The 434,747-nt window shown below is 41.5% G+C and overlaps 5 protein-coding genes, 2 long non-coding RNA genes and 2 other non-coding genes across 43 annotated transcripts in view; 4 read left to right on the top strand and 5 right to left on the bottom strand.

The window, feature by feature from the left end:
• Window positions 1-20,145: 20,145 nt before the first annotated feature.
• LOC133230286 (uncharacterized) lies at window positions 20,146-47,874 on the bottom strand. 4 transcript variants are annotated; one of them, XM_061387489.1, is made up of 4 exons: window positions 47,770-47,874; window positions 31,135-31,286; window positions 27,401-27,478; window positions 20,146-21,114 (listed from the first exon to the last, which is right to left on the bottom strand). In XM_061387489.1, exon 4 carries the CDS (start codon window positions 21,090-21,092, stop codon window positions 20,175-20,177), a length of 918 nt encoding a protein of 305 aa, XP_061243473.1. In that variant the 5' UTR covers window positions 21,093-21,114; window positions 27,401-27,478; window positions 31,135-31,286; window positions 47,770-47,874; the 3' UTR covers window positions 20,146-20,174. The 4 variants fall into 4 exon arrangements, with proteins under 4 accessions (XP_061243473.1, XP_061243493.1, XP_061243463.1 ...); XM_061387509.1 differs by lacking the exon at window positions 47,770-47,874 and adding an exon at window positions 35,175-35,539 and having other exon boundaries at window positions 27,416-27,478; XM_061387479.1 differs by lacking the exon at window positions 47,770-47,874 and adding an exon at window positions 35,175-35,536.
• Window positions 47,875-71,305: 23,431 nt separating this feature from the next.
• Window positions 71,306-110,340, top strand: SLC16A14 (solute carrier family 16 member 14). 5 transcript variants are annotated; one of them, XM_061387398.1, is made up of 6 exons: window positions 71,709-71,990; window positions 79,137-79,408; window positions 84,924-85,067; window positions 90,705-91,688; window positions 101,890-101,954; window positions 110,026-110,340. In XM_061387398.1, exons 1-6 carry the CDS (start codon window positions 71,830-71,832, stop codon window positions 110,101-110,103), a joined length of 1,704 nt encoding a protein of 567 aa, XP_061243382.1. In that variant the 5' UTR covers window positions 71,709-71,829; the 3' UTR covers window positions 110,104-110,340. The 5 variants fall into 5 exon arrangements, with proteins under 5 accessions (XP_061243396.1, XP_061243382.1, XP_061243389.1 ...); XM_061387405.1 differs by having other exon boundaries at window positions 109,994-110,340; XM_061387412.1 differs by lacking the exons at window positions 71,709-71,990; window positions 110,026-110,340 and adding an exon at window positions 71,306-71,396 and having other exon boundaries at window positions 101,890-104,930.
• Window positions 98,933-102,683, bottom strand: LOC133230276 (uncharacterized). Its single transcript, XR_009730806.1, has 2 exons — window positions 102,594-102,683; window positions 98,933-100,652 (listed from the first exon to the last, which is right to left on the bottom strand). It is a non-coding gene; the product is annotated as an uncharacterized LOC133230276 (long non-coding RNA).
• FBXO36 (F-box protein 36) lies at window positions 108,770-216,642 on the bottom strand. Of its 3 annotated transcripts, XR_009730805.1 has the most exons (5): window positions 216,547-216,642; window positions 156,057-156,165; window positions 133,337-133,509; window positions 116,147-116,522; window positions 108,770-113,882 (listed from the first exon to the last, which is right to left on the bottom strand). XR_009730805.1 is itself a non-coding variant. In XM_061387446.1 (4 exons), the coding sequence occupies exons 1-4, from the start codon at window positions 216,640-216,642 to the stop codon at window positions 116,334-116,336; spliced, it is 567 nt and encodes a 188-aa protein (XP_061243430.1). In that variant the 3' UTR covers window positions 116,009-116,333. The 3 variants fall into 3 exon arrangements, 2 of the variants coding, with proteins under 2 accessions (XP_061243430.1, XP_061243420.1); XM_061387446.1 differs by lacking the exon at window positions 108,770-113,882 and having other exon boundaries at window positions 116,009-116,522; XM_061387436.1 differs by lacking the exons at window positions 108,770-113,882; window positions 116,147-116,522; window positions 133,337-133,509 and adding an exon at window positions 141,414-146,323.
• On the top strand, window positions 143,108-143,214 carry LOC133236378 (U6 spliceosomal RNA). The gene has a single exon (XR_009732862.1). It is a non-coding gene; the product is annotated as a U6 spliceosomal RNA (small nuclear RNA).
• LOC133230282 (uncharacterized) lies at window positions 204,298-215,619 on the bottom strand. Its single transcript, XR_009730807.1, has 2 exons — window positions 209,464-215,619; window positions 204,298-207,886 (listed from the first exon to the last, which is right to left on the bottom strand). It is a non-coding gene; the product is annotated as an uncharacterized LOC133230282 (long non-coding RNA).
• Window positions 212,658-212,761, bottom strand: LOC133236018 (U6 spliceosomal RNA). Its single transcript, XR_009732702.1, has one exon. It is a non-coding gene; the product is annotated as a U6 spliceosomal RNA (small nuclear RNA).
• TRIP12 (thyroid hormone receptor interactor 12) lies at window positions 215,895-372,765 on the top strand. Of its 26 annotated transcripts, none has more exons than XM_061387280.1 (43): window positions 217,268-217,358; window positions 260,367-260,513; window positions 275,451-275,576; window positions 276,428-277,083; window positions 277,171-277,230; window positions 292,421-292,526; window positions 295,163-295,299; window positions 299,901-299,984; window positions 301,243-301,338; window positions 316,574-316,722; window positions 322,217-322,252; window positions 322,336-322,431; window positions 323,518-323,610; window positions 323,803-323,964; window positions 325,054-325,122; window positions 325,215-325,380; window positions 328,124-328,241; window positions 328,357-328,513; window positions 330,322-330,475; window positions 332,517-332,745; window positions 333,072-333,190; window positions 335,670-335,877; window positions 338,068-338,168; window positions 338,387-338,561; window positions 339,913-340,054; window positions 341,105-341,296; window positions 342,963-343,114; window positions 344,593-344,750; window positions 345,217-345,290; window positions 345,373-345,572; window positions 346,203-346,330; window positions 347,553-347,704; window positions 348,387-348,529; window positions 349,872-350,028; window positions 354,061-354,159; window positions 359,485-359,599; window positions 359,891-360,045; window positions 361,078-361,242; window positions 364,543-364,707; window positions 365,721-365,834; window positions 367,206-367,300; window positions 367,751-367,854; window positions 368,764-372,765. In XM_061387280.1, exons 2-43 carry the CDS (start codon window positions 260,416-260,418, stop codon window positions 368,958-368,960), a joined length of 6,102 nt encoding a protein of 2,033 aa, XP_061243264.1. In that variant the 5' UTR covers window positions 217,268-217,358; window positions 260,367-260,415; the 3' UTR covers window positions 368,961-372,765. The 26 variants fall into 26 exon arrangements, with proteins under 26 accessions (XP_061243174.1, XP_061243163.1, XP_061243149.1 ...); XM_061387255.1 differs by having other exon boundaries at window positions 344,578-344,750; XM_061387247.1 differs by having other exon boundaries at window positions 328,357-328,516; window positions 344,578-344,750.
• Window positions 372,766-407,813: 35,048 nt separating this feature from the next.
• Window positions 407,814-434,747, top strand: part of DNER (delta/notch like EGF repeat containing) — a 390,362-nt gene continuing 363,428 nt past the window's right edge. The window contains exon 1 of the mRNA XM_061387371.1: window positions 407,814-408,227. Coding sequence (XP_061243355.1) covers window positions 407,973-408,227 — 255 coding nt within the window. The 5' untranslated portion in view covers window positions 407,814-407,972. The remainder of the gene's footprint in view (window positions 408,228-434,747) is intronic.

The following is a 434,747-nucleotide window of genomic DNA, read 5'->3' as shown; positions in this document are numbered from 1 at the left end:
GAACCTTTGTCAGCAAAATGATGTCTCTGTATTTTAATACACTGTCTAGGTTTGCCATATTTTTTCTTCCAAGGAGCAAGTGTCTTTTAATTTCATAGCTGCAGTCACCATCTGCAGTGATTTTTGAGAACAATAGCAATGTTTTCTGTTCTTACTGTTTAAGTTTCCTATCTGGTCTTATCTTGCCATGGCATCTCCATACTTCTTTTTTGATACATCTTTCTGTTGGCTGAAGTATGTTTTTAAGTAATTTTAAAAGAAGAGCACGTGGCTGTTATGTTTTCTGTCTTGGCATATCTCAGAATGTCTTCTGTTGTTTTCATTAACTAACAACATATTGTGCTACAATACATATTTTATCACAATTTCTCACCTTCAAAATTGATTTAGACTTTGTTCCACTGTCTTTGAGCATTTTGTTCTGCAACTCTACTGTCTGATTTCAGTCAGAATTATATTTCTAGTGTATGAACACGTATGATATTCCCCCTTTATCTCTGTAATTATATGTTTAGCTATTTTTGACAGGATGGGATTCAGTGTGATATTCTTATCATTGGTCTTGCCTGGCACACTGAGCCTTTTCAGTATACACATGTGGTTCTATTTTCAGCTCCATTACATCTTTCTGATCCATTAGTTCTGGGCTTACTGTCAAGAACATCTTTTATCCTTGCTTGGTCCTCCCTATTTATCATTAAAAAATAATTTCAAAAAACATTCTTCTTCTTAGGCGCTTAGTATGAGACTTAAATATACTAACTTAATTGCAATTCTATGGTCAATATTTTAAACTTAATGATCTTTTAGCACTTTCATTTTGCTAATTGCTATCTATTAACAAAGCCTCAAAGGATTAAAACTTTTCTTATCACAGTGGTTTTCTTCACTCAAGACAAAAATAGGAAGTCAGTGCAAATTACTAGATTGCTCTGATCTGCTCTGCCCAAATTCTCCAGAACTGTGAGAAATAAATAGCTGCAGTTTCAGCTCGGAGAAGGCAATGGCACCCCACTCCAGTGCTCTTGCCTGGAAAATCCCATGGACGGAGGAGCCTGGTAGGCTGCAGTCCATGGGGTCGCGAAGAGTCAGACACGACTGAAGCGACTTAGCAGCAACAGCAGCAGAAGTTTCAGCTACTCAGTCTGTGAGATTTTGTTAGGCAGCACAAGCTGACAAATAAAAATCAAGTAACACCATCATCAGAGTCCCCATCCCTGCTCCCACAGCAAGTTGAAAACTCTTCAACAGGATCTTGCAACTTCCCGTTTAGGTACCTAGTGTCACAGACAAATAAACAGGAAATGCATAGAGATCCCTTGGTTCTGATTTCCCACTGTTTCCACAGTAGTGTGACCCTGCTCCCACAGCAAGTTGAAAACTCTTCAACAGGATCTTGCAACTTCCCGTTTAGGTACCTAGTGTCACAGACAAATAAACAGGAAATGCATAGAGATCCCTTGGTTCTGATTTCCCACTGTTTCCACAGTAGTGTGAACTGTGAAATGGACTGACTTCACCTGTCATCCAGAAAGGGGTGTAAGCAGTTTGGGCACCTAAAGAAAAGCATGTAATGAAACAGAGCTCCTTTTATAGTTGGAAAGGAAGATGACAAATACGGCCATAAGGACTTCTGGTGCCCTTCCTGGAGAGCATGATGGATTCTAGAGATAATGATGGCTTTGGATTTCCAACTCCTTCTGAGGGGAGTACTAAAGGTTTCTCTTTGCAACACAGTCTCCATGCGTTATGGTAAAAGACCCTTCTCCCCACTGGTTTGCCAGCAGGCAGGATTGCTGTGCTGTAAATTACCTTGAATCCATTTGTGACCTTCTCTTTCATTCTGGCACTGATAAACTGAATCAGGTCTCTCTCACTCTGTTCTGTCATGGCTCTGGATTGCTCTATTATTGGGGAAAAAAAGAAAACCACTCAAAAGTCATTTCTTTCAGGTTGAAAGTTTCAGCCACTATCAGTTCAGTTGCTATGACAACCAAGACCCTTAGCCCTGGGACCATCCTTTAACTTCCTTTTGTTGCTGTTCTCTTTCCTACTTGCAAGAGTGGGGTTTGATTTATTCTGCTAGGCTTAGTGGTCCATATCTTTCCCCAGTCCTTCTGAGCTGGAGACTCAGATCCATCCTCCTTTTGTTCTCTCACTGCCCAGGCCCACCAAGTTTTGGCCCCCATCTCCTTAAACGATAAAAACTCTTAGTGTGGGGCTTCTGTGGTGGTCCAGTGGTTAAGACTGTGCTTCTACTGCAGGGGCCACAGGTTCGATTTGTCGTGCACAGGCAAATACATAAAAACTCCTAATGAAATCAGTGTCAGTGACATCCCTGCAGACAGTGTGACTTGTGTCTCCCTGGAGACCTCTTCTAGTCCTGTACCCAGGCTGTTTCTCTCTTCCTGGTCCAACATGGTCCCATTCCCTACTGGCCGGAGCTGCTGAGAATCCAGGTCACCTCAGGACTGCCCCCTCCCAAGTTGTGACATAGGAGGTGACTGTTGTTGTTGCTGCCGTTCAGTCCCTCAGTCATGTCCAACTCTTTCTGACCCCATGGACTGCAGCACACCAGGCTTTCCTGCCCTTCACTGAGTGAAAAAGTGAAAAGTGAAGTCGCTCAGTCGTGTCCGACTCTTCGTGACCCCATGAACTGTAGCCTACCAGGTTCCTCAGTCCATGGAATTTTCCAGGCAAGAGTACTGGAGTGGGTTGCCATTTCCTTCTCCAGGGGATCTTCCAGACCCAGGGATCGAACCTGGGTCTCCCACATTGCACGCAGATGCTTTACCATCTAAGCCACCAGGGAAGCCTTCACTATCTCTTGGAATTTGCTTAAACTCATGTCCATTGATTTAATGATGCCATCCAACAGCCTCATCCTCTGTCACACCCTTCTCCTCTTGTCCTCAATCTTTCCCAGCCTCAGAGTCTTTTCCAATGAGTCTTTGTATCAGGTGGCCAAAGTATTGGAGCTTCAGCATTAATCCTTCTAATGAATATTCAGGGTTGATTTCCTTTAGGATTGACTGGTTTGATCTTGCTGTTCACGGGACTCTCAAGAGTCTTCTCCAGAACCACAGTTGGAAAGCATTAATTCTTTGGTGCTCAGCCTTCTTTATGGTCCACCTTTCACATCTGTATGTGACTACTGGAAAAACCATAGCTTTGACTATATGAACCTTTGTCAACAAAGTGATGTCTCTGTATTTTAATACACTGTCTAGGTTTGTCATAGCTTTTCTACCAAAGAGCAAGCATCTTTTAATTTCACGGCTGCAGGAGGTAATAAATGACTCTTAAATGATCCTCTGAAGCTGGGAAGAGCTACAGCTTCAAAAATTGAATAAAGAAAACTTTACAGAGTGACTGGAGGAATTATATATAAAAATATAGTGTCCCCTCTAGCTGATTCCAGAAATTCAACCTTGGAAAAGTCATTCTTAGGAGCTGGGCAGGCGTGGTTTCCTGGTCAAGAATACCTGCTCTTGAGAGAGCAGACTGGGCTGAGTGCCTTTCTTAGATGCTTTCCAAACTTCTGCTGAGCCAGACCTGGCTGAGCAAGCTCACATCTCACGTGTAGCTGTGGGGCCTGCTTCCGGCTGGCCTGGTCAGTCCTGCTGGGTGCCATGGCCCCTCTTCTTCACTCCCCCAAGCCGTGAGGACCCTGACTGTTTCTCTTTCCTCCTAAAGATGCTCCCACTCCATTCCCTAGAAACTTTCTGCCTGCAATTGAGCGTGAGGGCTACAGGAATCTCAGCTCTCCCTTCTGTTATCATCCCTGGGAAAAAAAAATCAAAGCACACATACTATCACTTTAGCACCGTGGGGTGACACAAGATCATGAAATCCAGGAAGCCATGGTCTTACACACTTCTGCTCTGGTCTCAAGGGGCCATAGCATCTCAAAAACCATCCAGAAAAGGGAGTACCATTCAGTGAAGCCCTGCCAGCCTGGACTCCTCAGGCTGAGTGCCAACAGGCATGCCAACTGGATAAAGCCAAAGCTAGGACATGGTTGGCACTGGAGGTACTTCTCCCCATGAGCAGCCACTGGCACCTGATTATGTACAGAGAGGTTGGGCAGACCCTGCAGGAACTCCCTCTTCCATCGTCCGGATGTCACATGGAGGCCAGTTTTCCAAAAGACAGCACGAGGCCTCAAGCAGGAACTCAGCAATGAGGACAGTGACCCAGACCTGGACACAAGACCTGAGGAGCAGCAAAAAGGGGCGGGGGCATGTCCAGAGTCTCAGCTGATATCAGAACTCATCTGCCAGGCCACCCTAGGCAGGATCTGTTTAATGTGGAGTGACAGTTTGACAGAATAAACTCTGTAGGGGATGAATGGAGGCAGAAACATCCTTCCTTCACAAGGGCAACATCAAGGTTTCTAGTTTCAGGCACAACAATGGTTCTCCAGGCTCCATAGCCCCAGGCAGAGCATCCAGGCTCCGCGGTTGCAACATTCAGATCCAAGGCTGTAACTGTGCCTGGCGGTCAAGATGCGGAAGGAGGGGGTGAATCAGCTGACCCTGTGACTAGGTTCTGAACTGATTCATGGGCCCACGAAAGTGCCCTGGGGAGCATGGGAGCCTGGTCTCTCTGCCCATAAGCAGGTGGGTTCTGGCGGCCAGTGAAAGGGGCTTCAAGTTCACAGGCACATGTTAGTACTTGGTTGTCGTTTTGATCCTAAGTTGTGTCTGACTCTTGTGACCCAAAGGACTGTAGCCCGCCAGGCTCCTCTGTCCATGGAATTTTCCAGGCAAGAATACCGGAGTGGGTTGCCATTTCCTTCTCCTGGGGATCTTCCTGACCCAGGGATCGAAACTGAGTCTCCAGTATTGCAGCGGATTCTTTACCGCTGAGCCACCTGGGAAGCGCCACATTAGTACTTACTTGCAGGAAAAGCCAGAGGTGTTCCAGCACATCCTCACATCCTGGGGGTAGGAATATCTCAGCGTGAGAGGCCAACCCCTCAGAAGTACAACAGAGGACTGGTCTCAACACAGGGAAGTGCGACACCTACAAGTGCTGATGCCAACCTAAATTTTCCCAGCCGGAGCCTAAGGGCAGGCCTGGCTATTTCTGCATCTAGACCATGACCCTGTTTATTTGGGCAGCTGTGCCTGATATCAACACCATCTCAATTTCTAGTTCCTCAAAGAAGTTTTCCCTGGACTCCTGTAGCCCTGGTTTTGAGCTCTTGGGAGAATCCGGGCAAAGCAGAACATGTAGAGGAGGTTTTCCTATTCTCTCAGAATAGACTCAACCCAGCAGGCACTCTGGACTTCTGCAGGCGATGGTACAGTGCTGCCCCACCACCAGAAGGCAGTGTGAACCCCTTCCAGAGGTGCTAGGCAGGAACATGGTGGCGGTGGTGGTTTAGTCTCTAGGTCGTGTCCGACTCTTGCGACCCCATGGACTGTATCCCGCCAGGCTCTTCTGTCCATGGAATTTTCCAGACAAGAATACCTGAGTGGGTTGCCATTTCCTTCTCCAGGGGATCTTCCTGACCCAGAAATCGAAGCCGGGTCTCCTGCATTGCAGGTGGATTTTTTTACCGACTGAGCTACGAGGGAAGAACCCTGTAGGAACTGGGAACTAGGAGAAGTAGCGAGGGTTTTTCAGGGTCAAAGGAACTCTCAAAGGCTCTGTAGTTGAGCATCCAGGAACAGGAAAGCCAACCAAGGGCGTCCACAGATTAAGTGAATTAATTACAGATGCAGATGCAGAGAATAGACTTGTGGGCACAGCAGGGGAAGGCAAGCGCGGGACAAACTGAGAGTAGCGTTGACATTATGCGCTGGTGCTGGTGCTGCGGTGCTCAGTGGTGTCCGACTCTGACCCCACGGACTGGAGCCCACCAGGCTCCTCTGTCCATGGGATGTCCCAGGCAAGAGTACAGGAGTGGGTTGCCGTTGCCTTCTCCAGGGGATCTTCCCAACCCAGGAATAGAACCCAAGTCCCCTGCATTGGCTAGTAGGATTCTTTACCACTGAGCCACCAGGGAAGCCCATATATACAGGGGAAGCTGCTGTATAGCACAGGGAACTCCGCTCAGGGCTCCGTGATGACCTGGAGGGGTAGGATGGGGGTGGGGTGGGAGGGAAGTCCAAGAGAGAGGGGATATATGTCTACTGGTTCAGTTGTACAGCAGAAACTAACACAACATAGTAAAACAATTATCTTCCAATTAAAAAAAAAAAAAGAACCCTTGACCCCTAAGTCACTTCCCATTTCCCTCTGCGACCCCAGCTCCTAGCCACCACTCAATCTATCTTCTGTCTTTATAGCTTGTAGCCGACTCTGGACAGTTCATATAAACAGAATCATATGTGGTTTTGAAAAATAAAGAATAACCAGCTGGACAGTCACGGTTAGGCACATGTTTGTGCCTCTGACATGTGAGTAAGAATTTCCTTACTGTGCTAGGAGGTCCCTTCTGTTCTTTACCACAAACTTTCAACCTCACAGCTAGCACAATGTAACAGCAGAGCTGTGATGAGAACGTGGGTGGAGAGAGGGCCGGGGGATCTTGTTTTCTCATTTGAACAAGTTGGAGTCTGGAGATAGGCCCATTCCAAAGATGGCTGGCTGAATCCTCAGGCCTGGATTCTAGACTCTTCTATTTTCAAGAACGCCTCATGAGGTCTGCTCTTCCAGGAGGCTGAAGGGTGGGGATCTGCTGAAGAAACTGCACCAGTAAAGGAGTCTTCAGTCCCAGTAAAGTGAATTTGGCCAGACGCTGTTTAAAGAGGGTCCCCTTGAGACAGTCTGACCATTTCCCATGGAGAGGGTCCATGGACCATCACTTCAGAATCACCGGGGAGCTTGTGAAGATGCAGATTGGGAGGTCCCTGGCCCTGGAGGAGAATTTCTATGATCAAGGCCTAGGAAGTGGTGTTTCTAACACCATAAATTTTCTAAGGGATCCTCATCGCCCTAAGTAAGACTGGTCTCTATCTTTCAACAGGGGAACAGATCTGACGAATGTATCGGTGGTGCAGGCAGTAGCTGGGCAGTCCGCAATGTAATATCCAGAGTTGTGTCAGCCCTCTGTGTGTGCTTTGGTTGATTTTGTGGTTATTTTAACTTTACTGTGATGCTGGGAAGGATTGAAGGCTAAAGGAGAAGAGGGCGACAGAGGATGAGACGGCTGGATTGCATCACCAACTCAATGGACATAAATTTGAGCAAATTTCGGGAGATGGTGAAGGACGGGGAGCCTGGCATGCTGCAGTCCAAGGGGTCACAAACAGTGGGACATGACTTAGAGACTGAACTTAACTTTAATGTAAGTATAATTGATTTTCAGAAACAGTGATAAAAATGAAGCCATTTGCAGGAGGAAAAAACTGAACCAGGAAGAGAAGGCAGCTGAGAGTAAGAGGGAAGAGATGGCTAGGCGAAAATGCAGGCCAGTGGGCCAGCCTGGAGAAGGCGAGGGGCAGAAACACATGAGAGATGGGCAAGAAGGGTCATTCCTGAGCAGCTGTCAACAGGACTTCAGAGAGACGGGTCTTTAAGATGTTTTGCTGTGGGTCAGTCGCAAAAGAGTTGAAATATTTACATTCCTTATGAAGTTTTCTTTGGATGTTGGTGTCATCCTTGAATGTGAAATTACCCTGAAGTGGCTGCCAGGTACCCACATTGTACTGGGGCTATAGGCAACACAATTCTGTGTTGTGAAAAACACAGAATTCAGAATATTGACAGGTCTGGGATAGAGATGCTTCGCTGCAGTGTCTGCACAGGGAAGCAAGAAGAAAAGGCAGGAGGGGCCCAGAGACAAGGCACAGGGGCCCCAGGGAGATGCTAAAAACACCCACCGTCTAGGGACCAGGTGAGGAGCGGAGACAGGAGATGAGGGGGGGCGCTGGGGTTGCCCCTGGTATAACCACCTCTTAGTGCTGCAAAGAATCAACTTCCCACTGGTTGGGCTTTTTTGGGGGGTGAAGTGGGGTGGGGGGAAGGAACACTGTTCCAGGAAAGGTGAGGGGGGGATGATGTACTGGGGGGATGGGTCTACCATAGGTTGCATTTTCTATCCTAAAACACCTACACCTATAATCAAGGCACACCTTTTACCCAGAAGAGTTCATTTCTTTTTGACCCCCATTCTTGATCCCCAGGTAAAGATTCCTAGTTCTATCAGCTGGCAGAGTATGTCTACTCAGCCTTCTTCTCTGCGTGTATGCACGTTTAGTCGCTCAGTTGTGTCTGACTGCAATCCCATGGACTGTAGCCCACCCAGCTCTTCTGTGCATGAGATTTCCCCGGAAAGAATACTGGAGTGAGCTGCCATTTCCTCCTCCAGGGGATCATTTGTTGAGAACTGCTATGCCTGGCTTAAGCTATGTTCTGCTGAAAGAACACGGCCTTCAGCATGGGGTATGTCAAGTTTTCCTTCGATGACACATAATAGAGGCTGCCCAGCCCCAAATTAATCATCCCTCCTGTTTTCTCAGGAGGAAAGAAGTGTCTTTTGATTCAACCACATATGCAAAGTGCCTGGCGCACACTGGCATCTCAATAAAGCCAAGTCATTGCATCGGGAGACAGCCAGAGCTCCTTGCCCTTGACCTGTGTGGCCAGGGTGTCGCCCACCACCACTGCCCCCCATTAGTGGCCTGTGGGGCTGAAGTCCCATCATGCTCCGTGCTTCCGCCCAGGCGGAGCACAAGTGACCAGCTTCTATCATGGTAGCCAGGCTCCATGACTCCCACTGAGGTCAGACAGGGGGACCCCCAAAGAGAACAGGGACCCCCAGCCCCAGCCCAGGGGACTGGGGACTGAGGGAAGCTGTAAGACTGGAATTCTTGAGGTTGGCTGCCTCTTGTGCTTTGTTTTCCTGGATGTAGTTTATATTGTGGAAAACCTTTTTTTTTTTAAAGGATAGGATGTTTTTCTCAGAGGCATTCATGGCCTGGCGTCATCCCTGCCTCCTTCCGACCCCATTCCTCCCCCAAGTCCCCAGGGTGGAAATTCCTGATCTGTTCGAGGTCCAGCTCCATGGACATTCCAGACCAGCATCTGGAAGACGGCCGACAGCCGCAGCCCCAAAGAGCTGGCCCCTGATCTTCTGGCTCTGCCTCTAAGTGAGAGCTGCCCACAGTCCCCACCCCTCCGGACTCCACCTCTGCCTGGGTCTGCAGAGGCCTCCCTAGTCTCCCCACTTCTACCCTGCCCAACCCCCACCCTAAAGCCTGTTTTCAGCTCAGCAGCCAGATTGGGCCATCTGCTCTTCCCTACTCCCTGCCCGCCACCACCACCCAGGGTGAAATCCCAGGGTCCTCAACGGGGTTGGGGGCCTCCTCTCGTCTGCTCCCCTTGGTGGGTTTTCCTCTGGCCTCCTCACTGTGCCTGGAGTACCAGGTCACCCCTGCTCAAGGCCTTTCTGCCAGCCCGTCCCTGTGTCTGGAAGGTTCCTCCCCCTAGAAATGCTCAGGGTTCATTCTCCTGTCCTTGAGGTTTTCACTCAAATGTCACCACCTCTGGGGGAGGCCAATCCAGCAACCCTCATCTCTCTCCCACTCTCTTGTCTTGCCTACTGGCTTGCTTTCCCTAGAGCCTCACTGAGCATGTTCTAACACTTCATGTGGTCTGTGTATTGTTTGCAGTGTCTGTCTCTCACCACTATTAAGTTCCTGGGGGACAAAATTCTCTATTTTGTTTGCCAGAATACCCCTCTAAAGCTCTTCGGCGCTTCATAAATATTTGTGGGCTGAATGCCCCATTAGTCTGGGCCAGCTGGCCTAGGGGGTCCACAGCATCTCTGAGCAAGCCTCTTGCTTCCCATGGTTCCACACCATTCGTTAGGAGGGGGTCTCACTCCCGGGCCCCCATGTGGTAAGCCAGGCTTCGGGGTTGGTTAACTGCCCCAAGACCCACTTCTGCCCATGCCTGTCTTGTCTGGGCCCAGTTCCCTCCCTGCCCAGAGCCTTGCTTCACTTGGATGGATGCATCTAACCCTCACCTTCGCCCACCTTGGGGTCCAGCTGGCCTCTGGGGGCTGTGGGAGCCTGCTACTTTACCTGTCCGTGCTGCTCACCTGAGCTCTGGCGGAGAGGTGCTCCCACTCAGAAAAAAAAAACAAACAAACAGAGGATGGCAGTCATTAATGAAGGAAAAACAGAATTTATTCAGAAACTATTGCGACAGGGGGTTTTCCTGATGGCTCAGTGGTAAAGAACCCGCCTGCCAAGCAGAAGCTGCAGGAATCAAGCTGAGGGTGTGATCCCTGGGTCAGAAAGATCCCCTGGAGAAGGAAATGGCAACCCACTCCAGTATTCTTGCCTGGGAAATCCCATGGACAGAGGAGCCTGGTGGGCTGCAGTCCGTGGGGGTCGTGAAAGAGTCGAACATGACTTAGTGACTAAATGACCACAGCATTGCAATAGGCAGGAAGACACCTCAGTATGGAACCGAGTTCAAATCCGAATCTAACAAGAACAAGAGGGGATCTATAGCCAAGGAGTAGGTGGGGGTTCTGTGGGAGGAAAATTAATAACAAGAAATATCGAGGGTCAGGGGGTAGAGGGTGGATTCTGGTTAAAGAGCACAGGATTCTTGCTGAAGGCAAGCAGATACCAAAATGGGGGGTGGGTGTGAAGAATTTGGCCAGCTGTTGAGGATGATCACACAGCAAGGGTAATTAGGTAACAAGGATGAGGGGTTCTCTCCAAGCTAACTTAGCAGGATTCTTGCTGAAACTGGGCAATACAGGCCCAACAAGGAGGGATACTAAAGTCCAAGGTCAAAGAAGGCTTAGAGGATCCTGAGTAAGGTTTAGTCAAGGCGAAAGCCTCCATCCTTACCTTGGCAAGCAGAGTCCTTTGTTGGCACCACTGGCACCTACCTCACTTGATCTCGCTCCAGGGCTGGATCCACCCTTACCACCCTGCCCTGATGAACAGACCAGTCCAGTCAAGTCAGGGCAAGAACGTCCCACGGGGGTGAAGAACTGGCTCCCACCCAGTCCTAGCTGCCCACCACCCACAGCCTCCAGATAACGCAGTGGGTGATGGGTGGGGAAATGCAGAACCCGGCTTCTGGGGAGCCAGAATGCCCCCCACAGCTTCCCAAAGATCACTGAATAGCTTCTCAGAGGTCCCACAGTCCAGTGGTTAGGACTCTGCACTTCCACTGCAGGGGACACAGGTTCGATGCCTGGTAGGGGAACTAAGACCCTGAAAACACGCAGCACAGCCAGAAAGAAGACAAGCAAAAAATCACTGAAATACTTGTCAGTCCCTCATGCTTGCAGCTGAAATCTCAGGAGTCATCTCAAGTACCCCTGTGGTCACCTCCAGTTCTGACCTCGACTTGGAGACAGTTGCCTCAGGCTGTTTCGCCCAAGGATTTTGAGGAAGGAACAAGAGGCTTTAGACTCAGTAAGCTTAGCTGCTGCAACTCTCATTTTTACTCAGGAAAGAAATAGATAAAGAATTCACAACTCTTGGGACTTCCCTGGTGGTCCTGGTGGCTGAGAATCTACCTGCCAATGCCAGGGGCATGGGTTCGATCCCTGGTCTGGGAGGATGCCACACGCTGCAGGGAACTAAGCCCATGTGCCACAACTACTGAGTCCTCTCTCCCTAGAGCCTGTGCTCTGCAACAAGAGAAGCCACCACAATGAGACTGCCCACTGCAATGGAGACCCAGTGCAACCAAAAATAACTAAATAATTTTAAAAATAAGAAGAAGAATTCAAGACTCTGCACCTCATCTATTGATCTGTCTCTGCCCTTTGACTTATTCTGAAGACCGGGCTGGTCTATGAGCCCAGCTGTGTATTTTCACATTAGGAGTCAGGATGGGGAACACATGTATGCCTGTGGCGGATTCATTTTGATATTTGGCAAAACTAATACAATTATGTAAAGTTTAAAAATAAAATAAAATTTAAGTTTTAACAATTAAAAAAATAAAAAATAAAAATAATGGGTCTCTTCTGATACCAGCACCACTGAGCGAGCCAAGTCGGGGGCATGGCCTACAAAGAGGCAACTTCCTGTTTTAAGTGGCACATGTTGTGATCTGCCTGTTTCCAAAGGTTTTTGGTTTCTGTTTGGGGTGTGCTGGGTCTTCGTTGCGGTGTGGGCTTTTCTCTAGTTGCAGTGAGTGGGAGCCACTCTCTATTTGCAGTGCTCAGGTTTCTCATTTCGGTGGTTTCTCGTGTTGCTGAGCACAGGCTCTAGGGGCCACAGGCTTCAGTAGTTGTGGCTCCCTGGCTCTAGAACACCGATTCAGTAGTTGAGGCACACAGGCTTAGTTGCTCCGCGGCATGTGGAATCTTCCCAGATCAGGGATCGAACCCATCGCCCCTGAATTAGCAGGCAGAGTTTTGACCACTGAGCCACCAGAGAAGTCCGAGCCTCCATCGTTTTAGCTGATTCCTTTTCTGTCTACCACTCAGACCCCAATCCTGTCTGGGCCTCACCCTCGCGTCCTCTACCTTTGCATAGCATCCGTCTAGAATTGACCCACTCTGACCAATCCTGCCTTGAGTTTCTGACCTGTATCCCAGCAGCCCAAAGATTGCTGTCCCTCTTCAATATGCCTTCTTCTTAAATGTTCCCAAGGAAGTGCCTACCCCACCCCAAAGAAGCAAGATGGAGGAGCCAGGGGATCTTTTCATAGCTTCCTTCGACTTTAGAGCCTACCAAGCCAAGAATTCCACTGGCACAGGGAATGAGTGTGTGTGTAGAGGAGAGAAATGGTGTTCCATATGCCCCCACTCCTAAGATTCCCAGAGAAAAACATTTTTATAAGTGCCAAAAATATGGTCAGACTGCCCATGAAATCAGCTCTGATAGTTACACGACGTAAGTCATGGCTTAGTTTGTTCTGGATCTTCTTGTCCAGATCCTCACATGGAGGATGGGGCACAGATCTCACTGCAGCCTCTTTTATAAGGCTGGAGGATCCACTCACATGGCCAGCAGGTTGGTGCTGGTGCATTGGTTCCTGTCCACATGAACCTGGCCATGTGTGGGCCTCTCAAAAGGATGCCTATGTGTCCTCATGACTTAGTGGCTGGCCTTCACCAGAGTGAGCTATCTGAGAGAGAAAGAGAAAGCGCACCAGGTGAAGGTATCATTTTTATGAGCTAGTGCTATGGTCTAATTCATATCAGGTTCACATCGTATCAGTTCAGTTCAGTCACTCAGCCATGTCCGACTTTTTGTGACCCCCCCATGGACTACAGCACGCCAGGCTTCCCTGTCCATCACCAACTCCCGGAGCCTACTCAAACTCATGTCCATCTTGTTGGTGATTCCATCCAAGCATTTGTCATCCCCTCTCCTCCCACCTTCAATTTTTCCCAGCATCAGGGTCCTTTCAAATGAGATGGTTCTTCGTATCAGGTGGCCAAAGGATTGGAGTTTCAGCTTCAGCATCAGTCCTTCCAATGAATATTCAGGACTGATTTCCTTTAGGATGGACTGGTTGGATCTCCTTGCAGTTGAAGGGACTCTCAAGAGTCTTCTGCAACACCACAATTCAAAATCATCAATTCTTCAGTGCTCAGCTTTCTTCATAGTCCAACTCTCACATCCATACATGACTACTGGAAAAACCACAACTTTGACTAGACAGACCTTTGTTGGCAAAGTAATGTCTCTGCTTTTTAATATGCTGTCTAGGTTGGTCATAGCTTTTCTTCCAAGGAGCAAGCATCTTTTAATTTCATGGCTGCAATTACCATCTGCAGTGACTTTGGAGCCCAGAAAAATAAACTCTGTTTCTGTTTCCATTGTTTCTCCATCTATTTGCCATGAAATGATGGGACCAGATGCCATGATCTTAGTTTTCTGAAGGTTGAGTTTTAAGCCAACTTTTTCACTCTCTTCTTTCACTTTCATCAAGAGGCTCTTTAGTTCCTCTTCACTTTCTGCCATAAGGGTGGTGTCATCTGTGTATCTAAGGTTATTTGATATTTCTCCCAGCAATTTTGATTCCAGCTTGTGCTTCATCCAGTCCAGCATTTCTCATGATGTACTCTGCATAGAAGTTAAATAAGTACAGTGACAATATACAGCCTTGACATGCTCCTTTCCCAATTTGGAACCAGTCTGTTGTTCTATGTCAGGTTCTAACTGTTGCTTCTTGACCTGCATACAGATTTCTCAGAAGACTGGTCAGGTGGTCTGCTATTCCTATCTCTTTAAGAATTTTCCACAGTTTGTTGTGATCCACACGGTCAAAGGCTTTGGTGTAGTCGTTAAAGCAGAAGTAGATGTTTTTCTGGAACTCTCTTGCTTTTTCAATGATCCAGTGGATGCTGGCAATTTGATCTCTGGTTCCTCTGCCTTTTCTAAATCCATCTTGAACATCTGGAAATTCATGGTTCACATACTGTCTCCAAGCCTGGCTTGGAGAATTTTGAGTATTTGCTAGCTTGTGAAATGAGTGCAATTGTTCAGTATCATATGATATCAAACCAGTCAAACCTAGAGGAAATCAACCCTGAATATTCATTGGAAGGATTGATGCTGAAGCTTAAGCTCCTATACTTTGGCCACCTGATGTGAAGAGCCAACTTACCAGAAAAGACCCTGCCGATGGGAAAGATTAAAGGCAAAAGGAGAAGGTGGCGACAGAGGATGAGATGGTTAGATAGAATCATTGACTTAGTGGACATAAATCTGAGCAAACTCCAGGAGATAGTGAAGGACAGGGAAGCCTGGTGTGCTGCAGTCCATGGGGTTGCAAAGAGTCAGACACGACTCAGCAACTGAACAGCAATTCATATGCTGAAACACTAACTTCTGATGTGATGATATTAGTAGGGGAGAGCTTGGGAGGAGCTTAAGCCATGGAATTAGGGCCTTATAAAAGAGGGACCCATTCATACCCCATTTGTAGATTCAACCTTTACCCATCCACCTTAGATGACAACTTGGGTGAGATCTTGGCTCTCACTCTTTCCCCTATCGTTCTTTTTTATTATATGTTTATTAAAAATATAACAAAATTTACTGTCATAACCATGTTTAAGTGTACAGTTCAGTAGTGTTAAGTATATTCATGGTGTTGTGAAAGATCTCCAGAACTTTTTCATCTGAAAAAAAAGTTCATCTGAAACTCTACCCATTAAATAGTTCCCAATCCCCCCCCTCCTCTCAGCCCCTGGGAATCACCATTCTACTTTCTGTTCCTATCAATGTGACTACTTTGTGTATCTCCTATAAGTGGAATCAGACAACATTTGTCTCTTTGTGGTGAGGGTTTAGTAGCTAAGTCGTGTCTGACTCTTTATGACCCCATGGACTGTAGTCCGCCAGGCTCCTCTCTCCATGGGATTTTCCAGGCAAGAATACTGGAGTGGGTTGTCATTCCCTCCTCCAGAGGATCTTCCCAACCCAGGGATCTAACGTGGGTCTTCTGCATTGCAGGCAGTTTCTTTACTGACTGAGCCACCAGGGAAGCCCACTTAGCTTAATATCCTCAAGGTTCATTCATACTGGAACATGTGACAGAATTTCCCTCCTCGTCAAAGCTGAACGATATTCCATTGTTTGGATATACCACATTTTGTTTACTTATCCATTTATGGGCTTTTGGTTTGCTTCTACTTCTTGGCTTATTGTGAAGAGCATTACCATAAACATGGATGTGGAAATATTTTTTTTAGACTCTACTTTCAATTCTTTTGGATTTATACCCAATAGTGGGATTTCTGGATCATGGAATAGTCCTATTTTTAATTTTTTGGAACTCATTTTCTGTAGTGGCTGTACAGTTCCCATTTGGGAAATGGGAACATCCCACCAAGGGTGCACAAGGGTTCCAATGTCTCCATATCTTTGCCAATACTTATTTTCTGCTATTTTTATAGTAGTCATCCAAATGAGAATGAGGTATTATTTTGTTGCTATTTTGATATCCATTTTGGCTAGTCATTCTTAAGTAATTCTTACGTCCTTTGGTCATTTTCAGCTACAAGGAACAATCTCATTTTATAAGTGTGATAGGCAGAGTAACATCCTTTACCCCAGCAAAGATACCCTAACTACTGGAACCCATGGATGTTTTGCTACCTTACAAGGACGAATGAAGGTTGCAGATGAAATTAAGGTTTCTACAGCCACCCCCTCAAACCCCCAGATTGCCTATGACTTTTCCTGACCTAGAAGAGATGGGAGCTGGGAGGACATGTATGAGACAGCAAAGATTATCCTTGTCTAAGGCAGATATAGTATGACCTTTGCATCTTCTGGGTGGGATAGATTTCCAGTGACAATTCTTTCTCTTCTGTAGTACTATGTGGAGTCCTCAAAGTTATCCCCTCGGAGCCCTTGGACAATCCTTGTCTCTGGCTGACTGCTTCTCACCCCATCTTCATCTTCTGCAGCCAGTGGTAACGTTCATTCTCTTACTGATGAAAGTCCCTCCCCTTAGGCATGAAGCGTTTTAGAACAAGCCTTTCCAACAGTTCCAAGGCCAGATGCTTCCCAGAGTCCTCTTGGTTCACTGGAATGTTCTGGCATGCTTTCCCCACTCCCCCTAGGGACAGATGTGCCATTTTCTCTCCACTGCAGAGATAATGTCTTCACTTGGCCACCAGGAAGGCAATTCTAGCCACAGTCTTTGACCTTTCTAGAAATAAAAAATGCTTAAAATACATTAATGCGGCTGATCTTACCTTCTTGAACTTCTTCTAAACAACGGACTGGATTCATTCTACATTTTCTTATGATGGATATTATAAACTACTTTTCTGTTCTTACTTTTTAAAATGTTGCCCAAGTTCATTTTTAGAATAAGTGTTTATAGAGCATATCTACATATAAGTCAATGTGTTTATGCAGCATATCTCTAGTTAAGCCAGAAATGGTTTCATGCAGTGATAATATGGTAACAGTTGCAATAAATGAAATGTTTCCAAGAACTCGGGAATTTTGAGATAATTCACATTTTTGTTTCAGTAATTTGTTTTTTTTAGAGCTCTTTGACCATTTCCCCTACAGTCCTATCCTCCCTGACTTTAAATTCAATATAATGGCACCACGTCTATAGGGGAAAGGAGAGTTTACAGGAACTCTCAAATAATTGCAAGTAACGTCAGCCTCTGCCCTTTCCTCTGTATCTTGCCCAAGCTTAAGTTTCTCAAAGTATTTTCACATTATGGGAAGCATGATTACTGATGTCATTCATGACATAAACTATCATTCTTAATATCAGTTTAAACAACTTTCAAATGCAAGTCCAGGAAATTAAAACCAAAATTATCTTACAAATGAGAAATTCTCAATAATTTCCCCTTTGTTGATCATCTTTTGAGGAAAGCTCAGAAGTGGATCAGCTGTTGACTCTTGGAAGAGAGGGAAGATATCGAAAAATAGGGAGGAGGAAGACGTGTGCTTGTGGGCTAAGTTGCATTAGTTGTGTCTGACTCCGTGTGACCCTATGGACTGTAGCTTTCCAGGCTCCTCTGTCCATTGGATTCTCCAGGCAAGAATACTGGAGTGGGTTGCCATACCCTCCTCCCGGGTCCATCTCCTGCATTTGCAGGTGGGTTCTTAACCACTATCACCACCTGGGAAGCCCAGAGAAGACTTAATTTTCACTAAATACCATTTTGAGCCTTTTGAATCTTTTACTATACCTTCCCAATTCAAAATATTTAATTTTAAAAAGCAATGATTTCCATTTGAAAGTATAAAACAACCATTGTAATGATCAGTGGTACAAGTAGAAGTTACCTTTTGATATTAGAAAACAGAGTTTTAAAAGTTCTGAGGTTAAATTAAATTGTGAGTATTACATTTAAGTCTTACAATTAAGCCTGGACAATTTTTTAGTTTTTCTTCCTCTTTCTGCTCTCAGATTGCTTAATATTTCAACAAAAACGAAGAAACAACTTGGTTTTTGTGGGGAGAGAGTTTGTACAAAGGCATGTCTTACTGACTGACAAGTCTAGCTTATCATTTATCGAGATCTGCCCTCTGTCAGGCTCTGTACTGGATGCCGAGAGACAAGGTAAGAGACTTGCGCCCGCCCTGGAGAGAGAACTGCGCGAACAGAAGAGAAGGTGGTGCTTTGAAGTCTCAGAGCTATTCTCAGAGGAAGAAGGAAAACTTAGAATGAATACCCAGAGAGGACATAAGAAGAACTGGAAGCCAAGATGGAGTCCAGACACATGATTCAGAAACTGCTAGGACCTGAAACCAAGGGCGGCTTAAGGATGTAGAGTGTGGTCAAAGCAATCAGTAAAAAGGAGCTTTTTCCCACAAGCCAGCTGTCCACACCCAAAGCAAAGTGGAGAACCAAGCCCCCAATTTCCCAAGCAACAGGTCCAGCTCTCAACAGTGATGAAATGATCACCCTGAGTCAAGTCACGTGTATGGAAATTTAAAGGGATGGTCCAACCTCCTAAGCTCCTGTAAGACCTTTATAAGCCTCAGTTTTTCTTATTTGTAAATCAGGTATAATAATCTCTACATTATAAAATTGTTGGGAGGACTTGACATCGTGTATATAAAAGAGCTTACATAATAATATCAAGAGCATAAGAATTGCTCAATACATGGCATCTGTTGTCCTTGTTGTTTTGTTACCTGAAAATATAAATATCATAATGGTGGATCCCATGATTTAGATCATTCAATCCTCATTTGTACACCTTTCAGGGTGCCTTTCTGCACTGCCAATTCTGTGAAACTAGGAACTACATTTCCCAGACTCCTTTGTTCTTAGAGTCTGGGTGCCAGTTAAGTTCTACCAGTTAGAGGCAATCACATGAGATTTGGAAGATGGAAGAGGTGGAGGCCATCTTCCTGTTGCTGTTTCTCCCCCAAACAAAGTCTCACAGTCACGAGGAACATGAGGAGACAGGGCGAGGTGGGGCAGGCGGTGGAAGAAGTGCCTGCCTGACCTCCAGGTTACAGCTCATTGGTTTGCTCTTGACATCCACAAATGCTGTCCCCTGATGTCCACTCCCAAGCCCTTTCAATGACTTGTATGCATCCAATTCCTGTATTAAATCTTTATGGGGCAATATACTTATGGTAACAATTCCTGTTTCTAGGACTGAATCCTGACTGATTCAGAAATGGGTGTTTTATCTAAAGAAATATCATATGGAGACTTCTGTGAAAGAAGTTATTTCATACTATGGCCCCAAACTTACTTAGACTTAAATTATGAGTTCCCATGTTTAAACCAGTTCAGTGATCTCTTTATTGATGCCATTCTCTTTGACATAATACAATTAAAGTTTTCTGGGATCCGGTACAGATAACTCTGTATCTACATATCATTTTAAAAGGTAGAGTATATTTTTATGATGATCATAATCTATCCATTGTCTTTATATTCTGTTTGGTCAAGAGAAAAATGGTCCCTGAAATAATTTTGTTACCCAATATCTACTCTTACTTATTTTCTTAGTATTAAGAAACCCAACTTTTAACAAAACACTGCTACACTGCTACTCTCCCTTAAAGCTAGGTCATAGTCAAATGACTAAAATTTAGCCAGTTAGATGTAAGAAAAAGTGTTTTGTAACTTCTGAAAAGTGTCTTTAGAAGGAAGGTACAGAGACTTCTTTGCCCCTTCCTCCTTCCTGTTGGCTGGAGTGTGAATGTGATGACTGGAGCACTAACAGCCATCCTGGGTCATGAGGTAGTACACTAATCATGGCAGAGTAGAAGGGGATCATCTCTGTGGCCTACAGAGTTACCACATAGGCCTGGATTGTGTAGCTCCAGATTTCTTTTACATAAGAAAAAAATCAACCTCAACTTTTTAAAGTCACTCATTTTGTTGCTGACTTGTTATCACATGTAGCCAAACCTGCCCCTACTTAATATAAGTGGAACAGCCAAACTTCTCTCCCTATCAACCATGGTCTGTTTCTTAGTTTCTAAAAACAAGTGCATTCACAAAAAAACTGCTCAACTCCTGAAACACAATGAGGCACGCTACTCAAAATGCTAATCTGGGTGTAGAACTAAAGACATAAAATGATTTCTCTGAGTCCAATTCAGTGGACACAGTAGTCAAAGTTTGTAAGTCAGATGGATAACTTTGATTTACTCATAATACTCTCAAAATCAAATCAAGGCATCAATTTTAGGTTGAGAGAACAGCAAATGCTCAACCCTAGCTCGTGGTCCATTAGGACTAGCGTTACTGATTCAAAACGGCTGAATTTTTATTTAAACTGACACTCTGCTGGTCACACCACAGTGACCACACCACAGTTGACAGCACATCCAGTGGTATAATCTGCTTTGCAACTCTCTATTCCAGAGCCCATAGATCAGGGGGTTAAAACACTGGGCAAAGGCAAAGACTCCAAAAAGCACCAGATTTAAAGCAAAGAAAAACACTCCACACATCTTTCCCAAACCAATGAATAACAGAGTTGGTATTACATGCAAGCCCAGCTGCACTAAATGAATAAGGACTGTTTTCCTTGCTTTGATATTTGACCTGTTAAAATGACCAGCCCGTTTCCCTTCTTTGTATATCAGGGAGTAACTTACAAGAATGATGGACAGAAGAAGGAAAAGGAAAACCATGCCAATGGCTCTGGCAGGAATGCCATTCAAGACCACTGGGCAAAGGGGTTCAGATTTTAAAAGAGCAATCTGAGTAGGGCCAGTGCCCTCTATGAGGAAGAGGCAAGCATTCTTCAGTATAATAATGAGCCAAGTCCCAGCCAGAATCTTATACTTGACAGAATCTATAAAGGACACAGAGGTCAGGGGCCAGCAGATCACCAGGTACGTGTGGGCAGCCATCAAGGCCAGAGTGAAGAGGATCCCTTCTCCAACACTCAGCTGTGCCCCAAATACCACCCAGCACACCAGGACGGGGCTGTTGGCCAGGAAGGCTCTCATCCCTTGGAAAACCACCCCCAGGCCACAGTAGGAGGAGATGCACAGCAGGTGGTGACAGAGGAGGATGTATCGAACCTCTTTCCTCAGTTTTGAATTCTGTAATACGATGGTGATAATGATGACCGTGATGAGCGTGGCGAAGGAGAAAGCCACCACGTACACGGAGGCCTTTACAGTTGCTTCCAGCCTCAGCCAATCTGACATGTTGCAGTGCTCAGAAGACACGTTCATGGTCTTCAGAGCAACCTGGCTCCTGCAGGAGAAAAGAATAAGAAAGAATGAACCTGTGTTAAAGTTTCTCACATGGTTTTCTGACTCTCTGACCTTGCATACAGTCCCAAGGAACAGGCTGCCCACTTTTCACTATAGGCGATGACAACTTTCAAGAGTATTGACATGGACCAAAGAAAGGAGAGAAGTCATCTGCTGTCTCACTTCCTCCAGACCTCCCTCTCCTCCATCAAAGTTGATTGGACCGGGAGTGAGGGAGTATCTGTCTTGGGGAAAGTTGTTCTGCAGACCCTGCTGAGTCTATCAGAGTCTGTCTCTTAAAAATCCAACCCAAGGATTCTCAGAGAACGTAGTCTGAGAGTGATGTTGTGTAATTGACCTGTCACTCATGTTGGAGTGTAGACAAGAGGAAGAGAGAGACAGAGAGAGGTTGGAGAGGAGCAAAGTGGAACCACAAAAGCCCTTGCAAGACAGAAAGCAACCTGGGTTTCTGAGTCCACTAAGATGCCTTGCATTTTCTGCCTTGGGTTCTAAAAATATCACACCCCCCTGGATTATTTGAGCTATCTTAAATAGGTTTCTGTTCCTTTACTTTGGCTCCTAGAGAGTAAAATATATAAAATGGACCCTGACAAGGCACAGTAAATGCTAGAGGTTTCCTAAAGGGCAAGTCACAACAGAGATAATGGCAAGTCACAGCTAGGCGAGTTCCTGAGAATTGCCAATGCCGAAGCACCTCATGAAATCCCTTACTGAAGGCATAAGTTTTTTCCTACATACTGTGTTGTCATCGTTTGTGGAAAATTTGCCCTGTTCTGATGGATTTTTGTGCCATTGTCACACTGTTGAACTCCAGGCTTTTATTCTCTGGATTCTCCAGTTCTTCAGAGAGGACTAGAAATTGTAATGGTCATTGTCAGGCTTTATTTTAGCTGCAGATTTTTCCATCAAAATCTTACCCTAGAACCTGTCAATTATAAACTGGAAAATGCACACCTGCCTGCATTAAATGCCTCCTCCTTAATCCCTCGCTCCCAGAGTATACAGAGCACCACCAGAGAAATGGATAGCCCCCATAGTGACTGTGTGAAGACCCCGGAGAGGGAACACTACCCCTAGCCTGGGGGAATCACATGAACTGAGCTCAAGCCTAGATTTGCTGCCAGTGAGGAATATGACTTTGGATGCTGAACTCACATTACTTCTCTGGTCCTGGGTTCCTTAAATCACAGCCAGGCAGCATCACCAAGCTCTGCATCCTTTCTCTCTACAGACACAGAGTCAATCTCACACACATCCTCAAGGGCCCTGGAGTATCTGGGCTTGTACCTTATTCTTGAGAACAAGACTGCCCCACCTCTACCCCTAGAACGTTCTCATCTTATTCCCCATCTCATTAACCTGAATAGAAACCCTGGCTCTCTAGACAGGCCTGCCTTGCCTTGCCAGGCCCCCTCCCAAGACCTGAGACCCAACCTCTGATCCCTTTAGGGAGAGTGAAGGCTTGCTGAGAGGACTACGGACAGACTAAAGCCAGGACTAGATTTGAAGGGCCTTGATACCATTCTAAGAGTTCAGATTCATTTTGTAGGCAATAAGGAGGCTTGCGTGATTAAAATTAAGAGCAGCACTTTCTCCAAGTTGGAAGCTAATAAGATATGCCCACTTCTGCTTACAGAGAGGTATTTGATAGGAACTCTAAAGAGCCTCTTGATGAAAGTGAAAGAGGAGAGTGAAAAAGTTGGCTTAAAGCTCAACATTCAGAAAACTAAGATCATGGCATCTGGTCCCATCACTTCATGGAAAATAGATGGGGAAACAGTGGAAACAGTGGCTGACTTTATTTTGGGGGGCTCCAAAATCACTGCAGATGGTGACTGCAGCCATGAAATTAAAAGACGCTTACTCCTTGGAAGGAAAGTTATGACCAACCTAGACAGCATATTAAAAAGCAGAGACATTACTTTACCAACAAAGGTCCGTGTAGTCAAGGCTATGGTTTTTCCAGTAGTCATGTATGGATGTGAGAGTTGAACTATAAAGAAGGCTGAGCACAGAAGAATTGATGCTTTTGAACTGTGGTGTTGGAGAAGACTCTTGAGAGTCCCTTGGACTGCAAGGAGATCCAACCAGTCCATCCTAAAGGAGATCAGTCCTTGGGGGTTCACTGGAGGGATTGATGTTGAAGCTGAAACTCAAATACTTTGGCCACCTGATGCAAAGAAATGACTTATTTGAAAAGACCCTAATGCTGGGAAGGATTGAGGGCAGGAGAAGAAGGGGACGACAGAGGATGAGATGGTTGGATGGCATCACTGATTCAATAGACATGAGTTTGGGTAAACTCCAAGAATTGATGGACAGGGAGGCCTGGCGTGCTGCAGTTCATGGGGTCGCAAAGAGTCGGACCTGACTGAGTGACTGAAATGAACTGAACTGCTGAGCAGGGGGCTTCCCTGGTGGTTCAGACAGCAAAGAATCAGTCTGCAATGAATGAGACCTGGGTTCGATCCCTGGGTTAGGGAGATCCCCTGGAGAAGGAAATAGCAACCCACTCCAGTTCCTGCCTGGAGAATTCCCACGAACTTGGCAGTCTACAGTCCATGGAGTTGCAAAGAGTTGGATATGACTGAGCAACTAACTCTCACTAACACTCACTCACTCTGCAGAGCAGGCAGCTTGCAAGGCAGAAATGTGCTCAGTGAAGACAGTACAACCATAGCAAAGAGCTTCAAATACTCTTTTAAACACATAAAATCTCCAGGAAAGGAATTTGTGGTGACAAAAATGGAAAAATAAATATCTTTTTTTGAGCGGGAAAAAAAAAATCTCCAGGAAAGCTGCAACTCTGCAAAGTCAGCTAGGGCAATAATATTAGCTTTAATTTATTTATTAGACTTCAAGAAGATCAACAATTTATTCAGGATCATGCAGCCAGAAAGAATCTCCCAGTCTCCAGATTCATATTTCCTTCTCGAAGGTATATTTGCATATCAAGAACCCACAACTACAAAACCCATATAATCAGCCCTCATCTCTACATACAACCTCCACTTAATGACAGTTCTTAAAGTCTTTTCCTTTTGGAGTTTTAAAATGGGAATAACTGTTTCCTTCTAGCCCAAAGTGCTACTTTGGCTTCAGTTTTGAAATAAGAGAGTTCAGCAAAGAATTATGTTATGTCCACAACAGTCCTGAAAAAAAAATCAGAATCAGCTGTCACCCCTCCCTACCCAAATCCTGTAGGAAACAGATGTGTGCGAGGGCTGGAGTGGGTCCATACAGGCCCAGAGAAGCACCTGGGTCTTGTCCTAAGAGCCCTGCTTAGGACCAACCCCTGAGGGCAACATGCCACCCTCAGCAAGAGACTGAATCCACAAATGGATATAGCCAGATCATATACAAAAACACAGCTCTCACCTACCACCTGCAGCACCCTGCCCAACCCAGAACCTGCACCTGGGAATTTCTGAAGGAGGAAAAGTCTCCGCTCTCTGAGAGGGAGACAGGCTTTCCTTCCTGGGTGCCCACTGTAAGTTGGGCAGCGTCTACCAAGACTAGGGCCAGTGTCAGACTTACTGCCAAGGAGAAGGCCTCATTTAGCTGAAAACAAACTTCAGAAATGATCTCAGCAGCTAATGGCTGCTGATAGAAGGCTAATGAGAAAAAGTGAATGCTTCCAGAATGGCCCCCAAAACCTTCCCAAATGATGAGACCTCCTTTCCCACAATAAACCTACAACCTTCTCTTTAAACATGTCTTCCCCTTTGCTCTAATTGCAGCCTTACTTCTTTGGTGCTTTAAAAATCACTTCAGTCTGTGAAGCTTGTGTGATCGCCTCTGTTTTTCTTCTCCAAGTGGGCAGGAAGGAAGGGAGGGAGCCTGTATTTACTGAACACCGGGCACTTGACATCAAGAATAAGCACTTAGTACTAGCTGTGAGTGTTCACCATCTGGTAATGGCTCCCAGAGGTGACATGGGGAACTGCGTGAAATCACAAAGCCATGAAGGTATATCTTGTGACTTCTAAAGACAGGAGAATCACATATTTTTCTAGTGAGTGCTTTCCCACGCAGTTAACTTTTGTTAACCTGCCCCCCCCCCAACTTTTTTTTTTTTATAAAAAAGGAAATCCTCTAGCTTCCTTCCCCAATTTTTTTCTGATTAAAACTTTGATCTACAGACATTCTTCTAAGCACTGCTAAGATTCCTTAATCTAGCGACCTTGTTTTAATAGAAACATGACCTTTCCTTAATGCTCAAAAACACTTCCTAAAAAATGACATGCACCACACACCTACTGACAATTAATCTTTGACAAAGGAGGCAAGAGAAAAGACAGTTTCTTGGGCAAGTGACTTTGGGAAAGCTGAACAGCTGCATGTAAATTAATGAAAGTAGAAAACTCCTTCACACCATACATAAGGTGGCTTGCAGACTTAAATATAAGTAATGACACCATAAAACCTCTAGAAGAGTCATAGCGATACTTTCTTAGGCTGCTCTCCCAAAGCAAAAGAAATAAAAGCAAAAATAAACGAGGGAATTTCATGGGGGTCCAATGCTTAGGACTCCAAACTTCCACAGCAGAGGGCATGAGATGATCCCTGGTAAGGGAACTAAGATCCTACAAACTGCACTGCACAGCCTACCCTCCAAATTTTTTTAAAAATAATAAACTAATGACACAATCAAACTTCTATGCATTTGCCAGCAGAGAAAACCGTAAATAAAATAAAAAGACAACCTATGAACTGGGAGAAAATATTTGCAAACCATGTGACAGATAAGGGCTTAATTTCTAAAATATATAAACAGATCATACAGCTCAGTATAAAATAAACAAACAAGCCAATCAAAAATAAGCAGAAGAACTAAACAGACATTTTTTTCAAAGACGCACAGATGGTCAACAGGTATGTGAAAAGATGCTCAGTATCACTAATTATTAAAGAAATGCAAATCAAAACCATAATTATTTGCCTCACACAGGTCAGAACAGCCATCATCAAAAAGTCTACACATAACAAATGCTGGAAAGGATGTGAAGAAAAGGGCTGCAAACTGGTGCAGGCACTATGGAGAACAGTATGGTGCTGGTTTAGTCGCTAAGTCCTGTCTGACTCTTGCGATCCCCTGGACTGTAGCCCGCCAGGCTCCTCTGTCCATGGGATTCTCCAGGCAAGAATACTGGAGTGGATTGCCATTTCCTTCTCCAGGGACTCTTCCCGACCCAATAATCAAACCTGGGTCTCCTGCGTTGCAGGCGGATTCTTTACCAACTGAGCTATGAGGGAAGCCTGGAGAACACTATGCTGTTTCTGCTGCTGCTGCTAAGTCGATTCAGTCATGTCTGACTCTGTGCGACCCTATAGATGACAGCCCACCAGGGTCCTCTGTCCCTGGGATTCTCCAGGCAAGAATAACAGAGTGGGTTGCCATTTCCTTCTCCAATGCATGCATGCATGCATGCTAAGTCTCTTCAGTTGTGTCCGACTCTGTGTGACCCCATGGACAGCAGCCCATCAGGCTCCTCTGTCCACGGGTCTCTAGGCAAGAGTACTGGAGTGGGTTGCCATTTCCTTCTCCAGGGAGAACACTATGGAGGTCCCTTAAAAATCCAGAGTTGCCATATGATCCAGAAATCCCACTCCTGAACATATATCTGGAAAATACTTACTATAATTCAAAATAATATTAACCCATGCATCCAGTGTTCACTGAAGCACTATTTACAATAGCCTAGACATGGATGCAACCTAATGTCCAGTGACAGATGAATGGATAAAGAAGATGTGGTATATATCTACAAGGGAATATTACTCATCCATAAAAAAATAATGAAATACTGCCATTTACAGAAACATGGGTGGACCTAGAGATTATCATATTAAGTGAAGTGAGGCAGAGAAAAACAAATATCATGTGATACTCCTTCTACATAGACTCTAAAAAGAAATGATACGAACAAACTTATTTATAAAACATAAACAGATTCACAGACACAGGAAACAAACTTGTGGTTACCCAAGGGGAGAGCAAAGGAAGGAGATAAATTAGGAGTTTGGGATTAACAGATACACACTGCTATATATAAAATAGATAAGGCACAAGGACCTAGTGTATAGCACAGGGAACTATATTCAACCTCTTATAATAGACTATAATGGGAAAAAAACTTGAAAAGGTATACACACACAAACACATACACATAGACATACATGAATCACTTTGCTGGGCACCTGGAACTAACGCATCATTGTAAATCTACTGTACTTTAATAATAATAAAAAAAGTTTGCACTCACGTCTTTATTGAATACCTTGAGATTTTTGAAACACCAGGCAGCCCATTCACAAGGGCAGGTTGAAACAAATCTCCAGACCTGGAATATAAATAAATATTCAAGAAGTATTGGAAAGAAGGTTGCCATAAAAATGGTGATGAAGCTCTTTCATTTTATAACTGAGACATTGATAGATGTGTGTGATCCAACTTATTACAGTAATGATGATATCTGTTTGAAAAAAGAGGACACAAATTAATGACAGATCTCATTGTACTATGTACATCTATGTACTAGGAAAACAGAAATAAAGCATGGGGGTCATTCCAGAATTTCAGAAAAAGATTATGCAATGCTAACTATAATAGTAGCATATGAAAATAGCATTTTCATAAATCATAGTAATGAATGTAATTATTGTATATTCATTACTTAAGTAATGAATGTATATGAAATTAAGGTACACTGGTTAAAATAAAACAGGCATTCAATTCTACTTGGATGGAGCTCTCTGCATTGACATGGGACTAGCCAAGGAACAAAACTGGTAAAGATGAACAGTTACTCAATTAGATAAGATCAGATCAGTTGCTCAGTTGTGTCCAACTCTTTGCAACCCCATGGATCACAGCACGCCAGGCCTCCCTGTCCATCACCAACTCCCGGAGTTCACTCAGACTCACGTCCATCGAGTCAGTGATGCCATCGAGCCATCTCATCCTCTGTCGTCTCCTTCTCCTCCTGCCCTAAATCCCTCCCAGCATCAAAGTCTTTTCCAATGAGTCAACTCTTCACATGAGGTGGCCAAAGTACTGGAGTTTCAGCTTCAGCATCATTCCTTCCAAAGAAATCCCAGGGCTGATCTCCTTCAGAATGGACTGGTTGGATCTCCTTGCAGTCCAAGGGACTCTCAAGAGTCTTCTCCAACACCACAGTTCAAAAGCATCAGTTCTTCAGCACTCAGCCTTCTTCACAGTCCAACTCTCACATCCATACATGACCACAGGAAAAACCATAGCCTTGACTAGACGGACATTTGTTGGCAAAGTAATGTCTCTGCTTTTGAATATGCTATCTAGGTTGGTCATAACTTTCCTTCCAAGGAGTAAGCATCTTTTAATTTCATGGCTGCAGTCACCATCTGCAGTGATTTTGGAGCCCAGAAAAATAAAGTCTGACACTGTTTCCACTGTTTCCCCATCTATTTCCCATGAAGTGGTGGGACTGGATGCCATGATCTTCGTTTTCTGAATGTTAAGTTTTAAGCCAACTTTTTCACTCTCCACTTTCACTTTGATCAAGAGGCTTTTTAGTTCCTCTTCACTTTCTGCCATAAGGGTGGTGTCACCTGCATATCTGAGGTTACTGATATTTCTCCCGGCAATCTTGATTCCAGTTTGTGTTTCTTCCAGTCCAGCGTTTCTCATGATGTACTCTGCATAGAAGTTAAATAAGCAGGGTGACGATATACAGCCTTGACATACTCCTTTTGCTATTTGGAACCAGTCTGTTGTTCCATGTCCAGTTCTAACTGTTGCTTCCTGACCTGCATACAACTTTCTCAAGAGGCAGATCAGGTGGTCTGGCATGCCCATCTCTTTCAGAATTTTCCACAGTTTGTTGTGATCCACATAGTCAAAGGCTTTGGCATAGTCAATAAAGCAGAAATAGATGTTTTTCTGGAACTCTCTTGCTTTTTCCATGATCCAGCGGATGTTGGCAATTTGATCTCTGGTTCCTCTGCCTTTTCTAAAACCAGCTTGAACATCAGGAAGTTCACGGTTCACATATTGCTGAAGCCTGGCTTGGAGAATTTTGAGAATTACTTTACTAGCGTGTGAGATGAGTGCAATTGTGTGGTAGTTTGAGCATTCTTTGGCATTGCCTTTCTTTGGGATTGGAATGAAAACTGACCTTTTCCAGTCCTGTGGCCACTGCTGAGTTTTCCAAATTTGCTGGCATATTGAGTGCAGCACTTTCACAGCATCATCTTTCAGGATTTGGAATAGCTCAACTGGAATTCCATCACTCCACTAGCTTTGTTCGTAGTGATGCTTTCTAAGGCCCACTTGACTTCACATTCCAGGATGTCTGGCTCTAGGTCAGTGATCACACCATCGTGATTATCTGGCCCTTACAAATAGCTGTGAAAAGAAGAGAAGCGAAAAGCAAAGGAGAAAAGGAAAGATATAAACATCTGAATGCAGAGTTCCAAAGAATAGCAAGAAGAGATAAGAAAGCCTTCTTCAGCGATCAATGCAAAGAAATAGAGGAAAACAACAGAATGGGAAAGACTAGGGATCTCTTCGAGAAAATCAGATACCAAAGGAACATTTCATGCAAAGATGAGCTCGATAAAGGACAGAAATGGTATGGACCTAACAGAAGCAGAAGATATTAAGAAGAGATGGCAAGAATACACAGAAGAACTGTACAAAAAAAAAAAAAAGTTACTCAATTGGTTGGTGAATTCCAATTGCCTATGCGCATAGATCAAGAGCTGCAGATATTCAGAAACCAACACAGGCCACGGCTCTGGGATTAGGGGGTTTACACAATCCTGAATCTTCTGGCAGGTAGTAAATAATTGGCCTTTCTCCTTTCCTGCCTCTCTGGATGCCAAAGGTCAATACGATGTCTATAAACCACAAAAAGCAAGCAGCAATCTAAATACTGCTGAGAAAATGATTCTCAATACTACTTCTCAGCATCTGAAAGGATTTTTGTCCTTGGTCTATCAGTTTCTATTAATAACAAGAGTTCACCTTGCGGCATTTACTTTTGAAATATGCTAAAGCTATCTTTTTAATTTTTTAAACTAATTTATTTACTTTAATTGGAGGCTAATTACTTTACAATATTGTGGTGATTTTATTGTTACATTGTTGCAATTATTAAGCTAGTTGCAAGTTAACTTACCTGTATATGACTTTAACATTATTAAAGCTTATAAAATAACATACAACAGCCACAATGGTGAATTTTGTGTTTGCTAGCAGGCAGTCCTCCACTCCATAGTCCATAGTTTCCTTTCTTTGCACAGTTACGATAATTGCCCCATCCTAAGCAATAAACACACTCCTTCTGTCTCAGATGACCACGCCTGGCTTTAGCAGTGAGCTGGATGTTTTATCAGTACAATCTTGGCAAAGTTGCAATCAGCAGCTTTCATGAAATGCTTTGGTTTTGTCTCTCTGATTTGGCCTTGGGGATGATCGTAAACTTTCTGTCAGATTGAATTTCATTACCCCAAATTAAAGTACAACTGAATTTTAACTAGTCTTACTAAGCTTTTTTTGTATGGTGTGATGGGTTTTATGGAAAAATAACTCCTTAGGCTTTGAAATCTACATATAATAAACAGTGCTGTGTTAAAATAGTTCTTATTTAAAAAAAAAAATTATTTAAGGCATGTGAGATCTTACTTCCCTGATCAGGGACTGAACCTGTGCCCCCTGCAGTGGAAGCTTGGAGCCTTAACTACTGGACCAGGAGGGAAGTCCCAGTATTCTTATCTTTATCAGATATCTTTGCACCATTCATATTATACATGTCACTCAAAATCAACTCTCTAGACCTGAAAAATGTATTAACTATAAGATTTTAAACAAATCTAATAATTGAAAGTGAAAATTCATGGACTGTCTTAACTGTTTCCCTGTTCTGAGAACTTGGAATCATTTATGAGAAAGGTGGCCAAAACATGGACAAGTTTCAAATATTTTACTTTGAAGAATATATATGAAACCACAAACCTTTAAAATAAAGACAGGTGAGTTCCTTTCTCTTTTTCCCAAAAGGAGGTTCTAGAGAAGGTATTCTTTCTTCTCTTGCATGAAAAATCAGGGTGGGAGATGTTGAGATGAATCCCCGGCACTACAGACATGAGGCTAGCAGGGAAAACCTCCTAGAAAAAGTAAGGGCATCAAACCTTTAACAACCCTATTTGAGGAAAACAGAAACTTGTAAAGAATCCTTCGATCTGTGCATGCATGCTAAGTCGCTTCAGTCATGTCCAACTCTTTGCAAGTCTATGGATCGTAGCCTGCCAGGCTCCTCTGTCCATGGAATTCTCCAGGCAACGATATTGGAGTGTGTTGCCATGCCATGCTCTCCTTCAGGGGATCTTCCCAACCCAGGGATCAAACCCATGTCTCCTGCATCTCCTGCATTGACAGGTGGGTCTTTATCACTAGCGCCACCTGGGAAGCCCAAAGAAGGCCTCTAGGAAACTACAACTGCTCAAAAAAAAAAACCAAAAAAAAAAACAGGCTGGCACTGTGGACAGGAGGTGAGGGCAAACCTGATAAAGACAAACTTACAGATGATACAGAGGAAGAATCAATCAGGAAAGTGCCTGGTTTAGGAAACACATGAAGGGCACAGTTAGCTAGATCTAGATACTGGCCAGCTTTAACTAAGAGGGTTTCCAAACCTTCAGGATGCAGACATGGAGAAGCTACCTCCTCAAGGAACAAGGAGCAGTCATCACAGGGATTCTCCATGTGCAACACACCTGGATGAATACAAGTGCAGGATGCAAGGCCTTCTGGCAAGTGAGATGAAAGTGTAAGTCACTCAGTTGTGTCCGACTCTTTGCAACCCCATAGATTCTATATGGAATTCTCCAGGCCAGAACACTGGAGTGGGAAGCCATTCCCTTCTCCAGGGGATCTTCCCAACCCAGGGATCAAACCCAGGTCTCCCACATTGCAGGTGGATTCTTTACCAGCTGAGCTACCAGGGAAGCCCTGGCAGGTGAGGCGGGGCGGCGGGGGTGGGGATGCCTTAAATAAGAATACAGTGGCTGAGATGAATACATACAACTGGTTCTTCCCAATAAATGCACAGCTGTGTCACTCTGGTCTAGTCAGCCTTGCACCAGCACTCAAAGAACCTTCCAAGATAACTCTAAATTTCCAACCTTCCCTTTCCCCACCTCCTCAACCACTTAAACTATCCATATCCATGGCCTCCAGGAACCTATCCATTGGGTCCTTGTGCACGTGTGCTGCTGTAGCAAACTCTGCCAGAACATCAGGCTCCATCACCATTTCCTGGTTATTGCCAGTTTTACCCTACTTGAGTATTTACCTTGTTTCAGACTGTCAGCCTGCCCCACTCACAAATGTGTGTCTGCCACTCTGTTTAGGTCTTGACTTTCTAGATTCCTGGTCTCAGAACAATGAATATTATTTCTGGATGAAGACTGATGCCCACATGTGACCACTTGCTTTTTTTAGAGTTACCAGTGATGCCATATAAATCCCCACCTGGTCCCCAGGGAAATGTGACCTGGTCAGAAGGCAAATGTACCTACCGGAGGAAGTGCAGTCTCCAGATCAGAGGATCATAGGTGATAATAGAGATGAGCCAAAATGACTTACAAATAGATGGGAAAAGAAGAGAAGCTAAAGGCAAAGGAGAAAAGCAAAGATATACCCATTTGAATGCAGAGTTCCAAAGAATAGCAAGGAGATATAAGAAAGCCTTCCTCAGGATCAATGCAAAGAAATAGAGGAAACCAATAGAATGGGAAAGACTAGAGATTTCTTCAAGAAAATTAGAGATACCAAGGGAAAATTTCATGCAAAGATGGGCTCAATAAAGGACAGAAATGGTAGGGACCTAACAGAAGTAGAAGATATTAAGAAGAGGTGGCAAGAATACACAGAACAACTTTACAAAAAAGATCTTCATGACCCAGATAATAACGATGGTCTGATCACTCACCTAGAACGAGACATTCTGGAATGCTAAGTCAAGTGGACCTTAGGAAGCATCACTACAAACAAAGCTAGTGGAGGTGATGGAATTCCAGTTGAGCTATTTCAAATCCTAAAAGATGATGCTGTGAAAGTGCTGTACTCAATATGCCAGCAAATTTGGAAAACTCAGCAGTGGCCACAGGACTGGAAAAGGTCAGTTTTCATTCCAATCCCAAAGAAAGGCAATGCCAAAGAATGCTCAAACTACCACACAATTGCACTCATCTCACATGCTAGCAAAGTAATGCTCAAAATTCTCCAAGCCAGGCTTCAACAGTATGTGAACTGTGAACTTCCATATGTTCAAGCTGGATTTAGAAAAGGCATGGGAACCAGAGATCAAATAGCCAACACCCATTGGATCATCAAAAAAGCGAGAGGGTTCCGGAAAAACATCTACTTCTGCTTTATTGACTATGCCAAAGCCTTTGACTGTGTGGATCACAACAAACTGAAAACTCTAAGAGACAGAGATGGCTTGCTGATAAGATTAAAGTGTCCCTTTGCATAACATTAGGAGGTGACTAATTTGATCCTGGCAACGTAAACCATGGAAACCATTCAGCGTATTTGTGGGTTCAGCAGAGGATATTGTAATAACAGCTGAAAACAGATAACGTAAACCATGGAAACCCTTCAGTGTATTACAGTATCCTCAGCAGAGCTGTAATAACAGCTGAAAATAAAAGGATTCCTGGGGCTTCCCTGGTGATCTAGTAGCTAAGACTCTGGGCTCCCAGTGCAGGGTGACCAGGTTTGATTCCCAGTTGAGGAACTAGATTCCATACACCACAACTAAGAGTTGCATGCCACAGCTAAGACCTGGAATAACCAAATGAATAAAAATAAATATTTTTGAAAAAGAAGAAGAAGAAGGATATTTGTTCCCTGGGAAGCAGAAAAAAGCAAAGGCCAACACCAAAGAAGCAAAGGGGCCTTGATTACTGTAATATCCTGATCCACTCAACAAGTACCTCCCACAAGCTGAGATATTCACAAGGCTGCCACAGTATTATCACTGTATTCAATGAATGTCTACCATGTGCCAGAGTACTATGTAAAATGTTTATACTTAGCTACCTGGAAAAAGACAAAATTGCAGGGCAATTAGGCTTTTGAGCCACAACTTCTGAGACTGTACTCTAGGGCCTGTGAGCCTCAACTACTGAAGCCCATGTGCCTAGAGCCTATGCTCTGCAAAAAAAGAAGCCACTGCAATGAGAAGCCTGTGTACCACAAGGAAAAGTAGCCCCCGCTCAGCGCAACTAGAGAAAGCCCGAGTGCAGCCATAAAGACCCATTGCAACTAAAAATAGTAAATAAGTAAATAAAATTAATTTTAAAATAAAACAACATCCCACTTATGAAAAAAGAAAAATAAGACAGAATCCCTATGTTTGTGAAGCTCACAGTCTTTTAAGGAAAACAGATATGTAAGCAAATAGTTTTAATACTATGAGTTAAGAGGTTTAATTCAAAGTGTCATGGAAATCCAGAGGAGGGAGTCTAATCTTCCCAGAAGCATCAGGGAAAATTCTCATAGGCAGCGCCCCTAGAAATTAATAAGGATTCATCCATTCAACTAGCTGGACTTCCATTCATTCATCATGGATGTGTGGAGCACTTCTGATCTTTCTACTGAACAAGACAAGGTTCCTCCCTGAGTGGTACTTATTTAATCCATTCCTGTGGGAGGGAGTGGATGACATTACCAGGAGAAACACAGAATGTTCCCTTCAGACCACCCAATATCCACCCTCTGGCCTCATTTCCTCTCCCACATATATTTTCTGACTGAGACCAGAGTGCCTTGACCTCTCAAACGGGAGCATTTTAATCCTTTTGGTAAGTACAGCTCTCACCATGACACAGAATTGCCAATTCGTTTCTTCCCATCTCAGTGAGAATAATTCTGGAAGTGCAGGATCAGATAAAATCAAGTTTGTGAAAATGCAGAGCTGAGAATCAATTTCAAGCAGAAATAGAAGTGAGTCATGGGACACCCAGGCTGCCATGAGCTTTCCTTACCTTCTTTCACCAGTGGAAGTCTCTTCTGCCAGTGGAACAAGTTCTCTTTTCTAGGATAAAGTACATGGAAGAGCAGCAGGAGTTTCTTCATGAATTGTAGGAAGAACTCCCGATACCCAGCATCTAAGAGAAGTGAAGCCAGACATGTACTCCACTTTGATTTCTCCCTACACCCTGAGTCTTCAGACCTGGGGCCCCTTCTGTGGTGCCTACAGCCAGTATCGCACTGTGATTCAGGGTGCCGAGAATGCTGAGGACTCTCTAGGGTGGCCACTTCCTGAAGGAACACTCAGCACCCTCTGTCCAAGAAGGAAGTGGGGGAACAGGGCCAGCTCCTCCCCTTCTGTGCACAGAGGCTCCTCTGCAAAGAGACACACGTGCTCTGCACCCCATATGGTATTGGGACCCCCCTTCATAGTGCCTAAAGGTGACAAGTGAAAATGTCTCTAGAGAAAGCTAAAATATTTCTCACCCTAACATTAGGGAAAAATTCTAACCACTGGAACCAGTGGTTTCAAACCAGACTAACCTTCAAAGATCTCAAATTACGCCTTTCGAAATGACCGCAATTTCATAACAGAGGCAAGAGAAAGACAGTTAGAAACTTCTGCAAAGCACAGTTGGTACCACTGTGAAAACTCATAGTTCCTGTTTGCCAACACGTCTGCTTTAAATCTCTCAAGCAATTAATTGCATTGCAAGTGTTATGTGTCAACTTTTCCTTATGTTTAGAGTTTTCATTTTTAAAATTTATTCAAATCATGCATGCATGCAGTCAAAACTGAAAAATGCAGACAGACCTAAAAAGCAAGATTTTTAATTCCTTATATTCCTGCCACTTGAAGATAACCTCTGTTGGCACTTCGGTGTATAGACATTTTTCTGTGTTTAGGTGGATCTTGGTGTAAACCTCTCAACACACATTCCATGCCGCACCCTTGTGGAACATTCACACAGTTTTGTTGGGATTTGCCCACTCTCAGCCCCCACGTAGATCCTAATTTGACTAAACGGAAGTACGATCACCTCATGCTCTTGCCACAGTGTTTTAAGGACCAGCATCTAACCCAGACCTAAGTCATCAATACAAAGCTCTTCCCTGACCATAAGGAAAGTCACGTGATCAAGATGATCCAATTAGAGGGAAGCCTAGGACTCTTGCTAAAGGGTGGGGCAGAGGTAGGGGAGACACTCACTCACTCCTCTGGGTTTGGATTCAGAGACCTGGGAGCTATTGGCAGCTCTCTTGCCTCCACCAGACAAACCAGCTCTCAGGGGAAGTAGATGCTTCAGAGGTTAAAAAAGAGAGAGAAAAAGAAATTAGGTTTTCAAAGAGCTTTCAGAGCTGCTAAGTTAAGATAACACCCAAATCTGTCTTACTTCTGGAGTCACTAGGTAGATGAACCAATAAATTTGCTTGTTGAAATCAGTTTAAATTGAATTTTCTGTGACTTGTAACTGAGTGTATCCATCTCGATATTTTTATAAAAGCGAGGCCATATTGAACATACTGCTTATAACTTCCTATTTAAAAATATGTCATAATCATCATTCATTTTCAAGATAAATATGCTTTTACAAAATTATTAATTGCTTCAGAGTAAACTGTTGTATGGGCAAATATTAAATTAAATATCTAATCCCTTATTGTGAGGTATTTATGTCATTTCTAGGTTTTTCCATGTTATATAAACAATTCTGTGTTGAGTCTCCTAAATATTAGAAAACACAGTTATTTCCCCAGGACACGTTTCTAACGTAGGATTTCTGAATCTGTCCTTTTTGACAGATTTTTGATTCATATTGCCAGATGGCTCTCCCAAAAGGTTATTTTATTTATATTTCAACCAACAGAGCATGAGAATGCCAAAAAAGCTCCCTCGCTTCTCCCAGCCCAGAACACTCAACATACATAAAGTTTCAACACAAAGACTCTGTGTGATAAATAGTAATCCATTGCTGTTTTAATTTGCATTTTTAAAAACCATATACAGAGCTTGGAGGATTTTTCCCTTATATTTATTTGCTTACAGTATTTCTCCTTTTCTGAGTTGTCACTGATATCCTTTGCCCATTTCAACTAGAGCATTTCTTTATTTCTTCCATATGTGTAGGAGCTATTAATATACTGAAATTACTAAGCATTGACCTATTATATATGTTGCAAATAGTTTTCATGGCACACCACGTGCCTTTTCACTCGCATATGGTATTTTTGATGGTTCTGAAGTTTTGAATTTTCGATTATCAATCCTTCCCTTTGCTGTTTCTGCCCTTTCTGTGTCATTCTTTAATCAGAGAACTTGCAGTCCTCCAGCCTCAGCCTCTGCTCATAAAAATGATCTGGCATGATCACGCTGATGCTCAGGGTGCCCGAGATTCTGTCCCGTTGGGAGACAGTCGGGAAGCTGTCTGCATCCCTCCATCCCTGACTGCTTCTTCCTGCCTCCCTCGAAGACGTGGTTTGTGATTAAAGTACAGCCGGCAGCGTGAGAGCTGATGAGATGCGTGCAGCTTCAAGGTTGTTGTCTTTAGAAAGGGAAATGTGTTCTCCTTAGATTTTTGCTTCTTGCTTAGGTTGGAGTGAATTACTGACAGTAATCCTACAAATGAGTACAATACCTAGGAAGTTCAGAACTACAAGCCAGGAGGCTCCAGGGTCCCCGACACTGGGGAATGTCTGTATCTCCTAGACTATTAACACTTAAAACTGGACTGTTTTGTAAATGAGAAATGAACTTTTGTTAGGTGTGAGCCACTGTATTGGGTCTTTATTAGTCAAACCCATATTCTAAATTAAATGGTAATGCGTGACCCCATTTTACACACATACATACACAGACTCAATGCACATGAATTTGAGTTAACTCCGGGAGATGGTGAAGGACAAGGAAGCCTGCAGTGCTGCAGTACATGGGGTCACAGACTCGACACAACTGAGCAACTCAACAACAATACACAATCACTCACACCAGCATAAGAGAAGATAAAGAAAATGACATATCAAACTGTTAACAGTAGTTCAGGGAATGAGACTGTTGGAATTTGCCGGTGGGGGCGGATTATGAATTTTTAATCCAGGTTGTTTTGACTCAATAACTTACATTACCCAAGGTGGTTAAACACTTTCTTTTAACAGCTCCTTTTCATGTAAAGTCACAGCCCTAGACAGAATGGGTGGAAGAAAAGTGTAACTGAGGAAAGGGTACAAGAATATGACAGGTGGAATAGTCTAATTCTAATAGAATTGGTTGAGTCTGGAACTATATCTTTAATAATGAATGGAGAAGGCAATGGCACCCCACTCCAGTACTCTTGCCTGGAAAATCCCATGGATGGAGGAGCCTGGTAGGCTGCGGTCCATGGGGTTGTTAAGAGTCGGACACGACTGAGCGACTTCACTTTCAGTTTTCACTTTCATGCGTTGGAGAAGGAAATGGCAACCCACTCCAGTATTCTTGCCTGGAGAATCCCAGGGACGGGGGAGCCTGGTGGGCTGCCGTCTATGGGGTTGCACAGAGTTGGACACGACTGAAGCGACTTAGCAGTAGCAGCAGTGTATTTTATAACTACTATGGACCAATATTCAATGATATCATCATATTTCTTTTTAGATTTCCATTTTTATCTTTTTTAAAGGTTACCAGGACTTTCTACTGGATTCTAAGATATAACATATAATATGTATCTCAGCAGGGCTTCTCTGGTGACTCAGATGGTAAAGAATCTGCCTTCAGTGTAGGAGATCTGGGTTCAATCCCTGAGGTGGGAAGATCCCCTGAAGGAGGAAATGGCAACCCACTCCAGTATTTTTGCCTGGGAAATCCCATGGACAGAGGAGCCTGGCAACTTACAGTCCATGCGGTCACAAGCAGTCAGACATGACTGTGTGACTAACACTTTCACTTTCACACATGTATCTCAATGCATAATGTTCTCCTTGTAAAAGGAAAAACATTCCAAATCCTTTCAATATACATGTGACAAAAGTTCTTGTATTTTAAAAAAATTCCTTGTAAATTTTATTCATTCACCTGCACCTATAAATATTTAAATAAGCTATGTTTTTAAAATACATATATTTGTCAATCTCTCAAAGAACAGGGAAGCCTGGCGTGTTGCAATTCATGGGGTCGAAAAGAGTCTGACACGACTGAGCGACTGAACGGAACTGAACTGAACTGAACACCCATAGAAAAAAATCCAGAAGGATACACAGCAAATTGATAATAATGGTTATTCTCCAGTAAGGGTATCAGGTTACCTTTGGGAGAAGGGAGAGCTAGAGGAAACCGACTTTTTTTTACTGAAGAGTAGTTGATTTACAATATTGTCTTAGTTTCTGGTATACAGCAAAGTGATTCAGTTTTGTATATATATTCTTTTTCAGATTCTTTCCTATTATAGGCTATTACAAGATATTGAATAAAGTTCCCTGTGCTACATTGTAGGATCATTGTTATCTATTTTACATATAGTAGTGCATTTCTGTCAACCCCAAACTTCTAATATATCCCTCCTCTTGCCCCTTCAGTAGCCATACATTTGTTTCCTGTGTCTATCAGCCTGTTTCTGTTTTGAAAATAAGTTCATTTGTATCATCGTATAATTTTTTTTAGGTTCTACACATAGTAACCTCATATGGTATTTGTCTCTGTCTGACTTACTTATGATAATCTCTAAGTTCATCCATGTTGCTGCAAATAGCATCATTTCACCCTTTTTACAGATGAGTAATATTCCATTGTGTACATACACCATATCTTCTTTACCCATTTATCTGTCTGTGGACACTTATGGTGCTTCCATGTCTTGGCTATTGTAAATGGGGCTGCTATGAACATTGGGATGCATGTATCTTTTAGAATTAAAGTATTCATTTTTTCTAGATTTATACCCAGGGGTGGAATTTCTGGATTCTATAGTAGTTCTATTTTTAGTTTTTTTTTAAGGAATTTCCATACTGTTTTCCACAGGGGTTGCACAAATGTACGTTTCCACCAACATCTGACTTTTTGTTGGTTTATATTGCTTATATTGTTTGTACTTTTATAATGAGGCTGAATTCATATTTTGAGTGCATAATGGAAAACAGTACAAAAGTTTTAAACAAAGATTAAGAAAAATAAACCAACAAATTCTTTAAATGAAGAATCTATAGCTTATACATTTTCCAGGACTGTGTTTTAGCAGTTTGATAAGATATTAGATGATTTCCACTGCATATAACAGAAAACTCCAATGCAAATAGACTTGACTGTCCTCAAGATCTTTTTCTCACCTAACAAGGAAGCATCCTTATTGGCTCCAAGGTTGGTTGGAGCCTGGCTCAGCGTGGTTGTCAGGATCCAGGGTCTTTCTCTCTTTGCTTCGTCATCCTCTTCATGTTGGCAGTTTGGCCTCATTCTGGTTCCCCTCATAAGATGACCGCAGCGATTCCTGGCATCATATCTAGACATCACAACATCCGGAGAAAGAAAGGGGCCTCTCTTCCTGTGTCTTCTTAGGACAGAGATACTGTTCCCAGAACTCTCAGACCCAATTTCCCTCCAGCCTCACGGCCAGAATGGAGTCACAAACCCTTTCCTGAACCCATCTTTGCAAGAAGAGGGGAATTACCCTTTGACTGATCATCAACCATGAGAGATAAACATACCAGAACTGAAACTAGCAATGAGCCTTCCAAAGACATCTGTTCATTCCTGCAAGTCACATGGCGTGGCCAAGTGAAAATAAAAAACGAACTATCTGTTCATGGGTATGTTCATAGATCAGAAAAGTTAATATTGTTAATTTCTCCCCAAATTTATCTATGTGGTCAATGCAATTCTGAACAAAACTTAGCAGGCTTTTTAAAAACAGAAATTCTAAAATTCTTTTTATTTTTACTTTAAGTTTTTAAAAATTCTTTTTAAAAACAGGAAGTTGATTCTAAAATTTATGTGGAAAATCCAAGGACCTAGAGTACACAAAACAACTTTGAAAAAGCAAAACAAAGTTGAAGAAATAACACTACTGAATTTTTTTTAACATCATGTTATTTATACTGACTTCAGTTAGGTTGTTAGGATTTTTGTTCTAAGATTTTTTAGATGTGGATCATTTTTAGTCTTTATTGCTTGTTTTATGTTTTGGTTTTTTGGTCTCAAGGCCTGTGGGGTCTTAGTTCCCCGAACCAGGGATTGAAACTACATCCCCTGCATTCGAAGGCAAAGTCCTAACCACTGGGCCACCAGGGAAGTCCCAACACTGTTGAATTTTAAGACTTACTATAGGAGCTACAATAATTAAGATAATGTGAGATGAGTGTGCCAGTAGACCTAGACATCAGTGGAACAGAGTAGAGTCCAGGAAAAGACTCATACATATGTGGCCATTGTAAATGGAAATGGAAAGTAAATGTAAAAGTAAATGGAAAGTATCTTCAATAGTGCTGCAGTATTTATTTATTCATTTATAAAAATAATGAACTTTGACTTGTACCCAGAATCATAAACAAAATTCAACTTGAATGGATCATAAACCTGAATATAAAACCAACAACATTACAATTTACAGGGGGAAAAAAAGGAGAAAAACCCTTGCCACCTTAGGTCAGGCAATTATTGCTTATATAGAACATGAGATGCTCAAACCATAAAATAAAAATTGCATGATTTTTTCCAGTATCTAAAACTTCTGCTCTCTGAACTCTTACAACTTAACAATAAAAAGACAAGTGTTGTTTTTTTTTTTTTTTTAAGGGCACAGTACACCACCCTGATGGCAGAAAGCAAAGAGGAACCGAAGAGCCTCTTGATGAAAGTAAAAGAGGAGAGTGAAAAGCTGGCTTAAAACTCAAGATTCAAAATACTAAGATCATGGCATCGGGCCATCTCTTCATGACAAGTAGATGGGAAACAAGTTCTAACTGTTCCTTCTTGACCTGCATACAGATTTCTTGGGAGGCAGGTAAGGTGGTCTAATATTCCCAACTCGTGAATAATTTTCCAGAGTTTGCTGTGATCCACACAGTCAAAGGCTTTGGCGTAGTCAGTAAAACAGAAGTAGATGTTTTCCTGGAACTATCTTGCTTTTTCCATGATCCAAAAGATGTTGGCAATTTGATCTCTGGTTCCTCTGCCTTTTGTAAATCCAGTTTGAACATCTGGAAGTTCAAGGTTCACATACTGTTGGAGCCTCGCTTGGAGAATTTTCAGCATTACTTTGCTAGTGTGTCAGATGAGTGCAATTGTGCAGTAGTTGAACGTTCTTTGACGTTGCCTTCCTTTGAGATTGGAATGAAAACTGACCTTTCCAGTCCTGTGGCCACTACTGAGTTTTCCAAATTTGCTGGCATAATGAGTGCAGCACTTTCATAGCATCATCTTTTAGGATTTGAAATAGCTCAACAGGAATTCCATCACCTCCACTAGCTTTGTTCGTAGTGATGCTTCCTAAGACTCACTTGACTTCGCATTCCATGTTGTCTGGCTCTAGGTGAGTGATCACACCACTGTGGTTATCTGGGTCATTAAGATCTTTTTTGTATAGTTCTTCTGTGTATTCTTGCCACCTGTTCTTAATATCTTCTGCTTCTGTTTCATTCACTTCAGAATGAAAACCATAATCAAAGAAAACTAACCAAACTGATCACATGAATCACAGCCTTGTCTAACTCAATGAAACTATGAGCCATGCCATGTAGGCCACCCAAGATGGACATGTCATGGTGGAGTGTTCTGATAAAACATGGTCCACTGGAGAAGGGAATGGCAAACCACTTCAGTATTCTTACCTTAAGAACCCCATGAACAATATGAAAAGGCAAAAATATATGACGCTGAAACATGAACTCCTTAAGTCGGTAGGTGCCCAATATGATACTGGAGAAGAGTGGAGAAATGACTCCAGAAAGAATGAAGAGATGGACCCAAAACAAAACAATGCCCAGTTGTGGATGTGACTAGTGATAGAAGTAAAGTTTGATGCTGTAAAGAACAATATTGCATAGGAACCTGGCATTTTAGGCCCATGAATCAAGGTAAATTGGAAGTGGTCAAACAGGAGATGGCAAGAGTGAACATCAACATTTTAGGAATCAGTGAAGTAAAATAGACCAGAAAGGGAGAATTAATTCAGATGACCATTGTATCTACTACTGTGGGCAAGAATCCCTTAGAAGAAATAGAGTAGCCATCGTAGTCAACAAAAGAATCCATAATGCAGTACTTGGGTGCAATCTCAAAAATGACAGAATGATCTCTGTTTGTTTCCAAGGCAAACCATTCAATATCACAGTAATCCAAGTCTATGCCCCAACCACTAATGCCAAAGAAGTTGAAGTTGAATAGTTCTGTGATGATCTACAAGACCTTCTAGAACTAACACACAAAAAAGATGTTCTTTTCATCATAGGGGACTGGAATGCAAAAGTAGGAAGTCAAGCCTGTTATTTATACCTGAAATGACAGGCAAATTTGGCCTTGGAGTGCAAAATGAAGCACAGCAAAGGCTACAGAGTTTTGCCAAGAGAATGCACTGGTCATAGCAAGCACCCTCTTCCAACAACACAAGAGATGACTCTACACATGGACAGCACCAGATGGTTAATATTGAAACCAGATTGATTATATTCTTTGTGGCCGAAGATGGAGAAGCTCTATACGGTCAGCAAAAACAAGACTGGGAGCTGACTGTGGCTCAGATCATGATCTCCTTATTGTCAAATTCAGACTGAAATTGAAGAAAGTAGGGAAAACCACTAGAACATTCAGGTATGACCTAAATCAAATCCCTTGCGATTATACAGTGGAAGTGACAAATAGATTCAAGGGATTAGATTTGATAGAGTACCTGAAGAACTTTAGATGGAGGTTTGTGACATTGTACAGGAGGTGGTGATCAAGACCATCTCTAAGAAAAAGAAATGCAAAAAGGCAAAATGGTTGTCTGAGGAGTCCTTACAAATAGCTGTGAAAAGAAGAGAAGCAAAAGGCAAAGGAGAAAAGCAAATATATACCCATCTGAATGCAGAGTTTCAAAGAATAGCAAGGAGAGATAAAGCCTTCCTCAACGATCAGTGCAAAGAAATAGAAGAAAACAATAGAATGGGAAAGACTTGAGATCTCTTCAAGGAAATTAGAGATACCAAGGGAACATTTCATGCAAAGATGGGCACCATAAAGGACAGAATTACCATATGATCCAGCAATTTCATTCCAAGGTATATACCCAAAAAGCATATGTCCCCCCACATAAACTTGTGCACCAATGTTCATAGCAACTTTATGTATAATAGCCAAAAAGGGAAACAACCCAAGTGTCCATCAACTGATAAACAAATGAAGTAGGTTATAACTCTACAGTGAAATGCTATTCAGCTTGTAAAAGGAATGATGCATGCTACAACATGTGTGAATCTTGAACACATTATGTGAAGTAATAGAAGCCAGAAAACAAAGGCCGCATATTGTGATTCCATTTATATAAAATATCCCAAATAAGCAAATCTAAAGAGACAAAGTAGATTAGCAGTTGCCAGGATCCAGGTGGAGGAGGGGACAAGGAGTGACCGCCAGTGGGTCTGAGGTTTCTTTTTAGATTAAAATGTCCTGTAGATAGTGATGGTGGTTGTAAGATTTTGTGTATATACTAAAAACAACTGAATTGTATACTTTAAAACAGAATTTTAGCTCCATTTTTAAAAAAGAAACAGATTAAAGAGAAAAAAAAAAAAACTTCTAAGAACAGCTGAGTCCCTTTGCTGTCCACCTAAAACTATCCAAGCGATGTTGTTAGTTGGCTAAGCTCTGATACAAAATTAAAAGTTTTAGAGAAAAACAAAACCAAAAAACTTCGGCTCTTTGAAAGACATTAAGAAAAGGGTAGGACAGAGACTGAGAGAAAATATTTTCAAAGCGTGCATCTGATAAAAGAAAGGTAACCAGAATATAAAAGATCTATCACAATTCAGAATTTAATAAGAAAACAATTCCATTTTTAAAATTCATTTGAATACTTTACAGAAAAGAGGAAAGGCCAATGAGGATATGAGAAGATGCTCAGCACCAGTAGTCATGAAGAAAACGTAAGTTAAACTACAGTGAGACCTATTACACACCTGTTAGAATATCTAAAATTACAGAGGGGAGACTGACAGTACCAAGCACTATCAAATACGTGAAGCCACTGAAACTCTCATCCTCTGCTGGTGACCATGTGATATAGTACAATCAGCTTGTGAAACAGCTTGGTAGTTTCTTTAAAAGTTTATACAGTTACGGACTTCCCTGGTGGTGCAGTGGATAAGAACCTGCCTGCCAACTCAGGGGACACGGGTTCGATCGCTGGTCTGGGAAGATTCCGCATGCCATGGGGCAAATAAGCCCATGCACCAGAGCCACTGAGCCAATGCTCTAGAGCCTACCAGCCACAGCTGCGGAGCTCAGGAGCCACAGTTACTGAAGCCTGTGTGCCTAGAGCCTGTGCTCTGCAACAAGAGAGGCCACCGCAACAAGAAACCTGAGTACCACAATGAAGAGTAGCCCCTGCTCGCCGCTAGAGAAAGTCCTTCCAAAGCAAGGAAGACCAAGTACAGCCATAAATAAATTAATTATTATTTTTTTTACAAAATTCATACAGCTACCATATGATCCAGCCATTTTACTCTAGATGGTAATCCAAGAAAAATGAAAACACGTGTTTACACAAAAAACTATACACAAATGTTCATAGCCGAATTTGCCTAATAGATAAAAGTGGAAACAATACAAATGTCCATTGATTGGTGAATGGATGAACAAATCTTGGTACAGAGTATAAGTCAGCATAAGAAGAAATAGTTAAGCTATATACATACCTACGCACACAATGTGAGTAAATCTCAGAAGCATTATGTCAAGTGAAAGAAACAAGACACAAAAAGCTACCAAATGCTTAATTCCATTTTTATGATATTCTGCAAAACAATACCATATGGAGATACTCCAAGACTGTAGAGACAGAAATCAGATTAGCAGTAGCCAAGAATTAGAAAAGAAAAAGGGGTAAAGAAAAAGATGCCTACAAAGGGGCAGAAGGAAAGTTTTTTATTCGGATAAAACTGTACTATTGTTTCATTGTTCTGGTGATTTTACAACTGTCAACATTTGTTAAAATTCAGAGAACTGTATGTTTTAAAGGGTGACTTTTTTACTGAATGTAAATTATACTTCAATAAATCCATTTTTTAAAAAAACTAACCATATTATCTTAATCTACCTCCTCTCTCTAAAAAAAAACTAATGCAACTTATTATTATTTTTAATGTGAGGAGATTACCATAAAGAAAGAATGCCAGGTAGCTTTATTTCCTCAAAAACTTACAGTCTTCATTTTCTTTTTTTGTTAATTTTATTGGAAATCAACCCTGAGTATTCATTGGAAGAATTGTTGCTATAGCTGAAGTTCCAATACTTTGGCTACCTGATGCAAAGAATCAACTCATTGGAAAAGATCCTGATGCTGGTAAAGACTGAGGGCAGGAGGAGAAGGGGCCAACAAAGGATGAGATAGGTTAGATAGCATCACCAACTCAATGGACGTGAATTTGAGCAAACTCTGGGAGACAGTGGAAGACAGAATAGCCTTGCAATCTGCAGTCCATGCGGTCCAAAGAGTCAAATATGACTTAGTGACTAAACAACAGTTGGAGTATAGTTGTTTAGTCATGTGTATACAGCCATACGTATACATATATTTCTTCTTTTCTTGGATTTCCTTCCCATTTAGGTCACCACAGAGCACTGAGTAGAGTTCCCTGTGCTATACAGTAAATTCTCATTAGTTATCTATTTTATACGTATTAGTGTATGTATATGTCAATCCCAATCTCCCAATTCATCCCCCCTTGGTGTCCACACATTTATTCTCTTCATCTGTGTCTCTATTTTGGCTTTGCAAATAGGCTCATCTGTACCCTTTTTTTTTAGATTTCACATATACAGATTAATATATCTGTTTTTTCTCTTTCTGACTTAAATCATTGTGTCTCTAGATCCATCCACATCTCTGCAAATGAACAAGATGAAAAGACAACCCTCAAAATGAGAGAAAATATTTCCAAATGAAGCAACAGACAAGGGCTTAATTTTCAAAACATACAAACGACACCTGCAGCTCAATATTAAAAAAAAAAACAACTACCCAATCAAAAAATGAGTGGAAGATCTAAATAGACATTTCTCGAAAGAAGACGTACAGATGGCCAAGAGGCACATGAAAAGATGTTCAACATCACTAATTATTAGAGAAATGCAAATCAAAACTACAGTGAGGTATCGTCTCACACCAGTGTGTTCATCATAAAAAAATCTACAAAAAATAAATCCTGGAGAGGGTGTGGAGAAAAGGAAACCCTTTTCAGTTTCTGTGTGTTAGTCACTCAGTCGTGTCTGACTGTTTGCATGGGCTGTAGCCCACCAGGCTCCTCTGTCCATGCAATTCTCCAGGCAAGAATACTGGAGTAGGTTGCCATTTCCTGCTCCAGATCTTCAGTTTCTAAGACACAGTTAAGCACCTATGAACATTCACACAACACCAACATTGTAGACATTTTTAGCAACAGACTACTTACTTTTTTTGAGAAAGAAATTAGCTTTGCTAGGACTGTCTCTCTCTCTTCCTCCAACCTGGACACACTTGTTTTAAGGCTGGCAGCCTGGCTGCTAGTTGAGAGGATGTTTTGTTTCAAGCATTTTCACTTCCTCTCAGAGGAGGTTACTGTGGGCAGTAATGGATAAAGTCAGGAGAGATGAGATTGGATCCAAGCTGTTCCTATGAGAGGTGTGGCAAGCAGAATCCATGCTCTGCCCACACTCTCTTCGATTCCTTTTTTATTTTCCCTAGTTATATGCCTTCCCTCCCAGCACCCAGCTTCTGTTTCTTTGTTGGAAGACTACCCTCAGGTTGCCCAAGTTCACCTGCCTACTGCACTTGGTAAACCAGATGCCCCCCGGGAAAAATTCACTCCTCCTGGGAGCAGTCCTGTATTGGCACTGGCAGATACAGGAACTCCTTTGTGCCTGATGAAGACAGCTCCAAGGTATATTTAATACAACTGCTTCTTACACTTTCGGGCTTGGATGAATTGGTTGGAGATTGAATCAAATGCAGATTCTAATGTAGGAAGTCTTGGGTCTTCAATTCTAATAAGCTCCCAGGTGATGCCGGGGCTACCATTCATTCATGGATCCCACGCAGCATTGGGTCTTTTCAGAGCTCCCTACAGGATTTAGCCAAAGACGACAGGTGTCTACACTTGATCTATTTGAGCACAACAAAATACCCCAGGGACAAAATGTGGATAAGAGGGATAAGATGAGGTTCCATAGGCAGAATATAGGAGGACTCATCTCCAGAGACTTCCAAAGCACCCCAGGATTTAGGAATTCAGTCGGATTCTTTAGACAAAAGTATATTTCTGGGTTGAAAAGCATAAGCAATTTCTGCCCCCTTCCACTACTGAAAGACAAAGATCTGCTAGCTGTCTCTGAGCTGTGGCGGAGGGGCAAAGGGTGAGGGCAGTTGGAGGCTACAGACACACGTGAGATTGTGAAGGGTGCAGCTGTGTCTGACAGCAGGGAGCCAGGTGCACTTTGGACCATTTCAAAAATTTAAAAAAGGATTCTGGTGGCAACTAGCAACAGATAATTGTTAGCAGGAAGACTGGTGTGTCTTTAGGCTTTGTCAGGAGTTTACTTTGTTAGACCACGTCACAGAGCACACAGGCTGGCTATTCATCAATCTAGTCCTTATGACAGCTCCAGGAAGCAATTACCTGATAAAGCGTCTAGGCTATGAGGCTAGAAAAGCCCTCTCTCTTCTGTGCTCCCATGACACTCTTTAAAGATCCTGCTATTGCACTTATTTCTCCCCTTCATTTTCATTCCACAAATATTCCATGAGTGCCGGTATGTGCCTTCCCAGGTGGCACAGTGGCGAAGAATCCACCTGCGATGAAGATGCAAGAGACAAGGGTTCGATTCCTGGGTCAGGAAGATGCCCTGGAGTAGAAAATAGCTACCCACTCCAGTTTTCTTGTCTGGAAAATTCCATGGACAGAGGAGCCTAGTGGGCTATAGTTCATGGGATTGCAAAGAGTCGGACATGACTGAGTACGCACGCACGCAGGCACCCACGCCAGTATGTGCCCCGTGATATTTGAGGCATTGGGGATTCAAAGATAGTCAACACAGAAAAGTTTTCACAAACTTTATAGGATAAGAGGAAAAGATAAGTAATAAATGCACCAACAAATACACAAGAAACATATTAATTAACTGCTATGTAGGGAATTTAAAAAGAGTGGAGTCATAGCAAAGGACTCGGTTGCTATTTTAGAAAGAATAGTGAGAGAGAATGTCTAAGTCCATTTGAGCTGCTAAAACAAAATAACACAGTTTATAAACAGCAGAATGTGTATTTCTCACAGCTCTGGAAGCTGGGATGTCCAAGATCCAGGTTCTGGCAGATTCAGTGTGTGGGGAGAACTGGCTTCCTGGTTCACAGATGGCCATCTTCTTTCTGTGTCCTCACATGGCAGGAGATGCCTCTTCTAGCTTCTGGTGACTGCTGCACTCCTTGGCTTGTGGCTGCATCACTACAGCCTCTGCTTCTGCCATCCCATTGCCTTCTCTTCTCCATGTGTCAAAGCTCCCTTTGCCTCCCTCTTATAAGGACACTTGTGATTGCATTTAGCTCCTACCCTGATGGTGGCTCAGATGGTAAAGAATCTGCCTGCAACACAGGAGAGCAGGGTTCAGTCCTTGGGTTGAGAAGATCCCCTGGAGAAGGGAATGGCTACCCATTCCAGTATTCTTGCCTGGAGAATTCCATGGGCCAAAGAGTCTGGCAGGCTACAATCTATGGAGTCGTGAAGAGTTGGACAGGACTGAGCCACTAACACACACACACACACACACACACACAGTCCTATCCTGATAATTCATGATAATCTCTCAGTCTCAAGGTTGTTAACTTAATAACACCTGTGAAGACCCTTTCCCAAAAAAAGCAACATGTGAAAGACCTGATGTCTTTGGGGGACACTATTCAACTTACTACAGGGCCCCAGAGCTGAACTGGGGAGACCATTGGCAGCCATCATCCATACCCAGACAAGAAATGTCTATGTCTTGGACCTGGATGATGGTGGTAAAGAGAGAGCAGTGGACAGATTCAGGGTAAGTTTTTGAGCTCCAGCTGTTAATAGAACTGATGGGAGCAGGTATGGGAGGAGTTAAGGAAAGCAAAGAATCCCCTGGGGCCAGACCCCCTGGTACCAAGCTAATCTCTACAAACTGGGTTGTCACCTCCTTGAGGTTCCAGCACCTTTCATTATCTCATCACTTTTGGTACCCAGCCTGGGGCTTGTCCCATATGGCATCGCAGGTGGATTCTTTATGGTCTGAGCCACTAGGGAAGCCCCATTAGATCTACAAGGTTGTTTAACTACATTGGAATACGGGGTTCAAAGCATCAGTGAGCATCTTTGCCAGAGTGTAGGAATGTGCAGAAATGTCAGAAAAGCTCTGTTTGGGTTGTTCATCTTTGAATACCAGTGACTCAGTCTCTCAACAGAAACTTGTTCTCAAATTAGAGCTCCCAAATCTGCCTTCCTTCTGACTTGTATGGCTACAGTAAGGAATCCAGAGAAATCTCTGAAAAGATATTTTATAAACAAGCAAAAGCAATTTGTGTATTTTTTAAAAGCAATCTTCAGTACTGTTACCATGTTCAAATTTATCGCTCTTACTGCTTAAGACCAACATCTAATAGGCTATGAAAATCATTGATAAGCACATCATTTCCTGATGACTTTCTCTGTAGTATAAATGTGACTATGGGCCTCATTGACTTTTATACCCTGAACAAAGGAGTCTAAGACCAGAATAAAAAAAAAAAATCTTTAGAGCCAGGAAAAATAGTGCTCAGTCATATTATGTGCAAGTACAAATGTCAAACATGTTTCACGCACTTTATCCTAACAGCAATGAATCAATTTATTGATAAAGAACCACAAGCTGCTCTATTAAATTTGAATTTGGGTAAAGAATGAGTAATCGTTTCATATAAGTTTGTCCCACACAATACCTGAGGCATACTTACAGTTATTCACTCTTTATGTGAAAAACTAATTTAACTAGGAATCCCATGTTTTATTTGCTAAATCTGGCATCTTTGCACCTGAGAGAAGGGTCCTGGGATGAGCAGTGCCCTCAGCCCACCTCCCCATGCCTCACCGTGAGCCCTACAAATGAAGCTGGTAGGAAGCCCTCCTTGGAAGTCAACCCTCTCGTTTCCCCAGACTGTTTTCCTCACTTCATCCTGTTTCTCTGCGTGCTGGCTGGGTCCTCCGACATTCCTTACCTGCCCTCAATTCAGAGATCTCAGTCCTGAAACTCATTTAATTACCCACCTACTCTGGTTGGCCAGTCCTCTCAGGTCAGGGCCTCCCAGGGCCTCCCCGGGCAGACTCGGTGCACTCTTCCATGAGACCCTTGTCGGTGTTCACCTCCTAACCATTCACAGTGGGGTCTGAGGCCCAGCAGCACTGGAATGGTCCCGGGACCCGTGAGAAACGCAGAAGCACCAGCCCACCGCGGCTTCCCAGGTCGTGCTAGGGGTAAAGAACCTGCCTGCCAATGCAAGTGACCCAAGAGGCCTGGGTTTGATCCCTGGGTTGGGAAGATCCCCCGGAGGAGGGCACGGGCAACCCACTCCAGTGTTCTTGCCTGGAGAATTCCATGGACAGAGGAGCCTACAGTTCGATGGGGTGGCAAAGAGTTGGACTGACTGAAGCAACTAAGCAGGCACTCACACACCACTCCCATCCAGACCCCGTGAATCGGACTCTGCAGTTTGCCATGATCCCAGGTGATTCGCAGGCACCTGAAAGTTTCAGAGGTCACAGAGATTTTGGTGAGAATGAGCCTGATTCCCCGCTGTGAGCTCAGAAAGACAGAAGAAACTTCTCGCTCTCAGGCTGGGGAAAAAGAGCTGTACTTCCTCCCACTTCTCTAGACATGACCTGAAATGGCTGCTTGGCTGCCCAATCATTCCAGAGGTGGCACGAGACCCTCTCAGCAAGAGAGTGGAGAGAGGAGGAAGAGAAGGGCTCCTCTGACAAACTGCTTATTTTAGCTGAATTCCACCCCTAGTCAGAGGCCCTGCAGGCTAAACAGTCAGGTTTATGCTCAGTTCAGTTCAGTTCAGTTGCTCAGTCGTGTCCAACTCTTTGAGACCCCATGGACTGCAGCACACCATGCCTCCCTGTCCATCACCAACTCCCAGAGTTTACTCAAACTCATGTCCATTGAGTCGGTGATGCCATCCAACCATCTCATCCTCCTTCATCCCCTTCTCTTCCCCCCTTCAATCTTTCCCAGCACCAGGGTCTTTTCAAATGAGTCAGTTTTTCACATCAGGTGGCCAAAGTATTGGAGTTTCACCTTCAACATCAGTCCTTCAAATGAATATTCAGGACTCTCAACTACATGGCAAATAAATGGGGAAAAAATGGAAACAATGACAGACTTTATTTTCTTGGTCTCCAAAATTATTGCGGACAGAGGCCGCAGCCACGAAATTAAAAGACACTTTATCCTTGGAAGAAAAGCTATGACAAACCTAGACAGTGTATTCAGAAACAGAGACATCACTTTTCTGACAAAGGTCCGTATGGTTAAAGCTATGGTTTTTCCAGTAGTCATGTATGGATGTGAGAGTTGGACCATAAAGAAGACTGAGCGCTGAAGAACTGATATTTTCAAATTATGGTGCTGGAAAAGAGAGAGTCCCTTAGACAGCAAGGAGATCAAACCAGTCAATCCTAAAAGAACTGAACCCTGAATACCCATTGGAAGGACCGATGCTGAAACTGAAGCTCCAATGCTTTGGTCACCTGTTGTGAAGAGCTGACTCACTGGAAAAGACTCCAATGTTGACAAGACTGAAGGCAAAAGGAGACAGGGGCAGCAGAGGATGAGATGGTTAGCATCACCAATTCAATGAACATGAGTTTGAGCAAACTCCAGGAGACGGTGAAGGACAGGGAAGCCTGGCATGCTATAGTCCAAGGGACTGCAAAAAGTCGGACATGACTGAGCAAATGAACAGCAACAGCAGCATGAAGGCAGAGGATTTATATCTTTGCCCCTTGAGTCTTTCTATCATTATCTATTTATCTGTCTTTAAAACACTCAGGACATAGTTCAGCAGAAAGTAGCACCTCACCTGAGGGTCAGTGCAGCAAAAGGTACAGAAGCTGAGATGGGCAAAATCCTTAGCAAAGTGCAGTTTGCAGGTGATGGCAAATGATTCCTTGCCCCACCCAAGACCTACAACATAGGTCCTCTTCAGGGATGGAGCTCAGGAAGCTGTGTTTTCACAAACACCTGCAGTGATTTTAATGCAAATAAAGTTAGGTGCCTTGGTAGTGTAAGAAAACGTCTCCAACTCCAGGAATGGAAAAATGAGATCTTGGGCATGACAGGTCCCTAGCTACATCTTCCACCTACTGCCCAGATTTTCTGAAGGACAGGGACTGGCCGGGATTGGCCAGGACTAGCACACAGCTGCGATGGAATGTGCACCAGTGGATAAAAACCAAATAGAGGCGGGCTCGGTGACATCACAGCATCAGTGATAACTCACAGTGGGTTCCCCACAGTGAGGGGAGTAGAAACTATTCAGTTTACAAATTATACAAACAGGGTGGAAGAGTGAGGAGGCATGTTCAAGAGGGAGGGGATACATGTATATATATGGCTGATTCACTTTGTTGTGTGGCAGAAATGCAACATTGTAAAGGAATTCTACTCCAAAATAAATAATAATACGTATTAAAAAAAGAAAAATAGAAAAAATCTAAAAATAAACTATACACACATATTTGCCTAATATCTTTGTTAAAGACCACAAGTTTTATTTCTTTCTGATAAGCTCTACTTTTGATGTATGCTTAGTTGCTCAGTCATGTCTGACTCTTGTGACCCCATAGACTGTAGCCTGCCAGGCTCCTCTGTTCATGGGATTCTCCAGACAAGAATACTGGAGTGGGTTGCCATTTCCTTCTCCTCCCTTTGATATAGACTCGAATTATATCAAGTTACAAAATGGCTCAGTCATACACAAATGATAAATAAGACAGTTAACAGTAAATAATACACTTTTTCTCCTACAAGCTCTTTCCTTCTTCTCCTATACCTAGCGCTCAAACTGCTGGTACTGGTTAGGAATATTTTAAAGTGTTGATTCCAATGTTCATATAATAAGTTTTCTTCCCAAAGCAACTACTCAAAAACTCTCAGAAACAGTAGGATAATTGTTGGCCAGGGAAAAGTGAGAGAGAGGAGGAAAGACAGATGTGGGTCTCGTAACCCGTATCAGGGGCCCTGCAGAGCAAGAGGCCATGGCCAAACTCCCCAGATTCCCAGGGTCAGATGGCCTTCCTGAAGCAGACAGACAATTTCCTCCAGAAGGTAGTGGGGAAAGAGGTGGAAAATGAATCCTCTCACCCTGCTGGAAATTTTCCAAAAGACCTTCCTGAAAATGATCAAATGGCCTCTCTTGTGTTCTAACCCCGCTCTAAAATCAAGAAGGCAAAGCTGTTAAGCATCATGCAATAGAGAAAATGATTGTGCAAAGCCATAAATTTAGGGTTTTGTTGTTGTTCTTTTAATGAATAAATGATGCATGTTTGCATGCTAAGTTTTGCTTCAGTGCTATCGGACTCATTGTGACCTTATGGACTGTAGCCTAGATAGCATATTAAAATGCAGAGACATTACTTTATGGACCAAGGTCCATATAGTCAAAGCTATGGTTTCTCCAGTAGTCATGTATGGATGTGAGAGTTGAACCATAAAGAAAACTGAGCGCCAAAGAATTGATGCTTTTGAACTGTAGTGTTGGAGAAGACTCTTGAGAGTCCCTTGGACTGCAAGGAGATCCAACCAGCCCATCCTAGAGGAAACCAGTCCTGAAAATTCACTGGAAGAACTGATGCTGAAGCTGCAATACTTTGGCCATCTGAAGAGAAGAACTGACTCGTTGGAAAAGGCCCTGATGCTGGGAAAGATTGAAGGCAGGAGGAGAAGGGGATGACAGAGGATGAGATGGTTGGATGGCATCACCTACTCAATGGACATGGGTTTGGGTGGACTCTGGGAGTTGGTGATGGACAGGGAATTCTGGCGTGCTGCAGTCCATGGGGTCACAAAGAGTTGGACACGACTGAACAACTGAACGGAACTGGACTGTAGCCCACCAGACTCCTCTATGGGATTCTCTATACAAGAATACTGAAGTGAGTTGCCATTCCCTCTCCAGGGGATCTTTCCAACCCAGGGATAGAACCCACGTCTCTTAGGTCTCCTTCTCCTGTATTGGAAGAAGGGTTCTTTACCACTAGCGCCACCTGTGCAAAACCATATATTGACTATCAAAGCACAGAGGAACCAAATGACACAGCCGCCGAAGTCCAAACTGAAACCAGTCTAGGGTTTGCCAGGTAGTTCATGGGACCATTGCTGTGCAGAGGCCGGAAAGCAACTGAGAGGGGGCAGGGCTAAGGAAAGTGGAGAAAATCTCCTTTTTTCTTTTAAATTTATTTATTTTTAATTGAGGAAAATTGCTTTACAGAATTTTTTGGGTTTCTGCCAAATGTCAGCATCTTAAAACTCCTCTCCCAGCTGGGTCATCTTTTGGAGGTGGTTCTGAAAAAGCAGGGGATAGAATTTCAGGACAATACCCCTGGCAGATGACATTTTTTCAGAGATGATTACAGCAAAATCTTCCACTCTTCCTGCTCCTCCACAATGTGACATTGCCACCCCTGCCCTTGAGAGGTGGGTGACCCTGCCCCGGAATCAGGGTGGGCTGTGACTGCTTCAACTGCTAGAGAACCTTCTGAGCGTTCTGGAACACTCATCCTCGGAGCTGGAGCTGCCATATACGTCATCCAGTTAAGGCGAGGCTGCCATGCTGGAGTGGCCACGTAGCATCCCATGCTCTTGAAACTTTCGACCTATATAAAAACCCTACCTTGTGCCTCATCCCATCAGTTCTCTGCTCTCCTAAGAAACTGAGGAAGCATCTGTGTTTAACTGCTCCCAGTCAGAAGAGTGCGCTCTCCCAGTGAAATCTATGAGTAAGAACTGCTGTGAATGGCTCTCTAAAGGTAAGTTTACAAGGGTCTATGTGTGTTCTCTGCGTGCTCAGTCTCTCAGTCATGTCTGACACTTTGTGACACCATGGACTGTAGCCCACCAGGCTCCTCTGTCCAGGGAATTTTCCAGACAAGCATACTGGGGCAGGTTGCCATTTCCTATTCCAGGGGATCTTCCTGACCCAGCCATTGAACCTGTGTCTCTGGCCTCTCCTGCACCAGCAGGCAGATTCTTTACCTAGAATCAGTGAGAATAATAGAGCCCTCAGGGAGTTACAATATATCTCATTGTTTATTCCTCTATTCATCTTCCCCAAATGCTTTTGAGCTTGGGAATATGCAAGATATCTGTAATGTGTATCATATAAGAATGATCAAGAAAACATTTCATAGCCTTCAAGTTCCTCTCCCTATCATACCATCTTCCATTTATCACTTCTCTGCCTTTATCTCTATCTGGTTAAGTCATCTATTTGTTTACTTATCTACTCGTGAACATGAGTTTAGGCAAACTCAGGGAGATAGTGAAGGACAGGGAAGCCTGGTGTGCAGCAGTCCATGTGATCGCAAAGAGACGGACATGACTGAGCAATTGAACAACAGGCCAAGGAAGGAAAAAGCACATGGAAACAGAGGCATAAACTCAGGAAAATCCACTTTGCCTGGATCACCTATGTCAGAGATATAGAGGAGATGACATCAGAAAATGAGCTGGGCTCGGATGGAGATCTTTAAGCAGTTGGTTAGGGAAACTGGTATGCCTGTTGTTCAAGGCAACTGTAACCTGCAGAAACCAGGGAGTGCGCTCCCGCCTTTTTTGTGGGATTTTTTTTTTTTTTTGTCTAGAAATACTTACTCAGCAGGAGAACATGGGATGCAGTGGTGGGATGAAGTGCAGGGACTCTGAAGCCAAACTGCCCTGATTCAAATCTCAGCTGTGTGGACCTGGCAAGTTCCTTAACCTGTCTGTGCGCCTGCTTACTCACCTGTATTTGGGGGAATAAGAGTGTCTCCCTCGCGGAGGAGTTGTGAGGATTGCGTCACACAGCGCATAGCGCTGTGAGCGCTCTTCTGAGCGAGCACACACCAGGGGCCGGCCAGCTGAGTGGCATCACCTACCGGCCACACCCCCGTGTGACCTACTTTATTCCTGACAGGGCCAGCCCTCCGGTTCCACTGCTGTAACCAGCTTCTTCAAACTCAATTAACTTAGCATGTGTCCATCTGGACTTCCTTCCCATATCCCTTTGTTGGAAAGCTGCCTAGAAGCTCTGTGTTCAAGGGCTGAAGGCTGTGCTTTACTGGTTATGATTGGGAAGAAAGTCAACTTCTTCACCAAGTACCCCCAAAACATCATTATTTGCAAATTATTCTTCCTGGGCCCATTCAATTACAACAAAAGGGAGATTCATCCTGTCTCAGGTTGGAAATATGATCCAGACCTCTGGCATCTGGGGAGCAGGGCAGGTGAAAGATGCTGGGGAAAGGTGGAGGGATCCCACTGTTCAGGGAGCAGACTGTACTGCACCCCCTTCTCCAGCTCTCTGCCTGAAATTGAAATTCAGTTTCTCCAGAAGACAACCCCACTGCGGGTTGGGAGATGGGCATTGCTTGGCTAATTGAAACGATTAGTCTGGAGTGTGGATTGACCATCTGGAAGTTTTTTAAAACTCACCTCGGGATTTTTAACAGTCAGCCAGTGCTTGAGAACATTACCTTAAAGTAAACATACCAAATATCAGTTATTTGACTACCATCTTGCTGAACTGCTATCTACTTCCAAATCTCTTTGAAGCTGACTTTTAACTTATGTTTTATATTAAAAGGAAGTGTCGTATCATTAGTGTAAATAGAAGACATGCCTACTCTTTGCCAAACCTACCTAAACACATAAAAGAACAAAGAGAACTCTCTCCTTGTTCCCCTTAGCCTCCTTTGTTTTACTTTTCTGAAAGATTTCTTTTCACGTGTACCATTTTTAAAGTCTTTATAGAATGTGTTGGGAGAAGGCAATGGCACCCCATTCCAGTACTGTTGCCTGGAAAATCCCATGGATGGAGAAGCCTGGTAGGCTGCAGTCCATGGGGTCGCTAAGAGTCAGACATGACTGAGCAACTTCACTTTCACTTTCCACTTTCATGCATTGGAGAAGGAAATGGCAACCCACTCCAGTGTTCTTGCCTGGAGAATCCCATGGACGGAGAAGCCTGGTAGGCTGCAGTCCATGGGGTCACACAGAGTTGGACACGACTGAAGCGACTTAGCAGCAGCAGCATAGAATGTGTTACAATATCGTTTCTGATTTATGTTTTGGTTTTTTGACCCCAAAGCATGTGGGATCTTAGCTCCCCAATCAGGGATTGAACCTGAACCCTCTGCATTGGGAGGCGAAGTCTTAACCACTGGATCACCAGGGAAGTCCTTGTTTTACTCTACAGCACTTAACACACCTGGTTCAAATGGTAAAGAATCTGCCTGCAGTGCAGGAGCCTCAGGAGATGCGGGTTTGATCCCTAGGTCTGGAAGATCCCCTGGAGAAGAGAATGGCTACCCACTCCAGTATTCTTGCGTGGAGAATTCCATGGACAGAGGAGCCTGGCAGGCTATAGTCCATGGGGTCTCAAAGAGTTGGACACAACTGAGCAGCTGACACTAACACACATCACCTGAAATATTGCACATTTTATTCTCCCCTAGAATACAGGCTCCATGAGTGCAGAGGCTCAGGCCATCTTTGCCCAGGGTAGCATTCTACATCATGGAAACTAACGTGGCACATGATAAGCTCTTAATAACTAATACCTATTGTTAAATAAGTGAATAATTAACACAAAGGTAGGAAGGTACTTGTGCTCAGTTGTGTCCAACTATTTGCAGCCCTTTAGACTATATAGCCTCCAGGCTCCTCTGTCCATGGGATTTTTCAGACAATACTACTGAAGTGGGCTGCCATTTCCTTCTCCAGGAGATCTTCCTACCCCAGGGATGGAACTCACATCTCCTGTGGCTCCTGCATTGCAGGCAGATTCTTTACTCACTGAGCCATCAGGGAAGCTGAATAAATGTGAAAGTGAAAGTCGTTCAGTTGTGTCCAACTCTTTGTGACCCCAAGAACTATACATTCCATGAAATTCTCCAGGCCAGAATACTGGAGTGGGTAGCCTTTCCCTTCTCCAGGGGATCTTCCCAACCCAGGGATTGAACCCAGGTCTCCCGCATTGCAGGCAGATTCTTTACCAGCTGAACCACAAGGGAAGCCCTGAATAAATAAAGGAAGCCATAAATAAATAAATTAAAACAAACAAGCTGGTTAAATTTCAGCTAATAGGGCTACTATGAGATGACTATTAAGCCTGAAGCCTGTTCTTGCCCTTAACCAGAGAGAAGTGTTAAAGCCTTTCAACTCCTGAGACTTTCTTCTTCTCTATTCAAAGGACTAAAAAGGAATTGGACATGCATGTGTTTATTAATGACTTGTCAGCATCTAGAAACAGTGTCCAGTACCTCATAGGAGCTCAATAATATTTTGCAATGCATGAGAGAGACTCGGTGTTAGCCATTGCTAGGCATTGCACAGTTGAAAATGACCAGTGTTCCCATCTCCCTCTCTGGAAGATATTGTCTCAAGTCATTCTGACAGCCAGTCCTGATGCCCAAGAAGCACCTCCTCCTGATGTTGCAATGCAACCTCAAGGAACAACGTCACCCTCACTCCTCTTAGGTATACCCAAATTGAAGTGGGCCAGACCATGTTTCTCATCCTTCCCATTGACACACTTCTCTCCATGGAGGTTTAAAGCCACATGAAGCACATTTGATTATCAGTAGGTTTCTGGTTTTTTTTTTAACCCCATGTATCCTAAAGACCCCACTGTGGTTCAAGTAGGTGAGATCTCAGGCTAGTTACACATCTGTGCACAATGCTCACTTCCACTACACTGAAGCCCAGTCAACCATGCTTTGTGTAGGAGCAGCTAAGTAGCCAAAGGAATCCCCATCATTAGTCTATTCACCCCGAGGTAAAAGTCACTGAGGGCTGTGTTCAAGATCGAAACATCCGTTCATGACAAAAGTTTTGAAAGACAACTCCCATGTCTGGCCACGTTGGTCCCTGTGGAGCTATTCACACCATCAGTTGGGAACCAGCACATGACTTAGAGGTCAACATCTTTATTTAAATATCCTCCCCCATCTTCCACCTGATTATCTCATCCCACAAAGAATCTGCCTGCAAAGCAACTCCATGGACAGAGGAACCTGGCTGTCTACAGTCCACGGAGTCACAAAGAGCTGGACATGGTTGAGTGACTAACGCACTTTCATCTCATCCCACAAGGGGAGAGGGGACCATAGTAAAGTACTTAGAGAACATTTCTCTAAGTACTTAAGGGGGACACTGTTTCCTGCAAACCTTCACTCTTCAGCTGAGCAGCCCTCTCAGTGCCCAGCAGCAAATTGCTCCACCGGGGTCGACATGTCTGATTCACTCTATCTCGCTCCAGGGGTCACAGGTGGGCTCAGCTTCCACAATCTGAATGCACAAGGAGCCTCACAAAAGAGTCATGAGAGCGGTGGAGGGCACAGGAGGAACCCAGAGGAACTAAGAGATACTACTTGTCTGAGCAAAGGAAACTCCTTGTAACTTTCTGATATATTTCCCAGGTCTGCAGAAGATCTGAAACCAAAGGCTGGGAAACAGGAAAAGCAAAAGCAGTGCAACATTGTTAACAAAGGTCATATGAACACTCTTTGATACTATATGGAATTCAGCATTGAAAAATTCAGTTAGAAAGGAACAGAGAACACTCCTGTCCAGCTACCTGCCAGGCATTGTTCTAAGGACTTTACATACTTTCTAAGTTCTTCTTTGCTCCTAAATACTTCAGGGAGCATTTCCTAAAAATAAGGACACTCTTCTTACATAACTACAGTAAAGTTTTCAAAATAAAAAATTTAGTGAAGTTATAATACAGTTACCTAATCTCTGTCCCTGAGTCGGACTTGGGCCGCTGTCCCCCTCTGACTGGTAAAAGCAATCTAAGCATCGTGTGCTGTGCTAGGTTGTCATGTCTCTCTTGTCTCCTTTACCCTGGACCGTTCCAGAATCTTCATTCATCTTTCATGAGGCTGACCTTGAAGAGTACAGGCTGGTTGTTTTTCAGAATGTCCCTTAATTCAGGTTTATCTGATGCATCCTCACAATTAGATGGAGGTTATGTATCCTTTTTGTCAAGAGTCTCACAGAAAAGACATTGTGTGCTTAGTGTATCATGCTCTGGGGGGACGGGGGGCACATTGATTGACTTCATGCAGTTTAAGTCATTTACACCCCACCAGAGTCCAAAGGGTAAACCTTCTCCTCCTCTTCTTCCTCCCCCTTCTTCTTCTTCTACCTCCTCCTCCTCAATCCCCTTCCCTGCTTCTTCCCATTTTACAGAAGATCAGACTGAGATTTACAAATGGTAACTAACCTCATTAAAAGGTGAAAAAAGTAATGAAAGTTGGGGTCTGAATCCAGGTAAGCAGGCTTCCCAGGTGGCTCTAGTGGTAAAGAATCCTCCTGCCAATGCAGGAGACACATCTTTGGCTGAGGGTTCGATCCATGGGTCAGGAAGATTCCCCTGGAGGAGGAAATGGCAACCCACTCCAGTCTTCTTGCCTGGAGGAACCCATGGACAGAGGAGCCTGGCAGGCTACAGTTCATGCAGTTGCAAAGAATCACGATGCAAAGACACGATGGAGCACGTGTGCACATACACGCGTGCGTGCACACACACACACACACACACGAATGAAGCTCCAGGGTGTATGCTCTGAACCACTCATTGTTGCTGCCTCTCCAAAGTCCTCTGCTGGAAGGCAGTTTTCTCTGAGAGGTTATAGGTTTCAGTGACACTGTTACCACAACGTTAGAAACAAGTCTCAATTACATGCCAACCACTGTGCCAACACAGCACTTTACACGTGCTATCTTCTTATTGAATACTTTCAATATCCCTTCGAAGTAGTTCTGTCATCATACTCACTCTTGGGTGAATGCCCAAGCTCCGAAGAACAGAGGGGAGGTACGGGGCTCTCCGCTTGGGTCTGACCTCACCACGTGGACCTCCAAGCACTACCTTCTCTTGGCTTCTGTGCTCATGCTCTGCTGCTTCGCAACCAGGAGAAGGACAGCTCCTAGGTTTTCATAATCACCGGTTACACATTCTTGAGAGTTTCCTCATGCCGGCCTTCAGCCTTCACAAGACACTGAAATCATCCGATCCTCCCTTGCAGGAGAGCCAGGGCAGGCCCAGCTAGGGAACTGGCCGGGGGCTGGAAGGTCCACTGGTATATCAGAGCACCGGCAGCTCAACTTGTTCTCAAGGTGAAGAGAAATCTGGGGACTTGAGACCCAAGGCCAGATCAACACAAGCAAGAGGCAGGAGGAAAGTCCAAGGTCAAGGGCAGGACAGAGCAAAGAGGTCCAAGATCATTGCTACAACAGGGCTGGACAGCTGCAACCCATTCTGATTAATCTCTGGCTAATAGATTTCCTAGATTTGTCTTTCCAGCTTACAGGTACAGAGTAGAAGTATAAGAAATCCATCCCCCCCCCCAAAAAAAATGATCATAGAAAAGAGAACCATCTTCCTCCTATGTAAGATAAAAGAACCTGTCTACTGATTCTCCCTTAAACCATCTGTACATTATTCTTCAACAGCTTATACTACTTTTACCAGATAACACATTTATCCCACAAACATGGTGCAAGTGCTTCTCCCAAACTCCTTTCCTCTTAAAGTTAGGGCATTCACATCTCATATCTTCAACTGCTTTCATCAGAACCATTTGCTTCTGCAAGTAAAGGCACACTGAAGTCATGGTTGACAGGAAAAAGCACTAGATCTTTCTCACCCAGACTTAGTCCTATTTATTGATGACCTTCTCAAAGAATATGTTCTGGAGCTGACTTTTGAATGTTAAACATGATTGTTTAATGCCAATGACCCATTTTTGAACCCACAAAATATTTTAAAAATAGTATAAGTTACGAGTGTGCCCTGTTTCATGGGGAATAAAATTTAAGCGTATACCTATTAAACATATCAGTATATGAGGATTCTTCTAGCCTCAGAAGGATTCCCTGAAATTCCATTAACGAATACCCTGACAGCAGTTAAAATATTAGTAAGATTTGATCTATGTGACAATTGTCAGGGAAATGGGTATTAAAGAAAAGAACAAAAATCTACAGCTGCAAGAAAAAGCCATAATCATTTGCTAGTATCACTGATTTCATAAAAAAAAATCTGAAAACAATTTATAATGTTAGCCAACAAAACTATTATACAACCCCCTGAACCAAGCATTACTTTTTAAAGACATATGTGTGAGAAAATGTTTGATTTCCAAATTAATGGCAGAACTGGTGTTTTAGACCTTGTACATTTATGAAAGCATATGCTACTACATGAGGATATTGGTTATTTTTATCAGAAAGAAAAATGTAACAAACTTGGAAGAGGAATGTAAAGACAGGAACATGTCGCTAATCTGGCTACGCATCTCTTCACCCTTAATCTGTTCTTTGAATTTGAAGCCAAGGTAAATGTAAGCTTGTAACTATCACCAGAGGCAGGGAAAGTTTTGAAGGTGTTTTGGAATAAAGACTGGGGCAGTCCTAGACCAGGAAGAAAATCTTGAAGCACTTAGGATTTCTCTTCCATCCTGCTTGCTATAAATATCCCTTGGGAAAAGCAAATGGGCTTCTCACACGGTCTCGTGAACTGGACTTGCAGGAAACATGAGGGCTGTGTTGTAGCATGTCCATCAGATATGTATGTGCCGGCAGCGAGACAAATGGCGAGGCTGCAGGAACCAGGGAGCAGGACAGAGGTTGATGAACTTAAAAATAATTAAGCTTTGGGCTTCCCTGGAGATCAGTTCTGGGTGTTCATTGGAAGGACTGATGTTGAAGCTGAAACTCCAATACTTTGGCCACCTGATGCGAAGAGCTGATTCATTTGAAAGGACCCTGATGCTGGGAAAGGTTGAGGGCAGGAGGAGAAAGGGACAACAGAGGATGAGATGGTTGGATGGCATCACCGACTCAGTGGACATGGGTTTGGGTGGACTCCAGGAGTTGGTGATGGATAGGGAGGCCTGGCGTGCTGCAGTTCATGGGGTCGCAAAGAGTCGGACATGACTGAGCGACTGAACTGAACTGAACTGAACTGAGTGGATCAGTGGTAAACAATCTGCCTGCCAACGCAGGAGACGTAAGAGATGTGGCTTCGATCCCTGGTCCAGGAAATTTTTAGATTTATGTATAAGTGATAACGTACAGCATTTGTCTTTTTCTGTCTGACTTTTTTCACTAAGGATAATACTCTCCAGCTTCACCCATGTTGTTACAAATGCAAATGAAAAACTCTAATTTATTTTTATGCCTAAGTAGTATTCCACTCTGTGTGTGTGTATGTATATATATACACACACCACATCTTCTTTATCCATTCACCTGTTGATAGACACTTAGGTTGCTTCAGTATCTTGGCTTTTTAAAGGCTGCTATGAACATTGGGGTGCATGTATCTTTTCGAATTGGTGTTTTTATTTTCTTCAGATATATACCTAGCAGTGGAATTGCTGCATCGCTTGGTAGTTCTACTTGTAATTTTTTGAGGGGCCTCCATGCTGTTTTCCACAATGGCTACACCAATTTACATCCCCACCAATAGCGTTCAAGGATTCCCTTTTCTCCACATCCTTGCCAACATCTATTGTTTGTAGTCTTTATGATGACAGCCATTCGGACAGGTGTGAAGTGATAAGTCACTGTGGTTTTGATTTGAATTTCTCTAATGATTAATGACGCTGAGCATCTTTTCACATGCCTATTGGCCATCCATTATATCTTCTTCGGAAACATGTCTGTTCATGTCTTCTGCCCATGTTTTGAGTTGATAAGTTTTTTGATATTAAGTTGTATGAGCTGTTTATGTATTTTGGATATTAACCCCTTATCAGTCATATCATTTGCAAATATTTTCTCCATTCCGTAAGTTGTCTTTTCACTTTGTCCATGGTTTACTTTGCTGTGAAAAGGTTTTAAGTTTAATTAGGTAGAAGTTACTTACATTCCCTTCATAGATTTGCACAGCCATCACCAAAATCACTTCTGGAGCGTTTTATCGTCCCAAACAAGCCCTGTACACATTAGCAGACACTCTATTTCCTCCCCAACATTCCCAGCCTAGGTGCCCCTCATCTACTTTCTGTCTCTCTGTACCTATTCTGGACATTTTATGTAATTGAATCACATAGTACATGCTATTTTGTGACTGACCAGTTTTACTTAGCATAATGCATTCAAGACTCATCCATGTTGTAGCGTGTGTCAATACTTCATTTATTTTTATTGCTGAATAAAGTTCTAGTATATAGATATATCACATTTTATTTATCCGTGCATTAGTTGCTCGACATTTAGGTTGTTTCCATTTTTGGCTTTTATGCAGAACGCTGCTATGAACATTCATGTATAAGATTTTGAGTGGACATATGTTTTCATTAATCTTGAGCATATACCTTGGAGTGGAAATGCTGTGCCATATGGTAATTCTATGTTTAAACTTTTGAGGAATTGCCAACCTCTTTTCCAAAGCAAAGTATATGAGGGTTCCAATTTCCCCATATCCTCACCAACACATTTTGGTCAGGTTGACACATAAAATCAACCATCATAGTCTATTGCATTAAGCCTGGAAGGGTGTGGGTGGACTGCCTTCTATACTGACAGATGGGCAGAATGACGGTCTGGGATAACTATGTAGTTTCTAGGTCACCTTCATATCTGGACTGGCTATAAAAACAGTTTTGTCAAGCTGACACTTTAGGGCAGGGGTCCCCAACCTCCAGACTGCAGATAGGTACCTCATGTCAGATCAGCAGCATTAGATTAGAAATAAAGTGTGCAATTGGCACATTAATGCTAGCCTTAGGAAGATGACACCACCCTTATGGCAGAAAGTGAAAAAGAACTAAAGAGCCTCTTGATGAAAGTAAAAGAGGAGAGTGAAAAAGTTGGCTTAAAGCTCAACATTCAGTAAACAAAGATCATGGCATCTGGTCCCATCACTTCATGGCAAATGATGGGGAAACAGTGGAAACAGTGGCAGACTATTTTTGGGGGCTCCAAAATCACTGCAGATGGTAACTGCAGCCATGAAATAAAAAGACACTCCTTTTGTTATGACCAACCTAGACAGCATATTAAAAAGCAGAGGCATTACTTTGCCAACAAAGGTTCGTATAGTCAAGGCTATGGTTTTTCCACTAGTCATGCATGGATGTGAGAGTTGGACTCTAAAGAAGGCTGAGTGCAGAAGAATTGATGCTTTTGAACTGTGGTGTTGGAGAAGACTCTTGAGAGTCCCTTGGACTGCAAGGAGATCCAACCAGTCCATCCTAAAGGAGATCAGTCCTGAATATTCATTGGAAGGACTGATGTTGAAGTTGAAACTCCAATACTTTGGCCAGCTGATGCAAAGAGCTGACTCATTTGAAAAGACCCTGATGCTGGGAAACATTGAAGGCAGGAGGAGAAGGGGTCGACAGAGGATGAGATGGTTGGATGGCATCACCGAACTGAAATAATTCTATGTGTATATGTGTATAAAAATTAAAAAATATTTTTTACACACTTTGCCCAACAGTTTTACCTTGCTAGTAATGCTTAAGTATATAAGTTTATAAATAAATAGAACATATGAATAATTTGGTAATTACAAGTTCATTCAAAATTGTTTCGAAATGGTAATTGTGTATGTTCCTGAAGAAACTACTTAATAAAGTATAGCAAAAACAAAAAACAAAAAGGAAGTGCACAATAAAAATACTGCACTTGAATTATCCCAAAACCATCCCTCCCCCTCTCTGGTCTGTAGAAAAATTGTCTTCCAGGAAACCAGTCCCTGGTGCCAAGAAAGGTTGGGAAGCACTGGTTTACCCTAAAACCTTCAATGTTCTGTGCTAGAACTTCCTCAAAAGTTGATTTGCTCCTACTTTCTGTCTAATCCATACCATCAAGGCCCCAAAATAGAAGCACAGATTGTCCACAGCCTTAGTTCCACCCCAATTTCAACAATGAGTTCTGAAAGCAGCTGAATAAATATATAATAAAAACTAAGAGGAAAGCCTTTTAGAAGCAGCACTTGAATCATTTTATCTCCTTAAAGGACAAGGTTATTACTTGATACAATGAAGTTTAAAGTAAGATTACTATTGTGAAACGATATGTGATTTGCCTAGAACTCAAGAGATAATGTCAGGGTCTTCTACCTCAGACACATGAAAAGAGTTCAGCGCTTGCCTTTAATGTTCTGATTTAGAATGGCTTTTTATTCATTTAACCCAAACACACCAATCTGTGATGCACAGATAGTAAGCGCCTTTGCTCTGGGCCTGCTCTCAACCTAGCTGTGTCAACAAAAGACTGCCAGACAGTTAAGAGCAATGACACTTGTGAAAATAAAATGATTTCTTGGAAAAGCCTTCTATGGGAAATGAAATCAGTGTCCTGAAGAGACAGCTGTAGTCCCATGCTCATTGCAGCATTATTTACAGTAGCCAAAATAGGGAGACAATCTAAGTAAGTGTCCATTGATGGAAAATGTGATATATACATGATGGAATATTATTCAGCTATTAAAAAAGAAGGAAATCCTGCCACTTGTGACAGGATGAATCTGGAAGACACTGTGGCAAGTGTAATAAACCAGGCAGAGAAAGACAAATACTGTAGGATCTCACTCATGTGTAGAATCCAAAAAAAAAGAGTCGAACTCATGGAAGCAGAGATCAGAACGGTGGTTGCCAGGGTCTAGTGGGTGAGAGAAATGTGGAAATGTTGGTCAAAAATCTACGGTGCAGCATGGTGACTATAGTTAACAATATGGTAATGTATGCTTAGGGCTTCCCTGGTGGCTCAGATGGTAAAGAATCTGCCTGCAATGAGGGAGACCTGGGTTCCATCTCTGGGTCAGGAAGATCCCTGGAGGAGGGAATGGAAACCCACTCCAGTATTCTTGCCTGGAGAAATTCATGGACAGAGAAGCTTGGTGGGCTACAAGCCATAGGGATGTAAAGGGTCAGACATGACTGAGCAACTAACACTTTCACTAAATGTATCCATGAAATCTGCTGAGAGAGTAGACAAAGCATTCTCACCACCACCAAAAAAAAAAAAATAACCCAGTGACACATGAAGTGATAGTTGTTTTCATTGACTTGATTGTGATGTGATAGTCATTTCACAATATATATGTGTATCAAATCATCACATTGTACACTTTAAGTGTGTATAATTTATTTGTCAATTATACCTCAATAAAGCTGGAAGGGGAAAAGAGAAAAGCCTTTTGTGGGTACTCTGGATGCAAAGTACCCATGGTCCAGAGGAGAAGTTTCGCAGAGAGCAGATGAGAGTTTGCCTGGGGTTGTGGGGGGTGAGGTGGCTGGCTTTCAAAGGGCACAGAAAAATTCTGGAGTTATTTGATTGAGCTGATGGTTCCAAAGACTTATGCTAAAACTCATCAAGTTGTATATTTAAATATATACAGTTCACACTACATGAATTATACCTCAATAAATCTAAAATATTTCAGAGGGATAAAAAAAAGACTTAGTCTTACAGAGAAAAAAACTTACAGAGCTCTTTCCAAATAAGATGCATCATCTACACTTGAGGTATTTGCCAGAAACTCTATCTTGACTTACTGTCAAAAGCCAGGTTGAAATGAATGGTATCTGAGAAGGTCACCCCACAAGAATACTAACCATCCATTTGCTCATGTTCTGATCAGCAAAAGGAAAACATATGAACCACATAAGCCTGGTACCTCATCAAAATGTTCTCACTTAACCACAGTTTCTTGTAATGTTCTCAATTATTTTTAATCAAGGCTTGATATAAGAAGGAGCAATGTGAATATTTTTGTTTTGCAAAAAAAAAAAAAAAAAGGAACTAGGAATAAAGATGGAAATTTATGATAAGTCGAATTATAGTCCCTCAAAGATGTCCACTGGCTTACCTGGTGGCTCAGATGGTAAAAAAAAAAAAAAAAAAAAAAATCCACCTTCGGCGCAAGAGATGTGGGTTTGATCCCTAAACTGGGAAAGTCCCCTAGAGAAGGGAATGGCAACCCACTCCAGTATTCTTGGGTGGAGAATCCCATGGACAGAGGGGCCTGGCAGGTTGCAGTTCCATAGGGTCGCAAAGGGTCAGACAAAATTGAGCGACTAACAGTTTCACTTTCAAAGATATCCACATCATAAACTCTGGACCCTGTAAATATGTTACCTTACAGAGCAAAGGGGAATTGAGGTTGCAGGTGTCATTAAGAATGTTAATCAGCTGACCTTAAAATGGGGAGATTGTTTGGATTATCCAATAACCCAGTTACCCCGGGTAGGCCCAATGTAATCCCAAGAGCCCTTAAATGTGGAAGACAGGCAGAACAGAAGAGCCTGCCGGAGCTGTGACTGTGTAGAAAGGTACAGAATGATGCAGCCATTTCTGGCTTTGAAGACAGAAGAAGTGGCCGGGATCCAGGGAATGTGGGCTGACTCCAGAAGTCTGAGTTCTCCCCTAGGCCTGCCAGGAGGAACACAAACCTGAAAACCCCTTGATTTTAGCCAAGATCCCTTTCAGACTTCTGACCCCCAGCATTATGAAATAGTAAGCATCACTGACTCGATGGACATGAGTCTGAGTGAACTCCAGGAGTTGGTGATGGACAGGGAGGCCTGGTGTGCTGCGATTCATGGGGTCACGAAGAGTCGTACACGACTGAGCGACTGAACTGAGCTGAACTGAAGCTACTGCTTTCAGTCACGAAGATGGTGATACTCTATCAGAATAGCAATAGAGAACAGAGTGTGTCCAGTGAAGTAAAATAGCGCTGGTTTCATTTATTCACACATTCACTTAACAAATACTGAAAACTCTCCCTGGGCAAAGCATTGAGTTGGGCCCTGTTGGGAACAAAGCAGGTACAGGTGGAAATGAAATCTATGGTGCCCATCAATGTAGGAACCAGACAATGGTCAGATACTGGAAAGAGAAAAGGAGAGGTACCACGCAGGATGAAGTGACGTGAGTGAAAGTTGCTCAGTCACGTCCGACTCTTTGTGATCCCATGGAATGTAGCCTGCCAGGCTCCTCTGTCTATGGAATTCTCCAAGCCAGAATACTGGAATGGGTAGCCTTTCCCTTCTTCAGGGGATCTTCCCAACCCAGGGATCAAACCCAGGTCTCCCTCATTGCAGGCGGATTCTTAACCAGCTGAGCCACAAGGGAACCCACCACGCAAGCTTTGGTCGCGAACGCTGCAGGGCCTGCCCGACTCTTCCACCTACAAACTGCTCTATCATGTGGCCCAGCCTTCAGTTAGGTTTTTTTTTTTTTTTCTTCCCCCATCACTTCTCTCCTATCTCAGAGAAATAGAAGGTCCTTCTACTCCCACCTGCACCTTAGGTTTCAGGCCCTTTCCTCCAGTTATAAACGTGCCGAGAGCATTTGAAAACCTCAGTCAAAGCTGGAAACTACAACCCGCCACAAGAGTGTGCACGCGAGGTGACTGCATTTTTTTTTTTTTTCCCCCTGCCAAACCAGAATTAGCCGGTATGGGAATGAACAAGCGTGGAGATTTGAAATTGCACGGATTGGAAGGAAGCTCAGGTTAGGTTCGGGCACCTCCAAACGCACCCCACCCCCTTTTTTTTAAAAGCCACATGGACTGAGGTCTCGATCTCCAAGCTCCCCAGGACGGAGCTGGCCGGGCAGCGAGAAGCAGAGGCGCCGGGAGCCCGCACCGCGCGCGGAGCCGGGCGGAGCGCCGAGCCGCGGGCTCAGGCAGCTTCGGGATGATCCGCGACATCGCCACAAATCTCTCCGCCCAACCGCTCCGGGGGCTCAGAGGAAGGCAGCGATTTCGGAGATCCGGGCCGGGAGCCGAGTGAGGCCGCCGCCCGGCGGGCTGTGGGCGGTGAGTATTCCGGGCCGCGCTGCGCCGCGGGCCCGAGGATGGAGAGACGCCGGGGGCATCTTGGACTGCGGTGGCCGCTGCTCCCCGAGACGCCCGGGAAGCGGCGGCGCGGGCCCCCGGGCTGGATCGGGGAAGGGGCTTCGGGGCGATCGAGGGCAGGGCTGCGCGGAGGCGCGGTGGTCCAGCCCAGGCCGCCCGCCTGGGGGCTCGGGAGCCGCGGGTGAGGTCACCTCGGGGCGGGCGGGCTAGCGCCGGGCCGGGGCGGAGCGTGGGGACGCGCGTCTCTCCCACCGTGTCTAGGGCCCCGCGCGCGTCGTCCAGGGCGCAGGGCTCCCCTCCTCACTCCCGCCCGGCCCCGGAGGCGCCCTTGGCCCCGCGCCCAGCCTCGCCCCCCGCATCCTCTCTCGACCCCTGTTAGGGACTCGAACTACAAATGATGGGGCGCGAGGAAGAGGGGGCGGGGAGACCCGGGTCAGAGGACTTTCGGGGTTGCTGGAGGACTCCTGGCGCAGGCTGCAGGGACTGCGATCGGCCCCGCTTCCCCGCGGAGCTGGCGGGCTCCCAGCGTGTGGGGAGACACGGGATGGAGCGGGGGTGAGGGAGTCTCGAGGTGCTGGGGAGGGGGGAGCACGGAGGGTCCCTCTCGAAGAGGGCGGCGATCGGGGGAGGCAGGCGGCGGGAAGGCCAGACCGCGGGGCTCCAGCCCCCGGCTTGAGATTCGGGTCCCTCAGTTGTGGTTCTGATCGAGGCCCCTCAGGAAGGGAAGGGGAGACAAAAATGAGGCGAGGGGCCGGGGGCGGGGGCGGCTTTGTCGGGACCGGACGCCGCTGAGGCCTCGGACGGCGTTTTAGGAGCTCAACTCTGCTTAACAATTAAGCCGTTTTCTTTCCACGGAAAAGCTGATCTAGGCTCATTAGCAAGGATGAGTGAGGGTTATTATTGGACATTGGAAAGGTTCCTTTTCGCTTTGCCTGTGATGTGTGTATGTGTATGAGACAGTCAGTCAGTCAGTTAGTTATTCACCATTCACTAGTGATGGTGGATAAAATAGGCTTTGGAATCCCTCAGACCCGGGTCCAAATTTGGCTTACCACGCAGGTGGCGCCAGTTGTAAAGAACCCACCTGCCAATGCAGGTAGACTTAAGAGAGGTGGGTTCGATCCCTGTGTTGGGAAGATCCCCGGGAGGAGGGCATGGCAACCCATTCCAGTTTCCTTGCCTGGAGAATCCTATGGACAGAGGAATCTGGTGGGCTACCGTCCATAGGGTCGCAGAGTTGGACATGACTGAAGCAACTTAGCACGCGTGCACCTGGTAGTTTAGCCTCTCTAAGCTGCATGGCCCCCATTCTACAAGTAGCCTCGATTTCCTTATCTGTGAAATGGAACATTAGTATCAACTGGACAGAATCGTGGTGGAGAAGCCACCAAGCACAATCCCTGGCCATAGGAGGCACTCAGGTGTTCATTTCCCTCTAACTCAGCGTGAACCTGGCTAGGGTACCTGACAGTCTTTTCTACTGCGCTGTGGTCTCCGCACTAGCTCAGCTGTTCCAGGCTCTTCAGCCTGTTGACCTCAAGTGCACCCTCTAAAGGCTGGATATTTCCAGTGCACACCAGGTCTAGAGTGCAAATATTGATAAAACCAAATTACAGAGAGGCCCCTACACACCTACATCTAATGACGAACCTGCTACCAGCATAGCTGTCCACCTCTGGGGAAGACTGTATTTTATATTTTATTTTGGAGCTTTCCCTTTCACTTCTCACTTATAATGAACTCCTTATATGCTAACATAATCGACCCTGATGCTGGGAAAGATTGAGGGCAGGAGTAGAAGGGGACAACAGAGGATGAGATGGTTAGATGGCATCACTGATTCAAGGGACATGAGTTTCAGCAAACTCTGGGAGATAATGAAAGACAGGGAAGCCTGGCATGCTGCAGTCCATGGGATCACAGAGAGTTGGACCAAACAACAACATCACAATAGTCAAATTAAAAATCGATGACTTGCTTATAAAACTTACTCCCCTAACAGCGGTGTGGAAAGTTTAATTTCCTTTTAATCTCTGAAACACTCCCGCAGGCTCTGAATTATTTTCATTTCTGCCTGTTACCAGGTAAATATGTAGCTGATTTCCATGTCATAGCCTGCATGTGTTACTTCATTTACCCCATGGATAGTTTCTCTTTCACTGGTAATGAGCTCACTTTAGGGAAGGATGGGAAGTTGACTATTGGTCCCTAATCTTCCCATCTCCTTCCTTCAGCTTTTTCAGTGCAAGGCCCTAATGTGACTGGCAGAGCTTCTATTGCAGGTGAGCCTAGAATGGGTTACATCTTATACTTCCCTTTCTATCATTAGGCAGACTGTCCTCTCATGGTGGGAGAAGAGAGTGTTGGGGAAGCACACACACAAGTCTACAGCCCAATGCAGACTAGTCTTCCCAAGGGAAACGGCTCTGAATTGCCACCAGTCTACTGGAGGCAAGAAGCTGAACCAGGAGATGTTTAAAAGATAGAGGGAACTTTACTTTCTTATAATAAAGTTTGTTATTCAGTCACTAAGTTGTGCCCGACTTTGCCACCCCATGGACTGCAGCACACCAGACTTCCCTGTCCTTCACCATCTCCTAGAACTTGCTCAAACTCATGTCCATTGAGTCAGTGATGCCATCTAACCATCTCATCCTCTGTCACCCCCTTCTCCTCCTGCCCTCAATCTTTCCCAGCATCAAGGTCTTTGCTTCAGATGGCCAAAGTATTGGAGCTTCAGCATGAGTTCTTCCAATGAATATTCAAGGTTGATTTCCTTTAGGATTGACTGGTTGGATCTCCTTGATATATATTTAGAACTTTCCCCAAAAATTTAAGTAAAGAGAGAAATTACTTGAAAGACCATCATTCAAAGAATAATCTCCATCAACAGGTTTGTTTCACTCCAGTCTGTTTTTCCCCTACTATGGATAACATATTTTTAAAAACAACCAAAAAGGAGTTATTTCATGCACCCCATTTTGTGACCCCCCCCAAGTATAATTCACACCTTAGTGTGACCTTTATATGTCTTCAAAGAGCCTGTGTAGTTTCATTTTTGATGGTGCACTGGCATTGCATAGCTATGGCATGAGTGACTGATTTAACACTTACTGTAATGTTGGATATTAGAGATATTTGTAAGGTCGTTTTTTTTCTCTCATTCTTTCAAAATTTCACTATTAGAATTCAGTTAAACCTTGAAGGATGAGCAGAAGAGGAGCAGGAGATTTGAAGGAGAGAAGAGTGTTCCCGAAAGAAGAAAACATCATGCACAAAAACTTGCAAGGCTGTGCCAGGTTCAGGGAGCTGCAGGTGCTTCCACCAGCCTGGAAAGTAGAGGGCAAAGGTGAAGAGCAGGAGGAGGGAGCTGGCAGAGCGGCAGATAACGCAAGAGGAGAACCTGGGGGCAGACAGGGCAGTTTGAACTTGATCCTCAAGATAACCTGACAGGGTGGGGAAGTTACATGGTAAGATAGCATTTTATCGCTCCCAGCAGCCTGGGTAAACAAGAGGTGACGGGAAGAACCCAGCAGAGAGCAGCATCGTGGGCAGGAAGTGTAGTGGCTGAGAACTGCCCAGCTGTTTAAGAGATAGAATCATCTAAAAGATAAAAACAATGAGTGCGAAAGAAAGAGTCAAGATGTGTTCATTGCTCGGTGGTGTCCGACTCTCGCAACACCATGGACTGTAGCCTGCCAGGCTCTCTGTCTGTGGAATTTCCCAGGCAAGAGTACTGTAGTGGGTTGCCATTTCCTTCTCCAGGGCATCGAACCTGGGTCTCCTGCTTTGCAGGTAGACGCTTTACTGTCTCAGCCACCAGGGAAGCCCAATAGATAAAAATAATGATTAGGAGAGAAGGGAAGAGTCACAATGAGCCCCAGGATAGATCCTTTAAATTGCTCTTCCACTAGCATCCTTGATCTTTTAGTGCCTGTTTCTTCCCAACAAACTCTTAGTCTGGGGATTAGTGAACTTTACCTATAAAGGGTCAGAGAGTAAGCATTTTAAGTTCTGCAGGTCACATAGCCTTCAAAAAAGTAAAAACAATTCTTTGCTCAGGAGTGTACAGAGAGAGGCTGTGTAAACGGCACAGGGCGCCTCCCTAAAGGAGGTTGGGCTCTGGGTGCTTTGCCACAATCTGCTTCTGTCCTCTCGTCCATGGGCCAGTACTGCACAGAAAAGCCCCCCAGTTGGAGGTGTTCCTAGTGTATTTGGGACCGTTTTTTACATCACCTTCCTCCACTGCAACTAAAGGATTTTCAGTAATAATCACATGTCACGGTCAGTAATAATTGTTTTCTGATTTGCTCTTCTGTTTTAAAATAATTACCTGAAACAAAGAATGCATTTGCATTTTAAAGACATTATTCAAACTGAGTAAAACATTTCTTGCATTGACTGCTTTCCAAACCCAAGTTTTTCACCCTGCGCTCTGGCACTCTGTTTCGCTCTTTTAAATTTTAAACAAAAATGAAGACTGCAGGTGGGCATGTGGAGGGCAAAAGTCAAGTAGCTGGCATCCTGCTCCTCATCCCCACCATCATGTGATGTCAGGGTCCATCTCGAAGGTCCTGCTAAAGGCAGTGATGTGCAACACTGCAGGCACTGCAGACTCAAACTGAGCTGAGCTGAGTGTCAGCAGTTCTAAATTCTTAGAAACTCTTACTGTCAAAACAGATATGTGCATACAGATGGTCAAAAGACACAGGAAAAGATGTTCAATGCAAATTAAAATTTCAGTGGTCAGAATAGCCACCGTCAAGAAGTCTACAAATAATAAATTCTGGGGAGGATGTGGAGAAAAGGGGAACCCTCCTACACTGTTGGTAGAAATGTAAATTTGTGCAGCCACTATAGAAAACAGTGTGGAGAGTCCTTTAAAATAGAGTTGCCATACGATCTAGTGGTTCCACTCATGGGCATGTATCTGGAGAAAACCATAATTCAAAAAGATACATGCACCCAAATTTTCACTGCAGCACTGTTGACCATCGCCAAAACACGGAAGTAGCCAAATGTCCATCAACAGAGGAATGGATAGAGAAGATGTGGTACATATATACAATAGAATAATATTCAGCCATTTAAAAAAAAAATGAAATAATGCCATTTGCAGTAACATGGGTGGATCTAGAGATCATCATACTGAGTGAATTATGTCAGATAGGAAAACACAAATATCATATGTATCACTCATGTGGAATCTCTAAAAAATGAAACAAATGAACTTATTCACAAAACAGAAACAGATTCACACTTAGAAAACAAACTTCCAGTTACCGAAGAGGAAAGGTCAGAGGGAGGGATAAATCAGGAGTTTGGGATTAACATATACACACTACTGTATATAAAATAGATAATCAATAAGGACCTATTGTATAACACAGGAAACTACATTCAATATTATATAATAACCTATAAAGGAAACTGAATTGCTGTGCTGTACTCCTGACATGCTATTGTAAATCAACTATACTTCAATAAAAAGATTTTTTAAAAAGAAAAAGACAGTAAGGGAAAAAAGCCAGATGTGTGCAGCTGGGGCCCTATATGTGTCAGTTCAGTTCAGTCGCTCAGTCCTGTCCGACTCTTTGTGACCCGATGGACTGCAGCATGCCAGGATTCCCTGTCCATCACCAACTCCCGGAGCTTGCTCAAACTCATGTCCATTGAGTCAGTCATGCCATCCAACATCTCATCCTCTGTCATCCCCTTCTTTTCCTGCCCTCAATCCTTCCCAGCATCTGGGTCTTTTCCTGTGAGCCAGTTCTTCTCATCAGGTGGCCAAAGCCAAAATATCACCATTAGTTCTCTGAAATAACTTCCATGTAGAACACAGTGTTTAGAAAATGATGCTGATGCGATGCTTACAGACATAATATGAAAACATCACTGTTTGAAACCTTGACCAACAACAGATTTTTTCAGGGAAGAGTGTTCTGTCTGTGACATCCAGAATTACTGGCACAACAGTGATGACAAAAAAGCAGACCAACTTCTAGTCGTTGGTTCTTGCTTTTTTTGTCCTCGTTGGTGGCTTCTGGGGCCGAGTGCCCCCTCCGCTCTGTCCGTGGGGCTTCACTGCCCCGTAGGGCTCAGCTGCCCAACAATCACTTCCACTCGTTGTAGACAGTGGTTTGTTTCATTATCCTGAACCCTGAGGCCCCAACATAGCCACCATCCTCCTCATTCTCAACCAGTGAGCTAGCTTCCCTGGACTTCACCAAAGAAATTACACTAACAAGCATAACTTTCCATCCCATGCTTACTGTCTTATCTCTATCTATCTGCTGCTTCCTCCAGTCTTAGAGGATTGGTCACCCTTCTTGATCAAGACTAACCCTGTCCCATGACCTTTGGGGTTAATCATTCTCTGTCTCTCTGGGCTTCCCAAGTGGCTCAGTGGGTAAAGAATTTGCTTGCGGTGTAGAAGTCACAAAAGACTTGGGTTTGATTCTTGGGTTGGGAAGATCCCCTCGGGGAAGGGCATGGCAGTCCACTCCAGTATTCTTTCCTGGAGAATCCATGGACAGAGGAGCCTGGCAGACTACAGTCCATGGGGTCACAGAGAGTCAGACACAACTGAAGTGACTTAGCACGCATGCATCTATGTCTGTCTCTGTCTTTATCTCTATCTCTATTTTTTTCTTTATTCTCAGTTCCTATGCACATACTTCAATCTCATCCTACAAGATAAAACCAGAGACCTTCCCTGACCTGGTATCATCTCCCCTCTAGCTCCATCCAACCTCCATCCTCTTGATCGAACAACTTGAGAGATGGGTGTATACAAAGCACATATGCCATCTTATCTCATCCTTGTGCAAATGCAGCTGCCAACTGTTCATTTTGTAAAGATAAACTCTAAGATCCTTTTTTGACACATAAAGGCCTTCAAGATCTAGCCCTGGCTTTCTGGTAACCTGAACATCACTGTAGTATCCAAATTTCTTTAGTCTGATTTCCTGTTGTCTTAGCAGTTTTCTAGCTTCCCAGGTAAATGCTCAGAATGGGGGTGGACAGAAGGGATAAAAGTAAGTCTTGTATGTCAGATATAGCATCATCATTATTAGAAAACTCTATCTCCCATTGTCAGATAACAAATTAGCTTCTTCTTTACCAGTCTCCCGAGTTGGGTTCGTATGAGTCAGTCCCCCTGAGGCCAACCCCCTGTAGCTGTACTGAACAAATTGAACACTTGGACCCACAAAACTATGAACAATAACCTCTGCCAGGAGCCTGCACAGGACCGAGCTCCCCTGCCTAAGGCCAGGAGCCTTCCTTCTCTGACATCTGTGTTATCTGTCAGTTTCCATCTCAGTAAGGGACACAAGGCTTGGGCTTTGGCATCAGGAATAGCTGGGTTCAATTCCCAGGTTCCTGTCTAGCCATGCTATCTACTGGCCTTGAGAACTTGGGAAAGGTGCTTAACTTCTCCGAGTCGATTTTCATTTCTTTGAAATAACCATCATAGTATTTATATACAGGATGACTGCAAAGATGAAACAGGTTTCATAAAAGCACTTGGTCTTGTGAAAAGCAAGACGTGTTCCCAAATCTACATAATGACGAAGACTAAAGATCCAGTGTGACAGTGGGGTGACTTTGGTTTTGATGGGGAGGTAGTGCTGTCCAAAGAGGAAGGAGATATTTTTTGTTCTAATGTTCCATGAAATTATTTGTCCTTATGTATTTCAGAACATCTTGGAAAATGTATACAAGTCATGAAGACATTGGGTATGATTTCGAAGATGACCCCAAAGATAAGAAGACACTTAAACCCCACCCAGACATTGACGGCGGCTGGGCCTGGGTGATGGTCTTGTCCTCTTTCTTTGTGCACATCCTCATCATGGGCTCCCAGATGGCCCTGGGCGTCCTCAACGTGGAGTGGCTTGAAGAATTCCATCAGAGCCGCGGCCTGACGGCATGGGTCAGCTCCCTCAGCATGGGCGTCACTTTGATTGTGGGTATGTTCACGTGTGACCTGTTGTCAATTATAACTATACTATGACAGTCCCTCGCTGTAAGTCATGCTTTATCTCGTTGAAGTACCAGAGATGAGATGTTGGTGGATGTTACTCTTGTTTTTATTGTGGTCAGATATACCTAACATGAAATTTAACCTTTTAACCATTTTTAGGTATACAGTTCAGTACCATTGAGTACATTCATCACCACCGTCCATCTCCAGAACTTTTCTCATCTTCCTAAACTGAAATCCTACCGATTAAGCCATAACTCCCCATTGCCACCTCTCCTCTCAGCCCCCTGTCTCTGACCACTACCATTCTGTTTAAAGTCTCTATGAATTTGTTTACTCTAAGTACCTTGAATAAGTAGAATCAGACAATATTTGTTCTTTTGTGTGATACTCCTATTTGAGTACTGTAAACATTTTGAGCATTTAAAAAAATGATCATTAAAATGTTTGCCCCTGTTTTCTTAACTATTGTAAACCATTACCTACCATTACAAATCTGTTTTTAAACACTTATCAATATTTTTAAAAGATAAAAAAACTTAGAGAAAACACAGTAAAAGTAAATAGCCATCCTATTTCAGAGCCCTGGTGTTTTAAATTTGAAATATTGATCCCATGTGGTTGAAAAATCTATTAAGCTGTTTTTAGAAAGGTTATTGATACAGCAAACAGGAAGGAATAATAATATATTCTTGTATTTTGTTGTTTAAGCTAACCACCCAGAAATCTATGAAAGCAATTCTTATCTAATTGGAGACAGTAAACCAGAAAGCTGAAAAAAAGTGTAAGTGGTTAGTCACTCAGTCGTGTCTGACTCTTTGCAAGCTCATGGATTGTAGCCCGCCAGGCTCCTCTGGCCATGGGATTCTCCAGGCAAGAATACTGGAGAATACTGCCCTGCACTCCTCCAGGGAAAACATAAATGGCCTCAGATATCTTCCTGGTTTTGTGAAAGGATGTGTATGACAGGCATATTTGTGTTTGACGAGAGTCTGTGCCTTGTCAGTGTTTTCCACACTGGTAATTAATTGCTTGAATTCAATTCAGAGATTTGTGGATCTTGGCTGGTATTCAGCCAGTTTCTTTTTGGATAATACCAGTGACATTAGTAACAGTGGCAGTGCTAATGACAGAAAACAAGGACAGAGTGTTACTTCCCAAGATGTGTGCAGGGGGCATGTGTTTATCACAGGGACTGGTTACTGATCTAGTTTTAAAATTAAATAAGGGCACCATTACGTGTGTGAGTGAATTGCTGATAAATCATTTTTGCCTGTAACTGTAATGAACTGACTCCTTCAACCCTGCCGTGGCCTTGTTCACATCAGGACTGTTGTATCATATGAGAAGTGCAAGGAGGTTAATCTTAGTGCAGGGAATTTGCTAGTTTTATGTTGGATATGGGCTTCCCTAGTGGCTTAGATGGCAAAGAATCTGCCTGCAATGAAGGAGACCCTGGTTTGATCCCTGGGTTGGGAAGATCCCCTGGAAGAGGGCATGGCAACCCACTCCAGTATTCTTGCCTGGAGAATTCCATGGACAGAGGAGCCTGGTGAACTACAGTCCAGGGGGTTGCAAAAAGTCAGACATGACTGAGCGAAGAACACTTTCAAGTTGGATATAATTTTACCTTTTCAATGAGTAAGTAAAGGAAAACTAGTCTTCTGAAATACTTAAATCCATTTTCTTACCTTTTTTAAAATAAATATTTAGAGGGTAGAACAAAATACTTTCAGATTTAAACTAGGAAGTGTGTGTGTACAACAAAAAAGAAAATTCAGCCAAAGGCCAGGATATTTGTCCCAATATTTTCCAAGCCATCCAGTAAGATTGTCTTTGGTATTATTTCATGTTTCACAAGTTCCATAGGCATAAACAATGGAAATCAGTCCTAAAGTTATTGGATGTGGTTCTTGGGCTTCCCTCACAGCTCAGTTGGTAAAGAATCTGCCTGTAATGAGGAGACCCTGGTTCAATTCCTGGGTCAGAAGATCCCCTGGAGAAGGGATACGCTATCTACTCCAGTATTCTTGGGCTTCCCTTGTGGCTCAGCTCATAAAGAATCTGTCCGCAATGCTGGAGATCTGGGTCCGATCCCTGGTTGGAAAGATCCCCTGGAGAAGGGATACACTACCCACTTCAGTATTCTGGCCTGGAGAGTTCCATGGACTGTGTAGCCCATGGGGTCACAAAGAGTAGGACACAACTAAGCTACTTTCACTTTCACTTTCCTGAAGATGATCCCCCAAATCAGAACACCTAACTCAACAGTGGTGATGAAATGTGATTGTCACCTTTAATTGGGAGGTAACTGTGGATTCTGAATTCTGAGAGTCTCTGAATTCCAGACAGTGGAGCTTCCGACAGTAGAATAACCTTTCTTCAGGAAAGGTACCTGCCAGATAAACATCTTTTATCTTGTGATAAAATTATAGCACAGCAAGGCTCATAGTTATATAAATGAAAGGTCTTTTATTCTGTCTATCATGACCCTAAATTGCCATTCATTATCTAAGGTGCCTGATACAGGTGGCAGCAGATATGTTGGGTGCTTTTCCAAGGCAGAAGCCAGCAAAAACAGCTCTCCTTTATTTAGCACTTATTACACACCAAGTGTGGGCTCCCCAGGTGGTGCTAGTGGTAAAGAACATGCCTGTCGATGCAGGAGATGTAAGAGAGGTGGGTTCAATCCCTGGGTTGGCAAGCTCCACTGGAGAAGGGTATGGCAACCCACTCCAGTATACTTGCCTGGAAAATTCCATGGACAGAGGAGTTTGGTGGGCCCACAGTGTAGTAAAGAGTAGGACACGACTGAAGCTACTTAGCATACATGAACTCATGCACATGCCAAGTGCATATGATGTACATGATCTCATTTGATTCTCTGGCAAGCCTGGGGGCCAGACCATCATCTTCATCTCACAGAGGAGATCATGCAACACTCAGAGACGTTACGTTACTGAAGTTAACTTGTAACCGGTAAGTGAGGGACAGGCTTCAGATGTGGTCCACTGGACTCCAAAATGGTGCCCACTCTACCACCCTGCCTGCCATGACATTGAATGAGAACCAAAAATATATTTGAAGTGAATAAGTATAAATTGTTTTCTCTTTCTCATCCTTGTAAGGACGTTGAGTTACCGCTTTTAAATTTAAAAATTCCATGAACTGCGCACAGAGTTGAAAGCACTCTCTCGGGCAGTGACTCGCCCGTGGGAAACTAAATTCATTCTTTTTCTGTTCGGCTTTGTCGAGTATTAGTTGCAGCACTTGAGGCCTTCCTTGTGTCATGTGAGGTCTTTCATCTCAGCGCACAGACTGTCTAGTTGTAGCACACAAGCTCAGTATTTGCATGGGCTTCATTGCCCCACGGCATGTGAGATCTTAGTTCCCTGACCAGGGACTGAAACCACATCCCCTGCACTGCAAGGCTAATTCTTTAACTGCTAGATCACCAGGAAGTCCCAGCTTAGTAAGTGTTTAGCCTGAGATAGTCCCACCTGAACATAGGGTTTCATAACTGCATAAAGTAATCATGATCAAAAAATGTGACATCTTTTTTATTTTTTTTGGTGACACTGCACAACTTGAGGGATCTTACTGCAATGAGAGTGCTGAGTCCTAACCACTGACTGCCAAGGAATTCCTAAGATGATGTTTAAAATGCATGATCTTGGACTTCCCTGGTAGACCTGTGGTAAAAACTACACCCTTCCAATGCAGGGGACTTGGGTTCCACCCCTGGTTGGGGAATTAAGATCCCACATACCACACAGCACAGTCAAAAAAAATAAATAAAATGGATGATCTTACTGAATGCTCCAATGCTTTGACCACCTGTTGTGAAGAGCCAGCTCATTGGAAAAGACCCTGATGCTGGAAAAAACGGAGGGCAAAAAGAGAAGAGGGAGCCAGAGGATGAGGTGGTTAAACAGCATCACTGACTGAGTAGATACAAATTTGAGCAAACTCCAGGAGATAGTGAAGGACAGAGGAGCCTGGTGTGCTGCAGTCCATGAGGTCGCAAAGTCAGACTCGACTTAGCGGCTGAACAACAACACTGAATGTTGAGTACAGCCTCAAATGTTTGAAGAAGGAATCACTTATCCCAAGACAAGTTGCACAACGGCAGGAAGAAAAGAGGGTTGACAAAAATAAAAAAAAAAAAAAAAACAAAATAGAGCAAAGTGTATTCCTGAATCTCCACACAGTGTCCTAAATGCATAGCCTGATGGGTCTCATTGGAACTGAGAGTCAGCAGAGCCTGAAGTATGTGTGAAGTCATGAGAAGTTCTTTCCGGCTTGGTTTGCATCTAGATGTCCTCATGAAAACAGGCTACAGGTGCCTCGCCTGAAGCATGGACGTCCCGAGAACCCCTTCCATACTCGCTTAAAGTCTGGAGAAAAAACTCAAATGTGTACAGAAGCCAAACAAGCCACGTACATGAAACCAGGAGGCCAAATAAGAGACTGACATGTGGGTGGGGACTGCGGCAAACCGGAGAGGGTGTGACACAGGTAAACAGGATCACCTACCGTGCACAGCCAGCTGCTTTGGGCCGTATGGGAAGATCTGTTGCCCCTGGATTTTTTTATGAATAATCCTAATTTTTAAATGTTGGCAACTGACTCAAAACATTTAAAACTTTGTTCTCGATAAACAAAATGTATATACAGGCTGTGTGGAGCCCCTGGACCTCTAGTGTAGGATCTGTTGTAGACCAGAAAATGAATCAACATGTCTATTTATTTCAGGCCTGTCTTCCCTGAAAATCTAGAACCTTGTGTTCTTCGGGGACATTTTTGAAACCTGTCTTTGCGTGCCAAAAGCTCTCTGCACATAAGGCCACGGCAGGGGGTTTGGTTTGTTTTAGTTAACAGCTCTAGTAATGTTTTGTCTTCATATAAAGATTCCCTAAGAAAATAAAATGAAAATAAAATGCCACTCAGTTCAGTTCAGTTCAGTCGCTCAATCATGTCTGACTCTTTGCAACCCCATGGACTGCAGCACGCCAGGCTTCCCTGGCCATCACCAACTCCCGAAGTTTACTCAAACTCATGTCCATTGAGTCGGTCATGCCATCCAACCATCTCATCCTCTGTCATTCCCTTCTCCTCCCACCTTCAATCTTTCCCAGCATCAGGGTCTTTTCAAATGAGTCACTTCTTCGCATCAGGTGGCCAAAGTATTGGAGTTTCAGCTTCAGCATCAGTCCTTCTAATGAACACCCAGGATTGATCTCCATTAGGATGGACTGGTTGGATCTCCTTGCAGTCCAAGAGACCCTCAAGAGTCTTCTCGAACACCACAGTTCAAAAGCATCAATTCTTCGGTGCTCAGCTTTCTTCACAGTCCAACTCTCACATCCATACATGACCACAGGAAAAACCGTAGCCTTGACTAGATGGACCTTTGTTGGCAATGTCTCTGCTTTTTAACATGCTGTCTAGGTTGGTCATAACTTTCCGCTAGTCAGTTCCTTTCTCAATGTCTGTGACAGGGCCTTTCATCGGCTTGTTCATTAACACCTGTGGGTGCCGCCGGACAGCCATCATCGGAGGGCTCCTGAACTCGCTGGGCTGGGTGTTGAGTGCCTACGCCGTGAACGTGTATTATCTCTTTATTACCTTTGGACTGGCAGCTGGTAAGCATTGTGGATTTCCTTTTTTTTTTGTGGCCACGCCACACACCGTATGGAATCTTAGTTTCCCAGCCAGGGGTGGAACCCAGACCCCTTGCTTTAGATGCACAGAGTCTTGACCACTGGGCCTCCAGGGAAGTCCCCATAAGTGGTTTTCCTAAACTTGACTTTATGTGTTCCTGTTGAGCATTTGGGCGATGAGTTTCGTCGTGGAGAAAAGAGATCCATTAAATATTTAGTCCCTTTGTCTCCATCCTACCCTACCCATATCCTATCCTCCAGGTAATACTTTTAATATAAGATATTAAATATGCCTGAAGTGTGAGGAAACAACCGAACAGCTGTACTTGGCCTCCCTAATAGAATTTAATTAAATTTTCTATATCTGGTTCTAAGTGCTAGTCCTTTACTTGTAACAAAACCCACGTACTAACAACATTCTCTCATTTAAGAACTGCAGAATCCAGCGTGAATCAGAGAAAAATCACGTTCTCCTTTGGTTCTGCTCAAAATAATGAAATAGCAGCAAAACCCACACAGATTTAGAGACTGTAAGAATCAAATCCAGAGCAGAGTGGCAGTCCCCAGGAGATATATAACAATTGGCTCAGGCAGCACAGTTTGCATATCCATTTTGCAAAATGATTCCCAGCCATAATTTCTTCTATCAACAGATAGCAGAATGCACACGGATAAGTAGTGTCTTACTCATACAATTGTATTTCAGTCAACTGGATCCAGCCTGACCTTTTAGAATACAGAGCTATAATCGTCATAAGTGGCATCTTGATGGCGCTGTTTTCATAAGAGTTCAAAGTTAGAATTGGAACCCTTGGGTTTTTTTTCCCACGTGTATGTGTGACTTTGGGAAAATTACTTAACTTGCTTATGCCTCAGTCTCTTTATCTGCAAATGGAATAATTGACTGCTTGGCCTACAGGATTATTGAAAAGGTTACATGAAATGATCTGTATGAAGCACTTAGCACAATGCTTGGCACATAATAAAGTCTTAAGCAAATGTTAGCTAATATATAATTGCTATTATATATAATACAATGTTTTTATTGTAAGCTTAAGTTTATGCTTTAAGGTAGCAGGAGAAGGTGAACATAAAAACCAATTGTCCACATAAGCTGACAAGTTGGTTCTCTAGGATGTATCCACATATACATCTTTAGGTGGAAAAAGCACTTCTGTATGCTATGAAGCCTAGTTTGGAAACCATTGATCTGAAGTGAAGGACTTGACAACAGTTCTTAAAGAACAATTCAAAATGTTTTTCCTGAGGCAATTTAGAAACTTCCCCATAACAGTCCAATGAATAGAGCTGGCACAGGGATTTTACTTCTGCTAAAACTGAGGGAGTCACTCCAGGGTCTCTGGGCAGACACATGGGCGCCCCTAGGAACTTGATCCATGCTGTCTGGACATATGTACTATGAATTGATCCCCAAAACTGGTACTTGAGGGAGTTGCCTGGTGGTCCAGGGGGTTTACCAGTGTTAGAATTTTGCCCTTCACTGCCATGGCTCAGGTTCAATCCCTGGTCAGAGAACTAAGATCACACAAGCATGGTCAAAAGAAAAAACTAGGACTTGAAATTTATTCCCATCATTTAGACATGCCTGTGGGCAGACTCTTTGTTTAAATGGAATTTTATGTCTTGCAATTAGTTGCTTTGGATCCTCAAATAATGTGATCTCCATATTCATTCATTTACTTATTTATTCAACAAGTATTTATGGATCTAAGGAAGTAGGAAAAAGATCAGGAGACCAGTGAAACACTTTATTGTACCCACTTTTTATACAGGAAACACCTGAAGAAAGTCTCTGAAAATAAATGTATCCACTTTCTCCCCAAATATAATTATATTTAAGTGGAAAATCCAGCTAAGTCAGCTAGCTTGTATACTGTTGGGCTGTCATTAGTGAGACATTTGAAACTGATTGACCTTATTTTATAGAAAAGAAAAAAGTTAGATGCAAAGATCTGCAAAAAGTTAGTGACTGAAACAACAAAAACAAAACTAAATTAATTAAAAAAATTTTAAAGGCAAGTTATTGAGATACATATGTGGGTATGCATGTTTATCACAGTACAGTGATAAACATATTTGTATATCTGTATGTACATATCTCTTTATGTTTGAAAGAGACTTTGGTGACATCCTTCATTATAAGAAGCATTTGAGGCAGATTTGTTTGTTTTTTTAACATCTAGGCAATTAAAATTGCATGGATGTCCTCCTAATGAGCAGAAAATTAACATCTGTTTGAGTGATCTTACTTACCCAGGAGAGTCTGGACAAATTTCTTCAGCTCTGCCATTTAAGGGCTCCATTTTCTTACTCGGCTCCTGGAAGAATCTTTCCCTCCAATCCGAGCTTTTTACTCAAAACCACAAGATTGATTCTCCCCTGCTCTTCTTCTTCCTGGCTTATCCGGGTACAAAGTTGAAAGTGTTAGTCGCTCAGTCTGACTCTTTGCAAAGAATCTGACTCTTTGCAACCCCATGGACTACAGCCCTCCAGGCTCCTCTGACCATGAATTCTCCAGGCAAGAATAGTGGAGTGGGTTACCATTCCCTTCTCCAGGAGAGCTTCCCCACCCAGGGATTGAACATGGGTCTCCTGAATTCCAGGCGGATTCTTTACTGGCTGAGCCACCAGGGAATCGACCTGATGTGGTGAAGAATTGTTCCAGGGCCCTGCTTGACCACTGGGCTTGGGTCTCAGTATCTCCAAGGCCTGTCCTACACACTCATAGAATAATTGTGCCAATTATGAATCACAAAGTCACATGAGGAAGGGGGATGCTGTTCAGGACAAGGAGAGGTAATAGATGCTTATAGCATCAGGCACGGATTTTTTTTTCTCCCACGTCGTGGGAGTATTTATTATTTAAATGATGTTATAATTGGTGCTACTCTTATGCTTTGGTCTCTCGATTCGGTTCCTTATTAGTCATTTCATTCTGCTGCTGTTTAGTGATCCGTAACCACATTTAATTTGGGATGTTGGTTATTGTCAGTGACAAATCAGATTTTGAAAAGTAAACTTTTGTGCCTCCAGAAAAATGAAGAATGGCAAATTTCAAAGGACAAATGATCCAGTTTCCTCAACAAGTAAATTGTGAGGAAAATAGAGAACTTAAGAGACTTAAAAAAAAAAAAAAAAAAAAAAATATATATATATATAGACCAACAAATAGCAAAGTGTGGGCCTTACTTGATTTAAACAAATCTTTTAAAAATATGGTCATTTTTGAGACAGGGTCTTCCCCAGTGGCTCAGCAGTAAAAAAAAAAAAATCCAGCTGCAAATTCAGGGGACATGGGTTCGATCCCTGGGTCCGGAAGATCCCCTGCAGAAAGAAATGGCAACCCACTCCAGTATTCTTGCCTGGAGAATCCCATGGACAGAGGAGCCTGGCAGGCTACAGTCCATAGGGTTGCAAAGAGTAGGAAATGACTGAAGCAACTGAGCAGCAGCTTAAGACAATTAGAAATTTAAATACCTTCTGGATATTTTATGATATCAAGGAATGATTCATTTTTCAGATAAGATAATGATGAGATTATCCAGTTTAAAGAATTCATCTATTTTAAAAGCTGGAGCAAAATGCTTCTGCAGCTCCATCCTGGCAGCCAGGGGATGAGCAGTTAAGGATGAGACAGAGCACGGACGATGGAAAGGGACCCAACCGCGCAGTTGGGTCTGCCTTCCAATCCAGATTCTCCAGCTACCTGTTGCAGGGAAAGTTTCTTAATCTCCATGAGGTTCAATGCTCGCTTTAATAATTTGGGTATAACCAACAGGTAGCTTTCAGGTTATTATGAAAATTAAACCAGATAAAACCTGAAAGGCAACTGGAACATCATCGCCACTCAATTAGCGGTAACTGTTATTATTATATTTGTGTGTATGACTGCTCTGGTCTCCTTCCAAATTCAAGTAATTTTGAAACTGTTAAATGATGCTGAACTAGGGAAGCTTCTCAGCTTTGGGGCATGCTGTTGGTCACAGTCTCTTCTCTGCTATTAAGCTGCTATCCTAATATCAGGAGGTTGTAAGCATTAGAACAGAATGGGAACCCCTTGAACAACTGAAGCGGGGTTTTATGGTTTCCCTCCATCTGTACCTAGAAGTTGAGAACACAACCTTTAACCTCTTGGCCAGTGCTCTATTTGATTTCATATTTATTTTATTTTTTAATAAACTTCATTTTTAGAGCCATTTTAGGGCTTCCGAGGTGCCCTGCAGTGGTAAAGAACCCACTTGCCACTACAGGAGACATAAGAGGTGTGGATTCAATCCCTGGGTCATAAAGATCTCCTGGAGAAGGAAATGGCAATCTATTTCAGTATTCTTGCCTGGAAAATTCCCATGGACAAAGGAGCCTGGTGGACTTCAGTCCATGGGGTCACAAAGAGTCAGACACAACTGAGCACAGCACCACAACTGTTAGGTTCAGCAAAACTGTGCGAAAGCACGGTGTTCCCAGTACCCCTGCCCCCAACACACACCACCTTCCCCAGCAGCATTAATTTTGCCCATGTAAACCACCAGCTGTTCCTGTTTTCTAAGAGAAATACAATTTAAAAAATCAGAGCTACAAATGAGTATTAGGTGGTTTTGATGTCTAGTAGCTATGTATACTCATGGGTACATTTTAATTCCTTTTATTCTTCTGATGAATTTGGAAACACATTGGCCCATTCCTAAGGCTTCTGCAAATTGCCTGGAATCACTTCCTCCCCTTGTCCATGAGTACTTCCTGTGTTTTAAGTGCAATTAGCACTGACAGCAGAGGGCTCAGAATGCATGCTATCTTTCAACAAATCATTAAGCACATGCTATGTATTCTGGGCAATGCCCAGCATACCAAGGGCTAAAATACACACAGTCCTGCCCTGGTGGAGCTTATATTCTCATGTGAGAATGCAGACTTTACTTTAGTTGTTTATTTAGTATATATAATTTATCTAATATAATTTATTATTATTATTGGTGTAACCTATTCTGAAAAGCCTGTTGGGAGAAATGATGGACTAGAAACAGGCTTCTGTGGGTGATGATCTTGGTACTTACCTCCCAAGCTCCTTTTTTTTAAAACAAACATGATTATATCTTTGTTTAAAAGTTATCCAAAAGAAGAGAAAACTCGGGGTGGGTGTAGGCCACAGCAGGAAAAGCCCACATTTTGGACGACAAAAACACACCTGGGTTCAGAGTCTTTCTGAGTGTCAGCTTCTCCAAGTACAAAATGGGAATAATGGCATCTATTGTGTAAGATGTTACAATTTTATAGAGGGGATTACCTGTGGTAATGTCTGTAAAGCACATGGACCCCGGTGAGTGGTCAATAAGTACTGGCTATTGTTATTTGGAGAAGGAAATGGCAACCCACTCCAGTATTTGGCCTGGAACATCCCATGGACAGAGGAGCCTGGCAGGCTATATCTAGTCCGTGGGGTTGCAAGAGTGGGAGGCGACTTAGCAGCTAAACTATTGTTGTTATTCAAAAACAGTTACCGAGATGAAGGTAATGAGATGCAGATGATCTCGAAGGCTGCCACCTGGGGCTGTGGCCATTTACGTTGTGCTGTCTGCCTTTTCTCCCCTCTCGGGGCCGCAGGCTTCGGCAGCGGGATGGCCTACCTGCCGGCCGTGGTCATGGTGGGCAGGTACTTTCAGAAGAGGCGCGCGCTCGCCCAGGGTCTCAGCACCACCGGGACCGGCTTCGGCACGTTCCTCATGACGGTGTTGCTCAAGTACCTGTGCGCGGAGTACGGCTGGCGGAACGCCATGTTCATCCAGGGCGCCGTGTCCCTGAACCTGTGTGTGTGCGGGGCGCTCATGAGGCCCCTCTCGCCTGGGATGGACGGCGATGGTCCGGAAGGGAAGGCGCCGCACCACGTCCTGCCGGCTCACTCCACCGAATCGATCAGGTCCAGCGGACAACTGAGGGACGCCGAGGAGAAGCGGGGAGGCCCTGGCACCGAGGACAGCTCCCTCGGGGACGCGCCCGCCCAGGCGTGCCAGGAGAAAGCCGTGCACAGAAAGGACATGTGCGCCTTCCGGCTTCTGAAGACGGTGAGCCAGCTGACCATGAGGGTCAGGAAGGGCTTTTGGGACTGGTACTCGGGCTATTTTGGGACAGCCTCGCTCTTTACTAATCGGATGTTTGTCGCCTTTATTTTCTGGGCTCTGTTTGCCTACAGCAGCTTCGTCATCCCTTTCATTCACCTCCCAGAAATAGTCAACTTGTACAATTTATCAGAGCAAAATGATGTGTTCCCCCTGACTTCGATCATAGCCATAGTTCACATCTTCGGGAAAGTGGTCCTGGGCATTGTGGCCGACCTACCCTGCATCAGCGTGTGGAATGTCTTCCTGATGGCCAACTTCACCCTGGTCCTCAGTATTTTTATTCTGCCCTTGATGCACACCTACGCTGGCCTGGCAGTCATCTGTGCCCTGATAGGCTTTTCCAGCGGTTATTTCTCCCTGATGCCCGTGGTGACGGAAGACTTGGTGGGGATTGAGCACCTGGCCAATGCCTACGGAATCATCATCTGTGCTAACGGCATCTCTGCGTTGCTGGGACCGCCTTTTGCAGGTAAACCCTTCAAGGCATTAAGAGCTTAGAGTGCATGTAGAAAGGTCGAGTTCTCATTTATATTAAAAATCCAGGATGAATATGAAGTAAGTTTCCATGTGTGCACACACTCCTTTCTCCCTGCCCCCATTCCTGCCCCCAATTTCTTGTGTATAAATTTTAGCAACTTAAAGGTTATTCTTTCACATAGAATGTAGATGAACTTTTGGTCCTTAACCTGTGAGATAAACAACCAGGCTGGTAAAACAGAGACTGCCATAGTGCAGAGCCTGCACCCCATTAGAAGGAGGCAGTCTCTGCCAGTTCAAGCTGATTTCACCAAGAAATAACAGAAAATCATGACTAGCTCTCCTGTTGTTAGCACTCCCCCCACCCCCAACCAACAACCCACGAGAAGCTAGGACTCTTCACTCTCAGGTGACTTTTCCAGATTTTCAAAACACATCTGTAGATTCAACAGATCTGTGGGCTGGAGCTAGCCCTGTAGGAGTTTCTGTGTGTGTGCTAAGTTGCTTCAGTCATGTCCGACTCTTTGCGATCCCATGGACTGTAGCCCACTAGGCTCCTCTGTCCATGGGATGGGATTCTCCAGGCAAGAACGCTGGAGTGGGTTGCCATGCCCTCCTCCAGGGGATCTTCCTGACCCAGGGATCGAACCCGTATCTTTTACATCTCCCGCATTGGCAGGCAGGTTCTTTACCACTAGTGCCACTTGAGAAGCCCAGGAGTTTTCTACTGGTGCTGTAGTAAATCTCCACAAACTTACTGGCTTAAAACAATACAAATGTATAATCTTACAGTTCTAGAGGTCAGAAGGCTAAACTGGATCAGTTCGGTTCAGTTCAGTTGCTCAGTCATGTCCAACTCTTTGCAACCCCATGAACTGTAGCATGCCACCAACTCCTGGAGTCCACTCAAACCCATGTCCATTGAGTCAGTGATGCCATCCAACCATCTCATCCTCTGTCGTCCCCTTCTCCTCCTGCCCTCAATCTTTCCCAGCATCAGGGTCTTTTCAGATAAGTCAGCTCTTTGCATCAGGTGGCCAAAGTATTGGAGTTTGAGCTTCAGCATCAGTCCTTCCAATGAACACCCAGGGCTGATCTCCTTTAGGATGGACTGGTTGGATCTCCTTGCGGTCCAAGGGATTCTCAAGAGTCTTCTCTAACACCACAGTTCAAAAGCATCAATTCTTCAGTGCTCAGCTTTCTTTATAGTCTAACTCTCACATCCATACGTGACCACTGGAAAAACCATAGCCTTGACTAGACGGATCTTTGTTGGCAAAGTAGTGTCTCGCTGCTTTTTAATATGCTTTCTAGGTTGGTCATAACTTTCCTTCCAAGGACTGGATCACAGTGGGCCAAAACCAAGGTGTTGGTGGAACCGTATTCTTTCTGGAAGCTCTCTGGGGCAATATGTTTGCTTGCCTTTTGCAGCTTCTGGGACCACCTGCTTTTTTGTCCCCTGACCCCTTCCTCCATCATCTATGCCAGCAGCAGAGCATCTTCTCGTTTCTCCGTGGTTCTGACTCTGCTGCCTCCTCTCATTTTTAAAGATGCCTGTGGCATTGGGTCCACTGGATAATCCAGAAAAAAACCCATCTCAAGATCCTAAACTTAATTCCATCTGCAGAGTCCCTTTTGCCGCCTAAGGTAACTTCACAGGTTCCAGAGATTAGCATGTGGGCATTTGGGGAGAGGTGGGACATTCTGCTTACCCAAGGCCCAGAGGCCTCCAGTTGCCAACATCTAGGGTGAGATCTCTCACATACGTTCACCTCAGTTCAGTGGAGAATTTACTACTTGCATAAGGCATGCCAGAAGCCATAGGCACCCAGGAGGAGTCCCATGCCTGGGCAGGTACATCTCTGAACCTGTCATTCTGGGCAAGTTTTAAGCTTTGTGGCATATTGACCCAGTCCCCAAGAAGTCAGGTGCTGGGCAAAGTCACAGAGTCTCCCCACAGTCCTGAGATTTAAGGCAGGAGCCTGCAAGGCATGACAGAGGCTGGGGTCAAATGTTAACACCCAGGTGGTCTCAGGAGGTGGCTGTTGGGGGCATCCAGGCCGGGGTTGGGCAGCAGTTGTGAGAGCTACCAGAAGTTCTGGGCAGGGTTTTCACCGGAGGAGCCTCACCTATTCAAATGTCCCACCCTCTCCTTTCTGGCTGCTCCTGGCCCTTTATTCTCATATCCTGTGCAGAAATACTTCTTCCCGGTAGCTGGGGAAACTCATGGATTCAGGCCGAAACCCTCCCACCTCTCTTCCCAGTCTCCCTACAGACCCACAGTCATCTCCTATCCTAGGGCCCTACTGGCAGAGGGCTTGTGCTAACTAACACACCCATCTTTATGTCCCACCCAACACGATTTGAAGCTCCAGAAATTATATATATATATATATATTTTTTTTTTTTTATTCAACTGATGCTCAGAAAGATTGAGGGCAGGAGGAGAAGGGGGTGACAGAGAATGAGGTGGTTGGGTGGCATCACCGAATCAGTGGACATGTGTTTGAGCAAACTCCCGGAGATACTGAAGGACAGAGGAGCCTGGCAGGCTACAATCCATGGGGTCGTAAAGAGTTGGACACAACTTAGCAACTGAACAATAACAGTTCAGCTGACAATGCTGGCAGCTGGCTGTCTAAAGTTTAAAACGCAAGACTTGTTTTAGGAAACCCAGAGGCTACATATGGGGCCCCTTCTGAGTCAGGCTGCTCCTATTTTCTGCTCATACACAGAAGTGCAAGCCAGCATTTCTAGGTGACAGTGAATATCTATAGCAATGCAGTAGACTGTTGGCAGCTGAAAAGTCAGAACTGCTCGGTGATCTCATTGTATAGAATTCTCTATCAGTTAGGGATGCATTTGGTTGTAAAATCACACCCCAACAACAATAGCTTAAATAGAGATTTAATTGCATCACATAACCAGAAATCTGGAGTTCAGAAACTAGATGATATTGAGACAATGTCTCAAGATCCTTTTGGCCTTTTACTCATGCTGGTTGCTCACAGTCACATACTGGCTCCAGTGGCTCCAGTCACTACAAACTTACTAATAACAAGAAAGAGGAAGGGATGAAAGTCCCAGCAGACTTCCACTTATATCTAATTGGCCAGAACCATGTCTCACAGTGAGTCTAAGCTTCAAGGGAAAATGAAAATTGGAGAACTTTCCGTTCTAGCCTCGGGACTAGAGGAAGGAAAGGAGAAAAGATTTGGAATGGGAATTGGATTAATCAACCAGTGGTAACTTCCAAAGAAGTTAAATATCCATTAAGGGGATGGGGACTTAATCAGTGACTCATCCACCCTCTTGTTGTAAGTCCTTCAGATATATTGTATGTGGAAATAGAATCTGCCATTGATGTTTCTTTGCATGATCAGGGGGTACTTTCTGCTTCTAATGGTCAGTCTGAAATTATTTTATACTGATCCATTAGATTGCAATGGGCTTCCCTGATAGCTCAGTTGGTAAAGAATCCACCTGCAATGTGGGAGACCCCAGTTCGATTCCTGGGTCTCGAAGATCCCTTGAAGGGCTAGGCTACCCACTCCAGTATTCTTGGACTTCCCTTGTGGCTCAGCTGGTAAAGAATCCGCCTGCAATGCGGGAGACGTGGGGTTTGATCCCTGGGTTGGGAAGATCCCCTGGAGAAGGGAAAGGCTTCCCACTCCAGTATTCTGGCCTGGAGAATTCCATGGACTCTATAGTCCATGGGGTCGCAAAGAGTAGTGAAAAGAAAGTGAGTGACTTTCACTTGTACTTTTTCATTAGATTGCAGTAGCAATCTATCTATCACAAAGCAGCTATGAGGTACTGCGTAATTCATGATCAGTGTTAATTAAAGCACCAAGGTCTGACAGCATGGTTTTCTTATCCCATCCCTATGGTCATTTCCTTTTCACACATTTGAATTCTAGTGCCCTTTCTTGAGTGGAAGGGAAAGGAATTACAACTAGAAGATAGGGAGTTATACCCACCTCTCAGTCCTCAGGTCTGATCTCTGCTTCAAGGTTCCTCCCTAGAAGTGGAGTCTGTAGCTGAATTTGATCCACGATGGATGGTAGAAAGCACTGTATTAATGGTGGATGTGTGTTAAATGCTGCCATAGTGTAGCCCCCCAGTCTCCTCTGTCCATGGGATTTTCCAGGCAGGAGTGCTGGAGTGGGTAGCCATTCCCTTCTCTAGTGGATCTTCCCAACCTAGGGATCAAACCTGGGTCTCCCACATTGCAGGCAGATTCTTTACCATCCGAGCCACCAGGGAATCCTCAAAATGCTGCCATGGAAATGTTAAAATCAATGTTCTGATGTACATCTCCAGGCCAGCAACCTAAAGGGGCCTTTCCTTCTTTTTGTTTATTTCTTCTTCCACTGAACCTATGCGCTGAGAAATGCTGAGCATCATGATTGGCTAACTGCATTGTGTTTAATTCATTGATTTTCCAGGCCAAGGAGCCAATATTGCAATGAGACACAAGGCCAGCCTTTATGCATTATAGCAGTGGCTGGCAATATGAGTGACTAAATAACCACATTAAATTCTTGCTAGAAATTCCAGGTGGGCTAGAAATTATTACTTAGCTTGAAGTGCTATAAGGAAAATTACTGTTCACATTAGCTTTTTCTTTTTAATGGGTTTAAAAATGAATGTGTTTTCCATTTTTCAAAGTGATTTCTACTGGCATTAAAAAAAATCTGGTACAATTTAGTAGCATGTTAGATAATCACACATATCCATTTAGCAGAAGAATATGCAATCAGAGATATTGAACAGTCACTTCAACCGTGTCATTTAGCAACACTAACTTCTTGATGTAATTCATTGTATAATGTTCTGGGCATTCAGTTTGTCTCTTTTAAAAGACGTAGTAATAGTAGATCCTTTTTTAGATGTTTCCAGGGTAAAGTATAGCAAAACTCAGCCACCAGATTTGACTGACCAAGCATCCACAATTATCTCCAGTATTCACACAAAATGTAACAGGCTAACAATAATTTGTAATTTTTTTCACCAAGAGCTTGGAACACTTATTTATTAAGTAAGAAAAACAGCCATCACTCCTCATTTGATAGACTCAAATGAAAAAGGAATGCAAATTAATAAGGAACCAGGTTTTTACTTTGAAGCTGTTGATTTCAGTTGATGGTTGGATCAGGACTGCCAAGAATTCCGAGCTCCAAAACAAAGGACTGAGATCAGACCTATAGGGAGAGATGGGTGAAGGACGGGAGAGATGGGTGATGGATGAATGAGGTGGGCGTCTCCTCTGAAATGTGTCGTTGCTAACGAGTTCTGTCCCTATGTGCTGGACTGAAGCATGTGATAGAAGTGCTGTCTCCCGACCTGCTTTGCATCAGACTCAGGACTGGGTTGAGTTCAAACTAGCAGAGATGGCAGGATCTGGAATCATTTCAGAATAAATCCTAAAGGTAGATTGGAGAAAACCATGGAATTCATTTAATGTAACAGTTAGGGCCACTCCTAACAATTTGCACTGTCAAATTGTTTGGTAAAGTTGGTTGCACTTTTTGAAAAATTGAGTTACTTTTAAAGACTGGGACGTGTGAAGGTGTTTTTACAGAAGTTTATACTTGTAGAGGAAAGGTGAAAGAGTTTAAAATATAACTAATTCAGTGTGAGGCTATAACAATACCAAGTGCTGTTTTCTATAGTCTGCAGGCAACAGGGATGATGGAGTGGTGGAAGGCGATGGTAGGATGTTCTCTAAGGGTGATGGGTTTATTACTGTCCCCCCAGAAGGAGTAATAGTACATGTACAGTCAGGGTGCCAAGACAAATGTGCTTGAAACTCCAAAAAATTCAGAATGGCTTGTGCCTCTATTTGAGTTCGGGGCAGCAAGAGAGGTGCATAGGGGCCATGTCCCAGAGCCCTGGAGCTTGTACTCAACCACTTCTAACAAAAAAGTAAGTAAGTAAATAGTCTGAACTGAAATTTTTATTGAAAAAAATCACTGAAGTGAAGTGAAGTCGCTCAGTCATGTCCGACTCTTTGCGACCCCATGGACTGTAGCCCACCAGGCTCCTCCATCCATGAGATTCTCCAGGCAAGAATACTGGAGTGGGTTGCCATTTCCCTCTCCAGGGGATCTTCCTGACCCAGGGACTGAACCTGGGTCTCCCGCATTGGGGGCAGACGCTTTAACCTCTGAGTCACCAGGGAAGCCCAAGTACATATTAATTTTCTAATGAGGATTTTGTCCTGTCTCTGAGTTCATGTTAAGCAGTGGTGGAAAATCAACCTGTTTGAGCTGTTGGTTGTTTAGAGGCACCACTTTCTAACTCCCAATGACTTGATCATAGAAAAGTGAGGAATGAACTGTTAAACCGACAAGATCAGTGTTCATCTGGAATGAGTGGACTGTTAAAAGAACCTTGTTTATATGTATTGATTTTTTACAAATTATAACTTAAGATAGTGCTGTCTTGTACTCTGCTTGTGAAGACATACCACTCAGCATTATCTGCCAGTGAATTCTTCACTTCATCATAATTCACAGTGCTCCACAGCTGACAAATGGAGGCACTAGCAAAGCTGGGTGTATTTTAGTTCACGTGTCAGTGAACTTTCTGATTCAGTGCTGAAGCTGAATCACTGTTTCTGGATTATATGCGTAATCTTATCTGTCCCTCTTGTCTCAAATTGGAGAGTAAAAAAAAGATGATAGAACATTTGCTGCTGCTGCTGCTAAGTCGCTTCAGTCGTGTCCGACTCTGTTCGACCCCATAGACGGCAGCCCACATCCCTGGGATTCTCCAGGCAAGAACACTGGAGTAGGTTGCCATTTCCTTCTCTAACGCATGAAAGTGAAAAGTGAAAGGGAAGTCGCTCAGTCGTGTCCGACTCTTAGCGACCCCATGGACTACAGCCTACCAGACTCCTCCGTCCATGGGATTTTCCAGGCAAGAGTACTGAGTGGGGTGCCATTGCCTTCTCTGGATAGAACATTTACTAAGCCACATTTAAAGATTCTGATTTTCTCTTCTTTTATGTATCAAATAACAGACTCAAAAGCTTGGTTTCCTTTTAAAGTATATCCAGAATTCATAGCTGTTGAGGGATTTTTGAAAAGTATACATTTTTGATGCTATTAAGTGTTTGTTTTTCTTTATGATGGCCTTGACTCATTCAGGAACATTAAGCACTGGCTACAATAAGCAAGAGATACAGATATCACGCAGGAAGTCAGAGGAACTAGTTTACACATTTAGCAGTTGATTTTGTGTAGCTGTTTATTGGTGGGAGAGGGTTGTAAGTTACATTTATGCATTCATTTGCAGTATCATTACATACTTTTTAAAAGTGGCCATGGAATACTATGTTTGGTCATTAAATCATTTATATTTTTCTTCAGTTCAGTTCAGTTCAGTCGCTCAGTCGTGTCCAACTCTTTGCGATCCCATGAATCGCAGCACGCCAGGCCTCCCTGTCCATCACCAACTCCCGGAGTTCACTCAGACTCACGTCCATCGAGTCGGTGATGCCATCCAGCCATCTCGTCCTCTGTCGTCCGCTTCTCCTCCTGCTCCCAATCCCTCCCAGCATCAGAGTCTTTTCCAATGAGTAAACTCTTCGCATGAGGTGGCCAAAGTACTGGAGTTTCAGCTTTAGCAGCATTCTTTCCAAAGAAATCCCAGGGCTGATCTCCTTCAGAATGGACTGGTTGGATCTCCTTGCAGTCCAAGGGACTCTCAAGAATCTTCTCCATCACCACAGTTCAAAAGCATCAATTCTTTGGCGCTCAGCTTTCTTCACAGTCCAACTCTCACATCCATACATGACCACTGGAAAAACCATAGCCTTGACTAGACGGACCTTTGTTGGCAAAGTAATGTCTCTGCTCTTCAATATGCTATCTAGGTTGGTCATAACTTTCCTTCCAAGGAGTAAGCGTCTTTTAATTTCATGGGTGCAATCACCATCTGCAGTGATTTTGGAGCCCCCAAAAATAAAGTCTGACACTGATCCACTGTTTCCCCATCTATTTCCCATGAAGTGATGGGACTGGATGCCATGATCTTCGTTTTCTGAATGTTGAGCCAACTTCTTCACTCTCCTCTTTCACTTTCATCAAGAGACTTTTTAGTTCCTCTTCACTTTCTGCCATAAGGGTGGTGTCATCTGCATATCTGAGGTTATTTATATTTCTCCCAGCAATTTTGATTCCAGCTTGTGCTTCTTCCAGCCCAGCGTTTCTCGTGATGTACTCTGCATATAAGTTAAATAAGTAGGGTGACAATATACAGCCTTGACGTACTCCTTTTCCTATTTGGAACCAGTCTGTTGTTCCATATCCATTCAAACTGTTGCTTCCTGACTTGCATGTAGGTTTCTCAAGAGGCAGGTGAGGTGGTCTGATATTTCCATCTCTTTCAGAATTTTTCACAGTTTATTGTGATCCACACAGTCAAAGGCTTTGGCATAGTCAATAAAGCAGAAATAAATGTTTTTCTGGAAATCTCTTGCTTTTTCCATGATCCAACGGATGTTGGCAATTTGATCTCTGGTTCCTCTGCCTTTTCTAAAACTAGCTTGAACATCTGGAAGTTCACGGTTCACGTATTGCTGAAGCCTGGCTTGGAGAATTTTGAGCATTACTTTACTAGTGTGTGAGATGAATGCAATTGTACAGTAGTTTGAGCATTCTTTGGCATTGCCTTTCTTTGGGATTGGAATGAAAACTCACCTTTTCCAGTTCTGTGGCCACTGCTGAGTTTTCCAATTTTGCTGGCATATTGAGTGCAGCACTTTCACAGAGTCATCTTTCAGGATTTGAAATAGCTCAACTGGAATTCCATCACCTCCACTAGCTTTGTTCGTAGTGATACTTTCTAAGGCCCACTTGACTTCGCATTCCAGGATGTCTGGCTCTAGGTGAGTGATCACACCATCGTGATTATCTTGGTCGTGTGCCTCTGCTAATTAATGTACTTGCTGAAATGGAAAAAGTGAATGTTTACATTTTTACCATAAATAAAATTCTGCATCTAGCTTAATCCTCTCAGTTTGCATAACTGGCAATGTGGGCACCATGACATGTGACTGATCCTTAGAATTAATCACTGAAGTGAATGAAACATCATGCCTCATAGTTTCTGAAACTTTTTTTCCACATTTTAACATCTCTGAAGTCAGAATGCCTTTTACATAGTTCTAAGAAAACATCAAGTCATATTTTAATTGACAATTATTCCTTTTTTATTGATATATAAGATAATGATGCATCATGTAATTCATGGTATCTTAGAATCCATGAAGTATGGTAGAATTTTATGAAGTCCCTAGTAAGATCATTATATGAAAGTATCAGACTAATATTGTTGTTGTTTAGTTGCTAAGTCTTTCCAACTCTTTTTGTGACCCCAAGTACTATAGCCCACCAGGCTCCTCTGTCCCTGGGATTTCCCAGGCAAGAATACTAGAGTGGGTTGCCATTTCCTTCTCCAGTGAATCTTCCCAACCCAGGGATCAAACACGTGTCTCCTGCATCGACAGGTGTATTCTTTACCCCTGAGCCACTAGGGAAGCCCATCAGACTCTAACGTTAAGAGTAAAGTATTTTCTAAAAGAACTGATAACTTACCATTTAAGGCTATGTCTTTGGCAATTTAAACTTTCATAAGTTTAAATATATATTAAGGTTTATAGTTATAAATGTGAATTTCATAAAACCTAGAAATTTTGATTCCTTCTCGAACAGATGTTTACCCTCATATACTTCAGAATGAATCAAAGTTCAAGTATCTTCTGCTCAGCCTCTTTGGATACACACTAGAAACTTCTTCAGAAATGTTTTGAGGTTTTAGAAAAGATTTGTGTAAAAAAGACAATCGTTAGAGTCACTTTTCACTGTTGGCTTTGTGCCTGCTTAAAAGTTACCCCCAAGGGCTATGAGCCACATTTTCCCCATAAGTCTGCCAGCTACTGTTTCAGTGCCTTTAAAAGCACCCCAGTGGCTTTAAAGGTAAATGTAGTCATTCCCAGGCACTGAGAATTCAGGTTCCAACAGTGCCCAGATGCAAAAATGGCTACAAGAAATGTCTGGGGCATTAAATGACATATAATACATTCTTAGAAAATTACTTATAGTAGCAATAAATGTTTGCTTTGTGTTCTTGACTTTGTTTATGTCAACTTCATTATGCTGAATATATTCTTTTCTGTTTTGTAGGGTGGATCTACGACATCACCCAAAAATATGACTTTTCCTTCTATATAAGCGGTTTACTCTACATGGTAGGAATCCTCTTTTTACTCATTCAACCGTGTATTCAAATTATAGAACAATCCAGAAAAAAATACATGGATGGTGCAAATGTGTAGTGTCCTGTGATGTTCCGTGTAAGATTCCCTTGTCATCCTCATGCATTCCTCACATGGTTCCTGTGAGGAGCCTGTGACATGTCGTGGGAAAGCGTGTTGTCCCGTAACTGGCACTGTTGTTTTAAATGCCGTTGCCATGGCTTCATGTGAGAGCAGCGCTGCCTGTCCGTGTGGGGAGAGGTGCTATGGACCACGTGCACCTTAGAGATGACAGTGTCCTGCAAAGACAGCCTGTTGAGTCACTGGTAGAAATGCCCTTCTAAAAACTATCTCATCATCCATACTCCGACTAGGGTTTTAGATATAGCTTTTAACACAGAGAATGAAAGCTTCTCAACCTAGTTACTTCTTTGTAAGGTGAAAATAAGGTGTCTAAGTGCTTCTGGAAAACTCAACAGTTACAGGTTTCCCCTGCTTTTTGAAAGTGCTTTTCACTACTTTGCTTTTACGAAAGACCTGCATTAGTTTTTGCTCACAGGAAAAAACTAGAGGAGGATTTTTGCTTTTACAAAAAAAAGGGGAACCTTGTTCAGCGTTTGTTTTGCTGCGAACCTTTGCAGAGGCAGTGCCAAGCTCCCTCCCAGGCACCACACAGGCATCTCAGCATCAAGTCACCAGGACTTTGGATGGTGTCTCTGAGCATCCATGCTTGATCTCAGTTTATTTGTGCATCCATTAGCAAGATGTGTCTGGAGGTCATGGCTTCTTTGCTTTATGCCATTTCAATTAAGGTTTCATAGAATGCTCTCTGCTTTCAGATGGTGGAGGAAACCTGTAAATGAATTTTAAGCACAAGAAAATGCTAGACTTCAGCAAGTGTTACAGGGAGCAATCACGCTACCAGTGTAAAACAAAGGCAGACCCTAATTTCAAAGGCAATGCATTTAGTACAATTAAAGAAACACAGTTTATATTTTTATTAAAGAATTCTGCAGCTAAGGCATACAATTTCTAAATCTTTCTCTAAAAATAGCATTTGCCATTACTCCTAATGCAGTATTATATAGTTATAAACTGAATCTGAGACAAATCTTAACAAATAAATAATATAAATAATATCCTTAGTGAAAGTCATATTTGTGCATATAACCATTGAGTCAAGGGCTAAAATTCAAGCATTTTTATTCGTTTTATTGGCCTCTTAGTTTATCAGCATGCTCTGGGGCCTATAGACATTTTTTTTCTGGGTTTCTCTTACCCAGTAAATAAAGTAGAAAACTAATTGCTGATTGACATGTAAAGCTGGTTGTTTAAATCATTTGTAAAGCATGTTACTAATCCCAAATATAAGACTATCATGTTGTGAGGATAATAAGCAAAAGGCCCTTGGTCCAAACGTCTGTGCACTTGACATTGGAGTGGTGGCAACAAACAGCCCCTCTCCAGTGCCTCTTGGTGTGCTGTGGACAATTCATTTGCCTGAGCTCAGCACAGTTTTTAAAATAGCTCTCTTGATTGATTTCATACAGAAGATAACTATGATTCATGACATTGAATAATGCTCTTCCTTTATCGGAGATCTCTATTTTTCTAAGCCAACCATTTTTCAGACTGCAAAATGTTCTTCCGAGAATCATTTTGAAATTTCTGGCTGCCTTACTTGTTTACACATATTTTAGAACTATTTAAATTTTCACTCACGATTTGCTTATCACACACACACAAATATTTTAATATCATTGCCGGTGTCTCAGGTCAAATTTATCTAAAGTGAGTACAGACCATTCTCAATTATCCTTGATGATTAGACAGGAATGGTACTAGTAACTGGAGTCACAGAATGTTACCCCAGTCTAATTTTAGCCAGCTGTTTCAGTCTTTTACTCCACCAAACCCTTCAGAGCTGTTAACAAGTGATTACATGCACACATTTCCTTTTTGTTTCATCGCCATTATTTCCTGCTCTAATGTCTAGTGGGAGGGGTTGTGTAATGAAAAAGACCACCAAAATAACAATAATGATAAAAGGCAGCTAATGGAAAGGAGGAACAGAAGCATGGCTAATATACCCACACAATATTACCTCCACTGATTCGAGAATTGCCTGTAAATTATGATAGATAACAAATTGCATGTCATACTCCATTCGGTCCAACACGACCTGTTTGTAATCGTGACAGCTTCGGTTGCTATGAAAGGATCCTGCTCTCCGTTTTTGATAAAGGTAATCTTCAATGCGGACACAGTGTTTTTTCTCTCTCAATATATATTTACCATTAACTTAGGATGATTAGATTGAAAATCATGTTGTGGGTTTTAAAACTGATGACATTGCTTCCTTACTTTCATTTACTGACACGATCAAATTAACAAGTTGTTGTTAGTCGCTCAGTCATGTCTGACTCCTTGTGATCCCATGGACTGCAGCACACCAGGTTTCCCTGTCCTTCACTATCTCCCTGAGTCTGTTCAAATTCATGTCCATTGTGTCGATGATGCCATCCAACCATCTCATCCTCTGTCATCCCTTCTCCTCCTGCCCTCAGTCTTTCCCAGCATCAGGATTTTTTCCAGTGAATTGGCTCTTCACATCAGGTGGCCAAAGTATTGGAGCTTCGGCTTCAGCATCGGCCCTTCCAATAAATGTTCAGGGTTGATTTCCTTTAGGAATGACTGGTTTGATCTCCTTGCAGTCCAGGCGACTCTCAAGAGTCTTCTCCAGGCAGAGTTAAATATTTGGAATGGTGCTATACAGCCAGTGTTAATGTGTGCACTGTTAGTTGTGGATCACAAAATACAAACTTTTTATCCAATGGTCCAGCTTTAAATATCCAAGTTAGACCTGCTCATGTTCAGTCCATCCGGTTGTTTGTTGATTTACTGTATTTATGGAAGTGATGATTTCTTCCAAATCAAATCCTCATTTTACAAAAACAAAGTAAGTCTTACTTGCAATATTCATGTTGCCAACAGAAAAAAAGAGAATGCTTGTAAAGAATTACAGTGAGTACATTAATATATCCTGTTTAAAATATTATTTACAGTTCTTTGAAGATATTATAAACAGTTGATTGTAATGTTATATGCTTTATAGGTTTCCCTCATGTATCCAAATAATTTTATTTACATATAACTAAATAAATTTGTCCACTTTAAAGTTGGTCAGTGAGTTTCTGTACAAAATCTTTATTTTCTTGGTTTTAAGAGGAAAATTCCGAAGTGATGATTATCAGTTCGGTTCTTTCCCTGGAAAAGAGTTTTTCTCTAGGTGTGGTTACCAAACCTGCTTCCCAGGTGGCACAGTGGTAAAGAACCCACTGGCCAATGCAGGAGACACAGGAGACGTGGCTTCGATCTCTGGGTGAGGAAGATCCCCTGGGGTAGGAAATGGCAACTTACTTCAGTATTCTTGCCTGAAAAATCCCATGGACAGAGGAGCCTAGTGGGGGCTACATGGAGCCGCAGAGTCAGACATGACTGAGTGACTGAGCATGCATGCATGCATGCATGGTTACCAAACCACCTGGAGAAAATTACCTAACATTAACTGTTAGAAGGCCAAGTTTAGCTACAAAATTTAAAAGGTTAAAAACGTTTTAACTGAGCAACTACATTTCTAAAATTTTTTGTACATGAACAAAGACAAATGAATAAGGGTTGTTTGATTTATTGTTGGCTATATAAAAGACTGGATATAATTTAAATGTCCATCAGTGGGAACTGTTTAATAAAGTATGGTATTTATGAAAATATTACAAAAAAGAGATAGATCTATCTATAAAATTAGAAAACGGTATTCAACAAGATACATTGCTAAGAGAAAAAAATCAAGATGTGTAATGCACTCCCAATTACATTTTTACTAACTACAAAAAAGGTGATTCATGGCTTGCGTGTATGCATATATATATACACACACACATATGTATATATATATGGAACATTTCTGGAAGGAAACACAAAAAAACATTAACAATGTTCAGCTCTGGGGAGGAAGTTTGGGTTCTGGGGTGGGACTGACATTTTTCCTTATACACAGGATGTTTTTCCAATTCAAAATTTGTGTCCAGATTTTTTTTTCGTGTTTCATCTATTTATTTATTTTTAGGCCACAAGGCATGTGGGATCTTTAGTTTCCCAACCAGGGGTCAAACCCACACTCCCTGCATTGGAAGCATGGAGTCTTAACAACTGAACTTCCAGGGAAGTCCCCCAAATTGTTTTAAATGTAGGTTCCTGGAGCTACATAAAAACCTAGTGGATTGGAATCTTGGGGGATGGGGCCAATAAATCTTCCTTGTAGATAAGCTTATCAGTTGATTCTTGTTATTGTTGACAGTTGCTTAGTTGTGTCTGACTCGTTGTGACCCCACGGACTGCAGCACTCTAAGCTTTCCTGTCCTTCACCATCTCCCAGAGCTTGTTCAAACTCATGTCCATTGAGTTGGTGATACCATCCAACCATCTCGTCCCCTGTCATCACCTTCTCCTCCTACCTTCAATCTTTCCCAGCATCAGGGTCTTTTCAAATGAGTCAGCCCTTTGCATCAGGTGAACAAAGTACTGGAGCTTCAGCTTCAGCATCAGTCCTTCCAATGAATATTCAGGATTGATTTCCTTTTGGATTGACTGGTCGGATCTCCTTGCAGTCCAAGGGATTCTCAAGAGTTTTCTCCAACACCACAATTCAAAAGCATCAATTTTTCAGTGCTCAGCCTTCCTTATGGTCCAGCTCTCACATCCATACATGACTACTGGAAAAACCATAGCTTTGACTACACAGACCTTTGTGAGCAATGTAATGTCCCTGCTTTTTAATATGTTGTCTAGGTTTCTCATAGCTTTTCTTCCAAGAATCAAGAGTCTTTTCATTTCATGGCTACAGTCACCATCTACACTGATTAAGGAGCTCAAGAAAATAAAGTCTGTCACTGTTTCCATTGTTTCTCCATCTATTTGCCATGAAATGATGGGACCAGATGCCATGGTCTTAGTTTTCCGAATGTTGAATTTTAAGCCAGCTTTTTCACTCTCTTTCACTTTCATCAAGAGGCTCTTTAGTTCCTCTTCACTTTCTGCCATTAGCGTAGAATCATCTGCATTTCTGAGGTTATTGATATTTCTCCTGGCAATCTTGATTCCAGCTTCTGCTTCATCCAGCCCAGCACTTCACATGATGTACTATGCATATAAGTTAAATAAGCAGGGTGACAATATACAGCCTTGACATACTCCTTTCCCAATTTGGAACCAGTCCGTTGTTTCATGTCCGGTTCTAACTGTTGCCTCTTGACTTGCATACAAGTTTCTCAGGAGGCAGGTAACGTGTTTCCATCTCTTTAAGAATCTTCCACAGTGTGTTGTGACCCACACAGTCAAAGGCTTTAGCATAGTCAATGAAGAATAAATTGATGTTTTTCTGGAATTCTCTTGTTTTCTGTGATCCAACAAATGTTAACTATTTGATCTCTGGTTCCTTTGCTGTTTCTAAATCCAGCTTGAACATTTGGAAGTTCTTGGTTCACATACTATTGAAGCCTAGCTGGAGAATTTTGAGCATTACTTTGCTAACATGTGAAATGAATGCGATTGTGCAATCATTTGAACATTCTTTGGCATTGCCTTTCTTTGGGATGGGAATGAAAACTGACCTTTTCCAGTCCTGTGTACGCTGCTGAGTTTTACAGATTTTCTGGCATATTGAGTGCAGCACTTTCACAGCATCATCTTTTAGGATTTGAAATAGCTCAGTTGGAATTCCATCAGCTCCACTAGCTTTGTTTATAATGATGCTTTTAAGGCCCACTTGACTTCACACTCTAGGATGTCTGACTCTAGGTGAGTGATCACACCATTGTGGTTATCTGGGTCATTCAAATCCTTTTTGTATGGTTCTGTGTATTCTTGCCACCTCTTCTTAATATCTTCTGCTTCTGTTAGGTCCATACCATTTCTGTCCTTTATTGTGCCATCTTTGAATGAAGTGTTCCCTTGGTATTTCTGATCTTCTTGAAGAGATCTCTAGTCTTTCCCATTCTATTGTTTTCCTCTATTTCTTTGCACTGATCACTGAGGAAGGCTTTCTTATCTCTCCTTGCTATTCTTTGGAATTCTGCATTCAGGTGGGTATATCTTTCATTTTCTCCTTTGCCTTTAGCTTCTCTGGGCTTCCCTGGTGGCTCAGACGGTAAAGCACCTGCCTGCAATGTGGGAGAACTGGGTTCAATCCCTGGGTCGGGAATATCCCCTGGAGAAGGAAATGGCAACCCACTCCGGTACTCTAGCCTGGAAAATTTCATGGATTGAGGAGCCTGGTAGGCTACAGTCCACATGGTTTCAAAGAGTTGGACACGACTGAGCGACTTCACTTTCTTTCTTTCTCTTCTTTTCTCAGCTATTTTTAAGGTCTCTTCAGACAACCATTTTGCCTTTTTGCGTTTCTTTTTTTGATGATGGTCTTGATCACCGCTTCCTGTACAGTGTTACAAACCTCTGTCCATAGTTCTTCAGGCACTCTATCAGATCTAATCCCTTGAATCTATTTGTCACTTCCACTGTATAGTCATAAAGGATTTGATTTTGGTCATCCTTGAATGGTCTAGTAGTTTTCCCTACTTTCTCCAATTTAAGTCTGAATTTTGCAGTAAGGAGTTCATGACCTGAGCCAGTCAGCTCCCAGACTTATTTTTGCTGACTGTGTAGAGCTTCTCCATCTTCAGTTGCAAAGAACATAATCAATTTGATTATGGTATTGGCCATCTGGTAATATCCATATGTAGAGTCATCTCTTGTTTTGTTGGAAGAGGGCATTTGCTATGACCAGTGGGTTCTCTTGGCAAAACTCTGTTAGCCTTTGTCCTGCTTCATTTTGTACTAAAAGGCCAAGTGAAAGAAAGTGAAAGTTGCTCAGTCGTGTCTGACTCTTTGTGAACCCATGGACTATAGTGTCCATGGAATTCTCCAGGCCAGAATACTGGAGTGGATAGCTGTTCCCTTCTCCAGGGGATCTTCCCAACCCAGGGATCGAACTCAGGTGTCCCACATTGCAGGTAGGTTCTTTAGCAGTTGAGCCAAACTGCTCAACTTTCCTGTTGAGAAGGCCAAACTTTCCTGTTACTCCAGATATCTCTTGACTTCCTACTTTTGCATTCCAGTTCCGTTATGGTCACTAACATTGGAGACCAGCTTTCAGTATATTTAAGAATAACACATTCCAGGGACTTCCCTGCTGGTCCAGTGGTTAAGACTCTATGCTTTCACTTCAGGGGCTGTGGGTTTGATCCCTGGTCAGGAAACTAAGATCCTGCATGCCCTTCAGCACGACAAAAAATAAACCATTCTAGCCAATTTGAAAAAGCAACAGTGAGTTTATTAGCATGGTTTTTTCCTTTTGCTAAATCGCTACCAGTGTAACACTTTAATAAAGAGAAACTTGTGAGTTATTATTGTATTTTAACAAATTAAAAATAATTTTGTTTTCCTGTTAGAAAAGTATTGTTATATGTTCATTGATATACTGAATTTGATAAGCACATAAGTATGTATTAGTATACTGAAAATAGAATAAAAATAAGCAACAAGAAAAAAAATTTAAATGTAATTCCAATACTCTGATATAGACATTGCAATATCTTTTATATCTTCTTACTTTGTGTGTGTTTCACAAAAATCACTTTTATACTTTAAATTATAATGTATAATTAAATGTTATTATAAAGCAAATTATAATGTGTTCTTTGCATGAACACTGTGTCAGTGACATCTCTCTGTATCAGTTGATACGCATCTTCAGTCCAGTGGTCTCAACCAGCTTTTTCACTCCAGCACAACTGAGGGATTAACATAGTTTTGATAATGGTATTCTATTTCAACTCTTTTTTAAGGGGCAAGGAGAGGGAGAAAAAATGGTCAATTTATGTCCAAAAAAATTCCATGTGACAAATACCTATCTGCAATATCACTTTTAATGACTGTATAAATTATAATGTTTTAAAAACAAACTTCCCTGGCAGCTCAGTGGTAAAGAATCCACCTGTCAATGCAGGAGACACAGATTCGATCCCTGATCCAGGAGGATCCCACATGCTACGGAGCAAATAAGCCCATGTGCCACAACTACTGAGCTTGCACTGTAGAGCCCACGAGCACAGCTGCTGAAGCCCATGCTAGAGGCTATACTCTGCCCAAGAGAAGCCGCTACAGTGAGAAGCCTGTGCACTGCAGCTAGGGAGGAAGCCCCTGCTCACCACAACTCGGGAAAAATCCAAGCAAAGCAACGAAGTCCCAGCCAATGAAGAATAACCAAAAATAAATAAATCTTTTTAAAAAAAAATAAAAACAAACTCCTGATTGTTGGCCACTTAGGTTGTTTCTGATTTTTAACCATAATGTGTAATGTTGTGATAAATACTTCTCTCAACCTCCAATCGGTTTCAAGTGCTCACCCTGACTCCCTTGCTTTGATTATTTCCTTTTTTCAGGATGAAATTCTGGTCGATCACTACCTATGGAGCATTCCTAGTACACAGTATTTTTATTCCACTGTGTCCCTCCATAGTTCCTTTCCACTCAACAGATGTAAACTGGGCTCCTAATAGAACAAGGCCAGCTCATGCAGAGCGCTTGCCTGCATGCAAAGGAAGCTACTGTTGCTAAAAGTGACAATTTGATTAGGAAGCTAAGGGAAATTAGACCTGTGACCTGCTTAAATGAAATTGTAATTAATAATGTAAAATACATAGAGGCTCAAGAAGACAATTGAAGAACCATCCCTAGGTACTTCTGCTTGTCAAATGAAAGACACCGACTACAAATCCTAGACTTAGAGTTCTCAGACTCTTGGGTCTCAGGTCCCCAATGAAGTCCCAAAGATCTTCTGTTTTTATAGGCTATATCTTGTTGCTATTTACCATATTAGGAAACAAATCTAAGAAAATTAAAAAAATATTTATGTTATTACTTCATTCTAAAATAACAGTGAACTCACACTCGTATAAAACATTTTTTGAAAAGTAACCACATTTCCCCCAAAAAATTTTAGTAAGAGTAGTGACATTGTTTTACATTTTTGCAAATTTCTTTAATATTTGGATTAACAGAAGACAGTTGGGGTTTGAGAACAGATAGGGTTCTCGTGTTTGTTTCTGCATGCAATCTGTTACCTCACACTTTTTTTAAAAACCTCCCCAGAAAGCTAGAAGAATTTGGGTCTTTTAAGCATGAGCTGCCTGTATTCCTTGCACCCTGCAATAAATACTGTATTTTCCTTCACCACAACCAGGTATCAGTAGATTGGCTTTGCTGCTCTATCAGACTCAAGTTTGATTTGGTAACAATTTTGTCACACAGGATATTCAAAAAGATGTGAAATCAAGAGTAAAGATTTCATAAAAGTGATCATTTTTACTGTTTCATCAAGGATGTCCTTAAGTGAATCTGGCCTTTATTTGACTACAAGCATGCCAATGAAAAATACAGTGACTTCTGGTACATTTGAGTGGCCCTGCTCTGACTGGTGCCAAGGCACTAACAGCAGCCACCATTGCCCTGCATCATCAGTACAAACCTCAACACAGTGACTCCAGGATCAACCATGAGACTGAATGAAGTTATTCAGTATTTTGAACGTCTCAGCACCCCTTGTGTTTGCTTCTAAGCATTCACATAAAAGATCTTTGTCTAGTTGGTGTAACACTGGATGAACACAAGCAAGATGGCGAGTCTGGACACATCCGTTGATTTGCCTGTTTGTGAGACAGAAGTACCATTCTGCAGAGAAGGTATTGACTTAGCCTTCCTGTTTGCAGCTTAGTCTTTGCTTTCACCAGCTCCTGTATGATTATAAAGTGGTGCCACTGTGACGTCTTCTTCTGACTCTCTGGCCAGCCAGCAGTCGGCAGTGTCAACTCGAAGGCTCACATGCCTTTCTGCCAGAGGAACTTTCTGTGATGGCACACACTGCACAAGTTGCCTACCTGCAGGGACTCCAGTGGCTTTGCCTTCCTGGGTTGAAAAGCTATAATGAACAATTTTTGGCATTTAATGAATTCATCACATCTGCATTTGAAATACTCAATTCCTTTTTCTTTAGACTCTGAATGATTTCTCTTAACATGATGCCACAACTTATGAGGTAACACAAGGTAAAATTTTAACATTGTAAAGCCAAGGAATAGGTAGCTTTTAAGTCATATTTTGTTTCAAATCTATACTTTTTTCCAGTAGATTTTAGATTCATCTTTTTCAGCATCTTTGCAATTAGATGGTACAGCTGTGAACCAAGGAAACAAGATTTCTAATCTCCCTGAAAGTTAATGATCCATGCTTAAATATAACAATAAATGGAGTGTGACTTAAACGTAACACTGAATGGAGGGTTGTAAAGCCAAAATGTTGGGGGAACAGTGGTGCGGGAGAAAAGACTGATGTTGAATTGCAAAGATGGAAGCAGCAGCATTTGGCATCAGGAAAGGAAAACTGAGTCAGGGCAGAGAGCAGATCACTGGCAATACATTAAAGATGCCATAAATGAATTGTGTGGACCTCCAGCAGTCAAAGCAGGATTGGGCTGAGGGTCTCAAACTGGCACTGGGGAGCCTCTTCCAATGTCAGGTAAAGTGGGAAGAGGTGCGAGTTCTTGGGAAGGCCTGGTCTTTGGTGGAGGAAAGTAGCAGGAAGAAGAGAGGACTGAATTTGGGAAGGTGCCAGTGAGACATGGTCCACTCCGTAACTCAGTCCTTTACCTGGCTTGCTCTTAGAGCATGTGAGGGCCTTGAAGAAGAATATGCTTATTATTATTTAAATAAATGTATAGTAGTATGCTTGCTTCCCAGGTGGCGCAGTGGTAAAGAATCTACCTGCCAATACAGGAGACACAGGAGACATGGGTTTAATCCCTGGGTTGGGAAGATCCCTTGGAGGGGAAAATGGCAAGCCACTCCAGTATTCTTGCCTGGGAAATCCCATGGACAGAGGAGCCTGGTGGGGTACAGTCTGTGGACACGACTGAGCGACTGAGCACGCACACATGCACATATAATAGTAACGCTTATGGAAAAGTGGGCAATAATCCAGTTCGTCAAAGGCTTGGAACAGGGACTTCCCTGGTGGCACAGTGGATAAGAAATGCATCTGCCAGTGCAGGGGACATGGGTTCCATCCCTGGTCCAGGAAGATTCCACATGCTACGGAGCAGCTAAGCCTGTCCGCCACAATTACTGGAGCCTGCTCACTCTAGGGCCCGCAAACCAAAGTCCTGAGCCTGTGTGCCTACAGCCTGTGCGCCCCAACAACAGAAGCCCTTGAACAGAAGCTCCACAATGAGAAGCCCGTGCACTGCAAATTAGACAGTAGCACCCGCTCACCTGGAGAAAAGCCTGTGCAGTAACCAAGATCCAGCAAAGCCAAAAATAAATAAAATTATTTTTTTTTAATTGCAGATTCCATATAATCAAAGTTTAATGCTTGTAATATACTAACCTCTTCAAGAATAAAAAGCAGTAATAGAAGTTGACATGGAGTAAAATATACATATTTCTTTAGTTTATAAATTAAATATTCACATATGCGACTGTTAATAAATTATTTTTATAACACTAAACATATGAGTCATTGGAGAATATCAGCATTTTACTTTTACAGTTACAATGGTGAGTGATAGCCGGGTAGAAGCACTTTTGAGTGAAAAGACGAAAAGAGACAAAAGTATAAACTGCTGTGGCATTTCACTCTGAAACGATGTGTCATGAACGAAGCAGATTTATCTGTCCACATAAAAACTGTCAGCAGAGGCGGAGAGGCAAAACCACCATCGCCTCCCCATGGAGGCGGGAGAGAGAGGCAGAATGATCGACCACTGAGGTTGCTGGTGTCTTACAGCATTTTAGGTTGATGATACTGCTCCTATTTTGGTAAAAATAATTTCAATTAGGTAATAAGGCAGTGAATTTATGAGGGCAAATAATTATTAAAATCAGCTAATAACCTATGTTGTTTAACTATTAATAATAGCCAACATACAGTAATTCATTTTTAATTATTTCATTTTTAGCATCTTTTTATCTTATAACCTTTGATATAGATAGCAAGTTTTTAAACAGCCATATTTGTGTTCTTATTAATGCAGGTTGAATCTAGCTTATTATGCATGCCCATAAGCTTTCAGAACTCAGTTGATAAAACATTACACGTGAAATTTTTAAGCTGTTGACATTTTGCATCAAGGTCGCAAATGGGTTGTAATTTGATATTTACACAGTTATGTTGACTTGCCACAGTGTACATGCACACAGTGGCTGTCCACACGTGGTATTAACCTGTCACTGAAAACCTGGCCAGGAGTGAAGTCTGGAACTTCCAAGTGAAGCAAAGCAGCAGGAGCCACACAGAGGCACGAGCCCTCTGCCTGCGTGCCAGCCACCCTGCCTCGTTCCTGGGCAGGACCGGAGGCATGGGTCTCTCGCCAGTGAAATCTTTGCTCTGTGCTTGGACTAAATCCAGACGCCACTTTGACAGACACTTCATCTGCCAGGAAGCAGACTGCATTTGATTTCACAGACATCCCTGGAAACCCAAGACTGAGTGTTAAGGGCGCGTGGATGAGGGTTAAAATCTGATCTGGTAGGAATCCAGGTTTAGTAAAACAGGAAACAAGAATCTGTCACTAAGCCATGGCTAGAGAGCTGTTCCTGAGGAGTGAGGTGTCGAGAAAAGCCAGAGCCCACCTCTGGCTCCCATTTAGGATGTCCCGGGGCATCACAGGAAGGTCCTCTGGCCTGGGGAGGGGGCTGTATTTTTTCTAGGTAGCAAAGTGGAGATTGCAGGCAAGAAGCGCTGATAAGGTTGATAAGGTGATGGGAGGCTGAGAACTAATTTGTTCTGTACCCTGAAAGGAGTCATGAGACTATTCGCTGTATGGGTACTTAATTGGTATGAGCTCTCAGGAAGAAAACAATTGTTAAAGTAACTCATCTCAGGGAGGTAGAATTTTCCTCCCTGCAAACTGTACTGCTTTTGCCCCTCTGCCAACTTAACAGAATACAAACTGTGCTGGGGTTTTCAACCTCCATTACCACAGCCTGTGTGTGTGTGTGTGTGTGTTTTCTTTAAATACTTATTTCTTCATGTCTCCGTTGTGTCCTAAGGGATCTTTCTTTGTGGCTAACTCGCTGGCATGTGGGATCTTAGTTCCCCGACCAGGGATCAAACTCATGTCCTCTGCATTGTGGGATGGATTCTTAACCACTGGGCCACCAGGGAAGTCCCAGCCTGTGTTCCTAAAATTCCCTGTTATACTCACATGTGGAATCTAAAAAACACAACTGGTGAATATTACCAAAAGAAGAAGCAGACTCACAGGTGTAGAGAAGAAACTAGTGGTCACCAGTGGGAGGCAGGAAGGGGAGGGGCAATGTAGCTGTGGGAGAGTGGACAGTACTAACTGCTGGGAAAAGATAAGCTCAAGGATGTATTGTACAACATGGGGAATACAGCCAATACTTGGCAATAACTATAAGTGGAAAGTAACTTTTAAAAATCTGTATAAAATATTTTAATAAAGATCAAATACCCTCCCCGCAAAAAAAAAAATATCCCTGTTATGAAAGTGATGATACTCCAGATTCCTTGCGGGGAGCAGCATCTCTCTAAGAAATGTTTACAGGTTTATTTGACAACATAAAGTCCTGAGAAGTTAAACTCTGCACCCAGTCTACAAGCAGAATGTCTAGGCTTCTCTCCAGCCATGTCCCGGGGGGCCAGGTCAGAGGCTGTCCACCTGGGGGACACACGCCTGGCATCCCTGGTCCACAGGGTGGGGGCCCTGAATACCAGCTTCGAGGAGCAGAGTCGGGGAGGCAGCTGCCCTCACGGGAGCACTCCCGCCAACTCCGTGGCCCCTGTCCCCTCACAGCTCCCTGTGGGCACACTGAACCACCTACTCGTGGGTGGACTCAGATGACACAACACCAGGAAAAACTCCAGAAGCCCACTTCCCCCTTTCTAATGCCTAGATAAAATACATCTGGAATAAAAACCTGCCAATAATCATTTATTGTTTCCATACAGCAGAAGCCTCTTTTCTAATGGGGTGGCAGGACATGGGGGCCTCCTTCCTGCAGCCCCCCACCCCTCAGTGGTGCTGGGGTCACGATCTGACCCTCCCTGACCTGTAGCCGAGACTGTGGTTCAGGCAAAAGACCTGGCAGAGGCAGGCAGGGTGCTGCGTGTGTGTGCAAGTACTCTATGACACCTTGAATCGGCAGCGGTTCCCTTAAGGGAGGGCAGCGGAAGAGGTCTGACACAGAAGGAAAACACAGCCGTGCCTCCTACTCCCGGCGGCGGGAACGTGTGCGTCTAGAGCTGACTGCTTCGCTGGCTTCCCTGCCGCTGCTTCCTCTTGCGGAGGTGCCGCTGGAGCTGCAGCTTGTTGGTGAAGTACATCTGTCTCCAACCCATGTCCTGGGCCAAGGCTCGCATGTCGGGGGTGATGTGGTCACAGGAGCTCCGGACGATCTGCTCCCACAGTTCGTCCGACATGCACAACTGTGGGTGGAAGAAGTCAGAGGGCGGTGACATCACACGCGGGTTAAGGGAAAGTCATTCACTCACTCACTCAGCATCGCTGTCCAACTCCTGCTGCCCGTGAGACCTGGGAGGAAACACCGCGGATTAATGGAGAGATGCAAGCCATGGTTCCAGTTCCTGGAATTTCCTCTGTGGGGAGAGAGGCAAGCACCCAAGTATCTAAAGGACTGAGCAATACTCGATTAAGAGAGTGAACCGAGTCCTGATCTCATTTGAGATGCAAAATGCCAGCTAGTTATAAATAGTGCCCATACAACATAACATAGTTAGTTTATGCAGATAGGCTGGTAGGGTGAATTTTTTATTAGCCACATAGCAGAGGCTGACAATGTGTGGTTGACCCATCTTCACCCAGGGCTGCAGAAGCATTGCTAACTGCTGCTCAGGTGCCTTCATGTTAAACCCTGGCTTAAGTCACCTCTGGCTTCCCAGGTGGCTCAGCGGTCAAGAATCTGCCTGCCACACAGGAGACGTGGGTTCGATCCCTGGGTCGGGAAGACCCCCTGGAGTAGGAAATGGCAACCCACTCCAGTATTCTTTCCTGGGAAATCCCATGGATGGAAAAGCCTGGAGGGTTACAGTCCATAGGGTCACAAAAGAGGTGCACAGGACTTAGTGACTAAACAACAACAGATAACAACTCTCCCCCGGGGTTGTTCAGTGGACACCTTAGCTCACTGCGGGCTGCTCAGTAGTGAACCACATCGAAACAGACAAGCAGCCCTTGGAGACTGCCAATCAGCACACTAAAATTTACACACTCCTGGGCCCAGCGTCCTGTCCACAAGTTTCTCTCCAAGTCCTTTGCATGCTTGACATCACACCATGCAGCAGAGTGGCCTGGAAAATTTGGTCTGCTCCCTGAGCCTGTAGGCACAGGGCAAAGAGAGCTGTTCTATGGAATACCGTCCCCGGGATATCCTTCTGCTCTCTGGTCCTTTACCTGAGGGCCAGGAGGTTAAGGACAGACAAGACCCCTCCGGCCCAGTATCTTCACAAGACCATTTTGCCCTCCTGCAAGCTCAAAGCTGCTACAGTTCAGCTTCCACTAACCAAAGATTTCCCACCAGGACTTTTCCAACTGCTACCATCATTTATGACAACGCTGTTCATCAGCCTCCTGCTACTAAACATTCTTACCATGGAGATTACCTGATCCCTTGCTGCCATGCCCCCAAATCCTTCTTAAAGCTTCCGTTACATTTATTATCTCTGACCTTAGCGATGGCCATGGTTTGTTTTTTGGTGTGTGTATGCAAGACCAGGAGCATTGAAAGATGCTTGGATTTTTGACGTTGCACAGTGATAATCCCAGCAACTCAAAATATGCTTGAAGAAGGGTCCCATGTGGGCCCCAGGACACTTCCTGGTTCCACTGTTCCTGTGCCAACTGGGCACTCAGGGGAGTTTGTCGCCAACCTGATTCCCCCTTTCATGGGTTCCATCCAGTGGTCATCACATGTGAAAATCTAGCAGTGGAAAGAAGAGCAGGAGTTCCCTAGTCATCCAGTACTTAACAATGTGTTTTCCAATGCCGGGGACTTGGGTTTGATACCTGGTTGGGGACCTAAGATCCCACATGCCGAGGGGCAACTGAGCCCATGCACCATGACCACTGACCCTGTACGTGCTCCTCAGTCTGACCTCTAGGCTCTTCTCCACACACACCCTTCTTCTCACATTTAAACGTCCAAACAACAGTGGCAGCACACCACACTCCACCTCGTCCTCCCATGGCTGAAAATGTGTCTAGTCTTTGCCTTCCACTCTTGCCACCCCACTCCTGCCAAATCCCAACAGTCACTGCAGACCTCTGGATGAGGCTTGTTCCTTCTAGTTAATCCCAGTTCATCTTTGTATCCTAGAATTATAGTCAATGGGTACCAACTTGCCCTACTTAAAATACTAGGCAAAAGGGAAAGAGGAAATATTGGTTTACATACAGATGCATATATCACTGGGTGAGGAAGAAAATACAGGGAGCTGCTTCAGTCCTGGATTCTGAAACTGGTCGCCAGCAGGAGCTGTGTTTGTGATTTTCTCATTCTACTCCCTGTTCCATCTTCCTTTTGTCCTCAGCCAGCACCTGAACTGGTCAAGATTCTATACCTACTGATGTGATCCAAACCTTCTTCAATTCCTGCCAGGTGTGAGCACTTCTTGATCTTATCAGTAGAAGATATTTTAGTTTTCTTAATTAGGTTTTGCCATTGAATATGCCAGTATTAGAAGGCATTTGCCAGAGGAAATCCCTGGTGGTCCAGTGGTTAGGACTCTGTACTTTCACTGCAGGGGCCACGGGTTCAATCCCTGGTGGAGGAACTAAGATCCTTGAAAACCATGTGGTGCAGCCCAATTAAAAAAAAAACAAAAAACCAGAAACAAAAAAAACTCAGCTCATGTGCATAGATGGTCTGAGTCCTAGAAATACTTCTCTGTAATTCTCTTGAGAACCAGCAAGTCTATTTTTCTCTGGTAAATAGGATTAATCACCTGAGTCAATATAGTAATGCTCATTTGGGTAGTTTTTTCTTTTTCTTTTTTCTTTTTGCCTGTTTGTCCAGTGGCATTAGGAGCCCCAGATAGACTGGGAACACTTTTAATTTCTAGTTTGGTGGAATCATTCTTGTTCTTTACGTGAATGTATTGCTTCTTTGACGATCAACATTTCTAGCCTAGTAGCAGCCAAAGCTGTGAAGAAGAAAGCAACATTTTTTTTCACATTGGTGATTAGGTGTGACTCCAGGAGAGGGTTCTCCCACGTCCATCCTTCGGTTGTAGCTACAGAAGAAAAGAGGACCACATTCCACTCAGTGACTGGGAGCGTGTATTACATCTGGTCAGACTGCACTCTGACCTTCCAAAGTGTTGTCTGTTAGCTGATGAGATGAGGGAGTAAGTGCCTCTAAAAAGCCATTCCCTCATTCGCTGAAAACAACTATTTCTAGATAGTGGAGTATATGCTAAGAGTGGGAAATTTTGTACTCATTATCTTATGTATTTATGTCTATTTATTTAATAAGTGAATTTATTTATTTCAGAAAAAAAATCATCTAAAGCAATCTTGTGTGGGCTACCATAATGGAAAAATAAGGCATTGGGTCAATTTATACACGATGTTGGTGAAGGAGCATGGTGTGCCAGGAAAGCAGACCCGGACCCAGATTAGGAACCTCAGCCTGGGAAGACACGTCGCTGCTTCCTCCAGGTGGAGAGGGTCCAGTGTAACTGACCTGGTGGTGGTGTTTAGTCGTCAAGTCACATCCAACTCTTATGTGACCCTGTGGATTATAGCCCACCAGCCTCCTCTGTCCATGGGATTTCCCAGGCAAGAATACTGGAGTGGGTTTTCATTTGCTTCTCCAGGGGATATTCCTGATCCAGGGATTGAACCTGCATTCCTTGCTTCTCTTGCATTGGCAGGCAGATTCTTTACCACTGGTGCCACCTGGAAGCCTGTGTAACCCACCGAGCACTTTGTTAATGACAGGACCCCACCTTAGAGTACCTTCCTGGGGGCTCAGCATTGCCCCTCCTGTGATGGTGGCCAGATTAATCTTGAAAAAAGGAGACTCATGTGTTTGAGTCTATGTACAACTTCCATCCTTGCCACCTGGGCACTTGGTTTATGAACCCAGCTGGGGATAGGAGCTAACTAACATCCACAGAACAGACCACCTCATCCATCTCGTTACTGAAGATGTCCTCGGCACTGAGTGCTCTTTGGTGAACAGTCCATGGGACACAAATATCCTGATTCTTTGGATTATTCTGAAAAGTCAATCCAAATACCTCTTTCCCCAAATTCCACATTAATCTCCAAATCTGGTTCAAGACCATCTATGCAAAACATCAGCCTTTGCCCCACAGGAATTCAAGAGCTGCTTCTCAGTAGCAGAACAGTTATCTGCAAAAGCATCCTTGCCTTTGCTCTAAAACCTGAGAGATAGGAGCTGTAATTTTCCTGATGATGCAAGGATCAAGATAGACCATAGCCATACAGGCCACAGACACTCTAAGTACCAATCTGCTGGATCGTAAGGAACAAGTGATTCATCTGTTTACCCTGCATTCTGGCCCAGCTGCTGGGTCCCACTTAAATCTGGCAGCTTTATGGGCTACTTGGTAAATGAATCAGAGAAGCAAACTCAAATGTGTTATATGTTACCTTGAAAACTAAAAAGATCCTCAAAGAGCTGTGTTGCTTTCTTAGGATGCGTCAATTCAGTCATTTCCGATTCTTTGTGACCCTATTGACTGTAGCCCACCAGGCTCCTCTGTCCATGGAATTCTCCAGGCAAGAATCAACTGGAGTGGGTTGCCATTCCCTTCTCCAGGGGATCTTCCCAATGCAGGGATAAAACCCAGGTCTCCTTCACTTCACGCAGATTCTTTACCATCTGAGTCCAGGGAAGGCCTTTTTGAGTAGAAAGTTACAATAAGGCAATGGATTCTAGATAACACATGGAGATGGCAGGTCTCTCAATTTTTGAGTTCATCTCCAACTCTTTCACATAGACATATCTTACACCAAGGCACCTAAGGTACCTGCTACCCTTGCTCAGCAGCATGATGTCATCAGTGTGGACTAGCATGTAAGAAGGTATGCTGCTGCTGCTGCTACTAAGTCGCTTCAGTCGTGTCTGACTCTTTTCGACCCCATAGACGGCAGCCCACCAGGCTACCCCGTCCCTGGGATTCTCCAGGCAAGAATACTGGAGTGGGTTACCATTTCCTTCTCCAATGCATGAAAGTGAAAAGTCAAAGTGAAGTCACTCAGTCGTGTCCGACTCTTAGTGACCCCATGGACTGCAGCCCACCAGGCTCCTCCATCCATGGGATTTTCCAGGCAAGAGTACCGGAGTGGGGTGCCATTGCCTTCTCCGGTAAGAAGGTATAGGAGTCAATATTTCTGTGATGTAAGTATGACTCACAGCTGGAGAACTGACATAGTACTCAGGCAAAACGATGAAGTGCGCTGCTATCCTCCCCAGGTGAAAGCAAATCTACTGTGTCATTCCTTCTGGAAAATCCAGGAAGATATAAGGAGGGTGCGTAACAGGTAGTGGCAAGGTAGGAGGTGAGAAATGATTGAGAAATGATCAGACTGTAGATATATTTTGAAGGCAGGGTTCATGTGACTTGCTAGTGAATTAAATGAGAAGAAGGAGGAAAAGGAAGAATTAAAGATGAGCTCTTTGACTTGAACAGCTATGTAAAAGATGTTCAGTTACAAGACAGTGATGCCTTTTATAACCTGAATCCCTGAGGGACTTTGTGGAGCAGGGTCTCCTGTCAGCCTCCAGTGGGTATGAATCATGAGAGAAATGAACATCTATTATTGTCTCAAGCCACTGGAGTTTTAGGGTGGTTTGTGCCCCAAGTTACAATCTCTAACCTGGTCTATCCTAATATGATGAGTAGTGAAAACTTTTGAACTTTTCTAGTGTTTGATACGTAACTGCAATTTAAGGAGGACTACAAGCTTTGACTCCTTCACAAGATAATGACGGGGGTCCTTCTTGTTGTGAAACTCATTGAGGATGGATCACCTTTGTGGAATCCCATCAATGAAATGAGAAACTGCTATAGACTCAGGCCATCTTCTGATTTTATCCATTCTGTCAGTACAAATGCCTGGAAAATCCCATGGACAGAGAAGCCTGGCAGGCTACAGTCCATGGGGTAACAAGAGTTGGACACAACTTAGCAACTAAACCACCAACCAGTACAAATTCCAAGGTTGCAGACTTGGTTCAGCAGAAATGCTGTTGTTGTTGCTTAGTCACTCAGTCATGTTCAACTCTTTGCGACCCTATGGACTGTAGCCCACCAGGCTCTTCCGTCCAGGGGATTTTCCAGGCAAGAATACTAGAGTGGGTTACCATTTCCTTCTCCAGAGGATACTCCCCATGCAGGGAATGAACCCAGGGACCTCCTGAGGCTCCTGCATTGTTGGCATATTCTTTACCACTGAGCCACTGGGGACGCCCTGTCATTAGAAATGCCTCAGAGGTAAATATTCTAAAGATGTATTAAAAAGGAATCTGAGCTATCACAAGTATACAGTAACATAGCAGGAAGGATGGGGCTTCCCTGGTAGCTCAGATAGTAAAGAATCCACCTGCAATGCAGGAGACCCAGGTTTGATCCCTGGGTTGGGAAGATCCTTTGGAGAAGGAAATGGCAGTCCACTCCAGTATTCTTGTCTGGGAAACCCCATGGACAGAGGAGCCTTGTGGGCTACAGTCCATTGAGTCTCAAAGGGTGGGACACAACGGAGTGACGAAGCACCACACACACAGCAGTAAGGACAGTGGTACGCCCTGAGGCGTGAGGACCTTTTCTGCCTTACTGCTCATGGGTGCTCCCATGTGACCCGAGGAAAAGTCTTTCAAGGCCACGGCCTGTCACTGTGGGACCTACCTGCTGCAGCTCTTGTCCAAATGAGTGAAAAAACACATTTGCATGCTTAACTCCATCTTCTAAGAGACAGAACTTTTTCCTACATTCTTCGGGTACCAAGGTAGACAAGGTAACCAGCAAACACAGTTGATTTGAGCACTGGCCCTGACACTTAATAATTAAGTCCTCCTGGACATCCTACTTATTGCTCTAAGCCTGTCTCCACATCTGATCTTGCATTTGGTCATCTAAGGAGCAGAATAAAGTGATTTAAGCACACTGGCCACTGAGTAAGGCTGCCTGGGCACAGCACCTGACTCCATTGCTCATTACTTGTGTGCTTTATCTGAGTCTCTATTTCCTCCTTGATAATCAAGACTGGGTGGTCTCTACCCATCCATCCCACAGCTCTGCTTGAGGACTGCACTGGATTATGTACATCCAATGCTTAGCATATAGTAGATATTCAGTAAGTGGTACTTACCGTGACTACGTGGAAATGATGTTAAACTTTTAGTGCTGTGAAAGTTACTGGGGGTAACACAGGTAAAGTACATGGAAAGATGTAATTGATGGGGAGGAAGGGGAGACGGAACACATGCTACCTCAGTCATTTCTGAGAAGACACCGGAAAGCAAGGTCCCATGGGCACCTAGCTACTGGGGGGCCAGTTCAGTCACCATAGATGGGAGTCTGGGGAGGTCCAGCACCAGGATTGAGAGCTCCCGCCACCACGTGACAGCTGTCTGAAGGTGAACTGACTATGCGCCTGACTGATGTCCCCCACCACGGACCCACCTGGTGTGTGGACCCAACTGGTCGTACCAGCTGCCACTACCCACCCCATCCATAATTTCAGGAGGCCAAGCAGTCCACTCTCACCACCCTTGGCCTGGCCTTGGTGGGGTCCTGCTTTGCTCCCATGCATTCTGCTTTCTTTCTGGAGAAGGGGAAAAGCATGTAAGCATTATCTCTGTTCATGATACTATTATACTCACTTTGGAGCAGAAAGCAGGCTATAGTCTTTACTTTCATATTTCATGCTGGTCTCAACGTATTGCAATAAAGGAAAAGAGTGAATTACAAACAGAAAGGAATAGAATAATAGGGCATCATCACTTAAGACCCTTTCTGCATAAATATTAAAGGCAAAAACTATTATATTCACATCATGAACGTTACTGTTAAACAGCAATACTGAATCTTATGATACTGACAACGTTCCAGACACTTTGATGTTAGGCAGGTCATTCATTGTTTTATCCCACCTTCAACAGTCCTTCAAGGTCCAGTTTCTCTACTCGGATTACAACGTATTCTAAATATAAACAATAAAGGAAAACTCTTAAAAGATTTCTTAGTATTTAAAAAAAACCAAACAGATCTGAACCTCCTTTTAAAAATATGAACTCTAGATGATTATATCTTTCCCAGCACAATACATTTCAGGGTGTCAGTGTATCTTATATAACAGAGATTATGGGAGAAAATGATGAGGTTTAGGGGGAAAGGAAGGAATTCTTAAGAGCTGAAATTTCCACCAGTGTAACTTCATTTATGGCTCATCATATTTCATAAGGAAAATATTTAGTTTTGTTTTGCATTATAAGTTGGTGCACAAAATACCCCCAGCCAGGACTCCCAAACCCTGGGGCTCTTTGGCTTGATGCATGTCAGGGTGCAAAACACAAAAGACCCATCTTGACTCTGATTCCAGCCACTTGGATCCAAAACATAGCTGATCGTGGATTTAGCTCCCCCTGGTGGTGGTGCATGAACTTAACATACATAAACTGTGCAGAAGTTGTAAGGGATGGATCCTTCAGTTCAGTTGCTCAGTCATGTCTGATTCTTTGTGACCCCATGGACTGCAGCACGCCAGACTTCCCTGTCCATCACCAACTCCCAGAGTTTATTAAACTCATGTCCACTGAGTCAGTGATGCCATCCAACCATCTCATCCTCTGTCGTCCCCTTCTCCTCCTGCCCTCAATCTTTCCCAGCATCAGGGTCTTTTCAAATGAGTCAGTTCTTCACATCAGGGATCCTAGGACGTACCTATTAATAGCTGAAATCTTTCCTTTTACAATGTGAAAGTTAAGGCTGAGAGAGGATACGGGTGCGGCTGCCCAGGGTTCATGGTGGGGAGTCACTGAGTGAAGAACAGAACCCAGCTCTCTTGGCCTCAAGCTGATTTAAACACCCACACTCTGTACACAGTGGAGATGTCAAAACAACCCTGTCACCCCCACCCCAGGCTTCTAGCCTTTCAGAGTCTCATGAGATATTTTATCTGTAGAGTTTTAATAGCAAGTGGTCAGATTCTTGTCCCAGATGCTTAGAATTTTGGGGTTGTAAATAAATGCACTTGCTGGGTCCACCAAGAACTACCCAATCCAATGCTTGGAGCCTGGCCTGGCTGTATCCACTGGCTCCCCAGGTGGCTTGCCTACTTGGCCAGACCTGGGACTCAAAGGTCATAGAGAATTTGGGACCATGAGGAAATATCTGCTCTCCACAGGCCAAAACGTGACAGAGGAGGGACTTTCTTCCTCAGTGGGTTTCACGGGGGCCTGTCCCTGAGTTCCTGGGACGAGACAAATATGTCCATTTGCTAGTCACAATCGTACCTACCTCCTCCTATCTGGACCTCAGCAGCCCCCAGGAAGGTCTCACGTGGCAGCCTCACCTCAGTGCTGCTAAGTCACTTCAGTCGTGTCTGACTCTGTGTGACCCCATAGACGGCAGCCCACCAGGCTCCCCCATCCCTGGGATTCTCCAGGCAAGAACACTAGAGTGGGTTGCCATTTCCTTCTCCAATGCAGGAAAGTGAAAAGTGAATGTGAAGTCGCTCAGTTGTGTCGGACTCTTAGTGATCCCATGGACTTCAGCCTCCCAGGCTCCTCCATCCATGGGATTTTCCAGACAAGAATACTGGAGTGGGGTGCCATTGTGAGCCCACCACAACCCCAGGGCTGGCCCTCAGTGTGATGTTCTGGTGTCCCGTGACACAGGACCCACCTTTCAAGGGTGTGCTCATCTGAGCCAAGTTCCAATAAAGAAGAGGGGCTTCCCTGGTGGCTCAGATGGTTAAGAATCTACCTGCTAATGCAGGAGATGCAGACTCGATTCCTGGGTCAGGAAGATCCCCTGGAGGAGGAAATGGCAACCCACTCCAGTATTCTTATCTGGAGAATCCCATGGACAGAGGAGCCTGGCAGGCTGCAGTCCACAGGGTCACAAAGAGTCGGACACGACTGAAGCGACTTAGCACACAGCACACAGGATGACTAAACAGCACCGATAGGGAGGATGCCTCTGTGTTGGTTTACCCAGAGAAATACAACCTTCGAGCTCACCAGACCTTTGGATGCTCATCCCTGGAGGCTCCATGGCTTGGTCAACGTGAAATCAGAGCAAGGCCAGGCAGCCAGATGGCCCTGATCACTGGTGGCATTAAGTGTGATAAGCGGAAACTTACAGACTTGGCTGTGGGCTAGCACCACGGGCTCTCCCAGGCTCAGACTCCCGCCCACCCAGAGTCCCCACACCCTCTGTGTCTCTCATGTGTCTTTATGCTTCCAAGGCAAACTCAGTTCTGCAGAGTCTGGTCTGGCCATAGTCTGGGGCGTTATTTATAAATAGCAGAGGGAAAACAACCTGAATGTCTATCATTAGGGATCTAGTTTTAAAAATTACAATTTGTCCACATGACAATAACTTAAATCACTTTTCTAAATTGAAGATTTATATGTAGACATGAAAGAGTATCTAAAATATGTTTTAGATAAAAACACTGACAGAGAACAATATATAAAGTGCTACCATATGCTTTTATGCTTTTTAAAAAGAGTGTGTATATATATATATGTTTATATGCTCACACATCATACACACACACACACACACACACTTACATGTGCATAGACTCTCTCTGGAAGGACATATAAGACACTGGTAACATGACTGTTGCTGGAGATGAGAATTAGAGGAATGACGATCAAGAATGGAAGGGAAAATTACTTTTTACTACACATTAAAAGACATAATTTTTTTTTCAATTGTCAACCTGGTTATTGTAATGTAAATCAATTTTCTTTTTCAAAAATAAAACAAAATTGACATAGCACAAAACCCAAACAAGGGAGGGGGCATTCAGGAGTTAAGAGTGGTGTGTCAGAAGGGAGGACATTCCTCCACAAGAAAGTGTTAGTCGCTCAGTCATGGACTCTGTGACTCGTATGGACTGTAGCCCACCAGGCTCCCCTGTTCATGGGATTATCCATGGCAAGAATACTGGAGTGAGTTGGCATTCCCGTCTCCAGGGGATCTTCCCGACCCAGGGATTGAACTCGGGTCTCCTGCTTTGCAGGCAGGTTCTTTACCGTCTGAGCTGAAGGGAACAACATAAGAAAGGCCTGGGGGCACAGAAAGCTGAGCACATAGGACAGCGCACCGTCTACCTTGCTGGGGCCGTGGGCGGGAACCAGGGGCTGGGACGCAGTGGCTTGAAGTGCCAGCCAAGACTTTGGATCTCATTCTGAAAAAGATGGCACATCACTAAGGGTCACTGAGCAGGGCCATGACATGACCAGCGTGTATTTTAGAAAGCCCCCTTCAGCCCGCATGAAAGGTTTAGCCGATGAATCAGCAAGCAAGCCACCAGGAAGAAACCTGCCAGAGAATCCTGGAAGCAGAGATGGGTCAGGGAGTGGGAGGCCTCATCCTTTGGATGTGACAACCAAGAGGTTACTGTGAATGAGGCCAGAGATATTAGGAGGCGTGGACAGAGGGGAGATGAGAGAGGAGGGGTGGGCAGACAGAAGAGCAGGGATTCCCAGAATTCTGGATGTTATAAGACCAGTGAAATTTTTAGAAATCAAACAAAACAACAATTAAGAACCAAAAGAAGATTGCTCACTTTGTAATTCTCCAAGTAAGGGTAATTTGCTAAAATTATCATGTTTTAATACCATTGTTTTATAAAAGAAGGGATATTTTAAATCTCCCCCCAGTAGGAAGGGCTGACCTCTGTTAAAGAATGGTCATTTATATGAAACAAATTTATATTGTTACCACCTGTGTATGTGTGTGTGTGTGCAGTCACTCAGTCATGTCTGACTCTTTGCGATGCTATGGACTGTAGCCCCTCCAGACTCCCCTGTTCATGGTATTTCCCAGACAAGAATACTGCAGTGGGTTGTCATTTCTTCTTCCAGGGGATCTTCCCGATCCAGGGATCAAATTCACATCCCTTGCATCTTCTGCATTGGAGGGCGGATTCTTTACACTGTGTCACCTGGACACACCCTTACTGTTCCCATTTTCTCCGGGATTATAAAATCTCAGTCGGATGAATGATGCTGGTTTGCTGAGTGTGAACTGACATGTAAATCCTTTTTTTTTCCCCAAACAGGGAAGAAAAGAGATTGAATAAGAATAGAGCCGAGAGGACTTCCTTCCCATGTGGCCTAGTGGTTGGTGACTGAGAATCTGCACTTCCACTTCGTGCGTGCTGAGTTGCTTCAGTTGTGTCCGACTCTGCGACCCTAAGGACTGTAGCACACTAGGCTTCTCTGTCCATGCGATTCTCCAGGCAAGAATACTGGAGTGGGCTGCCATTTCCTCCTCCAGGCGATCTTACCAACCCAGGGATCAAGGCATAAATTCAATCCATGGTTGGGGAAGTTCCATATGCTGTGCACTGTTGGAGGCCAAAAATTTTTTTAATAAGAATATAGTCAAGAGTTTTTGTTTTGTGAAGGATGAGACTGACTTGAGAAAAATCAATATACTGAGAGGAAAAAACAATTGAAAGATTTAGAAATAAGAACTAAATGTAGGGTAGTATCCCAGATTGGATTGTGAAACACTGAAAGGACGTTGGTGGAAAAAGTGATGAAATACAAATCAAGTTTGTGGTTTCGTTAATAGATTGGAGCAACATTAACTGCCGAGTTCTGATAAATGTCCCAGGTTAGGGGAAGCTGGGTGAAGGGCATATTCAAACCTTTTGCATTATCTTTACGACACTTTTATAAATCTAAAATTTTTATAAATAAAAAGCAAAAATATACATAACAACAAGTACACAGAGGAAAAAGGGCTTCCCTGGTGGCTCAGTAGTCAAGAATCTGCCTGCCGATCAGGAGACACGGGTTCCATCCCTGATTTGGGAAGATCCTACCTGCCGCAGAGCAACTCAGCCCCTGGGCCACAACTACTGAGCCTGTGCCCTTGAGTCTGGGAGCCGCAACTACTGAGTCCACGCTCCACAACTACTGAAGCCCGTGCACCCTAGAGCCCTCACTCCGCAATAAGAGAAGCCCTCCCAGCCCAGCTAGACAGTGGTCCCCGCTCACTGCAGCTAGAGAAAAAGGTCCGAGTGCAGAACGAAGACCCAGCACGGTCAAAAGAAATAAATAAAATCTTTTTTTTCCACCTCCCAGAATATTGGAAATAAAAGCAAAAATAAACAAATGGGACCTAATTAAACTTAAAAGCTTCTGCACATCAAAGGAAACTATCAGCAAGGTGAAAAGACAGCCTTCAGAGTGGGAGAAAATAATAGCAAATGAAGCAACCGACAAACAACTAATCTCAAAAATATACAAGCAACTCCTACAGCTCAACTCCAGAAAAATAAATGACCCAATCAAAAAATGGGCCAAAGATCTAAATAGACATTTCTCCAAAGAAGACATACAGATGGCTAACAAACACATGAAAAGATGCTCAACATCACTCATTATCAGAGAAATGCAAATCAAAACCACTATGAGGTACCATTTCACACCAGTCAGAATGGCTGCAAGCCAAAAGTCTACAAATAATAAATGCTGGAGAGGGTGTGGAGAAAAGGGAACCCTCTTACACTGTTGGTGGGAATGCAAACTAGTACAGCCACTATGGAGAACAGTGTGGAGATTCCTTAAAAAACTGGAAATAGAACTGCCTTATGATCCAGCAATCCCACTGCTGGGCATACACACTGAGGAAACCAGAAGGGAAAGAGACACGTGTACCCCAATGTTCATCGCAGCACTGTTTATAATAGCCAGGACATGGAAGCAACCTAGATGTCCATCAGCAGATGAATGGATAAGAAAGCAATGGTACATATACACAATGGAGTATTACTCAGCCATTAAAAAGAATACATTTGAATCAGTTCTAATGAGGTGGATGAAACTGGAGCCTATTATACAGAGTGAAGTAAGCCAGAAGGAAAAACACCAATACAGTATACTAACGCATATATATGGAATTTAGAAAGAGGGTAACGATAACCCTGTATACGAGACAGCAAAAGAGACACTGACGTATAGAACAGTCTTATGGACTCTGTGGGAGAGGGAGAGGGTGGGAAGATTTGGGAGAATGGCATTGAAACATGTAAAATATCATGTATGAAACGAGATGCCAGTCCAGGTTCAATGCACGATACTGGATACTTGAGGCTGGTGCACTGGGACGACCCAGAGGGATGGTGTGGGGAGGGAGGAGAGAGGGGGGTTCAGGATGGGGAACACATGTATACCCGTGGTGGATTCATTTTGATGTTTGGCAGAACTAATACAATTATGTAAAGTTTGAGAATAGAATAAAATTAATTAAAAAAAAAAAAGAAAAAGCAGATAAGTGACAACCTGAAATCCCTCCAGCTAGACCTTGGCACCAGGTGGCAGATGGCACTGACCTGGAACAGGAAGGAGACATCCCTCCCTGGGACCACAGGAAAGGGCGGGACAGGGACATGAATAATTTGCCAGTAAACCTGCCCCCAGTTCAGGATGACGAGCTCCTCGGGGTCAGGGACTGATGTACGCATATGGCTGCCCTCGATGTATAGAAGGTTTTTTCCTATGTCGTCAGTGCTCAGGAAATGTTCATTGATAATAAATCAATTCCATGACTGAAAAATGTCCCCAAAGTTTGAAATAGAAGACTTCTTAATAAAATAATGTAATAACTGATGGGACAAAAACAAAAATGAAAGTAGTTTATAAATGAAGGGGAAAATAGGCAAATGACCACAATATTCAGACTAAAGACAGAAATGAAAGGTTAATATTACACAGAAAGAAAAAAAAAAAGCAGCAGCCTTGGATCATGTTCCGTCTTGGAATAATTCTGCTCCGCAAGGATTCTGAGGGCTGAAATCAGCAACCTAGAAAAGCCTTACTTTAGAGCTCTGGGTAAATTATGGAGGCTATTATCAAGATTGCGCTAAAATAATGGCAGGACACTGAGAGGGAGAGGACTAGCAAATGGAAATGAGCAAAACCCGGAGGAAAGACAGCTGCTCCACGTGAGGAATCGATTCCTCGAGCTCCTGCAGCTGCTGTTACTTTCTATCAAATCCTTCCACTGACTTTCAGGACAGACCCAGGCCCCGGGAGAAGCTTTTCATACATTCCCACTCCTATATTTTATTCACTTAAAACTCTCCTTCAGTGGTGATCATCTTGTGATGTATAGAAACAGTAAGTCACCATGCTATGCACCTGGAGCTCACAGAGTGAGTCAATTGCATATCAATTAAAAAACAAAAAACCAAACAGCAAACAAACAAGAATCCTCCTTTCTTTAAAAATATGAATAATCAGCTTCCTAGCAGCAACAAGTACAAAACTCTTAACTGTAATGCCTTTTTTTTAAGTGGAAAAAAAACATACGGTATGATGATTATTCATAATACCTGTTTCTGGTCCTCCATTTTAGGTGGGGGGGAAATCAAGTATATATGTTTTTGTACTAAAAAGGGGTATACTAAGTAATACATACTGTATAACTTAATATACAAAAATGAAGAAATTTTATTGTATAACTATGGAAAAAATGTTGACTTTTTAGATAATAAGATTATGATTTGAATCACCTTGGGAGATATTGCACACTCTCTTGTGAAAGGATGTTGCTCTGGTACATTACAGCTAAATACTGAGTTAGGGTTCTTCAGTTGCAAACAACAGACTCCAACTCTGATTAACTTAAGCCCATGATGATGATGATGAAAATCACTCAGTTGTATCTGACTCTTTGAGACCCCATGGACTATATAGTCCATGGAATTCTCCAGGCCAGAATACTGGAGTGGGTAGCCTTTCCCTTCTCCAGGGGATCTTCCCAACCCAAGGATTGAACCCAGGTCTCCCACATTGCAGGCGGATTCTTTACCAGCTGAGCCACAAGGGAGACCCAAGAGTACTGGAGTGGGTAGCCTATCCCTTCTCTAGAGGATCTTCCCAACCAAGGAATCGAACCCGGGTCTGCTGCATTGCAGGTGGATTCTTTACCAACTGAGCTGTGATGGAAGTCCAACTTGAGCCCAAAAGCATACTAAATCATTTCAGTCATGTCTGACTCTTGGTGGCCCCATGTACTGTTGTCTGCCAGGCTCCTCTGTCCACGGGACTCTCCAGGCAAGAATACTAGAGGTGGGTTTCCATGCCTTCCTCCAGGGGATCTTCCCAACCCAGGAACTTAACCTACATTTCCTGCAGCTCCTGCATTGTAGGCAGATTCTTTACCACTGAGCCACCAGGGAAGCCCCATAATGGAAGGATAGTATGTGTGTGTTTAGTACACAGCAGCACTCTAGAATGAATGGCTGAAAGGGCAGGAACCAGGATCTAGGGAGAGGAACTAATGATAGTTGCATCAACGTCCTAATGTTGGTTGAAATCACCACTGTGTTTTCCATTCCTGTGTCCTGCTGAGGATCCAGAGTTAGTAAGAGAGCTTTGACGAGCTTGGGGCATGGGGTAAAAAACAGGCACTACAATGAGCAGTGCCTGAGAATCACCATAGTGGGAGGACAGGTAATTCAGAAAAGGGCTCTTACTGGAAGAAATGGAAGTGGATGGGGAGTAATGACTACTTGCCTTCTTCTCTTATGCCACCATGCCTCTGCCCAGTTCCTGCCTGGACTTGGAATGCCCCTCTGACCTGGAATATCCCTAGCTGGCCAGACCATACGACAAACCCCTATTTTCCCCTCAAAACCCAGATAAAGTAACCCATTTCTGTGAAACCAGGCAGAGGAAATCACTTTGTACTCTTCGTGCCTTTTCACACTTCCCTTGTTGACTCGCTAACACTACACTAATGATTTGTACTTGTATGGCTCTCTATTAGACTGTAAGTTTCTCAAGTGCAAGAATAATGTCTTTTCAACTCTGTTGCTTCTGTGCCTAGGACAGCATCTGTCATAAATAAGAATTCAACAAATGCTAAATGCTTGCTGAAATAAATGTAAATGACAAACCACTTCTATATTTAACAATAAGAAAACCTGAAACAAAATTAAACAATTTTGAGGAAGCACAAGGACAATTCTACAGAGACACAAAATAATTTGTTACCTTTGCAAATCTGCGTGATGTTTGAGAAAGCCTGGCAATGTCTTCAAGATCCAGGTAAGAAATGATATTCAGCAGCAAACTGTCTGAGAGCCGTTCAAGGAAGTCAAATTTACCTTCACATAAATTGAAGACATAGTCTAATATTCTTGAACCAAATATTAAGGCAATTTGAACTGTAATTCAAAAAAGCCAACAAAACAACATGGTTATCATGTGCAGTCACATAAAAACTATGATCGTTATCAGTAAGACAAGCTTTGAGGCATTTTGCCCCTGAGAACAATGTTAGATTTGCTGAGTCATTCCTACTTTCACCAAGCTGTCTCTGGGACCAGTGGTATGTATTTACGAAGTATTTGTTTCCAACAGCTGCCTTTGCCCTGAGATCAAAATCTTTTAGGTCTACTCAGTGTTGAACACAGTGATGGAATGAACCAAATTCCAGTCCAGACAACTGACTTAACTACTCTTCATGTCATCCCCATCTTCATCCTCCCAGTCGCGGAGACTAGGCAGAATGCTGCTCCATGTCATTTTTTCCTACCCCTCCGCCCCCAAATTGGTGTGAAACACTTTAATAGCCCTTAATTTTGATCGATTTTTGTTCTCTTCTTGTTATACATTGTTTCTCTACCAAACTTTCTTCTTCATGTTTTTTCATTCCCTTGAAATAGTGAATTATGAGTGGTTAAATCCAGGGGGTGATTTTTTTCTCTTCCTTTTGCTTATCTGTATTTTGCAATCTTTTTTTTATCATAAACTCTGTATCACTGATGTAATTTTTTTCATAATCTAGAACGAATGGATGGGAGGAAGAAAGAAGGGAAGAAGGCTACCGCCCTTTTATGAGAAGAAAAATGGGGTTACAACAGAGGATTTTATGCATGTGGATCACGGCGGTTCCAGCACTGGAGACTTTGTTTCTTGAAGCTCATTTTTCACTTCTGCCTCCAAAAGCACCACCATGTCTGGCCTTTTTAGAGAACTTCTCTCAGAATAGACAGAATGGATTCTGTACAGGGGACTAAGTGTCCAAGATTTGGGGACACTTCCTTCCCAACATGGAACATTCCTTCCAGGGTAAGTGGGATGAAGCTGTCAAGAATACCAGGCTCCTTGCATAAGCAGGCAGACGGGTGATCCTAGAGGTTGATGACTCTCCAATTTCAAAATGGATGTAAGGTGAGGGCTATATTTATGTAAAAGCTCTGATTGTGCTAACCTGAAGAACCAGCCATATAAGATTTCTCTCCAAAACTGGTCAGTCCAGCTTTCTAGAGGCATTAAGGGTTTTAGTTGCTTCTAAATCGCAAGTGCTTCTAATTCAAAGCCCTTCTAAAGTCCAAGGTTTTTCTTGGGTGGAAAATAACCCCTCAAAAACTCATCCTCACAGGGAACCCCTGGCTCACCAGCAGAATAAGAAGGAAAAAGAGGCACTTACTTATTGGTAAAACAAAACCTTGAGTATAATAAATTTCTTTAAAATAACTGGAGATATTTGAACATTTTAAAATGCCAGGAAAGAACGCTCACAGCACATGTTCAGATGTACATTACAAAGTCTCTACCAGGACTTCCCTGGTTATCCAGTGGTTAGGAATCCTCCCTCCAATGCAAGGTCTGAGGGTTCAATCCCTGGTCAGGGAACTAAGATCCCACCCACGTGCTGTCGGACAACTAGGCCCACAAGCGTCAACTCGCGAGGAGACTGCACACTGCAACAAAGACCCTGTGTGCCTCCACTGAGACCCAACACAGTCAAAATAATAAATAAGCACTTTTTAAAAACAGAAGGTCTCTAACAATAAGGTCTTTTAAGTTAAAGTTATAAAAGCTGTCAGATATAAAGTTATGACAGTTAAAAGTTAAGATAAAGTTATAAAAGGACATATAGCCCCTAAGTATGTAACAGGGTAGTTTCAAAGTATACAGGTATGGGGGCACTTAGAAAAAATTTTTTTGCATGTTTATGTTTTTTGTTTTTATAGCCAACAGGTCACCAACCTTTTAAAATAAGGAAAACAAGATTAGAACAAACTCCATTGTGAAGAGTAAAATTCCTTTGTGTAGGAGTGTGTGACAGGCAGCCTTCCAGAGAGACCCTGCGTCTCTCCTCCTGGATTCACACCTCTGTGTGTTCCCAGCCACCATGAATGAGGGCTGGCCTCGGTAACCAAGAGGAATTGCAAAAATATCCCAAGGCTGGTTCACCAAAGACATCGGGGCTTCTGTCTTGCTGTCCTGGATCACTCACTGTCGGAGAAGTCGAGGGCCATGACCTGACACTACAGCACCGTGGAGAGGTCTGTGGGGAAGGAACCTGAAAGAGCCGTGTGTGTGTGTGTGTGTGTGTGTGTGTCTGTCCCCATGTGAGCCATGGTGGAACTGGATCCTCCGGCGCCAACCAAGCCTTCTGATGACTGGGGTTCAGACGACATCATGCAAGATCCTGGAGCAGAATGGCTGAGCTATGCTGCTCCCAAATTCCTGACCCAACTCTCTGAGTTAATGAACGTTTATTATTTTTTAGGGCTTCCCAGGTGGTGCAGTGGTAAAGAATCCAGTTGCCAGTGCAGGAGACACAAGAGGAGAGGGTTTGATCCCTAGGTGAGGAAGATCCCCTGGAGAAGGAAATGGCAATCCACTCCTGTATTCTTGCCTGGGAAATCCCATGGACGGAGGAGCCTGGTGGGCTACCATCCATGGGGTCATAAAGAGTCAACACAACTGAATGTGTGCACATACACACACACACACACACACACAAACACACACATTGTTTTAAGCCATTGTGTTTGGGGGTAATTTATTACACAACCGTAGACAATAAGGTACTTGCAACTGTTGTGGAAACCTAGAATGTGGGAATGGCTTTGAAACTGGCAAGTAGTGGAAATTTGAATGAGCTTGAGGACAGTATGCTGTGAAAGTGCTGCACTCAATATGCCAGCAAACTTGGAAAACTCAGCAGCGGCCACAGGACTGGAAAAGGTCAGTTTTCATTCCAATCCCAAAGAAAGGCAATGCCAAAGAATGCTCAAACTACCGCACAATTGCACTCATCTCACACGCTAGTAAAGTAATGCTCAAAATTCTCCAAGCCCGGCCTCAGCAGTATGTGAACCATGAACTTACAGATATTCAAGCTGGTTTTAGAAAAGGCAGAGGAACCAGAGATCAAATTGTCAACATTTGATGGATCATTGAAAAAGCAAGAGAGTTCCAGAAAACCATCTATTTCTACTTTATTGGCTATGCCAAAGCCTTCGATTGTGTGGATCACAATAAACTGTGGAAAATTCTAAAAGAGATGGGAATACCAGACCCCCTGGCCTGCCTCTTGAGAAACTTGTATGCAGGTCAGGAAGCAACAGTTAGAACTGGACATGGAACAACAGACTGGTTCCAAATAGGAAAAGGAGTTCATCAAGGCTGTATATTGTCACCCTGCTTATTTAACTTATATGCAGAGTACATTATGAGAAATGCTGGGCTGGATGAAGCACAAGTGAAAGAGGAGAGTGAAAAAGTTGGCTTAAAACTCAACATTCAGACAACTAAGATCATGGCATCCAGTTCCATTGCTTCATAGCAAATAGATGGGGAAACAGTGGAAACAATGGCTGACTTTATTTTGGGGGGCCTCCAAAATCACTGCAGATGGTGACTGCAGCCATGAAATTAAAAGATGATTGCTCCTTGGAAGAAAAGCTGTGACCAACCTAGACAGTATATTAAAAAGCAGAGACATTACTTTGCCAATAAAGGTCTGACTAGTCAAAGATACGGTTTTTCCAGTAGTCATGTATGGATGTGAGAGTTGGACTATAAAGAAAGCTGAGCACTGAAGAATTGATGCTTTTGAACTGTGGTGTTGGAGAAGACTCTTGAGAGTCCCTTGGACTTCAAGGAGATCCAACCAGTCCATCCTAAAGGAGATCAGTCGTGAATGTTCATTGGAAGGACTGACGTTGAAGCTGAAACTCCAATACTTTGGCCAGCTGATGTGAAGAGCTGACTCATTGGAAAAGACCCTGATGATGGGAAAGATTGAGGGCAGGAGAAGGGGATGACAGAGGATGAGATGGTTGGATGGCATCACCGACTCAACAGATGTGAAATTTGGGTAAACTCCAGGAGCAGGTGATGGACAGGGAGGCCTGGTGTGCTGCGGTCCATTGGGTCGCAAAGAGTCGGACACGACTGAGCGACTGAACTGAACTGAACTGAGGAGAGTGTTAGTTAAAGTGTGAAAAACCTTCAGTAAATATTATACTGTGCTCAGTCACTCAGTCGTGTCTGACTCTTTGCAACCCCATGGGCTGTAGCCTGCCAGGCTCCCCTGTCCACGGGGATTCTCCAGGCAAGAATACTGGAATGGGTCGCCACGCCCTCCTCCAGGGGATCTTCCCAACTGAGGGATCAAATCTAGGTCTCCCACATGGCAGGCGGATTCTTTACTGTCTGAGCCACCAGGGAAGCCCAAATACTATACTAAGTAAACAGAAGTCTGACAGACTCTGAGGAGGCTTTACAGGGTAGGTTTAAAGAAAAGTGAGGAAAATATTATTTAAAAAAAAAAAAAGAAAACTGGAGAAAAGGAAGGAAAAAGCTGGAGGAAAGGGAATCCTTGCTATGTAGTGGCAGAAAGTTTTGCAAACTTCTGAATGTACGTTTTTCTACAATTTTGACTTTGAAAGCACATGTGTGTTTTCTATAGTCAAAACTCAAAACAGAATTTCTTAAACTTTTTTTAAAGATTCTATTCTTAACTATAAAAAATTGTACGGTGATTGGGGAGAATTTGAACAAAAGGTATATAAGACCATAATGAAGAAAATATTAAATCTAAATAAATGGAGAGAAACACCATGCTCATGTTAGGAAGAGCAAAGGATCACAGTTCTGTCAAAAACCTAAAAAGTGAATCCAAATCCAATTAGAATTTAAGCAGGGAGCTCTGCATAGATTTACCAGCCGATCTTAAAGCTCAGAGGCAGAATAAAATGTCAAGAACAGCCCATGTAAAGAATAGAATGAGGGGTTTCCCTGCTGGCTCAGTGGTAAAAGATCTGCCTGACAATGCACGAGACATTGGTTTGAGCCCTGGTCCAGGAAGATCCAGGAAGCCCATGTACCACAACTACTGAGCTTTTGCTCTAGAGTCCCAGAGCTGCAACTACTGAGCCCACGCACTGCAACTGCTGCAGACCACATGCCCTAGAGCCCGTGCTCCACAACAAGAGAAGCCAACACAGTGAGAAGCCCATGCATCGTAACTAGAGAGGAGCCCCTCCTCGCTGCAACTAGAGAAAGCCTGCACAGCCAAAAATAAATAATTAATTTTAAAAAGACTGGGACATCTCTGAAGGCTCAGTGGATGGGAGTCTGCCTGCCAATGCAGGGGACACGGGTTTCATTCCTGATCCAGGAAGATCCCATATGTCTCAGGGCAACTAAGCCTGTGCCACAACTTCTGAGCCCGTGCTTTAGAGCCCTTGAGCCACAACTGCTGAGCTGACATGCTCCAACTACCGAAGCCCATGCACCTAGAGCCTGTGCTCCACAACAAGAGAAACCACCGCAATGAAAAGCCCATGAATGGCAATGAAGCGAAGCCTCCGCTTGCCGCAACTAGAGAAAGCCCACTTGCAATGATAAAGGCTCAGTACAACCAAAAAATTAAAAATAAATACATTAATTAATTTTTTAAAAAAAAGAATAGAAGGAGGAAGCAGATGAATTCATCTCCACAGGTAAGAGAACTTACTGTAAAAATTGCAATGAGAGCAGTGTAGTTGGTGTAAGATGAATAATCGACCAACAGAATTAAATATCCCTGTAAATGGCAGATGTACATTGGAACTTGCAAAATGTAAGGATGGGATTATTATGTGGGATAATAAGCTATCCTTTAAATGGTGCTGGCCATATTGACAGGCCATACAGAAAAATAATAATATTTCATATCATCATAACCAAAAGCAAACTTGAAATATCTTAAAGACCAAATATGAGAAACAAGTCACAAAATATTTAGAATTAAACATAGGAGTATATCCTTAGGAAATCAAGGTAGGAAAAGATTTCTTAAACAAAACACAAAAGTACAAGTCATATATGAAAAGATTGACAAATTTGAACTCCATTAAAACCATAAACTTCTTTATGAGTAAAACTCATAAACAAGGTGAAAAGATAAAGCAAAGAGTTGGTGAAATATCTGTAGCACATATAGCCAAACCAAAGAATTGGTATTCAAAATATACATGAAAAAGTTTCTACAATGAATACAAAGAAGGTAAACAACCAGTCATAAAAAATAGACAAAGGAGATGAATTAGCAGCTCTCAGAAGGAAATTGGTCAATAAATATAAGAAGGGGTATTCAACATCATAACTAATCAGGGAATGTGCACGCCCAGCTTGGCACAATTAACATGTATCTCTGATTACACTAAACATTGGTGAGAATGTGGGGAAATAGCATCTCTCTCATAAAATGCCAATGGAAATATATTTAAATCCTTTAAAATGATTTAACTTATTTGGAGAGCAGACTATCAATACCTAATAAAGTTGAAGAGGCACATATTTTACAACTCAACAAACACACCACGATGTGCTAGATTTAGAGAAATGTTTACACACTGCACCAGGATAAATGAAGATTTATTGTTGCAAAAAAGTGGAAACCACCTAACTATCCTCAGTAGGGGAGATGATTGAGTGAACTGTGGGTTTACAATATAAAATACTATAAGCCATTGAAATGAATGAACTTGAGAGAGAGAGAGAGAGATATTTGTCAACATGGATAAATCTCAAAAAGTGTTCAATGATAAAACAAAGTTGAAAATATAGTATATCACTTATGTAAAAATTTAAACTTACAAAGGTAGTATGTATTATTTATGTATTTGTGACTACATATAATAAAATATGCTTGGAAATGATACCAATTTCAGAACAGTTAGTAGAAGGGAATAGAGCAAAAATGGGTGAGGAGCAGAAATTTGACTGTTTGTTTAAAATTTTAAACGTTTTTGAAAGACATTAAGTAAATATGGGTCTCACTTCAATAGCATTTGTATTAAAACTGGGATAATAAAGAGAAGATTCTTAGGGCCCTAAGAAAGGATAACACAAAATTAAAACAATTCAAAAAAATTAAAGCCACTCAGAGTAGATTTTTGGAACACATGCAATTAAGCTAGAAATCAAGAAAAAATGTAATCAAAAAATTCCTAACCATCTGGAACTTAAATAAGATGTTTCTAAAGAATCTATGGATCAAAGAAGAAATCAAAATGAAATTTAGAAAAAAAATGCAACATATCAAAACTTTTCTAATACAGATACAGTAGCACTTAAGGAAAATTTAGAGGAGAAATGGCTGAAAACAACAATTTAAGCTTTCATCTCAAGCAACTAGGAAGAGAATAACAAATCAGACCTAAGAAAGGTAGCAGGAAGGAAATAATAAAAGAAAGAACAGATCAGATCAGACCAGATCAGTTGCTCAGTCGTGTCGGATTCTTTGCGACCCCATGAATCGCAGCACGCCAGGCCTCCCTGTCCATCACCAACTCCCGGAGTTCACTCAGACTCACGTCCATCGCGTCCGTGATGCCATCCAGCCATTTCATCCTCTGTCGTCCCCTTCTCCTCCTGCTCCCAATTCCTCCCAGCATCAGAGTCTTTTCCAATGAGTCAACTCTTCCCATGATGTGGCCAAAGTACTGGAGTTTCAGCTTTAGCATCATTCCTTCCAAAGAAATCCCAGGGCTGATCTCCTTCAGAATGGACTGGTTGGACCTCCTTGCAGTCCAAGGGACTCTCAAGAGTCTTCTCCAACACCACAGTTCAAAAGCATCAATTCTTTGGTGCTCAGCCTTCTTCACAGTCCAACTCTCACATCCATACCTGACCACAGGAAAAACCATAGCCTTGACTAGATGGACCTTTGTTGGCAAAGTAATGTCTCTGCTTTTCAATATGCTATCTAGGTTGGTCATAACTTTCCTTCCAAGGAGTAAGCGTCTTTTAATTTCATGGCTGCAGTCACCATCTGCAGTGATTTTGGAGCCCAGAAAAATAAAGTCTGACACTGTTTCCACTGTTTCCCCATCTATTTCCCATGAAGTGGTGGGACTGGATGCCATGATCTTCGTTTTCTGAATGTTGAGCTTTAAGCCAACTTTTTCACTCTCCTCTTTCACTTTCATCAAGAGGCTTTTGAGTTCCTCCTCACTTTCTGCCATAAGGGTGGTGTCATCTGCATATCTGAGGTTATTGAGATTTCTCCCGGCAATCTTGACTCCAGCTTGTGCTTCTTCCAGTCCAGCGTTTCTTGTGATGTACTCTGCATATAAGTTAAATAAACAGGGTGACAATATACAGCCTTGACGTACTCCTTTTCCTATTTGGAACCAGTCTGTTGTTCCATGTCCAGTTCTAACTGTTGCTTCCTGACCTGCATACAAATTTCTCAAGAGGCAGATCAGGTGGTCTGGCATTCCCATCTCTTTCAGAATTTTCCACAGTTTATTGTGATCCACACAGTCAAAGGCTTTGGCATAGTCAATAAAGCAGAAATAGATGTTTTTCTGGAACTCTCTTGATTTTTCTATAATCCAGCGGATGTTGGCAATTTGATCTCTGGTTCCTCTGCCTTTTCTAAAACCAGCTTGAACATCAGAAAGTTCATGGAATCAACAATAAAAGTAAACAACAATAGAGAATATCAACGGAGATAAAAGTTAGGTCTTTGAAAAAATAAATAAAATGAATAAACTGCTGACAAGGTTGATCAAGAAAAAAGAGAGAAAGTACAAATTACTATTATCAAGAAATGAAAAAAAGAACAGCACTACAGATGCTATAGACACTGGAAAGAACAGGATGTATGAGTAACTTTGTCATTGTTGTTCACTTGATAAGTCGTGTCCAACTCTTTGTAATCCCATGAACTGCAGCACACTATCTCCCAGAGTTTTCTCAAACTCATCTCCACTGAGTTGGTAATGCCATCCAACCAACTTATCCTCTGTCGCCCTTTTCTCCTTCTGCCCTCCATCTTTCCCAGCAGCAGGGCCTTTTCCAGTGAGTCGACTCTTACACCAACATATTTGATAAATTGAATAAAAAGAGGTAAATGTGACAAATTTTAAAATCTTTTGTTAGTAGTGTTGGGTATCTAAAATATTATCTTCTGTTCTTTTTTGTAGCTTTAAGATATTTCTGAATTTTAAAAGTTTTAAAGGGAAAGGTATAGAACATAATGTACAAGATTCTTCTTTCTGTGTTAACATATTTTGTGTATATGGATAGACCATTTCTTGAAGGGTATATATGAAACTGTTAGTGATGGTTGTCATGGGAACTGAGAACTTGGGGCCAGAAGAGAACTTATTTTTATCCTATACCTTTTAAAACTGATTTATCTTTTGTTTTACTATATGCATTTTATTTGTGTTTTTTTAAATATCTCGAAAGTTAGGTAATATAAAGTGGTAAAATAAGACAGCTTTACTTAGATCTGTCTCCCCTGCTCTGTAGCCCAGAGCCAGGCTCCCATGCTTCTATCTCTTGCTCCCTTCTGCCTCCCTCTTCACCCAAAGAACCCGATCCCAGTTCTGCAGAAATTCTACGGATTCAGACTGAAGACAAGGAGCAGCTGGTTAGGGAAGACAGAGAGAAGAAGAATGGACTAAGAGAATCAAATCCCAGGTCAGTGGTGGAGACATGGGCCTCAAGAAAGGACCTAGAGTGCTCGCTTCGGCAGCACATATACTAAAATTGGAACGATACAGAGAAGATTAGCATGGCCCCTGCGCAAGGATGACATGCAAATTCGTGAAGCGTTCCATATTTTTTAGATCAGTCTTACGGACTCTGTGGGAGAGGGAGAGGGTGGGGAGATTTGGGAGAATGGCATTGAAACATGTATAATATCATGTATGAAACGAGTCGCCAGTCCAGGTTCGACGCACGATACTGGATGCTTGGGGCTGGTGCACTGGGATGACCCAGAGGGAGGGTATGGGGAGGGAGGAGGGAGGAGGGTTCAGGATGGGGAACACAGGTATACCTGTGGCAGATTCATTTCGATATTTGGCAAAACTAATACAATATTGTAAAGTTTAAAAATAAAAAAAAAAAAAAAAAAAGGACCTAGAGATAAGGGATCAGGGACCCATGGAATGGGGCTGGCCCAGCTTTGAGAAGAAGGTAAAGACTATGTTCTTTTCCACCTTCAGATTCAAGGGAAACCAAAATTCCTAGGATCTAGAACTCAGGCCAATATTTTAGGATATTAGTTTTTATTAGTGTTATCATTTTCCTTTATAGTTCCATTTCAATCATTGTCCCACTCTCCCCATAAATCATCTAAATGTCTAAAGAATTTCAACACTTTGACATCTAAACCCTGTCTCCCACATTTCCTTTCACATGCAATAGCAGAAATAAAAAAAAACCTTGCCATTTGGTTCAGAAAATATGGTTATTGAGGTCATTTGGTTTTATCACAGGGATTTCTGTGGATTGGCCTAAATGCCTAACCACAACTTATAATTCACTAAAGATCTAAGCAACCAACTTAAAACTGGAGATAAGTTGGAAAACAATTTATTTTTAGGTGGGATTCAACCTCAACCCATGCATGAATCAGCACTTTCAACTGAGGCTATGTGGGCACACCTTTGCCCTAAACTAAATTTTAAAAAGTATTTCTGATAGCTAATTTTCTGGTTGTTTCTATCTATTTAGCTTAGCGAGAAAAAAAAAAAATCTATAGCTATTTCCTCAGATTTTTAGAGTCCTCAGAGGTGGGAAAAAAATCCAACTTCATAGACAATAGGCAAAAAGTACAAACAGGCAAATTACAGAAAGAATGTTGCTGCTGCTAAGTCGCTTCAGTCGTATCCGACTCTGTGCAACCCCATAGACGGCAGCCCACCAGGCTCTCCGTCCCTGGGATTCTCCAGGCAAGAACACTGGAGTGGGTTGCCATTTCCTTCTCCAATGCATGAAAGTGAAAAGTGAAAGTGAAGTCGCTCAGTCGTGTCCGACTCCTAGCAACCCTATGGACTGCAGCCTACCAGGCCCCTCTGTCCATGGGATTTTCCAGGCAAGAGTACTGGAGTGGGTTGCCATTGAAAGAATGTAAATGGCAATTAAATATGATGGGATTTTTACTAGTTATCAGGAAAATGCTAATTAAACATGCTATTTTTACCATCAGACTGGAACAGATTAAAAAGAGTAACAAATATTTAATTAGTGATGGCAAAACTATAAGAAAATTCCTATATCCTGTTGGATGGACATATTAATATTCAGTACTTTAATATTTAATACACACTTTTTGGGAAAGCAATTTGTGAGTGTAGCTGAGACTGGCATCTTATGTAAGGTGTTAATTACTGAAAACTGAAATATCATGATATCAAAATATTAATGCTGTCTCATTTCACGAATAAATTTTGAAATAACGTAAATTACTCAACTTAAAATTCTTTCAAAAATTGCATAATTGTAAAGTTGGCATTATTATAGAGGTCAAATGAGTTGCAGATGGCATTTGCGCTACCTCCTTGACACTGCTACTCAAGCTGGTTAACAGAAATATCATCTTTGTCAAGTTAACTTTGATTCACACAAGGTTTTCAAAAGTTCACCCCTGAAATAAATTATTCCATACCTATCAATGTAAATGTCTTTGGACTGAGTAATTCCATGACTAAGAATCTAGGTTAATGACATTCTCATACAACTGAGGAAAGATACATATGTCCCAGAATGTACCTAAAGGCTTTTGAAAATGCCCACTAATTGAAGATTGTGTATTTGTACACTGGAACACCATATAGTCTTAGAAAAGACCAAGGTACATCTTTATGTATGCTAACAGAAAAATGTTCACAATATATTAAGTGCAAAAACAAATTTATGAAGTACAAATTCTATTTTTGTAAACAAATACACACAAAATCCAGAGCAGAAAGAATTCAAATGTAAATAAAGCTATTATAGTAGTTATCCCTGGGAAATGGAACTTGGAGGAAGAGAGGAATTTTCACTTTTAAAATTTTAGAAACCTGTAACAGCTAGAATTTACTGAGTTTCTTCTCAGATCAGATCAGTCGCTCAGTCGTGTCCGACTCTTTGCGACCCCATGAATCGCAGCACACCAGGCCTCCCTGTCCATTACCAACTTCCAGAGTTCACTCAGACTCACGTCCATCGAGTCGGTGATGCCATCCATCCATCTCGTCCTCTGTCGTCCCCTTCTTCTCTTGCCCCCAATCCCTCCCAGCATCAGAGTCTTTTCCAATGAGTCAACTCTTCGCATGAGGTGGCCAAAGTACTGGAGTTTCAGCTTTAGCATCATTCCTTCCAAAGAAATCCCAGGGCTGATCTCCTTCAGAATGGACTGGTTGGATCTCCTTGCAGTCCAAGGGACTCTCAAGAGTCTTCTCCAACACCACAGTTCAAAAGCATCAATTCTTCGGTGCTCAGCCTTCTTCAGAGTCCAACTCTCACATCCATACATGACCACAGGAAAAACCATAGCCTTGACTAGACGGACCTTTGTTGGCAAAGTAATGTCTCTGCTTTTGAATATGCTATCTAGGTTGGTCATAACTTTCCTTCCAAGGAGTAAGCGTCTTTTAATTTCATGGCTGCAGTCACCATCTGCAGTGATTTTGGAGCCCAGAAAAATAAAGTCTGACACTGTTTCCCCATCTATTTCCCATGAAGTGATGGGACCGGATGCCATAATCTTTGTTTTCTGAATGTTGAGCTTTAAGCCAACTTTTTCACTCTCCGCTTTCACTTTGATCAAGAGGCTTTTGAGTCCCTCTTCACTTTCTGCTATAAGGGTGGTGTCATCTGCATATCTGAGGTTATTGATATTTCTCCCGGCAATCTTGATTCCAGCTTGTGTTTCTTCCAGTCCAGCGTTTCTCATGATGTACTCTGCATATAAGTTAAATAAACAGGGTGACAATATACAGCCTTGATGTACTCCTTTTCCTATTTGGAACCAGTCTGTTGTTCCATGTCCAGTTCTAACTGTTGCTTCCTGACCTGCATATAGGTTTCTCAAGAGGCAGGTCAGGTGGTCTGGTATTCCCATCTCTTTCAGAATTTTCCACAGTTTATTATGAGAGTTCTTCTCATGTGCTAGGCAAATTCTAAGCACTTCACTCAACTAAACTTCATAAGGACCCTCTGAGGTAGATGCTATTATATTTCTGGAAACAGATACAAAGAGATTTGCCCAGGGTTATATATCTAGTGAATTTGGAGCCAGAATTTGAACAGAGGTAGTCCATGTTGGAGAAGGCAATGACACCCCACTCCAGTACTCTTGCCTGGAAAATCCAATGGACAGAGGAGCTGGGTAGGCTGCAGTCCATGGGGTCGCTAAGAGTCAGACATGACTGAGCGACTTCACTTTCACTTTTCACTTTTCACTTTCATGCATTGGAGAAGGAAATGGCAACCCACTCCAGTGTTCTTGCCTGGAGAATCCCAGGTATGGGCGAGCCTGGTGGGCTGCCGTCTATGGGGTTGCATAGAGTCGGACACAACTGAAGCGACTTAGCATAGCATAGTCCATGTTAAGCAACACTCTTAATTGCCATGCTAACAGTTTTCTATACTTTGTAGTGTACGGATGACTTTTAAAATAAAAAATATATAATTTTTGTCTTTTAAATATACAAATCTAGGGACTTCCCTGGTGTTCCAGTGGTAAAGAATCTGCCTTCCAATGCAGGGGACATGACTTCAATCCCTGGAACAGGAACTAAGAACCCACATATCACTGGACAGCTAAGCCTTTGTGTGGCAACTTCTGAGCCCAAACACAACAGGGACCCAGTAAGGCCAGAAAATAAAATTTAATTTAATTAAACATTAAAAAATTTAAATAATGATAATAATAAAGGCAACAGCACCTAGCATATGTGCGTAATAAAAGGATACTTCAAAAAAAAAATACAAATCTGGGGGAAAAAATCAGCCACGTTTTTGATTTTACAATTTAGGTTGCTGTGACACATATCATTATGGTAGGCAGAATAACAGGCTTCCCAGGTGGTGCTAGCGGTAAAGAACCCACCTGCCAATGCAGGAGACAGAAGAGACCAGGGTTCAGGCCCTGGGTCAGGAAGATCCCCTGGAGGAGGGCATGGCAACCCATTCCAGTATTTTTGCCTGGAGAATCCCAAGGACAGAAGAGCTCGACGAGCTACAGTCCATGGGGTTGAAAGAGTCAGACACGATGAGTGACTTGGCAGGCACACAGGCAGAATCATGTTACCACCCTTCCCCTCCTTCAGATGTCCTATATCCTAATCTCCAGAACTTGTGGCTTTACATGGCAAAAGGAATTTCAGAGACGTGATTAAGATCTTGATAAAGGAAGATAGCCATGAAATTTAAAAATGCTTGCTTCTTGGAAGAAAAGCTATGACAAACCTAGATAGCATATTAAAAAGCAGAGATATTCTTTTGCTGGCAAGCATCCATATGGTCAAAGCTATGGTTTTTCCAGTAGTCATGTATGGATGTGAGAGTTGGACCGTAAAGAAGGCTGAATGCCAGAGAATTGATGCTTTTGGACTGTGGTGTTGGAGAAGACTCTTGAGAGTCCCTTGGACTGCAAGGAGATCCAACCAGTCCATCCTAAAGGAGATCAGTCCTGAATATTCATTGGAAGGACTGATGCTGAAGTTGAAGCTCCAGTACTTTGCCCACCTGATGTGAAGAGCTGACTCATTGGAAAAGACCCTGATGCTGGGAAAGGTTGAGGAAACTCTGGGAGATACTGAAGTAAAGGGAAGGCTGGTGTGCTGCAGTCCATGGGGCTGCAAAGAGTCAGACATGACTTAGTACCTGAACAACAAAGGGAGATAACCCTGGATGAACCTGGAGGGCCCAGTGTAATCACAGGCATTCTTAGAAGGAAACAAGGGAGGCAGGAAGTGCAGGGTCAGAGGAGGAGATGTGAACCCGGAAGCAGTGTCAGGTTAATAAAGACTGGACCAGCCACTGCTGACTTTGAAGATGAAGGAAGAGACCTTGAGCTAAGGAATGGGCAGCTCTAAAACCTGGAAATGGCAAGGAAATGAATTCTCCCTCAGAACCTCCTGCAAAAACAGTCCTATCAACACACTGATTTTAGCCCAGTGACACTTCAGCAGTCCAGAAACCGAAGAAAATACATTTTTATCATTTAAGCCACTAAATTTGTGGTAATTTGTCACACCAGAAATAGGAGACCAATATAACCATTAATTATTAACTTAATAATGATACAATCTGTAATAAAGATTACAGGACATTCTCTTCATGGAAAGTACAATCTTGAATGGGCTGAATTGTGCCCTCCTAAACTCCCCCAGTAGTGGTTTTCCCCTAGTAGGGGCAACCACTAGACCATTCAGGTATGATCTAAATCAAATCCCTTATGATTATACAGTGGAAGTGAGAAATAGATTTAAGGGCCTAGATCTGATAGATAGAGTGCCTGATGAACTATGGAATGAGGTTCATGACATTGTACAGGAGACAGGGATCAAGAACATCCCCATGGAAAAGAAATGCAAAGAAGCAAAATGGCTGTCTGGGGAGGCCTTACAAATAGCTGTGAAAAGAAGAGAAGTTAAAAGCAAAGGAGAAAAGGAAAGATATAAGCATCTGAATGCAGAGTTCCAAAGAATAGCAAGAAGAGATAAGAAAGCCTTCCTTAGCGATCACTGCAAAGAAATAGAGGAAAACAACAGAATGGGAAAGACTAGAGATCTCTTCAAGAAAATCAGAGATACCAAGGGAACATTTCATGCAAAGATGGGCTCGATAAAGGACAGAAATGGTATGGACCTAACAGAAACAGAAGATATTAAGAATGGTGGCAAGAATACACAGAAGAACTGTACAAAAAAGATCTTCACGACCCAGATAATCACGATGATGTGATCACTGACCTAGAGCCAGACATCCTGGACTGTGAAGTCAAGTGGGCCTTAGAAAGCATCACTACGAACAAAGCTAGTGGAGGTGATGGAATTCCAGTTGAGCTATTTCAAATCCTGAAATATGATTTCACTGTGAAAGTGCTGCACTCTATATGCCAGCAAATTTGGAAAACAGCAGTGGCCACAGGACTGGAAAAGGTCAGTTTTCATTCCAATCCCAAAGAAAGGCAATGCCAAAGAATGCTCAAACTACCGCACAATTGCATTTATCTCACATGCTAGTAAAGTAATGCTCAAAATTCTCCAAGACAGGCTTCAGCAATACATGAACCGTGAACTTCCTGATGTTCAAGCTGGTTTTAGAAAAGGCAGAGGAACCAGAGATCAAATTGCCAACATCCGCTGGATCATCAAAAAAGCAAGAGAGTTCCAGAAAAGCATCTGTTTCTGCTTTATTGACTATGCCAAAGCCTTTGACTGTGTGGATCACAATAAACTGTGGAAAATTCTGAAAGAGATGGGAATACCAGACCACCTGACTTGCCTCTTGAGAAACCTATATGCAGGTCAGAAAGCAACAGTTAGAACTGGACATGGAACAACAGACTGGTTCCAAATAGGAAAAGGAGTACGTCAAGGTTGTACATTGTCACCCTGTTTATTTAACTTATATGCAGGGTACATCATGAGAAACACTGGACTGGAAGAAGCAAAAGCTGGAATCAAGATTGCCGGGAGAAATATCAATAACCTCAGATATGCAGATGACACCACCCTTATGGCAGAAAGTGAAGAGGAACTCAAAAGCCTCTTGATCAAAGTGAAAGTGGAGAGTGAAAAAGTTGGCTTAAAGCTCAACATTCAGAAAATGAAGATCATGGCATCCAGTCCCATCACTTCATGGGAAATAGATGGGGAAACAGTGGAAACAGTGTCAGACTTTATTTTGGGGGGCTCCAAAATCACTGCAGATGGTGACTGCAGTCATGAAATTAAAAGACGCTTACTCCTTGGAAGGAAAGTTATGACCAACCTAGATAGCATATTCAAAAGCAGAGACATTACTTTGCCAACAAAGGTCCGTCTAGTCAAGGCTATGGTTTTTCCTGTGGTCATGTATGGATGTGAGAGTTGGACTATGAAGAAGGCTGAGCGCCAAAGAATTAATGCTTTTGAACTGTGGTGTTGGTGAAGACTCTTTACAGTCCCTTGGACTGCAAGGAGATCCAACCAGTTCATTCTGAAGGAGATCAGCCCTGGGATTTCTTTGGAAGGACTGATGCTAAAGCTGAAACTCCAGTACTTTGGCCACCTCATACAAAGAGTTGACTCATTGGAAAAGACTCTGATGCTGGGAGGGATTGGGGGCAGGAGGAGAAGGGGACCACAGAAGATGAGATGGCTGGATGGCATCACTGACTTGATGGACGTGAGTCTGAGTGAACTCCGGGAGTTGGTGATGGAGAGGGAGGCCTGGCGTGCTGCGATTCATGGGGTCGCAAAGAGTCAGACACAACTAAGCAACTGAACTGAACTGAACTGAAACTCCCCCAGATCCATGTATTTAAATCCTAAACCCCATTACCTCGAGTATGACTGTAGTGGAAGATAAACCTTTAAACAGGTGTGTGCGTGTGTGCTCAGTCATGTCCGCCTCTTTCCAACATCATGGACTACAGCCCATCAGGTTCCTCTCTCCATGGAATTTTCCAGGCAAGAATACTGGAGTGGGTTGCCATGTCCTACTCCAGGGGATCTTCCAGACCCAGGGACTGAAATGTCTCCTGCATTGGCAGGTGGATTCTTTATCAACTGCACCACTGGGAAGCCCAGTAGGTCACATGGGTGGGCTCTAATTTGATCTGACTAGGATTCTTATAAGAAGAGGAAATCTGGACACACAGAGAGGCCCCAGGGAGAGGGTATCCACACAGAGGAACACAGTTCGGATTCTGGTTTTGTTGATGGATTAGATCAAACACAAAAGAGAAAGAAAGGAACCAAGGATAACTTTAGGACTGGAGCCATATTTTGGCAGGGGGAGGATCAGGAGGTATTTTTGGACATGTTACCTTTGAGCGCCTACTAGATACCCTTGGTAGAGATAGCAAGGGGGCACCTACATAAATATCTGAGTGTGGAGTTATGGGGAGAGGTGCAGACTTGAGGCACCAGTTTGGAACTTTCCACTTATGGGTTGCATTTAAAGCTGGAGCCACAGGAATTCTCTGGTGGTCCAGTAGTTAAGAATCCACCCTGAAATGCAGGTGACGCAGGTTTGATCCCTGATGGGAGAACTAAGATCCCACCTGGCACGGAGCAACTAAGCCAACAACTAGAGATCCCAAGGGCTGCAACTAAGACCTGATATAGTTAAATAAATAAAAATTAAAAACAGAAAACTGAGCCCAGGGAATAAGAAAACTTATTCTCCCAGGGAATAAGTGCAGACTGACAAGCTGACAAGAGAAGAGGCTCATAAGCTGAACCCAGGGCCCCATATTTAGATTTGGAAAGATGAGAAGGACCCAGCAAGGAGACCAGGAAGATACCAATGAAGCTAGAGGAGGACCAAGACCAAGGTACTCCAGGAAGCCAGAGAAGAAAACGTCACCCAAAGCAAGAGAACACAGTTCTGGTCCTCTGTCGGGGCTGACACCAACATTGACCGCAATTTGTAGAAACTTCCCACTGGTCTTTAGGATGTTAGCAGGAGAAGACCTTTGGAAGACAAAACTTTGAGGGGATCTTGGGAATGTGATGAAGAGCGGGTGGGTAAAATAAATCCAAACATCTTGTACTTACTAAGAACAGCAAACAAAGATTAAAGAGCTGATTCTGTACCATTCTAAAAACTTTTCATATGTCAGGTCATCAAATGCTCACAGCGAACACACAGAGCAAGCATTTGACCCCCTAATATGAGGAGGAGAGTGCTTCCCAGGTGGCACTAGTGGTAAGAACCCACCTGCCACTGCAGGAGACACGAGAGACTCGTGTTCGATCCCTAGGTCAGGAAGATCCCCTGGAGTAGGAAATGGCAACCCTCTCCAGTATTTTTGCCTGGAGAATCCCCATGGACCAAGGAACCCGGAGGACTACAGTCCATGGGGTTGCAAAGTGTCGGACATGACTGAAGCGACTTAGCACGCATTGAGAAGGACATGGGCTCACAGAGGGGGTTACACATCTGGGCAGAGACAGCAGAGATTCAAACCTGGCTCTGACCCCTGACCCCACTCTGTGCCACAGCATACCCCTCTTCTGCTGCCGAGGGCTTTCTGAGGGGTTCTGAGGGATTCCCTAAGAACCAAGGGGAAGGAAGAGGGGAAACAGCAGTGCTGCTCAGAGTTTTCCCCTCTGTCAAGATTCCAGTGCTATAGGAAGTTTACAAAGTGAGACATAGACGTCTTTGAACTTGCCAGGCTGATTTAATTTGCTATCTCCGTGCTGTTCCTGGCATGAGACTGCAGCTCACAAGGCTGCAATTTTAAAAGCCTGTTTGGGTGTATTCCTCAACTGAACTCCTCAACTCACCTCTCTCCAGGAGGGAGTGGAGCCAGCAGGAGGCCTCAGTCAGACTCATAAATTCCCCCTTTATTGCTTACTCTTCAGGACCAGGAAATCCACAAGTGGTCATCCTGAAGCTGATGTTGCCCCCGCTCTGGTGTTTTATGAGGGGGCAAGGGTGTTGGAGACGCCTGGGGCTGCAAGAAACAGGTAATGGTTTGGCCCTCACACCTCTACTCAAAAGACAATCACCTCCCAGACTCTGCTGTTGGTCCAGTGGATAAGAATCCGCCTGCCAGTACAGGGTTCGATCCATGCTCTGGGTGGATTTAGAGTCCACAAGCCATGGAGCAACTGAACCCATGTGTCACAACTATTGAGTCTGTGCTCCAGAGCCTGTGCAGCTTCACTGCAACTAGAGAAGCCCAAAAGCACCCTATAGTCCGTGCTCTGAAACAAGAGAAGCCACTGCAATAAGAAGCCCGTGTATCAAAACTAGAGAAAGCCTGTGCCCAGCAACAAAAACACAGTGCAGCCATAAATAATATAAAAATAAAATAAAACAGCTAAGTTCTTAAAAAAAAAAAAAAGACAATCACCTCCCATCTCTCTGGCCCAAACCCCCATCTTCAGGTTTTTGTCGAGAGCTGTCAGAAAATCCCATGTCAATGGATGCTCAGCACTCCCTAGTCATATAGCTCCAGATTAGGTACTATTGTGCTTAGAAAATAAAATGGAACCTGACTCGGAAACAAAATGTGTTTTATAGACGTTTACTTTATAACTATCTTTGCAGAAACCTGTCTATTCCACAATTAAATAAGTAAGGCATGCATGGACTTATTTTTGTTCAGTGAAAAGTAGACAGTCTTCAGCATGGTTCTTTGCAGGCCTGTAATGAATTTCATAACCAAAAACTGAGGACAATCAATCCAAATGTTTAACTGTTTGAGGAAGCAAAACCCAACCAAACCTATTCACATGTTATAATGTTAAAAGAGAGAAAATCTTTCAGAATTTTGATTATCAAAGATCCACCTAGAATGTGCCTTTTTTTAATTTGCATTTTTTATTTGATAGTTCCTTTCAATCAAAGTTATGGAATAAAATCTCTTTTAAAGCTGCATGTATGAGCACAAAATAGTCATGGAGATGGTATATAAAAAGCCATGACTTTGATCATATGTCATTAATTTATTTTTTTGTTAGAATCGCTGAGAAAACAATAAAAAGCAGTCTTCCATCATTATTAAAATTGTCTATGGAAATAATAAAAGTTACTTAAAGTAAAATAATTGATGATATGCTTTAATTGGTGGTAATAATTTCTCCTAAGTAAATTACTAGACCAGAGTGTGCCTTTTAAAAATCAGATTTGGGGGGACTTCCCGGGTGGTCCAGTAGCTAAGACTTCGCACTCCAAATGTGGGGGGCCTGGGTTTGATTCCTGGTGGAGGAACGAGATCCCACATGCCACAACTTAAAAAAAAAAAGATCCCGCATGCTGCAACCAAAGCTACCACGTGCCACAACTAAGACCAGGCTCAGTCAAATAAATAAATAAAAATAAACAAATAATAAAACAAAGATTTTTTTTCCTACTCTCAATGCTTAGGCCTGGCAATGTCAGTAGTTAGCTATGGGATCTGGGAAAGTCACACCCATTCTGAATCTCATTTGAGAAATAGGGATAAGACTATTTCACAAGAATATTATAACAATTAAATGAGAATATGTATATAAAAGTGCTTGATGTTAATATTATTAAAATTGCTTGCTGCTGCTGCTGCTGCTGCTAAGTCGCTTCAGTCGTGTCTGACTCTGTGCAACCCCCTAGACGGCAGCCCACCAGGCTCCCCTGTCCCTGGAATTCTCCAGGCAAGAACACTGGAGTGGGTTGCCATTTCCTTCTCCAGTGCATGAAAATGAAAAGTGAAAGTGAAGTCGCTCAGTCATGTCCGACTCTTAGCGACCCCATGGACTGCAGCCTACCAGGCTCCTCCATCCATGGGATTTTCCAGGCAAGAGTACTGGAGTGGCTTGCCATTGCCTTCTCTGAACATTGCTTGCTACCTACTCCTAATAAAATGAGAATCTCTAAAATGCCTTCTAGATTTAAGATTTTATTATTAAGAACTAATTATTAAAGAGAGTCCTTTCTGAGACATATACTGAAGTAGTTTAGGATGAAATGATGTAACATCTGAGGTTTACTTCAAAGTAATCCAATGGGAACAGAAGGTTTGTGTTTTGAGTATTGTTGAATTGGGTTACGGGTGCATCTGACCTTTTTTTTTTTTTAAACATTCTGTCTACATTTATGTCTGAAATTTTCACATTGAGAAGAAAAAAAGCAAAGGAGAAATTGAAGGGCAATTTCTATTATTTAGTCCAAGTGCTACTTAAGACTGATTTTGGGGAATTCCCTGGAGGTCCAGGATTTAGGACTCCATGCTTCCACTGCCTAGGGCCTGAGTTACATCCCTGGTCATGGAACTAATGATCCTTCAAGCCATGTGACATGGCCAAAAAAAAAAAAAAGACTGCTTCTCATGAAAACCTGGCTATTAAAAGAAATGGTAGGGATTTTAAATGAATGCCAAAATGCATAAGAATTTAAGGACTTGATAATTTGATTGTTTTGGAATAATCTTTTAACTTATTTTTAACTAAAGGAAAACCATTTTAATTAAATATTAGGGAAAAAATCATATTTACTACATGATTTAAGATTATTAATGATGGGAATTCCCTGGCAGTCCAGTGGCTAGGACTCAGCATTTTCATCCATATGGCTTGCAGGCACAGGATGGATTCCTGGTCAGGGAACTAAGACACCACAAGCTGAACGGCCAAATAAAAAAAGATTATTAACGATTTTTTTGTAGGGGCCACATTTCTTGGCATGTGGAATCTTAGTTCCCCAACCAGAAATCAAATCCACACCCCTTGCAGTAGAAGTGTGGAGTCCTAATCACTGGACAGTCAGGGAAGTCCCTCAGAGATTTTTTTTTCCAAAAGAAATTTCAGGATACGTTAACAATTTTCTATTTTTTAAGAACCCAATATTCTATCATATCTGTTATAGCCAATTAAGCACATAGCTACATATCAATATTTCAAATGGTGAGATGTTTGCTACTTCACTGACAAACTCTGTCACTAATTAAAGAGAACTTCACAGTAGCAAGTACATAATACACTCCCTTCCTTACCCTGAAGATGTGACTTCTCTAGGAAGTCTTCATGAGTTTCTTTTGTTTCTCCAGGTTTTGTTGATCGATACTCACTCCTCAGAGAGATCTTCCACCATCTAAAAATTACCTGCGATTGAACAGACTGAAGGTGAGATGAGTTAAAACCAATTGCAATGCCAACAGCCGAGTTTAGGTCTGGGGTCTTTAAAAAAAAATCACTATCTTGGAAGGCACATAAGGCTGTGTGTCCAACATCAGCCATAACTTCTAAACTGGTGTCACATCAAATTAAAAGTGAGGTCTGTGCATCAGGGAACATTTTCCTTAGAGATTAGGGGCACAAAACCAAAATGCTGGAAGGAATCTTAAAAAAATCTATCAAGTAAATTGATGCTTAAATCACCCAGAACTGAAAGGATAGGTGTTTCTGAGAACACAGATTCTTTACGTACAGGAGCCAATTCCAAAGTAAAAATTGCTTGGTTCTCCTCCTCCTCCCTGTCCTGTCTACCAGGCAGACACAAGGAATGGATGTCTTTCTCATGGAGAATGACAGGTACTTGGACAGAGCCAGGGAAAACACCATCATGCCTTGACTGATGCATCAAAGTGTCGTTACCCAGGACAGATCTGATAATAGTAATCTGATAATGCGTTTGACTGTTGCATTATCATGTTAATGATAATCTGATAATGCATGAGCATTTTGCTTTATCAGAAGCAACCTCTTTTCCACAGTTATGGACTGCAGTTACATTCAGTGTTGATTTCATGACAGTGAACTCTTTCTGCACCGGGGCTCCCAGGAACAGATGGGTAAGGAGATAGACAGTCCTGAGAAACTGGCTGGCTTCACAGTCCTGGGTTCTTCCCTCACTGGCATTACCATGTCAGGTTAAAAATGAGCTCAAGTTTCTACTCAAGGAGAAATAGTTAAGCAAGTGAAACTCACTAAGAGGCCTCCCTTTGTTTAGTTTCCTCTCGTCCACCCTGTCCATTCAGCACTCCTGGTGGTCCTCACAGATGCCGGTGCACCTCCTTGGGCCACTGCCCTGGTCTCTATCCATTCTCCTCTCTTTTCTGGAGGCCCTTCCTGGTGCTGGTCTGGGAAGCCCATCCCTGTAGCCTATGAACTGCACAACTTCCGTTCTTCCTCACTCCTTTCCCCTTTCCTGTGGGTCTGGTCATCAGCCAGCTTTCCTCCCCTTCAAGAGTTGCCTCCAAATGGCCTAACATCTCCTGAGGTCCCCTCCCTCCAATCTCCCCAACCACTCTCCATTTCTGATTTCTGAAAGATGGCGCAACTCTCTCTCAGGAGCAAAGAGACCCTTCATGCCATCTTACCTAGCTCCCTGCCCAACAGAAAGTAGGTCCTCAGAAAATACTCATGGGATGAACTAGTGAAGTTGCTCAGTTGTGTCCAACTCTTTGCGATCCCATGGACTGTAGCCTACCAGGCTCCTCTAATCATGGAATTTTCCAGGCAAGAGTACTGGAGTAGGTTGCCATTTCCTTCTCCAGGGGATCTTCCCGACCCAGGGATAAAACCCAGGTCTCCCACATTGCAGGCAAATGCTTTACCGTCTGAGCTACCAGGGAAGCCCCATGGGATGGGATGAACTAACGAGTGCTTTTCACTTAGATTTTATTGCTAATCTCTACGGGAGCTTCCCTGGGAGTAGCCCAGTTGGTAAAGAATCTGCCTACAATGCAGGAGACCTGGGTTCCATTCCTGGGTCAGGAAGATCCCCTGGAGAAGGAAATGGCAACGCACTCCAGTGTTCTTGCCTGGAGAATCCCATGGACAAAGAGCCTGGCAAGCTAAAGTCCATGGGGTTATAAGAGTTGGACATGTCTTAGCAACTAAACCACCACCACAGGAGCTGAGGGGAAAATATGTACTTAAGTTACAGAGCTCCGTAATCTCACAAAACTGAGGTAGCTGATTCCTTTCAGAAAATCCCTTAGCCTTCCTCTTTTGTTTTTTTCCCGGCATGAGGCTCGCCAAAATCATTCTCTTAAGCATCTTTCTGCCCCATCTGCATAAAGTTAAGGGTTAATCAGTCTCCTAGGGCTACCATAGAAAAATACCACAGACTGGGTGGCATGAACAATAGAAATGTATTCCCTCACAGTTCTGGAGGCAGGAAGTCCAGGACCGAGGTGTTGGCAAGCTTGGTGTCTCCTGAGGCCACTCTCCTTGGCTTGCAGGTGACACCTCTCACTGTGTCCTCACACGGCCTTTCCTCTGAGCATGTGCAACCCTGGTGTCTCTTCCTCTTTCTTTAAGGACACTGGTCCTGTAGGACTAGGGCCCCATCCTTATGACCTTATTTAACTTTATTTAGTTCCTGAAAAGTCCTATCTACAAATACAGTTTTCAACATAAGAATTTAAAAAGTGTGTTAGTCACTCAGTCACATCCAACTCTTCATGAACCCATAGACTATAGCCCTCCAGGCTCCTCTGTCCAGGGATTTCCCAGACAAGAATACTGGAGTGGGTAACCATTCCCTTCTCTAGGAGATCTTCCTGACTCAGGGTTCAAAACTGGGACTCCAGGATTGCAAGCATATTTTTACCATCTGAGCCACCAGGGACACAATTCAATCTATTAAAAAAGGATATCAGGAGTTACAGTAGAAGAGCATGAATCTTGGAGCAAAGACAGACCTAGCCCATTTATTTAATCTCTCTGTACTTCTATTTTAATTTCCATTTCCTTCTATTAAGTATCTTTAAATTAATATTAAATATTATGACAAATATTTCCTTTCTATTGGATATGCAAGGTCATTTGAATCTAACGCTGGGTTCTTTATGCACATAATCTAGAACTTGTAGGACTAGCTGTGAACTCAGAAATAATTTAGTCCATTTCCTGCCACTCATCTGAATGAGGAAAACACTTCAAAGAGGTTACGTGAGAAATGATAGGTATCCCTCCTTACATTCCCAGTGAATTTATAGCTTTTGCCTGGACATGAAGGAACTCAGAGATGAAATGATAGGTGAAAACTGACTTTATTTAGAGAAAAACACACTTCACAGACAGTGTGGGCCATCTCAGAAGCTGAGGGGCCTCACAATATGGCATGGTTAGTTTTTATGGGCTGGGTAATTTTCTAATGAATGCGAGGGTTATTCCAACTATTTTGGGTGGAGGGGACAGAGATTTCCAGGAATTGGGCCACTTTTGACCTCTTATGTTTGGCCTCAGAACTGTCCCGGTACTGGTGGGTGTCATTTAGCATGCTAACGTATTACAGTGATCCTACAATGAAGCTCAAGGTCCACTGGAAGTCTACTCATCTGCCACCTTGGATCTAGCTGGTTCTAACCAGTTTGTCAAGTCCCATTCCTTTAAAGGTTGTGCTCTGACCGCTTCCCTCCTGTTTCACCTTCGGCCTATACCTACCAGATGTTATCTTACAATTGAATTCTAACAGAAGAAAGACAGACACCGCAGGAGTCCAAATCATGTTTCTGGAAGCTCAGTGGAGTGCCCTGCAGCCCCAACCCACTTTAACATTCTACAGGAAACTTCACAGCAAAGTTTCTCTCTGGGGCAAGTGCTCCTGTTATAATGATCTAATCAGCTACCCCTCTAGCCAGATCAAGCAACTATATTGTAGGTAAAATGGAAAATTTTGGAACACATGGAGTTCTAGACAGGATGCGACCCCAGAAACATTTGATTACTGAGCCTACTTATGTTGTTCAAAAAAATGCGGAAAGACACCTTACAGCCTTACTTGTAGCTTCATATCTTGCACATCAATCATTTCATCAATTAAAAATTATTTCTGACATTCCTTCTGCTAATTAATTAAACCCTCGGGGACTGATTTAGAAGGCAATATTTGAAGTGCTTGTTGTAACAGCCTCAGAAGGGAGGTTCCTCAGGGCACAGACTCAAGTTACCCTGCAACACAGACAAGCATCCTACTGGCTCCTCTGAGGTATTTAAAGTAAATGCCTGAGAATAGAACACTCGCCTAAGGAAACACAGCTGACTAGAACCAGAAGCCAGCCTCCTCACTCCTCACTCGCAAACACAGGGCTTGTTGTGAGTCACAAAGCTCTCTTTACATAAAATCTACACTGCTCTGCGTATCAGAGCAGTTCACAGAAATCTGACCCTCAGAACCATAACTTAGCCTGGTCAAGACTCTATTATGTGAGATATTAAAACTTGTTAAAAGGACTACCTGGTGGTCTAGGGATTAAGAATCCACCTTGCAATGCAGGAGACATACGTTCGATCCCTGATCAGGGAACTAAGATCCTACGTGCCACAGAGCAACTAAGCCCGTGTGTCGCAACTACTGAAGGCTATGTGCTCCAAGCCCGTTGTCGTTGTTTGGTCTCTAAGTCATGTCTGACTCTTTGTGATCCCATGGACTGCAGCATGCCAGGCTTCTCTGTCCATCACCATCTCCCTGAGTTTGCTCAAACTCATGTCCATTGAGTCAGTGATGCCATCCAACTGTCTCATCCTCTGTCACCCCCTTCTCCTCTTGCCCTCAGTTTTTCCCAGCATCAGGGTCTTTTCCAATGAGTCAGCTCTTCGCATTAGGTGACCGAAGTACTGGATCATCAGAGCCATGCACCAAAACAAAAGATCCCTCGTGATGCAAGAAGATCCCCCATGCTGTAACTAAGACCCAATGCAGCCAAACAAATATTCTTTAAAAAACATATTAAAACAGAAAAAGATACTAGACATTGTCTCTCAAATTAGTTAAGCTTTTCTTAAATGACAAAACTCAATACTTGTGAAGACAAGGAAAAATGGGAGCCCTCAACACTCATTGAGAGGAATGTAAATTGACTTGATAATATCTCCCCCAAACCTTGAAATCATCCATCTCCTTTGACCCAGACATTCTACTCTTAAAGAATTTATCAGAGATGTATACGACATTTTTTATATAAGAAAGTTTGTTGTAGTCTAATTATGTGTGTGTGTGTTAGTCACTCAGCTGTGACCCCATGGACTGTAGCCTGCCAGGCTCCTCTGTCCCTGGAATTCTCCAGGCAAGAATACTGGAATGGGTTGCCATTCCCTTCTCCAGGGTATCTTTCTGACCCAGGGATTGAATCTGGGTCTCTTGCATTGTAGGCAGATTCTTTACCATCTGAGCCATCAGGGAAGCCCATAGGCTAATTATAATAATGAAAAATCAGTGCTGACCTAAGGGTCCAATAGTTGGGAGTAATTAAATAATCATGGCACATTTAGATGATGGAATACTCTGTCGCCAATAAAATAATTTGTGAAGAAATGACTAATAACATAGACCAGTGTTAACGATCACTGGTCAAAAGGCTTGAAAGTATATACACCACAGCTCCAAATATTTAAAGGAAAATATATGTGCAGGGAGAAGGGGCATTAGCTTGGCAGTAAATGCAACAATTTCACATGACAGATCAGCTTGAAGGAAGCCAAAGAGGATCCCCTAAGTAGTTATGAATTGGGTACCAGCTCTCATGGTATTAGCTGAAGTCAGAACACATAGAAAGTTATTCTTATATGTTTATCTCTATTTTGAAAACCTTAAAATCTGTAAATACTCTTTTGAACATATTCTTATCAAATGTGAATGTTTTGGTAATGAAGAATCCTGCCTGCAAGAAAAGCCACAGAGGCGCTTCCCAGGGGTTTTGTGACTGTTTAGACCTGGCTAGCTACTCCAGTATTCTTGCTTGGAGAATTACAAGGACAGAGGAGCCTGGCAGGCTACAGTCCACGGGGTCACAAAGAGTCAGACACGACTGAATAACTAACACAACAGACCTGGCTAGAATGAGAGTTTCACCAATCTCCCAGCTACCTGTGAGCAGTGCGTGACTGTCTATTATGAAGAAGTGGATCTCAGATGAGTAAAATAACTTGCCCCAGCATCTCTTACCAGGCAGAGGCTGACCTAGAAAAAGTCTAGTTCTTTTTCACTGCCGAATACCCTCTCCAGGAGGGGCGAGCAGTCAGCCTCGTTATCATTTTGTATCTTAATAGAAATCCTGTGATCTGTGAGAATTCTTTAAAATTGTTGGTTAAATTTAGCATATATTTAGATTTCTCATGTATTTCCAGGGAATCATTTCAATAAATTTGAAAACTGAACTTACTTCCAAAAGAGAAGTCTAAGATTCCTCACTAATCCCCCAACATCTTTTCTGCACAAATTATCCAGACAATGAGGTATCTGTCATTCACCCAGTGAAGGTCCCTAGAGCTTAAGTCTTTTTCCAACAGGAGAGGGACTCACAAGGCAGCCCTCCAGGGGGCATTGGGAAATGTTGTACACCACAGGCATCTCAGCATTTGGATATATTTGGACAACACACACCCCAATCCCAGTCCCCCAGATCAGAGACCATCCTACTCCCATCACGATACCTGGCTGAAAACTCCTGCTACTGGGATAACAGAAGAGACTCTGGTATTAGGAATGGTGGTGGTGGTTTAGTCGCTAAGTCGTGTCCGACTCCTGCGACCCCATGGACAGAGGAGCCTGGCAGGCTACAGTCCATGGGATTCTCCAGGCAAGAATACTGGAGTGGGTTGCCATTTCCTTCTCCTGGGTTTAAAGCCTGGTCTCTGTCATGTTTATTAGGCAAAAGTCTTAATCTCTTGGGACCTCAGCTTCTTCTTCTCCAAGATAACCCCCTATGCTCACCTCACTGAACTTCTGAGGGATGACCTGGGATAAGTGCAAAGTGCCCAGCAGGAAGCCAGGCACATGATGCCAGCACGTGAGCACTGTGGAGGGGGGTCCTTGCCTCTTTCTTTCTCCCTTTTCCTTCCTGTTCCCTTGTTGGTCAGTTCTTCGTATTTATAACACACTCAATTCCAAATACCCACAGACCAGAACCTTATCTTTGTTCTCATCAACTATCTAACAATATTCAATCATATGTCATTAAGTTCTGCTCTCTTAAAGATCTTTAGGGAATTCCCTGGCTGTCCAGTGGTTAGGACTCTGAGCTTCTACTTCGGGGGGAACGGGTTATCCCTTGTTGGGAAACTAAGATCCCAAAAGTTGCATGGCATGGACCAAAAAAAACAAAAAATCTTTATTTCATTCTGACTTGGTATTTGACTTTTCTGATCATCAATAATCATTAAGAATTGTATATCCTTTGCTCTAAGTATTTTCCCCATGGCACAATTATCTGTCTGTGAAGGATTAGGGTGACTTGCCAGATACCACAGACTAAATGAGGCATTCTGAATCTTTCGAAGCATCTGCCCAGGAAATACGATTGTAATTTAGCACACGACTATTTCTGCTTTCTCCTGCAGACTAGTGTTACTCCATGAGATCAAATTTTCCCCTGTTTTGGGAATCATATATGATTAGGGGGGTTTACAGAATGGGGTTGAGATACTGTGTCAGGGAGAGTTTATGAAATTAGATCTTCTATTTAGTAAAGAAGGATTTTGTTATCTGAACAGTCTACTGAGAAATGGAGAAGCAAAAAAATTGCAAAGGGGACACTGCGAGTAATTTTACCTTTTGATATTACTCAAAAGCTCACAAAGTACTGGCATTCCAAAACATAGAAAGACGTTATTTTTAAAAATGAAGATATTTTATTTCAATGCATATTTAAATTATAAACAATTAAGATGTGCTTTGATCCAAATTTACAACGTCAACTATGCATTCCTCTGTTTGGCTCAATTTGTCTAGACACCGCAAAACTTAAGATTTTCAGCTACTGAAATTGGAATAGTAGGAATTTTTCTATACTGGGAATAAAAGCATCATTACGAATTATGGGAAAGATGAGTCTGAGGCTGAAATGAGAATGGATAAACTGAAATCTTTAATAAAGGAGAACTGACTGCATTGAAATTCTTTCTTCCTTTAGGAACTCAGAAATGAAGTTGTCTTTGGAAAACTAACTCCTCAACACAGCGGATGTGATTAGGAACCAGTGGCAGACATTGTCTGTCGGTTGCTACCTGGCATTCTTTTGCCCACCTGCTCTTCCTACAGGAATCCTGATTTATCCTGTGGCCTCTCTGCACTGCTAGTGCTCAGGGCACAGGCCTCACCTCTAGATCCAGCGGGTAGGATATGATTGGTCTAAGCAATTCTTTTTTTTCTTCCTTTATTTTTTCTTAGGATCTTAGTTCCCCAACCAGCTATCGAACCCAGGCTCCCTGCAGTGGGAGCGTGGAGTCTTACAACTGGACCACCAGGGAAGTCCTGGTGTAAGCCATTCTTGGTAGGTTTTTCCCCCTGCCAGTGATCAGTGTGAGCGCAGGCATGTGAGACACCAGGAGAAATCTCCAGGAAGTTCTGGGATAGATTTTATCACTTATAAGGAGTGTCAACTGAAAAAAAAAATTTCACAAAATTGGAGAATTATGTTTTATTTGCAGACTTTCTGAGGACTTCAAGTCCGGGAGGCAACCTCTCAGATAGCTCTGAAGAGGTAAGGAGACAGGATATATAGTTTTGTGACAAAGATAAGGTAGTCAGAACATTAAAAGTTTACCAATAATTAAAGAAAACCAGACATCTCAAGTTAATGACTAGTGCTTTTCTATGTATGGAAAGATGCAAGAATCTGGGCTTACTGTAATCATTCCTTTGATATGCACCCTAGCTATCCAGGGTTGGTATCATGTTTTTTCCCATCCTGAGTCCCCTCATGGTACACTGCTGGGGGTGGCTATAGTCACTAAGGGCTTGACAGCAGGCAATCCATTTGTCTCCATCCTGAGTTCCCAACATCCTATATATGGCAGCTGACATTTTTTATTCATGAGAAACACAGCCTCTTTGGGGACACTGGCTACTGGGCTTTGATGTGATCACTGGAGTAGCAGCAACCATTTTGTCACTATGAGGTTGAATGTCACCAGCCTGAGGTGACAACAGTGTCACCAAGAGACAGAACCAATAGATTGTTGACAGGAGATGCCAGAGCACCATCACTGTGTTGGGAATCTCTTTTCCTTTAAATGTGTTTTTATGTGAAATAATGCCATATTCCACCAGATCTAGTATACCATATACTGAATGCCACAGCATAATATATTATGTATAAAGAAAAAAGTGAAGGAAACTAAAACCAAATTGATTTTTATCACTTATTTTACATTGAAAGAGCTCTTTTATTCTTTACTAGACATGCATTTTATTATGTTATTTTCAGCAGTTATATTACAGTGGACCCTTGATCAACATGGTTTGAACTGTACAAGTTCATACACAGGCAAATTTTTTTCACTAAATATTTACTGCAGTACCACATGACCGGTGGTTGATTGAATCCACAAGTATAAAATGTTCAATGAGGAGGGTGGACAGGGAAATTATAAAAGAATTTACAACTGCAGGGAGGGTTGATGCCCCACCCCCCACATTGTTCAAGGGTCAACTGTACTTCATTAATTTTATGAACTACATTAATACAATATGCATATTCTATTAATTTTACTATAATAAATTTATATTACTCTCATATATACCTAAGAGTCTTCCCAGGTGGCACTAGTGGTAAAGAACCTGCCTGCCAATGCAGGATCCATAAGAGACTCGGGTTCAATCCTTGGGTCAGGAATATCCCCATATTCTTGCCTGGGAAATCCCATGGACAGAGGAGCCTGGCAGACTACAGTCCATGGGGTTGCAAAGAGTCAGACACAACTGAAGCAACTTAGCGTGCGTGCGTGCACACACACACACACAATGTCAACAGATGAAGGTATTCCTAACATTTTCCCGTAGTTAACATCTGAGTCTTTAACGTTTTACTCAGAATGTTATCTCTGTGACATCAAGAGCTTGGGAATCACAGCAATAAGGTGCTGGCTCTTAGGCTGGCTCTGCAGTCACTTCGACTAGCCTCCTTTTGACTTCCGCTTTGGGAATGCTGTGAACACCTCAGATTCACCCCCACTCCCTCCCGTCTCAAACTGTGCTCTCCCACAGTGTCTGCATTTTCTTCCAAACTTTGCTTTTGCTTAGGTTGCTGAGTTGTTTTCAGTTTCTAGCTATTACGAATCAAAGTTCTATAAACATCTGTGTACAAGTTTTTGCCCACTTTTATCCTCTTTATGTAGTTAACCATCTTCTGTTACTTAGCAATTCTTAATAATAAATTGTCTCTGATAAAGTAAGGATGATTTCTGCCTCCTCAATGGATCTTGTTTGAGACAGCTGTTATGAATCCTTTTTCATTCATTTTGCAGGGTACTTGGTAAGAGCTTAGTACCTGGGAATACTTCACATCTAGAAGACTCTCTTGTACACTTTCTTCTGGAATTTCTTATTTCCAGATCTGGACATCCTGGTCCAATTCTTTTATTATTTTGTTTTCCTTTCCTATTGTCTATTTCTTACTTTTGGTTCTGTTTTTCTAGGAGATTTTTTTCTATTTTATCTTCCAACTCTTCCATGGAGTTTTTCATTTTTCCTATCATATTTTTTTCTAAAATTTCTTCTTAGTTTTCCGAATGTTTCTTTTTTATTGTGTGATGCTCTTGTTTTGTGGCTATAATAACTTTCTTACCCTTCCAAGGATATCACTGAGGAGTATTTTATCTTTTCTTTGTTTACTGTAGTCATTTTTTCCAAAATTACATTTCCTGTATGTTTTTGTTGTTGACTTGTTCTGGCTTTCCTCAAAATACTGATAGGAGCTTCCCAGATGGCTCAGTGGCTCCACCAGCCAATGCTGGGGCTTCAGGAGACTTGGGTTCAATCCCTGGGTCAGGAAGATCCCCTGGAGAAGGAAATGGCAACTCACTCCAGAATTCCTGCCTGGAAAATCCCACTAGTGGGCTATACAGTCCATGGGGTCACAAAGAGTCAGACTCTACTGAGCCACTGAGCACAAACACAAAAGCCTGATAACTCTTCACTGTTCACATCTATTTAGGAGTAGAGTGCTAGGAAGCTGCGTGGAGGTTCTGGGCCTTTGAGCAGGAATTATCCAGTGAGGATCTCTGTTGGGTGATCTGCTGAAGCTCTTTGGTTGGAGGATCCTATTAACATCTTAAGATTTCTTGGCTGGTGAAACATCTTCCAGCTTTCTCCCTGGAGGGTATAAACCTCACTGCCTGAAGCTTTCCATGAGCCACTGGGAAGTCAGAATGAGTCGCGCAGTTCAGTATTTGGATTTTGATTTACTTCCTTGCCATCTTTAGCTCTGAGTTCCTTTGTCCCCAGTGACCTGGGGTCCGGAGTCCATTGAATCCTTAGTCTGCCCCTCCAGAGACCAAACTTCCAGTCCTCTCCTGAGGGGTGAGGGAAAGCTGTTGCTGGTTGTGCAGAGGAAAGGAGGTTGTGAGTAGAGGATGAAGAAGGGGGTTCTAACCACATCTTAAACGGGATATCAACCATCACTCCTGTTGACAGGTCCTTTCTCACTTTCTTCAAAGTACCTGTTTCTCCCTGTTCCTGAATTGCCCCTGCTTTGAGGTTCTGGGGTACAAATCTGATTACTTCCTGACTTCTCTACCACTAGCTTAAAATTCAGCTTTTTCAGGACTGTTAAGCCAGCTACCGCTAAGTCATCTTTGTAGCATGCAAAATTGTTGCCTTCATTGCCATTCCCTGTCTCTCTGTCTTTGTGGGTTTATGCTTTAGAAAAACCCTGTAATTGTTATTTTAGCAGCGTTGCCAGAGGGAGGAAAGATATATAATAGGACTTTAACTAGAAGCTGTGCTTTGTGTATCCTTAAGATGTTTAAAATGCTGTCCAGAACCTGACATATTATATATATCATTTTAATTTAAATACATAGGCTAATGCAAATGATTAAGTTTGCACTAGCAAACTTAGTCAATGTTTAAACTCAGGAATATGTATTAAGTGTATAATGATTTTAAGATGTTTAAATGTTTAAAAGAGTTTGACTATCTACATTTTTAAGTTTACTTCATTATAAACATGTGGCTTCAGTTCAGTTCAGTTCAGTTCAGTCGCTCAGTCGTGTTGGATTCTTTGGGACCCCATGAATCGCGGCACGCCAGGCCTCCCTGTCCATCACCAACTCCCGGAATTCGCTCAGACTCACGTCCATCAAGTCAGTGATGCCATCCAGCCATCTCATCCTCTGTCGTCCCCTTCTCCTCCTGCCCCCAATCCCTCCCAGCATCAGAGTCTTTTCCAATGACTCAACTCTTCGCATGAGGTGGCCAAAGTGTGGCCAAACATGTGGCTTAATTTTGTTAAATTTGTAACTATCTCTTTAGATTTCAGAAGTGCTTGAGAAAACCATACTTGATATAGATTGACATTCTTAAGAGGATTTAATCGAGTTTGTCAGTGTTAGAGTAAGTCCCCTACATATGAAAGCGTTCCCTTCCAAGAACACATTCGTAAGTCTAGTTTGTTTGTAAGTTTAGCAAAGTAAGCCTAGGTACCACCTAACACAATCAAATGTATAATACTTGTACTGTAACAGGTTTGTAGTACTTTTCACACAAATAATACATAGAAAACAAACAAACACAAACAGTAAACAAAACGATTTTAATTTTACAGTACAATACTTTGAGAAGTACCGTAGGACAGTACAACAGCCAGCATACATTACCACTCTGTTATGCTTGCTTCTGGACACCCTGGACTTAAAGATACAGCACTACTGTACTCTATACAGTACTGTATTAAAGTACAAAAGACAACCACGTGTAGAGGATGAGTGCCCATGACAGTGCATATCCCAGACACATGACCTAACTTACGTGATTAGACGTAGGAAGTCCACAAATGAACTTGAAGGTTCATATGTAGGGGGCACACTGTATTTAAATTTAAGAGAATTTAACGTGTTAGATTTATAAGTTTTGTGACTTTAATTTATCATCTCTAGGTAATTTGATTAAGTTTGTAAACAGCGCTTAAATGTTTAAGGGATTCAGTCAGTTCCGTTCAGTCGCTCAGTTGTGTCGGATTCTTTGCGACCCCATGAATCGCAGCACGCCAGGCCTCCCTGTCCATCACCAACTCCCAGAGTTCACTCAGACTCATGTCCATCGAGTCAGTGATGCCATCCAGCCATCTTATCCTCTGCATCCCCTTCTCCTCCTGCCCCCAATTCCTCCCAGCATCAGGGTCTTTTCCAATGAGTCAACTCTTCGCATGAAGTGTCCAAAGTACTGGACTTTCAGCTTTAGTATCAGTCCTTCCAATGAACACCCAGGACTGATCTCCTTGAGAATGGACTGGTTGGACCTCCTTGCAGTCCAAGGGACTCTCAAGAGTCTTCTCCAACACCACAGTTCAAAAGCATCAATTCCTCGGTGCTCAGCTTTCTTCACAGTCCAACTCTCACATCCATACATGACCACAGGAAAAACCATAGCCTTGACTAGACGGACCTTTGTTGGCAAAGTAATGTCTCTGCTTTTGAATATGCTATCTAGGTTGGTCATAACTTTCCTTCCAAGGAGTAAGCGTCTTTTAATTTCATGGCTGCAGGATTACAACTTGTTAAATGTATAAGCAAATTAAACATTACTCAAAGTACAATGAAAATGAGTGTTTTTAATTTTTACACAAAAGTACTTGGTTTATAACTGAATTTACTAGGTTGCAAGTGGTATTTGAGGGTTTAAAGAAAAATAGTTTTTTAACTTCTAAGTTTAATTGCATATTTGCGATAATTGAATATTGTGATAAATACATAATTATAATAAATTTAAAATGTTTTAAGTAAATTATAAATAATTACAAATAATTCTAAAATAATGTTTCTTAAATCAGATTTAAATGATTGATTTAGGAGTTTGAGAACTTTTGGGTGGCCACTTGAAAAAAGAAAATTGATTTATACGTTTGAATACATAAATACAAAAAACTTGTGCATGGCAAAGTCTCCAAAGACCTGTATGGAAATGTTTAAAGTAGCTTTGTTCATAATGCCTTCAAATTGGGAAAAACAAAATATCTATCAACTGGTAAATAGATAAATACATCAATATGATAAAAAATATTAATCAGCAATAAACAGAACTGCTCTTACATGCAAAAATATGGTTGAATCTCAAAAGCATTATGCTAAGAGGAAGGAGCAAGATTTAAAAAAGAACTATATATATTGTATGATTCTATTTAGAGCATGTTGAAAAAGGTAAAACAGAAATCAGGTCAGTGGTACCAGGGGATGAGGGAGGGAAAGGGGACTGACTGCAAAGCGACATGGGTAAACTTTTGGGGTTGGTGAAAATATTTTATATCTTTATTATGGTGTTGGTTATACATTTATCAAATGTATGAAATCGAAAAAGGATAAATTTTATTTTACTAAAAGAATAGCAAGAAGCCTGATTCAGGGTTTCCCTGGTGGCTCAGTGGTGAGGAATCTGCCTCCCAATGAAGGAGACATGGGTTCAGTCCCTGGTCCAGGAAGATCCCACATGCTGAGAAGCAACTAAGCCTGTGTGCCACAATCATTGAGCCTTTGCTCTAGAGCCCGGGAACCACAACTACTGAGCAGCAACTGCAGAGTAGCTGCCACCAGCCACAACTAGAGAAAAGCCTGCACAGCAAGGAAGACCTAGCACAGCCAAAAATAAGTAAAATTATTTTTTAAAAACAAACCTGATTAAAAAAAAAGGGCAAACAAAGACAAAAGAAAAGTGATAAACTGGGGAAAACATTCATAATGAATATTACAACAAAGGGTTAATCTCCCTAAAGAGGTTGTAGAAATAGAGAAATGACCAACAATGACCAAAAATAATAATTTTTAAAATGAGCCAAAAAAAAAAAGAAGGAAAACAAAGTTCACAGGAAAAAAATTCACAAGGCTTATAAACATGAAAAGATGCTCAATTTCACATAGAAGAATAGAAAAGGACACTAAAATCATGCCAAGCTATGTATTTTCTGTTCCTCATCTATCCAGACTGACAAAATCCTAAGGACTGAAAGCGCACTCTGTTAGCAAGGCTGTGTAGAAACAGGTAATCTCATAATTATGGTACAAAAGCTAGGAAGGGAAATTTGGGACCCCAGGGACTATAACCCACCAGGTTCCTTTATTGATGGGATGGATGTCCCAGGCAAGAATACTGTAATGGATTGCCATTTCCTCCTCCAGGGGATCTTCCTGACCAAAGGATTGAACCCACATCTCCTGCATTGACAGGTGGATTCAAAAATTAGAAGCAACCTGCGTTGGGCAAAAGGAGACTGGTTGTGAAAAAAGTTTTGACACAATCACACAAAAGAGTAGGTGAGGTAACACTAGTGACTCCCCACTAGAATACTAGGTCCATGAGGCTGGGAGTCTTTGTCTGTTTGGCTCATTGCTATTATCTTAAGATCTAGATGTGCATCAGTAATACAGTAGGAAGTAAAAATGAAATTGCTGAATTAATGAATTGCCTGATCATATTGTGTTTTTACTTTCCCTCATGGCTTATCTTTTTCTTATCAATTCATAAAAGGTCTTTTTATATTCATGGTTATAATTTTTTATTTGACGAGGGTGTCAGCTGACATTGTTTATGCTGTATATACCATTTCAGAAATGTAACATTTTTTTTCTTTTTCCCCACTGTACTGTGTGGCAAGTAGGATCTTCTCTCCCCAAACAAGTATCGAACTTGTGCCCCCTGCAATGGAAGCACAAAGTCTTAACTGCTGAAACTGCCAGGAAAGCCCCCAACAATTTTGTCTAAAACTTATATCTTGAAATCTTTTCCCTTTTGGCTTTTCTGAGCTTCCCTGGTAGCTCAACTGGTAAAGAATCTGCCTGCAATACAGGAGACCCCAGTTCAATTCCTGGGTCGGGAAGATCTGCTTGAGAAGGGAGAGGTTACCCACTCCAGTATTCTTGGGCTTCCCTGGTGGCTCAGACAGTAAAGAATCTGTCTGCGATATGAGAGACCTGGGTTCGATGCCTGAGTTGGGAAGATCCCCTGGAGAAGGGAAAGGCTACTCATTCCAGTATTCTTGCCTGGACAATCCCCATGGACATCAGAGCCTGAAGGGCTACAGTCCATGGGGTCACAAAGAGTTGGACATGACTGAGCAACTAAGCACAGCACAGCTTAGTATGAAAGCCTAAGGATACTCATATATTTTCATAAACTACCATTCTAATATTTAATATCAATATAATTCATTGCAATAATAAAGAGAAAACATCCTAGGGTTAGCATAATCAATGCCCCAAATTGCTGACAAAATTCAGTGAATATAAATCCTAAGTAAAATACTGATAGAATGAAACTACCTAAATATGATAAAATTTATTTATACACACACACTTACATATACACAAACCCATAAACCTGGTCAACCTCATGGTGGTTGTTTAGTCGCTAAGTCATGTCCGACTCTTGCGACTCCATGGACTATAGCCTGCCAGGCTCTTCTGCCCCTGGGAGTCTCCAGGCAAAAATACCAGAGTGGGTTACCATTTCCTTCTCAAGGTAAACATCATATTGAATGGTAAAACATTGAAGCCCTGACATTTTTAAAATTAATGAATTTATTTATTTTTGGCTGCACAGGGTCCTTGTTGGTACACAGGGGCTTTCTCTAGAGTTGCAGCAAACGGGGGCTACCCTTCACTGAGGTCATGGGCTTCTCATTGTGGTGGCTTCTCTTGTCGTGGAGCATGGGCTGTAGCGCACACAGGCTTCAGTATTTGTGCCGAATGGATTTAACTGCTCCCTTCCATGTGGAATCTTCCTGGACCAGGGATCAAACCCATGTTCCCAGGACAGGTAGGTGGATTCTTATCCACTGTACCAACCAGGGAAATCCACTGAAGTCTTGACATTTAAATCAGGAAAAGGCCACTTTTATTCAACAATATTTTTGGTTTTCAGGACTTCCTAGTGGCACAGGGGATAAGAATCTTGCCTGCCAATGCAGGGGACACAGGCTCAATCCCTGGTCCGGGAAGATTCCACATGCTCTGCAGTAGCGGCCAGTGTCAATTACCAAGCCTGAGAGCCTAGAGCCTGTACTCCATAACAAGAGAAGCCACGGGAATGAGAAGCCCACACACCAAAACAAAGAGTAGCCCCCGCTCACCTTAACTAGAGAAAGCCCACTCAAAGCAACAAAACCCCAGCACAGCCAGGAAGACCTAGCGCAGAAAAAAAAAAACCCCCAAAACAGTACTTTTGGTTTTCTAGCTGTGCTATTCTCAGTTGCTTCAGTCGTGTCCGACTCTTTGCGACCCTATGGACTCTACCCTGCTAGGCTCAATGTCCATGGAATTCTCCAGGCAAGAACACTGGAGTGGGTTGCCATTTCCTCCTCCAAAGGATCTTCCCGAACCAGGGATCAAACCACATCTCCTGTGTCTCCTACACTGTAGGTGGATTCTTTACAACTGAGCCACTGGGGTACAATAAAGTAAGAAAATAACTAGAAGGAAGAGAAGTTATTTTAATAGATATGAGAGCTCCTACTCTACTAGAATTCATAAGAAATATCCATATTTATTTAAAATAAATAATTGATATAACATTTATAATATAAGCTAGTTAGAAATGGATATGGAAAAAATGCACCCCACACGCAATAATTTACAACAGGAAAATACCTAAAATAACCAGCATAAAGGTTATAGAACCTAATAAAAAATGTTATTCAATTTTATTGATGGTCCTAATACCATCATCTGAACAAACTGAAAGACATTTCATATTCTAAGATTAAAAATTTCAATATCATTAAAAAAAAACACACCCTTTCCAAATAAATATATAAACCCAATGCAACACAAATCAGAAATTTACTTTCCTATTTGGGTAAGATGACAAAATTTTGTAAAATTCATATTGTAAAGTAAACGTGTGAAAAAATTGCCAAGAAGATCTTGGGAAAAAAAGAATAATATCTTGCAATATGTGAGAATATATGTGTGTCTGCTCAGAGACTAAGTTGTGTCTAACTCTCTGTGACCCATGGACTGTACCCTGCCAGACTCCTCTCTTCATGGGATTCTCCAGACAATACTGGAGTGGGTTGCCATTTCCTTCTCCAGGGATCGAACCTGGGTCTCCTGCATTGCGGGAAGATTCTTTACCACTGAGTCAGCTGGGAAGCCTGCTACTGCTAAGTCACTTCAGTCGTGTCCGACTCTGTGCGACCCCATAGACGGCAGCCCACCAGGCTCCCCTGTCCCTGGAATTCTCCAGGCAAGAACACTGGAGTGGGTTGCCATTTCCTTCTCCAGTGCATGAAAATGAAAAGTGAAAGTGAAGTCGCTCAGTCATGTCTGACTCTTAGCGACCCCATGGACTGCAGCCTACCAGGTTCCTCCATCCATGGGATTTTCTAGGCAAGAGTACTGGAGTGGGTTGCCATTGCCTTTTCCCGGGAAGCCTATTAGAATGTAATATTTATTTATGTGTGTGTGTGTGTGTGTGTGTGTGTTAGTCACTCAGTCATGTCCAACTCTTTGTGATTCCATGGAATGTAGCCTGCCAGGCTCCTCTGTCCATGGAATTCTCCAGGCAAAAACACTAGAGTGGGTTGCCATTTCCTCCTTCAGGGGATATTCCTGACCCAGGGATTGAACCCTGGTCTCCGGCATTGCAGGCAGATTCTTTATTGTCTGAGCCACCAGGGAAGCCCAATATTTATTTATAATTGCCAGAGTATAATATAAGGCAATTATAAGTAAATAGTATAGTATTTCTATGTAATAAATAAATTTACTGGTAGAATAGGATAAAGTTCAGAAGTATCATCAGATGTAAATGGGAAACTAATATATGGTGAAGGTATTATTTCAACTTGGGAAGGAAAGGCTGCTTTAGTTAATAGTGTTGATATTTTAGGGCTTCACAGTTGGCTCAGTGGTAAAGAATCCACCTGCCAAGGCAGGAAACAGGGGACACAGGTTCTATTGCTAAGTTGGGAAGATCCCATGGAGGTGGGCATGGCAACCCTCTCCAGTATTCTGCCCTGAAGAATCCCACGGACAGAGGGCAACAGTCCATAGGGTCACAAAGTGTCAGACATGACTCAGCAACTGAGTACACATGCATGTTGATATGATAAGGCGTCCACCTAAAAAAAAAGTTTAAACTCCTACCTCCAAATACATTCCAAAATAAAATCTAGATGGACTATTATGATAAGTGCATTACTTTAAAAATAATAATATTATTTTTACTTTATAAAATGGCACAGGAATGAGGGATAGCACCATACTAAGAATGGAAAAAAAACAAAAAAGAATGCTTAGACCTGCTTTAGTATCATCCTAATTCTCTGGCTGAAATCTTAGAATCAGAATTCTAGAGATGACTGACTAGAAACTATTATTTTGACTTAAAAATTCACTACAAAGGTGGTAGCTATTAGATTTGCTTTCTCTCTAAGTTCTTGAGATCGAGAAATGTAACCTGAAGCTCTTGTTGCATTGCCTGTGTGCTCAGTCATGTCCGACTCTTTGCAAACTTCTTTTTTTTTTCTTTGCAAACTTCTGGACTGCCTCCAGCCAGGTTCCTCTGTCCATGGGAATACTGGAGTGGGTTGCCATCTCCTTCTTCAGGGGATTTTCCCAACCCAGGGATCAAACCCACAGGTCCTGTGTCTCCCGAATTGGCAGGTGAATTCTTTACCACTGTGCACCTGAGAAGCCCGATTTAAGCAATAGTCTTTATTAAAAAACATACTACAATAAATCATATTGGAGGTCCTACAGAATTCATAATTACATTGTTTTCTCCTTACCATGTATCTTGACTTAGCCATTTACACCTCAGACACAATGTCATACCAGGCAGGTTTTTTCTTTTTTTATATATTTATGTATTTTTTTATTTGCTGTGTTGGGTCTTAGTTGTGGCACGTGAATCTTTTGTTGTGGCTTGAGGCGGCTTCTCTAGCTGTGGAGCACGGATTCCAGAGCACGTGGGCACAGTAGTTGCAGAACCCAGTCTTAGTTGCCCCACTCGTATGGGATCTTAGTTCCCTGACTAGGGATCGAACCCAGGTTCCCTGCATTGGAAGGCGGATTCTTAACCACTGGACCACCAGGGAAGTCCCTCAGCCGATTCCCTGAAAGCAAAACTTCTACAATATTTTGCAAAAGGAAAGAAAATAAGTAAGAAAACTACATATACTGATGATAAATTTTTTTTCCAATAGAAATCCAACATGAGTACTTATGATTCAGGGAGAGAAATAGTCATATAAGTAGTGAGAGGATAAAATATGGACATTATACCAAAGGAGATGGATGTCACTGAGTTCTTAAAGGTGAAGGCACAGATGGGGCTTCAAGCATATTGGATCAGGTATCCTGGACTCAGGGACATTCCAGCTGAAAACTTACTAGCGGATGGCCCTGGGTGGAGCTCATAATCTCTGTTTACCTGCTCTTGTTGTTCATGCCTCTGGGAAGCTTAACATGAACTGATATGCATACGTGCGCTTAGCAAAGTACCAGACACATTTTTATTTTCTTTACCTTTTGAATTATTACTGGAATCTGTTAACATGACAGGCTAAGAATACAGATGTAGTTTCCTAGGTTTAGAAAACGCATAGATCCACTCTTACAGCTCCAGTTAAAGAACTGGATGAAACCCACAATTTTCTAAGTCTGGAGATGGTGAGACCGTTCCCAAGTGTAGGAAGGCTGTGTGAGTCAAGGACACGCCAGTCAATTCTAACACACACTTTGCAGAGGCCTGACCCCAAAATACTAAGTGCGTCTGCCAGATGGGTGTGCTAGAAATCTCAAAGAACTCAAAGTGCTCTATGAACAGTAAGTTCAAACCAAGGAAAAAAAATAAAAGCTCTGAACTCAGATGCAAGTGAAGCCTTTTCTTTTCTATTTTTCCCTTTTGCATTAGTGCAATATAATCTTCTGGAACAATGCCTGGAAAAAATAATACAATCTGGAACCCCCTCGCCAAAACCTTCCTGAATACCCTGAATACGGGCAGGAAAAGTGACTAAGCAGGTAGGAAGGTCCAAGTGTCCATGGCTGTACTCACTGAGCAAATTTCAGCATGTATCTGCCCCTAAGCCTGTAAGCTGCTTCTTTATAAAATTACTATTTACAGTTGGAAGACGCCTATGGTTTGACTTTGAGTACAAAATAGTAACTACTGGTAAAAAAAAAAAAAAAGTTTTAAAAAAAGTCTTCCCCAAGTTGTTCAGGGTCTAGTTAGAAGTAGGTGTGCTCTGCACGTGCCTAATTCCCTGGCTGGGAAGGAGAGGACATCAGACTCAACTGGCCAAGAAGCTGACTGGGTATCTCTTGACTAGACAAACATTTGCCATTGGAAATGCAATTTCTCTCTCTCACACACACATTCACCATCAGAAATACAGTTTCTTGGACTTCCCTGGTGATCCAGTGGTTAAGACTCTGCACTTATGCCACACTCTGCAGGTGGCATAGGTTTGATCCCTGGTTGGGAAAGATCTCACATATCCTGTGGTGTGGCACCACCGCCCCCCGCCAAAAAAAAAAAAAAGAGAGAGAAAACAGTTTCTCAATCTCTCTCTCCCCTCTTTCTCTCCAGTGGGAGCCACTTCTTGTATTTCCTCGTTTCCTGTTGCTGTTCTCTTCAAATGCATCCTTGGGTAGAGCCCTACCACTCAGTAAGAGGCCCACCTCATAGATTTATTTCTGTGTCTTCTTTTTGGTTCTCTCCATATAATATTTTCCTCTTCATTTGGCTTCCCTTCTTCTCGTTTGTAAAATGAACACCAGCTACTGAATATACTTGTATCTATGCCCTTCTCGGTGCTAGTAAAATAAAACAAAAAACACTTTTGTTTCTGTGAATTAAATATTTCCTAAAGAGAAAATATTAAAAAATAAAACAAATATCAAAATTGGAAATATTTTGTTGAAAGTTCCTTACCATCTGTTATGGGTTGAAATGTGTTTCCCCCCACACCCGCCCCCTGCCCCAATTTCCTATGTTGAAACCCTTAAACTCTCATTCTGACTATACTGGGGATAGGTTCTTCGAAGAGGTAAGGCTCAATGAGGTCATGAGGGTGGGGCCCTAATCCAGTAAGACTTATGTTCTCCTCAGGAGAGGAAGAGACACCAGGGAGGCACAGGTTCAGAGGAAGGGCCGTGTGAGGACACAATGGAGGGTGGCTGTCTGCAAGCCAAGGAGAGAAGCCTCAGAAGATGCCAGACTTGCCAACACCTGGATCTTGGACTTCTAGCTTCCAAAACTATGTGAAAACAAATTTCTGCTGTCAAAACCACCCAGTTTGTGGTATTTTATTATGGGCAGCGCTAGCAGACTAACATAGCTCCCAAAATGATCATGAGAAAATAGTAACAGGTCTCACTGAGGATACACTCTGCAGCACATGTAGGGTGCTGCAGGCTTTACTCCAGCCAGTCTTTACAACAACCCTAGAAGGTTAGTATCACTGTACATTTTATAGATGAATAAACTAAGACTCAAGGAAGTTTAGGAAAAACTTGCCCTAGCTCATTCAGTGGAATTTGAATCCAGGTCTATCTGACCCCAAAGCCTCTAAATCTGGTCAACCTGTTACCTGATTGAAATGATAAAAAGCCTCAACTCTTCAATGTCCATAATCACTGAGAGAAGCAGTGATATTTATAACCCTAACAGTGCTGATCCACAAATTAATATTTGCCATTAGATGGGTTGTTTTCATTTTGTTAAAATTAAAAAAATATATATTTTTATCAGAGTATAGTTGCTTTACAAAGTTATGCTTTCTGCCGTACAGCAAAGTGGATCTCCCCTCTTTCTCAGGTTTTCTTCCCGTTTGGGTCAACACAGAGCATTGGGTAGAGTTCCCTGTGTACACAGTATGTCCTCATTAGATATCTATTTTATACACAGTAGTGTATACATGTCAATCCCAGTCTCCCAGTTCATCTCACCTCCACCTTTCCTCACCTTGGGTCGATATATTTTCCTCCTATGTCTGTGTCTCTATTTCTTTGCAAATTGGTTCATGTGTACGATTTTTATAGATTCCACATATATGCGTTAATATATGGTATTTGTTTTTCTCTTACTTCATTGTGACAGTTTCTAGGTCCATCCACATCTTTACAAATGGCACAATTTCATTCCATTTTATGGTTGAGTAATATTCCATCTACTTCTGCTTGATGACTACGCTAAAGCCTTTATGTGGATCACAACACACTGTGGAAGATTCTGAAAGAGATGGGAGTACCAGACCACCTTACCTGCCTCCTGAGAAACCTGTATGCAGGTCAAGAAGCAACAGCTAGAACCAGACCTGGAACAATGGACTGGTTCCAAACTGGGGAAGGGGTAAGTCAAGGCTGTATATTGTCACCCTGCTTATTTAACTTCTATGCATAGTACATCATGTGAAATGCCAGGCTGGATGAAGCACAAGCTGGAATCAAGATTGCCAGGAGAAATATCAATAACATCAGATGTGCAGATGACACCACCCTTATGGTAGAAAGTGAAGAGGAACTAGAGAGTGTCTTGATGAAGGTGAAAGAGAAGAGTAAAAAAGCTGGCTTAAAACTAAACATTCACAAAACAAGGATCATGGCATCTGGTCTCATCACTTCATGGCAAATAGATGGGGGAAAAGTGGAAACAGTGACATATTTTATTTTCTTGGGCTCCAAAATCACTGTGGATGGTGACTGCAGCCATGAAATTAAAAGACGCTTGCTCCTTGAAAGAAAAGCAATGACAAACCTAGACAGTGTATATAAAAGCAGAAACATCACTTTGCTGCAAAGGTCTGTACAGTCAAACCTATGATTTTCCCAGTAGCCATGTACAGAGATGAAAGTTGGACCATAAAGAAGGTTGAGCGCCGAAGAATTAATGCTTTTGAACTGTGGTGCTGGAGAAGACTTTTGAGAGTCCCTTGGATAGCAAGATCAAACCAGTTAATCCTGAAGGAAATCAACCCTGAATACACATTGGAAGGACTGATGCTGAAGCTGAAGCTCCAATATTTTGGCCATCTGATGCGAAGAGCTGACTCCTTGGAAAAGACCCTGATACTCAGAAAGATTAAGGGCAGGAGGAGAAGGGGATGACAGAGGATGAGATGGTTGGATGGCATCACCGACTCAATGGACATGAGTTTGAGCAAAGTCTGGGAGACAGTGAAGGACAGGGAAGCCTGGTGTGCAATAGTCCATGGGTTCACAAAGAGTCAGAAACGACTGATCAGCTGAACAACTTTTATCATATCGTGATAATCAGTAAAAGATCTTCTTTGTTCTCCACTCACATGACTTGCTGGATTAATCAATGTTCTCTGCTCTCTGCAAAACACTTAGCCCTTGATATATGATTAAACTTCCAGAGTGATTTGAATCAAATCTTCAAAGGGTTTGTAATGATGGTCACATATTCATTAGGTCAATATATTTATCAATCAAATAAATATTTACTGTGTCTCTGCTATTTGCAAAGCAGTGAACCAGGCAACTGTCTTATGCATGGGAGGAGGGTAGTGTAAAAAATGAAGACAGTCTTGTTCAAGATTATAATTGTAAGGGCCAGAATATGAACACAAAGTAATATAAAACTATTATCTGTGTTGCCTTGTCAAAGATGAATATACAGCTTTCGTTACTTAGACTCAATATTTTGTTATACTAATGTAGTAAATAGGACTCTCATTTCCTTAACATTCATGGGTGAGAAATAAAACTTTTTCTGTAAGTGAACATTATTTCATATTAGAGTAGATAATAAATGCACATGGCAAAATGAACAAGGTAAACAAAGAAAGCATCTTTCCCTGTCCCAGGGCCAAGAGAATGTGTTTCCTAAACCTAATCTCTTGTCTCTGCTTGAGGCTGAGTTCAAGTTTCAGAGGAGAAGTGAGTCCTCCATGCGGCTGATTATTTACAAGCCAGCAACAGGGGAGCTATCCCCATCCCATCTATTCTTGGGTTACCATGGCAACAGGTAAGGGTAGCTTCGGTCTTCTTCCAGTCCCCTTTTGGCAACACACCCCTCCCTCATTGGTAGACGCAGGAGGTGACCTCTGATCCCTGCACAGGGGCCAGGAAGCTCTGAGGTATGTCCACCATCACCTTCTCTTGCAGCAAGCTGGCAGTGGGAGACACCTGGACCTCTGAGCAGATTCTCTTATGCCTCACCTGGCAGGGCAGGGGAGGAGGAGGGTGGAGGTCAGCTCCTGGAGCCTCAATATACCTGGAGAGTCTGCTGGGTTTTTGACCTTCACCCCCAAGCCAGCTTGGAAGGAACTAGGCAAGGACTCTACGTGTGGATCGGCAGCATCTGACTCCTCATCCCTCCTCTCTGCATCTCTACTCCCACCTACAATCTGGGAGGTTTCCTGGACTGGAGAATAGGGAGGCAGTTGCTCTGCGCATTCTAACCGATCTATTGTCTGCGCCAAAAACTTGTCTCCATTCCCCACCCAAAGTATGGGTTTTTGGAATAAACAATCTTGAATCTCAAAGCCTGGTCTTGGGGAACTCCCCGAAGGCTAGGAATGAAGCTGATTTAAGGGAGGAAAGTAGTTATTAAAGGAAAAGAAGATAAAATAATTCAAGGAAAAGTCCTCAATTAAACCTTAAGTTTTATCTGGCTTGCCTGCTGTCTAGTATGATAGCATCAACTTCCAAATATACAATTTAAAAGAAAGCAATGCCTAAATATATTTATGTGAGGTACAGAAATTAAAATAATTTATAACAAATGTTCTTCTGGGGAGAGAAAACATTTTCTCTTGAAGGGAAAAAAAAAAAAGAAACATATCGTATTCAAAGAGTTCTTTTCCCAAGTTACATCCATGACCACAATGCAAGCCTGGGCGAGAGTTTGCACGTCAAAAATGGCACCCCACTCTAGTACTCTTGCCTGGAAAATCCCATGGATGGAGGAGCCTGGTAGGCTGCAGTCCATGGGGTCGCTAAGAGTCGGACATGACTGAGCGACTTCACTTTGACTTTTCACTTTCATGCATTGGAGAAGGAAATGGCAACCCACTCCAGTGTTCTTACCTGGAGAATCCCAGGGACAGGGGAGCCTGATGGGCTGCCGTCTATGGGGTCACACAGAGTTGGACACGACTGAAGCGACTTAGCATTCTTGAGCTCAAGTTTAACAGCTGGCCAAAGCATCCCAGACTCTTTCTGTTTAAACTAAATTGGAATCAAGCAAAATCAGCTGGGGCTTCCCTGGTGGCTCAGTGGTAAAGAACCCACCTGCCAATGCAGGAGATGTGGGTTCGATCCCTAACTCAGGAAGATTCCCTGGAGAAGAAAAAGGCAACCAACTCTAGCATTCTTGCCTGGGAAATCCCATGGACAGAGGAGCCTGGTGGACTACACTCCACGGGGTCGAAAAAGAACCTGACTCTGAGCTGACCAAACAATGACAATAAAATCATCTGACAAGCTATACAATCTAGATCTTTCCTGGTTTCCAGGCTCTGACTTCTGACCTCCGGTGGAACTCACTTTACCTCCACACCCCCTATCTGCCCTTCACACGCCTGCAGACTCAACTCTACATTTTTCACTTAGGCTGTGATTTTAATACAAGACTTTGTCCAAAAGCTCCCCAGTCCTAGGGCTCACAGTGGTTCCTGGAAGCCATGTGCCAAGAGTCACTTTTCCTTAGACAAAGTAATGTAAAACTTCCTCCTGTTGACTGCCATCCATTGTGTCACCTGTTTTTCAGAGATTTTCAAACTGTTCTCTGTGTATTGTCTCAAACTCCGCATCCCATCTCTTTTTAACCTACAACACCTTAGCTCTGTAAGCAGATAGGGTGGCAGGGGCGTAGGGCCGTGGGGGGACAGCAGGGGGGATGGGGGGTCCCGGAGAAAGAGAACCAGGCACATTCTTTCCTTTTTCATCAGAACAAAAGCCACTGGGGCCTAAGCCATTTTGTGATCTAAGCCTGGCCAAAATGCTTGTCCTTGAACAGGGTCTTAGCAATGAATGATCTTAATCGAACAAAACAACGCAGAAACAAAGTGTTATCAGGCAAGAAAAGTAACAACAGCAAAGATAACATCTCAGTGGTAAAGACTCCCCGTTCTGTGTCAACCGTAAAGATTAGCCTGAGGCACTCAACAACCAGATCAACTGAGATGATGACGTTGACCTTTTCCAGCCCTGGTGACTTCAGTGAACTAAAGCTTAGACTCTGTCCACCGACCACCCAAGCCCCTTCATTAGCTTAAAACTTAGCCTGCTTTGCTGTTCAAGGAGATGGTGCTTTGGGAAAGTCCCCCATGTTCTCCTTACTCATTGCAAGTAATAATAAATCCTTCATTCTCCTGACCTTTGGCTTGGTTGTATATTTTGGCTCAACACCTACCAAGTGACAAACCCAGTTTTTCAGATAACAACTCCACAATGCTTCATGGGCACAGCTACTTCTTAAGTCAACAGTGATCCCTGCAGTGGTTTAATTGGGAAATATTTATTCATTCATTCTTTCATTCAAAAAAATTTATTAAGGGAATTCTGTGGCCGTCCAGGGGTTAGAAGTCCATCTGTGCTTTCACTGCTGAGGGCCCAGGTTCAATCCCTGGACAAGGAACTAAGATCTCAGAAGCCTGTGGCGTGGTCAAAAAAGAAAATTAAAACAAACAACAACAAACTTCTCCCCCACCCCAAAACTGTGTGTCAACCACGGGCCATCCCATACTTACTGTTGTAGGTGCTAGGGACACAGCAGTGTAGGAATTAATTAAAAATCCCTATATTCATGGAGTTGACACTCCAGTAGGGGCAGAGAGACTATGTAGATTTACTTATTTTTTTATTGTCCTTATTTCAGTGATATCCCCATCTCAATCCCACAAAAGCTTGGGGAAGTCTATACTTCTTCACACCAATTTGATCAGTCACTAAATATCAATTCAACTTCTCTCTCTAATCCACCTCCTCTTTGTATTCCCACTATGTGCCTTAGTGTGGTCATGATGGAAACATTTATACCACAGAAACTGGCAACTGCTACACATCAGGGCTTTCTCCCTTGGAGAACCAGTTGAAAATCATTTACCAGACTATGGCAGATGAAGGAACCCTAAGTATTTTCCTCTTGGACAGGTCCAGGTGTTTTCTATACCCACCAACCCCTATTTCACCCTCCTGGAAGTCATCCTTCATACACCTGCTGCCAGGGTGCTCCTTCTGAAACATCAATGGGATTGTGTCAACTCTCCACCTAAAAGTCTTCCAGGGTTCCCCATCCCTTTCAAGGTACTGGCATTCTTGATCTGGTCCTACTTATCCGTCCCAGCCTATGCCTTGCTGCTGCTGCTGCTGCTGCCAAGTCGCTTCAGTCGTGTCCGACTCTGTGCGACCCCATAGACAGCCTCCTACCAGGCTCCTCTGTCCCTGGGATTCTCCAGGCAAGAACACTGGAGTGGGTTGCCATTTCCTTCTCCAATGCATGAAAGTGAAAAGTGAAAGTGAAGTCGCTCAGTCATGTCCGACTCTTAGCGACCCCATGGACTGCAGCCTACCAGGCTCCTCCGTCCATGGGATCCTCCAGGCAAGAGCACTGGAGTGGGGTGCCATTGCTCTCTCCAGCCTATGCCTTATGTATGCCTTAATCTGTCTACAAACCAGCACCTGTATTTGTCTCTTTCTCCTCTCTGCTCTGGCTATTCCTTCTGCCTGGAATACTTAGCTAATTCCTGGGCATCTCATAAGACTGTTAAGGTGTCATATTTTGAGCTCCTGTTTCAAGGCCAGGCTGGTTAGATGCCTTTCCCACGTGCCTTCCCAGGGGACCCTATGCATAACTTGTGACAGCATGTAAGCCACTGCACTGAAACTGGTTCACCTCTTGTGGGGTGTCTGGTTAACCTGCTTGGGGCTGTGACCTTGGCTCCGATCCTAGAGAAGGCTCCCTGTAGTCCTATCTGTGGCCCTTTCCTCCTCTTCGTGGGTAGACTCTACACAGTCTTCCTGGGTGATCTCTTCCATCTCGAAGATTCTTTCCTTGGCTTCTTACCATCTATGTGTCAATGATTCACACTATCTCTCCAGCCCTGACCTTGTGGCCTAAGGATCTCTACCTGGATATGCCACCAGTGCCTTCTCCTCCTGTCCCCTCTTCCTGATTCTTGCGTGGGAAATGGCATTACTAGGACTCGGCACACTCCAGCCAGCAGGCCAAATATGCCCACAGCTTGAGCTAAGAATGGTTTCTACATTTCAAAAAAGGAAAGAACAAAAAAGCATAAACACAAAGAAGAATATACAACAGGGACTGTATATGGCCAACAAAGCCTAAATATTTCCTATCTGGTACACTTCAGAGAAAAATTTTGCTGACCTTCAGGCATCACTGTTTGCCAAATGGGAATCAATATTAATAATACTACTAGCATTATTAATACTATGACTAGTATTAATAATTATGGTTAGCAAAATTGACTTAGCCCTGTTGAGACACTAAGTGCTCTACACATTTCACTTTATTCTCTCAACTATGGAAAAGGAGGAATTCCTGCCCATGTTTCTCATCTAATTAGGACACATGCCCACACCACTGTCTACTGTACAAATTTCTCTCTTACTCCAAACAATAAGCAAACTCCAAAAATCAAAATCCAAACAATAACCGGGTCTTCAAAAACTTTTTATCCTCCTAAACATCTCCCTTACATTTGCTGGTTTATATTCTTTACAAATACATCTTCCAGTCTGTAAGATCCCAGAAAGCAAGGACAAGTGTTTTCTCTTTACTGCATGTTCAGCACCTGCCATTAAAGATAATTATATGAATGAGTGAAGAAACTTCATTCGTATGCCGGGTTTTCATGTTATAGTTGAGAAAAGTGAGATTCATGGGGTGGTTTTATTGGCTGAGGTTGCACAACAAGTTTTTTTTTTAAAAAAAAAACAAGATTCTAATTCAATTCTGACACCAAAGTTCATGTTATTTTAATTATACCATTTTGTCATCTTCTCCCCTTCCATCGGCTCTTTCCTCTTAGCCTTCACATGCTCAAACCTTTCCTTTCCAATAACTACAACAATCCTTTGATCATGCTTTCCCTATCTTTATAAATAAATTTCTTGGAAAAAGCAACCATCTTCCTTGTCATTATTTCCTCATTTTTCATTCTTATGCATCATGTTACTGAATCCATCTTGCAAATACTCGAATCCTGTCAACCTCCATATCTAAGGGCACACCAATCTTCATTTTACAGCTACTCCACCCCTCCCGCCAATCTTGAAGTACCGAGTTCCTATGCAATCTTTCCTAAACTGGAATGGCATAATGTGAAGAAGCAGCAATGACTTCGGGACACACTTTGTTAATGGATGCACAAAATAAATCGAGATCAAGCACAGATGCTCACAGACACAGTTCAAAGCTATGGTGACCGCTGCTGAGATGCTGAGTGTGGTTCCAGGGGAAGGAGCTTGGCAGCACGACTCTGGCTGCTCGGGGTGTGAGCTGCTTCTATAAAGGGCCACTGGAAAATGACGCCCTGCTTTATTTTTGCTTTTCGCTTTTTTTCATAAAAGTGAAAAACTTTGGATTTGTTTCAGTTAGTGAAAGCAGGTACTGATGTCTATCTTCCCGAAAAGCAAACTTTTGAAAAGCGGGGATACCTGTCCTTGCCTGGTTTCCTCCTCCTCCCAGAATAGTCCCCCTTTATCTACTGGAGAGTTTTATTCAGGGGGCATGGAGTCCACTGAACCCTGTTTATCTTTTGTTACTACCACTAGACTACAAAGCCATCTCCAAGTCTTAGTTGTTATTATAATTTTTTTAACCTGCCAAGTGCCCGTGGTGAAAGGCACAAAGTTGAAGTTGGTCAGTGCTTATTGAATAAATTATTGAATAAATTAAAACATCAACTTATCAAGAAAGGTGAGAGATGGGACTCCTCTGGTGGTCCAGTAGCTAAAACTCTTGAGCTTCACTGGTCAGGGAACTAGATCTCACATGCCACAGCTAAGACACGGTGCAGCCAAATACATAAATAAATAAAAATAAATATTAAAAAATTAAAAAAAGAAAGGTGAGAGATTTTTCCAATAGACTATATTGTTGAAAGCGACACGAAGTTTTCTAGGTATCAGAACTCATCAAATGTGTGATATAAACTACGTAAAACTATACTTTGAAAGATACAAACTTTTATTTATGTAAATAATATTGATATTTTAACTTCTATTTACAGAGTTGGATTAGTAAACGTTTTAGATTTACTTTACATTAATTTACTTGTATTTAAACATATCTTTATACATATACTCATTATGCATTTATGTATTTCTTTTAAACATCAAAGAGAATGAACTAAAGATACCAAGCAATTTAATAGCTCAGAAATCCTTAGTATTATGGAATTATCACAAAAGCACTTTTCTGTGAATGAGCAGGCTATTTTCTGATAAGTAAAGCTTAGTATTTTAATCATATTTAATCACGTTGAATACATTTAAAAATTAAGACTATAATTCAGCCACATTTGATTTTACAGCAGGGCTTAAAAAGGGGCTAAATCATTGCTGCCTGCTGCTTTTCTTCTTTTTTGAAATGCTAAGTAAGGGCAGGTGCTGGGGAAATTGTGATAAAAGGGAGGGAGGAATTCTCATGCAGTGTTATTTAATAAATGGCCACAAAAGAGAAAAAGATATTAAACTTCACAAAAGGGCTGAACACTTTGCTGGCTGGGCTTCGGACTATTTCCAATCAAACTGGCAGGCAATCTCTTAAATTAAAGAAAGGAGGGTGACTTATTGCTGTAGAATTTTAGAACTGGGAAGTGCTGCCTTAAACAGGTCTACCAGGAAATAGATTACAAGTAGCCTTACTTCTTCAAAGTGCCCTACAATTTTATTTCCTTTTAACTGCTGTGAAGTGTATTAATGCATCTCATTTCTTTGTAAATACAGTAAGCTTTCTGTAAATAAAATAGGACTTCCCTGGTGGTACAGTGGATAAGAATCTGCGTGCCAATGCAGGGGACTCGGATCTGATCCCTGGTCTGGAAGGATCCCACATCCCGTGGAGCAACTAAGCCTGTGCGCCACAACTGCTGAGCCCGTGTGCTGCAGTTACTGAAGCCCGAGCGCCCTGGAGACCATGCTCTGCAAGGAGAGAAGCCACTGCAATGAGAAGCCCTCGCACAGCAACGAAGAATAGCACCCCGGCGCGCTGCAACTAGAGAAGAGCTTGCACAGCAACAAAAACCCAGCACAACCAAAATTAAATCCTAAAGGAAATCAGTCCTGAATATTCATTGGAAGGACTGATGCTGAAGCTGAAACTCCAATACTTTGGCCACCTGAAGCGAAGAACTGACTCATTGGAAAAGACCCTGATACTGGGAAAGACTGAAAGCAGGAGGGGAAGGGGATGACAGAGGGTGAGATGGTTGGACGGCATTACTGACTCGATGGTCATGAGTTTGAGCAAGCTCTGGGAGTGGTGATGGACAGGGAAGCCTGGCGTGCTGCAGTCCATGGGGTCGAAGAGTCGGACACGACTGAGTGATGGAACTGAACTGAATAGAATTACTTTCTTAAAAAAAGAAATGAAATGAAATAAAACATAAAAAGCAATAAATGCCCTGAGGTTGGAATGGGGAGGAAAGCTACACAGGATTACTGTAGTGGAGGAAGCCATTTATAAAAACCCAAAGTTTCAATGACAATAAGAAGTTCTTACATTGTGATGATTCAAGTTTACTCTGACATCATCTATATACTTCCTTTCCCCATCTCAACTCCTCACATCTACAAAAGTAAAATTAAAGAATGGAAATATATGCAACATTAAGGAGATCATCTACATTCCAGTTGTTTTTTCAGTAGAAAGTTGAAAAGCCTGCCAATTAGGATGTCTCCACCTACCATGGACTACCTAAAAAAGCTGAGTCAGTTTTCCTGGAGTGTGTTCTCATTTGTTTAGCTTTGAGCAACAGTGGCCACGCCTCTTCCTGAACAGTCAGCTGGCAAAACTCCTCACACTACTTTCTTAATGGTATTTTTTAAAGAGAACATTTGAAAACACTAAAAAGGCTTTACGGTTTTTGTAAGAATGATAAAGCTCATAGTATACAGTTCAAATATTTTAAAACATGGTGAGAAAGATAAAAAAACTTTTAATCTCATTTCCAGGCATTAAAGAGTATTCTTGAGGGCTTTTCATATGGCATTAGTGGTAAAGAATATTCTTACAGACATTCTTCAAACATTTCTCAGACTCTATATACATCTCTAGATTGATTGTGTGTGTTGAAAAACTTCTGGTTTGCACCACCCCACCCCCATACCATCAACCAGTTTTTGCTTATTATAAAAAACATTCTGATGAATCTTCATTTTATGGATCATTTCAAATTTGTGTGATTATCTCCCGAGATTCCCTGAGGTGGGATGCCAGAGAAAAGGACATACATACAATATCTGACTAAATATTGCTAGACTGCTTTGGGGAAGCATATAGATCAGGATTAGGTTTAGCTGAATGTGACAGAACACCCAAAGGTGGCTTACAGACAGTTTATATAAGGGAGGCGGCAGTGCATGACCCAAGGGACCAGGTATCTTCCATTTGGGGTATTCCATCACCTTACTTTGCCAACAAAGGTCCGTCTAGTTAAGGCTATGGTTTTTCCAGTGGTCATGTATGGATGTGAGAGCTGGACTGTGAAGAAAGTTGAGTGCTGAAGAATTGATGCTTTTGAACTGTGATGTTGGAGAAGACTCTTGAGAGTCCCTTGGACTGCAAGGAGATCCAACCAGTCCATCCTAAAGGAGATCAGTCCAGGGTGTTCTTTGGAAGGACTGATGCTAAAGCTGAAACTCCAATACTTTGGCCACCTCATGCAAAGAGTTGACTCATTGGAAAAGACTCTGATGCTGGGAGGGATTGAGGGCAGGAGGAGAAGGGGACAACAGAGGATGAGATGGCTGGATGGCATCACCGACTCGATGGACATGAGTTTGGGTAAACTCCGGGAGTTGGTGATGGACAGGGAGGGCTGGCATGCTGCGATTCATGGGGTCACAAAGAGTCGGACACGACTGAGTGACTGATCATCTTTAGAACCTGACTTTTCTACATGGCACAGGATGGCTGCTCAGGTCCCAGTCATTGCATCTGTATTTCAGGTAGCAGGAAGGAGGAAGGGACACAAAAGGATACAACTTCTAAGGACACTTGTGAAGTCACAACCCACCACTTCTCCCAACATCCCACCAGCCAGAATTTGGTCACGTGGCTACATCTAGCTGCAGAGAAGACTGGGAAATGTAGTCTTTTTTTCTCCCTATGTTCATATGTTCAGCTAAAAATCAAGTAATTTTTTTTACTAAGAACAGGGGAAAATAGATACTGCTGCTAAGTCGCTTCAGTATGACTCTGTGCAACCCCATAGATGGCAGCCCGCCAGGCTCTGCCGTCCTTGGGATTCTCCAGGCAAGAACACTGGAGTAGGTTGCCATTTCCTTCTCCAATGCATGAAAGTGAAAAGTGAAAGTGAAATCGCTCAGTCGTGTCAGACTCTTCGAGACCCCATGGACTTCAGCCCACCAGGCTCCTCCGTCCATGGGATTTTCCAGGCAAGAGAACTGGAGTGGGTTGCCATTGCCTTCTCTGGAAAATAGATACTAGGGACAATAAATGGTTTCTGCCATAGGAAGGATATACTAATTTACACTCTTGTCAACATCACCCAAGAGGAGCCATTTCCCCCGCCTTTATCAACATTGTTCTATCAGACCATTTCCACTGCAAAGGCATTTCATTACTTAAAAGGAAAACGGTTTAACCCATCCTCAAATGAACTGTGTAGTTTATGCCACTAGTATCGGTGATGTACACTTCTCCTCCCCAAAGTAAGAAGATGCAAATGTGGGGACAGGGGCATTCTTCTGCCTTGAATTGTGCTTCAGGGTTAAATCTCTGCCCTTAGCTGACTTCGCCCTTCCCTCCCTCCTAGTAATCTCATCCACAGCTGTAAATGTCCCTGACTCAAAAATTTGTATCTGCACTTCTAATCTCCAAAGTCCTTCTAAATTCACCAGTTGCTTACTGGGTAATCCAACAGCATCTTGCAATCAACTATAAAAAATTTGAATCTCATCACCTTCTCTTACAAACCTACCTATTCCCCCACTCTTATTTTGGTGGCACTAGTTGGGTCATTCTAGGCTCTTACCTCTCTGCCATCACAGAACACTGACTGCAGGATCAAATTCTATTAATTTCAACTTCCTGAACAACCCTTGACATTCCCTTCAGCTCCACTGTGCTCTTGAGGATCAAGACAAAGTCTCTTGAGGCCTCTCTAGCTCTACCCTTAAATCAGGCTACATCCAACATGGCAGCCAAAGGCCTCTCATTGTGGTGGTTGTTGAGTTGCTAAGTGTCCGACTCTTTTGCAATGCCATGGACTATACCCCACAGGCTCCTCTATCCAGGGATTATCCAGGCAAGAATACTGCAGTGGGTGGCCATTTCCTTCTCCAGGGAAATCTTCCCAACCCAGGGATCGAACTCAAGTCTCCCACATTGGCAGACGGATTCTTAAACACTGAGCTATCAGGGAAGCCCCCTGATCTGATTTGGCTGATCTGGCGTGGGGTCCCCTTCCTCCCTCACTGCTCCATGTGCTCAGTTGAAGAGGATGAGCATCCCTGGATCAGTCTTCAGTCATGGGTATATGAAGAATGCCAATATGCATGCGACTTTTAAATTGTGACTGAAATCCTTGGTGTGGCATACAAGGGCTCTGAGATAGCGACCTTCAGCATCATTTCATGCTAAACCCCTGACTACACTTCACATTTCAACACATCACTTGCAGTTTCAAACTGTAGTATCACAATTCGGTGGCTTTGCTAAAATGCAATCCTCCTGCCTAGAATTCTTTCCCTCGAAAAGATCTGTTCCCCTTTTTAAAAATCCAAATCCCAGAGTCACATCTTGAAGAAACCCTTCCTATGATGTGACTTCCTACCATAAGGGCCAATTCCTTTCTTTGTGCCATTTATGTGTTCTGTGCTTGTTCCTAAAATATTCTAGCAAATAGGATTAATATCTCTTAATCCAATAAATATTTACTGAATCCCCACCATGTACTCAGCATTGTGCTAAGAGCTAGATTCATGGCCATGTGTGAGCTGAATGTAGACTTAGGTTCTCACAGCCTAGAATCAATACAGCTTACGTTCATAAAGGCTAATTCCCACTTGCTGTCTCTTGTTTGTTAGAAATTTTCTTTCCACCATCAATCTCAATGAGATGCTAAGAAATGGATGTTGCCTTTTTGGTGACCAGGTCAAGAGATAGTTTCTTCAGTGTTTTATTGCTTATTCAAATGTTTATTTTTGCTTTGATGACTCCATGCTGCTCACTGCCACTATCCAGGGTCACATGGATGTTTAAAATGGAAAATTTGGGGGTAACCTATATTTGATCCATTATTTCTCAAGCTCTGTCCTCAAACTTACCCCCTGAAAAAGGCCAGGTTAAGGGGATTCTGGGCAGAGATGAAGGTAGATCTGAGAACAGGATGGATAACTAAGCAAACGTGGGGGAAAGGGTGTTCCAGGTGGAGGCGTATTATAAGCAAAGACTGAAAGACAGAGGTGACGCTGGGTGAGTTAAAGAGATGTTTACCTGAGGATTTGCTGTTGCTGCTGTTCAGTTGCTAAGTCATGTCTGATTCTTTGTGACCACATGGACTGTAGCATGCCAGGCTCCTTCTATCTATGGGATTTCCCAGGCAAGTATACTGGATTGGGGTGCCATTTCCAAATCCAGGCGATCTTCCCAACCCAGGCTTCAAACCCATGTCTCCTGTTTTAGCAGGCAGATTTTTTTTTTTTTAAACCACTGAGCCACCAGGGAAGCCCTTACCTGAGGATCAGTTCAGTTCAGTCGCTCAGTCAGGTCCGACTCTTTGCGACCCCATGGACTGCAGCATGCTAGGCTTCCCTGTCCATCACCAACTCCCAGAGCTTGTTCAAACTCATGGCCATCGAGTTCGTGATGCCATCCAACCATCTCATCCTCTGTCATCCACTTCTCCTCCTGCCTTCCATCTTTTCCAGCATCTGGGTCTTTTCCAATGAGTCAGTTCTTCGCATCAGGTGGCCAAAGTATTGGAGTTTCAGCCTCAGCATCAATCCCTTACAATGAATATTCAGGACTGATTTCCTTTAGAATTTACTGGTTGGATCTCCTTGCAGTCCAGGGGACTCTCATGAGTCTTTTCCAACACCACAGTTCAAAAGCATTGATTCTTCGGCATTCAGCTTTCCTTACAGTTCAACTCTCACATCCATACATGACTACTGGAAAAACCATAGCTTTGACTAGACGGACCTAGGACCCCCATAAAGGTTGCAGGGGCTTAGCTCACAGACACCTTAGACAGAACAGAATGCTGACACATGACTGCACCCACCTGGCTCAGTTAAGTTCTAAGGTCCTGGTTACCTGCCTCTGCTTCTCTACTTTCCCTTAGGGGTGTGCTGCAATATTTCTATTCCTGTTTTATTTCCTTTTCATCTTCTCAATTCCCAGTTTTCTCTTTTACTGTCTATCCCAAACAACAAAAGCCTTAAAAAAATTTTTTATAATTTAAAAAATTTATCTTATATTGGAGTATAGCTGATTAACAGTGTTATGATAGCTTCAGGTAAACAGCAAAGGGACTCAGCCATACATATACATGTATCCATTCTTCCTCAAACACCCCTCCCTTCCAGGCTGCCACATAGCATTGAATAGAGTTCCCTGTGCTATACAGTAGGTCTTTCCAGACAACAACAGTCTCGAGAAGATACACAGAAGGAAATCCAGGTATACTAACTTTTGCAAATAAATAAATCCAAGTTAGGGAGAAATAAATCCAAGTTAGACAGAAATGTGTGGCTTTGAGCAATGCCATTCCAAGTAGATTAGAAAGGTCTGGGTGTATTATTCATGACTGCTGGTCTTAAGAGACAGAAATTCAATCCTGAGTAGTTTAAGTAAGAAGGCAATTGCGCTGGCTCGTGTAACCTGGAAAGACAGTGGTGTTCAAAATGACAGCATCAGATCAGTGGCTTGCTCTCTCCTGTTTTCTGCTCCTCTCTGCTGTTGGCTTCGTGAGTTTCCACCACAGGTGCATTTCCCTCATGCAGAGGGGAGCCTGGCAGCTAGGAAGTCCAAGCCTATGTCACCCAGTTTGAGGATTTTCAAAGCTTCCCTTGTAGCTCAGTTGGTAAAGAATCTGCCTGCCCTGCAGGAGACCCAGGTTCAATTCCTGGGTCAGGAAGATCCCCTGGAGAAGGAAATGGCAACCCACTCTAGTATTCTTGCTTGGAGAATTCCATGGATGGAGAAGACCAGCAGGCTATAGTCCACAGAGTCACAAAAGTTGGACATGACTTAGTGACTAAATTACCAAAGCAAAATAACTCTGAGGATGAAAAATCCCAGGGGATGATTGTATTTGTCTGGTTGGTGTCACTCCCCACACCCATCCTGGAGGCAGGTGGGTTAATGGTTGGCCTGGGCTAGGTCATGTGCCTGTCCTTGTGACCGAACCCCAGTAGATCCCCTCAAAGGAGATGAGGTAGAAAGAGTGGGGAGGGGCAGTGGCTGAAATGAGTTCGGAGCAGAAAAATATCTGCCAATTTTGTTGGAACAGAGACCTTGTGGCAAAGAGTATTAGGAGCCAAATTAAGAGATGGGGCCAGGGACTCCCCTGGTAGTCCAGTGGCTAAGACTCCATGGTCCCAAAGCAGGGGGCCCAGGTTTGATCCCTGGTCAGGGAACTAGATCCCACATGCCACAACTAAAAAAAGAAAGAAAAAGAAATGGGGCCAGATTGTGTAGATCAATATCTTGTAGGTGAAATGTAGGCACCACATATTCTGAAAAGCTCAGGTGCATGTGTGTACGTGTATGCTCAGCTGGTTCTTGTCGCTCAGTTATTTAGGTTCCATCAGTTCAGTTCAGTCGCTCAGTTGTGTCCGACTCTTTGTGACCCCATGAACCGCAGCACACCAGGCCTTCCTGTCCATCACCAACTCCTAGAGTTTACCCAAACTCATGTCCATTGAGTCGGTGATGCCATCCAGCCATCTCATCCTCTGTCGTCCCCTTCTCCTCCTGCCCTCAATCTTTCCCAACATCAGGGTCTTTTCAAATGAGTCAGCTCTTCACATCAGGTGGCCAAAATATTGGAGTTTCAGCTTCAGCATCAGTCCTTCCAATGAACACCATTAAGTCACCTGCAACTCTGAGTGAGGGGATCCCGAATCTCTGTCCTAGAGGAATCACAGAGGCCGGCACTTAGAGCCTCTGGTCCCCTTTTTCCCTGATCAATACATAACCTTGTTTCGTGTGTGTTTTTCTTAAAGACACTTTATTTAATATATGGTGTTGGTTCATTAACCCTGGGGTTACAGCCAACTCAGGCCTGAATGGAGTTTATCTGACTCATATTTTCTCTGTGAGGCACGCCACAGTCTTCTCGTGCTTAGGAAAACCGAAGAGCTCTCCAGCACTATATTTGGCCATTTTAAAGAGCAAAATCACCAAGCAGCACACAAAAGAGGAAAATATGGCACTAAATAGGCCGTGAGAAGGATGCTTGTTGACAGAATGAGCTGAAACAAGGAGGCAGAGCATCACCTTGACTAGTGTCAGCTGGGAACCCACCGGCGGACTCGATCCAGGTGGACCTCGATATGGATCCTTGCTCTGTGTAAGCCCTGGGGGTGACTGGGAAAGTATCCAGAACATACTGACGGTGGGGGGGCGGTGGTGATGGTTATTTTCCAAGGGAGCAGACACATCCACAGATGTGGAGTCTGTGAATAATGAGGATCAACGGCCTTTTCCCCTCAATATTTGAAAAATTAAGGGCAAAGTAGTCGCACCATGTGGAGGGTCTGAAAGAGCGATGGCGGGGGTGGAGAGGGAGACAGGGATGAACACCAGAGTGCAAAGGGAGGAAGGACAGGATTCCACTTCCAACTGTCCAGCTGGACATAAAGGAAGGAAGAGGGTAAATTCAAGGAGGGAGAAGCCAGACTGGAGCCTAGAAAAATGCTAAACCGTCTGGAAGGGAACCTGATTTTGAGGCACAAGGTGATGAATTCTGAAAGGAGGCTTTAGCCCTGTCAGATGCCATGTGTTCCTCACTGAGATTTTTTTTTTTAAGTATACATTTAACTGACTTAAAAAGTAATGAGTGAAATCATTAAAAAATTGTTTGTACATAGGACTAACCTATGGTTAGTTCTTATTGATGTATCACAGAAATCAAACCAATATTGTACAGCAATCATCAGTCAAAAATAAATATTAAAAAAATTGTTTGAAAATATACTTTTTGTTGTAGACCCCCCACTGCACACACAACTATAAACACAATTTTTGTAAATCCTTTTCTAAAGCTCCTACAGCTACAGATTCTCACCGTGAACCCCCTGCTTGCTTATGCATAGTGCGTGTGCAATAGCAAACGCACAGGTTTAGTATTTTTGCCTTGGTTTCACATGTGTAATTTTCTTCTTTAAACATTGATTTATTTGGCTATGTCGGGTCTTCCTTGAGGCATGAGAGATCTTCGTTGCATTGTGCAGGGTCTTTTGTTGAGGTGCACAGATTCTCTATTTGTGGTGCGTGGGCTCAGTAGCTCTGTGGCACATGGGATCTTAGTTCCCTAATCAGGGATTGAACCTGAGTACCCTGCATTGTAAGGTGGATTCTCAACCACTGGACCTCCAGGGAAGTCTCTGAAAGTGTAACATTTTAGTTGAGATGTTAGATGGGGGATGAGTACTGTGGATATGAATGAGGGAAGTAATTTTAATCATGTGTAATTGGTCACAGAGTCTAAGTTGCAGTAACTATTGTTGTTTTATTTAACAATGCCTCCTTGCTTTGTATGCATTAACGTTTGGGTGTATAGACTGTGCGTCTATCCAACAGGGAATCATGGTATTTAAATTGACCAACCTAAGGTTACAACTACTTATGAGCCAAATGCAAACTAAAAGCCTTAACTGAAGTGGTGCAATACTGTATAACTGAGTATCAGTAGCTCAATAAATTTAGAATTCCATGCAAGGGTTGCATTATTTATTTAAAGGAATGAGTACTGTTCTACTACTAAATCTCTCCATTTCCAATCAAAAACCTCATTACTGGGACTTCCCTGGTGGTCCAGGGGTTAAGAGTCTAGATTGCCATGCAGGGGATGCAGGTTCGATCCCTGGTCAGGGAACTAAGATCCCATCTGCCAAGGAGCAACTAAGCCCACGAGCCCCAACTACTGAGTCCGTGCACAGAACAAAAGATCGCATCTGACACACATAACTAAGATACAACACAGTCAAAAAAATAAATATTAAAAAAAAAAAAACAAAAAACAACCCACTGGTTACTACTACTGCTAAATACAGGCTTCCCAGGTGGTGCTAGTGGTAAAGAATCCACCCGCCAATGCAGGAGACTTGGGTTTGATCCCTGGGTTGGAAAGATCCCTTGAGTAGGAAGTGGCAACCCAGTCCATTATTCTTACCTGGAGAATCCCCATGGACAGAGGAGCCTGGCAGGTAACAGTCCATGGGGCCTCAAAGAGTCAGACACAACTGAATGATTGAGCACTACTAAATATATAGCACACTTAAAATGTGCCAGGCCTTGTCCTGGGCTCTTGCAGTTGACAAGAGCTTGTTTTCTTGTTTCTTGCAGAGCTTGTTTCTCATAGCCTCTGCGATATCATTAATAGACCCATTTTTCAGTTGAACAAACTGAGGCAAAGGGTAGTAACTTGCCTGTAGCCCAATCACTAGAGAATGGTGGAGCCGGCTTACAGAATCCATATGTTTAACTACTACGTCAGACTACTAAAACTGGTTACTGTTTACAGACTCTCCTTGACCACACTGCTGTTTCCTGCCTCCCCTGGGCCCCATCTCAATAATTCCCACCATTCCCCTCCACTGGATTTACGGCTTTGCCAAAACTGTTTCTAAAAAAAACAATGATCTTTAGCTGTCTAGACCTAGTTCAAACTAGCTCATAAATCCCTAAACCTTCATAAAGTTTCTCTTCTGAATCAGTCTAACTAAGCTCGTCATTTTCTAACACTTAGATGAGTTTTGTGAGCTTTCATCAGAAATTAAGCTTTTCTTTTATATTTAAAATGGTAACAAAATCTAGGATTTTTAGGTACTAATAAAAGAATTCTATTTGTTTGCTTTAAGCAAGTCAATCGTGTTTTAAGGAGTGATTTTTCTAGTTTTTCTAGTTGGAATACTATAATAATATTTATAAAACAGCTGGAATGTAACTGTTAAATAAATGCAAGTGTTTTAATGTGAAATGTAAACTTGCCTAGAACATCTACACAATTATCTCCTTTGTTTGCTTGCTTTAATTTCAATTGAACTATGATTTCTCAAACATAGCTGATTTCTAGTGGGGAGTATCTGGGAGAGGTAGTTTTTGAGAGAGAAGGGTGGGAGGAACTTAATTCAGCAAACACACACTACTCAGCATCGGGCCCCTTTATTCAACCCATAAACTCAGGCAGTTTTTATGACCAGATCTTGGGAGCCATCCACTAGACAGCTGGTCTAGGTTCGCATACAGAGCCACAGTGTGCCAGCTAAGTTACCAATGGGCCAGGGCTCCTGAAGGCTTCACGTATCTGCTCACCTGCTTTTCACAGCTACTTTTTTTTAATTTAACTTTTGTCTCACAACAATAGCCACCTGATCTTGCCTTGCAGGCTCTTATTCACACTGGAGATGCTGAACTTCAAAATGCCCATCTCACCCAGCCTCCTGTCTCCGAGGCTGTCCTTCCCCTAGGACACTTTGCTATACAGATGACGCCTGGCTGGCCATCCCAGCCACTCCCAACTGGACTGAAGGGGCCATCTGACCTGGACCAGTCAGAACGTTTTCAGTTTGAGGTGGTGGAAAATCCTCTCAAACTGGTTTGAGGGAAAAAGAGAACCTCACTGGCTTATACAGCAGTGGGACCAGCAGGCTCCAGGAGCTGCAAACCCTACCACAAATACCTGCTCTGCCTTTTACCTCCTGGCTGCTTCTTCCCCCGTCGCCCTGGCTGACATCATTACAGCTCCCAGCAGAGGTGAAGGGAACGCTCCTTTCTCAACAGTCTAAGCATCTAATTGGCTGGGACTGGGTTCTCCATATCACCTGGCCATTGACAATGTGGCATCCAGCTATTCAAATCACATGCAGTGAGGGGGAGGGAAGCGTGGTTCGGAGGAAAATCTGGGTACCGTTACTACAAGAAGGAAGACAGATGCTGGTGGCAAAAGGGTCAACTCAACACCTGACCCAAGGATGAGCAATACACAGGATTGTCTGGCCAGTGGGGAGGTCTAATGGAAAAAAGCTCCCCAACAGGGACCAGCGGCTGAAAGAAAACATGAGGTCCTCCCTTTGGAGGAAGCAAACTTGAGGCCCAGCACTGGTCACCTGGCAGGGGCAGCATCAAGCAGGACACGGAGGCCCAGGGACAGAGAGGAATTAGCAGCAGCCAAGGCCCCGTGGAGAGGAGCAGGGGAGACCAGACTGACTGCTGCTGCGGAGGGAGGCCAGCCTAGAGCTGCACACCCTCCCCTCCTGGCCTCTTGTGGGTCCTCAAGGCTCTGAAGACTGAACTGCCAAGAAGCCTGTCATTATCTCCTGAGGCTTCCTCATGATGAAGACTGAGGGCCTTCTGTGAGAGGAGGACTCCAAAGGACCTGACTGACACTTGCATGCAGAGAAGAGACACAAGAAGGAAGAGACACAAAGGGACACCATGTGGCAATGGTGGAGTGGCAGAGAGCGCTATTTCCTGTGCTCTGGGAAGCCTGGCTGCTGTGCCAGGTGAGACAGGGGCTGAGCTGACTTCCCTGTCCACCTATCCCTGGCCCTGGCTTTCATTCTCAGCAGCCATATGGAAAGGCCATGCCCTCTTCCTGCCCGACACTAAGTCCTGAATACTTAGTTTCAAGGTCATACCTAGACTCTTGAGAGTCCCTTGGACTGCAAGATCAGACCAGTCAATCCTAAAGGAAACCAACCTTGAATATTCATTGGAAGGACTGATGCTGAAGCTGAAGCTCCAATACTTTTGCCAACTGATGTGAAGAGCTGACTCACTGGAAAAGACCCTGATGGTGGGAAAGACTGAAGGCGGGAAGAGAAGGGGACGACAGAAGACAAGATGGTTGGACGGCATCACCGACTCAATGGATGTGAGTTTGAGCAAGCTCTGGGAGGTGGTGAAGGATAGGGAAGCCTGGCGTGCTGCAGTCTGTGGGGTCACAAAGAGTTGGACGTGACTGAGTGACTGAACAACAACAACTCAATTTCCAGGATGGTGGGTCACGTACTCTACTGGACAGGCAACTTTAAGCCCAACTAAAAGTTTGTTTTTTTTTTTTTTCTGGATTGAACCCTGGCTACGGGAGTGAAAGCCTGGAATCCTAACCACTAGGCCATCAGAGAACTCCCAAAGTTGAGCTCTTCATTAAAAAGTGAGGATGAGTGTAGAGAGGCAAGCTGCCAACTCACCAAAGCTGAGCTCCATGCCCCCTACTTTGTGCCACCCCCCCACCCCCACGGTCCTTTCTCTTCTGCTCTGGGTGTCTTTTTTTCCGCTCCTCTCTTGGCCAGTAGCTTACAGTTAAGAGTGGCCTTTTCGAGCTTCCTCTTTACCTTTCTATTTCACTTCCCTACAGCTAACTGATCATATCCCCTTGAGCCTCTTAGTTCAAATCTTTTCCACACCAGGCCACACACAAGTCATATGGCTGCTGGTTAGCCAAGGGAGCCACAGGCCCAAAGACAGGTTCCACCTTGGTCCAATTAACTGTGACAAAGGGAGGGATGGGGGACCGCACGCGGCAGATGGCAACTTAAGATGAGGCATGCAATGCCTGATGGATCCATACAACTATATTTTTCCACTGCCCTATTTCAGGTGAGTTGAGTAAGTGGCCATGAATATCCTCATATACTATGTTGGTTTCTGAGGACTGCTGTTAACAAATTGCTACAAGCTGGCTGGCTTAAAATAACAGAAATGTATTGTCTCACAGTTCTGGAGGTTAGAAGTCTGAAACCAGAGCATTGGCAGGGCCATGCTCCCTTATGCAGCCTATAGAGGAAACCTCTTCCTGGCTTCTGTGGTTTGCTGACAACCTTCAGCATTCCTTGAGGCATGACTCCAGTTCTGCCCTGGTTATGACACTGCCTTCTTTTTATAAAGGCAGTGGTCACACTGCTTTGGGGTCTGCCCTACTTAACTAGTAACATCTGCAATCTCTACATAAGGTCACCATTTGAGATAATAGGGTTAAGACCTCAAAGTATCTTTTTTGGGGAAAACATAATTCAATCCATAACCAATAGCTACATGGGCTTTATGGCCAATTTCTCCACAAATCAGACACACACCTAACTATTTTGGGAGAATTACTCTCAAATGCACAATCCTCATGTGAAAGGCATATGACACTGCAGTGGGTACTATGATGAGGATGTGTTTGCTGTGTCTTTAATAGAGGGAGCTTGGTGTTACTAACCTCCCTCCAAGAAACAACCAACAAAACAAAGTAATCCAGTATTCAAAGGTAATGTTGAGGAGTAATTTATATTTCACTTAAGATCCTTTAGTCACTGCTTAAAGTCTACCAACTGGGAAAAATAAATCTGAAAGAGTAAGCAAAATACTAAAGCACTAAAAATGTATCCAACTGTCTCTTCGGTTCTTCAGAGTGTCTTACTTGGAGCACCAGTCACTGAGGGGCTGGGGGCGGCCGCTGAAACAGAGGGCAGTGTGAAAGGGTCTGAATGTGTATACAGTTTTTTACTTTTGAATGCTAATCTCTTCCTTAAAAAAAAAAAAAAAACAACAAAGAGACAAAATGGTTTTACAGAAGAGAAAAGACTTATCTTGGAACTAAAGGAGCTTACTAGGATAAAGGAAGGGAAGGGAATCATGTCAATCATTTGTATATCTTACTTCACAAAGTCCTATAGATGGTTATAAAAGTTTTATCTCCATTTTCCTTCTTCTTCTAGAAAATGGGAGTTTCAAGAGTTTTAAGAGTTTGATCACCCACTTCCTTCCTTTCATTCCCATGAGGTTTCCTCCCTCTCCCTCAGGACTTCTTTTTGCTGTAGCCAGAGTTAAGAGTTTTGTCGGCAGTTTTGATTTCTTCTCTGCAAAAATCCTCAAGGGATCCCTATTACCTAGAACAGTATAGTTACCATAGTTTTCCATAGCAGAACTCCCCTTCCCTGTCCTTTATCTTTTGGCTGTGGGGGCAAGTGGGATCTTAGTTTCCTGACCAGGGATCGAACCCATGCCCTCTGCATTGGAAGTGCAGGGTCTTAACCACTGCACCACCAGGGAAGCCCCCCAAACCCTTTTATTAAGGGACATTCTGTACAGATTTTTATGTTTGTCAATTTAAATTTATCTATTGAATAAAAGGAGTTTTTTTATGTAGATCTATGATAATTTCAGATTAATAATGAGAACAAACTCTTCTGATAAAAGGAGAACTTTGAAATTAGACAGTGAGGTATAGGTGAAAGTGAAATTACCGTTACTCAGCAGCAGGAGCAGGTTTCTGCATTTTACTGTAATATAAAGAAAACCCTGATCCATGCAGATAATCTTATCTGTTCTCCACATTACATCCAGGGTAATCTCTTAAAAATGCAAAACCTGATCACCATACTTCATCAACTCTAGTTGTATGTATCATTATTTTATGTCTAGCTCAGAAAGAAAAAACTGCTAATTACACTTTGATTCTGGAGATATGAAGATGCAAAAAAAGAGGTGTGCCCTGCAATCACTAGGATAGGGTATGCCACTTCATCCTCTTCAAAATCAAGGGCTCTGGTTCTCTCCGTATCAGGACAAAGCTGGAAGCTGGCATGGCCCAGCCACCTGCTCCCTGCCCTCCTCTTTCCATTCACCCATCTTCATGACCAAAGCTCAAGCTTTACTTCCTCCGGAGCACCTCCCATGACCTCCCTGACCAGGCCACATCCTCAGGCACGTGGGTATCTCCCCTTGACAGCACTTACCAGGGCTGACATCTTGTTTGGTTGACATCTTAATTTGGCTTGAAGGTTTATTTCATTAGCATCTAGCTCCATGAGGACCGAGAACATGAACTTTTGCACTCTATTGTATACTTTGTGCTTGGCACGGTGCCCAGTAGCACCTGGTGGACAGGAGGCACTCAAATATTTGTTGAATGAATTGAAATCACATTAAAAAAAAAAAATTCACATGGCTGATTTTAGAATAAGTGCTCTTCAATTCAAAGGATCCAGGAAATCCAGAAGTGTGGGAATAGTTAAGACTTCTGTTTCAGGGACCTCCCCGGTGGTCCAGTGGTTAAGACTTCCCCTTCCAATGCAGGTGATGTGAGTTTAAGTCCTGCTGGGAGAGCTAAGATCCTACATGCCTCATGGTCAAAACACCAGCACATAAAAAAACAACAGAAGCAATACGGTAACAAATTCAATAAAGACTTTAAAAATGGTCCACGTCAAAAAAATTTTTAAAAAGTCTTCTGTTTCAGAGTTGAATGGGATTAACAACTATCTACTAAATTCTTGCCTCATCACAAATGCCAAATTCAGACAAAAAGCACTGAAAACCACTTACTGTGTGTTGAAACTCTACAATAAGTTGGCTCGTGCGTTTTTATGAACTCTCAGTGTCTGACGATTCTGTGCAGAGCTGGTGCTCCTTAGCCTCTCCTGATTTTCAGGCTAACTCTGCTCTGATTATACCTGCTTTGTATGGGCAGGACTCCAGAGAGTTGGTCAGAGCTCCACCTTCCCAAACAATGACACATTTGTAAGAGTCTCTACTGTATTTACAGCAGTGACAGATGCTTTCCTCTGTGGTCTGCACCAAAACATGTTCATCTAGCTTTTGGAAGCACAGTTAAGGTGATAAAACTTGGTATACAAAATATTTGAGGGTGTAAGTATTTCTTTGGTTTTACAAGCTTTAAACTAGCAAAAAATATTCCTAAAGAGGAGACTGGAATAAAATGCTTGTGGAGCCTCCCAAGTGCATTTATTTGCAAAACCAAAAGGTAATGTGAAAACCACTGACTAGCTGAATCAAGTCTTATTTCAAGATTTACCAGGCACTTCCTGATCTATTCCTTGGCTGCTTCGCGGTGGTCCCAGCCAGCTTTACAGCCTACAAGAGGGCATGACCACCACCCATCCTGGGGACAGGCTCTGTGCTCTTGCATCCTGGGCCCACAGGACTGTCCCCACCTCGTCTTGGTCTCAGCTCACATCTGTGCTCAGTCACTCAGTTGTGTTCAACTCTTTGAGGCACATGGACTGTAGCCCGTCAGGCTCCTCTGTCTATGGGATTCTCCAGGCAAGAAGACTGGAGTGGGTTGCCATTTCCTACTCCAGGGGATCTTCCCGGGGATCCAAGCCAAGTCTCCTGTATCTCCTGCATTGACAGGCAGATTCTTTACTACTAGTGCCACATGTCTAGTTCTCCTGAAGTCTTCCCTGATCACTGCCAACTACTCCGGATTCCCTGCAAGGCTCTCCTCACTAGAGAGATCACCTCTGTGCTGTACAGATCACATTCTGTAGTTGGTCTGCCTCCCTGTAGATGGCAAGATTCTGGGGGGGAAGGTGCTCCATTCTGGTACTGTTGGCCCGGTCCTGGAGCTGATGGCACTCAGTGAAGCCACCTCTTACAGCCTTGACAACCTGATGGTTTGTTTTTGCCAGTGGAAAAATCTGAATCTGTTGGTTTTCAAACTTCTTGATCACTCAGTAAGGTTACTAGTAAGCATCTTTTCATATGCTTATTAGTCATGTGGTATTTCTTCAGGTGACTGTCCATAGCCCCCATTTCTCCATAAGGCTGTTTTTCTTATTAATTTGTCGGGTTGAAAATCTTTGGACACAGGATATACTAACCCTTTGCCTGGTAAATATGTGGCCAACACTTTCCATAGGCAATTTGAAGTATCATTTCCATAGGCATTAATTTGAAGTATCATTCATGAAGAAAAAATTTTATTTCACACGTACTTGATTTGCCATTCTTTTCCATTATGGCTTTCAGGTTCAGAATGCTGTTCAGAATGTTCAGACTCTACCTCCAAATGAAAACGTTATCCAGTCTTATTTTTGCATGGAACTTTCATAGTGTATGTTTGTGTGCATAGCACTAAGTTTTAAAATCCATATAAAAATTTTAAATATATAGTGCAGGAGTACAGATTTTTTAATGGGTGATAGGGATTTAGTTAACCGTTTCTATTCTGTGACAAATTTGATAGCCAATTGTCATGATAATTATAGAATGGTTCTCCATTTCCCCACTGATTTGAAATGTCAAGTGGACATTTCAGATGAGACTTAAAGAAGAGAACAGGATTTGGATGTGGGGTGACCAACAGAAGTCCCCTGGGTGACTGGGGCCAAGTACACAGCAAAAGACACTTGCTCCTTGGAAGAAAAGCTATGACAAACCTAGACAGCATATTAAAAAGCAGAGACATCACTTTGCTGACAAAGATCAACAAAGCTATGGCTTTTCCAGTAGTCATGTATGGATGTGAGAACTGGACCATAAGGAAGGGTGAGCCCCGAAGAGTTGATGCTTTTGAACTGTGGTGCCGAAGGACTCTTGAGAGTCCCTTGGACTGCAAGGAGATCAAACCAGTCAATCCAAAAGATTGAATATTCATTGGAAGGACTATGCTGAAGCTGAAGCACCAATGCTTTGGCCACCTGATGTGAAGAACTGACTCACTGGAAAAGATACTGATGCTAGAAAAGACTGAAGGCAGGAGAAGAGGGCCACAGAGGATGAAATGGCTGGATAGCATCACCGACCCAAGGGACATTAATTTGTGCAAACTCCTGGAGATAGCAAAGGACAGAGGAGCCTGGCATGCTGAAGTCAATGGGTTTGCAAAGAGTAGGACACCACTCAGCTACTGAACAAGAACAATGGGGCAGCTGCATGGGAAAGCAATAGGTGTTACTTAGGAATGTTGAGCACAGGAGCCTCGGCCAGGAAGCAAACAACTGATAATGATCTGAAGACAGATTTGGAGAAAAACAGCAAATTTTAGTTATACAGCTAAAAGATTTTTTAAAAATAAAATTCACTATCCATTCAAAACAGAAACTTTTGGCAAACTTGAAATAAAAGGAAACATAGTTTATCTGAGTTTTAAAAAACTTAAAGCAAACAACATACTTTATGGTGAAATATTGAAAGTCTTCCTCCAAAGTCAGAACAAGACCAGAATGCCTGGTATTATCTCTCTTCAGCGTTTTAGTGGAAGTCTTAGCCAATGCAATAAGGAAAGGATAAAGAAGACATGACAATCAGAAAGGAAGAAATGCATGTCATTATTCACAGATGACATGAATGTGTCAGAAAGTGGAAAAGAATTATAGATTCTTTCAGGCAGCACATTCTTTGATATGAGTCTTGGTAATTATTTTTTGGATCTATCTTCTCAGGCAAGGGAAACAAAACCAAAAATAAACAAATAGGATTATGTCAAACGGATTTGCATAGGAATCTATCAACAAAACTAAAAGGCTGCCTACTGAATGGGAGAAGATATTTGCAAACTACATCTGATCAGAGGTCAATATCCAAAATATACAAAGAACTCATACAACTCAACAACAGTAAAAACAAGTAACCTGATTTAAAAAATGGGCAGAGGGTCTAAACAGACAATTTCTCAAAGACATGTAGATGGTCAGTAGACATACTCAACATCACTGATCATCATGAAAATGCAAATCAAAACTACAGTGGGATATCACCTCACACTTGTCAGAATGGTTATCAAAAACACAACAAATAACAAGTGTTGGTGAGGATGTGGAGAAAAGGGAACCCTTGTACACTGTTGAAGGGAATGTAAATGATTGCAGCCACTATGGAAAACAGATGAAAGTACCTCAAAAATTAAAAACAGAACTACCATTTGTTGTTCAATTGCTAAGTCCAACTCTTTGCGACCTCATGGACTGTAGCACGACAGGTTCTTCTGTCTTCTACCACCTCCTGGAATTTGTGAAGATTTATCTAGAGTCGGTGATACCATCCAACCATCTTATCCTCTGCCACTCCCTTCTTCTTTTGCCTTTAATCTTTCCCAGCATCAGGGCCTTTTCCCAGTGAGCTGACTGTTTGCATCGGGTGGCCAAAGTACTGGAGTTTCAGCTTCAGCAACAGTCCTTCCAATGAATATTCAGGGTTGGTTTTCTTATGGACTGAACTACCATCAGTTCAGTTTACTTGGTCAGTCATGTCCGACTCTTTGTGACCTCACGGACTGCAGCACACCAGGCCTCCCTGTCCATCACCAACTCCGGAGCTTGCTCAAATTCATGTCCATCGAGTCAGTGATGCCACCCCACCACCTCATCCTCTGTTATCCCCTTCTCCTCCGGACTTCAATCTTTCCTAACATCAGGGTCTTTTCCAATGGTCAGTTCTTTGCATCAGGTAGCCAAAGGATTGGAGCTTCAGCGTCAGCATCAGTCCTTCCAAAGAATATTCAGGACTGATTTCCTTTAGGATGGACTGGTTGGATCTCCTTACTGTCCAAGAAGACTCTCAAGAGTCTTTTCCAACACCACAGTTCAAAAGCATCAGTTCTTCAGCGCTCAGCTTTCTTTATGGTCCAACTCTCACATTCACTTATGACTATAGGAAAAACCATAGCTTTGACTATATGCATGTTTGTAGGCAAAGTAATGTCTCTGCTTTTTAATATTCTGTCTAGGTTTGGCATAGCTTTTCTTCCAAGGAGCAAGTGTCTTTGATCTAGCAATTCCACTCCTGAGTATTTTTCTAAAGAAAACAAGAACACTAATTTGAAAAGATATATGCACTTCTTTGTTCACTGCAGCATTATTCACAATAGCCAGAATATGGAAGCAACCTAAGTGTCCATCATCAGATGAACTAGATAAAGAAGATGTGGTCTATATGTCTAATGGAGTATTACTCAGCCATGTAAGAATGAAATATTGCATCTGTGACACGAATGGACCTAGAGAGTAGTATGCTAAGTGGAAAAAGTGAGAAAAAGACAAATACTGTATGGTTTCACTTATATGTGGAATCTGAAAAATAATTAAATATAACAAAACAGAGTCATAGATAGAGAGCAAGGAGGTATTAAGAGTTGACAGAGAGGAAGGAGGTGGGAGTATGAATGGAATACATAAGAGAAATTAAGAGGTCCAAATTTCCAGTTGTGAAATAAATGAGCTACAGGCATGAAATGTACAGAGTGGGGAAGACAGTTAATAATCATGTATATCATTGTATGGTGACAGATGGTAACTAGATTTATCATGATCAGCTTGTATAGAAATATGGAATCACTATTTCGTGCATCAGGAATTAACAGAGTATTATAGGTCAATTAAACTTCAACAAACAAATAAACTTAATAGGAAAAGAGATCAGACTTGTGGTTACTAGAAGTGGGAACTGGAGGAAGAGGAACTGGATGAAGGTGGTCAAAAGGAAGAAATTTCCAGTCTGAGATAAGTACTGATTTATCTTGATTAACATGATTAATCTGTTAAAAACTGTTATATGTTATATATATAAGTTTTAAAAGAGTAAATACTAAGAGTTCTCCTAAGAAATCTTTTCTATTTTGTATCAATATGAAAGTGAAAGTGAAGTCGCTCAGTTGTGTCCGACTCTTTGCGACCCCGTGGACTGTAGTCTACCAGGCTCCTCTGTCCATGGGATTTTCCAGGCAATAGTATTGGAGTGGATTGCCATTTCCTTCTCCAGGGGATCTTCCCGAACCAGGGATTGAATCCAGGTCTTCTGCATTGTAGACAGACGCTTTACCATCTGAGCCACCAGGGAAGTTGTATCAATATGAGAAGATGGATATTCTCTAAACTCGCTGTGGGAGTCATTTTGTAACGTATGTCAGTTAAATCATTATGTTGTACACCTTAAACTTATACAGTGCTGTATGTCAAATATATCTCAATAAAACTGGAAGAAAAAAGAATCACAAATTACCAGAATTAGTAAGTGAGTTAGCAAGGTTACTAGATGAAAGGAAATTTACTAGGAGCAAAAAACAACAGGAAATCCAATTGTAAAAAGGAGTTTAACTCAAAAAAAGTCAAACACCTAGAATGTTAACAAGATATATGTAACATTTCTACACTGTAAGAAATCTTTGAGCAAACTTCAGTATATCTAAAAAATTCTAAAAGGAAGGAAATACTATGTTTTCAGATTGAAAATTTGGCATTGCAAAGATGTTTGTTCAGCACAAATGGAACCTACGCAGGCATTACAACCCCAATCAAGACATCAGTAGCTATTTCTGTGGAAACATAAGATGATGGGAAGAATAAATAAAGTAACACAGTCCTGAGATGACTAACCAGTTACAACAATCATTTTCACGGAAAAGTGAAGGTTGGCTTGGCACTGGAAGAAGGTAAGGCGACACACATGCCCAACAGACATTTCTTCAGTCTTTGGTGTTGTACAACAGGCCTACCACTGGGCATTTTCCAAAGAGCAACCACAGAACCTCAGATCCTGCGACGCTCAGAGGAAAAGGGGTTCGGGAGTCACGTGCTTGTAGGAAAAGCTCGCCCTGCTGTTTCCTCTCGGAGAAATCCTGTTGCACAGCAGGATTTGAAAGCCTCTGAGAAATTCTGGAGAAGAAAAGCAAATAGATTTGTGCTGAACCCAGGATTTTCCAGTCTTATTTGATCATGACCTCTCTTTGAGAAACCCTGGCCCGGAGTGCTTTTGACATTTTTTGGTTCTCACCATGATGTGTGAAGCAGCCCAGGGATGAACTGCTCGTTTTTACAGATAAAGACATGAAACCTCAGGCAGGTGAAACTTACAACAGGTCATAAAGCCACTAATACAAGATCTGCAAAGCATGCTTAATTTAAAGAAAAAAAACTTTTTTTTTTTAGTGCTTTTTTCCTAGGGTCAAACACTACTTTCACACGGAACAGCATTTCAGAGATGGAATAAACCTTAGTGATCTCTTAGACTAGTAACCTTATTATGTTGATGAGGCAACTGGGGCCGAGACAAATTAAGTGTCATGCCCCAGGTCGAGGGCTTGCAGGCTACCAGAAGGAATAAAAGGATCCATGACTCAGTGACTCCCAATTAAGTGCTCTACTGCCCCATATAATTAGGAGACAAACCTGGTCAATGGAGGGTGAGACCAAATTAACTGCCCAGGTTGAGGAGGCACTCAGAGATGCTGAATGAACGATTTACCTGGGAGAAGCCGATCCTGAAGCTCCGGCTAGTTCTTGTGTAATTTTGAAGTGAGCATTTAGGAGCCCATTTGAAGACTAGGTTATAAAAGTACTGAATATTGTTATTTTAAAAACTCTAACCACCTTGTTGGTATTATTTTATCCCTCTCCTCTGACAAGTGCCATAGGCCACTTAAAAAAATGAAAAGGAATTTACATTTCTGATTAAAAGTAATTTCACGACTCGAGTGGGGCCCATTCTGAAGTGTCCTGGGCTGGGGATCATTTCTCTGGTGTTTCAGATATGAGGAAGAGAAGAGGAATCATGTGGGAGGTACGAACACCTGGCTGAACCTGCAGGGCAGGGAAGGGTATGTTCACCTCAGGTGCTACTGTCAGGAGGAGTGGGAGGGAAAACCCAAACATTCCTGGATGAGGGCCCTGTGCAGGGCTGGGCGGAAAGTCCTAAAAGGCAGTGGAGAAGGGAAAAGTTCATCTTTGCAGGCAGAGGAAGAGGGCCTTTGACAGGTACCTGAAGAAGAGCAGTGTGAGTCTGGTCTTCAGCAATTGGGGGGAGGAAAACGTGAATGCAAGCACTCCGCTGTACTTTGGACTTGAAAAGGAGCAGCAGCTCTTTCTGTGTAGAAACGTTTTGGTGGTGGCTGGTGGGCACTGGGTAGAGGAGGCACCATGGCTGTGAAGTTCCATCAGTGGCAAGTTCCACTAAGGCCAAGGAAGGGGTAAGTTTACTTGCTTCTGCTTTATCTTCTCCACTCATGTGACTCTTATGTGGAGGGGGGCATGGCTATAGCAGAGCATGATTTAGGGGTGCCTGAGTCCCCTGGGAAAATACCAACATAATATCAAGCTGAGTGCATCCCATTCAAGTTCCCAAAAATGTGTAATCTGGATGTCTATTTGATATGATTTCAATTTACTTATGAAATTTCATTCTTTAAGCTTTAAAGTGTGAATAACTCAGTTATGTCCGACTCTTTGTGGACTCCACGGACTGGAGCCCAGCAGGCTCCTCTGTCCATGGGATTCTCCAGGCAGGAATACTGGAGTGGGTTGCCATTCCCTTCTCCAGGAGAGCTTCCCAATCCAGGGATCGAACTCGGGTCTCCCACATTACAGGCAGATTCTTTACAGTCTGAGCTACCAGGGAAGCCCTCTTTAAGCTTTACTGGAGGGCAAATAAATCTCTTCAGTAAACCATCTTTGCCGTATTCTCCACATCTCTCTCTCTCGTTTTTTTTTTTAGGCTTCGATGCTCGCAGCCAGGGCATCGAAGGTTAGTTTAGTTAGTCAGGTTACTTCTCTGACCAGGGATGGAATCCAGACACAGCAGTGAAAGCACCGAGTCCTAACCAGTGGACCGAGAGGGAATTCCCTCCACGTCTCTTTATAGCTCGTTAGTACAATCACACACCCAACAAGACATGGGTGGGCTGTCCCTTAGTTTTTCAAAAGTAATTATTGCTTACCCTGAAAGCAAAAACATAAGACCAGGAGTTTCAGTAAGATCTCCTTAAAATTTTACAAGCAACCATTAACCCAACTTGCACCTCCTCTGAATTTCTGGAATAAACATTACTTCTGCACTGTGTGAAGCCCCACCCCAAGTACAACACAGCAGGATCTTGGTGACAGAGTTGTTGATGTGGCCCATGGTTTACTGTGGGAGGTGGCTCAAAGGCGGCACTGGTGAAACAGGAGGAAGACGATACACGGAAGAGGGCAACTTCTCAGAGTAAGGGTTCTTTGTGTCTTCATTTTGAACCTTTATTGTTTTTCTCTGATTATAAAAATATTTCTGTAGGAAAACTGCAGATCTGTCAGAAATATGTAATGGAGAAAGCAAAAGCAACCCATAATTCTATCCATGAGAGAGAATCTCTCTAGCTTTTCCCTCTAGCATTTACTCAAAACAAAATAAAAACTATTGGTGCTCTTTTTAAAAATGGGATCGTACGATGTTTAACCCTGCTTTCCTTGCTTAAGATTTTATTTGGTCAACTGAAAAAATAAGAGATTTAGCACATCTTTTTCAAAAGACTGCATAATATTTTTCATCTTTTTAGTTTTGCGGGTGCCTTGTGCCATATGGAATCTTAGTTCCCAGACCAAGGATTGAGCCCCTGCCCCTTGAGTAGAAGGGTGGAGTCTTAACCACTGGACCGTCTGGGAAGGCCCAAGATTGCATAGTAGTTTATGGAAAGATATTCTTACAAGTATTTACTTTGGTGTACATTCTTTGTTTTTTTTTGGGGGGAGGGGTGTGATTTATTTTTTATTGAAGGATAATTGCTTTACAAAATTTTATTGCTTTCTGTCAAAAAAAAAAAACAACGGAACGCTTCATGAATTTGCGTGTCATCCTTGTGCAGGGGCCATGCTGAGCTCTGTATTCTTCCAATGATAGTATATATGCTGCTGAAGCGAGCACTGGTGGGTATCCTTGCTCACATATCCTTATACACATGTGAAAACATTTTTGGATATAAAATCCTAGATATGGATATGCCTGGTCAAAGGGTGTTTGGATTGACAGTTTTATTAGACTGTACTAAATTTTAAATCTCTCAAGTTGGTCAGTGGATTGAAGCGTCAGCAGCACAATTCTTTGTTGTGAAGTCTCTTTCAAACAACTGCCACCAAGCCTAGTTTTAATTCCTTTTTCAGAAGTCACTGAAATGACAGCTTCCTATCACAGACTGGCATGGGACCTCAGGAGTTCTCAGTTTATCAGTGCTACAGCTCTAAAGCATGTCAAAAATATTTGCCACTTTGGGGGAGTAAGTTTTCAGATTTTTTTTTTTCCAGATGACATTAGCTTCAGGTGTCTTTTTGGGAGTTCTCAGATTTAATGAGATAGATAAAATAAGACTAATCTATTTTATAATTCTTCAGCCTTCTTTCATCTGCTGGAGTGACTATAATATACTTGTGCTCTTGGGGCAAGCACCTGTGTTTTTAGGAGCAACAGGCCATATCTGCCAACTCTTACCTACTTAGCACATGGTTAGTGTTTCTAGCAGTTTTCCAGTATTTGTCACATTAAATCCAAGTCACTAGTTCTGACCACCTGAAGCAACACTTCTATTTCAAGGGAACAAATAAGATAGAATTTCAAGACAAAAAACTTGTCATAGTGCTCTCCTGCACCTCATAGTCTAAAGTGATTTTTGCTTCCTCTGGACTCATTGATTTTAAAATGTTTGAGCTATTCATTAACTTGGCAATTCCTCAAGAATCTCCTTTGTACTTAAAACAAAAGTTAAAGCATTAGAGTGTTTATAGAAAACAAGTCACTTACCTATATTCTTTCCACTAGACTATACGCTTCAGGAGAAGAGGGACTTTTTTTGGTTCACTGATGATTCTCTGAATCAAGAAAGGTACCTGGCATATAAAAGGTGCTCAATTTTTGTTGAAGGAAATGATAAACTCTTTGAAGGCAGGAATCCTCTTATATTTTGCATCCCCACAATAAATTACAAGTTGCTGATTTAAAATAAAGGAAGGATCTTCATTCAGAAACACAACATAAGACTTTCTTAGAAACTAGGTGAAATATCCCTGGTCTGAACTATATTCAAGATTCCTTCTGGCCCTAACTATAAATCTGCTAGTTTTCAAAGGATTAGAACCCGATATAATACATATTACTAAAACTAGAGTAGGAATACTTGGGTAAATCTTGGATTTAGATAGCAGGACACTGATTTTTCTATGCCTTTGGATCATCACTAAAAAGATCAGATTTGAGAATTAAGCTATATTAACCTCAAGCTATATTCTCTAAGTTCCTTTTTTGAAAGAAAAAAAAAAAATCATGGCATCAAGCTGTTAACTGGGAATGTCTCTACAAGCATGTACTTGATGTCACTGTATAAGCAAGAAGACAAAGGAAATACTAATGTATAATATTTATATATTTTGGACTATGACAATGGTATGATGCTCTAATGAGAGATCTATCTGTCTTTAAATCCATGTCAAATGCGCAGCTATTTGGATTTAAAGCAAACAAAAATAAAAGCAATGAAAAAGAATAAAAAAGGGAATCACAGTAAAAGAAGTATCCATCTAAATCTGGAGCATATTTTGGATAATATACATCATTTTGGGGAACAAAGGCAGAAAGAAAGTGAGAGAAGAAATGCACAGGAATCAATTTTAAAAAGTTACTCCAGAAAAAAGTCCATTTTACAAAACACATTGTAATTCTAGTCTTTTAGTACTTATTTATGTCAGGTCATCTCTCACTGGATGTTTAGTTTCCTGGGTTGAAACTTAGAAAAATTATATGTGGTTAGAAAATAACATATTCTCAAGACATTTGACTGAAAAGACTATTTTTGGGGTTTACTATTTTTAACAAGTTGTAACAAGAGAGTGAATTAATCAGATTTGAGATTAATTCTCACTGGCAGAACTTGAATATACTCAGTCTGCTTTAAAAAAATAAAGGGATCAGAACTTGAAAAGAATTTAATACACAAGCAACAGACAGAAAAAATATAGGGCCTGAAATAGACAAGAGTTTTTGATGTGTTAAAAAAAAAAAAAGAAAAAGAAAGAAAGAAAGAAAAAAAAAGAATAATACTGGGGGGTGGGCCAAGAAAAATTTCACGAGAGAAGTTGGAGGAAGGCATGTGCCCAAGTTAGACCAGGGAGTAAAGTGTGAAGAACACCAACAACAGAACCATTCTTGGGGAAAAGTAATACCATGAGGACTCCTATGGTAATTTCCTAAAAAAAAAAAAAAAAAAGGTAAACAGTATTTAGTCTGTTGAGGCTTACAACACTGAGTATAACAGGAAAAGAAATATTCAAAAACAAGTTTTAAAGACAAGTTACGGAAATGACTGCAAAATGAAAATCAGAACATTCTATCTTACTTGAAGTAGATAAAATAGGAAATGAAGTCAGAATACATATGATACTGTTCAATCATTCATGCTAAATGTGAAGAACTGTTAGGTTCATACATTTTAAAGCAAATGGAAAATAGTCAATCCTAAAATAAATGCACAAAACAAGTAAATTTCAGCCTTTAGGAAATCCCAGTTCAATGTGCAAACATTTCTTATGAAGTGTTTAACGAAAAATTTAAGTTCGACAAGCTATCACGTTTGTAATATTGACATTACGCATGTAATATTTAGAAATCTTAGATACAAAAAATACACATTATTCCTTTTTTAAAAGATGCTCTTGAAGCTACAAAAGTCAGTTTATTGAAGTGCTCTTGGAAAAACTGATGAAACCGTCAATACATGCACCAAAATAAGTACGCTATACAGAATTCTAAATTTCATTTTACAGAAATACCATCTAAGAAAAGTGCAAGGTGCACGAATATCTCGGTGACAGATGTTAAGTAAACTCGGCGAGAAAATCAGAAACGAGTTCCGAGTGGAGACCCAGTTGAACTTGTAAGTTTCGTGGGCACAATAAATCATTCATAAAAGCCCACCTTAAACAGCTCAAGTAGTCAGAAAAATAGGCCGATGGTTACTCGAGCGATAACATAATCCGCGGTCTTATTGTTGTAGAGCAGATGTCATTTATGGGTGGGGCTGACGCGCAGAGCAGCTGAAACATTTTTTACCAACCCCCGCCCCGCTCTTTCCAATGGGATAGAAGGGGCTCCCAAAAGGTAAGGGGAAAGCTTCCAACGCTCAATTCCTCCCAGAAACAAGGAAGTTTTTTTTGATGTGGCCTTGGCCTTGGTATATACGTAAAAGCCCGCGATAAGATGTACAAAATCTCCTGTAATTAAACCCTACCCTGGAAAAGAAATCCTCCCTTTCTCCCCTCCCTGGCCGGCTCCTCCTCGGGACACTTGGCTGAGTCTTTTCTTTCCCTCCTTCCCACGCTGACGGAGAGGCTGCACGCAAGCCGCGGACGACTGTTTTTTTTTTTTTCGCGCGGAGGGAACTCGACGGGTAGGAACGCCGAGTGGCGGGAAAGGAGCGGGAGGCGTTGTGAGGAGGCCAAGCTTGCCGGGTACGAGCGGGGCTGGGGGTTGGGGGCAAGGGACGACGCGGGCCACCAGGCCCGCACGGGAGGCCGAGGTGACGAGGGGAAATCTCCCGGCTCGGAGCTGGGACCCGGCGCTTCCGGCTAACGACCGGTCGCTCTCGGGCCTAGCGTGGCTCGCCTTCCGGCTCCGCCGGGGCTGGCGGAAAGTTGGTAGGAAGGGAAACCGCGGCTCGCACTTGCCTGGAACCGGGTGACCAATAACTGGTAATAGTCTTTGCTCGGCGCTGGGCCTTGTCCTACAATTTCGAACAGAGTCTCCGGCAGCCACGACGCCATCTTGGGACGCCACCGCCGTCGCTAAGACAACCAGGAAGGGGCGGGGCCTGCCTGGGGTCACGGGGGCCACAGCCGTGGTTTAAAAAAACCGAACCCTACTTTCGAGCTGGCGGGGTGTTTCTAGCTTTGGGGATGATTATCCCCTTCATCCAAGGGTTAGCAGGAACTCTTGCGCCGTGAAATATCCACCTTGAGGTCCCGTGTGACCCGGAGGGGAATTAGTTCCTGTTACCACAGAGGGGGAGTGGGGAAGGCGGGGTGGGGGGGGGCGGTGACCCCGGCGGAGGGATACCAAGCGAAGTCTCTCATTCCCCTTCCTGGTCCCTCGAAGGGATCGGGAGGAGGTCGCAGGCCGCTGGGGGAAGTCGAGCCCGGCAGTGGCGAGGCGGCGGGGGGGGCGGGGTGGGAGGGGAGGGGAGGGGAGGGGCTATGTGAGGAGCCGCGAGTAGGCAGCGGGGGGCCTGTCCCGCGGACGAGCACCGTCAGCCCGATCCGCGGCGGGCAAAGTAGTTCCCGGAGGGTGTTGGAACGGGCGGGGAGGGAAGAAGGCGGCGCGGGCGGAGGCGCACGCCGGGAGCGGTGCTGCGGCTCAGCTGATAATTGAAGGGACCCGAGGAGCCGCCGCCGCCGCCGCCGCTTGGGGGGGGGGGGGGGAGCGAGGAGGAAGTTACTGCCGCGCCACCGAGTCCGGACCGGAGACTTTGGGGCCCAACTAGGTAATTGGGGCGCAGTTCCGAGCGGCGGCGGGGCCAGGCCTGGGTGGGGGGGGAGGGGGCTGCGTTGAGGGGTTGAAGGTGGGGGGGTGGTGGTGGTGGTTGGTGGTGGTGGCGGCGGCGGCGGCGGCGGGGAGGAGCTGGAACAGAAAGTCCCAGGAAGCCCGGTTGTGTCATCGCCGCGATTCGGGCCCCCCTCCCGCCCCCCACGCTCGGCCTATTCGCGGCGGCGGCGGCGGGTCCGCGGAAGGACCGGGACAGGGGTTGACGGGTTAGGCGCTCGAGGGAGACAGACCGCGGCTGGAGGGGACCTGGGGCTGGGCGGGAGCCGGGGGTGGGGGGTGAGGGGGGCGGGGCTCTGGGTCCCCCCCCCCGCGCCAACCATGAGGAGGGCCCCTTCACGGAACCCGGGGGGTAAAGGCGTGCGGGGTCTGGGGGAACCCGGCGGGTGTCGTGTGTGTGTGGGGGGGCCGGAAGTGGGCTTTGGAGCTTGGAGGGCGTCTAGGAAGACAGAAAGTGGGGGGCCGGAAGTGCAGGTGGGGGGGTGTGAAAGACGGCCAGGGTTCCCCGGAAATGGGATGGGGGGCCCGGAAACTGGGAGAGGGGAGGCTCCGGGGCCAGGGAACGGCCCGGAAATGGAAACTAGGGAGCAGCTCGAGTGACAACAGTTGTGGGAAGCGAGGGTCAGAGGAGGGAGCGGCCGGAGTGACTTTTAGACCGCAGTAAGAGGTTTCTTGCCGCCGGTGGGGGGAGACGGTTGAGGGCGGCCGAGGCTGCAGACGAGGGGTCTGCGCTGGGCAGTTGTTTTTTCTGCCTGTGGGAAGTTGAGGCTTGACGGAGGGGGGACGCCGAGAGAGGACGCGGGGAGGGCGCGGGGAGGGGGGCGGCGTGAAACAGGCCGGGAAACTTGGCTGAGAGGAGCGGAGCATCCTTCTCCATTGATCGGCGTGGAAATTGGGGGTGGGGGTGGGGTTAGGACCTGTGGGGAGGGAGGTGGACCGGTTGTCACTCCTGTCGTATTAGTATTCAGAGCGAGTCAGGCGATTAATTTATTTATATGTGGATTACATAAAACCTATTATAACGTCTGTCCGTTCAGTTCACCCTCTCTCCATCCTCCTCCACAGTGAGTGGGTTTCCAGTTGTGGAACAAGTTAGAGGGGAGTGCAAATAACGGAGGTGATAGCGTCCCCCATCCTGTCCTTTCTCCGTGTCGGTCCCATCCTCAAAAATAAACGATATCTTTTCATTTGATGGAGAAGGGGAAAAAAAGAAAGATTTAAACACACAGGCAAATCGTGGCGGGAGGTCGAGGGGTAGCTTAGACATTTGAACTCCTGCGGGGGGACAAGGGGACGAGAGGGAATTGGGTGCCCCGTGTGGCGAGGAGAGGACGGAAGGGGCTGCTTCTGAAGCCTTAAGACAGATTTGTTTGTTTTTGATAATGCCGTTTTTTTTTTGTTTGTTTGTTTTTTAACTTTGTGGGGAGGTTTAGCTTAAGCCTGGTATCTGGTGGTGGGTATCGTTTAATTGCTTCGTCGGGTAATTGGGGGGGACAGAATGTGTCAGGGGGAACGTTGGTGTGTGTGGAATGGGGCGCGGGGGGGGTGGGCGTTTAGTGGCGCAGTGGGCCTGTTCCGAGTGGACGTCTAACTGCTCCCCTGCTGTCTCCCTTCCTCGTCGGCCTTCCCCGGTCTTGCCTGGCCTGCCAGATCACCCGATCCCCGGATTTTCCTTGGTTTTGTAGGCCCTTCTGTGGTGTGTTGTTGAACTTTATATTCCTCACCAGTATCTAGCTATTTTTGGCGTTTCATTTGTTAAAAAGACCCGGCAAGTTGAGGCTCAGAATCTCCTCTCAAAAAAGCAAAACAAAACAAAAAAAATACGGGATAGAAACTTGAAAGAGCTATTGAGTGGGGTAAAAAACCGACGTTCGGAACAAAGGTCCTAGTTGTTAGAGAAAAAGGCAAGAGGCCTATATATGAATCCTGAGTGTGTGTCGCATTTACTGGCGAGTTGGGGTAAGGGGGACAGCAGTTAGGGTTATGGAGTGGAATTATCAGAGGTTTAGAAACAGTACGTGGCAGAGGGTTTTATTGAGGCTTATTTATTTTTTTCGCACAGAGAGCATGGAAAGAACTCAGTATTAAGTGTGGATTTTAGAGTAAACACATTTCTAACGCATTTCTAATTGTTTTAGAAACTTCTGCTCTACGTTCAGCCTCAGAAGTACTGAACTCGTGTGGCTTTTATATCATCTTTGTGAAATTGTTTGGGGATAAAAAATGAATTTTTATTTCATTTATTTGAAGTTGAGACAGAGCACATTAAAATGGCTGAGGGTTGTGGGCTTTGTCCACATCACCCTTTCTATGAATGTGCCGTAATTAAGATTACGCCTGCATTGCCGGAGACTTGGGTTCAATCCGTGGGTGGAGAAGATCCCCTGAAGAAAGAAATGGCAACCCACTCGGGTATTCTTGCCTGGGGAATCCCATGGACAGAGGAGCCTGGCAGGCTACGGTGGTCTATGGGGTCACAAGAGTACTTAGCGACTAAACAAGAACAACAATTAAGATTATCACTGCTTCCATTCGATTCCCAGTTTTTCAGGAGTTTGAGTGGTTTTTAAGTCTGCTTCAGCTGACATTTACTGTTTTGTGTCTGTAAACAGGCATTTTACTTTTCATTTACTTTCTTAAAGTTAGAACATGTTGGTAGTTAGAATTTCTGAAGGTGCTAAACAAAATTATTTTTTACAGTGAAGAACAGGATGCTTGGTCAGGATAAAAGCAATGCTTTCATCTAGCAAAGTAAATTTGAAGTAATGTTTACTTTTCCATTCTAACTTTTGAGATTAGTGCATTTTTATCTGGATATGCTTGTATGATCCTGTCTGAGGTCATCATCCTAGCAAAGAAGACACACGCTGGCCTACGAATTCATAACACTGCCACTTAGTAGCTGTGTGACCTTGAGTTATTATTCTCTGACCCTGTCTGATCTCCATTTGTTTTAATCTGTAAAATGGGAATGGATAGTCCATCTCTTTCCTACTGGCTGATTGTGAGATCCAGTGGATATAATGGCTGAGAAGAAATACAAACTGCTAAATAAGTGTAAGACAATTGTCATTAGCTTTAGAAAATTATCTATTTTGAGGTAATTACAAAAAATTTTCATCAGTTGGAGTGGTGGAAAGTTGTCAGTGTAAGGTAGGTTGGAGATAGGAAGTTATAGCACTTTATAATATGAAATAGCTTCTTAATTGGTAGTGGAACTTGGACCCCAATTGTTATGTTACTTTTTTTTGCAGCGATATGCTTGTTCACCATACCTTGTTAATTCTGCTGAGAGAAAGTTCAGACAGATTGCTTCGTGTTTTTATTGTGGAAAAAATTTGTTGCTGTTCTGGTTCATGGCTTTTATGAAATTGATTTTCTAATATCAGAGACTACAATTAAGGATGGAGAAGGAAATGGCAACCCACTCCAGTATTCTTGGCTGGAAAATCCCATGGGGTCTCAAGAGTCGGACACGACTTAGCAGCTAAGCGACCACCACAATTAAGGAAAAGTATTTCAGGATCTTGGTCTGGTTTCTTTTACAGAATCTGAGGGAGTTTTTGTTTTTAATTCTTTCAAGGGAATGTGGGTGGGAATCTTTTCGAACAAACTGATACCAATTGCCCATTTATTTTTTGCATGTTTGCTGAGGTAATTGGATGTACTCAAATTGAAAAAGTAACCTGCTTGTTGCTTTTCATCTTCAGGTTCTTGATCTGCCAGCCTGACATGCTTTTTTCCTTCTTTTGACTCATTTTAGGTTCACCTCAACTCACAAGTATTTACTCAAAAATTTCTACCCCATGATCTTTCCTTTTTATTTCTTTGTTATCTATCTATGCTTCATTTGGGGATTATAGTGCTAGGTTTGTTGACAAGCATTGCTTTTGTTTCCTTGACTGGATTATGGGCTTCCTGAGGGCAAGGATTATCTCAGTGTCCTTGTGTTTTGCCTGAAGGTGTACTCATAAACCTGATTGAAAATAACACCCATTTTCCTTCCCACTCCAAAGCGATAATGGTAGCCTGGCCATGCCAGCTATGCAGCCAGTCTTCCTGCTTGGAAAATTTCTTGGCTTCAACAAGTCTCTCAGGGTGCTGTCTGGTTTAGTGCTCAGCGTCTCACATCTTCCTGACTGCTGTGCCATCAGAGTGCCTGGATAGGGTAGAAGGGTAAGAATTTGGTGAATATTATATAAAACATATAATTTGTAGGTTGTTATATAATCTTGGTGCTTTTAGCTCTTAACATGTAATGTTAGCTTTACATTTGTGTGTGTGTGTGTGTGTGTGTGTAATTTTTTAGTGTCTGGGTATAGTTTAGCTGTGCTATATAGATTTCTTAAAGGCATAAACCCCTAGCAAATTGTTCTTCAGTTTCTACCCAGTCTGCTAGATTTCTCTGTACACAGTGGGTGCTTGCTGTTATTTATGGTAAATAGATCTGTATACTGATATCGAGCCAGTCTTTTGTATTTAAGTGGAACTTGGCTAATGTCCTGGATTTTCACAAATGCAGTTCTTTAATAAAATCTTATCAGTACTACCCCAATTTATTGCTAGTTTCAGGGTATGGGCAAAAGAAGTTGTTTTCTAGACTGAAATGAGTCTGCTAGATAGTTTTTCTCCTAGGACTTGTAGATCTTTTTTGTAATTCTTGTAGTTTCAGTAAACTGGATTGGCCAGAAGAAAAAGCTACTCGAGTAGACCATTATTTAGACTTAACCCATTTTGTCTTGAGTGTGCCGAGAAGCTGTTAATAGTCAGTTTTGGAGTTATGCTTGATTTAAACAGTCATTCTAGACGCCTAGAGTTAAAAAGCTGCCTGTTGCTCCGATCTTTCATTAAGGAACAGCACTGTTCAAGTGAGTATCCGATTTGAAGGTAGAAGACTTGGGTTCCAGTTCTGGTAATGCATTTTCTGTGTTTGTGACCTTGGACAAATAATACAACCTTTGTGAACTTCAAGTGCTTAATCTGAAAAATGTGATCATGGCCACCATATCAGTGCTAGGCACTGTGTTCAGGAGATCAGGCTACAAAGATGGATTGGAACACAGCCCTTATTCCCCTGGTTCATCCCTGCATTGATCACTACTGCCTGATTTGTTTACATTGTTCTACCTAGAACATTCTTTTATAATGTATGTAGGTGTTCTGCTTGAAGATATTTGAGTATAGAATAGTATTCCTTAGTAGATTATGAATTTCTTGAAGTTAGTCTTTGCTCTTTTATCCATAGAAGCAAGCGCAGGGCCTGTCCCATAGTAAAGATTCTTTTAACGTTTACTGAAGGAATAAGTTGTGAAAATAAGATTCTGAAAGTGAAAATATTTTGTAATGGTTTAATGTAGTGTCCTATTTGATTTGTTTTGATAAGCATTTTGGATCACCGTTATGTTAACAAGATTTTGGGGGTTTTCTTTAATCTCTTGATACATGTTTTAGAGACTGCAAGTTACGTTGAATCATATTAAAAAAAATTAAGGCAAGCCATTTCACATTATTTAATTATCCATTATTTGCATGAAATAGTTGATCATTTAAATGCTTCATTGAGGACTTATGTTTTGAGACAGTGCATATTTAAGTACAGAACTGAATTTTACACATAATTTTAGTTTATTCTGTTTCTTTTTAGAAAGGATATATTTATTTCTATAAATGTTATTACCCATACATGGATTTTTGAGTTATTTATTATTTATAAGCTGAAGTGTCTATCAACAAGTCTTCAAGACTTGAAATTATAGCCTTTTAATGTGTGTTTTAATCGCTTGTTGGCTGTCACAAGCAGTGAATGAGTTCCACCCTGACTTTACAACTCCTACTCATTCCACCCATGAGCAGCATTCTGAATAAATAGATGGACCTTGTGCTATCATCTTAAGGTCATATTAACTCATCTTCAAGTCCTCATACTGTTAAGCATGTGTGATGCCCTGAAAACCCAAAGTGAGTTTGTATGGATAACCTGTTTGAAAGTCACTGTTGAGTTGTAATATAAGCTGCTTTGTGTCCTCAGAGAGCAGGTTCATGGAGATCATATGAAGGGGCCTTCCCCAATCTCCCTTTAAAAAAAAAATTCTTAAAACATCAGTGCTTGTAGTTGCCTTATAAATAGCAAATGTGTGAAAATGCTATAATTTCTGCTATGGCCCCAGTATTTTATAATCCCGTTTTGCAGTCTTGGCTGCGGGCAGTCAGAGGAGCTGCCTCTTCTGCTCTGAAAACACCCAGGAGCTTCATTCGTGCTCTGGCTTTCATTGTCTCTTCACTTGGATTAGTACCTTTCCCCAACCTTGTATCTCTGTAGCTCCATACACTCTTAACTTACTTTCAGTAGCTCCTGTGAAGGTTTTTAGTCTTCACTCTTCTGCTCCCTTCTGCAGCATTTCTTTCACTGATGGCTTTTACGGTCTTTCTAGTTGTTTACATCTTCTTTATGAGATCTTTGGCTTCTTGAGAGTAGAGGTCTCATTCTTCTGTCCTCACAGAGGCTGGCACAAGTCTCCATATAATGTGTCGTACATGGTAGATGGCAGTGGTAGAGTTCATTCTGGTGAGACATTAAAGAACTATATTGTGAAATAATAGTATTGACATAGTCTACTGTCAGCTTGGGCTTCCCAGGTGACACAGCAGTAAAGAATCCACCTGCCAATGCAGGAGATAAGGGTTCGATCCCTGAGTTGAGAAGATCCCCTGGAGTAGGAAATGGCAACTGTCTCCAGTATTGTTGCCTGGAAAATTCCATGGACCGAAGAGCTTGGTGGGCTACAGTACAGGGGTTTGCAAAGAGTCTGACAGGACTGAGTGCCTGATCATGCATGCACATGCTGTCAGCTTGCTTATTTTATTGGCGGCTTGCAGAGTCTTAGTTCCCCAATCTGGGATTGAACCTGGGCTCTCAGCAGTGAGAGTGCAAAGTCCTGACCACTGAACTGCCAAGGAATTCCCTCAACTTGCTTATTTTTAGTTTTTCAGGGTTTGGTACCTGAAGGTAGGATCCTAGAATATAAATTTTTCAGAATCAGGCTCATTAAAATCAGCTTCTTAAGGGATTGCTAAATAGTACTAGACTGTTTTAGTGATTTGGATACCCCAGGTTTAGCATTTGGGGATTATGGTTATTAGTAGATAAGTTTGTCAGTTCGTGTTTTATCAGGTGTTTACTGTGCACCACAGGACTGTGCTGGGGGAAATAAAAAAGGGACTTAAGACGTAGTTTTTGTCTTCCGAGTTTTGTTACGTTTCTTTAGTTGATAATCAAACTGACTTGATAACTATGTATAATTAGCACAGAGAGGTATTCTGTAGATATTCTAAATGCAGGTGTTCTGCATTTAGAAAACTTGATATGAGAATCTAAATTAAGAAACAGATGAATTAGGGCATGCTTTTTTGGCCTTGCTGAATAAATTGTTGGAAGTGCCTCCATTGCACAAATATTTCATCAACAACCAACGCGTGTGCATTCCTGGTTCCATATAAGGTCTGCCCTCTTGTAGAGTGCTGAGGAGAAATAAGATTTATAAAGTGAGATCTTTTATTTCAAAATGTACTAATATTGCAGATGAGTTCAGACTATGTCAAAAGAACACAACATATAACATCGTACATATTTGTTTTTAAGTGCAAATTTGAGTTTTATATAGCGAGTATTCAAGTTTAGAGAGAAATTGAAGTTATTGAGGAAGACTTTATGAACAGAGGAGGGGCTTGAGCTGACCCTGATACTTGGATAGGTGTAGGAGGGTAGGGAGCTTAAAAGTGGAGTTGACAAGGATCTAATGGTAAGGTAAACTGGCCCTCTGAAGGAGAGGGTCCACATTTATGAAATTTGGGCTGAGATTATTGAGGTTCTGAAATGGGAGATTAAGAAATTCAATATAACAAATAGACATATTGAAGTTATGGTTGATAGATGACTAGGCAGTGATAATATGAAAAAAATGTACAAAAATATTTAATATGTAAGTGAAAAGAAAACTAAAAGTGCTTCCAGATCTTACTTAATCTTTTTATGAAATTGCTTCCTTTCCAGGACTGCATATAAGGGTCTTTGTGGTAAGTTTTGAGGCAGTAGAAGCAGTGGAGGTAAAACTTACTTCTTGTTCCATTTCCCTACTTGATAGACTAAGTAGATCTTTGATAGATTAACAAAACTTGAAGTTTTGTTCAGTAGGCAGGAGCTGGTATCTAAATGATTCCCACTGCCCCTCTGTTCAGTCACAGAATTCTTCCTTTACTGGAAGCTGGCAGTCATCTCCTAACACATTCATTCAACTATTGTTTGTTCAGAGATTTAAAAAAAAAATCAGTACTGTTTAAGAATACATGTTTCTTCTGAGTTATTTCTGAGTTATTTAAATCAGTCTTATTTATGGGGAACCTTTTGTTTAGTGTCTACTGCTCTAGAAAACTGTTTAAAACAAAAGCAAATTGTGGTTTTAGTATATATATATATATATAAAATCCCTGATAGCTCAGTTGGGAAAGAATCCACCTACAATGCAGGAGACCCTGGTCCGATTCCTGGGTTGGGAAGATATGCTGGAGAAGGGATAGGCTATCCAATCCAGTATTCTCTGGCTTCCTTTGTGGCTCAGTTGGTAAAGAATCCGCCTGCAGTGCAGGAGACCTGGATTTGATCTCTGGGGTGGGAACATCCCCTGGAGAAGGGAAAGACTACTCCAATATTCTGGCCTGGGGAATTCACGGGCTGTATAGTCCATGGGGTCACAAAGAGTCTGACGGGACTGAGTGACTTTCACTTTATTTTTTCTAAGGTGGAAATTAATATTACCCAGTTTAATCAAGTGAGATATTTTAGTCAAATATTTCCCTTGCTCTCTGGTTGATGTCACAGTAGATTATTTGTTACCCATTTTATTAATACTTTTACAAAAGTATGTACAACAGGATTTCAAAAATGGGAAATGAGCTTAGATGTGGCTGAAGGGAAACTAAAGCAAAAGAGAATATTTGGGGGTGTGGTAGCCATAATATTTAGCTTTCTTTAGCATCTTTTGTTTCTAGCATGTTCTTGTAGACTTTGATGACTGTAGTTGAATTAATTTGATCTTTTTCCTAATGTGGGGACAGCAGAGATGCTAGCTGTTATTGCAAGTTTATGACTTAAAATAGTATCTGTTAAGGCTGTATAGGCCAAAATTTGTGGGGTTTTGTGGACTCCAGTTGAAGCATTTGTGAAGTGTCAGTATTTTATTGCTGCAACAGGCAGTAGTACCTATTTTTCTGCAAGACAGTCCTGCAGCTTCCCAGTTTTTTCCTTTATCAAGCACATATTTCCATTTCTTCTAATCACCGAGGGAAAGCAACTTAGTTTCCAAAGGAGATTAGACCTGGTCTCTACCAACAGCATTTGGGCCCTTCTCCCAGTAGATGGCAACAAAAATTAGGCTCATTTCTGAGAAGATTGAGTAATTCTTAACTTTGTGATCAGACCTGTTTGCTAGTTATTTCTCAACTCTCATTAGGTATATTAGTGTTGATTTTTACCTTTTGACCTCAAAATACTTTTGTTATAAAGCTAGACTTAATTGCAGAGTTCATCTTTTCACCCTGCCTTTTGACAAGCTTTGCCCTTCCAGTTGCTGCTGTGAGGTAAGACTTGGGGAATTTCAGCCTTCGGTGTGGCACTGTAAGGTAATCTGCTGCCTCTTCTGACCAGCTAGTATTACTTTCAGCTGCCTGGATGTTAGGCCATGCCATTTTTTTTTCCAGGTGTCTTCTCATTACACAAACTAAGTCCAACTGAGACGAATTACTGGAGATAATAGCCCATCATATGGGATTTTCCTTGTAACACCTCTTTAAGGTGATACTCAGTTTATATTTCTTGCATCAGGTGAGGATTTGATGAAACTTAATGTTTGCTGGAATAGCTGCTTTTCTTTCTGTTCTATGGAATGGGCCTTCTGCTTCAGTCATGTGTTTACTTATAATCAGTATATTAATTTGTTACTAAAAGAAAATTAAGATGATTCATAATTATGCAGTTAACTTGCTGCTGCTAAGTCGCTTCAGTCGTGTCCGACTCTGTGTGACCCCATAGACGGCAGCCCAGTAGGCTCCTCTGTCCCTGGGATTCTCCAGGCAAGAATACTGGACTGGGTTGCCATTTCCTTCTCCAGTGCATGAAGATGAAAAGTGAAAGTGAAGTCGCTCAGTTGTGCCCGACTCTTAGTGACCTGGTGGACTGCAGCCTACCAGGCTCCGCCATCCATGGGATTTTCCAGGCAAAAGTACTGGAGTGGGGTGCCATTGCCTTCTCCACAGTTAACTTGAGTTTACTATATTTAGAGAAACTCACAACTTCAGGATACCTGCTGACTTTACTTAAACATTTAATGCTATAGTAAAGAATTTGGGTTAGTAGGTTCAGAGGAAGAAATTATCTTGGTTTCAGCAACCACTGCATTGAGTGTGTGTGTGTATTGATCTTTTAAAGATATTTCTTGGGCTTCCCTGATAGCTCAGTTGATAAAGAATCTGCCTGCAAATGCAGGAGACCCTGGTTTGATTCCTGGGTCAGGAAGATCCCATGGAGAAGGGGATAGGCTACCCATTCCAGTATTCTTGAGCTTCCCTTGTGGCTCAGCTGGTAAAGAATCCACCTGCAATGCGAGAGACGTGGGTTCTATCCCTGGGTTGGGAAGATCCCCTGGAGAAGGGAAAGGCTACCCATTCCAGTATTCTGGCCTGGAGAATTCCATGGACTGTATAGTCCATGGAGTTGCAAAGAGTCAGACATTACTGAGCGACTTTCACACACACAAAGGATTTGGGAAGTTTCCACATTACTTAAAAGAATTTTAAAGTTAGGAGTGGATTAATCCATAGTTCTTTTAACAAATGTGAAATACAGGACTTAGTAAAACCATTTTTCTAAAAATTTCTGCAATTATTTCTGTTTAAGGGCCATATTAGCATCATGATACAAGGGAAGAAATTATCTTGGTTTCAGCAACGACTACATTGATCTTTTTTGTGTATGTGTGCATTGATCTTTTAAAGTTATTTCTTGAATTGTATTAGTAATATTCTTAAACCTAGAAAGCAATCGTTTAAAACATCTCTGTTCTCAGTGAAGTTAGTCTGAAGTTAGCAGTGGAGATACAATTAATGTATGTGAATAATAAGCAAATGATATGTATTTATAAGCAGCTTTGGTCACTATTTCAAGCCTTAGGTTAAGGTTTGGGATTATGAGGATAGACAGATGTGGTCCTTGACCTTGAGTTTATAGTTTTATTAGGAGGGGGGCGGTAAACTCAGAGACAGAATTAATCATAGAAACTCTTAAGCCGAATTCTGAGACATTACTCAGATGCCTCATCAGGTGACTAGCTGTTTGGAAAGGAGAATATAGTAAAAATATTACCAAGGTATTTCTCAGAATAGTTGTTTTAGCTGCATCCGTGCATACTTGCCCACACTGAGTTCTGAATTCAGTTCCTTATTATCTTTGTGATACGGCTTTCACTGTAAATATGTATAATATAGTCTGATAGCTAAATCAGTCCAGTAGTGTGGGAGATTAACAGCATAATAATAAAAAAGACTTCATGAATCAATGTACCAGAAGCTCCCTTCGATTGAATTCTTTCCTTGGTACACTGATATTTTACATAGGTTAATGTTAACGGAGTCTCTCGGGATAGGGTAGGGAGCTGGGTGGGGTGGGGATGGAGAGAAGAGTGGATGAGCCAAAGAGCTGGGCATTTTAGACAAGGGCTGTGTGAGGGTGGACAAGGCTGTAGCAGAAGAGGGTGTCAGTTTTCAGAAGTGGCAGAGGAGAGTTAAATGTACTAAATAAATATATTTTGCTTTCTGTGTTTATTTTAATGAGTTCTTTGCCCCATATTTTTACATAAGAAAGATAGCTATATTCTTATTATGCTTTGAGTATCCCTGGGTTATAACTCCAATTGGAATAACATCAAAAATATAAATATAGTAGAAAATAAGATTCATACCTGTGCATACATTTACATGAACATCTTATTTCTTCTTAAAGTTGGCATTTTTTGTAACTTTTTATTTTGTACTGGAGTATAGCCGATTAACAAATAACGTCATGATAGTTTCAGGTGGACAGCAAAGGGACTCAGCCATACCTATACATATATCCATTCACCCCCAAACTCCCCTCCCATCCAGGCTGAAAGTTGACATTTTTATCCTGTCATTTTAATCAGTTTTTACAGAAAATGTTGTTTTTCCATGGCTATGCACATTTATGTTTTGAGGGAAGTGTCATATAGAAAGATTATGGACTTCAAGGCTCAGTTCAGTTCAGTCGCTCAGTGGTGTCTGACTCTTTGCGACCCCATGAATTGCAGCACGCCAGCCCTCCCTGTCCATCACCAACTCACAGAGTTCACTCAAACTCACGTCCATCGAGTCTGTGAAGCCATCCAGCCATCTCATCCTCTGTCGTCCCCTTCTCCTCCTGCCCCCAATCCCTCCCAGCATCAGAGTCTTTTCCGATGAGTCAACTCTTCCCATGAGGTGGCCAAAGTACTGGAGTTTCAGCTTTAGCATCAGTCCTTCCAAAGAACACCCAGGGCTGATCTCCTTCAGAATGGACTGGTTGGATCTCCTTGCAGTCCAAGGGACTCTCAAGAGTCTTCTCCAACACCACAGTTCAAAAGCATCAATTCTTTGGCGCTCAGCCTTCTTCACAGTCCAATCTCACATCCATACATGACCACAGGAAAAACCATAGCCTTGACTAGACGGACCTTTGTTGGCAAAGTAATGTCTCTCTTTTTGAATATGCTATCTAGGTTGGTCATAACTTTCCTTCCAAGGAGTAAGCGTCTTTTAATTTCATGGCTTCGGTCACCATCTTCAGTGATTTTGGAGCCCCCCAAAATAAAGTCTGACACTATTTCCACTGTTTCCCCATCTATTTCCCATGAAGGGGTGGGACCGGATGCCATGGTCTTCGTTTTCTGAATGTTGAGCTTTAAGCCAACTTTTTCACTCTCTTTCACTTTGATCAAGAGGCTTTTGAGTTCCTCTTCACTTTCTGCCATAAGGGTGGTGTCATCTGCATATCTGAGGTTATTGATATTTCTCCCAGCAATCTTGATTCCAGCTTGTGCTTCTTCCAGCCCAGCGTTTCTCATGATGTACTCTGCATATAAGTTAAACGAGCAGGGTGACAATATACAGCCTTGACGTACTCCTTTTCCTATTTGGAACCAGTCTGTTGGTCCATGTCCAGTTCTAACTTGCTTCCTGACCTGCATATAGGTTTCTCAAGAGGCAGGTCAGGTGGTCTGGTATTCTCATCTCTTTCAGAATTTTCCACAGTTTTTTGTGATCCGCACAGTCAAAGGCTTTGGCATAGTCAATAAAGCAGGCTAGACACTGTTTAAACAGGGTCCCCATATTCTAGCTGTGTGATCTTCGGCAAGTCATTTAAACTCTCTGAGGTGTAGTTTACTTGGTTATAAATGGGTGCTGTTAGGATGGTTCATAAATAGTATACACTTGATAAATAGGAGCTGCTGCTATTTTTATTTATAATGATAAAAAATATATGTTAATTTCACTATTTAGAGGAAGGTTTACATAGTGTCATCTTGCAGAGCCGGGGTCAGCAAACTTTTTTCGCAAGGTGCCAGATGGTGTTAATATTTTTGGTTTTGCAGGCCAGATCTTAAAGGGTTAAAAAAAAAGCAGCCAAATCAGCATTTTGAAACTTTACAAAATGAGGTGGTTGGCCAGATTTGGCCTGTGGGCTATAATTTGCCAACCTCTGCTCCAGAATATTACTAACTGCTTTTTTACGTTGTTCATAGGAATTTGAAATGCTCTCTGTATGTTTTCAAAGATAACATGATAATGTCTCAAAGATAAAGCAGTTTAGGATAAGTGGCTAAGAGCAGACATTGGGATTCAATTTAAATTTTGGGTCTAATACTATTACCAGTGTGACTTTTGTTTTGTCACCTTATTTTGGCTTCAATGTCCCACCTGTAGAATGGGAATAATAATAATGGTCCCTATCGTAGGCTTTTTTTAGAATTAAATTAGTTAATATGTAGAAGTTTTAGAACAACGCCTGGTACAGCATAAGTGCTCAGTGTGTTAACTGTTGTTAGTAATCATTCTTTTTTTGAGAGGAAGCATTTTTATTTTCTTATATTGATAAAACAACAGGTTTGAGAAAGAAGATGGATATCTTTGATATATTGGAATTACTTGAGTGACAAGAGTTTTAGGTTTTGAAGCAGGAGGATCGTTTGAAGCAGAAGTATTGGTAGACTCTGCAATGAGATGGTTTCTGGTTGGGTTCCAGTTTCCTAGTTGTTTGATCCTGGGCAAGTTGATTAACATGCAAATTATAGAAAATACGGAATTGGCCAAAGAGTTTGTTTGGATTTTTCTATAAGATGTTATGAACTTTTTGGCCAACTCAATACAAAATTTATAGAATTCCTTTGAGTTTTTAATGAGAGTGAAGTATTAAGCACAGGGCCTGGTTCATAGTTAAGCAGTTGCTGTATTACATTTTTTTTTTGACTAAGATACTGACTTCTAGAAGAAATTTAATAGTAGCTTTTATTCTAGTAGTTTTTCTAAATGACGACTTACTTTCACATTGTTTTAGTATATGAAGTTACACTTGACTGTGTAAACTTTTTATTTTTAACATGTTATAATTTTGGTGTTGAGTAAATTTAATGGTTAAAATGAAACTTTAAAGATTGAAAGGAAAAATATCCCTGACTTGGTATTACGTACATTAAGTGTTTTGAAAAGCTTTTTGAGGAGTGATTTCTCCATTTGATATAGGTTCACAGGTTTATTAAAATGTTGTAAAAGTAGAGTAAGGAGGTCAAGGTTTTGTTGTTGTTAGTCAGTAAAAATTTAAAGAAATGGATGTAGAATCTACTGCAAAGTACGGTGAACATGTTGTTTTTCATTGTGGCTTTTTACCAGTGTTTACGTGCTTCTCAGAGTGCTGTGAGTGCACCAGAATGTCTCATTCCTGACTCTTGGCTGTCATTGGTGAACATTATTACCCTGAGTCTTAAGGCTCTCGTTGGCAGTTGGACATTACTAAATTCCCTGCTTTTTAAGAGACTTAGTTGCTTTTGCTTTGTTTAGTAAGTGCCTTCCCTGTCCTCTCTAGTCGATGGGCTTGGCTATGGTTAGACCTACTCCCTCTAGCTTTTATTATGCTTTGAGTTACAAAACTACTTGCTAGAATTGTGTATTAAGTGGGTAAGTTGAGAGTGAAGACTTGCACCCCCCCCCCCCCCCGCCTTTAAAAAATATTTATTTGGCTGCACCAGGTCTTAGTTGAGGCACGCAAACCCTTAGTTGCAGCATATGGGATCTAGTTCCCCAATCAGGGATCAAACCCCAGGCCTCCTGCATTGGGAACTAGGAGTCTTAGTCAGTCATTGGACCACTAGGGAAGTCCTCCTGCGGTTTTAAGAGTAAAAATTCTTAAAACTCAAAGGTATTGTAAAAAGTATATTAGTTCTCAGCACTGCCTTTTTTTTTTAAGTTGAAGGGATCAATAAGGCCTTTTTAAAACAGATTAAACCTCTGGTTTCTGAAAATTGTAAAGAAAAAAATAAGTATTGTATTATCTGCAGTAAGTAAGGGCCTGTTGTATACCAGGCAGACATATGCAGAACTTGTCCTTAACTTTCATCTCTCCCTAAATGCCTGAAATTCCTAATTTCATTCCTAGATGTCTTTCCCTTTGCCTACCATTCTTTAGTAATGGCTCCCACTGTCTGTACTTGCCTCTTGAAGAGTCTTATTAGGTAAGAGGACTTAAACATTTAAAAAAAGAAACTTCTAAGTTTATAGTAGTTTCAGATTTACAGAAAAGTTGTGAAGATAGTTATCCTATACTCCTCCCCAGTTTTTTTTTTTTTTTGTAAGATCTTGTATGATAAGTTTGACTCAGCTAGTGAACCAGTACCGATGCATCACTACTGCTCATACTTGAGGTGGGCTTGCTTAGTCTTCACTTGATGTCTGTGTTCCAGGACGCACCCAGGGTGCCACGTTACATTTGGTGAGCAGCTTTTAAAAACTCTTCAATTTTGGAGGCATGTATTTCTGATCATAAAGTACAGAGTGGTAGTTAAAATCTAAATGAAGAAAAAGGAAAATTAAGAAACACATAATCTTATCACCTGATTTAAACATTTTTATATTTTCTTCTAGCTTTTGTTTTAATAAAAATGGGTCCATATTATGTTTTCCCCCACCCATGCTAGTGTGTTGAACATTTACCCAATTTATTATTAGTTCTTTATTACTTTGTATTTATGTGACAACATAATTTATCCAGTCTCTAGTCCTTTGTTCAGAGAAGGCAATGGCACCCCACTCCAGTACTCTTGCCTGGAAAATCCCATGGGCGGAGGAGCCTGGTAGGCTGCAGTCCATGGGGTCTCTAAGAGTCAGACACGACTGAGCGACTTCACTTTGACTTTTCACTTTCATGCATTGGAGAAGGAAATGGCAACCCACTCCAGTGTTCTTGCCTGGAGAATCCCAGGGACAGGGGAGCCTGGTGGGCTGCCGTCCCCGGGGTCGCATGGAGTTGGACACGACTGAAGCGACTTAGCAGCAGCAGCAGCAGCAGTCCTTTGTTCGATTTTTTAAAGAACTATTATGTTTCAAGGAATAGTTCTATACCTCAAGCCAGTTTTTAAACTGGCTTGGAGGTGTCTCCCTCCCTTGTGTTTTGTATTAACTTGGGAAATGTACTGTGTGTGTGAGGTGTGTGTGTGTGTTGTAGCACTCCATGGAAGAGGTGGAAGGCAAGGGTCTTGTGCGGGCTGGCTCTTGCCCACTTCTTTGACATCATCTCCTGTGTCTTTCGCCTTTGACTGGTTCTGCTTGTTCCAGCATTCTGCCTGGAGTGCTCTTCTAGATCTTACCTGGCTCTTGTCTCATGCATGAGGTCTTGGCTCAGATGTTAGCACTCACAGCAGCTTTACTTGTCACCCTATCCGTAGTCATTCATTTATCGGATAGAAACATTTCACCTGCAAGTAATAGAAAACTTGACTAACGGGGTCTTAAACAGCTCAGGGTTTAATTTTATTCATGCAGCATGGTTTAGCTGTACAGTGGTTCAGACCAGGCTCTGTCCGAACCTGCTTTGCCTTTCACAGCACGTGGTTCTCTTGGACACCAGATAATGATCATGGCTTGAAGTATGTCATGGCTTGTCTATTTCACATTCAAGGCAGGAAGAAGAGGAGGGCTTTTTTTTATACTTAAGAAAGCAGAACTCTTCCTAGCATACCTCCTCATACCTCTTACTGGGGAGAACTGAATCATACCTCTGACGAAAACAAAATACTAATGTATTTTTAATTTTTTACTTCTAAGTATTTTTGTGCAGAGGTAGTTTTAGGCCACCTGGCTTTTAAATTCTTTGAACTGCAGTACATGATAAGATACATGTGTGTAACTGAAATAAACTTCACAAATGATTCTTAACTGTTACACATGCTGCTATTGATATTTTCTGTTCTCTATTTTGAGGAGAATTTTTGGTTATGACCTTTTATGATGAAGGATTCTTAGCCTTTATTGTGATAAGGGCTTTAACAGTCTGAAGCTGTGGGCTCCTCAAAGTAATATTTTTAAACTCATAAAGTCAACACATAAGAGAAAACCCAAGTACGTCACAGTTGAGCTTGTGATTGTGTGCTCAGTTGTGTCTGACTCTTTTGTGACCCATGGCCTGTAGCTCTCCAGGCCCCTCTGTCCTGGGATTTCCTAGGCAGGAATACTGGAGTGGGCTGCCATTTCCTCCTCCAGGGAATCTTCCCAACTCAGGGGTCAAACCCGTGTCGCTTGCATCTCCTTCGATGGCAGGCAGATTCTTTACCACTAGCGCCATCTGTAAAGCTGAAACTCTAGCTCTCAAACTGTTAAATTAGTTTGTTGTTGTAATGTTTCTTTATTAGCACTTTCAATAACATAATCTAGCAGCTGTTCAAAGTAGTGATGAGTGTAAATGATATTTTGAAGTATCTTCAACAATTGTAATGTGATATGATAATATCTGATTTCTCTTGGTGCAAAATCAAGGTACTGCCAATAATATTGTGGTTTGTTGCCTGTTCATGATAGAAATGTTAAATTTCAGTGAGAGGTTAGTGAAATTAAGTTTTTCAGTCCAAATTTGTGAACCTCTTTGATTATAAACCCCTGGTGTAAATTGCTTTCAAGGCGCTAATCTTACAGTTTGAGGAACACACTGGCTCTGGCCCAACCATGACTCATCTCCTACAGCCAGGGGAGTGGCTTACTTCTTGGAGGTGAGAAAGTTTGTACTCCTTGTAAAGCAGGATTCTTCCAGCAGGAAGGAGAAATGAGGTTTCTATAGGGAATACTGTCTTCTACCTTCTCCTGACTGTAGTTTCCTTAATTTTCTCACAGTATTACCTTATTTGCTGTTTGTCTGCCTTCCCTAGGGTCTTACCATGTGGCTCAGTGGTAAAGAATCCACCTGCCAAGCAGGAGACATGGAGTTCAGTCCCTGAATTGGGAAGATCCCCTGGAGGAGGGCATGGCAACTCACTCCAGTATTCTTGCCTGGAAAATCCCAAGAACAGAGAAGCCTGGTGGGCTAGATAGAGTCCATGGAGTCATAGAGTGGGACATAACTTAGGGACTAAACAATAGCAGCTGCCTTCCCTAGTAGAATATAAATTCTGAAAGAGGAGAGACTGTCTTATTACCCTTTTCCCCCAATGCCTAAAACCTTTGAAGTAGGGTAATCAATAAATACTTGTTAAGTAGCTGAGTAAGACCTGGCAGTCCTGCTTAACAGTTAACCAGATGAGGCCTGGATGTCCTCTCATTGCCACCCTCCCCCAAAACAGGTGCAACTGATGTAAAGGCTTAAAAGTGAGAGCATTTATGTAAAGTCACTGCTATGAAGTGCTGTACAAATGAGATGTTTTTCCTTAATGGAAGATTGTAAACTGACTTGTGTTCATATGATTCCTTGCATTTTTAGAAGTGTAGGATATATCTCAGATAGTTTGTTAACTTCAGGAGCAGACATGTTTTTGAAAAATGGTATAGAGGAATAAAAAGAAAATTACTCTTGGTAATGAATTGTCATCTCAGGACATTAAATGTCCCTGGAGTTAACCTTTTTATCCCCCGTCCCCCAACCCCCTTTAACCTTAAAATTATCTGCTTTCTCTCTAGCAGGCATTCTTTGCTTTTTAAAGTAGGTTGACTTAAAATGCAGCAAACCTGTTAAATGAAAGTGCCGAAAGAATTGGTTGCTAGCATTCATTTTAAGTTGGTGGTTACATCTTATTTTAAGGTTTTCTTCAAGCAGTATTCCTGAACTATAAGACACATCAGTACTCTGTGAAGTTAGAACATGAACATATGTTGATAAACTTTTTTCAGTCCCCATAACTGTCTTGAATATCTCCTCCTCAATCTTCAGGTTTAGTTAAAAAGCTTACTTAAAAGGTAAACCAGTACTTTGTTTTGGATTACAGGGCTTTGTGAATCCTAGAACTTCTTGGGGGACAAGTAAATGAAGCTCTAGTACTTTGACCACCTGGTGTGAAGAGCCAGCTCGATTCATTAGCAAAGACCCTAATGCTGGGAAAGATTGAGGACAGGAGAAGGGGGCGGTAGAAGATGAGATAGTTGGATAGCATCACTGACTCATCAGACATGAGTTTGAGCAAACTCCTGGAGATAGTGAAGGACAGGGAAGCCTGGCCCACTGCAGTTCAAGGGGTCACGAAGAGTCAGATAACGACATCGACTGAACAACAGCAAGAGATGTTATATCCATGTTGCATTTATTGTTGTTTGCTTTAGAAAAAAATCATATTGCTTAAATTCATTCAACATTAAGTACTGTGGAATTTAACATTAAAATTTTTGTTAATTCTTATGTTAAATACTTCTGGTTTTCATCTTATTTTTATGTTTAATGGACTGTGAAGTAGTTCATTTCAGTCACTCAGTTGTGTCCAACTCTTTACAAACCCGTGGACTGCAGCACGCCAGGTCTCTCTGTCCATCACCAACTCCTGGAGTAGAGAAAATGTCAGTTTAGAGAATAGGAAGATGTGGTGTAAGTCATAAGGAAATCAGGTTTTCAGTGAGGTTTTAGTACCTGCCTTAGAAATGCAGTCCGCTATATTTAGGAGTCATTTCATTCTTAACAGATGATGATTATCTTTAAAAAGTCAGTTGGTTTATAGTACTTCCCAATACTTGCAGGGAAAGAGTCTGGCATATCATACTTGGTTGGCATATTTGAAGGTTTAAAAGCAACAGATTGAAGGGTTTCCTTTCTATACAATACTTTGGAAGGCAGGATATTTTCAGAGCAAAGTGGGTTTTTAAAAATAGCTTTATTGAGATAAAATTCATATGCCAGGCAGTTCACTCATTTAAAGTGCAAAACGTGTTGACTATTCGGAGTTGTACAAGTATCACCAGCTATCTAACTGAAGAAACTTTCATCACTCCAAAAGAAACCCTCTTATTTGTTGGATTCTACAGACTTGTAGGTTATGTTTTAGAATTGACCATTCCATTGTGATGTGCTGTCTTCCTATTATTTAAAAAAAAAATCTTAGTCTCTTGCTCCGCTGTGTGGTACTGTAGGCCTACCAATGGGAACTATTTGTTATTTGGCTTTCTCCTCGGAGGAGGGCTCACTCATCCCTTTTGGCCATTTTGACTTACTGTTTCTGCTTAAAATTATTGTTATTATTTTTTTAAAGTTTGTTGTTGTTGTTGTTGTGGATCATAGTTTTAAAGCCTTTATTTAATTTGTTACAATAGTGCTTCTGTTTTTTGAAATTTTTTTTGTCTTGTGTATGTTGGTGGTCCATTTTTCTGAGCCTCTCAGAGCCTCTTTAAATCTTGCATGCATCCTAGCGAAGTCTCCAATCTGCTCACCTCTGAGTCGACTTTATAAAGAAGGCCAGGGCAGGTTGAGGTCTCAGCACAGGGTAAAATCTTCAGGACACCTTTGGCACATCTGGTTTACTGTTGGTGTTTGTGATTTTTTTTTCCCAGAAGAAACTTAAGGCTCCTCTTTTACATTCTGGAGGTGTGGCAACACTTGATATTTCTCCCTCTGGATTATTTTGGTTATTTTTCTGTCATTTGTGAGTAAGACATGACTGAGCATAGAAATTTGGTGGCTATGGTTTTGTTCAGCTCCTTCTTTTGTCTAATACAAGTTTTGTCTTATTTTTCTTTAAAGTTTAATAAAGGATGGAGAAAGAAGTTACTGAATTTTATGAGTGATTTTAATGTATTCAGTTATGCTGTTTGGTACAGATTTTAGAATGGAACCTTATTTTAAGGATATTGTATATGTTGTCACTTAATGTTGATTTTTAAACATTTATATAACATACTTCAAATGGAAAGTTATAAACTGGGTTTGGTGGGTATGATTTATCCTTTTAAAGGACATTGTAAGTCAGGAGATTGCTAATCTGATTTTAGACTTAGATTCTTGAGCTTAGATGAATTTTGTTTGAGCCTCTCTTCTGTTAAATATGAATAAATTTTTTCTTTCTGTAATTCTGGGGTGGTTAGAATTAGACACATGTCAGAAGAAAACAAAGGATTTGTAAGGAACAGCAGTGTACAAAGACTTAATAGTTTTGCCTTCGTTATTGAAGTTTTGCCTTCGTTACTGAATCTTCACAAATGAGTCCAGTTTTAAAGAGCAGCAGTGCCACGGATTTTGAAGCATAAAAAGGTAAAGTAGGATGTAAAAAACAAATGCAGACTTCCGTCACGTTTGAGATCAATTAGCTGTGCGTGTCTAATGAAATCTTTAAGGATAAAATCAGGTAGCTGAGTCTTAGGAACAAAGAACTGAAACCAACAATTCAGATACCTGTTGTCTTTACTGTGGTTTGTCTACTTATCTCTCTCTCAAGACAGTTTCTCAGTGTGACTGTGTTAAACAGCCATTATGATGCCAGACTTTATCCTTAACAATCTAGGTACCCAAAGAGTCTTGGGGGATGACTTTCATTGGTCCGTCATAGGTCATTTGCAGAGGACTGAACCCTAGTTCACCTGTGTTGTGGGCTGTGGGAACTTGTTACCATGTGCCAGCTTCCATAGGCTCTATGGGATACAGTGGATAGAAAGAGGCAGATGGTTATATGCAGCATATTACAAATGGTTGTCTATACAAGTAGTTTGTTTTCATGCTAAATTTTCATTTCAGTATGATGCAACTGCTTAAGTATAAATACTTGTTCAGTATAACCGTTGTTTCATCCATAGGAAATTTCATAGCGAAAACAAGACTGCAAACACTTAATTGTACCTGTTCAGTCCGACTCTTTGCGACCCCATGAATTGCAGCATGCCAGGCCTCCCTGTCCATCACCAACTCCCAGAGTTCATTCAAACTCATGTCCATTGAGTCAGTGCTGCCAGCTAGCCACCTCATCCTCTGTCGTCCCCTTCTCCTCCTGCCCCCAATCCCTCCCAGCATCAGACAGAGTCTTTTCCAATGAGTCAGCTTGTCTCATGAGGTGACCAAAGTATTGGAGTTTCAGCTTTAGCATCAGTCCTTCCAATGAACACCCAGGACTGATCTCCTTTAGGATGGACTGGTTGGACCTCCTTGCAGTCCAAGGGACTCTCAAGAGTCTTTCCCAACACCACAGTTCAAAAGCATCTTCTTCAGCGCTCAGCTTTTTTCACAGTTCAACTCTCACATCCATACATGATCACTGGAAAAACCATAGCCTTGACTAGACGGACCTTTGTTGGCAAAATAATGTCTCTGCTTTTTAATATGCTGTCTAGGTTGGCCATAAGTTTCCTTCCAAACTGTACTTGTAGTAGCATTTATTGAAATGTCTTAGTTTTGCAAAGTGCCATGGAACTCTTCGGAGTTGTAGTGTGCACTTTGAGAAATTTAAGGCAAGCGTATTTCATAAAACTTGAATAGACAAGATTTCAGATGAATTTTGTAGGGGCAGGTACAGATAATGAATTAGGGGACAATAAATCACAACCTTGCTGGTGGATAGTGAACTCTTGAGTTTAATTGCTATTTGTCTGTTAAAAGTATTTACAGTAGTCACTGTAGAAGTGTGCTTAGTTTCCAGCAGTGGGATTTTTATGGTTACCTTTTTTGTTTCTGATTTTTTTTTTGGCATGACAACCTCTTTATCTTGATTTGATTTTTTATTTCTAAAATACATTTGAATATTAATTCTATTTATTTTGATTCCCGATTATTTATAGTCTGCCTTTGTGCATCATTCTTTTTTTAACTTTTTATTGAAATGTAGTTGATTTGCTGATTTCTATTCATTGTGGTGAAAGAATATGCTGTATATGATTTCATTTCTTTTGAATTTGTTGATTTGCTTTAATGAGGCCCAGAATATGAATAGTTTTTGTCAGTATTCTAAGTATGTTTGAAAAGAATATGTATTTGCAGTTGTCTGTTAATTCTGTTGATAACAGTGTTCAGGTTATCTGTGTCCTTACTGATTTGTTTTTTGGTTGTCTTGTTGATGTTAGCTACAGAGAGAGGTGCTTTAAAATTCACCCTGGATTAGTATATTTAAAAATTTTTTGTTTTACAGTTTAAAAAAAAAACTAAATTGGTATCTTCATGAATTGAACTGTTTATCATTATGAAGGTATCCCTTTTACCTCCAAGTAATGTCTTTTAAAAAAATTTGTAAAGTCACATTTTTTGATACTAAAATAGCTACAGCAGCATTCTTGTATCTAATTTTGTATGATTTTTTTCTATCTTCTTTTATATCCTTGTGTTTAATTCTGTCTCTTGTAGTTGAAATGTTTTAAAAATCCACTTTGATAATCTTAACTAGAGATGGCATTTTTACCATTTTTAAAAATTTGTTGCTTTCATTTGTATTTATTATTTTTAATAGAGGTATGATTCTAGACTTTGGATAGTTTAGAAACTAACAGTATATCTTAACAAAGTCTGTAATTAATTAGTACCTTTACTTCTTGGGCTTCCCTGGTGGTTCAGGTGGTAAAGAATCGACCTTCAATGTGGGAGACCTGGATTTAATCCTTGGGTTGGAACGATCCCCGGGAGAAGGGAATGGCAACCCACTCCAGTATTCTTGCCTGGAGAATCCCATGAACAGAGGAGCCTGACACAGGCTGCACAGTCCATGAGGTCTCCAAGAGTTGGACACGACTGAGTAACTAATCCTACAGTATTAAGTGTAGATGTTTTTTCTTGTGCTGTAATGGAGTGGTGTAATACTTGTTTAGCACTACTACAAAGAGTTAGGCGAAGTGTTGAATTGATTCTGCCTCCTCTAAGTTCACTGTTAAGTGGCTGCATCCCACCTGATTGGAAGACTTCTTGTATGAGGAAGGAATTCTACACTCAAGAGCTCTGAAAATAGAACCATTGGAAGATGTATAGGGTCACTGTGGCCTCTTCTCCAGTGGGTGGGTGATAGGGTTTTTCTTTTATATCTTCACCTCTGAAAGGAACAATGTTTTCTTTGATAATCTTATACAGTGTTAGAATTGGGAGACAAGGAATTCAAAGGATGAATTAATGAAATTTAGGTTGGTGCATTTAGATCAAGGATGATTTGCTCCATATTCAGAAACTTAATTTTTCTCATTTCTGATAAAGGTGAAATCTCTGTGAGCATATTTTTTAAAAAAGCAAGTGGTGATGACTCTTTGAAAGCAAACAAAAGCAACAGTTTCCTCTTTCCAAAGATAATCACAACAGAGAATTGAGTGCTTATTCTTTTTATAAAAGGCTTTTATTATGGGATATTCCAAACATACACAAAAATAGAATTGTATAAAGAACCTCAGTGTACCCAGGATCCAGCTACAACATCATCAACTCGTGGCCACTCTTTTTCACTCATACTTTTATCCCTACCCCAGTTATTTTGAAGCAAATTCTAGTTTTTATTTGATCTGTAAATATTTCATACTGCTTCTCTAAAAGTTGACTTTTTAAAAAGATATACACTAATACCATGGTAGTATAATAAAAAAAAGATAGGTCCTTAATATTTGTAAATATCCAAAAATGTCCATATTTTCCATTCTTGTGTTTTGTTGATATTTTTCTTAAAACTTAATATGTAGATCCTCTCTTCCTTTTTTCCCCTTGTAATGTGTTTACTATGTTTTCCATGTTCCAGTTGATTTTCATAACTTAATCTAGTTAACCTTTTACAGATGAGGAAACTAAGGCTTTGCTAGGGTAAGAGATTTCTCCAAGTCACAGGTTTCTGGTGGAGCCAGGTTTTGAACGGACTGAAGACCTAGGCACTTAACACAAGTTCCTCTTTCTCTCCTGTAGACATTTAGGTATATTTTTTCAGGACATTTTTTTCCTATTCATATTCAGACAAATACATAAAATTTTCCCCCTTCCTTCAGGTCTCAGCTTAAAATATCTCTTCAGAGAGGTATTAGCTGATGAAAAAGCTCAAGTAGCTTTTTTCTTTCCCCTTCCTTATTCTCTGTACTTCTGTATTTCTCCTATTCCATTTTTCATATCACTTACCACAGTGTGCAAAAAGCTTTATTATTTTGTGTCTTCCCAGATGAGTGCAGGCTTCTTCAAGGCAAAGATGATGTCTGTTGATGCCTGCTGGATAGGCTTCTAAATATCTGTTGAAGCAGTTAAGTGTTCTCTCCATATATCAGTGTAATATTTACAAATCTGTGTCTGTTCTTAAAGACATGTAGCGTACCACAGAACTGCTACAACATGCTTATTTAACCATTTCTCTACTAAGAATATTTCAGTCTTCAGTTTTTTCCCTCTGTGACATACTGCAGCGGGCATTTTGGTTACATATATTCTTTTCCTTTTTTAATTATTTTTTTGCTTGCACTTGGTCTTCGTTGGTGCGCGTAGGCATTCTCTAGTTGTGGGGAGCGAAGGCTGCTGTTTGTTGTGGTGCGTGGGCTTCTCATGGGGTGACTTGTCTTGTTGCAGAGCGTGGGCTCTGGGCCACACGAGCTTCGGTAGTTGTGGTGCACGGGCTCCGTTGCCCTGTGGCATGCGGAATCTTCCGGGATCAGGGACCAAACCCCTGTCCCTGCACTAGCAGGTGGATTCTGAACCATTGTACCACGAGGAGAGTTTGATTACATATACTTTTGCAGACTTGTGCAAGTGTCTCTTTAGGCTGGCTTCCTGGAATATTCATGGGAGTGGAATTGTGAATTCTAAGGACATAAGTGGTAGTTTTTAATTATGGGCTATGGGAGTCACGTAAAGATTGCATAGGGTTAGGTGATATGTAATGATAGCAAAACAAGTGTAACTGCCTGCTCTTAAACCTAGCAGGTAATTAGAAGAGTGTAGGGGCTTTTGAATAATAGTTAATCTGATACAGCCCTGCAGTCTGTATTAAAAACTAAATCTTAGGAATAACAACTTTTGTATTTGTCCTGGCTATAGGTTTGTATATATTCTGGCTCAATATAGAAACAGTCATTAGCACATATTTATTTTTGGTGAAAGTGCTACTATTTGTAGAAATGTGAGACACTGGTCATTAGAGTATGACATTCTGGGCAATACTACAACCCTGCACTAGCTGAGCTATTGAAGGGAGTACTCGAGTATGTCATTCTAAATGTGGTGTTTTGTTTTTTTTAATAAACCTTTGAAAAATATTCTCTTGAGACTGTTTCTGAATTTAGGTGCAATCCGTATGACATACATGATCTTAAGCACACATTTGGCACTGTACATTGTTCACCTGTGTTAAAGTAGTGGTCTGTGTATTTTCTCCCTGACTTTGAATTACATGTCATTGCCTTCTTTCTCCTGAGCCTTAACCACAAACTTAGTAATATTTGTTCCTGAAAATTCTCCAGATTTAATACTATTTATGACAGGGTACATATCTGTTGTTTCCAAGAGTTTGTACTAATCTGTGATTATCACAGTGTTGAAATAATATTTGTTGCAAGGCAGGCAAAGTTCCTCATACAAGCTATGTTAAAGAAATGAACCTCTGTGATTTCATTATTATGGTGGAGTACACAGCACTAACAAGAATATGTATTAAAGTAAGTACTCTGAAAGTATTGCCTTATTATGTATGTCCCTATGCTCTAAAGGTCATCTGCCAAACATAAAATTGTTTCTGTCCATAGGGAGCACCTTGGTGTAACGTGTAGGCTACCCTGAATTTTATTTCCAGTAACTGATTCTTACCCAGCAGGCATCTCTCTGTCCCTTGGTGGAGAGGCATTTATAAATAATTCTCTCCTCCCTCCCTCAGTAGTTCTTCCGTTTTGATAATCACACTACCTAAGAGTAGTGTCCCTAAGTCTTTATAAGGAGCAATTTGAGAAGTGTTCCATTTAGGAAAAGTGAGAATAAATATTAGGTCCAGTTTGGTTAGTTCAGTCGCTCAGTCGTGTCTGACTCTTTTCGACCCCATGAATTGCAGCACTTAGAGCTGAATCAGATTTTAGAAACTACCAGCTCAATAACCTTTCCCTTTTGTCTGTTCATTCCTGGCTAGTAGAGAGGAACATCTTTAAGAGGATGTACTAAAAATGCTAGTGTAAGCTGACCTTCAGCCTCCACTGACTGGCTAATTATGGTAGCCAACAGAACTGGGACTTGTTGAAACTGGACCTATGAGCCATCTTTGGCGTATGGGCTAGAAGTTGCTGAGTCTAATCTTGAGACTTTTACAAAGAAGAAAAAAATAGTCTATTAAATGTAATTAGTAGTCTGAAAGGTTATACAAGCTATATGCGTTAAGATAGGATTTATATTAGGGACTGAGTTGCTCTGTGTCTTAGAAGTAGCTGGGCTGGGCTGCACTGTGATCAGTTGATTGGTGATTGTATTATGATGTTGAACAAAAAGAAACTTCTGGTGCCAGGGATAGATACAAGCTCTCTGGCAGTATGTCATTCTCTGTAGTCTGTGTTTTAGGCAGTTAAAAACTCCATTTTCTTGAAAACAGGATTTATATTACAAAATTACTATTTTTTTTTTGAAGATGAACATGTGCCTGGGATATAGAAACCTGTGAAATAAGCAGAGTGTTTCTCCAGTGTTTAATAATGAGATCACATAATTTAAAAAGAAAATTAAGCTGAGAAAAGAATGCTCTAAAAATGTTTAATTTTTTGAGGTATTATTTCTGGTTACTTTTACCGGCTAACACCCACTATAGAGCTAAAATTTGCAACATACATAGATTTTTAAATATTTTTTTGTATAGGGAAATAGCACATGATTCAAAATGCAAAAGGCTTTAAAGGGTCCTATTCTAAAAAGTATCTGATTTAAATAATTTTTTTAATGTATTCTGTATTGATAATTTTAAGCCAATGATTATTACATATATAGTAATACATATGTTGATATATTCTGTGCCCAGTATTCTGTATCTGCTTTTTTGCTTAACAAAACCTTGACAATAGAGTTCCATTTTTAGTGTATACAGTATTTTCCTTCTAACTGTGGCGGAGTTAAAACTCTTTAAAATTGTCTTCTTCCTATTATAATTTTTTTTACAATTGTGCAATAGTTTGTTTTTTTTTTTTTCTGTTTCTTCTATTAACCATGTTCTCCCTTTTTGTGTCCTTCAGATTTTTTCAGAATACCTTTTCACCATTTTGAATTGCTTCCTCTGCCTGTTAGTTAATTCTCAGATTTGCTTTTGGTTATTTTCTACCTTTGAGCAGAGCATATCATCTTGGTAGAAAGTCATTGTGTTACCTTTTTCTTGGTGACTTAGTGATTGTTTGCCCAGCTGATCTTCCTTTTAATCTTTTTCTTACCTGCTTCTCTCCTCCAGTTCTGGGCTGTTTTTTGTCTTGGTTAATCAGGGCCCTTTTAAATACAAATGCCTGCCTGCCTCCTGTTTTAGTTGCCTCACCTGGATTCTCACCTGCCACAGAATTTTCAAACTGCCTTACAATTGTGCTCATTTTGCATGCTAGAAGGTAATGTTCAAAATCCTTCAAGCTGGGCTTCAGCAGTACGTGAACTGAGAACTTCCTGATGTACAAGCTGGATTTAGAAAAGGTAAAGGAACCAGAGATAAAATTGCCAACATTCATTGGAGTATAGGAAAAGCAAGGGGATTCCAGAAAAACATGTACTTCTGCTTCATTGACTATGCTGTAAGACTATGTGGATCACAACAAACAGTAGAAAGTTCTTTAAGAGATGGGAGTACCAGACCACCTTACTTTTCTCCCAGTAAACCTGTTTGCAGGTCAAGAAGCAGCAGTTAGAACTGGACATGGAACAATGGACTGGTTCCAAATTGGGAAAGGAGTACGTCAGGACTGTATATTGTCACCGTGCTTATTTAACTTCTGCACAGAGTACATCATGCTAAATACTGGGCTGGATGAAGCACAGTCTGAAATCAAGATTGCCGGGAGAAGTACCAATTACCTCAGATATACAGATGATATCGCTCAAATGGCAGAAAGGGAAGAGGAACTAAAGAGCCTCTTGATGAGGGTGAAAGAGAATGAAAAAGCTGACTTGAAACTCAGCATTGAAAAAACTAAGATGATGGTATCCGGTCCTATCACTTCATGGCAAATAGATGGAGAAACAGTGGAAACAGTGACAAATTTTATTTTCTTGGGCTCCAAAATCATTGCAGACAGTGACTGCAGCCATGAAAGTAAAAGATGCTTGCTTGCTCCTTGGGAAAAGAAAGCTATGACAAATCTAGACAGTATTCAAAAGCAGAGACATCCCTTTGACGGCCAAGGTCCATATAGTCAAAGCTATGATTTTTCCAGTAGTCATGTACAGAGATGAGAGTTGGACCATAAGGAACGCTGAGTGTTGAAGAATTGATGCTTTCAAACTGTGTTGCTGGAGACCACTCTTGAGAGTCTCTTGGGCTGCAAGGAGATCAAACCAGTCAATTCTAAAGGAAATCAACCCTGATTATTCATTGGAAGGACTGACGCTGGAGCTGAAGCTCCAGTATTTTGGCCACTTGATGTGAAGAGCTGACTCATTGGTAAAGATCCTGTTACTGGGAAAGATTGAGGGCAGGAGGAGAAGGAGATGGCAGAGGATGAGATGGTTGTATGGCATCACCATCTGAATGGACATGTGTTTGAGCAAACACCAGGAGATAGTGAAGGACAGGGAAGCCTGGCATGCTGAAAGCTATGGTATCGCAAATTGTTGGATACAACTTAGCTACTGAACAACACCTCCCTTGCCAATCTGGCATGGGAAGCTGGCCCCTAGGAGGAGGTATTTTGATCTTTTGTTGCCCTTGGTTCACAGTTTATAGTTTTTTTCAAAGAAAGGGTCATTGACAGGAACTTAAGATTATTTTCTTACCTTTTTTTTTTTTAATACTCCATAGTCTTTATCTCTTCCCTCTTTTTGGTACAGATTTTATTGTATCTGGCAAGTTTTCTTCTCTGATTTAGGGTGTAGCCAACTTTTCTCTAGTTCCATTATAAGTGAAGATTTCTCCTTAATTTTTTAAACAGTTGCTCATTTTTCTTGATTTCAGGGAGGAAGTAAAGAAAGGAGCCATTTCCCTGCTATCTCCTATTTCTATTCTTGTGATAATATCTTGGTTAAATTAAAAAAAAATCTTTTGAATCAAGGGTGCTTAGGCTCGAGTATTTGTAGCTATTGTGTAATTAATATGTTAATTTTCTCTGTTGAAAAACAGAGACATTACTCTGCTGACAAAGGTCCATATAGTCAAGGCTATGGTCTTCCTTCCCAGTGGTCACATATGGTTGTGAGAGGTGGGCCGTAAAGAAGGCAGAATGCAGAAGAATTGATGGCCTTCGAACTATGGTGCTGGAGAAGACTCCTCAAAGTCCCTTGGACAGCAGGGAGATCAAACAGTCAATCTTAAGGGAGATCAACCCTGAATATTCACTGGAAGGACTGAAGCTGAAGTGCCAGTATTTTGGTCACCTGATGATGCAAACAGATGACTCATTGGAAAAGTCCCTGATGCGGGGAAAGATGGAGGGCTGAAGAAGAGGGCATCAGAGGATGAGATGGCTGGACGGCATCACTGATGCAGTCAACATGAACTTGGGCAACTCTGGGAGATGGTGAGGGACAGGGAGGCCTGGTGTGCTGCAGTACATGCATTGACACGACTGGGTGACTGAACAGCAGCAGTGTGTTTATAGAGATAGTTGTGAATCTTAATTTCCACTGAACAAGAAACAGGACCTTTCTAAGAGAGCTACAGTATGAAGTGTGTGGCTTAATACTAAAAAAAAACAGTATTCTTTGTGAAAATGATGCCAAAATTAATCTCATTGACTTTTGCCAGATGGCAATAAGGTAGAGTCTCAAGGCCTATTGCAGTCGTAAAATGTGGGTGCTGGCATCAATATGCATGCCCAGTGTTGAATTCCGTTGTTCAGTGTTGGGCAATGCTTAGAAGATCAAGTGTTGGCTGCAAGCTCTTCAGTTTGTGATTTGTTTGTAAATGAAGGCATAGTATAGAAATTACTCAGTTTGGACTCTGGAGGGTCAGTTGTGACCTCTTTCCATCTCTGTTAATTAACTGTCAACAGATCAATACATACAGAGTGGTTAAATTCATGTTTAGGAGTAGAATGGCATCATGGAAAGTGTACCCGTTATTCTGGAGAGCTGGATTCAGCTGTTCTGGTCCGTCTCTGAGTAGATGTTGCTCTGGAGCAGTTCACTCTGGATGAGAGTTTCCTCCTACAAAAATTTCCACACCTACAAAAGGTGTGGACTGGCATTTAGGTTTGGATTTCCAATCTCAGTAGGTTCTTCATGCCGCTGGGCAGTCCTCTGTTCCCATAGTCAGCTCCTTTCCCTGTTTGTGTTAGGGAACTCTTTGAAATCTCCGTTCTCCCTTCCTGGTCTCATACTTTAAAATCCAGGTTTTGTTAAGCTAGGCATGTACATCCTTGCTGCCATTTGTCATTTCTTGTCTTGGAGATTGATGTGCTTTTCTTCTAAGACCTGTGCTCTTAATTCTTCTTTTCCTCCTGTATGATCTTGTTAGTAAACTGTACCTTCTTCCTGGTCCTTTTCTTTCATTCGTTTTCTTTACATATATAGATATGGTCCAAACTTTTTATTTATTTGTTTGGCTGTGTCAGGTCTTAATTGTGGCACGCAGGGTCCTCCTTGCATCATGTGGGATCTTTGTTGCAGCACACGTACCCTCTAGTTGTGGACTTAGTTGCGTGTTGGATCTTGGTTTCCCAGCCAGGTTTGGAACCTGCGCCCCCTGCATTGGAACCACAGTCTTAACCACTGGACCGTCGGGAGTTTCAACATACAAATTTATTGTCTGAAACCCTAATTAATAGGAAATAGCAAAATTAATGTTCTTTTAGAAAAATTTAGTTAATTCCTAAGTGAGCCCGTTAGTTTCTGTCATATGGCATTGAAAAGATAAACAGTTACCAAAATTTTTTGTGTGTTTTAAAAAACTTTTCTTAACCCTTAGCACCAGAAACTAGAGTGACATTTTAATGCAAAGTCTGCTGAAGTTTGATAAACAGAATTCTAGACTTTTTTCTTCATTGCATAGATTTTATTGTCTAAATGTTTCTTGATTCCCATCTCTTCATTTCAGCCTCCATTGTTATTGGACCCTCATCCATCCTTCGAGCTTCCCTGGCGGCTCAGTTGGACAGAGGGCCTGGTGGGCTCCGGTCCATGGGGTTGCAGAAGAGTCAGACATGACTTAGTGACTAAACAACAACATCCATCCTTAAGTCTGTTTGGTGACTTAATAGTTGATCTGCTTATCTGTAGGTCTTAAATCCCAAGTTTTTATCTTAAGGCTCTTCATGATACAGTTTAGACTTATTTCTAGGTCCATGTTCTTCCTGTACTTCATGTTTCAGCCCCAGGGATGAACTTACCTAGCATCCCTTACATTGTATCTTAATCTCTTATTCCTCAGTGCCTTTCCTCACAGTTCCACCTTTTTTTTTCTCTCTTTAACCATTTTTAAAATTGAAGTATAGTTAATTTGCAGTGTTGTGTTAGTTTCAGGTGTACAGTAAAGTGATTCTATGGTTTTTCCAGTGGTCATGTATGGATGTGAGGAAAGCTGAGCGCTGAAGCATTGATGCTTTTGAACTGTGGTGCTGGAGAAGACTCTTGAGAGTCCCTTGGACTGCAAGGGGATCCAACCAGTCAATCCTAAAGGAGACCAGTCCTGGGTGTTCACTGGAAGGACTGATGTTGAAACTGAAACTCCAGTACTTTGGCCACCTCATGTGAAGAGTTGACTCATTGGAAAAGACCTTGATGCTGGGAAGGATTGGGGGCAGGAGGAGAAGGGGACGACAGAGGATGAGATGGCTGGATGGCAGCACCGACTTGATGGACATGAGTTTGGGTAAACTCCGGGAGTTGGTGATGGACAGGGAGGCCTGGCGTGCTGTGATTCATGGTGTCGCAAAGAGTTGGACACGACTGCGAGACTGAATTGAACGTGATTCCATTGTACACACGTATATTTTTTCAGATTCTTTTCCATTATAGGTTATTACAAGATAGTGAATATAGTTCCTTGTGCTATAGAATAGGTTCTTGTTGTTAATCTATTTTATGTATTGTAGTGTGTATCTCGGAGAAGGCAATGGCAACCCACTCCAGTACTCTTGCCTTGAAAATCCCATGGATGGAGAAGCCTGGTAGGCTGCAGTCCATGGGGTCGCACAGAGTTGGACACAACTGAAGTGACTTAGCAGCAGCAGTATATATCTGATAATCCCAGATTGCAAATCTGTCCTCCCCGGCCACTCTCCTGCTGTTGCCATTAGGAACTTTAAGTTTTTTTCTATGTCTGTGAGTTTATTTCTGTTTTGCAAATAGGTTCATCTGTATCGTTTTTTAGATCCCATATATGAGTTATATTAGATGATGCTTATCTTTTTCAGTCTGATTTACTTAATCTCATAATCTCTATACCCATTCATGGTGCTATGAGTAGTATCACTTCATTCTTTTTTCTGGCTGAGTAATACTCCATGTTATAGATAAGTGCTACCTCTTTTTTTTTTGGTCACACCTTCCTTATCCATGGACATTTAAATTGCTTCCATGTCTTAGATATTGTAAATAGTGCTGCTATAACTATTGGAATATGTATCCTTTTGAATTACAATTTTCTCTGGATAGATGTCCAGGAGTGGGATTGCAAGATCATATGGTAATGCTTGTTTTTAATTTAAGGAACTTCCATACTGTTCTCCATAGTGACTGTGCCATTTTGCATTCCCACCAGCAGGGTAGGAGGATTCGTTTTTCTCCACACCCTCCCTCTCTAGCATTTATTATCTGTAGACTTGTCAGTGATGGCCATTCTGACTGGTCTGAGGTCATACTTCAGTGAGGTTGTGATTTGCAGTTCTCTGAGTTGCAGTATTGAACATCTTTTCACGTGCCTGTTGGCCACTTGCATGTCTTTGGAGAAATGTCTGTATAGGTCTTCTGCCTATTTATTTATTTTTATATTAAACCACATGAGCTATTTGCATATTTGGGAATTAATTCCTTGTCGATCTCATTGTTTGCAAATATTTTCTCCTAGTCTGTAGGTTTTCTTTTTGTTTATGGTTACCTTTGCTGTGCAAAAACTTCTTAAGTTTAACTAGGTCCTGTTAATTATTTTTGCTTTTGTTCCCATTACTCTAGGTAGTGGTGGTGGTTCAATCACTCAGTCATGTCAGACTCTTTGCAACTCAATTACTCTAGGAAATGGATCCAAAAGAGTTTTGCTACAATTTATGTCATAGAATATTCTACCTATATTTTCCTCTAGGAGTATTATAGTATCTGGTCTCAGGTTCTGGTCTTTAATCCATTTTGAGTCTATTTTTGTATATGGTGTTAAGAGAATGCTCTTAATTTCAGTCTTTTACATGTGGCCATCGTGTTTGCAGCATCCCTTATTGAAGCGGTTATCTTTTCTCCATTGTATATTCTTACCTCCTCTGTCATTGCTTAATTGACCATGGGTGCATGGATTTATTTCTGGCCTTTCTGTCCTGTCTCATTGATCTGTATGTCTGTTTTTGTGCCAATACCAGACTGTTTTGATGACTAGCTTTGTAGTGTAGTCTTAAGTCAAGGAGCCTGGCGCTGCCAGCTCTCTTTCCCAAGATTGCTTTGGCTCTTTGGGATCTTTAGTGATTCCATACAAATTTAAAACAAATTTTTTTTGGTTCTAGTTCTGTGAAAAGTGCCCTTCATAATTTGATAGGGATTGCATTGAATATGTGGATTGCCTTGGGTAGTATGGTCATTTTAGCAAAATCAATTTCTTCCAATCCAAGAAGATAATATATCTTTCCATCTGTTGGTGTTGTCTTTCTTTCTTTCATCAGCGTCTTAAGAGTTTTCAGAGTACAGGTCTTCTACCTCCTGTTGTTGTTGGTTAGTTACTAAGTTGTGTCTGACTCTTTGAGACTCCATGGACTGTAGTCTACTAGGCTCCTCTGTGCATGGGATTTTCCTGGCAAGAGTACTGGACTGGGTTGGCTTTTCCTTTTCCAGGGGATCTTCCCGACCCAGGGATCGAACCTGTCTCCTGCATGGGCAGGTGGATTCTTTACCACTGAGCCATGGGAGAAGCCCTCTTTTGTCTCCTTGCAGTGCCATGCTGTGCTAAATTGCTTCAGTCATGTCCAGCTTTGTGCGACCCAATGAACTGTAGCCTACCAGGCTCCTCTGTCCATGGGATTCTCCAGGCAAGAATACTGGAGTGGATTGCCATTCCCTTCTCCAGGGAATCTTCCTGACCCAGGGATCGAACTGGCGAGTCTTAGGTCTAACCTGCATTGGCAGGCAGGTTCTTTACCACTAGCACCACCTGGGGAAGTCTCCTTAGGTAGAGTTTATTCTTGGTACTTGATTCTTTTTGATATGATGGCAAGTGGAATTGTTTCCTTAATTTCTCTTTCTCATATTTCATTGTTAAGCTCTAACCTTCTAAATTGGACCTTTACAACCTGCTGAGGGCAAATTTAAGTTAACCCTTTTTGTTTGCAATATTACCTTTATACTGCTTCTCATACCATTTAGCATGTTTCATGATAATTATTCATTTAAGGTTTGTTCCATTAAACTGGTTATCTTATAGAAATATAAGGATTAGTAGTCTCTAGGTATTCCCCTAGCTTGGAATGTCATGTTCTCTTAATATTTCGAATTTTAAGAAAAGGTATTGTTCAGGCACAGAGTATAGTCATAGGAGCCCGGAGTTTAGATCAAACCCATGTTTGCTGGCCTTGTTACCTGTTAGCTTTGTAGCCTTATGTTGATTACAGTGTACTGTGTGCCACAGTTTCTCTGAAAGAAGTTTATTTCCAGTCTGTACCAATTTTGTAGGGTTGTGAAAATTAACTGGAGAGGTACTTTGCCTGAGACATGGTAAACACAAAATAAACATTACCCATAATCATTTATATTTCTGTGTTCACTTTCAAATCTGTATTTTTATCAGTAAATGTTACTTTCTAGAGTTAGAAAAAATATAATTTGGAAATACTATTTTTACGTGTTGCACAGTATTTCAACATGACATTAGAATGGTTTCAAATGCCCCTAAATTGAATTAAATGCTTAACAGACCCCATTTGCAAATAACCTACTCTTTTCCCTGTAGTCAGTGGCTCTTATTTCTTAACAGAACTTTTCTGATTAACTGGAAGAAAGAAAATACATTTCTGTCTTCCTTAATGGAAACCAGTGTTTAGCTTGCTAAACAAATGTTTAGTTCATTAAAGATTCATAAGCCACATTGCACTGTTCTCAGATAAAACTACTAAGAGTTTAACATTTGACTTGTAACTATACTATGCTATATGTATTAATTTTTTTTTATTACCTCCTTCCTGAATCAGAGTGAAATATAAACAGTTCTAAATGGTTTTATAGAATTTCAGGGGTTATTTTTCCTTCTCTACTTCTTTTTTCCTAATTCTTTTCTTTTTTTCTTTTTAATTCTTTTCTTATTCAAGATATTGGACTTCGTGAATCCCCTCCTTTTCCCCCAGATTCACCAGTCATTTATTGTACTTTTAGGCACCCATTAAATGGCTGCTGTACGTGTCAGGCGCTGTTCCAAGAGCCTTATAATTGTTCTTTTCCTAAACCCTAAGCTAATAGTATTATCTCTGTAGTTTAATGGTGAAGGAAACAGAGATGAAGGTCAGGTATTGTATGTCTTATTAAGTCGCAGAGCTAGGATTTGAGCCTCGGCCTTTCTGTAGGATAGTTGAGTAGGGGGATATAGAGCAGTAATAAGCTCTTTGTGAGCACAGATTGTTTTATTTGCCTCTGTATCTCAGCACCTCTGAATCCATTGCTTTTAGGGAAGCTTAAAGGATATTCATTCCCATTTTAAAGATTTTGACGCTGTTGTTCCTGCTTAAGCCAGAGTGACTTCTGTTAAAAGCTAGGGTGGCTTCCATTCCATTTTACTGTAGAGTTGTTTAATACTGCCCTTGGTACGTTTAACTTACTGTCCTTTTTCCTAAGATAGTAGTGAGTCATATCCTTTTTGATCTGATGTTTGCAGTTGTTTACCTCCACAATTCTGGATGTTGTTCCTTGCAGCCTGCATGTCCAGATGCTAATACTTGTTGAATGCAGGCAACTTAATTTTGTAATGCTGCAGTTTCCTTATTTGTAAAGTAGGAATAATAAGCAACACGGTTAATAAGACTTATTGGCACATTTAAATCTTGTTTATTAAGATAAACAAATGAATAAAGTGCTGTGGAAATTGTGTTAATTACTGTTGCTATTAAACCCCAGTTTTATAATCTGAAGCCAAATGTCTCTTTGGAGGACAATATCTAAATGAAAGCATAAGAAATTGAGGATTGGGGAGGGGAAACACGTTGGATAAATAAAAAATTCCCTTTAAGTGTCAATTCTGAAATCTGCTAACTTGCTACAAATGCTCTGTGGGATATTAGATTCTTAGAAAAGTGTTATCTTTACTGTGAAAATAATAGAAGTTTTCTTCAGTGTTTAAGAGTTGCCTGTCAATAGATGATAGTGGTTACATAGGTAAACGTATTAGCTTGGTTTGGGGCTGTACATGACTGCTCTTGGTCACTAAATTGGAGATATATTCCCCAGTCTATCCAGCTTCCTTCATGTGATAAAAATTTTGCACAAATGCTAACTTTTATTTTCCTTCATACTTTTGGCCATTTGACTAGGAAGAAGTACCATATCTTCCATATACCAAGTTAACTATAACTTTAATTAATTTTTTCCCCTAGCCTTAACCTATCTTCTGTGATTTTGAATTGTGAAATTAAAGGAAAACAATTTCCAGAATGTTTACAGTTGAAGGTTTATTGAAAGAATGTCCTTATGAAACTTTGAGAATGAATTTTAAAATATAGATTAATAATACAGTTCTTTTTTTCCTGAAGAAATTCTGTTTGCCTGAAGAGGTAAATACATTTTCACATAAAATTCATATGCCATTTAATCTATACAGTGGGTAAATTTGTTGATGCTTAGAGCTGTGAACAAAGTTATGAGTTTGTTTGCAGGGCAAGTTTTTTTTTTTTTAATTGAGGTATAATTAGCATCCATCATCATATTAGTTTCCGATACACAGCATAATGATTTGATATTTTTATATATTGCAGAATGATTACAAAGTATAGTTAACATCCATCACCATATATACAGAATTTTTTCCAAAATCTACTTTCTTAGCAACTTTCAAATATGCAGTACAGTAGTATTAACTTAATTATCATGCTGTACATTAAATTCCTATAATAATAAAACTTCCTTGACAGCTGAAGTTTGTGTCTTTTGACTCCTTTACCCATTTGGCCCACCCCCTATACCCTGCTTCTGGTAACCATCTACTGTTCTATGAGTTTGCTTTCAATCTTGAACATATCAGTGTTTTTACGCTTTTTCTATTAAAATCAAAGTCATATATGCCATCTCTTTGATTTCAGTGCTTTAGGAATTAATGTCAAAGGTTTCATGTGGAAAATGTTGGTGATTATTTCCACTGAAATGAAGGCATATAATCCATGGTTAGAAGACTCATGTATTTCAGTACTTGAAAGAGTTATTAGTAGACTGGACTTAAACCTTCTAGCTTCTGCATTATGAGATGCCTATTAAGATGGAATCTTTGAGTTTGTTTTCATTTCAGTTTGTCAAAACAATTTTCAGCAATGTTTTTATTAGTGTAAATCTAACTTTGTTTTTAAAAATTTAATTAATAAAATATGGTAGGTATACTAATTGGTGAAGACAGCACAGAATACTCACATAGCAAGAAGGAAAGTATTGCATGCTGATTTTTGGGCTCATGTCTGGAGCCAAAGAGTTGAGAATTTCAGGTGAACTCTATAGAGGGGATAGGTTGCCTGCATATCAGGGTTCAGAGGACTAGTTCCTCATCAGATGACTTGAACGTTCTTCATTTGGAATTGTCTATAATGTAAAGCTTTGAACTTGATGACCCCCAAGGGTCCCTTCTGTCTCTGAATTTGTTGATAGCTGGCAGAGGGGGAGATCCTATGTGTATTATATGTTACTCTTATATTTACTTTTGGGCAATTCAAACTCCAAAGTTTTACAGAGCCTGGCCTCCTTACTTAAAGAGCAGTTTATGCTTTAAAAGCAGGTAGCACTTTGATAAATGTCGTCTTGCCACTTTTCCTCTCTTAAATTTCAAGAAGTATCAGTGAATCGCCTGGTGCTGATTGACAAACTCTGAAGGTTTTGGGAGCATCATTAAGGTTACTTTACTACCTATAGGTTAAATTAACCAGTATGACTTCTATATTCATTTGAATCACTTAACGCCCCATAACATACAGTAGGCATTTAATAGCCAAAAGTGGGCAGGTAAGATATCCTAAACCTCTTGAGTAATAGTTTTCTTTGCTTTTCAAAGTGAAAGAAACAGTATCATGCTGTTCTCTTGTGTCCACACTGTTGGGGGTCCAGGCGAGATGGCCTTTGAAGTGGTAAAACTTCCTGGATGAATTCTGAAATAGGATGGGTCTTTTATTTAGTTTGTGATGATGGTGGTTTAGTTGCTAATTTGTGTCCGACTCTTGTGACCCCCCATGGACTGCATGCAGCCTGCCAGGCTCCTCTGTCCATGGGATTGTCCCAGCAAAAATACTGAAATGGGTTGCCATTTTCTTCTCTAAGGGATCTTCTGGACTCAGGGATCAAACCTAGGTCTTCTGCATTGCAGGCAGTCTCCTGCATTGCAGCAGATTGTTTACTATTTGAGCCACCAGGGAAAACCATACAAGGTCATACATTTTGTTGATACTGGAGTTAAGATCTGAACTCAGTCAGAGGCAGTTTGACACAAGAGCCCAACGTTTGTAATCAAATGACCTACCTTATTGCTTTCAAAGAATAGATAACAGTTACTCCTTTCATCTCAGACCCAGTCCTCTTTCTCAAAGTCAGTCAGTACCATCTTCAGGGGGATACGTTTCAAGATCTTCAGTAGATTCCTGAAGCCATAGATAGTAGAGTTCTGTATATCCTGTGTGTTTTTCTTATACTAATGGCTGGGGAGCATATATATAATGGACGCAGTAGATAGAGGGATGATTCACGTTCTGAGTGGGACAGACATGGATGGCATGTGGTTTCACCAGCTATTTGGAATTGAAAACTTTACTTTGAAAATTGTAACTGAAAAGTTTAATTAGCCTATTTCTATTGTATTCTTCAAGGTTTTAGACATATTTCATGTCTAAATGCCATGTCTTAGCCTACAGCAAACAGGATTATAGGATACACTTTTGGTTAAAAATTATTGGGTTCTATTTTTACTTAAAAGGAACCTTTAAACAGTAGTGTGTCACTGAAACGTAATGACATGATTTTCATGATAGAAACAGTGAAAGACAAGCTTTTAAAAGCAGTTTTGATTTTATATCATCAGATATGTGATGAACATGCTTTAATGTTTGCAACATGAACTCTGTACTCAATGATACAACTGTTTGTATTGTATTTATAATATACAGACTTCTTAAAAATAAAGGATGAAACTCTCCCCCCCGCCAAAAAAAAAAAAAAAAGAAAATTGAAAACTAATTTTTAATTCAATATTTTTGTACCATGGCTGATCAGGTAGGTAACTGAAACCATGGAAAGTGAAACTGGTGATAAGGCCGGAGGGGAGGGGTTAAATTAACAATGTCTGTTTTATGAATTTATTTCTACCAATTTTTAATGTGTAAATAATACATAAACTTACATATGCAAACCTTCTAAATTTATGTGTACACATAGATGGAAATTATACTGTTTTTCCTGTAGCATATCTGGGAGAGACCTTTCCATCAGTTCATGTAAATTGAACTTTCCTCTTTCTTTTTTAATGTTTGCATAGTATTTTGTCTTTTTTTCTTGATAAAATTGAGAGTAATTCTATTAGTAATTTGAACCTTCTGACTAAAGTTTATTTAGTATATTAATTGGTGGTGTAGTAATGTGTGATAGAGATAGCCGTTTTCTACTGAATTGGGTCAGTATGTGACTCAAAAGAAAACCCACTTTGCTGTTACAGTGGATGGAAATCTCTTAAAATCCAGCAATAGATTGAGTTATGATTATTTTCCTTTTGGCACAACGCTTGTAATGTCATATGATTAGTCCTTCTGTTCCCTCCCCAATAAATAGAAGTTAACTAAAGAACTGTACTTGGAATTTGACTAGACTTAAAAATAGTGTCAGATTTGACTTATAAAAATTGCAGTTTTTTCTGTCTCTGTAGTAACTTTGACCTATTTTATCAGCTAAACTTATTTTCTTTGAGTATCAGCCTTTTCCCCTGTGCATTAGTTTCTTATAGAAAGATAAAAAGTTGAAACAAATTAAGAACTCTGTTTTGAACTAAATTGTTATTACACTTACTATGTTCACAAATTTCTTATTGCTAGCATCTCCATGAGGTAGATGATAACTGATTTTGCAGAAGAGGTAAACAAATTTAGAGAGCAAGTTTCTTGACTGGAGTCAGAGCCAGCACAGCTGATGCTGAAATCCAGGTGATCTGGGGCCATTTCTCAGTTTACTGTACTTAAGCTGCTTTTTCCTGGTTTCTCCATTAAGATATTACAACTTTGCCATTTCCTTTGTATTCGTGGTTTCATTTGGCCACAGCAGTACTGTGAAGTACCCATGGCATATATTGTTTCTATTCTGTGGCTGGGGAATCTGAGGCTAGAGGTTGTGGATTGTACAAAGGCAGACTCCTTTAAAACCTGTTCTGTGACACGACTTCAGCCAAGGTGTTATGACTTTAGATGCAATGCCCCTTTCTTTTACTAGAAATGTGGAAACAAAGATTTCTACTTGTGCTCTGTTTTTTTGTTTTTTTTGTTTTTTTTGAATTGGGAATTTCTTGGTCATTCCATGAGAAATACAAGTAGATTTTATCTGCTGGGTTCTGGACCTAATGCCTTGAATTTGATACAATCCTGACAGTTTATGGGGCTTCCCTGGTGGCTCAGATGGTAAAGACTCTGCAATGTGGAGAGACCTGGATTCGATCCCTGGGTTGGAAAGATCCCCTGGGGACCCACTCCAGTATTGTCAACCCACTCCAGTATTCTTGCCTGGAAAATCCCCATGGGCAGAGGAGCCTGGTGGGCTACAGTTCATGGGGTCACAAAGAATCGGACATGACTGAGCAACACTTTATGACACATTAATCGGGCAGACTTCAGAGGTTAAGATAGTGCAGCGTTGGTGAAGGCTGTCTGATCAAACTGTATTATATAGAGTTTCCTCTTTTATGGTTCCCTCATTTTTGATGTTGTATCATATATAGTTGACGTTTTTTTTTTTTCTCTCTTTTTTCCCTTTTAGTGAATGGTAGTGTCTAGAAAGGGTATGTCCCTTCAAGAGAGAGGTGCCAATGTCCAACCGGCCTAATAACAATCCAGGGGGGTCACTGCGACGTTCACAGAGGAACACTGCCGGGGCCCAACCACAAGACGACTCGATAGGAGGAAGGTATGTATTTAATGGTAATTTGAAAAGAAACTGAGATTGAAGAAAGTTTTTTTAAAACCTCACTATATGGACCAGAGCTTAAATGGTTCACTGTAAATGGGAATTTCTTTTCTAATTTTTGAGCTAGGTAGCAGAAACCTGGAATTCAGAGCGATTATTTAATCATCCCTACACCCACCCCCAGGCTCAAAAAATAGTTCTCAGTCATTATCAAAACTTGAATCTCTGGGTTGTCAACATGTGGCACATCCTGTTTTGTTGGCCCCTTCTTTCTCCTCACTGTCTTATACACAGGCTACAACATACCTTTCAGCCATTTGTGATCCCTTCCTTCATGTGTGTAGTGACTTGGTTTATTTACCTTATTTGAAAGGAACCTTCGTTTGTTTTAAGATCTTGAGTTTTGTTACCTAGCTTTTGAGTTTTTTCCCCATCTTATTTTTTGACAACACATGGATGCTGACAGGCTGGTGAGGTTGTCTGTTAGCACATCCATTCTCAGTGTTTGATGTTGAGTTGGTCTTTTTTAGCTGGAGTCGTTGTATAGGAGGTAATATGAAGAATCAGATACATTCTGCTGAATGTTGAATTCCATGTCTCATTTAGCTAAGTACTCTCATTTTATGCATAACATACTCAGATTTGCTTGGGCCTACTTTTCCAGTGCATGGACTCATCATAGATTAAAGTAGATTGTGGCTAAACTCTAAAAAGATTACCTTATGCAACATTTTGAGGCATTATCATGTATATATTGTCTTGTTTAGTCACTAAGTCATGTCCAACTCTTAGTGACCCCGTGGACAGTAGCCCATCAGAATCCATGGAATTTCCCAGGCAATAGTGCTGGAGTGAGTTGCTATTTCCTTCTCCAGTATATTGCCTAGTAAAATATATATAAAATTTATATATAATTTATAAATATTTTACATATTTATAAAAGGTAAATGTCAAATGTAAAGAAGAAATTGAAGTATATCTTGCTCATGTCAGGCCATTTTAGTGGTTGAACATTTGGACATTGGGCTAGGACAGTTTGTGTGTAATTTTTGTCTCTTGTGAAATAGCTGTGTGTCCTTTGTTATATATCCTTCAGAAAACCTCAATTTTTTTTTTTGTTTGTTTTAGTCCATACAGTGAGGATACTTATTTTACAGGGTTACTAGTTAATTTCAGTAGTATAGTATGTTAAACTTTTAGAACAGTGCTTAGTACAGAGTTTTGTTCTAAATTTTTTGCTTTTTTTACATTTAAAGCAGCATACTTTATTTATGCTGCTGATTAGAAAATAACACCCCCCATTACAAAAATGTTACATATTTTAGAGAACTTGGAAAATACAGGGAAGTATAAAGAAAAACATCATATTTTCACAGTCCACTTAGAATCACTGCTAACATTGACCCATTCCTCCATGTGCGTGCACGTGCATGGGCTTGTGCTAGGTGGTTCATTTGTGTCCAGCTTTTTTGAGCCCCTGGACCATAGCTTACCAGGCTCCTCTGTTTGTAATATTTCCCAGGCAAGAATACTGGAGTGGTTGCCATTTACTTCTCCAGGGGGATCTTCCCCACCCTAGGGATTGAAGCTACATCTCCTGTGTCTCCTGCATCGCAGACGGATTCTTTACCCGCTGAGCCATACTAGATGTGCATGCATACATATTAATCCTCAGGTTATGCTTAGGCTCTTGATATGATTGACAAACATTTTGCACTGTCACACAGTATATTACTTGTAAATCCAGTGATGTTTCAGCACCATTATCTTTTCTGCACGTCAGTAATAGGGAAAATTATTTAAATATCTCTTGTATTATGTATTTAAAAATGTGAGTGGAAAACAAATAGACACAGTTAATTCTAGTTGATTAAGATGCATTGGCTTTAATAGCTAAGTTGTGCTCAAGATTGAATTCAATTAGATGTGTAGAATGGATCTTTCCCTAAAGTTTATGTACTTTAAGCCAATGATGCATGCTCAATTGATGGAAAATAATGAAATTTAAGTTTCTTTGGTAAGGCAGAAACATGCCAAAATACATAAAGCAAGGTGTAATTAAGAGTTTTTTAAGACTTGAATCCTTCCTCCCTTTCAGTAATGCAGCCTCATTTCATCTCTCACGATTTCAACTTTTATGTCTTCAAGAAACATTTCCTGGCAAAAAATAGTCACAAAAGAGGGCATATTCACTTTTTTGAAGTCTAGTATCATATGTGTTGTTTTCCTGTCTTTAAAAATTTTTTAAAAACATGACTTTTAAAGTCTTCATGTCTAGTTGTGTGGTTAATACCATAATTTAGTAATATTGATTGTTCAGGTGTTTCCTGTTTTTATGGGGAGAAGTATAATTATGATTAGTACGTAGGAATTTGGAACTTCCGCCAAAAAGTCTTATCATTTTGGTTAATAATGCAAATGAGAATATATTTGCACATTGGAATCTCATTTTGCCATTTTAGCAAGGTTGATACTTTTGTTTGTGATAGATTGTCTGGACTGGAAGGGACCTCAAACCCCAGACTGACTTGTGAAGCCCCAATGGAGTGTGCTGTAGTACCCAATTATGTAACTTCTGAGAAACCTCTCCAGGGATGTTGGGGAGTGAGAGGATTGGCATTAATTGGGAGAGAGCAGTTGTAACTGTATTTTCCATTCTTTTAACCTGATTCCTGTTGCCTACCTTTCCTAAGTAAAATACTACTACTATTGTGACTTTTGTTTCCAAAACACAGTGGCTTTGGTCTTGTGGATGTATTCACAGTGGTCCAGTGATTGAAATAGTGGCAATAATAACAGCATCTACTCCAGCAGATCTACATATTCTTTCACTTTGAGACTCACAGAAGCTGTGTGCTAGTAAATATGTAGTCCCTGTTTTATAAATGCTTGCTCAGCTTTACACAGCTGCTGTGTACAGACAAGGCTTGATTCCTGACTGCTTCACTCTCCAGTCCGATTCCTTTTTTATGCCAGCTGTTCTTACTGCACAAACCACTTGATCCAGATGATGAAAGACTTAGAGGAGGGCATGAAGTACTTACAATTGAAGATTATTTAACTCTTTCAGTTTAGAATTTAAGTTTTTTCCCTCCTAGAATTTAATTCATTCATTTTTTGATTTGCTCTGTTTCCTTCCCAACTTGGGTGAACGTGTCCTTTTTTGTGTAGCTTCATTTCTGTGACCACTTTGTCTTTTTCCCAAATCAGGTCACTTACCTTTTTTTTGCCTTAAGAAGAAAAGGTCTAGTTCATCCATAAGGTAAAATAAACTTGGATCTTTGGGATATATTTATTTTCTCTTGATTATTCCCTCTGTTGTTTTTCACCCATTCTTCATCTCTGTTCCTAATGAAACTAGATATCTTTCCCCTCTTCTGTTGTTTTTCTCTTCTCCCTTCTTCCATAATTTGTTGGGCTACCATTGATCTGTTCCTCTCTGTGTGTTCTCTTCCTTCTTCAGGAAATCCTTCACCTCTTCTGCTTGTGTGTGGGCTTGCTCTGAGAGATATTACCTAGCCTTCCCACTGCTAGCAGGCTCTCCCTCCCTCTTGGCCATTCATTAACATTTTCTTTAGCATTTTTTTTGTTTTTCTCAAATGTCAGTGGTAGGATTGAATTCAGTTTTATAGCAACCTCAGTTAAGGTTGCTGTAGTGAAGGTTTGTTTGACTTTGTTATAAAAACACAGAATGATGAGAACAGAAAATTGGATGCTTCGGGAGAATTAAAGAATTAAGATAAATTTAATCCTTCTACCCAGACATAATGGTGGTTCATATTTCTACTCTGTTTCTACTCCATGATTTGAATTATCCCTCATTTTTTGTCTGTAAAATACATTACTCCCATGCCTATCACATTTGAGTATGATTCTGATTTTATTGAGTCAGATTCCTGCAATAGGTTCATAGGACCCAAGGATATGAATTAATTTGAAGACTTTTTTTTTTTTTTGGTGCTGCATGGCATGTGGGATCTTAGTTCCCCTACCAGGGATTGAGCCCATGTTCCCTGCATTGAAAGCACAGAGTCTTAACCACTGGACCACCAGGGAAGTCCCTGAAGACTTTTTTAACAGAATACTAAATTGTCTTTCAGAAAGATCGAATCACTTTGGTTTTTTTTTTTTCTTGTTTTGATTAAACCAATTTATACTCCTAACACTTCGTGAGAATGCCTAGTTCTTCAAATCCTGGTCAAACAGCACAGCATTTTTAGTATAAGTTTGTGGGGAAAAGGGATTCCTTTGGTTAAAGTTACTGTTCTTTGGTTACCATAGAGTTGAAGGTCTTCCCCACATATTGGGCATTTTTATATATTTTGTGAGTTGTTTTAGTGTCCCTTTTCTCTTTTAATTTTGAGGATGTTTGTTCTTTTATTAGAACCCTTTATGAAAAGGGAATCAATCTACAGAGATGGGCTAGTATTTTTTATTACTTGTTCTAGTACTAATTTATGGTAGATTTTAAATTTAGGTAGTCAGGTATATCAACTGTTTGTTTCTTTTCTTCCTTTGCTTTCTCCCAGAATAAAATTTTCTTCTCCGTTCTGTCGGTGTTTTTTTTTTTTAATGGTGTGAAAAAATGCCTGAATCCAATCCACTCCACCTTCGCACTCCCATTACAAAATTTGTCTGCAGGGTTTTACTAGTTATTTATTACTGAGTAATATATTATGAGATCTAGAGGTTATTGTTTTCTGTTAACATTGCAAAGCAGGGAGTTTTTAAAGCCAGGGTTAATTTTATAGAAAGATATAGATTTGTATTAATATTTTGCTTAAAAAAATTATTTCAAAGGGTTGGGATACAGAAAAACACAAAAAAGAAAATAAATATCATCCAGAGATTAAGTCTGTTTTGATTTTTATCTGTCTTTATTTTGGTGGGGGGAATCTTAGTTCCATGATCAGTTATTGAACCTGTGCCCCCTGCAATAGAAGCGAGGAGTCTTAACCACTGGACCTCTAGGGAATTCCCTGTCTTTAAAGCACCATTTAGCATGTAGCTGATTACATTGTAAATACTTTTAGATCCTACTATTGTTTCCACTCAATATCCCAACATGAACATTTCCTCTTATCATTATGATTTTTGGCATTTGTTTACAAATGGTCACATGATTTGCTGACTCAGTGTGCAGTATTTTCCACTATTAATTTTCCTTTTTTGGATAGTTAGATAATTGCAGTGGGAAAAGTTTTTGCTTGTGCTTCAGTTCAGTTCAGTTCAGTTCAGTCACTCAGTGGTGTCTGACTCTTTGCCACCCCATGAATTGCAGCACGCCAGCCCTCCCTGTCCATCACCAACTCCCGGAGTTCACCCACACTCACGTCCATCGAGTCAGTGATGCCATCCAGCCATCTCATCCTCTGTGGTCCCCTTCTCCTCCTGCCCCCAATCCCTCCCAGCATCAGAGTCTTTTCCAATGAGTCAACTCTTCACATGAGGTGGCCAAAGTACTGGAGTTTCAGCTTTAGCATCATTCCTTCCAAAGAAATCCCAGGGCTGATCTCCTTCAGAATGGACTGGTTGGATCTCCTTGCAGTCCAAGGGACTCTCAAGAGTCTTCTCCAACACCACAGTTCAAAAGCATCAATTCTTCGGCACTCAGCCTTCTTCACAGTCCAACTCTCACATCCATACATGACCATAGGAAAAACCATAGCCTTGACTAGACAGACCTTTGTTGGCAAAGTAATGTCTCTGCTTTTGAATATGCTATCTAGGTTGGTCATAACTTTCCTTCCAAGGAGTAAGCGTCTTTTAATTTCATGGCTGCAGTCACCATCTTCAGTGATTTTGGAGCCCAGAAAAATAAAGTCAGCCACTGTTTCCCCATCTATTTCCCATGAAGTGATGGGACCGGATGCCATGATCTTCTTCTGACTGTTGAGCTTTAAGCCTACTTTTTCACTCTCCTCTTTCACTTTCATCAAGAGGCTTTTTAGTTCCCCTTCACTTTCTGCCATAAGGGTGGTGTCATCTGCATATCTGAGGTTATTGATATTTCTCCCAGCAGTCTTGATTCCAGCTTGTGCCTCTTCCAGTCCAGAGTTTCTCATGATGTACTCTGCATATAAGTTAAACAAGCAGGGTGACAATATACAGCCTTGACGTACTCCTTTTCCTATTTGGAACCAGTCTGTTGGTCCATGTCCAGTTCTAACTGTTGCTTCCTGACCTGCATACAAATTTCTCAAGAGGCAGGTCAGGTGGTCTGGTATTCCTATCTCTTTCGGAATTTTCCACAGTTTATTGTGATCCACACAGTCAAAGGCTTTGGCATAGTCAATAGCGCAGAAATAGATGTTTTTCTGGAACTCTCTTGCTTTTTAGATGTTTGCAATTTTGGTATCTCTCAAGGAATAGGTTCCAAGGAATGAAATTGCTTGGTCAAAGTGAGTTTTTTATAGTCAACTTATTTCACATAAATCTTTTGCCCTCCAATTTACTTACCACCATCAGGAAAAAAAGTGCATTTTCTCATCATTCTGTCAAGTGTTTGCCTTCTGGTTGCAAAGAACAGGTGTGGATTTAAAGTTGCCAGCTGCACGTCTCCTGCCTTATTTATGGAAGAAGATGGGCAGAGAAAAGCAAATGTATTAGAGTATGTGTGGTTCAAGTTCTGACTAGTTTCCATTCCTTAGTTTTTCAGATCTATGTTGAATCTTTTCTCTAGGCTTGATTCTTTAACTGTTTTGATTGTGGAGATATGCATGCCTTATTTTAATAAAGCCTCTTTTTCTTTTTTGGCTTTAGAGTTTTAACAAGTCCTGCCTTAGTTATAAAAATGAGAGTAGAATAGCCTTTGTCACAAGCAGTTTCCAGCTCAGTAAGGGATATTGGCATGTAGGTGATTATTGAAGTCAGAGAAATATTTCTAGTAATGGCCTTATGGATGTGGGCTTTGAAGGCTGAGGAAGCACTTGTAAAACATAGGGTACACGTCAGCCACGTTTGTCTGTATTTCAAAAGTAGAGTCATTAGTTACTTCCAGAGTAGATTTTAGTTCTTTTCTGTTCTTCTTGGTACTTTGTTCACAAGTAGTAGGTGTTCAACAAAGACTAGTGTTGAAATAAGGAGATTTACTTCCTTGGCATTTGTAGGTGCAGAAGTGTCACTTTCTTTTATGGACATGGTCATCAAAAGGTGATTGCTTGGAGTGAAGGCAGAGTTAAAATAGGGCCCAGTTTAAATGGGTATGCTACAGGGATTATGCTGTGGCAACAAACAGCTCCTAAACATTAGTATATCATCTAGCTGTTAGATTTGTTCATCCTGGGTTGCTTGCAGGCTCTGCTCCATGTCCACACTTTCAGGTATTTGGGTATCACTGCTCTGGTGGCAAGAGAAAGTGCTGAATTGCTTTCTTTTTTTTTTTTTTTTTAAATTTTATTTTATTTTTAAACTTTACATAATTGTATTAGTTTTGCCAAATATCAGAATGAATCCATCACAGGTATACATGTGCTCCCCATCCTGAACCCTCCTCCCTCCTCCCTCCCCATACCATCCCTTTGGGTCGTCCCAGTGCATTAGCCCCAAGCATCCAGTATTGTTGAATTGCTTTCTGACTGTCCAAGGCTTCCCTCAAGTGATCCATTTCCACCCATGTTCCCTTGACCAGAGCAAGTTACATGGCAGCATGTAATTTCCAGGTATTATCCTACCGTCTGCCTGGAAAGAAAGTGGAATATTTGTAAACAGCACCTGTTAGCTATCAGACCTGTTAAACATCTATACCAAACCATTTATTTCCCTCAGTTCTGCTCAGTGCAGCATGCCCGTATAGTTGTGTGTTCTCTTCATTCTTCTCCCTGATTAACCAGTATGGATGCCTTTTTAAATACTCGTTTTTTTATGTTCCTTCCATCTTTTTTGGTCCTGACCTTTGCTCAGTCAGATGGAAGCTTCTTCATCTTTGGGAGGAGGGAGACATGTTAAAGGGAGACATGGTGTGATGTGAAAACGACTATATTGTTTCTTATGATTAAATTGAAAACACTTCAAACAGTTTATACTAGAGTTGTCCAGGTAACTTGTCATGTACTCCTCTCAGTAAGGGCAAATCTTACAGCGTAATTATTCACTTTGAGTTTCACCAGCAGAAGTGCATGTGCACACACTCTTCCACTTCTTGGGCTGCTTTGGTAATGCTGAGAAGGCTGGTGTATCCCCTCAGGCCTTGGGCTGGGAGGCAAGACTGACAGTGTTGCGTTTAGCGTGGTTGTCATGGCCTCAAGAGGAACAGAGGCTACTTTTTTCTAGGTAGAGGTTATGCACATTGGATTCTTTATTTCTTGGACCAATAGAGAAATATTTTATATATTGTGCAATTTTCCTTGCATTATAGATTATTTGCCTTTAACCATCAGGTGTGAAATTTTTTCCAGCTGTCACTTCTTTAAGTATACTGGAAGCCTATAAGCCATCAGCTGCCGTGGATTATTTCATATCTTCACTGACGGTTTACTCTGATTCTCCTGTCCCTCAGTATTGAAGGAATCTGATGTCCCTCACCACTTTTGGCAAATACTTTCTCAGTCTCAGAATGCTTTCCTAGAAGAGAAGAACGCTTTTCCTAGAAGAGTTATCAGTGCGACTAAAAATATATATATACAAATGTTTCTTCAATAATTGAACAGCAAGTTATAATGTCGTATGTGAAAGACTAGAGCAGGGCGTGGCAAACCCTCTGCAGTATTCTTGCCTGGAAAATCCCAGGGACAGAGGAGCCTGGCGGACTACAGTCCATGGGGTCGCAAAGAGTCAGACATGCCTGAAGCAACTTAGCACATGCAGTTGTGTCCAACACTTTGCAACCCCATAAACTGCAACACTGCAGGCCTCCCTGTCCATCACCAACTCCCGGAGTTTACCTAATTCATGTCCATTGAGTCAGTGATGCCATCCAACCATCTCATCCTCTGTTGTCGCCTTCTCCTCCTGCAATCTTTCCCAACGTCAGGGTCTTTTCTAATGAGTCGGCTCTTCACATAAGGTGGCCAAAGTACTGGAGCATCAGCATCAGCCCTTCCAGTGAATATCAGGGTTGATTTCCTTTAGGATTGACTGGTTTGGTTGTTTTGGAGAAGCTCTTGAGAGTCCCTTGGACTGCAAGGAGATCAAACCAGTCAATCCCACTGTATAGTGTGTATCATATAATGTAAAGTATCTTTTCTTTGATGCCCCTCTAGTATCTTGAATTAGGAAGTATATAAAATGCTTGCCTACACAGTCTAGAAACATTGATATAATGTATGAGCATTTTACAAAGGTAAAAATAAACAAGTAGAAGGAAAACGGTTGATAACAAAGTACTTATTATCTCAGTAAGTAAATGCTTGGGTACTTGATGCAAGATGACACTATATTCAGATGCTTGCATCTGTATTTTTGTTGAATTTGACAACTGCAACAACAGACTTCAATTCTGTAAGCAGCATTTTTATTATAAACTTTTCCAAACTGATGCATGGCTCTTGATAAAGCTGCAAAAAAAAAAAAAAGAAAATACAATCTTGTTGATTCCCATTCATTCCTGGAAAGCTTCAAGTATGTAGTAAGTAAAGTCACTCAGTCGTGTCAGACTCTTTGCGACCCCATGGACTGTAGCCTACCAGGCTTCTCCATCCATGGGATTTTCCAGGCAAGAATACTGGAGTGGGTTGCCATTTCCTCCTCCAGGAGATCTTCCTGACCCAGGGATTGAACCCGGGTCTCCCACATTGTAGGCAGACGCTTTACCATCTAAGCCACCAGGGCATTACTAAGTATGTAGAGGACCATGCAAAACAAATCTAAGCTGAGAAATTAATTATAAGCCCATTTTTCCCTTAGGTCATGATATCTTCTACCTCTGGTGCTTAACTGCTAAAAATGCCAATAGCACCACTGTTCCTCAGATGTTTTGAAAATACTCCCTAGAAGAGGAACCACTGTTTTTTTTTTCCCTCTTTTTTAAAGACACTGTTTTGTTAAAATAAATAAGGAGTTCTATATTAGAGAATTTTTGGAGCTAGCATTTTGCCATAACTCAACATAGGAACATTGGTCAGACTACTTCTGTTTTGTGACTGAAATAGAAACTAGTACATTTTACAGGAGACATTAGTGAGTTTTTTGTTTAAAGTGTTTTGAATGAACTTTCTATCTTGATGATTGGAAATCAGAGGCTTATTTATAACATGCGTTTTATAGCATTATAAGCAAGCATTTAATTTATAGAAGATAAAACTAAATGTTATAATTGTGCATGTAAAACGTAAAGGCATAAAAATGTCTGTGTGTCTCTATGGACATACACACATTTGGAGGTGTAATTATATACCAAATCATTTCTGTTTGGTAACCTATATCCTGGCACAGATAATAATTTCAAACAGAATCTGAGACCTGTAATACCAGGATTTAACTGCTGCTGCTGCTACTGCTGCTAAGTCGCTTCAGTCCTGTCTGACTCTGTGCAACCCCATAGACGGCAGCCCCCAGGCTCCTCCGTCCGTGGGATTCTCCGGGCAGGAGTACTGGAGTGGGTGCCATTGCCAGCTGCTTGTAATGAGCCGCTTTGCTCTTTTTGCCTACGATTAGATCAGGAATGTGCTCTTTGCTCCCAGGTTTTGGCCCCTTTTAGACTGAATCAGAGTTGGTTTCTAATCTTCCAGGATACCAAAGATTTTACTCTAAAGCATAGAAAAGTAAAGTCTCTAGAAAACAATCACTAGAGTTTGCTGGAAAGTCACCACGAGGCATTTGAAACTTGGTTTCAAGTTAATCTTGAAAGCACACAACCAAGAGTTGATAATAGCATGCCCTTTTGCAGCATAGATTTCTTTAACCTGAATTTGCCCACATCCACTTGGAAATGATGTCAGTATGCTGTGGAAATCGTGTTGGTTCATAGGCAGTTTTTTCTGTAGTGTTAATATATGCACTTCAGTTGGGACAGACATTTCAATTAAGAGAGTAAGATTTGGACATATATGTCGCTCTTAAAAAAATACATGGAAATCGTGCAGAAATGAGTTAAAGAAATCATTTAGTGCAAGAAATAGCTGGTTCAGTGGTTTCCAGAACCACCACACTTTGCACTGCTTAACACTCTCAGGAAGCTCAAAACCATTTATTTACTCTCCTATATTTATAAAGAAGGAAAATGAGAAAAAGGAAGTCTTCCCCAGAATTATATTTTTAATTTTGTCAAAGCTGGTCCTAAAAGAAAATACCTTAAAAGAGAAAGTACAAAAATAAGACTCTAATGAGTGGATCATCTGTGATTATTGGTGCAAATGTTAGTAGAGGTTTAATCTTTATTAAAATTGATGATGGTTTTGTTAGGACTCTAACTGCAAAATAATAACATAGGTTTGAATGCTGTGTTTCTAATCATATTTTCACTATTAGTTTTAGTAGGTGATACTGCAGAGCATGAGGATTTTTTTTTCCCCCCAGTAACATCCATAGGTTGAGAAGCTTCAGTCCCCACACCCATCCACCCACCCAACTATCTTGGATTCTAATTCACTAAAGGGCTCATTCTAGTGCTACTTAACAGTTTGTCCTGAATTTTACTGTCTTGCAAATTTGATTTATAGTAGGTATAAATTTTACAGATCTTAAAGAGATCATGCTTTTCAATAAAAATTAATATTAATCATAAACTTTGATAAATGAGGGAGTTGATAAAATGAGCTAACAGGCATCAAGACTCCTTTAGCACTGAATGCTGTTATATTCTCATTGGCTGTTCTAATTGGGCATTATTATTTTATGGAGATTTCTTTACAGTGTCTGAGCATTAACAATTTATAAATGGGCGTAATAAAATAGAGTCCCACTTTGGGAGGGCACACATTGTTACTTACGGTAACCATCTGGTTGCCTACTCCTCTTGTGGTAAGCCATGGACCAGATCCAGCCTGCTGCCTGCTTTTGTAAATAAAAATTTGGTTAGAACATAGCCATGCCCATTTGTTTATATGTTATTTGTACCTGCTTCTGTGACACGTAGTACCACCACAAAACTGGAAGTATTTACTACCTTTTACAGAAAATGTATTGAGACCATGCTGAACAATAGTCAGAGGGTTGTCCCTGGTGGCTCAGCAGTAAAGAATCTGCCTGCAGTGCAGGAGATGAGGGTTTGATTCCTGAGGCTGTGGAGAATCCTTGGAGAAGGGAATGGCAGCCCACTCCAGTATTCTTGCCTGGGAAATCTCATGGACAGAGGAATCTGGCAGGCTGCAGTTCATGGGGTCACAAGAATCGGGACACAACCAAGCAGCTGAACCATCACCACCAAAGAATGGTCAGAAAGACATAAAGATCACTATTTTGTAATATTTAAAAAAATTTTTTTCACCAGGCCTCAGTGAGAATATCACACCTAAAATAATTTTAGGAAAGTTATTAATCCAATAAGATCAGTATGGGATTGAAGCCAGTTTTGTGAACCTTACTTTCTTGAATGATTGGACACATTTTCTTTCTTTTTCTCCTCCTCTCCCTTCTTTCCCCTTCCTCTTTCATACACATTGAGACTGCCTGCTATATTCTTTAGTTCCTTGATGATGAATAAGGACGTGAAAACTGCAGGAGTGGGTTTGGGTGGCTATAAGTTTCAATATGTTTTAAAACCAGAGAATGATTTATTTGGGTGGAGGAAAGGAAGACTGCTACCTCTACTGTGTGATCAGCGTAGGTTAATGTTGGTCAGTTTCTGTTGACAAAGAGAGTTACTGATACTTAGGAATATATTATGTCTTTTTTTTTTCTTTCTGGGATTGACATTTAAATACTTAACTACTTGAACATTGTCACAAAGTTCAAGGGATATTTAAATTTTACTGTGACATGAATTAGAAATTGTGATTCATTTAAAAGATAGAGCAAACTTTAAAAAAAATAAGAATGTAGAGAACCTGAATGACGTAATTTATAAATATTATTCCATGGATAGTAAATTGTATTCCATGGATAGTAAATTGTATACCTGAAAACAATATTTTACTTTCCTTTTTAAAAAGTAACTATGAAGTGATTTGAGAATTTGCTCAATCTTAACTCCTTTAAAAAAGAGTTGTTGTTCAGTTGCTAAGTTGTAACTGTTTGTTTGGGACCCCTTAAACTGAGCAAGCCAGGCTTCCCTGTCTTTCACTATTTCCTGGGGTTTGCTCAGACTGGTGTCCATTGAGTCGGTGATGCCATCCAATCATCTCATCCTCTGTTGTCCCCTTCTCCTCCTTCCCTCAATCTTTGCCAGCATCAGGGTCTTTTCCAGTGAGTTGATTCTTCACATCAGGTGGCTAAACTATTAGAACTCTCATATCTGAAACTAGAAATGAAACAAAAACAAAAGCAACTTTTGGAAACTAAATCTCTTGGTAAGAAACTCATGGGATAAAGCAAAATATCAGTGTGCCAGTGTAAGAATATCTAGGAAAAATAAAGACTAAATTACAATATATAAAATTCTACACGGTTCAGCTTGGATACACTCGGAAAATACAACATATACCCTGGAAGGAAAAATCATCAAAGACTAAGATACATGAAAGCCTATAGATTACTGTAGTTATTTAGTAGTTGATCCAGTTAAATGTTTAGAGAATACTATTGTGTTATGGATTAGAACCTTAAAAATGAAAATAATAGTATGAACCTGAGAAATATTCACTGAGAAGCTAATGTCATATCTTCTTTCAAGAATCCAGTATTGAGTTCTTCTTCAAAAATGAAAGAAAACAAAGACACTGAGACTAGAAACCTTAGATCAACTTTTTGAAGAGATGATGGAACATATATGATACATTGAGAACTGTATGGCATCCTGGTACATTTAGATGGAGTTGTCATATGAGGTGTTGAGTGACTTATTTCTGATTCCTTTGAGATCATGTTCAAAATGAGACTTGAAAAAAAATTTTTTAACAAAATAAACAGCTTTAGTATTAATGAAACTTTGTTGCTCTCATTAGAATATGCTCTTTTATGTTATTTACATGAAGGATGGATGTTGGCCATGAATTACATAAGTTGAATCTATTAACCTTAATATTTCTCCTCTGAAACACCAGCTTTTCAAGGGTGTATATTCATGCATGCTTCTTTTGCTTGTGTAAATCTCATGTGACCTTTGCCAGAGGTTAAGAAATCTTAACAACTGAAAAGTTTCTTCATATCCCTCAAACTTGCTCTTAAAATAGTGCAGCATCAGGATTTGAATTATTATAAATACAACCTAACCATGTATCAGTGGTACAATTGTTATGAATGTGTTTGGAATATTTTGTGGCAAATTCTGTATCTCTAGGACTTGGTTTTGGTGTACTTTATACTAGTTAGTGCTTTAAATTCATAGTAAATATCACCATTGATTTCATGTAAGCTTGTTAACTGTTTTTAGTGCTTTTAATGATTTTATGTATAAAATCAGTTTGAGAATTGACTCTATCTGCTTCTGCATTTATTGTGCGAACCTGAATTACAGTGTACAAATTGGTGATCAGTATAATTGTAGGGATCACAAATTGCATTTTCTGTAAACCCTTTAAGCTATTATAGTTACATTGTCTATTAAAGGAGTGTTTAGATCTAAAGCCTAGGTTTGTGTTTTGCAAAAATTGGACATATTTGAATATCTTAATTGCTGAAAATTCATTATTACTTAAGCAACTGTAATATTGCTATATGATATTAAGCAACTGGTTATAAAAAAATCTTAACTCTTGAGTATTGAGGGGATTGGTTCTAAGAGGTAATTTCTTTGGCCAGATTATTTGATAGAATAATTGATTATAGAAATATTTGGGAAAAGGATAGGATCAATAATGAATTGGGAGGCTTTTTTTGTTTTTATGAAAAAATATTTCACTTTCAGTGTGTATTTGCATCTCCTTTTCCTGATAGATTTCTGTTTTGGTTTTCTGCTGACAGGTCACATTTAGGGCAGGCAAAACATAAGGGATATAGCCCTCCTGAGAGTAGAAAATCTAATTCTAAGGCACCCAAAGTGCAGTCTAATACTACTTCTGAACTGTCAAGGGGACACCTTTCTAAAAGGTAAAACTTCACATTGCTTATCCATTTTTCAAGGCAGAGTTATTTGCATTTGAATCATTGCCTAATATTAAAACATACCAGGGTATGCCAAAATGTTGTGATATGTGTTTTCGTCATTCTGTGGGTATAACTTTTAGGAGGAATGGTGTATATCACCTCTGCAGTGATGTCAATGCAACATCCCTTAGGCAGTGCTTTTATTCTCCTTGATCAGAGACCTGCAGGTTTCTCCCTTTGCCTGAGTTTCTCCTTTTGCTTGACAAACCATTACAGGCATCTGCAGTGCCATTTTAAAATCCATTTTTCTTGGGTTTTTTTATTGTCAGAGCCATAGATCAGTGATTTAAGATCTAATTGATAGGAGTCTTTAGAAAAGAATATAGCTGTAAATATTTGATACCACAGTAAAAAACTTTTTAACCTTCATTTTATAAATGTGTATGTTAATGCTTATTTACTTTAAGCTGTAACAAGTTGCGCTTGTAAACAGTATCAAGATTTTAGTTTAAACTGGTTCTGAACTACTAAAAAAGCATAATTTTTTTGGTAATCCTAATTTTTGTGTTGTGATTAGGAGTATTGGTGTCAGTCATCTTTGGGCTAAAGAATGAACCTGATTTTTTGATATTTTACCCTCTAAAGTTTCTCCCTGTCTGCCCCCCGCCCTTTATTTTTTTGCAGTGTTGAACCATTTGTAAGCCTGTGTTTGTTTAGTTACTGGACTTACCAGGAATACGTTAGCACTTAAAAAAAATCTTATTTCCATCGACTTGAGAAATTAATGTAAGTGTATTAGGACAGGTTTTATGATGATGGGCTGATACTAACTCTTTTCTTATCTAACCTCTTAGAAGCTGCAGTTCGTCATCTGTTGTCATAGTCCCACAACCAGAGGATCCAGACAGAGCCAATACTTCAGAAAAGCAGAAAACGGGGCAGGTGCCTAAGAAAGACAATTCTCGAGGAGTGAAACGCAGTGCTAGTCCAGACTACAACAGGACCAATTCTCCTAGCTCTGCCAAAAAACCCAAAGCACTTCAGCATACTGAATCTCCCTCGGAAGCGAGTAAGCCACATAGTAAGTCAAAGAAGAGACACTTAGACCAGGAGCCACAACTGAAATCTGCACCGTCTCCATCCACGAGCAAGGCTCATACCAGAAAGAGTGGGGCCGCTGCTGGTTCACGGAGTCAGAAAAGAAAGAGGACAGAGAGTTCTTGTATAAAGAGTGCTTCTGTGTCTGAAGCCACTGGTGCCGAAGAGAGATCTGCAAAACCTACCAAGCTGGCTTCAAAATCGGCCGCCTCAGCCAAAGCTGGGTGTAGCACCATCACCGACTCGTCGTCCGCTGCCTCGACCTCCTCCTCGTCCTCTGCCGTCGCCTCGGCCTCCTCTGCTGTTCCACCAGGTGCCAGGGTGAAACAAGGAAAAGACCAGAACAAGGCCAGGCGTTCCCGCTCAGCATCCAGTCCCAGCCCCAGAAGAAGCAGCAGGGAAAAGGAACAGAGTAAAACTGGTGGCTCTTCAAAATTCGATTGGGCTGCTCGCTTCAGCCCTAAAGTTAGCCTTCCTAAAACAAAACTGTCTCTTCCAGGGTCTTCTAAGTCAGAAACATCCAAACCTGGACCTTCTGGATTACAGGCCAAATTAGCAAGTAAGTTTACTGGAAAGGTTTTTTTATTAAAGAAAATTTCCTTTGGTTTGTCAGGTTTTCAAGTTGGGCAGTCCGAGGCAGTTTTAGATTTATTACTGTACTTGTGTCTGTACATAACAGTGTCTAATAATTGATTTACCCCATTTGGTTTTATGGAGATGGATAAGGAATGCTACCACCTTATTAGTAAATTGTCATATTTTAGTGTTTGTATCTTTATCTTTGCAGTGTTTGCTGCTTATTTTCTAATGTCAGAGTAGGACAGCAAGTTGGTTTTTCTCCTTTAACCAGAAACATAACTGCTAGTTATGAGGTGGTTATGACCACAGTTGGAGATCAAACATTCCGTTTTGGTATTGTACATTCTTGATGTGTGGAAACTCTGAGCTACATTATTAGAATATAAATGTACCTTAGTTTTAAACCTCATTCATAGGTAATATTTTATGGCCTTTAAGGAGCTTAGTTTAAAAATGAATACCTCAAAAAAAAATTAAAAAAAAAAATAAAAATGAATACCTCAATGTTACAAAGCACTGGGCTATGGCTCCTAGGTAAATGGGGGAGAATTTTGCCTTCTTGAAGCGTATAGTGGAGTAGAAAAAACTAATAATGTTTGACAATAATACATCCAAGCAAAGAAACTAGGTAAGAGAAAGGTATCTTGAGACACTTTTCTTTCTCTCTCTCTCTTTTTTTTTTTTAAAAAGAAAAGATCAACTTCAGGAAGCCAGATGTTCATTTCATTAGAACTGATTAGAAATGATAGGGACCCTCTTCAATTACTATTACTATAATGCTGAAGTGCCTTTTTTTTTTTTCCCCCTATTTTGAGAAATCTAAAAGGCACAAATACAGAGAATAATACGCCACTTATCTATGGTTTTTAAAGCATTTAGTTTTTGTAATATTGAACCTGGAACCTTGTTTTGACCATCTTTTTTCCTTTTGAGCCCTCTTGGAAAATTTCAGATCCATGTTTTGATATGCATAGACCATTTTTTGGTTTTTGGAAGATTTTATACCGTGTCTACTGTTGTTGTCAAAGTATCAGTCATATTGAATCCGCCTAACCTAGTGTTGAATCCACACTGTTAGCTCTGTATAGTTGAATCCTGCAGTCAATAAACTATTAATTCAGTTGATTCAGTATTAGTGAAACTTTGGCCAGAATACTAGTAGACACTATTTTAAAATTTTATGTTTAATCTGTATCATAGGGTTATTTGAAGGTAACCTCTTTCACTCCTAGGTCGTAAAAACTGTTCTATGTGGTATTTTAAATATGCAGTGTGTGCGTGCATGCTTAGTAGCTCAAATTGTGTCCCACTCTGCAACCCCATGGACTGTAACCAGCCAGGCTCCTCTATCTTTGGGATTCTCCAGGCAAGAATACTGCACTGGGTTTCCTCCTCCAGGGAATCTTCCTGAACTAGGGATTGAACCCTTGTCTCCTGCATTTGCAGGCAGATTCTTTACCACTGAACTATTTGAATTTGAATTTAAATATTGGTTGAAGATTAGGATCTGTATCTTAAAGTCAGAAGGAAATGAAAGGTTCAATAAAAAGGGACAGCTATTTGTCCACTGGTTCTGACAAGGCTTTCTTGAGAATTGAAGTTATTTATCTCCACCTTTATACCTATTCTTGTGTCTGCTTTTTTTTTCTGCTTTTTTTTTTATTATTTTTTATTTATTTTTATCTGCAGTGGATCCTCGTTGCCGTGCATGGGTTTACTCTAGTTGCAACAGGTTGGGGGGCTACTCTTCAGTTGCCGTGTGTGGTCTTGTCACTGCAGTGGCTCTTTTGTTGCAGGGCACAGGCTCTAGGCCATGTGGGCTCAGTATGGTGCAGGGGCTTAGTTGCTCTCGGCAGCGTGTGGGATCCTCCTGGACCAAGGATCCAGCCCACGTCTTCTGCATTGGCAGGCAGATTCTCAGTCACTGGACCACAAGGGAAGTCCCTTCTGTCAGTGGCTGACCAGCCAGATTCCCTTGGTTGTGAGGTTGCTCTCAAACAGAAAGCCCTGATGTGTTGATGTTGCCACTGTGCCATAATGAAACCAAGCCCAGATATGCTGCTGTACTCACTGCACATGATCACATCTGACGGAGTAGTTTTTAAAACTCACTTCATGATTGTTTTTCTTATATTCAGAAAATCTGTGTGTGTTCTGTGGTCACTAATATCACTTTCCCATTTTTATTGCCACTATCCTACTTCTAAGCTCTAATTATAGCCTAAGCTGTTGAAACAAGAGACGGGAACCAGCATTTGTTTCGCATTAAAAGTGCCAAGGATTTTACAAATGCAGTCTCATTTAATTTTCAGAAAAATTGGTGCTTGTTAATAGTTACTAAGGAAATTTATTCCAGGGAGGTGAAATAACTTGCCATAATAACATATCTCCTAAGTGACAAGAGTTAGGATTTGAAGATAGGGGTATGTATGCCTATGAAACCTTTGTTTCCTTTGCTGTGTCACTTATTTTTTACCCATTGTTCTTTGTGTTTTGCTCTTGCAACCTGTTTGGATCATTAAGAGATGTTAATAATCCAAATAGGCTCTCCCAGAGGAGATGAACTTTTATTTGATCCTTCTTTACTAGTATCGATTCATCTTTGGGAATGAATAATACTGGTTGACCCAGAGATTCGTATTATAGCATTAACTGCATGTTGGCTTCTTTACAAGTATTAAGTGAAAAATATTTCAAGATGAAATAATACCAAATATTTAAAGTGCTTCGTAGTGCCTGACAACTTTATAGTACTTATGTACTATAAACGCTGTGCTATGTCTCTTCACATATATATTCGTTCGTCAAATAACTGTTGTGCCTATTTTACAATGAAAAGGTTGCCAACTTTCTCAGACACCAGTTTATGCGTATAGTACGTAAACAACGTGGATCATCTCGTTTACCTGTGCTGTGTGTCAGGTAGTAATAGTCCCATCTTACAGACAAAGAGATTCAGGGTCAGTTCGATCAAGTTACCTGTCCAGGGTCACAGAACTACGAAGTGATAGAGCTAAGAGTCAAACCCAGGTCATGTGATTCCACAAAGTAGTTTAGGGTGAGATTAGGGTGCGGAGAACTGATAGATTGGATGAGCTCAATATAGACAGGCTTCCTGGAGTCATCGGGGCAGGGGGAGTTTTAACATGATTAAATGGGTCACTTCAGGAGAGTACTGCAAGAGGATTGGCAGTATTTGATAATTTTATTTAAGAATACAGAGGCAAGATGAGGTATCTTAGAGGAATCCCTGGATTTCAAGTACTGTTATTTTGAGGAGAGAGAGCTCTTACTATGGAGCTAAAAATCCTAGATTTGAATCCTAGTTCTGCCATTTTATCATCTGGTATCCGAGAAAGTTGGTAACCTTTTCATTGTTAAAATAGGCACAATAGTTACTTGACGAATGAATATATATGTGAAGAGACATAGCACAACGCTTATAGTACGTAAGAATGCGTCACTAAATTTAGGGTGTATAACTGAAATTGAGTGACTTAAAGCATTCAAGTACATTGTTCTGAGAATGTAGGATTGATACACATCCTAACTATTGATTAATTGAAGGTATGGCTACTTTTAGATTTGGAAGACCAAAAAATAGTTTTGTGGCATTGGCAAATCATTGAATTGTGTTTATGATAGCTACCTAATCCCTAGTCTTTGCAGAATGATAATATTCATTCTGATGAAGCAGAAATGAAAGAATGTAGTCGGAAACATTTGTGAAATTAAAATGCCATATAAATATGCAGTGGTGAATTTTGAATTGTTGTGATAGATTTGAAGGGCATTTGTGTGCATCAGGAATTAGTTTGATTTTTTTTTTTAATTTAATATTAATCTGGAGGCAGAATCAGCTCCAATGGTTACAGTCATTCAGTGGATGAGCAACTCTGGTGAAAAATTTCTGTAAGTTATCTAAAAAATGGAGTGGATATTTTGTGAGTTAGAAAGCATTCCAGATTTGGTACATTATTGATTTTCTTCAACTTTTAAGAATCCATGAACCTGTTAATTTGAAGGTGATATGTTTCCTCAGGTATAGGATTATTCTAAGATTTGGTTGGCTTCAGTAAAGCTTCCTGGTAAAGCATATTGTTTCCAAATTGTAGGAATAGCAGTACTTACATGATGCTTTTGTGTAAAACCATTTGCCATGGCCAAATATTACTCAAGGAGATTCAGGATATGCTTTCATATCTTGAAAGCTGGAAGAATTCTTAAGGTAACTTCTCCTTAACCCATTATTTTATAAATATTTGATCACCTGTTACTTTGGGAGACAATAGTGGGCCATGGAACTCACTTTGGAAATGATGTGTTTAGTCAGATCACTTATGCAGGAAGAGCTTTTCTGTTGTGCTGCTTCGGCAACTGTTGAACAAGTTTGGGGGGAGGAACTAGGGCGGGCAGGAAGACTAGAGAAGCAGCTACTTTGTGATGGGCTTCTGGAAGCCTGTGGCTTGTCAGCTACAGCTGATCAGAATGGCCCTGGGACAGAGGTCACCTTGTGTTAACTGATAGAAGTCTTGAGAATACCCCAAGGAGGGATAGTGTTATATGACAATTTTAATCTGCATGAGGAAACTTTTCTTGCTGTGACTTGTTTAACCTTAGCAGTCTTACATACTTTGTAGCATAAATGTGAAACCAGTGGGGCAGTGTAATGATACATACACTTTTAAAAAATATTCTTATAATATGCTGCTTGATCTGCTTACCTTTTCTTTAGGCTAATTTTTCAGTAATTTGACTATTTCAAAGTATATACTTACTGTCTTAATAGTAGAAGGTGATGGATGGCATAGACGTATAAGGAACAGTTTGTGATCAAATCTGGAGTTAATTATGGAATGTATTTATAGAAAATTTTAAGTTATTATACTTTGAGTGCCATATCTGTTTGTAGCTTCATTCCTTAAAGTGACCATCATGTGCACATTATTAATAACATAGCCATAGTTACTAGCTTATTTTCAGCTTGAGTTTCATATTCTTCTGTGACTTGCATGCAGCCTGTAGCCATTATTAGAACTAGACAAGAACCAGGCAGATGTCAAATTCTGGGAAGGTAATTCTGCTAAGATTAGGACTCTTTCCATCAGTCTGAAACAGGGTACTTTGAGTCTCTAGCATGGAGAGAAGAAAGAAGAATGAGTTGAGTGGGACAGAAGAATTTATTGATAAAAATAAACTCTTGGTTTTATCTAGTTAGGTCTTATAGGGACATACCTGCTGAGTTTGAAGAAAAATGAATTATCTTTTAGCCTGATGAGGTAATGAATGAGAAGCTTAAAGGGAAAAGAACTGAGTATTAAAAGAGTTTTATATATTATAAGGCAAGTGTTGAAGTAATTTAGTAGTTCTCATAGTTCTAAAATGTAACCAACCACATGTTACCAATAGTGTTTTCTTAACATTTTTAAGGCTATAAAAAATAAATTTAAAAAATTAGTTGCCAGATATTAAAAAAAGGACTTTTAAATGGAAGCAAACATTATTGGCCTCTTTTAGGCTTGCATTCTTTTGTACTCTGAATTTTAAACAACCTTGGTATGTATTTTTATGTACCAAGTCGGAATGAGGGTTAATTCAGCCAAATTGCTCTTTACTGAACTTACATATAAATCAAATGAAAGATGCTCTTTCGTATTCATGCCTCTGTATTCTGTAATACTTTGATACTTATGATTATGAAGTGTTTGTTACTAAAAATGAAAAATCCAGAAAAATACCAAAACATAACAAAGAAGAAAAAAAAATCACTTAATCCCGTCCCTAGGAACTCTCTCTTCCTGTGTGTATCTTGCTAACATTTTTTTCCTTCATATTAATCAGTACTTATTTTCAGTTTAAAGTCAAGTGATATAAAATTACTAAAAGTAGTATTCTTTCTGTTACATTGCCCTTCCACGCAGCTGATCATTTTGTGTTTATTTGTGTATGTATTAATTATGTGCTCATTGGTCTTTATCTGTTGGGATTTTTTCACTTTGAGCACTAGTGTGTGCCTTTTGTGGGGAATTTACCCTGCCACTTTACCCACCAAACGCGTGCGGTACATGCTTTCCATTTCCCCACTCACGATCGTTGCTCAGCTAACACTTGAGTCTGTAGGAACTTTTCTTTCTTACTCAGGTTTGTTTTTACTGAATTTAATAATTATTTTGTTCTTTACCCTTTCTTGACCCCATCACTCAACTCCAGACTGATTACTGATTGTCTACAAATGTTCTCAAGCTGTCTATATGATTTTGTTTCATTTTCCTGAAGTAATGAGACCTCTGGATGGCTGTCCTTTTTATTTTATTGCATTATTGGTTATTACAAGATATTGGATATTATTTCCTATGCTATATAGTAAACCTCTGTTGCTTATCTGCTTTACATTTAGTAGTTTATAGCTGCTAGTCCCCTGCAGTCTGTACTTTGCCGCCCACACACACCCTGCCCTGCCTTTAGGCTTCCCAGGTGGTGCGGTGCTAAAGAATCCAGCTGCCAGTGCAGGAGTTGCGGGTTCAATTCCTGGTTCGGGAAGGTGCCCTGGAGAAGGAAATGGCAACCCACTCCAGTATTCTTGTCTGGAAAATGCCGTGGACAGAGGAGCCTGGCAGGGGTCACAAAGAGTCAGACACAACTGAGTATCTGAGCACATACGCACTTTTGGTAACCACAAGTTTGTTTTCTGTTTCTGTGAGTCTGTTTCTTTTTTGTATATACATTCATTTTTGTTATTTTTTTACATCCTGCATATATGTGATAGCATATTATATTTGTCCTTCTCTGTCTGACTTATGTCACTAAGCATCATATTCTCTAGGTTCATCTGTATACCTTCAGATGACATTATGTCATTCTTTTTTATGGCTGAGTAACAGTAGTGTGTGTGTACACATCACATTTGCCTACTCTTGTCATTTATTGACAGGCATTTTGGTTGCTTCTGTGTCTTGGCTGTTGAAAACAGTCCTGCTGTTGGTGTTTTTTTTTTTTTTTCAATAGATACATGTCTTTCTGTCTGTGTCTCTGTCTCCCATTCAGAGTAAGTTTTCTTTTCTTGCAGAAACCTCTTATGTACTTTTTTGTGAGGTAGGTTTACTTTGCTTTTGACTTCATAGTAGGAACTTTATTAAAATTCTGGTAATTGCTGGCTGTCTCCTCATTAACAAGAGTAGGGAAACCAAGTACGTAACCTGTAAGCTCTGAGCACATAGATGAGATTTGACTGAGATTCACTATCTAATGAACTAATTGGGCGATCATCATTTTTAGATCTTTTTTCTTTGGTAAAATTCCACAGGGAAGATTCTTTCAGACTCCTGCTTGGAGGTGAAAACCTTACTGCCAGAATTCTGGAGCTTAGTGGGAGAAGATGCCTAGGAAAGAGGCCATATGTCATCCAGTTGATCTATATATTCTTGATCACCTCCCCTCTCTCATTTTTGGTTTGGTGCACCTGTTTGCAACTGTGTACTTTAACCTAGAATTTCTGTATTTTGCACTTTCTGAAGAATAAAGATCTTAGGCATACCTGCCTCGGGAGAGTGACATTTACACAGCTGTACAAGTAGGGGAGGGGATCTAGACTCCGACAGCTCATAAACAGCCTGTGAACCAGTCCTTGGTTTAAACTCTGCAGTTGTCCCAGAGGTATTTGGTACCATCAACTCCTGGACCTTTGTGGGATTCTGAGTGTCAGTCTGATTGGTAGTTTATCTCCATTTTCTGCCTTCAGTCTTCTTGTCTTTCCCATGTATTTAGCACTGGAATTACTACTTTTTCATCTTCTGAAATTGTGTTGTGTTGTGATAGTTGTCTCTGCCATTCTTCCCACCCTTGTGAATTTATGCCTCAGATCCTTTTAAAGCTATTTTAGTAGAGTTTCACTAGAGGACAGAAGCGAATGCATGTGTGGTCAGGTCTTTGTCTTTACCTAGAAGGCAGACAGTTTTCTATGTATATACATGTATTTTTATCAAGAGTAGAAGCTCACTCCACATGACAGTGGGTGTTGCTTTTTGAGTGCCTGTTACAAGACCAGCTTCATACTAGATAGTTGACATACATTAAATTTCATTATCATGATGACACATGATAGTTATCCTTAGTGTTAGACACTTAGATAGTGTCGTAGTTATCCATGTTTTAGGAATGAAGAAACCAGAGTGCTTTATCTGCCTAACTGATTTTAACTGACATTTTTCCTTTTAAAAAATAACCTATAAGTTATATCATTTTAATAGCATATGGATATACCTCTTAGCCCATTCCCATTTACATTGTTGTTGTAAACTTAAAAATTGATTCTAGCTCAGTAATTCATTATTTTCTTGTTAGGTCACTGGTTATTTTTCATTTAAATATTAATATATACTTTGAACTCCTCCCAGAAATATGAGTTTATATTCTCACTGTGTGCTGTGCTTAATAGCTCAGTCGTGTCTGATTCTTTGCAACCCCATGGACTGTAGCCCTCCAGGCTCCTCTGTCCTTGGGGATTCTCCAGGCAAGAATACTGGAGTTGGTTGCCATGCCCTCCTTCAGGGGATTTTCCCAACCCAGGGATTGAACCCAGGTCTCCCACATTGCAGGCAGATTCTTTACCATCTAAGCTACCAGGGAACCCCCTATATTCTCACTGGCAGTGTAAAAATGCCAATTTGTTCACATCCTCATTAGCTAACATTGTGTTGCTGCAGTTTTTATTACTGTACTGATGTTTATTTAACCATTCCCTATTATTTAACATTTAGCGCTTTTCCAGTTTCTCATTATTACAGTGGTTAGACAAGTATCCTTGCACATTTCTAAGTTTTAATTCATGGCGTCAAATCAGTGCCTGCAATTGCTATGCATTGACTAGGAAATAAAAATTTGGCTTAGAAAATTCCACTTGGATTTTAGCTCACTGTCATTCATCTGCACAACTTATCTTTTATTGTTTCTGAGTGATTTTTAAATAAACATCTACGATCCCTTATTATGTGGTCAATTTTTGTGAATTTCTTTTAGAAAAGTAGCCATTGATAGCAATGTATGTACTTGAACATCAGTTCAGTTCAGTCAGTCAGTCATGTCCAACTCTTTGCGACCCCATGGACTGCAGCATGCCAGGCTTCCTGTTCATCACAACCCCTGGAGTCAGTCAAACTCGTGTCCGTTGCATTGGTGATGCCATCCAACCATCTCATCCTCTGTTGTCCCCTTCTCCTCCCACCTTCAATCTTTCCCAGCATCAGGGTCTTTTCCAGTGAGTCGGTTCTTCGCATCAGGTGGCCAGAGTACTGGAGTTTCAGCTTCAGCCTCAGTCCTTCCGGTGAATATTCAGGACTGATCTCCTTTAGAATGGACTGGTTGGATCTCCTTGCAGTCCAAGGGACTCTCAAGAGTCTTCTCCAACACCACAGTTCAAAAGCATCAATTCTTTAGCGTGCAGCTTTCCTTATAATCCAACTCTCACATCCATACATGACTACTGGAAAAACCATCGAATGTCACACTTTCAAAATGTCACACTTCAGAAAAAAAGACTATTTTGAAGTCCTGGACTTTTTATAAATTAGTTTTGGTTAGGAATACTTCTTTGAAAAAGGGGGGGAAAAAAAAGTAAGACATATCTGTCTTTTAGAAAACAAATCAATTAGTTTTAAAAAAATACTGCTAGCTTCACCTTTATTCAGAGGAATAAAGATGATAGGAATATATTTAGGAACAAGTGCAGGTTTCCTTATACCAATACGTAGTTGATCCTTGAACAATAAGGAGGTTAGTCTGCATGTAACTCATAGTTGGCTATTCTTACCCACAGTTCTTCCACATCCTTGGATTCAACTAACTACAAAGTGTTTTGTCCTATAGTTATTTACTATTTATTGAACAGTATCTGAGTATAAGTGGACCGTGAATGGTTCAAAGGTCAAGAGCTTTGATACAAGATTTACACCTAACTTTATTATCAAAGACTTTGTGGATAAGAATATATTAATCTGACCCATGATAATTCTGGTTGCTGCTTAAAGTGGCATTGTAAAAATAAATGATAAGGTGCAGTTTTGCTGCATTACAGAGCCTGGGACAGAGAGGTGTATGTATGTGTTGTACACACACAACGGTAGGTTGTTGGCTTACACCTTTCCATGTTTCCTCCTTTATGAAAATCCTCCATATTTGACCAGTAGAATGATTGGAAACACTTTGGTTCTACAAACATACTTTTTTTTTTAATTGAAGGATAATTGCTTTACAGAATTTTGTGGTTTTCTGTCATACATCAAGAATCAGCCATAGGTACACCCATGTCCCCTCCCTCCTGGACCTCTCTCCATACCCTTCAGCCTATTGCAGAGCCCCTGTTTGAATTCCCGAGTCATACAGCAAATTCCCATTGTCTATCTGTTTTACCCATGGTATTGTAAATTTCTATGTACTCTCTCCTTGTATCTCCCCTTCTCCCTCCTCCTCCCACCATGTCCACAGGTTTGTCTCTGTAACTGTTTCTCCATTGCTGCCCTGAAAATAAATTCATCAGTGCCATCTCTTCAGATTCCATATATATGTGTCAGAATACAATGTTTATATTTCTTTTTCTGACTTAATTGACTCTGTAGTATGGGTTCAAGTTTTCGTCCACCTCATTAGAACAGATCCAAATGTGTTCCTTTTTATGGCTGAGTAGTATTCCATTGTATGTATGTACCACAGCTTCATCTGTTGATGGACATCTAGGTTGCTTCCATGTTCTAGCTATTGTAAGTAGTGCTGCAGTGAACATTGGGGTACATGTATCTTTTTCACTTTTGATTTCCTCAGGGTATATGTCTAGGAGTGGGATTGCTGGGTCATATGCTGATTTTATTCCTAGCTTTTTAGGGAGTCTCCATACCGTCTTCCATAGTGGCTGTGTCAGTTTACATTCCCACCGGCAGTGCAAGACTGTTCCCTTTTCTCCACACCCTCTCCAGCACTTACTGCTTGCAGACTTCATGATGATGGCCATTCTGACTGGTGTGAGGTGGTATCTCACTGTGGTTTTGATTTGCATTTCTCTCATGATGAATGATGTTGAGCATCTTTTCATGTGCTTGTTAGCCATCTGTATGTCTTCTTTGGAGAAATGTCACTTCCAGTCCCTTTCCCACTTTTTGATCGGGTTGTTTGCTTTCCTGGTATTGAGTTGTATAAGATTCTTGTGTATTTTGGAAATTAATTCTTTATCATTTGTTGCCTTTGCTATTATTTTCTCCCATTCTGAGGGTTGTCGTTTCACCTTGTTTTCTACAAACATACTCTTTATACCGAGAGTTTTCAAGTTTTATAAGTGAACTAGTAAAGCAAAATTTTAACACCTTGTCACAAGTATATTGAAGATGTAGTACTCAGTTCTGCTTCAGAACTAAGCTTAGAATGGTGTTGAATTATGCACTTTTAAGCAAGTCAGTTAATATTTTTGTGTATGAAAAACAATTATTATAATAACTTTGTATCTGAAAGTGCTTTTGCAAATCTCCATAGCTTAACATTGTCAGTTTGCTGAATGGCCAAAAGAAGTTTAAGCTGTTCCTGAGGTTTCAGCTTCCTTTTCTCCAGAATTTATGACCTTTCTATGTTCTAAACACATTTTAGACTTTTGGAGGAATTTATATAGTTCTGTAACAAAGTTTAGAGAGCAAAATATTTGAGGTTCTCTCTCTTAGTTTATCAGGCTGGATGGAGTCATGTCAAGTAGCCTGAGAGTCATTTTACATTATGATATTATGACATCAATTATAAATATTTTTCTGTTCACTCTTGTTTTGACTTTTCTTTGCCCTACTTGTCTGTAACTTAGTACAGTTCTTTTAAAGTTTAACAGCAAGAATGGATAGACCTTGTGACACAGCCATAGAAAAGGAATACCTATTTGCTGTAAAAAGGAATGGACCAATATGCGCAACAGCATGAGGTCATCCAAAACACTATGATTCCATTTGTGAGAAACTCCCAAGTAGGCAATAGCAACAGAAAAGAAGACCAGTGATTGCCAGAGATCTGAAGTGTGTGTGTGGGAGGGGGCATGGGGGATGTATTGCAGGGACCATAAAGGAACTTTTTAAAGTGATGGAAACGTTTGATATCTCAATTGCAGTGTTGGTTACACCAGTGAATATATTCGTCAAACTCATCGAACCCCATTTAAAATGAGTACATTTTATCATATGGAAATTACCTTTGAATGAAGTTTAAAAGAGAGTTTAAACACAGAAGTCTAAAATAGGGCATGAGTAGTGAAAGTGTCCAAAAGTATGCTGTCACCATGAATTAGTAGTAAAGCAGTAGGCCATAACGTTGTTAAATATTGAATGTCACAGAATAGTTGTGAAAATTTATGCTAGTGTCCATTACTATATATCATAGTATATTCAAAGACACTTCGGTATTACATGAATTGAGTCATATTCAGTTCAGTTCAGTGGCTCAGTCGTGTCCGACTCTTTGCGACCCCATGAACCGCAGCACACCAGGCCTCCGTGTCCATCACCAACTCCCGGAGTCCACCCAAACCCATGTCCATTGAATCGGTGATGCCATCCAACCATCTCCTCCTCTGTCGTCCCCTTCTCCTGCCCTCAGTCTTTCCCAGCGTCAGAGTCTTTTCCAATGAGTCAGCTCTTCGCATCAGGTGGCCAAAGTATTGGAGTTTCAGCTTCAACATCAGTCCTTCCAATGAACACCCAGGACTGATCTCCTTTAGGATGGCCTGGTTGGATCTCCTTGCAGTCCAAGGGACTCTCAAGAGTCTTCCCCAACACCATAGTTCAAAAGCATCAATTCTTTGGTGCTCAGCTTTCTTTATAGTCCAACTCTCACATCCATATATGACTACTGGAAAAACCAGAGCCTTGACTAGACGGACCTTTGTTGGCAAAGTAACGTCTCTGCTCTTTAATATGCTCTCTAGGTTGGTCATAACTTTCCTTCCAAGGAGCAAGCATCTTTTAATTTAATGGCTGCAATCACCATCTGCAGTGACAATAATTTACAGGTTTTTAAAGTGCTTTATAAGTGAAAGTGGCAAAAAGTGGAAAATGGCAGATAGATGGGGAAACAATGGAAACAGTGACAGAGTTTATTTTCTTGGGCTTCAAAATCACTGCAGATTATGATTGCAGCCATGAAATAAAAAGACGCTTGCTCCTTGGAAAAAAAGCTATGACAAACCCAGACAGCATATTAAAAAGCCGAGACGTTACTTTGCCTACAAAGGTCCATCTAGTCAAGGCTATGGTTTTTCCAGTAGTCATGTTATGAATGTTCGAGTTGGACTATAAAGAAAACTGAGTGCAGAAGAATTGATGCTTTTGAACCGTGGTGTTGGTGAAGACTCTTGACAGTCCCTTGGACAGCAGGGAGATTAAGCCAGTTAATCCTAAAGGAAATCAGCCCTAAATATTCATTGGAAAGATTGATGCTGAAGCTCCAGTACTTTGGCCACCTAATGCAAAGAACTGACTCATTGGAAAAGACCCTGATGTTGGGAAAGATTGAAGGCAGGAGGAGAAGGGGATGATAGAGGGTGAGATGGTTGGATGGCATCACTGACTCAATGGACATGTATTTGAGCAAGCTCTGGGAGTTGGTGAAGGACAGGGAAGCCTGGCGTGCTACGGTCCATGGGCTCGCAGAGAGTCACGTGACTGAGCGGCTGAGCTGAACTGATAAGTCAAAGTACCTTACTTGTTTTTTTAATTGCAGTTTTAATGTAATGTGCACTGATGATTTTTTCGCTCTAAATTGAACATTTTTTGTCTGTTCCAGCTTCATTGCCTATTTTGGATAGAGATATAAGTAATATTTTCTGAAATACTTAATTTCTTAATTTTTTAAATGTTAAAAATTAGTGACATTATTAGTTGAACATATGAAGCTTACTCCATTAGCTGTCTGGGACTTCACAGGTGGCTCAGTGGTGAAGAATCTGCCTACCAAGGCAAGAGCCACAGGAAAGTCGAGTTCAGTCCCTAGGTCAGGAAGCTACCCTGGAGGAGGAAGTGGCAACCAACTCCAGTATTCTTGCGGGGATACTCATCTCATGGACAGAGGAGCCTGGCGAGCTACAATCCATGGGGCGGCAAAAAGTCAGACATGACTGAGCAACTGAGGAATCATTTCGCTCATAATCTGTCTACAGACCATGTCCATCTTTCAGATTTCAATGGAAAAAAAAATTAAAACTTGAGAAGAAACAGGTGATCTGGAGAATTGTTATTGTACATTTGGTCTCTGAGAACGTTAACGTCTGTTCAAGATGACCCCGAAGTTCTAATGAAATCTGGTCTGTTGACTTTGGAGATCTTCCACTGCTGGGGTTCTGTGTTTAGATAGAGCACACCACCCAGGGTGTTGTCATGTCATGTACGGCGTAGGGTAACAACATGGTTTGGGGAGGCGGCAGTTGAAAATGCTCTGGTGGCTTCCCCGTTGTTCATAAGATAACAAATAACTTTACATAGTTGCTATACCTTTTTAGAATCTGTTATCCTATAAAGATGTTAGATTCCAGATTATCATGTGAAGTGTTGTGCTTGTTTAACTTTCTCCCTCTAATTGTATAGTATTGTCTAAATTGGACATTCTAATAGGCTTCAGTTCAAATGTGTATTCCTTGCAGACAGGGTGGTGAAAGAAAACATTTTGTTCTTTTGTGGCCTTATTGATGAGCATTATAGAAACTAGGTGCCATGGGGTACTGCAAAGATAATGTAGCAATAAAGTGCTAAATGAAATACTGAAAGTCTTGAAATATATAGTATATATAAAAATTAAAAAAAAATCTCTTCGCTTTAGTTAGTAGAGAAAAGCAGTGGAGGAGTAGAGATGTGATGGGAACTTTTTAAAGCGGAGGATTTGACGGATGAGGGACCATCACTCATGGTGTCGGAAAGCTTGAGTCAAGGTTAGGCCAGAGTGAGAAGACGTCTCCTTGGACAGTCATGCCAGGCACTGTAGGAACTTCCCCAGTGTGAGCTGGTGCAGTGAAGGCTGACCATGCAAGTAGACCTAGAGGCTGCTAGGGAGCCCATGAGAAGAGTCCGTGGAGTTTTGACCAGGATGGCGGCCTGAAGAATTTTGTCATTTTTAATTTAAGATGACTCCTTTAAACATGTCCCTCTCGCGTTTCACGTTTGTAGGTTTAAGAAAATCTACCAAGAAGCGCAGCGAATCCCCGCCTGCCGAGCTCCCCAGTTTGAGGCGGAGCACACGCCAAAAGACCACGGGCTCCTGCGCTAGTGCCAGGTAATAATTTGGGCCTGTCAGTGTGATATTAGTTCATTTCCTGGGTCCAGCTTTCCCCAAAGGCCTTCATTTTATGAGTTTTTAAAAAAATTTCATGAAAGTTTTCTTTTTGAAAATCGAGCAAAGAAATTCATTCTAAATAGAACTATTATTTCTGTGAATTCTTCCCCAATATTTAACTTAACTTTTTTTCCTTTTTTGCTAAGCTTTAATCATGCCTTTTTGGGGACAACACCTTTGTCTTCTGCCTTTTCCTCTGTTGTTTTACATTATTTGCACAGAGTTCCTGCCAGCAGTTGGACATTTGGTTGTTTTTGGAGTTCCTGTCTGCCAAAGAGCTCTCTAATAAGCATCTTTATGCGGATTCGGGTTATTTTTAAAGGTAGCTAAATTTCCCAGTTGTGTGATTAGTGGATCAAAAGGGATGCCTGTTGTAATGGCTGTAATATTGCCTAATTAGTTTCTAAAAGTGTTGGCATGAGTTATTGAGTTTAATGGGTGAGGGCGAGAGATGTACTTCATTTTTATTTTGCCTTACAACACCCATCCTCAGGGGAAAATGTGGGTTTTGTTTGTGTTCTTTCATGTCTCCATTTTTCCCACTTTGAGCCCATTTTCAGAAAATCATCTACCTTTGACATACGACATAGTATATTATTTCCCATATTTTCATTAACTGATTGAGAATCTTAGGTTGAAGTTAAAAAACCTTGTTACTCCAGTTTCACGTCAGATTTTCAGGATTGGTCAGTTCTGGTGTTGTGCTGCTAATTATCACAACCATATGGGACTTCTCCCTCCTTTATGTGTAATTTGCTCCTTTTGTATATAGTTTCTTGTCTTTACTAAATGTGCCAAAAACCAGTGATGGCGTGGGTGATTTTTAGTTTGCTTTTCCCATCTCAGGTCAGTTGAAAGGTTTAGTGCTTCTTTGGTTCTTCTCTAAGGTAATCAATTTCATACCTTTGACTGCTGGTACAGTAATAACATAAGGAAACAGAATGACTTGTTGCCTAATAATAAGTCATAAGGAAAGGACTCTAGGCCCTTTAAGCTCTGCTTTTCCACTTGTTTTCTGGTTCTATTAGGATTGTTTAAAATATTGTTTAAATATCTGGAGTTAGTACACCTGTTTGCCTTTGAATTTTGTTGGCAGTACTTTTATGAGGACCTCTGAGATGATTTCTTGGTTTTTCAGGGCTTTTGCCCTATTTTGGACCAAACTTTGAATCCAGGTTACCCAAGGTTTATTGTCTTAGATATAACCTGAATTCACTGTGGTTAAAAATTAAGTTTGAACTGTTCATGGAGTCAGGTAGTCTAGTGTCCTGTCTTTCTTGGCAGCCTTCTTTACTTCTCCTCTGGAGCACTGTCTTAATGTACTAGGAGTTATTTACTTACATGCTGCACACAAGCTGTCTACCCGCCTGTCTGCAGCGTTCTTCATCTCAGGCTTTTCTGAATTTGCTGAAATTCTCTTAAATTTAGTATTTTCATAGCCTCTCACAGCTGCAGTTTCATTGCTCTGTAGACTGACACACTTGAGGGCAGCAACCAAATGTTCAGCACAGAGCGTGTCACATGATTGATGCAAATTAAATGTTAAATAAGTGACTTAATTTGAATCGCAGTAATTTGTAGCTTGGTAATTTGGGTTTGGAATGAGGGTTTTTTTTTCCCTAAAGGAAAGACTGGCTGAGTAAATCCCTGTTTAGGGGCATACTTTTTTTTTTTTTTTTTTAACTAATTGGAAGAATAAACTCTTCTACAACTCTGGTAATTCAGCCTTCATTTCCAGGGCACTTAAGCCTGCTTCCTCCTTGTTCTTTACCAAGCAGCATTATTCATTGTAGCTTGACTTTAGTCTAAAACATTTCTTTAGTAGTAGGTTTTTGCACTTCCAAGGTCATTCGGGGGAGCTGCGGTTTAAAGTTGTAATAATTTGGAAGTCTTTTGTCTATGCATGATTTGCTTACTGATTTCACTTATTAAAATAGAAAAAGTGTCAATGAAATGTAGTTTGCTTCATGATAAATGACTAATAATTCTTTTTTCCACATGTTATAGTAATGCCTCAGTGTGAAGCAGGTGTGTTCCCAGATTTAATCTGTACCTATCTATAAATATTGAATATTTAGTTCTTTATTTTAAAGGAGAAGCTATTGTCCATGATGAGGATAGTAACTTTTTTGATGATGTAAGTCATCTGGGACTTAAGGGATGGGGATTTTGCCTATTGTCGTCTCTCTTCTTACCCGTCTCCCATTTTCAACTAACAATCTGAAACTCCATGTATTGATCCACTATTTACCCAAGAATTAGAGATCTATTTTGAATGAATTGTTTCTGCTAAAGGAATCACTTTTCCATTTAGTTGAAGTGTTTAAAGATCACTTCTGTCTGAAAGGATGACAACAGCTCATAGCCTCACAAAAGCTTGTATTGTCAACGTGATATAGCTTGGAAGAGTTTTAAATATACAAAGTCTTGGTTGTTACCCATAGTGATTTTCTGCAACAATTTTTATGTAAAAAGAAGAAACTCGCTTTGTGTTCCATGCATTGGAGCTTTGTGCTGTGTGGACATTGCTCCTGGTCACTGGGAGCGCCGCCTATGATGGCATTTTTCTGTCGTAGTCGGCGAGGCTCTGGCCTGGGCAAAAGAGGAGCAGCTGAAGCTCGTCGACAGGAGAAGATGGCCGACCCTGAAGGCAACCAGGAGACGGTGAACTCTTCAGCTGCACGGACAGACGAGACTCCCCAAGGAGCAGCAGGTAGATTGGCACTTCTTAGGACTAAAATGTGTTTATGTATCTTCCAGCTTTATATGGAGATTAATTACTATTTAGGTATACGAGGTATAATGGAAAAGAGGCGACAGCTACATCTTAAGGTGTTAATAACCATCAAACTTGTTGTTTTCTTTCGTTTTATAGATTTGGTTTTTGATTAGTTGTATTCATTTGTTTTTTGTATAATTTTTTTTTCCAAATCCAAATTGGTATTAACTAAGTTCAAAGGGCTTTTAAGAAGCAGAAACTCTCTTTCTGTTTAAGCTTCTTAAACATCGATCAGTACATATAATAGTTGCCTGCTGATTTGCTTGAAAAAATTAAATTCATAATAAAAATGTATCGATATAGTTTAAATTGCTTCATAAATGTGCAGATTTTAATTTAGAGTGTTATAGTCTGTTAAAAATAAGTATTTGGTTTGAACCTAACAGCTTTAAGAATAATATTATTCCTATTTTTATGGGTTTTTTATTCTTGATATCTTAGCACAGCAAAAATTAAGTCACCCCACTCCAAGTATGTATCCATTACCAATACATAAAGCAGGCTAAGACTTTAGTGTTTGATTGTGGCTAACAAGTTTAAGAAGTAGTTTGTTATAAGCATTTGTCACTACTATTAAAACAGATACAAAAATATTAGAATTCAGCATTATGAACATATGGTTATAAGTCCCTTAAATCTAGATAATATGTGTAACTTTAGGTGTAGGCGTATATATTCTTTCTTTTGAATGAAGTTCTTTCATGTATTATTATTTAATATCAGAATATGTGCCAGTTTCCTTTATTGCCTACAGTCGCTCATATGTTCTGGTTTGACAGGAAGGTTCTGGTTTGCCCACTGCTGTCCATGTTTTTTGCCTTTTTCTGTCCAGCTTAACATCTTTACCAACCAGTCTTTCCTGGTTTTGTATAGTAAACTACATGGTGAACTGAACAGCATCTCATCTGGTAGTGCCTTTTTCCTAGAATAGTTTTTCTGAAGGGTTAAGTGGTAGAGTTTTGGGAAAATAAAGTACATTGCACGTGCAGCTCGTTGAAGCTCTGCATAACACAGCTGATGCTTCAAGTCTGAATATGAATGTGGAGCAATTCCTATGTGGATGACTCTTCGAGATGGAGCTGCTGAGTGTGTTGTTAAAGTGGACTCATTATGATAATTATAATAGCTAACATTTACACAGGGTACACCCCATTGCATACACACTATTAAGCATTTTACATGTATTCTCATTTAATATTTGGAGCAACCTGCTGAGGTGTGAGCACTGTTATCCTCATTTATAAATGAGGAAAATTGAAATGCACAATGGTTAAGCTTGCTAGGATTACAGGCCTGGATGTGTGACTCTTGAAGTGCACAGTTGTAACAACAGCTGTGTTGTTCTGCTTCCCTACGGTTACTAGTTGGTTTAATTCATATGAGTGTAATTGGAGGCCAGAATGAGGGGGCGGTGAGTAAAATTGTGTTCCCTGGTATATTCACCTAAGAAGACGAAGGCTTTAAGGGATTTCATAAGATTGCCCTCCTTAAAGGCCTGCCTCCATATTTGAAATCAGAGTGTAATCTCGGTATTGTCCAAGTTTATGTCAAAGATACATGTGGCCTGTTTGCTGATGTTAGAAAACACTAACTTGATTACGTTTTGGAGGCTGCATTGTATACCATAGGGCTTTCTCTGCCAGTTCACTCAGGTAGTTCTAGAGGAAGAGGCAAACTTCTTACAAGCTCTATATTAAGTTCTTCAGTGTAATGTGCTTTAGTTTTTCAGTATATAAAATTGAAATTTAAAGAAAATTATAACACTCTTAAGTTTGTGTTGAATATTAATTGATGGTGTTAGTTTAGAGCATCTTTTAGCATGCACCCGTATAATGTGTAATTATATTCTGAACAACCATTCTTTTGGCCTTGCTCAAAAGTTTTTATGACACTAAGAATGTATTCTTGTTGCCTCCTGTACTTGGGTATCTGGCAAACCCTTAGCCATTCCCGTGAAGTAAAAGTGAATTCTGTCAGCTTTAACTGTATATTGGAAACTGCCTTACATGGTACTGTGATGATATGCAGAGACTCTATGGGCAAGATACCAATTTAAAAGAACAGATTGATGTCTCTTAAAATCTGAGATTGGATTTTTTTTTTTCTGCTTGATAACCTTGTTTTTATTAATACATTGTGTCTGGGGATGGATTTTGTGTGTATTGCCCAACATTTGATGTGTTCATTGAAGAGCTGTGTCACTGACTCCTAGGAATGGAATACGTTTCCTTACCTGCATGACTACAAACAGCACTCATAGGCTAAGCTAGTTTGGCTTATCTAACTTTGTAAAACTTAAAAAAGGGAGCTACAGTAGGCAAATGCTTATTAATATTTGCTTTCAAAGATATGGCTAGCTCAGCTGGTAAAGAATCTGCCTGCAATGCAGGAGACCCTGGTTCTATTCTTGGGTTGGAAAGATCCCCAGGAGAAAAGGGATAGGCTGCCCACACCACTATTCTCCCTGAGGGCTCAGGTGGTTAAAAAATCCACCTGCAAAGTGGGTGACCTGGGTTTGATCCCTGGGTTGGGAAGATCCTCCAAGTTGTAAATCTGTAGAATGGTTTAAAGTAAAACCAGCAGACCCTCTTATAAAACCCTCCAACATTACCTTACTGAACTTTTATGTTTTTTCTTAAAAAATATGTGGTTCCAGAGTATGCTTTTTGAGGGGAAGAGAATACATAACAGCAGTTTTGTCTGTCACAACTTTGATTTCCACAGTTTGTAAAAGTTTCAGGGCAAGTTTAAGAGCCACTTTGCTAAGTTTAGTAATAATTGGAAACCAATAGCAGAATTTGTTAACATGGTTTTTGTATCATGTGAAAGAGCCAGTGTACATAAATTAAAAATTAGTACTGAAAAATATATTGAAGGTGCTTATAGTGTATAGTTAATAAGAGTACAGCTTGTAAAGTCAGACTTCCTGGGTTCAGATCTCATATCCGTTGTTAGTTGTCTGCTCTTGAGCAAGTACACACAAAGCCTAGGTTTCCTCTTGTAATACCTCTTTGTTTGGTTGGGAGGAAACATATGGACACATTCTCCATGGAGTTAGCATTTAGTTAGTACCTTTGAGCAGCATTACAAAGTATAGTGATGGTTATTTCCTTTTTTGTTCTTTTATTTTTTTTGTTTTCAACAGGTATGAAGTTTACTAAACTCTGATACTCTTTAATATTACCATTTCTTCTTAGCCTGTAACTCTGATCCAGGGGGTTGCCAGCATTTTCTGTAAAGGCCAGATAATTGATGTTTTAAGCTTTATATAAGCTCTGTTGGAACCACTGTGTGGTTGTAGCACAAAAGTAGCCACAGTTAATAGGTAAATTAATGAGTTTGGGTATATTTTAACAAAATTTTATTGACATAGTGATGTGCTAGACTGGATTTGGCCTGTGGACCACAGTGTGCTGATTCCTGTTCTAAACCATACTTTTTTTCTTTTATTTTTTTTACAAGCTTAAAAAAAATTCTAGTGAAATGATAGGATACTTAAATGAGGAGTGAAAAAAAATATCATGAAAACATGGAGTTGATGGCTGATATATTAGCATCTCTTTCTTCAGAAAAATTTGGTATATTCACATAGGTGATCCATGTGCCTCTTTTAATAATGACAAAATTATTCATCTTGGCTTGTGTTCTTCTGTCATTAATCTGTCACATGGACATAGTAAAGTATTGTGGATGATGTGGTCATACATAGATGAATTGTTTGTACAAAAAGTGCTTTGGGACTCAACAGACACTGAGAGGAAGGGGCAGTAAAACTGCTAGTTTTACAGGAATATATTTTCATCTCTTGGTCAGATTTGTAATATAATCAACCACTGTTTACTTAGACTGAAGTATTGATCAGGTTAGCATTTTGGGTAGTAGAAGCCTTCTGAATCTGACTTCTTCTTTCCTTTGTTTTGACATATTGGTTGCTTTCTCTTTTGTACTTAAATTTAATTAAGTGTTTTGTGGTCTTCTGTTAGTTGTAATGTATATCTTCAGTGTTTTGCCCTGAAAATAAGAAAGCATAATCTTTGCACACTCTTGAAGTGGAAGAAAACATGGCAAATGATTGTTTCAAGACTAGTCCAGAAATAGAGCAGACTGAAGAAGGCACACATCCCTGTGGAACATTTTCCCTATGTTATGTTTGTGATTATTTGCCTGTTTATTAAATATCACAGTGGCTTTAGCCGTGTTACATTTATGGACTTTTCATAGAGTTCAGAATAAGACTGAATTGAGGAGCAGTTTCAAAGACAGGAGGAAACAGTGACAATCATATATGAGTGAAACGCAAGGCTTGTATGTTAGGTTTGTTTCTGTTGTCGTCAAGCCATCTTTTTTCCATAAAAGCTACATGATGAAGTCTAGAAGAACAGCTGGTGTGCAGTGTACATGTTTGCCTTTAATGTAATATTGTCGGTAAAACTCTGCTTTTTCTTTTTAAAGATAAACCAGACATAATGAGTTTTAAATATTCCTCTCCTAACCCTCACCTTCTCCACCCACCCCCACCCCACCCCACCCTCCAGCCTCTAGTTCTGTTGCAGGGGCTGTGGGCATGACCACCTCTGGGGAGAGCGAATCTGATGACTCTGAGATGGGACGGTTACAAGGTAAAGACCGTTATCAAGCTTATACAAAGCCATGGTCATGGGCTGCCTGTCACTGTGCTCTTTGTTGAAATTAATTTGAATAAGCTCATACAACTATAATCTAGCAGTGCCCACCCATATCTCCAAAAAAAGCTCTTGATTTACTGATTTGGAATTGGAAGATGACCCATTTGTTTCTTCATCTTTGCTGTTTAGATAGATAAAATCTTACATAGTATATTTTTGTTGTTAATTTTTTTCTCCATTATGGTTACATATGCAGCTAGTAATCAGTTAAGGATCATACTGAAAAGGGGTTGCTTCATATATTGTTCTCTGGTACCTAATAACAGCACATCTGGTAGGATGCTTTTTTGCTGTATTCTTTTGTGTTCTTGATCAGCTGTTTCAAAATAATGTACAATGTATACATAAATTCCAGGCATTATAATGTTGTAAGCGCTTTTTTAAAAGCAGCTTCATATTATGTATACATTGTTTATAAGTACATGAGTATGTATTTTTATTGTCTTCAGTTGTTTATCCAGTCGGTCCCCAATGTGAGGCTTACAAGAATGAATGAGTTTCAGATAGTCTTTTTGACTGAAACTCTCATGAACAGTTTTTCTCATTTTTGGAAACTGATAAAAATTATTTTTCCTATGTTTTTAGAGAATCTCATCATATCTGATTAGGTAATAGAATAAAAACAGCAAATGTGCTTAACATATAATTCTTCAAAATAAATGTTTACTTTAGGTTTTTCTTGGACTATTTACGTGGTTCCTGGTGGCACTAATGTTTAATATCTCCATAAAACTTTAAGATGCCCTGGAGTTGATACATATGGGTGTTGTAATTTATAGTAATTGCATTAGTATATATAAGTGTGGTTTTGAAAAGTTTCTTGTACCTTCTCTTTTTTTTAAATTTTATTTTTATTGGAGGTTAATTACAATATTGTAGTGGTTTTTGCCATACATTGACATGAATCAGCCATGGGTGTACATGTCCTGAACCCCCTTCCTACCTCCCTCCCCATCCAGTCCCTCAGGGTCATCCCAGTGCACCAGCCCTGAGCACCCTGTCTCATGCATTGAACCTGGACTGGCGATCTGTTTCACATATGATAATATATCATGTAGCTTCTCTTAAAGTTTAAAATTTAAACTAGAATTGTTTAAACGAATTACATGATGAATCAGTTGTTGGAAGCTTCTAGATGAGGTAAGTTGTATTAACAACTCAACTGTTTCTCCTGCTCTGCTCTTTTCCTTAGCTCTGTTAGAGGCCAGGGGTCTTCCCCCTCACCTGTTTGGTCCTCTTGGTCCTCGGATGTCACAGCTTTTCCATAGAACAATTGGAAGCGGAGCTAGTAAGTGAATACTTTTAAATTTGTCCTCTCCTCAAAACTCTTTATTAGTTGATTGCTGTTCTTAAACTGTTTATCTATTCATATAGGAGAGTTTTCACATAGGGACTTTACATGAACTTTAACCTATTTTTAAAAATAGAGCTTGTGCATATTCTTACCTTAAATAATACCAACTCTTCAAGATTTGCTTCTATCCTTTTATGTTTGATTACTAAATTGGAGCCACTGAAAAACCATCCAAAGTTAACAGCAAGACCCTTTTTTTGAGCTGTAGAGGAGCAAAGACTCTCAGGTGATGACTTCGGTTATTGTAACATCTGATTGCATGATTTGCATAGATTCATGTCTTGTGTTTTTTATGGTATAATAAAATTAAACCCAATAGGCAGTTGATTATACAGTGAGCCCAAGAGGAAAGATTTCTCAGCAGAATAACCAGTAACTAAACCCAGAAATCTTATCATATATGGTAGACATAAGAGTGACTCTTTAAGTCTTAGTTTGTAACTAAGAGTATGATTTTGCATAATTACAAATTCCATTAAATTCTGTTTGGTATAGAATACTATCTTTAGCTTCCTTAAGCAGTAAAAAAATTTACATTTAAGCATTTTTTAAAATTGAAATATAATTGATTTATAGTATTGTATTAATTTCTGATGTACATCAAATTGACTCAGTTATACATACATTCTTTTTTACATACATATATACATTCTGTTTTACTTATCTATAATGTTTCCATAGAGTCAGTAGGCTATTGGCAGATTTCAGTCTTAATTTCAAAAACTTCTAAAGTGTACCGAAGCTTATTAGCTCTGAACTTAAAAATACATATTCATACAATTTTCAATAAAATATTCTTTTTTTTAAAATAATGCAGTGTGTGTATATGTGTTCATATATGTGTGCTTGAATCTTTTTTTTTTCATTATTTATATATGTTATTGAAGTATAGTTGACTTATGTTTCAGGTACATAGCAAAGGTGATTCAGTTATACATATACACATTTATTTTCAGATTATTTTCTATTGGTTACTATAAGATATTGGCTGTAGTGAGCTTCCCTGGTGGCTCAGACTGGTTAGAAATCCACATGCAATATGAGAGACCTGGGTTCGATCCTTGGGTTGGGCAGATCCCCTGAAGGAGGGCATGACAACCCACTCCAGTATTCTTGCCTGGAGAATCCCCATGGACTGAGAAGCCTGGCGGCCTACAGTCTCTGGGGTCACAAAGAGTCAGACATGACTGAGCGACTAAGCATATACTCACACAGTGTATACTGTAAATCTTTGTTGATTGTTGCACATCTCTTTTTTTAAGTTGTTGACTTAATATGAATAGAAGGCTAGATTTCTAATGTACTTGCATCTTAACTTGATCTTACGGAAAAACTTGAACTTTTTGACCAACCAAATACCTGAGGGTTTCAAGAAGCAGTTGGTATTATTGTTTTTATTTTCTTTTGCTTTTATTGCCCTGTTACTCGTCTCTCAAATAACACTCTCCTGCAGAGTTCTCGAGGACCCTGGAAAATTGATTTTTTTATTCAGTGTCATTTATGAGGCACTGGGATTGTTCAGAGTCATGAATAGGATGATAAGCAGAGTTGTTTCCCACATGGAAGCTTCCCTGTTAGAGTGTGACCCTTGTAGTAAAGAAGACAGTCATTACATTGTAAAATTTCAGGTAGTGTCATTACAGTGAAGGAAAGCAATGCAGAGAATGGAAGGAGATTGCTGGTGTGGTGATAGGCTGGTTAGAGAAACCTTCTCAGGTGTGGAGATTTTGTGTTGAATAAAACGAAGAGAGAAAACCAGATTTGCAGAGGATCTGAAGGAAGAAGGAAGTGCACAGCCAGAGATGGAAATAAGTCTGGCCTGCTCATTAGACTGCGGGAGGGGCATAGGAAGGTGAAAGAAAAGTGGTAGAAGATGAAATCTCAGAGGTAAAGGTACTTGGCAGGTCATGTTAGACCTTTGCAGGCCAGCAGCAAATGTGGGGTTTATCCTAAGGATAATCAGGATTTATCTTTATTATGAAAAAGATCAAACAGATGAAAGTTGAAAGTATTAGTAGTATAATAACTTCCATAAGCTCATCAACAATTATCAGTCCACACAGCCATTGTTTCATTTATACCCTTAATTCTTCTCCCCGCTCCCAAGACTTTTTTTTTTAACTTATTCACCTGGATATATTTGAATTTCTAACTATAAAAGTAAGGATATTAACATTTTTAGACAGTGTTCTGGTTATATTAAGATCTATACTTTGCCATAAGTTAATGTGTGTGTGTGTGTGTGTGTGTGTGTGTGTTTTAATAGAAATTTGATTTCATTTATTTTGCCACTTTATTTATTTTGGGGGAAATTTTTTTCTGGAGAGAAAAATTGTTGCAGGGCTACCTAAGCATATTATCATTAAACATCAGAACTCCATATTAAGGCTTGACTATTGCACGTGGGGGAGAAGGCAATGGCACCCACTCCAGTACTGTTGCCCGGAAAATCCCATGGATGGAGGAGCCTTGTAGGCTGCAGTCCATGGGGTCGCTAAGAGTCAGACATGACTGAGTGACTTCACTTTCCACTTTCATGCATTGGAGAAGGAAATGGCAACCCACTCCAGTGTTCTTGCCTGGAGAATCCCATGGATGGAGAAGCCTAGTAGGCTGCAGTCCATGGGGTCGCACAGAGTCGGACACGACTGAAGCGACTTGGCAGCAGCAGCATTGCAGGTGGAAGCAATGGCACCCCACTCCAGTATTCTTTCCTGGAAAATCCCATGGACGAAGGAGCCTGGTGGGCTGCAGTCCATGGGGTTGCTCAGAGTCTGGCACGACTGAGCGACTTCACTTTCACTTTTCATTTTCACGCATTGGAGAAGGAAATGGCAACCCATTCCAATGTTCTTGCCTGGAGAATCCCAGGGATGGAGGAGCTTGGTGGGCTGCCGTCTATGGGGTCACACAGAGTCGGGCACGACTGAAGCGACGTAGCAGCAGTAGCAGCAGCATATACTAGAACCAGAGTAGAAAATAGTCACACACACCCGTGCCCACGACTCAGCTTCAGCAGTGCCTGCTTCGTGGCCAATCTGTCTTTACACTTGCCAACATCTCTCTTCTTGCATTAATTTGAAATGAATCCTAGACATTCTATAATTTTATCTGTAAACATTTCATCATGTAGCTCAAGATCAGTTCAATTCAGTCGCTCAGTGGTGACCAACACTTTGTGACCCCATGAATTGCAGCACGCCAGGCCTCCCTGTCCATCTCCAACTCCCGGAGTTCACTCAAAACTCATGTCCATCGAGTCGGTGATGCCATCCAGCCATCTCATCCTCTGTTCTCCTCCTGCCCTCAGTCTTTCCCAGCATCAGGGTCTTTTCCAGTGAGTCAGCTCTTCGCATCAGGTGGCCAAAGTATTTGGAGTTTCAGCCTCAGCATCAGTCCTTCCAAAGAACACCCAGGACTGATCTCCTTTAGGATGGACTGGTTGGATCTCCTTGCAGTCCAAGGGACTCGCAAGAGTCTTCTCCAACACCACAGTTCTAAAGCATCAATTCTTCGGCACTCAGCTTTCTTCACAGTCCAACTCTCACATCCATACATGACCACTGGAAAAACCATAGCCTTGACTAGACAGACCTTTGTTGGCAAAGTAATATCTCTGCTTTTGAATATGCTATCTAGGTTGGTCATAACTTTCCTTCCAAGGAGTTAGCGTCTTTTGATTTCATGGCTGCAGTCACCATCTGCAGTGATTTTGGAGCCCAGAAAAATAAAGTCTGACACTGTTTCCACTGTTTCCCCATCTATTTCCCATGAAGTGATGGGACCGGATGCCATGATCTTCGTTTTCTGAATGTTGAAATTTAAGCCAACTTTTTCACTCTGCTCTTTCACTTTCCTCAAGAGGCTTTTTAGTTCCTCTTCACTTTCTGCCATGAGGGTGGTGTCGTCTGCATATCTGAGGTTATTGATATTTCTCCCGGCAGTCTTGATTCCAGCTTGTGCTTCTTCCAGCCCAGCGTTTCTCATGATGTACTCTGCATATAAGCCAAGATAATGCCCCTTAAAACACACATACACATAGGCACGTACATCCAGATTACTATTGTTATATCTGAAAAAGAAACCAGTAATTCCTTCTTAATAGATGCCAGTCAGTGAGCTTTCCATTGTCTGAAATGGAAAAGCAAAAGTAAATGAATAAGTAAGTAAATTCTTGTGAACTGGTAGTTGGGTCTAGAGACTTTTTCAGGTTCAAGTTTGATTCTTATTTTTCTCTGATGGGGAGAGCCGAAGTGGTAGTGTTTTCTCATATTTAGGAAGCATATAAAGTTAGATCACCTCCTAAGCCGTCAAAACTCGGTTCTTAGATAACAGGGATTACAAATGAAAGTATTTTATATCTAATGATCAGTCTCCATTTATTAGGAGTAAAAGAAGTAATTTTGTTGAAATATATACTGAGTCGTGTCCCTATTCTTTGCAGCCCTGTGGACTTTAGCCCGTCAGGCTCCTCTGTCCAAGGACTTTTCCAGGCAAGACTGCTGGAGTAGGTAGCCATTTCCTTTTCCAGGGGATCTTCCCGACCCAGGGATCTAACTCAAGTCTCCCACATTGTAGGCAGATTCTTTACTATCAAAGACACCTGGGAAGCCCACAGAAAGAATATCTCTCCCTTCTATTTGGTTACCCAGGGGAATAGTTGGCATAGGAAAAATATCTCCTACCCTTTATTAGCCAGTTTTCCATTCAAAGTGCTGCTGTTATTAATTATCATTGTCAAGCAGGTTGAAATGTGTTTTAGACATTTCCCTGATTTTCATTGATGATTAAATTTTCCACTCTGATCTTTTTTGGTGTGATCTCAGTAGTTTTTGAAGCCCTCTTTGCTTTCTGGTGAGTCAAGCTCAATAACTCCAACCCCACACCTGAAATCAGGTATTGCCTCAGAGAGCCCTGGTTTTCTTTATAGGAAATGGTGTTTAGATCCCACAGTCTCGGCTGTAGGTGTATTTGCTACTGGATTGATCATTGTTATTAGACTTGTTTAATGGACAAACTTGATTATACTTAATATTTTAAGATAAAAATAATGAGTTCATACTGATAATGCCAATTCAAATTCAGGTCTTCAGGGATTTTATTTATCGGGTATTTCATACCAAAAATTTCAGTTCCCAGGAATAGTTATTTATTTATTAGGACTTCCCTGGTGGCTCAGATGGTAAAGGATGTATCTGCCACGTTGGAGACCTGCCTTCGGTCCCTGGAGAAGGGAATGGCTAGCCACTCTAGTATTCTTGCCTGGAGAATTCCATGGACAGAGGAGCCCAGCAGGCTATAGTCCCTGGGGGCAAAGAGAGTTGAACACGGCTGAGCGAATGTCAGTTTCATTTATTTACTTTATCCTACAGTACAAAATTCAGCTTTACACCAAAAATAGTCACATTGAGAAAGTTTTAATTTTGCAATAGTTCTTTTTTTTGTTCTTGGGTTGTATCTCACTTTATGGTCAGCTTTTGTATTTTAGAGTCATTTGAAATAATTATGTTCATGTTGCCAGGTTGGTTTGGCTCCTTTGCTTTATTTTGCTTATAATTTTTAGGTATTGACTTTAAAATGTTATCTGGCTTTTATAATTCATGTTATTTACAAAGTTCCTGAAGTCAGATCTATAAATTTTTAAAAGTCTTAACATCTTTTACTATCCCTGTAGCCTGTTTCCGCCTCCCACACAAATAACCTTTGTAATTTTATGGCCTGTCCTTTTGCTGTTTACTTAAGAAAACAAAAACAAATCCATATTGTCTACTTCATACACACTGCCTTTGTTAGATAAGAGTAGTAAACTTTGCCTTCCTTTTAACAGTAAATCTTGGTGTTCACTCTTCATAGATGCTGTCCTTATCATGCACAGAGAGAAGGGGGTGGGGAGAGAGGGAGGGGAGGGTCTCCCATGCCTTTTGTGAAGTTGTCATAATGCTGCAGTGTGTGGATGTACAGTTTCTTAGCCAGTCCCGTGTTGCACATTTGGGTGACTTCCAGTCTTGGTTGTGTTACAGTGAAATACAGCTTTCCTATTTTTTCCTTTTATCTTTAGGCTAGATTTTTAGAAAGAGGATTGTGGTATAAAGGGTCTAGGCATACAACATTTTGGCAGATGTAAATAAATCAGCCTCTGTTGGAGATTATAATGCATATCCTTGGGCTATTATACATCGCCTACTTTATAGTAATAATGTTACCATATCCCAAACAGTGTAAGCACTTTGCAGCAGTTTAACTTTTTCTCTTGCCATCCTTTATGTTGTTGTTTTGTTTTGCTTACACATGTGTTAGAAAGACGGTGGGGCAGTTTCTGTTTTAAAACATCCATCTTCTTTTATTTTTGCCCACATATATGTACCATTTCCAGTACTCTTACTTCTTTCCTGCAGTTCCTTTCTCCTATCTGGATTGTTTCCCTTCAGCCTAAAGAACTTTTCTTACATCGGAATAAATGCTAGTAGTGATTTCTCTCTGCTTTTGTTTGAAATCCTTGATTTGCCTTAAGTTTCAAAAAATCATTTCCCCAGGTGTAAAAATCTCATGTTAGCCCTTTGTAATGTCTCTTCTGGTTTCCATAGTTTCTGTTTAAAAATCTTACTATAAACTTTTCAAGGCAATTCTTTTCTCCCCTGGCTTCTTTTAAGATTTACTTTGTATTAATTTTTAATAGTTTGACTATATTAGGCCCATGTGACATTTTCTTTCATTTTCAGTTTGCTTGAGTTTCACTGAACCTTTGAATCTGTGAGTTCATACCTTTCATCAGTTTTGGAAAATTTTGGCCATTATCTCTTCATATATTGTTTCTTTTATCTCATTGTCTATTCAGGTGTTCTCCTTCATTTTCTCTGGGAGTATCAGGATTGTAGACGTTCAGACTTTGCACTCCATCCACTGGGTCTCTCTAGCTCTGTTTTTGTTTTTCCCAGAATTTTTTTTTTTTCCTTATGCCTAGTTTGAAAACTTTCTGTTGACCACATTTCAGATTCACTAATTCTTTTTTCTGTTTTCTTCTTCCATCTTTGGTTAAATTCATCAATGAATTTTAGATTTCAGGTGTGTTTTCCAGTTCTAGGCAGTTATTTGATTTTTAAAAATAGATTCCGGTTCTCTCTGAAATTCATTACATTCCATTTTGTCCATCTTTGTTTATCCTTGCAATTTGTTTTATTTATTTTGTATTCAAGTATAGCCAATTAACTATGTTGTGATAGTTTCAGGTGGACACCAAAGCAACTCAGCCATCCATATATATACATGTGTCTGTTCTCTCCTAAGCTCCCCTCCTGTCCAGGCTGCCACATGTCATTAAGCAGAGTTCCCTGTGCTGTATATGTATAGTAGGACTTTTTTGGTTATCTATTTTAAATAGAGCAGTGCATACGTGTTGATCCCAAGCTCTTCAACTATCACTTCCTCCGTGACTTAAATTTGCAATTTATTAATTACAGTTATGGAGCCTTTCCTGGTGGCTCAGACAGTAAAGAATCTGCCTGCAACGCGGGAGACCCAGGTTTGATCCCTGGGTTGGGAGGATCCCCTGGAGAAAAGAATGACAACCCACTCCAGTATTGCCTCTAAAATTCCATGGACAGAGGAGCCTGGTGGGCTACAGTCCATGGGGTTGCAAAGACTCAGACATGACTGTCTAACACAATCGCAGTTACAGAATACCTAGTTTATAGTTTCTATTGGTTTTCAGTTCATTTCAGTTCAGTCGCTCAGTCGTGTCCGACACTTTGTGACTCCATGAATCGCAGCACGCCAGGCCTCCCTGTCCATCACCAACTCCCGGAGTTCACTCAGACTCACGTCCATCAAGTCAGTGATGCCATCCAGCCATCTCATCCTCTGTCGTCCCCTTCTCCTCCTGCCCTCAATCCCTCCCAGCATCAGAGTCTTTTCCAATGAGTCAACTCTTCGCATGAGGTGGCCAAAGTACTGGAGTTTCAGCTTTAGCTTCATTCCTTCCAAAGAACACCCAGGGCTGATCTCCTTTAGAATGGACTGGTTGGATTGAATGGACTGGTTAGATCTCCTTGCAGTCCAAGGGACTCTCAGGAATCTTTTCCTACACCACAGTTCAAAAGCATCAATTCTTCGGTGCTCACCTTTTTCACAGGCCAACTCTCAAATCATACTATTGGTGTTAGTCTGCTTCTATTGTCTTTTGCCCCCTTTTGATTGTTAGTCACATACTCCTCAGCCATATCTGGTAATTGATTATGTGAACTGAAGAGACCCCAAGTGGTATTTTCTGTTAGTGTTTCCTCTTCTTCAGTGTTAAACACTGTCATAAGCTGACCACTTTGCTCCAGTCAGAGCTGTAGCTTGTTTCATATATGGCTCATTTCACCTCTGGCTTATCCCTGTTTGTCATGAGCCTCATAGGGTTTTTGCGGAGGTGTGGTGGTGGGTGGGGGGGGGGGGCAGTTCCTGTTTTCTTTTTTGAATTTTCCATACCATGGACCTTGTGGGATCTTAGTTTCCTGACCAGGGATTGAACCCACACCTTCGGCACTGAAAGCTGAGTCCTGTCCACTGAACCTCCAGGAAATTCCCTCTCCCAGGGTTTGTGGGGTTGAGAACCATGCACATCTCCATCTACTTAGACTTTATATTCATTATGCAGTCTGAAAATGTTGCAGATGTCTTGAGGATGGGGGCACTGGCCATGTGTGTTTGAGTCAGGCCTCCTCCCTCTGTGGGGATTTTGTCCTCTGAGTACCCTGAGACTGCAGGTGTTTGCATTGTCTTAGCAGAACCTCTGACTCAATCCATGGTCCTCTTCACGGCCGCAGAACTTAGCAGATGTCCAGTGGGGCCAATTCACACTTGAACACACCAGCCTCCTGTGACTCTCGAAAATGCTGGGACTTATCTTTCTTCAGTATCAGCAGTCAGTAAACTCCTGCCCATGGGCCACGTCAGCCTCCTGCTTGTTTTGATATAGCCTATGAACTAAAAATGACTTTTAAATGGCTGAAAAAGTTTTAAAGAAGTATATTTTGTTACATGAAAATTAAATTCAAATTTCAGTGTGTATAAATAAAATTTGGTTGAAATATAGCCATGTTTGGCTTATTGCCTGTGTCTGTTTTCATGCCACAATGCCAGGATCGAGTAATGGCAACAGCGACCCTGTGGCTTATAAAGCCCAAAACATTTACTGTCTTGGCTCTTTATAAAAAAATGTTTGCCTTCTGACCCATAATCTTTGATCAGTTCAGTTCAGTAGCCCAGTCGTGTCCGACTCTTTGCGACCCCATGAACTGCAGCACGCCAGGCCTCCCTATCCATCACCAGCTCCTGGAGTTCACTCAAACTCACGTCCATCGAGTTGGTGATGCATCCAGCCATCTCATCCTCTGTCGTCCCCTTCTCCTCCTGCCCCCAATCCCTCCCAGCATCAGAGTCTTTTTCAATGAGTCAGCTCTTCGCATGAGGTGGCCAAGGTATTGCAGTGTCAGCTTTAGCATCAATCCTTCCAGAGAACACCCAGGACTGATCTCCTTTAGAATGGACAAGTTGGATCTTCTTGCAGTCCAAGGGACTTTCAAGAGTCTTCTCCAACACCATAGTTCAGAAGCATCAATTCTTTGGTGCCCAGCTTTCTTCACAGTCCAACTCTCACATCCGTACATGATCACTGGAAAAACCATAGCCTTGACTCGATGGACCTTTGTTGGCAAAGTAATGTCTCTGTTTGTGAATACGCTATCTAGGTTGGTCATAACTTTCCTTCCAAGGAGTAAGTGTCTTTTAATTCCATGGCTGCAATCACCATCTGCAGTGATTTTGGAGCCCCCCAAAATAAAGTCTGCCGCTGTTTCCCCATCTATTTCTCATGAAGCGATGGGAAATGATCAGATGCCATGATCTTCGTTTTCTGAATGTTGAGCTTTAAGCCAACTTTTTCACTCTCCTCTTTCACTCTCATCAAAAGGCTTTTTAGTTCCTCTTCACTTTCTGCCATAAAGGTGGTGTCATTTGCATATCTGATGTTATTGATATTTCTCCTGGCAATCTTGATTCCAGCTTGTGCTTCTTCCAGCCCAGCATTTCTCATGATGTACTCTGCATATAAGTTAAATAATCAGGGTGACAATATACAGCCTTGACGTACTCCTTTTCCTATTTGGAACCAGTCTGTTGTTCCACGTCCAGTTTCTAACTGTTGCTTCCTGACCTGCATATAGGTTTCTCAAGAGGCAGGTCTGGTATTCCCACCTCTTTCAGAATTTTCCACAGTTTATTGTGATGCACACAGTCAAAGGCTTTGGCATAGTCAATAAAGCAGAAATAGATGTTTTTCTGGAACTCTCTTGCTTTTTTGATGATCCAGCAGATGTTGGCAATTTGATCTCTGTTTCCTCTGCCTTTCTGAAACCAGCTTGAACATCTGGAAGTTCACGGTTCATGTATTGCTGAAGCCTGGCTTGGAGAATTTGAAGCATTACTTTACCAGTGTGTGAGATGAGTGAAATTTTGTGGTAGTTTGAGCATTCTTTGGCATTGCCTTTCTTTGGGATTGGAATGAAAACTGACCTTTTCCAGTCCTGTGGCCACTGCTGAGCTTTCCAAATTTACTGGCATGTTGAGTGCAGCACTTTCATAGCATCATCTTTCAGGATTTGAAATAGCTCAACTGGAATTCCATCACCTCCACTAGCTTTGTTCGTAGTGATGCTTTCTAAGGCCCTCTTGACTTCATATTCCAGGATGTCTGGCTCTAGGTCAGTGATCACAGCATTGTGATTATCTGGGTCGTGAAGATCTTTTTTGTACAGTTCTGTGTATTCTTGCCACCTCTTCTTAGTATCTTCTGCTTCTGTTAGGTCCATACCATTTCTGTCCTTTATCGAGCCCATCTTTGCATGAAATGTTCCCTTGGTATCTCTACTTTTCTTGAAGAGATCTCTAGTCTTTCCCGTTCTGTTGTTTTCCTCTATTTCTTTGCATTTATTGCTGAGGAAGGCTTTCTTATCTCTTCTTGCTATTCTTTGGAACTCTACATTCAGATGCTTATATCTGTCCTTTTCTCCTTTGATTTTTGCTTCTCTTCTTTTCTCAGCTATTTGCAAGGCCTCCCCAGACAACCATTTTGCTTTTTTACATCTCTTTTCCATGGGGATGGTCTTGATCTCTGTCTCCTGTACAATGTCACGAACCTCTGTCCATAGTTCATCAGGCACTCTTATCGATCAGATCTAGTCTTTTAAATCTATTTCTCACTTCCGCTGTATAATCATAAGGGATTTGATTTAGGTCATACCTGAATGGTCTAGTGGTTTTCCCTACTTTCTTCAATTTAAGTCTGAATTTGGCAATAAGGAGTTCCTGATCTGAGCCACAGTCAGCTCCTGGTCTTGTTTTTGCTGGCTGTATAGAGCTTCTCCATCTTTGGCTGCAAAGAATATAATCAATCTGATTTTGGTGTTGACCATCTGCTGATGTCCATGTGTAGAGTCTTCTCTTGTGTTGTTGGAAGAGGGTGTTTGCTATGACCAGTGCGTTCTTTTGGCAAAACTCTATTAGTCTTTGCCCTGCTTCATTCCGTATTCCAAGGCCAAATTTTCCTGTTACACCAGGTGTTTCTTGACTTCCTACTTTTGCATTCCAGTCCCCTGTAATGAAAAGGACATCTTTTTTGGATGTTAGTTCTAAAAGGTCTTGTAGGTCTTCATAGAACCGTTCAGCTTCAGCTTCTTCAGCATTAACTGGTTGGGGCATAGACTTGGATTACTGTGATATTGAATGGTTTGCCTTGGAAACTAACAGAGATCATTCTGTCGTTTTTGAGATTGCATCCAAGTACTGCATTTCGGACTCTTGTGTTGACCATGATGGCTACTCCATTTCTTCTGAGGGATTCCTGCCCGTAGTAGTAGATATAATGGTCATCTGAGTTAACTTCACCCATTCCAGTCCATTTTAGTTTGCTGATTCCTAGAATGTTGACGTTCACTCTTGCCATCTCCTGTTTGACCACTTCCAATTTGCCTTGGTTCATGGACCTAACATTCCAGGTTCCTATGCAATATTGTTCTTTACAGCATTGGACCTTGCTTCTATCACCAGGCACATCCACACCTGGGTATTGTTTTTGCTTTGGCTCCATCCCTTCATTCTTTCTGGAGTTATTTCTCCACTGATCTCCAGTAGCATATCGGGCCCCTACTGACCTGGGGAGTTTCTCTTTCAGTATCCTATCATTTTGCCTTTTCATACTGTTCATGGGGTTCCCAAGGCAAGAATACTGAAGTGGTTTGCCATTCCCTTCTCCAGTGGACCACATTCTGTCAGACCTCTCCACCATGACCCACCCGTCTTGGGTGGCTCCACACAGCATGGCTTAGTTTCATTGAGTTAGACAAGGCTGTGGTCCTAGTGTGATTAGATAGTTTTCTGTGATTATAGTTTCAGTGTGTCTGCCCTCTGATGCCCTCTCAGAACACCTACTGTCTTACTTGGATTTCTCTTACCTTGGACGTGGGGTATCTCTTTACGGCTGCTCCAGCAAAGTGCAGCCACTGCTCCTTACCTTGAACGAGGGGTATCTCCTCACTGGCCGCCGCTCCTGACCTTGAACGTGGCGTAGCTCCTCTTGGCCCTCCTGCACCCGTGCAGCCAGTGCTCCTTCGACGTGGGGTTGCTCCTCTCAGCAACCTTTGATAGTGTGGTTTTTTTCAAAGTGTAGTTTGTGAGTTCCTCGGTTGTGCCTGAGATCCTTACATTGAATTCATAAGGCCAAGGCTGATGGTAATTAGTAAGATTTTTCCTTTTCTCTCGTTTGAACTAAAAGTGTAGAAGCTGTGGTGGGTGTAAAACTGCTGGTACCTTAATAAGAATCAAGGCAGAGATACCAAATGACTGGCAGTCATGTTATTCTGCAATGTTAAATAGGTACATGTCTTTTAAATAATCTTCGTGACAAAGTAGGGTCCTTTTTTTTTTTCTTCCACTTCATCTCAGATAACCTTGTATCATAGGTTGAGAGTGGAAGTGAAAGTGACTGTACAGCTGTTTTATTAAGCTTGACATTTAAATGATTTGCAGCGACAGCAAAATAGTGCTACTACATTTTTTTTGTTTTGGAAAAATATGGTCTTTTCCACAAAAAGTTTGTTTATATTAATATGTAATGAATTAATCAAGTACTTAAAATTTTTTCTCTTTTAATTCCCGACACATTTTATAAATAACAGTAGATATAAACCATGTACGCAAGAGTGCTTTGGGGACTGGGGAGGGATTCTCAGTAATTTTGTATAAAATAATCCTTTGAACCAAAATTCACTGATCTGTTTGAGGTTATTTCTCTTCATATAGCAAAGGAAAATAATGGCATTGACTTTCTGTTGTTGCTTTCAGTTTGAGATAAGGTCTTTTACGACCATCCCAAAAGACCAGTGGCATTATGACAATTTTTTTTTTTAATGATTACTTTGATCATGCTGAAATGATCCATATGCTTAGAACTGCCAGCCTCAATATTTATAAGACATACCATTGCTTGTGTTAATTTTTCCTATTTTAGGTTGTGGTTTTTAGGGTATACTTTGAATGATTTCATTCTTTAAAAACAAATCCAGAAGCAGCTAAGGATTCTTTTGTTTTCACAGTTATTTTCCCTTAATTTTTTTTTCTCTCACATTATTTCAACACAAAAATGATAAGCCTGCCCTAAGTGGAACTGATTTTATTTAGTTTGAAGAATTTTAAAGAGGCTGTTCCTTTGAACTGCAATTTCTTGTAGTATATTTATGGGTGGACTCTTAATTATGATGAAAAGAGTTAGTGATATTCTGCAGTTCGATAGCCACAGCCTTAAATAATAGAGAAAACAGACTTTGTGAGGATTATTGTGCATCCCTTTGAAAGGTGTTTGCCCTCCAAGAAGATCATTCCTGTTTAATTGGGGGGGGCGGGAATTGCTGTTCATGTGAATTCTACATTCATTGACAGTTTCCAAATGTGTATCATTTCTAAGCATTTCAGTAGTAAGTGGATTTTTTCATTTCAGTAGTAAGTGGGAAAAATCCAATACACAAGGAGCAATTGGAAAAGGTCTTGAGAATGAAAGGGTTTGAATAACATCAGGTTTACATTTGTAAGTTTTAATGGAGTTAATAATGGTTACAAGAAGGAGGGTGTCCAGGAAAATTTGAAACACATTTGTAGACTTTATTTTTGACTTAGTTTATTGATAACTTATTTATTGTGGTAGTTGAGTCTTAGCATTTTTCAAATGTTTTGAGGATGGAATTAAACCTTTAAAGTAGAAGTTCTCTAAAGCACTGTGGTAGCAGCATATGCACATGAAGTGAGAGGAGGTGAAAAGGCTCATCTTTTGATGTTTTGGGAAATCATTCTTGGCATTCCCTTTGGTTAAATGCATTATTGTTCTGTTTGTCTTTATTTCTGTGCTTTCACTGTTACTTGCATTCCATTTATTCTGATGGAGGTGTTTAGAGGTATATAACATTTCCTTTGATGCCTGGGCATCATTGTTTACCAGGTTTTTATTACGGCAGAAGAGACTTTTTGCTCATTAGATAATACATATTTTTAAAAAGCAGGTAGCTCAGCTGATAAAGACTCTGCCTGCAATACAAGAGACCCTGGTTCAATTCCTGGGTTAGGAAGATCCCCTGGAGAAGGGATAGGCTACCCACTCCAGTATTCTTAGGCTTCCCTGGTGGCTCAGTTGGTAAAGAGTCTGCCTGCAATGTGGGAGACCTGGGTTTGATCCCTGGGTTGGAAAGATCCCCTGGAAGAGGGCATGGCAACCCACTCCAGTATTCTTGCCTGGAGAATCCCCATGGAGAGAAGACCCTGGCAGACTGCAGTCCATGGGGTTGCAGAAAGTTGGATACAACTGAGCAACTCAGTATACACATGCTAAGTGTAGTCAGTCCATGTTAGTCTTAGGGATATTACTTTTTGTTGCATCTGTTAAAATCAATCAACATCTCTCATTTAAAAAGATTAAAAGAGGAGAGTATAAATAACTGTGACATTGCTTTAAGGCCGAGTAAAATCCCTCTTTAGTTGGGATCCAAAGAAGAAAAGTAGCCAGCTGACTGTGTAAAGTTACACTTAACACCTAGTAATAATTTTCTTAAGGGTTTAAAAGTAGTGATTTTATTTCTGTGTGCAGGTTCTAAGGCCCAGCAGCTTCTGCAAGGACTACAAGCAAGCGACGAAAGCCAGCAGCTCCAAGCCGTTATTGAGATGTGTCAGTTACTGGTTATGGGGAATGAGGAGACGCTGGGAGGGTTTCCTGTCAAGAGTGTAGTTCCAGCTTTGGTAAGAGAATTTTCCCCTCATTTTATCCCACTCATGCCCTGAGTGCTGCTCTTATTTTTATAAAAGCATGATCATTGTCATTAGGAACTTTAGAATATAATAGAACTAAGAGTAGAGTGTAGCTTATCCTTTTATTTCAGGCCTATAGAGATTGTGCATGACTTAATGATGAATGACTAAAATTTCTAAACCATCTCTTGGTGAATAGTTACCTTATCTTTGATACCTAAATGATCCATGTAGTTTTCCATTTTAAGTGATTATCCCCTTTAGGTGGTAACTTGACTTACTATGCCAAAATTCACATGCTTTTTTTCTTTTAAACTCATGATTCATGGGACAATAACAAAACAGCTCACTTGTGGGTTGTCTTTGTAGGCAGTCAATACTTCCTGCTTGATAGTTGTGTGCATGGCCATGCAGTCCAGCCAGAAGAAGACCAAATGGATTCTCCAGCTTAAAAAAGGGGGTTATGTTAAATAGAAATAGGAGAAACAAAACAACAGTACTCAGCAATAGAAAAACGAGTTAAAAAAATGATTTTCAACACAGTTATGAGTTGATGTTTAGAATTTTTTAACATCTTAATCCCTTACGCTTTTTAATGTGAAAACAAAAAGAGAAATTGCCATTAGTAAGTGTGTAGGCCCTTGAACATGATAAGTCTTTTAAGTAGTGCCTTGGTAATATTCACAATGCAAGATTAAAGAAATTGATTATAATTTAAGATTAAAATTAAATCTGAATAAAATCAAGACAAGATTAACATAGACATGAATATATTCATAGCATATATTACATTGCAAGTTAAAATAAATATCATTTAAGTCTTTGTTTGCACATCTAGTAAAGTTGAGAAAAATGGAACCAGGATTGGAGTATCAGATTGTCTCGTGGAGAGCCAGTTGAATACAGGATGATACAGTCTTGGTTCTGCTTGTTGGCTGGCTCTGCTCTAGCAGAGAGTAGTGAAGGATAGAGCAGTCTCTCTTCCTGTGCAGACCTCCTGCTAACAGAAGCTGGCTCTCAAGCCTACCTGTGCCATCCCACAGGCTTGCATATTAATATTTTTTAACATTTCATGAAAGTGATATTATCCTTTGTATTCTGACATTCACCTATGTTTATATGCATGCTCAAGTTATTGATTTCTTCAACAGCTGTCTTTTAGGACCTCAATTAACTTCCTTGTTTGTTTTTGTTCATTTAAAAATAAACAGTAATAAAGAACTAGGTTACCATGTAGCAATACTATCTCTTTTAAACTGCAGCTTTTAGTTAAATAAAGAAGCTGTTAAATCTGGACCAAAACATTAACAAAATCTAGTTCTTCTTTTTTTTTTTTTTTTTTTGCTACTGATTAGGCTTTCAGTAAGTGAAAATTCTTCCTAGTTTCTGGAAATTAGCTGATTGTTGATCCCAGTTTTCTCTTTTGAACTTTTATCTTTTTTGTTTATCTTTAAATGCACTTGAGAAGAAAATTGTGAAGGGGTATGTTGGTACATAACCAATAGTCTGGATTTTTGGAGTCCCAGCTAAAATTACCTCTTTGATGTATTCCCCCCAAAATTAAGCTAAATGACATTTACCTGATTGATATTACTAAAATCACTGTCATCTTTTCTAAAAATTCACATAGCATAAGGGAATTTCTTATATGGCTATAGACTCTTTAAAGGGTCAGAATGCAGTTCTTTCAAAAAGTATGAAGCTTAAAAACTGGATTTCTAGGACCTCTGATTTATTTAGTTTTTTTTTTTAAGAGTTTAGATTTTATTTTATTTATTATTTTTTTTTATACTGCCCCTACTTTGTTTTTTTTTTTTTTGACAGCTTTAATTTTTCAGCACTTTATTTTTTTTTTTATTTGATACATTTAACGCCTTTTATTGCCATACCTCATTTTACTGTGCTTTGCTTTAGTGAGCTTTATAGATACATGTTTTTTTTTTTTTTTTTCCTTGTTAATTTTCTGTTTAGTTGATCTATCCATAAGTGTGAGTGGGGTATTAAAGTCTCCCACTATTATTGTGTTATTGTTAATTTCTCCTTTCATACTTGTTAGGATTTGTCTTACATACTGCGGTGCTCCCATGTTGGGTGGATATATATTTATAATTGTTATATCTTCTTCTTGGATTGATCCTTTGATCATTATGTAGTGACCTTCTTTGTCTCTTTTCACAGCCTTTGTTTTAAAGTCTAATTTATCTGATACGAGTATTGTGACTCCTGCTTTCTTTTGGTCCCAATTTGCATGGAAAATCTTTTTCCAGCCCTTCACTTTCAGTCTGTATGTGTCCCCTGTTTTGAGGTGGGTCTCTTGTAGACAACATATGTAGGGGTCTTGTTTTTGTATCCATTCAGCCAGTCTTTGTCTTTTGGTTGGGGCATTCAACCCATTTACATTTAAGGTAATTACTAATAAGTATGATCCCGTTGCCATTTACTTTATTGTTTTGGGTTCGAGTTTATACACCATTTTTGTGTTTCCTGTCTAGAGAATATCCTTTAGTATTTGTTGGAGAGCTGGTTTGGTGGTGCAGAATTCTCTCAGCTTTTGCTTGTCTGAAAAGCTTTTGATTTCTCCTTCATACTTGAATGAGATCCTTGCTGGGTACAATAATCTGGGCTGTAGGTTATTTTCTTTCATCATAAAGGAACAGGATAAATGCCCACCAAACCAAACAAAAGAGGAAGAGATAGGGAATCTACCAGATAAAGAATTCCAAATAATGATAGTGAAATTGATCCAAAATCTTGAAATTAAAATGGAATCACAGATAAATAGCCTGGAGACAAGGATTGAGAAGATGCAAGAAAGGTTTAACAAGGACCTAGAAGAAATAAAAAAGAGTCAACATATAATGAATAATGCTATAAATGAAATTAAAAACACTCTGGAGCCAACAAATAGTAGAATAACAGAGGCAGAAGATAGGATTAGTGAATTAGAAGATAGAATGGTAGAAATAAATGAATCAGAGAGGATAAAAGAAAAACGAATTAAATGAGGACAATCTCAGAGACCTCCAGACAATATTAAACGCTACAACATTCGAATCATAGGGGTTCCAGAAGAAGAAGACAAAAAGAAAGACCATGAGAAAATACTTGAGGAGATAATAGTTGAAAACTTCCCTAAAATGGGGAAGGAAATAATCACCCAAGTCCAAGAAACCCAGAGAGTCCCAAACAGGATAAACCCAAGGAGAAACACCCCAAGACACATATTAATTAAATTAACAAAGATCAAACACAAAGAACAAATATTAAAAGCAGCAAGGGAAAAACAACAAATAACATACAAGGGAATTCCCATAAGGATAACAGCTGATCTTTCAATAGAAACTCTTCAAGCCAGGAGGGAATGGCAAGACATACTTAAAATGATGAAAGAAAATAACCTACAGCCCAGATTATAGTTCTTCTTAATTTGCTGGTTATTGATTGGATTCGAGTACTTAGTGGACCTGTGCAAGTCAGCTCATGCTATTAGTAGTGAGTTGTCCAGATTTGTCCTTCATAACAGTTGAATGTTACAAACATATATCCATCAATCACCATACACTTGTATGACCATAAACAGTCATTTTGGTGAAGAATCTATTTCCAGCAGTTCTCAAATGTGGTCTTAAAAGGGTCAATTCAGTCGCTCAGTCGTATCCGACTCTTTGCAACCCTATGAATTGCAGCAGGCCAGGCCTCCCTGTCCATCACCATCTCCCGGAGTTCACTGAAACTCACATCCATCGAGTCGGTGATGCCATCCAGCCATCTCATCCTCTATCGTCCCCTTCTCCTCCTGCCCCCAATCCCTCCCAGCATCAGAGTCTTTTCCAATGAGTCAACTCTTCGCATGAGGTGGCCAAAGTATTGGAGTTTCAGCTTTAGCATCATTCCTTCCAAAGAACACCCAGGGCTGATCTCCTTTAGAATGGACTGGTTGGATCTCCTTGCAGTCCAAGGGACTCTCAAGAGTCTTCTCCAACACCACAGTTCAAAAGCACCAATTCTTCGGCACTCAGCTTTCTTCACAGTCCAACTCTCACATCCATACATGACCACTGGAAAAACCATAGCCTTGACTAGACAGACCTTTGTTGGCAAAGTAGTCTCTGCTTTTGAATACGCTATCTAGGTTGGTCATAACTTTCCTTCCAAGGAGTAAGCGTCTTTTAATTTCATGGCTGCAGTCACCATCTGCAGTGATTTTGGAGCCCAGAAAAATAAAGTCTGACACTGTTTCCACTGTTTTCCCATCTATTTCCCGTGAAGTGATGGGACCAGATGCCATGATCTTTGTTTTCTGCATGTTGAGCTTTAAGCCAACTTTTTCACTCTCCTCTTTCACTTTCATCAAGAGGCTTTTTAGTTCCTCTTCACTTTCTTCTATAAGGGTGGTGTCATCTACAAGGTTCATTCCCCCTTAAAGAATTGGAGAACTTACTGTTCTATCTGTTAACATAAGAATTCCTTTCAATTTAGAGTAGATGTTTTTTGTGAGTGATTTATAGGTGATATGAGACAGAGTGTGCATGCTCGCATGTGTTTGTGGGTTTATGTGGTATATTTAATAGAAATAGTTATCAAGACCTATCATATATAGATATAATTACCCAGCATAATTCAGAGCTGAGAAGAATTCATATTAAATGAATATTATGTTAGAATATCTGATGTCTGTTATTATAATCATGTATTTAATTGGTACTTTACAGCTTAAATTTGACACATTTAAACTTTTCCATTGAACTGCAATGATTGCTTCCCCAAGTAGGAAGTTTCTTTGGTAGCTTTTACTACTTAAAGAAGATGGAGTGTGTGTATCTGTAGCAGTTTTGCTTGCCCTTTTTTGAAAAACACAGTTGGAAACTGCTTAAGGTCTTTTCCACAAGAAAAACTAAAATTAGATCTGATGTTTGGACTAATTCGTGTGTTTTTGAAATAATTACATTGAATTTTAATTAGTGCCTAATTCGCTTTTCATGTGATCAATATTGTGTTCAAATTCTATACTGTTGTGTATTTTACAGCTGAATTAAGTGGTGCTTAGCTCAACTTTTAGAGAAGCTGATCTATAAGAGTTTAAGCTATGATACTGAATCTGTACTGATAGTTAATTTAACAAATTTCTGTAGGCTTCTGGTCCATTTATTTGTGTACTAAGTACTTGCTGACAGATAAGTCCTCAGTGATGTTTTCATGGGCTTCTGAAACGGGAGACAGTGTTACTAGGAGGGTTGGTTGTAAGCAACCTGAATGCTGACCCCAATCATGAGGTGATGATTATCCCTTGTCAGAGCTTCAGTGTACGAGTCATGCCGTCCTAAGCATAAGCATTTCTTGTGTATGCATGCTAGGTTTTAACTTGAGGTTATTTTTTTTATGGTAAAGTTCATGAGTCATACTGTTCTATTTCAGTTGAAATAGAAGAAATACTTCTAGGATTTTAAGAATATAGCTTCTAATACTTTGAAATCTTTTTAAACAGATAACATTGCTGCAGATGGAACATAATTTTGATATTGTAAGTATGTGCTATGTTTTAAAAGACTCACTCCGAACTTATTTTTTTTTGTTTTTATTGAGTGAACATGGCTTCTTTTGTAGATGAACCATGCTTGTCGAGCCTTAACATACATGATGGAAGCACTTCCTCGATCATCGGCTGTGGTAGTTGATGCAATTCCTGTCTTTTTAGAAAAGGTAATCCTACTTTTGCCTAACTGTTTGAAAGCAGGCATAGAGGAGTCAATGGACCTCCTGACTACTGAATTCTAAAGTTGTATATCAGATTGTAAGGCCACATTAAAAGACACATTTTAGCATCCATTATCTAACTAAAGTATATTTTTTAGCCAAGATTCCAGAAAAATGTTTTGTGTTTAGCAGATCGTAGTTTAAAGCTGATGCTAATAAGCATTTGTGTTATATCATCCCAGTGTTAAAATTTTTAATAATGGCAGTTATTGCACTAGTGTAAAAATCTTTCAGAGAAGAACTTAAAGCACTTGATTAAAAATGATTTCATTGTTTCTAGAAAACATCCCAGTGAGGTTGATAGCTATTTATACCCTCATTTTACAGCTGAGGAGGCTGAGCCAGACAAAATGCCTTGCTCAAGGTCATAAAGTGAGGCAGTGGAGAAAGGAAATTTTTTCATATGGTCTGTGGTAGGTTGTTTTTGGTCTGTTTTAAGGACCTTTTTCTTTTTAATGCACAATAAAATTTGCATTATCTGAAAACCTTGAAATATGCTAAAAACTGTAAAACTTGATTTTTAAAATTTATTCCATAAACCAACCCGTTTATTTTAAATCTGAAGATTTAAAGTTATATAATTGAATTTAGTTTATTCTTTAAAACATATTTTTCAACATCTTATAAAGTGGTTGGAAGGAAGCTATATTGCCAATATGCTATAGCTTACATGCATAAGTCACTGGTTTCCTGTGGTGGGTTTCAGGTTAGAAACAGTATTGTTTAGTCGCTAAATCATGTCCAACTCTTTGCGACCCCATAAACTGTAGCCTGCCAGGCTCCTCTGTCCATGAGATTCCCCAGGTAAGAGTACTGGAGTGGGTTGCCATTCCCTTCTCCAGGAATCTTCCCGACCTAGGGATCATACCTGTTATCTCTTGCATTGGCAGACAGATTCTTTACCACTGTGCCACCAGGGACGCATAGAGGCAGTATAGATTGATGAAAATTAAAGATGTTTATTCCCATAGAAGATGAGTAGCAAGTAGAGCACTTGAATGATAACCTTGTTCCTTATTTGTATGTTCCCAGCTGCAAGTTATTCAGTGTATTGATGTGGCCGAGCAGGCCTTGACGGCCTTGGAGATGTTATCACGTAGACACAGTAAAGCCATTCTCCAGGCGGTAAGTGTTGTTACCAAAGGACTATTTCCTTTAATGTTGAATTTTAGATCCATATTTGTATTAGCTCCTAGATTGCAGCCTCTGTAAGGTTCCCATGCTGTTTCCAAAGTGATGTGCTAGATTTTTTCTTTCTTTTCATAATTGCTGATAAAAGAGTACTTCTTCGCTTTTAACAGTTTTCCTATATTTTAGGGTGGTTTGGCAGACTGCTTGCTGTATCTAGAGTTCTTCAGCATAAATGCCCAAAGAAACGCGCTAGCAATTGCAGCCAATTGCTGCCAGAGTATCACGCCAGATGAATTTCATTTTGTGGCGGATTCCCTCCCATTGCTTACCCAAAGGCTAACCCACCAGGTAAAATGCAAACCTATCTTATGCGGCATAAAACATGTTTATTAAATTTTTTTAAAATGCCATTTTCACCTGGAATCTTAAATCTTCCAACTGGGTATGTAAATTGGAAATGTTCTGATCTTTGTCTTTTCCTGTTAACTAGTCATAGACCATATTAGGTTATTTTATGAAATTTCAATGGATTTACCCAAATGACAAGGTATCAACTATTTTGACTTTAGGGGTAAATTTATTATTTCAGCAGACACTTGAGTGTTTCCTATGTAATATGATGAGAATTTGCTTTTATAAAGATCACCCTTTCCTGAAAGCTGTTGAGTTAGGCAGAGAGGACCAGAGAGGGTATGGATTAAGATCAGAGAAGAAATGAGACTATGTATGTTCCACATAAAAATGAAATAAGAAATGTAGATTGCAGCTGTCTGGGACTGGCAAAGAACAGGAGCAGCTCTAGAGGAGAAGGCATCAGTGGGCCTGGTGTACTATATGATAAGCAGAGCTCATGTAGCCTCTCTTGCAGGACAGATGAGCCAAGTTTGAAGGTTGTAGAGAAATATAATTTTCTTGTAATGTTTCAAAGTGTTGTTATTGCTAAAGAGATTTTAAGAGATTTGGCTTTTAAGTCATCTTTATAAAATATGCTTAAAAGCATCTCAGGGAAAATTAGATACATAAAACATACAGACATACCTCAGAGATAGTGTGGATTTGGTTCCAACCACTGCAATAAAGCAAAAGATCACAATAAAGGGCATCACAAGAATGTTTTAAAAGTTTCTACTTATAAGGCTGTTTAAAATGATAGGATGTTTATTTTTATTATAGTTTTTGTTTAGGTATTGAAATTGTAGAAGCACAAAAGTTGGGTTTTTTTTGATATAACTTGCTTTTTATTTGTTGAGGTCTTATAGGAAGTACAGATTTTATCAGTATGATTTCCCTTTGTATTAAAATCATGACTTTACTGATTGCTTGCTTAGGTTCACAGCATTTTCAAAACTCACATCTTTGAAGAATTTGGGGTTAGGATAGTGAAAATGTTTTATATTAACAAACTTTATTTTCCTTTATTTAAAAAAAAACAAACAGGACAAAAAGTCAGTAGAAAGCACTTGCCTTTGTTTTGCACGTCTAGTGGACAACTTCCAACATGAGGAGGTAAGCATTTAGTCTGTTGATATTCTCATGAAGTTGTTAAACTGCTAACTCAGAATGTAACAGTTTTTTTTTTTTTCCTTGTGTTTCTGCAGAATTTACTCCAGCAGGTTGCTTCCAAAGATCTGCTAACAAATGTTCAACAACTGTTGGTAGTAACTCCACCAATTTTAAGTTCTGGGATGTTTATAATGGTGGTTCGCATGTTTTCTCTGATGTGTTCCAATTGTCCAACTTTAGCAGTTCAACTTATGAAGCAAAGTAAGCGCTATTTTATTATTCTGTTTTAAACAAGAAAAATTGTGTGTGTTTAACCTCTGTTGATAAGTAGAGTCAACATAAGCAAGTAGAAATCACTAATATGTAGGCACTGGATAGTAAAGGAAGAAAAATGTTACTGTGTAGTAAATCTGGGTGTGACAATATAGTAATGCTTTCTCCATACAGTTTTCAAAGTATATAGTGTATTAAAACTTTACTATTGGAGGGCTAAGGTCATTGCTTTCTATACAGTCAGTTAAGTAATGATGCTTCCTGGGGTCACAAGAGTCAGACACGACTTAGTGACTCAACAGCAGTGATGCTTCATTAGGAGAATTCTGAGTTTATGTTACCAATAACTGCTTCTCTTCTGCTTACAGGTAGTCCTTTTGCCTACATTAGATTTTCCAGCATTTTATGATTCCAGAATGCCTTCTCCCTCAAAATATTTACATAGATGAATGGCTTTGATCTTTGCTGGTTTAACATTTCTAAGCCCTTCTCAACCTTACCCTGTGCAGAATATTAACATTTTATCACCACTGCTATTACAGTCTCTAGTGGGCTTCCCAGGTGGCTCAGTGGTAAAGAATCTGCTTTCCATTGCAGATGTGGTTCTATTCCTAGGTCAGGAAGATCCCCTGGAGTAAGAAATGGTAACCCACTCCAGTATTCTTGTCTATGAAATCCCATGAACAGAGGAACCTGGTGGGCTGGCTATACAGTCCATGGTGTCACAAAGAGTCAGACACAACTGAGTGAGTGCACACATGTGTACACACACACACCCCTGAACACACACACACACTGCTGTTGCAGTTGCCCGTTACTGTCTTTACTTTAGATTTCACAAGTTAATGTCAGAAGACTGTGGGTTTCAGAGAACATCTGTATATTTTGATTATTGCTAGTAGAGCATTGATCACTTCTGTATGAAACACTCATAATTGTGTGTAGTTGTATATCCATAATTTTGCTTTCTGAGAATATTATCTTGGGAGTCAGTGATGACATTCACTGACAAACAGTCTTTGTACCTCTGCCTCAGGTAGATTATTAAGCGGTATAATAGTACTTTTCTTGTTGGGGAGGGAGGATGGGAAACTCAGGTTTAAATTTAGTCACATTAGTTGTGAATTTTAGCACATGGCACAGTTCTTTGTAGAAAAATAGTGTTGCTGAGGTGATTTATTGAAGACATAAAGCATTTTGTCATTCCTAAACTTAGTATTCCAGAGAACACTGTTTTGCTTATGCCCTGAACAAAGTCCTCTCTGCCAAGATAAGTTTGGGGAAGATCTTTTTTTTTTTTTTTGAGTAGTCATAATGTACTTTCCTAATTAAAATTCCTAGAAGTCCCTTGAATTTTGGTTTCCCGAAGTTTGCACATAGATTATCTCTTGTTACCATATGGCACAGCATTTTTCCTATATCCTGGTTTGGGAAATTGCTATCTAAGTTTTGTTTTTGTTTTTAATGTTCTGGAATTACCTCGTTTGCATATTTTAGGAAGTTTGCCACATATTCATCATATAGAAGCCACTAGACTTACATTGTCTTTCTCCCTCAGTAACACAAAGGAAACACGAACCTATCTTGTTCTATTTTTTTTCAATCTCTGATCTTTTTTTTCTTTTTAAGTTACTATTACACCATTGCCATATATTCCTGTTTCTTAAGAAAGTTGGCAAAATGAATTTTTCAAAAATTTTTAAAGATTTAATCACTACTTGTGAAATTTCTATGAGGCAGAGATTTAACTATTCATAACTCCTCTAACCAAATTGAGGCTTCCCTGGTGGCTCAGAAGGTAAAGCATCTGCCTGCAATGTGGGAGATCCAGGTTCAGTCCCTGGGTTTGGAAGATCCCCTGGAGAAAGAAATGGCAACCCACTTTAGTACTCTTGCCTGGAAAATACCATGGATGGAGGAGCCTGTTAGGCTATAGTCCGTGGAGTCACAAAGATTCGGACACAACTGAGCAACTTCACTTTCTTTCTGCCCGAATTAATGATGAGTACTTTCTTAACAGTAGAATACTGATTACTGGCAGGACATTTCAGTGAAATATTTATACATGTTTTGTATGTGCATATAGAACCATATGCCACAACCAACAGAGACACAGCCTTGTCTTTAGGTCCTGGTTGTTAGAATGATCAAAACCTTGGCAACTGGGAACATGTTCCACTCACTGTGTCAATGCATTAGACAAGTTTTCACCCCAGTTCTTCTATAAACTGAGATCTTCTGGGAATGGAAGTTTGTGGTAGAGGATATTTTCTTGATTTTTAAAGGTAGTTGGCATGCTTACTGTCATTTAAGTAAAGGTTTTCCTTATGACAAAATGGCAAGATTCAGATGCTTTTAATCGCTGTGTTTTATTCTATTGGCCACACGATTTCAGTATATTATATTTGAATTGAAGAAAATACACAGATATATGTGAATCAAGGATAAAATGTTTAGTGCACTTATTCTGCAAACTCTGTGCTCCTTAAGGAAAGTAATACAAGATTCTTAAAGTCTCTGCAGTGAACTTATGACTTAAGTCCTCAAAAGGAAATTGTTTAAATCTTCATAGTTTTTTTTAAGGTTTTAATTCCAAATTATTTTCACCTATCTTGAATGGTATGGCCAAACAGGAAAATACTTTTGTTTTTCCCCTTGGGAATGATTGCCTTTTAAATATGGCAATACAAGTAGTTTCATAGGCTTTGGCTTTTCATTGTTGGCTTTACAGACATTGCAGAAACGCTTCACTTTCTCCTGTGTGGTGCCTCCAATGGAAGTTGTCAGGAGCAGATTGATCTTGTTCCACGAAGTCCTCAAGAACTGTATGAACTGACATCTCTGATTTGGTAAAGATTGGGCCAATGGTTAATAATAACTGGAGGGCATTTTGCTTTAGAGACCTGGTATTTACTGACAGCTTAGAAAGCTACTTATTAAAATAATTGCACCTTTCATTTTCAGTGAACTTATGCCATGTTTACCAAAGGAAGGCATTTTTGCAGTTGATACCATGCTGAAGAAAGGCAATGCACAGAACACGGATGGGGCCATATGGCAGTGGCGGGATGACCGGGGCCTCTGGCACCCCTATAACAGGATAGACAGCCGGATCATTGAGGTAGTAGTTTCCTCGTACCGTTTAAATATGTCTTCTTTGGATGGAGTGTGGGTGTAGGGCTGGAGTCGGGACGGGGCATGTGGACGTAAATGTGCTTAGCGTGGAATTAACTCACGATTCTCTCATTTTGTCTCCTGAGAACAAGGTCCTCATTTCTGTTGAGGTCAGAAAACATGATGTTCTAGTCCTGCTTCTGCTACTCACTACCTGATTGACTTGGAGCAAGTAATTTAAGTTCTTTGTTCCATGGTTTCCTCGTTTCTAAAAGGAAACGCGGGAGGAGTTAGGCTACATGTCTCAAAAGTTCCTTCAGTCTCCTATCCAGAAGAAATCTCTCAAAAGCAAAGATTACATACAAGTGGCTGCTTTTCAGTATTTTTTAAAAGAGCAAAAATATAGAAAGAATTTAAATATCTAGCTCTAGGTGAATAAGTAAATTGTGGTATACACCTAAGCTTCTATGTAGTACAGACCTTACTGGGATAAAGTTTAATTACTTACAATGTGATATGCTATAAATGAAAACAAAATTATGTGATCCATGGAAACTCAGCAAAAGAAAAGAATAATAGCAAAGGAAAGAAATGTACCACAATATTTATAGTGATTTTTCTGTGGAGGTTTTATGTGTGATTTTATTCTTATTTCCATACTTCAATATTAAATTTGCATTGAAATACTTCAGAACTTTCTCAGGTCAGGAAAATTTTTGCCCTTATTTAGGAAGCATTGGTCACTGCTTTATTTGAGATGCCATGCATCATTTACTAATGTTTTCATCTATAAGATACTCAAGTATTAATATATTTTCTAATTTCAGCCTGTGTAATTAGAATGTTTTAGGACATTTACACATAGACTTTTTTTCTTTAAGTTATCTTCCACTAGTTTCTAAAAATGAATGTTTGGAAAACTTTGGAAACACTAATTTATGTTATGAAATCAAATTCTTATGACAGTATCTAAACTCAGGACCAGTTGTTCTGAGAAAGTCAGAGGTGACTAGTCTTTTGTAATTGTTAGCCTTACTTTATGAGCTGGTTGTGGTCTCTAATGCTGAGCATTCTTCTTTTTAGCATTTTCCCAGTAATTGGATTTTCCCTGTTAGGTTACTCTCTGGTATTTTCTGAGAATCCTGACTTCCATTCAACCAAGGAATTCCATAAAAATGTATATTTTGTCACTTCTTTAGGCTGTCTAAAATCCACCAGTGTTAACTACATTGTCTCATTTGAGATACATACTGTGTAATGCTTGCCACCTCTTGGGATTACTTTTTCTACTTCCAGTTGTGTCCCTTTCAATCTTAGGGCATCATTGCAATGTGAAAGTCTTTTTTTTTTTTTGATGACCTAAGGATAATTTTGTAGGATCATTTTGTTTAAAGGAGGATCTTGATTGGCTCCTAGGAATCCATGATGTAAATAATATTTTAACCTAAGAATAAGGTACCAAAAGTTATACCAAAGGATAACTGATTTTTTTCTGTCAGCAGTGTCTTCAAGGCCTTTTTAACACAAATAGTATCTTCTCTGTGTCAGCGATCCTGCATGACTGGATTTTACCTGTATTTGTCTCAGGGGACCTAATGGTCCTGGGGGTGTATATATATATTTAATTAAAAATGGTTTGTTGATTGAGTAAGTTTTGTCATATCCACACTATTAAAACTTCCACATTCTGTTACTTACTGTCTGAAACCTGATGAAACAAATATGTAAGTTAGCATTTATGGAGGTCCCCACTGTGTCTTGAGTTAATAAGTTTCTCCATGTTTATATTCAAGGTTTCTCTCTCTTTGCTCTCAGGCAGCCCATCAGGTCGGTGAGGATGAGATAAGCTTGTCCACTCTGGGACGAGTTTATACTATTGATTTTAATTCTATGCAGCAAATCAATGAGGACACGGGAACAGCACGTGCCATTCAGAGAAAACCTAACCCCTTAGCCAATACTAACACTAGTAAGTACCTTTTGAAGTCAAAAGTAGTACCATGTTGTCTAGTGAATAGTGTTTGCAATAACATTTAGTTGTTTTATTGAGTGTTTTTTTATTATATTGAGGTAGTTGCATGGTAGGAAATAGTTCTTTTTGTTGTTGTTTTATCATGTGCTTTAATCGGTAAATCAGCCAACATAGCTTGACTGGTATCTTCCCCCAAGATTTTCCTACTTTTGTCATTTGCAATGTCCTGGACTCTAGTCAGAATTGTCCTGTGCGTTTTTCTCCGCTTTCAGTTTTATTGAGATATAATTGACACAGCAATGTGTGAATTTAAGATGTACCACATAATAGTTTGACTCACGTAGATCCTGAAATGATTACCACATTAGTTGGTTAGAGTAAACATCCATCTTCTCATATAGATACAAATTAAAGAAAGAGAAAAAAAGATAATTTGGGTGGTAAGAAATTCTTAGCTTTCTCATATAATATCAGCAGTGTTAATTATTTTTGTCATGTTGTACATTACATCCCTAGTATTTATTTATCTTGTAACTTTCTGACTGCCTTCATCCAGTCCCCCACCCCTTCCCCCAGTAATACTATGTTGAGTTTGGTATAGTGGACTTACAACACTGTGTTAGTTCCTGTTACACAACATAGTGAATTCAGTACCTCATACATTTCAAAATAATCCCCACGCTCAGTCTACTTATGATGTCACCAAAAGTATTACATAGTTATTGACTGTATTCCCCATGTTGTACATTTCATACTTGTGACTCATTTATTCTTCAACTGGAAGTTTGTATCCCTTAATCTTCCTCACTTGTTTCTTTTTTCCCTCCAACCCATTCCCCACCCTCCACCCCACCACCCCCCCTGCCCAGCAGTCACTAATTAGTTCTCTTCAGCCCAGGCAGTTTTTAAAATCTGATCTTTTTATTCCTGTTTTACATTTAGATCCAGTCACACCCCATCAGATCAGTTCTTTCTAATCTTTTGTTTTATACTTTCGCATCAAAATTCTCTTTAATTCATGAGAATTTTTTTACCCTCAAGTTTCTGTCATTTGTTCCTTTCTGGAGGGCTTTTAGTTCAGTGCTTTTGTAGTTCTAGCCCAGAGTATAAAGGTCAGCATACTTTTAAGCTTTGCAGGCCACGCAGTCTGTATTCAGCGCTGCTCTTGTAGCCCCTACACAGCCATGCACAGTATGTAAACAAATGTAAGTGGTTGTGTTTCAGTAAAATTTATTTACAAAAATCAGTGGTGAGGTAGGTTAGGCCTTCGAACCATACGTTGCCAACCCCTGTTCTAGAGCTTTTCATCTGTTACCTTTCTCCTACACTTTACTCCCTTTAAGCCCAGTGACCGGTCATCTTTTTCCAATTTCTTGCTGTATGTCTACTGTGCTTAGTCACTTAGTCATGTCTGACTCTTTGCGAGTCCATGGACTATATATAGCCTGCCAGACTCCTTTGTCCATGGGGATTCTCCAGGCAAGAACACTGGAGTGGGTTGCCGTGCCCTCTTCCAGTGATCGAACCCAGGTTTCCCACATTGCAGGTGGAATTTTTACTGCCTGAACACCTGAGAAGTCCAAGAATACTGGAGTGGGTAACCTATCCCTTCTCCAGGGAATCTTCCCAATGCAGGAATTGAACCTGGGTCTCCTGCATTGCAGGTGGATTCTTTACCAGCTGAGCTACTCCTGCATACTCAATATTCATTTCTTCAACTGCGTTTATTTCTTACCAGTAGTTTTAACTGGTTAGTACTCAAATGTCCCCAATATTTTGTGGAACAGGTATTAGTAAAAATAAGAGGTACAGTGTAGTGCTACCTTGTGTTTTGCAGCTAGCTGGAATAGTCAGTGGTTTTTAAAATTTTTTAATTTTAAAATTTGTCTTAATGTTGTTTGGGGCATCTTTATAGACCCCAGTTGATTGCATTATATAAGTTAATTTCCTTTATAGCATTGTACATCCACTTGAATTTTATGTTAGCTCGCTTTATTGTGTTTCTGAAGCCTTTCAGATTTTACATTTTTTATTGCAGGTGGATATTCAGAGTTAAAGAAGGATGATGCTCGAGCACAGCTTATGAAAGAGGATCCGGAACTGGCTAAGTCTTTTATTAAGACATTATTTGGTGTTCTTTATGAAGTGTATAGTTCCTCAGCAGGACCTGCGGTCAGACATAAGTGCCTTAGAGCAATTCTTAGGATAATTTATTTCGCGGATGCCGAACTTCTAAAGGATGTCCTGAAAAACCATGCTGTTTCAAGGTGTGTTCATGAAAGTGGTAAAAAGAAACATTTTAGAAACCCAAGTCTCTGCAGTTAACTTCAGAAAATTTTAAAGCCATATTATAGTATAAAATGCACAAAACAGTTAATCTGGAGTATCTTGAGCCCTTGATTGTCTTTCTGTATTCACAGACACCTTCAATAAAAAATAGATTAAATGGAAAAGTTGAGCATTTAAGAAAAATTCTTATTTTAGTCAACAGGTTTCAAAACTGAAATATTTCGCTCTCATTTAAAGTTGTGTGGCCATCAATAATTATCAAATCCAGGCAGATGTTTTATATACAAATGCTTTCTTTTTTTAGTCATATTGCTTCCATGCTATCAAGCCAAGACCTGAAGATAGTAGTTGGAGCCCTTCAAATGGCAGAGATCTTAATGCAGAAGTTACCTGATATTTTTAGTGTTTACTTCAGAAGAGAAGGTAATTCCGTTCATGATAATTGATGGTTAATCTTTTAGTCTGAATATTATTTTAGTAGAATTATAGTTATAATCTGTGGAACAAAAATTGTTACTTTTATATAATTTACATGCTTTCAGCTTAAGTATGTAACATGCATCTTTTTAAAACCTTTTATTACAGATTGTATGAGATTGACTTGTTAATTGATGAACACTTACTAAGTTTCAGTGATTTGAGTGTTTATGGCCTAGAAGCAATTGCTGACTTTTCTTTTTATGCTGGTAGCATACAGTTGCCCTAAAGATTCTTTGAAAAAGTCAGAGGTCACTTTCTCTCCCAAGGAATCCTGTTAATAGATCAGTACAGCTGTATAAGGGATTATTTTTTACTTCATTGTGTAAATAATGAAATATTTTAAGACTTGGAATAATCTTCAGAATGCAATTTGTCTGGTCCTCTAATTTGAGGAATTTCAGTTTCGAAATCAGCCTTGGGGACATGGTATTTTAGCATTCTCTTCTTGAAAACCTGGAAGATGAAACCGTCACTCATTCAGGGTATTTATCCTTTTTTAAACCTGCAAAGATAATAAAAGAAGTTCTTTCTCAACAGAAATCTCTTTATGGGTCTTGTGGTCTATCAGGTTACTTGGGTCTTGTGAGGATGCAAAAAATAATGGTGTTCTCCTGGCATGTAATACTTTGTCTTCAATCCCAGTTCTTTATGCTCATAATCACTTTTTCTTATGCGGGATTCATTTCTCTTTACATCTTGAGAATGTAATAGACACACTAGTGTAATAATATTGAGTCAAATGGGAAGAAATTCTCACTGTTTATTGTTAGCTCTGTTCAAGTAATAATGGAAAAAATCCAACACTACATGTTTGTATGAAATAGAAGGCAAACTCTCTTCGTATCCCAGAGGCAATAACTATGGTTAACAAACTAGATTTATGTACCTTTTCTGTGCTTACATAAACACTTGGTGTATATTCTTATTTTTAGCCTTAGAGTTGGTGATGGACAGGGAGGCCTGGCATGCTGTGATTCATGGGGTCGCAAAGAGTCGGACACGACTGAGCGACTGATCTGATCTGATCTGATCTTGCATTTTTATTTTGTTTTAGGTATTCTATGTTTGTTATCATTTGCTTTTAGTTGCTTTATGATTTGAGAATTGGTATATGAATATATATATGAGAATATGAGAATCGGTCTTTTTTTTCAGTGATTTTTTAAGAAACTTTTGATCCTATCAATCAACTATGCCATCAGATTGAATTTCCCACCCCCAAGTATTTGTATAGCGTATACATGGTGAGGTATATGGAGATATCTAGATTGGTTCTCCCCCTTTGCATGTGGCTTGTCTCGCTGTTCTCTGAGGTTCCACTTAAAGATCACTTATTCCTAAATACCTATCCTGCCTCCTGAATTGTTAGATCTCCCTATGGTATGCTCCAGCAGCACTGTATTTTATTTCTCATAAGCAGTTCATTCTGTATTTTTAAGTTCTTGTTAAATATATCTTTCTCATTAGTTAGTAAGTGCCCTGAATACATTTTTCTTAGCCATGGCCATATTCTTAGTGCCTCGCTCACAGTCTGGGTATATGACGGTTGCAAATAATACTTGTGGAATGAATGCCTGAAGTTTGAATTCACTCAAAAATCTTTTTTTTTTTAATATAAATAATCTGATGGAAAGTTGTGGACTCTTCCCCAGAAAAATGTGAATGCTGTGAACATGTGAGCACACACCTTTGTATTCTGTCTCCCCGCCCCCCCCCCCCCCCCCCCCGCCCACCACCCCATGTGCTTCCTCCCACAATCGAACCCCAAATACAAATCTCTGCCTTAATGGGTTATTATTCCGTCTCCTTGTACACGTGGAGGGATGTGAAAATCTCCACCCTTCAATAGCTGGTGTTCTCTTTATTGACAGTAGTGTTATTGTGATCTTGTCTCCTTGTAGCATTTGAAGTTAATAATTGTAGGTCCTTTTCTTATCTTTTGGCTATCCAGCCACAGGTGCGCTGATTTTTGTAATTGTTTTTGATTCTTACAGTGGGTACTTTAAATTTCTGGTAGGACTTTATATGTGACCCCATTTAACATTTTGAGCATATTGGAAGGCCTCAGAAGAGACGTGTGTTCAGTCGCTAAGTCGCATTTGACTCTGCGACCCCATGGACTAGAACATACCAGGTTCCAGTGAGTTTCCTTCACCGTCTCCCAGAGTTTGCTCAGATTCATGTTCATTGAGTTGATGATGCTATCTAACCATCTCACCCTCAATATAAATATGTTTATTTAAATTTGAATTTACTTCCTTCTGTTTTTTGGAGTCAGGTTGAAGACTCTGGCACCTCAATTATTGTCCTGTTTTTGCGTACTTTTTATTCATTCCTTGTGAACCACCATAGCGTTTAGGGATCTTGTAATGGTGGGGAGGTAGTCCTGATTAACACACACTCTAACCTCTGTTCTATAAAGGTGTAATGCATCAAGTAAAACACTTAGCAGAATCTGAGTCATTGTTGACGAGTCCACCAAAGGCATGTACAAATGGGTCCGGATCCTTGGGGTCCACGCCATCGGTCAACAGTGGAACAGCCACGGCCGCCACCAATGCCTCGGCTGACCTGGGGTCCCCCAGCTTGCAGCACAGCAGAGACGATTCTCTAGACCTGAGCCCTCAAGGGTAAGTCAGAGTCCTGCAGTGACTCTTGTGCTCTTTGCTTGGAATTCTGCCCTGGTCTCTGAGTCGCACCCATGGAAGTGAAAGGTGTAGGGCACTACAGAGAGTGTACATTTTCCATTTTTTCATGTATGTTTTGGTAGGTATATAATGAGAATGGGGAAAAAATTGAACACTTACTGAAAACCTGCTGTACAGAGCCATGTTTAGAAACCACAGTAGAGACATAATATTTACATTGACCTACAAGGGCACTAAGGCTCAGAGAAGCTAAGTGACTGACATAATGTCTTGAACTTACTATAACGATGAAGGATTTGAGCCTCATTTCTGATACCATAATCTTAATGATTATTTATTATGTTGCAGCATATATTACCAACTTTGAGACATCTAGATATTGATATAGTGAAAAATATTAAAAATTGGAATTTTTAGAATATAAGAAAAGAACCTGATTTCCCATCTGTCTTTTACTGGCATATCGGAACTTTTGCTCTTAATAAAGGCTAATGAGAATTCTAAGAAAATTCTCTGCTTGCACCTCTTTTTTAATTCCTTTGTTGTACTCTGCTGCTGAGAACGTTACCAGCCCTCATGTCGGTTATCATTTTGTACTGAAACAAATCACACTCTTAAAAGTGTTTTTGTTCCTTTGATGGAAGCTAAAAAGTGGATCTTGGTAAAGTGTATATTTAATAAGTGGGGTCCAAAAATTTAATCTTACCAGCTGTAAAGCTCAGAATCCTAGCTGCTCTTGGTGCCCCCTGGTGGCAGTTGTCCACCCAGATGTATGTATGAGTTTTGAGAGTTCTGTGACTCCTGGTCCAGTGTTATCTTAGGAAGCTGCTGGGTTTAAGTGGTACTATGTAATGGGCACAGTCCAGGGTTTTGGGACCTAGCAGTATTACCAAGGACCCTCCACCTTCCCTGTTCTCTAGTTGAATTGTCTTGGCATTTTCTCTCCCAGCCTTGCCCACCTCTCTCTTCCTTGCTAGCCCAGTTCCCTCCCCCAGCTGCTGTGGCAACCTGAGGTCATTGCGGGGTTTTACTCTATAGCATAGGCATGGTGCCTGAGCTCTAGCATAAGTGGTTGGTAAAATATGATGCAGCTTACAGAGATGCAGTGCTCCTGAGCTACTTTAAATTAAAGAACTAGAGTTGATTATACGTTCTGACAGTCAATGCTTCTAAGGAAAGAGAAATACTTTCAGAGAGAGACTTTCAGCGCTCTAAGTGATTCATTTCTCTTCTAATATGGTTTTAAATGAGAAGTTCATAAAAATGTATAAATGGAATTAAGTTTATTCTTTGAAAGTTCACTTGTCCTGATTGTCAAGTATATTGATCACGCTATTAAGTGTTTTCAATAGACATATCAGATGTTGGAAAACTTTAAATTTTTTTTCAAAATTTTTCTTACTTGAATTATAATTTAACTGAACCATAACTTTTTTTTATCTTTTCCATCTTACGTAGTTTTGTTATTCTACGAATGATAGTATAAACTATTTCTAAAGTTGTTAAATATAGTAAAAAATAGTGCACAAGGCTATATGTGTTGTCTTTCATATATTCTAATTCAAATAGGTTGTTTACACTATCACTCTGCTACATTTGTTTACAGATAACTGAATTCTTTATAAAAGTATTTATAAATTCATTCATTTTGGATATTATTATCATTGCACACCATGAAATTACTTTGGGTAATATTGGAAAGTATTTTGATAATGTTAACTTTAGTGTGCTGTGATTATTATTTTACTTACTGTCATTTAGATTAGAAAAGAAAAAAGGTACTCAGATTTAACATATTCTTTTTCTGATTTATGATTGCATTGTTCTTTCTTTGTATTGTATATTTGTTTTATATACTTTATTTATGTACTGCATTTAACAATGGAGTTTAACAAGGATTAATGAGATATTCTGTCTATTTGGTTTTCTTTTAGTAATTCAGTAGTCAAGGTATTTGTATAGCTAGGTATTTTCTGAAGTAATCAATTTCTGTGTCTGTGCACTTGTAGAACATTGGTGCAGAGTTGGCATTAAATAATCACTAAATGGAAAATACTGTTACGACAGTATTTTATAACACATTGTTTCTGCCATTTTGGCCTGCTTTAAAGTGAGTGATGGTATTAGATCATGATAATTGCTAAACTTACCCCATGTTTTCCCGTGTGATAGTCGATTAAGTGATGTTCTAAAGAGAAAACGACTGCCAAAACGAGGATCAAGAAGGCCAAAGTATTCACCTCCGAGAGATGATGACAAAGTAGACAATCAAGGTAATTTGTGATGAAACCATGGGGAGGTGAATGGAAAGGAACTAGCGGCTAAAGACACATACTTTATTTTTGCTGCCAGCTTTGAATCATGCCTGAGTTTGCTGAATTCCCAGTGTTCTTAGTTCTTGTAGCTAATTAATCTGTTGAGTGGAAGTCTTAAAATTCTGTTGGTTTTCATCATTTGCACTAAAATGATTTAATTATTGTTCTCTCCATAGCTAAAAGCCCCACCACTACTCAGTCACCTAAGTCTTCTTTCTTGGCAAGCTTGAATCCAAAAACGTGGGGAAGGTTAAGCGCACAGTCTAACAGCAACAACATTGAACCAGCACGAACTGCGGGAGTTAGTGGTCTTGCCAGGGCCGCCTCAAAGGACACCATCTCCAATAATAGGTGAGGTGGGGGGATTCTGTGTTACTTCTGTTCCTAGATTAGGAAAAGCTTCATGGTATTCTAGTCAGTGTACATATTACATAGAGATGGAAACATGGACACAGGCCTTTAATTTTTGCTCAGAGGTCGCATAGGTCTAGGATGGAGCAGATTCTCAGTTCTTGAGCCCCATGTCTGACTTTTTCTCATATTTTAAAATTTGAACATGTCTAGTTGGGAGTTTTCTATGTTCAAAACCAAGCAAATATATTTCCCTTTGAATTTGTTCCTTAGTTTTGTTCTGGAAAAGGGAAAACTGATGTATTTTCCGAACACACACATGCTCTTTTATAATAGCCCTCTTATGCATTAGAGCAGAGCCCTTTTTTGGAAATGTAAAACTGTCGGTTAAACCATTTCACACCAATTTATGGCTTTAAAAAAATCAGTCCTTTAAAATCCTCAAGGATTGTTTTGTTTTGTTTGACTCTGGATGTAAATACCAACAGGGATTAGTTCCTCTGCAAATAAGAAATTTTTAAAAAGCAAATTCCATTGGGAAAACAAGCTCTTTTTTGGTTTATTGCCTTGATTGGTGGGTGGTTCTGAATTTCAGGTAGTAGAAATAAGCAAATATATTTCTGAAGTTATTAGAATTTGTTATTTGAACAGTGAGGTCTCAGTTGTCATAGCTTATTATGTGCCTAATAGGTACATGTTTCTGGTCTATAGAACATAAGGGACAGTGCAGATATGTCTATACCTTAGAAAACAGTCTTGGAAAATTGCTTTCAGGTTAACAGGAAACTGTTAGGTTGTAGAGTCCATAGACATTAGAACTGGTTTTTTTTCTTTTTTTGGTCTTCATGTAGTGACATGAAATGTATTTTAAGTATTAACTGTGCATTTCTCTAGGTATATCTTAGCCCATTTTCAAACTGAAACTTAAGTGGTTTACTGTGGAATCTGGATTTACTAGTCTATAAACATAGGCCAACCCACTCCAGTACTCTTGCCTGGAAAATCCCGTGGACGGAGGAGCCTGGTAGGCTGCAGTCCATGGGGTCGCTAGAGTCAGACACGACTGAGCGACTTCACTTTCACTTTTCACTTTCATGCATTGGAGAAGGAAATGGCAACCCACTCCAGTGTTCTTGCCTGGAGAATCCCAGGGATGGGGAAGCCTGGTGGGCTGCCGTCTATGGGGTCGCACAGAGTCGGACACAACTGAAGCGACTTAGCAGCAGCAGCAGCAGCTAACATAGGCCAAAAAAGGATTTTAAATGTAGCAGCTATCTGCTTTTGACCAGAAGTTATAATTGAAAACTTTTCTATGTACACTGAGTTTTTAATATCTTTTTCCTTCTTGCAGAGAAAAAATTAAAGGTTGGATTAAAGAGCAGGCACATAAATTTGTAGAGCGTTACTTCAGTTCTGAGAACATGGATGGAAGCAACCCTGCATTGAATGTCCTTCAGAGACTTTGTGCTGCTACTGAACAACTCAACCTCCAGGTACCGCAGCCAGTGCACCTAGCTGCTTCTCTGGGCTCTTCCATCCGGCTCCTCCTTGCCTTGGTGACTCTAGATTTCCGTGGATTTATTTGTCTTAGAGCAACTTTTCTAACCAGACCTGTACCTTTGGCGCTGACGTTTCTTTAACTTGTCTCTTGACTCCTTACTTCCTCATTTTATCATTAAGTGTGCTAGACATCTGATTTTTGACTTTGCTTTCCCTCGCCTCCCATGTCTCTTAAGAAATGGAGAGATTTCAAAAGTGTCCCTCAGGCACATCTCTCCTCTCAGTTGTCTTCAGCTACAGGTACTAGCTTATGTTTATAGACTAGTAAATCCAGATTCCCCATTAAACCACTGAAGTTTCAGTTTGAAAATGGGCCAAGATATACCTAGAGAAATGCACAGTTAATACTTAAAATACATTTCATGTCACTACATGAAGGGGAAAAAAAAAAGGCAGTTTTAATGTCTATGGACTCTACAGCCTAACGGTTTCCTAAGTGAAGGAGAAACCCCTCCTTCACCGCTCTTTACCTGTGCCCTAAGAGTGCTCAGAGAGGGTAGAGGTGTCATAAACCTTTTGTGTTTCATCTGATTCTTTTTCCATTTTTGATGTACTTTGAGCTGTGTGAATAGCACATGTTTTCTAAGAAATTGTCTTATTTCATTCAGACTTCAAATGCACTATAAAGCCACAGCTTAAACTCTTTTCATTTTGGTATTATAGCTCTGTTCCTCTAATTTGCTTTCTCATCTTTTGTCTTTTTTTTTTCTTTAATACAACTACATTGGTTAAATGCTAAGTTTTTTTTGTTTTTTTTTTTTTAATGTCAGAATGGACACTGGTTTTCTGTCATGAAATAATAACATTTTGTGAATGTGTGTGTTTGTAAAGTATTGTTTTTCAAGGATCTACCAAGTATGTACCACCTGCCCCTGATTTCTTTTTTAAAAGTGTTCAAGTATCGGGTAGCTTTGGTGGAAATATGAATTGTGTATTTATTACGGACTCTTTAAATCAGTGAATACTGTTTTCATCTCTTTCAGGTGGATGGTGGAGCTGAGTGCCTTGTAGAAATCCGTAGCATAGTCTCAGAGTCTGATGTTTCATCGTTTGAAATCCAACACAGTGGATTTGTGAAGCAACTGTTGCTTTATTTGACATCTAAAAGTGAAAAAGACGCTGTGAGCAGAGAGATCAGATTAAAGAGATTCCTTCATGTATTTTTTTCTTCTCCAGTAAGTTACCTAATAATCATACCTGTGTGTCTTATTTTGAGAGTCATTTTTTACTCATGCAGATATTTTCATCCCAGGAGTAATTTGTAATAGTTTTTAGTCAAGATACTGAGGTAAAGTTTTTAACTTGGATATTATACACATTTGGATTCCTTGGTCTTTTATGCATTAGGTAAACAGTAACACAAGAAAATGGTGAAGCAAGTGCCTATGCTGTGATTGATGTATCTTGATTCTGTGTTTTTGTGTAAGACAGACCATTAATTGTTTGGGCCTCCCTGATAGCTTGGGCTTCCCTGGTGGCTCAGACGGTAAAGAATCCACCTGCAGTGTGGGAGACCTGAGTTTGATCCCTGGGTTGGGAAGATCCGCTGGAGAAGGAAAGGACAATCCACTCATTCTGGCCTGGAGAATTCCATGGACTGTGTAGTCCATGAGGTCTCAAAGAGTCAGACACGACTGAGCAACTTTCACTTTCACTTCCTGATATCTCAGATGGTAGAGTCTGCCTGCAATGTGGAAGGACCCAGGTTTGATCCCTGGGTCAGGAAGATCCCCTGGAGAAGGATATGCCAACCCACTCCAGTATTCTTGTCCTGAAAAATCCCATGGATGGATGAGCCTGGTGGGCTACAGTCCATAGGGTCACAAAGCATAGGACACGTCTGAGCAACTAACACAACTAACAGTTGTGAGTGTATTTGATTCTGAATATCTGTTTTTAAGCATATTGCAGTTTTCAGTATATTTTTTAATAGAAATATGGTAGACATCATGTATCTATAGGCATAAGATAGAGTATATGTAAACATTTCTGTTTTGTATATAAGACACAGAACTAACAATTTCATTGAGGAATGGTTGATCACCATTTATAATGTGGATCATAAGACCAGAAGGTACAGAGCAGCTTTACTTTCGTCATTCTCAGTGAGTGAAAGCGAAAGAGTAACCTGGACACTGGTGACTTAACACCATTCTACTTGTTCATAATGGCTTAACAGAAGGCGATTCTCTGGATCAACTGTGTAATAGGGCTAAGGACAGCTCGCTTGTGTGTCAGTCAAACTCACCGTCTCTGGTCATTGTTTGCAGACATTGCTTGCATTATTTTAATTTGTTCTACTACCTAAAGCAGAATTGGTAATTATTTGTGACTCATTAGCTGTATAGTTAATATTGGATATAGTTTTATACCATGCTAGAATTATGTACAGTCTGTAATCACTTACTGAAAATTCCTTGGGGCTGGATGGGTTTCATGAGTTTTGCCATACAGTACGTACAGCACTTATTATCTGATAATCCCCAGTGGATTCTGAATAGTACTCCATACACATTAAGTATTTTTGCAACAAAACATATGAATATTCCTACAAAATGTAAATAAAGACTTCAAACAGCCACATATCTGTCTGGGTCAGATTTTGCCACCAAATGAGTAGTGTTTTCAAGCCTTTTGGACTTAGGAATTGTGAATACGGGATTGTGTGCCTATACAAAAAGTGTGTTTATTGAAATTATTTGGAAGCCATTGTTGCAGCTAAATCCATCATAAAGAAATACAATAGAGTAAGTCTTTTGTAAAACTGCCTATTAAATATTCTTATTGAGTGTTCTATTTCATGAGGCCTTGCTTAACCTGTTCGTTTATTTATAACTTTAGCTTCCTGGAGAAGAGCCCATTGAACGAGTAGAACCAGTGGGTAATGCACCTTTGTTGGCATTAGTTCACAAAATGAACAACTGCCTCAGCCAGATGGAACAATTTCCAGTCAAAGTGCATGACTTTCCCAGTGGAAATGGGACAGGAGGCAGGTAAGGATCCTTGCCTAGGTGGGCCCTTGCCACTGGATTTTATATTTTTGTTGAGGTAAAGTGGCAAGAGGTCTGGTGACATCTTGGTGCTCAAAGAACGCTCATTATAAGGACTGAGGAGATTAAATATTCTAGTGCATGAATCAAATAACTTTTATTCCTAAAACATACCCTGTATCTTAAATATGATGTTTTGAAAATATGAAACCAACTTGTGTTGGCAAGTCTCAATAGGCTTAGTTTTCCTTAAATTTAGGCTTAGTTTTCCTTAAATTGATGTACTTTAATGTATAAAGCTTTTCTCCAAGAAGTTTGTAGTGACAGATGACAAAATGATTACATTCTGTGTAATAATGTGATTTCATATGTGACCCAAGTGGTTATAATTTTGCGTTTTAATGGGTTTTAACAAATGTTTATTTTTTCCCATAATGTAGTAGCTTTACTGGACTCAACTATAGAAAGAATACATTAAATTCCTTGATGTGTTTTTACAGAATGTTACAAGTTTCCTGGAATATTATGGCTAGCAGCATGGAAAACTTAAAAAATTAGTTTGGTTTTAAAAAACATAGTCTGGTGTGTCTTAAAGATATTTAAAGTTTTGACTGAGTTAAAACGGTATGCAATATTGAATAATGAAGTGATCAGTGTTGTCTAGGTTTTTTCCTGCTTTGAAACTTAATGTATAGAGTGGTATTTAATTTTGATTATTAAACTGTCCTGGAAGATTTTTATGAGCTAAAGGGGTACTTTCTAATACATACATGAGAAAACCATAACATTTTTTCATTTTTATCTGAATTTGTGTAAAGTATGTATATTTGCATATGTATGTATCAATATAATGGAATATTCTTTCTTATACCCCTATTTGCATGCCTTATCAAACCTCATAGCTGCATTTCAAACTCCTCTGTATCTTACTCTTGCCAGACCTTTTCAGAAATGAGTAATTAAATATCATTACCAGGTGTAGACTGATGTAGCTGTCAAACTGCTTCACTCAAAAGACTGTAGCAAAGTAAAATGTAAAGGTTAGTTTTTAAAGTAATTTTGTAGCTGAAATCTTTGAAAGCAAAAAATGAGGGTTTACTGTTTGTTTTTAAATAAATAGGACTTAGTAGGTAATGGCAAAATATTGCAGAAATGAGCACGCTCAAATGGTTCAGGAATTTTTATCCTGAGGAAATAATTCATTCTCAGTGGTGAGGTATTTCTGCTCACATAGGTTCATGGTGGGACAGAGGTGAAATGTTGATTGAATGTTCTCATATGCATGTGTGCACATCCTGTTTTATGATAAGTCTTTTCCAGTAACTTGGAATTGCTGGCTGTACTATTTACATAGTTACTTTGTGCCCCAGGAAGATGCAGAGTTTGTATTATCATGCTTTTATTTTAATTAATGTATGCTGATTTTGAAAATAATAGAATAACTTTTTTTCACAAATTATCTTGAGCTTCTCTCTCAACAGAGGATCACAGGCTTTAAAATTTTTCAACACACATCAGTTAAAATGCCAGTTACAAAGACATCCAGACTGTGCAAATGTGAAGCAGTGGAAGGGTGGACCTGTCAAGATTGACCCCCTGGCTTTGGTGCAGGCTATTGAGAGATACCTTGTAGTTAGAGGTACTTTCTATATATGTATATTGTGTGTTTATGTGTACATTTGGGATGAAATTAACATTAAGGGATATATAAATTATCTCCCTGTTCATTGCTGTGTTTGTCAAAACCTAGCATCAGGAACTTGTGTGCTCATTACTTACTTTATATGTAGTATATAGAAATGTTAAATTTTTTTAGGGGTTGACTGCTTGCTTGGATGACTGGGTGGGTGATGGCTTAATTTATGCTGGTGTAATAGAAATGACATTTTGTAATGTAATAGATGTGACATTTTGTACCTGACAGTTTCCTTAGATCTTTCTGCTTTGTAGATCAAAGGGTAATATATATGTTTTTTCAGGAATGATTAGATCAAAATGTAATATACATATTTTTCTAGGAGTATGTTAGTTTAACAAGCGTATATATAGGTTTTTCTTTGCCACCCAAAATTGCCAGAAATTTAACAGACTTCTTGGGTCCTTAGGGTATGGAAGAGTAAGAGAAGATGACGAAGACAGTGACGACGATGGTTCTGATGAGGAAATAGACGAATCTCTGGTAGGGTGCTATTCCCACCCTGTTTTAATGTGTAAAGTTCGAGGCCGATAGCTTAAAAGGATTTTGTTTTTGCTCTGTTTAGGCTGCTCAGTTCTTAAATTCCGGAAATGTGAGACACAGGCTACAGTTTTACATCGGAGAGCATTTGCTACCGTATAACATGACTGTGTATCAGGCAGTACGGCAGTTCAGTATACAGGCTGAAGATGAACGGGAGTCCACGGATGACGAGAGCAATCCTCTAGGAAGAGCTGGTATTTGGACGAAAACTCATACGATATGGCAAGTCTGAAAATGTCTTTGGTTTTTCATCAGCAGTGTTCGTGTGTTTTGGAATTCCTATTACTGGCTGGCTTGCATAACGAGAGAATGGACTCTGAATTCTGTAGTTTGTTATTGAAAGCCACTTTCAGCGTTCCATCTTGTGTGTGTGTGTGTGTGTGTGTGTGTGTGTGTGTGTGTGTTAGCTTCCTCATTAAATCTACATGAAAATGTGTTTGGGCAATAAATAATCATAACTTGTCTCTACTTTTCTAGTAGCTTCAATTCTTTAAATAAGTCAGAAAAGAACATAAGATGATGTTCCTGTAGGTAGTAGGAAGTTTGACACCTTTTATGCCTTAGAGGCATTTGGGTGCAGTTTCCTACGTTGCTGATGAATGTCTGCATACTTACTGAAAGAGAGTGATTCTTCCCAGAACCAGCCCTTGGAGTTGGCCTCTCCTAGGATGGTAGTCTCGGGGGGTCTTTGCAGTCCCGCTGACATTTCTCCAAATCCCCAACTAGGGAGAGAGTGGCTAGATCTCAGAGAGTTGTTCTGGTAACTGTGGTATCTGTGGCTTGCACTTTGGCCTTGAAGAATAACTTGCAGTTTTAAAATCTACTTTTGGTTTTCACACTCTATTACTTTAGGTACAAACCTGTGCGAGAGGACGAAGAAAGTAATAAAGATTGTGTTGGTGGTAAAAGAGGAAGAGCCCAGACAGCTCCAACAAAAACTTCCCCTAGAAATGCAAAAAAGCATGATGAGCTGTGGAATGGTGAGTGATGCCGACGGGGCAGTGGATTGCCACTGCTGTGGGGCAGTAGACTTCCTGCCCTCAAGGTTTTAACAGTGTTTTATATCTAGTAGTAAAAGCTTTATGTATAATTTATAAAGATGTAAATTACTACAAACACTTGGTTGCTTTAAATTGAACCGTGTGAAACCTTATTTTCAGAGAATATTGGGAAAAACTTTTTCATGAAATCAAAAGCAAATTTCATTAGTAGAACATATTCACTAAAGAAGAGACTGGTCATTGGCAGGGTGTCCCTTAGCTTTTATTGTTACTCGTTATAATAGTATGATCTAACAGTTATAAAAGCAATAGAAAGTTTTGCCAGGATATAAAATGACTACCGAAAGTAGTTGACACTTCCCAGTTGACTTACCTTTCTTTGTAGTATTTCCTTCCAGTCTGATTTTGCTCATTTCCCACCCTTTTTTAATATGATGGTAACCATGCCTTACTGATAGGCTGCTTTCCTGGGGGACCACTCCCTATCAGGGGTTTCCAGTCACTGGTGATGTTGAAATTTCCCGGGTCTACAGAAATAAGTGATCATAGCAATTTAGTTTTTCATAGAACTAAGTTTTTTTTCAACATAAGATGGTCTTTATTTTGAGATATTTGTCTCTGTGTTTTCAATATTAAAAAATTGCCCTTTTATGCAGTGATCATGTTGTACTTTTTAATTTCTTTGCTTGGTAAAAGTAAATGATAACAGCTCAGTCTTTTTTTTAAATTGCTATTTGTGAGATCTAACAGCAAAGGAATCTCAGCTCCTACTTGAAACTGTCACATTCTGTCATGTCCTTAAAACTTGCTAGTGTTTGTTTTATATGGTCATTTTAAACTGGATATTAAAAAATCCAGGAAATATCTATAACTGTGAATGTAAATATTTTGTCTTTACTCTTCTATGGCCATTTTCTTGTTAACTGTTTTTCTAGTGTAAAGAGGAAATACAAAGGAGTCAGTTTTTCTCTATAGTGTATTTGTATGGGAGGAAAAGTGAAATTTTCCTAAGCCTGGATGATTTATCTATAAGATAAGGAGAAAGAAATGTTTAAGCTATCAGTACTTACTAATAAGATACTGAGCGTTAAACCTTAATCACTTGTGGTCACTGTTTTAGGCACAAAGAGATGATGCTGGCTGCATTAGCTATAACTTTCTAACTTTGATCAGCACTTAACTTTGAACTTTTGCCCTCTAGATGGAGTGTGCCCATCCGTATCAAATCCTTTAGAAGTTTACCTCATACCCACAGCACCCGAAAATATAACTTTTGAAGACCCGTCATTAGATGTAATTCTTCTTTTAAGAGTTTTACACGCCGTCAGTAGATACTGGTATTACTTGTATGATGTGAGTAATGCTGCCTACTTTTGAAGTTTTCCTGTTGTATTGTCATAACATGTTATCTCATAGTTTCTGTCTAGTGGTTGATCAATTTCCTGTTGTACTAGAAAGAAAAACAGTGATTCAGCCAAATATCGGGAATCCCAGCCCAGTGACTTGCAGTGTACTTGTCAGCGGAGCTTCTCCCTCCCTGCCCCCACCCCATGTTCTTGGATTAGTTCTCTTGGCAGACTCATAAATTATTCTCTAGCTATAATTTGTGAAATCAAGCAACAAAGTAAAAATTGAACATTAATTTATTGTAATTAAATCTTTAGGTACGTTTAGCTTAAAGTCCATTTATTCAAGATGTATATGAGGTCAGGCAAAAGTTGAATGCTGTCTTCAATACATAAAAATAATGGAGGGAAGAATGAAGGGGAGTTGGCCTTGCTTGAAACATCAGCTAGTGTGTCCATGGCTGAGCTAGTGCCAGCGGCCTGTGGGGTTTGGGATGTTTCAGCTATGCATTGTAAAAATTGTTGTTTGGGTTGGGACATACCAACGGGAAGCTGTATGTTAGAAGCCAGCAGGGGATATCTAAGCACTCTGTGTACGTATTTGGGGATAAAGGAGACGAACAGAAACATAATCCTCATGTTTTACTACATAATAGACTTTCTTTCTTTCTTTCTTTCTTTTTTTACAGAATGCAATGTGCAAGGAGATTATCCCAACTAGTGAATTTATTAACAGTAAGTTGACAGCAAAAGCAAATAGGCAGCTTCAAGATCCTTTGGTAATCATGACAGGAAACATCCCTACATGGCTCACTGAACTAGGAAAAACCTGGTAAGACAATCACTTCTGTCCTGGTGGGCTTGAGAGTGTTACCATTTGTGTCGGTAACACAACATAATTTGTTACAAAAGCATAGTCGTTAGTTGAGCATAATGATGTCACTTTAGTGGCCAGACAGGGTGAACTGGGGCCAGTCCTGGGTCTACTTGATAGTGTCTTTATATGTGAAATAGGAAAGAAAAAAAGGATATTTGACCAAAGAGATTCGACTGTTGTCCATCATAAAATTGGAAACCAAAGGTGGAGTTGGTTGATTTGCCAAGCCTCTTTGGGTCCAGACCTACATTCTCAGAGACAATAGGACTACACTGGTGAATGCAGTAACCATAGCCAAATGTGGCTGTATTTACATTTAGATGAATTAAAATGAAAAAAAATTGAGTTTTCTAGTCACATTCTTCACATCCTTGCCTGAATTTCCATATTGGACAGGATGGATACTGAATGTTTAAGTGAAGTCACTCAGTCGTGTCCAACTCTTTGCGATTCCATGGACTGTAGTCTACCAGGCTTCTCTGTCCATGGGATTTTCCAGGCAAGAATACTGAAGTGGGTTGCCATTTCCTTCTCCAGGGGATCTTCCTGACCCAGGGATCAAACCCAGGTCTCCTGAATTGCAGGCAGTCACTTTACCCTCTGAGCCACCAGGGAAGCCCTAAGAAATGCTCTTGGCAGCTCTGTGTCAAGATCTTCCAAAATCGTGTATCAGGAGGTAGCAAGGCCTATGTTACTGCAGCATTCATTTTTTTAAAAACCACCAGCTGCCTTTTGGCAGTTTTGAGTGACTTGACAAATGCCAAAACTAAGAGGAAAATCATAAGTTTAGTAAAACCATTATTTGTGTGTATATGGTGAAATGGGGTGGGCTGGTAAAGTGATGATTATATTTTAAAATTTAACCTTCCCTAATCATGAAATGTCAACCCACTCCAGTATGCTTGCCTGGAAAATCCCATGGATGGAGGAGCCTGGTAGGCTACAGTCCATGGGGTCGCAAAGAGTCAGACACGACTGAGCAGCTGAGCAAATCATGTTATACATATTTACTAAGAGATTGTTGGGTAGATTTAAGATGATCTTGGATGGACTTGATCTTAGTGGTTGAATTTCAGATTTCATAGTGAATTGCTGCTTAATGTATTATTACTAAATCACTTAGAAAGTTCATGCAAGAATTATGAAGATTATTCAAAATTAGTTTGAGTAGACCATTTTTATTGATTACATTGTAATTATTAATCTGTATCATATCAAAAGTTGTTTCTAAGATAGGATTTTTAAGTGGGTTCTGATTCTAATTCTGTTAATAAATTTATATCACATCTTTTTACAGCCCATTTTTCTTCCCTTTTGATACCCGGCAAATGCTTTTCTATGTAACTGCATTTGATCGGGACCGAGCAATGCAAAGATTACTTGATACCAACCCAGAGATCAACCAGTCTGATTCTCAAGATAGCAGAGTTGCACCTAGATTGGACAGAAAAAAAGTAAGTTTCTCCCATAAGTATTTAAAGTTAAGTCATACTGAGCTTTTAAAATAGTGGGAAAACTACACATGTGATGCATCTAATTCTCCCTGTTGGTTTACAGACGAGTTCAGTCGTTCAGTCATGTTCAACTATTTGTGACACTATGGACTACAGCATGCCAGGCCTCCCTGTCATGTCACCAGTTCCCAGAGCTTACTCAAACTCATGTCCATTGAGTCAGTGATGCCATCCAACCATCTCATCCTCTGTTGTCCCCTTCCCCTCCTGCCTTCAATCTTTCCCAGCATCAGGGTCTTTTCCAGTGAGTCAGTTCTTCGCTTAAGGTGGCCAAAGTATTGGAGTTTCAGCTTTATCGTCAGTCCTTCCAATGAATATTCATGACTGATTTCCTTTAGGATGGACTGGTTGGATCTCCTTGCAGTCCACAGGACTCTCAAGAGTCTTCTTTAACACCACAGTTCAAAAGCATCAAGTCTTCAGTACTCAGCTTTCTGTATAGCTCTCACATGACTACTGGAAAAACCATAGCTTTGACTAGTCACACCTTTGTTGGCAAAGTAATGTCTCTCTCTGCTTTTTAATATGCTGTCTAGGTTGGTCATAACTTTTCTTTCAAGGAGCAAGTGTCTTGTAATTTCATAGCTGCAGTTACCACCTGCAGTGATTTTGGAGCCCCCCAAAATAGTTTGTCACTGTTTCCATATCTGTTTGCCATGAAGTGATGGGACCGGATGCCATCATCTTAGTCCTGTGAATGTTGAGCTTTAAGCCAGCTATTTCACTCTCCTCTTTCACTTTCATCAAGAGGCTCTTTCTGCCATAAGGGTGGTATCATCTGCATATCTGAGGTTATTGATATTTCTCCCAGAAGTCTTGATTCCAGCTTGTGCTTCATCCAGCCCAGCATGTCTCATGATGTACTCTGCCTACAGTTTAATAAGCAGTGTAACAATATACAGCTTTGATGTACTCTTTTCTTGATTTGGAAGCAGTCTGTTGTTCCATGTCCAGTTCTAACTGTTGCTTCTTGACCGGCATACAGATTTCTCAGGAGGCACGTCAGGTGGTTGGGTCTTCCCATCGCTTGAAGCATTTTCTACAGTTTGTTGTGATCCACACAGTCCAAGGCTTTGGCGTAGTCAATAAAGCAGAAGTAGATGTTTTTCTGGAACTCTCTTGTTTTGTCAGTGATCCAACAGATGTTGTCAATTTGATCTCTGGTTCCTCTGCCTTTTATAAATCCAGCTTGAACATCTGGAAGTTCATGGTTCACGTACTGCTGAAGCCTGTTGGAGAATTTTGAGCATTACTTTGCTAGCATGTGAGACGAGTGCAACTGTGCAGTAGTTTGAACATTCTTTGGCATTGCCTTTCTTTGGGATTGGAATGAAAACTGACTTTTTCCAGTCCCATGGCCACTGCTGAGTTTTCCAGATTTGCTGGCATATTGAGTGCAGCACTTTCACATCATCGTCTTTTAGGATTTGAAATAGCTCAACTGGAATTCCATTGCCTCCACTAGCTTTGTTTGTAGTGATGCTTCCTAAGGCCCACTTGACTTCGTATTCCAGGATGTCTGGCTCTAGGTGACTGATCACACCATTGTGGTTATCTGGATCATGAAGATCTTTTTTACATAGTTCTTCTGTGTATTCTTGCCACCTCTTCTTAATATCTTCTGTTTCTGTTAGGTCCATACCATTTCTGTCCTTTATTGTGCCCATCTTTGCATGAACTGTTCCCTTGGTATCTCTAATTTTCTTGAAGAGATTTCAAGTCTTTCCCATTCTATTGTTTTCCTCTATTTTTTTGCATTGATCACTGAGGAAGGCTTTCTTATCTCTCCCTGCTATTCTTTGGAACTCTCCATTCAAATGGGTATGTCTTTCCTTTTCTCCTTTGCCTTTTACCTCTTTTTTTTTCTCAGCTATTTGTAAGGCCTCCTCAGACAGCCATTTTGCCTTTTTGGCATTTTGTTTGCTTGTGGATGATCTTGATCGCTGCCTCCTATACAACGCCATGAACCTCTGACCATAGTTCTTTAGGCACTCTGTCTATCAGATCTAATCCCTTGAATCTATTTGTCACGTCCGCTGTATAATCGTAAGGGATTTGATTTAGGTCATACCTGAATAGTCTAGTGGTTTTCCCTACCTTCTTCAATTTAAGTCTAAATTTGGTAATAAGGAGTTCATGATCTTAGCCACAGTCAGTTCCCAGTCTTGTTTTTGCTGACTGTATAGAGCTTCTCTGTCTTTGGCTGCAAAGAATGTAGTCAGTCTGATTTCCATATTGACCATCTGGTGATGTACATATGTAGAGTCTTCTATGTTGCTGGAAGAGGGTGTTTGTTATGACCAGTGTGTTCTCTTGGGAAAACACTGTTAGCCTTTTCCCTGCTTCGTACTCCAGGTATCTCTTGACTTCCTACTTTTGCATTCCAGTCCCCTATAATGAAAAGGACATCTTTTTTGGGTGTTAGTTCTAGAAGGTCTTGTAGATCTTCATAGAACCATTCAACTTCAGCTTCTTCGGCATTACTGGTTGAGGCATAGACTTGGATTACTGTGATATTGAATGGTGTGCCTTGGAAACGAACAGAGATCATTCTCTTGTTTTTGAGATTACATCCAAGTACTGCATTTCGGACTCTTTTGTTGACCATGATGGCTACTCCATTTCTTCTAAGGGATTCTTGCCCACAGTCATAGATGTAATGGTCTTCTGAGTTAAATTTAGTCATTCCAGTCCATTTTAGTTTGCCAGTTCCAAAATGTTGATGTTCACTCTTGACATATCCTGTTTGACCACTTCCAGTTTGCCTTGATTCATAGATCTAACATGGAGCTTGATTCATGGACCTACCTTAGTCATAGTCTTTGGTTTTCTTCTTATCCAAATGTGTTCTCCATATTTTCCTGTCAATGTCTTAGAATCTCTTGAGATTCTTCTTTACTCCAGTAAGAGTCCTCTCCCATCCTCAGTTTCTATAATGATTTTTATGATTGTTTTTCTCTTTTAGTCTCCAAACAGAAAAACATCATCTGTGTTCTTTAATTGAGACTTTCTTTTCTTTCTAAATTATGAACTCTGTCTCCCTTTTATAACTGATGCCTTTATGCTGTAGGTAGAATTAATCAAATCCACATCATTCCCTTGGTGAATCAGTTCAATCAGAAGAGATACATCACATCCCTGATGTGTTCATGTGTCTAAGCCAGTCAGCCCTTGTGTTGCTGACTTCATTTTTTTGTGCTTCTAATCCTGGCCTCACATTGATAGCTCTAAACCACATAGCCCTGGGCTGTTTCCATCCAAGACCTGTCCTGCACTTCCCACACTGCACTGCCTTTTCCTCAGGACTTGTGTGTTCATCTGTTTCTTTCTTGCTGAGGAGTCTTATTCAAGTCTGTCTTTGTAATAAAAATGTCTGTCTCCACAATGGCTCCATGAAAGCCATTAGTGATGGCCTTAAAGAGGGGGGATTGGGAGGAATGAGAAGTGAAACAGAAAAACATTTTTTAGATCCTGTCTTTGTTCGTATCATTTATCATTCTGAAACACAAAGCAGTGGTAGAATTTGGGAGTCTGTCAGTACCTTTCTTGGCGCCATGAATCCTCAGTAGATGTTTGCAGTAGTGCTTGTAGGATCTCTGCAGGTCAGAGCCAGGCGGTCTGCTGCTCAGCTATCACCTGCATGTTACTTCTCCATCATCAGCAAATGTACCCAGCGAGACTTTGTGGAGCCACAGCTCTGAATTCCATTGATGTTTGAGAAGGTTACAGAGATCCTTCCTTTACCATCTTGAATTTTCTGAATATCCCATGTGCTCAAGATAGTAATTACACTCAGCATTTCTTCACGATAGCAGGATGTTGTTTATGTTTGTAGCACTGCAGCTGTATCTTAAACATTTTGAGGTGTGCTTTTTTAAGAAATAATTTTTAACAATTGATTCCTTCCCCCCCCACCGAGAGAAATGCCATGTGTTTATTAAAATCTCCTCACATTTGTACTTGCTTTTGCAGCGTACTGTGAACAGAGAGGAGCTGCTGAAACAAGCGGAGTCTGTGATGCAGGATCTTGGCAGCTCACGGGCCATGTTAGAAATCCAGTATGAAAATGAGGTGAGCTTAGGAGGCTGTTGACTTGTGCTTGTGACAAGATGGCACTGGAGTTTCTTGGTCCTGTGAAGTTCTAAAAGATGATTGGGAAATTTATCTCAGAACCTGAGATTTAGTCTGTTTTCCCTTCAGTGATTTGTTCCAAGTTCTCCATTTTTTGAGGTTACATCGTATAATGAAAGACTGGGGTTTTTTCCCCTGGCAGAAAAGCAAGTGTTTGTTTAGGTTGATAAAGTGAAAGATTTTAAATATAACTTTCAAAATCTTCCAACTACTGTTTACTGAGCTACAACTCATATAAATTCACTCTTTTATCATTAAGTTACACAGTTCTGAAAATTGATAGATGTATGCGGTCTATAACCACTACCACATCAAGATAAAGCAGCCTTTATTCACCTTGACTTTGTTTCCTGTGACCTTGATAAACTTATTGGTTCTAGAAATTTCTAAATTGATCATTTGGGAGGATTGTAGATACAGGGCTTGGGCAACTTCTCTATAAAGAGCAAGAAAATAAATATTTCAGACTTGTGGGCCCTTGGATCTTCATCAGAACACCTCAGCTCTGCCTTGGTAGCGTGAACATGGCCCTGCACAATGCAGACATGAAACAAGCGTGGCCTTGTGTCAGTGAAACTTTATTTGTGGTCACTGAAATTTGAAGTCATGTAATTTTTACACATGATGAGAGATTGTTCAAGAATTTTTATTATTGTAAACTCGTTCTTAGTTTACAGACTGTACAAAGCAGGCAGTAGGTGTGAGCTGTAGTTAACTGATCCATGTTGGAGACCGTCATGTCATCAATGAAAAAAGACAACTTTTCTTTCTAATCTTTGTCTTTTGTTTCTTTTGAGATGTTTTTAAACAGCCAGGCCAGTGCACCAGAGGCTCACTGATTTTGACAGAAATAATCAGATTTTGACAGAAATAATGATTTTCTGTCTACTTTGACCCAGAAGTATTGAGTCTCCTGAGGATGCTTTCCTTTCTCTTTCCCTTAATTTTTTTTTCTTTAGGACAAAACTTAAGTCTTTAGATTTCTAAAACTCATGAACATAACATATAATGTTCCATTATACTGATTGCTAGCCGACTCAGTCACTCAGTCGTGTCCAACTCTCTGCAACCCCACAAACTGTAATCTGCCAGGCTGAAGAGATACAGTACTTATGTGTTTACAAACCCAGATTTCTTATTTATAAAACTGTAAGATCTTTGCCCTAGTCAGCTTGGTCTGCTTGGTTATTTAAACATGCCTTGTCTATGTTTTTTAACTCCATATTTTCCTCTCACCAGGCATGAGTGTCCTTTCTCTCTCATCCTTAATGCCTCTCTTCAGGTTGCATCTTACATGAGTCCTAAACAGGTTCAGAATAGCATCACACTGATTATTCCAGGGGACAGGATTGAATTACTGATAGAGAAATCATAATTTTATGATTTTCATTAATGAGTCTCACCTGATGATTCTGGAAGCAAAGAGTCCGTGAGCTGGCTTCGTTGGGAAAGAGGAGTTGGGAGAGGTGCTGGCTTCATATGTGCCCAGGGCCTCAGGTTATAAGTCATATTCAACCGTTTAAGTCAGCTGGTGGCTGTTAGGAAGTCTTTCTCACTAGCTCTAGAAGAAACTTGATCTAAAATGTCAGAACGAAATGGGCTCCATTATCAAATAGAGATGACTGGTAAGCCAGGGAGGAACTAAGCCAGTCTCTGGGCTCAGCAAACCACCCAAGCCCAGGATTTGAAGCTACAGGTGACCCAGCCGCCCCAACAGTGAAAGGTTAGGAGCCTAGACTGGCAAGTCTGGTGCTGCCACTTACTGACTATATGAAGTTGGGCAAGTTATGTAAACTCCCCAGTGATAACCCAGCAAAGGGCACAATAAATGTACCTACCCCATTATGTTGTTAAAATGATTAAATGAGCTAAAATATAAAAAGCACATTATCTGTCACATGGTATTAATATATGTTAGTATATAAGCTGGAGAAGGCAATGGCACCCCACTCCAGTACTCTTGCCTGGAAAATCCCATGGACGGAGGAGCCTGGTGGGCTGCAGTCTATGGGGTCGCTAAGAGTCGGACACGACTGAGCGACTTCACTTTCACTTTTCACTTTCATGCACTGGAGAAGGAAATGGCAACCCACTCCAGTGTTCTTGCCTGGAGAATCCCAGGGATGGGGGAGCCTGGTGGGCTGCCGTCTATGGGGTCGCACAGAGTCTGACACGACTGAAGTGACTTAGCAGCAGTATATAAGCTTTAATTTTGGAAAGAAAAAGACTTTGAAAATTTCAAATAAGAGAGTTGTCAAACTGTTTTTGTTTTTCAGTGTTTGTTTTTAGACCTTTATGTTTTTCCTGCCTGTTGGAGAGGAAGACATTTTCCTCTACCCTTCTAGATTCTTCTGGTTGGTCTACAAAATTGGCATGGGACAGATTACAGGAAAAAATGAAACAGACTCTTAACTCATCAAAATGGTCAAAGTTCTCATCTTAAATACCACCTTTAGCCCAAAGACAAAAGAGGATGTGGGGGTAGTGGTTTCAGACTTCAAAGGAGAGGAAGGCAATTCACATGGAGCAGATGTTTCGTAAATAAATATTTGCTGGGCCAGGCAGCGACAATGGGACCCAAGAGTGGACTCTGCTCTCAAAGCTCTGTCCCCCGCCGCCCCACCCCCCAAACTGTCCCTGGCCGTCTCTGGCCTGTATTCTTTGCAGATGCCACTGGTGATAGCTCTATTCTGGGGACAGGCCCTTTGTCTAATTCTTCTAGGCAGTTAGCGAGTGAGTCAAAGTTTCTTCTCCGTCTTTTGGGCCTTGATTGTTCTCCGCTGTAAGTGATCCACATGCCAAAGAAACATTTTGAGATTGGCAAGTTTTGTACCTCCACATTCCTTTAAAAACTGATTATGCAAAACCAGAATATCTGCTTTTTTTTTTTTTTTTTAAAGAAGCGGCTGGGTAGGATGAAAATCCCTGAAAAGGTTCGGTTGGTCTGGAGGGTTGTTGGTCACCCAGTGGAGGGTGACTTGTCAGAGCAGCTGTGCCCTGGTCCTTCCTCTCTCGCAGAGACTTGCTAGAATGAAGGTGGATGCAGTGATTCCCGTGTCATTTAATATTTTAAGTTGAGTCTGTTTTCCTGTTAGAAATAAAAATATTGGGATGAAGAAAATAGGCTGCTTTGATCTATGATTTCTGTTTAGCCTGGGGTAATTATGCTGAAAGGAGATAGGGATAATTGCTTTAAAGCACCATCTGGTGGACGCCAGGTGTTAATGCAGTTTTTTTCTTTGCTGCCTTTTCCCACCTTTCTCCAGAGCTGACAAAAGAGACAAAGTCCTTACTGTCACAGAGCTTTTAGTTTGGGAAGGCCAATACACACTCACTCACTCATGTGCACATATATATGTTAGGATGTGTGCTGAAGAAAACTAAAGCAAAATAAGAGCATGATGGGGGCGGGGGTAGGATGGTGTAAGTTGACACTTGAGCAACAGCCAGTACTGTTACTTCCCTGGTGGCTTAGAGGTATGAAGAATTCACATGCAGTGCAGGAGATAAGGGTTTGATCCCTGCTTTGGCAAGATTCCCTGGAGAAGGAAATGGCAACCCACTCCAATAGTCTTGTCTGGAAAATCCCATGGACAGAAGAACCTTGTGGGCTACAATCCTTGGGGTCAGAAGAGTCAGACACAAGTTAGAAACTAAACCACCACAAGCATTACTATCTAGGGGAAAGACTATCTCTTAGCAAAAGAAAAGTGAAGCAAAAAGCCCTGAGGCAGAATTCTTGTCCTGCTGAAGGATGACGCTAGCTAGAAGGTGTCAAGGGGTCACACAGGACGTGCAGGCCGAGCTCAGAATCTGAGCTTCTGCATGAATGAGATATGGGGAGCCTTTGGAGGGCATGGAGGAATGACGTGAACTTGGGCTGTATGAGGATCACTCTCGAGCTGTTCGAGTAGGATGTGAGGTGTAGAGACACAAGAGACCACTTAGCAGGCTCCAGCACTGGGCTAGATGAGAGATCCTTTGGTTACCAGTTTAGCACAGATTTTGAAGATGGGGTTTCCAGTGTTTAATGGAGGGTTGTTACATGGGATGCAAGAAGGGAAAGAGCCATGGATGACTCCAAGGCTTTGGTTGCAACAGGAGGTAAATGCTGATAGCAGTTAAAACTATGTACTGACTGATGTGAGCTGGGGCAGGAAGCATTGCCAGGTCCAAGCAGGTAGCTGTTTAGAAAGTTACACTTACTCAGTGGACTAGATCTAAGCTAGTGGGGGTGCCTTTAAAAAAGTAACCATGTTAATGGTACGATAATGCCCATTATTTACTAGTAATCAGTAAGTGACATAGAACCTTCCTAACAGGACTGTGGTTAGAATAAGCTTATAAACAGAATAAGCTTATAAATTATGGTATTAACTTGTCATTAGTTGCATATCTGATTTATGGTGTGAGCACATAGGACATGAAAGTTAATGATGACTGCCAGGATCATGTGTCTCATGGAGCAGGGATTTTTACTCAGTGCTCCCCCTTTGGAGCTTGTTTAAAAATATCAGTGCCCAGGCTGTAAATCAGACCTCCCAAATCAGACTCTCCAAGGCATGCCACTCCCATGTATGTATCCCGGCTCTTGGGAGACTCCAGGGCACCCCGGATCTGAAGCAGCACCAACACACTCTGAGTTAGCCCTGTGGGTGCTGATGTGGGTTTAGACCTTCATGTTTTTATGTGTATTTTATTCAGCAACCTCTGTTAAATGGCTAATATGTTCCCAGGCACTATAAAGGATACAAGGTGAACTAAAGTTAACCCAGGTGAGGTACACCATTAGCATAGAGTGAAATCATGGCAGTGTAAGGTGATGAGTCCTTTTGCAGCCAGAATGTAAGTTCTGAAAAAGGAGCAGAGTAACTGGAAAGCTACAGAGGCTTCTGCTGCAGAGTGGACATGGAAACTGTTCTTGGACCAGGGGAACAGTTCACAAAGAGAGAAGGGAAGGGGATCCCTTCAAGACACTGCCATCTATCCCTGAGGCCAGGGCATGAGGCTACAAGACTAATCTTGTCAGTGTACGAACTTAAACCATACAATTTAAATGTTGGGGCCGCAAGGAGTGGGAAGTGATAAAGGGCTCTCCATCTAGGTGACCAGGACTGAGGGAAGACAACAGTTTGGGGAGTAGGCTTGAATATATCCTGATAAACAATTGCTATTAGTATCGACTTTGCCAAAAGGTCAGCAGGTTAAAAAAGGGGACAGCACAGATTGTAAACTTTCCCTTGTCCTGCTTTTTTTCCTCTGTAGGTTGGCACAGGTCTTGGGCCTACACTGGAGTTTTATGCACTTGTATCTCAGGAACTGCAGAGAGCTGACTTGGGTCTCTGGAGAGGGGAAGAAGTAACTCTTAGCAATCCAAAAGGTAAATAACTCATTTGTGAGTGTGTCGGTTTGTCATTATCAGGGAAAGGGCCCATAACAATTCATTATATATGTTTAGCTTACAGTGGCGGGCCAGGACCTCTGACATTTTTTTTCACCTTTGTTTTCTCATTTATCCAACAAGAGAGGCCCTTCCATCTCCAGAGGACTTCATTCTGTGATCTACTGACTGATCCTGAGAATACTGAATTTCTTAAATGTTCTTAATTACCGGGTTTTGCCTTATTTTGTGAAATGACACCCAAAGTTTGATGATTTACTCGTTTTATAGGAAGCCAAGAAGGGACCAAGTATATTCAAAACCTCCAAGGCCTGTTTGCACTTCCCTTTGGTAGGACAGCTAAGCCAGCTCATATCGCAAAGGTTAAAATGAAGTTTCGCTTCTTAGGAAAACTAATGGCCAAGGCTATCATGGATTTCAGATTGGTAAGTTTAGAGTTGTTTTTCTTCAGTTCTGTTATACTTCTGTTCTATACCAGTCCCTTAATCCCCTACACTTAATGCTGTATTTTAAGAGAGTGCTTTCACAAATGTTAATGTGCACATGAATTGCTTGGAGAATTTCTTTGAAAATCCAGTTTTGGTTCAGCAGCTCATGGGTCAGGCCTAGGTTTCCACATTTCCTTACCAGCATCCAGGTGATACCCAGATGCCAGTCTGTGGACCACTTCTGTGGTAGCAGAGGTTCAGAGAATCAAGGGTGGCTTGATCTCTGGGGGATCCTGGTTGAAAAAAATGAGCTGTTAATTATTTTTGAAGTTTCATTTTAATTACAACTAATTGTTTCTTTTAAAATTCTTGTTTCTGAATGTGCGGTAATACAGGCTAAAGTAGAATTATGTTCACTTGGTCCAAAATAGAGTAAGCTGCCTCTCTTGGTGTTGAGGTCCTTATGGAGAATATACGTCCATCGTTGAACGCTTCCTTTTTAGGGTCAGTGTTTAAATAGAAATCTTTAGTATTCAGTTTTTTTTTTTCACTGTCAGGGCCCCAGATTGAGTTTAAATGGGGACAGTTTTATGTAATAAGAGAAACAGTTTTTAAATTTGTCGTCTTCACCCCCGCCCCCCGGGGATTACTTCACCTTTTAAAATGACTTCTTGGAGTGTCATTTAAAGAATGGAGGCGCTGCTGCTGCTGCTAAGTTGCTTCAGTCGTGTCCGACTCTGTGCGACCCCATAGACGGCAGCCCACCAGGCTCCCCGTCCCTGGGATTCTCCAGGCAAGAATACTGGAGTGGGTTGCCATTTCCTTCTCCAATGCATGAAAGTGAAAAGTCAAAGTGAAGTTGCTCAGTCGTGTCCAACTCTTAGAGACCTCATGGAGTGCAGCCTACCAGGCTTCTCCATCCATGGGATTTTCCAGGCAAGAGTACTGGAGTGGGGTGCCATCGCCTTCTCCCATGGAGGCACTGTTAGAAGCTTAATGTGACTACAGCATTTGCATCTTCTCTTTTAGGTGGACCTTCCCCTGGGCTTACCTTTTTATAAATGGATGCTCCGGCAAGAAACTTCGCTGACGTCACACGATTTGTTTGACATTGACCCAGTTGTAGCCAGGTCAGTGTATCACCTCGAAGACATAGTCAGACAGAAGAAAAGACTTGAACAAGATAAATCCCAGGTAGGCTTAGAAGATGGGGTCTGTGTTAAGTGATTTCTGTTTGACCTGGTTATTATTTTATATTGGAAGAGTTTAATTGTTATTATAACAGCTGAAACATGATTTTACAGTGGGTAAGATGGCCTGTAATAACACCAGATGATGAGTAAGCAACTTGACCAGCAAATAAAATACACCCTAACTAAAACCATAGGGCTTGTTTATTACATTTTAGGTGGACATTATGTATCCGGGCCCAGGGCTTCCCTGGTGGCTCAGAGGGTAAAGTGTCTGCCTACAATGCGGGAGACCCAGGTTTGATTCCTGGGTCGGGAAGATCCCCTGGAGAAGGAAATAGCAACCCACTCCAGTACTCTTGCCTGGAAAATCCCATGGACTGAGAAGCCTGGTAGGCTACAGTCCATGGGGTCTCAAAGAGTCGTACATGACTGAGCGACTTCACTGTGTATCCAGGCAGATACTCTGTCATATTGAATTCTTTCAGTAAGCATTTAAATCAATAAAGCTATTCTCAGGACAGCAGATTGATTTTCTGAAAAGATGGCTTAATTTAGGAACAACCCATTTGTTTCTAGAGAAATCTCAGGAAGGTATTTTTAAAGGTCATGGTGGTGTTACTATTTCTGTTGAGATTTCTCTGTTAGATCTCATGAATAATCTTGATCTTTATATCATTAATGTATATTCTTCATATATTAACAAAATTAAATAATTTGATTCAGTCTGAGAGTAGGGTTCTGTATCTGACATCGGAAGAAGACAAAATTTTATTTTTTGAGAAGCAGCATAGAGTCAGATGTCTTTATATTGGGGCAAGTAACATGGACCAGTGATAAATCAACTCATATATTTTGTAAACTGCATAAAATAAAAATAAAGAATTAAGATTCTATAGCTAGGTAAAACATTATGTTTCAGGAGCTTATTGGAGATGGGGCTTTTAGAGTACCTTTTTGTCAAGAAAGAAGATGATTTGTAAGAATTTTCTCTCCCATATTTATTGATAATTATTAATGGTAATTTTTGAATAAACATTTATTAAGAGAAATTCGTTTTTAAAGAAGCCAGATCCATCTTTTCTATATAAAATCTGTTGTTTTAGGATTTTTAGCACCAGTTAGGCTTATGCTTACCAACTTTGTAAAATTTAAACTACTATAATCTTACTCAAGATCATCTCTTGGGTAAATAATGCAGTACCACCACAAACCACCCCTCCTCAAACCTCTCCGCCCACCAGTAAAGTACAATTCATGACCCTCTTCCAAGAGCCTTACATGTATTAATTCATTTAATCCCCTGTGAAATACACATGTGTTTGTTATCCCTACTTTACACATTTACACACTTACACATGATAAACCCAAGGCAGATGGTTTGAGTTGCCTACCCAAGGTCACTTAGCTGAAATACCTGAGAGCTGGACTTCAAACCCAGGCTCTCTGCTCTGGAGGCCATGGTCTTAGAGCTTTTACAAGCTCTCTTATGTATCCTTGTCTCCTGTGTAGTCTGCTTCATTCTCTTCCTCAGATCTTTTGAGATTTGTTCTTCTAATGTTTATTATTCTGATGTTACCAATTTAAAAGTGTAAGACGCATAGCAAAAGAACCACATTCCAGAGAACTTCAACCAGAACTTGAAGACTGGTGGTATTCTTAAATGTATTACCTCCTTATTTATAAAGCATACAGATGGAACAAGGTGTCCAAGCTGAGCGTCCACTTGGTAATTTAAATTCTAGAAAAATACGTGGAAAATGGGCTAAAGCGTAACTCTTAATTTAATATGTAATATGTAAAATGGCTAATCCCTTTTAAACATCTCAAGGACATTCTGTATATTCTAGATTTCTATCAATAATAGCGTTGTTGAGAGCTTTCCAGTGGGAGAACATTAAAATGAAGAGTTTTTATTAAGTCCTTTTGCTGACAAGCATTTCAAATGAAAAATGGAAAACCTTCCTTGTGTGTCATGAAATGATGTACCCAAACTGAGAGAGACTTAAGCATGTGTTTTTGCAGAGAAGCAAACATTCTCAACAAAGTATTTTACCTTAATGTTAAATAACTCTGCCCTGCCCCAGCTCTGTGTTTTGAATTATCTGGAATCCTAAGCGGCTTTCCGTTTCCTCTTTTAAAAAGTGACTGTTAACCAGAACTTGCTAGTCTTTTTTATTGTTGTTAAATGATTACTTTTCTGTATCTTGACTGTCTAACCGCTATGAATTTCATACCCAGGGGCATCTTTAATTCAGAAAGTCATTTACCTTCTTTGTCTTGTACTTCTTTTTCTTTCTCCTGACATCTTATTTTCAAAGAGAATTTGCAGTTGTGTATGTGTGTTGGTCTTTGATTCAGAAATAATATTTTATATAAGGCCTTCAAAATCTTAAGCATTTTTAAAAAGTGAGTAATACAAACTGCTGTTAACATGCATCTCTCTTTAGAGTGGGACTTGACTTTTCTTAGGAATTCATTGAAACCGTTTTCATCGCAGTGTTGCTGTATGAATACAGAGTTGTTAATGCTGGGCCTGCAGTAATCGAATGAAGGATCTCTGAATGTTCTTTAGATTTGAGCTTGCAGGGAAAACAAGTTAACTACTTTGACTAGAAAGTACATTATTTGTATTTGCAATTTCCTAGCTGTGTTGTATTACTTATTATTTGCTACGTACATATATTGGAATTAGCACTCCAGTATTCTTGCCTGGAGAATTCCATAGACAGGAGCCTGGCAGGCAACAAACAGTACATGGGGTCCCAGAAAATCGAATACGACTGAGTGACTTTTTTTTTTCCCCCTTGAATTCATTAAGATTAGCTGAAAATTTGTGAAAAGTTTGTCTGGCTTTAGAGCCTGCACTCTTAAATCAACCATTATGCAGACAATTCAGTTCAGTTCAGTCGCTCAGTCGTGTCCAACTCCTTGCGACCCCATGGACTGCAGCACGCCAGGCCTCCCTGTCCATTGCCAGCTCCCGGAGTTGACTCAAATTCATGTCATTGAGCCAGTGGTGCTATCTGTTATGACCTGTGAAATCTGAGTATGGTCAAACTGAGTAGCAAACATCTCATTTTGAAGGAACACTTGGTCTTGTTTTCTTATATAAAAATAGTTGGATTTTGAAGTGTTTATGTTTATTTCCTATGTGATCTCAGTGACTTTGTGTAAATTATAACAAAGAACAGCCTAAGAGCTAAAGAAACTTATGAAGTTTATTAGCCTTTTATTTTATAAACACAGACATAAATGAGTGAATTATTATTTGTGACAAACACCCTCCCCCACTTTTTTTTAGACCAAAGAGAGTCTCCAATATGCATTAGAAACCCTGACTATGAACGGCTGCTCCGTGGAGGATCTGGGATTGGATTTCACTCTGCCAGGGTTTCCTAACATTGAACTAAAGAAAGGAGGAAAGGATATACCGGTCACCATCCACAATTTGGAGGAGTATCTAAGAGTGCGTACTGGCCACATCCCCTGGAAAGAAGGCCAGCGGTGGTCACGTGGGGTGGGGCCGACTGCTATGAGGGGGAGGGTGGGTGATCCAGGGAGCACAGGTGCGTGTCTGGGAGCTGCTGCAAGGACTGGTTTGAGACCTTCAATGCCTGGGGTGACTACATGAAGTCTCTTTTTTCAGGCCTTAGCTTTGGTTTGCACTTGAGACACTGTCAGGTATTTCACAGTGCCTCATGTATAGCTGTGAACTCTCTGCCTTCAAGCTTGAATGCCATATAATAACATCATATTTTCTTAGTTTAAGAAAAACATGAGTGAAAAGGAACATCCCTTGTGTTGTCTCTCCTCAAGCCACTTAACTTGACCTCATTGCCTTTGATGTTCTCCATACCTGTGTAGAGACGTTTATGTTTGTTTGCCCTCTCACCATCCTTGACCCTATTTATTAAGGAAAAACAATTTTGTACTGATCCAAATTATATTTTGGATTGCAGTCTATATGTCTTTATCATCACTACTTTTGGAAAAGTTTCTTTTGTTTTATTCCTGACATTGAATGGAAAGAGCATTGGATTCTAGAAAGCCACCTACAGATCTGAGACCAGACTTTTCCAAAATTAATTGTGACTCTTGAAATGTTATCTTTAATTCTCAATAACATTTCATCCTCCTGGGAAGTTTCATCTGTTTTTCATCTGATAAGGTAATTTGTAACTCACAGGGATATTATATAAATAAAAATTTAAAACACACTAAATATAAATGCATGTGGCATTTTTTACATTTTCTTAGTGGCCAGACCCTGAATCAGAAGTTGACCTCACCTATCTGTTACGCAGTTTTCTGTTTTCTGGAACATATTCTAAAGACCTTGGAATTTTTTTTTTTTTTTTAAGTAATCAGGAAGGATATTTCACTGTACTTTGCCAAATATTAAATAGGAAAGAAACTTGAACTCTGGTCACAGATTTTTAAAGAGACCTTTTTTCTTTTTTCTTTTTTTTTTTTTTGCAGCTGGTTATATTTTGGGCACTAAATGAAGGTGTTTCCAGGCAATTTGATTCATTTAGAGATGGATTTGAATCAGTCTTCCCACTCAGTCATCTCCAGTACTTCTACCCAGAAGAAGTGAGTAGCTTGTGTGCAAAAGAAATGGTCATCTCTAGTTCCATACCTGTAATTATCTTAGTGAGGTATCTCTGTGCTTTTTAGTCAGATACCCTGTTGTTATGAGCAAATAAAATTGTGGCGCGTTGTGCTTTAAGAGGGTAGTTTGGGAAAAATAAGATCATTTCCTGAGTGAGGAAGAATATTCATTATGATGTGAGTATTTTTTCTATAATATATTTTCTGGCTGAATCTGCAAATCTTTGAACGACTTAGCATTTTAATCTCAATTATTTTTATGTCCACTCTGATTTGCTACTTATTGAAAACGTGTGTACCTGGCACCTTTAGGCACTAAGTGTCACCTGGAACAGCAAGGGTTGCTTTTGGAATTGGATCCTAGTCCTCACTACTTGGGGCTTCCCAGGTGGCTCAGCAATAAAGAATTTGCCTGCCAGTGCAGGAGATGCAGGTTCAACCCTGAGTCACGAAGATCCCCTGGGGAAGGAAATGGCAGCCTATTATAGTATTCTTGCCTAGGAAATCCCATGAACAGAGGAGCCTGGCAGGCTACAGTCCATGGCGTTGCAAAGAGTCAGATACGACTTAGTAACTAATCAACAACCTCACTGCTTAGCTATGTGACCTTATCCAGGTTTTCGTATATAACCTGACTGACTCGTTCATAAAATTGAGGTAAACTCTGTCTCACTGAACAAGATACATAAAGTACTTGACAGTGAGTGACATGTAGTAGATAGCAAATTTCACATGTGCGGAATAGATTTTCTCAAAGTAGACAAGTCATCCTGCAAATGGGCTGTCAACCAGGTGAGAGATGGTTTAATTGGATACTGATGTTAGGTTTTTATCCTAAGGACATGAGCATTTCTTTCTTTCCAACATCTGTCCTATATTGACTGTCTTAGTCCTAGACAACCATCTGGCATAGAAGTGCCTTTGCAAAGCGGGAAAACCTCCCTGTTTGCTGTTGGTTCAGCTTTCTTCTCCTACTTCTCTCTCCTGCTCAGTATTCTCTCTGTTAGCTTCTGTTATTGTGTGCCCTTGTGTTTCTAGAAGTCAGGATTTATACAATCTCTCTGGTCAGAGGTAGATTATGAAGTTAAAGCCTCTAAAGAAATGGGAAGAATTAGGTAGGTTTTGGTTCAGTTAAAGGCTTCTCTAGAACCTAGTCCCTGCAGATGGTCAGGGCACCTGTTACTGTCAGCTACAGAGAAGAGTGAATCTGTGATTAATAGTGGAAGAGCACGTTGTATAAAGAGCACCAGGCAGAAGCTTGTGGACTTCGTATCAGCACACCACAAAACAGAACGTGTGCCACTTCGCTCAGTTGTGTCCTTAGTAATCTGTTGCCCTTGTTTAAACACACAGCTGGATCAGCTTCTGTGTGGTAGTAAAGCAGACACTTGGGATGCAAAGACACTGATGGAATGCTGCAGGCCAGATCACGGTTACACTCATGACAGGTAAGGCCTGGGCTCTGCCAGGTTTCAGATACACACATAGGTCTAGATTTTAAAGTTTGTTTATCTATTAAAGGAGGCTTTCCAATATTTTGGCTTCATTTCTCTCAAGACTGGGACTTGAGGACTGAAAGGGGTTTTGGGCTTTTTTGCCCCAAGTGTTTCTGTGAAAATGGGCAGGATAGGCAAAGATGGGGATGCCATTGTCACCCCATTACCCATTTTATGTACAGTAGAGTGGAAATACCTGTAACAGTCCCAGACAAGTCTCATTTATCACCAGAGTAACTATTCCATTTGAATTCCAGCTGTAACAACAGAACAAATTTGTGTGCATTTATAAAGTGAATTCATATGTAGTCATATTTACATTTAACAGTCTCTAGCTCATTGTAAGTCAGAAGTATATTTTAATATGATGAGATAACTTTGATGTATTTATTTCTGTTGTAGTCGGGCTGTGAAGTTCTTGTTTGAGATTCTCAGTAGTTTTGACAATGAACAGCAGAGGTTATTTCTCCAGTTTGTGACAGGTAGCCCACGATTGCCTGTTGGAGGTGGGTACAACTATTGATTTATTGTAGCTGTGTGGAGGGGGGTGGTGAGAGAGAGAGTGTGTGTGCATGCAAAACTTCAGTGCCAACAGCAGGATATTTTTTGACTTACAAGTGCCTCTTAGGTCCCTGGTGACTCAAATGGTAAAGAATCTGCCTGCGATGTGGGAGACCTGGGTTCAGTCCCTGGGTTGGGAAGATCCCCTGGATAAGGGAATGGCAACTCACTCTAGTATTCTTGCCTGGAGAATTCCATGGACAGAGGAGCCTGGTGGGCTACAGTCCATGGGGTTGCAAAGAGTCAGACATAACTGAGCAGCTAACACTTTCTTCTTCTTTCTAGTTGTATAATATTGCAATGTTAAGTTTTCAGTGTACTAAGAGATAAGAGAGATCACTAGCAAGGCAGTTCATAGAGACTCTTACACTGAAGTAGGATTGCTCATGTACATGTAATGCTGCTTCCCTCTATTCAGACTCTCAGGCATTTGTACATTTTATAAACCCTTAGATGAGAAGTGGTTCTAAAGTCTGTTTTTTCAGAAATGAATCCTAATATGGGTTGAATTGACACTCTTTAAAACATAAGGAAAGCATAAAGCACTGTTTGCCGCCATGTTACAGTGGCTTTGAATGTAATTAAAGCAGGCACCAGAGTCCTTTCACTCCGTGTAGCTTGAATGGGTAGAGTTCATTACCCAGGAAGAAAAAGTGCCTTCTCTCTGTGGTCATTTTGTGCAGCAGAGCAGTGTGGGACGTTTTCTGATGGAAGTAGATAAGAAAGGGTGCCTATGCTTGTGATTCCAGACCGATTCTCCCCAAGGTTGAGACACGAGTTTTCCCTGTGCTGTCTGGCGGGCGTCCTGTAAACTTACCACATTCCTTTGTCCTTCTTCCTTCCCTCTTCATCAGGCTTCCGGAGCTTGAATCCACCTTTGACCATTGTCCGGAAGACCTTCGAATCAACAGAGAACCCAGATGACTTCCTACCCTCTGTCATGACCTGTGTGAACTATCTTAAGTTGCCGGACTATTCAAGCCTCGAGATAATGCGGGAAAAGCTGTTGATGGCTGCGAGAGAAGGGCAGCAGTCGTTCCATCTTTCCTGATCACATCAGGAAGCGTGGTGTCTGCCTGTTACAGCAAAAGACAGCAATCATGATTTCTTTTCTAAGTGTGTCACCTGAGTCAAGGAAACATGTTACGCCTTCCCGTTGTAGGAAAATGGCTTGCAGAATATAAGAGACACTTGGTTCCTCTTCATTAATGGCCCCATGGACTTAAAAGTGATCAGGCCCTAAAACGTTGTTGTGATGAGGTTTCTTTAGCAAGTTCTTGTTTAAATTATCATTTATTTGACGAGTGAAGTTTTTAACTTGCTTTGCTGTGTGAAATTTAAAAAAGGGATGTTTTTCCAGGCTGAAACAATAAATGTCGCTGTGCAGTTTAATTCTGGGCTGTGTGTATCCATCTAGCTAAGTCTGCAGTTTTGCTTCCTCCAAAGACAACTCTTGTACAGAAATTCAGGCTCACGTGTGTTTGACAGAAACAGTTGAGCAGGCGAGCTCTGTGCTTTCCGCTCCGTGCCCTCCCACCCCTCTCGAGTTTGCCCACCCCGACCCGTGTACTGTCTGTGCCGCTCACACAGGTTTTTTGTGTACAAAATCCACAGTTGGTACATCTTCGTCAGCCATGGGCTTTTGTTCCATGTTCTCAAATTAAGATACAATTTAAAATTCATGGAATTAAAGTATATTGTCAGTATAATTCAGCCCTTATAACTAGGTAGCTTTGTCCAAGAGTTTAGATGTAACAGAGCCGTGGGGTATCACTGGCCTTACACCAGGGACACACTAGGACTGTTTATTACATGGTGATTCCTGCAGCCACCCCCTCCGTAGTGGACGCAGGGAGAGCTTGTTTTTCTTTTGTGTCGGTTAAAAAGTTCTGCAAGTTGGCCTGGCCAATGTTTATTATTCTATGGCCAGAGCATTTTGAATTGATATATATGGTTTTAAGCAAAATTAGCAGTTTTCATTCCCTGTTGGAGTAAAAAAACAAAATTTTTTTCTTTTCCCCCTTGTTCTCATTTTTAAGTTTTTTCCCCACCGTCTTTGGTTGCTCCAGTCTCCTCTTACCCTCCTCCCAGTGCTCACCTGGGACAAACATCCCGGCCTTTGTCTCGACACAGACAGAACACCTGTAAGCAGTGCTCTGTCCTGTTGTTTGATGTGCTGATTTCTCAAATCTGCAATAATTCATCAGGTTCCTGTTTTTACCTGAAAATAAAGTTTGCTTCACCTTTTGGTTTATATTCTGTGCTGTATGCATAACTCTCAGTTGTATAGATGCATCTCAACTCAAGCAGATCATCACAGCTCTGATTTGCGTCATGGCTGATTGCGCTATTCAAAGAATTAAGAATAGCAACTTGAACATAAAAAGTGGGAGGAGATTCCTTCCTTCCTTCCTAAGGTTCAAAATTAAGCCAGTTGCATAAAATTTGAGAGAATTTCAATAGTTCATCTTTCTGAAAATGAGGGATGAACTAATTTTTTTTTTATTGGACTTTGAGAAATCAATTTTGTTTGTTCTAAAGTCTTACTTCATTGATGTAGAAACTCCTTTGTTCCCTATTCCACCACCTTAAAGAAATTCAGTGGCTTGTTTTATTTAGATTACTTTGTCGTTTTACACTCAAATGGCCTTATACGAGCATCTTCTTAATGAACCTGGGCAGTGACCCCGGTTGGGTGAGTTAGGTGTTAGGTGGGATGGAGCAGTGAGTGGAGATTGAGGCACCTCCTGGGTCCTTTCAGAGGCTCTAGGAAGCAAAGGGCTTCACCTTGGCATCACCTTGAGGGAGCTGTGTCTCTGCAGTTCTAATATCAACACCAGGACCTGTGCAGTTTAATCAAGCAAAACTAGTTTTAATGAATGAACTGATTTGTTTTTAAACTGTTCTGAAACCTACCTTTTTACAAACTTTAAGCACAAAAGATTTTTGCCTGAACATAACATTTTTGTTCCTCGTTTTTTAAAGGATTCTGTTGTTAAAATTTCCACATATGTATAAACAATGTTTCCTATTTGGATATCTGTATTTACCATTTCAGTCATTTCATGGCCCTGGCAAATTTGGCCTCATTGATATCAGCATCTAATGAGTACGTTAGATGGTTTTTGAATCACACTCCGGAGCTTGATTGTTTCAAAGTCAGTAGTTAGTTAACCTGTTTAAAAGCTTTCAGTCCAGCTTAAGTCCTTAACTTGGGGGTGGGGGGCGGGGGTTGGTCCTTGGTTAATTAGGGGCAGGAAGACCCTTCCCATTTTCAAGCAGTCTGCCTTGGCAGAGGCCTTAATACTGCATCATAGGGAAAAATACCCTTCTTTTGCTGTTACTCCAGTTATGCCTTAAATTTATTTGCTGAGTAACCCTGTCACCACTCACTGCTCTCTAAGGATGCTTTACACACATAGACAGTTGGATAGTGACTAAGATCTTGTTGTCCTTTATAGTTCTCTCTGAGGTGGAGTCAGTCAGATGTTAGTCATAGCTAATATCGACTGTGGGGTTGACATTCAGATAGTGACTGATTTGCTCTGCTTTGTAGATGAAAACATTTTTGACTATTTAAGAAGAAAGAGTTAGTGAAATGTATTCCCCTCCCCCCAGCCTCTCCCCAACCCCACCCCCAAAGTGGATTGTGAGTGTCTGGTAGTCTCATTAGGAACAGACGTGGAGAGAATTCTAGATGCTTTAGCCAAACCCTTCTACAGAGTCCACGGGACACTTTCTGCTCTTCCTGTGCTTCAGCTCTGCTTCCCTGTGTTGGCGGTGATGGGGAACTGCCCTTCAACTTAGCATTCTCTGAAGAAGGTAGTATCCTAAAGCCCTTGTGTCCCACGTTTGGCTGTTCTTGTGAGTTTGGTACATAACATGGAAAGGAGAGGTGCAGCTGGCTGGCCGACGTCACTTCCTGTCCTCCTCTGGGGCATCCCGTGCATAAAGGTCGTTAAGGCCGGGCGGCAGCCCCAACTTCTGCATCTAAGACATGAGATTCAGCTCTTGCTTTTTCCACAGTGAGGATTATTGCCAGCAAACTGAGCGTGTCTTCCTGTTAGTCCAACAGGTGTTGAGACTGTGCTCCTGATTCCTGTCAGTGAGTAGACTGAGGAAATGGGAATGTTGCTGATATTCCACGGGGGGAAAAATGTGATGAAAAAGGAGGCTTGCTGGGGAAAGACCTAACTGCATTCAGAAACCAAATCCTTCTGGGAGAGGTTCTGGATGCTGAGGTTCATTTTTCATCAGCAAAGATGATCAAGCCTTTAATTCAGTTATCTTGGGCTTTGGTTGTTTTGACCCACTTTATTTTCCCTACTGTAATGAGAACATTGTTTGAAAATGTCGTATTCTGTATTTCTAACTCTGAGAAATGCTTTTGTATGGGTCGTAGGTTTGACGTTGCAGTAGTTGACATACCTGGTAAGGGATAACCTAGTGACAAATCACTGAAAATGCTTCCTTTGTTACCTCAAAAGAAAAAAAATCCAGACAAAATAAAGCATTTATATTTATAGAAAATGGAGAATTGGCTGTTTTCAAGAACTTCAAGTTAATTCTTATGCAAGAAAAAGTTCTTAACTCTAAAGACTTGTTCAGCATCAAGGAGACACTCTTTAATATTGGAAGAGGTGGTTTTATTTTTACAACAAGCCTACTCATACTACCAAACCTATAACCAATTGCTGATCTCCTGTGTAAAGCATTTTTTTTCTCTTATCTGAAACAGTGATTTATATGAACTGTTGGAATAATGGAACCTCAAAATACAGATGTGTATGTAAAATTGCATAAATGCACTGACTTCCTTCTCCCTGAATATATTTTTAATAAACAGCATTATCCTACATGGTCAGTTTTATTAAATTATGCACAACTGGAAGGTTCTTCTGAGAAGGGGTATGCTTGTGTGGGCGGCTTTTGGAAAGCTTCCTAGTGAGGTAAGTAACATGGTAATCTTAGCCTTTTGGGGAACAGATTACAGCCAGTTACAGGAGCTGGATGTATTCAGGGAGATGACCAGAGTACTGGTTGGTAGAGAGAGATGGCACTTGAGAACTGCAGTGGTGAAGCGGGTCCTGGGGTTGGGAGGAACTTGACACAGGGCACAGACATTAAAGCCTCCTGCCTAAAACCCCTTGAAGTCACTGCTCTGGCTTTCATGACTGCGTGCTCTGCCCTTGACCAAGGTCTGGATCATCAGCCTATTTCACTGAAATAGAAAAAGAAATGTCAAATTGATACAGGAAAGCAAAGGAAATGGGGGTTTTGTTTGAGTGCTTTTTCTTTTTTTTGTACTGGGGTGTAGCTGATGAACAATTTCGTGGTAGTCTCAGGTGGACAGTGAAGGGATTCAGCCACGCCTGCACATGTATCTATTCTCCCCCAGATCCACCTCGCATCTAGGCTACCACATAACTTGAATAGAGTTCCATGTACTTTACAATAAGTTCTTGCTGTCTTTGTTTTTTAAGAGTGATGACTGAGTTTAGGGAGGGTTTTGTTGCTATTTTTAAGAGGACAAATGAAATATATATATGTATCAGTTCAGTCGCTTAGTCATGTCAGACTGCAACCCCGAGAACTGCAGCACACCAGGTTTCCCTGTCCATCACCAACTCCCAGAACTTGCTCAAACTCGCGTCCATCGAGTCGGTGATGCCATCCAACTATCTCATTCTCTGTTGTCCCCTTCTCCTCCTGCCTTCAATCTTTCCCAGCATCAGGGTCTTTTCCAATATACACACACACATACATATACACAGCACAGCACACATGTACATACACACAACATATATTCTGTATTGTCTTTGTATAACTACCAAAGGGTAAAACCACATTTTTCCCTTGGTGAGTCCCTTGGTCCATAATATGACTTTAAATCACAGATGAAGGCTGCAAAGTACAAGCTCCCCCATGCTGGCCTGTATGTGAAGTCTGTGCAGAGTGTCTGCATCACTCACTCCAGGGTGGGGGTGGGCCTCAGAGGATCACATTTTTGGTTGATGCAATTCTGTGGAGTTAACAGCATGCTGAATTAATACAGAAGGTTTAAATCTCAATGACAGTTGTTTCCAATAGAAAACAGACCCTCATGAGACCAACACATGGGGAGGGGTGCATTTCATGACAATTTTCGCATGCTCACTGAAAGCCTATGCCATCCCTTCTTGTTCTCAGCCAGGCTAGCAACCTCAAGCTTATCTGTTTCCGGCCCTCCCACTCTACGTGGGGAGGTCTGGGAGAGTGGTGCCCCTGGTCCCTGAAATGATGCCACCCTGCCTTTGCAAGGAGCTGCAAGGGAGCAGGCCCCCCCCCAAGAGTCTGCCTGGGGACTCCAGGCAACCTTGACGGACACCAGAGGTGTTGGTACCTCAAATACCCCAATGTGGCTTCAAGGCCCAGGCACACTGTACTCTCCCTAGGAATTCAGGCTTCAGGAATAGATGTTAATATCCTCTCTGTGACTAAGATACATTGAAACATTCGTTAGGGATGCAATACTAAGAGTTTATTAAGAAAGTTTTGCTGAGGAGTATGAGGGCAGAGAACTTGAGATGGCTAAAGGGACAGGCCCGTGTTTATACTGTTTAATGCTACGTGCACCATTGATGTGAAGATGTGGTTATTTGAAATGATCGTAGAAAATTAACAGGAAACTCCCGACGTGCTGCATCTGGCCTTCACTTAGGGAATCTGGGCCTTGGTTAAGACCCATTCATCCAGTCAGGCCTCTCTGATCCCAGAGAGTATCCTGATGTCACATGGTGGACCAAGACTTGTCAGGTCTTAAAATCCAGGAGTCCAAGTAATGTGCCAGGAGCTATGTGAAGGCTTTGTGGAAGAACATGCGTTGGAGCAGGAAGAGCTCTGGACAGTCAGGCCTGCCCTGGCCCTGGCCCTGGCCCCTCTTCCTGGGTAGGGTCATGACCCCTAACCTCGCTGGTCTTTGTCCTCTGCATTTGTCAGGCCAGTTCAGTCCTCTCTCAGGTATCATTTTAATGGTAATATTCATACAGTCCTCAGTATGAGTCATTGCACTGCCTCCTGGTGTTTCTCCACGAAGTCACCCTAGTATCTTGGTTGGCAAGTTCTTCCTGGTGGAGCATTTGGCTTCCCTGGCTCCTGGTTCCAAATGTCAGCAGCGCTCACACTCTAGTCATTGGGGCAACTGGAAATACCCTCTAATGCTTTAAAGCATCCCAGATATCAGGGTGCTACTCTGGCTGAGAAACAGTGATTGTGTGTGGCAGCTTTTGGAAAGCATTCAAGTTTTATATTCAGCCAATAATTGTGGTTAATAACAAATCAAAACTTTGCAGCACTTAGGAGCAGGCACAACTTAGGGATAAGGTGGTATGGTGGCTAAGAATCTGCCTGCCAATGCAGGGGACCCAGGTTCAAAGCTCTTGTCCAGGAAGATTCTACATGCTGTAGAGCAACTAAGCCCGTGTGCCACAACAATTGACCCCACAACTACTATTGAGCCACAACTACTGAAGCCTGCCCACCTAGAGCCTGTGCTCCACAAGAGAAGCCACCGCCGTGAGAAGCCCACACACCACAGCTAGAGATAGGCCCCGCTCGCTGCAACTAAGAAAAGCCTGTACAGCAATGAAGACCTAGGGCAGCCAGAAATAATTTAAAAAGTATTTAGGCAGAAAAAGCCACAATTCTATCCTCCCCCTCTACACACACACACACACACACACACACACACACACTAAACCTCTCCCTCCCATAAGGAGGAATTCATCTTTCTTAGCGCTCTGACATCCAGTTTCAGTGAGACCTACCGTCTTGGGAAGAAGATAACCTCAGTCTTGTATCCAATACAACTAACTTTGAGAGAACTTTAAATTCAGGAAATATCGTTACCATTGTCCCTTTTCCTAATTAAAAACAGTCTTAACTAAATTCATTGAGAAAAGTTCAGCAGTTCTAGCTGATGTTAGAGGACATTATTAGGTGAATAGTCAAGCCATTGTTTACAACACTTGAGAATTACTTTACAAAGAAGTGGGTCTTTCAGCACTGAGTTATGGGCTAACAGAGTAAGCCAAATAAGCTTGCTTTTCTCCACGGACAGTGAAGCACTGTCTTAGATTTGTTTGCTCCCAGTGTTCTGTTCTGACACATGACATTCCAGGTGGATTGACAGCATACAGAATCCATTTCTTCCCAAAGCATTAAATAGCATTTGGACAAACAGAAGTAAGAAGCTGAGAATTTTGTGCTCTTTCTCTCCAACATACCATGTTGCCCGTCTCACAGCACCCCTGGGGATGGGCAGGGGTGAGACGGAATCTCTTCAAACACCAACCTCACATTCAACACAAAGTGGATGTATTTAGGGGAAAGAGTAGTTTTTTTTTTTTTTTAGTTAACATGGAGATTTTCATTAAGATTGCATGGTCAAAGGAGCATAGTACAAATGTTTTTGTTTTCTTATTTTTTTATTGGAGTAGAGTTGATTTACAATGTGGTGTTAGTTTCAGATGTATAGCAAAGTGGACCAGTTATATATATATATATATATTCACTCTTGACTTTTTTTTCAGATCCTTTTCCCATATAGGCCATTATAGAGTACTGAGTGGTTCCCTGTGCTATACAACAGTTTCTTATAAGTTAACTATTTTATATATACTAGTGTGCATATCAGTCCCAATTGCCCGACTTACCTCATTCACACACACAGATGTTTTACTATGCTCTGTTCAGTCCTCCTATTTTACCATCTTCAGTTCAGTTCAGTCATTCAGTCATGTTTGACTCTTTGCTACTCCATGGACTGCAGCACGTCAGACCTCCCTATCCATCACCAACTCCTGGGGCTTACTCAAACTCATGTCCATCGAGTTGGTGATGCCATCCAACCATCTCATCCTCTGTCGTCCCCTTCTCCTGCCTTCTATCTTTCCCAGCATCAGGGTCTCTTCCAATGAGTCGGCTCTTCGCATCAGGTGGCCAAAGTATTGGAGCCAGGCTAGATATGATACAAGGGGAAGAAAAAGTCCATTTTGAAAACAAACCAATTTTTAAAAGTCAGTTTAAAAATTACAAGCAGAGAATGTGATATATTTCTTTCAATATACAGTCAGTGCAGACAACCCAGGAGAGAAAGAATGTCAAAAAACAGGTTTTTTCTGGTTGCCAACACATTTAAAGGGTCTGGTTCTATCAATTATGGTTTTTTTTTTTTTTTTGATGACAAAAAATTTTAAACTCAAAGATGCAATTTGTTTCAATTCAGAGTTTGTAACTATTGATAAAATACTGTGAAATTGCCATATTAAACCTTTTTCTGATGTTCATAAAGCTTGTTATGAAGATTTCTTTTTATTTGCTGCAGTATTTTAGCTTATTAAAATTTTATTTATTTTTTGGCCAGGCTTTGTGACACGTGAGATCTAGTTTCCCGACCGCAGTGGAACCTGCGTCCCCTCTGTCAGAAGCATAGACTTAACAACTAGACCACCAAGGAAGTCCCTGCCTTGGTATTTAGAAAGATGCCTGGTCTATAAATGTGGAGAACTGGGGTTCTTTTTTGAATCTGACTTTAGAGAAGTCATGTAACTTTCACTGTTTCCTTATCTGTGAAATTATGGGAGTAGATGAGATTAACATCCTGCTCTCAAACTTTAAGCTTCGAACACCTGTCATAGTTCTTGCATCAACTTTTCAGACCAACTTAACTGGTTTAAGAGGGTACATAGGTCCTTTTCTAGTTAAGCTGAACAAAATAATGTAACTGTTTCCTACATAGGTTGAATTTACCAAAAGTACCAGTCTTTTTGAAAATACTCTGAAGCTGCTTTTGGTCACCTATTAACACCAGCAGGTATTACAATGGCTCAGGAAATATTTCGATTCCATGCCTGGGTCTTTAAAATCCTTCTTAGTGTTTAGTTCCAGTGGATTTTCTGTTGGTTTGTTTAGCTACCAGGTGGCAGGTTAGGAAGTGGGGTTGGCTAGGACTGAGATGCTAATAACCGATACTGTTGGCTAGATCTTTCATCAAAATTCAGAGATGTACAGCTTCTCAGACCTGGGAGTATCGTTAGAAAGGTAAACCAAACTTCTATTTTAAAAAATGAGAACAGACGTGCGGACACAGGATGAGAAGGGAAGGGTGAGATGAATCAGATTACATTGGACATAAATGCAATACCAGGTATAAAACAGCTAACTAGTGGGAACCTGCTATACAGCACAGGGAGCTCAGCTCAGTGGTCTATGATGACCTAGGTGGGTGGGATAGGGGTGGAGTGGGAGGGAGGTCCAAGAGGGAGGGAATATATGTATCAGTTCAGTTCAGTTCAGTCGCTCAGTCATGTTTGACTCTTTGCCACCCCATGAATCGCAGCACTCCAGGCCTCCCTGTCTATCACCAACTCCCGGAGTTCACTCAGACTCACGTCCATCGAGTCAGTGATGCCATCCATCCAGCCATCTCATCCTCTGTATACATATAGCTGATTCATAGCTCAGTTGGTAAAGAATCTGCCTGCAGTGCAGGAGATCCTGGTTTGATCCCTGGGTCAGGAAGATCCACTGGAGAAGGGATAGGCCACCCACTCCAGTATTACTGGGCTTCCCTTGTGGCTCAGCTGGTAAAGAATCTGCCTACAATGCAGTAGACCTGGGTTGGGAAGATCCCCTGGAAAAGGGAAAGGCCATCCACTCCAGTATTCTGGCCTGGAGAATTCCATGGACTGTATAGTCCTGGGGGTCTCAAAGAGTTGGACATGACTAAGCGACTTTCACTTCACTTTATAGCTGATTCACTTCATTGTACAGAAGAAACTAACACAACATTATAAAGCAATTATACTCCAATAAAAACTGTCGGGAAATCAACCCTGAATATTCATTGGAAAGACTGATGCTGAAGCTCCAATACTTTGGCCACCTGATGTGAAGAGCCAACTCATTAGAAAAGACCCTGATGCTGGGGAAGATAGAAGATAGGAGGAGAAGGGGACGCCAGAGGATGAGATGGTTGGATGGCATCATCAACTCAATGGACATGAGTTTGAGCAAACTCTGGGAGATAGTGAAGGACAGGGAAGCCTGGCATGCTGCAATCCATGGGGCCTCAAAGAGTCAGACACAACTGAGCGACTGAACAGCAACAACAACAACAAAAAAAAACGTTAAAAAAGTGATTGACTTGGCATACCTTCCTCAAGATCACATACTTATTTTCCAGATGGGCAAAACAGTGGAGATTAAGACCCCTCCCATGGGAAGGGGTGTAAGGCTCTCTCTGTGCCCAAAGGGACAGATACCATTCTAAGATATTAAACCAGGGTTGCCTTCCCGTGCTGCCTCTGTCCCTGCTTTCTGGCTCGCCTTCCTTCCCCAGACACTCTGCATGAGCAAGAGCTTGCTGTGTGTGCTCAGTCCCAGATAGAAAGGCCATGGAGAAAATAAAGAGAATTTCTGACTCCTGGATTTCTGAATAGAACATCTATCATGGGTAACAGTATTATAATTACAGCTTCTCATTGCAAATCCCTTCCCTCCCCACCCCAAACAAAGCATCAGGCTTTTTGGCAGGGGAAACCTGTGTGTGTGTGTGTGTGTGTGTGTGTGTGTGTGTGTGTGTGTTTAAATTTTCTTTTAGCTTTTGAATACCCGAGGCTTGGCCTTTGCCTTCATGTGGGCTAAGTTGCTTCAGTTGTGTCCGACTCTTTGCAACCCTATGTACTGTACCCTGCCAGGATCCTGTGTCCATGTAATTCTCCAGGCAAGAATACTGGAGCGGGTTGCCATGCCCTTCTCAGGGATCAAACCTGCATCTCTTACATCTCCTGCTTTGGCAGGTGGATTCTTTACCACTAGAGACATTAGTAGCTAAAGCCCCAATGATTCAGAGCAAACGTTCCGTGTGACTGTAGGAGCAGTTTTACTGCCACAACAACAGGAGATTAAAAAAAAAAAAAATGAGCAGCTGGCAGACTAGGGAGAAAGAGCAGGACGTGATGAAGATTAAATTATGATGGGTCCGCGAGAAGTCGCACAGCATCCACACCCCAGGCTGAGTCCCCGACAGGACCGGGGACAGTGGCTTGTCAGTCTTGCTGGATTTGCTGACAGAGTCACCTTCCTCTAGTCCCTGGCTCTCAGCTTTCCATGGAAACCACAGAAAAGCCCTTTGCATGTTCATTGTTTTCATTTGACTGAACAAAGAAGCAACTTAATAAATTCAGCTTATTTGGGACTCCACGTGGTAGATGAGCTTGCTTTTCTTGTTGGCACATATCACGGACGTGCAGAATAGGATGAGGGCTGCCAAGATGAGCTTTTACTTTTAGGAATCACATGCTCTGCACTGGGGGCTTCTCTGGTGACTCAGATGGTAAAGAATCTGCCCTCACTGTGGGAGATCCGAGTTCAATCCCTGGGTCTGGAAGATCCCCTGGAGAAGGACCTGGCAACCCACTCAGTATTCTTGCCTGAAGAATCCCATGGACAGAGGAGCCTGGCGGGCTACAGAGTTGGACACAGCTGAGCAACTAACACACACACACACATACCCTGCATTGAACATAACCTGCTTGTCGTTTTGTAGATTGTTTGCCATAAAACTGGTTCTTAATCTACTCTTTCCTGCTCCACAGACTTATAATTGACTTTCTCCCAGTTTCTCAAAAAAGAGAAAACAAATCTCACTTCCTTCTCTTTTCTCTCCAAGATATGATATATGAGTGGGAGCTGAAGACTTTTTTTTTTTTTTCTTTTTTTTGGCTGCACCATTTAGCTTATGAGATCTTAGTTCCCAGACCAGGGATTGAACCTGTACCCTCAGCAGTAAAAGCATGGAGTCCTAACTACTGGACTGCCAGGGAATTCCCAAAGGTGTTTATTTTAGATTCCAGTATACCGTGCACCCTGTAGGGAGAAATTAGAAAAGCAACTGAGGGCTCAGCCTCGTTTTTCTCCTCTTTGGTCAGTGTTGTTTGAGTCCCAGTTCTACTTGAAAGAAAATAATAAGGTAGTTGTTTGTGTCTTTCTGTGTGTGTGTGTGTGTAAAATAAATCAACTCACAGCCACAGAAAACAGTGATAGTGACAGGCTCTTCTAGCTGAATGGTACTGAAGTATTATAAAGGTTACCCTCAGAACCAATAATTCGACTTAAAAAAAAATTTGGCATCATCTAAGTTTGAAAATGAATACATTCTCTCTGTCATACCAGAAAAAAAAGAAATACCCTCTCTTAGAAACTCCAGTACTTTGGCCATCTCATGCAAAGAGTTGACTCATTGGAAAAGACTCTGATGCTGGGAGGGTTTGGGGGCAGGAGGAGACGGGGACAACAGAGGATGAGATGGCTGGATGGCATCACTGACTCGATGCATGTGAGTCTGAGTCAACTCCGGGAGTTGGTGACGGACAGGGAGGCCTGGTGTCTGTGATTCATGGGGTCGCAAAGAGTCGGACACGACTGAGCAACTGAACTGAACTGAACTGAGGGACTTACTGAAAATTGAGAAAAGGAAAATAAAAATGTTTCTAGCTTAGGTAGAAAAACTCTAGGGCCGTGGCCCTTCCTCAACCCCTTTGTTCAGGTCCCTGCAGCATCGGGGCAGTAGGTCTCAGGCCTGGTCAAGTCAACTCCTAACCAACTACTGCGTCTGTCCACAGGGCCCCAGCAGCCACTTAGGTGAATGAGATGCCCCTAGGTGGGTGGGACCCTGCGTTTGTTAAAGGGACATTCAATGCATGTTTTCAGGTCATGAGTAGGTGCAGGTGATCCCCAGAGAGAGACTGACATCAGATAAACGTACCCACATATCACTTACACCACCTGGAGGAGGTGCTTAATATTTTAAAAGCATGTTTAAATATTCAGAGGCATTTCTTTTTTCCATGTGCAGGTGACTAAATATGTTGTGAATCACTTATAGCTTTAAAAAGGAGTTATTTGGTCAAAGGGTTTGGTTACCTTTGTAGCTACAAGTGGACGTCATTCACTGGCCTACGGGGTCATAGTCCTTTCCAAGGTGACGTCAGTTTTGAACAAGTGTATAAGCATGTTCGTGTAGAATTTCATTTCATCCTGGTTTAGCTGTCCTCTTAAAACAGTCCCTTGATTGTAATATGGCAACGATCTCAGCAGCTGTCTGGTTTAATTGTGAAATGGATGTGTGTAGAGCAGACTTCTCTCTGGCAACTCTGAGTCCCATCATTTAGAGCTAGCAAAGTTCTTAGCAATCATCTGGTCCAGCTTTCTCATGTTTCAGATGACAAAAGAAGTCAGGAAAGGTGCAGGGACTTGATCATGTTGCTGGTAAGCGGCAGAGCCATAGATAGAGGCTAAGACTTCAAGCCCTGGGCTCCCTTTACCAGCCCTGGCCTTCTGAAAAGATCGCAACGTAGCATCAGAGTTACCCCCTCCTCCCCTTAAACGTGAAATCTGTATCCCAGTGTTGTTAACCAGGATCCTCTTCTTCACCCACTGACCTCTCCTGCTTTTCAATCCATTCTGCTGTGTTTTCTTCTGTACCTAGTCTCTTTCCAAGTCTTTTAACAACAGTACTGCTGACAGTCCAACACGTCGACATTTTCTATAATGATGTATCTTGTTGGATTGAATCTAGTAATTTATGGAAAAAAATGATATGCCACAAACAGGTGGGGATTTATTCCAGATATGTGCTAAAACAAAACAGTTAATGTAATCCATCCATCACAAATGGCAGCCCACCCCAGTATTCTTGCCTGGAGAATCCCTATGGACAGAGGAACCTGGCGGCCACAGTCCGTGGGGTTGCTGCAGTCCACGGCCATGACTGAAGTGACTCAGTACACATGACTAAACCACCATCCATCACATCAGCAAGCCAAATAAGAAAAATCAGTCTTACAGTCATTCCAATTAATGCAGAAAAAGCATTTGATAAAATCCAAGACCCATTCATGATACAAACACTTAAAAAACTAAGAGTAAAGTTTCCTCAACTTGATAAAAAAAAGAAAAAATATAAAAAATGTACACGTAGCATTCATAATGGTGAGAATCTAGATGCTTTCTGCTTAAGATGCTCTATTACTCCTATTCAACATAATACTGGAATCTTAGCTAGTGCCATAAGGCAAAAAAAAGATACAAGGTTTACAGATTGGAAAGAAATAAAAACACTCTTCTTTGCTTTTTTGCCTATTTATTGCTCTCAGCTTGTTCTGCATTTTAATGCTCATTTGACGTTGATTTTATTAGAAGGTTATGGCTAACTTCATACATTCACTCTTGATTATGAGAGCTTTTTTTCCCTCTTGGGAGAATATACTTTTTATAATAGGGCTCCCTAGAAAGAGTTAAGTATGGTTTTAGGGCTACAGGAATGGGAGGCTGGTTAGATGAGAAAATGATAAATTTTGAGGTGAATTATTCCTTAATTCTCATCCCAGCCTGCTTCTCACTTCCTGTTATGGAAACTTTCTGACCCCTCAGCATCTTAAGTCAGAAGACAAGAGTCATAATATCTGCCTTGTAATTTTGTTACAAGGATTAAATGTGATAAGATAATATAAATCACCTTTACTAAAAACACATCCAGGACATATGATTATTGTAGTGATGAAACCTCAGTGAAGAAAAACTGATGGGAGCTAAGACCTGGTGGAAATATGAAGAAGGGTTCAAGGACAAAGAAGTATCAGTAGTTAATGTTGGTCTTGATGGGTGAATAAGAGAGCAATAATAAAGCTAATCAGTGTTGCTACAGAGGGAATGTTCTAGAGCCTGCCTAGGTGGCCAGTGGGTTGGGTGGTCTGCAGCATAGCAGTGATTCATACAAACACTCATTTACCCTTGCTTCAGAGATATTTGGGATTATGCTCCCTAGGACTCAGTGTGGATAATGGAGTGTTTGAGCCTGGGGCTCCTCACTGTGCAGAACTAAAGACATTTCCAGCTGCTTGTCTATCCCTGCTTCCCATCCAGATTCTATACTTTTGTCTATAATGTGTTCCTTATTTCCTCCAAAACTTCTGCCGTTGCCCCTGTAGGAATGGAGTTCCTCTGTCAAGGGCCTCCCATCATCCTGTCTCTGCTGATTCAGCCATTTGCTTAATGGTTTTGCAGAGAATGGGAAAAGGTCTCCTACAATGGCCCAAAGTGAGAGTAGGTAGAGATGGTAGTTGCGGAGAACACAGGCAGGACAATCTGAGGTATGACCCCCTTAGAGCTATCAAAGCATGGAGTCTGAACCTTGCCCCTAGAAAGAGGAAGTGCACAGTGTAACTCTTTATCTGTATTTTATCCTTACTCAAGTGCCTTTGTATCAGTTATACTCTCTGGAAATATAATACCCCAAACCCTCAGTTCAGAAATAAGCTACCCATACCCTGACACATTGCCTGTGTTGGTTGTCTCCTCTCACTTACTTGCTTTCTCAGAGATAACACGCGGTGACTATTATTTCATTCTAAGCTTTCTATGTCCTTCCTTCTTGCTTTGCATTTATCTATTAAAAATATATATTTATTTATTTTTGGCCGCCTCGGGTCATAGTTGTGGTATTGGGGCTCAGTAGTTGCCCTGCAGCACGTGGGATGGTGATTCCCCAGCCAGAGATCGAACCCACATCCCGTGCATTGGAAGGCAGATCCTTAACAACTGGACCACCAGGGAAGTCCCTTGCTTTGCCTGTAGACTGTTCTTGAAAGTTTCTCTTTCATTTCTGATCCTCTGCTTAGTCGTCCATTCAATATTAAAGTGAAGTATGAAATCTCTAATATTATTTCATTCTCCCTTTCATTCCATCAGTTTTGCCTCATGGTTTGGGGGCTCTGTTTTTAGCTACATGTATATTTATAACTTGTTGTGTCTTCCTGATGGATTTACCCACTAGTGAATTTTCCATTTCAGTTACTGTACTTTTCAACTCCAGAATTTCTTTTTTTAGCATAATTTATATCATGTAATTGATAATCTCTATTTTAGAAACATTTTATTCAGCCCTTCCTTTAATTTTTGATACATTTAAAAAATTCTTTGAATATGTTTTTATAGCTCTTTAAAAATCTTTAATGAGTCAAATGTCTAGGTTTCTACTGATGAATCCCCCTCCTTCTACTGTGTATAAATCATGCTTTTCTGTTTCTTTGCATGGCAATTCTGGAAATCACATTCACCCCTTATATAGGGTTTGATGTTGTTACCATTAGTTGTTTTTTCTTTAGTGGCTTTTCTGGGCTAATTCTGCATAATCTGTATTTTTGGTCGTATATGGTCACTGTAGTCTCTGCTTGGTTAGTTTGATGGACAGCTAATGATTGGACACAGGTTTTTTTTTTTAATTTACTTTTTTGACACGTACTATATATGTACTGCAGAAGGCAATGGCACCCTACTCCAGTATTCTTGCCTGGAAAATCCCATGGACAGAGGACCCTGGTGGGCTGCAGTCCATGGTGTCGCTAAGAGTCGGACATGACTGAGCGACTTTACTTTCTTCTTTTTTTTTTTTTTTTATTTATTTTTTTTTGCGACTTCACTTTCATGTTTCACTTTTATGCATTGGAGAAGGAAATGGCAACCCACTCCAGTGTTCATGCCTGGAGAATCCCAGGGACGGGGGCCTGGTGGGCGGCCGTCTGTGGGGTCACACAGAGTCGGACACGACTGAAGTGACTTAGCAGTATACATGTACACTGCCATATTTATTTATTTATTTTTTGGCTGCACTGGGTCCTTGTTGCTGCACATGGGTTTTCTCTAGTTGCGAGAGCAGGGGTGGTGGTGGTGGCTGCTCTCTAGTTGCATTGCCCAGGCTTCTTATTGCAGTGGCTTCTCTTATCATGGAGCAGAGGCTCTAGGTATAGAGGCTTCAATAATTGCACATACAGGCTCTTTAGCTGTGGCATGCAAGCTCAGTTGTTGTGGCTTGCAGGCTCTGGAGCATGGCCTCAATCACTGGTGACACACAGGCTTAGTTGCTTCAGGGCATGTGGGATCTTCCCAGACCAGGAATCAAACCCATGTCTCCTGCATCGGCAGGAGTGAATTCCAATCCACTGCACCATCAGGAAAGTCCCACAGGTTTCTTTAAATGCATGGAAGAGTAAGTCTATCAGTCTTTTCTTTCCCTCTGTGGGGATGTATATATATTGGGACATGCCTTTAATCCTCAGGCAGTTCAGTTCAGTTCAGTTCAGTCACTCAGTCGTGTCTCTTTGTGACACCGTGGACTGGAGCACGCCAGGCTTCCCTGTCCATCACCACCTCCCAGAGCTTGCTCAAACTCATGGCCATCGAGTTGGTGATGCCATCCAACCATCTCATCCTCTGTCATCCCCTTCTCCTGCCTTCAATCTTTCCCAGCATCCAGGTCTTTTCCAATGAGTCAGCTCTTCGCATCAGGTGGCCAAAGTATTGGAGTTTCAGCTTCAACATCAGTCCTTCCAATGAATGTTCAGGACTTATTTCCTTTAGGATTAACTGGTTTGATCTTCTTGCAGTCCAAGGGGCTCTCAAGAGTCTTCTCCAACACCACAGTTCAAAAGCATCAATTCTTCAGCACTCAGCTTTCTTGATGGTCCAACTCTCACATCCATACATGACTACTGGAAAAACCACAGCTTTGACTGTGTTTTTTCAGTACTGACCTTTGTTGGCAAAGTAATGTCTTTCCTTTTAAATAGCCTGTGTAGGTTGATCATAGGTTTTCTTCCAAGGAGCAAGCATCTTTTAATTTCATGGCTGCAGTCACCACCTGCAGTGATTTTGAAGCCCAAGAAAATAAAATCTGTCACTGTTTCTGGTGGCTCCCCATCTATTGCCATGAAGTGATGGGACAGGATGCCATGATCTTTGTTTTTTGAATGTTGAGTTTTAAGCCAACTTTTTCATTCTCCTCTTTCACTTTCATAAAGAGGTTCTTTAGTTTTTGCAGTTTACAATTCTACCTTAGACTTCCTCTCTGGCTTCCATAGAGACTCAAAGTCAGACAGAAAGGAGAGATTAGGGTCTTTTCAGGGCTTTCCTAGGCATGCGCATAGGTCTGAAAATGCACACAGTCTACTAGATTCCCAGGAATATGTCAGAGTTTTTCCAAGCCCCCAGTGGACACCTTGGAGAAGGAAATGGCAACCCACTGCACTATTCTTGCCTAGAGAATCCTGTGGGCAGAGGAGCCTGGGAGGCTATAGTCCATAGGATTGCAGAATCAGACCCGACTTTAATGACTAAACACATGGGCATCTCATTTCCCAGCTTTTAAAAAAGTTTTTCAGTCAGTCCCAAGTGGTATTTATACCTCAGGCATCTGCAGTGTTAAACAACTGACATATATTGTCTTCTGTTTGTTTGCAAATGCCCTGGGAGTAGGGTTGTCTGAACAGAGCGAGTTTTGAGTAAGGTCACACAGTGATAACCTTGAGAAGAGTACTTTTCAGGATGCTTCTAGGCAGGTCAAATGGTGACAGTTCTTTGGGGTTAGGCTTAGAGGAGCTCCAGACCCTTTTCTCTCCCTCCAGTGGTTGCAAGGCTGATCATTTTCACAGTGATCATAGTTGTGGGATTGTTAGTTTTCAAGGCTACAAGGGAGCTGGGGAAATGGGGATAGGACTAGGACAAGGAAAAGGACAAGTCTCATTGTTCTTACAGAGATTCAGCAGGTTTTCTTGAATAAGTATATCTTGATGATTGCACATCTTTGATTAATTTCCAGAGTTCTGAAAAAGTTGTTTTTGACAATTTTCCCAGTGTTCTCATTGCTTTTATGGAGGCATGGATTGATGTCCTTTTCCCACCATTTCACAAATGTTTCTACAGTGATTAGGTAATAGATGTGTGTGTGTGAAGAAGTGGGGAGAGATCACAGTGGGGGGGGGGTGTGAATATAGTTGAATTTGTAGACCAAGTCCACCATGGTAGGAGCAGTTTGTAGAAATGAAGGAGGAAACAGAACAGGCTCTCTCTGGAAAGCAGGACTCCATCTTGGGCCGGACTGTGGACTTTGAGCTAATGCCCAGCATCTATGGAAAACACATCAGTTCAGTTCAGTTCAGTGGCTCAGCCGTGTCTGACTCTTTGCGACCCCATGAATCGCAGCACGCCAGGCCTCCCTGTCCATCACCAACTCCCGGAGTTCACTCAGCCTCACATCCATCGAGTCGGTGATGCCATCCAGCCATCTCATCCTCTGTTGTCCCCTTCTCCTCCTGCCCCCAATCCCTCCCAGTTGAAAAACCAGACCCCTGGAAGGAAGAGCCCCAGGGCTCTCCATTGCCTAAAAGAATACCCTAATTATCTGTGTAACCAAATAGAATCATATATCTATTATGCTTATTGGGGTATGACCACAGGCCTATTGATAATTGTCCACTGTTAACTATCTAGGCTTAAGGCATATGATCACAGGTTAACTTTGTATCTTTCTTTTTCCTTTGTTCAGACTAGTTTCAGGGAACCTTATACACTTAGGGTATATAAGGTTTTCACAAAAACTGGTCGGGGTCCTTGGCCAAGAGGAGACTGCCTTGAGCCCACCAATGTAATAAACTGCACTCCACTATCTGCATTGTCCTTCTGAGTGAGTTTGTTTCCTGGAATGCGTGGCTACAACAGAAAGTTCCCCCCACCTCACTATAAAAGTGCAGTTATCCTTTGATACACACTGGGAGTTGGTTCCAGGACCCCTCCCCACCTAGGGACACCCCAATCTGCAAATGCTCGTCCCTTATATAAGATGTTTTATTTAGTAAAGTTGCCTCTCCGTGTATAACCCACACATATGGAGGTTTGATTGTAATAACGTCCTTGCTTATATATAAAATTCCACGCTTTGGGAGCAGTTCTTATGGTGAGAATGGTGTGGGTATGTGTGTACTACCTAACTTCTTTTTTTCAATGCACATAACATAACCATCAGAAAGGTAGGTAGAGTTCACTCAATTGTTTCTTTGCTTAGCCAGAAGGAAATTCTCTGAGAATTTGACCTGAGTAGAGGTGGGGGTTGTTGAGAAGTCAGGAGGAGAGGGTAGGGGCCACAGAAGACAGGTGCTAAAGACAGAGATCTTCTGTTTTCCAGATTTCCTGAAAACCCCTCCGTGTAGATTGGGAGGTGGTGGTGTGTGTGTGTGTGTGTGTGTGTGTGTGTGTGTGCATGACCATGAACACACATGTGTTCATAGAAGAGGCGGTATAGAGGCTCCTGGACTGTGGTCAACAGAAAAAAACGCCTAACCTAGAAGCTGAGAATTACATTTTGACAGACTTTCTGAGGACTTTCCCTGGGAGGCAGCCTCTCAGATAGCTCTGAGGGAGATTTTTGAAGTGGTAAGGGAGGAGCCCAGATATATAGAAGATTTTTCAACAGAAACCAGGTGGTCGGCATCAAAGTATGACTGTTAATTAAAGAAAAACTAGACATCTCAAGTTAATAATTTAGTGTTTTTCTCTATATGGAAATATGCAAGACTTTGAGCTCATTGAAATCATTTTCCTCTGATATGCACTTTAGCTATCTAAGGCAAGTATCCTGTTTTTTTCCATCCTGAATCCCCTCAGGGTACACAGTGGTGGGGTGCTGAGGAGGCGGGGGTGTTGGGAGGTGTTGACTGCAGTGGTTGATGAATTGGTGGACACCACATCCGTTGTTTACTGATTTGGCAAGCAACTGCAAGGAGATCAAACCAGTCCATCCTAAAGGAAATCAACACTGAATATTCATTGGAAGCATTGATACTGAAGTTGAAACTCCAATACTTTGGCCACCTGATGCGACGAACTGACTCATTTGAAAAGACCCTGATGTTGGGAAAGGTTGAAGGCTGGAGAAGGGGAGGACAGAGGATGAGATGGTTGGATGACATCACCGACTCAATGGACATGAGTTTGAGCAAGCTCCGGGAGATGGTAAAGGACAGGGAAGCCTGGTGTGCTGCAGTCCATGGGGTCTCAAAGAGTTAATTGAATGAAGACACAATTGAATGACTGAACTACTACTACAACAATGGCAGGCAACTTTCTTCATCCCCAAATGAAAGTCGAAAGGCAGGATAACCTGCTCTTCTAAGTCATGTGTCTCTGACTGGGTGCCTCTTTCTGCTTCAGTTTTAATGTCCGTGAAAACAGTGCTAATGAGCTAGTCTAAGGTATTTCTGGCCAGAAATCCTATAGATCAATGAAGTAGAAGTCTTCAAAATACAGCAGATCACATTTAAAGTGAACTAGTAAGAGCTTGGAGAAGGCAATGGTACCCTACTCCAGTACTCTTGCCTGGAAAATCCCATGGATGGAGGAGCCTGGTAGGCTGCAGTCCATGGGGTCGCTAAGAGTCGGGCACAACTGAGCGACTTCACTTTCTCTTTTCACTTTCATGCATTGAAGGAAATGGCAACCCACTCCAGTGTTCATGCCTGGAGAATCTCAGGGACAGGGGAGCCTGGTGGGCTGCTGTCTATGGGGTTGCATAGAGTTGGACACGACTGAGGCGACTTAGCAGCAATAGCAGCAGCAGTAAGAGCTTGAAAGCTTTTCAAACATATTTTGGAAGTATTTTTCCCTTTTATATATACAAGGAAGCAAAAAAAATCTACTGAATTCCACACTAACCTTTGACATCTTTTTAAAATATTTATTTGGTTGCACCTAGTCTCAGTTGCAGCGTGTGAGATCTAATTCCTTGACCAGGGATTGAACCCAGGCCCCCTGCATTGGGAGCACAGGTCTTATCCACTGAACCACCAGGGAAGTTCCTGAGCTGTGATGTCTTCACTGTTTACCTCTAGTGTTGGAACAAATGTCCTGTTGCCTGTCTTTCTGGGGACAGAGCATGGTCAGTCCCCAGAAAGAAAGGTCTCATTAGATGAGGAAAGCAGCCTCTTGCGCGGCTGAGTTCAGATTACATGCAGATAGGATGGGTCAGTCAGCAACATAAATGATGAAAGATGAATGACTGTGGAGGGCACAAATAAAACATGTTGGTAAATCTGAGGCAGGAGGAAGTTCAGCATCCCCAGGGTAAAGCAATTGGAGATTCATTCTCTATTGATCAAAACTCCAAGACAAGAATAGCAGGACAATTAAGGAGGAGGTTCGTTCCTGAAGTCAGGAGACCTCCCCAACCACACATGAGCAGAAAAGGCTCCTGGAGGCCAAAGGGGAGTCATGTCAAGAGATGTTCTACCCATAGGCCTTTGCGGTAGAATCCATCTTGACTAAGAGATGCACAAGCACAATGGGAGGATCCTGAGATACTCCAAATATAGACTGAACCAGGCAAATCATGATGATTGGCCAAAGGAATGCCCTGTAAGCCCAGAAGAAATACTCCATAAAAGTAATTCAAACTACCTCGAGGGTTAGACTTAGCAACTTAGGGACTCTCCCTCTGAGTCTGCCCGTGTGTCTATCTACAAGTACTGTACTCTTTTCCTCCTAATAAACACTTTACTTGCTTCATTATTTTCTGTCTTTGTGGAAATTCCCTTCTGCAAAGCTGAAGAGCCAGGGCCCTTGTCACTGACCGCTGGTCTAGTGGCTAGGATCTGGTGCTTTCACAGCCACGACCCAGCCTCAGTCTCTGGTCTGAAGCCCTGCTCCAAGCCATTGTAGGCCAAGGCCACCTGATATTATATCCTCTTACTTGAGAACTGATCAGGTGTTCTGCTGGCATCAGGAGTTGGGTTTTTAACACCATAGAGTATTTGCACATAATTGGAACTGAAATTCACACTGATGACCTCAGACTCTCTCAGTTGCCCCTAATTTCCAGGAGGACTAATTTATCAGCCTACGTTTTATCGCCAAGGCTAATTCTACTTAAGGCAATATAGTAGGTTAAATAAATTTCTTGCAGGGCTTTAGCCACCTTGCAGCACCCCCTGAAAGCTCCTGACCTGTGTTGAGTGCCTGCTTTCTGCTCTGCTCTTTGGTCCACATTCCACATTTACTCTCAAATTCTCCATTCATGGTCAGAGACAAATGACCAATCTTCCCAACAATATTTTCAAATGAAGAGGGACAAAGTAACAAAGTATCAAGAACAGCAGAGAAATGACATCCCATGGGCTGATCATCATTGTTCTCTCATGATTGTCAAGGGAGCTGTGATGGGAGGACGGGGAGACCACATCACAGCCTGGGAGTGAAGAGTATCATGATTGATTATTGATGTCTGCTATGGGTTAGCAGGAGTTACCACAGTAAACATGACACATAGCTGAGCCTGGTGTACAAGGCAGATATCTGCTCTGCAGATCGTCTGAACTGAGTTTGAGTATGAGCTCTGCCACTGACTTACAAACTTCACTATTGAGAGAACAAAAAAGAAGATGTGGATTACATGAGAAGATGTGTGTAAAATGTTCAGAAGAGTGTGGGATGAGAAAGCAGTTCTGCCTCCTTAGGTTGTGAATTCTTAAACCAATCATATTCATCTTTGTATTCTGGCAATTCTCAATTTGTTGAATTCATGTATGTTGCATAGAGAAACAGTTTAAAGGAAAGAATCTAGTGGTCAAGTCAGAAGGCTCAGTTCAACAAATAGGGAAAAATCTGTGTGGTCATTGGGGCTTTCCTACAGGACCCTGAAACTGCCCTTTATAGATTTTCCCTCCAATTTTTTAAACTTAAAAAATTGTTATCGAAGTAAAATGAGCACACAGAGAAGTACACAAATCATAAGGGGACATAGCTCCATGAATTCTCACATATATAACCACGACCCACATAAAAATGGAAGCTGCAGGGACTTCCCTGGTGGTCCAGTGGATAAGACATTGAGCTCCCAATGCAGGGGACCTGGGTTCGATCCCTGGTCAGGGGACTAGATCCCACATGCCACAGAGAAAACCCATTGCAACTAAATAACTAAAAATAAATAATTTTTTTTTTAATGGAAGCAACACCAGCTCCCCAGAATGCTGATATTCCTTCCTCCCATTGTCAGCTATTCCCTCCCTGCAAAGACACCCAGACATGCTTAACCTAACATTTTTTTTAAGGTTTATTTATTTACTTATTTTTGGCTGCACTGGGTCTTCTTTGGGGCACTCAGGCTACTCTGTAGTTGCAGCGTGTGGGCTTCCCATTGCGATGGCTTCTCTTGTTGTGGAGCATGGGCTCTAGGCATTGAGGCTCAGTAGTTGTGGTTCATCGGCTTAGTTGCTCTGTAGTGTGTGGAATCCTCCCTGACCGGGGACTGAACCCCTGTCCCCTGCATTGGAAGGCAGATTCTTAACCACTAGGCTGCCAGGGAAACCCCTGACTTTTAACATTATGTATTAATTTTGTTCTACATTTTCTGAGATTCAACTATGTTGTTTCATGGAGTTATAATTTGTTCATTTTTATTTCAGGAAATGAATATACCATAATTTGGTCATGTATTTACCAGATGGACACTTCAGTTTTTTCCAGTTTGGGGCTATTACAAATAGAGTTGCAATGAACATGGTTTTTGGAGCCTTTGATCTGTATTTCTGTGGGATGTGAGTAAAATCGTGGAGTGAAATTGCCAAGTCACAGGGAATGTCTGTGTTTGATGTTAGCAAGTACCATTAAAATGTTGTCCAAAGTGGTCGTACCAATTTACATCCCCCCAGCAGTGTCTGCAAGTCCTCACTGCCCTGCATCCTTGTCAACACTTGTCATTGTCAGTCTTTTTAATTTTAGCCATTCCATGGGCAGAGGAGCCTGCAGAAGGCTGCAGTCCATGGGGTTGCTAAGAGTCGGACACAACTGAGCGACTTCACTTTCACTTTTCACTTTCATGCATTGGAGAAGGAAATGGCAACCCACTCCAGTGTTCATGCCAGGAGAATCCCAGGGACAGGGGAGCCTGGTGGGCTGCCGTCTATGGGGTTGCACAGAGTCGGACATGCTGAAGGGACTTAGCAGCAGCAGCAGTGGAATGTGTAATATTTTTTATTTTAATTTACATTTCCCTGATGACTAATGCTGATGAACCACTTTTCACATATTTATTGGCCTTTGGAATGTTCCCCTTTTCTGAATTCTCTTATTTTTTAAGACTATGCTTTACAGTTGGAATTTTAATTTTTAATGTGTGCATGCTAAGTCACTTCAGGCCTGTCCAACTCTTTGCGACCCTATGGGCTGTAGCCCACTAGGCTCCTCTGTTCATGAAATTCTCCAGGCAAAAATACTGGAGTGGGTTGCCATTCCCTTCTTCAGAGGATCTTCCCGACCCAGGGATTGAACCTGGGTCTCCTGCACTGCAAGCAGTTTCTTTACCATATGATCCACAGGGAAGTTCCTAAATAATAATAAAGTAGCTATTAAACACAGTCAAGGACATTTAGTTCTTTCTCAAGGGCTATGGACAACATTCTGAGCCATATACTGTGAGCTGTCTTATAGATACCAGAACACCAGGTGGAGAAGTTAACTACATCATGACCAGACTGTACCCAGGATATGAGCTTCCATAATTCTGAAAATTGGAAGTAAAGAAATGGGAACAAATGGACCCTGGAACATGAAGATTAACTGTACCTAAAACAGCCAAGCTGATGCTGATCAGACTCAGTTCAGTTCAGTTCAGCTGCTCAGTCGTGTCCGACTCTTTGATCCCATGGACTGCAGCACGCCAGGCTTCCCTTTCCATCACCAACTCCCGGAGCTTGCTCAAACTCATGTCCATTGAGTCGGTGATGCCATCCAACCATCTGATCCTCTCTCATCCCCTTCTCCTTCTGCGTTCAATCTTTCCCAGCATCAGGGTCTTTTCCAGTGAGTCAGTTCTTCGAATCAGGTGGCCAAAGTATTGGAGTTCCAGCTTTAGTATCGGTCCTCCAATGAATATTCGGGACTGATTTCCTTGAGGATTGACTGGTTGGATCTCCTTGCCATCCAAGGGACTCTCAAGAGTCTTCTGTAACACCACAGTTCAAAAGGATCAATTTTTCAGTGCTGATGAGACTGCTGGTGACCAATTTGAAGATGACTCTTAGAGATGACTGTGGTGTTTCTGCATGTAACACCACCCACCCGCCGATTCTGTCTATAAAAGCTCTCACCCCGCTGCTTGTTGGTGAGCGGGGCACTGGGGAATAGTGGCCTTTGGACAAACATCTGCCACCCTCCCCCTGCTTCAGTTGCCAGCATCTGAAATAAAGCAAACTTTTCTTTCCACCAACCTGGCCTGTTTATTGGCTTTTGAGCGGCAAGCAGCCAGAACCCACACATTCTTTCAGTAACAATACAACAACACGAATCAGCCATAAGTATATATATGTCCCCTGCCTCTTGAACCTCCCTCCGCCCCACATCCCATAATCACCACTCTAGGTTGTCACAGAGCACTGAGTTGAGCTCCCTGTGTTATACATGAGCTGACCTTTTGGTTGGACTCTTTATCTCCTGGATGCCTCACCTTTAACTCACGGATCTGCACCCTGTAACCAGTAAGATGCCCCCAGCCACCATCCCCGAGCTCTGCTCAGACCCCACAGTTTGAAAGCATTTAGTTCCATCCATGGTCCTTTGGGATTTATTCCCAGAATGTAAGCATGAGTCAGCACCAAGAAAAAAAATGTGGTTTTCTTTTTTCCTGGAATTAAAAAATATCCCATGGACCCTGGTGAGCATTCCTAAACACTGGATTTCTAAAAATTCATCATAATTAATAACCAGGACAATGATACAAAATCCTGAGCATTTCATAAGGCAGTGTAGTAAAAGCTGAAATTATGAGCATTCATTTAAGCAGTTTTCCATAGAAGAGTGGGCGGACTCACCTTGGGCTAATTTGTACATTCAGAAAAATGACTGAGCGTGTGCTGTGTGCCTCTGACGAGCTGTCACGCACGTATAAATGTTGTCTGGCCTGTGCCTATTAATTGCCATCTCGGCAGCAAGTAGAATCTTTGCTACTGAGTAGTTTTTAATCGGTCTGTGACATCTGTATCTAAACAAATTGGTTTAATCTTGAGAAAAATATCACAGTTGGTATGGCTCACAGTTATACTAATGTCCTTTAATATTCACATCTTTGACGGATGCTCGGGATACGTTCTATCCCCTGACACAGAGAAGGTCACGTGATGCTGTGATGACATTGATGGTGACGCGGACCTACTGCTTCAGCTGATGACCAGGCAGTGACAGCCAGCCCAGGAAAGCTGGAGCACTCAGGACTCGAAGAGAAAAACTCCTGCCGTTTACCCACCCCTTAGCTTTTCTTTGTAACTTAATTAGATTCCATATAAAATAAATCTGCCTTCTCTTGTGCATTGTCAGCAAACACAGAATGTGCACAAGCCATCTTCTGAGTTGCTGATTTTACCTGGAGAGCAGTTAAACCTAAGATTTTCTAGATTCCTTTTTTTTTCCCCCCAAATCAACCTCCTCTTATTTCATTAGTGTCTTTGAAAAGATTTCTAACAGATACGCAAAGGGACACACTGTCCTTTTGATAAGAGCACAAGGCTTGCTGGGTAAGGACAGGAGTCCGAACCCTGGCACTATTTTTGGAAATTCGTGATAGGAAAGTACTACGTGGGCCTCATAAAATGATTTTGTGGGTTTAAAATAGTAATTCAAGGGTCAAATTTATCTTTACTGATAAAATAATCAGAAGTAGATAAACACTTTATGTACGGGACATGAGATAGAAATTAACCTTTAGCTATGCCCTTATTTAGCTCAACCCCATCACTTGTCTGGAGAAGGCAATGGCACCCCACTCCAGTACTCTTGCCTGGAAAATCCCATGGATGGAGGAGCCTGGTAGGCTGCAGTCCATGGGGTCGCTAAGAGTTAGACATGACTGAGCAGCTTCACTTTCACTTTTCACTTTCATGCATTGGAGAAAGAAATGGCAACCCACTCCAGTGTTTTTGCCTGGAGAATCCCAGGGATGGGGGAGCCTGGTGGACTGCTGTCTATGGGGTCACACAGAGTTGGACACGACTGAAGCAACTTAGCAGCAGCAGCAGCAGCATCACTTGTCACTCAACACTGCTGGTAAAGGTGGCCCAACCACCCCCTAGTGAAGTATCTACTTCTCTACCTCCATCACAACACCCCTAGCCCCCAATCGCCCCGCCCATTGTTTCCCCTAACTGCTCACCATCTCAGGAAATGGCAACTCCATTTATCCAGCTTTCCTTGTGGCTCAGCTGGTAAAGAATCCACCTGCAATGTGGGAGACCTGGGTTCAGTCCCTGGGTTGGGAAAACCCCTGGAGAAGGGAAAGGCTATCCACTCCAGTATTCTGGCCTGGAGAATTCCATGGACCGTACAGTCCATGGGGTTGCAAAGAGTCGGACACAACTGAGCGCCTTTCACTTCACTCAGGACCCACATCTGGAGGTCATATTTGACTCCTCTTTCTCAATCACAACCCCCGGCCAGTGCATCCACAGTGTATCCATGCTGCAAATACATCCCAAATCTGACCATTCTCTCCGTCTCCACTGCTACGCTCCTAGTTTAAGCTGCCCTCTTCTGCTTCCCCTTGGGCTTCCCTGGTGGCTCAGTGGTAAAGAATCTGCCTACCAACGCAGGAGACGCAGGTTCAATCCCTGGGTCAAGAAGACTTCCTGGAGAAGGAAATGGCAACCCATTCCAGTATTTCTGACTGAGAAATCTTATGGGCAGAGGAGCCTGGCAGGCCACAGTCCATAGGGTTGCAAAAGAGCTGGACACGGCTAAGTGACTAAATAACAACAATCAAACAACAAGCCTTTCCCCTGTCTACTCTCCTTGGCAGGTAGTCTCTCCATCCACACTGATCTTCTTAAGATGTTAATTCAGTTGTATCATTCCCTGGCTTCCCCTCTGGAAGAAAAAAAAAAAATTCAAGCTCCAAATTGTGGTCCACAATCCTGGTTCTCTCTAGCTCCCTCTTGTTTGTGTTCCCGCTGCCAAGTTGGGTTTCTTTTGGCTTCATGATCTAGCTCCTACAAATAAATACAAAGAAGCGAATAACACAACAGGCAGTGGCTCAGAGACTGAGTTTACTGTGCTGCAGAGTGTTGGCAATGGTCTTGGAGGGGGAGAGGAAGAGCTGGATTCTTCAGCAAATTTAAAGTTTGGTTTAAGGCAAATCTTTCAATGAGGGGCTTAGTGGGGATTGAGTAAGACTTGTGATACACCAGGATTTGGGTAGGTGGAAGCAGCAAGACGAGTATTTTGAGGCAAAGGGTTTTAGAGCTTGAAGTGTTGGTGGTTTTTATTAAAGAATTGATGGATTTTTCAGGAAGTTTCTGTAATAGATAATCAAGTTATTTGCCTGGAAAGGCACGTCCTGGAATAGTAAAGCAGTGCATGGGAAGACAAGGAAATAGTGAAGTCTGTGGAGTCTACACTGCGATTGTAGGGTGTGTATATGTGTGTGGGGCTTGTTTCATGTCAGGTTCAAGCTGTGTATGAAGGTGGATGGTTTTGGTTCTCAGAATAACCAGCTCACAGAAAAGAAAATACACTTGTCTCTGAAGTATACAAAAAGATGTTAAGTTTGATTCATGATGATAAATACACGAAAAGTACACTGAGATTTCTTTTTTCACTTATTAGATTTTCAGATCAAAATGTTTGATAGAGTCTTATGATGGAGAGGAAAAGAGGGAATCCTACACATTTTCTCCTAATTTGTTTAAGTCATTAAGAAAAAAATCTTCCATATGGAACTGAAAATATGAAGTGTTTTTTTTATGTCAGCAAAGCCAATGTGGGCATTGCCATGGGGCAATGCATTAGAGCTATATCATGGTGTTCTATTTCATGGTCCTGGAGTGGATTTAGGAGCAAAGGGGAGGTTTGGAATTGAACCTCCTGATTTTCAAGCCCGTAGATGTGGATTCCTTCTTGAAAACAGTCCTGTCTTCCAGTATAGTACATTTGTCATAATAACAGCAAGTTGAAACTAAAAACAATTATTGAGTTTAACATAATTCTCATGTTCTCAGGGGTCTTTGTGAAAAGATCTGAATTCCATTTGGTGGTAGTTGAAGTGCTTTATGAAATATTTATAGAGGAAAGATATGCTTCCTTGCTGTGTTTTTACTCAAGACTTCTCATTTAAATTTGCCCTAGATCAAATCAATATTAGAGTAATAATGTAAAAGAAATTAAAACTGTTTTAAACAGCTGCTAGAATAGTGGTTTAATTCAAATCAGGACACGTCTAGTGGGAAGAAAGTAAATGTGAGCATATCTTAACCATGGCATTTAGGAATTGTTCAATCATAATTCAGAGTGAAATAACCTGGATATATATGCTAAAATGGGCTTCTCTGGTGGCTCAGATGGTAAAGAATCTGCCTGTAATATGGAAGACCTGGGTTCGATCTCTGGGTTGGGAAGATCCACTGGAGAAGGGCATGGCAACCCACTCCCGTATTCTTGCCTGGAGAATCCCCATGGACAGAGGAGCCTGGTGGGCTACTGACCATGGGGTAACAAAGAGTCGGACACGACTGAGGGACTAAGCACACAGCACATATGCTAAAACACTTCAATGACTAATTACAAAAAGGGTACTACTAATTAAAAGAGTAAGAAGTAGTTCTGGTACTTATGACTGGGATGTATGCAAATCATATTTATCCTTTGTGAAGACTCTTCAAAGGCACTTAAAACTCCCATGTAGTTAGTAGTACATTTTTACATTGCCTTTTGATTTGTTTGCCTCTTAAATGGGCTTCCCTGGTGGCTCAAAAGGTAAAGAGTCGGCCCACAATGTGGGAGACCCAGGCTCGATCCCTGGATCAGGAAGATACCCAAGAGAAAGAAATGGCAACCCACTCCAGTATTCTTGTCTGGGAAATCCCAAGGACAGCGGAGCCTGGCAGGCTACAGTCCACGGGGTCACAAAAGAGTCAGACATGACCCAGTGACTTTTGCTTTCACACATTTAAGCAGGAAATACTGAGAGTGGAGGAAAGGCAGAAGGAGCCTTACTGCAAGAACATATGCTGTGGAACTCAGAGGACTGGGGTCTCACTCGGGCTCTGCGCTGCCCAGTCTGGAGCAGTGGTTCATTTCCTCAGTGTCTCCTCTTACTCCTCAGAAAAAATGGTCAAAGTCCCATCCCATTTTCACATCCCATGACTCTGCAAGGCAGGAGCAGCAGTGCATCTTACAAGGAAAGCAAGTGAGCAACAAAACTAATCCTTTCAGAGCCTCCGCCAACAATAATCAAAGCCCAGCAGTCACTGTGCACACACTACATGTTCACTCATACATATACATGATACATACATATAGTACATACATCATAGACACATGACATCGCATACATAATACACATTGAATATCCATACATGAGCGCTTTCCAGGTGGTGATAGCGGTAAAGAACTCACCTGCCAATGAAGGAAACTTAAAAGACGTGGGTTTTAATAGAACTGCCTTATGATCCTGGAGAAGGAAATGGCAACCTACTTCAGTGTTCTTGCCTGGAGAATCCCAGGGACGGGGGAGCCTGGTGGGCTGCGGTCTCTGGAGTCGCACAGAGTCGAACACGACTGAAGTGACTTAGCAGCAGCAGCAGCAGCCTTATGATCCAGCAATCCCACTGCTGGGCATACACACTGAGGAAACCAGAATTGAAAGAGACATGTGTACCCCAGTGTTCATCGCAGCACTGTTTATAATAGCCAGGACATGGAAGCAACCTAGATGTCCATCAGCAGATGAATGGATAAGAAAACTGTGGTACATATACACAATGGAGTATTACTCAGCCATTAAAAAGAATACATTTGAATCAGTTCTAATGAGGTGGATGAAACTGGAGCCTATTATACAGAGTGAAGTAAGCCAGAAAGAAAAACACCAATACAGTATACTAATGCATATATATGAAATTTAGAAAGATGGTAACAATAACCCTGTATACGAGACAGCAAAAGAGACAATGATGTATAGAACAGTCTTTTGGACTCTGTGGGAGAGGTAGATGGTGGGATGATTTGGGAGAATGGCATTGAAATATGTATAATATCATATATGAAACGAGTCGCCAGTCCAGGTTCCATGCACGATACTGGATGCTTGGGGCTGGTGCACTGGGACGACCCAGAGGGATGGTATGGGGAGGGAGAAGGGAGGAGGGTTCAGGATGGGGAACACATGTAAACCTGTGGCGGATTCATTTTGATATATGGCAAAACCAATACAATATTGTAAAGTTAAAAAAAAAAAAAGACGTGGGTTTGATCCCTGGGTTGGGAGGATCCCCTGGAAGAGGCAATGGAAACCCACACCAGTGTTCTTGCCTAGAGAATCCCATGGATGGAGGAACCCGCTGGGCTACAGTCCATGGGGCCACAGAGTCAGACACTACTGAAGTGACTTAGCATGCATGCACATCCATATAGGAAACATGCATGATATAGAGATGTGATGCACACACATCACAGATGCACACATATATACATGTGTACATACATATATACCATATATGTTTGTGTGTGTGCTCAGTCACTCAGTCGTGTCTGACTGTTTGCAACCCCATGGACTGTGGCCCATCAGGCTCCTCTGTCCATAGGATTTCTCAGTCAGGAATACTGGAATGGGTTGCCATTTCTTCCTCCAGGGGATCTTCCTGACCCAGGGATCGAGCCCGCATCTCTTGAATCTCCTGCATTGGAAGGTGTATTCTTTACCACTGCACCACCTGGGAAGCCCATATACCGTGTGTGTGTGTGTGTGTGTGTGTGTGTGCGTGTGTGTGTGTGTGTGGGGGGGCTTCCCAGGTGGCTCAGACAGTAAAGAATCTGCCTGCAATGCGGGGGACCTGGGTTTGATCCCTGGGTTGGAAAGATCCCTTGGAGAAGGGAACAGCTACCCACTCCAGTATTCTGGCCTGGAGAATTCCATAGACAGAGGAGCCTGGCAGGCTATAGTCCATGGGGTCACAAAGAGTCAGACACGACTGAGTGACTTGCACAGCACAGCACACACACACACACACACACATGCACATATATATTTATATGGCAGTATCTACCCTATATCAGACCTGCATTGCAGGAGATTCATATAGCAGATGCAGAGTGCAGTTTCAAAGCACAGGCTCTTCAGCCAGAATCCTCTCTGTGAGTCCTGGCCACTCTACTTGTTGTATGACTTTAGATCTTTTTCTAAATTTTCTGGTCCTAGTGCAGTGAGCCTTTCTCATCAGGTTTTCTGAAAGGCTTGCACTGGTCAGTGAAGAAGCTGAGCTTGTCCACCTGGACATGACCATGAGGAAGAGTTGGCCCCAATCAGCACCCAACTCATGTGCTGCACCCCTCGGCAGAAGTCTTTAGATCTTTTACTTAATCTCATTGCCCCTCAATTTTGTCCTTTTAAAATTGGGCACAAATCCTGGTTTGTACCTCATTGTGCTAGCATTAGGATTCAAAGAGATAATATGTGAAATATACTCATATTAATGCTCATTACCATATTAATGGTACCATATTAACAGAAGTTAGTGATGGACAGGGAAGTCTGGCATGCTGCAGTCCACAGGGTCACAAAGAATTGGACACGATTGAGTCACTGAACCTAACTGACCACATTAATGGCTCTTATCATCCCATTTAATTCTCCCAACATCTTTATAAAGTATAATATTGGTTCAAAATATCAGAGACTTCTTGGGTGAGATGTGGAACTGGCCCTATAACCCAGAGGGCAAGGCAAAGCAGAGAAAGGAGTGGAGGTGGATCACTCTGGATTGGCCAATGGCAACATTAATAAGCAAGAGGAGGTACATATGAGGCCTGTCTTGAGCTCTGCAAGACCAAGTAGATCCGTGCACCCACCACTAGAATCTTCCAAGTTGACACAGAGGCCTTAACTCAGTTCAATTTCGTATTTGGTCCAGATGATCTCAACAGCACTTTCCTCTCTCAAGTCTCTGTCTTTGAGACTTTGTGGCTTCTTGTGGGCATGTGGGGAAATACACTTCAAGGACAGGAGGGAGTAAGGAGCCATTGCCCTGTTCTGCTCAATCAGTGTCACATCCTCTTACCAACCTCCTCCAGCAAAGGTATTTCTGTCTCCATATCACGTGGCATCTGAAGGTCAAAGAGCCTAATTTGCTCGGCATCACTGTGGGTCTTGATACTACTGTTCTGGTCGGAGTAGGCAGTTTGGTGCTGTTCTCTATGGCAGAACATTGACACCAGGCAATGTGTCCCCTGTCTGGGTTGTGGGGCTGACTTTTTCTTTCAAGCTGACTCCAGGTTCAATCCAGCATCCAGGCCCACCCTCTGCAGGAGGCAAGAATGTACTATGTAACCTTAGTGGGTAACTGAAAGTGGAAAGAGGCAGCAGTAATGACATCACCATCTACAGGCCACTCTGGTGCAGAGAGAGGCATAGGGTCCAACTTGCTGATGACTGCAGAAAACTTAGGTTCCTTGAATGTGGCGGTAAATGCTTAATCATTAACAGATGCATGTGGGCACACCTTGGAGCTACTGAGGGTCCATTTCAGAGTACCACAATAAAGTGAATATCACAATAAAGTAAGTCACAGGAATTTTTTGGTTTCCCAGTGCATATAAAGGTTATGGTTGCACTATACTGTAGTCTGTTGTGTATAATAGCATAATGACTAAGAAAAACCTCTATACATTAATTAAAAATACTTTGTTGCTGCTGCTGCTGCTAAGTCACTTCAGTCGCTTCACAGCGACTCTGTACGACCCCATAGATGGCAGCCCACCAGGCTCCGCCATCCCTGGGATTCTCCAGGCAAGAACACTGGAGTGGGTTGCCATTTCCTTCTCCAATGCATGAAAGTGAAAAGTGAAAGTGAAGTCGCTCAGCCGTGTCCGACTCTTAGCGATCCCATGGACTGCAGCCTACCAGGCTCCTCCATCCATGGGATTTTCCAGGCAAGAGTACTGGAGTGGGGTGCCATTGCCTTCTCCGACTTTGTTGCTAGAAAATTCTAAATATCATTTGAGCTTTCGGTGAGTCATAGTAATAACATCAAAGATCACTGATCACAGATCGCCATAACAAGCACAATGATGAAAAAGTTTGAAATATTGCAAGAATTACCAAAGTGTGACAAGGACAGGAAGTGAGCAAATGTGTTAGAAAAATGATGATGCTAATTGACTTTTTTGAAGCAGAGTTGCAACAAACCTTCAATTTGTTAAAAAATGCAGTATATGTGAGACACAGTAAAGCAAAGGGCTTTACTTACTCATGAAATGAGCTCTGCCTGTATGTTAGTGCCTGTGGAGCTCCAGGTGAGCTGAAGGTGCTATACCACCCCACATAAGTGTTCCTGCTTGGACCTTAGTTCAAACCCTGGGAGGTCATACCAGGTAACCTTTGCAGATTGTTCTAAATACAAGAGTCTGAGTCTATGGACCATCACACCATATGTCAGGTCAGCATTCCCACAGGATGCTCTGGAGTTCAGAACCTGGGAACCTCACTATTACAATGAGAGTTGTTCTCATTGAGGCAAGTGATCCGCAAATGGCTGCCTAGGAACCTGGGCTGGCCTGGGAAGATGTGTTTCTCCTGTTATGACAAAAGGCAAAAAATAAAAAGAATCATGTGTGCATTGGTTTGTAACATTTTTGTAGCATCTAAAGTATATTGAGTTGAGCTATCACTCTGGAGTAGATCCACGAAAAGAAATGAGCCAAATTGTTTCTCAAAAATGTCTCTGTTCCATCAAATTCAGAGACTTTGGAATCCATAACTGGATCCAGCCTTTTATCTTGCAAAAGATCACACTGAAGATAGTTGGTTGAGCTGCATGGCCCGGCTTGTCCTGCCTTGACATTTTCTTGTGTGTGGTCTGGAGTTATTTAACATCACTGGGACGTAGGGGCTTAACACTACAATGGCATATGTCTTACACCACGATGTCTTTTGCAGGTTCCCATTGCTTCACCATGTTTGCCCCTGCTAAGGGACACAGTCTCCAACTTTCAGAATCTTAAGGGTCACCATGGTCACGAGTCATGCACTGGATTTTATTTTAGTTTTGGCCACATGGCAGTTTGTAGGATCTTAGTTCCCTTATCAGAGATTGAACCTGGATCCCCTGAAGGAGAAGCACCAAGTCTCAACCACAGGACGCCAGGGAATTTCCGCTGGATTTTAAAGGCTTCCGCCTGGAAGTGGTGTGTGCTATTTCCCCTCACATTTCATTGGCCAAGACAAGTCATGTGATTACACCTAACTGCAAGAGGTCTGAAAAGTACAACCCTACAAAGAAGTTCTTGGAAGGAATAGAGGTAAAAGTATTGGCAAATAGCAGTTAAGGCCAAACACACAGTCATTCATTAATATTCCTTTTTCTTTATTTTAGCTCAGTATTTTACCTGGTTGAAATATTTTTACATCTTGATTCTGATATGAATTGTATTCGTTGCCAAATTTTGAGAGTCTATGGCATTTCCCTAAAAACTTCCTCTAGCCTGGTAGTGATTTGCTGACTAGTATGTTCAGACTACAGTTGTTCAATGGTTTCAAATCCACATTCTCCATGAGGGGATCTTGAGAAATTCTATCACATGGTTTGCTGAAATCTAGACATGTTATTTGGATATTTTGCCTTTGACTTATTAAAGTAGGATCTCTATCAAAAAAGGAAATAAGGTGACTTAGTGAGAAGATTAGATGTTTTTAAGTTTGGAATAATATGAACCAAAGGTCTGGATAATTGAACTTTGAGTTTTTGTTTAAACATAGAACCAGCATTGTTTTAATAACTATGTTAATAAGACATAGTAATATATTAGTTGGGCTCTTTGGTTAGGTATTTGGAGGTCTTGCAGATGGTTGGAAACTGTCAGCCAAACACTAAATCAACCTTCAGAACCAAAGAAAAGACCCATTTCTCCACGAGTGACAACAGCAGTAATAACAGTGAGAACACTGGCATGGTATTTAGTGTGTGGATGTTTTGCATCCAGGGCATATAATACCATATTCTACTGTCCAGAAATAATTGCATAGTTCCTCTTACAATTAAGAGGGCTGGATTTAGTCTTTTTTAACTTGGATAAAAATGGTCTTGTACTGTCTCTTTCATAATATGCATTTTAAAGATAAAGACAGAGAGAATATATTTTTATAAAAGTTCACTGTTAGCTTGAAAACTCAGAAATCAGCCTCCAGAAAATAAAACCAGTTACTTCTTTCATAGTTCAAAGTGATATGAAATTCACCCCCAAGAGAGTTGGTTAAGCAAAAATATAGCAAACTAAAGTGTGATTTTAATTAGCTCACAACCTTACACCTCACTCTGTGTGTGTGTGTGTGTGTGTGTGTGTGTGTGTGTGTTGATGGAAAGGAATGAGCAGCACTAGTTCATTATTCCAGAATTTAAGGTAAGAGTTTCAGCAAAGAATGCGACCCTCCACCGGCACAGAAACACCTGAATGATGAGAGGAGCACCAGCAGAGGGTGCTGGTGCGGCACAAAATTAAGATTTTTTTTTTTTTTTTTAAACAGGAGGTCTGGGCTAAAAGACAGCAGGTGTGAGGGAAATGTAATAACTGTTTGGGTCCACTTGGAGGTGTGAATTCTCCAGCTGCAGGCAGATTAGTCTGGGTTTCAGTGACTTGGTTTGTAATGGCCACATGGATTTTAGACATCTTCTAAAGCACAACCGCCTGACACTTGCTCGGGTGTCTGAGCGAGGTGGGGAGAGGCCGGGCAGTTTGGCTCCTGTGTTCACTGAAGACTTTTATCAGCCCCTGGCTGCTCATCTGTGGAACCTTCATGCTGGGTTCACGCGTCATCTCCACTTTCTTACTGGCTCAGCTTTTGCAAAACTTTATTTGTGTGGTCTAGAAAATTTGCCCGAACTGTTAATTCAGTTCGGGCAATCCTGTTAATCCCAGAGGGTCCCATTTTCTTTTCTCACACGGCCACCTTAAAGACAAGGTGACTAGCTCCTGGGAGCCCATCCGTAACAGAGGTTGTGAAAGGTCAGATGGGGAGACAAGGTGGGCTTCATCTCCTCGGCGGATCCTGACCGCCCAGCGGTAAAAGCACGAGTCAGCCTAACTTGGATGTTTAGAGGAGCCTCCCCTTCCCCTCTCCGTACCCCCTACCCAAGTAGGTCGGGAGGAACATTCCCTTTAACTCAGGGCTCTATAGTAAACCCTGGCAGGGCCTTCGTGAACATGCACTTCTGAACTGCTCTTTCAGAAAACCGACCGCGTCCTGGGCTGGGAGTCAAGTGACCCACTAGGGTCTAGTCCAGCCCGTCTGGGCCTCAGTTTCCTCCTCGGTTCAAAGGCTGGATTGGACACCCTGATCCCGAGGCCTCTTTCAGCTCTCCCATGCCACAGTCAGACATTTCCGAGCGGCGCGGCCGGCTCCGCCCTCGGCAAAGGGCAGGCTCTCGGTCAGCACCAAGGACAGGGGCCCTGGGGCGCGCTGCGCAGAACTCAAGGTCACTCACTTCCTAGCCAGCCCCACCGATCTGCGGTTGTCGGGGCGCCGGGGTTGGGAGGCGGCGCGGGGAGGGCTGTGTGTGTCGGGAGGAGTGTTGTGGCGGGCGGTGGGGTTGGGAAGGAGCCCCGAGAACGAGATAAGGCCGGTCTCCGCTACGGCCTCGCAGATTCCGCGCCGAGGGGCCGCGGGCGGCCGCGGCCAGTCCGGCAGCTGCTCGTCCCGCGGCGGGCGCGCGCTGCTCGGCACCTGGAAGCCCGTAAAGTCCTCCCCGCGTTGGCATTGACCCCGTCCACCCCTCTTTTCTTCCCGAGCCCCTCGGAGCTCCCCGCCAGTCCCGCATCACCACCGCTGTCTCCTAAAGCCGCTTTTGGACACACCTCCGACTCTGACCGCACCCCTCGTGGCTGGGGGCCCCCTGTCGGCCTCTCTGCTCCGCCTGCCCCAACTCCTGGTTTGGGGGGAAGGGTACCCACCTCCCTCCCTCCCCTGCCCGCCCGGAGCCCCGCCCCCGCTGGCCCCGCCCACAAGCCCCGCCCGCCGTTGCCCCGGGAACCTCTCATCCCGCATCTGCAGGAGGCGCCCGGCCCCACCGAGCTGTGTTCTCGCCGCCAGCACCACCACTCCCGCCGCCAGCGCCGCCGCCGCGCCCCAGCTCCAGCTCCCGCTCCCGCGCCCTCTCCGTCGGCCATGCAGCCCCGCCGCGCCCCGGCACCCGCCCTGCTGCTGCTGCTGCTACTCGGCGCGGGGCCCCGCAGCGGCTGCCTGGCCAGCCCGGTGCCCGCCGCGCCCCTGCCCGTGCCGGGGCCATGCAGCGCGCAGCCCTGCCAGAATGGGGGTGTGTGCTCCCAGCTCCCTGCGCCGGACCCTCAGTCCCCGGCCGCCGCCGGCGAGCCCGGCTACAGCTGCACCTGCCCCGCCGGGGTCTCTGGCACCAACTGCCAGGTGAGTGGACGCGGAGGGCGCGGCGCTGGCCACTGCGCGCTGTCCAGTGCGGGGCTCCAGGGGCCTGACCCAAGCTTCTCCCTTTTCGGGGTGGGCGATGGAAGTGGCCTCTTGGCTCGCGTGAACGCGGACCCCTGGCCGACCTTGCAAGCGTCTCTTCTCTGCCTACCCTGGTTCTCCGGCCGTGCCAGCTCGGGGCTCTCGGGGCGCGCCGTTCCAGGGCCTGGTGGCTACCTTGGCTCTCATACTTCTGGCACGACCGTGAGCCGCCAACTGGCGCGCCCCTCTCGACCCGGGCCGAGCCACCGTCCGCTAGAGCCGGGTCTTGGTGCCCGCCCTAGCTGCAAAGAAGGGCCAGCCTGCGAGCGTCCCTGGCGGGATGTTCGTGTCCAGGTGACCCCTGCTCTTTGTCCCGCTGGACCCGAGGGTGAGCTGTAAGAGCGACAGGGAGTCGCGGGCTCCGTGCCCGGTGGTCGGGCATTTCCTTTCCTCTCCAATTCCCTTGAGGGCTCTGACAAGGCAGCTGGAGACGGAGAGGTCAGCTGCCTCCCCGCGGCCAGACCTTTCTGAGCTCAGGAGGAAGTGCTGGAGCCCTAGGAAACATTCGAGGGGACGTGGCGAGTGGGGCTTGGTGCGTAGCCTTCCCGGCCGACGCTCCTGGAGGCGCACGTTTGGGGCAGGCAGCCAGGCTTAGTGAAGCTTCGAGGAACCGTGGGGCCAGGGGAGGGACGAGAGATGGCCAGCTACTGCCTGTGGGTTTGGGATTTCGAGAAGAATCTGGCAGATAATAAACGAGGCTGGTTTAAAGAATGTTAAAAGCTCGGTGAAACCTACTGACCTATTCACACCAACGTTTTCAGTAGGTGACTTGGCAGCCCTGGGTGTGCAGGTAGAAAAACCCCAAGCCTTGGTTCCAAGGCAGGGGCAAAGAGTGGATTTATCTGAAATGATGAAATTAAACCAAGTGAAGGTGGAACACTGTTGAGATCAAATGCTTTCTTCCCTCCATTTGGAGGGGAGGAGTTTATTTCATGTAAATCTAAGAGAATGCCCCAAGAGTTACTTGGAGAATGCTTAGATGCACTTTTATTCCTGTGGTGAAGAGGCCACATGTGGTTTGATGTGATTTGATAGGGTAGGGTGGGTTAGGCTTTAATATTTTTTGGATAGAGGTAAATAGGACTGAGAAGCTTGACCCTGACAGACAATTTTTGCTATTTTCTAGAATTTTTTTTTTTTTTCTGGGTAGTAGCAAATAGGGTCAAGCTGACCCTATCTTTTCAGTTTTGTGCTCCTCTTCGTTAGCTGGTTCCAGTGAGCTGATGAGATGAGGATAAGGATGAAGAGGGGATAATGATGAATGTGTGAATGAACCTGGGAGTAAATTTGGGGAATGAGGACTCTCTGGGGAGATGCCAGCTGGAGCCATATGAGCCATTAGGACGAAATCCTGCTCACTGATCTCCCCTGTTGATTGATGAAGTGCATGGTGTTTACTGGAGAAATGAGTTGCCTAATTGCTTCCATCAAACCACTCTCACATTTCCATGTCTGAAATCTGTCCTTGAAAGAAATAGTTGATTTGGACTCAGAGTGTAGTAGCGATGCACAGGAGAAGGTAGGTTAGAGTGCACATCAGTTTAAGTATATGGGAGGAAAGACTGAACATAGGGAATTTAACCCAACTCTGGGACTTATTCTTTTGGTAACTCTAAAAATATAAGAAATCTTCAAAAGAGAGAAAAACCTCTTTAGTTCTTCCTAAAGATGATTCACAGAGAAGCATAAATATTTTTTGTCCTAAAGTGGGGGTTTGACAGAAGACTGCGTTTATTCAGAGACGAGTCATGAACTGATGCACAAATATTGCAGAACAACTGGTCAAAACAGTCAGATCTCTAGCTCTGATCTGAGAAGTTCTTAACTGTGTGAATGTGAGGAGAAGCTGTACTGGGTGTCCAGAGTTCTGAGTTGAAGAGAGCTGGAGTTACTGTAATTCTAACAGGAAAGCTTAGCAAATTTGGAACCTGATCTGACTTGGTTACCCAGAAGAACTTAACTGAGATGATTCGGAGTCTTATAAACCCATAAATTGATTCCTGTTAATGCTAACTTAATCTTTCATTATCTTGCAGTAACACTCGAGACTCGTTTTCTGTTGAGGGGGAAAAAGGCAATCTGAATAGAGAAGTTAAACAGAGGAAAAAGCCCCTTACGCATACTCAATTACAGATAAGGGAAATGGATGTTAGCCGTTGCAGACCGAATGGTTGCTGAAACAGAACGGCATGCTTGCTGGATAAATTGAATATGGAATTCTACCTGTACGTGAAGAGAATTCTTTAGACAGCAAGTGTCACCCCTCCCCCAGCTACAGAGACAATAATGTCAGCAATGGAAACACCGAACCTAACTCTGAGGTTCCCTTCCTCCCTGCCTCCTCCCTCCCTCCCTCCCTTCCTTCCTTCCTTCCTTCCTTTCTTTCTCTTGTCCTCTCCCTCCTCCCCCTCCTTCTATTTTGGGTAGGTGTTGCAAGGTTAAGAAAGCCATGAACCACTAATTGGGCTTAAAATGGAGTAAGGCTGTCTTCAGCTTCTGTGTGGTCACTTGGCTGATGTTCGGGCAAGGCCATGGCTCCAGGCAGTGCTTCTGGTATCGGCTGGTGACGGTGATCTGTGGGTTTGAAGCTGAGCTGCCCCCATTGAACCTGCTGTTACAGGCGATCTAAGCCACGTCTCAGGTTCCTCATCTTTGAGGATGGGATCTGCCTCACAGGGTTGGTGATGAACGGTCTGATTCTGTTTTTTGATATTTGATTGCTGACACCTGTCTAGTGTCATCTGTCTCTCTTCCCCTTCTGCCCACGTGGAGGCAAGCTGATAAGATGGCCTAGGTGCTCTTTCCATTGGTACTGGCTAGAGGTTCAAGCCATGCAAGCCCCTGTCCAGACTTGTGATACATCTTAAGATACATCTATTTTAAAGTGTTAGAACAGACTGAAAAGTATGAAATCCTAAGGATTCAATGGATTCTGAGGATATATATGGAAATCTAACCTACAGAGACGTGGTGACGATGATGACGATTACTAACTCTTTTCTCAAGTACTTGCTATGTGCCAGTGCTATTCCAGGGGCTTTACAGATATAGCTCCCGAGTTCTCCTAGTGTCCTGTGAGCTAGGTGCTGGAACCATCCCCATTATTTAAATGAAGTGCAGAAAAGTTAAATGACTGCCCCAAGGTCACCCTGCTAGTCAGTGTAGGATTTGAACCAGGTGGCTGGCTTGATGTTATTAATAGAGGTGTAGAGTCTGAAGGATGCTAAGATGAAAGTCTGGTCCTGTCCCTGTTATTTTTAGCTATGTGACCTTAAATTAGCACCATAACCTCTTTGAGTCTTTTCAGTGAAGAGGGGATGGAGTGATTTCTGAGTCCGGCTTTACTCTAAAACACGCTGTTTTGCTCTGAAACATAGTTCAGATGGCTGTGCCCAGCTGGAATGAAAAGCTTCAGGACTGATAAAGACACAGAAAATTCTCCTTGTGCTGCCTACCAAGCAGGACCTTCCTGCAGAGTTAGAATCATAGGTCCTGCCTGGCTGAAGTTATTTTTTGCTATCGTGAAAGCATATGGATACCACATAAAAGACACCTAAGTATTTCTGATGGATTTGAAAAAAACTTCAGACTTCAAATTAAAAAAAATTATTGAAGCTGCTGTTTTTGCCTTCCTGGTTCATTTGGGGAAGCAGGCAGGTATCAGAGGTGGCAGCTGCTGGGCCAAATTTTCTTTTCGGTGAGTGGTACTAGAATGCCTCCCTTCCATTGAGCCTTCCATCACATGTAAGGATTAAAGTTGTGTTATTTTGTTTGGAAAGCTTTTTTATTTTAATGAAATGATTCTTTGTCAAATATTCAAACAGGCAGACACCTGTTTGTTTTTTCTTGTCATGTTCTCTGGGAATCTTACCCTTTGGGATTAAAATGAAAATGTGTCAATTTCTCCCCTTGGAGGAAAAAGGGGGTTTTGGAGCTGCTTTTTATGGAGTTTTACCCACTAAGCTGATTCTATAATCCTCTCTTTGATTAAACACACTAACTTGAAACAATGGTTCTGCTTCTGATGAATTTTTGATTGAAGTTTGCTAACAAACAACAACAAGGGATTCTAGCACTTTGCACAGCATCAGCCTTCGCTACTGAACTTTTTGCACACATTCACACACATGCATGCACACGCACCAGTTCACATTGTGATTGTACAAAATGTTCTGTGTTAGCCGTCAAGAGACATCGCTCCTTCCTCTGGCTTTTCTACAGGTATTCATGTTTTGTGAACCTGTGAGAGAAATTGAACATTTCTGAAGTTCAGTGTTCATATCTCCAAAATGGGCTGGCAATGCTTATCTTATTTTCTTTTTTAGAAAAGGTGCAGTTAATAAATGGGAAATTGTGAGTTTTTTTCAATAAATATAAAGATGTATGGGAGAATTATTTCAAAATTTTTTGAGAAAAAAAGTAAAATGTTGCATAAATACAAGGTATACTGCTAGGAGAAAGATTATCTGTTTCTCATATATAATATGATTACACTAGTCTCTTCGGTGTCTGTGATTGTTTCCCTTCAAGCAGCAGACAACTTTTTCTCCCTAATAGGATGAGTTATACTACAACCTCAGTTTTTAAAATGAAAAAATTCATTGTGCTGAAATTTTGATAAATGTTTGGTTCTTTTTATTATGAAAGAGACAATTTCTCAGAAAAGTCTCAGTGACTTCAAGTTTTCTTTTGAAACAAACAGATAAAGCTCATCTAAATCCTTTGAGCGATTTTAAGAAAGGAAAGAAACAGTTGTTTTTCTTGGCATTATGAAAATGGAATGATTTCTTATTTGGTCTATCTGGTGCATTCTTAGGAAACATCATTTTTCCCAGCTTGGCCACCTGACAAAGACGCATTTCTGTCTTTAGCTTCTTTGCTTAAGCGTCTCATGTGACACAGTATCATCCAAAGTGCTTTTGTTTATGCCCTCATTTCAGGCATCAAACAGGAAAGAAAACCTGTCTCAAGCTGAAGGGTATTTGAGTCAGAAAACGGAATGGCTGAGCTGTATTTTTAGATCTTCTTACTGATTCAGGAGACGGCTGTGGTCAGTGCTGCCTAACCCAGAGGCAGGAACGTCCCAGACAGAAAGTCCAACAGCACAGTAAAGTTTGTGGATAGAATTTTTTTTAAAGCTTTTTTTAAAGAGAAATTTTATCTGCTTTTTTCGATGTGAGCCATTTTTATAGTGTTTATTGAATTTGTTACAATATTGTTTCTGTTTTTTATTTTGACTTTTTTGGCCACGAGAAATGTGGGATCTTAGTGCCCCAACCAGGGATCAAACCTGCACCCCCTGCATTGGAAGGCGAAGTCCTAACCACTGGACTGCCAGGGAAGTCCCGAGAATTTCTTTATATTTCCTCCTTCGTTCTTTATTTACACTGGTGTTCAACCCTGGCTGCATGTTAGAGTTACCTGGGAGCTTTAACATCAATGAGCGCCTGGGTCCCTCTACTCCCACCCCCAGGTTCTGATTTAATTGGTGGGCTCTGGGCACCTGGGATTTTAAAATGTCTTCCAAGTAATTCTACTGTAGGACCAGTGTTGAGAAGCCCCCTCTGGACTCTGGACATCTCCCCCACAGCCTGCCCTGCATGTGGCATGTGGCAGAGAAAAAGAGTACAAATCCCAACCTGCTCTTGGACCTTCTCATCCAAAAGCACCCAGCTTCAAATGGCCTGGAATTTCTGGCTTATGCTTTCCTCCAATGGCAAAGATTTTGCATCTTAAAGTGGACTTGAAGTCTCCATGAAGCTGGCATGCGCTGGATTGTTAAGAGTCCAGGTGAGGGAATCAGACCTAGGGTGGACTCTGAAGGTCCTCGGATAAGTAGTTCGTTTTTCTGCCCCTTGATTTTTCTCTTCTGTGAAAATGGGATCCCAATGCCAACCTTGAAATTTGTTGTGGATTAGAAAAGTATCCAGCCCAGTGACTGGCCCAGAGGAGACACCTACTAAGAGCTAGTAGCCATTGTGTATATCTGTAAGAGGAATCTTGTTTATTTCATGCTTTTCCTTTGAATATATATATACCTGATTTCCAAAAAGACTAAAATTCCACCAGTAGAGATTCTTTTCTTTGGTTGTGATATATCAGATACTAGAAAGCTCCGATTTTGGTGCTGACTCCCCACTGCACTGACTTTTGTTAGTTTCTCCTCTGTAGCCCCCTTACCAGGTAGGTGCCAAACGACAGAGAACGATGTGGCCTGAGCATGTGCAGGCCACCTAGCCTTTTATGGAATCATTCATTGCTTCATCTGAACACTGACCTATCTTTGGTCAACAATCACAGTGTGAGTCGGAGTGCAGTTGTCTTTAAGAAGAGGGGCTTCTCTAAGTCGGCCACTGATGCTCCCCAGGGTGAGTGAGGGCAGAGCAGGACCCCAGATAGGACTGCCGGCTTCAGGACTCCAGGAGCACCAGGCATCATACAGCAGACAGGCCCCCTGCCAAGAATGGTTTTAACATTTTCAAATGATTGGAAACAAAAATAAGAATAAGGTTTGGGGATGCATGAAAATGATATAAAATTCAATTTTCAGTATCCGTCAGACTTTGTGGAACACAGCCACGCCCATTCGTTTAAGTACTGTCCATTTGTTTAAGTACAGCGGAGTGGAGTAGTTGCAACGAACAAGATGGATTACAAGGCTGAAAATATTTATCTGGTCCATGCCAAGGGGAGAGGTTGACTGACTATTTTCATAAACGTTGGTGAAAAGAATTTACTTTTCCATTTTTATTTGACTGAGCTAAAGACTGGTCCTGGTCCCCCTTGCCAAGTCCTTCCACAGTCTTTCTTCTCAAGGGATGTTTGTAGCCAGGCTCTAGGGTCCAACCCTAAGGCTGTATCAGTGTCTCTCCCACAGCATCCTTAATTTTTAAGCAAAGTGAAGTGTATTAATATAGGAAACTGTTAAGTATATCTTCCATATACTACCCAAGAAAGGGAAGATATAGAAAATATGAAAAGAAAACCAAACTCTCTAACTTTAAACTGACCTTCCTGATTATTCCTTACACGCAGGGTTTTCAGACTTTATAAAAAAAATTAAGGTATAATTTGCATACAGTAAAATTCACCCTTTTAAGCATTCAGTTTTATGATTTTTGAAGTATAGTTGTGTAGCTGTCTCCATAATCAGGATACAGACTAGCTCATTACCTTCATAAATTTCAGCTTGCCCCTTTGTGGTGAACCCTCTCCCCTGCCCCAGCCTCCACTGATCTGATGTCTGTTCTTGGAGTTCTGCGGCTTCCAGAACATTATATAAATTAAAGAAGGCGTGCTGCTTCTACTTGGTGTAAGACTTCTGAGGTTCCATGCGTCAATGGTTTTTCTTTTTATTGCTAAGCAGTATACCACCGTATGGATACACCACTGTTTGCTTTATCCTTTCACTCGATGACTTTCCGGTTGTTGCCAGTTTTTGGTGATTATGACTAAAGCTGCTGTAAACATTCATCTACATTTAAGTGGGCATGTTTTCATTTCTCTTTGGTAAGTACCTAGGAGTGGGATTGCTGGGTCACATGGTAAGGACATATTAAACTTTATAAGAAGTTGTCAAGCTGGTTCCCAGCATGTTACTTTGCATTAAGTGAGAGCTCCAGTTGCTTGCATCCTTATCAGTTCTTGGTATCATTGGTGCTTTAGGTTTTAGCTGTTCTAATACCTGTCTGTAGCAGCATCACACTGCTGTGTTAATTTGCATTTTCATAGCAACGGATGATATTGAGTATTTTTTAATGTGCTGTTTGCTATCCATATCTTTTCCTGGATGAAATATTTGTTCACATGAGTCGTGAGAATTCCTTCTATATTTTGGGTACAAATCCTTTATTCAGTATGTGACTTGCAAATATTTTCTCCTAATCTGTGGCTTGTCTTCTTATTTTCTTGACAGTGTCTTTTGAAGGGCAGGTTTTTAGAACTCATGGAATCTAATGTATAATTTTTTCCTTTTTTGATTTGTGCTTCTTTTTCTGTTCTATGTAAGAAATCTTTGCTTAACCTAAGGTCACAAAATTTTTCTCCTGTATTTTCTTCTAGACTTGTATTGTTCTAGGTGTTACATTTAAGTCTTTGACCTATTTAGAGATAATAGTTGTATTTGTGTGTGGTTCAGTGTACGAGTAGCTTTTATTTATTTTTGGCATAGGAATATCCAGTTGTTCCAGAAATAATTGTTGACAAGACGCTCCACTGAATTATCTTGGCACCTTTGTTGAAAATCATTCGAATATACATATGTGGGTATACTTTATTCCATTCCATTGACTCTATATATCTGTCCTTCTGCCAGTTTTATACGACCTTGATTAGTTTTAGAGTAAGCCTTGAGGTCAGGTTGTGTGAGTCCTTTAAATTAGTTGAGATGACATGAAGTTCAAGACTCAGGATAGCATGTCACATCTAGATAGAAATTAAAGTTCTTAACCTGGAACCTACAGATGGTTTCAAGAGTATGTCGATGTCTTGAGATTCCAACTTTTGTATGTATTTGTTCTCCTAGAGAACGGCCCACAAGTTTCATGAGACTCTTGAAGAAGTCTTCCACCAATAAAATAACCACTGGAACCGAGGAAGACAAAACTAGTTAAATGTACAAGGAACTTCTGGGCATGGACTAAGGCATGTGCCAAGAACCACCCTGGGACCATGAAGCAGCTCCCAAATAGGGGTGCCGGATAAATGACAGGCTGTTCAGTTAAATGTGAATCTCACATAAAAATGGGTTTTGTTTCCTTTGTGTCCCAGTATTGCACATTGTTCTTCTGAAATTCAAATTTAACTGGGAGTTCTGTAGTTTTAATTTGCTTAGTCTGACAACCCTACCTGAAAATCCTAACTAATCCCTACTCTGATTCCCAGCTTTGCTCTGAAGAGTTCCTCAATGACAATTTAAATTCTTGCCAAATAGTTACACAAGGCCAATTTTATTAGCTTGCATTTAAAAGAATAACTTAGCTCATAGTTTTACATCTTCATAGTCCCTTTCAAGGGCAACTGTCAAACTGTGTTACGGCATTAAAAATGTGTAAAAATATAGGAAATAAGGCCACTGGTAACCTTATCTTACCCCTTTCCCATCTCTTCTGCTAGTCTCATGCCTCTGCAGTAATCATTATTCAAGTTTTGGTGTGTAGTTTTACATTGTCCTCTCTGTACATAGAAGCATATGTGAAGCATATGTAAATTCTCATATATCCATGCAGCTATTTTATATAAAGAAGAAATAATCTTATGCATACTATTCTGCAGATTTTTTTCTTAATCTATTGCGAAAATTTTACCATGTCTTAAAACAGAAAGCAAGCTCGGTCTTTTTGATGGATGAATAGTATTCCATTATGTGAATATTTATGTACTCATTTTTTACTGAAATGCACTACTTCCATTTTTCCATTATAAATGATGTTGCAATGACTATATATGTATACATAATTATATGCAATGACATATGTGTGTGTGTGTGTGTGTGTATATATATATATATGCATGTCAAAAGTTATATATATTAAGCATTTTAATAAGTATTGCTAAATTGCCATCCAGAAAGATTGAACAGTTTTGCTCATTTGCTCACAGCATTTGAGAATGCCTGTTCATGCATATTTTTGTTAATCCTGGTATCCCAGATTTTGATTTATTTTTATGTGTTAACCGATAGATAAAACATGGTATCTTCCTGGTTTTCTTTGCATTTTAAAAATTGTGAATGAAAGAACACTTTTTTTTTTTTTTTAATGAATTGACTATTTTTATTTCTGCCTGATTTTCTTTTGGGTTGTTCGTTTTTAAAACTGATCTATCCTGGGACTTCCCTGGTGGTCCAGTGGTTAAGACTCCATGCTCCCAATGCAGGGGGCATCGGCTCAACCTCTTATCAGGGAAGTAAGGTCCCGCTTACTGCCTGGTGTGCCAAAAAAAAAAAGTTGATCTGCAGTAGCTCATTGTTAATGAGAAAGTCAGCCCTTTGTCCTTTGTGTTATTAATATTTTCCCCTACTTATCTTTTCTCTTTTGATTCTGCTTATGCTCATTGTTTTGCCCTTTAGAATTTTATCATTTTTTGTTCTTATTTATAAATCCAAGTTCATCATGGTCAATAGGTTTTAATTAGAATTCTAATGTTTGATACCAGTACTATATTGTACAATATTTTGAGAACTGCCTAATTTAAACCAGGAGTTTGCTTTTAAAGAATTCTGTTTTGGCTAAGATTTATATTGACAGGACTGATCCTATTGTCTTTTTAGAATGTATAATTAAACATAACTAGCCCTAGTTTATGGCTATTTTAGGAAGGACTGGCATGGATCTTCTAAATCATATTTAAATACTTGTAATTTGCCTTGATTTTTTTTGAAGCTGAAACACTGCAACAATTTTATTAAGATGCTTCATTCGTTTTTAAAAAAGAACTATTCAGCAAAGTTCCCTTTTAATAATTGGCATGGGTTTCTTAGTATTTTGTTAAGATCACCAAGTTAATTTTAATGGCATTATTGGATAACAGAGTATTTCTTAGAAGTTCTTCATGGTGTAATGATCTGATTTCAAAAAGTGTTCTCTATCCAGGCTTGGGCAGAAAAAGACTCATCTTAATATTCAGCAAAATGCAAATTTCCCTTATGCTTTAATTTCATGTTATATATTTAGCACGTTTTCCCTTGAGAACAACCCCTTTTTTTCCTGACCAGGAATTTTTGTGGTCCTCTATCTTCATTTTCACTCTTTAAAACTGGCCATTGGTTTTTTTTTTTTTTTTGATTGTGCAAAAGGGAATTCTTTTATTTCTGTAGAAAAGCTTCATAATGAGAGAAATAATAAGTGAGACAGAGAAATGAGAACTCATATTAGCATTTCTATGAGGCTTAAAATAAACTCTCAGCTGGAGAGAAGTAAATTTAATATTATGTTTTCTTTTATAAAGAAGGGGTTGGATGGGTGTAGGATGGAGATTTGGGGGCTATACTGACTGAAAGAAAAATCACTCTTGTTTTTGTTTTCTAAAGAAAAAAACCATTATGTTCAGCCTTAAGAGGGCTAAAAACTGTGCTCAGTGTGCTGACTCCTTTAAAAACATCTCTTACATGAGGTTTTCCTCGCGTCCCTCACCTTCAGTGGACCCTTGAGATGTTTTGTATGTTCGAAAGAAAAATTAAAAATTTTTTTTATTGGTGTACAGTTGATTTATAATGTAGTGTTGATTTCACGTGTACAGCAAAGTGAATCAGTTATCCGTATCCGTATCCATATATCCATATATCCACACTTTAGATTCTTTTCCCATACAGGCCATTATAGAATATTGAGTAGAGTTCCCTGTGCTGCACTTCAGTGCATGTGAAGTCGTTTCAATTGTGTCTGACTCTTTGCAACCCTATGGACTGTAGCCTGCTAGGCTTCTCTGTCCATGGGATTGTCCAGGCAAGAATACTGGAGTGAGCTGCCATGCCCTCCTCCAGGAGGATCTTATTTGCCAGGGTTGATGTCTTCTTGCTTCTGTCCTTGCCCGGCACACAGCATCCCAGGTAGTCCATTCCTGGCCTGGTCTGTCGCCCCAGTTCTCATAACATTCTGCTTGTCCACTCCATTGTCTCTTCCTGAAAGAGCTCAGTGTCTGGGGCTCCCTCCCAGGAAGACATGTGCACTGGGGAGCTGTGTCTTCTGACTCAGCCTGGGCCTCGAGCCCTGCTCGTCCACCCCAGCAATCAAGCCGCATTCTAGTACTTGTGTCTGCTGATCTCCTTTGGGAGAAGGAGGGAGCTGGACAGGGGTACTGGAACCACTGTGAATAAGTGGCTCTAGGTGTCATTGGTCTGCTTGCTTCACTTCACTGAGAAGAAAATCAAGGCCAGAAAGTGCAAAAAAAAAAAAAAAAAAAAATGCAGGGCCATCCAGATCCTAAGTAGCCGCATACAGCTTGAGGATGGTCTTGGTCTGGTTGGCAGACCTTCACATGCCTGGTGCAGTCCCCTTCTCTAGGCCTTGGCACCCATGGGGCACATGCAGTGTGCCTGGTGTGGTCTCTCTGGTCATCGTGATAGGTTGCTGTACCATCTGAGCATGCTTGTTTGTTAAGGAGCTAGCTCCTGTGGGTTTATGTAGAGCACTGACATAGCTAGTTTTTTAATGAGCTCAGTATAAATGAGAAATTCGAGTGGGCAGGGAGGTGGGACCCCTTGCCCTTGGTGATGGGCCTGCGGGGCTGCAGGCTGGAGATCACTTGTTGCTTAGCAACCACTGCCAGGCTTTTTGTTTCTTCCAGCCTGAACCTAGGTAATATCCTCAGGGATTGGGATTTGGGCAGCCTGGTTTAGAAAGGAGTGGGAATTGGGTGTTTCATAAGCTCAGTATGGGGGCTTCCCTGGTGGCTCAGTGGTAAAGAATCTGCCTGCCAATGAGGGAGATGCGGGTTCGATTCCTGGGTTGGGAATATCTCCTGGAGAAGTAAATGGCAACCCATCCAGGATTCTTGCCTGGAGAATCCCATGGACAGAGGAGCCTGATGGGCTACCGTCCATAGGGTTGCAAAGAGTCAGACATGACTTCATGATTAAACAATAACAACAAAGCTTAACATGGCCCCTAGGGCACAGCCTTCTACCCTAAACAAAGAAACAGACAAACAAATACCTTCAGGGAGCTGGCAACTCTGGATAGTTTGTGGCCCAGAGAAGCTCATAAAACAAACTGAATCCTCAGATCAAGGGCTCAGCCTAAACATCTGCTTCCCATTCGTCCCTCCATTTCCATGACTTGGAATCTTCCAGGCCTGACCCACTCACAGTCTGACACTGAAACACGTTTTTTGTAGAATGCTGGGGGAGGGGAGGAGATGATGCTCTTTGTCTTTCAAAGCAAGGTTAGTAATCTAAGGAACTCATCCTTTCACTAGCAGTTTCTGAGAGTGAAAGTTAAGTCACTCCTGTCTGACTCTTTGCGACTCCATGGACTGTAGCCTACCAGGCTCCTCTGTCCATGGGATTTTCCAGGCAAGGGTACTGGAGTGGGTTGCCATTGCCTTTTCCAGGGGATCTTCCCAACCCAGGGATCGAACCCAGGTCTCTCGCATTGCAGGCAGATGCTTTACCATCTGAGCCACCAGGAAAGCCAGTTTCTGGGCACTGATTAAAATGGTGTTGGAGGAAGTCATTGAGAAGACTTGACTGCTAGCTGATTTTCCAGCTTACTCTGAGCAATTGGTAGCTCCTCACCCATCCCCGTCTCATCCTTGGAATGTGCATTCTGCCCGCCATTACCATGAGAGCCATCTTCAAGGACATGACCTTGAGAGCAACGTGTTGTTGAGACCATCTGGACTGGAGACATGGCTGAACCTCTACATAAATTTTAAGATTCTGGAGGGCAGGGACAGAAATCTGTCTTGTGATGCCCAAGATATACCTCATAAGTAAGTTCCTTTGCTTATTAAATCTGCCACCTGCCATTCCACAGGGGGCTAGTTTCAGATTTCACCCTGGAAGTTCACGAGTTTTCACACTGACAGATGGCAACACATTTTGTAGACTTTTAGAGCTTGGAACCATCCTAGAATTCATCTTGGCCATTTCTCTAATTTTGCAGAAGAAAGTGAAGACCACAGAGACAAATGTCAGAGTCAGAAGTTGAATATTGCTTAGTTCCCATCTTTGGACTCTCTTCACCAAAGAATTTAAGCTTAGACATTTGGAATCACAAGGACAGTCCTCTGGGCAAGTATGGTGGGAATTGCCCATAAAAGCATATTTAGGTTCTTACGGGCACTCAGATTCACATTCAGTATTCAGTTACTTATGTGCCTGGCTGTGTGTGAGGCTCCTTTCTCTGTATTATGTGTTTTTAATCTTCATATTTCTTTGGAGGAGGCATTTCCTTTGCTTGATAGGTGAGACTGGAGTGGATTGAGTATCTTGGTGATTTACCCAAGGTCAAACAGTGGCTGGGTTGATACTGGAGTCCCCTGTCTACATATGTAGTGTTTTCTTCATGTTATCACAGCTGTCTACTGCTCATCCTTCAATGTATAGAAAAATTCACTATACATGATGTTGAGCTTAGTACTGAAATTTATCCCATTCGGTTGAAGACTTAAAATGGTGAAATACTGTAATCATTGCATCATTTTATTTTTTGGCAATTAAGATACATCTTAGACAAGCAGGCCATTGTTTTAAGATGGCCTCAACATAAAACCATTTTCATCTGGATCAGAAACAATTTTCCTGCATGGCTTAATGCTTTTGCCTAACACCTTCGGAAATCACTGTTAAAAGTGTGATTTTGTATTTTAACTGATAGAAAACCTCTAAAAATAAAATGAGTTTTATTAGAGTAATAATTAACTTGCAGTAATCACTTGTAATTCACAAAATTCAGTAATTTGAATAACCATAGCTAAAAGCCAGTAAAATTACTAATTTGAAGATGATTGTGAATTTTGTATGTTTCCATGAGTATGAGTAGACCAGAAGTACAATTAAGTGTTTCACTAAGTAGACATAATTGTGTGTGTGCATGCTTGATTGTCCAGTCTTGTCCGATTCTTTGGACCCCATGGACTGTGGCCCTCCAGGCTCCTCTGTTCATGGAATTTTTCAGGCAAGAATACTGGAATGGGGTGCCATTTCCTCGTCCAGGGGAAGGAGGAAATTCAACCCAGGGATGGAACCTGAGTCTTCTGCATTGGCAGGTGGATTCTTTACCACTGAGCCACTGGGAAGCTCGTAGTCTTAAATAGGAATGTATTAAGCCCTCTTATAAGGACTTCGGTGATTATGTATGAGGTTCTTATCTTATAGATGAGAAAAATGAAGATGAGAGAGGTTTGAAAACCAGGCCAGATCAAGATTCTTTCACACTTGTAGTGGGTGTTAATTAGAACTCCTTGGGTTGCAAGCAACAGAAAGCTCAGCTAGCTCAAGCAAGAAAGGAATCTCTAGTTTCATGGGACTGAAAAGTGTAGACACTATGGTATCAGGGGCTCAAATAATGTCATCTGGGCCATGAGTCTCTCTAGCTCTCTGCCCCACTTTCCTCCGTGTTGGCTTTATTCTCAGATTCCAGCTGGTGACCTCCGGCAGCTCCAGGCTCACACCATCCTTAAGTGACCCTAAGGGGACAAAGGAACCTCTTTTTCCAGTTGCTTGGGAAAGTCCTGAAATTAGCTTTGGTTGATTGACATGGGTCAAATGTGTGTCTCTGAACCAATCATTGTGGCTCAGAGATTAGATTCTGAGCATTGACCAGCCCTGGGTCGTGTGTCCAGCACAGGACTAACCCTAGTCAGACTTTGGGGACCAAGATTGGAAGGAAGGCTTTTCTTAAGGAAATCATATACTGTTCTCAGAACAAGGGGTAATAGCTGTTGAGAATAAAGTCAATGGATTCCCAATATGCCCGCTGCCTTTCTCTTTATGATGATTCTTCATACTTGAATGGTGTTTCTCCAAAAATGAATTCCTCCTGTCTGCCTCTTTGCATTCTGTCTCCTTGGGACTTCCTGGAAGGGTACTTTTTACGATGCTTGTGTGTAAATTTTGTTGCCATGTTGATCTCCATTTTTTTTTAGGTGATTTTAATATCTTACATTAGAGAGCATATGTGGATCAGGTAGTTTCAAAATATTGTACTATATGTTTTAGGAGGACTCTCAATATCTATTTTTACACCCACCTTTGCACACGCGCACACATACACGCGCACACATACACACACACTCACACACACACACACACACAGAATGTTAGAAAATGTCCATGTGTTTCGATATCTGGTGTTCTAGAGCTGTTCAGAATTGTTTAGCTGATATACATTTATTTCATCGTGATGACACAGATATTTAAATTGATACAAGGATCACAGGCAATAATGAGCTGAAGTCCCCCCATCAGTTAATGGACTCTGAAGCAAGAGTAATTATTCCAGGGACTGGAAAAGTTCAGTGGTTGATGTGGTAGGAGGCTTGAGACTTGGAATCAGAAGACTCAGGTTCTGGGTTGGCCACTTCTTAGGATAGAGAGGGAGCTTGTTGTTTTGTGGGAGAGATGTTAACATAACTGGCTATAAAAGAGGACCACAAAGCAATCCATCAATCAATGGAGGAGAACAGACAACTCTCCCTTGTGGAAGAATTGCAGGTAGTTTATGGATATACTGTTCCTCAAAGAGGGAACCTAATTCCCCCTCCTCAACTGTGGACTGTACCGAGTGACTTCCTCCTAAAGAATGCACTGTGCAAATCGGGATGAGTGATCTTAAGAGCAACCAGATGCTCTGCCAGGCAATCAAGATCATCAGCAGTGATAAGTCATGGTAACAGCATGCACCCTTGACATTCTGGCTTGTGATTCATCCAACCTCAGATATGCAGATGAAACCACTGTCATGGCAGAAACTGAAGACCCTCTTGATAAGGGTGAAAATGGAGAGTGAAATAGCTGGCTTAAAACTCAACATTCAGAAAACTAAGATCATGGCATCCAGTTACATCACTTCATGGCAAATAGCTGGGGAAAAATTGAAAACAGCGGAAGATTTTATTTTTGTGGGCTCCAGAAACACTGTGAACAGTGACTGCAGCCACAAAATTAAAGACACTTATTCCTTGGAAGAAAAGCCATGAAAAACCTAGACAGCATGTTAGAAAACAGAGACATCACTTTGCCGTCAAATGTCCATATAATCAAAGCTATGGTTTTTCCAGTAGTCACGTACAGTTCAATTCAGTTGCTCAGTCTTGTCCAACTCTTTGTGACCCCATGGATTGCAGCGTGCCAGGCCTCCCTGTCCATCACCAACTCCCAGAGTTTACTCAAACTCATGTCCATTGAGTCGGTGATGCGATTCAGCCATCTTATCTTCAGTCGCCCCCTACTCCTCCCACCTTCAGTCTGTAGTCATGTACAGATGTGAAAATTGGACCATAAAGAAAGCTGAGTGCTGAAGAATTGATGCTTTCAAACTGTGGTGCTGGAGAAGACTCTTGAGAGTCCCTTGGCCTGCAAGGAGATCAAACCAATCAATCCTAAAGGAAATCAACCCTGAATATTTATTGGAAGGACTGATTCTGAAGCTAAAACTCCAATACCTTGGCCACATAATGTGAAGAGCCAGTTCATTGGAAAAGACCCTGATGCTGGGAAGGATTGAAGGCAGGAAGAGAAGGGGGTGGCAGAGGAACAGATGGTTAGATAGCATCACTAACTCAATGGATATGAATTTGAGCAAACTCCTGGGGATAGTGAAGGACAGGGAAGCTTGGCATGCTGCAGTCCATGGGGTCACAAAAAGTAGGGCATGACTTAGAGACTGAACAACAACCCTTGATATGATGTAATGAAAATGACACTTTACTTCTGTGGTTTTCCTCTCCCATAATCCCAGTTCAATTATGATAAAAATGGCAGTTAAGTCCTTGATAGACACATTTGTGTGTGTGCTCAGTTGCTTAGTCATATCTGACTCTTGTGACCCCATGGACTGTAGCCCACCAGGCTCCTCGGTCCATGGAATTCTCCAGGCAAGAATACTGGAGTGGGTTGTCATTTCTTCTTCCAGGGGGTCTTCCTGACCCAAGGATAAAACTCGCAACTCCTGTGGCTCTGACATCAGCAGGCAGATAAGTCCTAATGTCCCTAATTGAGGGACATTCTACAAAATACCTGATCATTACTCCTCAAAATTATCAAAGTCATCAAGACAAGGAAAGTCTGGGAAAGAACCTGTCACATCCAAGAAGAGCCTGTGAATCCATAAAGGCCACCTGTAATATGGGATCTTGTAATAGGAGAAGGACGTTAGGAAAAAGCTAAGGAAACCTGAATAAAGAGTAGACTTTAGTTGGTGATAATGTGTCAATATTGGCTCATTTATTGTGACAAAGGTGCCAAACTAATGCCAGATATCAGTGATAAAAGAACCAAGTTACGGAGTGTATGCTAATTCTGTGCTCTCTTCACAACTTTCCTGTGAATCTGAAAGTATTCTAAAATTAAAAAAGTTTACTTAAAGAAAATGAGCTTCCCTCACTTCAGCCAAAAGTATTTTATCAAACTCTGTTTCCATCCAGGCCCTGGCACTGGGAGATCCGAGATGAATTAGATGTGTTCTCTGCCCCTGGTTGTTATTGGGCAGATGTTGAAGCAGGTTCAGGGAGGTTGAATGATTTTTCCAAAGAAGAGCAAAGTCTGTCATTCCTGAGACTCAGGGATATACGTAAGGCATATTTTGTTTGGTAGGCAAAGGGGGAAAAGACATCTTGCCTCCTCCATCAGTGGTCCTCAACCCTGGCTACATATTGGATGAGGCTTCCCTAGTGGCTCAGATGGTAAAGGTCTGTCTGCAATGCAGGAGATTCGGGTTTGATCCCTTGGTGGGGAAGATCCTCTGGAGGAGGGCATGGCAACCCACTCCAGTATTCTTGCCTGGGAAACTCCATGGATAGAGGAGCATGGCAGGTTACAGTCTATGGAGTCAGAAGAGTCGGAAGCGACTAAACCACCACCACCAGGGGATCTTTAAAAATGCAAATATCTGTGTACTAAATGCTCAAAAAATGTTATTTGCTCTTAAAAAAGTACAGATGCCTGGGTCTTACTCCAGACCTATTACATCAGAATCGGGGTGGGGGTGGTGTCTGGGTGGCCTTTTGACGAAGGACCCCCTAGGTGATCCTGATGGGCAGCTATGGTCCAGGACCACTGGCCTGCTTATTTGTGTAGGTCACATAGCACATTTTCGAGTCATTCCTCTCCCTTCTGGAATATCACCTTTCTTCTGCTTTATTGCTTGAGAGCTTGGTTTGGTTTCTTGTGTTGGTCTGCTCCAAGACAAAGTAAGCCTTCCCTGAAAATTGTGGTAGCTCAGGTCTGCCATGATCAAATTAAACTGGTGATTCTATGTTCTTGTCCTCTCCTCTTATGCATCCAGCTATGGGATTCCACGTTACGTATTCAGTCCCTTCACTCTTTGGATCCGGGGATTTTCATCCCGGTTCTGTGACCTTGAACAAGTTGCATCCTGTCTCCGAGCCTCATTTCCCTCAGCCCTAAATTAGACCCCATCAAGTGTATCTCTTCTGGTTGTTATGAAGGTGGCAGTGATTCAGGTCCCAACTGAACACATGGCTTTGATCCATCATCTGCCAGCCCAGGAACTTTCCTTCTCTATAGGAAAATTTCCTAAATTGTTTATTTCTTTTCTTTTTCAAAAATAAGTTTCCATGTGCATTTTGCTCTAATGCCTGTAGGAAGTGGACTCAAATATTTGCAGAATCATCCGATATAGTTTCTAAAAAGAATCAAAGGATATACTTTTCCTGGTTCCTTTCTTCGGGACCCCTCTAGAAGCAACTAGAAAAGAAGTTTGTTTTTGTTTATTTTGTTCTGCAAGGGTGATTGGAGTGGATTGTTGAAGATGACTTTTCTTTGTCTCTGTCACCCTCGTGTTGACTTTAAATGAGAATCATTGTGGTGGAAAGTCAGTTGTCTTCAAACTGAATCTTGAATATGTGCTTTATGGTTCAATATTTCCACTGATAAGAACAGCTCTGGCCTGTCATAAGGGCCAATATTATAGCACAAACGAAGCATTTTACTAGGGCCTACATGATTTGTAATGATCTCTCTCAAGGCTTCACACTGGCTCCATTGCTTTATCGTGTTCCAAATTTCAATTTCTGTTGCTCGAGAGAAAGTAAGATATCTGTTATACTGTTGTCTGAATCAGATCAGTTGGGCTTTGTCTGGTAATTCCCTTTATGCATTATTTTCTATAGAACTTGACAAATGATTAATCAACATGACACATTCTCATCTTGCATATGTTTCTTTGGGGAAATTACTGGAGTTAGTTGGCTGCATTGTTGAGTACTTAGTTGCTATCTGAGCGTGGGAAGAGAAACTTTAACATGGGGCTTAACATGCTTTGGAAGGTTTACTTGTAAACATCCTAAGACTACAATGACCCACTGATGCAAAATAATTGCAGCCTTCAAATTTAATTACTCTAGTTATGCTTGCCAAAGGTTGTTCCATTAGGAATCCTGCATTTGAACAGAAGAACAAACTTTTTTGTCTTGGTACCAGGGTAGTAAGCTAGGAAGAATTCTTGATGGGGAGTAAGGAGGCTGTGTGTGTGTGTACTCAGTCATTCATGTCTGACTCTTTGTGACCCCATGGACTGTAACCTGCCAGGTCCCTCTGTCCATGGAATTTTCCAGGCAGGAATACTGAAGTGGGTTGCCATTTCTTTCTCCAGGGGATCTTCCTGACCCAGGGATCGAACCTGTGTCCCTTGAATGTCCTGCATTGCAAGTGGATTCTTTACCATTAACGCCACCTGGGAAGCCCATAAGGAGGCTAGATTCCATCCTTAGCTTGCAGTGGGAAACCACCTAACCTTTCTGGGCCTTAGTTACATCATCTCAGTGCTTTCAGCTTCTCCAAGATTCCATTGAAGGCTGTGATCATTTTGGTGGTAGGAGCTCTTACATTTGTCCAATGGGGCCAGAGAGGGCCTTTGGTGGTGTCTGCCCCCTCTATTGGCCCAGCCTTTCCAATTAATGAAAGTATGCCTGTCTGTGAATGCACTTTCAGCAGGCAGGGAGTGCCAAGGGAGTTTCACACTGGTAGGTGGTGGCATTTCCTCTTCATCCAATTTGAATTAAATGGGACCAACATATATTTTTTTCTGGCTTGTTTTTTTGCCAGGTTACATCTCCAGCGTTTGCTGGTATGCTGATGTGAACACTGTCATCTTGCTTCTTTTCTTCCAGGATATTTTAAGGCTAAGATAAATTGTGTGAAGAAACACATTTTAAAATGGTTTTAAACTTTGCATATGTTTAAATGGGTTTTCACAGGAGAAATATGTCTAAACTTTTGCATCGTTAGAAAGTTATGGCTCTGCCAAAGCCACCTGCTAGAAGCAAGATAGGAATCAACTAACTCCCTCCGAGGTAAAAGAAGATAGCTCTAAACTAAAGCCAAGGTGGGGAGGGTGAAGCAGGGGGAAGAGGGGGGAACACAGGGGCCTTCAGCTTCCAGCATATATATTCAGCTTGGATTCTTGAATCTGTTTAAACTATGTGTTCAGCTGACACAGGTTTTATGATCTCTCCCAGGAACCGGTCTTATAGATGAAATTCTCATATGTGCTAAAGGTCAGTCTTCAAGACATGATGTTTCATTCAGGATTCATGCTGCTGCCTCAGGGGTCAAGCTCCTAGAGATGACTGAGTCCACCATTTAGAGGCATCTGCCACAAATGACAGCCCTAGGATCCCAGGACCCCAAAGCCCGTCCTGACAGAGTGGGAGTGGCTGCAGCAGCAACTCACACTTTGCTGCGTCTCAGTCTTCAAGTCAACACGGGGGAAATGTCCATCTTCTTCACTCATTTCCATGATTCAAGGGGAGCAAAGTGGCCTGTTCAATGAAGCTGAAGCTACAAAAGTTCAAAGCTGCATGAATGTCATGGTGCACCTGATGTTTGCTTCAGAGAATCCAGGGTGGGAGGGGTTACCTGCTAGTGTAGATAAGTTTGGGCTTCAGGATGACTCAACGGGACCCAGCTTATATAGGGACAGGACTAGACTTTTCCAGGAAGGTCCTTTCGGTGTCTCTAGTCATAGGAGGGGCTCAAAATCCCCAGACTGTGCTGTTCTGGTCAAATACATTAGGGAAGACTATTATTTATGTAAATTTGATGAGAGACAAGAAGTTTCTGGGCCACATGTTTGCTGATGTGAGTTTACTACGGTGGAAGATTGGCATAGATTCTACATCACGACTAAAAGTTGTCAAACTCTTGCTGGCCAATTTTAATTACCAGCCAGACTAAGAGGACAGAAAAGGAGGAAAGAAATGATGACAGTTAAGATAAAGTTGACTGAGAATCCATCTGGAGATCATTTTGGCCCAAAGCAGTGCCAGATATACAAATATTATGGGAAATTATTCTATTAGCCTTATGATTAAATTTGGCAGCTACTGATATTAAAATATTGTGACAGATTAAAATAATTTCAAGTTGCATTAAAAATATATCCCTAGAAGTGAAATGAGCACTTCTTTGGATGTTGGGTTGTAAAAATTGGTTTAGTTTTCTGGAAAGCAATTAGACTATATGGATCAGAAATCTTAAAGTCTGTTGACTCTGTAATACTACTCTTTTAGGAGTTTGTTCTTAGAAAGTTGTTGGAAATTTGAACAAAATTTTATAAACAGAGATAGTCCTCATAGCATTATTTACAATAACCCCAAATTAGAAAATGGCTATATGTCAAGTTAGAAAAAAATATTTATATGTATTTGGCTGTTCCAGGTCTTAGTTGTGGCACACAGAGTCTTTCAACTGAGGCATGTGGGTTCTAGTTCCCTGACCAGAGACTGAACTTGGGTCCCTTGCCTTGGGAGCTCGAAGTCTTAGCCGCTGGACCACCAGGGAGGTTCCAAAGTATCAAGGTAATAGGAGACTGTTTCAGTAATGGTGTAGCTCCGTGATGGAGATTTATATAGACAATGCAAATGCGTGCTCAGTTGCGACCCATAGACTGTAGCCTATCAGGCTCCTCTGTCCATAGAATTCTTAGGCAAGAATACTGGAGTGGGTTGCCATTTTCTACTGCAGGGGATCTTCCCCGACCCAGGGATCAAACCCATGTCTCCTGTGTCTCCTGCATTGACAGGCAGATTCTTTACCACTGAGCCACCTGGGAAGCCCCAGAGATTGCAAAAGGTATTTTTAAAGATAACTTGTACTTATGATGTTAAATGGAAAAGAAAAAAAAAGAAAAGTTGTATCAGTGCGATCGTCACAATTAGTTTAAGGTGCATAATATAACACTGGAACGAAACACACGCTGTCTTTTGACAGAGTGACTGTAAAACCGATTGAACTCCGTGCCTCTCAATTATTTACAAATGTTGGCATTTTGCAGTGTGTCTGTTGATACTTCATTGTGATTTGAAGGGAGCTGATGACAAAGTCCACGAAAGTCATTCCTCCCTAATATATTGGTGTGACTGGGATTTCCAGGATTAGAGTCACTTGTTTGGATTAGGTAGTAAGGACTTCCAGAAGGTCCTTGTCTAGGCTGTTAGGGAGTTGGGGGAAGGGGTGATATTAAGCCATCAACTCACTCTACTCACAGGGCTTTGTTTTCTAGTTGAGTGGGAGCCTGCAGCTGGGTTTCTTGGTCGGTGGTTAGAAGGGGTCTGCTGGTCTCTGAACAAACACGGAGGGTGGGCCGAGTGAGGCTCAGGATGTGGTACCAGAGCAGAAATGCAGGGGTTTGCTTCTGTTGGTTTATTAGAATTTCTGGAGCTTCTGCCTGCCCCCTCCTCCCAGCTTGAGCTGGCCCAGACTCATATCTTTGGGGGGCTGTTCCTAGACTCTGCCTCTCTGTACCCAAGGCTGGTGAAAGCTGGCTTGGAACCTGGGTGCTGGGCCCCAGCTGACTGGGCGGGTGGGGGGTTGAGTGGGGATGGAGGGCAGGCAACAGCCATGCCACATGCATAGCAACCTCCCACCTGTAGGTTCCATTTCAGATGGAGTGAAAGTGGGATGGTTTTTTGCTGGTAAAATGGGACTTTTGGAATTTCATGAAGACACAGGCCCATCTCCGTCTCCTGCCTCCCTCCAATCCCTGCCTACCATGTGCATCCATCCCATCTTGGGAGAGGCTCACAACACACTTTTCTGCCCCAGCCCTTTGTATGTGACATTCCTCCAGAAAACTCCTCTTTCCTTGACTCTAGCAAGGAGAGGGCTGGCTCTCCTTCAGGTACCTATTAAATAGCACCTCCTGAAAGACTCCTCCTCTGACTACTTTATAGAGATCTTGCGTGTGTGCTCAATTGTTTCAGTCATGTCCAACTCTTTGTGACCCCATGGACTGTAGCCCGTCAGGTTCCTCTGTCCGTGGAATTCTCCAGGTAAGAATACTAGAGTGGGTTGCCATGCCCTCCTCCAGGGGATCTTCCCGACCCAGGGATCAAACCTGCATCTCCTGGGGCTCCTGCATTGCAGACGGATTCTTTACCTCTGAGCCTCCCATATCCCAGTTCTCATCATAACTGAGAGACTGTTGGTTTACCTGTTCCTCATCTCCCTTGAGGCTGGTCTCCATGTCTCCTGGAGTGATTGCTCTGTGCCTGGCACTTGAAGTTGCTGTGTGACTGTTTGCTGAATGAGTAAATCATAAATGAGTGAATGAAGAGCATGTAAACTGATTCTTAGATTTACAATCACCAGAATGAATGGACAAGTGCTCATGGTGGAATATATGTTATTTGCTAAGTTCTCTGTACAGGACTGTGAAGAAAGCTGAGCACCGAAGAACTGATGCTTTTGAACTGTGGTGTTGGAGAAGTGAGAGTCCCTTGGACTGCAAGGAGATCCAACCAGTCCATTCTAAAGGAGATCAATCCTGGGTGTTCATTGGAAGGACTGATGCTAAAGCTGAAACTCCAATACTTTGGCCACCTCATGCGAAGGGTTGACTCATTGGAAAAGACTCTGTTGCTGGGAGGGATTGGGGGCAGGAGGAGAAGGGGACGACAGAAGATGAGATGGCTGGATGGCATCACCGACTCGATGGACATGAGTTTGAATGAACTCCCGGAGTTGGTGATGGACAGGGAGTCCTGGCATCCTGCAATTCATGGGGTCGCAAAGAGTCGGACATGACTGAGCGACTGAACTGAACTGAACTGAACTGTACAGGCCAGTTGATCTGTTCTTCTTTGCCGAGAATAAAAATGATGGTGATTGGGGTTTACCTGGTGGTCCAATGGTTAAGAATCCTCCTTGCAATGCAGGGGACCTGGGTTGGATCCTTAGTTGCGGATCTAAGATTCCTCATGATGCAGGGCAGCTAAGCCCGTGTACTGGAACTACTAAGCTCGCATGCCCTGGCGCCCGTGAGCCACAACTAGAGAAACTGGCACTGTGCAACGAAGATCCTGTGAGCCACAACTGTGTGCCAATGCAGCCAAATAAATAAATATATATTTTTTATAAAGAATGTTGGTCGTGACAACAGCTAACCTGATTGGGCGAGCTTGACAGGCATTGCCTTTGTCACTGACATACATCTTTTCCTTTAATTTTTCCAACAATGTTGAGAGCTCTGCTAGGAAAGGAACAATGACATTCAGCATTTGAAACAGCCATGTTCAACACTGTTCTCATCATATTTTTGTTCAAATTAGTAAAATTGCATCATCCATTCAGTGATTAACTCCAAATTCAGGGTAGGACGGAAATAAAAATGACGATGGATCTTGTGGAATAGTCATTTACATACTTTATTTAGACAGAATAGTTTTAATAATTCTAAAACTTTTAAATAACTGTTGAATTGAAAACAGCATTATTTTACCAATGAACCCTTTATTCTTCAGTCTCTTCAGAGCTATGGGTTGCTAGGCAACTGAAGACCAGAGTCCTCTAAACTTGTTGAGTTATTGCCCAATCACAGCCCTGGTGGATAGGAACAAATCAACAAGGATAAAAACATGCCCCAGAATGATTATAATAATTCAGTGATTATCCCAATTGCATTCTAGAGAATCACATTTATTCCAAACCATATGCTCATTCTCTTTATTTTTTTACTAGGTCACGGGAACAGCTTTTATCTAAATTATCTTTAACTGTGGATTCTCATTATAATTCTCAAAAAGTAAATTATTTTAAATTAGTTTCAGTTGGAAAATAGCCCACAATGCTTTGATTTGTGATGAACCATAGGCTCTAAGTAGGTCACAATCATCAAGACCAGATTTGGTAGGAGATTTTTTGGTTTGTTTGTTTTTTCCCCCTGCAGATTGTGACCCACGAAAATTGGGTCTGGGGGCAGTATGCCAGGAGTCAGACAGGTCCCAGGGCAGCTCTGTCACTCTCTGGGCAGCTTTGGACAGGTTTCTTAAACTCGGTCAGCCTCAGTTTTTTCATCTGTAAAATGGAAAAACAACAGCATCTCCCTTAAACAGGAAGCTTCTGTAATGGATGGGATCCAAGAAGTGCCTTGTGGTCAGATGATGGAAACTTTGTAAATTTTTTATGTCATCCTAAAGACACTGGGGAGCTTTTGGAGAGTTTATAGAGACCCCTTCTCTTTCCTGCCATCTTTCACCACCCCCACTGATAACCAGAGGCTTATTTGGGTCTGGGGGCTCAGCAATCATTGTTTTGATCATCTATTGTGGAGAAACAAATGATCCCCCAAATGTAGTAGCTTAACTCAACAGCCATTTTATTGATTTGCTCATGAACGTGTAATTCAGGCAGGGTGTCCGCTGGGCCTGACTGGGCTGGAGGAACCATTGCAGGGCCATGTGACTGCATGAAAGGCAGGTTGGTGCTGGCTTTTGGCTGGATGCTCTGCGGGCTGTAGC

Source organism: Bos javanicus, chromosome 2 (assembly GCF_032452875.1).
Source record: "Bos javanicus breed banteng chromosome 2, ARS-OSU_banteng_1.0, whole genome shotgun sequence".
In the NCBI taxonomy this organism is placed as follows: domain Eukaryota; kingdom Metazoa; phylum Chordata; class Mammalia; order Artiodactyla; family Bovidae; genus Bos; species Bos javanicus.
The sequence above is the reverse complement of the archived record's forward strand: the minus strand, read 5'-3'. Positions and strand labels throughout refer to the sequence as shown.

Coding starts and splice junctions, on each gene's coding strand:
- SLC16A14 (XM_061387387.1), top strand. CDS start 71,830: ATGATGGGGCGCGAGGAAGAGGGGGCGGGGAGACCCGGGTCAGAGGAC. Junction 71,991..79,136: donor AGACACGGGATGGAGCGGGG/GTGAGGGAGTCT, acceptor TATGTATTTCAG/AACATCTTGGAAAATGTATA. Junction 85,068..90,704: donor TACCTTTGGACTGGCAGCTG/GTAAGCATTGTG, acceptor TCGGGGCCGCAG/GCTTCGGCAGCGGGATGGCC.
- LOC133230286 (XM_061387489.1), bottom strand. CDS start 21,092: ATGAACGTGTCTTCTGAGCACTGCAACATGTCAGATTGGCTGAGGCTG.
- TRIP12 (XM_061387190.1), top strand. CDS start 260,416: ATGTCCAACCGGCCTAATAACAATCCAGGGGGGTCACTGCGACGTTCA. Junction 323,965..325,053: donor CCCAAAGGCTAACCCACCAG/GTAAAATGCAAA, acceptor AAAAACAAACAG/GACAAAAAGTCAGTAGAAAG. Junction 341,297..342,962: donor ATGTATTTTTTTCTTCTCCA/GTAAGTTACCTA, acceptor TTATAACTTTAG/CTTCCTGGAGAAGAGCCCAT.
- FBXO36 (XM_061387436.1), bottom strand. CDS start 216,642: ATGGCGTCGTGGCTGCCGGAGACTCTGTTCGAAATTGTAGGACAAGGC. Junction 156,166..216,546: donor TATTGGTCACCCGGTTCCAG/GCAAGTGCGAGC, acceptor GTTCAATCGCAG/GTAATTTTTAGATGGTGGAA. Junction 146,324..156,056: donor AGAGAAGTCACATCTTCAGG/GTAAGGAAGGGA, acceptor ACTTATATGCAG/AGTACATCATGAGAAACGCT.